Source organism: Mauremys reevesii, linkage group 16 (genome assembly GCF_016161935.1).
Source record: "Mauremys reevesii isolate NIE-2019 linkage group 16, ASM1616193v1, whole genome shotgun sequence".
NCBI lineage: Eukaryota > Metazoa > Chordata > Testudines > Geoemydidae > Mauremys > Mauremys reevesii.
In genome coordinates, this window is record NC_052638.1 from 6,594,094 (window position 1) to 7,031,777 (window position 437,684).

General features: G+C 50.2%; 5 protein-coding genes and 2 long non-coding RNA genes across 26 annotated transcripts; 4 read left to right on the forward strand and 3 right to left on the reverse strand.

Annotated features, from left to right (window-relative positions):
• Positions 1–7,821: 7,821 nt before the first annotated feature.
• Positions 7,822–57,898, forward strand: SLC9A5 (solute carrier family 9 member A5). Of its 2 annotated transcripts, none has more exons than XM_039503840.1 (16): positions 7,822–7,993; positions 24,340–24,642; positions 30,121–30,284; positions 31,009–31,087; positions 35,665–35,842; positions 36,999–37,219; positions 37,446–37,648; positions 39,656–39,745; positions 39,917–39,987; positions 42,792–42,921; positions 43,681–43,769; positions 45,242–45,368; positions 48,292–48,462; positions 52,151–52,223; positions 52,959–53,090; positions 54,076–57,898. In XM_039503840.1, exons 1-16 carry the CDS (start codon positions 7,840–7,842, stop codon positions 54,546–54,548), a joined length of 2,658 nt encoding a protein of 885 aa, XP_039359774.1. In that variant the 5' UTR covers positions 7,822–7,839; the 3' UTR covers positions 54,549–57,898. The 2 variants fall into 2 exon arrangements, with proteins under 2 accessions (XP_039359774.1, XP_039359775.1); XM_039503841.1 differs by having other exon boundaries at positions 52,154–52,223.
• A 67,505-nt stretch (positions 57,899–125,403) lies between these two features.
• PLEKHG4 (pleckstrin homology and RhoGEF domain containing G4) lies at positions 125,404–285,402 on the forward strand. Its single transcript, XM_039503354.1, is given in 25 exon segments — positions 125,404–125,433; positions 125,436–125,519; positions 158,590–158,787; positions 164,057–166,268; positions 175,744–175,959; positions 180,629–180,752; positions 181,959–182,052; positions 192,685–192,771; positions 196,911–197,027; positions 208,030–208,128; positions 210,186–210,334; positions 236,174–236,312; positions 237,618–237,740; positions 240,715–240,906; positions 267,497–268,449; positions 271,748–271,997; positions 274,374–274,463; positions 275,893–276,117; positions 278,237–278,407; positions 278,955–279,132; positions 280,085–280,201; positions 280,278–280,526; positions 281,987–282,195; positions 282,696–282,776; positions 283,528–285,402. Coding segments are annotated over 24 exon segments (6,348 nt in total). The 3' UTR covers positions 282,738–282,776; positions 283,528–285,402.
• Positions 189,686–202,564, reverse strand: LOC120384520. The gene is made up of 3 exons (XR_005588932.1): positions 202,535–202,564; positions 201,866–201,954; positions 189,686–189,736 (listed from the first exon to the last, which is right to left on the reverse strand). It is a non-coding gene; the product is annotated as an uncharacterized LOC120384520 (long non-coding RNA).
• A 1,948-nt stretch (positions 285,403–287,350) lies between the features above and the next one.
• On the reverse strand, positions 287,351–339,018 carry KCTD19 (potassium channel tetramerization domain containing 19). 8 transcript variants are annotated; one of them, XM_039502497.1, is made up of 18 exons: positions 338,799–338,997; positions 334,651–334,820; positions 330,575–330,775; positions 321,473–321,623; positions 319,414–319,605; positions 312,222–312,344; positions 309,570–309,792; positions 308,500–308,660; positions 305,931–306,034; positions 303,239–303,381; positions 302,337–302,420; positions 300,685–300,793; positions 298,724–299,381; positions 297,624–297,704; positions 294,833–295,015; positions 291,692–291,846; positions 288,347–288,448; positions 287,351–287,485 (listed from the first exon to the last, which is right to left on the reverse strand). In XM_039502497.1, exons 2-18 carry the CDS (start codon positions 334,774–334,776, stop codon positions 287,387–287,389), a joined length of 2,895 nt encoding a protein of 964 aa, XP_039358431.1. In that variant the 5' UTR covers positions 334,777–334,820; positions 338,799–338,997; the 3' UTR covers positions 287,351–287,386. The 8 variants fall into 8 exon arrangements, with proteins under 8 accessions (XP_039358431.1, XP_039358428.1, XP_039358429.1 ...); XM_039502494.1 differs by having other exon boundaries at positions 330,575–330,871; XM_039502495.1 differs by having other exon boundaries at positions 300,685–300,742; positions 330,575–330,874.
• A 67-nt stretch (positions 339,019–339,085) lies between these two features.
• LRRC36 (leucine rich repeat containing 36) lies at positions 339,086–379,214 on the forward strand. Of its 11 annotated transcripts, XM_039503922.1 has the most exons (15): positions 339,112–339,178; positions 344,067–344,174; positions 344,302–344,429; positions 345,476–345,668; positions 350,380–350,479; positions 353,773–353,864; positions 354,505–354,650; positions 355,709–355,760; positions 358,974–359,441; positions 363,228–363,526; positions 366,156–366,321; positions 370,470–370,636; positions 372,043–372,157; positions 377,407–377,521; positions 378,911–379,214. In XM_039503922.1, exons 3-15 carry the CDS (start codon positions 344,412–344,414, stop codon positions 379,107–379,109), a joined length of 2,130 nt encoding a protein of 709 aa, XP_039359856.1. In that variant the 5' UTR covers positions 339,112–339,178; positions 344,067–344,174; positions 344,302–344,411; the 3' UTR covers positions 379,110–379,214. The 11 variants fall into 11 exon arrangements, with proteins under 11 accessions (XP_039359850.1, XP_039359851.1, XP_039359852.1 ...); XM_039503916.1 differs by lacking the exon at positions 344,067–344,174 and having other exon boundaries at positions 339,086–339,178; XM_039503917.1 differs by lacking the exon at positions 344,067–344,174 and having other exon boundaries at positions 339,086–339,178; positions 372,046–372,157.
• A 2,895-nt stretch (positions 379,215–382,109) lies between these two features.
• Positions 382,110–385,411, forward strand: LOC120384832. The gene is made up of 2 exons (XR_005589129.1): positions 382,110–383,521; positions 383,578–385,411. It is a non-coding gene; the product is annotated as an uncharacterized LOC120384832 (long non-coding RNA).
• Positions 385,412–397,300: 11,889 nt separating this feature from the next.
• TPPP3 (tubulin polymerization promoting protein family member 3) lies at positions 397,301–408,405 on the reverse strand. Of its 2 annotated transcripts, none has more exons than XM_039502558.1 (4): positions 408,088–408,405; positions 403,662–403,855; positions 400,861–401,014; positions 397,301–399,661 (listed from the first exon to the last, which is right to left on the reverse strand). In XM_039502558.1, the coding sequence occupies exons 2-4, from the start codon at positions 403,847–403,849 to the stop codon at positions 399,473–399,475; spliced, it is 531 nt and encodes a 176-aa protein (XP_039358492.1). In that variant the 5' UTR covers positions 403,850–403,855; positions 408,088–408,405; the 3' UTR covers positions 397,301–399,472. The 2 variants fall into 2 exon arrangements, with proteins under 2 accessions (XP_039358492.1, XP_039358491.1); XM_039502557.1 differs by having other exon boundaries at positions 403,662–403,860; positions 408,088–408,396.
• Positions 408,406–437,684: the final 29,279 nt, after the last annotated feature.

Below are 437,684 nucleotides of genomic sequence, written 5' to 3' on the forward strand. Positions count from 1 at the left end.
TTGAGCGGGTCAATAAGTATGTGGACTAAGGGGATCCAGTGGATATAGCGTGCTTAAATTTTCAGAAAGCCCTTGACAAAGTCCCTCACCAAAGGCTCTTAAGCAAAGTAAGCTGCCACGGGATAAAAGGGAAGGTGCTCTCATGGATCGGTAACTGGTTAAAAGACAGGAAACAAAGGGTAGGAATAAATGGTCAGTTTTCAGAATGGAGAGAGGTAAATAGTGGTGTCCCCCGGGGGTCTGTACTGGGACCTGTGCTGTTCAACATATTCATAAATGATCTGGAGAAAGGGGTAAACATGAGGTGGCAAATTTTTCAGATGATACAAAACTACTCAAGATAGTTAAGACCCAGGCAGACTGCGAAGAGCTACAAATGGCTCTCTCAAAACTAGGTGACTGGGCAAGGAAATGGCAGATGAAATTCAATGTTGATAAATGCAAAGTAATGCACATTGGAAAGCATAATCCCAACCATACGTATAAAATGATGGGGTCTGAAGTAGCTATTACCACTCAAGAAAGATCTTGGCGTCATTGTGGATAGTTCTCTGAAAACATCCACTCAGTGTGCAGTGGCAGCCAAAAAAGAGAACAGAATGTTGGGCATCATTAAGAAAGGGATAGAAAATAGGACAGAAAATATCACATTGCCTTAGGGTGACCAGATCGCAAGAATGAAATATCAGGGCACATTGGGCGAGCGGGGATGGGGGGGGAAGAGCCACAGGTGCACAGCCCCGACCGGAGCCATGAGGGGGGGCACACAGCCCTAGGAAGCTGCAAGCGGGGTGTACGGCCCCTGCTGCAGCCCGCACCACATGCCATGGGGCAAAGACTCAAGGACTCATGGCCCCGGCTCCAGCCCCCAGCAGAAGCCCCAGGGCCAGGGGCACAGAACTCTGGCTCCAGCTCCAGCCCCAGCCCCCAGCAGAAGCCCCGGGGCCAGGGGCACAGGACTCTGGCTCCAGCTCCTGCTCCAGCTCCAGCCCCAGCCCCCAGCAGAAGCCCCGGGGCCAGGGGCACAGGACTCTGGCTCCAGCTCCTGCTCCAGCCCCAGCCCCCAGCAGAAGCCCCGGGGCCAGGGGCACAGGACTCTGGCTCCAGCTCCAGCCCCAGCCCCCAGCAGAAGCCCCGGGACCAGGGGCACAGGACTCTGGCTCCAGCTCCAGCCCCAGCCCCAGCCCCAGCCCCCAGCAGAAGCCCCGGGGCCAGGGGCACAGGACTCTGGCTCCAGCTCCTGCTCCAGCTCCAGCCCCAGCCCCCAGCAGAAGCCCCGGGGCCAGGGGCACAGGGCTCCGGCTCCAGCCCCCGGCCGAAGCCGCAGGACGGGCGCAGGATCCTGGTTGCAAAGTCCGACCCAGTTGCAGGGCAGGGGAGCGAAGGGTCGCAGTTCTAGCCCTGGCTCCAGCCGCAGTCCCAGAGGGGAGGCCCCCAGTCCTGCCTTCAGACCCAGCTTCAGCCACTGACAGCTGAAGCAAACCAAGTCACAGCGGTCTGGAATCAGTGAGTGTCACGCTCCCCCCTCCCTGACTAAATTATAGACTTACTCATAATCCATATTTAAACATACAAATTTATTTGTACACTGAACAAACAACAGGGGTAAAGGGCCGGGTTTTTTATTCAGTCAATAAATCAACTTCCCAATTTGCAGACCTCTCAGACAAGCCAGAAGTCTCATTCTTGAATGACTTTGCTGTAGTCATGGCTTGCTTCTGGGCAATCACAAAGCTGTAGAAGTCCTTGCAGCTCATCTGGAAATTCATTTTGACAGGGGTTTCACTCCGCACCAAGTCTATGCTGCTTCGATTCTGGACATCAGTCCATGCACCTTTCATGATTGAAAATACACGGCCTGTGTACGCGTTGCTTACGGGTATACTGAGCACGTATGACACCAGCTTTGTCATGTTCAGGGATTCAGTGCTACCGTCCTTGTTTCTCAGCACTTGAGACAGAGTTCCCCAACTGAGTAGTTTCCAGGCTCCAACTTAGAGTTGATGTCTGATGATACAGTGCTCATCATAGAGCTGATTAAGATCCACTGTTTTCTGGAGGTTTACAGCTGTCACAGCCGCAGACAGATCCTTGTATTCGAATGTCCTATTAACATTGATGTTCAAGCACAGGGTATTGAACTAGTAGCCAGTTGTTGAAAAATCAAACCATTTCTCCAAATATAGGATCAACACATCATAAAATGTCATGAAGTCTTTCTGGAGACATGCAGCAGTGACAGGCAGCATCTCAATTAATGCATTTTCAACTCTGGAGCCAAAGAATTTGTCATTCTTCCATTAATGAATCTTAATTCTCAGAGTATTTATTATGGCATACACTTCACATGCTGTCATACTCTCATTTTCCAAACAGAACACAGTATCATTGAAGATTTTCAGGACATTCTTGAGGAAAAACAGATGAACCCCTCACCTTGTTCACCATTTTCCATGTCTGAGAACAGCATCCATAGCAGGGGTTGGTAACCTTTCAGCAGTGGTGTGCCGAGTCTTCATTTATTCACTCTAATTTAAGGTTTCGCGTGCCGGTAATACATTTTAACGTTTTTAGAAGGTCTCTTTCTATAAGTCTGTAATATATAACTAAACTATTGTTGTATGTAAAGTAAATAAGGTTTTTTAAATGTTTAAGAAGCTTCATTTAAAATTAAATTAAAATGCAGAGCCCCCCGGACCGGTGGCCAGGACCCAGGCAGTGTGAGTGCCACTGAAAATCAGCTCGCGTGCCGCCTTCGGCACACGTGCCATAGGTTGCCTACCCCAGATCCATAGAGATGTTGGGCACTTCTCACTGCCCAAAGAAACAAAGTAGCACTTAACAGCCTGCGACGCATTTACAAGCCTGTTTACAGCTGGGAAAAGACTCATCCAGCGCGTCGGAACGTGGCGCAGTAAAGTGGCATACTCTATATCCACAAAGTCAAACATATCCTTCAATGCTGCTACTCTCTTAGCAGAACTGCTGAAATGATTGAACGTCTTAATCACCAGAGTTTCCATGTCGACTTGTAGGGTATTGCTACCATGTTTCATGGCATTGTGCACAACATGGGCGGGCAGTTTGCAGGCAAGATATTTTTGTTTTGTTTTTTTAAATTCTGGTACACTGATTGTCGCTTTCCATAATTCACGTTTGCATTATGAGCACAGTAGGAAGACACTTTGTTTAGGTCTGGTTTGTGTGTTGCAAGTTTTCCAGGTAATGTGTTGCTTATTGCCCCTGCGGTCTCTTCGCTTTGCTCATAGAAGTCTAACAGTTTATCTTGGATCCCATGTTCAGGTCTCCTGTATCTCAGCGATAAGGGGAAAGTTTTCACATTGCCCTTGTTAGATGCATCTGTGGCAACTGAGAAATAGGGACCGTCTGGCTTGCTGAGGTCAAAATTCTGTTGAGAGGTGACAGCACATTTTTGATCAATACCTCTGCTTTAGTCCGGCCACAGCTGACATGCTTTGCAATCGTTGAATCTGGATACAAAGTAGGTGCCAGTTTAAGTTCACAGTCACACGAGCGATAGGAGTGTTGATGGACGACTGTGTGGTAAACTTGAGTTAGCTCAACAGCGATAACCTTGTTACTGAAGGATTTATTTGGCCGGCTGAAAAAATGTGAGACTAGGGTATTGCTCTTGTGAGTCTTGGCGTTTTGTTCATGATTTTTTGAATCAGCAGGATGCTTAACGTCAGACATCCTGCCATGGCAAATGCTAAATTCCTTCTTGCATACTTCACAAAAGGCTTTTGAATCACCCTTGTAGGATTTTCAAATCCAGGTGTAAGTGGCTTCCCATTCTGTCCTGTATCAGAACTGTCTTTGTTGGATTTTGGTAGTTGGTTCCTCCCTTGCTGTTGCCATTTTGGGTGGGGTTTTCGGCTGAAGATCATTAGCTAGCTACCTAGCTAGCCACTGAAAAGAACCGTGCAGTCTCTGTGCTTCTTACGTGTTATTACGTGTCCACTGTAGTTTGCCCTACGGTATGCACTGTGGTTCAGAACTGTAAACTACAGATCCCTACCGTAAACTGTGTTACACCTGAAAACAACCTGAAAAACCAAAATTGCCGGTAGATAACAGATCCCAATTGGGTTTCACGGGACATTCCCAATCCACTAATTTTCTATTTCACTACTAAATTTTAAATTGTACCTATCAGGACAAATGGTGCCCCGATTGTACATCGGGCAGATGTACACTGCCAGGTGCAATCCCTGCTTGCCAATGTGGGTAAGTGACCTGGGCAGCAGCTTAGCAGTGCTCAGCCTGGGCCTGCCCTGGGTGGAATCAGCATGTGCAGAGGCAGGTGCCTCCTTTCCTTGGCTCTGCCATGAGCTAGGTGGACCAGTCTGCACACACTCTGCTGGGGGTGGGCCCATGCTGCGCCACACAGCTCCCCTGCCCAGTGCCCCCTGGATCCAGTATGCCCAGACCCCTCCCACAATCCCCTCACATTTCCACCACAAATGCACAGTGCTGTGCACAACCCCCCCGCCCAGCACTCCCCACACCCACAGCCCCACCACAGCTGCCCAGCACCACGTACAGAACCCCCCACTCGCTAGTGTCCCAATGCGCACAGATTTCTCCTCCCTCCCTCCATGTGCCCTTCCCCACAGTCCCACCACCACAACTACACAATGCCCCACACAGACCCCCCCTTCCCAGTGCCCTGACACACAAAGATCTCCCCCACTGCTCAGCACCCAACAGGCCCCCACTGCCTGGCACCCCAAAACACACAAACCTCCCTCAGCACCCTCCACACCCTCACAGCTCAGCAGCCCACACACACCTGGTCTACACTGGGCTGGTCTACACTGGGCTGGTCTACACTGGGGGGGGTGTTGATCTAAGATGCGCAACTTCAGTTACGCGAATAGCGTAGCTGAAGTCGAAGTATCTTGGATCGATTTACCTCGGGTCCTCACGGCGCGGGATCGACGTCCGCGGCTCCCCCATCGACTCCGCTACCGCCGCTCGCTCCGGTGGAGTTCCAGAGTCGACGGGAGCATGTTCGGGGATCGATATATCGCGTCTAGATGAGACACGATATATCGATCCCTGATATATCGATCCCCAATAAACAGATCGCTACCTGCAGATAGGGTGGGTAGTCTGGACGTACCATCAGACACTCACTCCATCACACCCTGCCCCTTTCCCTGGCCGCACTCACCAGCCCTGCTGGGAGGTCTCTGGCTCCTAGGGTCAGAGCGGCGAGAGGGGTCTCCAGACTCTTCACGTGCTGTGCCTGCCACAATCACGAGCTCCATGGCTCCTGTTGGCTGGGAAAAGCGCCATTGGCAGCTGCCGGAGCCGCGGAGCGGGGCTTGCAGGTGCCGGCAGCGCACAGAGAGCCACCTGCCCCCCCGCCCTGACCCTAAGAGCCAGAGGGACCTGCTGGGGGGCGAGGTGGGGAGTCCCGGTGGTGCTTACCTGGGGCGGCTCCCGGGAAGCATCCTGCAGGTCCCTCTGGCTCCTAGGGTCAGGTGGGGGGGGGCTCTGCCTGTTGCTGGCGCCTGCAAGCTCTGCCCCTGCAGCTCTGATTGGGCAGGAGGGAGCCGGTGCAACACGCGGAGACCCCCTCCGCCTCTGTGCCTAGGGGCCGCCCACACTGCAGGTTCCTGCCGATGGGTGGGTGCGCCGCCAGGAGCTGTCCCAGAAAGCGCTGCCACGCCAGCCCCGGGACTTGGGCGGTGACTCATGGTGAGCGGTCTCCGATATCAGGACAAAGGGCGTCCCGACCAATGTGAGACATTTAAGACAAATGTCTTAAAATCAGGACTGTCCTGATAATATCGGGACATCTGGTCACTCTATATTGCCTCCATATAAACCCATGGTACGCCCACTTCTTGAACACTGTGTGCAGATGTGGTTGCCCTGTCTCAAAAAAGATACATTGGAATTGGAAAAGGTTCAGAAAAAGGCAACAAAAATGATGAGGGGTATGGAACAGCTTCTATATGAAGAGAGATTAATAAGACTGGGACTTTTCAGCTTGGAAAAGAGACGACTAAGGGGGGATATGATAGAGGTCTGTAAAATCATGACTGGTGCGGAGAAAGTAATTAAGGAAGTGTTATTTACTCCTTCTCATAACACAAGAACTAGGGGTCACCAAATGAAACTAACAGGCAGCCAGTTTAAAACAAACAAAAGTATTTTTTCACACACACACAGTCAACCTGTGGAACTCTTTGCCAGAGGATGTTGTGAAGGCCAAGACTATAACAGAGTTCAAAAAAAGCTAGATAAGTTCATGGAGGCTAGGTCCATCAATGGCTATTAGCCGGGATGAGTAGGGATGGTGTCCCTAGCCTCTGTTTGCCTGAAGCTGGGAATGAGCAACAGGGAAAGGCTCACTTGATAATAATCTGTTCTGTTCATCGGCCACTGTTGGAAGACAGGATATTGGGCTAGATGGACCTTTGGTCTGACCCAGTATGGCCGTTCTTATGTTCCTGAGAGCCCAAGAGGAAGAAGGTTGAGCCGGGGAGAAGATGGACAGACATGGCGAGCTTAGGGCGAAAGGGGGGTGAGGAGGAGTGATAGGGTGGGTGGTGGTACCACCATGCTCTGCTACCCTAAGGCACTGGGATAGTTCTGAAGGTCACATGCTGAGAAAGGCCGGATAGCAGGGCTTGGCCACACTGCCTGGGAAAGGGGCCAGTGACAGCCATCAGCAGAGCCCTTTGTCTGGGGGCGGGTGTGGGGATTCACAGGGAGCAGATGTGGGGGGTAGGAAAGGTCAGGCGATGGGAATTCAGGGGACCAGGTGGGGATTCAGGGGCAGGAATGGTTTAGGGGGCAGGGTGGAGCTGAAGGGGCAGGTGGGGGTCCAGGGCTGGCGGGGGTCTGGGAATTGGAGAGGTTGAGGGGCAGGTGTGGAGCTAGGGGGGTTTAGAGGCAGGTGGGGTGTCTGGGGTTCAGGGGCAGAGGTGGGGCTGGGGAAGCTCAGGGGCAGGTGTGGGGCCAGCGGGTTGAGAGGCAGGTCTGGAGCTTGGGCTGGGCTGGGCTGGGCCAGGGGAGTTCAGGGGCAGGTATGGAGATGGGGTTCAGGGGCAGGTGGGGTGTCTGGGGCGGAGGGGTTTGGGAGCAGATGTGGGGCTGGGGGATTTAGGGGCGGTGGGATGTCTGGGGTTCGGGTGGGTGTGGAGCGGGGTGGTGGTTCCCAGGCGGGTGTAGGGCTGGGGATGATTTAGGGGCAGGTGTGGGTCTGGGGTTCGGGGCGGTGGGGAGCTGGGGAGTTTGGGGCGGGGGCCCGGTGAGGGCGGGGGCTGGGGGTTTGGGAGTAGGTGTGAGGCTGGGGCTGGGGGTTCGGGGCGGGGGCAGAGGGGTTCAGGATCAGGTGTGGGGCTGGGGGTCCCGGGCAGTGTGGGGCTGGAGGGTTCGGGGCTGGCGGCCCGGTAAGGCGGGGGCAGAGGGGGTTCAGGGGCGGGGGTGGGGCTGGGGCAGAGGGGGTTCAGGAGCGGGTGTGGGGCTGGGGGCTGGGGGGGTTCGGGGGCTGGGGCAGAGGGGGTTTAGGATCAGGTGTGGGGCTGGGGTCCCGGGCGAGTGTGGGGCTGGAGGGTTCGGGGGCTGGCGGCCCGGTGGGGGCGGGGGCAGTGGGGGTTCGGGGCCCGGTGGGGCTGGGGCAGAGGCTGGGCCCAGTGGCGGCCCGGTGGGGCTGGGGCAGAGGGGGTTCCGGCGCGGGTGGGGGGCGGGGGGCGGGGGCGTGCCTGCCCCACGTGCACGTGACGCTCCCTCCCGCGCTCTCCCGGGGCCGGGGGAAGCCGCAGCCCGGCGGAGCGCGGCGAGCGGAGCGGAGCGGGCGCGATGCAGCCCCCCACGGGCCCCGCGCTGGCCTCTGCCCCCGAGAGCCCGCCGGGGGCGGCCCCGGGCTCGCCGCTGCTCCGCTGGCAGTGGCGGGAGGTGCAGGCGCCCTGCCTGGTGGCGGGCTGGATCCTGGTGGCCAGTCTGGCCAAGATCGGTGAGTCCCCGGACTCCCTCCCGGGAACCGGCCGCGTCTCTCCTGCGGCCTCGTCCCGGCCACCCCCCTGCCCCCTCCCCGGGGCCCCGCCACCCCCCCCCCGGAGCGCCAGGGCTCCGCGCCTGGCCGAGCAAGGACCCAGGTGTCCGGGGGTGGGGGGCACCGGGAAGTGTAACCCTCGCCGGAGGGCCCCCACCCCGCACTCCCGGTGCCTCTCGCCGCCCGCAGCCGGCGGAGCTCGGCAGGCACCCAAGGGGCACCCGGCCACTGGGCAGGTGCGAAAGGGCAATGCACGAAGGGATGGAGCTGGGTTTCCCGCCCGGGGGGACCCGCAGCTGGCAGGCGCTTGCAAGCCCATTGTGGGGAGGGGGGAGCCCCCCCACTGTTTTCTCCCGTACCGTGGGGTGAGGGACTGGAAAAGGAGGAGCTGGAGAATAATCCTGCCTAGCTCATAATGCCACGATACAGGCAGTGCCCTGCCCTCTCTCCTCTGGCACAGCCTGTGCTCCGACTACGAGCTGGTCAGGCCAGGGCTGTGTCTTCCTGCCAGGGCCAAGCACATGGTGGTGCTCCCCCGGCACCACCGATAACCTCCAACAGTTCTGGTCACCTTGCCTCAGAGAGGGTACAGCAGACGAGAAGCGTCCGGAGAAGGGCAGTAAATGTGATTAGTAGAACCCCGTGCGGGTACAAAATCTGTATCCGCATCTGATCCACATACATGGTCTGCAGGTATCCACAGATCTGCAGGACTCTAGCGATTAGTGGCATATAAAGACTTCTGCGGGAAGGGAGATTAAATCGATTAGGGCACTAGAGTTCAGAGGAGAGAGGAATAAAAGGGCCTATGACTGGTCTGTACTCAGAGTCAGGAATGACTGTCCTAGAGGAGTTTCAGTGGCAGCCGTGTTAGTCTGTATCTTTAAGGTGCCACAAGGACTCCTCATTTTTTTTGACCTAGAGGAGGTCTCTCAGGTGGTCCTATTCACCCTAGAACAAATCACCCAATGAAATTCAGAGGCACCAAATTAAAGCTGTTAAATTTGTACACAGTTCCCAGCTGTGGAACTCATTGCCACAAGATGTCATTGAGGCCGAGAACATTGCGGGGTTCAAAGAGGGTTAATGAGAACATCCACAATGACATGAGATAGGATAGAAATATCTGAGCGATATAAACCTTGATGCCTCACGCCATAAAGCAGGCTCTTCCTGGTGGAAGGAAGACTCTTCCCTGGTGGACTCTGGCTGGCGTGGAAGGGAGAGCGCCACATGCCTGCTCCTGGGTGAGGACTAGAGCCCTTGGCACAGCAGAGAAATTCTGTAGAGCCATGAGGATGAGGTCATGGAGGGACATGAGAAATTCTGTAGAGCCATGAGACAAGAAGGTCATGGAGGGACACGAGAAGATGGTGACCAGAGCTGGTTGAAGCTCAGAATTTCTGTTCTGATATTCTGAAATTTCCTTTTGTCTTGAATCAGAAATATTCAAATGACCAAATTAAAACCCTCTCAGAAGTTCTTATAAAAAAATTAGACAACATTGATCCATATGGATCATTGCCTGGGTGTTTTCCGGTGGAGAGAGGTTCCACTGGAAACGTTCCAGCGGCTGTAGTGGTGATGTGGCTGGAGAGTGGGAGAGGACGGGGATTCTTACAGCCACGTTCTGCATAGAATGACTGAGGGGGAGGCGAGAAGCAGAGTGACCTGAGAGACGAAGGTCATGATAATCCCGGCAAGAGGTGACCCAGGCTCGCACAGAGGAATTGGTTGAGGGGAAGCGCTTGCTGCACTGGGTGAGGAGGAGTGGGGGTCCCAACTCCTTGGGAATGGTAAGAGAGGGGGAGGTGTTGGTGATACAGGCCCTTGGGCAGGGTAACAATCGTCTGGGGCACATCTGGAGGGTGAGAGTGGGGCTGCTAGATCAGTTTCTCCCAGATTGTATGTAAGGATGTGGTTTTGTTTTTGTGGTACCAGGGAAATGACAGTAGGTTCTGTTCTCTTCAGCAGTGGTGGAGCCCAGGTCTGCCCTGGGCCAGCAGAGCTCAAACGCACTTAGCCAGGGAAAAGCTCATCAGGCTATTGCTTCATGGAAGGCGAAGTCGCCATACAGGTGTGAGAGCTTGGGCGACCCCTTGCTGTGTCTCTGGGGTCCAATGAATGGTTTCTGTGTGATTGTGTTCTGCTCCATGGGGGAGGGCTCGCACAGCTCCTCCAGGGACTAAACCCCGGGTCTGGTGATTAAGGCAAAACAGCCAGGTTGTAACCCACCCGAAAGGTACCACCTTCCTGGACGGGCTCCCGTACTGGTTCACACTGGATTCTCCAGAGGCCAACGGACAAAGAAAGGACTTTTGGATCGATAACCCGAGTTTAAACTGACTCAGGACCTGCTTCTGATCCAGTGACCGGACCTTCTGTCCAAGGGGGCCCCAATTCTTGGGGCAGGATCGGAATGCCCTGGCTTACTAGGACCCCACAAGACTGCAGGGTGACCTCTGGTAAGCTTTTAGCATGCTTGTCAGTTCTTGTATTCTTTGTATATGGTTTCTCTGTAATGCTTTCACCTGAGGAGTAGATGTGTTTGCTGAGAAGGGGCTGGCAGTACGCTGCTTGTAGTCCTCCGAGAGACAGCAAAGCATCTGTTTGGGCAGTCTGGCTTGCTGGGGATATCGCAGTGTAATGCAGGGAACGGTGCAGCCTTAAAACCCCTGTGGGTCTCTGCCCAAGAGAGGGGGCAGCTGGGGGCTGGAAACCTTAAGTGGCTGCCCTCAAGGGACCCCAGATGGGGAATACAGGTGCAGCTGCCCTGAAATTGTGACACCAGGCTCCACGGAGTCTTCCCTGTCCCTGGTCTGAGTCCTGTTTCTGCCTGACTGAGGTGGAATGAGAGAGAAGCTAGAAGGAGCCCGAGTGTCTCTGGATGGGGCAGCTGCCTCTGGAGGGGGTTGGTGCTGCCTGCATGTGCTAGCAGCTCTTGTCGGCTGGGTGGTTACAATTGTGGCCCATTTAGCTCTGCTAGCAGGGAGGCCTTCCTGATGCTCAGGAGAGTGGCTGCAGGGCTGCACCAGAGTCACGACGAACACTCTTACCCGGCTGCTGGCTCTCGCGTACCCGCAGAATTGGAGCTCTGCTAACCGGGGAGAGAACTGGATCCCTTGGCCGTGTGTTTGTCAGGCATGTGTCTGGGGGTTAAATCCCCTAAGGGAGGGCCCTGCGTGAGACGTGTGAGCAAACAGCCAGCTAGTTCTTCTGCTTTTCCCTTGGTGGGGGGAGAAGGAATTCTGAGCTGACAGAAGGTTGCTGAGTCCCCCCAGCTGATGATGTCAAGTTAGCTACGCGAGGGTTCAACGCCCACCATGGCTGGTGGAGAGGGAGAGTCCTGTTCTCAGAAGTACCCGACCCGAGACGCTGTAAAGGGCCCCTCTGGCCTGGTGTGTGATGGCTGGAGTGCTGCCGACAGCGAGAGGTCTTCTCCCCAAACACTTAGCTATTGCAGTGGGTAGAGCCCACACGGATCCCTGCTCCCCTAGCCGCAGGCCCGTTTCACAAGCACCGGGATACACGGAAAGGCAGTACACCAGCGTCTAGCCACGGACCCTGCCTGTCTTCTTACTTCTCGGTCCATAAGCGAGCTCCTCGCTGGTGACCACTTGGGAAATTTCTGAGGCCCATTCAGGGACCTCTTCTCATTGCTATTCTCAAGGGATGCTTCAAATTGTACAGGGAAAAGAATGGACCGAAATCTGTGAGAAGGGTCATCCTTGTCCAGTCAGCCTTGTGTCCAGAATTTTCATCCTGTTCCAACACTTTGTTGGAGGTGCCAGAGCTCAGGCTGAAGCCAGGGCTCCATTTGGAGGCTTTTAAGTGGCAGGAGCTCCTTGTCCGAAGTTTTCTGGGAGCGATGCATTTGTGCACTCTAATTGTCGTGCCTGTCCGCGGTGGCGGATCGGAATGATTTCTGTAGCAAGGTTGCACAAAATCAAAGGGTTTTTCACAATGAATAAACATTCTCCTGATTGTCCTGTCCTTCATCTCCGAAGGGCAGCTTTCTGTGCAAGGCCAGCCAGTCACACACGGGCATTTGGGCACGGCGCTGACCAGGCTGGCACTCCTTATTTCCTGGGTATAGGAGTTTTTCAGAGGTTTTTCTGTGGTTTCATGTCAGCAACGTTCTCCTTTTTTAACCACCAGTGTATCAGAGCAGTGTTTGCCTCTGAGCTCTCATAGCAACTGCAAATCAGCCTTGCTGCACGGTATTTTGGGTGCTATCTATGGTGCTTAGGCGCTGAAGTTAATTCACGGGTGGCCAAGTTACAGTTGCTGTGGGAACCTTAATTTCTCAAATTCCTGCTTTTTATGTGTAAAATTAGAGCTCTCCGCCCTCCCCCCGATCGCTGCACCATGACTACAAAGGAGTTTGCATTTCTGCATTGGTTTGTACAGGTTGCGGGTGGTTTTGTGGCACTTGTGGAGTGAGTATCCAGCCACATGGCACACAGCAGGGGTGGGCAAACTTTTTGACCTGAGGGCCACATTGGGGTATGGAAATTCAATGGCGGGCCAAGAGTGCTCATGAAATTGGGGGTTGGGGTGTGGGAGGGGCTGAGGGCTCCGGCTGGAGGTGCAGGTTCGGGGGTGGGGGGCAGAAATGAGGAGTTCAGGGTGCGGGAAGGGGCTCCGGGCTGGGGCAGGAGTGCGGGGACGGGGTGAGGGCTCTGGCTGGGGGTACAGGCTCTGGGGTGGGGCTGGGGATGAGGGGTTGGGGGTGCAGGAGGGTGCTCTGGGATGGGACCAAGGGGTTTGGAGAGCAGGAGGGGGATCAGGGCAGGGGGTTGGGGTGTGGGAGTGGGTTAGGGGTGCAGGCTCCAGGTGGCACTTACCTCAAGCAACTCCCAGAAGCAGAGGCATGTCCTTCCTCTGGCTTCTTTGCGGAGGCACAGCCAGGTGGCTCGGCACCCTGCCCCGTCTGCAGGTGCCGCCCCTGCAGCTCCCATTGGCCATGCGGAGCTGCGGAGCCCCTTGGCTGACCCTGTGCATAGGAGCCGGAGTGGGGACATGCCACTGCTTCCGGGAGCTGCGTGGAGCCACAGCACATGTGGAGCAGGGCAAGCCCGTGGCTGGAGTGCCAGAGCGGGGCAAGCCCCGGACCCCACTCCCCCGCAGGAGCTCAAGGGATGTGGCCCCTGGGCTGTAGTTTGCCGACCCCTGTGTTACGGCAACAACCGTTCACGTGCTTGAGGAGCTGGTACCCAGTTCCTCCCCCACTGAGGAGAGCGACAAAGAGGACATGGTCTGCCACCACAGCCTGTGTGATTCCTGCAGGCTACTCTGTGGGAAGGCGAGCACCGGCCCTGCGAGCAGCATACACATGTTAGGGCTTTGTCAGTAGTAGCCAGCACCCAGAAGCTCCCTGGCAGCGCAGCCAGCCGCACTCAGGAGGTGGGCACCCCAGTCTGCATTAGCGGAAGCTGCTGTGCCAGGGAGAGCCCACGACAGCTGTGGCAGTCACAGGAGGAAGGGCTGTCTCCTGGCCAGAGCTGCTCTCTGGGGAGCCAGATGCAGAAATGTATCTCCCAGGAGCCCAGAGCAGAGCCCCAGGCAGAGAGGGGTGGATGCCCTGGGCTGCAGGGAGCTGTCACGTTCTTCCACTTTATGCTGGTAGCTTTTTGCCTGGCCTTTTCCAACTCTGCTGTGGCCTTGCCCGGGCCTCTCTAGATGAGCTTGTGTCTGCCCTGCGACTAAACTCCCCCTGTCCAGAGACAACCCACTCCAGCCCTGGCCCATGGCACTCTTTGGGCCTGACTTGTGTGACTGCAAAGCCCCTGGGCTCTAGAAGTTGGGGAGAGCCTGGCTGTCCCCTCCCTGAGTGCTCTGTGCCTGCTGCTGGGCTGTGGCTGGTGCTTTGTCCATGCCGGAGGTGAGTAATGCCATGTGCTCCTCTCGTGAACTTGGCTTGCACGTTTGCTCTGGGGCGCGGAGCCAAGCCAGTGCCGGGCTTGTGCCAGGACCTCCCGGGGCTGACCCTGGCCCAGGGAAATGCAGGAGGGGAGAAGGCAGAGGAGGGGCTCAGGGATGGAAGGGAAGGAGCCGAGATGGAGAGAGAGCTGAGAAGGAAATGGAGCAAAGGCAGGGAACCCTGTGTGCAGGAGAGAGAGAACAGCAGTCGTGGAGACAGGGGCCGTAGCAGGGGCAGGAGAAGTGGGTGTGGGGGAGAAAGGGGTAAAAAAGCAAGACAAGGCCGGTGGTGGGTTTGGTCTGTTCCAGCCAGCGCGATCCCCAAATAACCGGCGCCCTCACCGCCTGTCACGTTGCTGCTGCAGCCCCCGCGCAGCTCCGTGGGAACTGCTCCTCCCGGGTGAGTGGGTGGCCTTTGCTCTCGGTTCCTGGCTGCTCTGAGCTATTCTCAGCTAGAGAGAATGAGCCAGTGCCTCTCGAATGTGTCCAGAACGCACCGCTCCTCTGCCGCTCCTCCCCTGCAGCCTTCCTGACGCCCCCCTCGGTTCCTCCCGCCAGCCCGCTGACCAGACTGTGGCACTGCCCCCAGGCCTCATCAGGGCAGTGGCGGATTACCGCATGGGCTCACGGGGCCTGTGCCCAGGGGCCTGGCCAATTTGGGCCCCCCAGAAAAATCTCTGCCTGCTGGGGCCCCTTGGGGCTGGAAGAGCTCTGGCTCCCCGCCGGGGCCCCTGGGGCTCTGGTGGGGGCATAGAGTTTCTCTGGTCTTGGGGCTGCAGCAGTGGCGGGGTGGTGGGGGTGGTGGAAAGGAGCAAGTGGATGGTGGGGCTGCAGGGAAGGAGCGGAACTGGGCGGGGCTGTGAGCAGAATGGGGGCGGGGCCACAGAGCTAGGAGTGAAACAGGGGTGGGGCCATGGGGAAGGGGCAGAATGGGGCGGGGCCACAGGGGAAAGGATGGAACAGGAGTGGGGCCATGGGGGAAAGGGTGGAACGGGGCGGGGACACGGGGAAGGGGTGGAACGGGCGGGGCGGGACACGGGGAAGGTGGAACGGGCTGGGCCGCAGGCAGAAGGGGTGGGACAGGGGCGGGACACGGGGAAGGGGTGGAACGGGGCGGGGACATGAGGGAAGGGGTGGAACGGGGCCGGCCGCAGGCAGAAGGGGTGGGACGGGGGCGGGGACACGGGGGAAGGTGTGGAACGGGCCGCAGGTAGAAGGGGTGGACGGGGCGGGACACGGGGAAGGGGTGGACGGGGCGGGGGGCCAGGCCGCAGGCAGAAGGGGTGGGATGGGGGTGGGGCGGGGACACAGGGGAGGGGGTGGGACGGGGCCAGCCGCAGGCAGAAGGGGTGGGGTAGGGCCACAGTTCTGGCACCGGGGGCCCCAGGAGACCTTAATCCACCTCTGATTCAAGGTCAAGCTTTTCATCCTCCCCTTGTGGGCCCTGCCCACCTCTGCTCCTCCCTACTTCTCCCCTTTGTCTCTTGTCAGGTGGCCTGGGACCTGTCCAGTAATACTAGCCCCGGACACCCACTTGTTCACCTCTCCCACAAGCGTCTTTGCTCGTTCTTTCATGCCCCCCACCCCCAGTCAGGCTACACCCTCCCCAGGCTAGTCCATGGCACCCAGGTCTCCTCCATCACAGCCCTCCTCAGCCCCACACCCGCCGGGCGCCTCCAAAAAATCAGCAGCCTGCAGCTGGCGAGAGCGGCTCCGACTGTGCCCCTGCTCCCCTGCCCTTCTTTAGCCATCCCGACGGTGCCGGGCGGCTTTAGCTGCTGTGCCGCCTTGCCCAGCATCCTCACCGTGAGCAAGCGCCGCTGTTCCTAACACCCTGCAACAAGAAACAACAGCTCAGGGGAGAGTGACTTCGAAGGATGCGGGGAACAAACATCTCCCCATAGGTGAGCGATTGCGCTTCTGGGAGGACGGGGCGTGACCCGGAAGAGGGACAGAGGAACTGCGGGAGGAAGAGAGAGGCCCTGTAGGGTTGGGCTGAACAAGCTAAATGAGGCTCGGCCGGGTCGGTAATTGCATGGAAGACCGAAGGAAGGCCCCGGAGTAGCTTTTACTCTACGTAGCAGGTGGCACCTCAGAGAAGGCTACATTTTGGGTGCAGTGGGGTGGTGAGGAGGGCAGCAGGTAGGCAGGCTCGGCGGCATGCATGGCATGCCGCCTTGCGAAATGTGGGTGGTGGTGATGTGTCTTTAATCAGTTGATAAAGCTGGATGAAAGGGGGGGAGGAGTGTGGCCTCTCTAGAGCATGGTTCTGGGCCTCAGGAGACCTCAGTTCTGTTCCCGGTTCTGCCACTAGCCTAGGGTGACCAGATAGCAAGTATGAAAATCGGGACAAAGGGTGCGGAGTAATAGGTGTCTTTATAAAACAAAGCCCTGAATTTTGAGACTGTTCCTATAAAATCGGGACATCTGGTCACCCTACACTGGCCTGTGGGTGACCGTGGGCAAATAGCTTCACCTGTCTGTGCCTCAGTTTCCCCCATCTGTAAAATGAAGATAATCAGCCTGACCTCCTTTGTGAAGTGCCCGGAGATCTATGGATGAGTTAGATCTTCACTGTCACCATTACGTGTTTTTAGGAGGCCGAGCACATGGCTGGGGCTCACCAGATAGTAAAGAAGAAGCTAGAGTGGAATGTGTGAGGCAAGTCTCAACTTTTTGTGTGAGCGAGCATGATGGGGATAAAAATATCCGTGAACGGGTGTGCAACGTGTAGCCGTGTGACACTGCATGGCACACGGCATTCTACAACCCACTACCAATACGCTAGCACTTCATGTGAGATTTTTTACACCTCGGTTCTCTCTCAGCACCATGGCTAGTTGGCTGTAGGCACATTACACATTGGTAAACTGAGGCACAGGTGTGCGCTAGCCAGCTCCTTGCACCTGCGTCAGGCCCCGAGCGCATGGGAATGTGCAGACAAATCAGAACTGTGCCCAGGACTGGGAAAATGCCTGGCGTGGCAGGAGGTAATGGAGTCTCCCTCGCCTCCAAAGGCAGCTACAGGACCGTCTGCGTTGTTAATCAGAGTGCTTCCTAATGGCGTCCCAGTCCCGTCAGCCAGGTGGCGATGAGCTGTGCTGAGCAGCTTGTGTGGCCTGGCGGGCTTGGCTCAGCTTAGCCGGGGGGCTCAGCCTGCGGGCCCCTCGCAGCATCCTCAAGCCTTGGAATGTGCTTGGCCTACTCTCCTGAGCCAGCTGCGACACCTGTCCCTAGGGAGCGAATGGAGGCTCCTGGGTGTGCAGCGTGTCTGGTTCAGGGCCACAGCACCTGTGTTCCCCCTCCCTGGGCCCTCAAGGGCACCCACTCTAGGCTTCAGGCTCGTCAGCTGCCACCTCGGGGTCTAGCTGACCACCATACTGGGGTCGGGAAGGAATTTCCCCCGGGTCAGATTGGCAGTGACCTGGGGAGGTTTCACCTTCCCTTGCAGCGCAGGGTGCGGGTCACTTGCCAGGATCATCTGGGACATCTGGAAAAATCATGGAGCAGGTCCTCAAGGAATCAATTCTGAAGCACTTAGAGGAGAGGAAAGTGATCAGGAACAGTCAGCATGGATTCACCAAGGGCAAGTCATGCCTGACTAACCTAATTGCCTTCTATGAGGAGATATCTGGCTCTGTGGATGAGGGGAAAGCAGTGGACGTGTTATTCCTTGACTTTAGCAAAGCTTTTGATACGGTCTCCCACAGTATTCTTACCAGCAAGTTAAAGAACTATGGGCTGGATGAATGGACTATAAGGTGGATAGAAAGCTGGCTAGATCGTCGGGCTCAACGGGTAGTGATCAACAGCTCGATGTCTAGTTGGCAGCCGGTTTCAAGTGGAGTGCCCCAAGGGTCGGTCCTGGGGCTGGTTTTGTTCAATATCTTCATTAATGATCTGGAGGATGGAGTGGACTATACTCTCTGCAAGTTTGCAGATGACACTAAACTGGGAGGAGTGGTAGATACACTGGAGGGTAGGGATAGGATACAGAGGGACCTAGACAAATTAGAGGACTGGGCCAAAAGAAACCTGATGAGGCTCAACAAGGACAAGTGCAGAGTCCTGCACTTAGGACGGAAGAATCCCATTCACTGCTACAGACTAGGGACCGAATGGCTAGGAAGCAGTTCTGCAGAAAAGGACCTAGGGGTTACAGTGGACGAGTCAGCAGTGTGCCCTTGTTCCCAAGAAGGCTAACGACATTTTGGGCTGTATAAGTAGGGGCATTGCCTGCAGATCGAGGGATGTGATCATTCCCCTCTATTCGACATTGGTGAGGCCTCATCTGGAGTACTGTGTCCAGTTTTGGGCCCCACACTACAAGAAGGTTGTGGATAAATTGGAGAGAGTCCAGCGGAGGGCAACAAAAATGATTAGGGAGCTGGAGCACATGATTTATGAAGCAGCAAAGAATCCTGTGGCACCTTATAGACTAACAGACGTTTTGCAGCATGAGCTTTCGTGGGTGAATACCCACTTCTTCGGATGCAAGCAGTGGAAATTTCCAGGGGCAGGTGTGTATATATAAGCAAGCAAGAAGCAAGCTAGAGATAACGAGGTTAGATCAATCAGGGAGGATGGGGCCCTGTTCCAGCAGCTGAGGTGTGAAAACCAAGGGAGGAGAAACTGGTTCTGTAATTGGCAACACCATCAGTTTAGGACTAAACAAAGACTGTGAATGGCTTGCCAATTACAGAACCAGTTTCTCCTCCCTTGGTTTTCACACCTCAGCTGCTGGAACAGGGCCCCATCCTCCCTGATTGATCTAACCTCGTTATCTCTAGCTTGCTTCTTGCTTGCTTATATATACACACCTGCCCCTGGAAATTTCCACTGCTTGCATCCGAAGAAGTGGGTATTCACCCACGAAAGCTCATGCTGCAAAACGTCTGTTAGTCTATAAGGTGCCACAGGATTCTTTGCTGCTTCTACAGAACCAGACTAACACGGCTACCCCTCTGATACATGATTTATGAAGAGAGGCTGAGGGAACTAGGATTGTTTAGTCTGCAGAAGAGAAGAATGAGAGGGGATTTGATAGCTGCTTTCAACTACCTGAAAGGGGGTTCCAAAGAGGATGGATCTAGATTGTTCTCAGTGGTGTTGTTCTGATGACAGAATAAGGAGTAATGGTCTCAAGTTGCAGTGGGGGAGGTTTAGGTTGGATGTTAGGAAAAACTTTTTCACTCAGAGAGTGATGAAGCACTGGAATGGGTTCCCTAGGGAGGTGGTGGAATCTCCTTCCTTGGAGGTTTTTAAGGTCAGGCTTGACAAAGCCCTGGTTGGGATGATTTAGTTGGGTTTGGTCCTGCTTTGAGCAGGGGGTGGGACTAGATACCTCCTGAGGTCCCTTCCAACCCTGATATTCTATAATCTCACTTCATCCTTTCCAGGCATCTCGGTCCCCCCTTTTCGCCACCTGAGGCACATAACATGACACCAGGATAAGGGGGACAGGGAGGGCAGGAGATGGCACGGAATGAACCCTGAACAGAGTAGAGCTCTCTGCTAAGGTTAGCGCCTTATGGCCCGTGGGCAGATACAGTCTCTGCCCCGAGAGTGGAAGCCGTGTCCTGTTATCAGCAGCATTTCCTGCTCCCTCATGCGCAGGCGGGATGGGACTCCTGGCATGGCTGTGAGGACTGGGGGTGGGGAGGGGTGTAGGTCTGGGGGAGCCGTGGGGAGCTGGATTTCCCATCGCTCTGATCCCCAGCCTGGGGATGGAGCCTGTGAGCTCCTTGGGGATGCACCCCAGAGTTCTCGTCCTGTGGGAAGCAGATTCTGTCTCCTGCAGTGAGCTGAGTACGGCGCCTTCCCTGGGGCTGCGTCTCTCACGCACACGGGCCCCTTTGGCCAGTCTGGGTGTTGGAGCTAGTGGAAGCTACCTGCAGACATGGGGCTGACAGGGGGCGAAATGGCCCCTTCACCTGGGCTGTGTGGCTGAGCCTGAGGGCTGCTGTTTCAGCAGCGAAATCCCTCTCCGCTTTCAGACTGCGCTGCGGACTGTCAGACCGGCCCGGCGGCCCAGCTCCGCCCCATGCAAACCGCTACCCTGCTCTCCGCCTCGGGAGCCGGGGGTGCCAGTGGGGATGGAGGAGGAGGGTGCACATGAAAAAAATGGAAAATGCAGGTTGTGTTCCCCCGGGGAACGTGGCTCTTTGCATGGGGTTTGCGCCCTGGGTGCAAAGGGCTCTAGATACTGATCCTGCGGGTGTTCAGTGGAAGGGCTGGCTGGGGCCTTCATCTTTCTCCTTCTTCTCAGAGCTTGTGCTGGTAACGTCAGGACTGGGCCCCATGCCCCTCGTGTCTCTCCCTGGGGCTGCTTCCAGGGCCCAGCTGCAGGGTGTGCTCTGAGCCCGAGGCCCGGGCGTGACCAGCCTGGCACACCCTTTCCTCCACAACAGCTTTGGTTTGCGCTCCGCTTTCTGAGATGTCTAAGGCCCAGCCTTCCTATCGTGCTTGCTGTGAGGGGACAATCTGCAGCCCTCCGTGGAATTGCCATGGGCTCTCCAGGGCCATTGGAGTCGCCTACCTGGCGTTGCAGAGTTGGCAGGAAATGGCCCGCGAGCCCTCATGCTGGGGTCAGTTTTTCCTCCTGGCTCTGTCTGCAGAAGGGCCAGTCCCGTTCTAAGTCCTGGCACCGCACCCAGCGAGGCGAATGCCCGTTTACCTGAGAAGAGAGGACTGAGCAGGGACAGGCGAGCTGTGTGCAGAGCCCCGGTTAACTCTCGCTCACCATTCACGGCACTTCGTACTTCCCAGTGCCAGGACCTGACTGTATAGTCAGAGGCAGGTCACCCCCACGCCCCAAAAGCATCCAAGGGCATTTCAGACGTGCTGCCCTGAGGGGGCAGTGGCCCAGTGCAGAGAGGTGGTGAGAACGGGGCCGGAGACACCGCAGAGAGATCACGCGGCCCCTCAGCCAGGCCAGCGCACAGCATGGGGGTGCTGGATCGTTCTGTGGGTATAAATACATGTCTGACTCACTCCTTGGAGGTGTTGCTGCAGAGGAGGGTTTCTGGGAGAGATGCAGGTGCAGGGAGGGTGATGGCCGGGCATGCCAGCTGTGTGAGAGACCGCGTGAGGGGCACACCCAGTATTGGGAGCGGGAGGCGATGGGCCAGCATTAGTCAGGGCTTTGAAAGTGAGGATGAGAAGCTGATGGTTGATTTGGTGACGTAGGGGAAACCATTCAGAGGAGGCTGGGGTCAGGTTGACAGGCCAGGAGGATTCGAGCACCTGCATTTGGGGCAGTTTGTCACGGGGTGGGGGTGAGAGTTAGTTCTTAGACACATTGTGGAGGAAGAAGTGTAAAGATCTTGACCTGCCCTAGACATGTGGGGGTGAGGGAGAGGGAGGAGTCAGCTGTGGTGAGACCTCCGGGGGGAGATAGGTCACGAATGGAAAAGTAGATGTGTGTGTGCCATCAGCATGGACATGGTAGCCGAGGCTGGATGAAGGGGTGAGACCCCCTAGGGAAAAGGTTTGAGGGGAGAAAAGGAGAGAGCCCTGCGGGGACTCCAGAGGGGACAAAAGGCACCCAATGAAACAGAGAGGAAACATATTTAAAACTGATGAAAGGAAGTAACCTTTTCACGTAACACACATTCAGCCTGCGGAACTCACTGCCACAAGATGTCAGCGAGGTCACGAGCTTTGTAGGATTCTCAAGCAGCTTGGATAAGCAGAATAGGTCTGGTGACTAGCAGCGGCCTGCATCACCCTCAGCATTGGGTCCTGCTTGCCCTCGGGACCCAGCTTAGATGCGGAGCCCCTTGGCAGTGCTTACAGTTCAGAGGTGTCTGGGAAAGACACCCCCGTGCTGACAGGCCCTGGGTGCTGTCTGGGGCATAGGCCGAGTCTTTGTCTAAGCATCTCTTAATTCAGTGAAGACAACTATGGCCTCTCGTGAAAGCTGCAGGGAGGAGTTAGATGAACAGAATTGAATTGCTCAGGTTGGAATTTAGCCAAGACCGTGAAGTTAGTAGCCCCCGTCTTAGGAAACGGGCTACACAATCCTGAAGATGACTCAGTTTTATGTCTCTTCCAAAAGCCTTCACCTCTGGCAGCATGATCCCGCAGGTATGTGCTGGGGCATTGGGGTCAGCACTGACTGCAGGGGAGAGCGCCCCCTGCTGAGCCCCTGCCCTACTGCCTGCAGCATGGCGCCCTCTAGCACCATGCTGGGGCATTGGGGTCAGCACTGACTGCAGGGGAGAGCGCCCCCTACTGAGTCACCAACACCAAAACCCCAACAATTGCCAAGTGGGGAGGGAAATCCTTGGGGTTCCAGCAGGGCCTGGAGGGGGCCCTGGAGAGGGGGAAGAGGCCATGTGCCCTGAGCCCATCACACAGCCTGAGTGCTGATGGTTTGGTTTCCCATGCCGCAGAGTGTTTCCCCGTGAGTTCCCGTGATCTCATGGGGGTGGGCGCTCAGCAGACAGAGGGCACAGGCTTGTGTGCCTGCATTTTGGGGTGGCACTGGTGATTGACCTGAAGCCAGGAGACGGTTTCCTAGCAGTGATTGGTAATGGGGAGACCACTGTGTTGGCACGTGTGTGTGCGGGAAGGTGCCATGTTACCAGAGAGACGCCCCTGCCAGGGGCAGCAAATCCCATCCCGCCCGCAGGGCCCAAGGCAGCTGAGACTGGGTGATGGGCAGTGCTCGCTCCATGTGCTCACTGAGGATGACTCCGCTCGCTCAGTGATCCTATTACTACCGACTGCTGCAAGCCCTACTCCAGCGCCCAGCCAGGGCCAGTGCTGGGGGCTAGGGATCCTCATGCCAGTGCGAGCCAACCAAAGCCACGGAGCTCAAAGGCTTTGGAGCTACCCTGGAGCTGTGGGCAAAGCTCAGTGATCCCTGCCCAGCATCATGCCAAGCCTGGGACGTGCTGGGCATCTCGGTGAGCCAAACAGTGGATGTCTGCTGCAAGGTTTTCAAGTGTTGATCAGTAACGTGCTCCCAGACCGGGGGAGGATCGTACTTGGCCACGGCTCCAGGCCTCCTTGTTTTTAAGCTCAAAGAAAACACCTAAAAGCTCCCAACACCCAAACGCACCCCAGACTGAGACCTCTAGGGCACTCACTATCAGGCCGGGTACCGATCCCTTGGGCAGAAGTCACTGTCTGTGCCTGTTCGCTTGGTGGCTTCTTGGGGAAGATCATGGCTGGTCTTCACTAGGTTGGCCAGGGGGGCCCTGTGCTGCAATGTAGCTTCCGGGGGAGATCGTCTTGGGTGGCAGAGGGTATGACGAGGTCAGCAGCATGCTGCAAAGTTATGTGCTGCAGAAGGAGTCCGGGCTTGGGGTCTGACAGTGGCTGAGGGTAGGCAGGTCCCAGATGGGCCTGCTAGAAAGGGGACGCCGAGGGGACCCTTCTGTCCTGCCCGGCGTTGCTGTGTGCATGCTGTTTGCCCTTGTCACACAGCTGGCGGATTGGCGTTGCACTATGAGCCGTTTGCCCAACAGTCCCGTTTGGTAGCCGTTTAAGATTCAGTCCCAGACCCTAAATGGAATAAATCACTTAGAAATACCCTCTCAGTCCAGTGCCACTCTGGCACCTTTTTTGCATGTTGTATTTTTTGCACATAAGTCACTCTGGGGGAAGCTGCGCGCCGCTGTCTGGGGATTCGAGAGTGTGTGTTCTGCAGCCGTTGGTCAGACGTGGCCTCTTTGCTGGCTGAGGCTGCCGCACAGAAGGCTCTTGCGGCTGTTTGAGAGCCATTCTGTTCTCTGCGAAGGGGGCGTTAGTCCCGCTGACCGTTCCTCGGGGAAGCGTCTAGGCTGCAGGACTGGGGTGAACAGAGGGCTGCCTGCAGGACAACCAGGAAGACTGATCGATTGAGTCTTCAGTTTCTGTACAATACCAAGGTGACAATTTGGAAGAAAATAACAGAAAATGAATTACTTGGTGTTAACAGGAAATAGATAGAACCTAGGAGTCAGATAATAAACTAACCGCTGACCCTCAGCACGGCAGACAAGGGCCTGAAAGAACAGAGGGACTTAAATGTCTCTGCTTCTTTAGAGCATGAACTAGGAGTGCCCTATAGCCAGCTGCATAGAGTGCCAGGACACCTATGCCCAGCTGGGCCATGGGGCAGCTGGGATGTCCTGGGTCACCAGTGCCCAGCTGGCCTGTGCGTACATGGACATGGGGCAGCTGGGATGTCCTGGGACACCGGTGCCCAGCTGGGCCATGAGTACATGGACATGGGGCAGGCTAGGATGTTCCCTCATTCCCCTGGACCCCACGTAGTCCTTTGAGGAAGCCGTGTTGCAGTGTCAGTGCACTGAGGATGGTGGCACGCTCCCAGAGTGTTGCAAGCTGGGGCTTGGGGCCCCGCAGTGATTCCCTGTTCCCTGTCTGCACTGCAGTGTTCCAGCTGTCCAAGAAGGTGACGTCCGTGGTTCCAGAGAGTTGCCTCCTCATCCTGCTGGGGCTGGGCCTCGGGGGCATTGTTCTGGCCATCACTAAGAGAGCCGAGTACCAGCTGGAGCCAAGCATGTTCTTCCTCTTTCTCCTGCCCCCCATCGTCCTGGACTCGGGCTATTTCATGCCTAGCCGGCTGTTCTTTGACAATCTCGGGGCAATCCTGACCTACGCGGTCATTGGCACGCTGTGGAATTCCTTCGCCACCGGAGCCGCCCTCTGGGGCGTGAAGCAAGCGGGGCTGATGGGTAAGTGATTTGGGCCCCAGGATATCTGCCCCTCTCGCAACATGTGGGGCCGGTGGCAGGGCAGCCGGAGTTGGATGGTAACTGAACTGGCCGTGCCACTGGCCATCCCACTCATGCCAGGGAGGCCTGGAATGATCTAGGGGTTCATTAAACAACATGCTGGGATGACAAAAGAATAAAAAAACCCCACGAGCGAGTCTGTAGTGAGCTGCGCACACACCGACGCTGCGTTCTCGACCCCCATGCTTCCCAAGCGTGCCACTGAGGTGTTGACATCATTAATATGTTCATGAATCAGATGTATGGTTTTGTGGGCCACTTCTGGTGCTGAAGCTCTGCTGATGGGTAGGCGTAAGAGTCTGTATCTTTCAAATGGGGCATTCAGTATGCATAGTTTTGACCTTTCTTCAGTTAATTTTAGCTGCCAGAATCCCGAAGAGGCAGCCAATGTGCTGAAATATTGAGCCATAATCTCTTCTCTGGTTGGCAGTTTGAAATGTTCTCTCTTTTTTTTTTCACCTTGTTGAAGTCTCGCTGATCTAAGCACGTGTGTAGCTGGCCGTTGCTTTTCTCCACAGTGACTAGGGAGCTCACGCGTTCCGTTGGCGCCTCCATTTTTGGGATTACTTGCATTGCTCTCAGCCTTGAGTTTATCACGGAGTGCAAATGGCACCTCTCTAGATGGATGGAAACTGGAGGGGCCTGCTTGTTTATCCGGATTGTATGTTCACCCTGCAACAATCCAACCCTTGGAACAGATCATGATATTCCCAAAAGAGTGCCCCATCGCCAGGGTCAGTATGATCTTGGAGTGAGAGCACCTGTTTTATCAGATTGAGTTTTTCCGAGGCAGCCCAGCTTAAAACTGATGTCACGTCCTTTGGCACTGCAGTGAATGGGAACACGTACATGTTGTTTTTATGGTTGGTGCGAGCAATTCACCTCCCCTTCGCTGGTCTATTTGTTCCAGTTTTGCTCTTATCTTCAGTCTCTCATCATCCTGTTCAGACAGAACAGTGACCTGAGCTCCTGTGTCCAGTTTCAGTGGAATTGTTTCATTCGCTGTCACGGGCAGTATCCAGTCCCTCTCATCAGGCTTGCTAGATCCCAGCACGTGTGTGTAAAAGTCCTCAACTAGGTTGTCTTCAACTTAACGCACGTCACTTTTCTGCTTTTGGGACCTGCAGCATTTTGCAAAATGATTGTTTTTCCTATATTTATGACAGTTTCCCAAAGACAACGCACCATTTGGGGCCATGCTGTGACTCACAACTTTCCATGTAGCTGTCTGCACCCAGTGTCCCCCAGCAGTGGTTTTCATAGTGAGTGGTTCCATGCTTTGATTTTACCTTTTCTAGCTATATTCTTTTGTACTTACTACACGGATAACCCCTTCTGGTGAATTCAGCTCTTTGGCTTGTGCTTTCCAAGTTTCTGCTGCCCTGCCTATCTGGAGAGCTGCTTTTTCTAAAGTTAAATCTTCACAGAACCATCTCTCTCTTAACACATTGTCTGCAATGCCACAAATGAGTCTATCTCTGACCAGAGACTCACCAAAGACACACGTTTTAGTGATGCTCCTTAATTCTGTGACGTTGCTCTCTGGTGTCGTCAGCTTTTAATGCATGTACAAAATCCGTCTGTCTCAAAGGTCTCACTCCTCTTTGGCATGCAGTATGTGATGGGATCCCCGGAGTGCAGCCTGGGACTGTGGGACTGCTGTGCCCCCTTAACTCTCTGGCCTGGGCTGTCTCTCGCAGTGCTTTGCTAGTGACAAGCAGCAAACCCCTCCCGGCGCTGTGATCACTCAGCACAACCAGGTGTGAAGCCCTACACCCAGCTAGACTGCATGAATGCTCCCAGAGCCCACTCATGAGTCACACTGAGAAAGGCACCAGCCCAATTCCCTCCAGCTCCCTGGCTTGCACCTTCTAGCTGTACCATCTTGCACTGCTCAAGACAAGGAGTGCAAGTTTATTAATTGGTTCACCACTTCATCAATGGAAAGTGGACATATGCCAGCCTTTGTAAAACCTGAGCAGATTTACCAACACTTCAGGCAACTCATTGGTAAAGATAAACAATAAAACAAATGTATTGACTACAAAAGATAGATTTTAAGGGGTTATAAGTGATAGGCAAAAAGTCAGTGTGTTACCAAAAGAAAACAGAATATAAGCACTCAGTCTAAACTCTCAACCCTATTAGACTGGGCAACGTTTAGATTAAGCAGTTTTTCTCACCGCCCTGGATATTGCATTTCATGCCTGAAACCTGGGCCAGTCTCATCTGTTGGAGTCTTCAGTGTTTTCAGTGTCCTTGTTGCTTGCAGCGTAGGTGGGAGGGGGAGAGAGGAAAAGATGCAGGGCTGCTGGGTTCTGTTTTATACCCTTAGTCCATGTGCTTGGAAAACATGTCTGGGGGCATTGCTGAGTCCCCAGGCAAGGTTGAGCAATTCCCCTGGGGTGGCCTCATGCAGGTGAGTCATAGCATGGTAGCTCCCTTGCTGGACAATGGCTGTTGCTGATTGTTTGACATCCCACCCGGGTGTTGGTTATTTTCCTTGCTGTTGCCTCTGGGGAGCTAATATCTGGCCGATTCCCCAACTTACAGCATGTTTTAGTGACAACCATATGACACAATCTCTTAACTTTATATGCACTAATGATCTACATATTTAGCTAGAACAAGGACTTTCAGCAGATCATAAACTTTCCCCTGATACCTCCCATGGCATACAATTATATATAAATGCGGAATATGAGAGTTACCGAGTGCTCCCCCAAGGTATAGAATGTCACACACTGCTCCTCAAATTGTGAGTCTTTTACTTCATGCTTTCATCTTCTTCAAATTTAAAGTTGTTATAAATATCCAATGCTTCCTCCCCAACAATATGCAAAAAGATTGATGATTTCACTTTTATCATTTTTCTGCTCTTCCCTGTGGCTGCTAAATACAATTCAAACCGCTGTCGGAATTTTTTCCAGTTGTCTGCGATGTTGCCTGGCAATTGCAGACTGGATGGAGCTTGCAAATCATCTGTGTTTGGCGTTTTCCCCTTCTTAAGCTCGTCAAGCTTCGACTGTGCTCACAAGATGCATACAAAGGCCTTTGCTCTTCTCTGTTTGCTGCTTCATGTGCTTCCCTTGCCTCTGCTTTTCATTTCAAGCCCAGGAGTTAACCTCAGACTGACCACAGGCTCCCTCTCGCTCAGCACCTCTGACACTGTGAAGTGATCTGGGGGTTCATCAAACAACGAACCAGGGAACTGGGCCAGGGCAGGGGTGCTGCATACTCCTGGCATGGTCCTGCAGCCAGAGGTTCCGCGAGGTCCAGGGAGGGTTCACACCCACCATTGGGGAGCTCAGGGATTTTAGTGGAGAAGTTCCTCTTATCCGACCCCTCATCCCCATGTGCCCCTGAGCTCTTGGGTGGCCACCGACTGTGCTGTGCCCGTTACAGCCCCGGCAGCTGCAGCACATCCCAGACATGGCTGATGCATTGGCTGGCAGTCACTGCTCAGACTGAGCCATCACCATCCCAGAGCTAATCCTCCCCCACTCCCTGCTACTCACCCCTTTCCCCCGAGGGGCTGCTTGGTGACTCTTCGAGGCTGCTGCTCCCTCAGGACCAGCCCAGTGCCACTCCCTGGACCCCAGGGCAAGGTTTTCACATGTGCATTCTCTCTCCCTCAGCCCACAACCTCCTCACCACCCCCTCCTCTGGTATCCTCCCCAGGCTGCAGGGAACTGGTGGGGTCCCAGCACTGCTAGCAGAACCCCATCTAGGCTCCAGCACCTCGGCACGCTTGGGTGGGCAGACAAGGGGGATGGTGATGTCAAGGACAGCTCCTAGCAGCTCCGCCAGGGTGTTACCCTGAAATATAGGCTCTGGGGTGCCCTAAAATAACCACCCTATTGCCCCCTCAATCTGCTCTTCCTGGGGTCTGGGTCTCCAGAGTTGTTAAGGAAACACTTGAAGGACACGGATCTAACCTTCCGATAGAGTGATTGACACAGGAGTATTCTTGTAACTAATAATCCCTAATACAATATAATCTAAAGTCCTAAATAAGACACACATCCCTTATTGCAAGTTAAAAGAGCATTCAAACCACAACAGCATACAGTTTAAATGATTCTAAGCGAAGCACTTTTCTACAAATGGCCAGTCTGTAACCAATCATTGACAGTAGTTCTTCAATTATACTTTAGATTTTACATAAATAAATGTCAATTAATAATATTCTATGCATTCTTATTAGTGCGCGCACACACACTAATACTTACAATAAAACTAACTTATTTTGTAAATCCTTTGGCATCTTTCTTTAGTTGCTGCTGCTTGCTGCTGAAGCAGCTTCTCCCAGAAGGGTTCTCCTCAGGATTTTAAGCTGTCACTCTCTCTTCACAACTTTGTAGCTGCTGTTAGTGTTCCAAAGTCACTCTTCCTCAGCTCCGTTTCGCTGTTCGTAGTTGTTGCCGCTTGGTTCTCTTGGTGGATTCTCTCACTCTGCTACAAAATTTCTTCAGTGGCTCCTCTGTCTGCTCACCGATCTCTCTTTCCCAGCAGCCACTCTTCTAACTCCTTTCCAGCAGTTCTTCTTGCTGGCTCCTCCCTCTTACTCCGTCTTCTCCCGATCGCTCTCCTCGCCGGCTCCTGACTGACTGGCTGCCCATCAGCACAGTAGTATTTATACTGTTCTAACCCACATCACCTCATCTTCAGCTACCAGAAGAAGCAGCCCCAAACCAGCCCATGTCAGTTCAGGCTGACGCTGTTAACCTTTCTGTCACCCCTTTCATTCTGCACATGCTCACAGTTGCTGTTCACTTCAGCATTATGATTCAGCCGATCCTCTCACCTACTGGGCCTTTTGCCAGGGTACCATCTTGGCACTCCTGGGCAGTCTGCCAATTAACTGAACTTTTCACCCTATGTTAGCGCTCAGCGTACTCAAGATCTGCATATTTCCTCTTGGAGTGGCCTGGCTCCTGCTTATTCAGAATTGAGACCAAGCAGACAAAATTAAGACTGGAGAATTTCTCTGGGAACAGGGGAGGGTCCCTTCCGAGCCCTCTGGCATAGCTGCTGCCGACAGCAGGGGCCCCGCATTGTGCTCTGTCTGCTGTGATGTGCAGAGACAGACACGTGGTATCTCCTGCCCACTCCATGGTCACCACTGAGCAGACACGAGGCTTGTTGTTTATCAGGGCCTGCTAGGCCGGCCTTGCTCTGTGTGCTGTGATAACGGCCTCCCCAGCGCAGGCATCTGCCCCAGCTCTGTGCAGGGCGGGTGGGGTCCCTCCTTCGCTTCTCTCGCTCCCCGGTGTGCCTGGCTGGCCCTTGGGGCGTGGAGCCTGGTCCGCTTCCCATGGGCAGTGTGAGGCGGGTGCTGCTGGAGATACAGGAGACTGGAGCTCAGTCCATGCTCCCTTCCGAGGTGCCCTGAGCGGTGTGTTTCTGTCCTGGCAGACGAGGGCGTGGAAGCTGGCCTGATGGACTTCCTGCTCTTCGGCAGCCTCATCTCGGCCGTGGATCCTGTGGCAGTGCTGGCTGTCTTCGAGGAAGTCCACATCAACGAGACCCTCTTCATCATCGTGTTCGGGGAGTCCCTGCTGAACGACGCTGTCACCGTGGTGAGTACGGCCCAGGGCTCTGTGCTTGGGGGGAGTCTTGCCCTCTCTGGCTGGAGGCCTGAGACATCCGTGCTGCAGCTGCCAGATAGCGGGAGCTTCTCCTCTAGTCCTAGAGCTGCCGATTGGGGCGGAAAGTCCCTGGCCCCAAGGCCCAGACCGGACACGCTCCTCCCACCCTCCGTGGTCTCTACCGTCTGCGTGTACAGAGCCCTCTCCTCAGTGGGACATCGTGTCCTCCAGGGCATAGGACTGCGCCCAGCTCGGGGGTTTGCTGTCTCAGTGATAGCCCTGCCCTGCCCTGCTGTGGGGATGGAGCAGTCTCCAAGGTGCCAGGAGATGGAGCAGGGTGGGTAACGGGCCAGCGGTCACCCGAACAACGTGGCTTCACAGCTGGATCAAGAGACGAGCCAAAGGGGTTTGCACACCACACACCACCCCCTGCTACTTCAGTGTGTGCTCGGGAGAGCCCAGCACAGGACTAGCTGAGCAATCGCCTTAGGCAGATCCAGAGCAGGTGGCGGCAGGAGACGTACACTCCCACTCTGGCCCTGCGTCCCTTCGCCCGGGAAGCCCCGCACCCGGAGAGCCTAGAGTCTGCCGCCTCCCTGCTTCTCACCCGCCCAAGAGGCAGGGTCTGCCCAGAACAGCGCAGGCTAGAGTCGAGAAGGGGCTGTCGGTCCATCGGGCCCAGGCGTTGGGCTGACCCCATTGCTTTGCCTTGCAGGTGCTGTACAAAGTCTTTAACTCCTTTGTGGAGATGGGCCCTGCGCATGTCCAGGCCACAGACTACCTGAAGGGTGTCGGTGAGTGTCTCTCCAGCCCCTCTCTGTTAGCCACGCGGTTCCCGGGCCTGCTTCCTCTGCTGGAGGGTGTGTCGAGCGGGCGTGGCTGCCAGCTCCCCCTGCTGGGGAGACCAGACTGGCTGACACTGGGGAGCACTGCGTGAAGGCAAGTGCCCTCCATACTGCCCTGGGCCGGTGACAGGAGGGCGGCTGCTTTGGGTGGCCGGTGACAGGAGGGCGGCTGCTTTAACAGCCTGTGTCACCCGTGCATGCTGGGCCATACAGGACGATGTCCCCTCCAGGGCTTTGTAAAGGACTCACCCGCCTGCCCTGCCCCGTACAACCACTGGGCAGCTCGCTGGGGTGCCGGGCCATGCACACAGCCGGGATCTTCAAGCATTTGACCCTGGAGACCAAGTCCTTAAGAGAACGTGACAGGCTTAGAAAGGACCTGACATTCCCAACTCGCTGTGGGTCTGAGGGGGAGCAGGCCGTGAGGAGAGGGGACGGGCAGGCGGGTGAGCCGGGCAGATGCCGTGCCATTGGAAGGGACTGCGGTGGACTGGCTTCCCAGTGGAGGTGCTGGAAGTCCCATCGCTTGGGACGTGTAAACTGGACGGGACCACGTACTCTGAACAGCCGTGGCCGGCTGGCAGTGGCAGAGACGGGAGGTGTGACCCAGGAGCTCTCTCCCAGCTCTCGTGGCTGGGTGAGTCGAGTGAGTCTAAATGGAGGCTGTAGAAGCGGATCTCAGGTGCCAGGGTGCAGCTTCTAACCGTTTGCTTTGTGCATAGACCTGGCCAGATGTCCGTGCTGGCTGGCTGGCTGACAGCGTCCCTGGTGTGCAGGCCACTTGCCCCATAGGCAGCCCTGCCCCCGAGGAGCTCTGTGGACGGACAGACAGACGGGGTGGGGACCAAAAGCCAGGGGAACTTCCTAACTGTCAGGGTGGTTAAGCACTGGAATAAATTGCTAAGGCGGTTGTGGAATCTCCATCGTTGGAGGTTTTTAAGAGCCGGTTGGACACACGGCTGTCAGGGATGGTCTAGAGCAGTGCTTCTCAAGCTAGCTGATGTGGGGGACCGGCAATTTTTTTTCCAATGTGCCAGGGACCGTTGCCATATCATTATCCTATTCAATGCTCTTATGAGGAAACTCGCTGCGGACCGGCAGCCGATGGCTCGCGGACCGGTGCCGGTCCGCAGACCACTGCTTTGAGAAGCACTGGTCTAGATAATCCTTAGTCCTGCCAGGAGTGCAGGGAGCTGGACTAGACGACCTCTCGAGGTCCCTCCCAGTCCTACGATTCTATGATTTTATACAAGCCCAACACACCTTAACCATGGCCAAGGGCTCTGGTCAGGAGATGAGCCGGCTGAGGTTACGAGGCCAGTCCCAACCTGCCCCGAGAATCTGGCTGCGAGGGGCCAGCTTGTAGCACAGGGGTGGGCAAACTGCCAGAGGCTTGGGCCCAGTCCAGCCTGCACCCCCCGCCCCCCGAGCCTCTCCCCATGCCCCAACCCCCTGCCCCAGCCCTGATCCCACTCCTGCTCTCCAAACCCCTTGATCCCAGCCCGGAGCCCCCTCCTGCACCCCAAACTCCTCATCCCCAGAGCCTGCACCCCTAACCGGAGCCATCACCCCCTCCCGCACCGCAAACCCAATGTTGTGAGCATTCATGGCCCGCCATACAATGTCTATTCCCCGATGTGGCCCTTGGGCCAAAAAGTTTGCCCACCCCTGTTGTAGCATGTGCCCATGTCCCGTTTCACAGATCATACAGCAGCAAACATCAGGCTCTGGTCTCCAGCCATAGGTGGAGGCTTGTTTTGGTTGATTGGTGTGACGGGTTGGACCCCACTTCTGGGTGCCACCTGATGTGCTGGGGTTTCACTGAGCCTCCCCTGTTCAGTCAGCCTGGGCTCCCTCTCCCTGCTTTGCTGGATTAGGCTCGCCGGCCTCTTGACTGACACACGCCCACACCCTGCTGCAGACGCAGACTGAAGTCAGCTCTGTGTGAGGGGCTCCCCCAGCACTCACGTGCACACCCCTTTTGGGAGACAAACCCGAAATAACCCTGTCTTGCACTGTATAGAAATATTTGTACAGCGCAAGCTCATAAAATTCGCCCCCTCCCTCAATGTGAAGTGAGATGTGCATGACTTTTCCCCCTCCCCCCCCCGTTAGAAATGATAGAAACTGGGGTTATATTATAAACAAGAAATAAGTTTAGTAACTACAAAAGGTGAATTGTAAGTGAATATAAGAGAGAACAGACAGAACCAAGCAGATTACTGACCAAATAAACCAAAATACGCAAGCTAAGCTCAATAGACTTAAGAAACAGGTTACACAATGTAAATTCTCACCCTAAATGTTATTTTAGGCAGGTTGCAAAGTTTCTGCGGTTCAGAGTTCCGGTTATATTCCTTTTCAGACTGGACCCTGTCTCCGTCTGGACTCCCCCTCGCCTTCCCTTCAGGTGGCTTTACCAGTCTTTCTTTTTGGGCAGACAGGCCATGGAGAGGAGGAGGAGGAGACCCGTTTGCCTTCCTCCCCACCCTTAAATAGGATTTACACAAGGCGGGAATTCTTTGTTCCCCAAACTTGATCCCCCTTCCCTTCCAGTGGAAAGTTACAAGAAGTCCCCGGTAATGTTTAGTGTCAGGTGACAAGACCCCCTGACTCTGTAGGGTCACAGCATCCATGAGTCAGGGGCAGTATGGCGCGTCCCCAGGAAGGCCAAGCTTTTCACAGTCCATTGTTCTTGCTGATGGGTCATCCGCCCTGTCTGGTTTTTCCATTGTTGTACCTGAAGTGTTAGTAGGCGTCACCCAAAGTAGCATAGTTGAAATACAGATACATGGTCAATATTCCTAACTTCAGGGGGATACAGAAATGATGCAGGCATACAGATTGGATAATCACATTTAGTAAATTATAACTTTTCCAATGATATCTTACAAGACCCATCTTGCATAAAGTACATCTCAGTTATGTCATATTCATATCATAGGCGTATTTTCATAAAGAATATGGAGTGAAACGTCAGAGTTGGATATTTACAAATGTATATAAAAGGTCTCTGGCTGCCTTTTACAGTCTGTTAAAAAAATTAATTGTTTAGCACCTTGGAATATATCTGTGGGTGCGTAACCCTATGCAGCACCGACCCCCCACCCTCGCCGATCCCCTGTCCAATCCTGTAATTCTTGGGGTATTCATTTATAGATTCAATTCCACTGATTTTTGCTGCCCCCAGATGTTCGGTTTGCCCCTGTGGGCTGTCTGTGTAGCTGCTCTGGGGGGCGAGTGGGAGGTTTGGCAGCTAGGGGATGGAGTGGGGCTGGAGGCTGCAGGGAGTGGCCCCCAGGAAGCACATAGGAGAAGGTTTTGCTTTTTGTTCCCCGGGGCCTGGTGGCTGCCTTTGATCCTGGGGAGGGGCCGCAGCTCCCCTTTGCCTCCCCCTGTGGGCAGAGGAGGCGGCGTTTGGAATCAGGAGCTGAACGCCTCACTTCCAGTGGACTGTCCAATATCTCCCACTCTGCCACGCCAGGCAGCGCCAAGACGTTCCCAGAGGGGTTCCTTTGTCTCCGCTGGAGGCCTCCTCGTCAGACGCTGCCGCGCCTCAGGTCTGTGTCCCTTGAGCAGGCCCAGGCCTCGCTCTCTGTCCTGAGAGAGCTGCTCCCTGCCCCCATTTCCCTGTGCTGCGTGCGCTGGCTTGTCATATCTGTGCCGGGCCGGCGCCGCGGTACGTGCACGGGCCAGAGTGGGAGAGTCAGAGACACAGGTGCTGACTTTTAGTTTTCCCTGGGGATGCTCCCCCCACCCCGAGGGCAACACCCTCCCCCCTCCTCTCCCTGCCCCTGCTCCACCCCCTCCCCCAAACCCCTGCCCTCCCCCCTCCTCTCCCTGCCCCTGCTCCACCCCCTTCCCTAAACCCCCACCCTTGCTCTGCCTCTTCCTGTCCCCGCTCCGCCCCCTTTCCCAAGGCCCCGCCCTCGCTCCGCCTCTGTCACTGCATTTTTAACGGGCACATCGCTTCTCGGACGGGATTTCCTCCGAAGGGGGTTTATTCAACAAGCGACGTGCCCGTTAAAAATGCAGTGACCGAGGCAGAGGCCTTGGGGAAGGGGGCGGAGCAGGGTCAGCAGTTTGGGCATTGGCCTGCTAAAGCCAGGGTTGTGAGTTCAATCCTTGAGGGGGACACTTAGGGATCTGGGGCAAAATCAGTACCTGGTCCTGCTAGTGAAGGCAGGGGGCTGGACTCAGTGACCCTTTGGGGTCCCTTCCAGCTCTATGAGATAGGCGCATCTCCATATTCGTCAGTAAGGAAGAAAGAGCAGCCCCTGTGCAGCGTGTCCCGACCTCTGCAGTTAGCCGGGTTCACTGCTTTTGGGGCGCAGCCGTCCTCAGTAGAGGCCTCTCCGAAGGCAGGCTCAGCGGGCAGGTCTCCGGGCGAAGGAGAGAGGCTCCCTCCGGCGGTAGATACAAGCTGCCTTCTGCAGGGCTCACGGCTGGGAAGCAAACGGCCGCCGAGAGCCGAGGCTGCAGCCAGCAAGACTCACTCCGCGGGGATCTGCTCTTGTGCCCCCCAGCTTCCTTCTTCGTGGTGAGCCTCGGGGGGGCGGCCGTGGGGCTGCTCTTTGCCTTCCTGCTGGCGCTGATCACCAGGTTCACCAAGCGCGTGCGCATCATCGAGCCGCTCTTCGTCTTCCTGCTGGCGTACATGGCGTACCTGGCCGCCGAGATGGTCTCGCTCTCCTCCATCCTCGCGTGAGTACCGCACGCTTGGGCTCTTCCCTGGGCGGGAGGGATGCTGGGCCCCGTGGGACGGGCATGGCGCCTCCTTGTGGGAGCAGGTTCCCCGCAGCCCCTGCCCTTCTGTTCAGACTGCGCCTCGAGCCCCACCCGCAGCCCCCTCCCCTTCGCGCCGCGCCTCGAGCCCCACCCGCAGCCCCCTCCCCTTCGCGTCGCCAGACAATGGCCCCAGGGTCTGATCCGGCCGCTTCCCTCTCGCTTTGTTCAGTCACTGGCCTCGAGCAGTAACTCCGGGGCCCAGGCCACGCGTAGGAAGAACCACGTAAGGGCCCTGGCAGAGCCTGGAGAAAGCTGCGACTGAATGAGGAAGGGCCGTTTGTGGCTGGCACCGAAGTGCTGCTCTAAGCAGGAGCGCTGGCCCTTCGGGGGCTAGGAGGGGCTCTCCCCGTGGCAGGGGAGGGCAGGGCAGGCAGTGCTCCTGGGGAAGCAGGGGGGCTTTAGGAAGAAGCCATTTCTGCCCAGCCTGGCTTTAGGGCCTGAGGGCGGGCAGAGGGTGGTGGTGGGTGAGGCCGACTCTCCATTCTCAGAGCCCAGAGAGCAGAGCGGCCGTGGTAGCTGGCGCGCCTGGCACACGGTATGTGGAGAACCACAGGCAGTTTGCGAACCCCGGTGTGCTGGTGGGCTCTTGCTGTCCTTCTCTCAGGGCGTGGGCCTCTGAGCTCTGCACCGGCCGCCTGGTGAGTTGCTGACGCTGTCTGTGACACGCTGCAGGTGCTGTATGCCCTGTCTCTAGATCCCATGGCCGAGCCTTTTTCTGCCGGGGCACGTAGGCAGCCACACGATGCCGGACGGCAGCACCTTGGAGCTGGACATGAGACGAGCGTGACTATCACATGGCACAGGGCTCTGAAGGCTGCCACATGGGGTGGGAGCATCGCCCGAGCGACGGCTGGGGCCGCCCAGTGAGGAAGGGCTGGTCCCCCTGCTGCACACGCAGACTCGGCCCCCCTGGCTCAGCTGAGTGAGAGCAGCGGGCAGGGGACCCGGGAGAGGGGGATCCCACTGTGATGAGCGTGCAGGGCTCCTGGCACTTGCTGGCCAGTGCAAAGGGAGCGGGGAGAGGGCAGTGTGGCCCTACCCACGTCTATCCCGAGCTCTTGCTGCCTTCTAGGGTCACCTTCTGTGGGATCTGCTGTAAGAAATATGTGGAAGCCAACATCTCACGGAAATCCCGCACCACTGTCAAGTACACCATGAAAACGCTGGCGAGCAGCTCCGAGACCGTCATCTTCATGTTCCTGGGTATCTCCGCCGTGGACACCTCCAAGTGGGCGTGGGACACGGCGCTGGTGCTGGGCACCCTGCTTTTCATCCTGCTCTTCCGGGCCGTGGGTCAGTCGCTCTCCTGTCCCGTGCCGTCTGCAGCTCTCAGCCTCTGGCTGGGGGCTGTCCGGTCCCCGGGATGCTCAGAGCCCCCTCCTGGCTCGTGGGGCAATCTGCCAGGGGTGGGACTGGGGGGCTCTTGCAGAGGGTTTGTAAGAGCCCTGTCCCCGGCTGCATCCTGCAGAGCACACACCCAGGCCAGGCCCTCATCCGCATCCCTCCCCTTCTCCCCTAGGTGTCATCCTCCAGACCTGGGTGCTCAACCACTTCCGCCTCACGCCGCTGGACCGCATCGACCAGGTGGTGATGTCGTACGGGGGTCTGCGGGGGGCCGTCGCCTTTGCCCTGGTCATCCTGCTGGATGGAGCCAAGGTGCGAGCCAAGGACTACTTCGTGGCAACGACCATCGTGGTGGTCTTCTTCACCGTCCTCGTGCAGGTCAGCATGGCAGGGCCCGGCCGTCCCCAACCACACCAGACCTCCAGCCTGGCTCTGTGCCGGAGAGCAGGGCTAGCTGTGGTGCTCCGGCCCGGCTGCAGGGGGCAGCTCATGGCGAGGTACAAGGCCTGCACGGAGCCGGGGGCGGTAGGGGAATGGAGAGATGCACCTGTGAGTCCTGGCCCCCCTGCTTTCCCAGAGCCTCATCTGCTTTCCCCGCACAGGCGCTGGCCCCCGCCCAGTGCCAGTGCAGCACAGGGCGAGTCCGCAGGGCCCCACCGCTCGCCCAGACGGTCGGTGGGCAGCCGTGCTCACAGGGTGCCAGCGGTGCCTCCCCTTGTGCTGCTCGTGAGTGCTAGTGAGCGGCCCTCGTTCTCCGGCTGTGGGGCGGGTCTGCTCAGGCCTGCGCCTCGGAGTTGGGTGTCAGACCCTGCAGCTCGGGCAGGCGCCGCCGGCACTCGCGGGTGATGTAGTTTGGGTTAGTTGTGAGCAGGCCACACTAGAGCCCATCCACCTGCACGGGCAGACAGCAGCAACATGGGCCCTGGGCTTGTGCCCCCCACGGTCCCCAGGGTGAGACTCAGGCGTGGCCACTAGGTGGCACTGTGACCTCGCTAAAATTCTGGTGGGGCGAAGTCCCTGGGCAGGCCGGGTGTGAGCTCTGCCCTGTGCTGCTCTCTGCTCCCCCCCCCCCCAGCCGTGCCAGGCCAGGTGTGAGCCCTGCCCTGTGCTGCTCTCTGCCCCCCCCCCAGCCGTGCCAGGCCGGGTGTGAGCCCTGCGGTGTGCTGCTCTCTGCCCCCCCCCCCAGCTGTGCCAGGCCGGGTGTGAGCCCTGCCCTGTGCTGCTCTCTGCCCCGCCCCCCCCCCCAGCCATGCCAGGCTGAGTGTGAGCCCTGTCCTGTGCTTCTCTCTGCCCCGCCCCCCCCAGCCGTGCCAGGCCGGGTGTGAGCCCTGCCCTGTGCTGCTCTCTGCCCCGCCCAGCCGTGCCAGGCCGGGTGTGTGCCCTGCAGTCTCCTGAAGGCCGCACGGGGCAGCCTGCCTGCTCCACCTCCAGGTAAGGGCGGCGCCTGCCCCACAGGGATCCTGTCCCTCGTGGAGATTGGGCACGCGGCCCGTCAGAAGAAGCTCCGCTCCAAAGCCAGCAACCGAGCCTGGCTGGCGAGACTGGGGTTCTTTATAAACCCGCGCCGCTCACTGCTGCGGTTCTGTGATCCCTGCGCAGACTGGTCCTCGTCGCATCGACGTCAATAGGTCAAGCCACGCCGGTGTGACTCTGCTGCCTTTGCTGGAACTGCCCCCGAGGTGGATTCAGCCCCAGCGTGTTTTGTGATTCATGTTTGTTCCATCATGTCTGGCCATACGGGGGTTTCCCCTTCTTCTATGTTCCCTGGCCTCTGCTTCCTCTGCACTTCTCTGGGATTTTATTCTGTGAATGACTGGGTGGTTCACCGCGCCGGCTGGTAGCTAACCGCCTGGCTGGGGGCTGCCGGTCCCAAGCGTCCCCTCCCCTGCACTGCACCAGCCGCCGCTCTACCAAAGGCTTCTTCCCTGCCCAAGAAACCAGGCATCTGTCAGCTTTGCCTGTAGCAGGCAGCGTCTAAGGACCTCAGCCCATACTGAGGTCCCAATTTTAACACCTCCCTGCCCCAGTGTCACTTGGACGGCACCGGAGCCACTTCTGATCGACACCAGCTTGCGAGAGGCATGGAGGCCCTGGTACGCTGTAGGCACATATCTCCTGGTGCCAAGGCCTTGGGGCAGCACCTCCTTTCTTGTGCTGCATCTTGGCCCTGGCTGCCTGTGTACTGGGGCGGAGGGCTCGGCGGGCTCCCCCAGGGAAGCGCTCAGAAGAGGGGAGAGCGGAGCTGCAAAGGCCCAGGGTAGATGCTGCCCAGGCTGGGGCAGCTGGGCCAGCCTCCCCTTGCTGGGGGGAGTTGGGGCTGGCTCGGTGCCCACAGAGCCCTGCTGGGGACGCTCCCCCGCTGACAGCCCTGCTCTGCCCTTTCAGGGTCTGACCATCAAGCCGCTGGTGAAGTGGCTGAAGGTGAAGCGGAGCGACCATCACAAGCCAACGCTGAACGAGGAACTGCACGAGCACGTAGGTAGCGGGGCCAAGCTGGGCCGGCCGGCGTCTCCCCGGCCCTGCCTGCCACGGGCCCTGCCCCGGCTCTCCGTTTGACAGGGCAGTTCCCAGCAGGGATGGGGCGCCAGTTCAGACTCTGCCCCAGGCCCCCCCCAGCATTCACTCACTGTGTTTTCTCTTTCCAAGGCCTTTGACCACATTCTGGCAGCGGTGGAGGATGTGGTCGGTCACCACGGTTACCGGTACTGGCGAGACAAGTGAGTGACCCCCCGCCACGGCTGCCTCCCCCGTCGCGCTCTGGCCCTGTGTGTTCCCTGGGCCCGTGCCAGCTGTGGGGCACTGAGTGGGGACCCCGGGGCCCTACAGGGGCTTGGAAGGGGACCCCTCGCTCTGCAGGCCTGAGAGGATCAGCGTGAGGCTGGTGTGTGGCTGGCAGGCCCAGTGCTGCTCTCTGCCCCAGGACCCCGCCACGGGCCCGGCTCCCTGGGACTGTGAACGGTGCGTCCCAGCGGGTCTCGGGCCTTCCGGTCCCTGTGATCGCATCCCGAGAGCCAACGGCACCTGTCTGGGGGGGCTCACCCCCACCCACCCCAGCCCCCTCATCTCCCCATCCCTCTGAACCTGACCCCAATGCCTCTCTGCTCACCCCGCCCTAGCCCCAACCTCTTCATCACCCACACTCCAACCTCTTTCTCTCCCCACACAACCCCGACACCCTCATCTCGCCAACCACCCCACCCCTGCCCCAACACCGCCCCCCTCATCTCCCCATCCACTCTGAATCTGACCCTGAACTGCTCGCCTCTCTGCTCACCCCGCCCTAGCCTTGACCTCTTCATCACCCCCACCCCAACCACCTCCTCTCCCCACCCCGACCTCCACCCCACCCACCTGCACCCCAACCACCTCCTCTCCCCCCCCCCCCCCACTCCAACCACCTCCTCTCCCCACACAACCCCGACACCCTCATCTCCCCACCCACCCCCACCACAACTTCCTCATCTCTCCACCCACCGTGGTCCCAGCCTCAACCCTGACACCCGCCCTGACCTCCCAGCTTCTTGGACTGTGATCTTGGGGCCGGGAAGACGCAAGATGGGATTGCTCAGCACACTTTTAAATCCGTGGTGCCCTCCTCTCTCAGCCCCTGCTCAGCACCAGGCCCGGCCAGTTGTGATGGGTTCGGTTACAGAGACCCACTTGGGACTGTCACCTGATGTGCTGAGATTGCCTCTGAGCCCATTTTCCCTGCCAGCTTGGGACTCCAGAACCCTGCCTTGTTGAGCCAGACACGCCAGCCTGCTGCAACACAGACCCAGGTCTGGTCCACGCCCCCAAAGCTGCAGACTTTAACCGAAAACTGCTCAGCAGGTCACCTAGCTCCAGCACCCAAACACCCAGCTCCCAATGGGGTCCAGACCCCAAATAAATCCGTTTTACCCTGTATAAAGCTTAAATTGTCTGTCCTCCATAACACTGTCTGTCCTCTATAACACTGATAGAGAGAGATAGGCACAGCTGTTTGCTCCCCCAGGTATGAATCACTTACTCTGGGTTTATCAATAAACAAAAGTGATTTTATTAAGTATAAAAAGTAGGATTTAAGTGGTTCCAAGTAATAACAGACAGAACAAAGTAAGTTACCAAGCAAAGTAAAACAAAACACACAAGTCTAACCCTAATACATTAAGAAACTGAATACAGATAATATCTCTCCCTCAGAGATGTTCCCATAAGCTTCTTTCACAGACTAGACTCCTTCCTAGTCTGGGCCCAATCCTTTCCCTGGTACAGCCCTTGTTAGTTCCAGCAGGCATCTTAGGTGGAAAGCCGGGGTTTTCTCATGGTTGGAACCCCCTTGTCCTGCTTCACCCCCTTTTCTAGCTTTGGCACAAGGCGGGAATCTTGTGTCTCTCGGGGTTCCCACCCCTCCTCCTAAGTGGAAAAGCACCAGGTTTAAGATGGATTCCAGTATCATGTGACATGGTCACATGTCTGTAAGACCCCATTTTTCATTACCCACAGGCAGGCTTGCAGGTAAACAGAGCCATGTACAGTCAATTGTCCTGGTTAATGGGAGCCATCAAGATTCTAAACCACCATTAATGGCCCCCACTTTGCATAATTACAATAGACCCTCAGAGTTATCCTTCATATTCCTAGTTTCAGATACAGGAGTGGTATTTATACGAGTAGGATGATCACACGCAGTAGATTATAAGCTTTGTAATGACACCTTACAAGAGACCTTTTGCATGAAGCATATTCCAGTTACATCATATTCACACTTAGAAACATATTTTTAGAAAGCGTACGGAGTGCACCGTCACCCCAGTCTTGGGCCTCTGCCATGCTCTGTGAGAGTCCACGATCTGCCGTGGCAGCTTGGCCACGGGGAGAGACCGCGGGGCTCCGTGGGAGATGGAGTCCAGCCAGGCACGAGCCCCCTGGATGATGTGGGGCACAAGGGTGCTGGAGCTCCAGCTCCCATGAGGCACCACAGCCCTGACTCCATTTCCTGATGGGGAGGGGTTCCAGCTCGGGAGAGCCTTCCCTGCCCTGCTCGCCCACCGCAGTCCCTGTGGGGTCCCCTCCTGCTGCCCGCCCCCTCCCACAGGACGCTCTCCCTGCCCTCCCGCCCCTCAGCACCCTGCCTTCCTACGGAGCCGTGGTGCTCTCAGCACGGGGGGCTGCTCCCCCCCAGCTCCCAGCCAGCTTCACGCGCTAGCGGCAGATCTTACTCCCCCAGTGGCTGCACAGCTGCTTCCTCGTACCAGCGACTGCCGGGCCTGCGTAAGGGATGCTCCCACCCCACCCCCTCCCCTCACTGCCCCTGAATGAGCATTGCCCCCACCCCCGTGGAATTGTCCTCCCCCAGCGCCACTGGGAATCGCAGCTCGATTGCTGCTGTACCTGTCTCTGGGGCATGTGGCTGAACGTTAGAGGAGACGCCTTGTTAACCTGCCCCTTCGGCTGGACTCCCAGGTGTGCCGGGGCGAGGGGGCTGCCCTGAGATCCCTGCGCACGGGAGCTCACCACCTCCTCCTCCCCCTTGTGCCAGATGGGAGCAGTTTGACAAGAGGTACCTGAGCCAGCTCCTGATGCGGAAATCGGCCTATCGGCTCAAAGACGAAATCTGGGACGTTTACTGCAAGCTGAATATCCGCGATGCCATCAGCTTTGTAGATCAGGTACCGGTGCAGCCCCCAGCAGCTACCGCACACCCTGCCCGGCGGCAGCTAGATCGCAGCTCGACTGGGGAACGGCGGGGCCTGACCCCTGCAGCTCTCCTGGATGAACCGACCCTGCGGGGGGCACTTCCCCGCCAGGCACAGAGATCAGCTCTGCCCCGGCTCCCAGGCCAACCAGTCCTCCCGTGCTGGCAGCCCACCCCCAGCCAGGGCCCTGGCAGTCACAGCTTGTCAGGCCAGAGCAGTTCCCCTAGGGACAGCTGGCAGCCCCATAGAGCCAGGGGCAGAAAGCGGGGCCAGTGGGACTCCCCATGCGCTGCCCCCCAGCTGGGCCCCCCTAAGCGCTGCCCCCCGGCCAGGCCCCCTGAGTGCTTCCCCCTCCCCCCCGGACGGGGGCCCCGGGTGCTGCCCCTGAGTGGCCCATCAATAGTAAAAAACCAAACTGCCAAATATCTCTGAGGGCACCTAGCAATTGCTCCTGGCAGCTAGCTCCGCCCAGCCCCCAGGTGGGGTCAGTGGGGGGCTGATCCCCCGGCAGACAGCTCCGCCCAGCCCCCAGGTGGGGTCAGTGGGGGGCTGATCCCCTGGCAGACAGCTCCACCCAGTCCCCAGGTGGTGCCAGCAGAGGGTAGCGGGTGGCTGGTGAGGGACACAAGGTGCCAGCAGAACCCTGGCACCTCCCATCTCGGCTCTGCGGGGGGGATCTGCCTGAGCACAAGTGGGGGCTTTGACGCTGCTCTGGTCTCTTGCTCCCTTTAGGGTGGTCACGTGCTCTCCGCCTCGAGGCTCACGCTGCCCTCCATGCCCAGCAGGAGCTCCATGTCGGAGTCGTCGGTCACAAACCTCCTGTGAGTGCGCTGCCCCCGGGATATGTCCTGCCCTGGGAGCTCCCGGTCCTCCCGCCCCCGGCTCTGCAGAGGGGCGGCTGCTGGGAGGAATGGAGCCCTCCCTAACCTCCTGTGCACCTGCAAACAGTCCAGGCTGCAGCTGACGTGTCCTGCCCGGCTGGCAGATCTGCTGCCGCCTCTGGGGCATTGAGTGCTGCGGTGACCGCAGGCCATGCATTAGGATTTGTCGTTCTCTTCACTCCATCGCTTACTGCTCCAACGCCTCTGCCCTCCAAAACCCCAGGGCTCATACACGCTCTGGCTGCTGTGCTCCACCGCCAGCTAGCTCCCTCCCGCACCCCACCTACCGCCACAGCGTTAGTGGCACAGGGAGAGGGGGGGGCTGGAGTTCTGGGTGGGTTTCTCCTGCGCTGTGTCCCGTGGCCGCTGCCATACGTTGGAAGCGAGTGAGTGTGGCTGGGGGTCAGGCCCGTGAGCCGAGGCTGGTGCGGGTGAAGCTGCCGTTACTGGTGACTTCCGGGTGGTTTAGTGCGCTGCAAGGGTGGGAAATGGGAGCGTCGCTAAGCTAACAACGTTTTTTGGCGTGTGAATCCCCAAGGTGTTTTGAGGAAGTGTAGACAGTGTGTTCACGCTGTCAGCCAGCGCTGACATCTGCTACGCCCCCACGGCTCCTCGTGCAGGCCTGCTCCATTCCCGGCTCCTCGGTGGTGATGGATCTTTCCCTGGAAAAGGGGCCGAGACAAAGGACGGGGGGAGATGTGTTCCGTGGGGCTGTGGGAGAGGTGTGGGGCAGGGGGATGAGGGGCGACTGGGGAGGGAAGGGGAGCATGGGAGAAGCAGGGCTCCAGCTGGAGCAAGGTTGAGCTCGGACAAGGTTCAGCAGAGCAGTGTCGCTCTCTGCCCCCCCGTCTGCCCCAGAGTCTGCGTGGGGGGAGGAGGGGAGGGGTGTGGCTGGGGGGACAGCAGCGGGGACTGCTCCCTGCACTGTGAGGGACGGGGCAGGCTGGGTGGCGTCAGAGAGGGCAAGGAGCTGGCGCATGGGGCAAGTTGTCGGCTGGCCTTGGCAGATCTGAGCTAGGTACCCGTGAGTCGGGGAATTGCTTCTCTCTGGGAGGAGTGTCCAGGCTGTCCCTGAGTGTGTGGGAGCCAGGACGTGCCCCGGCTGTGTGCACAGGCACACACAACAGGCGTGCACCCCGGCACACATACGCACACCTGCTTTCTCCCTGCGGAAGGGCCGAGCCGAATGCTGAGCGCTGGCCAGAGGGGGCGCTGGAGAGCAGAGCGCAGGGATCCAGCGAGCTCTGCGGGGCTCTGCCGAAGCCCCAGGCCGTGCGCTGTGATGGCTCTGGCCTGGAGGTGCACAGAGCTCACCCACTGCCTTGGCGCTGGCAGACTGACCGTGCGCCGCCCGCGCTCTGGCTCTGCCCCAGCAGGGGGTGCTGAGCGCTCTGCCCGTGTCTCCCTCGCAGGAGGGAAAGCGGCAGCGGCGCATGTCTGGATCTGCAGGTGATCGACACCGTGAGGAGCAGGAGGGATAAGGAAGATGCCGTGATGCACCATGTGTTACGCGGGAGCCTCTACAAACCCCGCCGGAGGGTGAGCGTCCCTGGGCCCCATCACCACCTCGCTGCAGCACCGATAGGAGTCGTAATGAGCCGTAGGAACCCCTGGGGGGGGGCATAGAAACCAGCCCTCCCCACTCCTGGTATCTCTCACCAGAGCAGGGTGCAGGCCCAGTGCTGGCCGAGCATTCGCTGTATGCAGCAGCCTGGCCCCTGGACGTGTCCTTTCCCAGGGTCGTGGTGAGCAGAACTATTCGGAATTGCCTGGTCCCGGAGCCCTGGGAGTTTGCTTAGCACTGAGCTGGACGGGGCTTCATGCCCACAGCTCGTGTCTCTGTGCCCAGGAGGATGGTGCAGCATTGAGTTAAATGGGCAAGGGAGGCTGAGTAGCCATCAGGCCGGTATCCCTGGGACTGGGGAAATGGAGCAAAACCTAAAACAGGGAGAGGCCCTGTGTAGTGCCCGGAGCGGCCACATCGGCGCAGGGGACAAGAGGAGGGATCGGGACCGACGCAGAAGCCTGTCCGTAGCTGGCCCCATCCTAAACAGGAGCGGTTGTGTCAGTCCCACCTGCTGGTCGTTCTTAAGGGCCTCTGAACCCAGTACAGTCGCTAGGCCCCTGGTTCGATTTTCCGGGGGCTTTCTCCCAACCAGCATCTCCCAGACCCCTCTGAGCCGTGGGCTCCTTGTCCAGGGAGCAACTTGCTGCTGCTGACGGGGGTTGGGGGGCGAGGTCTGGGGCTGCCCCTTCCCCAGGGGCCTAGGCCAGCCGTGTGTCCAGCCGTTTCTAAAGTTACGGCCAGCGTTTGGCCCTCTTTGGCCCTGCTCCCCCCACGTTCCCCTCTGCTGCGTTAGCCGGGAGCGCAGGTGTCGCTGCTCTGACGGGCGTTGGTAGAGGTCCGTACGGCGGGGTGGCGGCCCGCTCCCAGCTGCGGGGGCGCGGCTCCAAAGAGCCGTCCGGTCCCGTCCAATTCCCGCTTTGGGCCCTGCAGATTGTGGCTCTGACTAGAAACCCAGCCCCAGTCTGCACAGTCCTGTCTGCACACTGCCCTGCCCCACGCGCGGTGAGCGCAGGTCCCGGCTGCTGCTCCCACCCAAGCGGCAGTGTCCACACGGCTCCTCTTGGTGCGCTAGCTCGTGTGAGTCCGTGTACCCCGGCTGGGGGGCTCGCCCCACTCCCCCCCCCAAGTCATGCCGCGTAGACAGATGCCCACAGTCACCGTGCTCCGGAGGGAGGAATGCCCCAGCACAGCCAGCCCTTAGGCATTGCAGAGTATTGCAGGCAGTGCCACACCATGACAGGACATTGGGCTAAAGCGCATGCCCAGACAGATGCAAACACCCCCCCGCCCCGCTGCTAGCAGCCTATGGCGCCCGCATGCACAGCTCCCTCCCCCCCCGCTGCCAGCAGCCTATGGCGCCCGCATGCACAGCCCCTCCCGCTGCCAGCAGCCGATGGCGCCCGCATGCACAGCCCCTCCCCTGCCAGCAGCCTATGGCGCCCGCATGCACAGCCCCTCCCCCACGCTGCCAGCAGCCGATGGCGCCCGCATGCACAGCCTCCTCCCCGCTGCCAGCAGCCTATGGCGCCCACATGCACAGCCCCTCCCCGCTGCCAGCAGCCGATGGCGCCCGCATGCACAGCCCCCTCCCCCCCGCTGCCAGCAGCCTATGGCGCCGCATGCACAGCCCCTCCCCGCTGCCAGCAGCCGATGGCGCCGCATGCACAGCCCTCCCCGCTGCCAGCAGCCGATGGCGCCCGCATGCACAGCCCCTCCCCGCTGCCAGCAGCCGATGGCGCCCGCATGCACAGCCCTCCCCGCTGCCAGCAGCCGATGGCGCCCGCATGCACAGCCCCTCCCCGCTGCCAGCAGCCGATGGCGCCCGCATGCACAGCCCCTCCCCGCTGCCAGCAGCCTATGGCGCCCGCATGCACAGCCCCCTCCCCCCCGCGGCCAGCAGCCGATGGCGCCCGCCTGCACAGCCCCCGCCCCCCCCGCTGCCAGCAGCCGATGGCGCCCGCATGCACAGCCCCCTCCCCCCCCGCTGCCAGCAGCCTATGGCGCCCGCCAGCACCGCCCCCGTCCCCCCCGGCTGCCAGCAGCCGATGGCGCCGCATGCACAGCCCCTCCCCGCTGCTAGCAGCCTATGGCGCCCGCATGCACAGCTCCCTCCCCCCCCCCTGCCAGCCGCCGCTGGCGCCCGCCTGCACAGCCCCCTCCCCGCTGCCAGCAGCCTATGGCGCCCGCATGCACAGCCCCCTCCCCCCCCGCTGCCAGCAGCCGATGGCGCCCGCATGCACAGCCCCCACCCCCCCGCTGCCAGCAGCCGATGGCGCCCGCATGCACAGCCCCCTTCCCCCCCTGCTGCCAGCAGGCAATGGTTCCTGTACACGCCCACATGCCCCCGCTGTCACTGCCCGTCCCCTCCCAGGTGGCATCATGGACACCAAACCAGCGTGGTGCATCTCGGGGGCCCTGCCCGTGCTCAGCCACGCAAGCTCTTCCCGGGCTGCTGGGCGAAGGCCCCGCTGCAGCCAAGGTGCAGGAACTTTGCCCCAACTTTAAGAACGTGCCTGAGAACTGATGACATCAACAGCTGAGTGTTTCAAAGCTGCCAAGGGGGTTTAGGCACCCAGCACCCACTGAAACAGGTGGGGATGGTTTGTCTTTGGCATCTCGTCCCATGGGGCGTGAACACCCAGAGCAGGGCAGCCTGAGGAGCTGCTTGTGTCCTCGCCTCTCCTCCATCACTGGGACGGTGCCGTGCGGCCGGGTGGAGGCCGTGGGCCGGGCTCGAGGGGCACGCGGCGCTAGGCCTGTGGAGAAGCCAGCCACTGCGGGCAGACACCTGGAGGTGGGTGGGGAGGGACGAGTGGTTCACGGCCCCGGGATGAATCACTCACCCCACCTTCCCAGAGGCTCCATCTGTGTTTCTTTGCCTCCTCCCTCGGCTAGTACAAGGCCAGCTACAGCCGCCACTTCATCTCCCCGAGTACACAAGAGCGGCAGGACAAGGAGATATTCCAGCAGAACATGAAGAGGCGGCTGGAAACCTTCAAGTCCACGAAGCACAATGTCTGCTCTGCCAAGAGCAAGGCCAGGCTGAAGAAAGATGGCAGGAAAAAGGTGAGTTCCCCGAGGGTGGCGCTGCCCCACCTGCCTTGCCCGTCTTGCGTGGGCCAACCTCCCTCTGCTGGCTGGAGCCCCACCAGCCACTGTCCCCTGGCTGGCAGCAGAGTGGAAACCAGCCTCGTGTTAGCCAGAGCACACGGGACAGTGGGAACCTGCCGACATGGCAGACAAGCTCTGGGGACAGCTCAGCATGGCAGGGGATCCTGGCTCACGGGCTTTGAGCCGTGCATTTAGACAGTGCCAGGCGTGAGCGGCTCCGTCCGTGATTCTGGCCTTCGACTAGGAGAGTTATATGTCACCAATGGTTTCCTACGGTGACCTTATGGGACCCCTTCTTCAAATGTCCAGCGCCCCTAGTCCCAGGAAATCCGTTCCGATTGACCAGGAAGCGGATGGTGCATCTGTGGCAATGAGATCCATGCACAAAGCCAGCCAGTGTCCTCACCTGGAAAGACCCTCCCGGTGGTGTTACACTGAAGCAAACTCCTGTGCTGAGTGTGTACTGGGCAATTCCTGTCCCTCCTGTAAGGCTCCAAGTCTGTTACGCATCCCCTCTGCGGAAACAGCCCTCGAAGTGACACAGATAAGCTGCTGCCCCCTACCCTTCACAAACTCCAGCATGGCACCATCTTCCTTTCGGCCTCAGGGCTGCCTGGAGGAGAGAGGCACAGTCAAAGCAGGGCTCTCTTCTCCAGTGTTTGTATTACATGCTCTTGCTGTCAGAAACCACGATGGAGATGGTCTGGCCTAGTGGTCAGAGCCGGAAGCAGGAGTCCCGAGTAGGACTGGAACAAGGCCGGAGTGAAAGCAAGGCTGGAGGAGGACTAGGAACAGGGCAGGAGCAGGAGCAGGCTCTGGCTTGCAGAGTCTGTGCCACAGTCGGGCAGGGGAGAGTTCCAAGCCATGCAATGAAGTGGATCAGACTGAGCTGCTGTGTCTCCTGTGAGGCTTATATACGTGTCCTGAGAGTCACCAGACTAGCTCTGGGATGGTGGATTGGCTGGAGCCTAGCTCAGGAATGACTCATCAATGCATGGAGCATAATCAGGCTCTAGTTCAGGGATGACACATGACCTTACAGTCGCATGTAATCGGGGGGCTGGAACAATTTGTACAGTGGGGGAGCTGGGAGCCATTGAACCAGACTGTAAACCCTGGATATGATGGAAACCTCTTCAAGCCAGGGGGTGCGGCAGTGCCCCCAGCACCCTTAGTTCCAGCACTGTGCATGTAACCCTCCAGTAATAGCAGCTCTCAGCCCTTTAAACAAACCCACATCAGGTGGGCAGTGCCACAGTCGCTGGGTGTGATGCAGTTGTTACGTCGTTATCACCTACAATGTGCTTCGGCGACCCCTAAATGGCTTTGAATTTTGCAATGACTCCGTTCAGAATGGCACCCAGAGTCCACTTTGCCTGCCACAGACGCTTTTGGAAACAGCGGGACTGCCAGGTACAATCCCGACCAGTGAGGGGTTTGTGTCCCCCCCGCCCTGTCACTGGGGTGCCTTGCAATGCCTCACTGGTACAGCTCCCAGCCTGGGCTGCTCACAAGCAGCCTGCCAGCATTCAGGTCACTCCCGGATGTGTCTGGGTGTAACTGCAGCCTGCCAGTCACACCCTGTCTCTCACCAGCCTTGGTTCTACTGCAGGGTGACCCCAGCTCACTCCCAGGCCCGGACTTCCCCCAGAAATGCATGTCCTGTACTGCCCAGCCCCCTCCCGGACAGTCCAGATATAGCAAGGTCATTATTCCCTAAAGGGACTAATATATCCGCTTATTACCTTAAATGGAGTTATCCAGATACTTCAATTTAACCACACTGGTTTAGATAAAACAATAAAACCAATTTATTAACTTCTGAGGGAGTGATTCTGAGTGAGTACAAGCAATGAGGCGTAAAAGCCGAAATGGTTACAAGAAAAAATAAAGATAAAACTCTTCCTAGTGCCTAACTGAACAAACGACATTAGATTCAAGCAAAGTTTCTCACCACGTGCTTCCCACAGCAATACTGACCAAACTCCTTGGGTCAGGCCCCCTCCCCCGGAGTCCAGCAGGCTGCTCCCTTTGTCTTCGCAGGGACAGCGAATGAGATGGGCAGGGAGAGAGAGGGGAGCCTGGGGGCTTTGCCCCTCCTTTTTAGAGGTGTTTAGTCCCTCTTTGAAAAGCATTTCGAGCTGAGCACCAGGAGCCAGTCTGTGTGCAAGGATGTTCCCTGCTGCTTGTTGTGACCTGTTTGAGCTTCCTTTGTCTTCCCTTTCTGCTTGATGACCCTGTTTACGGCTTAAATGCAAATTAAGGCAAGGCCACTTTCCCTTGCTTAGGATAGACCTGTTTGCCGACTTCTGCCTGGGCTGGAACATGTGCTAATAGCACCATACAGGGGATCTTACCCCTTTACATACAGTCTCACTACACACATTTTATCAGGACAATGCTGACCAGCAAATCATGAGTTTTCAGATGATGTTTGATGATTGTTACAACAGCGCGTGGGGTGTGAACACGGGTATATTCCATCACAGCCAATTAAACTGACTTTCCAGCCTGTTTACATCACGGGAGCATGGCAAAGGGGCTAGAGTGCTGCTGAGAATCTGACCCCTAAGGGCTAAACGTGTGTGTCAGGGTTCCCTCCCCACTCTGAACTCTGGGGTACAGATGTGGGGACCCGCATGAAAGACCCCCTAAGCTTATGTTTCACCAGCTTAGGTTAAAAACTTCCCCAAGGCACAAATTCTTTCCCTTGTCCTTGGATGGTATTGCTGCCACCACCAAGTGATTTACACAAAACTTCAGGAAAAGGGTCACTTGGAATCCCTGTTCCCCCAAAATATTCCCCCAAGCCCCTTCACCCCTTTTCCTGGGGAGGCTGGAGAATAATATGAGTACCGACCAGACCCTTTGTCTCTAGGACACTGAAAATCAAACAGGTTCTTAAAGGAAGAACTTTATTTAAAGAAAAAGTAAAAGAATCACACCTGCAAAATCAGGATGGAAGGTAACTCTACAGGGTAATAAAAAGATTTAAACACAGAGGATTTCCTCTCTAGGCTCAGCTTCAAAGTTACAAAAAACGAATAAAACTCCCTCTTAGCATAGGGAAAATTCACAAGCTAAACTAAAAGATAATCTAACGCATTTCCTTGCCCTTACTTACAATTCATGTAATTTTAGAGAGCTCATTTCAGGTCTGTTTTCAGGAGATGTTTTACCTGCCTGGTCTCTCTCTCCGTCCAGAGAGGGAACAACAAAAAGAGCACAAACCAAACCTCCCCCCCCAGATTGGAAAGCATCATATTTCCTTATTGGTCCTTTTGGTCAGGTGCCAAACAGGTTATTTGAGCTTCTTAACCCCCTCAGTACATCTGGCCAGGAGGGATTTGATGCTACTGCATACGTAAGGGTTGTTACCCTTCCCTTTATGTTTATGATAGTGTGTGTGTGTTCGCGCACCAGGACGCGAGCGCTGTCTGTGCGTGCGTGCATACACCTGAGTGTTTGGAGGGGGGAGTGCTGGAGCATTGTGCTTGCTCTAGAGCAGACACTTGGGAGTGGTGCCCCTGGCAAGTCGCTGAGCGCCGCGTGGGCAGCACGGCTCTGCAGTATTTCAGGGAATGGGGGACTCAGCCCAGGCTCCGGAGCAGGGATCTGACCCAAGGCCTTTTCTCGTCATTAGCAGAAGAAGAGTGCCGCGAATGCCGAGCTGCCCAACGGAAAGCCACCCAGAAGCGTTACCTGGCAGCAGACGGGTAAGGCCCAGGGGCAGCAGGGGGGCATGGGAGAGCCAGGCACGGGGAGGGCAGTGGGCTTTATGTGCCACTAGGATAGGCCCCTGGAAGGTGGTGCCTGTGGCTTTCTGCACAATGTGTTCCCAGGAGGAAGGGCCTTAAGGGACCGGTAAGAATGGGAGCCTACAGGCTCTCCCTGCAGCCTCCCGCCCCCACGCAGCCTCCCGCCAGCTCTGGTCTCTGGAGAGAAGCCTGGCACAGCACAAGCTGGGAGGGAGCAGTGGGCAGGAGGCTGTGCTGCTCCCCTGGAGGGTGGGGCTCATTGGAATCTGGTCCTGGGACGCCTGCCTCACTGGACATTTCCAGTGGCTGGAGGCGGCGCCGTCACATCCCGTCTAGGGTGGGGGGGGGCTGTAGGCCCCCCAAATCCCAGCCAGAAGGTGCCGGGGGTGTGCAGTCAGGTGTGGCCCTGGCACCCTTGGCACTGTGCTGCTTTTAACCAGGCTGCAGCTACAGCAGACCCTGTGCCCCTCCAAGCCCAGTGGGTGGCAGCTTCACAGGGAGGAGCTTCAGGAAGCCCAGGATCTGGGGGGAAGGTTGGGAGAGGCCAAGGAGCAGCTGGAAATGGTCCCTGGGATGGGCTTGGGCGGGTGGGGCCTGGGCTGGGCTGAGCGGCAGGCAGTGTGTGTAGGTGCACTGACCATGTAGGGAAGCTGAGGCCTGCACCCACCGCGCTTCCCCGTCTTCTCCCGGCAGCTGCTGTTCTAGTGGCGGTCGACTCCGACGATGAGGAGAGTGACAGCTCCGAGACAGAGAAGGAGGATGATGAGGGGATCATCTTCATCGCTCGAGCAACGGACGAGATCCTGCAGGGCAAGAAGGCGTCCGGTAGGGGCCCTCTCCCAGCGGTTGCAAGGGGGCTAGTGCTGCAGGGCTGGCATGGAGAGCTGCAGCCTGGGCTGCAATGAGGCTGGGCCGGTGAGGAGCAGAGTGTGCCTGGCTCACAGGGAGCCCAAGCTGAGTGCCATGGGGCAGCTGGCGGGGTAAAGGCCAGCGGTGCTGCCGCAGGGCACTGTGCCAGGAAAGCAGGAACTGTCCTGCCTCAAGCCAGGAGCCAGGCTGTACCGGGGGCTTCCGTCACTGCAGGGTTCGTTACCCAAAGCTTCACTGGTCTGTTTTTCAGGCGGCATCAGGAATAAGTCAGTGGGGACACAGCTCCTCCGCCTGGTAAAGGGTTGGTACAAACAAGAGTGCTGTTACCTAAACCTGCTTTGCGTTAGGCCCAGCTAGCTCGTCTGATCCTCCCGCCTAGCCCTGGCAGCCCTGGGGAGGGAGCGCTGGGTCATATCCGGGTGCTGAACACGCCACAGCTGTGCTTGGAATCCAGCCTCAGGGCAGAGCCGGAGGGGAGCTCGGGTCTCAGGGGAGAGCTCTGTGGATTAACCCCCGGGTTGGAGGCTGCTCCCCCTGCATTCGTTTGCCCATGAGCCAAGAAGAGAAGACCCCTCCCCCTTTCCCGGGCTGGGCCTGGCATCTCCGGCCCCAGCAGGAATATCCCCACTTGAGTGACTGGGGTAGGTGGCTGTGGGGCTGAGTGAGCGGCTGAGCCACCTCGTTAATAGCAGGTGGTCCATGAAGAATAAAGTCCATGGGGCGGGGGGGCTGCTTTCAGTGCAGCGCTGCTTTGCAGTAACACTGGTTCTCAAACCGCCGCCGCCACACAATCATACACCAATTAAAACAAAAGTCGCCCCGCAGCCCCTGCTAACGGAAAGCCGACGCTCCATGTGGTAAGGGCGAAAGCAAATCCGCGATGGTGGCGGGTGGCCCTGGCAGCCGGTTGTTTCACTCTCCTTTGCCTGTGTCCCCGCAGGCAGCCTGGACGTCTGCCCGAGCCCACGTATCATCCCCCCTTCGCCCACCTCGGCGGAGAAGGAGCTGCCCTGGAAGGGTGACCGGGGCGACCTCGCTGTTTACATCTCCTCAGAAACCACCAAAATTGTGCCAGTCGACATGCAGACCGCGTGGAAGCAAAGCATCTCCTCGCTGGAGAGCGTCGCCTCCCCGCCCGGGGCCGAGCCAGGCCTGCACGCCAAGACGTTGGCTGGCCCGGCGCCGGAGGAGAGACACGTGGTGCCAGAGCAGCGCACCTGCTTTCAGTTCCCCAATCCCCTCCTGAGGAGCAGCAGGCCTCAGAGCGCCGGCAGCCCGGAAAGGACGGAGCAGCCGGAGCTGCAGCCTTTGATGGCTCCGGACGAGCACGGCAGGATGAGTACGTCTGCCGGGCCTAGCAACAGCAGGTGGCTAATTCAGTTCAACAGAGCCGCCAGATTTTCGGATGGATAGCGCGCTCAGCCGTCGCTGCAGAGCGGCCGCTCGGCTGGAGCTAAGCACCTGGCTTCGAACCTCGCAGGGGCTGTCTTGGTAAATCAAAGGGCTCGCAAGTGCGGTCGGAGAGCGTGGGACAGGGAGGCCTTTCGGAGCTTGGGTTCGCACTGAGCCAGCAGCGGGTGTCGGCTGGTGGAGCTAGCCGTTCAAAACTCCAAGCAGGTGGGCTGGCTGCCTGCTGTAACAGTGTCAGTGCCTGTCGAAGCCCCTCCGCGCGGTGGGAATAACCAGATCCTAAACCCAGCCCTTCCAAACCCTAAAGCACGAGGGGCCCTTTCCTCCCCGCCTGGCTGGTTGGTGGCTCGGTCCGTGGTCTGGCTGCCCCACGCCAGCCGATTTCTCAAGACCTCCCAGGCAGGGGGTAGGCGCTGCTCTGCACTCCCTGCTGCCCATTCCCCAGCTGGCAGCAGGAGCGAGGAAGGGCTCCCGAGCACCGGCACCTCGGCGGGAGCCCCCAGCCTCGGCATTTCTTGGAGTGGCTGGCCCGTGTCGGGCGAGTGGCGCAGTACAAGGGGCTGGGGCGTGCCCTGCCTGTGGGCGCCACAGAGACACAGCAGCCTGGCACGGGGAGGTCGTTGCAACGACAGGCACCAGCCCAGCTCTGAGCTGGGTAAGGAGCTGAAAATAAAATGCAGGTGAGCGTCCCTCAATCGGCAGCAAAGGCAAACGCCAGCCGGGAGGCGAGAGCTCAGGACACTTCCATCGCCTCTTCCCAGCAATCGCTGGAGCTCTGCGTGTTTAGATCACCCGTGTAAACGTCCCTCACCGGGGTGTCTGGGCACAGGCATGTACTAACCGAAGAGACTCCCAGCACCGTGGGCTCCACTCTTGCCTGCTCAGCGCTTAGTACTTGGAGCCGGGACATCTGTGAGCAGCTTCTGTCAGGGCCTGTCTACACACAGAGTTAATCTGGAATAACCAGTGGGCTTTCAACTCATCCCTACCTTAATGCAGATTAACGGTCAACAGTAGACCAGCCTGACTGGGGACCGGGTTGGTGGGGGAGGGACTTTTCACTAGGCGCTGCAGGTGGCTGCATGTTCCCATCTCCACCGCCCTGACGCTGTCCTGTCTGCAGCACCCTGGAGCCTCGCTCTGGGCTCTACCAGTCCCTGGGGCCCTGCCCAGCGCAAGGGCCTGGAGGGGGGGTGTGAGCGGGGGGGGGGCCCAGGCAGTTGGGAATGGCTGGGCTCTGAGTCAGGGTCAGGTTTCTCTATCCCTGAGATACCGTCACAGTCAAACCAAGTCAGTCTTCCCTGGAGATGTGTTGAGCCCTTGCCCTGGGTGGGGTCAAATGGGTGGGGGTACACGCCGCAGCTCTGCCCGCGTGAGACGCACACACGCACGCCTGCCAGATGGGGTATCGCTCGGGTGGGCCCTGCCAGCCCCTGGCTCCCTCTCGCTGGGCTTGGAGGCCCTGCTGGCCCCTCTGAGACAACTTGTGCTTTGCTTATTTTCCTCCTCACTTAGGAAAAGCAGAAACGCCCCGGCCCAGCTCTGCACGCTGGTGGCACAGAACTGAGCGGCCACTCCCGCTCGATTGTGCAGAGCTTCATGAGACGGTCCCTGTCTGCTTCCTGACATGCTCCGAGGAGCAGTGAAAGAGTTAACAGAGTTGGTAGTTAAATCACCCCCAGTGGGGACTGGAGTAACCCCCCCCCCCCCGAGGTGAACAGGGCGGCTCCCAGCTCCCCCCTCCCAGGGCTGTTGTGTCAGGCTCTCTGCAAACACAGGCTGACGATGCATCAGTTACACTCGCGTCCCATGTGGAAGGTTGGGGAGGAGTCGCTGCAGCCTGTGTCTGCTCACACCCTCCCTTTGGGGCACCGGCTATTCTTCAAGCCAGAAACTCGAAAGTGACATCAGAACGAAGCTGTATCCCTGGCCAAAGCCACAGACCTTTCTCCGGCATCCCTTTCCTACCCCTTGCCGCAAGCCCACTCCCCATCGCTCCCTCTTCCACCAGAGCTTGCTCAGCCCTTTCTGGAATCACCTGCCGCCTTCCCTGCGGGGTCTGACCATCCCCTGGCCCTGGCCCCAGGCCCCCTGGCCTGGAGAGGGGCAGCGCACCCTGTTACGGGGGCGTTTGGTACTCAAGCTTTGATTCTGGAGCAGTTTGGGAGGTGTGCTCACTCCTTCGGCTCCCAGACGTCCCCAGCTCACGCCCTCACCCCTGACAGCAGAGAGGGACATCCAGCGCCACAGTCCGTGGTTCTAACCACTAGACCCCGCTGCCTCCTTCAGGGCATTGGGGGAGAGCGGGGAGAGCAGCAGCACTGTTACAGCCCCGGGAATCCCCCCAGCCCCTCCTGGCTGTCAGGCATGTCTCCAGCCCCTGCACGAGTCGGCTTCTTTTAGAGCCTCGTGGTGCTGCACCTTCGAAGGCCTCTGGAGCTGCACTTGGCAAGGCCATGGGCTCAGTGGGCCAGCCCCCGGTGTACTGGCTAAGCGGAAAGATCTCCGTTCCAGCTGCAGCTTATTCACCTCGCTGCTGGCCCCAGGCAGAGCCCGTGTGACGAGCGTGGCACGCCCCATGCTGCCAGCGGGACCGGAGCCCAGCAGCTGCAGCACCAGAAACGCAGGCCTCTGTCCCGCAGGGTGAACGTGAGATGCTGCCAGTGGGACTTAGTAGCAGGTCAATCACAGGTGCCACCCCAGGGTAGGCAGCATCCTTCCACGGGACCCCAGCTGTCCCCTCCCCTGGGAATGGGAGGGGGTCAGCATGGAGGGGATGCTCTCACCTGCCCCCATCCTGCACAGAGCGCTGCCTGGGGGTAGTGGGGAAGGCTGGGAAGCTGAGTGGGTTTGGTGCTATTTCTCAGGTCAGAGTTGTGATCTGGACGCTCTGGTACAGTTAGGTAACAGCCCAGACATAACCTGGAGCTGCTGAGGGGACAGGCCCCGAAACTGCTCTAAGCCGGATGGCTAGAGACCAAGCAGAACCAGAGCAGGTTTCATTCCTTTCTGGTCACAACCCTGGCGGCTCCGTAGCGTTGGTCTCTGGAGCCCTTGCGTAGGCTCTGTTTGCTTTCATGGTGTCCTCAGTGAAGGTGCGCTGCCCGTACCTGGCTTACAGGGTGGGGAGGGAGGGGTTTACTGGGTTTGTGTTACTCATACTATATATGGGGCTTTGATGATTTCTGAGATCAGGCCATAATGAAAGCTTTAGCTCGGTTGTGTTTTCTGTACTCATGGCACAGCAAATGGTGAAAGCGTGACTCTTAATTGCAATGAATATTGTTTTCTTGTGAAAATACATGCAAAGTATTTTGTAGCTTGCATTGGAAACAATAAACTGGACTCCGCAACCAGTGCTTCCCCTTGCGCTCGTGGGCACATCGCAGGGCTGGGTTGCAGGCTGGCCCTCGATCGCCAGCTCCCAGACGGAGCGTTAAGGCACAATACAGGAGCGTGGTCCTTCGTCATCCAAACAAGGGTGTGAACCTGGGAATTGAGAGCTCAGGTTACCCTGGGAAGAAATCGGCAGATGATACGGCAGGAAACGCAGTTGTGGCATAAGCAGCGTTGAACTTGCCCATCCGTGACTCACAAATAACCAGACACTGGCATGGGCACCATGTATGAGAGGCCAGGGAGGGGAATGCCGCGGGTGCAGTGAAGGTCACCCCTCCGGACACCCACCGGCCCACCACTGCCTTAGAAATGGGGGGCCCACCTGCGCTCCACCCTGCCCCCCCTCTGCCTCGTTCCTCAAGGCCTCCCACCGCTCACTCCTCTCTGCCCCTCACCCCCCCCCCGACGCTCGCCTAAGGCAGGGAAAGGTGATGGGGCCGTGTCGCCCCCCACCCATTCCGGGAAGGGGATGGAGAGGAGTGAGAGGCGGGTGGGGCCTTGGAGAGGAGGCGGGAAGAGGCGGAGCGAGGGTGGGGCCTTGGGGGGAGAGGCGGAGCGGGGGTAGGGTGCCCCCAAACAGGACTCGCGTGCTGCCTGTGGACACTGGCAGTAGTGGCAGTGCAGTGGTCGTGCCACAGGTTAGATTGAACAGCTTTGGAAAGACATTCAATGTGTCCCCCGCTTTCCACTCAGCCCTCACTAGATCCTCACACAGCCAGGCTGCTTCTTCCTACAGACCAGCTCTAGAACCTGCCTGGCCTCTCCATCCCCACTCATCCAGGCCACTCATCTCGCCTCTCTGCTCCTGCCCCATCTCCACACCATCCTGGACAAAGCCCCATCCAGAAAGCTGCTGCATCCGTCCCCTGGCGCCTTGCTTTGACCAGCTCACATCTCTGCGCATCCCTCCACCCGCTTCCCCTTCTCTGTCACATCAGCAGAGAACTCGTCTTCGCTGCCAAGGCCCTCCATGGCCTAGCACTGCCCACCCGTCGTCTCTCCTGGGCTCTCAGGACATTGGCCCCTGCTAACAATGCCAGCGATTGCCTCAAATGTTCAAACGAGCACCTTGGGGCTAGATTCACTTAGGTGCTTAGCTGCCCCTTCCAGGGCCTGCGTCCGGAGCCTGTTCCACAAATACCTGGATGAGAGTCGCTATTGTCAGTGTGAAAAACAAGAGCTCCCCAAAGCCCAGCAGGGGCTCGGGATGAGTCTCCTCACCGGAGCCTGAGACAGCACCTCCAAAGAGGCTGCTTGATGTGGTTTGCCCAGAAAGCTGTAGCAGAGCCAGGGATGAAAGCCGGTTCTGGGTTATAGGCCGTGACTTTAGCCTTGCCCTCCCTGCACTGCCCTGGCTCAGACACCCCACAGCAATTTCATTCCAGGCAACGGTTTGCTAGGCAAATTAATCCATCTCCCTGTGCTTTGCTGAGGTGGGCAGGCAGGAGCCCAAAGCACATGGAGCCTGCCAGTCTTTCGGTGAGGTGGCTGGGTGCTGGCTCGGCTACAGGAGGAAGCAGAGTTAGAGTCAAGCCTGGGCTAGAAGGGACTTCTTGGAACCGCTGACCTGCAGGGGTTTGATAGATTTTAGAGACGATGCAAGATTCAGTTTTCAGCAAAAACTTACCTCCAGCCTAACTCCACCTGAGCAGCAGTTCCAGGCTGTGTATTGCTAATGCTCCAGCAGGACTGTTATATCCTTGGGGGCAGCCGGTTTAGGAAGAAATCACTTGAGGCCAGACAGCAGACAGCTAACAAAACTACCATTTTATTTACAGACACAGAGCTCACCCAACCAGCCGAAGCTGGCTGGGCTATCCCCTAATAATCTAACTGAGTTGCCATAGGAACAAAAAACATGACAACCAAATACACAACAAGGACTTCCTGAGCCAGCACTGCCCCTGCTTGAGCCCACATGCTGTGCTGCTGGGTTGCATTGCGGTTCCCTCGACGGCAGCAGAACCCTGGGAGCCGGGCTGCTGGAGGAAGCCTTCAGGCTGCAATGAGTCGATGGAAGGCCACCATGTCGTCAAAGGACAGAGCCTCGGCACTGCTGCCAGCCCCCAGAGACATTAACACCAAGCAGAGCACTGGGCTCCCTTTGATGACGCCGGACACTAGTTCGCACTGAGGGCAGCACCGTAATGTCGGTCCAAGGTGGGTCCTGCCCCTGCTGTTTCTCTGATCCAAAATGTTAGGGTACATTTCAAATGTTCAAGCCAGGTACCGGGGGCGGGTGGGGAAGTCTGTATCGCAGGCACCCTGAGAGCAGATCAGCTCAAATTTGCACCCCAACAATCTGTTTTGCTACCAGAGCTGGCCTCCGGGTCTCAGGCTGGTCAGCCTGTTGATGTGAATATCTGAGAATAGGCAAAAATCAGCTTTACGCAGAAACCACATCGCAGCCATAACTCGGGTGCAGCAATGTCTGCTCAGAACCAGCTGTCTGCCTTGGTGTTGTATTTACGTGCGGAAGTTGCTGCTGAAACGAATTAATATTTATTCTGCGTCCGAGCCAAGAGCGTTATGTTACCATGAAACAGGCCTTTAGATAGGAAAAATGCCCTTGGATTTGCTCTGCCAGCACTGGAAGATTTATGAGACTCTTAACTAATCATTTCCTTGATTTTAGATCTTGGCTTTTGTGAATGACGTGATAAACGGCTCTTTGCCAGGGAGAGTCGAATAATAATTATACATTTCAATGTTTACGCCTGGTCTGCACTACAGAGTTAGCCTGACATAATTCACCGTGCGTCGCCTTCGTGGTGCATGTGTCTGTGCTCAAATTTGTCTCCCAGCAATGTAAGCGCCCTGTTACGGCGACATGGTAAAAGCACCTCCTGAATGGCACAGAGCCATGGGCAGCGTACTGTGCTTGACATGGTGCGAATGTAGACACCACCTAACCCGTCTTGACCCTAACCATCCTCCAGCAGCTGTCCCAGAATGCCCATGAGCGACTTGTGAACTCCATTGCCCAAGGGTCACAGAGCCTGGGAGCCCTCCCCTCCCCACATATTTTTGAAAGGCTATTTTCTGATGGCCCAGCATGGCGAGCACACCTACCAGCTCTCCCTTAAGAACATAAGAATGGCCGTACCTGCTCAGACCAAAGGTCCATCGAGCCCAGTATCCTGTCTACCGACAGTGGCCAATGCCAGGTGCCCCAGAGGGAGTGAACCTAACAGGCAATGATCAAGTCCCTTGTGTGCAACTGCCCAACTGAGCATGCCAGCTACACGCTTTGGACATGCTCCGGCCTGGAGCAGACGGGAGGCATTGCCTCGCCTAGGCCTGTGAGGAGCAGAGGCTGTGCAGGCCCAGTCATGGAAACACGGACCTGTATGAAAAGATTGCATGGGGGAAGCAGGAGGAGGGGTCAACAGGGATCTGCAGCAGGGCCGTGCGACAGTGAGGGACCTGCGGCAGGCCCAGGAAGGCCAGCAGTCAATCTGGGGCCAAGCTGCAGACCTGCTGCTTTGGCAGCGAGCTGCATGCCGTACTTGGTGGAGACCCCATCAGCACCCTGCAGGCCACTGTGGATACCTCAGTGGGTGTGGAGCCTAAGACAGGAAACCTGTGATGAGGTGTACAACCCCCACCCTGGGCAGCCAGGGGTTAAGGAACTACTGTGGGACCAGCCAGCCCAGCTCCGTCGCACCTGTAGGAAATGTGCCCCCAGAGGAGGAGTGACAAGGCAGGGGAGCAGCTCGTTTGGGGGCACACCAGGGAAGAGAGCAGATGTGTGACCTGCAGCTCCAGCAGGAGAGAGCGGAGGGAAGGCAGAAATCTCTCCCCATGACAATTGCCCAAAGGGCCCTCCCTGAACTCTGGCAACCCCCTTTATTTTTTGTTTGGACTACCCCGGCAGGGGAAAGCCCTTGGCCTGAGGATGGTCCATACCACACCGTGGGAGGAGGCACCTGCTGCCGGACAGCAAAGGGCCTGCCATGCTGCATGGTGCCACCAGGAGGCGCCCTTCACACCGCTTGAACCTGCAAAGGTGACTGGGACAATCGCGAGAGGGATAGGAAGGGGCCCGGGGAGGGCAGTCTTAAGCAGCCTCAGCTGTCACCTCACCGATCGCCCTCAATGGACCTTGGGCTGGAGCCCGGTGGAGTGGAAGGGCCTGTGCTCACCTTCCAACAACCCCCCTGCAGATCAAGGGCTTAGCTCGGACTGCTAGGTGACATTGCCTGACCACTCAACCCCCGCGTGAGGACTGTCACACACACACACACCCCGCTGCAAACAGTGAGGAGGAGAAGGGACACATGGTACGGGTGGGGTCCAGCTATGCCAGGAGCCAGGATCTGTTTGAGACTCTGTGGAGCCTAGCCAGTCCCGCTAGCAAAGCACAGGCAAGCCTGACCCAGGGGAAGGCGCCTCGGGGAAGTGGTGCATGCATTCTCCCTAAAATGTGTAACTGTGCAGACAGCACGTGGCCCAACCCCAAGTTAGCAGGGCACAGATACCTACTTTGCATTGTTTTATGGGCATGAGAAGAGGGAACGCTACAACAATCAGAGTTGTTATCTGCTGTTCATTTCTTTGTAGGGTTAGGTGGGGGATGGGAGGGATGGGAAGCAGTGTGTTTATGTACCCAGGAAAGTCCCTTGTATCCTCCGGAGAGAGCTCAATGAAATTCTCATGGCGGTTCTCTGCAATCCTGTCCTGAAGGCTTCTAGAGATGGCAGCCTGATCTCACGCCACTCCGCAATGACAGCACACAGGCCAGCGCTACACAGGCCCAGGCAGCTTTGGGACTCTAGCAGCAGCTGTGCTCTCTCTGCCTTTGTTACCTCGGGCAGGAGATAGCTAAAATCACTGCCGCCAGTGGAAAATGGTGCCAGTATTCAGTGCCATACCCATGGAAACAGGGTCCAACATCTTATTGTTCTATGCAACCAATCAATCCCCTCCTCATTCACTGCCCTCCACCCCCTCACTCCGGGAGTAACTCAAAACCTGCAGTGGCGGTAAGCGTGTCTTGCTTAAAACTCTTCTGGGAATAAGGAAAGGGAGTTCTGAAATGTCTCTTTAGCTTTCCGTTGTGACTCTGTCAGCCAGTAGATCCAAGCTGAGCTCTTCTGATGGCCCTTATGTCTGGCTGGTCAAACTCAGCAGACAGCTGCTCCACCTCTACCCTGGCAGCAACTCCAACTTGCCTCACAACTATTTTGCCGGATACAACAGGCGGTTGGGATATTTTTCTCACTGAGGTCTAATCTAGTGAATAAACACCACCAGCATCCTTTCAGTCTACCAAAAGCACATTCAACTATCTTTCTGCACCTGCTGAGTTGGTAGTTGAAGCATTCCTTGATGCTGTTGAAGTAGCCAGTGTGCAGCTCGAGCCAGGGGTAGGCTGGGTCGCCCAGGATCACTATTGGTATTTCAACATCACCAGTTGTAATCTGCTGGTTGGGAAAGAAAGTCCCTGCTTGCAGCTTTCTGAACTCTCCTGCGGTCTTAAAAGATGCTAGTGTCATGCACCTTCCCTGACCAGCCCACATTGATATCAGTGAAGCATCCCTAGTGATCCACCAGTGACTGCATAACCACAGGAAAACAAGCTCTTTCCGTTGATGTAGTCTGTGGCAAGGTGGGCTGGTGCCAAAATAGGGATTTGCATGCCATCTATTGCCCCACTGCACTTCGGGAACCCTATAGCTGCAGATCCATCCATGATGTTCTGCAAATTGCCAAGAGCCACAATCCTGTGTAGAAGGAGACAAGTAATGGCCCTGCACACTTGCATGACAATGGGTCCCGCAGTTGATTTTCTAACTTGCATTGCAAGCTTCCACAACGTGCAATCACCACTCACTTCTCCACTCTCCGTCCAGCTCTCATTCTGCTGTCCCTGTGCTGGAGGAGTTGGGTGAGCTCTGTACATACATCTAGGAATGTGGCCTTGCAGCCAGAAGTTCTGCAGCCGCTGCTCATCATTTCAAACCTGCAATGCAATACGATCCCATCAGTCAGTGCTCGCTTCTGGGTCCCAGAAGTAGGGCGCCACTGTCCGCAGCCAGTCTATTAATGCCACCAACAACCTTGAATTGTTTTCCCCAATGTTCCTTAGCAGTCTGTCCTCAAAGAAATTGTCATGTCCCCTGTTGTTGCAGTTCTTCCTCCAGCTCTGCAAATACTGGAGGATCATTCATCCTGTGTTTGCAACACTCATGACAATAGTGCACAGCTGTGCAAGCTCCATGCTTCTGTCAAAGATGGCAGACAGCGACGAGTGTGTCATAGTTCGTGGGATTTAAAAGAAAGACACAAAAATTGTGACATCGGGATGGCATTATGGGATGGAGAACATTGCATGATGGGAATTTGACCGCTTGCTCCAAGCCTCCCCCCAGCTCATGAGTGCTCCATCATGCATTGTGACAGTTCCCCAAAAGGCACTGTGCTGGAGGGTGGTGCATGGAACACTGGGATGCCTACCCACAGTGCACTGCACACTGCATCAACCCAAGCACTCCTGGTGAGTACATACTGTGCTGATGCAAGCGGCCAAGTATGCAGGCACAGGAGCAATACACTAACTACGCCAGCTTTATGCCAATGTAATTTGTGTTGACCACATGGCCTGAGATGCTCAAGACAGGGCTGTACACTATCCCTCCTAATTTACACACTTGGCGGCTGGGCCAATCCAGATTGACAGGGGATTGTCATGCTCCTGTGCCAGATCTGGACTGGTCACAGAGCTTGCTTTTTATACACCCCAACTGTGTTCATCATAAGATCTTCGAATGCTCTGCCAGGTATGGCAGAGGTCCCTTCAAATATGATATTTTACACACAGCACCACCTAGTGGCTGAATGGGTAATTGAGCAGTCCATTGATTGAGCAGTCCATTACATCTCCCCCTTTAAGTTCCAGGCTCCCACAATTGACAGTATTTACACTATCATGCTGTCTTTGAAGTTCAGTAAGGATCAGTCTGTTAGGTGTCTCTGAATCATACTAGTTTTCTAATTACACAACTCGGATGCATAACAACTTGACCATCTGGCTGTCCATTAGTTGCAATGGCTGGCGGTGGTTGGTTTGGAATCTGAGTCGTCATCTTCTCGTTCTGCATCTGCCAACTGTAAAGTTTGCTCTGTTGATTGTTCTTTCTGAGGAACAAACTGTAGATGTTGATAGTTTCTGTTGAGCTCTCCACTGTCATTCTCAATCACATGCTGTATGATCTGGGCACTGAATTCTTTTTATTTATGACAGATGGAGTCACCAGGTTCTAGACCTGGCAGTTCTCTGAGTGATATCTGTTGTAAAAGTGTTCCTAAGATTTCATTTGCCTTTTTAAATTTTCCTACTTTCTTTGTGTCTGGCCATTTGGAGAGAGATTCTTTCCCAACGTTGGAACAGTCGTTCTGACTTGTCTTCCCATCAGGAGTTGGGCTGGACTATGTCCTGTAGCTGCTATTGGTGTTGATCTGTAGTCCAGGAGAGCAAGGACTGGATCTTCCTTGGCTGGTTTTCTTGGCTGTCCATACAGCTCACTTTGCTCTCCAGTCACTTGTGAATAACGTGGGCTCTTAGTAATTAGATCAAAATCATATTTTGTTTCGAATGACTTAAATTATGCTGCAGTGAATTGTGGTCCATTCTCCATCGCTAGTTCTGGAGTACTGTAATGAGCCAGAGTGTACTTCTGTTTCTTGATAACACAGCAACATGTTATGTCTTTCAAGTACATTGTTTCTATATATCACTATGATCAGGTAATGATGGCCTTTGAATTTGCATAAATCTGCAACTAGTCTCTTCCAAGGTCTCCCTGCTGCATTCTGCTGAGGATATAGTTTAGTAATTTTAAGAAAGGACCAGACACTGATGGATAAGAACAAAAGTTCCAATTCTTCCCTGTCCTGAGATTCCCAAGCTGCCCTGGCCATATCCCCAGCATAAATTATAACAGCTTTGCAGTTGCTCAAATTGATATCAGTTGGCAAGAGTCTCCAAGCGACCACTGGAGAATTGCTGACCTGCTCCCTCTCACCCCAACCACTGGGTGATAGCGTGATGAGCATGGGCGATACCAGGATTAATTTTAAAAAATTACTTCCTGTATATGCTGACAGTATGTAGACTGGAAGAGCAGACCAATACTTCTAGCAGCCACGTCTTTGCCGGTAATTGCTGCACACAGCAGGGAGCCTATTGCTTTGAAATCTACTCCCATCACACCCTACCCTGGTGCAGATGCATAAACCAGCCTGGACCAGAACCAGGGTTCTGGGGCAGACAAAGGAAGTTTGAAATGAATAAATGTGAACTCAGAGGCACAGACTGAGAAAGAGCATCTGCAGAGACGCAGCCTCAACCTCTGACTCCGAAGGTGTGGCTGGGACGAGGAAAGGACAAGGTTGGATGTCTTTCTAAAAGGTCTGCTCTAGGAATTATTTTGGGGCAGCTCTTGGGCTGGTGCTATACAGGAGGTCGAACTAAATGATCACAATAGTCCCTTCTGGCCTTGGAATCTATGAGTCGATGAAGTTTAAGGTGAGATCAGATGCATTTGGCCCTGCTGGAGCTAGTATGGCTGGGAAAAGGGGGTCTGTAACCCAGCGCTCTTGTCAAAGTAAGGTGTATGGTAGGAGTCCATTCTGAGAGAAGCAGAGACGTAGGGCTCTCAGGGAGAGTAATGCCCACGAGAAGACTGAGACAGAGGTCCCAGGTGCAGCTCACCCCTGAATTGTAAGAGGCACAAAGTGGCCAGAAGAGGGGTGAGAACATGGACCAGAATCTACAGTGTCTATTGAGCTTCATGCTTGAGGGCATAGGCTTACCCCTTGCTGAGGTCAGGAGGAGATTGTCTATCACAGGATGGTATTGCACAGACAGGTGTGTCATGTCTTCCAGCTTCCTCAGAAGCCTCTGGTATTGTCCACTGAGTGCAAAAAGATCCCTGATTAGTGGGGCCAGGTAACACCGGGGGAGGGTGCAGATTACTCTGCAGAGACAGGTGTAATGTAAATCAGGGATCAGCAGCCTGTGGCCCATGGCCCACCAGGGTAAGCTGCTGGTGGGCCGGGCCGGTTTGTTTATCTGCAGCGTCCACAGGTTTGACTGATCGCAGCTCCCACTGGCCACGGTTCGCCATCCCAGGCCACTGGGGGCCGCGTGCCAAAGGTTCCCAATCCCTGATGTAAATGCAAAACACGCCAAGGGTACTCAGTATAATTTAGCTACTCACACATCAGGAATATCCTGTATTAGCTGAGACCCAGTCTGTGATCAAGTAAGAAAACACAGGGGGGCAGGATGCCAGTGCACAAAAGATCAATATTAAGGCCGCACGTTTAACCTCCCCTTCTGCATTGCCTGTCGTGAGAGAGCTTAACTCTCCAATGTGGCAGCTGTTTTACAGTGGGCTCCTCCACACTGCACTTGAATAACCTTCCTGGAAATGTTGTGTCAAGGGAACAGGAGTCCTCAGAGAAGGGAGCCCACAAATGTTTGGGGTTTAGTAATAACTAGTCCTGACTGCCAGTGTCTAAACCTGTTATTTGATCCTAGGCCCTGATTTGTTTAAGCTGTCAAACTCGCTTCTTGAGAGCAGTCTGGGAAATAGTTTCCAGTAGAGATGTCGAACCCGTTGGCTCAAGACACAGTAATTTACTAGCTGTGATTTCCTTTTCCATAGTACAGTATGTCTCCAGGGTTTTCAAATCACTATCTGGGAGGTTGAAGTAAATCTTAATTACATCCTCCCCTGCCCTCGCCACATGCCATTTAATGCCCATGTCAGATGTCTTGGGCCAGCTAAGGTTTCTGTTCATTCATTAGTGGAGTTTCCCTCCTGTAGGAACTGAGGTTCTTCCATAGATTAGATATTTCTTCAGTATCTTTTTAACACCCCAGTCCTTTATTTGCCGTCCAGACTGCAGCAGGAGTCCAGCCTGTGTGGGACTGTTCTAACCCTTATACCATTGTACAGATTTGTACAATGACCATCAGAAGCTGGGACTGGATGATGGGATGGATCACTCAATAAATTCCCCTGTTCTGTTTATTCCCTCTGAAGCATCTGGTTGGAAGACAGGATACTGGGCTAGATGGACCATTGGTCTCACCCAGTCTGGCCGTTCTTATGTTCTTATGTATCTATCAGCCTAAAAATACTAACACATATCTATGGAAAATAACATGAACATGCCAAACCACAAGAACAAATGGCCAGACCTCTTGTGCTCTAAGACTGGAGTCATACAATAAGGCAATGGATCTTCTCATCAGATTACGGCCCGATACACGCAACCTTGTAATAGTTATTATAAAGCAATCCAATGAGTGGGCTGCCTGAGCATCCCAGACCTATCATTTTGTACATGAGGCCTCTCATTGTGGTTCCATCTGAAATATGTTTTTTTCCATGGTGATTTACATTCACGCATGCTCAGTCCTGGCCTGGTTTTCAGAGATGCTGAGGGTTCAGAACTCCTGCTGAAGTTAATCCAAGTTGTAAGGTTGTGAGTTGCTCGGTGCCTTGGAAGATCGATCAGGCTATTTATGTATAAAGCTTGTTTTCACAACACAGAATAATATAATTTAGATACTAAGTGATTGACACAGTGTCTCCGTTCCTCTATATATTTCCAAAGTGGGTTGGTGGTACAGTTCAGTATTCTCAACCTCAGGAATTCAACAATTATGAACTTTACCCCCAAAATCACAAGATTAACTTTAAATGTATGAGATTTAAAAAATACAATACATTTTATGTGTGTGAGACAGGGTGTACAAGGCCCAGAGGCCCCCTGCTGGAGGCCTCAGGGTCCTACAACACCCCATCCTAGAAAGGAGCAATAGAGTTTCTCCATGTGGCCTAGAGTGGTTGCAGGGAGCAGCCAATCAGAGCCTAGGATGACCATATAAATGGAGCTGCAGAGCAAGAGTCAGGCAGTTGCTTCCTGGAGCTGGAGGAGCCTGACTGGTGTTCCTGGCTGGCTGAGGGAGCTACAGGGTCATGGACAAAGCAGTTGCTGGCAGGGATTGGGGGAGCAAGAAGGAGCTCTTGGGTGGCTGCTGGGATTGAGCCCAAGATTACAGCCCTATGGTGAAGCATTGGTGAAGGCTAGAGCCACAGGGAAGTGGCCCAGGGAACTGTAGCTGCAGTTTGTTAAAGGAGACACAATGGCATGTGGCTGCTAGTCGTAGGGTCCCTGGGCTGGGATCTGGGTCTCCCCATTAGCCACTGGGGAAATGGGCTGAATACTGGAGTGCACTGGACTTTGATACACCCCTGGAAGAGGAACTGAACTACTTAGTGGCCCATCTGGGGGCAGAAGGCCCCAGAGAGGGTGAAACCATTGCTTCCAGGAAGAAAGCCCAGGGGGTATGGCTCAATGCCAGGGCTGGGCCTGTGGAAAGACTGCAGACTGAGACTTTTCCTCTTGAACTGTTTAGCCCGGAAGGGGTTTTATTTTGTTGAAGCCCACAGACTGTGTGTGAGACTTGGCTGGAGGGTTGAGTCATCGAAACCGCCCGAGAAACCACCAACAGGAGTCACCATAAACAGAGAGGTGCAGAGACACACCCGAACAAGGGGGCATTCATGAGAGGTGAGTGAGTGCCACCCTGTTACAAGGGTTTGTCATTTGATTTCCGAGCCTTTAGATCACACTCAGGTCATGTCTTCAAGTTCTTCTCTGCAACCACAAGGGCTAGAAACTTTTTTTTCCCCCCCACATAATGGAAGCTGCTTCTCACCTATTCACCTGATTCCAGGGCCTGAGACTTTACCAAAAAGACCAAATATTGTGACAATCACAATGAAATCACAAGAGTTAGTGACAGATTTTTAAGTGATAATGGGGGGGGAACACAGCAGAGGAGAGGAAAAAATGGAAAAAGTAAAGAAAAAGCTCCCCAGAGATGTTCACCTGACTGTACCTGGTAAGATGCATTATTTTTAAATAGTTAGTCCACCCTCTATTCCTTTCTGCTGCTTTCTCTTTATCCTATATCCTCATATGCTGCCAGGCTGACAGTTCAAAGGGCGGCACACAAAGAGAAAACCCTATTGACTAAAATCCCTCTGATTTATCCTACAACACACACACATTATTCCCCAGGCCCAGAATAGAGCACTTGTTTTAGCAAGTTTGCTTTGATGAAAGAGGCACTGAACAGAATTTTTCAGTGTTCTAATATTACGCTAATCTATAGTGCATGTGCATTCATTTCATCTTTTTTTAAAGATCTTAAAAATATATTCTGAACAATTTTCTATAGTGTAAGCAGATGCTGGCCTGCTTCATTCAACCTTCTTTTAACTGTATTTATAGTTAACACAAGGGGTGGATTTTTAATAGTGAAAGTCTTTAACCCTTGGAGCAACTTACCATTTCGATCACTCAGAGCTTTTAAATGAAGACTGGACGTCTCTTTCTGCCCTGGCTTATCCGTGGTCACTACCTGCCTGGGATTCGTTTGCCTCCTTCCCCTGGCATTGCTAGTTTCCTGCCCTTCCTCTTGTGGCTGGCTGGGATTGTCTGACCCGTGTTGTGCCCAAGGTCAGACTAGATGGTCTCAATGGGCCGGACTAGCCTCCGGATGCCTGGCGCTGTACGCGTGTGCCTAACAGACGCTTTGGTATGTGCAATGTGCCGGGGGTGTCAGCAAGATGCACGCTGGTATTGTGGATTATTTGTTGAATGCTGTAATGGTCCCTCCCCCTCGGGTCTGGAGGGAGGCCACTCCGCCTCGCTATAGCATGGGACCGTAGCCTCGGCTCTAGCCCTCTGGGCAGGCAGAGCAAGACACAGTCTGTGGCTTGCAGGTTCTTGGCCAGGGCACGGGACGGGGCTCAAAGCCCCAGACCCAGATGCCGCTGCCCAGGCTCCGGCTGCAGCCCTGGGTCCCTGTTGGCAAGCCTAGTGCGGGTTGGGAGATGGGCAACTGCTATGCAGTGCTAAAAACCCCAATGTAAATGCTCCGCTCTCCACCCCTCTGCACCTTTGCCCAGACTCCCTCGCTCTTCCCCTGCTCACACCGCTCATCCCCAGAGCTGCCTGGCCCAGGTCCCGCTCTCTGGCCCAGGCCCGGGCAGTGCAGCAGCGGGCAGGGGTTGATGGAGCTTCAGGAGGGTGGGTGGGAAGGAGACGACGCTGAGATGAGCAGAAGGGATTAACAGGCACCCGGGCACAGGAGCAGGTTAGCTCCAGCATGAATGGAGGTGGCAAGACAGTGCCTCCAGCCTATGGCATAGAGGAGATACCCCTGGCAAGAGAGAGGGGCATCAGAGGCTCCAGTCCCCACCTGGGACCCATGCCCACAGCTTCTCACTTAGCAGCCCACTCCAGCCAACCCAGCTGAGGCTACCCCGCCGCAGACCCCTCTGAGGGCCAACCCAGCCAGGGGCCATGCCAACAACCAGCCCCACACCAGCCACAGGAAAGACTGTTGCCTCTGCTCCCCCTGAGCAGCACTGCAGCCCCCTCACCCCTGAATGCCCCTGCAGCTAGCCCAGTACCCCCTAAGTACTCCCCGCAGCTACCCCCTCACCCCTGAATGCCCCTGTGGTTAGCCCAGTACCCCCTAAGTACTCCCCGCAGCTACCCCCTCACCCCTGAATGCCCCTGTGGTTAGCCCAGTACCCCCTACGTACTCCCCGCAGCTCCCCCCTCACCCCTGAATGCCCCTGTGGTTAGCCCAGTACCCCCCGCAGCTACCCCCTCACCCCTGAATGCCCCTGCAGCTAGCCCAGTACGCAGCCCAGCTTCCGCCTCACCCCTGAATGCCCCTGCGGCTAGCCCAGTACCCCCTAAGTACCCCCTGCAGCTACCCCTTCACCCCTGAATGCCCCTGCAGCTAGCCCAGTACCCCCTAAGTACCCCCCGCAGCTACCCCCTCACCCCTGAATGTCCCCCTGAAGTTAGCCCCAGCACCCCCATCATGGCCCCTGCTAAAAGCCGTAGCTCAGCTGGGGTAGCACTGGCACGGGCAGCAAGGTTTAGCTGTGCTGAGTACATATCCCCGCCTGGGGCCTGGAAGGGTTTGTACTCTGGGCAGCTGGCCCACGCTGCCACGCGGGTGTGTGTGTGTGTGAGTGAGCTGGGAATCACACCCCTAGCTCACAGAGCAGACATACCCTGTGGTGGAAGGAAACGACCTACGCTGAGGGGAGAACTCTGCGTTTGGAGACCGAATGCCGCCTCCCTGCGCTGGGTGCTCTCCTTCGCATGACTTCAGCAGCTCCGGGCGGGCTCGGCCGGGTGTGCAGCACTGCGGTCTGTGTGCTGCTCTGATTGCAGGGTAAGCCGGGGATGCATGAGCTCAGCTTGCTCAGGACTGATAATGAAGACCAGATTTGTCCTGGGCAGTTGCTCTCGCGTAGCATTGCAGGTCGGAGGCAGTGTGGCTGGGAAAGGCAGCGCCTCTGCGCCGTGGGCTGCGTCCCGTGGGTTTGTCGGCAGCTTGATGCTCAAGTCTCCTGCCTTTCATTGCCGCTGGCTGGTCTGATATTTGTGCAGAGTGACTGTTTCCAGGCTCCACGTGGAACAGGCCACGTTCCTCTGACAGTGATGGCCCTTAACTGAGAGCGATCCGGACTTGGAAGCTGTGTCGTGTGCACCGCTGGCTTACGAAGAGGCTTTTCTCCAGTCCCTGTGCAAGCGAGGGCACAGCCAGGGCGAGCGCTGGCGGGATGAATCGGATCTGAGTGTTGTTTGCACTCCCTCCCCTTCGGATTTTGTGTGTGTGCCTGGAGACACACTCTCCACTGTGGCATTCCCAGTGCTGATGGACTATCTCCCTGTGCCCGCATGCTGCTCCTGGGGCCTGTCGCCGTCGCCGTCAGGAGGGAGGCTGGGGCTGTACTGAGTGCACCGTCCACACGATTTGAGAACGCTGCTTCGGCCGGAGGGGAACAGAGGTGCCTTTTACACCACGGTACCTGGCATCCCAGGGGAAAGGCAAAGCTCCCTTGAAGAAGGTACAAGGGGGCCCGGGCCTTGTCTGCTGTGTCTCCTGCTTGCCCTGCGTTCTGACCCCTCGCCACGAGGCAGGCTCAGGCCCAGGTGAGAGGGGAACTGCGGAGCGCGTGGCTGGGGAGAATGGAGGTCTCTGGGACGCTGGCTGAGGACCCTCAGCCCCAGCCGTGTGCGCTTGGTGCAGAATAACAAGCCTTTGCTTGTCTTGTCAATACAAATGTTCCGGGGGGAATATGGGTTTGACATGAAACCGCGTCTCCAGCCTGGCTTGAGTGCTATCATAGCAACTCCAAGAGCCTGCTGCAGCCTGTCCCCCCCTTCCCTTCCTTCAGCCGTAAGGGGACAAGGGGATTAGTAAAACTCTTATTCATCTGTGCCATCCCTCGGCCACAGCCTGCTCCTGCTCCCAGGGAACGCAAGGGAGAAGCAGAGACAGGCCCCTATCACTCTGCTCCCCGGAGCTAGTCTTGTGCAGGCCAGGAGTGAAGGGACGACATTTAGCGATGGCCTCTGGAGTCTGTGGAGATGGCTGAGCAATCCACCGCACGGCCATCACCCAGAGAGCCAGCGCCGGTGTTAGTCAGCCAGCCTTGAACCCAGTACTGGCTAGTCCTCTGAGTTTGGGGGTGGAAGGAGGAGGTGTGTTAGCTTGTTCTGCTGGGTCCTAGACCGTCACTGTGTGAACGATCCCGAGTCTGCTGGCGTGAGGGTGCTCCGCCAGTGCAGGGAGGCTTAACGCGGAGGAGAGGCTGCAATGGCACTACTGTCATGGCACAGGAAGTTTTAACGCTGAGAAAAGTCAGCAGTGTTGTTGAATGCTCGAGTTTTCTCTACGGATAATATCACTTCCTTACGCTTTGTGTTCTGGCGAGTGTTCTCACCCCGCCAGGGCTTGAGTTAGCGGCGTGGGGGGACTGGCACCTGGCTTAGCCTGGCCCGGGTGGGAGCGCCAGACTTGTGTTGGCGTCTCTTCACTGGTGCTGCGCTCTCCTGCGCGTGTCGGCTAGGTCTCCTAAAGCGACGGTGCTTTGTGCTGCAGTGAGCTGAGATGCCCTAGGATTAATTCCCAGGGGATTGTGGGGGAACCTGTCTGTTCTTCTGGGCACAGGGGGGCGTGTGAGCACTCGAGTGGGTTAGTCTGCGTCCTCGCTGCCAAGAGGGCAGGTTACCGGCCCAGTGAAAGTGGGAGGGGACTGGACTAAGCGCACTGAGTACAGGTAGCCAGGCCAGTTAGCCCAGAGTTAAGCACCACCGCACGGGGGTGAGAGGGTTTGTGTGTGGATGGGCTCGACACCTGCCTGAGCGCTCAGTGAAGGCAGATCCTGACAGAGCCGCACTGAAGCACCCGCTGCAGAGTGGAACTGAGGAGCCCCCTGGGCTGCTGGCTCCCATCGGGTTCTCGCAGGGCTGGGATTTCGGCCCGGGCTGCATCCAGTCTGCAGTGATGCGAGGAGGTTCAGCCCTCTAGTGAACCTGAGCCCTGGGACTGGCTGCCCACCCGACTCGCCCAGAGCAACCAATCGGAGCTGCTGCAGGACAACCCCTCACCCCCACCCCGCGAGTGGACACTGTTCCCGCGGGAAGGGGGCGGGATCTAAAGAGCCCAGCAGCTCAGGACAGCTCCCCCCCTTTTCCCCCCTGTGAGCAACGGGGACGGGACAGCGCCTCTGCCCTTCCCCCACTTCTCCCTCTCCCTCCTGCCGCACCCGCTGGGGAAGTGGCGGGAGCAGGGTGAAGTGCCGCAGCCGGAGCAGGGGGCGAGGCTGGGGGTGGAATTGGTGGCGGGGGGGGCTGAGCGAGGGCAGAATTCATTGCGGGGCAGGGACAGGCAGAGGTGAGGTGACAGCTCCTGCAGCTGGGGCCAAAATCACCTCACTCAATCCATCTGGGGGCGCTGGCGACACGAATCATCTCACACACACACTGGGGGTGGGCAGGGCAGGGGAGTTAAACGGCATGAGACAGACCAGTAAACTCTGAACAGTCCTTTTGAAAAGACTCATGATATTTCAGGGGTCTGACTCATGATTTCTGGGCTCCTGAAACTGGCAATACTGGTCCACCTTTCTGGCTGGAAAACAATTACCTTCCCTTGATGAGTCCTGTATTTTCCAGAGGTTTGTTGCACATCTCCTTTCGTGGTTAGCTTCTGTCATGGGGGGATAGGGCTGAGTTTGTGTAATATCATTCAGCTGCTCTCTAAGCCAGTGGTTTTCAAACTTTTTTTTCGGATGATCCAGTTGAAGAAAATTGTTTATGCCCGCGACCCAACGGAGCTGAGATGAGGGGTTTGGGGTGTGAGAGGGGCTCTCGGCTGGGGCAGGGGGTTGGGGTGCAGGAGGAGGTCAGGGCTCTGGGCTGGGGGTGCAGGCAATAGGCTGGGGCTGGAGATGAAGGGTTTGGGGTGAAGGAAGGGGGCTCTGGGTTTGGGGGTGGCTCAGGGCTGGGGCAGGGGATTGGGGTGAAGGGTTGGGGGGTGGGCTTACTTCGGGCAGCTCCCGGTCAGCGGTGCAGCGGGGGTGCTAAGGCAGGCTTCCTGCCTGTCCTGGCACCGCGGACCGCGCTGCATCCTGGAAGCGGCCATAAGCGGGTCCAGCTCCTAGGCGTAGGCACACAAGCAGCTTCGTGTGGCTCTTGCCTGCATGCACCGCCCCCCCTAGTTGCCGGCCAATGGGAGTGCAGAGCCAGCGCTCGGGGCAGGGGCAGCACACGGAGCCACGTGGCCCCCCTGCCTAGGAGCCGGACCTGCTGCTGGCCGTTTCTGGGGTGCAGCGCAGTGTCGGAACAGGTAGGAACTAGCCTGCCTTAGCTGGGCTGCACCGCCGACGGGACTTTTAACGGCCTGGTCAGTAGTGCTGACCAGAGCCGCCACGACCCAGTAGTGGGTCGTGACCCGCAGTTTGAAAACCACTGCTCCAAGGAGCCAGCCTAGAGGTCAGCTGAGGACACACCATTGTTAGCTACTATACTAAAGTTTTGTTTCAGTTTCTTGGGGAATTCAGAGTGAAACCACATTCTGCTATACGTGTATAACCACCAGATCTCCTAGACTGACCTCCTGTCTATCATATTCCACCCAGCACCTGCACACCAAACCCCACAACCGCAATGCGACCAAAGTATTACAGCCCACCAGAAACAGAGCTATTGTGTGCCATAGGCAGAGAACAGGAGGGACCATGTCAGGGGCATGATTAGGTGAGATAGATGCAGGTGACTCACACCCTACGCTGTAGAAGAAGGTGAAACCCCTCCAGGGTCATTGCCAGTCTGACCTGGGGGAAAAGTCCTTCCTGCCCCACATCTAGCAATCAGTTAGCCCCTGTGCATGAGAGCAAGAACCAGCCTGCCAAGTGGCTGAGACAGAGAATGCTCCATGGTGTCTCAGAGCCCTACCCTCCGCAGCCCAGTGTCCCATCCCTGGTACTTTCATAGTTCAGCCACCCTTTGAAGTGGATTCTGCTGATGATTATCCTGCAAAGCAAAGTTTATTCAAACAGTCAAGAAGGCGACATGGGGTCTGGTGAGGAAGGTGGCTCCATGCTCTACCTTCTCCCCTGTTTGTGCTGAATTGCAGCTCTGCTGCAACTCCTGCCATTTCTCCCTCTCGTGACCTGAGGACCCTGGTTATCACTTACAGTCACTTGGGGTAGACACGCATTCCGTTGGTTAGGAGAGAGCTGTTTAACCACTTGTGTGCTAATAACATCGTATGGGGAATTCATAACTGTCCATAGAATGTTGCTACATAGGTTTTGCTTTGATATTATTGACCAGGATGTTATTAGTTTTCAAATGACACCTCACGAGGCATATTTTGTACAAAGATTATTACAATAGTGTGTGGCAGGATGAATATATGGATGCTTTCAGTCATACTCACTTTGTCACAGCATGATGCAGTTGATACAGGCTCATCATATGGTAATGATATTCTTTCCATTTCACTAGTATCTCTGGAGCATGTTAAACAGAAGCTACTAAAGTGAGGCATTTTTTAAATCAGTAGCTTCAGCGAACTTGCATCCAAGAGTTTTAAAAGAGCTGGCTGGACTGTTAATACTGATTTTCAATGAGACAAGTGCCTTGGGGGTCTTGAGCTCAGGCCTGTAGACTTACCAGGCTGCAGATATTGCCATGCTGTTGTACAGCAGCAGCTAGAACCAGCTTGTACTCTACTCCCCATGACCTACTGTGGACATAGAACATGGGAAGTCCCACCTCAAGGGCTCTGACAGGCAGCAGCCTCATGGCTCCTGATAGGGTCTCTGCCCTATACAAGCCCAAGAGGTTCTAGGAAGTAACCAGGCCACAGTGTGGATCTTTTGTAGCTGCTATGACCATTCTTGCTCTGACAGCTTGATTGGGACCTTGCCTGGAACCTGACTCAGACCCTTGGTATTGACCCTGGCCTGAAACCTGATTGTGAACTCTGCTACTCCCAGCTTCAGGTTTGACCCCCTGGCTGGAAGTTGAAACTAGATGAATCTAGACTGGGAATAAGATGTATGTTTTTCACAGTCAGTAATTAATCATTACAGCAGCTTAACAAGGTTTGTGGTGGATTCTCCATCACTGACCGTTTTTAAATCAAGATTGGATATTTTGCTAAAAGCTCCACTCTGGGAATTATTTTGGGGCAGTTTTCTGGCCTGTGTTTTACCGGGGGTCAGATGAGGATTCCAATGGTCTCTCCTGGCATTACAATCAATAGGGTGTGTAGAGAGAGATAATACCATATGCAGGTGGAAGTAAGTAGGAGGCAGAGGCTACAGCTTTTAGTTCCAGACCCTGAGGACAGGGTTTCATCTCAGGAGTATGGTGTGTTTGCTGATAACAGAAATCAAGGAATAGGGTCATTAAGTCCCAGGTCAGTGGCTAATAAAGCAATTACCGTTCATGATTAAGTTACAGAGGAGGCCCTTAGCTGTGCCTACATGCAGATATAACAATCTAGATGGATGGTGAGGCCCCCTGACTCCATCTGGAAACTTAACTGAAATTATCATTAATAGCAATCAAAGTGATTGCATGGAAAATAGGGCTTGTCAAACAAACCTGATGCCATTTTTACCGAGATTACAAGCTTGGATGATAAAGGTAACTTGATAAAACATACTTGGACTTCTGTTAATCATTTGACTTAGCACCAACTGCCCTTGTGATTTAAAAAACAAGGATTATCCCAGGTCAATGTGGCCAAAATGAAATGGGTTAACAAGTAATTGATTAGCTATCAAAACAGGGCTGTTAATGGGGAATGATCAGTTAGCGGAGGTGTACATAGCGGGGTCCCGTAAGGGTTGGTTCTTATCCCAAAGCCATTCACTATTGTTATGAATGATCTGGAAGAAAACCACGGTGGATAAAGTTTGCAGATGACACGTTCATTGGTGGGCTGACCAATGACAAGCCCGGTTCGATCACTGACACTGGGCTTGTCTCCACAGACACGTAGTGCTCAGCGGGCCGGGCCTCCCCCCTGCACTAGCTGTTCGTGCGGACCCTGCTGATGCCCCACTAACCATTCCCCAGGGTGCTTTGATCTGCTCCCATTTCAAAGCAGGGCAGACTGTAAAGCTGTGGTCTACGTGGACACGTGGAGCATGACAGGGCAAGTGCAGAGTAGATTTACACCTCCGCTGGCTGCAAACAAATGTTCATGCAGACAAACCCACAGAGCAGTGTGGATTGCTTGGGAAGCTGGGTGCAGCTAAGCATGTTTCTTAATGCAGCCAAATCCAGGGTGATACATCTAGGAATAAAGAAGGTTGCTCACACTTAGCAGACGGGGGACTGTGTCCCGGCAAGCAGTAACTCTGAAAAGGACGTGTCGAGAGGCTGCTCTAGGCAGTTGCCTAGGGTGGCCCATTTCTGAGGCTTGTCTACAGTACAGATGCTGCAGCAGCACAGCTGTGGGGTTGCAGCTGGGCCATGGCAGTGTAGATGCTTCCTAGCTCGCTGGAAGGTATTGTTCGGTCGTGGCTGGAAATCCCCCTCCTCGAGAAGCAGTAGCTAGGTTGACAGGAGAATTCTTCCATTGACTTAGCGGCATCTATAACGGGGCTGAGGTCGGCATAGCTACATCTTTCATAAGAATGGACTGACACTGGATGGCACCTGCTAGCCCACTATCCTGTCTTCCGACAGTGGCCAATGCCAGGTGCCCCAGAGGGAGGGAACAGAACAGGGCAATCAACGCTGTCCCATGTCGCCCCTTCCCAGCTTCAGGCACAGCTTCTTTCAGGGGTGTGATTTGGGCAGTGGTGGCAGGGGATGCGGCTGGTGGGGCTGCCCAGGAGAAGGGATGGCCGCCAGCCAGGGCTCTGAGGAGCAGGAAGTGGCCACCAGTCGGGCTGTCAGGGAAGTTCTCCCACCCCCTCCCTGCCCCCAGTGCAGGTAAGATAACGGTGCTGAGCAGCTCGGGGGTGCTCCTGGTGGCACTGCAAGTGCTGCCAGGGCCTCGGCCACAAGCCAATCTGCCTGGCCCCTGGCCCCCGGCTGCAGCTGCCACTACCCTGGACTCATGCTGTAGCCAACAGCAAAGAAGTCAGCTGGAAAGGTGTGTGGGGCATAATGGGGGGTGGGGATGCTGGGGGGCCAGGCAATGGCTACAGGCTGGGGAGGATGGGGGGGGTGAAGGGTGGGGAGATGGGCAGGCCATGGGATGGGGTGCAGGTTGCTGGGGCTGGTGTGGAGTGCAGGGAGCATGGGGGTGCAGGCTGAGCATATGGACAGCAGGGGGCCAGGAGGGTGGTGCCCAGGTATTATTGTGATTGAGTTGAGCTGGGGAATGGGTCCCCGGCCCCAGGGATGGAAGAGGAGGAGGCTGGGGGAGGGTTGCAGGGGTCGGATGGGGAGCAGGTCCCTGGTCTCCAGGGAGGGATGCGGGAGACAGAGGGGAAGTAGGTTCCTGCCATGAAAGTCTAAGGGCGGCAGATTCCCTCTGGACTTGGTGGTTATTGTGCAGACTCAGCTGAACATGAGCTCCCATTGCGATGCTGTGGCACAAATTGCTAACACAGTCCTGAGCTGTTCTACCAGAAGGATATTATCAGGGGATGGTATTTTCCCTCTGTCCGGCACTGGGGAGCCCACTACCTTAGACACTCTAAAGAACATGGTGAACATTTGAGAGGGGTCGAAGAAGAGCTACTAGAATAGTCCAGGGTCTGGGAAACCTGCCTGGCAGTGACAGGCTTAAGAAACGATATCTGTTTAGTTCATCAAAGAGAAAGTTAAAAGGTAATAGGAAAGAGGAGTCCTTGTGGCACCTTAGAGACTAACACATTTCTTTGAGCATAAGCTAAAGCCCACAAAAGCTTATGCTCAAATAAATGTGTTAGTCTCTAAGGTGCCACAAGTCCTCTGTTCTTTTTGCTGATACAGACTAACACGGCTACCACTCTTAAAAGGTAACGTGATCACACTCTGAGGGTCCCGACACGGGGAGTTTTCTGATCCGAGAGGGCTCTTGATTCTCACAGACATAACAAGACCCAGTGTCTGGTGGTTAAATCAGCAAAGTTCAAACTGAAAATACAAGGGAGGGTAAATAACCACTGGAATAGCTTCCCAAGAGAGATGGTGGATTCTGCCCTGCCAGAAGCCTTTAAATCAAGATGGGATTTCTCTTTCTAAAAGGCATTCTCAAGCATACATTACTTGGGTTGGATGCAGGAACTGGGAAATTCTATGGCCTGTGTTTTGCTACAGATGAACATAATGGTCCTTCTTGCCTTAAAATTCGGGCTGTTGATTAATCGCAGTTAACTCACGATTAACTAAAAAAAAAAATTAATCGTGATTAATCTGTTTTAATTGCACTATTAAACAGTAGAATACAACTGAAATGTATTAAATATTTTTGGATCTTTTTCTACATTTTCAAATATATTGATTTTCCCAATACTATTTATTTTGTTTTTTACAGTGCAAATATTTGTAATAAAAAATAAATATAAAGTGAGCACTGTACACTTTGATTTCAATTACAATACAGAATACAATATATTTGAAAATGTAGAAAACATCCAAAACTATTTAAATAAATGGTATTCTATTATTGTTTAACAGTGCGATTAATCGTGATTCATTTTTTTAATCACTTGACAGCCCTACATAAAATCTATGAATCAGCTGGGATCTCTGTCCTACATGAACCGGGAGAGGGTCAGGTGGAATGGCTCGGGTGTTTTCATCTGGTTTTGAAAGCAGGTGGTCTCACACTTCCAAAGTGACTCTGATAAAGTGTATCCATCCACCTTCAAAATTTCCAATACATTTTTGGAGTGGATTGGACACATTTTTGTTTCGGAGAGTGGAGGACGTAACTAGGGCACAGCCACATTAGACGTGATTCTGACCAACTTGGTGGAATCGGTAGCGAATCTGAAGGTGGAAGGCAAGTTGGGTGAAAATGACTGAAATGATAGAGTCACAATTCTAAGGACAGGGAGGCGTGAGAGCTGCCTACCCACAGACACTCAGTGCAGGCTGCTGTGCTCGCTAGGAGCGTCCAGACAAGCACACCACCGCGGCAGAGCCTTTTGAAGCTCTTAGGATTACAGGGCAGGCAGCGACCTAGCTCTCACTGGCCTGGGCTGTACCCCAGAACATGGCAGGGGTGTTTCAGTAACGGCTGCCCAGGCTGTTCCCTGCAGGCCGTGGAGAACACACACCTGGCTGGGGACAGAACTGTCCACCAAACGCATGCTGCTTTCAGCCAGACCCGCTCAGTCCCTCTGCTGCTGAGTCCAGCCAGGGAGTACGCACAGCAATCTCGAAGCCAATAGAAAGCTTGACCATGGCACCTCCCTCTGCTGCTGCAGTAGCTGCTCTGACTTCTCTGGCTGCAGCTGTGGGGGGAGCAGAGACATCCCCATGCGATCCATCCACATTTCCCTCTGCACAGAAGGACAGGGAGCTGGCTGGCCCCAGCCCCAGGAATGAGTAGGGCCAGAGCGGGCCTATGCAATCCACAGGACGCTTCTCCCAGGCATGCAGCCACCTCCTGGGGACTCCTGTGGAGCTCTGGCTGGGTGTTAAAGCTTCTTTCCTGGGAGGAGACCCCCACTCTGGCAGCGGTGGGTATGGAGTTTGCACCTTATGGCTCCAGGATTAATCTGGCACTGAGGATGGAGAGTCGTGTAGGGTCGTATCGGGCTGTGCAGCTGGGAAGGGAGGATGAAGTTAAGACGGGGGACATTTACATGGGCTCTCAAGCAAAACTACTGGACTGTGCAAGAGACTCTCCTGGGGTGGGAGATGCCCCTTCTGGGGGGGTCCTTTCACTCTAGGAGGGGACACAGCACTCGTGGCCAGGTGGGAAGTATGGCCCTACAGCCAACCCATCCCAACATGGCGCTGAGTCTGGGTGCCTAGAGAAACGCGGCTGTCCCAGTCCCCAGAAGGGCTGCGGGTTCTCCGTTCCCACTGACATCACTGGGAGCTGCAAGAGTGACAGATCTCTGGCCTGACCAGGCAGCACATGGGGCAGGACCAAAGTGGATGAGTGTAGGAGGGAGGTAGCCTTAAGCCACCTCTGCACTCCCCTGATCCTGGAGCTGTCCTGGCAAAAGCTGCAGCCAGCTTGCAGAGCCCAAAGACCCAGGGCATGGGAAGGCTGTCCTTCTCCCAGGGGGGTGGTCTGCTTCACCTGCTCTGCACCCCTCAGGGATTCCCTGTCTCTCCGCGCAGAGATCTGGCTGCCTTGTGCACTGGAGCATTGCCGAGCAGCTGGAATGGACTCCAGAATCAGGCCCGGGTTGTCTCAAGCTGAGCAACAGAACCTGAGGCAACCGGAACCAGGGATCCTTTAGAAACGTTGGGACCATTTATGCATTAGGTAGCCCCCGGAGATGTAGTAATGACCGGATCGGTGCTTTCTGAGTCTAACCAGCAGGGTTCTCTGATATGCAGCGGTGTCGAAGGGGTGCGTTGTGCGTCAGTGGCGGGATCCGAAGCGAGTGCCAGATGCTCCAGAAGCATGGTGTGAACAATCAAATATCACATGGTACCAGTAGGTGTCATTGTAGAGTCAAAAACTAGAGCTGGGAAAGCCCTTGTGTTTCAGTAGAGCTTCTGGACATTAAATAACTATAAATCCTACAAGAAGAAACACGCCAGCGCAAAATCCTGACAGGGCCTTTTTCTCATCCTCCTGCCCGCTGTCCCCACGTCTCTGGATGGGGGCAGAAGGGCTGCAAGAGCAAGAGGAAGTTGCCAGGTGGCAGAATGGAAGAAGTAGGCCGAGGAGTGTGGGCTCCTTAGACAACCCTATGGCCTTCCCAGTCGGCCCTCAGCGGGAGGAAACTATCCCCAACCGAAGGGCTCAGTCCTGCTCCCACTGAATTCAATCGCAAAACTCCTGTTGACTTCAGTGGGAGCGGGACTGGGCCATAGAAGCTGCAGAGATGGAGACTGCCTTGCTGACGGATTCAGCCTCCTCCTGGCTGTTGCCTGAGTGGACCGTGGCCTGGGCTAGCCAGTCATCCAGGCCCATCCTGTATGCGCTGTCCCAGGCCCTCCCTGTGACCTGTTACATCTCAAGAGATTTTGAGGCCGTTTTTTTGGGATCCGAAATCCTGTTGTGTTGGTAAATTAGAGCTAGAAAGTCAGTAAGGTAGGCACAGGGTGACCAGACAGCAAGTGTGAAAAATCGGGACGGGGGTGGTGGGTAATAGGAGCCTATATAAGAAAAAGAGCCAAAAATCGGGACTGTCCCTATAAAACCGGGACATCTGGTCACCCTAGGTAGGCAGCATGTAGAACTCTGGAGTCACTGAACAGCCTGGATTTTGTACGCTCGTGGGCATGACGGTTAAAGGAAAGAATTTGACTTTACCTCACTTGTTTGATGCTGTTTGTTTGTAACTCGTGCGGCGAGCTAGTTCCTTTGGGCATTAGTGACGGGGTCTTTCCCCATTTCAGACTGAACCGAGGAGAAAATCCGCATTAGTGTGTTGGACTGATCATTTCCCTGACCTTGGAGCTTCTGACAAGCCAACGTGTCCTGCTGGAAACCTGTTCACGGCCAGCTGACTGACTGTGCATTGCTGACCACTCCAAATTCCCCTCTCTGCGCGCGCACACAAACTAATTTGCTCTGACAATCTTTATTGAAGTTCAGTGGATGCTGTATCAACCAGGCAAGGTACTAACAAACTTCAACAGGGCTTTATTTTTAAAGTGGAAACCTCTTTACCAAGCTGCTGCTGCACCCTCTGTAACTCTCACTCTGCCTCCTCAACTCCTCCCCCCTTCTTCCTGTTTCCTGTCCTTTCCGACTCCCAACAGCCAGGGCTCCCAGTTCTAATAATTACAAGCAACATCTAAACACCACAGTAAGGCAGGATTTTGAATTGTAGGTGGTCGTGTGCTGTGTGTTTGAGATCAATGTGTAGTTGTCATGGAGCTATTTGGCATTGTTTTTCAAGAACTGTATACCCTGTTCTAAAGAGATCTTTCAGCATTTTAATCCCAGTAACGGATACTCCCTAAGACTGTTGATGGAACTAATCTTAGCAAAAACACCAAAGGGTTATAAAATCCCTAAACTAATTAAAAAATACATCAGTGAGGTTTTACCTGTGTCTTGTATATTGTGAAGGTAAATTATAACCATATTTGCTATTACAAATTGGGATTTGTCAGGGCAATAACTTCATTGTCTCTCCTTTAGTAGTTGCTTTTATGTTCTCCAGCCTAATACTTTAACGGCTCACGCCACAATAATAATAATCGTGGAACGAACATGACGTTTGTTGCCATCACACTGTTCACCATGCTAAGGTGTTATGTCCCTTTCTCCTGCCTTGTGTCTATCCCGTCTGTTTAGATTATAAGATCTTGAGGGCCAGGACTGTCTTTCAATGCCTAGCACAATGGGGCCTTGTTGGTCCGTATGTGCATTCATAATAAATGTGATTACTAATAACATAAAAAAAAATCCTGCCCCTATTCAAGTCAAGAGTGAAATCTCTAGTTCCTTCAGCTGGCTCATTTGACTGAATAGAGACTCCCATTTGCTACTCTTCTGGCCCTTTGGGTGTGAAATAGGGCATCCCTCAAATCTACTGGGAGGTCCAGTGTCAGCTGCAACTAGTCACTCTGGATGGACATTTCTGTGAGCCTGTTCTCCATCCCCTATCGCCCAAGGTGGGAGACATATCGTGAGGCGAGAAAATACCCATGTGAGCTTGGTGACACTGGCCTGGACCCACAGGCCTCCTGACGTGGGTAGTTCCTGCAGTCCCAGATCTCTCCTCTCAGCAGTGGGCAGATTCTCCATTTGGACTCGTCATCTCTCTGCTTAGTGATCAGGCTCTCAGTGGCCCTGCTTTGTCACAGGAAGTGCAGAGGGTTCTGCTTGCGCCTCATAAACCCTCCCTCCAGAACCCCTATGTGAAGAGGCAGGACAGTGTTTTACTGGGTGGGAGGTAAGAGCTGTCCCCCTTTCACGGCCAGGCCTGAGTCTTGTGCGACAACCACTGGAGCACTCTGAACGCAGGTTAGAAGTGTGAGGTGCTGGCAGTGGTTCTAAAGCTCGTCCTGCCTTCCAGGAGATTGTCGGTCCCCTTTCGCTGCAGCACTTCATGAAACGGTCTTGCCTTCACCTCTTTCTTCCACTGAAGCTTCCTGCTCTGCCATGGCATCTTACCATGGCTCTCACTAAGCATGTCCATGTTCCCAGCCTGGTCTCTGCTGCTCTCCCTAAATGACGCCTGTTCTTGCCCTTGTTCCCTCCACTCAGCTGAGTGAGCTCCATGTGCTGACGGTTCCTCCCATGCACTCCTTCTATAAGGACAGACTGGTGGTCGTTCTTCAGCCTTTCTCTAGGCTTCTCACTGACATGGGATCTGGGTTTCATCTGAACTAGACCGTTGCTCTGCCAATCTTTTCCCCTCACCAGCATGACTCACCCATGGCTCCCCAGCCTGATTCCTTCCCACGATGGGGACTTGAACCCAGCATTCAGTCTCTATATTGAGAGACCTAGACGTTTTTAGATGCCATCTCGTCTAAGGGGGAATCTATTTTGGGCTAGAGATCATCTCTGTGAATAATGATGCTATGACAATGTTGCAGTCTGGAAAGTCTCTGGACAGATCTAGCCATAGCAATGGGACTCTGAAGTCCCGCCCAGCAAGAGTTCCAGTAGGGAGAGCTGTACAAAAGCTGCTCGGAGTTCTACATGTGGACAGTAACCATCTGAAAAAGTGTCCATAGAAGTGCCTTCAGAGAAGATGGTGGCTCTCTCTTTCAAAATGGCTGCCTACTCCCATTGTTCCCAATGGGAGTGAAGCCAAGTTGCCCTCTGGGAAGAAGCCCTTTATGCTGTCAGGAGAAAAACATGGAAAAAAATCAAATGCATCTTTAAAAATCAGTGTTATCTACTCTGGGACCACAACCAGTGATCTTCTCCAATTAGCAGTGTCCGCTTATTGCATGGGGACCTGCAGGGCTGGGTTGAGGTTGTTTGGGTGCCCTACCTGTGCATTTCCATACCTGAACATGTGTCGCTTTCTTGTAAGGTTACCCTTGCACCTGAATCTCCTGGGCTTACGGTGCTTGTTTTGGTTCAGGACAACAGCCCTGGAATGGGCTGTATGTTAAATTCCTGAGGTGCATACTCAACCGTAGCTCTGTTTTAAGAGGGTTTCCTGGGAGTATACAGAAGGGAGCAGGACTAACAGTGGAGACAAAAAGGAGAGGGAGGGAACGGCAGAAGGTGGGAATGCCAAGGAAGATGCAGGCAGAGATTCTCTAGGGCTGATTTACTGGGCAGGTAGTGTGTATCCTCCCTCCCTTTCCTGTGTCTCTCTGGGAGAAGCTGCTCTGCTCCTTCAGGAGATGGGCAAGTAATTATTGTCGACAGGGTTGCTTCTCGTGCTGCTTCCTGACGAACGTTAACGGTGCAGGTAGTGCAGGAAGGGGAGAGGGTCACTGACAGTCTGCACCCTGCACCATGGCAGGATGCTTTAAGTGCTGTGTTTACTCCTGGCACCAAAAGCCCCATTCGCCGTGTGGAGAGACCCCAGGGATTTGTTCCAAGTCAAATTCCTGAGAGTGGCAACGAAGGCTAGTAGCCAGCCAGATCAGTGACTTTGCTCAGCCTCTGGCCGCATGGCTGCTTAGCCCACTGGTAGCTACATTTTCTCAGTCCCCTTTAGGAAGATCTCTCCCGAGTTCCTAGCTTTCTGTTCCAAGTCTGGCTTTTATCCTTCCTCTGACCTCCTCCAATGAAGCTGAGCTGCCTGCCTTTTCTGATGCCTGCTCCTCTGCCAGAGAACTTTTCCAGAATATTTGGGGGTAATCCAGCGAGATGCTCCTCTGATGTGACAGTTTAAGAAACAGGCGTTTTTGCTTTGGTAAATCTCTGGGCATTTCAACTGTTTAGCCTAAAAACTTCAAATGTGATTTATTCTGCTGCCTTTGACTGTTGTTGGCACTTTTGGTTGGTTAGATTTGGAGTAAGTAGCTGCTGTGGTTCTGGGCCTGTGAGCATTCTGCAGAATTTATAAAGCCCAGGAACCCTGGCATTCTATAAAATCCACACAGCTGTTGGCAGAATTTGCAAAGTCTGTTCTGCCGGTGAGTGCAGAAGTATATAAGCTCCATTTGTGCCTAGCTACTCTCATGTGAATCTCACATTTTGTGCACAGTAGAGGCCTATCTAGTCTAGGGATCTTGCATATAAAAACCACAGGAGCAGGATGGGCTACAGAGTAGGAGCTAAAAGCTTTGGTCCTGGAGAGCTTATAAACTCCATAGACATGCAGGCCTTTGGGGGTCTTTGTGGGGGTCTCCCTGGTCCTGCCCTCAGTGGCTCACTTTTGGCCTGCAAGGTATCTGCCACTTGAGATGTGATTCCTATGGAGATTATATAAATGCCGCAGGATGGGGATTGCAGGTTGAGCTTCTAAGATACGGGGGAGTGGAGCTGTTGGTGAAGTCTCCATATGCATCTGTCCCAGGAGCGCTAGTTTGCACATGAGTTTGCTATATAACAACCTTCTCAGGAAAACGTGTATTTCTTAGGACAATTTTATGTCATAACAATTTCTAAATGTTAGGGTTTTTCTAAATTAGGAAATGCCCGGACAATGTCTTGTTCAGGTAACTAGCTGCCGTTAAAACTGTTAAATACTGTTAAAACTTTGCTGCTATTTAAAAAAAGGAAACATTCAAAAGCCAAGAAATTCAGACCTCTGGTTCTACAAACAGTCCTGGTCCTGACCCCGTGCTCATCTGACAGGGACATGGCTCCATGGCCATCACACATATTGCAACATCTCCAACTATTCACATCGCTGACTACAAATGAAAACGCCGGATGTACTATCCGCAAGTTTCAGTCGGTTCCATTGACTGGAGCTCTGGCTCTGTGGCTCATGGATAGAATGGACAGAGTAAAGGTGAGTAGTAGGCTTGTTAAAGCTAGAGATCTTCAGGTAAAAGGGGCAGAACAGAGTGTTTCTCAGCTGCCTTAAGAGGCTGGTTGGATGGTGCAGAGAGGTGGCTCTGTGAGCCAAAGAACCCAGTCTACCATTGCGCTTTCTGTCTTTTATATGGGTAGGAAGCAAGATGTTGGTGTGTAGTGCCATGAACTGTAAGGTGAACGGGGAGATGGTTGTGGCTGACTTGAGATGGGAATAGATCTAAGAATGATTCTCTATGTATGGTATGTGAGGGGAAGGTTTGTGATCAGATGGGTCTTAATATTGGGTCAGAGTTAAGGTTGTTTGGGAAATCTTAACTCCAAATATCCTGATTTTTCCAGCATTTGGGGCTGTCATATCTGCAACCTTAACACTAGCCCAACAAAAGTCTTTTGACTGGGAATAATTCTGTACGGAGATGTATTTACGGTGCATTGTCACCAGCTAACACCACTGCACTGTTTTGAGCAAGTGAGTGACTTGGTAGGTGACCCAGAAGGAAGGATGAATACAGGGTTGGCTCGCTTCTCAGCTGACCCTTTGGCTGTCTATCCATGGAACTTATCTGGCCCCGATCACTGCAGTTTCTGAGCCCCTCACTATATTTAATGTTGTTATCCTCCCGGCGCCTCTGTGAGTTGGTACTTCCCAACTGAGGTACCAAGAGGCTAAGTGACTTGTTCATCGCCACCCAGGAAGTCTGAAAACCCAGGTTCAAGCTCCTGCTTCACCTCAAAGTCTCATATGCATTCTGGTGCCCACTCGACCATCCTCCCTCTCCAGCTAGCCCCAGTTTTGATAGACTCAGACCTTCTGCAAGGGGAAAGTCTTTGTCTTTTCCTGGCCCTTGACCAAATGTTCCTCGGCTGCAGTGTAACTTGAGTTCCAAGCATGACGACGTTTTTGGAAAGTCCAGTATTGGTTTACAAAAGGATGCTGAATCCTGGGACTCTCCTTCTCATTACCCCAAAAGCTGAGTTGCCCCGAGATGGCAGGGAGGTAGCCAGAGCTCTTAGGCTAGGTCAATGTGGCGGGGAAAGGGTAGGTGCCCTAAAGAAGCAGATTTCCTTTACCCATCTAAAAATAGTAGCGTGATTAAGAATTTGTTGAGACACACCTGGTTGAGCTGCATAGCGTCCCATTATGTGTTCACTGAGCAGCGTGTGAGCAGAGTCCAGCCAATGCAGCTGCAGATGGCAATTAAAGCTGGGCTGAAGGGAACACCCATTTGCCATATAAAATCTTGATCATATGTTCACAGCTGGAGCCAGAGCTGCACCTTTCTCAGGTATCCGGCTGCAGCTCTTTTGCTGTGACAGCAGAACCTAGGCAACCTTCTGGCTCGTACTCCTGACCCAGAGGAGCTGGTAACTCTAAGCAGGTGAGGATTCTGGTGAGGATTCTGTGAGCTTGATTAAGAATTAGCAAGAGACGAGCAATCAGAGGGGCTTTCGGGGGTTGTGGAACATGGGCGTCTTTGCAAATCTGATTGTACGTTTGGCTTTTTTGAAAGTCCAGTGACAGGAAAATACCCAAATTGCTGAACTCAACAGGAGCACTTGCTTTCTCTGAACACTGTCTTGTGCAGGTCACATTGAAAGAGCAGGGCAGATACTAGCCGTGCACCAAAAGCGTGACCCTGTGGATTCAGCAAACCCTTGTGTTGGGTTGGAGTTGAGTGTTTTGGAGAGCGGAGAGACGTCTCGGGGAACGTGCATTTATTTGTAAAATTCAGTTGCTTTTTCTCCCTGCTCTCTGAAGTAAGTCAGTGTGGAGGAACCACGGATTGTTGCATCTGCTTCCACAGTAACAGCTCCTGACAGGGACTCAATCAATTGGCTTAGAATGCAAGTGTTGCAGCTGTGAATGGTTATCAATATCACTGGGGAAGAGAGTTCAGAGGGGTCAGTAAAACAGACCCTCTGCGCCCCCCCCCCCCGCTATCACCATGGTAGCACTGGAGTTTATTCCATAGTGAGAGATCTCAACTCCCAGAGGTATTGCTCAGTTCCAGCGGAGGGTGTATCACTCTCACTGGCACAATCTTCCAAAATGAAATGAACTTTTTGAGTGGAACCAGGGTAAGTGCAGGGCCGCCTTTAGGCCGATTCCCCCAAATCGGGTCCCACACCTAGGAGGGCCCTGCACCCTAAAGAAGAGCACGTAACTTTTAATTTTTACTCACCCAGCGGCGGTCTGGGTTTTCGGCGGCACTTCGGCGGAGGGTCCTTCACTCGCTCCAAGTCCTTCAGTGCCACCGAAGACCTGGACTGCCGCTGGGTATTCAAATCACTTCCTAAAGCCGGCCCTGGGTGAGTGCCACAGATTGGGGTCATTGCAGGGAAGAGCATCTGTAGAAGCAGCAAATGTAGGGATTTCTGAGACTTTCCAAAGCGGGAAACTCCAGTCTTACAGGCCCTTCCTCAAGTTCGTAGCCTTGATGTGAATTAGCCACGCTAAGAAACACTAATTATCTCAGCAAGAAACCATGGCATTGCAAACAGTGCAGTTTTCTACAACCGGGTTGCGATGCATGCAGCTGGAAGTGGTTTGCCTGTTACAGAGTTTTCTTGGTCATCATGACCACTTAGGGTGACCAGACAGCAAATGTGAAAAATCAGGACAGGGCGTGGTGGGTAATAGGAGCCTATATAGGAAAAAGACCCAAAATCGGGACATCTGGTCACCCTATGACCCTCTAGTGAATGTTATGTCAGGTCTTTCCCTGTAACCCCTCATTTCACATGTTAGGATGGTCTGAAATGGAGGCAGAAACCTGCTATGTTGCTCGCTCACTCGCTCGCTTGTGGGCTCTTGTTGAAAATTGGAGGAAAATCCCTTCCGCTATTTTTAAGTTGTTGGGGGCAAAAAAAGTGATCATGCCTTTGTTTCACAACTCTGCTCCAAAAAGGCTGAGCAAGAAAGGTGCCTTCCTGAGCTGGGGGCTTTTGGCTAAGAGTGTGTGTGGGGGTGGATTTGAGAATCCGAGGCTTCTGGGCTGTTGATAAAGATCCCTTCTGAGCATGCTCTGCAGACAGGTACGAAGAGTTTCATGGTCCTGCCTACTCTGACTTCTCAGTACTGAGAACAGGCTCTTGCGCAGCAGGCAGAGGGGCTGATCTGGGCCAGCCTGCCGGAGGGAAATTGTCAGTGCATCACGTAACGCCCCTCCTCCCCCGCCCAGTGCAATCCTCCCCATGACTCGCATTAAGAGCTAGACCTGGTGGCTCTAGGGTGGGGGAGTAAGAGCACCAGAGAGCGGAGGGAGGGCTGCCCTCAGAGCCCCGGGTGCGGGGAGAGATGGGCTGTTGTCATGGCCTTTAGAGCTGCTTGCTGCCTTGTCTAGACTTGCTTAAAAACTACTTTTTCCTCTTGTTAGCTAAGGTGTTTGCAATACCACTTAACCCCTAGTGTAGATGCAGCTGAACCCCTTTGAAATTGTGTTAGCTGGGGGTGGTACGGCTTAGGGGGAACCTAGATTCTTCCTGACCAGCTAACAAGCATTATAATACAACTTCTCCTGTCCACACTAAGCGCTCAATAAGACATGTTAGCTCTCACTTTCTAAACACCACCTTTTATCTGAGGCAAGGCCTCTGAGGGCAGAAGGTCTCGGGCCCGTGCTGCTCCTTTACCTGACTCTGCACTCCTTCTCCACCCCAAGGGCACTGGGATGGGTTAAAGCAGGACTTGTCCTGTGAGACAGGTCATAGCCAGATGCTATGAATATATATGCTACCAATATAGTGCCCATCTATACAAAGGGAAATAAGGACGACCCAGAGAATTACAGACCAGTCAGTTTAACTTCTGTACCCGGAAAGATAATGGAGCAAATAATTAAGCAATCAATTTGCAAACATCTAGAAGATAATAAGGTGATAAGTAACAGTCAGCATGGATTTGTCAAAAACAAATTCTGTCAAATTGGCCTGATTGCTTTCTCTGACAGGGTAACAAGCCTTGTGGATGGGGGAAAGGGGTAGACGTGGTATATCTTGACGTTAGTAAGGCTTTTGATACTGTCCTGCATGATCTTCTCATAAATAAGCTAGGGAAATGCAACCTAGATGGAGCTACTATAAAGTGTTTGGAAAACCATTCCCAGAGAGTAGTTATCTGTGGTTCACAGTCATGCTGGAAGGGCATAACAAGTGGGGTCCCGCATGGATCAGTTCTGGGTCGAGTTCTGTTCAATATCTTCATCAATGTTTTCTATAATGGCATAGAGAGTACACTTTTATAAAGTTTGCGGATGATACCAAGGTGGGAGGGGTTGCAAGTGCTTTGGAGGATAGGATTAAAATTCAAAATGGTCTGGACAAACTGGGGAAATGATCTGAAGTAAATAGGATGAAATTCAATAAAGACAAATGCAAAGTACTCCACTTAGGAAGAAACAATCAGTTGCACACATACAAAATGGGAAATGACTGCCTAGGAAGGAGCACTGCAGAAAGGGATCTGGAGGTCATAGTGGACCACAAGCTAAATAATGAGTCAACAGTGTAACGCTGTTGCAAAAAAAGCGAACATCATTCTGGGATGTATTAGCAGGAGTGTTGTGAGCAAGACATGAGAAGTAATTCTTCCGCTCTACTCCATGCTGATTAGGCCTCAACTGAAGTATTGTGTCCAGTTCAGGAAGTATGTGGACAAATTGGAGAGAGTCCAGAGAAGAGCAACAAAAATGATTAAAGGTCTAGAAAACATGACCAGTGAGGGAAGATTGAAAAAATTGGGTTTGTTTAGTCTGGAGAAGAGAAGACTAAGAGGGGACATAACAGTTTTCAAATATGTAAAAGGTTGTTACAAGGAGGAGGAAGAAAAATAGTTTTTCTTAACCTCTGAGGATAGGACAAGAAGCAATGGGCTTAAATTGCAGCAAGGGAGGTTTAGGTTGGACATTAGGAAAAACTTCTTAACTGTCAGGGTGGTTAAGCACTGGAATAAATTGCCTAGGGAGGTTGAGGAATCTCCATCATTGGAGGTTTTTAAGAGCAGGTTAGACAAACACCTGTCAGGAATTGTCTAGATAATTAGTTCTGCCATGAGTGCAGGGGTGTGGACTAGATGACCTCTTGAGGTCCCTTCCAGTCCTATGATTCTATGCCTGGGAGCACTGTTGTATGTATTGTGATGGAATAAAGGGGCCCACAGAGTCAAAGGTGTTAACAAGACCCAGTCACTATCCAACATTAAACTGCTAAACGAGGGTGGGGGCCTGGTAGACAGAGACCTGAGCCTGCTTAGTCCCATGGCAAACACTGCAGTACAAATCTTTTATTAAAGAGACAGAAAAGAAGGAAACAAGGAAAGCATGTGTTACGGAGTCCCCAGGCGATGCTCTGGAACTGCTCCCTACAAAGCCAGCCAGGACTCTGGTGAAGTCTCCTCTCTGTGAGCAGACTGTTTTTAGGGCACCTTCCACCTTCCTGGATCTGACCTTGGAGCATTCAGCATCCTCTGCCCCTTCGTGCGCTTCCCACAGCGCGTCCGCCCAGGCGGGGTCCTGGGGAAGCCAGAGGATCCCACACCCCCACTTCGCAGTCAGACGTGACTCTCAGCCAGCCAGTAAAACAGAGGTTTATTAGATGACAGGAACACGGTCTAAAACAGAGCTTGTAGGTACAGAGAACGGGAACCCCTCAGCCGGGTCCATTCTGGGGGGGCAGCAAGCCAGACACCCATGTCTGTACTCACTCCTCGTCCCCAGCCAGCCCCAAACTGACTCCCCCTCCAGCCACTCCTTCTCTGGGCTGTGTTTCTTTCCCGGGCCAGGAGGTCACCTGATCTCTTTGTTCTCCGACACCTTTAGCTTCCCCTTGCAGGGGGGAAGGGCCCCGGCCATTAGTTGCCAGGAGATAGAGTGTCTGCTGTTTATGCACCCTGGCCCTTTGCTCTGCAACAATCTCACCCCCTAGAAACTTAAGAAACGCATAGGGGAAACTGAGGCACCCACACAGTATTCCGAGGAAACGTTAAGAACATTCCCACTTCATCATAGCATGTGAAATGTAAGGTGGTAAGTCAGGCTTTCATTGTAACCACATCCCTCGTTCCCTTTCCCTTTGTCTGGAGTTGGTAGACGGAAACACACCCCATTTGACAGTTTTTCGATGGTATTAAAGCTGGTAATAACTGTCCTTTTGTAGGGGGGAAGTGAAGAAGTCAGTTGAGATGGGTTGGAGCTCTCGTCATTGCTGCTTTTAGTCCGATCCTGTTTCCTGGAAGACACAACAATCCTATAAACTGCATAATGTCCAACAACACAGGTGTGTAGTGACAGTGTTCTTCCCTATGGAAAGGACTAAATCACACCAGCCATTCCAGGGACAGCGTCACTACCTCTGATTGGTCTTTTGTGGTGGAGCAGCTCATGGCTCTGACTCTGCACCCCGCACACACTCTTCCTGTGCCTTTTGTTACCATGTGGGCTAATGAGTTAACTGGCCTCTTAGCACCTCCCATCCCATCCCAATGTATCAATGGGGAGCAGTGCCCATAGCCAGGCGTGCTCTGGGGCAGCTAACTGGACTTGCAGAGATCAGAGTGCTGGCTTCCTGCTTTTGATCCTGTGCCACTCACTCCCATCCCTGTTTTATCATGTTGCCCCCCTGCTTTCACTCGAGCTCTGGGTTCAGTGGCCCCTCCCCTTAGGCTGCGGGAGGAGCATTCAGATGCTGGCGGGCTTGTGCCCATCCGCTCCCGGGAACTCAATAGGGGCTCATGCCCCACTCTCTGTCGCAGCTCTGTCACCACGGGACTGGTAAATATCTCATTAGTAAGGCTAGGATTTTGTCATGTATATTTTTAGTAAAAGTCATGGACAGGTCACAGGCAGTATAGAAAAATTCACGGAAGCCTGTGACCTGTCCCTGACTTCTACTAAAAATACGTGTGACAAAATGGGGAGCGATTGGGTCCCCACTCCAGCCGCGGGGAACCCGGCTCAGAGCTCCAGGAGCCCCACCAGCCGTGGGGGCTCGGAGATCCAGGGTCCCACACTCCCAGTGGCTGGAGCTGCAGGGTCACCCCACCCCCCGCAGCAGTTCAGAGCTGCGAGGGTCACCCCCACAGTGGCCAGGAGCTGCGCCCCCCCACACCTGTGGTGGCTGGGAGTGAGGGTACCCCTCAGTTCCCAGCCACCACGGGGGGACCATCCAGCTCCCAGCTGCTGCAGGCTGAAGTCATGGAGGTCTCTGGAAGTCACGGATTCCGTGACTTCTGCAACCTCCGTGACAAAATTATGGTCTTACTCATTACTGCTTCATGCCATTAAATACTTAGCACCTGGAAACACACATCCTTTTTGTGTCAGTTATGGGGAAAATCAATTTAACATTTACTTGTACTTGTCTAATTAGAAATATACTGATAAGTAACTTGCAGGTCTAGATTCTGTGCAAAAATTCTCATTAAGTTAAGGAAGTTTTAATGATATTTTTAGGAAAGTGCATCTCGTTCTCAGAATATTAGTTGAGCTTTATTAAGATAGTTTGACAGCTTACCTCAAAGTGACTTAGTAAAACAAGACATTAAAATGCACTTGATACTTAAGCACAATTTAATACTTAAAGTGTATTTGTCTGTGAAACACCTTGTGAGATGCTACAATAATATATGGGGTACAGACACACTCCAAGAAAAAGAAAAATACCATCTTAAAATACACACTTAGAGCAAACAGTAGTGTCTCCAGCAGTCCAAAGAATATGCATGTTATACTGTCTTAGTTGAGAAGTAGTTTGTGATCACATAATTTAAAACCTGCACCATAGTATGTGTGCACAAGGGGACAGAGGCCAGGGTGCATGTTCAGCTTTAACTCGGGCATTTTCTGACATTAGATTGTGTTAACTCTGCAGCCTAATGGTTGCATTAACATAAGGGGGTTTGTTTTTTGCATTTCATACAGTGTATGTTGTGTGGTACCGTAATGAACGAGCTGAGAGTTGTGTATATTTCTTATGGGGCACATGGACGGTTTGTGTGCAAATCTCAAGTCAGAGTTTCCTGACTGCTGTCTAGATACAATTTCAGCTTTAACGCGGCATGAATGTTAAATAACCATCATGTTTGCACAATCTATAGAATGACACTGTAAACTGAAGATCTCGTAACTGAGTGAATCTTGCGGCTTCAGACTGTGATTGTGCCCAGCTGTCCCATTCTGTTCTTTTGGGAAATCATGCCATGATTATATTTCTGGCTTAAGAAAATTCCCCTGATCAGACTGGACTTCACAAAGAGGTTGTCACTTAGTGGTAATTATTTTCTTTAAAAGCTGACCATCTCATGAGGATTGCAATTAGAGGATTATTGAATTAATTAGTTAAACCATGACATCCTTTTGTTGAGCAAAGCCCTTGCAATCTGAAATGAGGATTTAATATAGTTAAACAGCGTATCTGGAATAGTGGAGTGAAATGTTCACAGAGCTGCAGGGGAGAATTGTTTTTCTTTGCAAATGCCCGTGTCAGTATGAGGGAGTTTTGTTCATGGCTTTAATTGCTGTAGAATTTCATATTTTTGCTTTGGTTCATCGCTGCACTTCCTGGAAACATGTTTATCAGAAAATCACTTCGCTGGTGGCAGCTGCTTTTTGGTGCTCTGTGGGGCTTTTCAGTGCTAATCCTGGGTTCCCCGTGTCTGTGAAGCAGACTGCGTGCTAGGTGAATTGAATACACTCTGATGGCTGGCTTAACGAATTCATAATGTATCTTACCCGACCCTGCGCTTTCAGCATCCAACTTATCCTCTGTGGTGAACGGGCATCACAGCTCCACAAATGGAACTTGAAGTACTGCCACCGCAGCAGCTAATGAACAATATTCTCAGCAGGGGATTCTTTCGTTAAGGTTAGTGAATTTGACAAGAATAATTGCTTAGCATCGGAGAGGCAGGGCCTCTTGTAAACACCTCAGGGGAGCCGAGCTCATCCTGATGCCCGGACATCCCTGGGTAACTTACACCCTGGCGGTACGTGAGACCGTTCTAGAGCGGTTGCAGCAGGAACACATCACAGTATAGCTCCAGCCTGGATGTTACAGAAAACAGGGTCTTAAAACGCCAAGGACTTTCATTCCGGCTGAAACCAGCCTGGTACCACAAAAGCAGCTAATAATCAAAGTGAAAATCAGACGGCTTCCCAGAGAGCCCCCTCCCTGCTGCAGCTGCTGAGAGATGCTGACAAGCGGAGGTGTGGAAATGTGAGTGGAAACAACTGAAATGCTAGGGAGCTGGTTAGTGTGAAATGTGCCCTCTGTGGGGACTCTGAGCACAAGGCTCATGATCTGTGAGCAACATCAACTGACCAATATCAGCTCTCCTGGCAAACCAGACCCATCCCTCCATTCCACCACGGGGGAACAGACCCTGGGGGTCACAGACATGGCCTCCATTGCACCGAGAGGTGACATGGGCTTCAAAGGCCGGGCCCTTCCCCTGTGCGTGCCCTGCCTCCAGCCCCCTACACATGGATGTTTAGGGAGTGTCAGCATGGGCCAGTGGCTGAGAAAGGGGCTGGGGTTTTCTTTCCTCTGCCTTTGTCCTCTCCACTCTCCATCTCTCTCTACTCTCCATTTGTCTCCATTTCCCCTTCTCTGTCCTGCCTTTTGGGCCTCCGCAGGAGGTGGCAAAACCCCTTTTCCCGGAAGGAGCTGCACAAGCACCTGGGACAGAACCCTGCTATGCCCATGTCATCTGCGCCCGGTAGCAAGGGTGGCGTGAAAAGCCTGCGAGGGATACTGTGACTGGAAAAGTTGGCCACGGCATTTAACTAGGCTCCGAAGGATTCGATTTTATGGGTCAATGTCGATTTCATCGTCCCCACACAAACGGACAAAACCATTTCGAGTGATGATCCAAACTTACAAGTAGGCAAAGTAAGAGAAATGCTGCTTGAGACTGTATTAGAGTTTGATTGAAGGATATTGACTTGGTACGTTCTGACATGTGCGGTTGACAATTTGTGGGTTTAATGGTTTCAAAGCTTTAACTTTTTGACTCTGTTTATGGTCATTAAAATTATTGTCTGCCTTCCCCCCACTCCCCCGCAAAAAATAATAATCCTGTGATGGTGAAAATTTTAAAACGTGCTTAAAAATAAACACTGATCTTCCATCAAAATGATAAACAAACAAAGGTTGCACTTTGCCAAGCCTATGTATAATCCATCAGTAAGGACAAAAGCCTACTGCCCCAGCTAGGGCACGGCCCAGTGTCATTACGCTGTGCTCCATCCCAGCGCTAGCCACTGTCACCTCAAAGTGCACCGAAAGCTTGTTAAAACTGCCAGGCGAGTGCTGGCAATTCTCTGCTGGCTTCGGATTCTTGGTGGCTTCTGTGGAGTTAGGCCAGCTATGAGTTTGCCCTGGTTTGTTTGAGTTGGGGGTTATCTTGGTGGGCAGTTTCCGTTACAGAGGAGAAAGAGACGGCCTCGAGGGAAGAGAGAGTGACCCAGCCCCGTGCAGGGTTTGTCCCCTTGATCGTTTGATGTTAGTGTTGTCTGGCAGGCCATCAGACTGCTGCAGAGCAGCCTGGAGGTAGTGCAGCTCTAGTGTCCTGAGTAAGGATGTGGAGTCTCCATCTGCAGGCTGGGTAGCTTCACTCTTTAATGCTTTGACAGATGAGCAGCGTCTCCTTGGAGGGAGTTTGGGTGCAGTGCTGTCAGTGGGGCCACATGTGCAGTCTATGGCACATGCCTTAATCATAAGAACAGCCTCACTGTCCATCTAGCCCAGTGTCCTGTCTTCTGGCAGCAGCTGGTGCCCGAGGGTTCAGAGGGAATGGAGAGAACAGGGCAATTTATTGAGTGATCCACCCCCTGTAGTCCAGTCCCAGCTTCTGGCAGTCAGAGGCTTAGGAACACCCAGAGCATGGGGTTGTGTGACTGACCATCTTGGCTAACAGCCATTGATGGTCCTGTCCTCCATGAACTTGGCTAATTCTTTTCTGAACCCAGTTATACTTTTGGCCTTCACCATATCCCCAGGCAACGAGTTCCACAGGTTGGCTGTCTGTTGTGTGAAGAAGTTTACCATGGGGTGGTGAGTAAGCAGAGTGCAGATGGTGCAGGTACTCTGCGTTTGCAGTGTTGGCTATTGCTCGCCCATTAATGTTAGTGGAAATGAAAGGCAAGCTGGGGACTTTAAGGCCCAGTGCTGCATTCAGGATGTGTGGCAGAATCATGCTGCAGCAGGAGTCCAATAAGCGATTCAGGCAGACTCAGCTGGAATGACTGTGCATGCCATGCGGTTGCGCATGCTACAATGGGAACCCTCCATCCTACAGCTGGACTGCTCTGGCCAAAACTGAGGCCAGGGCCCTGCACTGTCCCCCCAGCCCCTTTTGGGTGGCATTGCCAGTGGGGCTAGCACAGAACATTGGCTCTGCTCCCTAACCACACTGTGGGTGGTCTCTTCTCTCCCTACGGTGTGCACCTGGATACAGTCTGGCCCTAAAGTGAGAATACACCCACTGACATATTCATGTTCTGCTACCCAACAGCCGGTGAGTTCTGCCAGGAGTGAATCTGGCCCTGTGGGTGTAGGGGTATTTTCATGCTGTGCCATCACTGAAGGTGTGGCATTTTTTTCCTGGCAGGCCATGATTAGTGGCTTCCTTTCCATTCTTGTTTGGAAAGCGCCCAGTTCTGGGCTCTGCCGCTCCATTGGGAAGGCAAAAACATTTCCTTGTATTGGTTGTGCTTCAGCTGTGTCCAAGTGGCGTCTCTTGGCCTATAAATAAAGATAGGGCGTTTGATTCATGTCCTGCATTCATTCTGATACTAGCTTGCGCCTCAAGGTCATGCCACGTGACCCTTTTTTTGTGTAATTGAAATCCATTTTTATCACAAACGGGAAGCGTTTCCTTTCTGTTTCCCCTCCCCTTTCTCCTGGTGTTTGGTGCATTTCTGACTCCCTCCATATTCTGTGCACAGGACCGTTCACTTGGTAACATTAACAACTGTCTCATGGATGTCAAGACATCTAACACAGGTGTTGAAAGCACAAACATTCAGCTTTGCACCAGCAATTTAATTGCAGATGCAAATTGTGGTCACATATTTTGCTGGATAAGTTACACCTGGCTGAAAATGTACCTCCATACTGCTAACGTAGAACTATTTAATGGCTATCAAACACAGTGTGACAATCGAGGATCCTTACTCTCTTGCCTCGAACAAGCATAATACTGTGCATAAACAGCATCACACTGTACATAAACCGAGTCAAAGTGCGTTTGCAGCTGTGACCTCGCTGAAGGGTCAGCAGGAATGGCAGTTACACTGGCGAGCAGTCAGTCCTTTCAGTACGTATCAGATCCCGTTAGCTCACCTCGACTCCCTGACTGTACATTAACCATTTGTGTTCCCATCTATCAGCTGCCTCTCCACCTACAATAGGCACTTTCTGCCCTGCATTACAACAAGCAGCTATTGGAGACACTTTGGAGACACTGATCTGGTCTATAATAAAAAATTAGATCAACCTAAGTACGGCAGTCAGGGTTGTGAAAAATGTTGTCCCAAGTGCTGTAGTTAGGTCGACCTTAATCCCTAGTGTAGATGTGGCTAGTTTGAAGAATTCTTCTGTTGACCTAGCTACTGCTTCTTGGATTGGTGGATTAACTCCGTTGATGGAAAAACCGTCACTGAGGTCGCTGAGCTGAGCGCATTCACAGCAGCACAAAGCTGGTGCCATGGGGTGGTACAGCAGGCCTGGGCGCAGAATGGGAAAGGAAGGCTGCAGGGAGACCGAATAGAAGATGAAACTTCAAATTCTTCCTCCCACTTTTCCCCCTGGAGTTGTGTCCTGGTGCCATTACAGTCTTCCCCCTTCCCGCTCTCTGCGGTGGTGCTTGTGGCGAGGGACAGCCATGCGATTCTGCAAAGGGGTGGGAAAGGGGGTGTATGTAGGGGTGTGTGTGAGGCAGGGGTGGCTCTAGGCACCAGCAAACCAAGCTGTTGCCTAGGGCGGCCAAATCTAGGGGGCGGCAGGCTGGGCCGGTGGACCTGCCGCAGTCATGCCTGCGGGAGGTCCACCGGAGCCGCGGACGACCGGACCTGCCGCAGGCATGACTGCGGAGGGGGCGCTCGTCCCGCGGCTCGGCTGGACCTCCCGCAGGCATGACTGCGGCAGCTCAAGCGGAGCCGCCGGACCCGCGAACCGTCCGCAGCCGTGCCCGCGGGAGGTCCGCTTGTCCCGGGGCTCCGGTGGACCTGCCGCGGGAGCTCAACCGGAGCCGCGGGAAGAGGGGACCCGCCGCGGGACCGAGGAAGGGCGGCGCAGCACACCGCGCTGCCTGGGGCAGCCTATTTTCTAGAGCCGCCCCTGGTGTGAGGTGACACGGATGGAGAGATTGCACATCTGTTTTCATGCCCACCAAACTGAGAAAAGCAAACTCTGTTCTTGGTATCCTTAGTGACGCTGATGTCCGGGAAGCCTTTGGGAGCTGGGAGAGAATAAGGAGTGAAGTGGACTAGTGCGTTAGAGGAAGGCCAGCCCCTCAGGTACTCTCATCCCTTGCTTTCTGAACACGTACAGCTGCTTGTCCCATTCACCCTCCTGTGTGCAGGGGGCTCTAGGACAGGGCTCCTGTCCCTAGCACTGTGTAAATTAAACAAGAGCCAGTTCTGCTGCCTCTCAGAGAGAATTCATAGATTCCGAGGCCAGAAGGGGCCATTGTGATCATTTTGCCTGACCTCCTGTATAGCACGGGCCAGAGAACTGTCCCTAGGGCAGATCTTTTAGGAAAACAGCCAGTCTTGATTTAAAAGTTGTCAGCGATGGAGAATCCAGCATGACCCTTGGTAAATTGTTGCAATGGTCATTACTTTCACTGTTAAAAATGTGCCTCATTTCCACTCTGTGTCTAGCTTCTAGCCACTGGACCTTGTTAGACCTTTCTCTGCTAGACTGAGGAGCTCATTATTAGATCTTTGTTCCCTTGTAGGTACTTACAGACTGTGAATCAAGTTACACTTTAACCTTTGTTAAGCTAGATAGACTGAGCTCCTTGAGTCTGTCACTACAAGCCGGGTTTTCTAATCCTTTAATCGTTCTCATGGCTCTTTTCTGAACCCGCTCCAATTTATCAACATCCTTCTTGAATTGTGGGCCCCAGAACGGAAACAGAATTCCATCAGTGGTCACATCAGTGCCTAATACAGAAATCAAATAACCGCCCTATTCCTACTTCACAGTCCCCTGTTTATGCACCCAAGAATTGAATTCGTTCTTTTGGCCCCAGCATCACCCTGGGGGCTCATGTTCAGCTGATTATTCACCCACCCCCGAAATGTTTTTCAGAGTCACTGCTTCCTAGGATTGAGTCCCCCACTGTGTAAATGTGGCCTACAGTATTTGTCCCTAGAGGTATATATTTATATTTAGGCATTGTAGAGGTGCAGACTCACCCCTGCGGTGCTTCCTGCTGGTGACTTCTGGGAATTAGCTCGTTCTAGCTCTGGAGCGCTCTCTGCAGGCCTGTGATCCACCCGTCCTCTAGCCCCTGTGTCCCTCCCTGGACCCCGGTGTCCCTTTAACTGGGGTGCTGCTCCCTGGCAGTACCACACCGATCTGGGTCTCCCCTCCCTGGGGAACCCCCAACCCACTATCTCCACTTCACCTCAGTTTTGGCTACTGCCCAGTTTCCATCTAGCCCCCGTTCACTGGGGCAGACTGCAGTATCAGCCACTCATCATAGGCAAAGGGGTCTGGCCTGGCTGCCCTTACCCACCCTCAGGCTGCCCCTCTGCAAGCCCAGTACCTAGGTGGGCCTAAAACTAGGCCCTGCAGCCTGGGGAGTTGCTGGCCTGGGGCTTCCCAGCTCCTAAGGCCTTTCCCCAGCCCTGACTCACTCTAGGTCACCTGGGTGAGTTTCCCAGCAGCCAGGCCTGTCTCCCTCTCCTGCTGCTTCTGGCTTCCCTGGCCTTCTTATAAGGCCTGTTGCTCAGTTTGGGGCGTGGCCCCAGCTGCAGCCACTTCCCCCAATCAGCCAGGGTTTATCTTGCCCAGCCCCAGCCCTCTGCAGGGCTTTTCCAACCCCTTCTGGGCTGGAGCGGGTGGTCACCCCGCTACAGGCATATTAACATGGTTGCTTGCTCCCAGCTACCAAGTGATCCAGATATCTCTGTATCAGTGACCACTCCCCAATTTTTGTGTCATCTGCAAACCTTTTCAGTGATTTTTATGTTTTTCTTTCAGGTCATTAATAAAATACTAAATAGCAGAAACCCAAGAACTGATCCCTGCAGAACCCCACGAGATACATGCCCATTCGATGATGATCCCCTATTTACAATGGTACAGATTAGAAACTGGCTGATACGTCTCAATGTAACTCTAAAAAGGGAATGGTCATCGAGCGGGAGTGTTTCCAGTGAAGTCCTGCAAGGACCTATGAATCTATGAATTAAGTTTTGAGGCCTATCAGCTAGCCAGCTTTCAATCCATTTAATGTGTGCGATGTAACTTTTACATCATTCTAATTTTGTAATAAAAATGTCGTGAAGTACCAAGTTAAATGCCTTACAGAAATCAAAGTCTCATCAATGCTATTGCCTTTATCAGCCAAACTTGTAATATCATCCAAAAAAAGATATTAAATAAGTTTGACAAGATTTATTTTACATAAAGCCATGTTGATTACCATTAATTATATTATCCTCCTTTAATTCTTTATTAACCAAGTCCAGTGTCAGCCACTCCATTATCTTGCCAAGGATCAGTGTTAAACTGCCAGGTCTATAATTACACTGCTCATCCCGTTTTACCCTTTTTAAAAGTCGTCACAACATTAGCTTTCGTCCAATCTTCTGGAACGTCCTCAGTGTTCCAAACTTACTGAAAAATCAACATTAATGGTCCAAGCAAGCTCTTCACTCATCTCTTTTAAAACTCTTGGATGCAAGTTATCTGGCCCTACTGATTTAAAAAATGTCTAACTTTAATAGCTGCTAAACATCCTCCTGAGATAGCACACTTCCCATTCCACTGTTATCATATCATATGACTACATCATCTGTCTTTTTCCAAATACAGAAGAGAAGTATTTATTGACCATTTCTGCCTCTGCTGCATAATTGATAATTCTAACATTCCATCTTGTAATGGACCAATACAATTTTTAGAATTCTTTTTGTTCCTAATATACTTCAACTTCTTATTGACCTTAACTCTGCTGGCTATAGATGTCTCCTTGTGCCCCTTTGCTTCCCTTATCAATTTTCTACAATTGCTACCTTCTGATTGATATTCATTACTATCAACTTCCTCTTTTGTCCATTTGTTTATAATTTTTTTCATAACTGCCTTCACTCCCTTCCTGAAGCAGGTTGACATTTTTAACCAATACAGACTTCTTCCTCAATTGTAGCCTTTTGGCCATCCAATAAAGTGTTCTTAAATAGTTCCCAATTATCACCTGTTTACGTCATCCTCAAAACTTGCAGTTTGAGAAGCACAAGAGAGAGGAAAGGGCTAAAACAGAACAATTCATAGTAGAAAACATTGCTTGCAGGAATAATATGGAAATACGCTCATTGTGCTATGCACACCCTGTCTATGTTCATGCTGAGACCTGGCCTCTGCCAAAGCAGGAGTCACACACAGACACAAATACAAGTGCAACACAACACAGACATTGACTTCTCTCAGCCCCACTTCCCATCTCCATCCTCTCGCCTTACTGCTCCCAGTCTCTTTCTCCCACTCAGTGTATTGCCTTTCATTGTGGTTACGCCCATATGAGCACCATGTGGCATCTTATCCACCAAACACCCTCTCTCTCTCCCTCTCATCAACTATCCCTCCTCCCTCACCCCCTCTTGGCCATTGTCCTGCCCTGGGTCTGTTTTGCAGGCTAAATGAGACTAAACGAGCTCTTCAGGACAGCAAAAGTGTCTTATCTAAGGGCAGGTCTACACTAAGGGCGGGGGTCGAACTAGGGTACGCAAGTTCAGCTACGTGAATAGCGTAGCTGAATTCGAAGTACCCTAGTTCGAACTACTCACCCGTCCAGACGCTGCGGAATCGAAGTCCGCGGCTCCAAGGTCGACTCCGCCACCGCCTTTTGCAGTGGTGGAGTACCGGAGTCGACCGCGGCGCTTCCGGAGTTCGAACTATCGCGTCCAGATTAGACGCGATAGTTCGAACTCAGAGAAGTCGAACTCACCGCGTCGACCCGGCTGGTAAGTGTAGACTAGCCCTAAGTCTGTAAAGCAAGCTGTACCTTTTACAGCTCTATAGAAATGCAAGATGATGATATCAGGATGATTTGGAAAAACACAGCTAATAACCAGGCGTTCTTCGAAGTTTTCCCAGGTAGTGGAAATGCAGACTTGAGTACAACATCCTCATGCTTTCCTTTCCATCAGTAGTCATACGCTCTTTCCCCACTTAGCAATAGATTAGCAGAGGACAGTGATACTGGAGGGCTGTTTATCCATATGCCGTTTTGATGTTGACTGAGAAGCACAGAAGACAGATGTTAGCTGTGAATAGGATTTTCTGCCAGCAGCATCTGCTGCCTTGGCACTTCAGCTGTTTTTAGTGATGTTTTTATTTATTTATGAGTTTGTTTGTCACATAATCAGGGTCCTTTCAGGCTTTCTGATCTGTCTCACATTTTTACACTTCTCCATTGGCTAAAGAAACACAGCCCTGCCTGTGACAAACTGAGCTGCACCAGATGCAAATCTCTTCCCCAAGATACGATTCACTTCCAGCCCTGAGGCTTGGGAACTTGCATCCAGGGACAGTAGGAACGCTGATTCAGTGACACACAAGTGCAAACTCTCACCTTTACAGGTAATCCTCCTTCTTTCTCTATCATTAAACATGCATCGTTTTTACTGATCATGGTGATCTAATGGGTTTTCCTGAATTGCATCTCATGAATGTTAACTATTTCACTGCTGATCATTGTAGTGGAAAAGTTTAGCTAAAGTGCTTATTCCACAATCTCACAACTTCCCAAGTGGCAAAAGCCCCAGCTGCCCCCTGCCCAGGAGCCAGAACCTCTAGCTTCCTGCTGACAACTTTTCCAGGGGGCAGCTGGGATGATCAGTAAAAATGATGTTTCCAATGTGCCATCAGTGTTTATACTTTTACACTGATGGCACATTGGAAACACAGGGATGCAGTACAATAAACAGAATTTAATATCACAATAAGGCGCCCAGGGGCTGACTGTGTTGTTCTTTTTCCTATCAAAACTCCGTTAATACCCCAATCAACAAAAACATTATTTCCTCTTTATCCAGGGTAAGCCGCAGCCTTTGTTTTCATCCAGATCCCCATCTCAGCCAAGCACTTGCAAAATTGTGGAACTACGGAATCCAAGCTCAGTGAAAAAGAGAGGTAGGACTTAGCTGCAGCCCCAAACATCCCACTGCCTCCCAAAGGGCCTCACACAGACACTGAGCTGGAGGGGTGAAAAGATGGAGCTTTGTGAGCCCTCATGTTTTAGGATCCTAGAGAAGGAAAAGTAAATCCACCACATCTGCCCCTGGCATTTCTTAGAGTGGGAGGTGCAAATCCACTGACGGGCTCGGGGGAACGATCCTGCAGATGGTGGAATTAAAGGCTGAACTGAAGACAGTTTCAAGCTGGCTGCGATGTCCTGTGTGAGAGAGCTTTCAAGCAGAGGTCTAAGGGCTTTGTCTTGGATGCTGTTGGCCTATACTAGGGTGAGGAAAAACAAAGCTCACATCCTCTCACTGAATGGCCCTCACCCAGATAAACAAGACGGAAGTTGTGCTCGAATTACTGGTGCAGGAAGTGAAACTGGATATTATAGGGATAACAGAAACATGGTGGAATAGTAGATCATGACTGGAGTCCAGGTATTGAAGGGTAGGTGCTGTTCAGGAAAGACAGAAATAAAGACAAAGGTGGCGGAGTAGCATTGTATATCAATGATGAAGTAGACAGTAAAGAAATTAGAAGTAATGGATAAGGCAGAGTCTGTCTGGGCCAAAATCACTTTGGGGAAGAAAGCTTCTAGAGGTTCCCTTGATATAGTGCTTGGGGTGTGCTATAGACCACCAGGATCCAATTTGGGTATGGATCGAGACCTCCTTTAATGTTTTTAATGAAATAAATACAACTGGGACGTGTGTGATTATAGGAGACTTTAACTTCCCAAATATATGTTGGAGGACAAGTGCTACTAATAACAGTAAGGCCCAGATTTTCCTGGATGTGATAGCTGACAGCTTTCTTCACCAAATAGTTGCTGAACCAGCTAGAGTAGCTTTTGGTGAGTAATGAGGACCTTATAGAACAGGAGTGGCCAACCTGAGCCTGAGAAGGAGCCAGAATTTACCAATTGACATTGCAAAGAGCCACAGGAATACGTCAGCAGCCCCCCATCAGCTCCCCCACCCCGCTCCCAGTGCCTCCCACCCACCAGCAACCCTGCTGAGCGGCACCTCCTGATCAGCTGTTTTGTGGGGAGGAGCGAGGGCATGGCAGGCTCAGGGGAGGAGTTGGGAAGAGGTGGAGTGGGAGTAGGGCTTGTGGCAGAGCCAGGGGTTGAGCAATGAGCACACCCCGGCACATTGGAAAGTTGGCACGTGTAGCTCCAGCCCTGGAGTTGGTGCCTGTACAAGGAGCTGCATATTAACCTCTGAAGAGCCGCATGAGGCTCCGGAGCCACAGGTTGGCCACCCCTGTCCTAGAAGAACTGGTTGTAGAGGACAACCTTGGTTCAAGCAACCGTGAGGTAATTCAGGTTAAACAAAAACAGATCTGCAACAAGTGACCTCAAAAGAGCTAACTTAAAAAAAATTTAGGGAATTAGGGAAGTGGACTGGACTGAAGAACTCAAGGATCCGAATGTGGAGGAGGCTTGGAATTAGTTTCTGCAACTTTGACTTAAAGTATCTGAAGCCTGCGTCCAAGCAAGGGGGAAAATCAGGGGTGGCCTTAGGCTGTATCGGTAGGCCAGGTACTTGAGCTACGGTAGCGTGCATGAACTTATCACCAGCTCCTGGGTCAGTCATGGCCCTCTGCGGGTGGATTCCTGTCAGGAATCCTGGAGCTGTAGTTGTAGGTGCAGGGACATTTTCAAAGTGTCGGGCCAGGCACCTGGAATGGATTTCTGGGTGGAGCTTGGTGGTGTCCATCGGTCCTGCTAAGTCCTTGAACCATACAGTTCTGGGGAATGACCCTGCCCAGCCTCAGTAAAGGGGTTGAGCCTGGGTGATGTGGGGAAATCTCCACCCCACCCCACCCAGAAACCCATTCCAGGGTCGCTGCTTGCAACTGGCCCCATCAGTCAGGAAACTAGTTTTGGAGGGGATGGTTGGGGAGCATTATGAGGGCTCCTCCAATTTAGCCTGATCCAATCCCCACACTTCCCTTTGAATCCCCTGGCTAGCAAAACATGCCCCATACATATTCTGACATCAGCATACCATGAGATTTAATTGTAAGTTTTGCCAGGACAACTGACTCCTGCCTTCCAAGCTCAAGCCTTCAGAACCTCTGGTCAGATGTCTTGCCTGGGCTTCGGAAACAGGGAGAGATGCTCCAGGCAACAGAGCAGGCCTCCTTACAAGGGTCAGCCATCACATTCCCCATAAAATACCAAGAATTTTCAGACGTATTCGAAAAACGAAGTGCAGACACACTACCATCTCACTGGTAATATGACTGCCCGATCGACTTACAGCATGGGGCCAAAATTTTGTTCAGCCAAATATATTCCATGGCAGAACCCGAATTAGCCACCCTTAAAGACTACATCCATGAGAATCGGGAGAAAGGTCTTATCTGGCATTCCACATCCCTGGCCGGGGACCCTATCCTCTGTGTGAAAGAGAAAGATAGCTCCCTAAAACTCTGTGTGGACTACCGTGCTCTAAATAAAATCACAGTGCAGAATCAATACCCGCTACCCCTGATTCCAGAACCCCTGCATTGGGCAAGAACAACCTGGGTATTCACCAAGTTAGACCTCCGAGGGGTGTACAACCTACTCAGAATCTGGTGAGGAGACGAATGAAAAACTGCTCTTCGCACTCTGTATGGCCACTTACTAACCTGCCTGCGACCTTTTAGCATCTAATTAATGATGTCTTATGAGATATGCTGGACCACTATGTGGTCACCTACTTAGATGACTTCCTAATTTACCCTGAAGACTAGCCCTGTGCACAAACAGCATGTGCACAAGATCCTAGAAAGACTCTGCCAACACGGGCTCTATGCTACACCAGAGAAAAGCAGTGTTCAGAGCCTTTCACAGAGCCCATGCAGACGAGTCTAGTCCTTTGGTGCCCTGAGGGAAGGAGGTGATATCAGGGGCCTGGGATGAACCCAGGCCTGGCAGAACCTCAGCCAGCATCCTTAGCCACTGCTCCTAGCCAACAGACTTGGTGCCAAAGGCCTACAGGTCCATAGCCGCCACACCCCAGGCCCCTGATTGGGTGGACAGGCAGCACTCTAATTGGGTGCCTGGATTATATAAAGGCCCCAACAGGAAACTGAAGCTGTGTGAGCAACAGACCATTGCCTGCTGGGTGCTGCCTTGCTCCTTCTTCTGACCCTGCCTTGTTGCCTGGATCTTCCAGCTACTGACCCCTGCAAGAACGGAAACGCTGTCCTGGGCTGCCTCTGATACGGATTGACCTTCTGGCTACCCAGCCACTCACATCCACTTGAGGACTGTTTTGGACTGTTCCTGGGCTGCCTTGGCCACGAGGCATTACAGTTTATAAATGTGCTAAGGCCAGGCCTCAGGGCTGCGAGTATGTATGCAGAGGTACAAGGCTTGTCTGGAACTGTTCCAAGCTGGTGAGAGTCCTGGAGTGGGGTGTCTGGAGGCAGTTTCACCGTTACCTCACCGACAGATGTCATTTCAAATGGTGTAGCCAATCCCTGCCTCTTGCCTAAAATGAGTCCACGTCCGGTCCAGCCAGTTCTGGAATGATTTCTTGTTAATAGCAAGCTAAGGTTCAAAGCACTAGGAGTAAAAGATACTCTGAACAAATGAGAACTGCTTGCGGCATTGCTGAGAGCTGGTTAGCAGGGAAGCTGAGGTGGTTGAGTACACTGACGTTCCTTCACTGGCCGCTCTCAGAAAGGAATGGGCAATTGGGGTACCAGGGAGCAGCTATGTTCCTTGGCAAGACACGTTCCACTGGAACCCTGCCTTTAGAACCTGGGTGACCTGCATTACCCAAATCTTGCCAGACTCTGGCTGCCCAAACTGTCTCACTCCCTAGGAATACTTTAATCAATTTGGGGGAGGTCTCAATCTTATTTTGGGGGAGCTATCTGGACCTTCCTCTGTAACAAGACATTTGCGGTGGAGTTGGAGGTATATTGAATTTCCTTTGTCTTTTACTGCAGTATTTGTGCATTAGGCCTTTGTTCTATGGTCCCTCTTGCAGCCCTGGCTGCTGCAGGTCTTATGAGACAGAAGGGAAAATTACTTCCCTGTGATTCTTGTTTGCTGTGCCTCATACATAACTCGCTCCCCAACACTCCCTACTCCCTGGGGATCCAAACCTGTTTTGTCTTTTCACTAGTCAATTTTTTGTTTTGTTACATGGAGTAATTTTATTTCCTGGTTTGAAAGGAACAGATGGTCTGAACACCACGGGCACCTACCTTCCATAGATGGGCTGGCTGAGATTTCCCACTCTAAAACCAGCAGCCTTGCAAAGTTCCCATTGCCTGGATACGCCGCTGTTCTCAGCCAGGACAGGGGATGCTGTGTGAGGCTCTGTCTCAGAGAACAACTGCAGGAGAGTATTGCTCTGAAATGTCCTTGCATGGAGCTGACCTGGAGTTAAGGGAAGGAGCGGGATGAGGAGTGGGAAATGGTATTAAGCTGTTCATAGAGTTTAAATAGTTGCATGATGTTAGCTTTACTGGAACCTCTATGAGGATGCAAATCCTAATTCCTATTCTGTCTGGGGCAGGCGTGTTGCTTTAGCACCAGGAATCTGAAGTTATTCAGATACAAATGTATGTTTTTCAAATGCCGGCAGTTGTGCCATGGAGGTAGGGTGACCAGATGTCCCGATTTTTATAGGGACAGTCCTGATTTTTGGGTCTTTTTCTTATATAGGCTCCTATTACCCCCCACCCTCATCCCGATTTTTCACATTTGCTGTCTGGTCACCCTACGTGAAGGTCAGCTCACGCAAACAGCTTTCTAATTGGCCTCTTCTGCCCTGCCGTACCCCATTCTGATCTATTTCATTTCACCCTCCTTCTTTTGACAGGGAGTTTATCCCCCCTCCCTCCAGAGATGAGAGCCCCTTCCTACTCAGCACCTGTCAGTCAGACACTTGATACTGTCTTGTGACTTGGAATCATTTTGTCTGACCAGCAACGCTTCTTGCACTCAGATGCTGCAGCCTTTGGCTGGAGGGGAGCCGACAGCCCCTCACCAACTCAAGTGCCTCCCCACAGCTGGCCAAACAAACTTTCCAGAAAGAAAGTTGCCATGTTTGGGACTAAAAATAACAGAACAGTTGAAAAAACACTACTAACAGCCCCAAGCTCGTGCTGAGCATCAGGCAGCTGCTCACCCAAGCATCCCATGGCGGATCATAGAACCATAGAATCTCAGGGTTGGAAGGGACCTCAGGAGGTATCTAGTCCAACCCCCTGCTCAAAGCAGGACCAAACCCAACTAAATCATCCCAGCCAGGGCTTTGTCAAGCCGGGCCTTAAAAACCTCTAAGGAAGGAGATTCCACCACCTCCCTAGGTAACCCATTCCAGTGCTTCACCACCCTCCTAGTGAAAAAGTTTTCCTAATGTCCAACCTAAACCTCCCCCACTGCAACTTGAGACCATTGCTCCTTGTTCTGTCATCTTCTACCATTGAGAACAGTCTAGATCCATCCTCTTTGGAACCCCCTTTCAGGTAGTTGAAAGCAGCTTTCATATCCTCCCTCATTCTTCTCTTCTGCAGGCTAAACAATCCCAGTTCCCTCAGCCTCTCCTCATAAGTCATGTGCTCCAGCCCCCTAATCATTTTTGTTGCCCTCCGCTGGACTCTCTCCAATTTATCCACATCCTTCTTGTAGTGTGGGGCCCAAAACTGGACACAGTACTCCAGATGAGGCTTCACCAGTGCTGAATAGAGGGGAATGATCACATCCCTCGATCTGCTGGAAATGCCCCTACTTATACAACCCAAAATGCCATTAGCCTTCTTGGCAACAAGGGCACACTGTTGACTCATATTCAGCTTTTCGTCCACCGTAACCCCTAGGTCCTTTTCTGCAGAACTGCTGCCCAGCCATTCGGTCCCTAGTCTGTAGCAGTGCATGGGATTCTGCCGTCCTAAGTGCAGGACTCTGCACTTGTCCTTGTTGAGACAAGGATGCCAGAGAAGGAACAGCCATGCTATGGCAGGATAGAGAACCCAGATCCAGTGGAATCCAAATAGCTTCATTGGCTTTTCCTCCTCTATGGTCCACATTGCTGCTCAAAGGTAACGCTTGCCTGTGTTTCAGAGCTTCACGCTGCAAGCCCATCTCACGCTGCGCTCTCACTGACGGCAGCTGGACTACGCCCATGATGAGACTAGTGGTGGATTAATATACAGGCACATGGGGCCCATGCCCAGGGGCCTTGGCCAATTTGGGGGCCTCTGCAGGAGCGCCAGAACCTGTATAGAAGTGGGGGGGCCCTGGTGCCAGAACTCTGCCCCCCCACGCCCGGGGCTCAGCCTGCTGGCCAGGCCGGAAGCAGGAGCCAGGCTGTGGTAAAAGCTGCCCGGGGAGCCTGGGCTGCTGTGGGAACCCAGCACCCTCCACGTGCCCTGTGGGGAGTGGGGGGCTAGGATGCCCGAGAGCAGCCCCGGGTCCATGGCCCCACCTCCCCCGGCACACGCCCCCCAGGGCAGGTGGAGGGTCCGTGCCAGACATCGTTTGGGGGGGGAGACATTGCCCTTTGTCAGGTGGCCACAGGACAGCTATGGCAACGGCAGGGTCCTGGGAGGTGGGGGCGGGGCTTGTCTCCATGGTGACCGTGTCACCCATCCCTGCGCCGTGTCTGTGCCCGGCCCTGGCCCCCTCGCTTGGGTCAGGTGCCGGGCGGTTGTGGGCGGTGGGAGCCGGGGTACCGCCCAGCAGAGCCCGCAGGCCGGGCTCCCTCTTACCACGGCCCGGTTTCCGGTCTGGCCAGGGGGCGGGTCCTCGGGGGAAGGGGAGGAGCAGGGGGTGGGGCCTCATGGCGAGGAGAGTGGGGGGAGGGGCCCAAATGTTCTTTTTGCCCAGGGCCCCAATGAATCTGAATCCAGGTCTTTATGAGTCAGGTAGAATGGACTGAATCACAAACTTGCAATTAAAGCAAAAGGTTTTGGCGGAGTGATGAGAATCTGTAGGCTGCCACCTTGATATCACAGAGGGCAGCTCCCACTCAGCAGCCAGGCCCCCGCCGCGCACGGCGGCGCAAGGCGGGCGCTATGCTGCGGCCGCCAGACAGGGCGACAGGCAGCTCTCCTGGCACCCCTGCCTGCGGACCTGCGAGGGTCCGCTGGTCGCTCCGCTGGACCAGACCAGCGGCTGGTGGACCTTTCTGCGCGCACTTTGCGGGTCCACCGAGGTCGCCTGCCGCCTCCCTGCCGCGCGGCATAAGCCGGCATGCCGCGCCGCGCAAGCATGTGCTTGGCGTGCTGGGGTCTGGAGCCGCCCCTGTCAGCAGTTACAGCAGGGGGCAGAATTTTTGGCTGTGTCAGATTGGCAGGGACCCTTGGAGGGTTTCGCCTTCGTCTGCAGCATGGGGCACGGGTCACTTGCTGGTTCGTAAATGGTGGATTCTCTATAACTCGAAGTCCGTAAATCATGATGTGAGGACATCAGTAACTTAGGCAGAGGTTATGGGTCTATTACAGGAGTGGGTGAGGAGGTTCTGTGGCCTGCAATGTGCAGGAGGTCAGACTAGATGTGTGACAGGTTGGATCACAGAAACCCCCTGAGAGCTGCCACCTGATGTGCCAAGACTACTTCTGCCCCCTGCTTTCCCTGCCAGCTCAGGACCCCAGCACCCTGTCTTGCTGAGCCAGACGCTCCCGTCTGCTCCAACACAGACCCAGGGTCTGAATTACTTGCCCCAAAGCTGCAGGTTTACCTGAAAGCAGCTTACAGAAGTGTTTTTGTCTTTAACACTCAGATGCCCAACACCCAATGGGGTCTAAACCCAAATAAATCCGTTTTACCCTGTATAAAGCTTATGCTTTAATAAGTAAAAAGTGATTTTATTAAATACAGAAAGTAGGGTTTAAGTGGTTCCAAGTAGTAACAGACAGAACAAAGTAAGTCACCAAGCAAAATAAAATCAAATGCGCAAATCTATGTCTAATCAAACTGAATACAGATAAGATCCTCACCAGTTCCAGAATGCTTCCTTTTACAGACTAATCTCCTTTTAGTCTGGGTCCAGCAATCACTCACACCCCCTGAGTTACTGTCCTTTGTTCCAGTTTCTTCCAAGTATCCTGGGGGGTGGAGATGCTCTCTCTATAGCCAGCTGAAGATCAAATGGAGGGGTCTCCCAGGGATTTAAATAAACTTTCTCTTGTGGGTGGAGACCCCCTCCTCACTCTTATGCAAAGTCCAGTGCCAAGATGGAGTTCTGGAGTCACCTGGGCAAGTCACATGTCCATGCATGACTCACAGTCTTTACAGGCAGAAACCATTTTCCACATGGTATCTTGTATGTCTCCAGGAAGACTTCTCATGTGGATTGGAGCATTCCAAGATGCATTGTTCCCCAAGTGCTTCCTGATCGGGTACTTAACCTTGCAAATTCCTTCCTAAAGAAGCTGACCAAATGCCTCACAAAGCTTACTTAGAAATCAAGCAAGTATACAGCCAATATTCTTAACCTCAAGTACAAAATGATATATGTGTATAAATGGGATGAATAGATATAGTAGACCATAACCCTTACAGAGATATGTTACATTGCACAGGCAGCACAAAACATATCCCCATTATGTCATATTCCCATAAAGCATTATGGGGGACAGCATCACAAGATGATCATGTTGGTCCCTTCTGGCCTTAAAGTCTCTGTGTCTAGGAGACAACATCAGTGTGATGTGTTTGGGATGAGTCCTTACGTGACGTGTAAGTGGGACCTATTCCTACGCTAGCCCTGCCACTGGGGTGAGCTGCACTTCCCCTTACACATGGACGCAAGTGGGGATTTTTGTACTGCACCAGCATAAAGAGGCTGACAATTTAAACTCCCCAAGCAGGGCCGGCTCTGGCTTTTTTGCCGCCCCAAGCAGACGTGCCCGGGCAGCGGGGAGTTGGGGGAGAGAGAAGCGGGGTGGCCAGGGCTTCCGCCGCCTGCCGGGAGGGTTCTGCACCGCTCCGGTCGGCGGGGAGGGAAGGACGCGGGCTGCCCTGCCAGGCTTGCTATAGACCTGGCACTGGCTCAGGCAGATGGAGGGTGCAGCCCACTCCCAGCAGGGCACTCCCCTCTTCTGCGCCGCGGCCCCCAGCAGGGCGGCCGCAGCAGCGAACCAAAAAGAAAAAACCTGCGGGGTGGACAAAGCGGCGAAGAAAAAAAAAAGCAGGGGGGGGGATTCGAGGGAATGCCGCCCCTTAGAATCTGCCGCCCCAAGCACGAGCTTGCTTGGCTGGGGCCTGGAGCCGGCCCTGTCCCCAAGCCTGGTAAGGATTAGGAGTTAAGTATCTGATTAATGAGTACAAATATAATTTCCTCCCCCACCAAGCCTGGCCGGTGGGGAGGGACAGCTGAGCCTGGCTATTAAGGTCACTTATGACAGTTTGGGGGGTAAATGACATTCCAGTCCTGAGCTTTATATTATATGCACCTCTAAAGTAGCTAATGCTTCACAAGGCTTGGCAGGAAGTGTCATTCCTCACGGACCCCGAGACCGTTCCGGAGCCGAAGCCATAGGTGCGGGAACTAGGGGTGCTGGGGGACTGCTGCACCCTCTGGCTTGAAATGGGTTCCATTTTATACAGGGTTTACAGTTTGGTTCAATGGCTCTCAGCTCCCCCATTATACAAATTGTTCCAGCACCTGTGCCAAAGGCCCTAGTCCAGACACATAAGAAGTGGGGCTGGGTTTGAGAGCCCAATGCCCTGGAGGAATGTGGGTGGGGGTTAGGCTCTGCTCACACTCAGTGATTGCCTTGGGCTACTGCGGGGAGGAGGAGGGAGCAGCACTCCCCATGGTTGTGTTTGGTAATGCATTTATGGGGGTGCTATTTCCCTTTCCCCTGGGTCACTCCCATCTGGGTCCATGAGCAGCACCAGAACGCTGCTAGGAGCCAGCACAACGCCTTTCTCACTAGCTTTACATTTAGTTGAATTGCCATAGCAACTGGAGGCTGAGTTCGAGAGCAAATGCCTGCACCTCCATGCAGACAGTGCAGGCCTGTGCTGGGGAACAAGCCTGGCATTGTTGGCAGCGTGCAATGAAGAGGGGCTTTTAACACCCACTGGAGCGCTGGCTGCAGCTGTCTTCCATGTGCCTGCACATAAAATGTATCTGAACTACAGGAAAGAGAGGGAAAGCAGCTTTCCACTCAAAAAGCTATATTGGGATACGGCCACAAGTAAATATAGCAAGGGGATGTCCTTCTGGGCATAGACTCCCTGTTATTACTGATAGCTGCAGGCACAGGAAATACCTCATCAGTTTGAATAATTAGGGCTGAGGGGGTGAACGTCAGCCTTGAAGTTTTTGATGGGGGGATAAAGCTTGTGATGCGTGCATCAGAGACTGATTGCTCTTCAAGCTGACAAACAGTTCCATCCACATTCTTTGTCAATACACGAATCATTTTAAAAAATGTAATACAGCCATTCTGTCTCATTTTTCCCATTGAGTTGGTTTGAATGGTAGGAGTGGAACTCACATACAAGAGTCCTTGAATTCTAGGAACTTTTACCTCTTCTATTTCCAAACAATGCAGCTGAGAGAAAGAACAGACTCAACAGTGCATTGTCCTGGAGATAATCAGAGCGAACGTGAAAAATAACCTCATAATCAAAGCCAACAAATTATGTGACAAAGCAAAGAGTTGACTTAGTTCTGGAGCAACGACATGCGTTCTAGACAGGGTACAAGCGGTCAGCTTAGCAATAGCATCTGAACACAGACAAGCTCCCATTCTGTCCCCACCCTGGCACCTAGCATTAGGTCAGCCTGCCCCTTGGCTTTGGCATGCGGGTGCCCACAGCTTTACTTTACACAGCACAATGTGCTGAGAAAAACAGCCAGAATCAAAATACAGTATTGTAACCTGGCTGGCACCGAGGCCAGCACCATCCCATTCCAAAGGAGGGACCCGAAACCATCATACTTAGGGGACAAAAATCACTGTATGAATCTGCACAACTTCTCACAAAGTCAGCCATGGATTTGTCTGTCTTTATACGCCATGAGTGCTTGTATTCTGAGCAGTCTTTATTGTTTCCACTGGCAATGGCAGTCCTAAAGAACAAACATTTGCCATCAGTATGGTATGGTCCCCTAAGCTCTTGGGAGCAAGAGCAATGGGTGGAGCTCCAGCAGCAAATAGAATATGCCTGTTTATTACAAGGGGGCAGTTTACTGTATCATCAGCAAAGGATGTGATTGTTGCAAAGACCCACTTGCTGATGAAATTAGTGTTGACTTGACAAAAATGTAGTTAAGACCAAATTAAGTTTATAAATTTGTAGCCATGGTTTCAGAAAGGAAAATCTTATCAAAACACTGCAGTTTAAAAAGGTAGAAAACAAGGAAATTCTACCTTAAATATGATACCATCACAGATTTGAAAGTATTGAAATGCAGAATTACAGATCCCCTAACAACCTGATGGGTTCCTTTTACCTTCTCACCCTGTACACCGGCCTGGCAAAGCAGCAAGATGTTTACAATGAGTTTACAATGTGTCTTAAACAGCTACCTTAAGTGTGCCATAAATGTCCTAGCTAGCAGTGTATTTTTCCAAACTGTTACCAATGGAAATGCAATACTGTGTGTTTTAGGCAATATTCCTTCTCCATCAATTCACAATTCAAGAAGGATGTTGATAAATTGAAGAGCCACGAGAAAGATTAACGGAATAGAAAACCTGCCTTATAGTGATGGACTCAAAGAGCTCAGTCTCTTTAGTTTAACAAAGAGAAGGTTAAGCGGTGACTTGATTACAGTCTATAAATTTCTATATGTAGAACAAATATATAATCTAGCAGAGAAAGGTATAACATGATCCAGTTGCTGAAGCAAGACAAATTCAGACTGAAAATGAAGTGTACACTTTTGACAGTGAGGGTAATTAACCACTGGACCAATTTTCCAAGGGTTGTGCTGGACTCTCTATCACTGGTGAATTTCAAATGAAGATTGGATGTTTTTCTAAAAGCTCCAGTCTAGGAATTATTTTGGGGATGTTCTCTGGCCTGTGTTATACTGGTCAGACTAGATAATCACAGTGGTCCCTTCTGGCCTTGGAATCTGAGTCTTCTCTCTGAAATAGTGACAGTCATAGCCTGTGACATGTTTCGGAGAATGAAGTACTGATGGGTCTCTATCTAGTAGTGTTTAACTGCATCACTCGGGGGGTGGATTTCTTACATCCCTGAGCAACGTAGTTATACCAAGCTAATTTCCTACTGTAGACCTAGCTTAAGTGCCATTTTTCAAAAGTGCCGACATCCCTTTTGAAAACGGGATTTAGGCTGCTGACTTTAGCTTCTTTTGGAAATTTTCCCCTTAGAGACTTAATTTTTTAAATTTCAATCCTAGGTCTCCATTACGCCTTTGTGTACAATCTGTAAACTTTGCAGAGTTCTGATAGGTCCTAAAAAACAAAGTCACATCAAATAATTCCAAAATGAACACACAACCTTTGCAAAAATAGTGAAAGGCCATATTGAGGTCAACAGAATAGGCCATATTTAAAATTTATGAGCCAAACTTTTAAAGTTATGATGTGGCAAAAAGAAAAAAGGTAAGAACCTTTTGAAAAGTGCAGCCCTCTGATTGCTCAAATCACTGGCTGATGAATTCCTTGTCCATTTCTCCCAAACGATATCTTTGTCACACATCTTTGGCCTTCACTCACCTTCAGGCAGGATGGTAGATTGTACTCAAGTACCTCAGGCAGGCTTCTGATCTATGAAATTTCATTTCAAGCCAGTTAGGAGCTCCCCAGATCTTGCTCTCGCTTAAATGTGGCACCAACCCAATAGAAGCTGTGAATCACTGCTGCTGCACCTGTGTTTGTGTTTATCAATTGGATTTGCCTCATCACCCTTGATCAATCAACATTTCTTTCAGTTGAATCCCCAACTATATTCTGTAGTCTTGTGGCATCAGTTAGGTGTAGGGAAGGTGGCATTACCTCTGTAGAGGACATTTTTGAGACTATATCTGGAATACACTGTTTAGTTATAGCTGATGTTGAAATATTGGAAAAGGTTCTGAAAAGAGCTATAAGAATGATATGAGGGCTAGAAAACCTACCTCACAGTGAGAGCCTTAAGAAACTCAATTAATTTAACTAATCAAATATAAGATTAAGAGGTGACTTGATCACTGTCTATAAGTACTTAAATGGGGATAAAATTTCTGATAGGAGATGGCTCTTTAATTTAGCCAAACAATGGCTGGAAGCTGAAGCTGGAAAAATTCAGACTACAAATGTGGTACACATTTTTATCAGTGAGGGTAATTAACCATTAGACCAAGTTACCTAGGGGCTGTGGTGGAGTCTCAGTCACTTGAAATCTTTAAGTTGGGAGGGGCTGGTCTTTCTAAAAGATCTGCTGTAACTGAATCAGAAGTTACAGGATTGATGCAGGAATTACTTAGTGGAATTCTACAGCCTGTGGATCCAGGAGGTCAAGCTAGATGATCATATAGGTGCCCCCGGGCCTTAAAAAGCTACAAATGTATAACCCCCTTGAGATGGCCCACTTTTCTGCCCAAATATAGATATAAAAAAATCCACACATCCCGGATACCCCTTCTTGTTCCCATCCTGTATTTGTTTGTGGGTGGACACAGATAAGTATCACTAACCCTAACCTTGCTATTCTCCTTGTTGCTAATGTTAACGGACAGCTTTTCCATTTCACTGCCTGCCCGTTGGCCTACGCCTAAACTTCACCTGCCATACCTGTAATTAAAGTCGATGTTCTAAATCCTAGAGGAATGTGTATGGAAATCTGCCAGAGCAGTTGCTGTCTCCGCTGCCACCACCTTCCCTTTATGAGTATTTTTCTGATTGAAAAGGAAAAGCTGCCCCATATACATGCAGCAGAGAATATACAGACACAGCTGAAGATAGCTGGATAGTGTCCATACCGGACAGATACCAGTCTAATGATCTGTGGAGAGAGATTCATAGATTATAAGGCCAGAAGGGACCGTTGTGATAATCTAATTTGACTTCCTGTATAACACAAGCCAGAGCCCTTCAACCTTTATACTGCCCTGTTGAACAGATGACATCCTGCAGAGGTCCTCTTGGAGAGGGCATTTGCTGTCCCTTTAAAAATAATTATATTAACCACCTACCTGTCACAGGCCAGAATAAAACCTGCTCTAAACAAGGCTGCTTCCAAAACAAGAGTGCCAGAGCCATAAGAAGGGTGTTGTGCCTTGGTGCATGCTGGCCGTTCTCCAGGAAGGTGTGTGCCATCTTTCCCTGTTGATACAATTCTCGGCTTAAGAAAAGCTTCACTGGGGTTTTGCAGAGAACGTCAGCCTTCCCCAATACCAGCAGCAAACCTGATGAAACTGGCCAAACTATGTACATAATCAAATCATGAGCTCCAGTAGCATCCAAACCCCAGGACTTTTAAATCAAAGTACAACCCAAAACACATTGTAAGGCCAGAGTGTGTACTGGGTACCAGAGATCTTGGAGCCTTCAGAAGCTCATGCAGGCAGAGCCCAAGCTCCAGCCCAAGTCGCAGCTTGAAAGCTCTCTTTATACAGCTCTTTTTAGAGACCTGGTGTGGGCCCTGCTAGCCCGAACCTGTTGACCTGGGCTGGGAGGCTCGCTCCCATTCCCTCCAAAATGCTGTGCAGCTGTCCCCTAAGGCAGTGCTTCCCAACTGGGGTGCCGCTGCATTTTGTGAAAAGCGACACGTGAGAACGAAAAGCCCTTCCCGTGTGTGGTAAGGAGCGTCGGGCTGGATGGCGTGCGGGCCGAGGCCCCTTTCAGATGTTGTGCATGTGTCACATCCATGCCCCAAAGCCAGGGTAAGATAGCAAATTGGAATCCTGCTGAGTGGAGGCAGGGGAGGGGGAAGGAAGGCAGGGAAAGCCGCCTTCTGATTGGCTGTCTGCCTCACTGCACCGCCTCCTCCGGGGGCAGAGCAACCAATCAGAGCTCAATCTCCCTCTCCTCCCCCCCAACAGGCCAGCTCCTCTGCCCCTCCCCCTCCCTCCTGCGGCTGCTGGCTGGAAGCAGGGGGAAGAGCCCTGGAGTCACCCCCCCCATCTGGAAGGGGAGCGGGGACCCCACTGCCGCCCCCCAGGGTTGGGATTGGGAAGAACCTCAGGAGAAGCAGAGGTGAGGCAGGGACTGAACTGAGGGGTGGGGCTGGCGGGGAGCTTGGGGGGGCAGAACTGGTGGTCCCTGGTGCGGGTTTGATCAGAATTGGTGTGAGGTGGGGGCTGGGGGAGCTAGGGAGGCAGAACTGGGGTGAGGTGGGGCTGGACTGGTGGAGGGTGAGGACAGAACTTGGGGCAGCTGGAGTGGCTGGGCAGCAGTTCTGCAGAAAAGGACCTAGGGGTTACAGTGGATGAGAAGCTGGATATGAGTCAGCAGTGTGCCCTTGTTGCCAAGAAGGCTAACGGCATTTGGGGCTGTATAAGTAGGGGCATTGCCAGCAGATCGAGGGACATGATCATTCCCCTCTATTCGACATTGGTGAGGCCTCATCTGGAGTCCTGTGTCCAGTTTTGGGCCCCACACTACAAGAAGGATGTGGAAACATTGGAAAGAATCCAGCGGAGGGCAACAAAAATGATCAGGGGGCTGGAGCACATGATTTATGAAGAGAGGCTGAGGAAACTGAGATTATTTAGTCTGCAGAGGAGAAGAATGAGGGGGGATTTGATAGCTGCTTTCAACTACCTGAAGGGGGGTTCCAAAGAGGATGGAGCTCGGCTGTTCTCAGTGGTGGTAGATGACAGAACAAGGAACAATGATCTCAAGTTGCAGTGTGGGAGGTCTAGGTTGGATATTAGGAAACACTATTTCACTAGGACGGTGGTGAAGCACTGGAATGGGTTACCTAGGGAGGTGGTGGCATCTCCATCCTTAGAGGTTTTTAAGGCCCAGCTTGACAATGCCCTGGCTGGGATGATTTAGTTGGGATTGGTCCTGCTTTGAGCAGGGGGTTGGACTAGATGACCTCCTGAGGTCCCTTCCAACCCTGATATTCTATGATTTGGAGCCTTGGGGCACAGGATTGATTTGGAAGTTGGGAGGCAGAGTTCATTGCCAGGCAGGGGATGGGCAGATGTGGGGGTCAGAACTCCTGCAGCAGGGGCCAAAACCCTCGTACCCAGTACATATGGGAGCATGGGCAGCACTATTGCTCTCTTGCTCTCCCTCTGAGGATGGACGGGGCAGTTCGCCAATCGTTAGACTGACTGAAAAAACAATATAATCTCTTTGCAAATAACCACATGTTTGGGGGGCCAATCTCCTGATTTGTTGGGGGTCTGACTTGTTTATTTTTTGATCTCTTGAGGCTGGCAGAACTGAGTGGGACTTAATTACATTGCCTTTAAAAACAGCGGAGAATGAGAAGAAACAATAAATTAATTGCTTTTCATCCCAAAATATTATTCTCAGGTGCATGTCACTTTCTCCACTGAGCACGCTTTCATCCAGAGTTCTTATGTTTAGCTTTAATGTTAGTTTCTACTGTTGAAAATGTTAATGTTGACACAATAGCCAGATCGTGATCTAAGGTTAGCTGCCCTGGTTGTTTTGACTGTAACCCTACTAGCCTTGCTCTGGATTGGCTCATGAATATTCATGAGTTCATTTGGAGACAATATGGTGGTGTGCTTCAAAAGAATTAAAGGTATCAAGATGCGCTGCGGCAGAGAAACGGTTGGGCACCACTCCTTAACAGGCTACTTGCACTCTTACCCTTACTAGTCATGCATCCAAGGTGAGTCCTACAGTTGGGTCAGACTTTTCTCTAGGATCCAGTGCTGACCACGCAGAATACGCCCACTAAAAGTGAGACAGAGGCACCAGTTTGATTACCAGTCCCCCAGACAGAGGCCTGGTCTCAATATGCCATCAAAGGGAGAAGATTTTGAAACCAAGTTAGTTTAACTGCTAATCTGGTAAGTGCCTAGTGAGTGCTTGAACGACTTGCCAGCTGTGCCATTCTATAGTTCAGGGAAGTCACAAACGTGCAACCCCGTTTCAGGAGTGTAAGAGAAACCCCTCGCTCCTCTCCAGTCCTTGGCGTCAATTCCTCTAGCCATCATTGCTCTGACACCCTAGGCAGGTTTCTCTCTGAAGGGGAAGGAGGGCTGTTTGTAGCGATTCCTGTTGCTTACAGCATCACTCTATTCTTTCCTGGCTCTGGTGTAGTCCTCCCTCCCCCTCCTCTTCTCTGCTGAGTTAGTGTCTGTGTTGCCTTTGCCAGTTGCTGTGGCAGTATGTGGCGGCAGCCTGGCTCCACAGCACCCCAGTTTCCTTTGAATTGTGGACAACACCCAAACAAGGCTGCCCGCACACACCGTGACCTGTTGAGTCTGAGGTGGCGGCGGAAGTTACTGATGATAGTTTCTATTCTACCATCGAAGATGGCTGGCTTCTGGTTCCTTTGTCCCCGTGGTCTTCTGCCTCATGTTACTGAATCTATTGTCCTAGTGAAAGAGAAAGGGGCTCACTTGCTGTCCTTCATGTGGCCCACAAGCATTCCAGCAGTACATCCAACACGGCCGCCAAACCCTGCGCCACCACTGAGCTGCGCCGGATGTTGTTGTCTTTCCACGCAACGTGGTTTTTTGCAGTGATTCTCAGTATCAGGCTTTGTGGCTCTGTGTTTTCCTCCACCATTATATCGGATCCATGTGTGATGATGGGTCACTGAAAGCACTGAGGCACCTGCATTTCCACCCACCTTCTACCCCCTCTGGCTTTTCCATTGTCTTTTCTGTAGGCCACTGCCGGGCTGTTCAGTGACCTTCCTCGCTGCTCTGGCCACTGGCCATTTTAAACAATTAAAGAAGGGGCGGAGGAATTTGCCATGCTAAATTACTTCCTCCCTTGGGGAAAAAGGGTCTTTATACCCAGCTTGATATTGATGTGATTTGGTGCCATTGGATGACATCGTCATCACTTTTCTATTTCCTTTCTAAACGTTGTTAAGCAAACTATTCCTGGGCATTTCTGTAGGCTCCATTGTTATTTCCCATGGTTTCACTTGACCTGTTACTCATTTATTGGAAATCCGTGGCAGCCCCCCTCCCCCCAGATCCTTTGGGATCTCTTCTGGGTGAAAACATTCTGCTTTTCTTTACATTCCAGAAACGGAAAGTGAAATTTGTTGAAAATCTCGCATAGGTTGAGGCCTCTTTTCAGGGGACATTGGCATGCTCCCCGCATGTCGTGTTTCCTTTAGATGTTATTTCTGGAAAAAGAGAGCGGGACGTTTCCTCAGTTCTGAATGACAGTGTTTGCATTAAGGGAAAGTCTCCTAAGTAAGGTCAGACATATTCCAAAGAAACCGCTAAGTGAAAGTATAAATCAGTTATACGGGGCTTCTCTGGAATAACAGGCCTGTGCCTTTTGTTGACTCTGCCTTATGGTACCTGTGTATCGCTGGGCTTGTAGCGTCTCTGTGGCTGCACTGCACATGGAAGCCAGTGTTTACTGCACTTGTCACTACATCTATTACAAAGCGCAGCCTGTTGGCTGTCACAGCAGCCTTCAGGGTCCCCCAGTCCAGCCCCAGGGCTGTGTCATGAGTTAGATTAGTTGGAAATGCAGAGTGGGGCGGGCAAGGGCTTGGATTACAGCTCCACGCTCAAAGTGGTTCAGTGGTTTATGCGTATTTATAAGAAGAGAGTAAAAGCTTGTGTGGGGGGGAAGCATGGAAGAAAGAGAGAAAAAACGCTGCGTTTGGAAGTGAGAGGGTGAGGATAAAGGAGTTTAGAAACATGGTAAGTAGATCACGATACACAGATCGCTTGTCTGGGCACTGGTGTAGCTGCTGTCGGGGCTTGTGGGGGGAGCCTGAGCTAATCCTAGGAAGTAAAGTTTGGGTCTTTGGATATTTTTTACATTAAAACATATTTGAACCGAAAGAATAAATTAAAAACAAACCAAACCCCAAGCTTGTCTGTAACTTAGCTGCAGTCCGGATCCACTGGGCTGGAGAGATGCAGAGCTGTCCTCGGAGAGGAGTTTGGACTAAGACATCTCATGTGATAGCCGCACGGAAACTAGAAGGGCAAGTGACCAGAATGGAACTGAGACTTTGTGTCATTTCTTTGTATGCTTCCCCGATGCTAGTGCTGCTCCTTTCCCTCCTCGGTCCTTTGCCAATGCAAAGCTGTGAGTGTCCGAAGAGCTGCGTCCAGTGAGAGCACCAGGAGTTTGCTGTCACTTCTCCTTCACTGACTCTGAAGTTCTCAACTGTGTAAAACAAACAAACAAAACAACCCTCACAGAGAAGTTTTTGGTTTTCGGCCTGATCTAATTTCAGTGGGATGAGAAGATAATCTCGCCCCTAACCCCCAGTGCATTAGGAAAACCAGCTTGGGCCTTGTGCTTCCTTCTCTGATTAGATTGATTCGTGTGTGGCAGGAGTGTGCACATTCCCAATTCAGTAATAATGTTAACCCTCCCTGTGCTGAAGTCCTGCCGATCAGGAGCATGTTCCACTTGCCGATGACTGACTTTTACCTGGCTGTTTTGGAGTGGCAGCGTGGATTTGTTTGCACTATTTCAGAATGTTATCTTGCTTTGCGTTTGGTTTGTTTGTATTCTACCACTGTTTTGCAATGATTTCATTTTGCGATTAGTTCTGTGGTGTCCATCTTAGTTTAATAATCAAATGCATCTTCTCTGTGGTTTCCATATTGTACCTGCACAGGGAGGAACTGGAAGATCTGGTAGGACTAAGGCAGGGGTTCTCAAACTTTTGTACTGGTGACCCTTTCACACAGCAAGCCTCTGAGTGTGACCCCCCCTTATAAATTAAAAACACTTTTTAATACATTAACACCATTATAAATGCTGGATTCAAAGCGGGGTTTGGGGGGTTTGATCCCTCATGTAATAACCTTGTGACCTCCTGAGGGGTCCCAACCCCCAGTTTGAGAACGCCTGGGATGTTTCTCCCTCTGGCTGCTCCGATACGATAGATTTTGAGTGTTGGAAACTACTCACTCTCACAGGCTTGACCCAATGTCTAAGAGTGCAGTTAAGAAAGTGTGTGGACACAGATGCTGCAGGGAGTGCCTTTCCAACAAGGAGTCAATACAAACACGGAGCAGGGACATTATGACCTCCAAGATGTCAAATGCCCTGTAAAAACAAACAAACTACTCAACGCTCTTAAAAAGAGGGCGTGGGAGCTGCTGAAGCTAAGAGGAAGCAGAACACATTACCAGGTAAGTACCAGTGTTAACAGGAGCTTCTTTATTCTTGGAGAAGAGAACAGGACTGCCTCTTAACATGGCCACACACAGAGGATACCACATTACGTCTGACCTACATCTACACAAATTTGTGTGCACAATTCCCTCAACTGCAGGTGCAATTACACTGCAGCTTACCTGTCTTACAAGCCATTTACATATTTATTCCAATGATTTTGTGCAGTCTGTCATTGTGCATGCAAATTTCTACATTCACCCGTTTCTACAAATCTGGCCTCAATGCTACTGTGTCTGAAGTTGCAGTTGAAGAGATTCATAGATTTTAAGATCAGTAGGAGCCATTATGTTCATCTAGTAGTCTGACCTTTTGCATAACAGAGGCCATAGAATTTCACCCAATTATTCCTGCATCTTGCTCAGTAACTTATGGTTGTACTATAACATAGCTTATCCAATTTACCACATCCCCCCGGCAATTTGTTCCAATGACTAATTATCTTTACTTGAAAAAAACCCCTTGCATTTTATTTCCTGTTTGAACTTTCCTGACTTTTATTGCCAGTCACTGGCTCTTGTTCTGCCCCTGTCTGCAAGATTAAGGAGCCTTCTTCTCTCAGAAATCTTCTCCCTGTGTAAGTGCTGATAGACTGCGATCAAGTCACCTCTTGACCTTGTTTTGTGAAGCTCAATTGATTGAGCTTCCTAGTTTCTCACTGTAAAGCAGGTTTTCCAGACCTGGAATCATTCCTGAAGCTCTTTTCTGAACTGGTTAGATACATAAATAGAAATCCTTAAAAAAACGGGTCTACTAAATGCTGTGCCTTGGAGGGGTTCAGTGCACCACCACAAGCCTAACGTGCCCCTCAGAGTCTGGGGGCAGCACACAAAAGATGGATTCAGGAAGCAACGTGGCCAGGCTCTTGGATTATACTATCCAAAGCTTTGGAATAAACTAGCCGAGACACAGCAATCAAGCAGTGACCAACAATACCCAACAACAAAAGAGAAGTCAACAAGTGGGAGGGAGAGCAGGACATCAGGCTCACGTGAAGAGGAAGAAGAATGTGCTCATGGGAAGCAGTAGCATTAGGAGAGAGAGGTTTTGAGAAGAGCTTTAGGATGATCCGATTCAGGAAGAGATGGAAAGGGAACTCCAAAGAAGTGGAGCTAGAAGAGAGGGACTGCACCGTTTAGCAATGGCGGTGGCAAAGTGACTCACAGTAAGGAGACCGTGAGTGGATGAATGAACGGAGCACGAAGGTTGGAAGTGATGCAGGAAGGCAGGAACTGGAGTGATTCTGGTGCCAGCATGATATGTAAGAGTGGAAAGTTTCAAGTGGCAGCAGATGGCTAGGAAGCCGGTGAGAGGAATGGGAATAAAAATGAGACATCCTGCAAGATTTCGGGCTGATTGAAATAGCTGGAGAGTGGATTCTGGGAGAGTGCTGCAGATGGCATTGCACACATATTGATATGGACCAGGATGGCCACTGTATCCAAAGTAAGTTTGAAACGCAGCTTTAACATTTCCTGACCTCCAACCCAATGAATGCACTGGCTAGCCACAGTTTTAGGTGCATAATTTTCCTTCTGGGATGGTCTGCTACTTCCCCCACCCCCCTTTCTCTAACGTATGGCCTAACGAGAACATCTCAGTTAGGGACTTTGCAGGGCCAATGTAGCTCTAATGGAGTGATTGGGGAGAGAAGAGATGGCATGTTTAAGGACCAGGGGGCCAGTGGCAAGGGCCATGCTACAGAGGGAGGAAGTGTGCTCGCTGCAGGATGTCTTGTGCACTCACGCACTGAATGGTTCTGCTCACAGTGGAGATGCTGGAGATTTGCATATTTTGACAGTCTTCTAAACTGTGTGTTGTATTTCTGTACTAAGCATCGGGGAGCCCAGGTATTTGAAAACGCCGGCACCCTGGGTTTTTTCCAGTGTGAATCAATGTCTGTGCTTGTAAAGAGTCAAGGTGGATGAGGTAATATCTTTTTATTGGCCCAGATGCTTGTAAAGCCATTGTGGTGCTTTGTTTTTTATAAGGCACTGGAGTTGGGCACCGTGTGCTTGCCAACTCCATTAGCTTAGGCTAGAAAGCCATACAGCATGGGGTAAAAGGCAGCATTGTCCAGGAAGCCTGAGTCCTACTCTTGCCTGTGCCACAGACTTCCTGTGTGACCTTGGGCAACTCACTAGGCCTCCTTTTTCCTTCCCACTCTTTGTCTCTTCTGTTCAGCCTGCAGACTTGTTTGGGGCAGGGACTGTCTCCCACTAGGTGCATATACAGTGCTGGGCACAATGGGGCCTGATCTTGGCTGCTTCTGTAATACAGATTATTAGTAATAAGTGCCAGCTGCACACTGATAACAGGCAGGGACATAGAATCATAGATTATTAGGGTTGGAAGGGACCTCAGGAGATCATCTAGTCCCACCCCCTGCTCAAAGCAGGACCAATCCCCAGATCCCTAAATGGCCCCCTCAAGGACTGAACTCACAACCCTGGGTTTAGCAGGCCAATGCTCAAACCACTGAGCTATCCCTCCCCCCAATATAGGGTGCATCTCTCAAGAGGGCCTGATCACCTTCTGCTTCCTGGATTTAATGTGTGTAAGGTCCTGGTCACTAGTGTTTGGGGAACACTTGGTTCCTTTTTTTTTTTTTGGTGTTCACGTTGGTGGGGCTCACATGGAGCCACTTTAACTTGTCTCTCTGATTCCACCAGCAACCCATCCCCTACCCCATTTCCCTGGGGACAGCCCTCACCTCTTGACAAACACATGACTATTCCTGGGTGTGGAAACAAACGTATAGAGGCCCTGATTTTTAAAGTGACTTTGGGGTCCAGCTTGAGATGCCTTAAAAGGGGCCTGATTTTTAGAAAGTGTTGAGCATACAAAAACACTGGTCCCTTTTGAAAATCCTCGATGTTCACTGCTAGATGCAGAAGAGAGGGGAGGTATCAGCACAGGGTCATAGCTAGATAAATGGTCAATACCAGGAAGCAGCAGGAACTGTAAAAGGAAATTCAAACAGATGCATTCTACCCATTCCAACCACTCACTGGTGAGAGTGTGTGCGTGCGTGAGTGTGTGCATTCCAACCACTCACTGGTGAGAGTGTGTGTGGGGGTGTGTGTGCATTCCAACCACTCACTGGTGTGTGAGTGTGTGTGTGCACGTGTGCATTCCAACCACTTACTGGTGAGTGTGTGTGTGTGTGTGCACATTCCAACCATTCACTGGTGTGTGTGTGTGTGTGTGTGTGTGTGTGTGTGTGAGAGAGAGAGGGAGTTCAAGGCCAGAAGGTGCCTCTATGATCATCCAATCCTACCTCCTGAATCACACAGACCAGAGATTTCTGCAGTAGACTTATTCTTCCTTGCTGTGTAAGTGACATGACTGAGCCTGACAACTACAGCCTACTTTTTAGAGAGAGGTCCTGTTCTGTGTCCTTCCCAGCGTTTGCCCAGGATTCCCCTGTAAGGTTCTCTGATGGCGTTTAGTCTGGTTCACCCCAGGTTATTTCCCCAGCTTCCTGTCTGCATTCCCCATGTAAAACACATTTAGTGTCTCCTTGAACTCATGTTAAGATCAGGGATGAACAAGTTATTTCTACTAAGCAGGCGGAGGAAACAGAATCTGCATATGGTGTTGCCAACTCTAATGAATTAGTTATAGTTAGTGTTTTTCTTATGTAAGGAGGGCCTTGTTGCTGCTGCCTCCACCTGGCAGAAGGGTTATACTTAAAATGCTGGTTTCTGATGGTGAGAAGCTCAGCTTTCACTGACTAGGGGCTCGAGTACTCCACAGCCGAACTCATTGCACACACCAGGGACTCCTTGCATCCCTCCATTCCACTCACAAGCTCCCTGTGTGCCACCCTTCCATCCCCTTCTATTTCAGGGACTCCCTGCAACCTCCACCCCACTGCTTATACCAGGGGATCCGTGCGCCCTCATCACCATTAGTTCTTTTCTTTCTGGTTGGGGGAGAAATTGTTCAGGGTGTCAATATATTAAACTCAGTTGGGCTGATGGGCACAGCTGAGATGTGTGTGTGCAGGGGGATGGGGTTCTGCTGGAAGGTATAAATGGCTGCCATCAGCCCGTTTTTAGATCCATAGACAATTACAGACCTGGTTGAAGCTGCTGAGTTTGTTAAGCTACGTCTACACTACTGCTTCTGTCGGCATAACTTATGTCACTCAGTGGGGTGAATAAACCACCCCTCTGAGCGACATAAGTTACACTGACATAAGTGCCAGTGTGGACAGTGCTATGTTGGTGGGAGAGCTTCTCCTGCCGACACAGCTACCACCGCTCGCTGGGGCTGGAGTAGTTAAGCTAACGGGAGAGCTCTCTCCCGTCGACTTAGAGTGGCTACATTAGAGAGCTTCCAGTGGCACAGCTGCACTGGTGCAGGTGCACAGTGTAAACTCTCTAGGGTCTGGTCTACACTGGGTGTGTGTGTGTGTGTGTGTAGATCGATCTAAGTTACTCAACTTCAGCTACGTGAATAACGTAGCTGAAGTCGACGGAACTTAGATCTACTCACCGCAGTGTCTTCACTGCAGTGAGTCGACTGCTGCCGCTCCCCCGTTGACTCCACCTGCGCCTCTCACTCCAGTGGAGTACCAGAGTCAATGGGAGAGTGCTCGGGGGTTGATTTAGTGCGTCTAGACTAGAGTCACTAAAATGACCCCCGCTGGATCGATCACTGCCCGTCGATCCAGCGGGTAATGTAGACAAGCCATAGCCTTGGTCAGATGCCAGGGACTCTGTGTCCTCCATTTCCCTCCTCTGATTGTCTAACTCTTCAGTAAAATCCATAGAGTTCTGCCTGTTGATGTCTAGAACATTCCCTGAAACTGTGGAATTGATTGGGTATGGCGTTCAAAAGTTATCATGTTGCATACCTACAGACAGACATGAGGAGAATTACCATCAAGTAGCGTATAAGGGCCTTGTTTTGCTTAGATTAAAAAGAAGAAAAAAAAAAAGCACGTTTCCTGCCCTCATGATTGGGAGGGGGGGAAGCTTGAAAATGTGCCTCCCACAGCTTAGAAATCAGAAGACAAATAAATGGAAAGAACCCTACATTAATGGTTTGTTTTTTAAATCTCATCATTTTAAAGCCAATTTCATGATTTCTGGGGGGCTGACTGATGATCCTAGTCACATTCCTTAATGCGTTATGCTCAGATATTGTGGTGATGAGTGTGAACTACAAACCTATTGTAACTCCCCTGCCATCTTCGAGGGCACAAACTCGGGAGGTTTGGGATGTGCTTTACTCACTCTGGGAGAATACGCTAGTTCTCTGAGCAAGTTTCTTTTTTAATAGTTCTTTCCAGACATGCAGAACTGGGGAATCCCCAAAGTTCAGGTGAGATGTATCAAGTATCACATTGGCATTGTTATTCCGGTAGGAGCCACTAACTGTCTCCGCACATAAACATGGGCAATAGAGTTCCAGGATGCGCAGTGACTGGGTGGGCAGATTCATTTGTCATGGGTACTGCGACTGTCTTCCCAGTCTTGGTGGACAGATGTGTCACTCCACAATGTGCCATCAAACCATGGATTAAGGTGTCCCCAGCCGGGGCTTCAATAGTCACTATCTGGTTCTCGGCTTGGTTGGATACCTCTAATTGTCCTTCCACATAACAAGTTGCACCTCCTGGTAGAGTCGGTACAGACTTTTTACTTTTTATCACTCGACCTACTGGTTGTTCTGGCACCACAATTTATTCTTTCTCCTTCCTCTGATAGGGATCTAGGAACAGGAAATGCACATTAAGCGCCTCTGCATGTTTGGTTCCTACCATCTCTCAACTCTCCTTAGCTAGTTCTCCAAACATATTGGCATTCATCCCAATTATTGGGGTACTTGGTTAGTATAGCCGGTTGCTGGGCATACTAGGGCCAAAGTATGTAATCTGGTGGACACTCCCACAACAGATTTGGGGAATTCCAATTCTATGTTCACATATTCAAGGTACAGGAAACTGGTGTCGCAGAGTCCCCATACTGGTAGTCGTTCCAGCAGCGAATAGGTATATTCTTCAATTGCTGATCATGGAATGGTTTGATGAGAAGAGTGACCCGGGAATCACTGTCCAAAACAGCTTTACACTTCCAAACATCGATCTTCAGTTCAGTTTTGGTTTGGGGTCCACATAGTCCATCTGGTATTGGAGTCAAAGGAGAATTCTGTGGATTGGTCTCTAATACTGGAATTTGTCTGCAGTGATTTCTCTTCTGGGGCCCAGAACACTCCCTGTTGGGGCCCATTGTGGTTTCCCTGACATTTGTCTTCAATACATCATTCATAGAATCATAGAATATCAGGGTTGGAAGGGACCTCAGGAGGTCATCTAGTCCAACCCCCTGCTCAAAGCAGGACCAATTCCCAACTAAATCATCCCAGCCAGGGCTTTGTCAAGCCAGACCTTAAAAACCTCTAAGGATGGAGATTTCACCACCTTCCTAGGGAACCCATTCCAGTGCTTCACCACCCTCCTAGTGAAATAGTGTTTCCTAATAGCCAACCTAAACTCCCCCACTGCAACTTGAGACCATTGCTCCTTGTTCTGTCATCTGCCACCACTGAGAACAGCATTTAAGTTTTCAGGATTCTTACACCTCTGAGCAGTGTGGCTATACTCTCCACAATGCTAACAGAAAAATCCTATCGTATGCCCCAAAATTCTCACAGGCTCACTTGATCTAGTAGGAAAACAGTCCTTGCTCCTTCCCCTAGAAGAATTTCTCAGGGGAACGGATCTATCACCATATTCTTTTTGCCATGGCTGCAGTGACACGGAGGGCAATGGCTTTACCCAAGGGTGTTAACACAGGTAGCACGGCAAGATGGGATTCTAACTCCTCTATCCGTTTGACCAAGGTCAGTGTTTGATTTCTTGCAGAATTAGAAACAGTGGGGGCAGCTACTATAGTAGTGGGCTTTCTAGTGGCTTTCTGATGGGCCTGCTAAACTTCATCCTCACAAAGACTTTCAGCCACTAATTTCCTCATTTCCCCATCTGCCGCAGTCCACTCTTGTAGCATTTGGGTAGCCTGATCCATCCATGGATCAAATTCATCTTCCCTTCTAGGAGTAGGTTTCAGTCCAGAGAAAATTCTTAACTTCTAGTAGCTTCTGATGTCCATTATGGACCATGAGGTCTGACCCATCACTTTGGTGAGAGTCTTCCAGTGCAGCTCTGATTGGTTCTCTACCCCAGAGACCAGATGCCTCAGAGACAGGAGGTGCCTTGTCAATCCGGTCCCGTGGTTTCGGCAGCAATTCGGCGGTGGGTACGCTGAAGGTGCGGGACCGGCGGACCTCCCGCAGGCAAGCTGCCGAATCCACGTTACCGGCGGACCTCCCGCAGGCAAGCTGACAAATCCGCGTTACCGGCGGACCTCCCGCAGGTGCGCCACTGAAAGCCACCTGACTGCCGTGCTTGGGGTGACAAAATACATAGAGTCACCCCTGGGTCCAGGCACGTGTCAGTGGTGCACTTGTAGATGGTGCAGGAACTATGGTCCAGTGTCTGTCCTGTCTGAAGGATCCAAGGATCCACAGAGCAGGCAGAAATCGCTTTTCAGCTCCAAGGGATGGTCTGAATTCTCCTCACACGGAGGTAACAAGTTTAGATAGATGCTGTCTGCTTTTCCTCCTGGGTGAGGTAACTATCAGTGACCAGGGTGTCGGCTGTGACAGTTAAGGTCGCCAGCTGAACTGACTGCTTGGCAGTTCTTTTCTTCACGGTACTGTGGTAGGCCCTATGGGGAACCTAACTGGATGGAATTTCCCAGCTGAGGAACCCAGGGGTAGTGTGCCTCTCCCTGAGCTACCACACACACAGACCTGGGGCCCAGGTAAGTGCCAGTGGGGCTGCACTCCTTATGCTGCTGGTTGTGATGTGGCTGCTGTGGTACAGCACTCTGTATCCATTGTATAGGCTGCTGCAGCTGGATGGTGCCTACAGCAATAAACCCAAATAAGCACTGTGCAAAAATAGCTACCTTAGAGTATGAACAGAGCTGCCATGTAAACCAATGCAATACAGACGTCAAGTTAAACAAGACACAGTTAGAGCTCCTGCCAGCTATGCTAACCTGAAGCACAGATTCAGAGTGCAAGATTCTCTGCCCTATCTGTCCTCTTTGTGCCATTCAGGCGGCGCACAGGGCATGGAACGTAATGACGGCTTTATCTTCTTTGTGGGGGATTCTCACGGAGCCAGAAGGTCCCCACAGGGAGCTGATCTCCTTCGCCATCTCACCTTGCCCCCCTGCAGCTCAGAGGTGGCACAGGCTGCTTTGCATGGCAGGGAAGCCGGGAGCCGTAGGGCCAGACTGCAGTGCTCTCTAGTTATCCTCTGCTGGTGGACAGTCCCTTGAGGGCCATTCTTGGCTGGCGCAGGTCCCTTGCATTTACTCGGGCTGGGCAGAGGATGAACCATAACTGAGCCCTGATGTCCTCTCCCCTACTGCACCGCACCAGACATCTAGCCCACAGTTTCTACAAGGCGTTTATCTAGCGTTTCAGAGGATGTTGCACACACAGGTTCTGGGCTCACATAGGGTTTTGGTGATATTGGTCAGAGCTGCTGCAGCTGAAGTACAGAGTTGCTTTTCCAACACAGGTGACCATGCTACACTGCAGCAGTCACGACCGCTCCCAGCATAACCAAACATTTCCAGATGTGGCCACTGGTTTGGCATGCTTCCCATGTTTGGGAATCCAACTTTAATTGCCTTCGAGTGTCTCAGGCTGGGCACCCACAGACTGCAGCACCCAAAATCATTGGCCACTTCTGAAAATGTGGCTGCTTAAAATAACCCCATGGACCTAGCAGAATTAGGTCATTTCCCCTGATATTCCAGTTCAGTCCTGAAGCTCTGTTGTTCACACCCTCTACTCTGCAGGCAGAACTAGCCAACACTGGGGGCCAGCCGAGCCGTGCTGTGACTGAGCACGAGCTCCAGCTTGGCCCTTCTGGGACCCTGCCCCATCAATGAAACAGACTGTGCAAGGGGCAGGACTCAGAAAGGAAGGGAAAGGATCAGTCAGGTGCCCTCAATGTGCAAAATAAACAAGGCCCACACTTGGCTATTTACTCCCCCTCTCCACCCGTGCTCATTTTCACAGCAAATGGTGATTGAATAGAACCAGAATGGAAAAATAAAGCCTCCATTGTTGTCAATGGCAAAACTCTCCTTGAGGTCAGTGGGATTTCATCCAGAGTGAAGGATTATTCCAGTGACACTCATCAGCAGGGAAGAGTTCGGCTTCCCCATCTGTGAAAGTGTTAGTGCTTTTCTTGTGACCGTCCCCACCCCTAAGCGCTGATTGTGACGGGTTCGGTCACAGAAACCCATAAGAATTAAGAATGACCGTACTGGGTCAGACCAAAGGTCCATCCAACCCAGTAGCCTGTCTACTGACAGTGGCCAATGCCAAGTGTCCCAGAGGGAGTGAACCTAACAGGTAATGATCAAGTGATCTCTCTCCTGCCATCCATCTCCACCCTCTGCCAAACAGAGGCCAGGGACACCATTCCTTACCCATCCTGGCTAATAGCCATTAATTGGGACTGTCACCTGATGTGCTGAGACTACCTCTGAGCTCATTTTCTCTGCCAGTTTGGGCCTCCAGAACCCTGCCTTGCCACGCCAGACCCGCCAGTCTGCTCCAGCACAGACCCAGGGTCTGAACCACGTGCCCCAAAGCTGCAGACTTAACTGAAAGCAGCTTAAGAAGTGCTCCTGTCTCTAGCACCCAGACACCCAACTCCCAGTGGGATCCAAACCCCAAATAAATCCGTTTTAATCTGTATAAAGCTTGTACAGGGTAAACTCATAAATTGTTCGCCCTCTATAACACTGAGAGAGAGATAGGCACAGCTGTTTGCTCCCCCAGATATTAATCACTTACTCTGGGTTTATCAATAAACAAAAGTGATTTTATTAAGTATAAAAAGTAGGATTTAAGTGGTTCAAAGTAATAACAGACAGAACAAAGCAAGTTACCAAGCAAAATAAAACAAAACATGCAAATCTAAGCCTAATACAGTAGGAAACTGAATACAGGTGAATCTCACCCTCAGAGATGTCCCAATAAGACTGGACTCCTTCCTACTCTGGGTCCAGCAATCACTCACACCCCAGTAGTTACTGTCCTTTGTTCCAATGTCTTTCAGGCATCTCTTGAGGGTGTAGAGGCCATCCCTTGAGCCAACTGAAGACAAAATTGAGAGGTTTCCAGAGCCTTGTATATTCTTTCTCTTGTGGGCGGAACCCCCTTTGTTCTCCTGCGCAAAATCACAGCAGCAAGATGGAGTTTGTAGCCACCTGGGCAAGTCACATGTCCGTGAATGATTCAGCTTTTTGCAGGCCAGTGCCATTGTTTTCATGTTAGTTTGAACATTCCCAGGAAAGCTCAGATGTGGATTGGCATCTCCCAAAGTCCATTGTCAGTTAAGTGTTTCTTGATTGGGCACTTAGGGCAGGTCTACGGGGGAAATTCGAAGGTCGCAAGTCAGCTACGCAAACGCAGATAGGCGAAACTTGAAACTGAACTTGAAGTACGCTACAGCGTCCCAGATACCGTCCGATCAGTCCCGCCGATCGGTCCGCTCCCGCCACCTCCGCCAGTGGTGGGTGGAGGAGAGGAGGATCGGAGGCGGGGCGCGGAAGAGTTCGAACTATCGCGTCCAGATTAGACGCGATAGTTCGAACTCTGAGAAGTCGAACTCACCGCGTCGACCCGGCAGGTAAGTGTAGACTAGCCCTTACTGAGAATAGTCCTTTCTCAGGAAGCTGACCAAATGTTTCACTGGGGCTACTTAGAATCAAACACATTGAGATACAAGTACATAGCCAATATCCATAACTTCAAATACAAAAATGATACACACATACAGACAGCATAATCCTAACCAGTAAACTACAACCTGTCCATAGACACCCAACTTGACCTCCTCTGTACAAGACCTGGTGCAACTATAGGACCCTGGTTGCAACAATGATCTATACGGTCACAGTTCATGTCAATAACGTCACACTGATGACGGCAGCAGTGCTGTGTGGCAGCTGCATTGTGCTGGCATCTCTCTGTATGTGGACTGGTTTACCCTGGAAATGATCACTAACTATTGAGGGGAAGGATGGGCCAGGGGGTTGAGTGCTAGCCCAGCTCTGCCATAGATTCCTGGTGTGCCTGGAGGAAAGTTACTTCATCTGTGCCTCAGTTTCCCATCTGAGCAGTGGGGAGAATAGCTCTACCCTGCCTCCCCGGGGTGGGTAAGGAGAAATGCATTGTGAGGCGCTCAGATACTATGGGAATGGGGGGGCACATAAGTACTTCAGATAATATTTAGGTGACACTTAGTAAATAGATAATGGTGCTTCCTGTATTCTGTGTTGGGAAAGTTAATTTCCTTTCTTTCTTGGAGCCTAGACTGTAATTCCAGACAGCTCGCAGGAGGCAGTCAGCAATAAGGTAATTATTACACTGAATAGGGCAGTTTACTGAGGAAATGCAGGCTGCTGGCTCAGGGGAGAGCGTTGTCAGTCACTGAATTTGCATGGAGCTGCCCATGCTCCTCATTTCTGTAAGATCGGGGAGGTGCTGTGTGTTCTGTCTCTAATTCAAACTGTGTCACTTAGCGCCATGAGCTGTGCTTGGGTATTAGTGTATCACAGTCCTCTGGCTGATTACTGTGTCTTCCAGCACTTGCGCTCAGATAGCAGCCCCTGGCTAGCAGGAGCAAAGGATGGATCCGAACAGAAAACATCATCTTACTGTGACCCTTTGGTTGTAGTTCTGCTGGGGTGGGAAGGAAGTGACAATGGGAATCATAAAAACCTTTAAGCATCGGGGATCCGATTCTTTGTTTCTGATCAGAGCAATGAGTGAAATACTGGACCATGGACAGATAAAGCATGGAGAGCTTTAATCCAGTGCACATGGTGATAGGTGGAAAACATCTCCTGTAGCATATGGAGAATAATTATTCGTGTATCCGTGGGTTTGCTTTTTTCCTTAATAACTTTGTAAACTCGGTGCTAATGGTAACAATAACAATAGTGGTTAAAGTCAGACAACATTTGGACAGGTGAGATACAAGCTTGCTTTACAATCTCTACTAATGCAACTCAATCTGGACTTGCAGGATGCCCTGCTATTCATGCTGGGCTCCCCACACAGCTGTGCCAATGCATATCAGTGATAACTAACATCATCTTCTGGTATTCCAGCCCTAGGTGAGAATGTGAGCAAGACAGGTATTTTTCTTACCTGCATAATCGTTGTGTGTAATATTATTGGAAGTTGTCCAGCGGTACTATTACTGATCGTTCTGTTGAATAGATGGTATAATCAGTTAATCTTAGAGGAATGTATGCATATTGTTAGTTGTGGTGCATTTCTTTTTAGAAGCAGTGCATCTCACCAGTACAGTCCATTTCCTGGCTTAATCTCTCGGATGGCATTTTTTCTTTGGTGCAGAGTTAACGTCTACTGAACCTACAAAGTGTACCTCATTGTGAGCTCAACTGTAAAAAGTATGTGAAAATTCACAAGATGTTGCAATAACCATGAAAAATAGATGAAGTTGTTTACGACGTTAAATGTTGTAACAACTGCAAGAGAGCCAGACAAAGAAGCTGGATTAGTCTACATCAAAAAAGCCATGTTACTGTAATCCAAGGATTGTTAAAATTATGCTTGGTAAAAACAAAAAACATGGAACCAGATGTTAATAGACCAAAATTGGTGTGATGGCTGTGGACAACATAATGAGGGGGGATGAACTATGCCACCCACTTTTTCCCTTTTGGGGGTTTCTTATAAAGAGACTTTGAAAAAAAAAGGTCAGTTCAGTTTAGCCCTCCTTGTCCTCTCCTGTCCCATGTGTCCTAGCTCTCCTCACCTCATCTCCCCCCAGCTCGTCCCCCTAAAAGGAAGGCTAGCCCTGACCTTGTTCAAGGACCTTTGTGTTCACCTGGGAATGCTGAAAGTCATCACATTATCATGAGACTGGGTGGGCGAGGTAATAGCTTTTATTGGATCCGCTTCTGCTGGTGAAAGAGACAAGCTTTCAACCTTACACCGAGCTCTTCATCAGGTGGCTAAGAGCTCAGTGTAAGCTCGAAAATTTGTATCAGTTGGTGAAAGAGGCTGGTCCAACAGAAGATATTACCTCACCCACCTTGTCTCTCTAACATTCTCAGACCAACATGGCTACAACCACACTGCAAATCACATCATGGCATCCAACCCCCAGCCCATCAGTGGAGATATCTAAGTCCCAGGACAGCAAAAGGCACATGAGATATCCTGCATTGTTTTCCCTTCCCTTGTTGCGTTACTTTCTGCCCCCTTTCTTTCCTGCTATTCTCTCTCACTCTTAGCTGATTTCACGATTCAGTGAAAAGCTATGTTCCACTCATCCAAGCCTGACTTGTCTAAATAGAAAAGATCCAATCAGATGACATCCCTGAAACCAGGATCCAGGCAGCAGGTGTTGTGGTTGATTTGCCAGTCAAAACCGCCACTCATAACTAACCAGGGGGTGTATTTCACCCACCTTTTCTCTCCTGCCCCTTGTGTCTGTTTGCTAAGAACAGGATAAGCAAATTGCCTCTACACTTCAGGACTGAGTAAAATTAACCCCTTTCCTTTTCATCAGAGAAAGGTTGTTCTGAAAATAAGAAACTAATATTTTGCCTCCAAAAGGAGAAAGACTTTAAAAGTTTTAACTAAGTTTGTTTTGCATAATCACTCAACCAGAGTTTCAGTATAAATACCTGTTTTAATTCTGTATTCGTTCTTGTATTAAATCAATACACTTTTAATCTAAATGAATGTTTGAAGTGTTTGCTAAGTAACCAAGTAAAACCAAAGCCTCTGTTTAAAATAACCCTGAACCTACCTATCTCTGTTTAATGTTAGACAGTGAAAGAGTTTCTAAACACCTTGAACTCTTTAGGCCTTTGAGATCAGTATCCAGACAACACCCCTACAAGATACGTATACGTCGAACCAAAATTGGCAGCCCCAACACAAGCAAACAACAGCACTGCATGGTTTCAAAACAGTATATGTGATGTGAACATGTTTGCCAAAGCGTAGACTGAGACCAAGAAGCTTTCTTTACTGTGTACCAAACCTAACATTTAATGCTGCATGAAGGGCTCTGTTTTGGTTGTGAGGCACAGCCCTGAGAGGGAAACAGAGAGGAGAGACACTGCCTCAGGGAGGCCTTCAGGAAAGACTTTGCATTAAGACAGTGGGCTCACTCCCTTCTCTGTGGCTAGGCAGCTCTCGTGGCAGACTGTGTGGGGCTGGGGAGACAACGCTGTCCTTCCTCCTTGGCACCTGTCCTTGGCAGAGGGAAGAGTGCTGCAGGGGTGGCTCCAGATCTTCATTGTGAAGAAAGAGATTAAGGTCATTCGTAAGCGTGACTTCCTGGAGCCACTAACAACAATAGATAAGGCACCAGAAAGGAAATGAAATATTCTGGGCCAAGCTGGTGCCCAAACTACAAGCGTTCAGTGAGGATGCTCCGATCCCAGGCACCCTAATCAAATGGCCAGATAACAAAATGCAGGATCACCCGCTGTAACAGGAAGGATGGTGGGGGCCCTGAGCCCCACCTCTTGCCCAGCCCTTGCTGCAGATGCACCCGTAGAATCTGAACTTTAATTTAAAAAAAAACTCATGTTCCTAGCCCTCATGGTTGGGAGAAAAACCTTGAAAATATAACTTCAGAGTAGCTGATACAGACACATCTGCCTGAGTCTACACTCAACTTGAAACAATAACCCTGCAGGGTGAACTGCCCCAGTCACCTCATTGTGCTGTTCACTCCCATTCCAAAAGAGCACGCTGTAAATATCGAACATTATTAACTATTTCATGGCTGATCATTTTAATAGAAACACCCAGGGAAGAGAATTATTCCGCAATCCTATACTGTGCACCAGAAGCCAATAATCCCAGCTGTCTCCTGCCCTGAAGCCAAGACCCCCAGCTGCTCCCTACAACTTCTCAAATAGGGTTAGGAGCAGCCAGCACAAATCTGGGCTGTAAAAAAACCCTGAACATGTAAGGCCAGCATAAAACTGAATTGGATATAGCAGTAATGATCAGAGGCTACTGCACTAATTATATCACTTCCAGAGTAACGCAGAGGCTTCTTTACTGATTAAATGAATCATTTTCATATTTAGCTAATTAAAAACCTCTATTTTAACATTTGAATGAAGCCTGCTTTCCCCAGAGGCTGTACAAGGTTGCAAAGCCCTGTCAACACAGCCCCTCCATCTGACCCCACCTGGGGATACAACAGTAAGGGGAGGTTTTCATTCCTTCCTTTGCCGTTGTCTTGTGGGGGAGCCTAGATAATGTTTTCACCCCTCTTAGCCAGACGGTCGATTGGCTCCTTCCTCTCAGAGCTGAAGGACACATTTCCTAAGGCCTGGTCTAATCTACGAGTTTATGTCGAATTTAGCAACGTTAAATAGAATTAACCCTGCACCCGTCCACACAACTAAGCCATTTTTGTTGACATAAAGGGCTCTTAAAACCGATTTCTGTACTCCTCCCCGACGAGGGGAGTAGCGCTGAAATCGACATTGCCATTTCAAATTAGGGTTAGTGTGGCCGCAATTCGACGGTATTGGCCTCCGGGAGCTATCCCACAGTGCACCATTGTGACCGCGCTGGACAGCAATCTGAACTCGGATGCACTGGCCAGGTAGACAGGAAAAGCCCCACGAACTTTTGAACTTTATTTCCTGTTTGCCCAGCGTCGAGCGCTGATCAGCACAGGTGACCATGCAGTCCCAGGATCAAAAAAGAGCTCCAGCATGGACCGTACGGGAGAAAATGAATCTGATCTCTGGATGGGGAGATTAATCTGTTCTATCAGAACTCCGTTCCAATAGACGAAATGCCAAAACATTTGAAAAAATCTCCAAGGCCATGATGGACAGAGGCCACAACAGGGACTCAATACAGTGCTGCGTGAAACTTAAGGAGCTGAAACAAGAGTACCAGAAAGCCAAAGAATCAAATGGATGCTCACGGAGGGAGGGGCGACTGACGACTGTAGCTATCCCACAGTTCCCGCACTCTCCAAAAACCATTTGAATTCTGGGCTGAGCGCCCAGAGCCTGAAGGGTCAAAAACATTGTCGCGGGTGGTTCAGGGTATATGTCGTCAGCCCTCCCCTCCCCCTGCCGTGAAAACAAAGGGAAAAAAAGTGTTTCTCGCCTTTTTTCAATGTCACCGTATGTCTACTGGATGCTGCTGGCAGATACGGTGCTGCAGCGCTACACAGCAGCATCCCCTTGCCTTGCAGACGGCAGACGGTACAGTAGGACTGGTATCCGTCATCGTCGTCCTGTGGGTGCTCCTGGCTGGCCTCGGTGAGGTTGGTCGGGGGCACCTGGGCAAAAATGGGAATGACTCCAGGTCATTCTCTTCTTTAAGTTTTGTCTAATGGGGATTCAGTCCTGCCTGGAATATCATGGCAGCTAGAGGCTTCTGCCTCAGGCTGCTCTCCCAGTCAGCAGCACCACGCGGTCGCACCTACCCCAGCCTACCCCTTGCTACCAGGGCTCACAATCAGATACTTAGACCTCTACATTTTGCTGCAAATAAAAAAATTAAGCTGCCGTTTAGAACTGTCCCCCAACATACATATCCTGGGACATTTTGTATTTTACCAGTGTCAACCAAAGGCCCACACACAACTGGAGATTCAGTCCTGCCTGTGCTTCTGTCCTAGTGCTCATCACAGATTCCCATTTTCAGCTATAGGCTGAGCAAGTGCAGAATGGTGGTTCACTCTACTTCACTGTAAGCCAACCACCCTCCCCTCCCCCCTTTGATCTCTGCTTGCAGAGGCAATAAAGTCAGTGTTGTTTCTTATTCATGCATTCTTTATTACTTCATCACACAAATGGGGGGATAACTGCCATGGTAGCCCAGGAGGGGTGGGGGAGGAGGGAAGCAACGGGTGGCGTTGTTGCAGGGGCACCCCCTAGAATGGCATACAGCTCATCATTTCTCCAGGATGTCGGGCTCTGACCCGGAGTGGCCGTTTGCCACTCTGGTTCTTTAGTAGCCTTGCCTGATATTCTAGGCAGGGCTGACTCTCCATTAGACAAAACTTAAAGAAGAGAATGACCTGGGGAGTCATTCCCATTTTTGTCCAGGCGCCCCCCGACCGACCTCACCGAGGCCGGCCAGGAGCACCCATGACAGCAGCAGACGGTACAGTATGGCTGGTAACCGTCTTTGCTAACTTGCAAAGGCAAGGGGATGCTGCTGTGTAGCATCCAGTAGACATACGGTGACAGTGAAAAAAGGCTGAACGGGCTCCATGGTTGCCGTGCTATGGTGTCTGCCAGGGCAATCCAGGGAAAAGGGTGCGAAATGATTGTCTGCCATTGCTTTCACGGAGGGAGGATTGACTGACAACATTTACCCATAACCACCCGCGACAAATTTTTGGCCCCACCAGGCATTGGGATCTCAACCCGGAATTCCAATGGGCGGGAGAGACTGCGGGAACTATGGGATAGCTACCCACAGTGCAACGCTCCGGAAGTCGACGCTAGCCTCGGTACACGGACGCACACCGCTGAATTAATGTGCTTACTGTGGCTGCGTGCACTCGACTTTATACAATCTGTTTCCAAAAATCGATTTCTGTAAAATCGGAATAATCCCGTAGTGGAGACATACCCTTAGAGTAGAGAATCAAGTAGCGCACACCAGCCCCTACTGCGTTACGCTACTGACAGAGCAGTGCTTGTGAGAGGCAAGGCGAGATTGCCAGAATAAGGAGGCAGCATAGGTAAATTGGGCACTACTGTTGGGCAGTTTGGTAGCTGGCTGATAGGAATGCATATACTGGGCTAAATAGTCAAAAGATGGCAGGTCTTTGCCAATCAGAATCCTCAGGGGATCTAACAGACATAAAGTGAATGCTGAAAATCCACTTGTCTGAGTGCTTACATTTTCACAACCTGGTGTACTATCATCCAGGCATATGCTGTGGCACCCAAAATCTCCTCTCGCTTATACCAGCGGAACTCCCCTGACTTCAGTGGAGTTGAATTGGTATCACCATGACCAACGACAGTTTGCAGTGTGCTGGGAAATGTTGGAAGATTTCCACGGGACAGCTTTAATCACACTTCTGCTCTGCTCTTCTTTATGTGCTCTTTGTGTGAACACCGACGGAGCTGGTGGTGTGGGGCACTTGTATAATATGTGATCATCCCCAGTACAACCTTATAGACTGGGTACGGGGGCCTGAGGTTAGACCTGTGATCTGGATGTCCTAGGAAAGCAACACAAAGACGAAAATGCTTAATTCTAAGACTGTTGTCTCACTGTGTGGTTCTGATGACTTACCCAGGAGGGTTATAGTGAAACAATATTTCTCCATATTTTCTCAGTGTATTTCTCCTTTGGTTCCATGCCTCCTCTAGCTGGCATTCTCTTGGGGCAGACTCAGAGTTAGGTTTAAACTATTGCAGTATCTGTTGAGCTTGATCCTGCCAGGGTGGATTTGATTTAAATGAGTCAGGAAGACGCGATTTAATCATGGTTTTCTACATAAAAGTACATTCTTGTTGGTTGTTATAACCTTAATACCTATTCTTCACAACTCAGCGATGTAGGTTTCATTTTTAGAAGGTACACCCTATACATTTTTAAACAGTGATTTATTTTGAAAACTTTTCAGATTAGTTTTACAGCTATATCAGAAAATGAATGGTTGGTTATTTCATTTACCAAAGATAATTGAAGCAGATGTTTATGAAGTCACTGGGAGGTGAACTCTCTCCAATTCAACAGGTTAATCATTAATATTTGGAGGATTTTCTTGCCATGCTGTATTAGGGGGAGAACATCACCAGACAGATATTTAAACTGTTTTATTTAACTAAAACAACAAGGTTAAGTATTCTGGATTTTTTTCTTCAATAGCAAACATATAATATTTTAACAAAACAAGCCTATGTCCCTTGCTTCTCACATTTATCTCCAGACTTCTTCTTCTTGTCCAGATCTATTCCGCCCCCAACTATCTTCAATTTATTGAACTTTTTGAAACTTTGCACTTTTAGAGAGAGGTAAGGGATTGACTCTGTGTACACAAATTTGCAGAGGGACAATAGGGTTGAGGTCTGTTATTTCTCACCTATATATTATATTTATTTAGTTTAAAACATTTTTGCTGTTAACAAGCATGTTGTCTCTGGAGACACAAATTCACAGTTTGAGAACTGCAAAACTAAGCATCTCTGATGGTATCTTCTACACTGAACTCTGAGTCCCATTGGGTAGATAGAAAGATTAACCTAAATAATCGATACAGAAGCACCTGGAACCCCATAAAATTGGGTCCCTAATCCATGAACTATTGGAACTCATTTACAAAACTTTTCTTAAACATTACATGAATCTATTGTCTCATACTATAGAATTAGAATGTATAATCCCTATTCTATGATGAGATCTCTTTGAGCTATAATGTATCTTAATTAAAACTATCTTTAGATAGGTTTTTTCCCCTCAAAAAGCATTTTATCCAAAAAATCAGATTTTTTTTTATTAAAAAAAAACACATTGATTTTTATCCACCTTGATTCATGCTTCATGGTTGTGGATTCTTTCAAACTTGTGCTGCCTCTCAGTCTGTGTTTACCTTCTGAACAAGGTTCTTCTCATACTCTCAGGAGAATGGTATGCAGGCCCGTTCATGGATGAAAGAAAAAAATGCCTGTGAATGTATTTTTTTGTGTGTTTGAGCTTCATAACCACCCACATTTTGGCATCCATCTCTTCTGTGCACAAAGATGTCTTTTAGAAATCGCTCGTTAAATCTCCGCCCTTCTTTGATATGTATGGAAATAATGGAAACGCATGAGACTGCTTTTGTTCAAACAGGCTATAAAGGGAGTATCTCTGGGGCTATATTTATTCCTTTCTAACTAGGAGTCAAGTGAAAGCGATCCACTCAGTTTATCACGGAGTTAGCTAGCTTATTGGCATGTGTTTCTAACACTGTATTTGAGCCTGGGAAAGGGTTTCATCTAGTTCATGTAAGTCCTGAACAGCAGGTCCTAGGAGAAGGAGAACTTGAGGTCATGACTATTCATAGGATCATAGGATTGGAAGGGACCTTGAGAGGTCATCTAATCCAGTCCCCTGCACTCATGGCAGAATTAACGTGTTTCTTTCTTTCCCAACAAGCGGTGATGCAAAAGTCATAGAAAAGTTCTGACCAAGGGTTATGTATTAATGGGCAGATTTTCCAGAGAGCTCTGCACCCTGCAGGTCCCATTGTTTTCAGTGGGATCTACTGAGTGTGGAGCATGTTTGAGTGTTCTTATTCTTGTGGCCAGAGTTTCAAAGCACTTTGGGTTCCGGTGTTAGCTGCAAAGTTGGGTGAACCTGAACTGAGTCTGACTAGAGAATACAGGTCATGTTGAGGTGACACAGCATTGCTCAGTGCTCAAGCAGCTCCATGGAGTTAGTGGAACATGACTCCTGGGAATGGAGGAGCACAAGCGGCTGGAGCAGCAGAGGGCTGGTCTCATGAGGAATCAGCTGACCATTCTCCTTGTGCTCTAGGGATGAGTTACCAGGGTTCTTCTGGGCTGGAAGCGTCTCCGTGAGGCTGATCCTTTCCTGCAGCCTGTACCCCAGATATGGACTCCCAGTGTTTGGGATCCACCGTAGCATCTCTTGTCATTTGGGATCCAGTGATAGGCAACCAGAGGGAGGGGCCCTAGGAAGCCATCCCTCCCCTCCTAGGGTTGCCACTTCGTTTATAAGTCTGATGGGGCTAGCTACTTTCCCCTATGACATTGTGACATTGACATTACAATATTGTGACATTGCATCAGTATGTCATAATGATTCATAGAGTTTAGGGCCAGAAGGGACTGTCAGATCATCTGATTTAACATCCTGTATAGCACAGCCCTTACATTTCACCATGGCCGGTGCAAGGATGTTTCGCGCCCTAGGCAAAACTTCCACCCCCCACCCTCCGCCCTGAGGCACCCCCCCCGCCCCAGCTCACCCCTGCTCTGCCTCCACCCCGAGCACACTGTGGCTGCTTCACTTCTCCCGCCTCTCAGCCTTGCGGTGCCAATCAGCTTAGGCGCCGCAAGCCTGAGAGGCGGGAGAAGTGAAGCAGCGACGGCGTGCTCAGGGAGGAGGTGGGGCAGGGGTGAGCTGGGGCAGGGAGTTCCCTTGCGTGCCGCCCCCTCCCCTTACTTGCTGCAGGCGGCCCTCCCCGCGCTCCCCTGCCCCAGCTCCCTCTGCCTAAATGCCGGCGGCGACCGGGGCGGCCGAAGATCCGGCCGCTGCAGTCACTGCCGAAAAAATGCCGCCCCCCAAATCCTAGTGCCCTAAGCGACTGCCTAGGTCGCCTAAATGGTTGCACCGGCCCTGCATTTCACCCAGTTACCCTTGTATGGAGCCCCATAGCTTGTGTACTAAAACATGTCTTTCAGAAAGGTATCCAGTCTTAATTTCAAGACTTCAAGAGATGGAGAATCAATCGCTTTCCTTGGTAGTTAGTTCCAGAGCTTATCACCCTCTCTGTTAAAAACAGTCTTATTTCTAATTGAATTTGTTTGGCTTCAGCATCTCGCCATTGGATCTTGTTATGCCTTTGTGTGCCAGAGAAATGCATACAATCATGTAACGCAAATAATTATTTAAGTGCTCGCTGATGTGAAGATAAAGTTTCTGGCACTGCTTAGTCATTTTGCTGGTGGATTATCTTCCCTTTTTTAGCACAGGCGTTTTCCAATCTGCTGGAAGATGCTCCCGGATGGGTGTTTGAGTTCAAGGTGATGGATATTGTGTAAAACTTGCTGAAACTGTGTAATGCTCCTGGCTAAAAGATGTTAAAAATGAGCCGAAAGTTTATGCAGTGCCAAGCTGATATAAATGAAGCCCTTTCGTTTTGCTCTGGTTTCCCTGTCTCGTTGCTCGCTGGAGATTGCTCACAAACATGAAAGTCTCCTTCCCCTTGGTTCTAGGCCTGGGTCAGAATGATTGTGTTAGTGCTTCCTGGCATGTCACACACTGTGCTGAAATCTGGAGCTGGGAACAAGTGTAGGGTTGTGATTAGTAATAATGGGATGAAATCAAACAAGGGCAATAATGCTGGATAGGAGGGAAAAAAACCTAACAACTGTGAAATCTGTTGGACCACAGAATCTTCCTAGAAGTCTGCTAAGGAAAGGGATGGATGCCCTATCGTTTGGGTCATTCCAAAATGGATCTTGGAATCTAGGCACAATCCTGCATGAATTCAATGGAGGTGGACTTATTATCTCACTCAGTGTGTCACTCTGGGGCCTAGAATGTCTGTTGAGTCAATGTTAAGTGATGGAAGCAGCTACAAGTGTGGCTGAGAGCTCTTTTGTTCAGAATATCTCCAGGCTGAATCATCACTGGGTTTCGTGGTCTGTAAGCATCCACTTTACACTGGTATACAGCGGCAGTAAAGCATCTGTGCCATGCCAAGAGTCCTCGACCATGGTAACTCCTCCAATCGCCACCCTTACTACAGCTAATTTGTATGCGACAATTTCATTGGTTGTATGAGGGAAACGCCATCTGCTGTGCCCATGCACCCAACTGCCACACACACAAATCTCCTCAAACAAACCCCTCAGACACAAATCAACACAGCCACCCACACAAGACCAGCAGCACAAGAATCCCAAACACACACAGCCCCTTATGACAGCACACACCCCTCATTCACCATTCTCACAAATTCACACAACTCTCCCAGCACAACCCCCTCAGACACAAATCAACACAACCACTCAACAACAAAAACACAGCCAGCACAGTAACCCCAAACATCACGCTGAAGCCTAGAACGTCTGTTGAGTCAGGGTGAGCGATGTTCAGAACATCACCAGGTTCAAACATCACATGGCCCTGGGCGAACCAGATGGGATGTTGGAGTCGAAAGGCTCCGTGGTGGTAGGAGCATGACGGCTGCTCAGGGGAGACAGTAACAGTACCATGGAGGTAACAAAGAGGTGCTTGTGCGTCTCCGCTAGGGGGCAGCTCGGAGCACAACCCTTGGGAAAATGTACAACATCACTCACTACTGCACAGGGCATGGAAACCAGAGCCCCTATTTATGGCTTTTTTTACACACGTGGCTTTACGAATTACACCTGTGTGACAGCCAGCCTTTCAGGGACTAGTGATTTAATAAATCTTCTCCCGTCTCTAACTTCTGTCATTCTATCACTTGCGATATGACAGTTCTTATGACTCCCGATTTTAGAAATATACGTGTGCCACTTGACCGCTAAACGGAGGGCACTTGTGTAGCCTGTCACTGTGCTCTCGCAGTGTAAGGGTGATGGGCTCTACCCTGGGCATATCACGTGAGCCGCTCTGAAATAGAGTGACCTTTGAGGCATTGTGTGAATTCTTTGGAAAACAATGGAATGTGGAACAAAACTAGGTAGCATTAAGTTGCACTAACATAGTATAAAGATTATCATTATAGTCGGGCATTTCAAAAGCGTGAGAGGCCTTGTCTGTGCACAGAGCTGCACCAGTGTAACCAAAGGTGTTTCCAAAACCCACTCCGCTGGGCTGTGAGGAGCTGCAGTTCCTCTTTCTGGCTGCTGGAGGGCGCTGTGGAGCATGGCCGCTTATTTTCCTCCCCTCTGGCTCCAAGCAGCCAGGGGGACAGAAGTGGGAGGGGAGTTCCAGTCCTCCCAACCAGCACCCACCATTGAGCTCAGCCACCCAACACCCCCCGCCCTGCCCCAGCATCCACTGAGCTCAGCCTGCCAGCACCCACCCCTGCCTGCCCCAGGCAGCCCAGGTTCCCCCCCTACACACTAAGCTCAGCCATCAGGCAGCCCAGCCCCCACTGATCTCTGCACCAATCACTCCCCTCCCTTGACTTAAGTAAGACTTTCGATCATAGGCGCCAACTTCCCCTCTCGACCCCCACCCCTGGCCCCGCCTCTTCCCACCCCTGCACTGCCCTCACCCCATCCCCACTCCACCCCTTCCCCAAAGTCCCCGCCCCACCCCATCTTTTCCCACCCCGCCCTGCTCCTTTCCTGCCCCCATTCCACCCCCATCCCCCAACCAATATCGATATAGCAACTGGAGAAAAACCTCCAGGGCCCAGTGTCAGAGCTGTGCGAACGACAGTCAGGAGGGTGCAAAGCCGCCTACCCGCTGATGCTGCTCCCCATGTGGCTGCTGGGCCTGGTGCCCTGCATCGGTCCTTCTGGGTTTGATAGTGCGCAGTGGGGCAGGAATGCCTTGACTTACCCCGTGTGAATTTGGCTGGAGCTTGGGAGCCCTGCATTCATTCTCTGCACTGGATAGAAGCTCATGCCATGCCCACTACTGTATACAGACGGGAGGCAGGATATTTGGTTCTCCAGGCTCTTAGGCAACCCTACATTCTTGTTTCCACCACTGCAATCCCCTGGCATAGCCCTTAAGGACACACTTGCAGATCTGCAGGCAGGACAGCCCCTGGGATTAATGTAGCATAAACTGTGCCATAACGAACAGCAGCTCGCGCTGCAGAATCCCTTGCGCTGTGCCTCTGTGCAGCCTCGTGCTAGGGCCGTTTGCAGACACTGCATGCCCCTGGGGCTGAAGGCACAGGGCTTTGCAGCCATGTGCAACTTGTCGCATTAGCACATGCTGATTGCTGGGGTGCGCCAAAAACTGCCCAGTGCAAAGTATGCCAGCGAAAGTAACGTGGGTGCAGCTGACTGGCTGATGCCTCTGGTAGTCATCCCTTCTCTACCTTAGAACAACTCTGCAGCTTGTTCCTGGCCACAGAGACGAACAGCCCCAGTCTGCTTTTCTTCGAAGTGGGAAGATATTGGTTGGTGAAATCTTGTGCCACACATTAAATCCAAAGGCCCTTGGCCTGCCTGTGCCCTGCATGTTAGGGGAAGTGCTTGACTTTGGCAGCAAGCCTGGGAAAGCCCTTCTTGAGTAGAATCATACCTGTCATCTCGAAGCCCAGGCTGCTTCCAGTCTGTTCTGCTCTTCACTTCCCGGCAGATGTTGCAGTCGCTGCCTGCGTTTGGGCATGGCGTTGTGATGCTTTTTACAAAGTGCTGAGGAACTGCATATTGAGAACATGTACAGAAGTGGGGCTTTGTGTCCGAAGTGCATTCTGGAAAGCAAGTGCCTCATCTTAATTTGGTTTGAATTAAACCAAAGATTGCAAGCTAATCATTTCCGAGTGTTTGTTTTTCTGCAGTGACTGTAATGATCATCCTGCATACTGTCCTGTAGCAGCTTCCAAGGCTGCAGCGTCAGTACCAAGCTGGGAGAGTGGATCGGCCACATGTGGAAGTGATTTACTCTCATTTCGTTTTGTGGAGCACCACTTTGCTGAATGAGCTGCATTATTAACCAGCTGCAGAGCTGAGTGTTGGCTGTGTGCGGCTTGAGCTGGGTTGTGGTAGCACATTGTATCAGCACTTCTGGGGTGGTCCATTGCGTTTTGCAGGATGGAAGCATAGCAACCATATTCTCAAAGGACGTGAGCACCCACATTTCCAGCTGAGCTCAACAGCAGCTGTGGCTGCACCTCTGCAAAATCAGGCCTGACTCTGTAGTACTCTGACTGGATACAGCCTTCCACATGTGCATGGATTCTTTGCTTTCATCCTAAACCTACAGACAGGCTGAAGCAAGAACCCTATGAGAGAGGTGAACTGCTCCTGTTTATCTCATTGGGAAGCTAAATTGCCAACATTAGGCTTCAGAGTTAAGAATCAGCTACAGAATTTAACAGCAGACCATATTAGCGAAAACATATAGTGACTCGAGGACTGCAAGCCAAGCATGGGTAAAACATCGGCTTGTCGTCTTCTCCGTTCTGCCCCTAAGCATTGGTACCTCCAAGTGAACAGTGGAGGCTGTGGACTTACATCTGTTCTCTGTAGAGTGCTCTCTTGGAAACTGATGGTTGCTGAAATTAGAGCTGATTGGAAAATCAGTGAAACATTTAGACTTTGTCGGAAGAATGAACACTGAAAAAAATCTCAGCAGAAAACTCAAAAACCTGGAAAAACCTCCAGTTTTCAGACAAAATGTTTCCGTTTTTACTCTTTGGCTGAGGCCAGGGTAGTGCGAGGGGTCCACGGAGAATGACACTGAACTTGGAGCTGGGGACACCTCGCTGCTTTCTCCATTATTTCCATTTCTCTCTCGTCTCTGTCCATTGTTGTGCTGGTCTCTCCTCTCCTTGTTATTTCCTAGTCTCTGTACCTTTCCCTCCCTTTCCCTTTGTGCAACTACCATTTCTCCCCATGCTCCCCGCACCTCAGAGTCTGCGTGTGCATGGGCAGCGTTCGGTGAGGGGTCGACGCTTGTGGAACTGAGTGTGAGTTCTGAGCTGTGGCCAAGTGTGAGTTCTGACCCCTCCCTTCTTACTTTGCTGAGCAATTCAGGCGCAGGCGTGTGTGCTGCTTGGTCACAAAACGGCCCAGGGGCTAGAGCCACAAAGGGACTTAGGAACCTTACTGCCACTTTAGGCACATTAAGTCCAACATTTAGACACCGTTGAGATCCTCAGAACCATGGTTCACCTGCCTCTTAATGCTGTAGGTGCCTAAATTCCCTAAAAACCTGCGTTTCTACCAGTAAAGTCTCCATGGCACCTCATTTTGGCTGGTGGCCGTGTGCAAAACCACTTAATTCCTGATGCCAATGAGCGGCTGGTGCCTAGTTCACACCTAAGCCTCGGTGGGATTCACACTGGGCATTGCCCTGCCTATCTCACTTGTGGGCCCAATCCTGCAGGTGTGCTCAGATCATGCCTAACCTGCGTGCTAGACAGTAGTGCCCGCCTAGGGGGTAGGTGTTGCAGTGCTGAGCACAGTAATGTGTATTCACCCCTAACCCTGCACAGAGGGGGCATGGAGCAGCTGGCATTGCTGCTCGCTCCCCTCCTCTTCACACCCCTATGGGGCTGGGGGGGAGGGGGAGGAGCAACTCTCCTTTCTTAACCCCAAACCTGGCTGGTGCCTGTGGGGTTTGCTGGAGCAGCACAAGGCAGGAACTGTACTGCTCACTGGCTTAACCTTGTATTTTAGACACACAATATTGACCCCTTTCAGCCCTTCGCAGAGGCTGTTTCCTCCGACCCCTCTGAGGTAGGTAGGCGAAACCAGCAGAATCCCCCCATTCCCAGGGTGGAGAATTGCCTTAATGAGCAGAGTGAATTGGCTGCCCCAGAGAGATCGATCGTTAACCCTTTAAACACTTCAGCTGATTGCAGCTGTCATGTATTTACTTAGGAAGGTGCAGCCCTGAGGCAGCATCTGGTTTTCAGTGAAGTTCTGCTTTCGACTGTCTCCCAGTCTGGCTTGACTGACCCACAAGAGAAGCGGAGGACGTGCCCAAGGCCCCGTAGTGAGTCTGGCACCCAGCAGGATCAGGACATGCCATCCTGCAGATGTAGCACTTACCACTGCCTGCCCCCCTGCCCCCTCTCCCGGGCTTCCCAAATGAACTCCTGGAATGGCTTTAGTTCTACCCACGGTACGGTGCCTCGTACACTGGGCAAAGCTTATCTCGGGAGCTGCTCCAGATCCATCGCGCTCAAAGGGCCAGTGGCTGAGTGGAACTGCAGAGAATGCTAGAAGATGCTGTTGCAGCAATCAGTGTGTTAATGAGTTAATCCCTCTTTGTGCCATATAGGGTGACCACTTCACCTCACTAAAATAGCGGGACACAGTGGGATGCCATCAGCCCCACCCACAGTCCACCCCCACTCCTCCCAGGCTCCGCCTCCACTCTGCCCCAGGTCCCACCAGCTCGGCCCCCCCCCCACCGCTGGCTTGCTGCGTCCCTCCTCAGTCCCCTACCCACTGCTCGCCTCTCTACCCCCCACCTGCCACTCACCCCTATGGCACCGACTTCCCCTCTGCTGGGTGGGGGCTCACCCACCCCCCGCCTCTTCTCGCCCCTGCACCGCCCTCACCCCGCCCCCATTCCACCCCCTTCCCCCAAGTCCTCACCCCTGCCCTGCCTCTTCTTCGCCTCCTCCCCTGAACGCGCCGCGTACCTGCTCCTCCCACCTCCCTCCTCCCTCCTGGAAAGCGCTAAGCGCTGTCAAACAGCTGTTAGGCAGCGGGAAGTGCTGGAGGGGGGGGGAGGAGCGGGGATGCGATGTGCTGGGGGGGCGGGTGGGAGAAGGCAGTGAGGAGGGGGGAGCATGGCTGCAATTTTTCCCCTGGGTGCTCCAGACCTGGAGCACCCACAGGGTCAGCACCTCCCTCCCACTCGCCTCCATACCTGAATATCGGGACAAATGGCGTCCCAATCGTACATTGATCAGGACGCGGGACAAAGGGTTAAATATCAGGACAACCCTGATTTTATCGGGACATCTGGTCACCCTAGTACCATATGATCGTTAAGGTTTCCTACTTAAAACTGAGACTCAGGAAATGTCAGTGTTAAAGGCTGGATTTGTAAACAAGCTTGGTGCATGCTTACTGCAGTTGCACACTCAAATCAGGTACCTATGTGTGCACGTGCCCAGAAACAGCCATTTGTGCATGTAAGATGTAACTGCCAGTTAGGTGCATAATTGTGGGTACTCTTTGTGTCCCTACATTGCTTAAAATCAAACCCCAAAAAGCAGACGGAGGACTGGGAAGATTAACTACATCTTTGTAACATATCTTACAGGCCTGTAAACCTAACCTCGGTATCAGGCAAATTGCTGCAAACTATTGTAAAGAACAGAATTATCAGGGACAGAGATAAATATGTTGGGGAAGAGTCAACATGGCTTTGTAAAGGGAAATTATGCCTCGCCAATGTATTAGAATTCTTTGAGGGTGTCAACAAGCCTATGGACAAGGTTGATCCAGTGCATATAGTGTACTTGGACTTTCAGAAAGCCTTTGACAAGGCCCCTTACCAACTACTCTTGAGCAAATTAAGAAGTCACGGGATAAGAGCGAAGGTCCCCTCATGGATCAGTGACTGGTTAAAGATAGGAAACATAGGGTAGGAATAAATGGTCAGTTTTCACAATGGAGAGAGGTAAATGGCAGGGTCTCCCAAAGATCTGAAAGAGGACCTGTGCTGTTCCATATATTCATAAAGGAACTGGAAAAGGGGGTAAACAATGAGGTGAGTAATTTTGTATTGTCTTCAAATTTTGCCAAGATAGTTAAGTCCAAAGTTGACTATGAAGGGTTACAAATGGATCTTACGGAACTGGGTGAAAAAATTGCATTTATCAACATTGAATTTCATTTGCTAAGTAATGCACATCATAAAACATAATCCCAACTATACATATAAAATGATTAGGTCCAAACTAGCTATTACCAGTAAAGAAAGAGATCTTGGAGTCATCATGGAGAGTTCTCTGACAACGTCTGCTCAATGTGCAGAGGCAGTCAAAAAAGCGAACAGCATGCTAGGAACCATTAGGAAAGGGATAGATAATAAGACAGAAAATATCATAATGCCACTATGTAAATCCAAGGTACACCCACACCTTGAATACTGTGTGCAGTTCTTGTAACTCCATCTCAAAAAAGTTAGATTAGAATTGGAAAAGGTGCAAAGAAGGGCAACAAAAATTATTGGGGTATGGAACAGCTTCCCTATGAGGAGAGATTAAAAGGACTAGGACTGTTCGGCTTAGAAAAGAGATACTAAGGTGGGATATGATAGAGGTCTATAAAATCATGACTGGGGTGGGCAGAGTGAATAGGGAAGTGTTATTTACCTCAGAACACACGAACCAGAGGTCACCCAATGAAATTAGCAGGCAGCAGATTTAAAACAAACAAAGGAAAGTATTTCTTCACACAACACAGTCAACTGGTGGAACTCGTTGCCAGGGGATGTTGCGAAGGCCAAAACTATAACTGGGTTCAAAAAAGAATTAGACAAGTTCATGGAGGACAGGTCCAGCAATGGCTACAAGGTGAGATGATCAGGGATTTAACCCCATGCTCTTAGTGTCTCTAAACTGCTAGAAGCTGGGACTGAACAACAGAGGATGGGTCACTCAGAATTGCCTTGTTCTGTTCATTCCTCTGAAGCATCTGGCAGCAGCTGCCGTCTGAAGACAGAATACTGGTTTAGATGGACCATTAGTCTGACCCAGTATGGCCGTTCTTACTGTCTTATGTTTAGCTAAGGATGTTGCTGCTGCAGCCACAGGGCTCTTTGTCCAGGATATCAGTGCTCTCTGCGCCCTGTGAGAGACAACTGGTCTGTATGCACTCCCATGTTTTGGTGTTTAACGTTTATCTCTGTATTATTCCTACATAAGGAACTGAGTGGATCCCTTCCCCCTCACAAATGCAGCTCCTGCGGGCTTTTGGAGATCGATGTAACTAAAGGGAGGTGGGGACGTAGGTATTATCTTTATTCCGTGTTTGTACTGTTGTATTAAACAACACTGACAACATGCCATGGCTATTTTCTGTGCATTTATTTCACTAAAGGTGGGATAATATGCACGTTGGATTTTTGTAACATTATCAAGGGTTTTTGACTCAATGCCCACGTTAATAATTGTCTTGTGAAGGCTTCCATAGGGCTGCAGGAATGGTATGAGTGTGAGAATAATGGAAGTGCCATCACTGAGCACTGCAGGTTTGTGTCTTTAGAAAGAAGGGGGATCCCACTCACATACCCCAGAATAGGATCTACAGGGAGTAGCTCGCCCTGTAGAGACTCTCCCACTGCCGTGGCAGCTCTCTGGCCACCGAGCTCCCCTGGGAGCCAAGCACCTGCTCAGTACTTTGAGGATATCTGAAAAAATCAAAATGACCTACAGTTTGGCCCTCTGAGTGCTACCCAGTAGCACACACAAAACAGCTTCTCCTGCTGAGGCATCTGACGCACTGAGCAACATCATTAAAATCACCACTCACTCCACATGGCTACACCTGTCCTGCTGCACGTCTACTTTTCAAACATGGGGAGAGGGTGGGGTTAATGAGCATGGGGAGAGGGTGGGGTTAATGAGCATGGGGAGTGGGTGGGGTTAACGAAGGCTCTCTTTAGCCCTCCAAGGTATGGAACACCGGCCTTTACACACCTATGTGCTGAGTGGAGCTTCCAAATGTGGCGTGGTTGAAAAGGTGTTTGAAACTTGGGCCTGCAGATCCACACGCCCCACTTCACTGATGTGCGGCAATAACACGTTAATTGCAGCCCCACCCGACTCAGCAGGGAGAAGGATTTGCTGTGTTAGCTGGATGCTGTGATGATCTCAGAGCCGTGTGCAGCGCTCTGTTATGTGAGCGCTTCACTCACACACTGGGGGACCTTATTTTAAAGACTATTTTACATGAAAATTCACATAATAAGGAAGTTAACAAGGATTTAAGCTCATTCTTCCTCTTCCTCCTTTGCTTGAGAGGCCCTACATCTTGCAGGGGCTGCACCCCAGGAGTTTTGGGGGTCCTTAGCATGCTGTCCCCTCTGTTCTCTGGGAGGCGAGGTTGGGACATGCGGCATCCTGGTGCCATTAATGTTCTCTCTCGACAGGACTCCGAATCACTGGACAGGTGCATACAGAGTACCTTATCCGTGCTCTACCCTCCGTTTGAGGCCACAGCAGCCACGGTTCTGTGCCAGGTTTTTGACGTGGTGGAGAAGACGTACCGCGGGGATGGACTGCGCTACCTCATAGATTTCCTGATTCCAGCAAAGCACATCTTGCAGTGCATTCAGCAGGATGCCTGTGTAAGTATCGCTGTCTCCAGAGGCCTGTGTACAGCTCCTCAGGAGGCTTTTCTTGTAGAAAAAGCAACAAGCAGTGCTTGTGGCACCTTAGAGACTAACAAATTTATTTGGGCATAAGCTTTCGTGGGCTAGAACCCACTTCATCAGATGCATGAAGTGGAAAATACAGGAGCAGGTATAAATACATGAAAAGATGGGAGTTGCCTTACCAGGTGTCAGGTCAGTCTAACGAGACAATTCACTTAACAGCAGGATACCAAGGGAGGAAAGAAAACTTTTGAAGAACAAAAAGAATAAATGGACACAAATCTGACATCAGGAATCATAACATTAAAAAACCAGTAGGAGAACACTTCAACCTCTCTGGTCACTCAATAACAGACCTAAAAGTGGCAATTATTCAACAAAAAAACTTCAAAACCAGACTCCAACATGAAACTGGAGAACTGGAATTAATTTGCAAACTGGACACCATCAGATTAGGCCTGAATAAAGACTGGGAGTGGTTGGGTCATTACAAAACCTAAACCTATTTTCCCCAATACTAATTTCCCCCTACTGTTACTCACACCTTCTTGTCAACTGTCTGAAATGGGCCACTCTTATTACCACTTCCAAAGTTATCTTTCCTCCCTTGGTATCCTGCTGTTAAGTGAATTGTCTCGTTAGACTGACCTGACACTTGGTAAGGCAACTCCCATCCTTTCGTGTATTGATACCTGCTCCTGTATTTTCCACTCCATGCATCTGATGAAGTGGGTTCTCGCCCACGAAAGCTTATGCCCAAATAAATGTGTTAGTTTCTAAGGTGCCACAAGGATTCCTCGTTGTTTTTGCTGATACAGACTAACCCGGCTACCACTCTGAAACCTTGCAAAGCACTGTTTTCTTGTAGCATTAGTCCATAAAAGTGCTGGCAAAAAGTATCATTAATGTATTTCTTTATGTTTATAGTTTATAGTATGTGGACAGGCAGATGGACAAGAGATGGTTGAGGATTAGTTATTGAAACCTACATTCCAGAAATCAGAAGTGGGCTGGTGCCTTTGTGGAGAGCATAAACAGAGGCCTTGAATGAAAGGACTGAAGGGAGTTTTAGCTGAGTCTGTTTCTGAACCTTTACTGAGGTACACCTGACTGGAATATGGTAGTTTCTATCCCCTAGAGTCTCCTCAGTGATACGGAGTAGGAAGCCAGATTCTGCTGCTGGCAGGAGAACACTCTGGATTAAACGTTGCCAGTCGGTGTTTTGCCCAGAACTCCCACTCCTTGTTGATGGTTGCTGGAATGTTCCCAGACTCAGTAGCCTCGAGGAGTCACATTACATTGCTGCTACTATGATGCTGAGATTAGCATTTTCCAGCATTGCCAGCGCTAAGCATTAAAAAATCATGAGTCAGGCCTTCCAAAGTTATTAGATTGGCTTAAAAATCATATGATCTTTAAAAAAAAACATGGTTTTTTTTCTTTGTTTTCTGGATTCTGAGCCTTTAGGGTGCACTTGGGTCACATTTTCAAGGTTTTCTCTGCCACCAGGAGGGCTAGAAACTTCTTATGGAAGAAATGAAAGCTGAGATTCTTGCGTGATCACTTGCTTCCAGGAGTTGGGGATTTAAGAAAAACAACAAATATCATGAGAATTGCGATGAAATTGCAAATGTTGGCAACACTGTAAATGTTGGTCCTGATTGTTAGTGGCCTCCAGCTGGTGTGTGTGTGTGTGCAATCTTGCACATGTACTTTGCACTATCACACTTGTACGTGATCCATTTGTCAGTTTGTGAAAATTGTGATTTGCATGTGAAAATGCACAGTGGCTGCAATCTATTACCTGGATGTGCAGGTGTTCCTGCTTGAATGTGCATGTGCAGGTTTGCACATCTAACGTTGTACACACAGAGGAGCAGGCCAGGTTGCGGTCCGTAATAGAGTGTACAGGCTCTTTGAGATTTATGGGGAGCCCTCCCGGTTCAGTAATCCCCTGTTCCAGATTTGCCCATAAAGACCCTGTGAAACAGGAGATGTGGACCCTGAGGGGCAGGCAGTGGTTGCGGGGTTTGGGTTTATAGAGAAGCTCCTTCTTCAGAGCTCAGGTTTAGGGCCCAAGGCTGGGGCAGGTTGGGCTGCAGTTCCCCTCCCAGTCAGAGGGAAGGTGAGTTCAGCTCTTGGTGAGTTCAGCCAGTCGTTCTTTGAGACCAAGGCCTGCTGGGATATGTAGTCCACGTGGTAGTTATAGTCAGACCCTAGAGTCTGGCAGAGCATGTTGGGAAATAAGGGGAGATAATGAGAGTTCCCCAGGGCGAGCGAGAGGCCTTGTGGCGGTCCCCTGGGCCTTGCTGCTGTGCAGTGCCTGTGGGGCAGCCCCCCTGAACAGACGCCTGGCACTGCCGCCTTGGCAAGTCCACGGCGAAGGAAGGGACTTCGGCCCCTGCTGCAGGCAGCTGCTCCCCTCCAACTGGCTGCCTTCCCGCTTCCCGCCTCCCGGGGGAGAACAGCCAGTGCGGGCTGCTGGCGCTCCCGCCCCGCCGGTGCCAAGGAGAGTTGGGTAGGCAAGCGGGACGGCTGAGAGGAGCCGCATAGCTCCGGGGCCGGCTTTTTGCCCTCCTCCCCCCGCCCTCCCACCGACAGTGGGTCGGCGCCTTCCTCCCGCCTCCCCTCTGTGCTGCACCCTGGGACGTGGCAGAGGAGGAGCCCTGCTGGAGCTGCTCCGGCCTGGCCGTGGTGAGTGCCCCAGGCCTGGAGGTGCAGTCTGCACCGTGCAGAGCCTCCACAGCTGCAGGAGGAGCAGGGGTGGCGCTGTCAGCCAGGGGCAGATTGACTGACTGGGGTGGGGGTGCGTAATGAATGGAGGTCGGTGTGCAGGGGACACAGGCACATCATGCTGCCTGGCCAAACCAATTATCACACCGGGGGGGGGGGTTGGTGGGTGGGATTCAAATATCAGGAGACAGACCAAAAATCCATGATTAATTCCCAGCTCATGGCAACCGGAGGGTATTTTCCCAGAGCCTGTTGATAGGTAGCTGGCTACCACCCCTCCTGCTAGAAGTCCTGCTGTGCTCCCTCCATCAGCTCTTGTACCTGCACCTCCTTCAGCCAGCCAGCTGCAGTGGCCTCCTACCGCAGGCCCCCATCTTCCAAGTGTAGACCCTCAAATAGTGGCAGATAAGCAGTGTCCTTTACCTGGTGCAATATTCCAGCAGGGTTTAACCCCGCGGGGTTCCTGAAATGATGCCCCATTGCCCATACTTGTCAGAAATGGGTCATTCTCCTAGTGTAACTGGGTTAGAGACACTCTAGAAACCCTGTTTAAAAAAACAGAGAACCTACATTCTACAGCAGAAAACAGAAACCTTAAGCAGGCCCCGTATTGACCACTTCAGCATTGCTTTGCTAGCACAGGCTTGAATTTTCTTCATTCAAATCCCTCTGTAAAACACATCTCACTCCTGAATCCTTTCAGCCCACAAGGTATATAGAGAAGGGAAGCCTATAGCAAAGGGGGAAAAGGCAGCTTGCCGACTCAGCCTGCACGCTGGTATCCTGTGTACTGAGGTCTGCGTCTAGTGTAGATCGTGAGCACCTTAATGGTATGTCTACACTACCCGCCAGATCGGCGGGTAGCAATCGGTTTATTGGGGATCCATATATCACGTCTCATCTATCGATCCCCGAACACGCTCCCGTCGACTCCGGAACTCCACCAGAGCGAGCGGCGGTAGCGGAGTCGACGGGGGAGCCGTGGCCGTCGATCCCGCGCCGTGAGGACGGGAGGTAAGTCGAAATAAGATACTTCGACTTCAGCTATGCTATTCACGTAGCTGAAGTTGCGTATCTTACATCGACCCCACCCCCTAGTGTAGACCAGGCCTAAGGCAGGCAAACATCACCAATGCTTGTACAGCCCATGTCTCATTGCAGGCAGTCGGTAAATAACACCTGGCCACTTGCTCTCTGCCTGCAGCCTTTGAAAACTGTTCGTGTTAGTACTGTACAGTAAATCATCCGCAAATTTGCAGTAAGTAAGCAGTTGTCTGGTTGCATTGGCTTAGGTACATACATTGTCTTGCTTGCTAGAGAAGTTCAGAATGTTTGGAATTCCTTTCTCGTTCAGTTCCCTCTGCTCCAGTAAGTCACAGCTGAGAGAGAGCTGGGGTCTTCTGGCTTGAGCATTGCTCTGGGACAGTGATTCCCAAACTGGGGTTTGTGAACCCCTGGGGGTTCGCGAAATGGTACAGGGGGTTCTTGGGAAAAAATTCCCTAATGGTGGACAGAGCTGTCCATAGGGATCCCGGGCAGCATAGGGCCAGCAGCCCAGAGCCCCTAGATGTCCAAGAGCTAAGCAGATCAAAGCAAGCCTATCTATCACACTGAGGAGATTTAAACTTCAAGACTCCTTATGAGAAACGGAAAGGGAGGTGAATATTTTCTGCTGTTTTTAAAATTAAATAGGCAGCTAGTCTTGTTTTTAAATTATTATGAAGAACAAGTTTAAGCTTTGTTGTAACATGCGCTGTTTGCCTGGACTGCTCAAGACCTGAATGCTTGTGTAGGAGGAACTCTTTTGAGTGAGATCTTGGAAAGGTGAGATCTTGGAAGAGTGCTGCCATTTTCCTAATGTAATAAAAATACTGTAATGATAAATAATGAATAATAAATAGTATGTAATAAGCATGTCATAAAAACAAATTTTATATTTCCAAGATCACTGCTTTTATCATTTATACTCAGGTACAGGAGAAAATCCCTGGAAATACTCATTTTTAAGAGGGGGTTCGCGAGACTTGACGTGCTAGTGAAAGGGGTTCGCAGGCTGTTAAAGTTTGGGAACCACTGACCTAGGATGTGGGAATCCTTCTGTGTTCTAAACCCAGCTTCTTTGTGCCCTTGTCCAGGTCACTTCACATCTTTGTGCCTCATTTCCCCCATCTTTAAAACGGGGATAATAATTGTGCACGAGGGCACCTTGCAACGTGTTAATTCCTTATGCTTAAGCATTTGTTCTGCCTTATATGTAGCTGTGAGACTCCGAGTACCTTTCCCAGACCTGAAGAAGAGCTCTGTGTAGGGTGAAAGCTGGTCTCTCACCAACAGTCGTTGGTCCAATAAAAGATATGACCTCCCCCACCTTGTCTCTCTCATATCCTAGGGCCAACATAGTACAGCAACACTGCAAACTGTAATAGGGAGCGTGTCATCTTTTCTGTCACAAAGACTGTGGTGACCTCTTTCTATCACTGGTGCTGAAATGCTTTTCTCCTCCCCATAGGTTCAGTACTGTGGATTGCTGTTCCACCACGAAGGCTGGCCTCTCTGTGTCCATGAGAAGATTGTAGTCCAGCTGGCCTCCATAGACTGGCGAGCCTTAAAGCCTGGTGACTTCTACCTGCAGGTGGTGCCCTACCTAAAGAAGTCGCCACGAATAGTACTGAAATGTTTGGCAAACGACAAACATAATGTAGAGGAAGTTGTGGTCCCAGAGGTCTCTTACACCTCTATTTTTTCTGTGGAATGGTTGGAGTCCATCAATGGAGAGCGGATGGGTACAGCGCTGGAAAATTGTTTACTAGCCTCTGATGATAAAATATTCCGGGTTCCCTGGGATAAAATCGTCAATCCTGAATTTATTGATAAACCAAAAATAATTGAAAATAATATCACAGCTCTCAAAATGGCTAAAGAATCTTCAAATTTGTGCTTCCCAATGGAGCATCCCAAATGCAACTCACCGGCTCCTGGACCTCAAGCTTTGCCGGAGCAAGAAGTGATGCAGGACAATTTGGTCATTAGCAGGACTACTCAGGAATCAGCTGACACCATTGTTAATGGTATGAGTCCTGTGCCCCTGGAGGACTCTGAAAGCGACCCTGAAGGAGAGTACGTAGAGCTCACGGAAGTTTCATTGCCAAGATTTGGGCCACAAGTGGGCTCCTTAACCCAATCGATTGCCTTAAATTCTAGAACTCAGCCCAGACCAAGAGTGAATGTCTCTAAAGACAAACACAGGCTTATTGTCCTTCGGGACAGTAGCACATGTTCAAAGAACTTGGTTTGTTCAACACTCATACAAAAGCAGCACGGTCAGACGGACACACCGAGGGCCTCTTATTCAGGGGCTCATGAAAATGGAATTCATTTGGAAAACAACAAAAGGATGCGACATGGTGAAGTGTTACCAAAATGTCAGCTGGAATCAAATGATCCTGGCAGTGTGGGGAATTCAGACTCTAACTTTCACACAGCTGCATCTCCAGCCAGCAATGCAGAGAGTTCATCCTCCGTGGGGCAAGGGGCACACAGTGAGCACACGATAGACTGGAGATATGCAATGTGCAGCTACAATGATGTTTGTGCTGGAGACAGTGCTGAATGCAAGGAACAATTAATAGAGACTCCTGGAAAAACGGAAGCTGAAAATGATAGGGCAGAAACTGGGAAAGAAACCACAGAGCCGAGCCTAGAAGCACTTCCATTGAATGCTGCTGCTAGGGAGGGAATGCAAAACCAAGTGAGAGCCCATGAGCACAGTGACAGCACCCGGGTGTATTTTGCTCCGGTTTCTGTCACAGGACATTCCACAGCAAACTGCAGACTTGAGGAAGACTCTGGCATTCAGATTACATCTGAATCCTCAGGTCTGACAGAACAATGCTTCCGTTCATCAGTGGATGTGCCAGATAGAATTGTAGAACACAATCATTGCAGTAATCCGCTAGCAGAACATCGTCCTCCGTTAAGTCAGCCTGCAAAGTTGAACCGAGGACAAGCAGACCAGTTCGGAGAATTAGGCAGTGGAGTTAGTGTTGAGGAAGTCTGCAAAGAGACTGAGGAACCAACATTCACGGGGAATGAGAAGCAGAATAGCCATACATACTCCTCTGCTGTTGACAGGGGGGTGGATGGATACTTGCCACAGGACAAAGGACAGGAGGTCATGGGCTGTACACAACAGAAAGTAGAAGAAGCCAAACTACTCCAAACCTCTGGGCTAACAGAGATCAGACAGACAGCAAAACAGCTAGATAACAATGGCACAATGGTAGGAGTACATACAGAGAGCTCCTGCCAAACTGAAACCAAAAGGGATAGAGAGAAATGTGAGGAGAAACAAAGCTGTGTGGAAATCCAGTGTCACAAAAGTGTAGCGAACTCTGTGCTATTGCAAACCCCAGCAGAAGGGGTTGGCCTGGAACGTGTGGCAGGACAGGATTTGCAAGGGGGTCCGGAGAACAAACAAGGTGCTGCTGAACAAGAGAGGTCATGCAGAAGGACCATCCCAAAGGCTGGGAATGAGTCGGCAGCCTTGGAAACTCTAGACATGCTGAAACCCCAAGCAGAGGAACCGGAGGCCACACTGCCATCTTCTCCACCTATGGATGGGGATAATACTAAGAGGCCAATGCAGCTGGCTGAATGGAGCAGCAATTCAAAATCCACCCCTTCCAAGCAGGAAGCAGCTTCTCAGGATTCACCTTCTAAAGGTAAGCATCTGTCCTCTGTATTTGAGACACACACGCACACAGAGAGGAGGGCCCAGACAGCCTACCCCCGACAGGCAGCTGCCTCCTGGAGAAAATTTTTTAGCAAATGTTAAACACTGTTTAAACACTAATTATATTTGTGCATTTAGATGAGCCTATGGCTGAGAGAGGATTCTGGAAGCATTTACCTTGGCACTATGAATGTACACTGGCAGGAGAGGCATTATTCTCACCCAGACTCACTATGGCCTGGGGTTGTCATCCTACATTCAAGTGGGCATAGTGTGGGTATTTTGTCCAACACAACATTGCCAGTCTTTAAAGCCCTTCCGGTGACCAGGTAATCCCCACTTCCCATGGTAATGTGCACTTAATAAATATGCACAATAGAAATGTGTAATAATCATAGAATATCAGGGTTGGGAGAGACCTCAGGAGGTCGTCTAGTCCAACACCTTGTTCAAAGCAGGACCAACCCCCCTAAATCATCCCATCATAACAGAATGTATATTGTTCTGACCCTTTCATAATTGAAGGCCAGATCTGGGAGGTTACCTGGGGCAGAAGGCTACAGCAGAAAAAGGCCACAGGAAAACAGATGGGCTTTTTAATGTGACCAGAACACCAGATTTGGACTCTGGTGAAGTAGTGTAGAAAGCAAATCCTAGTACTGAGGACCCCCACTGAAAACTCCCTCTCTCCAACTCACTTATGATTAAACTAGCAGGCTGTTAGCCTGAGTGGCCTGGCCAATCACAACATTTCAGATGGGGAAGTGAAGGCATAGTGAGGTTAAGTGGCTTCACCCAAGTCACACAGTGTTTCAGTGGCAGAGCTGGGATCAGACCCCAGATCACCTGACATCCAGGCTTGTGCATTAATGAAATCACCGTCCTTCCCATAGAGGAAATTGGACACGCAGGTAAAATGTCAGGCTCCTGCACAAGGTTATATGGATGTAGTGTCTATTCAGACAGATTGCAATGCTCGAGTCATAGTGTCTCGAGAGTTAGCAGAGCTACAGACCTAACCGTGCAGTTCAAATCTTCCAAAACATTGCACGGGCACAGGACACTCCAGTTAGACATCTCTAAATCAAGGAAAAATTAGCAGGGGCTGCAATAGTAGAATGAGAGGACAGTTGAAAGGCTATGGGAAACAGACCATGAAACTGCATTAGCTAGAGCTCGCCTGACCAAATCTAAAGAGACAGATCTTGTGGGGTCTCAGTAGACAGATGGGAGCTTCCATACAGTGCCTGTACTGTAGACACAAAATCCCCACCTTCCTTTTGTTGCACTACAGCCATAACTGAGGTGTGGGATCTGGTTACAAGCATAGTTGTTGTTACCTGACTGTTACATGTCCAAAAGTTGCAGTATAGTCCGGGCCTAATTACGTCCCTGTAATTGGGCTAACGTCATATCCTGTGTCTCTTGGACTGGCCATGTCTACATTGCAATCAGGAGGTGTGATTGCAGCATGTGTAGACACAGGGGCGGCTCTAGGATTTGCGGCACCCCAAGCAGGGCGGCACGCTGCGGGGGGCGCTCTGGCGGTCGCCGGTCCCGCGGCTCCAGTGGACCTCCTGCAGACGTGCCTGCGGAGGGCACGCCTGCGGATGCTCCACCGAAGCCGCGGGACCAGCGGACCCTCCACAGGCATGCCTGCGGGAGGTCCACCGGAGCCGCCTGCCGCCCTCCCGCGGGACGCCGCCCCAAGCGCGCGCTTGGCGCGCTGAGGTCTGGAGCCGGCCCTGTGTAGACGTAGCTAGATCAAAGTTAGCTCTAGTAACAATAGCAGCGAAGCCATGGTAGCAGGGGCGGATGCCAGGGGGCTAGTCCTGCGCTCTTAGGACCCTGGGTATGTACTTGCACAGCTGCCGCCCATGCTGTCCCAGCTTCACTGCTGTTGTTACTTGAGCTAGCTAGATCAAAGCTAGCTTGGGTATATCTACCGGCGCTGCAGTCACGCCTCCTGATTGCGGTGTAGACATACCCACAGCTAAGGCGTGTCTACACTAAAGCATCAGGACACACTGTGACGGAGCTGGGTTTCCTGGCAGTTATAGGTGTAGAGAAGATTGGGCCTCAGTGTTCGTGAAAGTGACGTATTGATAGCCAGGGAAACCAACTTGCTCTACCTGTTGTTCTGGTGCATTGTGAGTGAGTTCCCCCTGACAATGCTACCCCACTAATGACCAGACACACCCACACAAACAATAGGAGTTCACTTCCATGCCCAGTGTGTAGGCTTTTCAGTGGTGGATGCTAGTACTTAACAACTGTGATGTGTCCTTAGAATGAGACACTCTCCACATGGGCTACAAAGCAGCCATTGGATGGTAACTGGTTTTAGTCATTGCCGTCTTGTGCCAGATTTTGCCTGATGACCCAGAGGTGAAAGGCCCATGGCTGGAAGTCAGAAAACCTGGGCATTCAGGTTGCCACACACTCTTTTAATGACCCTCGCCTCAGTGCTTCAATGTTCCCATCTGAGGAGTCCAAAAATAACTGATCCCAGTTGAGGTTATGAGATGATGAAAGTGAGAGATGCTGGCTGCTCTCCAGTTCACGTGCAATGTCCACTCACTGCAGTAGTGGAACTTAGTGACATAATACTTAGAGGGAAAGCAAAGGGCCTTTCTATTTCAAAAATACATTAGGTTTTTAAAGGTCATGACAGTGGAGATATTGCAGAAATAGGTGAGTCCCAGCCTGGATGTTGTTCTGAGCCGTGGCCCGTAGCCCTTCAGTTGAAAGGTCTTGTGTTAAAAATACTTTACTCAAAATATGAGTTAAGGGGTAGGGAAAACCAAAATGTTGTCTCAAAGCTGGCGGTACTTGGCTTTTAAAAATACTCAGAGTGTTTCCTTATCACTGGCACTACAATAAATTAAAGTGCAAAGGGGGATAATTTACCTCACGGAGATGTGGGAAGCTTAGTTCGGTCGATAACATTTGTGAGGGCTTTGAGATCCTTGGATGGCAGGTGCTTGTTTAATTCATTATGATTATCTCGCCATTTCTAACCCAGACAACAACTACGGCCTCGTCTGCACCTAAAATTTAGGTCAACCTATGTACATCATTCCGGATTTGAAAACTTCACCCCACTGAGAGATGTCATTAAACTGACCTGAGCCCCAGTATAGACACTGCTAGGCTGACAGAAGAATTCTTCCATCAACTAGCTGTTGCCTGTCAAGGGGGTAAATTTACTACAGAACAGAAGAACCTCTTCCCTCGCTGTAGTCATAGAATCATAGAATCTCAGGGTTGGAAGGGACCTCAGGAGGTATCTAGTCCAACCCCCTGCTCAAAGCAGGACCAAACCCAACTAAATCATCCCAGCCAGGGCTTTGTCAAGCCTGACCTTAAAAACCTCTAAGGAAGGAGATTCCACCACCTCCCTAGGTAACCCATTCCAGTGCCTCACCACCCTACTAGTGAAAAAGTTTTTCCTAATGTCCAACCTAAACCTCCCCCTCTGCAACTTGAGACCATTACTCCTTGTTCTGTCATCTTCTACCACTGACACCAGTCTAGATCCAAGTCTAGTAAGTGTCTACACTGCAGCGGTGTAGCTGCAGTGCTGCAGCAGAGCCACTGTAGTGCTTGTAGTGTAGACATAACCTTAGAGATACAATTCCAAAGTGAACTAGACACAATATTTGCTATCCTTTTGGTATTCATTTCCAACCGCGTTCCCTGCCAGCAGTTCTGTGTCTGTAAGTTCTAAGAGTTACAGAGTGAAATTCTTGATCGTTCAGTTCACAGAATCGTGGAACTATAGGACTAAAAGGCACTGTAGGGGTCATGCAGTCTAACCCCTGGCCAGTTCACATTATAGTTGAGGTTGTAAAACTGTTGCCATTATAATCCCATATTTCATCCCACCTCTGACGTCCCGAGACAGTCCCAAATTGAGCTGAAACATACTTTGCTTGATCTCTACCCAAAAGTGAAGTGTCTTTGGAAAGTCTAAGCAAAGCCCCTTCTGCTGTGTCTGAGTTGGGAGAGCACAGCAAACCCCCGCTGCTCCCACGTACAGACATTCCGGCTGCCATTTCCCCTGCACTGATAACGTAAAGACAAGGCAGATTTGTCATGGAAGGAGTCCTCATTTGGAAAAAAAAGAGTTGGCTATTAATGAAATAGTTATGTGACTGAAAAATCACTTCTGAGCATGCTCAGCAGCGTCTAAGATTTTTTTACCACCCCGCCCACTAGTGATTTTACAGTGCACACTGGGATCAGGCCAGAATCGTGGACTGTGCTGAATTTGCAAGAGCTGAGGCTCCTAGGCTGTCGATGGGGCAGTTTGCAAGAGGAATATCAATGTCCCTTTGCACCCTGCACAGCCCAGCCCTCTCCCACAACTGCTGCCTTAACCTCAGGGAAAGGAGAAATCTGCAGCTGTGGCAAATTCATATGCCCCTGCTCTCCCTGCAGATTTTTCTGCAATCTGCTATATTCTGCAATTTCCATTTTTTAAAAATTAAGCTCTCCGCCCTCTTCCCAACTTTGCAGTAACATAATGTGATAGACCCAGGCCAGTTGGGAACAGCAGAGTAATAGAAGGGAGATATACTGGCCACTGGATACGCAGTTTTCTGTTCCCTGAGTGACCAGAGCAGGGGCTGCTCCAGGCTAATGAGAACACCTGACTCCAATTAACCTGCTAAGAGTCAGGTGAGGCTGTTAAGCACCTGACTCTAATTAAGGCCCCTCTGATGCTATACAAGGGCTCACTCCAAGCAGGCCAGGGGGAGCCAGAGGAGAGGAAGTGTGTGTGAGGAACTGGGAGCAAGAGGCATGCAAGAAGCTGAGAGTGAATAGGCATCCTGCTGGAGGACTGAGAAGTACAAGCGTTATCAGACATCGGGAGGAAGGTCTGGTGGTGAAGACAAAGAAGGTGTTGGGAGGAGGCCATGGGGAAGTAGCCCAGGGACTTGTAGCTGTCGCACAGCTGTTCCAGGAGGCACTCTAGACAGCTGCAGTCTACAGGGCCCTGGGCTGGAACCTGGAGTAGAGGGTAGGCCCAGGTTCCCCCCCAAACCTCCCAACTGCTGATCAAACCCAGGAGGAATTGACCTGGATTGTGGCTTCTACCAGAGGGGAAGGTCTCTGGGCTGTTTCCCGGCCCACAGGGTGAATCTGTGAGGCAAGCAAATCCGCCAATAAGCGCAGGATCCACCAAGGTAGAGGAGGAACTTTGTCACAATAAACAGATGTGCTGCAGCCCTGTTATCAGTGAGGTGTGAATGCCCCAACCTGGCTGGGCCAGTGAAGTACTTACCTTATGAAACCCAGGAACTGGCTTTTTTTTCACGACCAAGCAGAAATCAGGTTGGTGCAGTGTGAAGGCTGCACTGCTCCAGCATGGCTACCCCCTGCCCAACTGGCTCTGGCTTCCTGGCCTTCCGGTCTGGGAAGCCCAGTGGCCTGCAGTCCCCTGTAGCTCACCCCAGGAGATTTCCCCCCTTTCCTTCTCTCCCCTCTAGTCTTCCCGTGGGCTTGTTCCTTACAACTGCCTAGGTTCCTCCTTCTTCCTTCTAGTCCTGCCCCCTGGGCAAATGGAAGTCAAGGGCCAGTCGCCTTTTCTTCCTCTGGCATCTCCAGGGGCAACAGTTCCTTCTCTCTCTCTCGCTTCTCCTCGGGTTCCCCCTTCCAGTCCTCCTGGCGTAGTCTCTCCCTTTTAATATCCCTAGGTACCCCTTTCTTTCCTACCCCCTTCCCAGCACGGAGCGCCACAAGGAGTTGAGGAGCGCTAGCCTCTGGCAGCTCCAGCAGCAGCCTGTAGAAGACACTTGTACCCAGTGTTTTTCCCAGCTATAGTTGTCCAGCCCAGACAGTGGGAATTGGGACATTGAGTGGAACTTCGGGGCAGATGGCTAGTGTGCCAGGGCACTGGATCAGGACTGACTCAGCTGTGAATCACCTGGGTTTGCTTGGGGTCCACTGTTAACTGCTGACCCCCCTGCCGATGGCAGCACAAAGGGTGAGGCCACGAGCATGCACAATTCATTCATATTTTTGAAAAAATGTCCCTGCTAGAATCGCTTACTTGCAGCTTTGATTGTGCTGTGGCGAGAGTGGCTGTACCTCTGAGAGGTGCCGTTCCTCATCAGTTCAGCCAGGGCTTCAGTGTTCTGCAAACATATTTGTTCTTGCATTTAATATATTACAAATAGTGATGTAGTCTAGTGGATTCCCTGGTGTGGGTGAGGAATGGCCAATGCTCAGCTCACAGCTGCCCTGCGATCTGTCCAGTGCTGGGCAGCGGTTGGGATGATGAGAGTGAGGCGTTCCCGTGTGCTGAATTCCTTTCAGGCTCTTTCCGGTTCCCTCCTTGTGGTTTGTAGTGGTTACCTTTCCTTGCTGCTCCAGATGGACACAGCTTTGCCAGTTACCCTCCTGGGTGACCGTCCTGCAGCACAGGTTGCACCTGCTTGTAATGATGCAATTACTAATCCAAAGCAAACACTCTCATTGGGACTGCAGGCTGGCTAGCCACAGAATCCCACAGCCTCTGCACCAAATCAGAATGACAATTCTCCAAACACACCTGTCAGTTCAGGGCAACTGCACCTGTATTTCTGCTCTGTGTTCCGGCCAGGGCCCCCATCCTCCGGCCTCCGTCTCCCCAGCTGTTGGCTATCTGGATGGAGACCCATCTCCCTCTCTCTTCCCTGCCTTCACTGTGTTATTCCCAGTGCAGACACGTTGCCCAAGAACACCTGCTTGCTTTCTCTAGAGAGGTGGTTAACAGGTGTAATGGCTTCAGTGCTGAGGTACCAGACAGCACTTCCTGTGCAAGCCTACTTGATTCTTAAGCTATTTCAGAGGAAACTTATTAAACACAATAAAAGAGCCTACATGCATGCTAATAAGCTTACCAGGGTTCACCCCAGCCCCAACATGGCAGGAGCAGTCCTTCACCCCGCCACCCAAGGGGATACCTTGTCTTTACAAGTTCTTCACAGCTTTAGGCCAGAACAAGCCATCAATCTTATGTGGCCTCAGTAGCCCCAGTCCTTCCAATCCTGCCCTAAGGACTGGGGCTCTCTGTGGACCTGGGGTCCTGTCCATTTTCTGGAACAGGAAGCAGACCCTGTCTTTGTCTGCTGGTCCCTGGGGAATCCAGTTTGAACTAGTCTATCTGCATCTTTCCAGGGGTGGCTTCTCTAGAGATGTCCCACCTGAGTGAATTAGCCCGACCACTCCCTGTTGTTCTCTTATTTACACTTCCCGTGGAAATACATAAATTCCACATGCACAACCCCATTTTTAATACAGCGGACCCCAAATTCAGTAAGGTTGAACTCCGTTCAGTAAAGTATATCTTACTTCCATAAGATTTGTTTGGGATATTATGTCTGTTGCAATACCCATCATAGCAGAGTTCCAGACTCAGGGCTCCCTACATGACCAGGCCTGAAATTCCCCAGGCACAAAGCTCTGAAGCCATTAGAGATGTTTCATACCAGTCCTGCCATAGCCAGGGCATTAAACTGCAAGCTTAGGAATCATGAGTTCTATTCCCAGTTCTTCCCCATGGCTGCTGTTAATATATCTGTTCCCTTCATAACACTTATTATGAAACTAGAGTTTTGTATTGTTCCCTCAAGGGGTAACTCTCATTCACCCATTTTATAGGTAAGAGAAATGAGAGCTTGCCATAGAACCCAGCATAACAGAGCCAATTCTCATCCACTTCGCCACATAGCATTTCAGAAGGAACATGCCACGTTAGGTGCTTCTGGACCTCACTACCCAGTGTGACTGTCGCGCCTTCTAGTGTTTAAACACATACAGAGGCTTATGACGGTGGTACTGCTCCTAAGCTTGGTTGATAAACGCAGTAGTGTTGACTTAATAGACATAGATTTCTGTAAGGCATCAGACTTGGTGCCACACAACATCTTGATTAAAAAACTAGCCCAATCTACAACGAACATGGCATGCATTAAATGGATTAAAAACTGGCTAACTGATAGCTCTCAAAATGTAATTGTAAAGTGGAATGATCATTGAATGGGTGTGTTTCCAGTGGGGTCCCACAGGGATTGGGTCTTGGCCCTATGTTATTTAACATTTTTATCATGACCAGGAAGAAAACATAAAATCATGCATAAACAGGGGAATCTTGAGCAGACGTAGAAAGGTTCTTTTACCTCTGTATTTGGCACTGGTGTGACTGCTGCTGTGTCCAGTTCTGGTGTCCACAATTCAAGAAGGACGTTGATAAATTGAAGAGGGTTCAGAGAAGAGACACGAGAAAGATTAAAGGATTAAAAAGTGATGGACTCAGGGGGTTCAATCTGCTTATTTTAACAAAGAGAAGGTTAAGGGGTTACTTGATTACAGTCTTTAAGTATCTACATGGGGAACAAATATTTAGTAATGGGCTCTTCAGTCTAGCAGAGAAAGGTGTAACGTGATCTGATGGCTGGAAATTGAAGCTAGACAAAATCAGACTTGAAAGAAGGTGTAAATTTTTGAGGGTAATTAATCATTGGAACAATTTACAAAGATTGTGGTGGATTCTCCTTCAGTGACAATTTTTAAATCAAGATGGGCTGGTTTTCTAAAAGATCTGCTCCAGGAATTATTTTGGAGAAGTTCTCTGTCCTATAGGGGGAGGGATGGCTCAGTGGTTTGAGCATTAGCCTGCTAAACCTAGGGTTGTGAGCTCAATCCTTGAGGGGGCCATTTAGGGAACAGGGTAGAAATCTGTCTGGGGATTGGTCCTGCTTTGAGCAGGGGGTTGGGCTAGATGATCTCCTGAGATCCCTTCCAACCTTGATATCCTATGTCATACGGGAGATCAGACTAGATGATCACACTGGCTTTGGAATCTGTGTATCTATGAAACCCTGATCATCTCCTCCCAGTACATGGGCCAAGCACAAGGCATCCTTCCTTTCCCTTATCTGGGGTAGGCCAGTTTATCCTGAGTTGGACTCCATCAGAGAATGATGTCATCATGAGATAACCAGCAAACTCTTCAATGTGTCCATGATCCTCAGGCCTGGAACCCGTCCCTGTTCCTACCTGCTGCCCAGAGTTCTTGTAGGGCACAAACACAGTGTAAAGCATTTTTTTTTTAAAGCTGGGTAAAGGGAGCTTGCAAGTAGCATGGGATGGGCATCAACCTATAAACAGCAGCATTCACTCCTAGAGTTCCCAGGGATCCCACTTCAAGCCACAGCTGAAGAGACCCAGCTTTCTGGGGACAGCTGTTTAACTAAGTAGCTCCAAATGTGTCTCTGTTTGTAAATAAGCTGCAGAGTGACAGCAGCTGTTGATGCCGCAGTTTACTTAGTAAGTGTTGAAGAGCTTTGGGGTGCCAGAGGTCAGTGCAGTCCTGGCAGGTCTCTTGTGTCTGGAGTTTGTTAGCTGACACCTCTGACTGGGGCTGTGATCTGCCCCCAGGCTCCTGACACCAGTGGGATTATTTTATTTTACAGGAACACGGCTGAAAGGGGGAGAAAAGATAAAAGAAGAACTGTGCACTGATTCGTGCGAGCCAGCGGGTCGACTCTGTTCCCCAGAGGAAGGCTCAGCAGCTGTTATTCACCAGGAACCCCCCTCTTATGTGGTACCCAGAAGTTTACAGACTGCACCCGTCACAGCGAAGGACGTGAACCTCGACGTGCTCATGAGTGGAGTTGCCTGTCTGCCAGGTGAGTAACTGAGCCAGAGGGATGGGCAGGAAGCTTTGTGCTGCAAAAGGGCTGATAGGTGTGCAAAAGGTGTGCTGCTGATAGGGATGCTGATAGACTTTCCCGTGGGGCAGGAGGTCTGTGTGCCGTATTCCTTTCACTATAAACATTTCTGAAATTCGGTCCTCAAATCCCTGGCCAACTCTTGGAGCTTTCAAGCTGAGTCGGGGACTGGCAGGAAACAGGACCTCATGCTCAAGAAGGACTAGATAATTTGCATCCAGGAGTCCTAATGTAACTATAGCACCCTTGTGGCCAAGATGGAGTCCACTCTGCAAGATGGCTGCGGTCAAGGAAAGGTGAGCCCCTTCCACCCCAGGGGCACCTGTTCCAACCCCCAACGTAAATACATACACACTGGAACAATACAATGAATATAGGAAAGGGAAATATTTATTTACAGGGGGATGAATGTAGAAAACCAGCATGGAGAAGGATAAGGAGAGAGGTAAAACAAGGGTATATTGACCACGGGGACCCATGTGCCCAATGTGCACAGCATCTAGACAGAGAGCTCAGGAATCCAGGACAGAGTTCCAGTCCAGCACTGAGGCTTGGGTGCTGCTGACTGGCCTCGGTGCCAGTAAATGTTCCCCAACAAACCCCTCCAGTGCCCTTCTCTTCCGCCCTCTTCAAACCCACACAGAGTGACAACCGCCCCATTTAGCTAGCTGCTTTCCCAGTGCAAAATCACAAGCCCCAGTTCTGACAGTTGTAGCTGTGTTGATCCCAGGATATTAGAGACACAAAGTGGGTGAGGTAATATCTTTTAGGGAACCAACTTCTGTTGCTGAGAGAGACAAGCTTTCGAGCATATTGCTATGGCTATGCTGCAGAAGACAGAGCAGTCATACAGCATGATCTGGGTAGCTTGATAAGCTGGGTCCTTTCAAACAAAATGTATTTTAATGCAGACAAATGCAAGGTCTAGGAACAAAGAATACAGGCCGTACCTAGAGAGTGGGTCCTGTGTCCTGGAAAGCAGCAACTTGGAAAAGGGTCATAGTGGACCAGCAACTCAGCAGAGCTCCCAGTGCAACCTAGTGGCAAAAAGGGCTAATGCAATCCGTGGCTATCTAAAGGGGATGAGTGGGCAGAAGTAGGGAGGTGATTTTAACTCAGCATATGGCACTGGTGAGCCAATACTAGGATACTGCATCCAGGTCTGGTGTCCACATTTTAAAAAGGATGTTGAAAAATTGGAGCGAATGCAGAAAAGAGCCACAAAAATGACTCAAGGGCTAGCGAAAATGCCTTACAATGAGCGACTTCAGGAGCTCAATGTGTAGAAGACTGAGGGGTGACTTGGTTACTGTATATAAGTACCTTCATGGGGAGACAATAACACCTACTAAAAGGCTCTTTAATCTAGCGGCGGAAGGCAGAACACAAACCAGTGGCTGGAAACTGAAACCAGACAAATTAGAAATAAAGCCCAGTTTTTTAACTGAGAGGATGATTAACCATTGGAACAAACTACCAAATCAAGTCTGGATGCCTTTCTGGAAGATATCCTTTATCCAGGCACAAGTTATTGGGCTCCACACAGGGGTAACTGGATGAAGGTCTCTGGCCTGTGTTATATAGGAGGTCAGACCAGATGATCTGATGGTCCTTTCTGCCCTTAAACTGTATGAATCTATGAAAAATGCAAACCAAAATTGTCACATGCACGTAACATGTGAACACAGAGGCAGCCTTCCAGAAATGCTTGAAGAGAACCTTCATCTGAGGGAGGAGCAACATCAGAAGCACTAAATGCATCCAACTCATCCCTAGGAAGTGGGTGTGCCCAGCATACTAGAAGGAGTGTGAACTGGGGAAGACACATACATGTGCTCAAACACACACAGATACACCCCCTCTAATGGGATGTTAGACATGGGTAGGGGTTATGGGAACACTATGGTTACAAGTACCAGAGGGGTAGCCGTGTTAGTCTGGATCTGTAAAAGCTGCAAAGAGTCCTGTGGCACCTTATAGACTAACAGACGTATTGGAGCATGAGCTTTCGTGGGTGAATACATGCATCTGACGAAGTGGGTATTCACCCACGAAAGCTCATGCTCCAATACGTCTGTTAGTCTATAAGGTACCACAGGACTCTTTGCTACTATGGTTGCAGTGACAAGAGTAAATACAATTTTATAAGGGGTAGGAACTAACAGAGGAGGTTCAGAAGAAGCTTTCCTCTGGGCAGGATGTTTCATTAGTCAGTTGTGGCACTTGCACTTTCCTATGAATTATCCAGTACCAGCCACTGATGGAGACAGACCCCTTGTCTGATCTGGTCAGGTAATTTCTATACTCCTATGTTGGAGTCAGGGGAAAGTTTAATCCAGTTTTTGTGGTTAATAATTCAGAGAACAATAACTGATGCTTCAGAAAAATGTGAAAAAAACCCCTACTGAACTTGACCATTGTATCATCTTGTCCATAAAGAGAGGATTCCATCCTGATCTCTCCGGCACTCAGCTGATGCCCTGGAGCATGAGAGTTTTGATGGCTTCTCTCTTAACTCACAGAGCTACATATAGTATTAATGAACTCTTTCTATTTTAGCACCATTTTCTGGTCTTGTACTGCCCTGAACAGAACACAATACTCCAGGTGCAGTAACAGGGCTCCTGATTTATTTAATCTCCCTTTTAGACCTGACTTTAGAAGAACAAAGCCCATTTAATGGCCCTCCTCCCTGAAAAGGGGTTAACCCTACTTGTGATTTCCCCTCTGTTTGAAATAATGCCTGCTTGGGGCCCTGGCTCTCATTACTGGACTCCACTGAGAGATTTGCTCCTAGCAGGGCAGAGCTGTTTATTTGGGGCCCATTGTGCCCTCACTGAAACCACTTTGCTCTATTTCTGTTCACATTCCCTCCAAGGGGACAGCAGGGGTCAAGTGGGTAAGATACAGAAAAGTGTAATTTTAATTATTTTTTTTTTAGGATTCTGATTTTGTTAGGTTTCTTGGGATGTTTTTAATCATGTCATGCCAGTTTTATGACTGGAACAAGAGACGTGTGTTCCCAGCTTGTATAGCTGAGCGGTCTCCTCAGAACAGTGAGATTGTGGGGTACCACAGTGCTGGTAACTTGCCCTTGCCTGGGGCCCCTGCCAGTTTTGTCGACTAGAAAAGACCAGGTGTGGATCTCTGAGGTGAAATGTAGAACTCTGAAACACACGGGTCGGGTGCAATTGCACTGCCCCCTTGGGTCCTTTGCCAGGGCGGCTCCAGGCACCAGCGCACCAAGCATGTGCCTGGGGCGGCAAGCCGTGGGGGGGGGGCCTGCCGGTTGCTGTGAGGACGGCAGTCAGGCAGCCTTCGGCAGCGCGCCTGCGGGAGGTCCGCCGGTCTGGCTTCGGTGGCAATTCAGCAGCGGGTACGCCGAAGGCACAGGACCGGTGGACCTCCCGCAGGCATGCTGCCAAATCTGCATACCAGTGGACCTCCCGCAGGCATGCCGCCGAATCCGCGTACCAGTGGACCTCCCGCAGGTGTGCCGCCGAAAGCCGCCTGCCTGCCGTGCTTGGGGCGGCAAAATACATAGAGCCGCCCCTGTCCTTGGCTTCCTTGTTCTCAGTGCAGAGCCAAGCAGTCCCAAGCCAAGAAAGGAGGATTGTTGAATGCCAATTAACACATCTCACAGAGTTCCTGGGGTAAAAATGGATAACATCTTAAATACCCCTCAACTTCTGCCACTGGAATTTTTGTCATGAAGGAGAGAGCCACAACTGCCTTCAGCTCTCCTTTCCTAGCTGGCAAGATCAGAGGTGTTTGGCTAAAGCAAAGGTCTTTCACCTGCTCCACGCATAGAGCCCTGGGGAATTCAGCTTGCTTTAGGTGGGGGAATCAGCTGCATTGTGCATGCTCTTTGTTCACACCTTAACCCATTGGCATCCCCTGCAGAAGGACGCCAAACCTCCTGCAAGGTTAACAGTGTGTGCCCAGCATCCATTGTCCCTTGAGGGCTGCCATAGTGTGGTGGGCTCCTCCACAGTGAGGGGAAAGCCGTGCTTCTGATGCCTCCATCTTGTGTTGGCCCTGGAGTGGGAGCTGTGGGTTCCCTCACTGTAGATTTGTTCTGAAGAGGAGCCTGCTGCTTTGTGTGCTGGGAGACTGGGCTTTCCTCCCTCCGCCTGGAGTACTAGTGCTGAATTTGATTAGGCTGCACACGGCTCTTCAAAGCTCTTTAAATTCCTTCCAGCTGACAGCAATCAGCTGCAAAAGTAATCATGCTGCTTGAGGGCCAAGAGGGTTTTAGACCCTTCAAGCCTGAGTTTTATTACTTTCTGCGGTGCTGAGTGTGGGCCTGAATCGCTGTTTCCAGTAACTGCAACAGAGACCGTGCAAACGGCGAGCATTGTCTGTGCCTCTCAGTGGCCATGGCACTGCTTCAATGGCAAGTCCTGGTCGTCTCCTGGTGGGCCCTGGTGCGTCGTAGAGGTTGTGTGCTCAATTCTGGGGGGGTGGGAAGTGGGGGAAGAGCATCTGGTCCCAATAGCAATGCTGTATTTTACAGGGAGAATCACTAAGGGCCGTGGGTGAGCTGGGCTGCCCTGGAGGTAATCTGTGGGGGGATCCTTCAAGGCTCTGACAAGTTGCAGATGTTAAAATAAATTCTCATTTTCAGGCACCAGAGACAAGTGTGGACGTGCAGTGGCCATAATGACCACAAGGAACACGATTTGGCTAAACCCCCACTGCAACACCAACGAGCTGGTGCGCCTCCTCCTGTACTTACACAGCATCCCAAGGTTGGTGCCATTTCCAGGCTGGGCAGGGTGTCAGGCAGGCAGGACAGGGCAATCTCTACTGGCACCTAGTTGGGAGCCGAACGGAGCTGGCTTCCTTTGGCAGCATGAGGAGATGGCCCCAAAAAGCTCTGAATCTGCACAAGCCACAGATCTGCTGACTCTGTGCTTTGGCCATGCAGCATGCAGTATACGCATGCTAAGCAGTAGTGCTAGGTGTATATTGTTCTACGTCTCCAAGCATTGCCATGAATCCAAACCATTTCTCACTCTTCTGCATTAACTCAGAAAATAGGGCTTAGAAAATATGACATTGACAATTCTGGGGTAGCCCAGCAACTCACGCAACAGCCCTGTCATATAGTTCTAGGAAACAATCTTCCTGACAGCCTGTCCTCCAGTGCTGAAGGTGGCTGCAGAGGCTGAGCAAGTGGACGAGTGATGTATTGGCATGACGGATGTGATACAGTTTGCCTGGTAGAGCTAAACGCATTCAGAATGTATCAGTTTGTCGTGTGCTTCATAGTTTTCCCCCCTACTGCTGCTGCCATGGGCTCCCTGATGATGGGGCTTCTTCCAGATCCTCACAGATAGGGTGACCAGATGTCCTGATTTTATAGGGACAGTCCCGATTTTTGGGTCTTTTTCTTATATAGGCTCCTATTACTCCTCACCCCCTGTCTCGATTTTTCACATTTGCTGTCTGGTCACCCTGCTCACAGACTCTGTTGGGTCTTAGCTCCTGGTCTGCGTTTTATGCTGCTTTGAAAAATACGACTAGTTCCAAGTGTGAGCCTTGTCGTCAGTGCAGCTGAAAGGATGTAAGTGATGCTGCGTGCCAGCCCTCGGGCACAGTCAGTGAGTGCTGGCACTCCCCATGGCTTCCCTCCTCGCTACCTGCCTCCAGAGAGATGTGATAGTCTGGGTTGTCTGAGGATTTGCTGCTGGGGCCTGGGGAGTGGAGCAGCATGGCTGGAATTAGTGTCATGGGAGGAGGTGTGGTAGGTGGGGCATCAGGAATTTACTTAGCAGTACAAGGGAAGAAGAAGGAGCAGCCTAGGCAACCTCAAAGGGAAGATATTGTGGCTAACAAAATGAGGCCAGTTAGTGGCTTCCGTTGTATCGGGTATGCCCAGCACGGTACACCATGAATAGCCCGTGCTGCCCTGTGGCAATGACACACTAACTCGTCTTTCCTTTTCCTCACAGAGCAGAGTGCCGAGCTTTGGGCCTCACCATTCTGGTAGATGCTCGTCGCTGTTCACCAGTTCCTGCCCTTTTTAAGGCTTTCAATTTGCTACAGGTGAGCCTGTAGAAGCAGCCCCAGTCCTTTGGCCTCAGCCTCTTTGGTGTGGTTGCTGTGTTCTGGCTTCCTGAAATCCATCCGTGCCATCCCAGGTTTCGGCTGCTTTCAGGAGGTGGAGCGCTGGCCTGTTTCAGGGGGACCCCCCTGCCTGTACTTCCCAACCCTCAGGAAAAGCCAGAGCCCTGACTTTGGGGGGAAAACAGCTGCACTCCTTTCAGCCACTGCTGAGAGCCTCGTCCCCAGGCCCGTAAGTGCTGTCCGCAGAACTCTGCTCAGAATGTGCTGCCACATTTCTGCCGAGTGTCTCTGTTGGCATCAAGATTTTGTTTTCATTCATCAGCTGCATGAAATATTCAGTGGCCCGTCACTTTCAAAGATGAATGAAAAGTGAAGCGGAAAGGCCAGTGCTGTGGCTGTGGCTGGCGGGACTGTCCCTGAAAGAGGAGGGCGGTGCTTTATGTCAGTGCTATTGTGAGGAACGCATACTGCTGCTGATCTGGGTGGGGTGGGGAGGGTGAATGATTGGAAGCAGACATGCTGTAACTTAATATTGTTTCAGGTCAAAGACTTTCATGTCAGTCCGCTGGAAATGAAGTGCATTGTGTTGACACTGATCAGAACTGATTTCCCATCTGTTGTTAGAAATCCAAACACGGGAATGAGTTGTAGCTGCAACTAATCATGGCTAAGCAGGTGCCTCTTTGCACTGGCCTTTTGGGCCCTCAGGGTGTCCACTCAAACAGACTCTGATGAACCCAGGATGAGATTTTAATGACACTTGTGCATGCAGAGAGGCCACTTGGCTGGCTGGCTGGGTGGGTGGGTGGTGCTTTGCTCTGCCACATCAGAGAGCTAGGGCTGAGTCATGGGTTTCCTCTCTTCCTTCCAGAGCTGGGTGGAGTTGGGAGCTGTGCTCAGGCAGCATGCTTAGCCCCTGGGGCAAGGGAGTGTCTCATGGTGACCGTGCTGTGCTCTTGCCCCCAGTGCTGCAGGGGTAACATTCACAGCTCCTGGGAAAGGGAGTGTCTTTCATTTCATAGGGCATGGCTACACTTGTACATGCAGAGCGCTGGGAGTTAAACCAGCCTTCGGAGAGCGCAGTAGGGAAAGCGCTGCAGTCTGTCCACACTGACAGCTGCCAACGCACTGGCGTGGCCACATGAGCAGCTCTTGCAACAGCCACAGAGAGCAGTGCATTGTGGTAGCTATCCCAGCATGCAAGTGGATGCAACGTGCTTTTCAAATGGGGGCTGGGGTGGAGTGTGACAGTGTGTTGTTTGTATGTGGGAGGAGAGTGGGTTTTTGAGGGGCTGAGAGCATGTCACCATGCTGTCTTGTAAGTTCAGACAGCAGCAGACCTTCCCCCCCTCCCCTCTCTCTCTCTCACGCACGCACGCACGCACACACACACACACACACACACACACAGAGCATTCCACAGTAATAGTTGCTTTGTCTCGGAGCAGATAAGCAACCGGCTGTCAAACAGAGCTTTCAAAGGGCATATCCAAAACAATAACAAGAGTGGCCTCTTGACTTAAGGGGATTATGGGATGTTTCCAGAGGCTGATCAGAGCGCAGTAATGCAACACCTCATTCACACTGACGCTGCAGTGCTCCAGCAGGAGCGCATCAAACATTATTCCTCTTGCCGAGGTGGAGAACCAGCAGCGCTGTAGCCGTGGAGTCAGAGCGCTCTACGTGCCTTGGCAGTGAGCTAGTGCGCCCGGGGCTCCTTTCATGCGCTGTAACTCACAAGTGTAGCCAAGCCCATAGTGTTGCTCCTTGGTGCCTGGCTCAGGGCTCTGAGGTGCTGCAGAGGCGCTGGGTTCTGTATGTTACATAGCTGTGTTTCAGATGACAGACTTCCTAGAAATCAGCAATGCTCTTAGGGAGCTGGGGTGATCAGAACATAGGACTAGAACGGGCCTCCTTCTTGGGTCATTGAGTCCAGTTCCCTGGTATCATAGGTACCCCATTGTATCATCCTGTTAATACATTTATCAAGCTCCTTCTTCAAACCAGTTGGGTTTCTTCTCCCCACTCCTCCTACTGGGAACAATTTTCCAAGGGTTGTGGTGGAGTCTCCATCACTGACTATTTTTAAGCCAAGATTGGATGTTTTTCTAAATGTTATGCTCTAGGAATTATTTTGGGGTTGTTCTCTGGCCTGTGTTATGCAGGAGTTCAGATTAGATGATCAGAATGGCCCCTTCTGAATTAGAAGATCTCAAAGCACTCTACAAAGGAGGTCAGTAACATTATTTCCATTTTACAGATGGAGGAAGTGAGGCACAGAGAAATTAAAGTGACTTTCTTACCTGGCAGGCCAATGGCAGAGCTAGGAATAAAATCCTGTATTCTTGAGTCCTAGGTCAGTACCCTAGCCTCAAGGCCCTATTGTGTAGATTGTAGAGTATAGACTAGAATATATTTTGGGGTTCAAATCCTACTGTATCTCAGGGGATGGATGGTTATATACTCCTGTTTTTGCCAGAAGAAAAGATCATAGAAGATTAGGGTTGGAAGAGACCTCAGGAGGTCATCTTGTCCAATCCCCTGCTCAAAGCAGGACCAACACCAACTAAATCTTCCCAGCCAGGGCTTTGTCAAGCCAGGCCTTAAAAACCTCTAAGGATGGAGATTCCACCACCTCCCAAGGTAACCCATTCCAATACGTCACCGCTCTCTGAGTGAAATAGTGTTTTCTAATATCCAACCTAGACCTCCCTCACTGCAACTTGAGACCACTGCTTCTTGTTCTGTCATCTGCCACCACTGAGAACAGCTGAGGTCCATCCTCTTTTGAACCCCTCTTCAGGTAGTTGAAGGCTGCTATCAAATCCCCCCTCACTGTTCTCTTCTGCAGACTAACTAAGCCCAGTTCCCTCAGCTTAGAACATAAGAACATAAGAATGGCCATACTGGGTCAGACCAAAGCTCCTTCGAGCCCAGTATCCTGTCTACCGACAGTGGCCAATGCCAAGTGTCCCAGAGGGAGTGAATCTAACAGGTAATGATCAAGTGATCTCTCTCCTGCCATCCATCTCCACCCTCTGACAGAGGCTAGGGACACCATTCCTTACCCATCCTGGCTAATAGCCATTAATGGACTTAACCTCCATGAATTTATCCAGTTCTCTTTTAAACCCTGTTATAGTCCTAGCCTTCACAACCTCCTCAGGTAACGAGTTCCACAAGTTGACTGTGCGCTGTGTGAAGAAGAGCTTCCTTTTATTTGTTTTAAACCTGCTGCCCATTAATTTCATTTGGTGGCCCCTAGTTCTTGTATTATGGGAACAAGTAAATAACTTTTCCTTATTTACTTTCTCCACATCACTTATGATTTTATATACCTCTATCATATCCCTCCTTAGTCTCCTCTTTTCCAAGCTGAAAAGTCCTAGCCTCTTTAATCTCCCCTCATATGGGACCCGTTCCAAACCCCTAATCATTTTAGTTGCCCTTCTCTGAACCTTTTCTAGTGCCAGTATATCTTTTTTGAGATGAGGAGACCACATCTGTACACAGTATTCGAGATGTGGGTGTCCCATGGATTTATATAAGAGCAATAAGATACTCTCCATCTTATTTTCTATCCCCTTTTGAATGATTCCTAACATCCTGTTTGCTTTTTTGACTGCTGCTGCAAATTACGTGGATGTCTTCAGAGAACTATCCATGACTCCAAGATCTTTTCTCTGATTCGTTGTAGCTAAATTAGCCCCCATCATATTGTATGTATAGTTGGGTTATTTTTTCCAAGGTGCATTACTTTACATTTACTCACATTAAATTTCATTTGCCATTTTGTTGCCCAATCACTTAGTTTTGTGAGATCTTTTTGAAGTTCTTCACAGTCTGCTTTGGTCTTAACTATCTTGAGCAGTTTAGTATCATCTGCAGACTTTGCCACCTCACTTTTTACCCTTTTCTCCAGATCATTTATGAATAAGTTGAATAGGATTGGTCCTAGGACTGACCCTTGGGGAACACCCTCTCCATTCTGAGAATTTACCATTTATTCCTATCCTTTGTTCCTTGTCTTTTAACCCGTTCTCAATCCATGAAAGGACCTTCCCTTTTATCCCATGACAACTTAATTTACGTAAGAGCCTTTGGTGAGGGACCTTGTCAAAGGCTTTCTGGAAATCTAAGTACACTATGTCCACTGGATCCCCCTTGGCCACATGTTTGTTGACCCCTTCAAAGAACTCTAATAGATTAGTAAGACATGATTTCCCTTTACAGAAACCATGTTGACTTTTGCCCAACAATTTATGTTTTTCTATGTGTCTGACAATTTTATTCTTTAGTATTGTTTCAACTAATTTGCCCGGTACTGACGTTAGACTTACCGGTCTGTAACTGCTGGGATCACCTCTAGAGCCCTTTTTAAATATTGGCATTACATTAGCTAACTTCCAGTCATTAGGTACAGAAGCTGATTTAAAGGACACGTTACAAACCCTAGTTAATAGTTCCTCAATTTCACATTTGAGTTCTTTCAGAACTCTGGGGTGAATGCCATCTGGTCCCGGTGACTTGTTAATGTTGAGTTTATCAATTAATTCCAAAATCTCCTCTAGTGACACTTCACTCTGTGACAATTCCTCAGATGTGTCACCTACAAAAGCCAGCTTATGTTTAGGAATCTCCCTAACATCTTCAGCCATGAAGACTGAAGCAAAGAATTAATTTAGTTTCTCCGCAATGACTTTATTGTCTTTAAGCGCTCCTTTTGTATCTCGATCATCCGGGGCGCCACTGGTCATTTAGCAGGCTTCCTGCTTCTGATGTACTTAAAAAACATTTTATTACCTTTGGAGTTCTTTGGCTAGCTGTTCTTCCAATTCCTCTTTGGCTTTTCTTATTACATTTTTACACTTCATTTGGCAGTGTTTATGCTCCTAGCTATTTAGGATTTGGCTTCCACTTTTTAAAAGGTGCCTTCTTATCTCTCACTGCTTCTTTTACATGGTTGTTAAGCCACACTGGCTCTTTTTTAGTTCTTTTATTAGCCTGCTCACCCAGCTTGTCTCTCTCATACCCTGGGACCAATGCGGCTACAACAACACAGCAAGCAAGAGACCAGAAATCGATGGTGAGCTATGGAAAGTTTCCTTTGCCAGCCTCTTACCCGCTCAGATTCTGTCCTTCCTTTTCTAACCTCTTGTGAGCCAGTCCCTCCTTCTGCCTCATTCAGCCTGCAAGTCGGAATTCGGTCTGGTCAACATTGTTCTGTTAACGTTTTTCCAACTCCTCATCATTGAGCTTCTGACTAAAGAACAACTGTTGCAGAAAGTGTCTGCTTGTCTTAGAAATGGTCCATTTTCTGTCAGGAGTACATCCCTCAGCTGCGCCTGCTCAGTACTCCTGACGCCCTAGGCAACCTGATTGGCTGAAGAAGCCAGCAGGCCAGTTCTTAAACCTAGCAGCAGCAACAGCTTGCTGGCTCTTCAGTGCACATGCCCACCGACTCTGCCTTCCTGTGCTTGTCTCCCCAAGCCCTGCTCCTGCTGTGCTCCTCCACGGCTCCAGCCACATCCTGGCCTGCTCCCAGCCCTGATCCTGCCTTCCCTGATTCCTGGTGACCCAGTTCTGACTCTCGGCTCTGATTCCTGACTCCACCCGCACCTTTGGCTCTGGCATTTGGATTCTGACTCTGATTCTGATCTTTGGCCCTGCTTCCTGGGTCTGGCCCTATCTCAACCCTGGGCTCTGGTGTTCAGATGCCGACCATTAGGCCTGACTCCTGCTCTGACCACTAGGCCTGGCCACCGACAGTCCTGTCTTCTGGCATTTTCTTTTCTGGAAAACTAAAAAAATTTCAGTCTCTGACAGTTTTTGGATGAAAATTTATTAATTTTTCAATGAAAATTTGAAAATTTCCACAGGAACCCTCCTCCCCACTGTTTTGGGAGGGTTAGTTAGTTAGTAGGAAGTTTTTTTTTTTTTTAATTTTTTTTTTTTTTAATAATTAATTTTCTAATAATTAAATAATTTAATAAAATATAATAATTAATTAATAATAATATGGTGGCCAAATGTGATGTGAAGAATAAAGTTAAGTGAATCTTGCTTCACACAGGAAAACAGAGAGAATACAAGGAGATTGGGGTATACAGGAATTTACACTTACAAACAAGTTTAACCTTTTTTTTAATTTAAAAAAAACCAAAAAAAAAACAAAAAAAAAAAATGTAAAAAAATTAAAAAAACAAAATATCACAGTTCTTTAGATATGATGGATGATATTATAGATAAAATGCACTCTGCAGCATCTGCAAAGTGGTGTTGTTGTTCACATATTGAGAGAAGTTAATAAGAAGAGGTTAGTAAAACTCTCTTTTTTTTAACTAAATGCTCTAAAAAATCTAAATCTGTGTTCATCACAACAACTGAAAAAATTATTAATACTTACTAGTATTATTGACCAAAGTAGGAGGAGGAAAAGGCTTTGAAGTTGGAGCAGAGAGGAAACAGAAGAGAGATCGCCTGCCCTAATGGAGGATTACCACCCTTTTATAGGAGAAATCCTTCCTCCCTATTCCAAAATTGTCTTTCCCCCATGGAAAGGTGAGGTACCCTGTTTCATAGGCTGACCTTTGACGTATTAAATGGCGCATCGCATCATGTATGTATGTATACATTTGCCAAAAAAAAAAACCTTACTTTCCTAACTAGGTGAAAGGTTAGCAGACATTAAAAAAGTAAAAGTCCCTTTTTTATTTAGTTTTTTTGTCTATTATACTTTTCTGAGTGAGGTAAGGTCTTAAGCTGCTTTACATCACACAGAGGAAATAGGCCAAGATGTCTGGCCTAGAAGTTTCTAGGTATCTTCATTACAGCTTATTGCAAATTCTATTAATCTATGCAGCCTACACACTTTTATCAAAAAGACATTTTATACAGACCAACAGATTAATCCTCAGGGCTACACCACGCACACTTTCTGATTCTCTGTAATCATAATTCCAATTTTACAGCCTCACCATGTGTTCTCAGAAATTATTGGGTTGTCAGAACAGTAGCATCGTGACCCTATTATGCAAGCAGGTAGGAGGAGAAGAAGGGCGGTGGTGGGGAACTTAATTAAACATAAATGTTCAGTGCCATCAGCTGTCTTGAAATGATGGTTCGTCTTCACCCACCCGCACTGTCCAGCAGAGACACCAGTCAAATTCCAGGATGTCTGTACAGCTGTGATCTATGTCTCTCTCCCTTTCCCGTCCCCTCCCCGGTGATCTCCAGTTTTTACCCCAGTAATTCTGAGCTAGTTGTGCTGTTCTGGCCTTTTGCTGACATTTGTCAGTGATCAAATGAAAAGGTAAACAAAAGATTCAGAAAAGCCCCTGTATGCTTAGAAGGGGCAATTGTTAGGATTGTATCCCACTCCTACAAGGAGACCAAGGGGGTGGAGTGAGGAGAGATCCTTCTTTAGCATAAGGAAAAGTCTGTTACCTTGCCCAGAGATCTCCACTGCGGTTATGGCCCTTATATTTGTAGAATCCTGAATTGAGCCTCTGCACATTGGCCTTTAATTTCTCAAGGACTAGCTCAGTTAAGGGGAAGCACCTCTGGAACTCAAGGCATCAGGCTTGGACCACCTCTTCCACCTTTCGCAGAAGTGTGTTCTTAGAGCTGGCTCTCAAGCCATTAATGCAGAGTCAAGTTCAGCCTATGGGGTAGAAATGGGAGACTGTTAAAGCAATCTGCAGCGCCATTCGCTGGAGTTCATCAGTCCCTGCGTTTCCCAGCGATTGCCTACTTTGTCTGCTTGTGCTGCTGCTCACGCTGGGTGTTATGTCCTTAAAGGTCGCTGGAGAATACGGTTACAGAGTTCTCCTGTCAAAGGCTTGCTGGTCAATTGCATTTATTCTGGACAGATTGCAGCTGAAGCTATACAAAAGAAAAAGAGTGTTTGCTGTCAGGGGGTTTCACTCATCACCAGGGCGCCTCCTCCTGGCTGCTCTGGGGATAAACTCTTTCCAGGTGCTGCACCCTCCTCTGGCAGTCCCTTCACCTGTCTTCTCTCACCCTGTTGCACCTCTTGCCCCAGCAGCTGCAGCTTCCTGTTCATGACTTTGGCCCTCCAACCAGGTCGCTGTCGTCCTCCCCTTCTGGGGTATCAAAGTCTTCCAAGGTGAATTGTCCCAGGCGGTCCGTTCGCTGCTGTCTGGTCCGCACTGCTTCCCCGGTGGCTGGTAGAGAAACCTGCACCCACCCTGTACACCAGGCTCCAGCTCAGGGCCCCTCTCAGCGGCCAAAGTCTGCCCTACCCCATACGTTGCTGCTTTTCCTACCTTCCCGGCTCTCCCAGCTCTGGGTTTGCCAGGCCAGACTCCCTCCTCCCAGGGAGTGACTGTATCTACAGCCCCAAACACACCTCCCAGGGAGTGACTGCAGACTGCTTCCCTGCAGCCCCTCTGCTGCGCTCAGCCCCTGGGCTTTAGACAGGCCCCTCCTGTTCTGTCCAGCCGACCCTGTCTAATTAACCCCTGCTCCCTGGCTCCTCCTCCAGGTGCAGCCTGGGCAGTTAATGGACCCCCCTCGCCACCTTAACCTTTCCAGCCTTGTGTGGGTGGACACCCATCACAGTTGCTTATAATTTTACATCTGGTCTTTTGGCTTTACCAGTCCAGAAACCCTCACAACTTAGCTTGGGCAAAGGCTTTCCTATAGCCTTGTACTGGAAGAGCTCCTATCAGAACATTGGCTGAAATACGAAGCCTTCCCTGCTGCCCAAACCAAGCCAGGGTTTGGCTAGTGACCCCGCTATTCACATAGTCCGTTTTCTTTGCTCCTCTCTTAGCTCTTTGGGCCTGTTTCTAACTTCCCTACATGCTTTTTCAGGACGCTATGGGGCTGAGGTGACTCTGGAGGAGGTGAGGAGCTCTCTGTGGAGAGCTGAGTAGTTCAGACTATTTAGGAAAGCACAAGTCCAGCAAGCGGGTGGGGCTGGGTGCTCTGCAGGGTGTTGAGTTAAAGGAGTGAGAGCCATTTTGAGAGCCATTGGCCATTATCTTTGAAAAATCATGGCGATCGGGGAGTCCGGATGACTGGAAAAAAGCTAATCTTTAAAAAAGGAAAAAAAAAAAAAAGGGGAAGATCCACCAGTCAGCCTCACAGTCCTCACCTAAAATCATGGAAACAGGTCCTCAAGAATCAATCCCTGAACCACAAAGGAGGGGAAAGTGATCAGGAACAGTCAGCATGGGAGTCATCAAGGGCAAGTCAAGCCTCCTAACCCTAACTAACCTTCTACCTTCTACTGCGAGGCTCTGGATGAGGGGAGCAGCAGGGATGCTATTATTGGACTTTTTGAAGCAGCTTTTGACACAGTCTCAGTATTCTTGCCCAGCAAGTTTAAAGAAGTCTGGCTGGGATGAATGGATGGTAAGGTGGATGAAAAACTGGCTAGATGGTGGGGCAGCGGGGGTAGTGATCAATAGTTCCATGTCTAGTTGTGGTGCTGTATGGAGTGGGTGCCCGCCAAGGAGTGCCCTGGGTTCGTTTAAATAATATCTTCTCTGCTTATCTTCTGCCCTTGAGGCCAATTTTTTTTTATAAGTAGGGGTTTCCAGCAGATCCAGAGGATGAGAGGATCGATCATTTCCCTACACTGGCACTGGCCTCATCTGGAGTACTGTGTGTCCAGGCAGTTGCCCCACTACAAGGAAAGGGATGTGGAAATGGAGGGAGAGAGGAGGGAGGCAAAAAAAATGATTAGGGGAGCACATGACTTATGAGAGAGGGAGAGGGAGAGAGGCTGGGATTGTTTAGTGCAGAAGAAGAGAAGAAGAGATTTGATGGCTGCTTTCACTGAAGCTGAAAGGGGGGTCCAAGAGGATGGCTCAGAGAGACTGTCAGTGAGCAGATGACACAACAAGGAGCAATGGTCTCAAGTTGCAGAGAGGGGGTTTAGGTTGAACATTAGGAAAAAACTTTTTTTTAGTAGTAGTGGTGAAGCACTGGACTGGAATCCCTAGGAGGGAGGTGAATCTCCTTCCTAGAGGTTTTTTTTTAAGGTCAGGCTGACAAGCCTGGCTGGGATGATTTAGTTGGGTTTGGTCCTGCTTTGAGCAGGGGGTTGGCTAGATGACCTCCTGAGGTCCCTTCCAACCCTGAGATTCTATGATTCTATGTTCTCCCTGTGGAGGCCTCCTGCTGGAGCAGGGAGAGAGAGTTCGAGGCCACAGCTGCCAGGACATCCTGGAATTTGGTGCTTCTGTCCATTAACGCTAGTGGCTGGAGGCAAGTCCTTGGTGCTGGGCTGGGAGCAGTTAAGTGAAGAACACAAATTTGCTGGCATTGTGGGGAAAATGCCCCTTGTCAGTTAGGGGCAGTGCCCGGTGAGAGAGCAGCTTTTTTACTGCATCCAGGTAACCTGACTGTGCAGTGTTTCCCAGGGCTAACAGCTTGGAGAGCACGTTCCCTTTAGGGCAGATCCTCACCAACAGATCTGACTGTCTGCCCCTTCGGGGGAGACTGTGCCCTCCAGTTAGCAATTGCAACTATCTTTGAAGAAGGCATTGCAATCTCTTGTGCTGAAATAAAACTAATGGTACATCCTCCTAAGCAATCCATCCAGCTCGTAAGAGATCTGTGCTCTGTTCTCTGTTACAGGACATGGTTCCTCACTGTATTCACGGCGTTCTGCTGCTTGTTGAAAGAGATCTCACTTTTCGGATGGAGAAGCCAACAGCAGTGCAGGTAATGGAAGCATTCATGCAGGAACTGCTGGGGAGCTCCTGAGACTTGTTAACTCTCTGAACAGTGAGCTCTCTGTGCACTAATGTACGTTCATTCTCACTTGATCTCTGTAGTGCTGCTCTGTGTTTTATGGTGATGGTCTCTCTTTCCGGTGTGATATTTAAGGGGCTATAAATGTTTATGAATTGAGTAGATCTTTTATTGCCAAGTCCATCACGCACACACATGCCCATGAATGTCAGGATACCAGAAAGCTCTTTGATAAGACTCTAGCAGGAAGGATACAGTGGGGAGTCATGCACATTGAACACTGACCTGAGAACTTTTCAGGCCCTGTTGTCAACAACAGGCTAAATCCCGCAATGAGGCAGCGTTGTTGTTGTGCTCAGCTGAGCACTCCTACAAGGGGAAGAGAGGACACCAAGGATGGGGAACATCAACACCCTTTTCAGAGGTGGAGTGTCTGTTCTCTTCCCTGCCCGTTCTGACTGCCCCAGCTCTGGGGAATCGTCAGACCTAGGGCCTGGAAGTCCTGGCTGATGATGACTGGCTTCAGAGCTGTTGTCTGGCTTTGGTGTCTCCGGGGGGTGCAACCTCCCCAGCTGGCACTCATGTTGGGATGTCTGGGAAGGCACTTCCTCCACTAATGCCACTCCCCCGTACTCCCGCTATCCCAGAGGAAATACAGTCCCCTTCTGAGGTCACTGGGCCCAGCTGGACTCCCCATTGGCATCCCTGAGACTTTGACCAGGGCGTGGGCTGAGTGAGGACTTTAGGAAAAGGCCCCATGATTTCATCATACAGAGGTAGAAAATGAGTAATTTTAATGGCCAAGTCATGTTCTCAGCCCCAAGTCACGGGCTGACGCTGGAATCACAGGGTGGAATTCTCTGGCTGTATTATGCAGGAGGTCAGACTAGGGCGTCTCACAACAAAATTTTTGGTGGCCTCAGAGTGTGGCCACCAACTCTTGCTGGTGGCTGCACTGACAATTTTTCCTAAAATGCTTAATTAACTTTAGGAAAAACAAATAAATATGCACATATACTTGTCCAAATCATTGTCATTTATTTATGTAGGGTTTTTTCAGACTCAGTAATAAAAATAATTTACAGTTGTCGCTATTCTTTACTGGACCTAAACAGAATAGAAACACAAATAAGGTGCTTTGCATGTTCTTGTCTTTTTGTTTCTTTTGCTTTTTTGGTTGAGCTTTTTTTCCTCTTCTAAGACTTGCTAGCTGGTAAGTCTTCTGCTGTGAAAAGTGATATTTGTATGTTTGTTATTACCATTTTCACAGCAGACTTACTCAGCCCCGCAAGCCCTGGGACACATTTAAGTCCTGAATGCTTGTGGTCCTGGGAGAGGGGCCACTGCTTTTCGCCCCCACCATCACAGCCCAGGTGACCGTGGCCTCAAGGAAAGGCCCTGGTGGCTGCATGCGGCCGCATTTGAGAAACACTGGACTAGATGCAGCCCCTCCTGGCCTTGAACTCTGTGGCGGAGGCGCTGTTCTGTGACTCCAGGAAGCTCAGCACAGAAAGGTCCAACAGAGGGAGGGGCTTGGTAAAGGAGTAGCCTAATATATTACTGATGGTTGCAAAATGTAAACCTCAAAATGTAGAAGACGCACAACGTGGCTGAGTTAGTGTGGCTGTTGGAAGCTTAATTTCTGCATCCCCTCTCACCCGTAGTTCTGACTGTGCAACTGCAGCGTGACTTCAGTGAGTTAAAACTGATCGAGCAGCCTCCAAAAGTATATTATCTGTAGGGTGGTAGCAACACCTAGAGGGCCCAGTCAGGGGTGGGGCCCTGTCACCAGAGTTCCTTCCCCAGGGACCCCCTAAGGCTCTGGGCAGGGCCTAAGCACTCACCCGAGCCGCTCTGTGATGTCTGGGCATTTTTCCCACTGCAGTTCTGAGAGCCATCTGGTTGGGCCCCGGGTAGTCGGCCCCTTCTGGGGTTGTCAGTGAACAGAACAACAAGGGAAATAACCCAACGGAATCATCCCAAAGCTGGGCTTAGGCTCTCTTCCTTCGGAGGGCGCTCGTTGGGCTGCAGCCCTAAACTGACTTCACAGGCAATAGAGGGGAATGGTTCCCTCTCCAGGTGAGTCAGCATTGGGGCCTCCTTTCCCTCAGGGAGGGTTCATTGAGGAGCTCCTGCCTTCAGCCAGCCCTCTCTCCAGGAGCTGAGGCCTGGAGATCAGGTCAGGTCTGGTCTGGTCTGCCATGAGCTGAGCTGGGTTTCTCCCTTTTAAGCTCTCACAAGTGTGATGGGGCGGAGCCCACGTTATCCTGTTAACCTGTGTTGCCCAGCACGGGGTTTGCTGCATACCCCTTCACAGGGCCCTTGTGCTGGACACTGTAGATACATGATATAGCAGGACAATCTCTGCTCCAAAGAACTCACAATCTGAGTGTGGAAGACGCTGTCTGAATTGCCGGCAGGTGAGTGAATGGAGTATTGGACTCGACATGTTGTCAGCACTTGGGTCAGACACCACCTCAGTTGTAAATGTGTAAGGAGCCAGGAAACCTGGGGTGAAGCAGTAGCCCCTTTGAAATCAAAGCTCCCATTGACTTCAGTGGAGCCAGGATTTCACCCAGGATCCCTACAGAAAAAGGTCCTGAATGCTCTGAGGTTCCTTTGGGGAGAAATTGTTTTAATATGGCTGTGTGTGCAGAGTGTTGCCATCTCTAGTTACAAAGAGAATGAGCAAAGGTGACAAGCCAGAGGCATTTGTTACCAGTCATTCACACGCAAGGGGGCGTGTGTGTGTGTGTGTGTGTGTGACACCGAGCAAGGGATAGGGAGGTATATCTGTGTGGGTGAAAACAACCAAAGTAATGAATGGAAAAAGAGTTTTTTAAACAAGTGAAAGCTGCCAAATCCAAGGGGATCAGAAAGGTGCAGAACAGAGATTAATAAAGAAATTGGCATACAGCAGAATCAAAGGGAAAGTCACAGTTTTAATGAGAAAATGGAAACTTTGCAACTCTAGAGGAATGTTGGATGTTTGTGTCTGAATTTCTCACTCCCAGCCCAGCACTGCAGGCTCTCTCAGCAGCTCTTGGCCATTTTCTCTGTGGGTATTACATTCCTTGGATGGCCCAGCTCAGCTGCAGCCTCTAACTGGAGCAAGCTGGGGTGTATTGGATCTTGGGTACCCTCTAAGTGGCAAATGACTCCTGGCATAGATCGGAGGCGCACTGGGATTGGCGCGGAGAAGGTCTGCTGTGTTAGGATGCTTCGCCGGGCATTACTTTGGGAAGCCTGTGGCCAGTTTTACAATCCCGCAGAAACTTTATAAACATGCATGAATCATACCATGCCATGTGACCATGGAAGGCAGAGATTTGCTCTGTCGCCACCAGATAATTTTGGCTTTGGAGGAATTCCTGGCTCCTTTCAAGCTTCCGTTTCACACTGCTTTGCTTCCAGTTTGCTCATTGAACTATAGAACGGGAAGCTAGTGAATTATTCTAAGATTGCTGAGCTTTTGTTTTTTCCTTCGTATTGTGATTGGATTTCACGTACCTCCCCTGTGTGTAGAGGTTCAGGCTGTCATAGAGAGCTGGGATCTCTTGTTAGCCCTGCTGGAAAGTGGATCAATAGAGAGACATTCACCTTACTTATTCCCTTCCCCTCATATTATATGCCTACACTGCAAAAAAGGTGTGTTCTTGACTCAGGTTAGCCAACGATCAATGGCTATTAGCCAGGATGGGCAGGGATGGTGTCCCTAGCCTCTGTTTGCCAGAAGCTGGGATTGGGTGACGGGATAGATCACTTGATGATAACCTGTCTGTTCATTCCCTCTGAAGCACCTGGCATTGGCCACTTTGGTCTGACCCAGTGTGGCCGTTCTTCTGTTCTAACTCAGGTTAAAATAGCACTGAAGACACAACTTGGCTTTTATCCTCAGCTAATGCCTATAAGGGAAGCCTGGGGTTGAACTCGAGCTACTAACCTGAGTTAAAAGCTGAGTTGCTGTCTCTTCACTGCTGTTTTAATGCATGTTATCTAACCCGAGCTAAGAACATTCCTTTTCTGGCAGTGTAGACATGACACTCTCGACTCTTCGGTGCGCCTTTCTGCAGGCAGACGTGATGCAGATGTGCTTTTTTTCTTTTCAGATTGAACTTCTCCCCTCAATGAAGTCCCTCCACAAGCACATAGACAGCACACAGCTGCCACTGGAATTGGATGGAGCCTTCCCTTACTGCCATCGGGACTGGTTAAGCTTTCGCATGGTGAGTGAGACGTGAAACAGTCTTTACATTTGCTGCTTCTAGGATTATGGCCAGATTTCCCATACACCAGAGAGGAGAAACTTACAATTAACTGGGTTAGTGCAAGATATAGCAGCAAATAAATATGAAACTTACCAAAGACGGGAGAGGTGACGTTCCGGTTCCCATGGTAGCCATGTCTCAGCTGCACTGTGCATGTCTGCATGGCCATATTTGTCTTACCATGCTCTTGTTAGTGTTGATGGATGTGCCAAGTGGCCAGATCAGCATGGCTATGGGAACCATAACCTTGAATGTCTTAACTTGTGTATGTTTAAGAATGTAATCGCCAGAGGGAGCAGTGGATGCATGAGAACCTGCAGGGCTAGACCCTGGGAGGAACTGGGCTGTTGATGCCTCTAGAGGCTTGGGTTAGGCAGCCACAAGAGGACCCTGTGAAGCTAGGTGCAGCAGGGCCTGAGTGACGGCCCCTCACTGCCCACTGGTTGGCCAGTACCAGTATATAAGCCGTGATAGGGAGCTGTCTGAGCAACAACACTGACTGCTTGCCTGCTTCTGCTCTGGGCCTTGCTTGCTATAACCCCCAAACTCCAGCTCTGGCCCTGGTTTGTCCTTGCCTTTGCTGTTCGACTGCTGGCTGTAGCCTGGTGCCTGATCCCGACTTCCCAGGATCCTGACCCTGCGACTTCTCTCCCAATCGCAACTTAGCAGCTGACCGCCCACGTCCTGACCCTGACAGGAGGGAGCAGGATCATTGCAGCCCTCTGCAGGGAGGAGAGACAGACGCCTTCCTTCCTTGTACACTCCCAGGTCTCCAGGGCAGGAACTCTCTTGAAGTTTGTCTCATTCATCAGTGATTAGAATAACGTCACCACTTAACAAATAATCATTTGAATAATAAATATTCCAAAGTGATCAGAGTTAGTTAGAATTCTGTTATTTTGGAGCCAGATTCCCTGGAATATATAAAAACCTGCCCGTTGAGGACTATGCTCCTGGTGTTTGTAAAGCTTTCGAACGCAGGTGCTGGATTCTTGGAGGAAATGCCTGAACTGGCTGAGAACACCCCGTCCTCCAGCACTGGTGACTGACAGATTGTACCAAACTTGCCACCACATTCCACCTCAGCAGCCAAGCAAGGAGCTTCAGTTCCTTTGTGCCGCACGCTTCAGGGTATTCCTGTATCAATGAGAGCCACATCTGTAGTAGTACCGTTAGGTGTGATTCAGCAGGTATGGGGGGGGTTCATTTCCTTTCATCTGTGACTCCCTGCAAGGATCATCGGCAGCGTGCACAAACGGGCAGTGTCTCCATTTGCGTTTGATTTGCCGAACAGTGTTTGGGATGGCGTCAGTTTCATGGTTTCTGCTTCCACGGGCTTCAGCCTTGTTTCTGCCCTGATGTTATTGGGCAGGGCGCAATGTAGCAATGCGTAAATGCTGAGCTGTCTGTCAAGATGTCACAGATGATATTGCTGGGCCTCTGAGGCTGTCTCTCTTCATTTTAACTTGCTTCAAATATAAGGTGATCAGAAACATCATCATTAAAGTTCTCTTCCCTCCCCATATAGAATCATGAAATCATGTCCAACCCGTTCTTAAAACCACAGCCGCCCTGTTCCAGAGCTTAACTACCCTGAGAGTTAGAAAGTTTTTTCTAGTCTCTAAATCTGCCTTGCTGCAGATTAAACCCATTCCGTCTTGTCCTACCTTCAGTAGACATGGAGAACAATTGATCACTATCCTCTTTGTAATAGCCCTTAGCATATTTGAAGGCTGTTACTAGATCCACCCTCAGTCGTCTTTCCTCAAGACTAAACATGCCCAGTTTTTTTTTACCCTTTCCTCAGAAATCAGGTTTTCTGAACCTTTTCTCATTTTTGTTACTCTCCTCTGGACTCTTAATTTGTACACGTGTGGTGCCCAGAATTGGACACAGTACCCCAGCTGAGGCCTCACCAGTGCCAAGTAGCATCATACAATTATCTCCTAGGTCTTACATATGTCACGGGTTGGATCACAGAAACCCCGGTGGGACTGCCACCTGATGTGCCTAGACTACCTCTGAGCCCATTTTCCCTGCCAGCTTGGGACTTCAGTGCCTTGCCATGTTTGAGCCAGACACGCCAGCCTGCTACAACACAGACCCAGGGTCTGAACCACGTCCCCCACAAGCTGCAGGCTTAACTGAAAACAGCTTAAGAAATGGTCCTGTCTCCAGCACTCAGATACCCAGCTCCTAATGGGGTCCAACCCCCCCCAACATTCTGTTTTACCCTATATAAAGCTTATACAGGGTAAACTCATAAATTGTTCGCCCTCTATAACACTGATAGAGAGAGATGCACAGCTGTTTGCCCCCCCCTCCAGGTATTAATACAGACTCTGGGTTAATTAATAAGTAAAAAGTGATTTTATTAAATACAGAAAGTAGGATTTAAGTGGTTCCAAGTAGTAACAGACAGAACAAAATGAATTACTAAGTAAAATAAAATAAAACACGCAAATCTAAGCCTAACACAGTAGGAAACTAAATAAAGCTTCTTTGACTGACTAGCCTCCTTCTAGTCTGGGTCCAGCAATCACTCTCATCCCTGTAGTTGCTGTCCTTTGTTCCAGTTTCTTTCAGGCATCCTTTGGGGTGGAGAGGCTGTCTCTTGAGCCAGCTGAAGACAAAACAGAGGGGTTTCTTCGGGGCTTATGTAGCCTCCCTCTTGTGGGTGGACACCCCTCTCTCCCCCGTGTAGAATTAGAGCTACAAGATAGAGTTCTGGAATCACATGGGCAAGTCACATGTCCATGCATAACTCAGTTCTTTACAGACCGACGCCATGTTAGCCTGAACGTTCCCAGGAAAGCTCAGATGTGGATTGGCGTCTATCAAGGTCTTTCGTTGGCTAAGTACTTCCAATTACTTGAATAATCTCTTTACACTATGTTGACCAAATCTGCCTTAGGTGCTTTCTACAGCAAACACTTTAAATACAAGCATAGAGCGTTATAAAATATATATATAAAATGATGCATGCATACGAATAGGATGAATACATTCAGTAGACATGTTACTGAGATGTTACATGGCATATGTAGCATCAAACATATTCCAGTTATGTCATATTTACATTCATAAGCATATTTCTATAAAGCATTATGGGGTGCAACGTCACAACGTACAACACTCCTCTCCATCTGTCCCAGAATGATATTCATCTTTTTTTGCAACCGCATACTGAATTTGCGATCCAAAATAACCCCCAGAACCTTTACAGCCGTGCCACCACCAGCCCCTTACTCCCTGCTCTGTAGTTGTGCTTTTGATTTTTTTTTCTTCCTGCATGCAGAACTGTGCACTTGTCTTTATTGAATTTCATCCCGTGCTTTCAGACCAGTTCTCTAAATTGTCAGGGTTGTTTTGAATTCTAATGCTGACCTCCAAAGTTCCCTCCCAGCTTGGCATCGTCTGCAGGTTTGATAAGCACACTCTCCACTCCATTATGCCAGTCATGAGTGAAAATATTGAAAGGTTCGGGACCCGGGACTGACCCCTGCAGGACCCCACTAGATACACCCTCCCAGTTTGACAGCGAGCCATTGAGAGCCACTCTTTGAGTACAGTCTTTATCAGTTGTGTTCCCACATTGTAGTAATTGCTTGTAGAACAGATTTCTCTAGTTTCATTATGAAAATGTCATGTGGGACTGTGTCCAAAGCCTTACCAAAATATCAGGGGGAGCCGTGTTAGTCTGTATCCACAGAAACAACAAGGAGTCTGGTGGCACCTTAAAGACTAACAGATTTATTTGGGCATAAGCTTTCGTGGGTAAAAAACCCCACTTCTTCAGAGGCATGGAGGGACAATTACAGACTAGAATATTAAACACCTCGGCCGTCTTGATTTTTATCAATTATTAACTCTTCTTCCCTGCTATGGAGAGGACTCCACTTTCCTTGTTATTTAAATACATTAGGAGCAAGAGAAATACACCTTTCTTATTACCTTTTATTTCCCTTGCTAGATGTAACTCATTTTGTGCCTTGGCCTTTCTGATTTTGTCCCTACACGGTTGTGCTATTCTTTATACTCCTCTTCAGCAACTTGTCCATGTTTCCACTTTTTGTAGGATTCCTTTTTGATTTTCAGGTCACTAAAGAGCTCCTGATGGAGCCATATTGGCCTCTTACTATTCTTCCCATCCTTTGTGTTGGGATAATTTGCTCTTGTGCCTTTAATATTCTCTCCCTGAGAAATTTCTAGCTCTCTTGAACTTCTTTATCTCTCAGATTTTCTTCCCATAGGACTGTTCCTACCAGATCTCTGAGTTTGTTAGTCTGTTGGTTTTTTTAAGTCCATTGTCCTTATTCTGCTGCTCTCACTCCTTCCTTTCCTTAGAAGGATGAAATCTATTATTTCATTATCACTTTCATTTAAATTGTCTTCTACCTTCAGATTCCCCACCAATTCCTCCCTGTTAGAGCAAGTCGAAAATAGTTGTCTCCCTCATTATCTCCTCCACCTTCTGAAACAGAAAGTTGTCCCCGGTATGTTCCAAGAACGTATTGGGTATGAGACATGGTGAGGAGTAGCTAGGGAAATACCTGGATATAAAGAATCTGGGGAAGAATCCTGGAGTTCAGGGCCACCTCTTGTTTCACATTTCTTACATTTTAAAGTCAATATCTTTCCCAAAGCTGTAGCTGAAGGGGGAGTTCATGCAGGAATTTGATGGCACAGAGCTGCTAATCGATGCACTGAATGTGACCATGACCCAAGTGATAAATGTCTGTAGCTCTGCAACCACATGCCAAACACTATTTATTTAACATCTCGGATGAGCTCACCTGCTTCCTGCTCACTAATCCGTCTCCGTCTCCAGCGGGGCTGCTCACAACATTCCAAACCTGGGAGCAGCTTCGAACAGCTCCTCGTTCTTTAAAAGAATAAGAACCTGCTTGTGAATGTGGAACTTGCCCCCAGATTTCACCGGTTATAGGCTGACGACAACAGTATTCAGACCTGGATCAATGACACTTTTAAGGGGCGATATCTCATGAACCACCATTGTCCCAGAGGAGAGCTGAGAATGCAGGTTTTCTATGGTATAAATCATTTGAATCTAGTTCTGGAGGTTTGCCAGGTGTCAGGCCTTAAAATTGTATCACCCTGATGTGTAGAATAGCTAACTTAGGTCATGTATAGAAGTCTTAAATGTGTGTTCTATTTTTTCTATCACTCCAGGGTCCATACATTATAACTGAGGCAATTTAGCTTTCCCAGTGGAAGGATATGAAAACTATTCATTCTGAAACAAATCCAGATCTTAAAAGAATGTTACAAAAATCCCTCTTCTCTAAACCACGGCACAAACAAAATCCATAGTAGCTTGGGGTGGGAATAAATTAGGTTTGTATTGGACCTGCTATGGGATGACCTATTTCAATTCCTGGTTTGGTCACTTGTGGCTAATGCGGCCATCCCATACTCAAGACATGAAAAGCTTAATACCTTACTTGTATGTGGTGTTGTTGTAGCCATGTTGGTCCCAGGACACTAAAGAGACAAGATGGGTGAGATAATATCTTCTATTGGATCAATTTCTGCTGGTGAGAGAGACAAGCTTTTGAGATTAGGGCCTGATGAAATGCATCCTAGAATACTCAAGGAGCTAATAGAGGAGGTATCTGAGCCTCTAGCTATTATCTTTGGAAAATCATGGGAGACAGGAGAGATTCCAGAAGACTGGAAAAGGGCAAATATAGTGCCCATCTATAAAAAAGGGAAATAAAAACAACCCGGGAAATTACAGACCAGTTAGTTTAACTTCTGTGCCAGGGAAGATAATGGAGCAAGTAATTAAGGAAATCATCTGCAAACACTTGGAAGGTGGTAAGGTGATAGGGAATAGCCAGCATGGATTTGTAAAGAACAAATCGTGTCAAACCAATCTGATAGCTTTCTTTGATAGGATAACGAGTCTTGTGGATAAGGGAGAAGCGGTGGATGTGGTATACCTAGACTTTAGTAAGGCATTTGATACGGTCTCACATGATATTCTTATCGATAAACTAGGCAAATACAATTTAGATGGGGCTACTATAAGGTGGGTGCATAACTGGCTGGATAACCGTACTCAGAGAGTAGTTGTTAATGGTTCCCAATCCTGCTGGAAAGGTATAACAAGTGGGGTTCCGCAGGGGTCTGTTTTGGGACCGGCTCTGTTCAATATCTTCATCAACGACTTAGATGTTGGCATAGAAAGTACGCTTATTAAGTTTGCAGATGATACCAAACTGGGAGGGATTGCAACTGCTTTGGAAGACAGGGTCATAATTCAAAATGATCTGGACAAATTGGAGAAATGGTCTGAGGTAAACAGGATGAAGTTTAATAAAGACAAATGCAAAGTGCTCCACTTAGGAAGGAACAATCAGTTTCACACATACAGAATGGGAAGAGACTGTCTAGGAAGGAGTACGGCAGAAAGGGATCTAGGGGTTATAGTGGATCACAAGCTAAATATGAGTCAACAGTGTGATGCTGTTGCAAAAAAAGCAAACGTGATTCTGGGATGCATTTGTTGCATCGCAGGAGCAGGAACAAAGTCTGACCAACCAGTTTGATCACAAGCAGAGCTCTGTTTATTCCATCCCAGCATGCTCTTATATACAGTTATCAAGCAATCAGGCAATAACAAATTGGTTAATTAGATTCACTCAAGCACAGCTGTGACCTCATAGGGTAATTATCATCCTATACACCTGTCTAAATTTCCCAGCACACTCAACTCATCCCAGAAGCCTAAACATCTCACATTCCTTTTCCCACACCTCCCCCCTTTATTCAAAATCAAAAGGAGAGGGGAGAAAAAGAAAAGAAAAAAGAAGAGAAAAAAATAATAAAGGTATTAACAAAACATTTCCAACTCATAACAACATAACACTATAATCTATCACAAACCAAAATTAACAAACAATATTTTCTGAGAAGTTACTCTCACTTTGTTCAGGAGAAATATGTTCTTCTATACTTCTAACTACCACTTGATATAACCTGGATAGCAATGTCTGCTGGCATAATTTCCAATATTTTTTCAAGGTCTATAGTACCACAGCGTGCAATAAAACTTAACAAATTGATATTTAAAAACATTGTAAAGCCATTTAAGGCTTTTAATTCTGAACCTTATAAAACCAACCTATATGATCATGCAATCCTTAACATATAACCCCAAAAACACCAAACAAACAAAAGAGAAACAAAACACAACAAATAGTCAGGATTCCCCCCTCTCTGTTAACATCCCTCAGATGTCAGGCGATCAAACTGACACTGAGGGTGGGGGGAGGTCCTAAAGAAAACACATCATACTTAACACCACAACAACAATTCTGGCCAGAACAAACAACACAAAACATACTCTTAACATCAATTATCCCTTATAGTATGCATACTTTTAGTTAACTCATGGTCATTAGATCAGGGTTATACTCTATGTGTACTCTAAATAATAATTGCATGATACATTAAATGCTATAGCCAACACAAAATTTCTTTCAAACACAGCTCAAACAAATAACTCATTCACAAAAGATCAAACAAGAAAAGTCCTGGCAAAGTTAACAAACAGTTCTCCTCTGAGGGCTCTGGTTCCGCGGCGATCTTTGCATCTCAGCCAGTCTCACGTCCTCTGTCTTCCAGCAGGTGTGCACTCCCTGCTCCAGGAGCAGCACCTGCACCTCATCGTTCAGCTGATTGTGCTGCTCTACCAGACCAGCACACTCCCGCCCATTATAAATGATGTAAACTCTTTGTCCTGAGTAAAACTGTAAGCGGTTCAAGTCTAGAAAGCTGAGCATCATACTGCTCTCCTCTTCCTGCTTCTTACACCAATCACCCTCATACAAAGCCAGGTGAAAAAACACTCTGCTGAGCTCCGCCTACAACGTGGGGATTTGAACTGTCCCCAATATCCTGTCTGCCAAAGAACTGGGCATGGAAACTCGAACACCCAGCAGAAAGCGCTTCCCCAAGCGCCCAGACAGCACACTCGCCATCTTAACACTCTCCTGCTCCGCTGACACAACGACTCCCATATAGCTGCTCACTTCTAGGTTCGGGTGTGCCTCCCTTTTCGGGCGTCCTGCGGTTCCCAGCCGCTTAGCACTATGCTCAAATGCGCCCCTCTTTTCGGGCATCCTGCGCCTCCCTTTTTGGGCGTCCTGCGCTTCCCAGCCGCTTAACACTATGCTCAAATGCGCCCCTCTTTTTGGGCGTCCTGCACCTCCCTTTTTGGGCATCCTGCGCTTCCCAGCCGCTTAACACTATGCTCAAATGCGCCCCTCTTTTTGGGCATCCTGCGCCTCCCTTTTTGGGCGTCCTGCGCCTCCCAGCCGCTTAATACAGAGACTTAGGCACACCTCCTCTCTCAGACGCCTCCTTTCTCGGACGCCCCGCGGCTCCCAGCCGCTAGAGACTTAGGCACGCCTCCTCTCTCGGACGCCCTGTCACTGAGACCCAGGTGCGTCTCCCTTTTTTTTTTTTTTTTTTTTTCTCTCTCTCTCTCTTTCTTTCTTCTTCTTTCTTTCTTTTCAGGCAACCGATACTATAGCCCACAGCTTCTCTGCCATTTGTTGCATCACATCGGGGTCACCATTTGTTGCATCGCAGGAGCAGGAACAAAGTCTGACCAACCAGTTTGATCACAAGCAGAGCTCTGTTTATTCCATCCCAGCATGCTCTTATATACAGTTATCAAGCAATCAGGCAATAACAAATTGGTTAATTAGATTCACTCAAGCACAGCTGTGACCTCATAGGGTAATTATCATCCTATACACCTGTCTAAATTTCCCAGCACACTCAACTCATCCCAGAAGCCTAAACATCTCACATTCCTTTTCCCACATGCATTAACAGGTGTGTTGTGAGCAAGACACGAGAAGTCATTCTTCCGCTCTACTCTGCGCTGGTCAGGCCTCAACTGGAGTAGTGTGTCCAGTTCTGGGCACCGCATTTCAAGAAAGATGTGGAGAAATTGGAGAGGGTCCAGAGAAGAGCTACAAGAATGATTAAAGGTCTAGAGAACATGACCTATGAAGGAAGGCTGAAAGAATTGGGTTTGTTTAGTTTGGAAAAGAGAAGACTATCAGGGGACATGATAGCAGTTTTCAGGTATCTAAAAGGGTGTCATCAGGAGGAGGGAGAAAACGTGTTCATCTTAGCCTCTAAGGATAGAACAAGAAGCAATGGGCTTAAACTGCAGCAAGGGAGGTTTAGGTTGGACATTTGGAAAAAGTTCCTAACTGTCAGGGTGGTTAAACACTGGAATAAATTGCCTAGGGAGTTTGTGGAATCTCCATCTCTGGAGACATTTAAGAGTAGGTTAGATAAATGTCTATCAGGGATGGTCTAGACCAGGGATGGGCAAACTATGGCCCGCGGGCTGGATCCGGCCCTTCAGGGCTTTGGATCCAGCCCGCGGGATTACCCCTGGTGGTGCTGCGGGCCCGGCGCTGCTCTCAGAAGCAGCCCCCGGGCCGGGAAGCAAAGGGCTCCATGTGCACACGCAGAGCCCTCTGCCCCCCCCCAGGGGCCGCAGCACTTCCTGGAGTGGCGTGGGGACAGGGCAGGCATGCAGGGAGCCTGCCTTGGCCCTGGTGTGCGCCACTGCCACCCCGGAGCCACTTTAGGTAAGCGGCACCGGGCTGGAGCTCAAATCCCTCCTGCCCCCCGCCCCCCAACTTCCTGCCCTAAGCCCTCTGCCTGTACCTCGCACCCCTCCTGCACCCAACTCCCTGCCCTGAGCCCCTTTCTGCACTCCTGTGCATTCCAACCACCTGCCCTGAGCTCCCTGCTGCACCCTGCACCCCGTGCACCCCAACTCCCTGCCCTGAGCCCCGTCCTGCACTCCGCACCCCTCCTGTACCCCAACCCCCTTCCCTGAGCCCCCTCTTACACTCTGCACCCCTTCTCTGCCCCAATCCCTTGTCCTGAGCCCCTTCCTCCACATCCCACACTCCACCCCCCCTGCCCTGGCCCTGCATACAATTTCCTCACCCAGATGTGGCCCTCGCCCCAAAAAGTTTGCCCACCCCTGGTCTAGACAGTATTTGGTCCTGCCATGAGGGCAGGGGACTGGACTCGATGACCTCTCGAGGTCCCTTCCAGTCCTAGAGTCTATGAATCTATTACACAGAGATCTCCAGGTCTGACCTGAAGATATTACCTCACCCACCTTGTCTCTCTAATACCACGCTGTCACAGGTCCCTTTCGAACACCCCTCCTGGCTACCACTGGACTGCTGTGAGGGAACCCAAGCCTCTGGGTCCCGGGTGTTTTAAACCTCTGGAGCCTAAATGGAGCCCAACCATTGCCCCAGTCTTTGGGGTCCATAGGCACAGCCTCAGGGTGCAGACCCTGTACTTGTCACCCCGCACTGAGAACTTGCTGCCCAACCCCTTGGTTCACTGCTGACCCTTCAGACGCCCCCATAGTTTAACACACCGAAGCCTCCTGGGTTACAGCTGAAATGTTGCAGGAGGCACGGGGCATATAACACAGAGACTTCTCACTGGAATCTAGCACCATTGCTCTCTTACTTGGCAGCTAAAGCACAAGCAGTACAGCTCATATACAGCACAACCTAACTGCAGCGCCTCTCAATAGCTCGCCCTTCTCTGGGAAGTCCTGGGGGACCATTGGTGGTTCAGGAAGGCAGGCAGGCTCCCCTGACTCATGAGGATTGTACTTGTTGGGTTGCTTCTTCCTCTTGGAGTCTTTCAGCCCAGCTTTCCGTGATCCAACAGTTTTCATAAGAGCAACTTTGTGGTATTAACCGGAATTCGTAAGTTTCACAGACAGAGCCCTGAGCCCATCATACACCATGCCATCGCTCCACTCGAGATTTCCTCCACTCCCTATAGCTCCCTGCAAGCTGCTGTTTCTCTTCTGCCCCGAAGAAAACCATGCTGACCGTAACCTCTGCCTTGTTCCTTTCCCCTTCAGAAACTGGAGCATTTGCTACAAGGATGTCAGGGCGCTTGTGCGTTCCTGCAGGGGGCCATTCAGAGGGTGGAGTCCTGTAGATTACCAGAAAGAGCTGAGGTAAGTGTTGTCTTCTAGTGCCAGACAAAGGCACAACAAGCAGGATGCTAGACAGGGGCTGCCAGGCTGAAATTTTAATGCTATAATGGCAGCTCATGCTAAATGCTGCATTTAAAAAAAAATTTAATACTCAAATTCTCAGTAAATTAGGGCAGAGCAAAGATCTTAAAGTTAAACAACTGGTGTCCGAATGGCTAAGTGTTTGTATGGAGATTGGGACGATGGGACTTCATATCTGGATTAGAGAAAAATGGATTAAAAAGAGCAATTAAATTTACCATCAAAGTAAAGTCACATTGACATAGGTTAGCTCTCTGCGGCCTGGGCCTAATCCGAGGCCCCTCCCTCTCTAGCAGTGAGCTGGCTATTGTAATGTTTGTTCTGGGGCTCAGATTTCTAAAGAGAACAAGAAGTACAGAAAAGAACTGGGCAAGACTAGACGCATATAGAGACAAAATCCAGTGTTGTGAAAAGGAAATGCAAAAAGGGACTAAGATCTCCATGCTGCCATGGAAGAGGACCTGGAAGGAAGAGGGAAACCCAACCGTGGAGCATCATGAAGGCTTTTCCAGGGTTCATTTCTAGCTTTCTTTCCATTCCTCTCTGGATGCACTTTTGCTTAAAAGCTCATTCGTATTGTTCTTTTCCCTGTTACAATAAGCAGACCCAGTCTGGTGTCTGGCCATGAGTTGGTTGGTATAACTACCATCTATGTAACCTCGTCATTGTCCCAGTGCTGGGGGAGATTTCCACTCAATCAGCTTTGCGATGATATGCCAGTGTGGTTTGTAATGGGATTTCTAGCTGTTAAGGGAAGATACATTTGAGTAAAGTGAGTCTCTGATGAACATCCTCATGTCCAAAGAGAGTACTGATTTGTCTGAAATAATAAGTGCCTTGGTGCTGTCATTATTAGAAACCCCTCAGGGGAGGGCATTGTTCTGAGGGGTGTCATCTCATTGGTCTTTCTGAAGAGCCTGCTGCCTGCCCAGAGGAAAGGAGTTAACTGATGAGATATTGATTTCAGTGGGACAGAAAGCAGTGCCGTACAGTCCATATCCTTTCCAGTCGGTGCTTTCAAGGACAGAGAGAGGAGGTGGCGAGGGGGGAGTACGATAAAAGGAAGGCAAGGAGAACAGGACAAATTGTTCGCTCTGCAGTTACCATTCAATAGCTTAGAAATTCAATTAACCATGCCAGTCAAATGGAAGCTAGTTTAGAGTGAGGAAAGATCAGGCCTTGCCAGAAGGCAAATGTGAAGCAAAGAGCCTTTAATTACAGCACTGTGCCTGTCACTTGTTCCCAAGATTTATTGTCATGGCGGTTGACATCTAAAACTACAAAATCCTGCCTAGGAGACAGCCTCTTCTAAGGCTTGTTTGTACAAGAGCTTGTGGGGTTTGACGCTGGTAAAATGGACACTGAAAAAATCTCCCTCCTTCTCTCGAGTGTAATTCTGCAGCTGTAGAAAGCCCTGCATCAGTATGATTCTGCAATGATAGCTTTCTCTTACTAAGCCCAAAATGTATTTTCAAGGTATGCATGAGTTATACCAATCTATGTAACCCTGTCATTGTGCAAGCAGCTAAAATTTATTGCCAGGCATCCTGTCCTCCAGCAGAGAGTGTGAAAGATGCTGTACTAGATCTTTCCTCCTCCTGCATGCGCATCCACCAACACCATGCGCCATCAGAGATGAACCTGTTGCCAGTACTTGGGGTGCAGTGAGGTCCATCACTTGGAGATGACGGGCTATCATGCAATGGTAGCAAAATGAGGATGAGTTGGAAGGTTTCTCTTTCTACAGCCAAATCTGTCAAACGAACGCTGTGAGCAAAACACCATTATAACATTGTTCTTGGCAGCCTGGACAGACAGGCTGTGGACTGAAAGGGCAATGGGGACTGAATTTCCCCCTCCAGCGTTTAGAGAGGAGGCTTTTCAAGGGTAGGGTTGAGAGGTACCATTGGGGCAGGGTATGTTTTCTTTGTTCTGCTAATGCCCATACATTGTAACAGCTAAATAACTGTATTTGCTTTGCTCTTCTAACTCCTCAGGAGGCCGGTGTTTTGTTGAGGAATTATAGGCAATTAATGAAGAACGTCCTTGATGACACGCGGCTGGTTAAACTACAGCTGGAGGGTGGAGCTCTTCTGGCTAGGCTGAGGAAGGAGGAGTCCTGTGTTACTGTCACTGAGGACTACAGGTGAGTCCGTGGGAAGGCAGGGAAGAAGGAGGGGAAGTCAAACAAAGGCAGACAGAGACTGTTTGTGGGAAAAGACTAAAAAGCTCTCCAAGCAAAAAGTCCCCGTGCAATTCCCGCTTTGATGGGTGTTTGGGGAAAAAAGCCGAAATTAAGAATGTGATGAATATGCTTTTTTCTGATTATTTTTTTTTCCAAATACCAAGAACCGTCTTGTCTCTTTAAAATTCCTGCTGAGCTGCAGGGTAGATTCCTCTAGATAACACCGAGCTCCATTTTAAAACCAAACCCTTTCCTGTGCAGGAGTGGACTGCTTCTGTCCAGAATTATGCTTGGATTTCATGTGCATACCACAAATGTCTTACAAAATTGCCTTAAGTGGTGATTCCAGCAGTGTTTATATGTTAAATTAAAACCGCTTCAAACTAACTAAAACAGCTTCTTTCACAGAGAGATTTTCTGGCCTATACATAATGGTATATTTTGTGCTGCGCCGAGGTCTGGTCTCCTTGGCTGTAGCTGCAGTTTGCACCCATAAGTGATGTTCCTTGCATGAGTGCATCATGAAATCAATTGTGGCGCAAATGTCAGTAGTTGCAGTTCTCTCAGATTTGCACTTGCAAAAGAGAGGCTGCCTCCTGGAAACTGTACTTGGCACAGTTTGGCAATATACCTGGCATGGCATTATTATTGTTCACTAGTAGCTGAAAGTCTGGGCTGTGGCCCTATGTTTGGCAGTTGGGCCAAGCAATCCGCTCTGTGCAGTCTCCCTCATGCAGCTAGTGAAATTGTGGCATGCAGATTACCTGCAAAGTAAGGGTTGACATTGGTTGAGTTGCCTCTGATGACACAGTGGTCTAGGATCTTGGCATGGCACAGATTCATGCCCTACTGTAGCTGTTAAGGGCATGGGTGTAATGCGTAAAGTCAAAATGGCTGACGCCTTACAAGTGGGACGGTTAACAGACCGTGAGTCCCAGTGATGCCACAACCTGGTGATATTCTGAAGGAAAAGCGCCCCAAACCATGCTGTTTTCATACTTTACATTGACTGTATATCTGCCTCTGGACATTTTCATTCCATGCATCTGACGAAGTGGGTATTCACCCACGAAAGCTCATGCTGCAAAACGTCTGTTAGTCTGTAAGGTGCCACAGGACTCTTTGTTGCTATTGACTGTATAGACATTCTAGGCTTCAGAGTGACAGTCCTGGAAATGTATCATATAGATTCTCTGTATTACTGTCTTACCCAGGAGCCCAAGTCATGGACCGGAAGTCTGTTGAGCTAGGTGCTGTACAAGCACAGAACAAAGAGATGCCTCCTGCCCCCAAGAATTTACAGTTAAAATGAAAGACAAGAGACAATAGCTAGATACAGACAAGACAGATGCGGGAGGAAACAATGACACGATACTAACCAAATGTTTTGTAGGCATCATAACAAAGGAGAGTTTTAAAGATGTAACAAGTTAGTTATGTGGATGTTTATGGGAGCTCCTCCCAAGTGTGAAGGGCAGCAAAGGAGAAAGCATGAAGGTACTTGTTTGAAAATCTAACAAGTGGACTGTGGAGGCTGGTATCATGGGGCGATTGCAGGCAGGAATCAAGTTACTTGGCATCATTGGCTCTTGTAAAGGGAAATTGTGCCTCACCAATCAGAATTCTTTGAGGGGGTCAACAAATATGGCAGGGGTGATTTCAGTGGATACAGTGTACTTGGACTTTCAGAAGGCCTTTGAGAAAGTCCCTCACCAAAGGCTCATAAGCAAAATAAGCAGTCCTGGGATAAGAGGGAAGGTCCTCTCATTGATTAGTAACTGGTACTAAACAAAGGGTAGGAATAAATGACCAGTTTTCACAGTGGAGAGAGGTAAATAGTGGTGTCCCCCGGGGGTCTGTACAGGTACCAGTGCTGGTCAACATACTCTGGAAAAAGGAGTAAACAGTGGGATGGCAAAATTTGCAGACAATACAAAATTACTCAAGACCAGCTTAGTTCAAAGTAGGGCAGTCAAACGATTAAAAAAATTAATCGTGATTAATTGCACTGTTAAACAATAATAGAATACTATTTATATAAATATTTTTGGATGTTTTCCACATTTTCAAATATATTGATATCCATTACAACACAGAATACAAAGTGTACAGTGCTCACTTCATATTTACTTTTTATTATAAATATTTGCACTGTAAAAATAACAGAAATAGTATTTTTCAATTCACTTAATACAAGTCCTGTAGTGCAATCTCTTTATCATGAAAGTTGAACTTACAAATGTAGCATTATGTACAAAAAACTGCATTAAAAAATAAAACAATGTAAAACTTTAGCGCTTACAACTCCACTCAGTCCTACTTCTTGTTCAGCCAATCGCTCAGACAAACAAGTTTATTTACATTTGCGGGAGATAATGCTGCTCGCTTCTTGTTTACAAAGTCACCTGAAAGTGAGAACAGACATTCCCATGGCACTGTTGTAGCTGGCATTGCTAAATATTTACATGCCAGATGCACTAAAGATTCATATGTCCCTTCATGCTTCAACCACCATTCCAGTGGACATGTATCCATACTGATGATGGGTTCTGCTCGATAACGATCCAAAGCAGTGTAGACCAACACACGTTCATTTTCATCTTCTGAGTCAGCCACCAGCAGAAGGCTGATTTTCTTTTTTGGTGGTTTGGGTTCTGTAGTTTCCGCATCAGAGTGTTGCTCTTTTAAGACTGCTGAAAGCATGCTCCACACCCCATCCCGATCAGATTTTGGAAGGCACTTCAGATTTTTAAACCTTGGGTCGAGTGCTGTAGCTATCTTTAGAAATCTCACATTGGGACCTTCTTTGTGTTTTGTCAAATCTGCAGTGAAAGTGTTCTTAAAATGAACAACATGTGCTGGGTCATCATCCGAGACATGAAATATATGGCAGAATGAAATATATGGCAGAATGCAGGTAAAACACAGAGCAGGAGACATACAATTCTCCCCTAAGGACTTCAGTCACAAATGTAATTAACGCAATATTTTTGTAACGAGCATCATCAGCATGTCCTCTGGAATGGTGGTCAAAGCATGAAGGGGCATACGAATGTTTAGCATTTCTGGCATGTAAATACCTTGCAATGCCGGCTACAAAAGTGCCATGCGAACGCCTGTTCTCACTTTCAGGTGACATTGTAAATAAGAAGCGGGCAGCATATCTCTCATAAATGTAAACAAACTTGTTTGTCTGAGCGATTGGCTGAACAAGAAGTAGGACTGAGTGGACTTGTAGGCTCTGAAGTTTTACAATGTTTTGTTTTTTAATGCAGTTATGTAACCAAAAAAATCTACATTTGTAAGTTTTTTCACGATAAAGAGATTGCACTACAGTACTTGTATGAAGTGAATTGAAAAATACAATTTCCTTTATCATTTTTACAGTGCAAATATTTGTAATAAAAATAATATAGTGAGTACTGTACACTTTGTATTCTCTGTATTTGAAAATGTAGAAAAACATCCAAAATATTTTATAAATTTCAATTGGTATGCTATCGTTTAATGGTTTGATTAAAACTGCAATTAATCGTGATAAATTTTTTTAATCATGATTAATTTTTTTGAGTTAATTGTATGAGTTAACTGCGATTAATCGACAGCCCTCATTCAAAACTGACTGCGAAGAGTTACAAGGGATCTCACCAGTGGTGAGCTGGAGCCTGTTCCCACTGGTTCGCAGGAACCGGTTGTTAAATTTAGAAGCCCTTTTAGAACCGGTTGTCCTGTGAGGGCTTTTAAATTTAACAAAAGCTCCAGCAGCTCCCTGCCCTTCCCCCGGCCCCAACTCACCTCACTCCGCCTCTGCCTCCTCCCCTGAACACTCCCCCGGCTTCTCCTCCCCCTCCCCGGCTTCCCGTGAATCAGCTGTTCGCGCAGGAAGCCTGAGAGGGCTGAGAAGGAAGCAGCAGCTTCCCGCAGGTGAGCTGGGGCAGGAGGTCCGGGGGTGCGAGAAGGGCTCCAGGTGCCATACAGCTCTGGCCTGGCCCCCATCCCCGGGCGGCGCGGCTCCGGCCCGGGCCTGACCCCAACCCCGGCTGGCGCATGTCTGGCCCTGGCCCTGACTGCAGCAAGCCAGGCGGCGCGGTTCTGGCCCGGCCACTGGGCCCGGTCCCGGCCAGCCGGGCGGCTCCAGCCGAGCGGCTCCGGTCCCAACCCCAGCTCCGGCCTGCGGCCCTGGCCTGGCCCCCACCTCCAGGCAGCGTGATAAGGGGGCAGGGAGCAGGGAGTGGGTGTTGGATAGAGGGCAGGGGATTTGGCGGGGTGGATTAATGTCGGGGCAGTCAGAGGGCAGGGAACAGGGGGATTGAATGGGGGCAAGGGTCCTGGGGTGGCAGTCAGGAAGGAGCAGGGGCGGTGGGGGGCAGTCAGGGGTAGGGATTCCGGGGGCAGTCAGGGGACAGAGAGAAGGGGTGGTTGGATGGGGCAGGGGTCCCGGGGGTCCATCAAGAATGAGAGGAGGGGTTGGATCGGGCAGCAGGGAGGCAGTCAGGGGATAGGGAAGGGGGGTGGATGGGGCAAGGGTCCCAGGGGAGGCTATCAAGGAACATGGGGGGGTTGGATGGGGCACGACTCCCTCGTGGGGTGAGGGGAAGGGAACCGGTTGTTAATATTTTGGCAGCTCATCACTGGATCTCACTTGACTGGATGATAAAATGGAAGATGAAATTCAATGTTTTGCAAATGAGCTGCAGGGAGAGAGAGATGAAGAGGTCATGGATGGCTGAGATTTTTGGGGAGATGGAGTAGCAAGAGAAGGGGAACGGCAGGGGCAAGGAGGGAGAAAGGTGTGACGTTAGGAATGGTGGCATGAGAGGGACAGAGGTGGGGATGGAGACAGGAGGGGGAGAGGTTGGGTTTGGAGAGAGGGCCAGGGCTGGTCCTTCAGAAGTAAGGAAATGAAGGGTGTGGGACCTAGATTTGTGCTTGTGGGAAGAGGGGGAGATTGGAGTGGAGAGGGGAAGAGGAGCAGGTAGAGTGATGTGAGCAAGGAAAGGAAAATGGAGCCAATGGGAAATTTAGGGAAAAGAATATCACATTTATCATTTTTAATGGGGTTAGTAAAATGCTATCTGGCATGTACTGGAACACGTCAGACTTGAGCAAAGAAAATAAATGCTCAAACTAGTGGCGGGGGGGGAAGCAAAGGGGCCTCTCTCTGAAAGTGGCATCGGATATGGATAGTTCAGAGAGGGTGGGGAAAAAATTTCTTCCACAAAAAATCCTAACTACACTCACGTAGGCAAAGCTATAGGGAAATGCCTGACTCTGAAACTTAATGTGGGCAGAGCCCTTTTGGAGAACCAGCCCCTTTGTTTGCTTTGGAAAACAAACTGCTTTGACCGGACAAAGTTCTGTGTGCTTGTATAGTGCGTGCAGAGCATGTGTAGTAGGGGCTTGTTCTGCTTGGCCAGTAAGGGTTGATCCAGTGCCTGCTGAAGTCAGTGGGGCCAGATCCTCATGACCAAACTCAATTTACCTTAAGGCCAGTGCCGGTCCCCAAATCCTCCCAGTGGGCCAAGAACGTCACTGAAGATGGTGCTCAGAAAAGAAAATGTTTATATTGTATTTTTTATTTTGAATTTCTTAGAAATACTAAAGCTGCCGTACAACTTTATACGATTCTTCGCCTGCCAGAGAGTTTTTAGTGTTTGCCAGACACCTGGCAACACTTCAGTTCTGTCAGTTTGTTGATGTTTGGCCTCAGTGACTGAGCAGTTGAAACCTTCAGGATTGCAGCAAGGTGTGCGTCCGATAGTTGTGTTCGGTATTTTGACTTGTTTATAGTCATTGTGGGGAAAAAAGTGAAGCTGACTCTGCCCGGCAGCTAATGATGCTGCCTCCATGGCTGACTCTGCCCGGCAACTAATGATGGTATCTCTGTCCCTCCCCCCCAGCCAATGGGAGCTGCGGGAGGACATTGCCGGCAGCGTGGCCGCCTGTGTCTCTCCTCCGCGGGCCACAGTGGGGAGGTTCTCGGGTGGCAGATGGCCGCGGGCCGGGACTTTGAGACCCCCGCTGTAGAGTGATTGCTGAGGCTACAGACCACATAGGGTATTGGCTGAAGTAGCTGCACACGAGCCTTACGTGTTCCATTGCAGGGCAGAGGAGCAGAGAATTCAGGCAGCTCCATTCCCATCCTGTACCTGTGGACTGTTTGAACCCCACCCCTTTAAATGGGGGAACCTCACTTGTTTTTCTGCTTGGGGACCCACCCCACAGGCAGGGCAAGTTTTAGCCCCTTGCAGACATCCTGCTTATTCATGCCCAGCTGGGTGAGTGCATGTTCTCAACACTGGTTTGCTGATTGTAGACACTCCTGGTCTTAAAACTACAGGACTAATTTTACTCAAACTGGGCTTGTGTTGCCGACCCCACTGAGACATACGCTCCAATCGGGTTTGAAGAAAGCTGGTTGTTCTTTGAGTAGTGTCCCTATGGATGCTCCTTGAGAGGCACAGACGTACATGTGCCTCTCAAGCCCTTGGTCGGAGATTTTTCCGCTAGCAGTGCCTGTTCGGCCTGCACATGTGCCCTGTGCCTCCTTATGCAGGACACCAGGGCTATATCGGGATGTGCGGGCGAGCCACCCTCAATTCCTTCTCTGCTACCTCATCTTGAGACAGAGCTCTAGGGTGCCTGCCTTGAGAGTGCCTGGGCTATTTCGTCGTCTTATAGTTTGTTTTGTTAGTATAGCTAGTTGTTAGTAGTAGTTAGCAGTGAGAGAACAGTTCTTTCTTTTTTTCTCTCCTCTCTTTTCCCTTGAGGAGCCTTGTCTTCCTGGCAGGGCATGCCTGGCTCACCAGGCTTCAGACGCTGCCTCTCCTGCCAAGAGGCTATACCTGTGAGTGATGGCCACTCTAAGCATGTCCATAGTTTGGGGGAATCCCACGTCTCCTGGAAGTGCAGTTTCTGCCTGGCCCCCAGGTTGCGGGCAAGGAAAAGCAGGAAAGTTAAGACCAGCCTCTGAGTCAGCTCAGGGGACCCCACCATACATCTGTCTCTGGACAAATCCAGTGCCCCCTTCCACTTTGGCTCAGGCTTCCCCTAAGAAGGGGAGGTCATTGGTGGCTTCTGAGAGGGCTCCCAAGTACAGACTATCATCTGAAGTAACCTGCTCTTAAAATGCCCAGATCCCCTGCGAGATCTAGATCTCCAAAGCCTTGCCCTCTTGTTTTGCTACTGTTGAGTTGAAGGATTCCTCCTCCAGGACTCGGGAGCTGGAAAGCCCTGGAGCTCCAAGAAAAGACATGGTTCCAATGGGGCTTTGTTACTCTCTATCCGGGACAAGGAGGGCAAGGATGAGCACCCTGGTCCCATGCTGCCAGACTCAGTCCTGCTGTCAGCACCTGCCCATTTGGCACCTACATCAGTATGCCCACTATCAGTGATACCATCAGCTTTGGCTACTGCATCGGTACCAATTCCCTACTTGGTACAGTGGGAGGTTAGATATGCAAGGGACTTGTTCATAATGGATAAGTCAGAATCCCTGCTCCTCATGGATACCGAACGCCTTTTGGTACCAAGATCTTGATCTCTAGGCTGCTACCGTCCTCTGGCACCACAGGACTCTCCACCCTTTTCTATGGGGGCTCCTCAGTGGCCATACAGGGATCCCTGGACTGCTTACAGACAGCAATTCTCCTCCAGACCACCAGTGCCATCTCAAAGGGAAACTAGGGTTGATCAGTCCTCTTCTTCCCAGCCAGTCACCTCCACAGGAGGAGACATTTGAGGAACAGGGGGCAGGATGGATAAAGAGGCCACCCCTCAAACACCCATATTCTCCTTATATCCAGACGAAGTGCTTATGCCTCCACTACCTTCCGTGGCTAGCGATTTTCAACAATTTTCAAGATGTCCTAAAGAGGGAGCTGACACTCTTCATATTCCACAAGAAGAGGTCAGGGATTCACAACAGAAGCTGTTGAATATCCGACAGTCAGCAACACCTGCCAGGGTGGCGATACTCATCAACCAGGTGCTCCTCGGTCCAGCTAAGACTGTGAGACAAACACCTGCTACTCTTCCACCAACATGTAAATTACTGATAAAAAGTATTATCTTCCCTCCTAGGGACTCTGATTTCTTGTTCTCCCACCCTCCACCTAACTCCCTACCAGTGGCACAGCCAGGTTCTAAGTGCAGGGGGAGCAAACAAAAAAGGCCCCTCCCTTGGCTCCTGCTCTGGCCATGCCCCCCCTTGGCTCCTCCTCTGGCCACTCCACGCCCCCCCCCTTGGCTCCTCCGGCTGTGCCACGTTCTCCCACACTTGGTTCCTCCGGCCACGCTGTGGCCAAGTCCTGTTTGTGTCAGAAGGGCTCTGGCCTTCTACTTGGATAGGACCAAGCAATTTTGAAGATCACCCAGGTTGTTCATCTTCTTCGCAGATATATTCCAGGGATCCATGATTTCTGCTCGGAGACTAGGGATAGTTTATCGATAGGATACCTGCCTTCCCTTTCCCTCTGCTTTGGGCTGTTCTCTGTGGAGACATTTGGGTAGAAAAGAAACCCAGGGCAGTTCACCCGGGCATCCCCGTGTAGCTTTAGTGTCTGGCAGTAGGAGGCAAAGGGCGCATGTGCAGGCTGAATGGGCACTGCTGGAAGAAAAACCTCTAATGACGGGCACGAGAGGCACATGTGCACCTGAAGTGGCGCTAGGGTGACCAGATATCCCAATTTTATAGGAACAATCCTGATTTTTGGGTCTTTTCCTTATATAAGCTCCTATTACTCCCCCACCCCCTGTCTCAGTTTTTCACATTTGCTGTCTGGTCACCCTAAGTGGAGCACCCATAGTGGGGCACAGTTCAAAAGCCTGCAGTTATTGCATAAGGCCAGTAACCTCTACTTATGTCTATTTGACCTTTAGAGCTAGTACTGAAGTAGCTGCAGATTTATACTGGGGCTAAATAGCAGAATTTGGCTCTGTGACTTGTAGATACACACGGGCAGGGGCACTCTTGTGCACAACCTTAGTTTTTGCGTTTCCTAACTTTCGGGTGTGGGTTGTACAATTTTATCAGTCATTGGACAATTTTTGTATTTAAAAGGACTTGAAATCAAATTTTTTACAAGAGTTAAACGCAGTTTTACATTTTACTCTCGGGTCCTCCTGCCAATGTTTTGTCACTTGAGTCACACTTTCCTGTTATTTAAAATGCTGTTCTGTCTCCCGTTGCTGTGTGGAAGCCTGACATAAACAGGGGAATGTGATTCGCTGCATTTGGCTGGTGCTGGGAGGTAGTGAGACCGACTGTACACAAGGTGTAGTCAAAGAAACAACGCAGTCAAACAGAAACAATGGAGGAAATAATAGATGTCTCTAACCTGTCATGGTGATAGTCAGTACTTGTATTCATAGTAACTAAGCCATGTCAGACTGCGTTGTGGCTTTTCAGTTGACCGTGTCACTTTGATAACGTTCATTGATAAGGCATAGAAAGGACTGATACAGTTTACAATCGTTCTCATTTGGATGCCGTGAGTGAAAGGCCAGTACCTGTACTAAACCACACTCAGCAGAGCTCTTACGAAGGATACCCCCAGTACACTTGCTGGCTCTGAAGGCCTAATTTCCCTTCCTAGCTCATGGCTTAATGTTACAGCAAATTCAAGTCATAAAGTGGGAATACAGAGCAAAACAAGCCCAATGGAAAACATTTAATTAATGCCTTCTTTCAGGTTCGTGACCTATGCACTAAAATAGGCAGGAGCCCACATCGGTGGCCTGGAAAGGAAGCAGGCTTGTACTCCCTGTAGTGGGATATTATCTGACAAAAACCTTTTGGAAATACATTGCAAAAAACCTCACTTCAGTCATTCTTTAGTAATGAGACATCCCCCACCCTGCCCCATGCCCCAGCTGTTAGTTTTGGCTCCCTGCCCTCCTCCCCACCCTCTCTAGCCTGCTTGTTTACCATTCTGTGCTTTCCATGGCACGTAGAGCAATCTCCCTGTATGTGACAGCCGGGGACCTGACCCAGAGCATTCTGAGTTCCTAAACCTGAAGGGTAAATGGCATGTCTCAGAAATTGACAATGACACCATCAGTGTAAGAGAAGTTGTTAGTTAAGAAGAGCCTGGTGTGGCATGTAAGTCTGTGTTTCAGACAAAATCTTGAAGTTTCACCTAGGCCTATAGACAACTGCAGTGTAGCTGTCTGTTGGTACCCTCGCTGGATGTTCCCCAGCTGCCTTGTACTCTAATCCACCCTTAACATAGTGCAGATCTGCTCGCTCTCCACTTTCAGTGTACATGGAGCCCCTAAACCTGCTCTTCCTCCTGCCCCAATAATGGCCAGGTGTAGAAGATGGTCTTGGCCAATCAGGCACGGATCAAATCAAGGAAATGAAAAGATTTCTGTCTCAGTCTAGCCTATGGGGGAATTTTGTCTAATAATGGTCTCACAGCCCAAAAAAGTGTCCTGCTGAGGCTGGCAGCACCTACTTGGGATCTTCCGTAGCCCTCCGTGACATGGTAGCCAGGATGTAATTTCTGCTGAATAGAGTCCTTGGGGGCAGTGTTTTCAGCTGCAAGTACCGTACATCTGTGTTTGTACCCAAGATTTCAGCTTGCTGTACTTGGCATACTAAACTCAGGCTCATTAGCATGGACAAGGGAAGCCTCCCCCTTCTACTATACAGATCCTTTGGTGTAGTAGCTTTGGCATGGCTGGTGTTGAAATGCAAATCTAGGAATCTCAGCTAGTCTTGCTGTTGCCATTAGCCAAAGAGCAGACAAATAATGTAGATAAATAATAACAGCATAAAAATGATGGACTCTGCCTGCAATAGCAGAGACTGCTACTGCCCATGAAATTCCTCAGTGCCATTTCAAACAGCAAGTGAACTCCTCTGGCAGGTAAATTATATGTATTTAAGAGGCGTTTTATTTTGCATACCAGCTCAGAGCAAACTCATTGCGACATTAGTTTTGGTAAATATTCTAGTTCACTACTTAGTTTGTGGGGGATTTAGACACCTATTCTGTAGACTCTCATCTTAAGCACTGAAAAGCCAGCTGAGGCGAGGCAGCATCAGTGTGAGTCCTTATGAAAGAGTGCGATCTGGGTGCTAGGGAGTGAGTGGAGGTGAGTCACTAAAACCTAGCCTCTATCTTAAAATTTCTCACCATTGCATTTCCATTATTGCCGCTACAGCAGTGTAGAAAAACTGGGAGCTCTAACACAGACGAGGTGCCTTGTGGCTGCTGATCTTTTATCACTGTATGATCAACATGTGCTCTGAGTCCATTTAGTCTAGCACCAGAGATCCCAAACTTTTTAGTACTGTGGCTTCTTTACAGATATTTTAAAACTTGGTGGCTCCCCATAGCCAAATTCCGTTTTTGTTGTTGTTTTTTTAAACCAACCGAGTACATTAGATTGAAGAGGGTTACCAGAGTTTGGATGGTTTTGTGACTGTATTCAACCACATACGGTTTTATTATATCATCGGATCTAATTTGGGATTTTAAAGCTATCATTTGAAAATATCAATATTTTTGGCATGTTCAGATTCAGCCTAACATTTCCATGAGAAGAATGGGCCTTCTTCAGCTATGGTACCTGCTTTGACGACTGTCCCATAACACAGAAGCTGAGCCATGTTGGCCAGTCTGTGGCTTCATCATGCTGCAGTGCAAAATATTGACTCTTCTTCAGTTGGTCCTGCATGTTTTCTGCAATGTATTGACAGATGGCGTTATTTGACTTGGAATGGTTTTCAGTGCCAGGGCTGTTCCCCAATCATAATGCTCTATATGTCTCTTGCTGCTGGAAGTAGAAGGTCTTCTACGGTGTATGCTGGGTTGCATTTTGCAGTGTGCATGGCCACAACAAAAGATGCTTCTAAGGCTTTTTGAGGAACGGTTTTCTTCTTTAGCAACTTTCTCTCTGAATTTGCTATACGCTGAGTGGGCTACAAACTCCACAGGGCACTATATTTTTGTCCTTGGGCAAGCATACACTCTTCTCTGAACTAACTTGCCGCTGTGTTGCTACAACTGTGTATATGCACTGAGAAGAAAATATCAGAACGTATAGTACAGCACACTAAAACTGCAACGGTGACCAGACCGAGAATCTTGTAACACTTTAATTCTAAATAAAGAAAAATGACCGGAGGCACTAATTTATCAGTGCAATATATCTATATTATATAGACATTATCTTAGAATTACATCAAATGCGTGACAGATAATATATGTGTACCCAGATAATATATATGTAGTAAGGTTCATCTTTACTGAGCACGACTTGTTATGCTGTATGCAGTGTTGTGGTAGCCGTGTCGGTCCCAGGATATTAGAGAGACGAGATGGGTGAGGTAATAACTTTTATTAGACCAACTTCAGGTCAGACCTAAAGAACTGCTCAGTGTAGCTCAACAGCTTGTCTCTCTCGCCTACAGAAGATGGTCCAGTAGAAGGTGGGTGAGTATTACCTCCCCCACCTTGTCTCTCTTGTTATGTTGGACGTTTCTCTTGAATACCTGAGGTTTCATCTGTACCCAAGATATAGTTTCAGAATATATCGTCGTACTCCTAAAAAGGGTAACTCCTGCTGGTTTTGTTTTTTCCTCCAGCCCCTAGCAGCTATTGATTGGGATCTTGTTAAGATTGTAAATGGGCATCTCTTGTGAACCATACAATCCTTAATTTGTACATGACCAGCCAGAGTGAGATTAGCTACTCCCCCGACCCACAGGAACGATAACCCTAACTCCAAGTGCCCTACCCATAGGAACCCTCATTCTACCTTCCAGTCCCCTGTGCATAGGAACCCTAACCCTAGGGCAGGAAGCCCTACCACTAGGAACCCTAACTCCATGTTCCCTACCCATAGGAACCCTAACCCTAGGGCAGGAAGCCCTTACCATAAGAACCCCAATCAATGTGTGGGGAGCCATATGCATAGGAACCCTAGCTCTAGGGTGGGGAGCCCTACCCATAGAAACCCTAATTCCAGGGGCCCTAACCCTAGGGTGGGGAGCCCTACGCATAGGAATCCTAACCCTAACTCCATGTGCCCTACTCTTAGGAACACTAATCCTAGGGGGGAGCCCTGCACATAGGAACCCTATGGCAGGGAGCTCTACGCATAGGAATCCTAACCCTAACTTCAAGAACCCTTTTCATAGGAACCCCAGTGCCCTCCCCATAGGAACTCCCAGTGCCCTCCCCATAGGAACCCTAACCCTAGGATGGGGAGCCCACCCATAGGAACCCTAACTACAAGTGCCTTACCCAGCAGTGAGGCAGTGTTTCCTTTACCTGTAATGCTGGTGAGACCATTACTGGAGACTGGGTCCAGTTCTGGTGTCCACCCTTCCAAAAAATGTGGAAAAATTGGAGGGAGTTCAGGGGAAAACTACACGAATTTGAGATCTGGCAAATCTGCCTGAGAGTGTGTCGCTTAAGGAGCTGAATGTGTATAGTTTATCAGAGAGAAGGATAAGAGGTGGTTTGATCAAAGTCCATCAGCTCCTACATGGGGAGAAGATTTCTGATAGCAGAGGCCTTTTTAATGTAGCAGACAAAGGCAGAATGGGAGCCAGTGGCTGAAGTTAGACAAATTCAGACTTCAAATGAGACTCTCTTTTTTCAGGGAGGTGTAATTAACCATTGGGACAGCTCACCAAGGGACATGAATGTTGAAATGTTTAAATCAAAATTGAATGTCTGTCTAAACGATATACCCTAGAGATGCCTTACTCAGCCATGTTTCATGGGGTGCACTGTGCAGGAGGTCAAAGGAGTGGTCCCTTGTCCTGAAAACCTAGGAACTAGATGTGTAAATGGCACTAGTGCCAAGGAGGGGAGGAGTTTGACCCTTCAGCCACTGGCTCCCATTCTGCCTTTGTCTGCTACATTAAAAAGGCCTCTGCTATCAGAAATCTTCTCCCCATGTAGGAGCTGACAGACTTTGATCAAACCACCTCTTATCCTTCTCTCTGATAAACTATACGCATTCAGCTCCTTAAGCGACACACTCTCAGGCAGATTTTCCATACCTCTTGTGCGCCATGTGCAGCACTCGCTTCCCAATACTTCCCGGTGCAGTTTCAGCATGTTGGTTTTATTTTATAAAGACATTATGTGGTTTGGAGCTTTGCTAATTTGGGAACCTCCTCTCCTCTCTGCCTATGCAGCAGTGGTGGCTGAGATCAGCTGAGTTGTGTTGTTGACCATTGCTAAATGGTTGCCATTGAAGACAGAGGCCCAAGAGAGCTCTGGCCCCTATGAGTTTGCCAGACTCCACACTTCTTGGCATTCAGGGTTCTAGCTTCTTGTAAGCGAAGACTCTGAGTAAGGCCATGTCTATACGTATGGCGCTGCAGCGGCACTGCTGTACCAATTCTCCCAGTCAGTGCTTGTTTCTCCGAAGCAGCTGCTCCATGAACACCACCAGCAACCTGGAATTGGTTTTTTGCTATTAGCAATCTGTCCTCAAAGAAATCGTCCTGCCCCTCTTTGTTGTGGTTCTTCCCATGGCTCTGAAACGTTCACGAGAACAGTGGAGAACTGTGGAGGCGCCGTGCTTCTGTCGGATGGTGGACAGCAAAAAGTGCTGCGCAGGTTTGCGGGATTTAAAAAAGATTGTGTGAAAATGCGGAGATAGAGATGGAGATGTGTGCCCCACAATGCATTGCAAAAATTCCCCAGAAGGCATTGCACTGGAGGATGCCGTGTCGCCCACTGGGACACCTACCCATAGTGCACTGCACTTTGCATCAGCACAAACACTCCTAGTGAGTATGTGTAGCACCAAGGCAAGCAGCCGGTTATGCCTGCGCACAAGCGATATACTAACTGTGACCGTTTTATACCTACGTAACTTGCGTCAACCAAAGTTTGTTGTATATACATGGCCTCAGTCTTTCTGCAAATCTGGTTAAGGACCTCAGGATTTGACCATTATTATTACATACTGGTCCCTTCTGGCCTTAGAATCTATGAAGGGAGGTCATGTTATATTTTGTCAGTTTCTCTTGAAAGAATACATTCTGATCTCTCCCCGGTGAGCAGGTAATTGCTCCAAGTTTTCCTCCATTTGTGTGAGGTGTAGTGCGAAATGCAAAGACGCACACAGCGACATTTCTATCCAGACACCTACCTTCACTCCAGGCTGTCGTTTTTGGACAGTCCAACCTGTTCTTTGTGTTTACCTGGTGGTTTGAGCCTGGTGAAGAGCACTCACATCCCAGTTAAACAAACCCTGTTGCTCTGTACATAAGGGAGTGCACAGCCATTCTCACGTTGAGCACATTCCAAAGGTGTGTTATGAAGGCTGCAGTTCCTGAGCTTCTCAAAGACCAGCAGAGGAGGTCAAGGCCTTTTTAGGTAAGTTTTGGTTGCGCCTTGAGGTGTCTCCTTGGGTCCCCGGTTCTGTAGTGAAGGTAGGCAGTGCTTCACAGTCCAGAAAGGTGGCTTTCTCCCATGGGACAACATTCCCGGAGATGGAAAATAGCAAACATGGCAGGATTTACAGTGACAAGAAAGCTGCTGAATCCCAGCTTGTAGCCAACAGAAGCTGCTGCCGCTGCTATTCACTTACTATGTACTTGCTCATGCAAAAGTCTAATTGATTCAATGACAGTTTTATATGAGGAAGAATTCAAGGTTCCGGCTAATTTTTGTTCAGTATTTGCATTATGCCAGGTGCGTGTTGGGTGCTTAGTTACATGCTGCGCATATTGAGTTTTTAAAACCCTGTGTTGTCCATGCTAGACACCAGTTCTGCTACCTAGTTGCTTCTGGGTCAGCCTGCTTCTTCCCACAGGCCTGGCTGCTCATATGGATGAGTTGGGAGCGTTCAGCTCACCTTGGGGGAACTATTCTAACATTGGTATAGATTTAATGGTATAGCCACGGTCACTATATATAGTGTGAAGTAATGGATTGTCTAGAAGAGGGTATGTGGAGCGTGTGCAAAATTGGGGAACGTGATTTATAAATGAGGATTGTCCCCGTAGATCTGTGTGTGGTGCTGAGTCTTTTAAAGGTAATTCTTACTCAGAGAACACAAACCAGCTGGATAACACAACGCTCAATGCAAATCAAATAACAGTTAATATGAATGTAGAACTAGGTACCGGTCTTCTCAAGCTAGGCAGTGCTTGTAAAGCCACTTACAAACATGAAGTACAATTATCCCTATAGGTAGATTGTATTATCCAGTTTTATTCCAATGTAGCTTCTTTTGTTGATCTCACTGAGATTTCAAAATCAATCTGAGTCTGACTTGGGAGTATTATAGCAGCATCCCCCCCAAACACTGTTTCCTTCTGCTGCCTTGTGCTGTTAAACTCTGAGGTGCGAATCACTGGATGAACCACACAACGCCTTGAGATTAATGGCAGCAAACTCACCTTCATGTACCATAGCTAAGGATCAGTTAATCGTAAGCCCCCACCTAAGGCAAAAGGCGTTTTGGACTGAGTGACTGGCTACAGTTTGAGTGTCATGGGTGGCAGTTTTATTTTTGGGGGAATGTGATCAGACTATTTGAGTGGGGGAAGTTAGACATGTGGGGAGGGGCATTGGGGCGGAGGAATGTGTGAAGAGGGGTTTTGAGCAGTAGGGAGTGGGATAAATGGGGATGGATGGCAGGGGAGCTGAGAGAGAGTGGGGATTCAGGCATGAGACCCCCAGCTCTTCCAGTGCATCTCCTAGCTCTGCCAGTGCATCCCAACCCCCTGCACCCCACAGCTCTGCTAGTGCACCCCAACACTGTACGCTAACCCCCTGCACACTCCAGATTTTCCAGTGAACCTCAACCCCCCTGGACCTCTCAAAGTCTTTGGGTAAAAAAATGTAGACGTGTGAATGCTTCCTGGGAGAGAAGAGGGCAATTGGGGGTGCAGCAAGAGGAGTGGGGTAATGGCGAGGGGATAAATGGGGATGGGTGGTAGGGGAGGGGGAGTGGTTGGGGGCTAAGGTGAGGGAGGCTTCAGAGTTAGGGGGTGCAGGGGTGGGACAGTGGACGGGAGGTGTGGGGGTGAGTTCCAGAAGGCCTGGGGAGAACAGGGACAAGGGCACCTGTCAGCTCCACATTCTGCATGTTCCTAGATCTGGGGCTCTCTTGCCCCTCTAGTGGGGTCTGAGCCCCCTCCCTGCCCCCCTCATATGATCTGGTTTGTGGAGTCCTTGCCCATCTGGGAGTGCCAGAGTCCCTCTTGCTTGTGTGGGTGGGTGTCTGGGTCTGGGGGCTCATGCCCATCTACAGGAGTTGGACCTATGGTTGCCAACACCGTATTTCAAAAATAAGGGACTGTTTTCTTAGCACCCCCCCTCCCCTCTCTTCCTGATATTTTATTATTATCATCATTGTTAATGAGCACTACTCACCGACATTCACTGAGGGAGTTCCTGCTGCTCCCGATCTTGTTGTACAGCCATGAAGAAACGAGGGATGTTCCTTCTAATAAGAGACTGGTGGCATCCCTAGGACCCCTCCTCACGTCACGTGAGCCAGGTTCTGGGGGGCTTGTCCTTTTGGGAGAGTCTCAGGCCCCTTCTCTGCCCCCATGTGAGTGAGGATCAGGGAAGGCCTGTCCTGTTGAGTGGGGAGCTGAGAACTGGTATGCTTCACACCCATCCCGCATGCAGGCTCTGAGGCAGGCAGGAGGGGCCTGGGAACACCTACTGAGAGGAATGGGTTGGTTCATATGGCTCAGAGCTCTTGTTTCAGGCTGTATCATTTCCAGGGGCTGTTCTCATTCAATGAGACTATCGCATTGACGTGAATGGGCCACTTCACCCCCCTCAGAGTCTCCTATGTTGCGGGTGGATGTGGAGAGAAGCCCTTTCCCTCTGGCCTTCCCGTTTAGAGGTGTTTGTGACAGTTTTTGGGGTGCCCAGGACTCTGCCTCTAGTGAGAGAAAGTCCTGCCTATGCTAGCTGAGTGTTAGCCACTCACACTGTGCCAAGCCTGCCTTTGCCCTGCAGGCTAACAAGAGGTGCACCCCAGTTCCCACGTCCCCTTGAATCATTCCTCTCTGACATCCAGCCTCTGGCACTGGCTACTCTCAGAGATCCCAGATCCTCTGCCTGCATAGGAGCCTGGGCCCCAGTTTATCAGCTTTACCTTAAATCACCACTCCTGTAAACCACACAGCACCGGTGAGCACTTACCATGAAACGAAAGAAGGGTTACTTAAGAAAGAATAGAGATTCCACTAGAAACAGGAGCAAGTGATGGAAACAAATGGCTACATACGAAACCAAACCATAAAACTCGAACTAGGGGCAACACTTGTTAATAGTTACCTTTCCTATAAGAAGTCCTATAACTTTTCTAGCTAATATAAAAGGTTTCCCCCCTCCCAAAATTCAGTCTGTTGCAGAGCTGGCTGGCTTCCCAGGAATCAGGATCCAGTCTTTCCTGAAACACCCCTGCATGCCTCTTCCCCACTCCGTGAGATACTGAGTCAGGCTTTTGTCTCTATTCAGAGACCTGCAGTCCCCTGTCTGGTATAATTTCCCTTTTTTACCTCTCAGTGGTTTCAGTTGTCTTTCATGGTTTTCCGTTGATAGTTCTGTGATGGGTCAAGGGTAGACAGCTGAGCCTTGCATTGCGTTACTGGCTAACCAGGGAGGAGTGGCAACTCCCTCCCGCTTGAATAGCCATCCCCGACACACACATTTCCCTGCTGACTAACTTGTACTCCAAGCCTATTAGGCATCATTTTCAGTATTGTCACATTACTCCTTAAATATTACTCATACACACACCTCGCAACAATTAGGAATATTGATACATTACAAGCTTCCGGTAGAGACCTCACATGCTCTCCTTTATGGATAGATGCCATGAAAGCAGTATATTAGGCGTAGTGAGTTTGTCAGGTCTGAGACAGGAGTTGCTTGTAAAGGACAATCTTCAAGTCACCTCTCTTGCTAGCTTGAAAATATTGTCTGTAGACACAGTCCTCTGGGCTGAACTCTGACAAGGCCTTGCGGAATGGCTAAGTAGCCACTGCGCTCTGCATCTTGTCTAGCTGCATCCCAGCCCAAGTCTCGGAGAACTCCCATCAGTTAATTAAACATGGTTTATCTTTGCTGAATCCAGGCTGGTTATTTTTAATCAAGTCTCCTTCCCTTTGATCTGTTCAGAAATGTACACAGATATTCATCTCAAGTGATATCAAACTGGCAGCCCTGCAACGTCGTAGGATGCCCCGACTCTGTATAGATAGTGACTTGGAGATAACTGCCCCCTCTCTGGTCTGTGCTTAGCAAGCCGTAAGCTGTCTGCTAGGAAGCTGATTTTCCAGACAGTTTGTTTTCTGCTCTTGTATTTGGGATGTGAAGGGGTGAACTTGATCGGAGTTCCTGGGATGTTTTAATAACCCCATTCCTGCCCCTCCCTGTGCCCAGGGCCGGCTCCAGGCACCAGCCCAGCAAGCAGGATTGAAGGACCTGCTGCCGAATTGCCGCTGAAGACTGAAGCGGCGGCAGTAGAGCTCCCGCAGATCGTGGCCTTTTTTTTTTTTTTTGCTGCTTGGGGCGGCAAAAACCCTGTAGCTGGCCCTGCCTGTGCCCCACCTCACAGTTCTGAGCACCGAGGAGACTCCTCACACAGACTGCCAGGGACGTTATAATTCTCTCTGTACGTGTGCTGGTCACACGGCTGAGAGAGGGAAGGCCATGGATCCTGGAACACAGTGGGACCTAGTGACTGACATCATGCCCCAGCAAACTGTTTCCGTGGTGATCCGCGTCTTGGCCCACTGCAGCGGTGTCCTTGTGCCAGTGTCCTTGGAGCCCTAGGAGCCGTGGAATCTCTAGGTCAGCACAGAAGAGTTCTTGATGCGGATCCTTTGTCACAGCACTTGCCGGGGGCCTTGGGACGACAGGTGTCAACGTGCATCTGGCAGCCTCAAAGCTTTCATCTCCAGCAACAATGCAGCTCACAGACTAAGACACAGGGGATACTGCAGTTCAGGCTGTTAATTGTCTCTCGGTCTGAATTCGTATTCCACCCCTGACTCCTGGAAGTCTGGGTACCATCCGTACTGATTGATCTGTGAACACGAGCTGGCGGAAGTGTCTCTTTCTCCTGTCCCCATCTCTCTCGTTAAGTTGCACATGGAGGAGACAGTGGACTTTTGAGAGGAGACGAAAGGCAGGAGTTCCTCCCAGGTGGATCCAGCCTTCCTTCAGCTCATGGAGGACTGCACTGAGGACCTGGGCCAGGTCCCACATGCCAACAGCTGTCCTGCCCAAGCTATTTGACTTTCACAAGACCCACTATCAACTGCTTTAATAAATACCAGGCTAGAGTGTGCCCCTCCATCCACCGGTATTATTTGTAAACCTATCCTGTTAGTTTGGGAAGATGTTTCTTGCTGGCTCCCCATGCCCGTCACAGTTCCACGTCCCTCTAGATTGGTGGGTTAGAGATATTTTCTCTTAATATTTGGTCCATTATTTGGTCAGGCTAAAAGTTGGACGACAGGACAGTAATGGCCGGGATCACTCTTCTGCTACTGTTAGAAATCAGTACTCCATTTGCTCTTCACCTCGGTCTACAGGCACAAGACACAGGCACCTGTTTTTGGCAGCCCACGGGGTCCTCTCCTGGGGCCGTGTTCTTACACACAACCCTCTCTGGAAAGTGAATCCCTAAACCTCCATTTGATGGGGGCATCCACCCCACACAAGACTTGAAGGAGTTAAGGTGGCTGAGGGGGGCAATGAACGCCTCAGACTTCACCTGGACGAGGAGCCAGGGAGCAGGGATTAATTAGACAGGGCTTAGCTGGACAGGAACAGGAGGGTCCTGTCTAAAGCCCAAGGAGTTGAGAGCAGCAAAGGGGGTGGGGGTGGGGGGGCTGCAGGGACGTAGTCTGCAGTCACTCCCTGGGAGGAAGGAGTCTGGGCTGGCAAACCCAGAGCAGGGGGAAAGCTAGAAAGGCAGGAAAGGCTCAGGGGAAAAGCAGTAAGGGATGGGGTAGGACAGACCTTGGCTGCTGAAGTGAGGACCCCTGAGCTGGAACCCGGGGTAGAGGCCGGGCCCGGGTTCTCCTGCCTGATATTGAGGGAGTAGCACCTGAGGCAGTGAATGAGAAGACTGCCTAGGATTGCTGGAGAAAGACTTTACATGGTCTCCCCTTTTGGGGGGTACCAGTGACCTGGCCGGAGGGCTGAGGCACAAAGAGGCAGCAGCAGCTCAGGGAGCAAGAGAGGGGCTGCAGACCGATAGAGGGAGAGAGACAGAAAGATGGTGTCAAACCGTGGGAAGGGGCATCGACCTTGCAGAGCTAATCCCCAGAATGGCCAGGAGGAGGCACTACCTGGCAGTGAGAGTGCCCCATGACAGTCCAGTTCTAGCTTTGGGAAAGGAATCTTCAGAAAAAAAAATGCAGTGAAAAAAGAATTATATGTCTAAAATTACCCTAGAATTATACAACAGTACTGGCACTGAACCAGAAAACTGTTCAAGACTCTTGGAACCTTTTCCACACAAACGATAATTGCCCAATGAAAACAGGATTCAGGGAAATATAAGCTGACATCAAGCTACTCATTTTTGTTATAAATTATATTGAATCTGCAGTATTGCAAATTTAATGTGAATGATTTGACCCTGAAAGAATGCAGTGAAAGGCTGTCTACCACACTCACGTGGGCAGGGGAAACTGACTGATTCAAGCAAATCTGAGCTTTAGCTGCTGATGAGATTTCTGGGTGTTTTCAGACGGCCCCCTGCTTTTCATTGGGAGAGTTGCACAAGCCACTAGTGAAGTCAGTTAAAGGCTTTAACCACCATTTTTTTTAGTTTCTTATGTTAACAAGACCGAAGCCATCTTTTCTACACAATGTTAAACCAGAGAGTCAGATCTGTTTTCTTCATTGCAAGCTGCTTTTAGAATCGTAGTGATGGGGGAAAAGGTATTGGGTCCATCCCATAAAAGGATGCATATATTATATGCATTTCTTTCAAGGTTTACACACACACAAAATTAACCTATGGAAATTCCTATCACATGATATCATTGAGGCCATGTCCTCAGCAGGAATCCAGAAATGATTAGACATTAAGCATAAGGTTGAGGGCACATATCAGTGAGTTAAAAGGTAAAAAGTAACTTACACAACTGTTCTAGTTATAACAACAAAAATCCCAGGAAATGCAGAGTTAAGATTGAATTTAAAAGGAGCCCCAACATTTATAAGTAAGGAAAAACACTGTTAATGCGCCCAAATAATCTTAACTCTGTCCAATAGCAATGCTAGTCTCCAATTTTTCCTTCACTGATTTTTTGCTACCTACCAGGAGAGTTGGGAGACAGCATGTATACAATCACCTGGTTTTATTCAGGGTCTGTGAAAGGCAGTACCAGCGTTTCCCTTTAACATCTTTTCACCAGAGTTTGCAATGTTGCTGTCAAAACCCCATCTCCTCTGAACTCTAGTGTACCAGGTGTCAATCTGGGAGTGATTTTGCTCTTGACTGCTCTATCGAGGAATCCATTCAGTTTGATGGTATTTTGAAGAGAAAAAAACAAACAAAGTTACAAGTGCCGGAAGAGACTGAGGTTTAAAAATTGGCTGCTGAGTATCTGGCATCGCTTTGGATGGAAGTTTTCTATGGAGTTGTGCTGTGCCGAGTTAGTTGTTCAGTGCTATCACACAGCCTCATGCCAGCTAGATACTAAATAAAAAATTGCAGGATGATTGCCATTAAGTACCAGCATTCATAGACAAAAGGGCTGTAATTTATGGTAGTGATGTGCTTGGGTCCTGGACTGCTGAGGATCCATGTTAATAACTTACTTCCTAGGGGTAACAGTTTCAAAAGCTCCTCAGTCACTTAGGAGCCTGAGAGTTAGGCTGTTAAGGGCCAGATTTTTAAAGAGGTTTCTGTGCCGAAGATGTGGATAGGCCAGTGGAGCCAGGTGCCTTGACACTCCTGAAAATACCACTAGGTGAGTATCTGTATCTTTAGGTGCCTGAACTCCTTTCAAAATCTGGTCCCTACATCTCTTTTGAAAATGTGGGGACAGGGAGGAGAGGGGGGCGTGCTATCAAGGTGAGGCCATGGCAGCCAGGGGGCTGGTGCAGATGGAGTATCTATCTGCTCTTAAAATATCAGGATTACACCCCTGCTTAGACTCCTAAGTCACTTAGGTGTTTTTGAAAATTTTTCCTTGTGCTTTTTTAATCCAGGAAGTGTCAATATACACATAGATATGCTAGAAATGTGGAGCTGATATCACGTGATGGATTGTGGGACAAGTGACGAATAAAATGTATCATACACCTTGGATATTTCACCTGCACTCTGCCCATTAATCCATCTCCCTCCTCCCATCCCCGGTTATCCTAACATTCTGAACAACCAAGCAGCTCAAATATCCACCACTGGTTTTATTGTAGAGAATATTCCCTGCTTTTTCTCCAAATATGGAATCTTCCTTCCCTCCCAATCCCGCCCCCAACAAACAAAAAAAAGTAATTACTCCTGCCCAAGGCCCAGGATGGGCAACATTCAGTCCTGAACCACCAACAAGGTCTGATAGCTTGCAACCCCACACAGCTGGAAGAGGAAGCTTTATCCTGTTGGGGAGTGGAGACTCCCAGTTTTCCAGCAGGGGCAGTACACTCACTTTTAGCCCTGGAATATCCCGAGATAGAGCTGCTCTTAAAATTGTGGCCGTGTTATGGAAAGAAAATGAGATCATTTTTAGAGTGTTATATGACTCCTCTGTGCCCGGTGCACTTGGACTAAGACACCTGGCCGTGGTAGGATAAAAATGATAGCCCTGATACCAAGTTAAAAAATGATCTGAAGCATCTGTAAAATGATGGGTAGGTAATAACCATACGAGGACATGTATGTCTGATCCAAAGTGACCGTTTGCATCCCTTATGAGAACAGACTACAGTGACCGTGCTTGGCAGTACCACTGAAGGGTATCATAGTATTTCTTGTAAGGGCTGATAGCTATCACATTGTTTCTTTTCTGCTTCCATGTCTTTCCCTTCTTTATAACTATAGTTAAATAAATACATCTGAGAGATTCAGTTACACCACACACTAGCTAAAACACAAGGGGTTCCCAGCTGAACCTCTGTAGCTAGGGAAGAATGAGCTTTGATTCCATCCTGACACGTGGGTCCTCTACAAACTAGCAGAGCTCCAGAACCTCTGTTCCTGGTGGTGATGTCGCAAGCAGACAGGAACCTACTGATATTCGGGCTCCAGCATCAATTACAGCAGAGCCCTGATTAAGGGGTGGGGCTTCCCTGATTAAGGGCCCTATAAAAGAGGAATTAGTTAGGGAAGTGGACTGAACTGAAGAACGCAAGGATCTGAATGTGACGGAGGCTTGGAATTACTTTAAGTCAGAGTTACAGAAGCTATCTGAAGCCTGCATCCCAAGTAAGGGGGAAAAATTGTTAGGGAAGGCTTACAGAGTTGGACGAGCAAGCATCTCAAACAGGTTATTAAGAAAAAGCAGAAAGCCTACAAGGAATGGAAGATGGGATGGATCAGTAAAGAAAGCTACATCTTGGAGGTCAGAAAGCGTAGGGGAAAAGTGAGAATTGCCAAAAGCCAAGCACAGTTGAACCTTGGAAAGGAAATTAAAACAAGAAGTTAAAGGTTCTGTAGCCATATAAATAAAAAAAACAACAAGGAAAAAAGAAGTGGAACTGCTAAGCACTGAGGATAGAGTGAAGGTTAAAGATAATCTAGGCACGGCCCAACACATAAATGAATACTTTGCCTCAGGTTTTAATAAAGGGTAATGAGGCTCTCAGGGATAATGGCAGGGTAGCAAATGGAAATGGGTATATGGAAAGAGAAATTACTACATCTGAGGTTGAAGTCAAACTCAAACAGCTTAATGGTACTAAATCCAGAAGACCTGGATAATCTTCATCCTGGAATATTAATGAAACTGGCGCATGAGATTGCAAACCCAATAGCAAGGATTTTTAATGAATCTGTAAACTCAGGGGTCGTACCCTATGGCTGAAGGGTTGTTAGTACAGTACCTATTTTTAAGAAAAGGAAAAAAGTGATCCAGCCTGTTAGTTTGACCTCAGTTGCATGCAAGGTTTTAGAACAAATTTTGAAGAGAAAGTAGGTAAGGCCCTAGAGGTAAATGGGAACTGGGATAAAACACGTGGTTTCACAAAAGATACATTGTGCCAGACCAACCTGATCTCTTTCTTTCAGAAGATAACTGATTTTTCAGACAAAAGAAGTGCAATAGATATAATTTACCTGGATTTCAGTAAGGCATCTGATTCAGTTCCACATTTGTACAAAGTCTAAATTTGGGGTCAAAAAGTTGAGTGCCCCTTGCAGACCACGCAAGCTTTGGAATGAAGTGCTGTAAAGAACCCCTGGCCCCTTGGTAGGATCTCTTTCTCCGTCCCGGAACAGAATGCAGTGACATGGGTATTGGAATGCTAGTACTGTAAGCTGAAGCAGTGGAAGTGCCCTGCTGTTCTCTAATATATATTGTGACGTACTTTGTTCTTGTATGACAAGAAACTTCTGGATGAAGGGTGACTGAGGGTATGTCTACACAGCAAAGAAAAACCTGTGGCTGGGACCTTCCCACCCTGCAGTGTCCTAGAATCCGATCTCAAGCCCGAGCCCAGAAATCTACAAAGACCCACAGCACAAGTCGGCTGGCACAGGCCAGCCGCGGGTTTTTCTTTGCTGGGTGGACATACCCTCAGGGGCTGCCAATAGCCAAGTCATATATAGGTATGAAATATGAATAAGAACGTGAAACACGCTGACTGGACTTGTGTTCCCTTTCAGAGACGCTCTGGATGCTGCTAGCACACTTTATAACCGAGTGGATGAGGGTGTCCACTTACTGGTGATGTTGTCAAACAAACGCATCCAGGAGCTGGAGCTAGTGATGGAATTCGAGGCTTTTGAAGAAGGTTTTAGGGAGGTAAGACCAGTTTGTCATTGGTTGTAGTGATTAGCCTTGACTGCATGTCCCACAAAGGTGGCCAGGTATTTAATCCCAGTTTCCGTCAGGGTTTGAACCAGGTGGTAGTAAATTAACACAAGAAGGGTCCCAAAGGGACATGCCTTCAGATCACAAAAACACTCCATAAGCAACTTGGCATTTAGTAGTTTCTGCCCAAGTTGAGACGGGCACTACCCACCTGATAGCATTCAGGGACCTGGCACTCCTGTACTGACGAGACATACAGACTTGGGGCCAGCTTTTCAGACGTGCTGAGCACCGAGTCAGCGGGTACTCTGTATGCTCAGCACTTCGGAAAGTCCAGCCCCAAGCATGTGACCTTCATACCGGTTTGATCTAGTATAACCCCATTAATGTCAGTAAGATTCCCTCTGATACACACTGGTGGAAATCAGATCAGTTCCTTAGAGTGCAGAGGCCTCCTGGCCAGGAGCACAAACACATGGTGTTTCCCATGGTGCACTGCAGAGAAACTCTTCTGGAGGTACCGCTGAGGAGCCCTTCCCCCGTGTCAGAGGAGGCCAATGGGGGCTCGTTCCATCCCTCCAGAGCGAGCAGAGCCATCTCAGCCCCCAGGGTGGGAATGGGATTAGGGAGGGTGTTGGTAGGGAAGGCAGATGAAGACCAACACAGTCCTTAGCCAGGTGACAAAGTCTGGCTATCCCTGAGGAGATGAGCCCAGTGTCAGTGATTGGCCTGTGATGAGGAGCTGCTAGGAATAACATGGACACCGGAGATTATATTGGGTGCTGTGTTCAGGAAATAAGACAGCAGATATAGGGCCCCAGATAACCACATAGGTGCGACTCCATTGCTGTGTTCACGGTAATTCCGTTGCTTCTCATCCTTCTGCCAGACAGAAGTTGGAGTGGGGCTCAGGAGATGTGGCAGCAAAAGGAGCTTTGGCAGCAGGAGCAGTAGGAAGATAGGACCAGCCTAGGAGTTGCAGAGCTTTCATCCGACTGCTGTTTGCCCAGAAGCACAGACCTCAAGCAGCCACTCACTTTGCTTATGCCTAAGGCCCTGTGAGCAACAGCGGAGCGTAGCAATTATCCAGAGACCTAACGTGGAAAAGGTCCATGCGTAAAGCAGGAGGCATACACTGAAATGCTGAGATTTGGGGAGAAATGCTCATGCATTCTTTCCAATGATTAAATGACCAACCTCAGCAGATAAGCTCCCTGCTCTTTCCACACTAAGGCCTGCCTTGCACAGCAGCACGGAGTGACGAATAGCACAACTGCTTTCCCCTTTTTCTCCTAGGTCAGCACTTGGATCGAGAACGTTGGCGGGAAGCAGCTAAAGGAAATGATTGACCTGGACGATTCTTTGGAGCTGCTGCTTCGAGCACAAAAGCAGTTCAGGGAATTTGATCTTGTTGCCAGTGTAAGTGTTCTCGGATTGGAAAGAGGGGCAGAACAGTTTGTGGTGGGAAAGAACACCCCTGCCTGCCACAATAGTGGGGGAATTGGCTGGCAGGTGCCGCCTGCCAGGCTGATTCATAGTGTGCGCTGACACTGTCCTGGGGGCACATCCCACAGATCAGGCTTAAACAACCTCTGACCTACACTGGAACAGAGTGAGCCGTACACTCAAGGCTGGAGACACAACACATTTGTGGGTAGCTCTGAGAGAGACTGAAGGTATTGTGCTATTCCTCCTGGAAGGCTGTGGAGTGGAGTCTGCCTTAGTCTCTGCCTACATGGGCTGAGGATTTCATTGAACATGTGTTTCAGAGGGAGACTTTATGTAAGTCACATCCGTGTCTCTGAACAACGCCACCTGGGCCTTCATGATGCCTTCTGTCACATTCCCCTGTCCCCTCTCCAAACGGCCAGCGGTGTCTGCCTCCCGCACCACCTCCCCATTCCTTTCCTTTGCCCATCACTCGCTCCAGGACTTTTTCCATACTGTCCATATGTCTGTAACCCTTCCGCTAAGTGGGCTCAGCAGCAACCAGGGCCAGGTTCACTATCCAGGGGTCCTCTTAACATTACAAAACAGAACTGGCTCGAGCCACCACCCAGTAATCTGAGAAAACTAAACTTCCCCCCGGGTGCCTCTTGGAGGCAGTACTTCCCTGCTGGCAAGCACTGGCTCTGTGTATGACAAAAGAAAACTTTTTATTGCAGTGAGAGGAAACGGCATTCATTTGGGAAAATACTGCAACACCGATTCAAAAGCATGTACTCCTTAAGTGAACACCCACTCCACAGTACATTGGGCAGCGTCCTTTGCCTCAGTTTCCCACCTTTTGATGTGAAAGTCCAATGAATGAATGTCCCTTCAGTACGCCACTCACGGTTGCAGGGCCACCCTTACCCCTATGCAAAGTACACAGCTGTGTAGGGCACCAGGGAATTTGGGGCACCACATTTCCTGGTGCCCTGTGCAGCTGCGTGCTGCTCCGGCCCCTGCTCCCCTGCTCCGCCTGCTCCGCCCGCACCCCTTCCCTGCCCCAACCCCGCCCTGCCCCCACTCCCCTGAGCTCTGCAGCAGGGCCAGGGCTGCACTCAACGGCAGCGGGAATGCAGCGACCCAACCCCAGACACGCCGCTGGTGAGTGCTGGGGGGGTAGTTCCCCCCTGCGGAGGCCTGGGGTCCTCCCCCCCTGCGGAGGCCTCGGACCAGCCCCCCCCGCTCCCTCCGGCAGAGGCCTGCCCCCCCCTTCAGGGGTGGGGGGGCTGCATAGGGCCCCAGAATAGCTAGGGACGGCCCTGCATGGTTGGTAGCCCGCAGTCAGCGAAGGCCCAGAGTTCAGAGACGCATTCACGTAGGTGCTCTGCCCCCGCTGGCCACTTGCTGCCACTGTTGTTCTTGCTGTTGCTCGCTGCCAGCTCTGCACTGTTGTGTTCTGGGGTTCCGCACTCTGCCCGGCCCTTAGCGATTTCACTAGGGAGCGGGGAACCTCACTGCTAGTGCAGTTGTCTTTCCCTGCAACAGTGTCCCCTCACCAGGTCCGCCCACATAAGGAGCGTTGTGTGAACATGCATAAGCAATGTAATTATAGCCCTTTATGATTGTCAGTATAACTTGCGTTGACTTAACTCTGTTGTGTAGATATAGCCTAAGGCTTGGCCCTGAGACCTGCATGTCAGGGCTTTCAGCTCGAGTGATCACTGAACAGAAACAAGGACTCTCCCCTGAGCCTGATCAGCTCTGTCTTTAAATACTGGAGCGGGGTGGGTCAGATGGTGCCCAGGGCTTATTATTAAGCAGAGTTCACGCCACCAGGAAGGAACCCCTGCCCCTGCCCCCTCTGACTTTCACCAAGACTTGGCTTCCCCATGCCTTGCTTAGCAAGTGGGGTCCAGCTTAGGGGACTCCCTCAGTCAGGGCATGGTAAGTACAGTTCTGCTGCCCTTTACTCTTACAATCCAGATAACAACTATTCATTACTCCTGCATTCAAAACTGAAGTGACTTGTAACCCAAAACCAGCCAAAATTGATACTTTGGCAGAGTAGGTTTGTCTGTTCAAATACAGTCTTCTCCTGAAGTCTTCCCCCACTCCCCACCCCAGTTCCCCACTAGGTGTCAGGAGAGAGCTCATTCAGACCCTGCTTACATGTATAAAGCACCTTCCTGGTCCTGGTTCTCCAGGCCAGGGCTGCCTCCTCAGGCAAATTCCTCTGAAAAGCTCACCGCTTCCAAGCCACCTACCAGACAGTTATTGTGCGTACAGCTCAGTGGATAAGTCACATGTCTGTTCATGGGACGGGAATGTTTACAGACATTTCCAGGATGTGTCATGGATTTTTTGAACTCACTTTAGGTTCTTGAAACACTTCAATTTCTTTGATCCTAAGTAGCCTGTTGTCATGCAGGCCTTTTATGCTGAAGCTACAGATTCACTGCATCTAATCTGAGCTTCCCAATTTAATGGGGTGCTGATAAAGAACGAATGCCCGAGAGAGCTACTGATTTGCATCTCTGCCGTCCCAAGCACGGCAGGCAGATTGCCTTCAGCGGCTTGCCTGTGGGAGGTCCCTGGTCCCGTGGATCCGGCGGCTTGCCTGTGGGAGGTCCCTGGTCCCGTGGATCCGGCGGCTTGCCTGCGGGAGATCCCCCGGTCCCGCGGATTCGGCGTCCCCGCTGCCGAATTGTTGCCGAATCCGCAGGACCGGTGGACCTCCCGCAGGCAAGCCGCCGAAGGCTGCCTGACTGCCGCCCTCGCAGGGACTGGCAGGGCTCCCCCCACAGCTTGCTACCCCAGGTATGTATTTGGTGCACTGGTGCCTGGAGCTGCCGCTGGGTTTAGCTAGTTCTAATGGTTCCCAGAGGCTTTGGAAGTCTGCCGTGGTCTGTGTTTCCAGGTCTCCAGTGCAGCACACTGATCCACAACTGCAATTTTCTTTCAGGAATATTGTAGAAGGGGACAGGAAATGTTAAAGAAGCTGGACAGGTGGGAAGATTTTTCCTCTGCAGACTTGCATGTTTATGGACTCAAGCTGCAGACATATAGAAATGAGCTGGAGGAGTTCTGCACCCGACTGGATGATACCAGGAGTCGGATTGGAGAGACAGTCAGGCTGTACGAATTCTTCGACAAGGTGAGGAAACAAAGCACTGAGCTTTGAGCAGGGGAAGGTATGTGCCCGTCAAAGGACATTTTCACTGGGAAATAGAGGGAAGACCCCATAGTTTTCCTCTGGTCTAATTCTTCTAACCTCCAGGCCTGATGTGGTGGGCACATCCTTACAGTCAGCACCAGTGTCTCAGTTGGATAGAAGGGTCCTTGAGCAGTTAGCTTGGAGACCAAGGGGCCAGAGTTCTGGTGTCCTGCCTTTCAGCGCAGAGGAGGCTTCCAGGCTGGTGTTTTGCTGAATACCATGCCCTTCATGTTATGGACAGTTACATGTGTTGATGTGTCATGCAGCCCATTCATCTGCAACCATAAAAAGAGCCAGTTCTCTGTTCTGGGCAAGTCCATGGAACGAAACCGGGTCTGAGAACATAGTGCCCAGAACCTCGTGGGTGATGGCAACTGGCTGGTGAGTAGGGTTGCCAATTTTGTTTGGATGTATTTCTGGAGGTTCATCACATGATATAAAATTTAACTAAATATTAGTCTTTAATTCCTGGAGACTCCAGGATGATCCTGGAGGGTTGGCAACCCTGTTGGTGAGGCCGATGGGGCGTGAGTTGGAACAAATGGCATGGGGAGGCCAGGTGCCGTGCACATTGTACAGGAGCCCTGAGTGCCCAGAATTCTCACCCCTTTGCTTTGACGTGAACACGGTCTGCTGCCATCGGGGGCTTGGTGCGGGTTAGTTTCTGAGGTCGCCGATGCAGAAGCGAGTTTCCATGTACATTTTAAAATCCTTGGCAAGTGTAAAAGGCAAATGAATCCGTGTTCTATTTATTTCCCAGTTGTACAAACACTGGGTATTGAAGTTCTCAAATTCCAGAAAGAATCAGACCCTTCCAGTTAAGAGTTCCAGATGTAAGCGCCGCTTAGACGCCGTCTCTCTGAATTGCCTTGGCAGCCAGAGGTGTTCAGGGGGTGTGTGTGTGTGTGTGTGTGTGTGTGTGTGTGAATGCTGCTAAACATGAAAACATTCAGAAACAGGCTCCAGCATGAAGGGGTGAAGAGGAAGTGGCCCAGGATGTTGCTATGCGGCAGTAAATAGGGTGGTTGTTTGGTGACAGTCTCTGCACATGCGTGTTCCCCCACCCCGGGCTATGCTCTGCCCTTGCTCCTTCATTGAGGGGAGCTTACTGGTGCATAACAGGGTTTAAAAGAGAGCTACATAAATTCATGGAGGTTAAGTCCATTAATGGGATTGAGACTGGGACGTCTGGAGCTAAATGCATGAGCCAAAAGCCATGTGGCCCTTAGCTAAGGCTGTAAAGCAGACTCATCAATCTCTTTCCAAGTGGTCTTGGTGCCATTAGATGGGACAGAACACCACACCCAGAACATGTGTGAGGTTACATACTTCTCCTAGCTGAGGAAGCACGTCCCAAGCTTCAGAGACTCCCCAGTTGAAATCCCGGATGAGTCCCCACTGGTAACACTGACAGACCCCGTTCGTCAGCGGGCAGGATCGAACTTGGGGCCTCTGGAGCTAAATCATGAGCCTTTACCATAAGAGCTAAAAACCATATGCCTGTTAGCTAAGGCTGTAACACAGACTCATTAATCTCTCTCTAAGAAGTCTCGGTGCCACTAGATGGGACAGCAAACCACACCCAGGAGGTCTGTGGGTTACATTTGCAGCTGGGCTGGGGATGGAAGCAGGTGCATTGGTGAATGCAAAACTTGATGGAAGAGTTTGAAGTTTCATGAGATGATTACGTTAGATCTCTATCTCAAACCCATCCTGCCTGCCAAAAGCAAAGGCAAAGTCAGAGGCATGGTATGATGTGGAGAGGGAAGAACAGACGTTCAGTCGAAATTAATTTACTCTCTTCCATTGCCGGGCCTTTGTGATCTCACACAACTACCTTCTGCTCCTGCTGGTGGCTCCCTGACCCCTAAAAGGCCTTCTTGATAAGCCCAAGCCTGGATGGCGCAGTGGCAGGAGGCTGAGATTAGCAGCATCCCTGGTCGCCTTCCCCATAAAGGCCCTGCCGTGTACTAGATCACGTGGTCTGGAGGCGAGCCGTCAGGCCGCATGCTCTGTGGGCTCGAGAGTCTCCTTGGGGCTGCAGAATATGGCGGGTGCCAGAAGAATGGAGCCCAGGCTTCCAAAGGGATTGTGTGGTTGGCCCATGCACAGACTTGCTGCCCAGTGAGAGAGGTGAATTCCACCTCAGGAACTCTGCGGGCTGCTGTCCCAGCTGAGGGCTTCCTGGGGTGGGCAAGTGCTCACTGGGGAATTGGGGGCAGGATGTGAGAGCAGGGCAGTGCTTCACCACTTGGCAGACCCCTAAAGACCTGTCCTTTGGATCCTACTCTCGGGCCTGACTTGACTGAGGCCATTAAAGGTTGGGTGGGTGAATGATTCCAGCATTCAGTGTCCCAGAGCCCTTTGCAGCATGCATGTTCGGCGGGGCAGCCCCGCCCCAGGGGTGGGAATCGCTGGGCAGACCAGAATTGCCTGAAGGGTTTATCAGAGGCCAAGGACAAGCAGTTGGAGGAAAGGTCTGTGTGGTAAAGCAGCCTGAGCTGGGGCCAGGCCGCAGGCAGCTCGCACACGGCGCTGGCTGGATTCCTTCTCCCTCCCTCCTCACTCCTCAGAGGATGCAGCTAAGGCCAAGCTGAATGTTTCCCCTTGTCTGCCCTTCCTTTATTACAGCAGTTCTGCGTGCCTGACAAAGGCTGGGCTGGTGGAAGAGGAGGCTTCCCATCCTGCCCCTGCTGAGGGAAGGAAGGGTGGGGGTTGCTTCTCTGAGTGTGTGTCCGTGTGGATCCCAGTGTTGGTGTACGTGCGCCTCAAGTGTGCGAAGCCAGATTCTTTAGCAGCGCCCATGAGGCTGTGCATGTGCCCCTTCTCCCCCCTCCCCGCCTCCTCATGCACTGCTGCAAGGGCACAAGGGGCAAGGCAGGCCCACGACCCCCCCTGGTTCCCACGTACCACCTGTGCCAGCAGGATAGAAACTAGCAGTGTGGTGTGTGCTGACAACCCGAGCATGGGCTGTCTGTACCTGCACTCCTTCACTTGGGGCTGACTTCTCTGCCCAAGCCTTGCAGTTGCCTGTCTGCTGGACAGAGCGCTGGATGGTCGGGTTTTGACCCGAATGGGGGTGTTCGAGTCTGGCTCTTCTGGGCCCGACACCACTCTCAGAGATTGTTGTCGGAGGCGGTGCTTGAGTCCTGTGATTTCTGGTTCAAGTGGAGAATGGAAGGCGAACTGAGCAGTGGTCTGAGATGTGGAATTCACCCAGGCAGGAAAGTCGTCATCTGTGTCCATGCATGTTTATTCACCCCCCTCCCCAAACCCAGATCTCAAGTAATCCCAACTTGACCAAGATCCACTGAAAGATAAAGATCCCAAACAACTGGAGCTGTTTGAGAGAAAGTCCCATTCCTGTGCATCACTCCAGCTACAAGTCACTAATTTCCAAACCCTACTAGCCAAATGCAATTTTCTAACATGGGACAAAGTGATGCTATTCATCAGTCAAACTGCCTCACAAGGCTATACAGGAGTTTAAGGACGTTGTTAAAGAGGGACAAGCTAGTGACAAAGACTTGCCTGCAAGCCTTACTGAATGCAGCTGACACCTCCGCTAGGTCCATGGCTAAAATAGAATCATAGAATATCAGGGTTGGAAGAGACCTCAGGACGTCCTCTAGTCCCACACCCTGCTCAAAGCAGGACCAATCCCAACTAAATCATCCCAGCCAGGGCTTTGTCAAGCTGTGCCTTAAAAACCTCTAAGGATAGAGATACCGCCACCTCCCTAGGTAGCCCATTCCAGTGCTTCACCACCCTCCTAGTGAAATAGTGTTTCCTAATATTCAACCTAGACCTCCCCCACTGCAACTTGAGACCATTACTCCTTGTTCTTTCATCTGCCACCACTGAGAACAGCCAAGCTCCATCCTCTTTTGAACCCCCCTTCAGGTAGTTGAAGGCTGCTATCAAATCCCCCCTCACTCTTCTCTTCTGCAGACTAAACAAGCCCAGTTCCCTCAGCCTCTCCTCATAAGTCATGTGCTCCAGCCCCCTAATCATTTTCGTTGCCCTCCGCTGGACTCTCTCCAATTTGTCCACATCCCTTCTGTAGTGGGGGGCCCAAAACTTGGATGACTCCAAGACAGCCCTACAGCCCCTGTGAATCTACACACATCTGGTGTATACTACAAAACACACCACCCCAACAGCAACACCAACAGAGAGACAGGGGACACCTGCATACCACCGCCAGTCCAGGATGTGGCCAAGATATGGTAGAGCACATCAACCCTCCCCAACCCCGGCCACGTGCGTCACTTTGGCCACATGGCAGCAAATTTTTGCCAGCTCAGCTGAGAGCTGCACCAAGATCAGTTGAGTGAGCACTGCTTTTGGAAGCCACCTCGCCTTGTTCCATGGGGCAAGGGTGGGCATCACCATTGACAAATGGGTGATAGATACCGTCACCCATAGCTATACCATCCAGTTCCGTCCCCCTTCCCCATCCCTCTTCAGGGATCCTTCTCATGAGAGCCTTTTACAATCAGCCGTGGCCTCGTTGCTCTGTCTAGGAGCCATAGAGAAGGTGCCTCAGCAATACAGGGGAAGAGGCTCCTATTCCTTGTATCTCCTCATTCCAGAGAAGAACGGGTCTTCGTCCTATGCTGGATCTGAGGAGGCTCAGCAAATGCATTCACTGCCTCAGATTCAGGAGGTATAAATAAAAAATATAATAATTGGAGATATACCAATCTCCTAGAACTGGAAGGGACCTTGAAAGGTCATCAAGTCCAGCCCCCTGCCTTCACTAGCAGGACCAATTTTTGCCCCAGATCCTTAAGTGACCCCCTCAAGGATTGAACTCACAATTGTGGGTTTAACAGGCCAATGCTCAAACCACTGAGCTAGCCCTCCCCCCAAGGTAATGCTTGCCTCCATCATTCTGTCACTCCAAGCTCCAGGACTCCTTGTGAACAATGAGAAATTGTCTCACACACCCTCACGGAGGATATATTTCGTAGGGGCACTGCTCAGCTCACAGCCAGCACAGGCTGCTCTGCCGCACAGATTCAGGTCCCTTCAGTTCTTCATACGTGATATAAGGGCAAGACCATGTACAGCAGTTTACACGTGCCTTGGATTGCTAAGTGTCACGGAGTGTGGGGGGAGACAAGGCCCTGCACCCCCGGCTTCCTGCCATTCACCAGGGCTCTCAGCCAGCCAGTAAAACAGAAGGTTTATTTAGATGACAGGTACAGACAACAGGACCTCCTCAGCCAGGTCCATCTTGGTGGGGGGCAGGGAGGCCAGAGCCCCGTTGGGAGGCCAGAGCCTCATCTGGGCTCCCCTCCATTATAACTCCCTCCAGCCTCTCACTCAGCCTCCCCTGGCCCCTCTCCCAGCCTTTGTCCAGTTTCCCAGGCAGAGGTGTTACCTGGCCTCCAACCCCCCTCCTGGGTTCTCATGTTACCTGCTCAGCAGGGCTGGCTCCAGGCACCAGCCGAGCAAGCTCGTGCTTGGGGCGGCAGATTCCAAGGGGCGGCATTCCCGCGGGTTTTGGTTTTTTTCCCCTTCGCTGCTCCGGCCGCCCTGCAGGTTTTTTTGTTTGTTTGTTTGTTTGTTTTTGCTTGGGGCGGCAAAAAAGCCAAAGCCGGCCCTGGTGCTCATGTATCCTCCCTCAAGGCAAGTCTCCCAGCCCCAATGCACAGTCCCAGCAAAACTCCCCTGCAACCTTCCCAGGCCAACACTCCCCGCTCAGCATTCAGAGAACACATCAAGAACATTCCCACTTCGTCACACTAGGGCACACATTGGCATGTACCTTTGCGATGCCGCTTGCCAGACCTCCCCTGCGGCCATTGCAATGCTGGCTAAGAACAGTGCACTCCCTAGCCAAGCACCATATGAACAAATCTGTCATGGTGCTGCCTCAGTCCTGCAAGAACTGACCTGGTGGCTGGATCCTTCGAGTGTGAGGAAGGCACATGAGGGCCTTCTTGACCCTCTCCTTGAGAACAATGCTTATGGACGCAAGGACAGGTTGGGGAACCCACCTGAATCACCTCCAAATGCAAGGAGTTTGGTTCTCAGATGATCCAAAATTCCACTTGAATGTGCTAGTGGGACCTGTCATGTTCTTATAGTATTGAGCGTGTGCTGGGTTTTATCCCCTGATTACTCAGTTTCAAGACCATAAAGGCACCACACTGCTTTAGAGGAGAATGGGGAGGCCAAGTGAGTGAAGAGGCGTGTGAGAGCATAAAGCATTGGGGATTGCTTCGCTGTGGAGAGTTAGTGTCTGTGTTGAGATGCACAGGGCCTTCGCCACCCCCTCATCCTCTTACTACCCGCTGCTGGCCTGGGATCCAGCAGAGACGGGCGCCATCTCAGATATCACTCAAGCCCAAGCAGGTCTCGCATGCTCTCGCTTCACTCATCTAATTTTTCTCTCTCTACATTTATGTCTCTAAGTAAAATTGTTTCCCCAGTTGTCTTTGCTCCCCCTCATTCCATTCATGGAACTTCTTACTCTCTTATGTAGCTTGGATTTAGCATGAAGAAAACCTCTGTTGTATGCTGAAAAGACCCCTCCATGCATCTGTGAGCCACCCCCAACTCTAAAGGCTCCAGGCCGAGGTTTTCTCCAGCATGCCAAGGGTTTGTGCAAGACTGTGGCTCATTCGTCCCTTGCTGAAGGTTCAGGGAGTTACCCAGCCCAGTGGCGGGGAAGGGAGGTGGCTGCTTTCAGTTGAGGCGGTGCTCCCCCTACTTCTCCTGCAGCCACTCTCTCAAGGGAAGCTGTGGGAGTCCCATTGCTTGGGATGTTTGAGACTGGGCTGGAGGAGGGATTTGACACGTGCTGCCCTTATGGAGGAAGGGCCTGTAAGAGGCTTTCTGCAAGGGAGATGCGTGTGCATCTTCTGTCTGCCCCACCAAGCCTGACCTCTATGCAGTCCTGGGTTTACTTGCCAGAGGAGGTTGTGAAGGCCGGGACTATAACAGGGTTTAAAAGAGAACTGGATAAGTTCATGGTGGTTAAGTCCATAACTGTCTATTAGCCAGGATGGGTAAGGAATGGTGTCCCTAGCCTCTGTTTGTCAGAGGGTGGAGATGGATGGCAGGAGAGAGATCACTTGATCATTGCCTGTTAGGTTCACTCCCTCTGGGGCACCTGGCATTGGCCACTGTCGGCAGACAGGATATTGGGCTTGATGGACCTTTGGTCTGACCCAGTACGGCCGTTCTTATGTACAATGGCACCAGTGGCGCCATGGAGCCGGGCCCGTGCTCAGAGGGGGCCCCGGCCTGCTCCGCTTGCACTGCGCCCCGAAACCCCGCTGGCTGCCCCCGCCCACCACTTGCTCCTCTCGGCCTGCTTGCTGGCCAGCCGAGGGTTCCTCTCCGCCCCCTGGCCCCACCCGCCGGCCCGGCTCCTCTCCGCCCCCTGGCCCCACCCACCGGCCCGGCTCCTCTCCGCCCCCTGGCCCCACCCGCCGGCCCGGCTCCTCTCCGCCCCCTGGCCCCACCCACCGGCCCGGCTCCTCTCCGCCCCCTGGCCCCACCCGCCGGCCCGGCTCCTCTCTGCCCCCTGGCCCCACCCGCCCAGCTCCTCTCCGCCCCCTGGCCCCACCCATCAGCCCGGCTCCTCTCCACCCCCTGGCCCCACCCGCCCGGCTCCTCTCCGCCCCCTGGCCCCACCCGCCGGCCCGGGTCCTCTCCGCCCCCTGGCCCCACCCGCCGGCCCAGCTCCTCTCCGCCCCCTGGCCCCACCCGCTGGCTCCTCTCCGCCCCCCTGGCCCCACCCACCGGCCCGGCTCCTCTCTGCCCCCTGGCCCCACCTGCTGGCTCCTCTCCGCCCCTGGCCCCACCCGCCAGCCCGGCTCCTCTCCGCCCCTGGCCCCACCCACCGGCCCGGCTCCTCTCTGCCCCTGGCCCCACCCGCCGGCCTGGCTCCTCTCTGCCCCCTGGCCCCACCCGCCGGCCCGGCTCCTCTCCGCCCCCAGGCCCCACCCACCGGCCCGGCTCCTCTCTGCCCCCTGGCCCCACCTGCTGGCTCCTCTCCACCCCCCTGGCCCCACCCGCCGGCCTGGCTCCTCTCTGCCCCCTGGCCCCACCCGCCGGCTCCTCTCCACCCCCGGCTGGACCCCAGGGCACCTCCAGCTCTGGGCTGTCTCTGCTTCCCACCACCTGTGGGGCCCCATCAGTCTCCCCCAGCTGAGCCGCCTGGGACTGGTGCAGAAGCCTGGCCAGTTTCAGCCAGGTGGGGGGGAAGCTGGGGGTGGGGCTGGCTGGGCCCCTCCAGGCAAGTGGGTTTTGAGGGATCCCAGCTGGGGCAGGCGCTGGCCTGGCTGATCGCATCACTCCCGAGGGGCAGGAGCGATTCCCCGCCCCGGGACCAGCCCTGGCTGCGCTGGCGGCTCAGCCCGGCAGACACAGTCACCTCCCAGAGGGCTGGCGAGTGCGGCCGGGAGGCAGGGCGTTGGGCAGTGGGGATCTGGGGGGTGCTGGGCTGTGAGGGGGTGGGGAAGATGTGTGTGTTGGGGCACTAGGGTGTGGGGGTTGTGTGTGGGGTGCCTGGCAGCTGTGGTGGGGCTGTGGGCAGGGGGGCACTGGACAGGGGTGTTAGTGTACAGGGCTCTGTGCATTTGTGGCAGGGTCTTGGGGGGAGTGCTGAGCATAGCGGGTCTGGCGGGGCTCTGGCCATAGGGTGTCGGGGGTGGTTTGTGTTGGGCGGGGGGATGTGTGGCATGGCATGGGCCCACCCCGAGGGGAAGGGGCAGGCTGGCAGCACAGGGCTGGGCAGGCCAGTTTGTAAATAGTGCCCTCGCACTGGGCTGAGCGGAGCGGGGCCACCCCCGCCATGCCGTGCCCCATTGCCCTTGGCTGGCCCCTTGCTCTGGGGTCCGACCCCCACCCCCACCTCCATGCCATGTGCCATTGCCTCCATGGGGGCCCACAAATACGTTTGGAGCCGGGCCCACAAAAGGTTAATCCGGCCCTGCCTCTATGGGGTTCTCTGGGTCCCCAGTCAGATCCTTTGTGGGGTTTGTTCTGTCACAGGATCCCTTGGCCCCCACCCCACCAGGATTCTCTCCGGGTCTCTGTCTTGTGGAGACTCCCAGCCCGCCAAGACGGTGGGGTTCTCTCTGTCTCGTGCCCAACCCTCTCCCCACGGGAGTTTTCTGCTGTGCCTGGAGAGCATCCTCCATCCCCTCCTGGTGGCCTGTCTGCTGTGGTGCTCCTTCCCCTCCCGCCTCCCTGGTGTGGGAGCCCCCACCCCCTGTGTGTGTGAGTAGCCCCTTCTGTGACATACCCCCCTCCTGCAGGGTTTCTCATGCCTTGGGCTCTGAACACAGACACCACTTTCCTTTGTGAGTCAGCAAACAAAGGCCGGGCCAGGGAAGGAGGTTCCTGCTCCCTCTGTGACTGAGGGAGGGCCAGGCAGCCTGTAATCTATATGGCAGCCCCTCCCCATTGTCCCTGTAGGAATGCTAATGTGGCTGTACATTCCATCTGCCAGCAAGTGTCACTCCTTCTAGGGGCCGAAACGGGGCCGGGGGCCCTGGCTGACATCGGCTCACAGCTGCATGTGGGCCAGACTCCGCTCTCAGGAGCAGTTCTCTGCAGCTCTCCTTGCATTTTCCCTTTGAATCAAATACATACTCCCCTGCTTTCAGCAGCAAACAGACACTGAAAATGCTCTTGTAAGTACCAAGCGTCCAGCATGCCGTTGGATTGAGGCGGTTGAGAACAAGGCTTTCCATTCAGTAGCTCGTGTGCACTGGTCTGTGTGTATTGAGGGTGAAGCTTGTGTGCTGTCTGTGTTCAAACACAATCCAAAGGACTCTCTGTGTGTGGGCGCGTTTGCATGCTCTCTAAAGCCCAGAGTTGCACCGTCTGTCTTTTAATCTAGCAGCGACAGCCCACTAATGTGAACTGAACTCTCCCTTTATTTGCTAATGCTTTACGATCTTTGCACTCTAGTGTAAATGTAGCTGCCGTGGTCGCTGGGTGCCTGGGAATCCCTTGGCATGAGAAGTTAGAAAGTGCAGGCTGCCACGGACGTACCTGTGCCTGGCGAGGGGCTCCCCTTTGCTGCATGGCTTTGTTTGATTGGTTGTGGACAATGGAAGGCAGCAGAAAGCTGTGACTTGGCCCTGCTGCTCATTCCATGCTGCTTCTGATTGTGCGGGGCTTGGCTGTCCTGTGGGGTGAACGCTCTCTCCCGTTTCAGGGGATGGGCTTGCTGTCTAGATTTTGGAAGTTGAAAACTAGGGTTTGAAAAATTAACTAGATTCCTCCAAGACAGAAGACTGCACCTCCTCACCAGAGGCCGTTATGGACAGCAGGACTTGGAGTCCCCACCAGCAAGTTTCAGGGGCATCTTGCTGGTGAGACAACCAGCACCCAGTTCATTCTGCTGCTGGAAAATGGGAAGGTGATGTCCTGGACCACCCGGGTTGGGGATCTTTCATGTCAGCCTCTAGCTCAGTGTTTCTCAAATGCAGCCACCATGGCTCCGTGCGACCACCGTGGGTATTTCCTGTGGCCACATCCTCCTGGGCAGGGATGGGGGGGGTGTGCAAAACATTCACCCCCTTCCCCGGGGCCACCAGTAGGGGTTGGGCCCTGCGCCCCTCTGGAGCCACAAACACCAGAGGAGCAGGCAGCCACTGTGTGTTCCCCCTTTCCCGGGGCAGGGGGGCTCAGGCTTCCGGCTTCAGCCCTGGGGCGTTGAGCAGCAGCTCTGGCCATGGGGCTTCAGGTTCCAGCCCTGGGCTCACCACCACCCCCATCAGCCATGGCCCCCGATGCCTCCCTACCCACCCATTCAGAGCTTAATTTGTTCCCCGGCTTGCCAGGGCTGAGTAAGTCTGCTGTGAAAAGTGATATTAACAAATCTACAAATACCCGTTTTCACAGGAGCAGACAGAGAAGCTAGGAAGTCTCAAAAAAAAAGCAAAAACAGCAACCAAAAAAAGCAAAAGAAACAACAACAAAAAAAGAGAAGAACATGCAAAGCATAGAATAGAATCTCAGGGTTGGAAGGGACCTCAGGAGGTATCTAGTCCCACCCCCCTGCTCAAAGCAGGACCAATCCCCTGACAGATTTTTGCTCCAGATCCCTAAGTGGCCCCTTCAAGGATTAAACTCATAACCCTGAGTTTAGGGGATTAATGCTCAAACCACTGAGCTATCCCTCCCCCCAAAGCACCTCATTTTGTTTCTATTTTGTTTAGGTCCAGTAATGAATAGAAACAACTGTACGTTATTTTTATTATTGAGTCTGAAAAAAATGCTAGGTAAATAAATTACAATGATTTGGACATGTATATGTGCATGATTATTTGTTTTTCCAGAAGTTAATTAAGTACTTTAGGAAAAATTGTCAGAGCGGCCACCAGCAAGAGTTAGTGGCCACACTCTGTGGCCACCAAAAATTTTCTTGTGAGAATCCCTGCTCTAGCTAGCAGCCCTGGCTACATTTGGTGGGTCAGCCCCTCTAGCTACTGAAAGGGAGAAGGAGCTTTCTGCTTCTGACTGCAGTGAGGGGACTGCTCTCTGGGTACGTCTACACTACCCGCCGGCTCGGCTCGGCTCGGCGGGTAGTGATCGATCTATTGGGGATCAATTTATCGCGTCTACACTAGACGCGATAAAATCGATCCCCGATCGCTCTGCCGTCGACTCCAGAACTCCACCGCGCGTGAGAGGCGAAAGCGGAGTCAACAGGGGAGTGGCAGCGGTCAACTCGCCGCCGTCCTCACAGCCAGGTAAATTGATCTAAGATACGCCGACTTCAGCTACGCAACTGCGTATCTTAGGTCGACTCCTCCCCAGTATAGACCTAGCCTCTGCTATTCAGCCCTTCCCCCAGGCACAAAGACAAGAGGTGCTGTACTTCAGTGGCTCTCAATCTTTCCAGACAACTGTACCCCTTTCTGCAGTCTGATTTGTCTTGTGTACCCCCAAGTTTCACCTCACTTAAAAACTACTCGCTCACAAAATCAGACATAAAAATACAAGTGTCACAGTCACACTAACAATGAAAAATGGCCGACTTCCTCGTTGTTACCATATAATTATGGAAGGTAACTATTGTACTTGCATTGCAGTGTACAGTATCTAGAGCAGTATAAATAAGTCATGGTCGGTATGAAATTGTAGTTTGTACTGACTTTGCTTGTGCTTTTTATGTAGCCTGTTGTAAAACCAGGCAAATGTCTAGGTGAGCTGATGTACCCCCTGGAAGGCATGCCCCTGGTTGAGCACCACGACTCTAGATGAACCGTAGACAGACAGCTGGAAGGGAGCCTGCCAGCCAGGAGTGGGCAGCGGCCCAGAGTTTTCAAACTCTGAGCCACCTTTTATTGCATGCAAGAGTCTAGATCAGCCTGCGAGTTACTCATCTTTAAATGAAGCTCAGGTTCCCAGCTCTGTACATTAGATGAGAACCGAAGAAACTCAGCAAATAAGCTGGAGGGTAACGACTCCAAACTGGGACACACCCCACGCGTCACCAGGCCTTTCGGTCAAGAATCCAGAGTGGGATAAACATGTAGCACGCTCTCCCTCGCCGGTGTTCTCTCCTCAGGGCGTTCTGCATGGAAGTCCCAAACAGCAGCTTGAGACTCAGGGGGTCTAATTAACAGCAGCTTGAGACTCAGGAGATTTACTCAGGATAGAGAAAAAAGATCAGATTAACATAAAATAAGTAGTCTGCATAACACCTGTAGTCTGCCAGGCTGCGAAACTCATCTAGATGGAGTCACCTTGGGTTCTTTTACCCCTCTTAGCCAGGCAGCGTCTCTGTGAGAGAGACAGCCTCTGGTTTCAGGTCCTCTTTCTCTCTTGTCATCTCCCTCAGTTACAGTCTGTGTTTCGTGTAAAATCAGGCATTCCTCCGAGATGTGCTCTCTGAGGGGGTTTATTGTCGGGTTTGAAAGTCAGTCACTATTCTACCCAGTGCTGCTGAGTGAACCGGCTTGGGGTGGAAGGTTGATCCACGCAATAGGAGCTCTCAGCTATTTCTGCCCTCTGGTTCTTATTGGAAAAGTTCTCTTCTAAGGCCTATAAACCTCCTTGCTAAAGTTGACTGTCTCTGACTAAGTTATTGACCTGGTAGATAACTCCCTGCCTCGGGTTTAACAAGATGGAGCATTGTATGTAGAGTTCTTAGACTTCTCTCTAAACAGTGATTCTAATTTATAACAAAAAGGAATTATTGAAAGATTAAATCCAGCTTGCCACAGCTCATCAAGGGCATTATGTTTTGCCAAATGAGTGACCAGAGATTTCTGCAGTGTTGATCTTCCTCCAAGAATTCATTGTCAGCTCCATCAGCTTCCAGGCTGTTTCCTCGAGGTGGTCTGTTACAAGCTGCATTGCTGAACTCACATGCCAAAGGAAATAAGCCTTTGCTCACTCATTGCCACTCTCCTGTCTTAGCAAAGCTTGAGGTTAGAGACTTCACAATGTTCCGGGCTTTTCTTTGTCCTCGTGCTGCATGGCTCAGATGTGGGACTAAAGGTTTTTGTCCATCGAGTGCTATTTAACCCACCATCCAAAGACCTCTCTGCATCACAGGCAGGGGTGCTGAGGTGCTACACCCCAGGAACTCTAACAGCTGAAAACAAGGAAGTCTTTGTTAAGGCAGCCTTGGTGCACAGGCCAGCACACCCACGCCTCACAATGACCAACTGCTCAGTCAGACCACACACCTAGAGAAGGTGCTCCCTGACATTTCCAAAGCAGCGAAACACATGACTCTCACTTGATCACAAACCTGATCCCAAGTGTCTGCTGCCGCTGCTCCCCCCTCTCCCTGCCTCCTGCCTTTCACCAAAGACTTTTACCATGTGAGTGGGACAGGCTGAACCCTGAACACACAGGAATGCTCACCTGTTGGCATCCGGTTCTTGCTCCAGGAGACTCAAAGTCCATTTCGCCAGGGTATGGGAATTAAACAACTCCTGCCTCTGATCGGCCCATGATGCCAGCCTCCATCGCCCACCTATTAAATGATCACACAAGCAGCATGATGCTTTCTCCCATGCTGCCCCTCACACACAGCTCCCTGTAAACAGCCACAAAGCTACCTTGTTCACCTCCTTCACATCCCTCCTTAAAACTCTCCTTTGCCATGATGCCTACAAAAAACTTGACAATTGTTAGTCCACTGGTGTGCTGAGACCTCAGGCTGTCACGCTGCTCAATGCTGCCTCGTTGTTCCCTTGTACGTCCTTGTCTGTCTGGTGTCTGCTTGCCTTATATTTGGATTGTCAGCTTCTTGTTCTATGTTTGTGCAGCACCTAGCGCCGGGGGAGGGGGCCTGGTCCCGGGCGAGGCCTCCTATGCAGTGCAAAGAATGCATCATCATCATCATAACTCAGAAGATGAGCAGGATGGCTGGATGTAGGCAGGCTAGTCATTTTAATGTCATTGCCTCCCCTACTAAGAGGGGATGAGGAGACCATGTTACTGACCCAGCGATTCACACTACTCCAAGGGTGTACCTCTCTCCTGCAGCATTGCCTGAAGATCTGATCTATGTAGGTAGGTTTCTTTTACCAGATTATATATCAGGAGTAAGATAGGATCTTGGTTAGTTCAGTTTCTGCTAGTTAATTTAGCCCAGACAGAACTCCAAATTCAGCGTGGGGGTGCAAAATTCTTCATTTGTGGGGAGCGGAGTAATAGATGAATGAATCATCTGTGTAAAGAGGAAGTTACTCATAACTGACAGGTTATGATGAGTCTTCTGTGAGAGACTATGCTATGAAATACCTGGTTTCTGACACATGAAAAGGTCACAGGTGAATTCCATCTCGGTGAATTCCATCATGTGTTTTGAAGGGACTGGACATTTTTGTTTTAGGATGTGGAGGAGGGGTTTTGCTTTCCCTTCCCCCTGAAAGATCAGAATCGTTTTCTCCAAAGCACTTGTGTGCTTGGGGGCAGTTAGTTTCTTGCCTCGCCATGCAATATCTCTTTAGGGTTTAGTGGTGACATTTTTTCCTGCTATTGTTGCAGCGTTAAAATACAGGTGGCGTGTCCAGTGCCCAGTGCTGCGTGTTCTCCGCTCGCTTCAGTAGCTTCAGTGTGAAGTTAAGGGGCCCTTCCCCCACCTTGTTTTCTCTAGTTACCAGGGACTGTCCAGCTGGTATTTAGGCTAGCAGCATTTGCGTGTGAATAGCAGAGTTGGTAGGGTGCACTAATTGGGCGCCATTGCTTCGGTCTGACTGCGATGGACGATAGCACTCAGCGCAAGGATTTGCACTCAGCCGTGGTATGGATCCCCTCTGTAGAAATATGAAGGTAGGATTAGGGTTATTTTTCAAACTTAATCACTCAGTAATGTTCTGCCTACATGGCCTGAAGTTTGTCTCACTGCTGGGCATTGTTAATGTGCTGCCTCAGAGCCGCACTGCTATTGTCACAGGGAAATTCAAAGCAGACCCAAAGCAAATTAGAAGCCAAGTGCTGTACGGAAACAATTCCTAGTGTAACTAATTGCTCTAAGTTAGCAGAGATGCAGGGATTTCTTTGTCTGTATATGGGCTGCTTTGTTGTGACGGTCACATATAAGCCTGGATAACATGCCAGTGTTTTCAGTCTAACATTGTTTTTTCACGGCCTCGTTGAGAACTATTAAAGTGGGGTGCAATCTCCAGCCAGCAGGTCTGATTGGGTTGGGTTTTCCATATTGCAAAATGTGACAAAGGACACTTTGCTGTTGTGACTGTGGACAAATGCTACCGGTTGTCCAGGTGTGGTGTGGATTTTAGAGGGAATGGGTTTGAATGACTGGGATTTTTAATACAAAGAATCATTCTCGGAGCAAATGCCGAGTGCTTTCTCTGGCAGATTGTTCGCTGGGGACAGAAAGGAGAGAGACGTTTTCTTTGGCTTTCGCTCTATTGTGCGCGCCGTCGCGCTGAAAGCTTGCACTGTGAGTATTGTCTCTGCAGAGAATGACAATCTGTGGGGTCCCAACACGCTGAGTTCAGTGCCTTGGCAGCTGACTGCTGCAGATAACTACACTGCAGGACCCCACTGTAGGAGGAGCCGAGGCCAGCTTCAAAAAGCCTCTGCGGGTTACACTTTATCTAAAACTGGGCAGGTGCTTGGCACAGTTTAGGTCAATGCTGCCTGTAGCGTTCAGGAGGGATCTCCTAGGATCTCTGCTGCTGCACTGTCAGGAGGATGGGTCGCATCAGTGCAGTGCAGGAGCAGAGATCCCGTACCCTACACGCAGCCCTGAACTGAGCCGTGCCAAGCCCTTGCCCAATTTCTGTGTAAAGCACCAAAGCACCCGCCTGCCAGCAGCGTTTTTTCAAACTCCCACCTGAAGTGCTGATTGTCGGTTACATTGCGGTCGTGGCTGGAGGCCCCAACCAGACTGAAGCCTCATTGTGCTGTTTGCTGTGTAGCCGTCTGGTAAGAGACAGTCCCTGCCCCAGAGAGCTCGCAGGGGGAGCAACCAGACAGGTGTAGCAAGTACCCTGAGTGGCGAGGGTAATAGTCCTTGCAGACAGTAGCAGTGTGCAGGGGCCAAGGATGGTTTGGTTGTTTGAAATCAGTGGCAGTATTCCCAGCTCACCCCCTGCCTGCCCATTCCTCCGTTTCCCAACGCAGAAATATCACAGGGGACTTAGCGTCGGGCAGTGCCAGAGCCACAGGGCCCTGGAACTTACAGCTGCTTTTTGTTGCCAACATCCTTGGCACGGATCACTAGTGGCAAGGTGCTTAGACACAAGGCCACCAGTAGACTCTCCGCCTATGCTTCATTCTCAGCAGAGACGCAGATGGTCCTTTGTGGCTTCCTGGAAGGAGAAGTCCTGGGTTTCTGCTGTCGCCTTCTTGATCTTCCCTGTATGGTCATTCGTTGTTGCTTCAGAGGCGCAGATGCATGACCCTTCAGCATCGGCCTCACTGCTCCCTGGGATGGAAGGTTCTCCCGGGCCTGGGAGCAGTGTGCTTTCTTCATCTCTGACGAGGGAGCCTGAGTGGTTGATGTGCCTCTGTCTCCCACTCCAGACACCTCCTTACTCATGTTGGAGGTTTGCACCAGAGTCGAATTTAGGGCAGGTGACTGCATGGGGTGCCAGGCTTGGGGGGTGCCAGGCTCAGGGTTCTGTTTTTGTTCTTAGCAACAAAAGGGAAAATAGAATGTATTGATCGTACAATTTTGAATGGGCTGGGCAAAATCGAGGATATGATGCACAGGCGCCAACTTTCATCAGTGCTAGTGGGTGCTCGCACCCAGCCCCAGCCCTGCCCCTACTACGCCCCCTCTCTGCCCCTATTGGAGCCCTCCCCAAATCCCCGCCCTGGCCCCGCCTCCTCCCCCAAGCGCACCACATTCCCCCTCCTCCCTCCCAGTCTTGCCACGCAAAACAGCTGTTTCATGGCGCAAGCATTGGGAGGGAGGGAGGGGGGAGAAGCAGGACTCGGCGGCACACTCAGGGGAGGAGGCGGAGCAGAGGCAGAGGTGAGATGGGGCAGGGGGGCGGGGCGGGGAGCTGCTGGTGGGTGCTAAATACCCACCAATTTTTCCCCATGGGTGCTCCAACCCTGGAGCACCCACGGAGTCGGCGCCTATGATATGATGTTTCCAATAAATGGGCAAAAGCGACACTTCTCAAAGTCACGCTGCGAAAGACGTCATTTGCAGTAAGATTTGTTGATGATGAGGATGGCTGTGTCCAAGTAAAGGACCATTTTATCTGTCTCCGGTCTGGGGACAGCTCTGCTGGAAAAGGCCTACCAGGACTGTTTATGAACAGTTTGAATGAGAATAAAATAAATCTTCAGGACTCCTGCGGCCAAGGCTACAACAACAGTGTGAACATTACGAGAAGAAACAGTGGCATCCAGGCAAGGATCCTTGCGCTGAATCCAAGAGCTTTTTTCGTGCCTTATGGCTGCCATTCCCTCAACCCGGTTGTGTCAGATGCGGCATCTTCTTCAAATTCAGTATCTTTCTTTGGAGCACTGCAAAGGATACAGATCCTGTTTTCAGCATCAACTATCATGTGGAAGATCTTCACGAACAATGTTACAAAACTGACTGTGAAGCCCCACTAAGTAACTCTCACTGGGAGAGCTGCATTGACAGTGTAAGGCCAGTGAGGTACCAAGTGACTGAGGTTTATGATGCCCTGATGGAATTGGCGCAGTTGAGTAAAGCCGAGGCCAGAATCCAACATGAAGCACAAAACCTGGCAAACCAGATCACTGACTTCAAATTTCTGGTCTCAGTTGTGGTTTGGCACGATATCCTGTTCCAAGTAAACATTGTTAGCAAGGCATTACAAACTCAGTCAATGAACATTGCGACTGCTACTATTTTGATGAGAAGCTGCCTTGATTTTGTTGTGGCCTACAGAGACAACGGATTTGGAGATGCCATCACTGCTGCCAAAGAAATGGCAGAAAACTTAGGAGTTTTCTTCAAGGAAACTCACATTCATTGGAAGAAGAGACAATTTGGTTTCAAGGGCAGTGATGAGGTAATGGGTAGCTCGGAAGAAAAATTCAAGAGGGGGTTTTTTTGCTCGCTTGTTGACACGGTTTGAGTGACCACTGAAGAAAGGCTTAGCCAAATGAAGCACCACAAAAAGACCTGGGAGTTTTTGTGTGACTTTAGTAAGCTGCCAGGACAGGAAAACACTCTTAACAATTGTACGGACCTTCACTGGATGCTGACATATGGGGAATGTTTGGATGTCAATGATAAAATCTCTAAACATCTGTCACATTTTGCCACACGGGACGCGCTCTCCACTCCAAGTTCTCCATTCATGATCCAGAGCTGAAGGACACTTTTCCTGATGTGCGGATAGCTTTGAGGATTCTGCTCACGCTGCTGGTCACAGTCGTGAGTGGTGAACGCAGATTTTCAAAGCTCAGGCTCATTAAAACATATCTTTGATCGACGATGGCTGATGAGAGACTGACATCGCTTGCAAATGCCATTGGCCATTCTTTGGATCTCTCTGACACATTGCTTCAGTTCACGAGGGCAGGGGCAAGAAAAGCGACCTTTTGAACGAAAGGACTAGGGTTTATCTTCTAAGGCCGGCACCTACTGTAAGACCATTTTATACTGATCCACCCAGTGTTGGTGCACAGTTCAATTTCTTGATGTTAGTACATTTCAGTTATTCTTAAAAATTAAAAAGTTTCTATAAGCTTAGAGGAAACTTTGTTTTTATTTGCTTATATATGGCATGAATAAATACAGATTTACAGATCCTAGCGTGCACATTTACAATATTATATGACAGGGATAAATCATGCATGCAAATCACGCATCAAAGTCGTGAAATGGGGTATGAATGCAATAAAAAATAAAGTATTGCAAGTTTAACAAATGGATGGTGGGGCGCCAAAGATGCTCTTTGCCTGGGGCACCATTTGGTCTAGGGCCGGCCCTGGTTTACACACTGTTCTCCCTTTGGCTTCTCCTTCTCCTTGGGGATTACGCGTGATGCCCCCTCAACACCCTTACAGTCCTTACGGCTCTTTGATTCTTGGTCTGTTGTGTGTGGTGGCAGCCCTTGTACCTAGAGCCTATTGTAGTTAGTCCATAGGTGAAGAAGGCCAAGCACCCTGAGCACTAAGGAGAAACCAACTATTGCAGTGGTTCTCAAACGCTTTTTTTCGTGGCCCACTTGAAAACTGCTGAGGGTCTCGGCGGACCACTTAATGCTCCTTCCTAATGTTGTTTGTACCATTAGCTAAGTATTGTAAAGCACTTTGGATGAAAGCGTTATATAAAAAAAGCGTAATAATAATAAATGTTTTTGTTCTACAACTAAAAGCACACAACTCGTATTTTAATATCAATAGTCTTACCTTTCTAATATGATAGGTGTGCCTTCTCTCCCCCGCCACAGCAGCCACAGAGCCCTGCACATCCCCAATTCCCCCCACCCCCTCTTCTCACCCCACTGCCCCCTCCCACCTACCCCCTATTCCACCCAAAACCACCACCTCACCTTACATGTGTGTCTTCTCCAGGGTCCAGGCACCTAATTAGTGGAGTCACGCCTGCGCGGCTCCACTAATTAGGTGGATGGCTCTTCATTTTCTTATGTGCGGCCGCCCAGGCACGCACCTTAGAGGGAACTATCTGCGGACCACCTGAATGGAGCTCGCGGACCACGGGTCTCCCACGGACCACAGTTTGAGAACCTCTGAACTATGGGGTTCATTTTTTCCAAAAGGCACATCTCCTTCTTCAGCTCCCCCATATTACGGCCTTTCACGCATGGGGAGAGGAGGGAAGGAGTGGTGGAAGAACAGGGGTCTACCAGTCCATCCTTTTCTTAACTCCATCCCCAGGTAACAGAATGCCCATCTCTTGTTCCTTCACTCCTTGTGCCTTTAAGCAATTCCAGGAGATGTGTCCTGCTTTTCTGAAGGGTTATTGGTCCCTGTGACTACAGTCCATGAGCAATCTCTTCTGTGTGTTTACAGATTTTAAGGAAGAAAAGATTCTTGATCTCCTGATTAGTGAAGGGCTTTGAACCTGAGTGAAAAGTGCTGGTCGCACCAGATGGTGTGTCTGCAGTGCTGAGTAGAGATCTGAACGCCACCCACTGATTGTGGGTTGGGAGTGTTCTGTTGTCACCCTTTACGCGGGCAGCCCTTTAACATTGATGTGATGAGTGCTGTAGAAATCCCTGAGACACAAATTCCAAGTAGCTTCTGTTCCTGAATGTGTACCAATCCACACTCATACTGTAGACAGCAGTGACAATATCCTGGTAATTTATTGATTAGGGAGCAGTAAATCCACCTTCTCTCTGAGGATGTGCTGCGCCTTTCTGAGGCATATAGTCTGGCTCTCCCTAATGGGATGGATGGTCACTGCAAACTCTGCTTTGCCCTGGTCCCTTGGTGTAGGACAGGTCCGGCCCTGACACCTAAATTCCATTGTGGCGTGGGTAGGCTCTGTGGGGGGAGGACGGTTATGATCCTTTTGATAACGAGTTTCAGGAAAGGCCTCCCTATGGTTTAACACTAATTAGATCACAAAAGTTGGCAGTTTCTTTCCTGGCTGACCCCAGAGTTAATTCCTTGGGCATAATTTGAGAATGTCAGTAGCATCCAGCTCCTCCACCACACACAGACCTGCATCTTTGTACTGTGCTAGCTGGAGAAATGAAGCCAGAGCCCCGATCCCCCTCCTCTCTCTCTCTCTCTCTCTCTCTCACACACACACACACACACACACACACACACCCTGGCAGATGAAGCCTGGAGCCCCTCCCACCCAGCGACTGAAGCCCAGAGCCCCAATCTCCCTCCACCCTCTCCACACACCCCAGTCCACCCCAGAGTGGGAGGTCAGCTGGGAACTTCTCTGTCCTGCACCCTGGGCACTCCGTGAGCTGACTCATGAAATTAAAGGGGAGGAAAGGCCTGAGTCAGCAAAGCCCACGGAAGAGCTGGTGTGTACGTTGTTCACTTGGGTGCTGGGTGGTGCACTCCTCTCCTTGTCCTTGTTCTGTGGCTGGAAAGTGAAGTTGTGAAGATGACGTGACCTGGAAAAGCCGCAGTGGCCATTTAGCCATCCACTGCGGGAAGGATGGAAGGCAGAGGCCATTGTGCAGGGGACAAAGCTGCATTATTAACTTGCCTGTCACAGGCAGTGGGGACTTGAATTGCCATCAAGATTTACAATCCTTTCTAAGTTCCTCTTGGGCTGTTAGCTTTTCCTGGCTCCTTTCTGCCATTGCCAAGGAACCTGCCAGCAACAACAGGAGCCGCTGCTTCACCCCAGGGCGTGGACCAGCGAAATTAGTTACATGTCACATGGGGGACAACATCAACCAAGCTCTGCTGCTGCCAGCTGGTCGCCCCATCCTGCCCTCACCTTCCTGGAGATTAGGTGTCACTGCCACAGCACAGAACAACCCTGGTTCCAACCCAGTGACAACCCTGCGCCTTCTCCTATTTCCATCCCCCTCATGGACAGACACCCCCCCCCACACCAGCAGACACTTCTTCCCCACCCAGCTGTGTTCTTTAAAAGCCTGCTGCCAGGGCGGGGTCAGGGAGGAGGCAGGACAGACGGACTGGATGGACTGTCGCTGTGCTAGGCAGGTCAGCGCAGGGCTGCTGCTGTGCCTGCAGGCTTTGGTTGTTGTCGTTGTAGATCTGGCAGCATTTGTTCTGGAGCAGCTGCTGCGGTTTCTGAAGTAGCTTCTAGCTTTGCGTGTGTCGTGAGACTGGCTGGGCACCCTCCATGTAACCGCAGCTCGAAAGAACAGTAGTTAAAGGACTGAGGAGGCTCCCCAGCCCTTGCATCTGTCTCTGGAGTGGCTCTGCTCTGTCTCTTGCCCCTGCAGATATGGCCCTGTGCACTGGCATTCAGTTACCGTACAGATCACAGAGCTGAGCGTACGTTCCTCCCAATGGCCTCGTAACACCTAGGGCATGTTCTCCCCCCTTTGCAGCGATATCCCTCGTATCAGGGGCACCTCTGGCTTTTTTCTCTTTGTTTGGAGGAATCTTGTGTTCTCTATGTGGAGACAGTTTCTGCTCCACACTTGCATTCTAGTTGTTGCCTCTCAGTTGCTGGCACTTGGCTATATTGGATCACCCCATTGAGCATAGCAGTGAATCAGGGCCATTAACAATACAGACTGTTACCATAGAACCACAGAATCATAGAATCTCAGGGTGGGAAGGGACCTCAGGAGGTATCTAGTCCCACCCCCTGCTCAAAGCAGGACCAATCCCCAACTAAATCATCCCAGCCAGGGCTTTGTCAAGCTGGGCCTTAAAAACCTCTAAGGATAGAGATACCGCCACCTCCCTAGGGAACCCATTCCAGGGCTTCACCACCCTCCTATGAAAAAGCTTTTCCTAATAGCCAACCTAGACCTCCCCCACTGCAACTTGAGACCATTGCTCCTTGTTCTCTCATCTGCCACCACTGAGAACAGCCGAGCTCCATCCTCTTTGGGACCCCCACTTCAGGTAGTTGAAAGCAGCTATCAAATCCCCCCCATTCTTCTCTTCTGCAGACTAAATAACCCCAGCTCCCTCAGCATCTCCTCATAAATCATGTGCTCCAACCCCCTGATCATTTTTGTTGCCCTCCGCTGGACTCTTTCCAATTTTTCCACATCCTTCTTGTAGTGTGGGGCCCAAAACTGGACACAGTACTCCAGATGAGGCCTCACCAATGCCGAACAGAGGGGGATGATCACTTCCCTCGATCTCCTGGCGATGCCCCTACTTATACAGCCCAAAATGCCGTTCGCCTTCTTGGCAACAAAGACACACTGCTGACTCATAACCAGCTTCTCATCCACTGTAACCCCTAGGTCCTTTTCTGCCAAATGCTTCTGCTTTAGTGATTCTCCGGTGCTCAGCGAAGAGTCCAGTACCTGTACTGCCTACACTATTTCTGGCAGAGCTCAGTCCCATATACTGTTTTCCCCCTCTGCAGAGAGGTAGCAGATGTTGGGGCTTTGCAGGTTGGCTTCCCAGTGGAGGAGAAAGCAGTGACATAGGCTTTGGGCAGCCTGTACATGTAACTCATTGTATTTACACACCTTCACTAGTCCTGGAACAGAGGTGGTCACACAGCACACGGAGAACAGACTCCTCGGACCAAGAACCTGCCTCTCCTCAAACCAAAATGAAAACCAGCACAGCAGGTCTTCCCAAGCCTTACATTTGCTTGCACACTAAGGCCATGCCTACACTGAGAGCTTGGTGTGTGATTCCCAGCCTGCAGACACACTATCACACTAGCTCAGTATAAATAGCAGGGTAGTCACAGTATCCCGGGTGGCAGTAGCTGTGCAATGGCTTGGTCATGCCAAGTAGATACCCCCAGGATTTGGGTGAGGTTGTACTCAGCACAGCTAAGGTGTGCCCCTGTTGCTGCTGCCCGTATGACCAAGCTACACTGCCATTTATATTCACACCAGCTCTCACTGAGCTGACAGAAGTGTACACAAGCTGGGATCACTCCCCTAGCTCCTAGTGTGGACGTAGACTGTTTAACTGCGCCCCCTGGTGACACCTGTCATAACAGCATGCACAGCTGTGGCACCCAAACTTTGCTTTTCTAGGACTCACATTGGAAACTTGCCAGGAGTCTGAGGGGCAAGCTAATTTTCATAAAATAGAGCAGATTGAAGCTACTGCCATAACACGGGCCAGAGAACTTCCCTGAAATAGTTCCTGTGTGAACTACAGCAGATCCTTTAGAAAAATATGCAAAATTGATTTTAAAGTGGCCAGTGATGAAGGATCCAGCCCAACCTTTGATAATTTGTCCCAGCTGGTGATTACGCTCGCTACTAAGGGTTTGTCTACACTACCCGGATCGGCGGGTAGTGATCGATCTATCAGGGATCGATGTATCGTGTCTCGTCTAGACGCAATACATCGATCCCTGAACGCGCTCCCCGTCGACTCCAGAACTCCACCGGGGCGAGAGGTGGGAGCGGAGTCAACGGGGGAGCGGCGGCCGTCGATCCCGCACTGCGAGGATGTGACTTAAGTCGATCTAAGATACGTCGACTTCAGCTACGCTATTGTCGTAGCTGAAGTTGCGTATCTTAGATCGATCCCCCCCACACACACACACACCCCCTCCCCAGTGTAGATCAGGCCTTGTACAGTTTATTGTCCCATCTAATTCTGCCAGGCTTGGGCTTGTTGAAAAACTGTGGCTGCAGTAACTAGTCCCAGAAATTGGACATTTCAATTGGGAGTCCTTGGAGCGTGAGTGTCTTGTTACTGGCCCTCTGGGCAGTGCTCGAGTACAGCGGGCTCTGATTCTTGTCAGTCACTCCACACCGCTCCTGCAACACAATTGTAACTTCTACCAATACCAGGATGTTTGAAGAGTCTGGTTTAGGCAGCTGTGTGTGGATTAATTCTTACTAACCTCATGCTGTAGCATCCATGTACAGTAAAAGCTGTGTTATCTGGCACTTTACCAACCAGAAAGCTCTAGAATTGGCATTTCTGATTTCCCTTAAAAGTCCGGTTGGTGCGGGGCCAGCAGGCTCCCTACGTGGCTCTGCATGGCTTCCCAGAAGCGGCGACCTGTCCCTGCTGCTCCTAGGTGGAGGAATGGCCACGGGGACTCCCTGCACTGCCTCCGTCCCACCCTGAGTGCTGGCTCTGCAGCTCCCATTGGCTTAGGGGCCATGATGGTTAGGGGCCATGATGGCAGAGGAGGGTCAGGACTGGCTGGCTGTGCTTCTGCCAGCACACTATCATTTCATTCAGCAGCAGGAAGCATCATCAGGATCAGCCCCACTGTGCTAGGGGCACAAAACCAACTCCAGGAGAGTCCCTACCCCCAAAAGCTCACTGAATACAAGGTGCCAGCAGTGCATGTGTAGTAAACCAAAGCTATCAAAGTAAATAACTCACGTCTCTGACTCCTGCAAAGCTGATGGCTGGGTTCTCAACCAGTCCATGAGGATGAGCAGTTGTGTCCATGGATGCAGTGCAGAAAGCCCAGGGCAGAATTCTCTGGCCTGGATTCTGCAGTTAGAGGCCATGGCGGGGGGAAGGGTCAGGCCTGGGCGGGTTAGGGACCATGGCGGTGGGGGAGGGTCAGGGCTGGCCTTTGTCCCAGCCCCCTGCCAGTCCGAGCAGCCTGCAGTGCCCTGGGAGCTCGCCTCTCAGGCTGGGGGAAGGGGTCCTCCTCCCTCGTGTGCTGTGCACCCCCTCCCCAGGATCTGCAGAGTCCCAGGTGCACCTGCCTAGCCTGCAGCTTCCCCCTGCCCTTGTGCAGCTGAACTCAGCCAATCCTCTCCAGCCCTGCCAGGTAGCCAGCTCCCCTCCAGAGGATCTTGAGAGGAGGGGCAGGCCTGACCCCCAGCCTGTGAGCTGAGCTCTGGGGCAGGTCAGTGCCCAGTTCCAGTGCACACTGTAGACCTCTCCCCCTAAACCCTTCGAAACCCTCCCAAGGAGCAGGCGTCTGGGGCTGGGCTTGACCCACTGTCCTGCTGCCAGTGCCCCTGGAGAGGGAAGGTGTCCTCCGTGGCGTTACTGGCAGTGCACACACCCCAGTCTCACAGGAGAGCTAGAGAAGGAGCAACAGTCTCATTCCCAACAAAAACTGACACTTGTTACTGACCCCCCGACCCCAGTTAACGGGGGTGAATTGAAATGCTGGATGCGAGTAGCAGGTAAGCTCCATGGCTGTGCACCTCACAGGCCCACCGAGGGCTGAAAGCTGCTGTGGTGCTGCTAACTACTTCCCAAAGGCAGCCTGCCCCTCCCGGCATGCGCACTGGGGAAGACGGACAGGCCATCTCAAGCGCTGCCTGTGCCGGGGAGTGTCCCTGCTGCAGGGTGGAGCAGTGACGGAGCAGCCAGCACAGCTGGAGCCCACTGCATAAAGAGCCTTTTGATTTGCCGAGTTGTTAAGCCCCATTGACAATGGCAGCCCCTCTGGCTCACGCACGTGGCCTGCACACTGACCCCTTTCTCTTGGGCTGCCCTTGGGCACTGCGCGGGGGGTTTATCCTTCCAGAGCACACTGACTGGCTGTGTTCCTTGTCGTTGCTCCCTGCAGGCGTACGAGTGGGCGCTGGAGGGGATGCGACACCTAGCCTGCATCAGCATGGAGGACTGCAGCTCCCCAGAGCACTGTGCGGCAGGGATCAAGTGTCTGGAAAGCTACAAGGGCCAGCACCCGGAAATCAGCGATGCCAAATTCCAGGAGATGAAAGAGCTGGCCTGTGAGCTGAAGAGCGACAAAGGGCTGAAGCAGTGGAAATTTGCATGGTCCAAGTGCCAGGAGACAAAAGTGGTCTTTGAGAAGAAGCTAGAGGCTGCCCTGAGAACACGAAGGTCTCTGCTCTCTGAGCGGAAGCCAGGTGAGGGGGAGCACTCCCGGTGTGGTGCTGAGAGCAGCCGACTGTCCCACAGGAGGCACTCGGAGGGAGCCATCCCCGGGCTGCTTTCAGACAGGAGTCACAGCGTGTCCCATTTCTACAGCAGGCCAAACCGTTCTCCTGCGTGGACCAGGGAAAAAGCTCTCTCACCATCCCTGAGCAGCTCCGGGGATGTCAATGCTGGGGAAGAATTGACCTCCCACGCTGCTCCCAGCATGAGTCCCCACTTGAGCAGGGTTTCTCTTGGTACAGTGGCCTGCGAGGCTCCATGCGACATGCCCGAGGACAAGCCAAACCTGGAGAGTATTTTAGAAATTCTTGAGGTGAATTCATCCTGCTCAACCGCGTCAGCCTCCAGGAGGCCACCGTCCAAGAAGGTGCTGAAAAAGGCCCAAAGCTTTGATCTTCCCTGCAGTGAGAACCTGCGGTCCAGCTGCCAGAGGACTCTGAGTGAGCCGGCCAGGTACGGCAACACGGGAGTCTTCATTAAGGGGCTGGAAGTGAGCAGCATGGAGCTTGCGGACAGGACTCACACGGCACGGCAGCAAGCTGCTCACAGCTGGGCTGCGCACTGCCTGCCAGAGGAGCAAAGCAGCTACGGCTCCACGCCAGAGGCCAAAAGCCGGGGCAGGTAGGTGACTTCTTCTCACAGCCCATGTGCAGGGGCCAGGCAGGCTGCGAGGGGATGGTTCTCACTGCGTCTGCTAAGGCGCAAAGCAGCACTCCTAGTGACACGGTACCGAGTGCTCTGCCGGAGCCTGCTTAATCTCCGGCACTGGGGCGAGGCCTGGGGTGGAGCCAGGCCCCATGGGCTGAGGAGGCAGATTCAGAGAGGTGCAAAAGGGAAGCTCCAGCTGGGTCAGGGAGGAGTCGCCACCTCCCACCGCACGCGCTACAGCGATGCCCCCTTTCGAGGAAGGAGGGGAAAGGGTCTCTAATGAGGCAACGTCTAGGTTATTGGCACTAAAGGAGGACGACCTCTAGCCAGGCCGTGGGCCCTCTGCAATGAGGTGGGTATTTATTTTATTTTGCGAATGCACAGGTGGTATGATAAAGATGTAAGAACTGGGGCACCCATTTCCTGGGGATAAAGAAACACCAGGAGAAACGCCTCTCCCTGGTACGGCACTGGGCTCTAGGCTCCCGTTTTCAACAGGGCTGACACGTCTTCTTGCAGCATTCCCCCCGAGGGCTGCCCAGAAGGGGAAGGAGGTTGGGTTTTAGCGAGGCCTTGAACTGGAAGGCGCACGCTCCGCTCAGTCCCCTCCGGGACCCAGCAGTCCGCCGGGATGGCCTGTCGTGCCCGAAAACAATGGCACAGGTTCCCCAACGTGGAAGAGAGGCGAGGAAGGGGGCTGAGGATCCCAAAGTGGTTCATGATGATGTGACGTGCTGGGGTATAATCCAGACTTGTGGGGGGGTTGTGTCCCCCCTGCCCTGTCACTGGGGTGCCTTGCAATGCCTCACTGGTACAGCTCCCAGCCTGGGCTGCTCACAAGCAGCCTGCCAGCATTCAGGTCACTCCCAGACGTGTCTGGGAGTAACTGCAGCCTGCCAGTCACACCCTGTCTCTCACCAGCCTTGGTTCTACTGCAGGGTGACCCCAGCTCACTCCCAGGCCCGGACTTTCCCCCAGAAATGCATGTCCTGTACTGCCCAGCCCCCTCCCGGACAGTCCAGATATAGCAAGGTCATTATTCCTTTAAGGGAAGAATATATACTAGCTTGTTAGCTGAAGTAGAGTTACCCAGACACTTCAACTTAAACACACTGGATTAGATAAAACAATAAAACAAGTGAATTGACTACAAAGAGAGTCATTCTGAGTGAGTACAAGCAATGAGGCATAAAAGTCCGAAATGGTTACAAGAAAAAATAAAGATAAAACTCTTCCTAGTGCCTAACTGAACAAACAACATTAGATTCAAGCAAAGTTTCTCACCACGTGCTTCCCACAGCAATACTGACCAAACTCCTTGGGTCAGGCCCCCTCCCCCGGAGTCCAGCAGGCTGCTCCCTTTGTCTTCGCAGGGACAGCGAATGAGATGGGCAGGGAGAGAGAGGGGAGCCTGGGGGGTTTGCCCCTCCTTTTTAGAGGTGTTTAGTCCCTCTTTGAAAAGCATTTCAAGCTGAGCACCAGGAGCCAGGCGGCCTGCTACACAAAGGAGACCCCGTGCAGGTGCTTTGCTAAGATGTAGATCGTTCGGCCCCTGACCCCGTTTTTGGTCAAAGACTGGCCATTTGGTAGGAAATGGCCCATTAGCTTTGTTGTCCCCTGGCTGGGACGTCAGCTCGCCCCTTTGTCTTTGAGAAACTGGGTTAACCACTCCCCAGACTTACCTGGGAAACACTCTTCAGTCAGCTGATTTCAGCTTATGTCCATAACTTTACATATAATGTGGCTATAGGCGCTTTGCCATGATACTGCTGATCAGCAAGTTATGAGTTTCCAATGACACCTCTCAGGGCATGGCTTGTACAGAGATTATTACTGTAGCGTGTAGGGTGTGAACACAGGGTTGTACTCCGTCACTTGAGGAAGGGGGCTCAGGATCTGGGTCATCCCAAAGTGGTTCAGGGTGCCCTGGTCCACTGCCAGCCCTGCCACGTACGTGCAGCATGTCTTGCTACTGCAGCAGCCAAGGCCAAAGGGGAGGATCTTAGCTGCCTCTGGCAGAGGTGGCAGACCTCCTATTCTGCCTGGCGCTCGGCTGGTAGGCTGTTCCCCTAAAGGGTGCTGGAGCTGAAGGGCAATGTCCGTGGGAAGGAGATGGAGCAATCCCAGAGGCCCTGCGGAGTGCTCAGAGCAGTTCCTTGGGGCTGTGGCCAGGCAAACAACTGACTGACTGACTCTGCGAGGCAATGCTGGAGCTGCTGCTGGGAAAGAGGCGAAGGCTGAGGGGTGCAGGCTGGAAGGAGCAACCAGCTGGGAGTATGACCCCTGTTGAGGGCGTCGGTTGCAGGGTCCTGTTGGGTTTTTTTGCTGCTCCCTTCTGGATACCCACCTAGGTGCTGCAGCAAGGGAAAGGGGTGGGGATGAGGGTGAAGCAGGCAGGAAGGAATTAATTTCCCACTGAAAGTTAAATCAAATAGCAGAAGCTTCTCAGCTAAAAGCCAGCTGCACCTGCCCCCAAAGGAAAGAGTCTCTCCATATCCCAGTCCCCTTGGGACGCAGAGAAGGGACCTGCCAACACCTCTGCCCCCTGCTGGCTATGCAGCACACAAGCCAAGCCCCCAGGCCTCAGGTGGTTAGTATCTTCCTGGCCAGGCGTGAGCAGTGGTGTAGGTGGTCACAGGATAGACATGTAGACAGCCCCACCCCGCCCTGCTCGGGGCTGGGATGCCATGAGCAGGAAGCCATGGCTGGGTCCCCCATGGCTCTCCGGGGCACTGTTCCCACGGAGGGGCCTTTTGGATCATTCTCCCCAAGAGCAGCTTCCCATGGTCTGTGTGACGCCCTCCTGCACCCTGGGGCCCTGAGGGCTTCCCTTTGCCTTTCTAGTCACTTGACTGTGGCAGCCATCTGTCCTGGGCCAGCCCGACGGTGCTGCCCATGGCAAGGTAGGCCGCCTGTGCGCAGGGGGAGTGGGGAGAACCTTTCCCACAGAGGTGGTGGGGGTGTAGCAGGAAAGGCTGTTAAGACGGCTGTACTCCCTCCAGCACCCCCACGTGCATGTCCAGTATCTTGCACCTTCTTACCTCCCTGTTCGTGACCAGCCTGGCATGTACTCGGTGAGCTGCTTCCCGAGGAGCCATGCTGTCCCGCTGTCCTTCCCCGTTAGCAGGGCAGGAAACAGAATGTTTGCAAATGAAAGCAGAGATTCTGATGCCGCCCCGGCTGGCGGAGCCGAGCCCAGGCACCTGTGTGCCTGCAGAGCCTGTACCAGAGCCAGTCTCCCCTTCCCGACTGAGATTTTCTGCCTCTGCAGCAAACTGCGGCACATCATCGACGAGATGGTGACCACGGAGCGGGAGTACGTGCGGTCTCTGTGTTACATCATCGAGAGCTACTTCCCCGAGATGGAGCGCCTGGACCTGCCCCAGGACCTGAGAGGGAAGCGCAGCGTCATTTTCGGGAACCTAGAGAAGCTCTACGACTTTCACAGCCAGTACTTCCTGCGGGAACTGGAGAGCTGCTGTAACCATCCGCTGCGCGTCAGCCACGGCTTCCTCAGACACGTAAGCACCCGCGCCCGCCTGGCCGTCCTGCCCCGGGCTGGGCCGTGAAAGGGGCCATTGGCTGTGCAGTCTGCTTGCTGGAGCCCTCTGCTCAGAGCAGGGGTTACTGCAGAGCCTGTCCCTGGGCGTCAGCCCCGGAGCCGGCCCGTGTTGGACCGGGACACTGAGCTCCGGAGTCATGCCTTCAGAGCAGCCCAGGCTCCTGCTACAAGCCTCGCCCCCAAAGCCCAGCTGAGCTTGCGGAGCTGGGAGGGAAATGAACGTGCTGCTCTGGAAGGAGTTGTGTCTTGTTAACACAGCGAGTGGCTAGAGCCTGCTCCCAGGCGTGTAAGAGACACGTGGCCTTGTGATCAGGGCCGGCTCTAGACCCCAGCGTGCCAAGCGCGCGCTTGGGGCGGTGTCCCGTGGGAGGGCGGCAGGCGGCTCCGGTGGACCTCCTGCAGACGTGCCTGCAGAGGGTCCGCTGGTCCCGCGGCTCCAGTGGAGCATCCGCAGGCGTGCCTGCGGGAGGTCCACCGGAGCCGCGGGACCAGCAACTGCCAGAGCGCTCCCCGCGGCGTGCCGCCCTGCTTGGGGCGGCGCAAATCCTAGAGCCGCCCCTGCTTGTGATCATACAGGGAAGGAGCAGTGCACATTCATGCAGCCAGGGCCAATACGACAGGGTCCCCAAGGCACGGCCCAGCTGCCTCAGCAGGGGCTGGGGAGTGGGGAGGGGCCGCAGTCTGGGGAAGCATTGGCAAGGTGAGGTGCGGTGCCCGCAAGAGAGGCAGGGCCCTGAGACCGGCAGAGCCGTGCATTGGCCCCTGTACCCGAGGGAGCGACGAGACCTGCCCTGGGCTGATTTCCTAGGCTCTGCTGTGTGCTCACTACTTACGCTCCCCTTTTAGCACTTCTCTCCTCGGCATTTTCTGTCCGTTGAATGAACATCTCTCCCCCGCATACACACAGTCCCTGGTGTTCCCCAGGACGCCCGACCCGGGGGTGATGGCTGGGCCGGGCCCCCAGACCCACAGGCTTCCTAAGGCCTGTTGCCTGGCTCCTGCAGCATGGGAGGGAATAGGAGCTTTGTACACTGGCCGGCCCTGAAAGCTCCATCAGAGGGCAGAGTCGAGAACACTTCCTGGCCACTTCCTGGAGGCCAGGGCCCCGGAGCACAGTAGGACAATCCAGGCCTGGGGACTGTAATGCGGACGTGGCCAGGGGACTCTCATCAGTTCTGCTGAGAGCTCCAGTATGGCCTGTGCTGGCTTTTCTGATGTTACGCCCACCGTCCCAGCACAGACCATGGGAGAAGCAGGCGTGTTGGCCCCTTCCTGCTCAGACCGAGGCCTGGTTCTGCTCCCAGTTCACCAGCAAAACCACCTCCAGGCAACAAATCCTCTGGGCTTATGAGCGGAGGCGGCCAGGATGCAGCAGGCAGCTTGCGCTCAAGGCAGCTCCGCCGGGACTGGGGAAGAGCAGATGCTGCATTTTTCTCCCGTTGTTCCTGACTGTTAAGGGACATTTCCAGGGCAACAGGATCTTTGCTCCTTAGAGTCCATCAGCCCCTGTGACTCGTGCTCCATTTGTGATGGCAGATGGGGAAGGAATTGCAGGAGCAGGTGGTCTCTCAGGGTACGTCTACACTGCGCGTAGACACCGCGGCTGGCCCGTGCCAGCTGACTCGGGCTCCCGGGGCTGTTTAATGGCAGTATTGACTTTCAGGCTTGGCTTGGAGCCTGGGCTCTAGGACCCTGCGAGGTGGAAGGAGCCCAGAGCTCAGACTGCAGCCCAAACCCAAAGTCTAAACTGCAATTAAACAGCCCCTTGGCCCGGGAGCCCGAGTCAGCTGGCACGGGCCAGCCGTGGGTTTTTAATTGCAATGGAGATATACCCTAAGTACAAAGATCCTCGACTCTTGGATGCGGGAGAGGGGCAGGGAGCCTTGGCTCTAAAGCAGAGTTGTGGCAGGACACCAGGCCGGGAACGCCAGCTGCAGTGTCTCTTTACGGTCACGTTCAGCGGTCGCTGTAAGGGTCTGCAGGCCATACAGCCCACAGGGACTCCCAGGCAAGGAGCAGAAGGAAGATCCTGGGGGGGAACCAGCAAACAACCCTGTCTGCCGCAATGCTGACATGGAGTTGAAGGAGTTACCCAGGGCTCCTGGCGAGGTCCCAGAAATCCATAGGGAGAGTCGTCCTCCCCAGTTCCCATGTGCACAGGCCCAGTGTAGCCAGTTAAAGTCTGGGGCCCGGGGGAGTTGGTTTGCAGACTCTCTGCAGCAATTCTCTGCAAAGGAAACGGGGTCACTTGACAACAGGGCTGGCATTACCTCGGGTGACAGCCGCAGTCCCGGACTGCGTAGGGGTCCTTCAGGGGTGTTTGTTTCTGTTGCAGAAGGATCAGTTTGGGATGTACGCATTATACAGCAAAAACAAACCCAAATCCGACTCGCTGCTGGCCAGCCACGGGAACACGTTCTTTAAGGTAAATCCCCTGTGCCCTGAGCCCAGATCAGGGCTCCGTGGTTCATTGGGGTTGGGATTGGGTCCCTCCCTCATCTGCTTAAAGAAACCTAGCCCCTGTCGAGGACACAGGGTGCTATCTCCTGGAATTGCCTGGCTCACACAGTGTGAGGAGCCAAGTGGGAAGGGGGCTGAGATGCAGAGTACTCTGCCTTGGAAAGGTGTCCTGCAAACAACTGATTCCCAGGGCCGGTGCAATCACTGGGCGAACTAGGCGGTGGCCTCAGGCGCTAAGTGGTTGGGGGTGCCAAAAAGCAGTGCCCTGGCTCGGCAGGGAGGAGCCGCCTTCCGGAGGCACCGGAGAGCCCGAGCGTCGGCTTGCGGGGGCGGCGAGCCCCAGCCATGGAGGAGCCGGCGCGGCGCAGGGGGCCAGCAGCCCCGCAAAGGTGGTGGCGCCCCCACCCCTCCTGCCCAGGCTGCGCCCCTCCCCCCCGGGGGCTCCTGCAGGCTGCAGCAGATGCATGCGGGCGCCGGCCCCCGTGCGCCCCCCGGTTCCCCCCTCGCTGCGCTTGGGCTCTGTGACTCCTGGGAGGGTGAGCGGCTGCCGCCGCTGCCCCTCCCAGAGTAAGCTCAGGGCCCTTTGCCCCGACGGTGGCGGCGGCTCACATGCCCGGGAGCCGCAGAGCCCAAGCACAGCGAGGGCGGAGCCGGGGGGCGCAGGAGGGCTGCCGCCCGCATGCATCCACTGCAGCCTGCAGGAGCCCCCGGGAGGGGGGGCGCCGGGCCTCAGCCTGGGCAGGAGGGGTGGGGGGCGCGGCTGCTCCCCGCTAGCAGCACCGCGGCCTTTGCAGGGCTGCTGCCCCCCTGCGCCGCGCCGGCTCCTCCATGGCTGGGGCTCACTGCTGCCGCAAGCAGGACGCTCTGGCTCTCTGGCGCCTCCCGTAGGCGGCTCCTCCCTGCCAAGCCGCTGCAGCAGCCCAAGCCTGGCAAAGCCAGTGACTGGACTCAGGGCGGGGGCCGCCGGGGTGGGGTGGGGAGGGGAGGGCTCGCAGCGGGGCTGTGCACGCTCCAGGGGAGTTCATGGGGGCGGGGAGGGGGGAACCTGGTCTGGGGAGCAGCCCCTGGGCAGGCTGCCCCTGGGGTCTATAAAGGCTCATTGGGACGGATGTGCAAGGGGAGAGACCGGGGCACAAGGTGGAAGTTTTGCCTGGGGTGCACAGTATCCTTGCACCGGCCCTGCTGCTTCCTCCTCTGCACGTCCTGGCTCCGCTCCTTCCCGGAGCTTACAGAGCCCTAGTGAGCAGGAGGCTCCGGTGGCGAATGTTTGGCAAACCCAGCGAGCCATTAGCCCCAGTCCCAGGGCTTGGGGCAGCGGAGGCCTTGCCACTCCCCAGGAACAGCGGCTGCTCACACACACCGCTCTGCTGATCAGCTTTCTCGGGGGGTCTCAGTTCAAGCAGGTGCAACTGGGGGATAAAATGGATCTCGCCTCCTACCTGCTGAAACCCATCCAGCGCATGAGTAAATACGCCCTGCTGCTGAAGGACCTGATCAAGGAGTGCAGCGAGGCCCAGGAGCAGGAGCTGGGCTACCTCCGAGCAGCAGAGGAGATGGTGAAATTCCAGCTTCGGCACGGCAACGACCTGCTAGCCATGGACGCCATCCGAGATTGTGATGTACGTGTGGGGCCCTCTCCCTGGATGGGGGGTCATTCTTCCCTCCACATGCACACCCGGCCCCCGGCAGACGCTGGGACTTGCCCCGTAGCACCGTATGGGGGACAGGATCCCAAAGCCCACCTGGGCCTTGCAGAGGACATGGCCTTGGGAGGAGGTGCTGAGCCCCTTATGCTGCGGTCAAGGACTCCATGAGTTGAGCGGTTGCTGCGAAGTGGGACTCTCCCGTTGGCACAGGCATTCCCCCTCCCCAGGGGCGGCAGCAAGGGCCGTGGAAGAACTCTCCTGTCAGCCTCGCACTGTTCACATGGGGACTTAGGGTGGCTTATCTGCGTTGCTCAGGGCAGACGCTGACCTCATTTTCTAGTGTAGACCAGGCCTGAACTGTGTCAGCAAGTCCTGGCTGAGTGCAAGGGGTTGTGCCCTGTTTAGTGGCAGTGATGCCGTCCCTGCTCGCTGGCCAGCGGAGCAGAGCCCAGGCCGAGCTGTCTGTGGGTGGGGACAGGTGCCGACTACCACCCACAGAACCACCTCCCGGAGCTTGGGTCTGAGTTCAGCCGCTCTTCCTCGCAGGGGTGCGGGGGGCAGAGATGGACACGGCTTGTGGTGCTGTGGGGGAGGTTCCGCCCAGCCGCGGTCAGCATTACCATTCACAGGGTTTGCTGGGCTCCACCCCTCTCTCCAGTGACCTAGTAACCAGGGCCGGCTCTACCAACCCGAACTGCCGAAGCAAAAAAACACCGCCTGGACTGTGTCGCCCCAAGGCTGGAGGGAAGAGGGAAAGCCGCCCCTTAGCATGTGCCGCCCCTTAGCTTCCTCCGCTGGTGCCTGGAGCCGGCCCTGCTAGTAACAATCTGTGACAGAGTCCCAGCGTCTGTGCCCCAGCCTGCTGGGAGTGCCCCTGTAGTGGGCCGGGACCCAAGGCCCCACACCGTTCCACCGGGGCAGACTGAGAGACTGGGCTGTCGGCACCAGTGACCCCGTCTCTCTTCGTGGCTCCCTGCACCGAATCCAGCCCCGCCAGACTCCTGCGGGAGATCTGTGCTGTCCCCCGTCAGGGCGCAGTGCTCTCAGTGAGTATTCACAGCAACACAGGCAGCCTGTCCAAACCACGGTACCATCACCTGGCGACCGAACCTGAACGCACTGGGGTTAGCTCAGATAGGCAGGAGTTAAGCCATAGTCCACTCTAGCTAAGCCATGATGGACCAGCCAAGCTGCGGTGGACTCATCTCTGGCTCTCTCCCGTCACCTGTTTGTCTCCCCAAGTTCACACTCCTGAGTTCCCCCCCCGCCCCAAAACCCTTCTTCCAGTCATCTGACATCCTGTTCTCCAGCTCAGTTCCCAGTCCCACCAGCTGGGGTTTCCTGCTCTTAGGTGTTGATCATTCAGGCCTTGGGCCTTCCCTTTGTCTCACTGGACCCTGGGTTGGTTTGAGCCAGTTCCTTACTGACTCTCTTCATTCCCTCCCAGACAGGGAGGTGACACACACACCTCCTGTGCTGTTCCAGGAGCACTGTTAACTCTTTTACACCCGCTGGGTAGCAATGCAACATGCAGAGGGAAACTGAGGCTCGCCCTCAGAGTCATACAAATACTGCAGAATATTCCCACTTCTTCACACATTCCCCCTCGATAAGGGAGCGAACGGGCCCTGGCGGGTACCTCCAGACTTGCCATACAAGTGGCTGGCAGCCCGGACTCGTGCAGCGGGACAGTCACCCAAGCAGAAGGCCAGCCAGGCCTTGGTGCTGCTTATACCCCACTTAAATCCTAGTTAGAGGGCTGAGGTGGTGCTCTATGGGGTGAATGTCACCCCTCCTGACCTGGATCTCTCTTGGGATCCCTGGTTCCTGGGTGAAGCAAGGAAGGTTCCTCTCTCAGTCTCCCCGTCTTTCCCTCTGCAAATTCCCTTCCTCCACCATATCTGGCTGCAGTGTCTCACCAGCAGCCGGGGACACGGGGACCAGGCTGCCTCAAGCGTCAGGTCCCTGCTCTCCCTGCTCTCCCCTGCCCTCTGCAGCTGCTCGCCTGCTGCAGTCACGGCAGCGCTGTAGTGCTGGGCAGCAGTCCCAGCCGCGGGCTCTGCTTTACTGGGCTGCCGTTCCCTGTGGCCAGGTGAACCTCAAGGAGCAGGGGCAGCTGATGCGGCAGGACGAGTTCACCATCTGGCTGGGCCGCAGGAAGTGCCAGAGACACGTCTTCCTGTTTGAGGACCTGATTCTCTTCAGCAAGCCCAAGAGGATCGAGGGCGGCTTCGACGTGTACATCTACAAGCGCTCGTTCAAGGTCAGGCCACCGCTGCGGCGTGCTCCACACAGCAGCGCCTCTGGGGGGCGTTCCTGGGCACACTCTTACCACTGCCGGTCACCCACCCGTATTGCGGGAGCCCCTCGGAGCCCAGACCGGGGCCGGACCCCCCAGTGCCAGGCACTGTACGGACGCAGGGCAGAGCAGCTCACGGTGTAGCAGACAGACTCCAGAGGGAGATGATGAGTGTATGGCCCTGTGTTCCCTGCTGGGCCAGGGCTGGCAGGGCACTGCTGTGCTGCTGGAGAGGGCTGCCCCAGCATTGGGGGGGCCGGGGGTGCTCCCACAGTGCCATGACTCTGCTGCTGCACTGCCAGGCAAGAGGGAGCCAGGCCTCAGCAGCCTTCACCATGAGGGTCATGCAGGCCAGGGGGCTGAATTTTCTCGGCGTCTCCAGGGATGTGCTGGAGGGCGGGACGTGTTCCGCGGCATGGGCTGGGGGCGCGATCCAGGACCCCACCTTCCCAGCGTCCCCGTAGGCCCCCCCCCCCATGCCTCCCAGACATTGCGTGTTCCCTCTCCCCAGACGGCAGACATCGGCCTGACGGAGAACACCGGGGACAGCGGCCTGCGCTTTGAGATCTGGTTCCGACGGCGGAAGTCCAGCGATACGTACGTCCTCCAGGCCAGCACAGCGGAGACCAAGCAAGTCTGGACCAAGGACATTGCCAAGATCCTGTGGCAGCAGGCCACCCGCAACAAAGGTGCGGCCCCTCCCCTTGGGATCTCCATCCCTTGGGGGCTCCCTGGGGCCCTGCTCTCCACACTGACCCAGGGAACCTGGGAGCTTTGGGAAGCCGCTTTGCCACGTGCGGTGGGGAATGATGACACTCCCATGCTCTTTCCCTGTGTCCCGCTCCCCGTGCTGAGGGACAGAGACTTGCCAGGGGTCACTCAGCAAATCGGTGGCCGAGCCAGGGGTGACAGCTCCCCAGCTCTGTGCTACGCCCCAGCTTCTAGGCAATCTCCTGGAGGAGCCTCCTCTGTGTGCCACACACACACACACACCCCGGGTCCCGCTCTTCCTTCAGAGCAGGACCCGCGTCCGCACTGTCCAAGCCTGAGCCGGGCGTCACACCAGGAACTCGGCCCAGCAGGTCCAGCTCAGAAGGATCTTTCACACCCGAGTGATGTGGTTGTACCGACCTAATTTCCTAGTGTCGTCCTTAGCCTGCCCTAAGAGCAGCCGTAATCCCTTCCCCCGCACTGGTAGCAATGCAAAGCATGCAGGAAACTGAGGCACACATAAGACTATTACAATAAATTCCCACCACGAGAACTCGCGACTCGAGTCTTAGGGCAATGTCCCTTCCAGCAGGCCGCGCAGGCTCCCTATGCTGGGGCTTGCAGGGCAGCACCATCTCCCCCAGGCATGCAGCCGAAGACCCTCCATCCAGAGCCTGAGCCCGCACTCGCTCTTGGCCAGAGCCCCAGTCCTGGTGGGGCTCACTCGCTTGTTTGCCAGCTCTCCCAACAGAGCGTCCTGCGAGCGGAGAGTGGCAGAGGAGCCGGGCCCGGCCGGTGCCTCGCTAGCAGAGCTCCAGCAGCCTGCAGGGTTGCTGTGGGCTCGGGGCCCAGGGGGTCAGTGCAGTCTCCTCTGTGCTGGAGAAGGGGGGAGCCCGCAGTTTGCTCTATGCTCCGCTGCTGTCTCCTCAGAAATCCGCAGGCAGGAGATGGTGTCCATGGGGGTAGGGAACAAGCCGTTTCTCGACATCACGCCCAGCGAGGCAGCTATCAATGACCGCGCCATCGATTACATCATGAAGGGCAGAGGTAGGTGCCAGCCCCGCTGCCCCTCCGCCCAGAGCCAGCGCGCGGGGCTGACGCTCGTGGCTTTGTTTTGTGGCAGGAGCTCGGACGAGGGCCTCCATCGCGGTGTCTCTGTTTGACCACTCCAACCCCTACAAGAGAAGCCAGACGCCGCTCTCCGCCGGCAGCACCCCTGCCTCCTACAGCCCGTCCTCCTCCTCCCTGCTCGGGCCCCTCAACCTGCACATGTACCTGGAGCAGACCCTGCTGCCGGGCGTGCTGGCCCCCGGCCGCCCCTTCATCGAGGAAGATGAGCAGGAGCACGAGACCAGCAGCCAGCCTTCGCTGAGTACGTCTGAGCGGCCAGCCACAGCAGAGCCCTGACGCAGCCCGTTCCTCACCCAGCTCCCTCGCGCGTGCAGACCAGCCCAGGGCCCTGCCTCCATGATCTCCCATGGGCCTGTCTCCCTCTGCCCCCGTTTGCTGGGGGGCTAGGATGGGCCCCACTTCACAGCCAGTGCCCCGTGCGGGGACTGTCCCCCAGCCCCTCTGCCATCCCCCCTCCCCGTGGGCATTCGACGTGAGACTGTTGGTGTTTCGTGGTGGCTGTTTTCCCAGGCCCCAAGCGCGGCTCTGCCGGCTTTAGGCAGGGTCCTGGGCTCCCCCGCGCTCTCAGTCCTGACCCCACTTCCTGCAGGAGCTGGTGGGGCGACCACCCCCCACCCCTTAGAGCTCCACGTGTCACGTCTGCAGAGCTCGCCCGCGCCACACGCCAGCGGGTGGAGCTGTCTGCCGCCCATGGGGAGGGGGCAGCGGGACACTCCCCTGTTCTGCCATCAGGTCGTGGGGAGCCCCCGGCACGGCAGCCCTTGTGCTTGCGTGCCCAGCTCAGCGGAGATACCCGCAGGAGGAACCTGCAGCCTCCTCTGGCGTGTTCGCGGGGTCATCAGCTGAACCAGCGGCTCTAAAGCAGGTCACCTTTGTCACTGGTGGGGGCAAAGCGGGAGCTCTCAGACAGGCCTGGGGTCTGCACTGGGGCCAGTGCTGCTCCGCTAGGGAAGAAGTGGATCCATATTACCTGGCCTTCATCGCCATCCCCTCACATGCATTTCTCCTCACAGCCCGGCGAGGCGGAGCAGGGCCATTAGCCCCATTGCACACATGGGAAACTGAGGCAGGGAGAAACCGCGTGGCTTGCTCAGGCTCCCCCAGATCAGGAACTGAACCCAGGGCTCTCGTCCCCCACTGTTGTCATGTCACTAGACTCCCCCCGCCACGCCCAAGGCCCCCCTGCCAAGCACCGTTCAGCCCAGAGTGCTTTTCGCACAGATAGACTGGGATCACGTGCCCCCGGCCAGAAGGCAGCCGCTCTGGTACCTCATTAGCAGCACACAGCGACGTGGGGCAGGGTCTAGGGCGAGGCGGTTCGTCTCCGGTTGACATGGCGGGGGAGATGTACGGAGGGAGAAGGCCAGGACGCCGTGTCTAGCATGACCTCTACAGCATGTGCCATGGGGCTTTTAATCACCCAAGGGCCCACGGCTCCCTCCCTTGTGCCCTCCGAAGGCCCCCTCCCTGCTCGGCTCATGCTGAAACCCACCCCCCTCCCCTGCTGAATCCCCAGTGCTGTATCCTACGGCCCCCTTGGCCGTGAGCATTAGCCAGGCCTGCGGGCAGCCTGCCCTGGGGTGGTGTGGCCATGGGCTGCCCAGACAGGTGCGCCACGGAGCCTGGTGTGTGCAGCCTGGGATTCGCTCGGGTGGCTTCTCCTGGTCCCTTACGGGTGGTTCCTGCCCTCTCTCCTCCCAGCGACGGAGAGCTCCGAGTCCTCCCAGTGCATGTCAGGCAGCGGCTCCAGTGGCTCCGACAGCGGCTGTGTCTCCGGCGTCCCCCAGGAAAGCTTCTGTGACGACGTGGGCTCGCCGGTGTACCCGCCGCTGGGCTCTCGGCACAGCTCCACGCTCGCCTCCCCGCTGGACGAGAACCCCAAATTCGCTAAAAGCCAGTACAGGTCTGCGGTGAGTTAAAGCAGCTGCAGCCCCCACGTGCCCTGCCTGCCGTTCCAGACAAACCACCGCGGCACCGGCACAGCGAAAGGTGCTGCGCCCGCGGGACCCAGGGCGGGGACATGAGATTTCCTCCCACCCAGCTGGGTGACACAGCTCATGTTGCCTCCAGAGAGTCAGGCTTGACCCCCCAGCGCTGCGGGATCCTGACAAAGCAACTGGACGCCGCCCTGAGGAGGGAGCTGCCGTGCCAGCCCCGGCAGCGTCTCTGTGCCATTTGCAGAGGGTACTCGGCCACGCCTGGGCATCGCCGAGCACCTTTCAGCTGCTGCCATGCAGAGTAGTGGCGCTTCGGAGGTGTCCCATGGCTCCTTTCCCAGGGAAGGGCTGGGTGGGCTCTGTGGGGGCCGGGATGAAGGAGCCCTGGGTGGGAATGTTCTGTTACCATGTCTCCTTGGCATCCCTCTGACTTGCCAGCCCTTTACTCTAACGCTGGCTCTTCTCCTCTGCAGACAGCAGGCCCGGTCACCGTGAGCCCCTCGACCGTCGTGTGAGCCCCTCTGCACAAGGGTTCTGCCTGAAGACGCGGAGCTGTAAGTAGCTGCCGGGGGGGCTCAGTGCTGGCGGGTTTGGCAGCCGTGCCCTGCGCCAGGAGAATCTCAGCCCTGGCTCCCATGGCGTGTGGTGCTGCTGGCTAACCCCGGAGATTGGGCCCAGCTCTTAGAGGCACGTTGCAGGGTCTGGCTCCAGCAGCTGAGGCGATGTGTAAAGGAGTCCTTACCGAGGACACGGGGCGCTAGCTCGGGTCTGGTCTCCGTGCCACTGGCCCAGTGAGGATCCTTAGGCTGGCGTTGACCCAGCCATCTAGCCACTACCCTGTCTCCCGTTTGCCAACAGCCTGCGGCACACCAGCCCCTCTGCCTTGGCGCTGGGCGTCAGCCATGTTCCCCCCAGGCTGCTGCTAGCTCAGTCTCCGTGTCTGTCCCTGAGGAGACAGGGCCTCGTTAGCAGAGTTCGTTAGAGAGGCCAGCCCCTGCTGGAACATCACCTGAGCCATGGCCTGGGTCTGCCTGTCTGCCCTCAGGCTCCCGCTCAGCTCTGCACTGTCGCTGGGGGACTGCAGCTGTCCTGCAGAGGCAGGATTGGGAGGGCGGCCGCACACGGGACTCCAAGAGAGCTCCATTGACGCGGACCCACGCGGCCTGGGGAGAGCGGCCGAAGGGGACACCACATGACTCACTCCTGAGCAAAAGTGTCTCTGAGAGCAGCCGACACAAACATGGCCCCGGTCCTTCCCCGGGTGGAGTGCAGCAAGCCTGACCATTGCCTGGGGCTGTGTTCCAGGTCTGATCGCTGCTTCCACGGAACCCACGGAAGAGTCCACGTCTCTGACCAGCACGAGGAGGCTGCCGGCCTTCCTGGAGATGGTCAAGCACAACCACAGGCTCCTCAAACCAAGAACTGGCACGTGGCTGGGGAACGCCCCAATTAGCGCCCTGTTACCTCGACACCATCGCTGGTGCGTTGGAGGGGCAGTTAGTCCTTATTTATAAATGTGTTAACAAGTAACATAGCGATTTGCAAAGCGAGAGTGTTTTGGAAGCTCTGGACTGTCCAGACTGTTACTCGTTCTGTTCTTCGTGCTGCACAGTTTATAGCGTTTCTGGAAGGGCTTGAGGAGGAAACGAGGTATTTAATAAAAGTAGCGTCGTTTGCCGTTTGGGCTGCCTGCTGCAGGGCCGTGCGAGAGCCACGGCCTCCCCTCGGGCTTAGCCTGGCCGAGTGCAGCGATAATTTATTTCCCTGGCGTGACCCTTTTGTTTTACTAAAACCAGGTTCATTGTTACTTCAGGTGCTTGCAGTGCTAAGCTGCTCCCTGCCTTAGTACCACTATCAGCTGTCAGTGTCTGCCACCTCCCTGTCTGGCTGCTGGGAATATCGACAGCCCACAGGGCCTGAGTGGGGAGCCCCCAGCACAGCAGAGATGCCAGAGCAGGTCAAAGGCGACGGCAGTGGGAGCAGCCCTGCAGGGTACAGCGGGGCAACCCAGCTATGCTCTCCTGGCTCTGCAGCACGTCTGGGTGTAGAGAACATGCTGTCCCATCCCAGCTTAGCTGGTGTCTTGGTGGCAGACCACACAGGCGGCAGCCTGGGCCTGCTGCTAAAATCAGCCCAGCATCTAACAGCATGAGGCGTAAGTGGCAAAGTCAGCAGCCTGGAGAGGCTGTTGCAGAAGGAAAGGGGACGTGCCCAGGGTAGATGGGTGGACATGGAGTATGATGGCCTAGTCTGCCAGGCGTTGTGTGTTCTAGTCCCATTCAGATACCCAGCCCTAGCATGTGGTGGCGTTAATCAAAGCAGCGCTGGCCAGAGCCCATGTCTGAGCACAGCCTCCATCGAGTGTGTGGAGCCCAGATTATTATGCCACTAAAACAGTAAAGGCCCCAGCTTTAATTTAGTGTAATTCCAGTAGAGACCAACCTTTGCCTGTCTGTGATGCGCCCCTTGGGACAGTCAGTAATGTTTGAGCTCCTTGGTAGGCGCCGTCAGGAAAGTGGGCTTGTTTGGCTTGCAAGACTTTCATTTAACATGTAGCTGGGGACATGCTAACGGAGAGCATGTTTACTTACGGCTTCTTCGATTGCTGCAAACCTTTATCCCCCAGCTTTCGCAACACGCACACGCATCACACTTGGCCTTAAGGATAGTAGGGAGCAGCAACTGTGTAACTGGTTTCTCCACATAGCTGTTGGGTTTGGTCCATTCACAGTTCTCTGCTTCCCAGACTCATAAATGCTAAACCTCATGGGCACCCATTTAGCCTTTGCATATTAGCCCTGTTCCTTTGCCTTTGCAAATCCGTGTAATGTACATGTGACACTGCTTTGATCTTCTTTTAATAAGCTGACACTTTTTCAGTCTTATTCCTTCTTAGATGTCAAAATGGAAGAAGATTGACATTTTTTATACAATAATGCGGGGTAAACAATTGGCCAGGCAAGGTTTTAAAACCTATTGTGTAAAAATCTCTAGCTAATTCTAAGCTTTGTACGTCAACCAGTGCTAGCGAATACCACTAACGAGGGAAAGACGTTAAACCAAGGGGGACATGGAAGTACCATTGTGACCAATTTCTGAAATTCCTGTTAAAGAGGTTTCTGCATTGCTGGAAGAATCTTTAGAAATGTTCAGCTGCCACCTGGTTTGCCAGGATTTGATTTCACGACCTAATAAAGGTTATTTTCTTTGTATGAGGTTGATTTGTGTTGCATATTCATGTTGGAGACGAGCGACGGGAAGCTGGAATGTGGAATGCACATTGTCACGCAGCCACGGGATCGGTGCTACATCCCCTCCACCCCCCAGTTTTGGAACAGTCCAAGGGAGTCTCACTCTTCCTTCGGAGTAGGCCACATGGCCTCACCACCTCCTGAGACTGAACCTCGGGGGCGTCACTTTTCCTTCTTCGTGCCAGAAGCTCTGTCCAGCAGAGAGAGACTTGTGCACTCTTCAGGGATTCATGCACCTCAGCAAGTATTTGCAGTGACACTCAAACAGCATTGGCCAAACAGGCGGGTTTAAACTGGAACACAGCATAAGAAGGCTTCAGGTTAGCATCGAAAAATGAAGGTTAAAGCATGGTCCATTCTGCTACAGCCAAGCTGTTCAGGCTCGCTCTGTCTCACCTCCTTAGGATGTTTCCAGGGGAGAGCCCCCAACCCCCTCCACCACACATACCCAGGCCTTTCTCTCGAGCTGGGGTCTGTGCCCAGCTTCCCTGCTGAGAGCTGGGGGAAAGCCTCCTCCCTTTGGGGCACTAGTCGCTAGGTGTCATATCCCGGTGAGTGGGTTTTCCACTGGCTTCTTGGATTTTTCATTGGTGGGGGGTGGGAGGGTCACCCTTTTTTCAGGCGCAGATAAGTAGGCGAAATATGTACTTACATTTCCCAGTCTGCCCGGAGAACAAACAACCCTTTCCCCCCAAATGGGTAATAATGGAACATAGAGGGGAAACTGAGGCACACTTGGTGTCGTTACAAAAAATTAGCAAATTCCCACTTCATCACACATGCACCTTAGCCAGCAGCAGGCACTGCCCCTTGCTATACGGCTGCAACTGAGCCCGACGCGTGCTCCCATAAACGCTGCGAACAAAGGAATACTGGCCAAAACGTTACGGCAGGACTGAGCCGAAAGTAAAATTTTCCACCCATCGCAGGACGGGGTGAAGTCAGTTTACCTGGCTGAGCTAGTTGTGCTCTAATGCATTGGACCAGCGTTGCTTAAATGTGCATTTTCAGAGTTCTGATTTTTACATAGTGTCAGCCTAGGAAGGCTGCTCCAAAGAGCTAAAAACAGGGTATCAAACGACTGCTGGGGAAAACCCTCTGTCTGCGTTTAGAGCCAGCCCGTCCTGGTCCTCGCAAAGCCTGTTCGGAGGCAGCGTTTCCCCCCAAAGCCTGACGTTACTCAAACACGCTGGTGCGTGGTTAGAAAATGCTTCACACGCTAGTTTGCCCAACTGGAGTCAGGTCACAGATCTGTTCAGTGGAGGCATCTGAAGTTGTTTATTGGCCTCGGTCCCTAGAGCCCCCAGCGCTCCTCTGCCACGTGCCTGGCAATCACTCGTGTAGCCAGAGGGCGGATATTTCCACACACGAAACAGGTCATTACATGAGAGCACGTTTGTGACAGTATCTGCCATCGCTACCATGCGTTGTGGTCAAGGTGAGGGTGGTGCCAAGCAGCAGAGTCAGTATGTGGGGGGGCCACGTGAGAGAGAGACACACATATAATAAAACCAACAGGCTGTGATCACATCTGTTCTGTTCCACCCACACAAGGAAAGCTGAGAGGCTGGCATCTCTCCTGGGACAGTCACAGGCATTCAGAGGCCTGAACTTGCACGTGTCTTTTCCAACTGGTTTTGTTTCTGGTAAATTTAACCTAATTCTGAATTTCCTTCTTCTTTGGGGGTTTAGTTGGTTAGTTTGCGTGAACTAAAAGTTTTGTGTAAGGTTTTTCTAATGCTTAAGTTACTAGTTCTCTCATCCTTAATTAACCTTAGACAGGCTTTTTAGCTGGGACCTGTATAACCTTCCACATAGGTAATGTATGATTTACCAGCTGAGCTGTCAGACGCAAGGACAGACATTTCACAGTGAGAAACGTTTGGGTCAAACTTTATTAAAGCTCCTGTAACTTATTTTCCCAAGCCAAAATATGCTATGGATTTGGAATACCCTTTCTTCAGCAGTAAATCAATGCAGTGGCTGTACTTCCATGCAAATGGCAGTGTAAACTGAAAGGAATAATAAACAGTTACTCATCAGCCATAATACAGAGCAGTGAAACAGCAGAGCGCTTAACAGCATCATAGAATTATAGGCCTGGAAGGGACCTTGCCAGGTCATCTAGTCCAGTCCCCTGCACTCAGAGCAGGACTAATTAGCTAGACCATCCCTGACAGGTGTTTGTCTAACCTGCTCTTAAAAATCCCCAATGATGGAGATTCCACAACCTCCCTAGACAATTTATCCCCGTGCTTAACCACCCCGGCAGCTAGGCAATATTTCATAATGGCCAACCTAAACTGCCCTTGCTGCAATTTAAGCTCATTGCTTCTTGTCCTGTCCTCAGAGGTTAAGAACAATTTTTCTCCCGCCTTGTAACAACCTTTTATGTACTTGAAAACTGTTATCATGTCCCCTCTCAGGCCTCTCTTCTCCAGACTAAACAAACCCAGTTCTTCCAATCTTCCCTCATAGGTCATGTTTTCTAGACCTTTCATCATTTTTGTTGCTCTTCTCTGGACTTTCTCCAATTTGTCCACATCTTTCCTGAACTGCTCCTCAATCCTCCAACTGAGGCCTAGTGAGCGCTAGAGAAGGCAAGTATCATTATGTCCATTTTATAGGTGGAGAAAATGATTCCCTGAATGGCTTCTGCTTTAACTGAAGCCATCTGAAAGATTGGTCTGATTTTAAACTAATAATATTAACATCGGTAAAACTTTTATCAGTATATGCTGCAAACTAGCTCCTAGTTCAACCATCCCACAAGGAAAGCTGGGGAACCACAAACTAATCTAAAAGCTGGTAAATTTGTTCAGCATAGTCTGTCTTCTGTAATAACACAAGGCTCTGGAATGCTCTGTACTTACTTCCACCCATCGAAGTAGCTTTTCACGAATGTGTCTGTCATCGTTAAAAGGTTTCGTGTTCAAGACATCAGCAACAAACTCCTTTGGTGTGATCTCTTGGGTCTAATGTAAAAGAAGGCTTGTCTCAGTAGTACTCGCACCTGGTCCTGCCAATGACCCTCAGGCTTATTCCCGGGCAGAGCTGCATCCAGACCTGGTAGTCCCTGGTCCGACTGATGTGTACAGGACGGGGACAGAAAACGCATTGCTCCCAGGCTGGCAGATTTGCTACATTCTTAGATCTGACATGTGAGAAGCAACTCGGCCTCCACAGTCTGATGGGAAACACTTTTTTAAAACTGGCCATTGAAAATCAGCTGCTTCCAACCCAGCTCACAGAACCGCCCAGCCTCCCGCGTCACTGCAGGAAAGTGCTGGGGGCAGGTAGTCACGCTTTGCTCACCCCAGCCCTAGCTGACATGGGCACACAGTGATTTGAGAAACAAACAGGGAAGAGCAACAGATTTACCCACAATGACGTATCCAGCCATAGACCCCTGGCCGGCCCACAGCAAACCCGCAGGTGTAGAGGTGGGGGGGGGCTATGCCCAGCCTCTCGCCAGGGCTGGGCCTTGAATACCTAGGGCTCCAGCCACAGAGCCCCTTCGTCTCCCTGCCATGCAGTGTCATTCCCAGACTCCCTATAATGCGCACAGGGCGTGAGGTGCCTAAGGGTCTGTCTACACTGCAGTTAGCCGCCCCGGCCGGCTGACTCAGGCTAAGGGGATGTTTAATTGGGGTGTAGACTTTGGGGCTGGGGTCCAGCCAGGGGTGAAAGTAACTTACAGGACTTACCGGTACTGCCAGAGTCCGGATGGGGGGCGTGGCCTCTCCCGGAAGAGGCGGGGCCTCTCAAGATTGAAAGGCCCTGGGGCACCGGCTGTGGCTGGGAGACCCAGAGCCTTTAAATCAACCAGGGGCTCCCAGCTGCAGAGGTGGCTGGGAGCTCCCCGGGGCTCAGGGGCAAATTAAAGGGCCCAGGGCTCTGGCCGCCGGGGGGAACCCCGAGCCTGCCGAGCTGGGGCAGGGATTTAAAGGGCCCAGAGCTCCTGCCACTGAGGGGAGCCCCAAGCCCTTTAAATCCTGGCCCCAGCCTGGCCGCCAGAGCCACAGCCAGGATTCAAAGGGCTCTGGGCTGCCTGCAGCAGGGGGAGCTCTGAGCCCTTTAAATCCCAGCCCCAGCCCCAGCCCCAGCCCTGCCGCTGGAGCCGTGGCTGGGATTCAAAGGGCTCTGGGCTGCCCGCAGCAGCCGGGATTCAAAGGGCTCTGGGCTGCCTGCAGTAGGGGGAGCTCTGAGCCCTTTAAATCCCAGCCCCAGCCCCAGGCCCAGCCCTGCCACTGGAGCCGTGGCCGGGATTCAAAGGGCTCTGGGCTGCCCGCAGCAGCCGGGATTCAAAGGGCTCTGGGCTGCCTGCAGTAGGGGGAGCTCTGAGCCCTTTAAATCCCAGCCCCAGCCCTGCCGCCGGAGCCGTGGCTGGGATTCAAAGGGCTCTGGGCTGCCCGCAGCGGCCGGGATTCAAAGGGCTCTGGGCTGCCCGCAGCGGCCGGGATTCAAAGGGCTCTGGGCTGCCCGCAGCAGGGGGAGCTCTGAGCCCTTTCAATCCCCGCCGTGGAGGTCGATGCGGTCCAGCACAGCGTACTGGCTCTTGCTGGTACACCGTACCGGACCGTACCAGCTTACTTTCACCTCTGGGTCCAGCCCACCTTGCAGGGGCCTACATCCCAGGTTCCAGCCTGAGCCTGACAGGCTACACTGCAAGTAACCAGCCCCGCAGCCCAAGCCCCACGAGCCCAAGTCAGCTGGCCCAGGCCGGCCGCGGGTGCCTAACTGCAGTGTTAATCATCCCCTACGAAAGCAATTCACAAACCCAGCACCCTGAGCAGGAATCCAAACCCCTCTGCCCCTTAAAGGTGGTTGGGCACCTCCCTCCACAGGATTCATAGCCGAGCCCGCTCCTGGGGTGGGGGCGCCAGGGCAGGGAAAAACCCAGAGCCCCACCCCCCCATTGCAGCCAGTAGCCCAGTGAGCCAGGCACTCAGCAGGCATGGAGAAGCCCATGTTCAAATCCCTGCATTGGAGCTGGGACGCCACAGCCCAGCCGCGTGCCCTGCCCACCAGGCTGCAGAGGCACCACCCATACAAAGTGGAATGGCTTCAACAGGAGAGCGCCAAAGCCTCGGGTGCAGCGCCTGCGTCTGGGAGGCGGGGCATGTGGCTGCCAGTCACTGCTCTAACACGGCCAGAGCAGGAAGCTGAAAACCGACCATAGCTGCATGTCCTACCCACGGCACTGGTGGGTATTCTTGGCCAAACAGCTGCCCTCAAAGGCCCAATGTGCTTGTCCCCGGCAGCCTAGGCATGCTCAAAACACACCCACCTGCTGAAGCCCCACCGGTGAGCTGGGGGGTGGGACCAGCCCGGCTGAGAATCCAGCCAGGGGTTAGGTGTGCACTAGGGTGCTGAGCAGTTTGGTGGTGGTAGGACAGCAGTGGCTTTGTGCGTGCACATGGCTTGACATGTAGTCACCTGGGGGCCTTAACCAGCAGTAACAGGTGCTTACGGGGTTAGGCAGCATCTCAGCAGGAGTTTTGAGGCTCTCAGGAATGGTGGCAGTTAGGTGCCGAGGTCCCTTTGTGGCTCTAGCCCCAGACGCTCTGGCTCTTGCTGGCGGTTTGAGCTTCTGCACTCACTGCTGCCACTGGGAAATGTGCCTGTGTGATTCCTCGCAGCTGCTCTCTCGTCTGGCCCAGGGGAGCGTGGGTCTCTACTCTTCCCCGCTGCGGCACAAGCCCAAGGAGGGATTTTCTTCCTCCAGCTCGTGGGTCACAGCCGGGGCCCCCTCCTGGAGTTAGCATCTAAGCCAGCTCAGCCACATTAGTAGCCCAAGTCCTAGCAGCCATGTCTCTCTCTCCTACTCATGCTTGATAACGCTCTGACGCTCACCCTACCTTTCCCTGTGCCTTGTATGCAGGCACTCGGCCGCTCCTTCCACCTCTTGGTGGCCTGATGTGGGCCAGGGAGGTGAAAGCGAGCCTATGGGATCGCGCCCCAGTGACAAGATGAGCGTTCCCCTGCCTAGATTGAGCCTCCTGCTTCGGCGCCTCTGGGGCTCATTAGCTGCAGGAGCAGCATCACTCCTTAGGCAGCTTTGCAAAGCTGCTAGGCAGCAACGTAGGTGCCATGGGGACTTAGGCACCTTTGGTTAAATGTCAGTGGCACCTAAGTGGCGGCTGTAGGCATAGAAAGACGCACTAGGCACCTCAGTACCTGGCCTAGCTTCAGCACCATTAGGAAATCATACCTACCCAAAGCCTGTGCACAAGCCTCACAACTTTGGCTGTGATCTCTCTGGCATCCTTCTGCCTGATGGAATTCAGGATGATGTCAGTCAGAAAACAGTGGCACTTCCTGGCATAAAATATCTCTTCCCGTGCCAAAGCAAAACTTAGGAAAACCACATCTACAAGGAGAGTGGCAAACACAACATACAGAGTTAGTGCGCTAGCTCCAGCCCTTTTCATTTAGCCGGCCACTGATCACCTGCCTGCATTGTCATGGGTGCAACAGAATCCTGTAACACTCCATGTGCCGATCCAGGGTCAATGGGAGCTGTCATAAACAGATAGTTAAGGGTTAATGTCTCTTTTACCTGTAAAGGGTTAAGAAGCTCAGTAAACCTGGCGGACACCTGACCAGAGGGCCAATGAAGGGACAAGATATTTTCAAATCTTGTTGGAGGGAAGTCTTTGTTTGTGTTCTTTGTTTTGGAGGTTGTTCGTTCTCGGAACTGAGAGGGGCCAGACGTCAATCCAGGCTCTCCAAATCTCTCCAAATCAGTCTCATGTTTCAAATGTGTAAGTACCTAGTCAGGAAGGCGGGTTAGTCTTATGTTTGTTTTCTCAACCTGTAAATGTTTCTATTGCTGGAAGGATTTTTACCTCTGTTTGCTCTAACTTTGAACCTGAGGCTAGACGGGCTTTCTCTGGCTATATAAATTTAAGCACCCTGTAAACATTTTCCATCCTGATTTTACAGAGATAATTTTTACCTTTTCTTTTTTCTTTAATTAAAAGCTTTCTTTTTAAGAACCTGATTGATTTTTCTTTGTTTTAAGATCCAGGGAAGTGGGTCTGGCCTCACCAGGGATTGGTGGGGGGAAAAAGGAGGGGGGATGGTTAATTCCTCTTTGTTTTAAGATCCAAGGAGTTGGATCTGTGTGAAGCCTCTCAAGGCAACCCAGGGAGGGGAAAGTCTGGGGGAAAAGGAGGGGGGAATGGTTAATTTCTCCTTGTGCTAAGATCTAAGGGATTTGGATCTGTGTTCCCCAGGGAAGGTTTTGGGGGGACAGGGAGTGTACCAGACACTACTTCTGGTTGGTGGCAGTGTTACCAGGTCTAAGCTGGGAATTAAGCTTAGAAGGGTCCATGCAGGTCCCCACATTTGTACTCTAAAGTTCAGAGTGGGGGAGGAAACCTTGACAGGAGCGTTGCCAAGGAAAAACTGAGCAAGGATTTCAGGATTCTACCCTGGCTTGTTTTAATTGCTAAAAAGATTTGAGCTTTGAGGAGGAGGTGGGACTAGATGAGCTCCTGAGGTCTCTTCCAACCCTGATAGTCTATGAGTCTGTGATTTCCAGCTTTGCCTGCTGAAGTGCTGGGGAGCGTGAAAACGCCACCATGATTAGCTAGCAAACAGCTTCAGTACGTTTCAAGCAGTAAAGCCTCTGTCACAGCAGAGCGTCTCTAACGAACGTTTTGCACTAGGTACTGAATTGCCAAACCACCCATTTACCTTGGCCTGATACAGGGTTGCGCTAGTACAACAGCATCCACAGCAAGGCAAGCAGCTGGGTGGGTGTACACATACCTGGCGAGTCCTATCAGGGACACGTGGGTGCGTGTGTGTAGCCCTGGCCCCAGAGCTGGCCTCCTCGCAAGGCACAAAGAGCACATTGCAGCGGCAATCTGGCCAGCACCTTACTTATGCTATGATTATGGCATAATGATGATGCCTTTTGTACAAGCTGGGTCACGGAAGGTGTCATTGGAAAAGGTATGAGTTGCTGAGTATGTATCATTTTTGTATCTGAAGTTATGAAGATTGACTATGGATCTGTATTTCAAATGTGCTTACTCTGGCAACACCCACAGCCAGCCTTTCAATGATGAAGCTAGACAGTGCTGATGGCTCATCAACAAAGCCAATGGGCTGTGGAAAAGTTTCGTCTTCCTGTAAAGGTTTCAGCCAGCCTATAAGTTATGGCTGCTATGTCTCAGCAAGGGCATGTGACCAGACCACATGGTACTGATCATTCTGGGTGCCTGTATTTTTCCACAAACTGGGCTGGGAACTGTTTTTGTAACGAAGGGTTCCTGCCATATGTTACTGCTATATAAGGTGGGGAGTGACATCATCTAGTGGCCTCACTCTCCACACAAGAGAACTCCTGGAAACACCTGAGGAACAAAGACTGAACTGGGGGAAGTGCTGGTCCTGGGCTAAAAGGATTTCTAGCCTGTGTATGGAAACCTGGTGAACTGCTTGTATCATCAGCCAGGGTGAGAAATTGCTCATTCATATCCAATCGTTCTAGTCTCTTAGGCTTAGTTTGCAATTTTGTTTATTTCTAGGTAATCTGTTTTGATCTGTTTGCTATCACTTAAAATCTATCTTTTGTAGTTAATAAACTTGTTTTTTGCTTTATCGAAACCAGCGTGCCTTTCAGTGAAGTGTCTGGGGGCAAATCTCAGCTTGGTTAACATATTGAGGGAGAGGCGACCCACTTATGAGCTTGCATTGTATAGATCCCTGTGCAGTGCAACACGGTATAAAATTGGGTTTATACTCAGCGGGGAGCTGGGTGTTCTCTTGGCTGTCACCTCTCCATTGCTGGCTCATGCAGTAGCTGGTTGGAGCCTGCATGTAACTATAGCTGGGTGGATGCTGGTGGGAGTGTAGGACCAGACGGGGTCTCCAGCTTGTCACACCAGCACAGTGTGAGAGGGAGCCAGGCTGGTAAGTGAGAGGGCTCAGTGGTACCCCAGTTCCAGGTGGCACCCCGCGGGGAACCTGTCACACTTGCCCTTTGGGGAACAGTCAGTTACGACTCGGGGTGTACTGTAAGTGCGAGGACTGATTGATTCTAACCAACTGCGACTACACACGTCTATAGTTTGTTAGGGATTTATGATATTTACGATATATCTACTGTCATCTCATCTCGTCTTCGCTCTACTAATGATATAAACTTGTTGGCCTTCACGCCAGCGCAAACACTACACAAGAATAGTTATAAAAGTGCTACCAAGAAGATTGGTACTTAGCTCCTCATACTATAGACCAGGAAACAGTATCAGAGGCATTTGTTTTCCCCCAAAAAGCCGTGTGGCACCATTGAAACGCTAAATAAGCTGCCAGATTTCCAGTTCTTTTCAATGTTACTGTACCTCTAGCCACTGGTTGACTGTTTGCATTAGCCGGTTTGATGCCAGCACTGTAAACAACACTCTCTTCATGCCAAGTGCAAGAGCCATCACTGCCTACAACTGGAGGATGTTCGACTTTAAGGATGAATCCTACATTATTAAATTCTTGGGTTACCATGTTGGTTTGGTCATTGACGGGTGTTTCTGGGGATAAAAAATATGTGGATTTTCAGCCAATATAACCTGCAAAACTTGTAATAGGATTAGCACCTTTTAACAGAAAATGAGGGGCACAGAACGTCAGGGTTTGCATAGAGGAGTCATTGAGTGTTATTAAAGTAATTGGTCCCATTTCTTTCTGGAGACAAGAATATGTTACTGAGCTTCCAACTGTCTCAGACAGGAGGATGGGTAAGTGTTTTTAAGCACAGGAAACCAGATTCTTTTTTCAGTGACACAGGTAACTAGTGACTTTAGTGGAGTTACTCTGGATTTACACCTCTGTAACTGAGATCAGAATTGCCCAGTGTCTGTAATGGAGGAGGAGCAGGGAAATTATTATCCATGAACTAATTTCGCTGGGCCAAATTCTTCCCGATTGCAAGTCTATTGAAATCAATAGCGATGAATTCAGCTTTCTTTGGCTATGAATAATTCCCCTGTACAACTTGCTGTTGTTACATCATGCTACCAAAGTGCTGTCACCAAAATCATCTTCTCTGCGCCTGCTTCCTTCCTCCCCAGCTCTTTTGTGCAATCAGTTTCTGAGCATGCCTACTTGATCAGGCTGTGACGTTGCACTCTATATGATTTTATGAAAATATGCTAATGAGTGTGAATATAATGTAACTGGAATATGCATCATGCAAAAGGTCTCTTGTACGGTACCATTACAAAGCTTATAATCTACTGAGTGTATTCGTCCTATTTGTATATATATCTCATTCTTGTATCTTAAACTAGAAATACGAAATATAACTCAGGTCCTATTGTAATTATGCAAAGTGTGGGCCATTAATGGTGGCTTGGAATGTCGATGACTCCCATTAACCAGGACAATTGACTGCAGATGACTCTGTTTACTTGTAAGTCTTCCTGTATACATGTGTGCTGGCAAGTGGGCAGGGCCGGCTCCAGGCACCAGCAAAGGAAGCAGGTGCTTGGGGCGGCCAATTGAAAGGGGCGGCACGTCCGGGTCTTCAGCAGCAATTCAGCAGTGGGTCCCTCAGTCCCTCTGGGAGGGAAGGACCCGCCGCCGAATTGCCGCCGAAGAATGAAGCGGCAGCGGTGGAGCTGCTGCCGAACTGCCGGTGATCGCGGCTTTATTTTTTTTTATTTTTTTTTCCGCTTTGCTGCTTGAGGTGGTATAAAAGCTGGAGCCGGCCCTGCAAGTGAAGTCTTGCAGTGCCATGTGATCATGTCACCTGAACTGGAATCCATCTTTAACCTGGTGCTTTTCCATTTCGAAGGAGGAGTGGGAACCCAGAGAGGGACAAAGGATTCCTGCCTTATGCAAAAGATATATAAGGGGGTGAAACAGAACAAAGGGGGCTGCAGTCATGAGAAATCCCCTAGTTACCACCTGAGCTGGAACAAAGACTGTACCAGGGGAAGGATTGTGCCCAGACTAGGAAGGTGTCCAGTCTGTGATAGAAACTTATTGAAACATCTCTGAGGGTGGGAGTTTATCTGTATTCAGTTTTCTTACTGTACTAGGCTTAGACTTTCGTGTTTTATTTTATTTTACTTGGTAATTCACTTTGTTCTGTCTGTTATTACTTGGAACCACTTAAATCCTACTTTTTGCATTTAATAAAATCACTTTTTACTTATTAATTAACCCAGAGTCTGTATTAATACCTGGGCGGGGGGGCAAAGAGCTGTGCATCTCTCTCTATCTGTTAGAGAGGGCAGACAATGTATGAGTTTACCCTGTACAAGCTTTATACAGGGTAAAACGGATTTATTTGGGGGTTGGACCCCATTGGGAGCTGGGTGTCTGAGTGCTGAAGACAAGAACACTTCTTAAGCTGTTTTCAGTTAAGCCTGCAGCTTGTGGGGGACATGGGTCAGACCTGGGTCTGTGTTTGTTGCAGGCTGGCGTGTCTGGCACAACCAGGCAGGGCACTGAAGTCCCAAGCTGGCGGGGAAAACAGGCTCAGAGGTAGTCTCAGCACATCGGGTGGCAATCCCACAGGGGGTGGTTGGATGGGGCGGAGGTTCTGCGGGGGGCGGTCTGGGTATGGGGAACAGGGGGCAGCTGGATAGGGCAGAGGTTCTGGGGGGGAAGTGGGTGGAACAGGGGTTAGATAGCGGGTGGGGTTCGGGGCGGTTAGGGCTGGGGGTTCCAGAAGGGGGCAGTCAGGGGACAAGGAATGGGGGGGTTGGATGGGTGGGGGTTTTTGAGGGGGGCAGTCAGGGGGCAGGAGGTGGGAGGAGTCAGATGGGGCAGGGGCCAGGCTGTTTGGGGAGGCACAGCCTTCCCTACCCAGCCCTCCATACAGTTTCTCACCCCACTGTGGCCCTCGGGCCAAAACGTTTGCCCACCCCTGCTGTATAGGGAGCCTGGGTACTGAACTCAGGCTTTGTTTATTACAGTGTTGTGTGATTTTCTAGGCGTTGTGACGCTCAGCATCCCAATGCCTACGTCCCTTTGTGAATCTGGGCGGTGGGCAATGACTTGCAGCATTGGGTCTTATATTAAGCTCCTGGGGCAGGGACCTATGTCTTTCTCTATGCTTTGCACAGCGGTGTGTACACTGATTGACAGCCCTCAATAAATAATAATCATTTGAAAGTAGTTACATGGTACCTGGGCAAGTGCTACTGCTCATCCCCACGCCGAACATGCCAGTTTCGAGCTGCTTTAGCCAGGGAAGGGTTGGCTGAGGAGCTGTTAGAGAGGGGAAATCGTGACACAAATAAGAAATCGGGTCTTTTTGGCACAGCTCCTTCCTTTCAGTCTCCGGTTCTTCTCAAATCTTTTTTACATCTTGCTGCCCAGGTGCATCCTCCCATGTTGCAGTTCCCTAGACACATTCATTATTGTCTCCCCAGGCTTCTGAACTGCAGGCTCAGGCCTCCACTCCTGCAAGGTGCTGAGAAATCCAGGGTGCACAACGTATTGCAGCAGGGGCTGAGCAGTGCGACATCAGGCGCTTTGATGCTCATATCCCTGCAGAAGGGGCTTTCATTTTCAAAGCTGGCACACGACAAAGTAATACAAATAAATCATCATTAATACATACTGGGGAATCTAGACAGCTTTTCTGAAGGAAAAGGAAATTTGCTCTTCACCACCATCGTACCCCTTATGAGCGATCTGCATTAGGTTACACGTTGTGGGTCTGCACAAGGAGCGTGCACCACTTCAGTCGCACTCAAGCCCTAGGCCAGGTCTGCACTAGGTAATTAGGTCGGTAGAACTATGTCACTCAGGAGTGTGAAAAATCCACACCGCTGAGCAATGCAGTTAAACCAACCTAAGCCCCAGTGTTGACAGCACTATGCCAATGGGAGGGCTTCTTCCATCAACAGAGCTCCCGCCTCTCAGGGAAGTGGAGTAACTCCGCTGATAGGAGAAGCCCTCCTGTCGGCGTAGTTAGTGCTACTGCAACACAGCTGCACTGGCGCAGCGTTTTACGTGTACATCTGCCCCTAGTTTGGAAGCTGAAGTGGCGCTCAAGTGGCATAGCAGTGTACAGGGGTGAATTGAGTCATTCAAGTGCTTGCCTCTAGCTGCAGTGGGGATCCCTCTGGTTTGTGGGAGAGCAAGGGGAAGAGGTGAGATTCTTTCAGCCTGACATTTCTTTATTCTTAATCAGTATCACAAGACGTTTCTAGTTTGTTTAAGTATCACGTTTACTAGTTAATTTCTCCTGCCGTTGTGAAAGCAATGAGCACAACACTTACCTTTTTCTGTTTGCTCCTGGCCTCTCCACTCTTTGAATGCTGCAGTTTTTCCCATTGGGTAAGTCTCCCTTATAGTGCTGAATCTGTGTTGTCCAGCAGTTAGGGTAACTGGCAAATTCTGTCTGAATGTGTGTTGCTCCAAATGTTTCTCTTCAGCACTGAACGCAGCTTGAACAGTCTGGTCATTTTCCTGAACTGTCTGACTTATTTTCCCAGGAGACCTGCCAGCAGGATCTTTGATGTCACCCCCATTTTCAAGTGTTTTATGACAAGGTACATTATCTGCTGGGTTACTGTTGGATATCGTCACATGCTGGCATTCACATCTTTTGGAGTTCACCATGTCCCATTCCTTTACCAGGGAAATCAATTTCTGAATGGGAGTGGCTGAGTTTCTATTTTCTGATTTTTTTGCTAAATTCCCTCTTTCCCCTTTCTTCCTGGGAGGGCTTGCTGAATGTTTACAGTAGCTGGAATTTCCCCCGAAGTCTGTAGACTGATGATATCCTCCAGGTTTATTCCTTCGTTTTGTCCCTCTGCTCTGTGAAATCATTCTGGTATACTTCTCATTCTCTCCTTTGCTATCCTGCACGTCTTTGATTTTACTCCAGGTATTAACACACCAGTTACTGAAATCCACAGCAGTGTAGGAATGGTCCTAAAAATGCAGTGAAAAGCGGTTCTTTTTAAATGACTCTTTTTATTGGTCCCAAATGAAAGGTAAATTGTGCCTTACCCGATCACTTGTATTTTAGCACTGCACAAGCAGGGCCATTTTGTGGTCTAAGTTGTATTGGCATAAACTTGTAAGGCAGCAGGAGCTGAGAACTGGTCATTCTGAGCACCTGTCCATCTAGACCTTTCAGGGGCCGCACACTGAACCTTGCCCATGATGCCGAAGCTATAACCATATGGGGCTACGCGGCGCCCACAGAGGCTCTTAGACATTGTGGGCTAGACCCACAAGGGATGTGGGTGTCTAACTGCCACTTTAGGCAGCTCATGCAGCTCATGCCAAAGGCTCAGTGGAATTCCCCAACGAGGCGTCCCCCTGCCTATCTCACGTGTGGGGCTCAAGCCAGCAGGCATGCTCAGAGCATGCCAGCCCTGCATAAAACAGACACAGGTGGAGGAAGTGCCAGCCTTACACTCAGTAGTTAGAGCACTCACCCAGGAGATGGGAAACCCAGGTTCAAATCCCCTCTGCCTGATATGGAGTAGGGCCAAGTGTGCCTGTTCGTAATGGTCCAAACTAAAAACCCAGCACTGAGACAGGGAGTGACCTTCCCTGGGGCAAAGCGGACAGGCCTTGATCAGGCACGTTTACTCCAGAAAAGAAGCACGAATTGCGCTGGGAACTCAAAATGGCAACGGCACAGAAGCTAAACACACCTGATCACTGAAAAACTATCCAAACAAGCTCAACTGCAATAATTAGTTGCAAATGACAGATTTTCTTTCTCCTGTTATAGAAGGAACCCTCTCACATTTCTGTAATATTTAAAGAAATACCTTTGGCTGTTTTACCCTGAATCTGTATCTCTTGACACTCAGAAACCTGTGGTTCTATACATAGGTGCTGGAACTCGAGAGGTTGCGGGTTCTGCCGCACCCCCTGGCTTGAAGTGGTTTCCATCATATACAGGGTTTACAGTTTGGTTCAATGGCTCTCAGCTCCCCCACTATACAAATTGTTCCAGCACCCCTGGTTCTATAAAAGAAATGTCAGTATTTTTTGTGAACTGCTACTGGCACCTTGATGTGAGTAGACTCTTAGAAATTACTGCACTTTTCGAATAAAGATTTCCTCTTCACGTAGAAGTTTCAGGACTTTCATTTTTGTTGATAATTTTCTAATAAGAGTTAAGACAACCTGTCCCAAGCTGCAACTGGACAATTTAAACATTCAGGTTTGAACTGTTTTTTAAAACTTATTGTTCTATTTCTGAAAAAAATCTTACTTCTTTTGGGTCTTTGCTGAACTCACGCTCCTTATCCCAAGTCACAATATTTAATCTTCTAAATGGAAAAGAAGCTTCATCGTAAGTTTCATGTTTTTTGACCCACAATCTGCAAAATGAATATTTTTCAGTTTTGCTACATTTGTGAACCTTTGAATTTTTTTCCAGGGACAGCCTAAGGTTGTTGGGTTGTGTGTGCATTCTGATGGATGTTAAAATTAGTTTTATATTAATTTTAATTATTGGGGAATTATTAGCCAAGATAATGAAGTGGCTGATATGGGACTTGATTAATAAAGAATTAAAGGCGGACTATATAATTAATGCCAATTGACATAGGTTATTCTAAAATAGATCCTGTCAAACTAACTTGATATCTTTTTTTGGATGAGATTACATATTTGGTTGATAAAGGTAATAGTGTTGATATAATATACTTAGACTTCCTTAAGGCAACAATTTTGTATTGTTCTAGTTTTTTAAATCAAAATGTCATGCAATATTAAGTATTGCATGACATTTGATTTAAAAAACTAGAACAATACAAAATTAACACGGCACACATTAACTGGATTAAAAACTGACTAACTGATAGTTCTCAAAATGTAATTGTAAACAGGGAATTGTCACTGAGCTGGTCTGTTTCTAATGGGATCCTGCATGGACTAGTTCCGGGCCCTAAGCTATTTAACATATTTATCAATGACCTGAAAAAAAACATAAAATCATCACTGATAAAGTTTGCAGATGATACAAAAATTGGGGGAATGGTAAATAATGAAGAGGACAGGTCCCTGATGCAGAGTGATCTGGATCCCTTGGTAAACTGAACTCAAGCAAACAATATGTGTTTTAATATGGCTAAATGTAAATGTATACATCTAGGAATAAAGAATACAGGCCATACTTACAGGATGGGGGACTGAAAAAGATTGGGAGAGGGGAAGGTGGATAATCAACTGAATATGAGCTCCCAGTGTGATGCTGTGGCCAAAAAGGCTAATATGATTCTTGGATACGTAATCTCAGGGTATCTCGAGTAGGAGTGAAGATGTTATTTTGCCTCTATATTTGGCACTGGTGCAACCACTGCTGATATCCTGTGTCCAGTTCTGGTGTCCACAATTCAAGAGGGATGTTGATAAATTTGGTGAGGGTTCAGAGAAGAGCCAGGAGAATGATTAAAGGATTGGAAAACCTGCCTTGTGATAGAATCGAGGAGCTCAATCTATTTATTTTAACAAAGAGGTTAAAGGGTGACTTGATCACAATGTCTAAATATCTACATGGGGAACAAATGTTTGGCTCTTCAATCTAGCAGGGCAAGGTATAATATGATCCAACAGCTGGAAGCTGAAGTTAGACGTATTCAGACTGGAAATAAGGTGTACTTTTTTAAGTGAAGGTAATTAATCATTAGGACAATTTACTAAACATCATGGTGGATTCTCCATCCCTGGAAAATTTTAAATCAAGATTTGATTTGATTTTTTATTTTTAAAAACATGTTCTAGTTCAAAAGGAATTATTTGGGGTAAGTTCTATGTCCTGTGTTATACAGGAAGTCAGACTAGATGATCACAATGGTCCCTTATGGCCTTGGAATCTATAAGCCTATGAAAGTATAGAAAATAGACAAGCATCTTCTTTACCTGTATCCATCACACTGATAAAGTGCTTCAAAAAGAGAAGGAATTCTGTACTCCTCTGCTTCTTGACAAAATAGAGACCATTCTCTGTAAATTGTAAATAAACTTAACTGTACAGTAATTCTCTCAAATACATTCAGATTATCTTTTCTAAATACTAGTCAATTTTTTAAATCATCTGTAATCAACAATGCAAAGTGATGGTGCAAAATGCACTCTCCCTAACTTGAGTCATTTTTTATTTTGCTACTGATGCAATACCATTTTCACACATGGAAAAAATAGAGGCCAAAACTTTCAAACGTGTTTACAAATTTTGGGTGCCTTGTTTTTTGGCTGACATATAGGTATCTCAAGTTGGAAACCCAAACAATGAAAGGTGAAATTGTGGCTCCACTGAAGTCAAGGCAAAACTTCCATTGACTTCAGTTGAACCAGAATTTCATTCCAGATATCCAAAATAAGTGAACTCTTTTGAGAAACAGTTCACACTTTGAATAACCTAACACTGAAAACAAACTGCTTGTGAACACTCAGCGGAGCAAGATTTATTTGTAGAAATCATACAGCAAATAATTTTGAACAACAAACGCGTTTAAGTAAACCATAACCTGCTTGCAGTCAATTTGCACACAGAAAAAAGAAGCTAAATTTGATGAATAAATTATTGGCTACAACTTATTTGCTCAGGTTTTCTTTAAATTCACAAAGCCTTATGCTAATTTTTTCACACTAATGTTGGTGCATGAATTTGATAATAAATACTACTGGAACTAAAAATCTTTCTTTCATACTTTAATCACCATGTACATCAGAAAACCTATAGGTTGAATAAAAGATTAATACCTTTTTTCCTATAGGTATCTGGAATAAGACTAATAAAATCATGATGTCTCTTTTCTTACTTAAATTCAGATGGTAAAAACAGCTTGCCAAGTCTAAGGAAGTTGAGAATGTGTCGAAATATTTGCCCATCTCCATGGATTAGGAGACTCTGACCATATGTAATCCAATAAACTTTTTTGCAGTTTGACAGGAGCTCTGGACACTGGGGAAATAAATATATATCGTACCTTAGGCAGTCAGAGTTACTTTAAGACCTGTCTTCTTCCCACCGTGTCCCTCCAAATCACATATCAAAGCAGCTCTCCTTCTAGCCAGGGAAGGTTGAATGTAGCTAAATGTAGAGCATGATGCTACTTCTCTTGCCGACAGGGTTCATTTATATCAGTGGTACCCAAACTTTTCCTGTCATGCCCCCTCTTGCAAGTACTGGAATCCGTCTGTGCCCCCTCCTCCATTACTGCACAGTTGGCTCAGTAGAGGAGCTTGGGCTGATGGCAGAGCTGGCCTGGTCGGGGAGAGGGAATAAGGGCAGAGTTGGGCTGGAGATGGAGCAGGGGGTGGAGTGGAGGTGTGGCTGGGGTCGGAGTGGAGCTGCAGCTGGGGCCGGAGCTAGCCAGGGGGTGGACTGGAGGTGCGGCTGGGGGAGGGAATAAGGACAGAGTTGGGCTGGAGATGGAGCAGGGGGTGGAGTGGAGGTGTGGCTGGGGGAGGGAATAAGGACAGAGTTGGGCTGGAGATGGAGCTGGGGGTGGAGGTGTGGCTGGGGTCGGAGTGGCGCTGTGGCTGGGGTCGGAGCTAGCCAGGGGGTGGACTGGAGGTGCGGCTGGGGGAGGGAATAAAGACAGAGTTGGGCTGGAGATGGAGCAGGGGGTGGAGTGGAGGTGTGGCTGGGGTCGGAGTGGAGCTGCAGCTGGGGCCGGAGCTAGCCAGGGGGTGGACTGGAGGTGCGGCTGGGGGAGGGAATAAGGACAGAGTTGGGCTGGAGATGGAGCAGGGGGTGGAGTGGAGGTGTGGCTGGGGTCGGAGTGGCGCTGTGGCTGGGGCCAAAGCTGGCCTGGGGGTGGAGTGGAGGTGCGGCTGGGGGTGAAGAGGAGCTGTGGCTGGAACTGAGCTGAGGCCTGAGCTGGGCTTGGTGGCACTCCCTTCCCACACCTCCCCCCCCGGTGGCTGGCTCGGGTCCCACCATGTGCCCCCCAAAACATTTCTCCATGCCCTAGAGGGGCACACTCCATGGTTTGGGGACCACTGATTTATATCATGAGACAGTCCCTTCCCAGGCGAAGCTTGTTACTTCTGCAGTATATCTAGACTTTCTCTGCTTGCTCTGGCATTTGTAGCAGCACAAAAGCTCAGCGCTAACCATGAGCTTAGTACAAACATTTTAAAGGATGAATGTTGATTCTTGTCATTTAAAGTCTCTCTGAGGCCTGTGTACGGTAGGCGAGACACCAGAAAACGGGGGTTCTCTGAATACAGGACTTCCAGAGACCTCCACTCTTAGGCCTGGTCTACACTCGGGGGGAGGGGAGAGAGAGCTAAGTCAGTCTAAGTTACGCAACTTCAGCTATGAAAATAGTGTAGCTGAAGTTGACGTACTTAGAGCTACTTACCGCAGTGTCTTCACTGCAGTAAGTTGACTGCTGATGCTCCTCCGTCGACTCCGCCTACGCTTCTCGCTCTGGTGGAGTACCGGCGTTGCCGGGAGAGCACTCGGCGGTCGATTTATTGCATCTTCACTAGACACGATAAATCGACCCCTGCTGGATCCATCACTCCGGAGGTAAGTGTAGACATGCCCTTTGAATCACATTGGCCTGCATGGACCTGGAAACGTGAAAGGCCTACGAAAGAGCCCCATGTACGTTCTTTGATGTCAAGGTTGCATTTATAAGAGAGGCTCATTCGTTCCACACCCCTCCCCCCCGTTTCTTCTCTACCTGACTTTACATAAACAAGTGGGGATGAAGGGAGGGCAAGGATGACTCTGTGCAGGGAGAAACATTTCAGTCTGTCTTCCTTGCTTACAGGTGCAATTTGTGTCTGTAAATTACAGTTTAGTGTTCCTGCAGTCAGGGAATTAGAATTGTGCACCTGCTCAAATGTGTGCCTTCAGTTGAATTGCAAACCCAAAAATTCAGTGCAGTTTTTGGAGGGGCAAAAGACAGGCCACCTTTCTGAAAATGCGCCCTGGGGTGTCATGTGCACATTTTGAGATTTAAGATTGGCTCTTTTCAGCCCTGATTCAGCAAAGCACCGAGGGTTTTCTTAACTTTACGCATGTGCTTAACTCCACCTCCATTCAGCAGAGCTCCTAAGCATGTGCTTAACTTAAACTTGAATTCAATGGAACTTAAGATCATGCATGAAGTTAAGCGCATGCTTATGAGCTTCTGTTTGTTCTTATGGATTTCTAATAGTACTTTTGAGGGAATGAAGCCTGCCCCCACACGTGGTTTTGGTAGCCCATGTACCTGATGAAAGAAGACTTAACCAGGTTCTATCAGCCTCAGTCAATGCTGCTTGTGTTGTTGGCCAGGAGGGGAACTCTTCTCTCATGAATAATTCCAGGTGCTTATTTCCTTCAGGGGCTAAACATGGTGCCTTCATACAGCTCCCAGCCCAGAAATGAAGCTCTGATTGCCCCAGGCTGCCAGGCCAACCCCAGTGACTGTTATCTTATCACCTTTCCAATACTGAAATGTCTTAGGCAGACTTACAGTAAGGCAATATAAAGATACTTATTGACTGTACCTTCAGCAAGGTTTGTAAGTATGTTTCATACCAATGGCTTCCTACATAAATTTTCACAATCTGATGTAGGGAGTAGACTCTTACTTCTGCTGTCCAGTCTTCGTCTAAGGGATAAGGTTCAAAATGTCAAGGTCACAGTGGAAGTAATTTTAAAATAATGAAACTTGGTGGTGGATATGACAGTCGTGAGCTACTGATGGGATATCACAATAGTGTAATAATACTAACATGGATTCTTTAGTGTGCTAAATGAATGTAGAGAATTCTGGGCAAACACACGCGGAGCTCAGGCCTTGCATTCTGTTTCCAGGGGTCAGATATAAGCATTGTCAAGAAATAACCAGGCATGCAAATGTGCAACAGCAAACACCCATGCTGCAGCCAGTATTCCTCTCTCCAGTCCAGTCCAAAGTCTTGGTCTGCATCTGTCTAGTTCAGTCTGGGCTCACTAACCTGGTACGTTTACCTGCCCAAGGTAGATAAAGCTGGATATGCCGTTGAACCTACACCAAAAAGGGACCCAACGTCAACGTTCAGGAGCAGTGGGAAAAGCTGAGGTGTGCTGGGGTTTGCTTTGAAAGTAACGACTGATAGAAAGCTTTCACTGGACTTGACTGTGGGTTTAAGCTCAGGGAGCTCAAGGGAAGCAAAGCTATTTCTTCACCACTGTTTGTGTGTTCCTTTTACCACTACTTTTGGAGACATTAGGCTAGCCTCACACACTTCTTGTGTGCAAGGAATAGAAGTAGTGTTAGGGTGCCTGCTCCAGGCCCTCCCGTGCACCTGCACAAGCTTGGGCACAATTTAGGCTCTGTGTTTAGCCTCTAGATCAGGGGTCGGCAACCTTTCAGAAGAGATGCACTGAGTCTTCATTTAGTCACTCTCATTTAAGGTTTTGCGTGCCAGTAATATATTTTAACGGTTTTAGAAGGTCTCTTTCTATAAGTCTATAATATATAACTACACTATTGTAGTGTGTAAAGTAAATAAGGTTTATAAAATGTTTAAGAAGCTTCATTTAAAATTAAATTAAAATGTAGAGCCCCCTGGACCGGTGGCCAGGACCCGGGCAGAGTGACTGCCACTGAAAATCAGCTCATGTGCCGCCTTCGGCACGCATACCATAGGTTGCCTACCCCTGGTCTAGATTTTATCTGAATGTGTAAATGACTTTCTGGAAAAGTTTAAATTGAAATCAGTAACAGGAATAGTCCATGTGACTCAATACAGTTACTGTATTGTCCTGTGATATGCTGGCTGGAAAGTTTAAATAAATATTCACCAGAATAAAAATGGTTAAAAAATATTTAATTTGAAAAGCGCCTGCATTATGAAAAGATTTGTGCACCTACAATAGCACTTGTCAGTACTGAAAGATATACACAGCAGTCACATTCTCACAGAAGTGATGTTTGGAGGGACGTGGACAATAATATGAAAAGATTAGACAACTCTGGAACGTGAATATGTAAAATAAAATGAGTTTGTACAGTACCTCACCTAGCACAATGGGCCCCTGGTCCATGACCGGGGTCCCTAGTTGCTACTGTAATACAAATAATAACAACTCAATTGTTAGGCCTTTGAGATTGTTACAATTATTTCCCACAGTATGTCATGATGACATCAAGATGCAACAGAGATGACTGAACTCCTTCACACAAAGCCCTGTTATCATGGATTTTAATTCCATCAAAAGAATTAGTAGGATTCAGTCCTTTGTAGGTACATAGATTTCACACAGGAACCCCACTTTAAATATCAATCCCCTAGTCTCATATAAGAACATAAGAATGGCTGTACTGGGTCAGACCAAAGGTCCATCCAGCCCAGTATCCTGTCTACCGACAGTGACCAATGCCAGGTGCCCCAGAGGGAGTGAACCTAACAGGCAATGATCAAGTGATCTCTCTCCTGCCATCCAACTCCACCTTCTGACAAACAGAGGCTAGGGACACCATTCCTTACCCATCCTGGCTAATAGCCATTAATGGACTTAACCTACATGAATGTATCTAGTTCTCTTTTAAACCTTGTTATAGTCCTAGCCTTCACAACCTCCTAAGGCAAGGAGTTCCACAGGTTGACTGTGTGCTGTGTACAACATATAACCTTAACCAGAAAATGTATTGTAGCAACTCAATTCACAGAGACTTTCTGGGATGCAAGACTTATTTGCATATCTGCCTGGAAATATGCTGTATGCCATGAAGGGTTTTCACTAATTCTGTCTCTTTCGAGGGGGGAAGAGACAGAATTTTCAAGCAAGCGGGTATATTCTAAACATAAATATGAATGCCTCTTCAGAAATAAATGTTGCTGTAGTGCAGTCACTATGCATTTCTTCTAAAGCTTGGGGGTTGCAGTGGCTACTTCTTAATAACTATTGGCTCATACTAGATTTTATGAAAATGAGGCGTTTGTTGGTCACATAAAACCCTGGTTAATTTGAAACCTACCTTTTCCTCCTAGCTAGCACTGGATTATTGAGTCTTTATTCTTAATCAGCCAATATCCACTCATCATATTTTAAAACAATACAATCGCTTATTGAAAAACCTTTACTTACCGTGTCCCTTTGTCTCTGCAGGTATCTTTTGTTTCAGATAGGATTTCAAAGCATCTTTCATTGGTTCATATGTGATGTCCCTTTTGTCCAAGTAAGCACACAGGTCATGGATTTCAGACGTATTTTCAGTAAGTGGGAGGCGGCAAGTTCCTAGCCAGTTCCTATCAATTCAAAGTTAATTGAGATTAGGTCACTAGATCTTTGTCTATTTTATTATACCAAATACTTTTACATGATTGATTTTTAACTCATTCAGGCCAAGTCATTGTTAAGAACACCTGGTAGAAAGCTTTTCCAACCATTGATACTTGAGCTTTCAATGGGATTTTTCCCATTGAACACTTCTGCATTTCTTCCACTTGACAAATAATGCTAATTCACTAGAACCTTCACATGAGTGCTCCATACCAGACTTAGAACAGGTCTGCAGTATCAGGCCCTAACAGACTATATGTGTTGTCCGAAAATTTTAAACTAATATAAATTGTAGGTGAACTTACAGGCCTTTCATCTGCCAAGACCTGGCAATGGTTGCTGTTAGCAGAGACACCTAAGCCTGTTTAAGAGCTGTCCTCCTCACTCTGCAATGTTAGCGATCAGTGATACTAGCGGAGGAATGCAGAATGCTGAGAGGAGGGATGAACTCAGCTCACAGCAGGTAAGTGAAAGAAATTATTAAACAATGTTTTTGGAAAAGTATGTTTTAATGTTTCACACCCTTCTTTCATCCTTTGAGTTTCTTACATTTATACACTTTTTGGAAAGTGTATAAAGCACTGCATCTTTAGTGCTTCTTGGGGAGTCATTCCTTCTGTCTAGTGTAATGGTGTCTGCCCTTCTCTAGGCATATAGGATATCTTTGTGACAAAGCAGAATTTAGCACTTACAGTGCAGTTTAGAAGTTACAATATTCCATTTTAGTAATATATCTTCAGGAGTAGAACTAATTAAAAAAAAGACTGAAGGACTGCTCTTCCGAAGTTAATATGCAATATGGCTGAAGAACTCAAACAGAAAATGAACCCAGCCCCGTGAATTTAATAAAGACTAGTATAGACAAGAAAACCTACTTGACATGTTGAAAGAGGACTCCATTCCCAGAGATGTACAGCTGGTTTCGGTCTAAAGTACTTTCTATATGGAGCTGTCCAAGTGCTGAATCGGGGTATTTTACTAAGACACCAAGTGCCATAACATACAAAGGGGGCCTCACGACTTCCTGAACTTCCAGCATCTTGTCTACTACACCCTTCATAGAATCTTCAAGGTTAGAGGTCAGCATAGAGCAATTTCCTACATGAAAAGGAAATACATAAATGTATCAAGACTGTGTTCTAACAAGCAAAAGATTAATAATTACAGCAACACTTGCCCTCTCTCTCAGCATTCACGCAATCTGTTGAAAAGTCCTCTGGGTTCAAAATATCCATGTAATACATTTTTCTGTCCATAAGAAAATGAATGTTAAAAATGCTCCCACTCGGAAACGATGTTCCTTTTGTTTGCAGAATTTGCATTTATAACCAACTCCAATATAGAAGAGATCAATATAGAAGAGATTTTGTTTGCTTGTTTAAGAGCAGGCCCTGCATTTCTTATGGCAGATGTTTTGGCATAACTACAAGGAGTAGTGCTTGCTCAAGATGCTCCTAGAGCCCTTAAGTAACAGGTCACTAAGAACTTGCCTGGGTAGTGATTCCTGTGGCACAATTACACCTTCATTTGTGGTGTAGAGATCATGTATCTTTAATGTTGTAAGAGAAATTGAGAAGGCAGTCTGTAGGAGGGCTGGACATGAGGGGACCTGACACACTGGGATTGGGAAGTAGATCCATGCATAGGGCAATATGGAATAAGTAGAAGTGGGAGAAGAGAACGTATGGGCCACTGTTAATGGTGAGACACAAAGGAGCAACAGGTGACACAATAAGAGTTAAGATCCAAGTTGCAGGCCACGGCAAAGTTGTTCATGGCCATAAAGATGAGGGCAAGAAGTTTAAATATAATTTCATGGGCAAGGGGCACTAACTGAGGGACTCAAAGAAGGAAGTGATGGTGTCTGATCAAAAGGCAAGGAAGAGAAAACGACTTCTCTTGTAATTCTGCATCTGAGGAGACCATCACATAGGGGTTTTTGTCTCCAGCAACTGTTATGTCAGAAATTGCCCTAGCTCAAGATTTTTGAGCCCATTGATGTTGATTTTCAATAAGTCTTGGGATACCGAAGGAGTTCCAGAAGACTGGAAGAAAGCGAATGTTGTGCCAATATTTTAAAAGAGTAAACAGGATGACCGGGGTAATTATAAGCCTGTCAGTCTCACATTGATCCCGGACAAGACAGTGAAGCATCTGATATAGGACTTGATTAATAAAGAATTAAATAAGGGTAATATACTTAATGGCAATCAACGTGGGTTTACGGAAAATAGATCTTGTCAGACTAACTTGATTTTTTTACGAGATTACAAATTTGGTTGATAAAGGTAATAGTGTGGATGTAATAGACTTCTGTAAGGCATTTGACTTGGTACTGTATAATATTCTGATTGAAAACTACAACAATATGAAATTAATATGACACATTAAATGGATTAAAAGTTAGCTAACTGATAGGTCTCAAAATGTAATTGTCAATGGAGAATCATCACTGAATGGATTGAATGGATGTGTTTCTAGTGGGTTCCTGCAGGGGTCAGGTCATGCCCTAGGCTAGTTAACATTTTTATTAATGACCTGCAAGAAAACATAAAATCATCATTAAAAATGTCCAGATGACACAAAAATAGGGGAAGTGATAAATCATGAAGAGGACAGGTCACTGATAGAGAGCATTCTGAATTAAGCTGGGCTCAAGCAATATGCATTTTAATATTGCCAAATATAATGTATACATCTAGGAACAAAGAATGTAGGCCATACTTACAGGATGGGGTTCTCTATCCTGGGATGTAGAGACTGAAAAGGATTTGGGGTGGGAGGGTAGATAATCAGCTGAACAGGAGCCCCCAGTGTGACTCTGTGGCCAAAAGGACTAATGAGATCCTTGGATGCATAAACAGGGGAATCTTGAGTAGGAGCAGAGAGGTTATATTACCTCTATTTGGCACTGGTGTGACTGCTGCTGGAATACGGTGTCCAGTTCTGGGGTCCACAATTTAAGAAGGATATTGATACATTTGGAAAGGGTTCAGATAAGCGCCATGAGAATGATTACAGGACTGGAAAACATGCCTCTTAGAGTGACAGACTCAAGGAGCTCAATCTTATTTAGCTTAACAAAGGGAAAGGTGGTGACTTGATGACAGTCTATAAGTACCCACATGAAGAACAAATTTTTCATAATGAGCTCTTCAATCTAGCAGAGACAGGTCTAAGATAATCCAATGGCTGGAAGTTGAAGCTAGACAAATTCAGACTGGGAGAAAGGTGTCAATTTTTTACAGTGTAAGTAATTACGCATTGCAACAACTTATCAAGGGTCATGGTGGATTCTCCATCCCTGGCAAAATTTAAATCAAGATTGGATTTTTTTTAAATGCTCTAGTTCAAAAGGAATTATTTGAGGTAAATTCTATGTCCGTGTTACATAGAAGGTCAGACTAGATGATCACAATGGTCCCTTATGGCCTTGGAATCTATGAATCACCTCAATATTCAAACACCTTAGCTGAGACGGGAAGTGAATGGGAGAATACACTGAAAATAAAGTGACACCAACTTACCCCGATAAAGCTTCACTGCATCTGTAAGGTTAGGAATTCCCAAAGTTACAACTTCTGCTTCCAAAACATCTATGTTGGAGAAATTATCAGGCAACAAAATCTTCTCTGAGCGAAGAAAATTTACTTGAAAAATAAAGACAAAAACCAAAGTGTTAATTTTGTCATTTATCCGTCCAGGATTCACTCTAGCAAAAACAATAGGCTGTTAACATTTCCCCCCTCCCTCCCCAACAATAATATATTCATTAGTTATTTTATATTCTAGAACTAAACCAGGAGATTCTTAGTGTTGCATAATAAATACCTGAAAACTAATATAATCATAACAGTTTTTGAAGGTCAAGATGTAAAATCCAATGTCACTTTACTTTAAAGCATAGCAAAATGATAGGTAGTACAATCCACAAGAAACACTTAGTGGAGGAGCTGTGGTTTTCTGCCACACTTCAAAAGGGTTCATAACTCTTTTGAAGCTAGATGATCCTTTCATAAATGAAAAATTATTTTGTTACTACTAGAGAGATAAAGAACCCAATTCTCATATACACTAAGACCCCTTTCTACTGCTTTGGTAGCTTAAAGAGGCTTTAAAAAGGGGGTAAAATTTACTCCCATTTATACTGTTCTGGCAGTGTAAAGGGCTCTTGGTGTAAATGAGAATCAGGCCCACCATCCTTTTTCCACCTGTTCCACCGCATATTAATAGGGCTATTTACATAAGCAAAAGCTACAGGAACATGCCTTAATCCCATATCTGACTTTAGGATATTTTAAATTATTATTTTAACTGTGACATAAACATTATTAAATCTATATTACTGATTGATTGATTGATTGATTGTAGGTAAGCTTACATTAACATCTACACATTATTGTATTAATATACAGTATATCATACTAGTTGAGAATTACATTAAAACAAACATAAGCTTTTCTTTTGGTTCAAACTATTTGCCATTAGTGTTATATATTCTGAAACCTGCATAACAAGTTTGATTTGCAGTCTAATTGAAATTTGTTCCAATATATATATTTCCTTCTATTAAGGCTACGAGCAGTGGTTTCAAAATATTGAGACCATTTTGTCTGTTTCAAGGTAATATGTACATTTTGACCATATTTTGTGGTATATCTTAATGTTTGTCTTTTTTCAATAGCTAGTTTGTTCCTTGGATGCTGCTTTCAGCACACTGGGAGGCTATGGTTTGTTATAAGTCTCTTTTCCCATCCATATCAAGGGGATTCTATGTTTCGGTGGTTGTATCTTAGGATTCAAGCCCTAAAATACAACCGAATTTGCTCCAATCCCTCAGACAGAGACAAACACCTACAAGATCTTTATCAAGCATTCTTAAAACTACAATACCCATCTGGGGAAGTGAGGAAACAGATTGATAGAGCAAGACGAGTACCCAGAAATCACCTACTACAGGACAGGCCCAAAAAAGAAAATAACAGAACACCACTGGCCATCATGTATATCCCCCAGCTAAAACCTCTCCAGTGCATTATCAACTATCTACAACCTATCCTGGAAAATGATCCCTCACTCTCACAGACCTTGGGAGACAGGTCAGTCCTCGCTTACAGACAGACCCCCAACCTGAAGCAAATACTCACCAGCAACTACACACCACACCACGGAAACACCAACCCAGGAACCAATCCCTGTAGCAAACCTCATTGCCTACTCTGTCCCCATATCTACTCTAGTGTCTTCATCAGAGGATCCAACCACATCAGCCACACCATCAAGGGCTCATTCACCTGCACATCTACTAATGTTATATATGCCATCATGTGCCAGAAATGCTCCTCTGCCATGTACATTGGCCAAACCAGACAGTCCCTACGTAAAAGAATAAATGGACACAAATCAGACATCAGGAATGGTAACATACAAAAGCCAGTAGGAGAACACTTCAGTCTCCCTGGACATTCTATAACAGATTTAAAAGTAACTATTCTTGAACAAAAAAACTTCAGAAACAGACTTCAAAGAGGAACAGCAGAACTAAAATTCATTTGCAAATTTAACACCATTAATTTGGGCTTGAACAGGGACTGGGAGTGGCTGGCTCATTACAAAAGCAGCTTTGCCTCTCCTGGAATTGACACCTCCTCATCTATTATTGGGAGTGAACTACATCCACCCTGATCGAATTGGCCCTGTTAAGAATGGTTCTCCAGGTAACTCCCTTCTCTTCATATGTCATTATATAATGCCTGCAGCTGTAACTTTCCCTCCACGCATCTGAAGAAGTGAGGTTTTTTACACACAAAAGCTTATGCCCAAAGAAATTGGTTAGTTTTAAGGTGCCACCGGACTCCTTGTTGTTTTTATGCTTGGCAGTCAGCAGTGCCAGTGGCAGAAAGGATTTAACACTGTCCGGGTATGTCTACATCACAAACAAAACCTCATGGCAGCAAGTCTCAGACCTGGATCAACTGACCTCCCAGGGCTTATGCTACAGGCTAAAAATAGCAGTGTAGATGTTCCTGCTCAGACTGGAGCCCAAGCTCTAAAACCCATTGAGGGTGGGTCTGAGAGCCCGAACGTCTACACTTCTATTTTTAGCCCCATTGCACAAGCCCCATGAGCCTGATATATATAGCTGGTACTGTTTTTCCAGTAACATTACAGTTGGGATTTGTAACATGAACTTTTGCATTTATATACATTTCCACATGAAGTGAGTATCCTTTGAATATATCTAGTATAGTATCTAAACTTTCTTTTTTTTTAATTTTAGAAAGTTTCAGTGGCATTATATATGCTTCATGTAGCATTTTGTGTTCTACAGCCATCTTCAGTATAAATACACACACACACACATTTATGGATAATGTTTTAATGTTATCACGAGTCTTGTCTACATTAGGAAATTACCAGTTGCCAGCAATGGATGTCATCAGTGGCTGCAGCTGAACTAGTTCTAGAAATGGTCTAACTGCAAACAGAGGGAAAAAGTCACAGAGAGAGTGTGAGGTAAACTTGCAGGTAAAGTTCCCTGTCAAGTGAAGCTTGTTGCGCTGCTACAGAGGCAGCTTCTCTATAGCTCACCAGAGAAGACGTCTAGTCTGACTAAATTTACCAGGTCTGTTGGACTGGGAATCCCATTGTGAAGCTTAAAATATCCAAGGGAGACTGAAGAGATATGGATGAGGGACTACAGGCAGGTAGGATGAGGGCTATAGGCAGCAAGCAAGTTAGTACAGTTACTCAGCCTCACTGCCCAGCCCAACTCCCCAACTCCAAGGGCCTCTCCATTCCTCCAACTCCCTTACCTCACTCACTGTGTATTAAGGTAATATCTTTTATTGGACCAACTTCTGCTGGTGAAAGAGACGAGCTTTTGTTCTTCCACAGAGCTCTTCTCCAAGCCTGGGCTTGAAGAGCTCTTTGTAGGTTCAAAAGCTTGTCTCTTTTACCATCAAAAGTTGGTCCAATAAAAGATATTACCTCACCCATCTCATCGAATATCCTGCGACCAACATGGCTACAGCAACGCTGCATACTTAATGCACAGTGAAAGTTTATATTTGTTTTTAAAATATTGTGTGTTTAACATAATACAGCCTATAACCCTATGCCTGGATTAGTGACACACAGTTCTATGGTATCAGCATATACAGAGAAATGGGGGGAGAGTGTGTTAGTTCAAAGTTGGCATAAAGCTCATCTTGCGCTCCCTGGATCCTGAAATGGCCGTGCGCTGGGCCAATCCCCTGACAGAAAAGCAGCCCAAGGGCTTGCTCCAAATTATGCTGGATGCCAACAGCCCCCCAATAACTGACACCTCAGCTGAAGATTGGCATTGTGCCAGGGAGCCCTAGCCATTGCGCCAACTCTATCCCATGCACCACCAGCAAGGAGGAGGTGGTGCAGGAATCACTGCACTAGATCTGTACCAGAGGATTCCACCAAACTGGCAATTTGGCAATTGATCTTTGATTATCAGCAGGTAAGTATGCCCAGTGGTCTGTGATGGGATGATAGATGGGTTGGGATCTGAGTTACTACAGAGAATTCTTTCCTGGGTGCTGGCTGGCGAGTCTTGCCCACATGCTCAGGGTTTAACTGATCGCCATATTTGGGGTTGTGAAGGAATTTTCCTCCAGGGCAGGTTGGCAGAGGCCCTGGAGGTTTTTCGCCTTCCTCTGCAGCATGGGGCATGGGTCACTTGCTGGAGGATTCTCTGCAGCTTGAGGTCTTCAAACCGCAATTTGGGGACTTCAATAACTCAGACATAGGCTAGGGGTTTGTTATAGAAGTGGATGGGTGAGATTCTGTGGCCTGAATTGTGCAGGAGGTCAAACTAGATGATCATAATGGTCCCTTCTGACCTTAAAGTCTATGAGTCTATGAGTAATCCTCCTGGTGTCAGATAAATTGACTATCTGGCCAGATTCTGGTGAAATCACACTGCAAAGCAGCAGCACCAAACCTGAGACCTCCTGGCCCTATATTGTTTGGTGACTCTAAATATGAATTCCAGAATGCAGAGTCACACATTTTCCTCAGCTTCTAAACTAGCCTGGCTGTGGGCCCGCATATTGATTGGGACACTTAAGAAATGATGCTCAGAAAAACTGCATCACATGGAGGTTGCACTAAGGTGAAATGAAGTCCCCACATGTCCTGATGCCTCATTGTGGTGTACTGGCCCAAGTAAAACTGGTGGGTAGGAAGAAAATCGAAGAGTTTGGTTTAAAAATAAATGTTATTGGAGACTGACTTAGAAATAGGTTAGTATCAAAAATGATCCAGAGATAGGGTGACCATTGTAGCCTGATTTAGCGAGTACTAATAATATTAATTTTTATTTATTTTTAATTTTATTTAACTTAATTTGATTAATAATATTAATAATAATTAATTGTTAATATTAATTAATATGGGTTTTTGGCTTGCCAATTTGTTTGATAAAAAGATTAATGTTTTTGTTTTGAATTAGGCTTTACAGAATTTGCAAAGGATTTGGGGGGTATGATAGGAAGCTTACACTGACACAGATAGAGCCGTAAAGATTTTTTATTACAATTAATAACAGTAAGAAAATGGTAAAATACTTAAGAGTTACAAAGTTACAATTGCATTATTGCTATTTGAAAGCTACATATGATAATATAGTATTATATGCAACAAAGCTTTGGTTAATATACTTCCTTTTTTTTTTTCTTTTTTTTGGTAACCTGGTGGGAAGAGACACAGGACCAGCCTTGCAGTTTAGGTTTTTTAATGTTTGAGTGCGGGATGCAGTGCTTAGGAAAAACTAATGCTAAGAGCTATTAAAGCTGACTAGGGTTTACTTGACTAACATACACTTAAAATTAAAACCTAATACACAAAACCAAGAATAAAACTTAGGGAAACCAAGCTTAGCCTAGTTTTTTAAAAACTTAAAGTTTAAGAAGAACAAGTACAGCCTACTAATACTAGTAGTTATTGTAACTAGATAGACTCGATAGCGAGATAGAGTAGAAATAGAATGTACGTGAGAATGATAGAGCGGAGTGCTTTAGCGAGGTGGGTTTTTTTTTTATAGTGCTGGAAAAAAAAATTTATGCCCAAATTTTATTTTTTACCCACAAAATGTTAGGGTACGCTTACTCCATAGGCTAGTATGTATGTGCATATTGATGACATGTACCTACACACATATGTTTTTTGTAGTGTACCTGTGAAGTTTGTAGGTATAAATTTAAAAAAAATGCCATATTTTATTGTTTATTGGTTTAAATAAAAGGTTATAAACCTAGGCATGGGTACTTATTTATTTAGGAAACAAAATATAGCTTAACTTTGCTTTTTAAGTAAAAGGTTTTAATATAAATATACTAACTTTGCCTTAGCTTAACATACAAAATTGGCCTGTAGGTTTTTTGCATTACAGCCAAACTTACTTTAATATAAATTTATAAACCTATTACAATAAACCAAATATGTTAAAACTATATGTGTATATATTGTGATACAGCATGGCCAGAGGGCAGCAGGAGAGTGTTACAAGGGAGCCTTATTCCCTGTAAGGGGAAGAAAGTTTGCTATAGATTAACTAGAGCACCTGAAGCCAATTAGAGCACCTGAAGCCAATTAGAGCACCTGCAGTCAGTCACATGATAAAAACCCCCTGCTTCAATCAGACAGTGTGGGAGTTGGAGCTGAAAGGATTGGTATTGGAGCAGAGACCAGTTTGAAGAGAAGCAGAGGACAGTTTGGAGGAGTGCTGCGTGGGCTAAGAAGTCCAAGACCCTAGGTAAGGGGCACCTGGCTTGTGCAGAGGGAGGGCAGGAAGCCCCCCACAAGCTGAAGGGCAAGAGAGGGAAGTAGCCCAGGGGAAAGAACTGTCAGTTCAAGTGGTTTACCACTATCCTCAGGGCCCCTGGGCTGGGACCTGGAGTAGAGGGCAGGCCCAGGTCCCTCCCTCTCCACTCCCCTCCTCAAAGACACTAGTGGGGCAATTAATATTCCAATTCAGGGGCAAGAAATGGTGCCCTGACCCCCCCCCCAAAGAAGAGAAAGCGTGAGACCCATCATAATAGTGCCGGCAATTTGCCACAAGATATATATACAAACAAGCAGGTTAGCCCTACAGGCTACACCATACAGCCCGTTTTGGCTGCAACAGTCCCTTTTTTAAGCCCTGTCCTGGCCGTCCCGACCATTTTGGCCAAAGTGGGCATTGGTTCAGTTTGCTTTTGCCAACTTTATCAATTGCCAAGATTAAGCCCAAACAGGACAAATGCCGCTTCTGTCAAAAAAGTGGGGAGTGGAGGAAAGTGCGAGGGGGGGTGAGCAGCGACACCAGCCCCACACAGGGGGACAGCAGGGCTCAGATGGGGTGTGAGGAGGGACAGGCAGGGCTCAAGCGAGTAGCAATGCCAGCCCCTGCCTCGCACAGGCAGTAGGCAGGGCTCCGGTGAGCAGCAATGCCAGCCCTGTATGGGGAGGGGAGCTCGGGTGAGCGGCTCAGGCCAGCCCCACACGGGCAGAGGGGTGGGAGTGGGGGCTCGGGCTAGCCCCCCTTGGTGTCCCTTTTTCCCTTTGGGGAATATGGTCACCCTACACAGATACCAGAATGAAACTGAAGATGTTGAGAGACGGGGGTAGAGTACAATTATTTGTAACTTATTCTGATAGTGCTCAAATGTGCAAGGTGCTTTCCAAACAGAAAAAAATGAGGTTTACCTATGAAACGGAACTCACTGCATTCACACTCTATCAGAGCTGCATTCTCCAGGAGCCACAGCAAATTATCATCATTGACTAAAGTAGGGTACTTTGCCACCAAGTCTAATGGCAGAAAACAGTAATGCACTTCCTCTTCTGTATCAAGTAATGGTGTATCCATCAGCCCCAAGGGAGCTTTATCATGTAATCCTAGAGGGAAATCAGAGGATATCAATACACAAACAAGGAAAATTGCCGTTAATTTTGTTACTTCTCTTGGTGGAAGGTACAAAGAGTTCTTCTTAGCATGGGTGTTCATGTCTCCTCTCTGAACACAATATGACACATATCAAAGATTAATAGTGGGAAATAGAATATATAGTTGTTAATGGGGAGTTATCAGCGTGTATGTGTGTGTGTGAGAGAGAGAAAGACAGACAGACAGACAGACAATTTGGGAGATCTGTGAATTCTCTGTGTGTATTTGTGCCAGACTGCAAACTCCATTTTAAATGTGGGGCTTATCTGTCTTCTTTGTTGTCTTTTTACCTTCATTTTGGGATGAAATTTCAAGGGATGGTGACACAGCGTTAACCAAAGAGGGTTGTAGAATCTTGATAGTCTTCTAGTCTATGGAAACACCCTTGGGACAAAGAAGGCAGACTAAGAAAACCAGTCCATCTAGGTAGGCTGCTAACTAAGCAATGGGTCACCTGGCATGGGGACTTGGATCCATAATCTAGAAGAAAATATAAATCTGCTGCTAATAAAATTTGCAGATGACACAATTTACCAAGGGTCATGATGGATTCTCCATCACTGACAATTTTTAAATCAAGATTGGATTCTTTTTCTAAAAGATCTGCTGTAGGAATTAGTTTGGGAAAGTTCTCTGGCCTGCATTATACCGGAGGTCAGACTAGATGATCACAATGGTCGCTTCTGGTTTTGGAATCTATGAATCCATGATTAGTAGGGTGGCACATAATGACTAAGACCAGTTATTGATCTAGAATGATCTGAATGACTTGGTTAACTGGGAACAATCAAACACCACACACTTTAATAGAGCCAAATGTAAGACCATTCAGGATCCAAGAATGTTGGCTACACTGGTCAGATGGGGTACTGATTCCTGGAAAGCAGTGACTAAGAAAAGGACTTAGGGGTCATTGTAGCTAAGCAGCTGAACATGAGTTCCCATGGTAATGCTGTGGCAAAGGGGGCTGATGTGATGTCTTAACAAGGGAGTATTGAGTAGGAGTAGGGAGGTGGTGTTTCCTCTGTATACAGCATTGGTGAGACCCACACTGGATACTGCACCCAGGTAGGTACATGCCTGCCTGGATGCACACACCAAAATCCCCAATTGTATGTGCATGTAACTAAATTTGCACCTTTGCTTTCATATAATCAGTCATCTGGAAGTTGAGCACGTGCATACAAAGCACAACATATTAAGGACCTTCAGATTCTAAAGTATTTTAAAAATCCTAGTCTTGGCTGAACACAACTGGGTGCTTATGACTGTGGAGGAAAATGGCCTAAGGCCTAAACTTCAGCTAAACTTTGGTCAAGTTAACTCTACGTATGGTCAGGTGAACTGTATGTGTGGCCTGGAGGAAGGAGGAAGGGGGTGGGGGGTGGTAAGAGGAGAAGAGTAGACAGAAACTACTAAAGCAGAACTAATTGTAGAAATTATAAAAGCAGAACTGTAGAAATTATTAAAGTAGAATTAACTTTTTGTAACAGCTTATGATTAATAGCTGCCAGGTGACAGAACAAGAAACCACAAAGGGCAAAAGTAAGGAAAAGCAGAAAAGGCTTGCTTTGCTTTATTCCTTATATGGATGTAAAACTTTAAGGAAGTACATGTAACTTTTGTGGTTTTATCCTATATAAGCTCTCGTATTTTATCTGTCGGGGGGGTTCGGCTGCTTTAGCTGACTGATCCAAAATCAGGTTGTCTGATCCAAAATCAACCGTGTGGTCAATTTTCCACAACATGACCTACAGAGTGTGCTAAGTAATTTAAAGTACCAGATACATTCACAGAGAGGAGGGTTGGGACATCTACCTGTAAATGCTGGGCTTTTAATAGGAAACTCTGATGGCTTGCTGATACATTTTTGCGTTCTCCAGTAATTCATGGATGCTCTTTCAGCTATTGGTATATCTGCAGGTCGCACACGCAGATTGTGTTTCCCTTCCTTCAAATTGTCTAAAGTCTGTTAAGATATAGAAAAGTTATTGACTATTTTAAATTCAAATAAATAATTCAAAACATAAAAGTAGCCACAGATGATATTCTAATGCCTGGTGAACAGCTCTTTGCATCCATAAAAAAATGCCATGGAATATTGTGCAATATGTCTGCAATAGCTTCTATAGGTGCGATCAGGTCCAAACTTAGAATGTCCCGATTTTTGGTAGAAATAAGAATGGCAGGTGGATTTTCATTGGAATGTGTAATCTAATTAGAGCCCTCATATATTCCAAAAAGTGTATCTGGGTCTACATGCCTCGTCCTGTGACAGTACAGTACAGCCAACATTCACAGTTTGATCACAAATCTCCTGGGAAGGGAGAGGAGGGCAAAGGCTTTTAGGAATTTCTGATTTCTACCTTCAGTGTTGTAAAGTTTGGCCCGTACCCCAAAGGGTCACCATCTCCCATTGCTGTCAGTGGGACTGAGCAGGGGTGCAGAGGACAGATGGGGCTGGCGGAAGGCCTAGGGGGAAAGTAGGGAGCAGTAAGGAAACTGAGGTAGAAAGTGGAATAGGCAATGACCTACTCTGCCTGGGTAGGGTTGGCAGGGCCGGTGCTACCATTTAGGCGACCTAGGCGGTCACCTAGGGCACTAGGTGCCATTTTCTTCGGTAGCGACCGCGGAAGCTGGCTCTTTGGCCACCCCGGTCGCTGCCGGCATTTAGGCGGAAGGAAGTGGGGCAGGGGAGGGCGGGGAGGGCCGCCTGCAGCAAGTAAGGGGGGGGCGGCATGCAGGGAAACTCCCCACCCCATGGTGTGCTCGGGGAGGAGGCGGGGCAGGGGTGAGCTGCTTCATTTCTCCCGCCTCCCAGGCTTGCGGCGCCAATCAGCTTAGGCGCCGCAAGCCTGGGAGGCGGGAGAAGTGAAGCAGCCACGGCGTGCTCGGGGAGGAGGCGGGGCAGGGATGAGCTGGGGGTGCCTCAGGGCGGAGGGTGGGGGTGGGGAGCTGCCGCAGGGGGGGGGCGCCTCAGGGCAGAGGGGGGGGACGTGCCACAGGGGGGTGCCTCAGGGCGTGGGCACGGGAGGGAGGAGAGAGCAAGGTGGAAGTTTCACCTAGGGCACGAAACATCCTTGCACTGGCCCTGAGGGTCGGGGATAGGATTATTGCTCCCACACACCAGGCAAGAGAATAGAATAAGGTAAATCCCCTTCAGGTAGCAAACAGTGTGTGCATTTAAAGTTGAACTTTGAAAACGAGATGGTCACGCACAAAGTGGGAGTAAGCAACTTCTCCCACAAGATGAATATCAAGACGGGTGAAAAGCAATGTGCTATATTCGTTTTTAAAACTCTCAGAAATCTCTCCTGTTTGTTGTCTAACTCTTGAATGTTGAGCACTTTGATTTGGCAATGTTAGCATGGAAAATGAGAAATAAACAGGCCCAACACAAAGGCTGAAGGACCTGCTGGGTTCTGATGACATCATGCTGGTAGGTTATTGGAAGTAAGGGACTAGGAAGGGGAGTAAATGTTTAGCTTCATATAAAAAGTGCCCTGGTGCTAGCAGTAAATAGTATCTTACATTCAACATTTTTGTTCCACCCAAACACTTTTTTGTTTTGTTTTGGCCAGTGAAGCAAAAAATCTGTCATTCGCTCAGCTCTACCTGGATTCCATAAACCAAACATCAGTCCCAAGCACCAACCATTAAAAAGAGCTCTCATCCTACGTCACAGAGATGAGCAACAGAATGAAATCAGTAACACTGGTCCTAACCCAGACCAGAATGCAACCACCAGCCTGAACTCCGGACAAAATTCAGCTCTATCACTCACAACAAAGGAAAGAAGCCCTGAGGAATGTCTATGTCCTTTCCTGCAGGAAAAAGGGTACATACAATGCAACAAAGTAGCCCATATCCACCAACTGGGGCCACTCCCCCACCTAAAAACTAGAGTAAGCCAAACTGATATTAATAAAACAAGAAAGCATTTCTGGAGAAAAGTTAATAAACATTTTTTTTTGCTTTCATAATTTGGATGTGCGGAATTTGAAAGTGATGTTTACCAAGCTGAATTTTGCACTTTAAGGTAAGTAAAAAGAAAACAGTTACCATTTGTAACATAAAAACAGAAAGTAAAGGAGAGGTACTAATTATGGAATATTTTCCTAATTTTGGAAACTGCTATCAGAAAATGCAGGGAGAAATCTCTGTCGAAGGTCGGACTCTCTGCTTCCTCTGGTCACTTGATGTTATACACTTAAATTTTGTTGGTTTTGCCATAAGAATGACATTTAAGATTAAGTAAATGAACTACTTTTTCAGGTATTTTTGATATGTGAAGGAGTTAAATGTACTACTATGCATTGCACAAAGTATCAGTCACAATATAGTATGTTATAGTTTATTTCTGTAAGTTCTCCTCTTTCAAAAATATAAATTATTAGTAGCTAATTTAACCACTAAGCTAACCTGAAGCAGACTTTTGCTCACAGTGTGGGTTGAGTATCCATTTGGATACCTAATCCACGCCATAAGCTACATACTGGTAAATATAGATTATTTATTTATTCAGTATTCATATGGTATTTATTAATTATATTTATTATTATCCTCAGGGATCCCATAGACAAAATATGAAGGCACGCTTGAACTAACAGAAGTTACTAGATCACAGGCCCTTGTTCTCATGGGAGACTTCAATCACCCTGATATCTGCTGGGAGAGCAATACAGCGGTGCACAGACAATCCAGGCAGTTTTTGGAAAGTGTAGGGGACAATTTCCTGGTGCAAGGGCTGGAGGAACCAACTAGGGGCAGAGCTCTTGACCTGCTGCTCACAAACAGGGAAGAATTAGTAGGGGAAGCAAAAGTGGATGGGAACCTGGGAGGCAGTGACCATGAGATGGTTGAGTTCAGGATCCTGACACAAGGAAGAAAGGAGAGCAGCAGAATACGGACCCTGGACTTCAGAAAAGCAGACTTTGACTCCCTCAGGGAACTGATGAGCAGGATCCCCTGGGAGAATAACATGACGGGGAAAGGAGTCGAGGAAAGCTGGCTGTATTTTAAAGAATCCTTATTGAGGTTGCAGGAACAAACCATCCCGATGTGTAGAAAGAATAGTAAATATGGCAGACGACCAGCTTGGCTTAACAGTGAAATCCTTGCTGATCTTAAATGCAAAAAAGAAGCTTACAAGAAGTGGAAGATTGCACAAATGACCAGAGGGGTGTATAAAAATATTGCTCAGGCATGCAGGAGTGAAATCAAGAAGGCCAAGTCACACTTGGAGTTGCAGGGGGGAGAGAGAGCTCAGTGGTTTGAACATTGGCCTGCTAAACCCAGGGTTGTGAGTTCAATCCTTGAGGGGGGCCACTTAGGGATCTGGGGCAAAAATTGGTCCTGCTAGTGAAGGCAGGGGGCTGGACTCAATGACCTTTCAAGGTCCCTTCCAGTTCTAGGAGATTGGTATATCTCCAGTTATTACCTTTAGCTCGCAAGAGATGTTAAGAGTAACAAGAAGGGTTTCTTCAGGTATATTAGCAACAAGAAGAAAGTCAAGGAAAGTGTGGGCCCCTTACTGAATGAGGGAGGCAACCTAGTGACAGAGGATGTGGAAGAAGCTCATGTACTCAATGCTTTTTTTGCCTCTGTCTTCACGAACAAGGTCAGCTCCCAGACTATTGCACTGGGCAGCACAGCCTGGGGAGGAGTTGACCAGCCCTCTGCGGAGAAAGAAGTGGTTCAGGACTATTTAGAAAGGCTGGACAAGCACAAGTCCATGGGGCCAGATGCACTGCATCCGAGGGTGCTAAAGGAGTTGGCGGATGTGATTGCAGAGCCATTGGCCATTATCTTTGAAAACTCATGGCGATTGGGGGAGGTCTCGGATGACTGGGAAAAGGCTAATGTAGTGCCCATCTATTAAAAAGGGAAGAAGTAGGATGCGGGGAACTACAGGCCAGTTAGCCTCACCTCAGTCCCTGGAAAAATCATGGAGCAGGTCCTCAAGGAATCAATTCTGAAGCACTTAGAGGAGAGGAAAGTGATCAGGAACAGTCAGCATGGATTCACCAAGGGCAAGTCATGCCTGACTAACCTAATTGCCTTCTATGAGGAAATATCTGGCTCTGTGGATGAGGGGAAAGCAGTGGACGTGTTATTCCTTGACTTTAGCAAAGCTTTTGATACGGTCTCCCACAGTATTCTTGCCAGCAAGTTACAGAAATATGGGCTGGATGAATGGAGTATAAGGTGGATAGAAAGCTGGCTAGATCGTCAGGCTCAACGGGTAGTGATCAATGGCTCCATGTCTAGTTGGAAGCCAGTATCAAGCGGAGTGCCCCAAAGGTCGGTCCTGGGGCCGGTTCTGTTCAATATCTTCATTAATGATCTGGAGGATGGTGTGGACTGCATCCTCAGCAAGTTTGCAGATGACACTAAACTAGGAGGAGTGGTAGATACGCTGGAGGGTACAGACAGGATGCAGAGGGACCTAGACAAATTAGAGGATTGGGCCAAAAGAAACCTGATGAGGCTCAACAAGGACAAGTGCAGAGTCCCATGCACTGCTACAGACTAGGGACCAAATGACTAGGCAGCAGTTCTGCAGAAAAGGACCTAGGGGTTACAGTGGACGAGAAGCTGGATATGAGTCAACAGTGTGCCCTTGTTGCCAAGAAGGCTAATGGCATTTTGGGCTGTATAAGTAGGGGCATTGCCAGCAGATCGAGGGACGTGATCATTCACCTCTATTCAACATTGGTGAGGCCTCATCTGGAGTACTGTGTCCAGTTTGGGGCCCCACACTACAAGAAGGATGTGGAAAAATTGGACAGAGTTCAGCGGAGGGCAACAAAAATGATCGGGGGCTGGAGCACAGGACTTACGAGGCGAGGCTGAGGAACCTAGGATTGCTTAGTCTGCAGAAGAGAAGAATGAGGGGGGATTTGATAGCTGCTTTCAACTACCTGAAAGGGGGTTCCAAAGAGGATGGATCTAGTCTGTTCTCAGTGGTAGCAGATGACAGAAGAAGGAGTAACGGTCTCAAGTTGCAGTGGGGGAGGTTTAGGTTGGATATTAGAAAAAACTTTTTCACTAGGAGGGTGGTGAAGCACTGGAATGGGTTCCCTAGGGAGGTGGTGGAATCCCCTTCCTTAGAGGTTTTTAAGGTCAGGCTCAACAAAGCCCTACTGGGATGATTTAGTTGGGAATTGGTTCTGCTTTGAGCAGGGGGTTGGACTAGATACCTCCTGAGGTCCCTTCCAACCCTGATATTCTATTCTTCTATGAAGCACTCCTGAACTGTATCTTATGAACAATGCATTATTTGCCAACAACAAGTGAAAAGGGACAGTGTTGTTGCTTCTAGTGAACAGTGATTGGCTATAATACAAGAGGCAACCAATGCAAGACAGAAACTCCGGGGTTTCCAAAACAGGGATGCAACTGAATAAACTTCTGTCAGCTCTTCAATCTGAATGCAGGCAATCATTACTTTGGCATAAAAACCATTATGCAACATGCACAGATAAAGGTAAAATTAGCAGACTTGAAAGTCCATTGAAGGTACTTCATCACCCAGTAAGGGTGAACTGCAAACCCAATCTTGTGTTACAATCATCAAAACCTTGACAGTACTTCAGAGCAACTTTCCCCCAGTGTACTGGAGTCTTTGCATTTTCTGCCAGGGTGGAAGTGCCAAACAAAAACTTTCTTCTGTAAAAACTATTGAGAATGAAGGCATATTTAGGCGTAACAGAAGCCTGCTTTGGATTTTATGCATCTGTTCTGATAACATTTAACAACATAAGCCTAATTAGAACTATGTACATTAAGAAAATGCAGACTAATCATGTTTAGTGTTGCGCATGTGTAAGAAATTACAGAGTAATCGTGTTTATGAGAACAAGAAAAGATACAGTAACTATAAAACTAGAAAAGACCAGTTTGGACGAACATTAATCTTGTACTGAGAGGGGAGGAGAGTTAACATGGAAATGAGAGACTAATAGGTATGTATAAGAAAAGATAACGTTATAAATAAGTTTGTGTAACAAAGAGAAGCTGATGCTGTATTGTCTGGTGTTGGAGGCGACTGTGATGAGATCGTCCTGTTAAGCTTCTCACTTGTGAGTGTAATAGATCGCTACTCTGAGTGTTTTGCCTTAATAAATATTCATTACACCCATCCACTGAGTAAGTGAACCTCTGTCCAACAACATTCAAATGAGCAAGTACATGAGGCACCAGAGTATGAACATGAGCTTTGTGTATGTGTAGCTGGTGTAAGTAACCTTATAGCCTGAGAAAGAAAATACCACCCTAACTGCTAGAAGCATTTCTTCAGAAAAGTAACAAAAAGTAAGCATGAAACCACTCAGCAAGGTATTGACTTGCCAGTGGTCTGAATTAGTACTGGGTTAAAACACTGCAGAAAAAGGCCATGTTTTGGAACTTTTTATGGACTCATTACAGTTTTCTCTCAAATGAAGCCAGGGGAGAGGTTCCACATTCATTTGTAAGCCATTTGGCAACCTTTAAAAAAACCATATTCTACATCTTGATGGTGCTTATGAGTTCACTGTCGTACATGATCAACCTGCTTCAGAAATACAAATATTATTAGTGCCTGTCAAATTCCACCATATCCCTTTCTCTAGACCAGTGGTTTTCAACCTTTTTCCATTTGCAGACCCCTAAAATATTTCCAATGGAGATGAAGCACCTTTGAAAATACAACTTGTCATCTGCGGACCCCTACCATAGAGTCTTAGACTGAAAACCGACTGAACAGAGCTCAACTATAAATGTTGCACATGCTTTGCACGGTATCTGACGCCACATGAGAAAGGGCACTGAACTGTGGGCTTCTATGGTAATGACAACACTTCTGGGTTTTGACCTAATAGATGGGGGTATTCACTTACTTTTGATTGATAAGAAAAATGGAATACCTTTTCTGGGATCTGAAACTTTATTTTCATAGTCACTTTTTGTGGATCCCTTAGACTGCAGGGACCACAGGCTGAAAACCTCTAAACTGTTAGACAGAACAGGAGAAGAAAATGTATCCACTATTACAATATACAAGACTGAGCTGGAAAATGAATTTCTCTCTGATACATGTAGCACTGAAATTATGCTCAGATATACTTGCTCATCCCACCTAAATGTCAGTGAGGAAGAGGCACTAGCCTGTGTGCCAAGAAAGTGATTATGTGAAGATAAGACACAAAAATCATATATGCAGTGTTGTAACCGTGTTGGTCCCAATATATTAAAGAGACAAGGTGGGTGAGGTAATATCTTCTATTGGACCAACTTCTGTTGGTGAAAGAGACAAGCTTTCGAGCTTACACAGAGCTCTTCTTTAGGTCTGGAGAGCTCTATGTAAGCGCAGAAGCTTACATACAGAACTTGGTTCATTAGAACATATTACCTCACCCGCCTTGTCTCTCTAATATCCTGAGACCAACATGGCACAACAACACTGCACCAACAGATACTATGTAAGGAATTAGCTATATACACTGAAAACATGTTCTTAGATTCTGTGTCAAGGTATACATCACCAGCAGAGGTGAAGAAACAGGTTTTCTGTCAGACAAAAGATGTTTATTTATCTATCTCCCTGTCGGATTTAAATTAAGCATTGTAAGCTGCTCTAATGGATGTCTATTTACAATTGAAGTTATCAAAGAGGTTAGAAGTCAATAGAACAGAAGCACAAAAGAGACAGTGGCAGCCAACTGAGCTTCCGCCGAAGTCCCGCCGCTGTCTTTGGAGGCAGCTTGATCGCTGCCGCGGAAGAAGGACCTGCCGCCGACATGCCGCCGAAGGCACTAGCAGCCAATTGAGCTGCTGCCGAAGTCCCGCCGCTGTCTTTGGCGGCAGCTCTTTCGAATCAGGCCCTGCAGTACCTAAAGCCGGCCCTGCTAACCAAAGTACATACAATGAACTTTAGGGATATAAGAAGGCAAACAAGACACCCCCTTATCCTGCCCGTAGGAAGTAAATGGGCAGTGCATTTACCCTCACAAATGGGACCTCAGCCAACCTTGGCTGAAGAGGCAGCAAAAGACATTAGGTGAGATAAATTTCTTTAGTCAGAAGGTTAACCTGTTTGTTAAGTTTAGTCTCTAGAAAGTGCGTTATACTTTTGTTTCTAATATTCTTACTCACTATAACTTGAATCTTTGGTAATAAACTTCTCCTTGTTTTCACTATAATATATTTAAGTGCTGTGACATTAAGCAAGGTACTTCTGCTTCTGAGTTGAATCCCACAAGCTGGTGGGTACACTGTTCCCTTAGGCACAGCAGACCTGGTATTTCCATCAGTGTTCAGTGGAAAAAGGACTGCATGCTACAGAAGAATGCTTCAAAGGGGCTTGGGGACTGAGGTGCACCTACTGCTAACCTGCAAGACAAGCTAAAGGCTGGCAGAGTCCAGAGGAAAGCGTGTGAGTGGCTAAGCTGATGGTGTCAGGGAGCTGATATCCGGTTAAGCACAAGCAAGAGTCTCTCAAGCTAGATGCAGGCAGCAGCCAGGTGATTCACAGTCCTGGGTACCCTGAGAACCATCACACGCTCACTGGAGGTTCTTAAGAACTGATTGGACAAACACCTGTTAGGGATGATCAAGATCTACTTGGTCCTACCTCAATGCAGGGGCTGGACTAGATGACCTCTTAAGAACCCTTCTAGCCCTATGTTTCTATGAATCTGTGTTTTTAATATGAGTAAGGACCTTTCAATGGTCTCTGATGGAAAGGTCAAGTGTCATATTTGGGATTTATTTCTGTACTTAGAAGCCCATAATGAATGAGTGTACATGGAAATTAATTGTTAGGCATCCATTCCAAGCATCTATATATTCACACATACTCTGAAATCTTTATGTAGTCATTATTATTTATGAATGAACAAAAGCTGTATAAAAGTAATACATAACATCACACTGTACCTGCAATAAAGGTGTCAGCTGCAAAATTAATGCTTGTTCATACAACAAATTCAATTCAGCACAGCTGGAAAAAGACAACTTTGAGGTATGTAGATAATAATGGACGTGTCTAAATGTGAATCCATCTCTGTCGATGAATAGTCTTGGGTTTTCAGATGGAACCAGGGCAGAAGATTCTTTCCAAAGCAGGGATTCTGGAAACTGAGCAATTTTACTTTTAGGAATAGAGAAATGCCAGCCGCCAACATTAAAATGAATTGAGTCCTCTTCTGCAGATTCATTAACTATCTCTGGTTCCTTCTAATTGAAAAAGAAAATCATATCAATAGGCTAGAGTGAACGGGTAGGTTCTGAAGCAGTGTCTTATAATAATTTATTTCAAAATGCCATTGGTCTTTACATTTGATTTTCCATTTAGTGGCAGCACACTTACTTACTACACATTTTGGGCCTGATGAAACAAGTATGCATATGACTGATTACATTACCTACACAATCACTTGTGCATACAAACACCATCTTTCACACAAATATGGTAACTGCGCATGCAAATTAGGCAAACACATATGCATTTTTGTGCATACAATACATGTCTAAACTTTTGAAAGTCAGGTCCAAAATGTATAGTGAATGTGTTACCATTGAATGAAAAGTAAAACTTAAAGAATAATATCATTTGTAGATGCTCAAATAAAATTGAGCCTCTAGTAAATACTTACATGGCTGACAACAACGGGTCTGACTATAACCACTTATATGGATGGTTGACAGAACTGTAACTCAGCTGGCTTCAGTGAAATTCAGTGATTTATACTAATGTGAGAGCAGCCTGGCCCCAGTGTGTGTAGTAGCAGAAAACACATACCAGTAAAATCCAAATGAACAGTGATAATAAGGTATTATCCTAAACAACTCTGAATAACACATTAATGCATCTTACAACTATCACAGAAAAGTATATTGTTGTTATCTAGAAATGCATATATTAACTAGTATTATGGAAGGTCCAGTCACAGATCTGATGATTTCATAAGGGGGGAGGGGGAGATTGCCTGGGTGCCCTAACTGTGAATTTCCATAGGTTAACACAATTGGACTTCTTTTAAGGTGGACCTTAACCCTGAATGCTTGTTTTTGAGATAATTACAACACCCCTGTAAAGTTTTTACTCTAATTTCTCATACTCCTAACATTAACTAATGCCTTAAGATCATTTTTTCTAGAAACTTCAAGTGAAAATTTATATATTCATACATTTATATCCATATGACAAATTTCTTTAATCAAGAAAGACTAAAGTTAGACCAGGTCTACACTATGAAATTAGGCTGGTATAACTACGTCACGCAGGGGTGTGAAAAATTCACACATCCCGGCACAACACAGTTAAACCAACATAACCCGTAGTGTAGATAGCAGTAAGTCAATGGGAGGGCTTCTCTTGACAACAATAGCTAATGCCTCTCGGGGAGGTGGAATACCTACACCACTGGGAGAAGCCCTCCTGTAGGAAAAGGTAGCGTTTTCCCTGAAGCACTACAGCAGCTATTCCTGGGGAAATTCTGCACACAAAAATTCAAAATTCTGCACACGGTATTTTAAAATTCTGCACATTTATTTGTCAAAATAACACAACATAATCCTGCCAGTTTCAAATTACCTGTCAGCAAGTATGTCTGTAACAATACAGACAACGAAAAGATTCCAGAAATGTTTTTTTGAAAAACAGATTCCTGACTAGGCATATTAATACAGAACTTGGAGTAATAATTCATTTAAACTACAATACAGAACCATATTTCCTGCGCCCCTCAGAAGCAGTGCAAAGCTTTGGGGAGTCAGGGGTAATGGAGGAGCTGAGGGAGAGGGAAGTAACTGCTGGGAAGGAGCCTGAACCTGGAGGGTTGTTGGGTGTGGGTGGGAGAATTGTGGAACAAGTTTTTTGCTGGGAAGCCAGCTGCTCTCTCTTCTGACAACACATCAGCCCCTAGTGGGAGAAATGTGCAATTGCAGCATGACCCCTTTCATGGCCTCCCTTTGCCTCCCCCTCAGAATAAATTATTCTGCCGGGGGCTGGAATCTGTGGGGGATATTAATTCTACACTTGCACAGTGGCACAGAATTCCCCCAGGAATAAGCAGCACAGGTGCAGCATTTTAAGTGTAGACCTGCCCTTAGTTTGCAAAGTTTTGTGCATGCATCCTTAACTTTGTTATGGCACCCAAAAGTTAAGCAAACCTTACATTGTTAAAAGTTTTCTCAACATACTTTTTGGTGCCGAATTCCCTGGTGTTTGGGGCTTTTTAAAGAATAAGGAATTGCAGGAATTTATAGGAATGAGAAAACAGTTAAGAGAAGAAAAAGTCTCCAGGGCTTGAAAGCCCTGCTGGCTTACAAAAGATTGCAAACAAGTCACAAAAGTTCCATAATATAAATTTATTTGGCTAGACACCAGTAGAAAAATTGTCCTTGACCAAAGCCACAGACACTGAGGCCTTAGATAAGGGTGGCAGGGTAAGAGCTTACAACTTCATATCTATTTAATGCCGTGACACTCACTGGTATACTGCTTGCTAAATTTATGCTAAATACGATCCAAATTAAGCAACAGTCATAACTATACATGATCATTAGCCAAAGGTCTAGTCTGCAGTGGAAATTAACTTTGGTATAGCTACGTCTCTCAGGGATGTGAAAAATCCATACACCTGAGAGAGGCAGTTATACCCAGCTAATCCCTGGTGTAGACCAGCACTAGGTTGATGGAAGAATTCTTCTGTTGATCTAGCTACTGCCTCTCAGGGAGGTGGATAACATACGCCGACCGAAGAAGCCCTCCCATCATTGTAGGCCAGGGGTCGGCAACCTTTCAGAAGTGCTGTGCCGAGTCTTCATTTATTCATTCTAATTTAAGGTTTCGCGTGCCAGTCACACATTTTAACATTTTTAAAAGGTCTCTTTCTATAAGTCTATAATATATAACTAAACTATTGTTGTATGTAAAGTAAATAAGATTTTTAAAATGTTTAAGAAACTTCATTTAAAATTCAATTAAAATGCAGAGCCCCCCCCAGACCACTGGCCAGGATCCTGGCAGTGTGAGTGCCACTGAAAATTAGCTCACGTGCCGCCTTTGGCACCCGTGCCATAGGTTGCCTACCCCTGGTGTAGACAGTGTCTATGCTGATGTGCTACAGCAGGTTACTGCAGCGTTTTAAGTGTAGCCAAGCCCTGAGTCATTTTCCTATTGTTGCCCCTTCTGGCCTGAGCAGTTAGCCAATATCTGGGGCCTTGCCAGATTGTTTCCATGAGGAGAAGAAATTGATTATATGAGTCAGGTATTTCTTTGGTGCTATCCTGTTTATTTGCCAAATATAAAGTTCTGTTTCCTTGAACACAACGGGGAAAAAAACTACACAGGCAGTTTCCTTTCTCACAATTTCAAAGCCTGCCTCTCCAGTCTGTTCTGTTCCCTAAGGAGCTCCATATCTCTGCTTCATGTCTGGTCCATACTCACGACTGCTCTCTCACTTCCTGTTCAGTTTCTGCATCTACCACACACAGCTGCAGCCAATCAATCCCCTCACCTCTGTGTTTGCAGTTAGTCCCAGGAAACACAGGACAACAGGCAGGCAACAAGGCTAACACTATGTCTACACTACAGACCTTACAGCGGCACAGCCATTGCAGCTGTGCCGTTGTAAGGTCTCCCATGTAGCTGCTCTATGCTGGCAGAAGAGAGCTCTCTTGACGGCATAATTAAAACCTCTAACGAGTGGCGGTACTATGTCAGCGGGAGAGCGTCTCCTGCCAACATAGTGCTGTTCACACCAGTACTTTTGTCGGTGAAACTTTTGTCGGCCAGATGTGTTATTTTTCCACGCCCTGACTGACTAAAGTTATACTGACAAAAGTGCTAGTGTAGACATAGCCTTAGTTTCTGATTGGCCTTGTAATATAGCCCATTGTCTTGGGCAATGGCTTCCTAATGTTTCCACTTATCACTACATGAAGCAGCATTTAGTTGCTCCACCCATTTAAGAAAGTTTGGGATTGTCTCTATATCAAAGACCCACCTGATAGCAGCCATTTAAACTTTCCAGCATCACACTCTGAAATGTCCCAATAAAACAGCTATCCTGATATAGTGTGTCCCATTGAAGAAGAGTATGCTGTAGTAATATTTTATAATTACATAGCATCTTTCATTTTACACACATAAAGCATCATGGAACTGCAGGAGCCTCTGTGGAGGAGAGCAACAGCTAACAGACAGGCACAGAGTGCACAACATAATTACTCCAAACTAATCAACTCTTACTCTAACAAAATGCATCACAGATTTTTTTTTTTAACATCTATGCACTTCCAACACAGTATCACTACTTAAAGGTCCAGCCTGAAACAACTACACGGTAAACTGCAGCAAACTCAATGAACATAAACATGGGCTGCTCTAAACTGCATCTGCCTTCAATGGCTCTCCAAAGGACCATCCTGCAGCCTGAAATCTCTGGAGTCAGGAAGTCTCAGGAACAAAACTGTTTGAGGACAGCCCAATCAACTCCAACGGGAACGCTGGGCTCCACACCTGGCTCTTCTACTCTCCAATTGTGTGGCTTCTGTGCTCCAAGCTCTCTGCCTGTAAAATGACAATTATGTGAACTGCTCTGCATCAGTGAATGCAAAACTCAGGCCTCGACTTCACAGAAATAGGAAGTGAAGTAATGAAACCGGCACTGTAGAATTTAATTTCAGAAAGGGGAACTACACAAAAATGAGGTTAGTTAAACAGAAATTAAAGGGTACAATGCCAAAAGTGAAATCTCTACAAGCCGCATGGAAACTTTTTTAAAGACACCATAATAGAGGCTCAACTTAAATGTATACCTCAAATTAAAAAACCTAGTAAGAGAACCAAAAAAGTGCCACCGTGGCTAAACAATAAAGGAAAAGAAGCAGTGAGGCAAAAAGGCATCGTTTAAAAAGTAGAAGTTAAATCCTAGTGAGGAAAATAGAAAGGAGCATAAACACTGGCAAATGAAATGTAAAAATACAATTAGGAAGGCCAAAAAAGAATTTGAGGAAGAGTTAGCCAAAGACTCAAAATGTAATCGCAATTTTTTTTTAAGTACATCAGACGCAGGAAGCCTGCTAAACAATCAGTGGGACCACTGGACGATCGAGATGCTAAAGGAGCACTCAAGGGCAATAAGGCCAATGCAGAGAACTAAATGAATTCTTTGCATCTGTCTTCACGGCTGAGGATGTGAGGGAGATTCCTATACTTGAGCCATTCCTTTTCGGTGACAAATCTGAGGAACTGTCCCAAATTGAGATATCATTAGAGGAGATTTTGGAACAAATTGATAAATTAAACAGCAATAAGTCCCCAGGACCAGATGGTATCACCCAAGAGTTCTGAAGGAACTCAAACGTGAAATTGCAGAACTATTAACTGTAGTCTGTAACCTATCATTTAAATCAGCTTCTGGAGGATAGCTTATGTGATGCCAATTTTTAAAAAGGGCTCCAGAGATGATCCCGGCAATTACAGGCCTGCAAGCCTGACTTCAGTACCGGGCAAACTGGTTGAAACTATAATAAAGAACAATATTATCCGACACATAGATGAAGAAAATTTGTTGAGGAAGAGTCAACATGGTTTTAGTAAAGGGAAATTATGCCTTACCAATCTACTAGAATTCTTTGAGGGGGTCAACAAGAATGTGGACCAAGGGGATCCACTGGATATAGTGTACTTAGATTTTCAGAAAGCCTTTGACAAGGTCCCTCACCAAAGGCTCTTACGCAAAGTAAGCTGCCACGGGATAAGAGGGAAGGTGCTCTCATGGATCGGTAACTGGTTAAAAGATAGGAAACAAAGGGTAGGTATAAACGGTCAGTTTTCAGAATGGAGAGAGGTAAATAGTGGTGTCCCCCGGGGGTCTGTACTGGGACCAGTCCTATTCAACATATTCATAAATGATCTGGAAAAAGGGGTAAACAGTCAGGTGGCAAAATTTGCAGATGATCATAGAATCATAGAATATCAGGGTTGGAAGGGACCTCAGGAGGTCATCTAGTCCAACCCCCTGCTCAAAGCCTAACCCTAACCCTAACCCTAACAAAATTACTAGATAGTTAAGACCCAGGCAGACTGCAAAGAGCTACAAAAGGCTCTCTCAAAACTGGGTGACTGGGCAACAAAATGGCAGATGAAATTTTATGTTGATAAATGCAAAGTAATGCACATTGGAAAGCATAATCCCAACCATACATATAAAATGATGGGGTCTAAATTAGCCGTTACCATTCAAGAAAGATCTTGGAGTCATTGTGGATAGTTCTCTGAAAACATCCACTCAATGTGCAGTGGCAATCAAAAAAGCTAACAGAATGTTGGGAATAATTAAGGGATAGAAAATAGGACAGAAAATATCATGTTACCGCTATATAAATCCATGGTATGCCCACATCTTGAATACTGTGCGCAGATGTGGTCGCCCCATCTAAAAAAAGATATATTGGAATTGGAAAAGGTTCAGAAAAGGGCAACAATTATTAGGGGTATGGAATGGCTTCTGTATGCGGAGAGATTAATAAGACTGGGACTTTTCAGCTTGGAAAAGAGATGGCTAAGGGGGGATATGATTGAGGTCTATAAAATCATGACTGGTATAGAGAAAGTAGACAAGAACTAGGGGTCACCAAATGAAAATAATAGGCAGCAGGTTTAAAACAAATAAAAGGAAGTATTTCTTCACACAAAGCACAGTCAACCTGTGGAACTCCTTGCCAGAGGATGTTGTGAAGGCCAAGACCATAACAGGGTTCAAAAAAGAACTAGATAAGTTCATGGAGGATAGGTCCATCAATGGCTATTAGCCAGGATGGGCAGGAATGGTGTCCCTAGCCTCTGTTTGCCAAAAGCTGGGAATGAGCAACAGGGGATGGATCACTTGATGATTCCCTGTTCTGTTCATTCCCTCTGGGGCACCTGGCATTGGCCACTGTCAGAAGACAGGATACTGGGTAGATGGAACCTTGGTCTGACCCAGTAGGGCTGTTCTTATGTTCTTATGAAATTAACTGCAATTCACACCAACTAGTTCAGCACAAACCTGCATGTGGACACTGGTTCGGGGAAAGAGTGCCCCAAACTCAAGTCAGTTTAAACAGAACAAAAAAGATTTGAAAGCATCTACGCCTGGACCGGCACTGAAAGCTCCGATTACACCTGATTGCAATGACGCAGTGCCAGTCTCTGTACAGACAAGGCCTCAGTGACAAGTTGGCTGGACAGACACCAACCATGATGCCCTTAACTGTGACCTGAGGAGTCCATTACAATTACGTCTCAGGAGAGCAACAGAGACAATGTTTGCACACTGACTCATTCATTGCTCAGAACACCCCGTAGAAAAGGGACCCTCCCCAGCCCGGTGCAAATGAGCAAGTGAGTGAGTGAGGGTGGGGGAAAGCGACCGACCGAGGGAGGGGGGATGGAGTGAGCGGGGTGGGGCCTTGGAGAAGGGGCAGGGCAGGGATGTTCGGATTTGTGCTATTACAGAGTTGGCAACCGTCCCAACTTCTCCCTCCTCTGCCCACAATGCTCCCAGGGGAGGGCTGCCCTTGTTCCCCCTGTGATCCCGTGGGGGCCTTCGTTCCCTCTCCTCCTTGCATCCCATAGGGGCTGCTCTCTCCTCCCCTCTTTGATCCCATGGGGAGCAGTTCTCTCCTCCCCCCTTTGATCCCATGGGGGGCTGCCCCTTCCCCTTTGATCCCATGGGGGCTGCTCTCTCCTCCCCCCTTTGATCCCGTGGGGGCCGCTCTCTCTTTCCCTTTGATCCCGTGGGGGGCAGTTCTCTACTCCCCCCTTTGATCCCATGGGGGGCTGCCCCTTCCCCTTTGATCCCAAAGGGGCTGCTCTCTCCTCCCCCCTTTGATCCCATGGGGGGCTGCCCCTTCCCCTTTGATCCCATAGGGGCTGCTCTCTCCTCCCCCCTTTGATCCCATGGGGGCATTTCTCTCCTCCCCCCTTTGATCCCATAGGGGGCAGTTCTCTTCTCCCCCCTTTGATCCCATGGGGGGGCCGCTTCCTCCTCCCCCCTTTGATCCCATAGGGGGCAGTTCTCTCCTCCCCCTTTGATCCCGTGGGGGGCTGCCCCTTCCCCTTTGATCCCATAGGAGCCGCTCTCCCCTCCCCCTTCATGGTTCATACCATGGCGAAGGCGGCGGCCCCTCTTCCCGCGCGGGGTGGGGCGGGGAGGGAAGGGGCTGGACTGAGGTTCCAGTAACGGGCCGTGCCGCGGGGCTGCGCGCGCCCTCCATTCTCCGACCTCTGCGCGTGCCGTGTCCTAGGCGCGGGGTGCGCGCGCCCTCCATTCTCCGACCTCTGCGCGTGCCTTGTCCTCGGCGCGGGCTGCGCGCGCCCTCCATTCTCCGACCTCTGCGCGTGCCGTGTCCTCGGCGCGGGGTGCGCGCGCGCGCGCTGTGGGTGTTTGGCTGCGTTGCCCGGCAACAAGGCGGGGATGGCGCTGCAGCTGGAGCTCAGCGAGGCCTGGATCCGGGAGCAGGCGGCGCTGCGGGGACTTGGCCCAGGTACCGCCCCCGGCAGGCCTGGGGATGCGGGAAGTGCTGACGGGGCAGCACCAGGGTACTGGGGGGAGAAGGGGCCCCCAGGTATTTGGGGCAGGGGCTTGAGGTTGGGGGGCGGGGAGAATCAGGGCTCCAGGGTATTTGGGGGCAGCAGCGGAGGTTTGGTGCATGGAGGAGTAATCAGGGCCCCAGGATATTTGGGGGCAGCAGCAGGGGTTTGGTGCATGGAGGAGTAATCAGGGCCCCAGGGTATTTGGAGGCAGCAGCAGGGGTTTGGTGCATGGAGGAGTAATCAGGGCCCCAGGATATTTGGGGGCAGCAGCAGGGGTTTGGTGCAGGGGGGAGAATGGGGCCCCCAGGTATTTGGGGCAGGGGCTTGAGGTTGTGGGGGGGAGGAAGAATCAGGGCTCCAGGGTTTTTGGGGGCAGCGGCAGGGATTTGGTGCATGGAGGAGTAATCAGGGCCCCCAGAGTATTTGGGGGGCAGCAGCAGGATCTAGGGGCATGGGGAGGAGAATCAGGGCCACAGGGTATTTGGGGGCTGCAGCAGGGGCTGGTATAAGGGCAGCCGGTAGGGTACTGGGGGACACTGGGGTAGGCAGGGCTGTTTGTGGAACCGTGATGGCTGGAAGCACAGGAACCCAGGGAGCAGTGATTGCACGCGAGTACCAGGTCTGACCGTCCAGGAAATTACGCTCATTCAACAGGGCATGTGCGCTAGTAGCCATCTGTACAGGTGCACGCTGCAGCCATGCACATAAGATAAGGGTGGCAGGTTTCCCATAGTCCACGTCAAAAGACAACATCTGTGCTTGCTTAGCCCCAGCATAATAGGACACTGGTTTTTATGATGCATTGAGGTACGACAAATTAAATATTTTAGTAATAATAGTAAAATGTGTCCTTTTGATATGAAACCATATGCTAATCCATTGTAATAGTGGGAGGTCAGCAACAGGTTATATAGAAGTGTACAATGCTGGTTTTGATACATTACTTGGCAGTTGTTAGTACCGCCATACTTCCATAAAAAAATTGAAGTTCATGGCAATAGCTGAAATAGTAATGGACAGGGGGACCCTCACAAAGATCTCATTTGTGTAAGATCCCACAAGCCCTATTGAAGTGATACATTCCTATAGACAAAGTGCTGCAAGCACATAGTGGGGAACAAACAGTACCTGCATAGTATTAGCAGCATTTTCTAGTTCATCGTGCAGTAGTGTGCACAGATACAAAACAGTAGTATGATTCAGAGGGATCTTTGAAGTGGAAAAATCTGACAATCAGTACTATGATGCATAGTCTGTTCAATCTCTCTGGTAGTCTATGCAGTCAGAGAAACATGTCTCTCCTTTGGCACATTCATTTCCATGAGGCAAATACTATCGGCACTGAGTATGGCAACTCATGAACAATAAACAGCAGGAAGGCACCTCCCCTGCCCCTCCCCCCCAATGGCTAGATTCACAAGAGGACTTAGGTGGCTAACTCCCTCTTAAGGTGCTTAAGACCAACACTTAGGCCCACCCCCATCACAAAAAACATTGCTCAACTGCCAGCTGAAGTTCCTAAGCTTCTGCCACTGGGCATGAGCAGAGCCACCTACGTCCTGACATTTGGCAACTAAGCACTGGCAGGATGCTCAAGGTAGGCTTTTCCCCATCTATCTCCCCTGCAGGGCCCAATGCAGTAGGCACGTCCTGAGTCCACCAGATTGAGCCTTGCATAAAGACAGTCATTGTGGGCGTGTGTGTAGCCCTAGCCTAGTAATTAGGGCACTCCTAGGGTACATCTTCACTACCCGCCGTATCGGCGGGTAGCAATCGATTTCTCGGAGATCGATATATTGCGTCGATATATCGATCCCCAAACGCGCTCATGTCGACTCCGTAACTCCACCAACGCGAACGGCGGTACCGGAGTCGACATGGGGAGCCGCGGACGTCAATCCCGCGCCGTGAGGACGGTAAGTAATTCAATATGAGATACTTCGACTTCAGCTACGTTATTCACGTAGCTGAAGTTGCGTATCTTATATCGATTTTCCCCCATAGTGTAGACCTGCCCCTATAGATCCAGATTTGAATCCCTATTCTGGCTGATTCGAAGCCCTTATGTTTTCTCTCATCTTTCTTCTGTTACTTTCCTCCTGTGCCCTCTCATATTATACACCCATCCATGCAGCCACTACTACACACCTGCTCACACATAGGAGTGGTGAAATTTCACCATACACATCACAGAGGACTAATCCCTCTAGCCAAATGCCTGTGTGAAAGGTGAAAACTTCCTACTGTCCCATGTCATTACCCAGGTGAGAAGCCAACACCTTCCAGTCCCCAACCTGCTGTGTGAAGCAAGCCTGAATAGTCGTTTTCTGTTCATCCCTCTCATTCAGAAGCTTCCTGGTTGCTGCAAGGGTTGGTTTGTGTCTCCTTATCCCTCCCTCAGCTTTCCAGCTGTTGCATGGGGGTTTCTTACTTTATCCTTCCCTGGTCTGTTTATCTTCTGTTTTCTTCTCCAGCACACAGCTCCATTCCCTCATTCTGCCAAGCAGCAGCAAAGTGGAATTGATTAGACTTTTGTCAGTTTCATGGTTGTATCACAAGATACTGAATAGCAGTAGTGAAAACAGAGGAGAACCAGGTTAGTTTTCACTCAGCTGCTGCATGGAATGGCTCTGAACAGCAGCAAAGGCACTGGCACTATCTGCAAATTCACACAGACAGCACTGCATCTGTTACACTCTGGTTAGGACTGAGGAATTTTGTTTGTAGCCATAAGGGCTGGCAGCTGTAGTTTATTTTTTTTTAAAAACTCAGTTCTGCAGTAGTTGATGGCAGTTGCCAGGAAAATATGCCTACTAGCAACAGTGCAGTTGTCAAGTCCTGCTCTGAATAGAAATTAATTCCTGGCTGAATGTTCCCAAGGCTGGCTACACAGTCAATGTGTGGTTATGGTAGTTTGGCTGTAGTGAGATCAATTGAGTGTACACAGTCAACAGGTTAATTAAAAAAAAGCTGGAATGGCAAGGATTCAATTTCTTTCATTGCTGTAGCTGCATAATGTTAGCCATATCAAAGGAGAGAGAACTGCAGACTACTTCCTGACATCCAGAGATGCTGAGAAAGGATGCACATTAAACCAGGTATAGTTCGGGTGACCAGATAGCAACTGTGAAAAAACGGGATGGGAGGTGGGGGGTAATAGGCACCTATATAAGAAAAAGTCCCAAAAAGGGGGACTGTCCCTTTAAAAACGGGACATCTGGTCACCCTAGGGATAGTACATGATCAGGTCACACAGGAAGAGAGCGATCATAACAATTTACAGTTATCACCTGCTGTCAGGAGACCAAATCTTCTAAGGTTCAATGCAAACAAACTCCAGGCTGAGACTGAGCTGCTGTGGAAGTAATTCGTAGTCTTTAATATACAGCAAAATCTTTTTGCAGCAAATCCCTTAAACATTGCTTTCTTCCAACTGAGTTCTTGCAAAGCGTATCCACGCTTGGTCTTTGTAATGGGGTTGGCACCTGCGTCTCATGAGTGCCCCCTTTCTTTGGCCAATGTACCTGCAATCACAGTTCTTTTCAGGGGCGGCACCCACATCGTGTGGGCAGCCCCCTTTGGTTGGTTGGGTGTGATCCTGCGTTTGATTTTAGTTTTTTCAAACAGGGTGGCACCCGCCTCTCGTGAGCACCCCCCAGCCAGTGGTTCTCTCGGCAAGTCTTCGGCAACTCAGCCCTCCAGCCAAGCTGCATACGCTGTCCCCACTTCCAGCGTATGGAGTCCTGGGTTCTTATCCTGGCCCTGGTATGGGGCCATAGCTCTTAAGCTTCTTTCCAGAGGCACTGCCTTCTTCAACCACCCAGCCGGAGCCCATCTTGGTACCCTCAGCTGGTGTCCTTTTCAGCAGCCCTCCCTGGGCTCAGTCTGCAACCAGATTAGCAGGACTCATCCATGGTACCCTTATCTGGTCTGGCCAGGTTCTGTGCTCAGTCCTCCAGGCTCAGCCTGCCCACCCTGACCTTCTTGTGGTCCTGCTGCTATTCTATCCAGACAGCCAGGCACCCAGTCTTTGGCAGCCTTCCCTGGGTGGTTCTGTCTGGTGAGCTCTCTGCAGTGAGCTGTCCGTGGTCCTGGTCCTGTTTGTATAGTCAGCCAAGCACCCAGTCCTCCCTCATCAAGCTCCACAGGGCAACTGAAGACTCTGCTCTGCTGCTTGCCTTTTATCTGGCCCCTTATTGGTCACTCCAGCAGCCTCTCTGGTTGGCTACTCCTCTGCAGTCACTCTAGGCTGCTTGGAGGACTTCTCACTGCTCTATTTTGGGGCAGGGAGACACAGGGCCACAAGGCCTCCAGCAGGGGCCCTCTGGACTAGTCCACCCTGCCACAGTCTTCATATTATGACTTGAATGACAGTAGTAGCTCAAGATTGACCCAAGGTGTGTCCAGATGCTGATAGACAACTGGAAGAGAAACTTGGTGAGAAGCCAGCAGGGCATGGCAGACCTGGAGTAAACACTCTTCCCAGGGGTCAAGTCATGCCAGAATGCTTTGGGACACCATTCTCGCACTTTTTGAGGAAGTACCAGAAGTGTGTTATGGCACTTTTTTTTTAAATAAGGACTCACCCACATACTTTACCAGTGCAGAGTATTTCCCCTAGTGTAGATAATGTTGGGTCATGGTAACAGACACCAGCAGAATAGAGTGCTATATAAGCCAAAATTGCCCATTTCCCCTCCAGGCTAGTTCCCCTGTGGAGCTCTAAAGGGTATGACACCTGCAACGTAAATCAGTTTTCTATGGTGGGTCCGGACACTACAGTCCTGAAATAAGGGTTATTTTAAAGGAAGTATTACTGTGATTTTCCCCCTCTTCTAGGGCAGTTGGGACATTCACCGCAGAATTCTAGCAGGGTCAGATTTTCTCTCAGAAAAGGGCACTTCAGCTCCCTGTTACTGAACAAGAGAGACCTCTAAAAACGAAAAAGTAAGGCTCTTGCACATACAAGCAGCTGATGAAACTGGAGTTATTGAACAGTCTAAAATATAAGTTACATTCAGTTTTTAGAAAACTCGGAGAGACCTTAGGACCTTTACAAGTTCTTTCCTTTCAGAACAGGTGGAGTCCCTCTCACTGCAGGGAACATATGAAGGGAAAATCCACTCCCTTGGAGATGCCTTCAAAAATTTTAAAAGCTTGCAATCATTAGATCTGTCCAGAAATATGATTGTCAGTCTAGAGGTAAGTTCCCCATTCTCTGTTGAACTCTGCAACCTCAAGATATTTTGTAAGAGGGTTGGTGTTATAAAGGATTAACAATTAATTTTTTAAAAAATCTAGTCAATCTGATAACTTGATTAAAACAACCGGTTTCCTTTCACCTCAGGCAGGGAAAACTCTTCATGATTACCCTTTTGGTAACCTGTCAGTCCCATTCCTCCAGGCAAAGAGTTCTGTTTCCTTCTTTGAGGTCGGGAAATGAATTTGGGCCCTGTAAAAACAATTCCAGTTCTCCCTCATGACAAAGCAAGGCAAAAAAAACAATGAACCAAAAAACCCCAAAGGGATTTGCTCCTGACTACATAGTATCAACCAAAAAACCCCCAAAGAAGTTGTACCTCCCTTTTCAGCAGGGTAGACAAGCACTCATAAAGATGTCCAGCTCCTCAGGTTCAGAGTAACCATTCTACAGTTTTTCTTAGCTCCTTTTCCTCTGGGTTGACTTTCTCTGCAGTCAAACTTCTCGTAGCAAGTATGGCTGGCTTGCCACCTCCCAAGCACCCCATTGTGTTGCTACAGCTCCCTGCCTCCATTTCCACTTACTACAGCTGGGTCACTCTCAGAGTTCAATCACCTTTCCAGGTAACAAAAGTCCCCCCCAAAAAAGTTCAGCGGAAATGAATATTTCTCCAAAATATTCAGACAAATGGGTGTGTGGTAAACCACATGTGCTATGAAAGGCAATTGGGAGAAAGTGAACCCATTCAGAACTGATTGGCTAAATTATATTTGCTTATCAGAGGTTATCCTGTATTGCTTTCCATCTCTATTTGGATCACAGGATAATAGTCCTTTTAGAGTGCCTTTTATCTGAATATCTCCCAGTGCTTTACCAAGCTATACATAATTATCACCAGTTTACAAATAGGGAAATCGATGTGCAAAGAATGTAAAAGACTTGACCAGTGTGCCACAGTAAGTCTGAGGAAGTCTCCCTGTTTAGTGCGCTAAAGACTATACCATGCTGCTACTCTTTTAAATATATAACTTTGTTTTTCTCCTTACAGGGTATTGAATATTTATATTTGTTACAAAATCTGAATTTATATTACAATCATATCTCATCCTTGCTGGAAGTGTCACGCCTCCAAACATTACCAGTCCTCTCAGAGCTGGATCTGCGCCTCAACCCCGTTACCAGAAAAGAATCAGATTATAGACTGTTCACTGTCTACACGCTACAAGCCCTGGAAAAACTGGGTGAGAGATATTACTGTTGAATGCTGAAGAAAAGGTATTCAATAGCAGAAATCTGTTATTACTGGATCAGTGTCATAAACTGTTGTGGCAGTTCATACGCACCACAGGCAGGAGCCTTTCTCCCATGTCGTTTGTCAGCTCCTCAGGCTCCTCCCTTCTTGCTGAGTTTATAATCATGCAAATTGTGGTTCTTCCAAGTTCTGCAGGTAAAGCTGGCAAAACCGGTAATCTCTACCGTTCCCATAGTTGTTGTTCAGAGAACTTACAAGCTCTTCAAATTTAACAGCTCAGTATTTTTCCTTCCTTTTCTTAGAAAATCAAAACAAACAATTGTATAAATGTAACTTTACAAATGTACAAGTACAGATTTAAATCCTCAGCATAGCAAATGAAAAACATAAGGCGCTCCTAGTAATGCTGACTCAGCCACAAAGTTGTTTATTCCTGTGTTGCTTCTTAAAGGCGCAGCCCTAGTCTACAATCTTTTCTGCTGTGTGTAAGGACTGTTTCTACAGACTGTTTCTACAGAGCTGCTCTCCAGTTTAATTTTTTATAATTCTGTGTTTTTCTGACTGTTTGAAGGTACTTGATTAGACCCCAGCATCAATTTATGCTTGACCTAGAATTAAGTCTTCGTCCTGAATTTATCACGTTGCAGTCTGTTGCTATGGAAATAACTGAAGCTAAAAGCAGGTTTATGACTTCAGTACAGAATCCATGTGAAAGAGCTGAAGTCAAAGCAGTATGTCTGACTTTGCAGGCTGTTGCCATGGCAGTAGACTGTAAAGTGAAGTATGCCCTATGCTGGCAAGCCTTTCTCCGTTTGGATACTCAATTCAGTGCACAGCGACTATGAGTCAGGGAGAAGTGTGGCTAATAATTCTGCCCCTAACTTGGCATGTATGAGGCACTCCAACCCCAAAATGGACTAAGGTAAGTACGTATACTTGGGCTAAAACTTTAAAGAGCCTTGAGTAACTTGGACCATGTCTACATGACAAAACTTTGTCAACCTAACTTAAGTCAGCATACAGACACCACAGTTATTAAATCACTGGCGTGCACACACACTTGGCTCCTTGTAATAGTGTTGCGTCTTCACCAGGAGCGCTTGTTATCAGTTGTATTGTCAGCGTGGGGCATTGTGGGATGGCTGCTGTAACAGTTGTAAGTAATGCAGCCTCTACACTGCCACTGCGGCCACCTAATTACATCAACTGTGACTCTACGCCGCTTGGGATGGTGGTGTTACTACATCAGCATAGAGAGGCACTTATGTCGGCGAGAGCCAAATTTAAGTGAAGACCCTTCCACAGCTACGGCGACACAAGGCAGCTTACGTCAACCTAACCCTGTAGCATAGACCAGGCCTCAGTCCCTTTTCAAAAGTGATTCCAGCACAAGAACGCCTAGACCTTATTCAAAGTTAGTGGAAGTTAAGCTCCTAATTCAGAGGCACACTTGAAAAGTTAACTATTGGTATTTAGATCCTAGCTTAAAATCTCTGTTGGAGCCATAGTAATGAACAGCACCACTCTGCTCCCTTGAATTCCTCCCCACCTTGACTTAGATCTTTTTAGGCCTGGCTTTGGAATCATCAGGAGTTTTGCTGTGGACATCGATTTCAATGTTGTAACGAGGCCAGGCTTCTCCCCAGCCTGCCAAGGATCCATTGCCACACACACCCAGAGTCTCTTTTAGATGGTTTTATTGTCCCAAACTTAAGCAAACACAGTTCTGCAGTTCACGCTGGGCTATAAGTCCCAGGGGATGTTTTCTCTTTACCTTTCAGGCACTCATTCTGCCTCCTCTCCCGGGGGACTCTGGAAACCTGGCTTCCTAGTTCTGACTCATCAGGTCTTTCTTACTTCCCCAGGTCAAGGGCCCTCCTTTAAAGCCCAATCCGGGGCCAGGTCTGCACTAAGAAATTAGGTTGCTATAAGGTATTCCAACCTAACCCCTGGTGTAGACAGTGCTATGTTGATGGGAGAGCTTCTCCCATTGACAAAGCTGCCACCTCTGGGGGAGATAGAGTATCTATGCTGATGGAAGAAGCCCTCCTGTCGGCATAGGTAGCATCTTCACTGAAGCGCTAGAGCAGCACAGCTGCCCTTGTGCAGTGTTTTAAGGGTAGACCAGCCCTGGGTCAGCTGGTACAGCACAGGTACACTGGCCCTGCTCCCTCTTAAAGGGTCAGTCACCCTGTAACAAATGTCTACACTGATTTTATTATATTCATCTGGGGTCTCACAGTCTCTGTAACAACCATCAAATTGGCTCAGGTAGTTCTATAGCATATTAGGGGATCTGGGACACATTGTGTTAGGTCCTACAAACAGACTGTTCCTGCCCTGGAGGGCTTAGGATTTAAAAGACCTAAACAAATGAAGGGGTGGGGATGGGGCTATAACATATAAACCAATGAATGCTCTATTTTGTGTTAGTTACATGTTGTTGTTGTTGAGCTATTTATTTTAAGTGGGGTGAGGTGAGGGACAAAGAGGAGTTAAGAAGAGTAAGGGAATAAGAACAGGGAGAAAGAGGGACATCTCAGCTCATCACATGCCTAGCCAAGTGACGAAAATGTGCTCTGCTTCTGGCTGTCCTTGAAAAATACCTGAAGATTTCAACTGGTGCAGAATACTGTGTAACATACTTCTTAAGGAGGGTGAGCTGCTGAGCGTGTAACACCAGTGCTCTGTACTGGGCTATCGGATTATTCTTTGAGTGCAATTCAGGGTGTTAGTTATGGTCTTTAAAGCCTGGAATATGGGACTCTCCTATCTGGGAGATCTCCCTCTAATATATCCTATTGCAGGACTTACAATCTTCTTGGTTCCTTGGGTTAGACTGTTTGTGGTGTGCAGGGGGGTATTCTCCATGGAGAGCCACACCTCTGGGTCTTTTCCCTCCAGTGGTCAGCCGGAGCCAGAGTCTGGAAAGCTTCATGACATAGACTAAAAGACTTATTGAATTGGGAAGCCATTTGAAAATCTTTGGCTTAACGTAACAGGGATTGGAGTTTTGCTAAGGAACAGGGGTTCCATTGATGGGCCTTTTGGTAGCTTGAGAGACTTGCATTTTGTCTTCTTCAGACCTGCTGATTGTTTATCGTGGAGTGGTGCCCGCTCATGTGTGCTGATATAAATTTATGAATGAATGAAGGGACAATGAGGTGATAATTTCAGCATTATGGGCAAAATGTTCCTGGGTACTTATGAGCTATAGAAGCACCCCAAAGTGCTAGTAATGTGCACAGCATACGCTGTATTACTTACCCACACCCCCAGTCTAGAACACCGCTGAGAGTCCCAACAGCGAATGTATCTTTTAGTCAGAGAGCTCCATGTTTCAGCCTAGAACTCTGACATGGGGTTTACCTGCCGGGGAAAGGTGAGATCTCTGTTTACTAGTCACAGGATGTGATCTGGAGACAGCACACCCAGTGACAGGAAGGGGAGCAGACTGTAACTTCTTTCCGTCTTGAGTTGATAGAACTTGCACTCCAAAAGGCTGGAGGCTGCTAGGCCCCAGTGCTTGTGCTCTAACTCTTCCAGTAGCCTCCACTTCCAGTGTTCTGCCCTTAACCCCACAAACATCTCTGTAGCCACAGATTTTTGTCCGGTGCCAAAACCACCACCATCAGTTTACTGCAGTGCAAAGAACCTTGGGATATGGCCACCGACGTCTAAGGGCTTGACTACACGGTGGGGTGATGCGCTCTATGGGGTTGTGATTTCTAAAGCGCACTAATGTATTGTGCATCAATTGATCTGTGTAGACAATGCAGGTGCACACTAAAAGTTCCATAATGCATCTTAATGTAATACTATTTCAGGCAGCACTACGTTAAAGCCCACCAGCAGGGGCTGTGCAGCCCAATTAATGTGCTACATGTTAGTGTGCTTTAAAAATCACACCTCCGTAGAGCACATTACCGCCCCACATGGACAAATCCTTAGCTCCAGACATGAGTGAGGGAAGCTCCAGCTCTGTGGACACAGCAACTTGTGTGTTACTTTGCAGTGTGTCTCCTTTTTAGGCTAGCTTGGCAGAGCTATCTTAAGTGTATATAGCACACGTTAGCGTAATGTCTGAAAATTACAGCCTGAAAAGTGAAAGTTTAAGAAAGTCATAAGTAATTGAAAGGGGGAGGGAGGGTAGAGTGGAGTTGTTTATGTACTCGTAATTTAAACAGTTGCTACCACTCCCACAAACAAAAAAATTCAGTGCATTCATCTTACGTTTCTTGGTGACACTAAATACACAAATTTGGGCAATGAGTAATAAAGCAATTTATCAGAATCTTAGAAATTAATTCCCTTCTGATTTTGAATTAACTTGCTAATAAATTGATACACTGAGTATTCATATGGAAATACTTTTGTAATAATATTAGCAGCTGCACTGTGAGACTATCCCATACATTCCAAAGGGGGTTATATATATCTTTAGTCTTGGGTTAGGTTAATCTGTTATCAGTTTTCTAATAATTAATGGAATTTCACCTGGTGTGAGAAAGGCTTTAATTGTTAATATTTTACTTTCCCGAGTTGTGGTTATGCAGTATACATGCTGTTGCTGTGGCAATGTCGAGAGTCTGTTTTTGCTTGCACTTGTGATAACAGTCGTCAGGGCTATACTGTAACACTAGTGTGCTTATAGGCAAAAAGAAATCTACAAATGTTCAAATAATCTTTCCTCTTTTTAGATGACAGAATAGTTAGGGAGAGTGAAAGAAAAGCTGCCATACTGCATTTTGGCCTCAAGAGAAAAGAGGAGAGTTTATTTTCTGAAAAAGAAAGCGTAAGGTAAGCATGTTTGTTTTGTATTTAATTGATAGTACCCTATGTAGCGACTTGATGTTCCTTTGCCATGTAGACAAAGTCCCTGGAAATAAATATAACAAACCCTCCGCTTTTATCCCTGTGTAGACATACCCAGAGTCTCTGGGCCAAAATCAGCTTTGGGTAAACAGATGGCACTCCACTGACTTCAGTTTGGTCCTGATGGTAGATAGTTACTATCTCTTGGAATTACCTGCTGTAGAAATCATGGGCTGTAAACAATGATTAGTACTTTACTGTTCTGCCTAAAATCTGTTCAACTGATTATCTAAAAAGTGACTAAGCACTACAACAGAAGGGAATGTTATGGAACACACTTTAGCTGTATCATTGGGAAATCTGTCTTTCTTTGCTTTGTGTCAATTTGCTAATTCATAGGGTTTTGTATTATTCAACTCAGCTGTCTCTAAATTGTCTTAGTTCTTTGTTTTATAAATACAGCACCGTAAGTTGTACCTGTACTACAAAATATATTGCTTTGGGTTGTGCTACGAAAGGTAACAGGCAACATGATTAACTGGCACACCCAAGTATATAATTTCTCTGAATATAAAGGGCAAGCTATTGCCCAGATTCCTTTTAGGTGCCTAACTCAAGTGGCAAGATTTTCTCCCTTTGAAAATCTGGCTGCTTCAGCTGGGTGCCTAAATAGGACCTGAGCTCTTTTAAAAATGGGGCCAGCAGTGTTTTGCAATGTCTTATTAACACCAGACATGCAAGTGCTTGTCATGTCTCAATAAATGCAATTCCATGCTGAAATAGGCTTCAAACGGGGGATCCATTTCTGTTTGTCTCTACGGGTAATTGTCTTTCTATATGAAATTTCACACCATGATAATTCATATCCTTTTAATTTTTTGTGTAGGTTTTTTAGCTTCTTATCATAAATTTCTAATGCGAGTGTTTTTGGAATTAATCTCTGACTAAAATTTGGCAGGGGTTTTAACTGTTTATTGTTGATGGGCCCATTTCCAAAAGACCTCAGCACCTAATTGCTCCTACTGTTCTCATTGGGAGCTGCTGGCTACTGAGCACTTCTGAAAATCGGGTCCCAGTTGTGAGTGCAGAATACTTCTGAAAATCGGGTCCAGTGTGCATCTTTAAACCAATGTTGACTATCTACACCAAAATTATGAGGAAAAAATTGAGCATATGTGAGACAACAGGTAGTTTTGGGGAAAAATTGTTGGGTTAAGGGAATTTTTGCCATTTTTCATAAAAGAAAATGTATTTGTCAGCAGAGACTCAGTCAATGAATCTTCTCTTTCGGAGACACTCACAAAGAATTGTCCATTTACAAAATGGCTCCCCTCTCCCATTGTTCTCTGTAGGCTTGTTGCCTCAGGCTGCCCTTAAATAATTAGTTGCCATTTCCCCAGGTCTTATAAGAAAGAAGTTTAGATTGCCCTTGGCAATAATGGCCACTGCTTCTCATTGTTCTCAGCTGTAGTATAACTGTTGAATATTCATCTTATTAAAGCCAAAGACTCAAACACAGAGACCAGTTTGTTCAGTGATTGTAATTTTATACAACATGGCCACTGAGTTTTCACAAGTATAAAGCAACTCTGTCTGCAGCACAACTTCTGTAATGGACCCAAATACAACAGTGTTAGGGACTTCCTTTTTCCACTCAACATACAGCATTATTCATAGTACTTCTCTCTCCTTGCTTCACCAAAGTAACAATCAACAATATTTTAAATGCTGCAGAGGGCTCTGTTCCAGATTGGCATATACAAGTCTTGAAAATCTATTTACATACCAATAACTTTGCAAATATTTTAACAAAATATTGATCGCATTTACATAGCTGAAACAATACGGAGAGAGGATAGAGTGCCTGAACCCTGAGATATATTCAACATATTTTTCTGCCCTGTCTCTGACTAAACCCATTGTGTTCCCCATCCCAGGAGGTTCTGAGTGCCTCCTGAACAGTGATGATTGTTTCCCAACTCCCACTGTCTTCAGGGAAAAATTAGGGATCTCAGCCACTTCCAGGACTGGCTGTTTTACCATTGTCTTCAATGGAAGCAATATTAGACCATCCGATCTGAATCCATTTTAAGTTAATGTAAGGGCTTGTATACATGACCATGTAGTTTGCAGCAAGCTGGGGGTATGAATCTACCCACGCTAACATGTCGCACACTAACTTTCCATACGGAGCCTGCTGATGCACACTGAGGGCTTGTCTATATGGTGCATTAAAGTGCACTAGCTGGGGTGTGAATTCTAGTGTGCACCAGAGTGTCGCACATGAACTGGCCATGTGGGCCCTGATGGCACTCAGTAAAAGTTCCTTAAAAACAACAAGGAGTCTGGTGGTGCCTTAAAGACTAACAGATTTATTTGGGCATAAGCTTTCGTGGGTAAAAAACCCACTTCTTTAGATGCATCTGTGAGGTTCTTTACCCATGAAAGCTTATGCCCAAATAAATCTGTTAGTCTTTAAGGTGCCACCGGACTCCTTGTTGTTTTTGTGGATACAGACTAACATGGCTACCCCCTGATACTTAAAAGTTCCTTAGTGCATGATGATATAGTCCCATTTTGAATAGTGCTATGTCCATGTGCACTTAGGGAACTTTTAGTGCATGCCAGGAGGGTCCACACAGCCAGTTAGTATGTCACATGCTTGTGTGTGCTAGAATTTATACCCCAGCCGGTGTACACTAATGCACTATGTAGACAAGCATTAGCAGTTCCTTAGTGCACTTTGATCTAGTCCAGTTGCAAAGCAGATGATGAAAGCACACTAAGGAGCTGTTTGTGGACCCTGCTGATGCACACTAACAGTTCCTTAGTGTGCTTTGATCTACCCCACTTTGAAACGGGACTGGATCAAAGCACTCTAAGAAATAGTATTGGGAGGGGGGTAGATTTACACCCCAGATTGCCAGGAGCTAAATGTTTGAGTAGATCAGCCCAAAGAAAATTGTCACTTTTCTATGCTGGGATAGACAGTGGTAGAAGAGACTTTGGTAGAAGAGAACCTGGTAGATCAGAGACTTTTGGTATCTATGGGATGCCCTTTAAACCAGTCATATTTTTCTTGTCTGTACTTGCATCCAGAGAGTGGGGGTATTCTTTGTAAAATGTAACTGATAGGAAATGACATTTTGAGGAAGAAAAGGATTGTAAACAGGGTGTTAAAGTTCTATTACATTTGGGTACAGTTGCAGGGCCCGATTCTGCCACTCTTACTCATATTACTCTACACCTAACCCCGGGAAATCTCTTTTCGGTTACAGCTGTAGGGAGAATACAATGAAGAACTATGCAGTAGATAAAGGGACTTCTTCAGTACCTAGTTGGGATATTGATAGCAGCAGAAATCAAACTGGTAAGTTGCTTCTTACCAATTAATGTAGCAAATACAAAGATGTATAGCAGGCCTGTATACAAAGTTGGAAATATGCAGGTATTGAAAATACAGGAGGAAGCAAAGCCTCGTGTTTTATTCTGACTAATTTGGGAAATCACTTAATAATTAGCATCTCTTTAAAAGGAAAAAGTTCAGCTACTGACTACAGTCCATGTACAAAAACTAAAGTGCACTGCCTTTGAGATCTGGCTGTGTAGATCCACACTTTGGGTTGTGCATCCCCCATGCTGCTAGGTTGGAATCTTCTGTAAAGGAGTGACTGTTGGGGTCCTGCGGGTGCCCCTTGTGAGCACAAATATTTGAGCCTGAAGGGTATTAAAAAAGAATGCACTCCCAACCATTGTCATTTCCTTTTTGGTCACTGGCAGCTCAGGGCTTCAAGGACCTTTGGCCCCCTGTTCGAGCTGTCTCTCGAAGGCCCAGACATTTGCGCACTCACTGTGTGCACAGAGCATGTTTTTTAGGGAAAGCTTTTGAAGATTGCAAATGATCAGGCGGTTCTTTCTGAGAATCGACCCTTCTCCCATAATAAAGCAACCGCTTTCTAGTTACCTCTACAATGTTGAGTCACGGGTTCTAATTATTTTCTCTTTAACAGAGTCAAGCCAAAAGCAGTTAACTCATAAGCTTCTATTAAAATGCGAAGCAAAGGATTCCTCAATAAATGCTTCATCTGCTTCTGCAGTACAGGCCAGCAGTTCAGCTAAAGAGAATAAACAATGCAGCAACACGCTGGGAACCCAAGTAAGACACTCTTGAGTTGTTGTTTAAGCACTAACACTATGCTTGCACATTGCTTGCTCTTCTTTAAGTGATTTGCATCTCTTTTTGGTGAAGCTTTAATTATTTTTTTTTGCCTTCCTTCCTCAGCAGCTGTATATAACATGGGCGCAGATTGGCTGGATAGTATAGTTTAGTTTAGCTTTTTCCTTTTACTTCAACATCATTTAAAAAGCACATGAAGTTCAGTGCAAAAATCTTTATGAATAGAGCCTTAAGATTGGGAATTGAAATGCACAGTAGTCAAGAAATTCATAGTTTACGGGTTCCTACAGCTACAATAAGGTGTCCACATATTAGGCCAGCTCAGATGTCCCAGAATCCAGTTGGTACACATAGATAGCTTTCCGGAGACAGCTTGAGCCCAGGGCACACTGAATGGCTTGCTCTAACGTGGTAATAATTGCCCCAAATTTGTTGGTGAGGCGCATGCTCTAGCCATGCTGTTAGCTCTCCCCATATGCTCCATATTGGCAGGATTGGACGGTGTACCTTCACGCTGGCTTGCCACCACCACCTGGGGACTCCCATACACAAGGGGAAACTCCATTTTCCATCCTCTTTGGGCTACCTGAGCTGAGGCTATGCTCTGATTCATTGTACCTACAGCAATCAGCTTAAAAGCATAAATGGGTATATATAATACTTCAGACATCAGTGTGGCCTAGTTCCCCTCGGTGTGGGAATCTTTACTTTTGATTGTGCTGACGTTTGTGTTTAAATTCTTAACCTTAATGCAGACTTCCAATGAAGCAGACGTACTGTGGGTTTGAATTCCTGGTGCTAGTGACTTCATGTTTGAAAAGCTCCATTTAAATTTGTGTTCAAGCCTGCACTCTTGTGTTCTGCACCTAATTTGTTATCAGTGTGGCTTCTGTAGCCATAGAAAGCCTGTCTGTTGCAATCCTTTCACTCAGGGAGCACAAGGCTTCACATTTTCAAATTTTCTTTTAATAAATGGATGACTCGGACCCTCTGTATCAGTACGAAGTGCATGATCTGATGTTTCAAATATTTTTCAGCTGGAAGAAGTGGCAGGAAAACAGTTGCTGAATCACAGTCACCTGGAAGATGGTAAATGCTTCAATCTTCAATTTTCTTTCAACACTGGGACTTTTAATTCTTTCCTATATCAATAATAATCCTGTAATTCTCTTTCAAATTCATCCTGCTGCACTACTGAATCTAATATTGACATTGGAACAATTTATCACTGCTTATGGTGGGATCTCTATCACGGGCAAATTTTAAATCCAGATTGGATGCTTTTCTAAAAGATCTGCTCTTGTACAAACAGGAATGAATTCCAGGAAATCCTCTGGCCTGTGCTGCACAGGACATCAGACTAGATGATCACAGTGGTCCCTTCTGGCCTTGGGATCTATGAATCTGTTAATTGACTGTGCCAGTAGAAGTGGTGCTCTGAGTATAGTTGTCATGTATTTCCTGTACACAATAGGCTGAAGGGCTACTACAGACAGGTCAGGATTCTGAACCAGGTTTGGACTGACCACAGAGCTTCCTGCTCAGTAATACACACCACATATGGTCACTATAAGTTCCTTTACTGTTCTATCCGGTATGGCTGAGGTTAGCGTAAATAAGGTATATTACACACAGCACCATCTAGTGGCTGAACAGTATAATACAGTTAAGTATTCCATTAGTTTCAGTAACTCCTCACTTAAAGTCGTCCCGGTTAACATTGTTTCGTTGTTACATTGCTGATCAATTAGGGAACATGCTCTTTAAAGTTGTGTAATGCTCCCTTCTAACATCCTTTGGTAGCTGCCTGCTTTGTCTACTGCTTGCAGGAAGAGCAGTCCGTTGCAGCTAGCTGGTGGGGGCTTGGTGGACTGGCAGCCCCCCGCTCCCCTAAGTTCCCTGTGCAGCAGGTGCCTGCAGTTCAGCTGATTCCCTCTCCCCACTGCCATGTGCTGCTCCTGCCCTCTGCCTTGGAGTTGCTCCCCGCGACTCCTGCTTGCTGTGCAGGGGGGAGGAGAGAGGGAAGGAAGATTGGGGCTAATGTCAGGGTGTCCCCCTCCCCCCTGCTCCTTCACCCCACTTACCCCATCTTCCATAGAGCAGGGGGGACACAACAGGGCTCAGGACACAGAGGGAGCTTGCAGCAGCTGCTGTCTCAGCAAGCAGAACTAATTAACAAGGCAGTGTACTTAAGGGAAATGCGCATATCTCCCTCCATTCCTGCTGCCTTGTGTAGAGAGAGAGTATTAACCGTTGAGGGCTCAGCCAATTGCTAGTTCATCGTTTAGCAGTAAGGGAACTATCCCACCCTCTGACTCCTCCACCTCAACCAAGCTTCACAATCATCATCACTGTGTACCAGTATTAAATTGTTTGTTTAAAACTTATACTGTGTGTGTGTGTGTGTGTGTGTGTGTGTGTGTGTGTGTGTGTGTGTGTGTGTGTGTGTGTGTGTGTGTGTGTGTGTGTGTAAAATATAGTCTTTTGTCTGGTGAAAAAAAATTCCCTGAACCCTAACCCCCTCATTTACATTAATTCTTATGGGGAAATTGGATTCGCTTAACACTGTTTTGCTTAAAGTCGCATTTTTCAGGAACAGAACTACAACGTTAAGTGAGGAGTTACTGTACATCTCCTAAGGTTTACATTCCTACCATTTACTTAACGTACACTATCACCCTATCATTAAAGTTCAGTACAGCTCAATCTGTTAAGTATCTCTGAATTGGTACTCTCTCTGTACAATCTCTGTACTGGTTTTCTAATTACACTAGTAACAACATATAACAACTTGATCATCTGGCAGTCCATTAGTTGCAACGACCAGCAGAGGTCGGTTCGGAATTCTTGAATCTTCTTCTGCATCTGTCATCCGTAGATTTTGCTCTGATTGCTCTTTCTGAGGAACAAACTGTAGATGTTGATAGCTTCTGTTGAACTCTCCACTGTTGGTCTCAATCACATATGATCAGGGTCAGATTTAGAGGCAGGTGACCCAGACGACTGCCTGGGGTGCTGGGGTTGGGGGGGCACTGAGCTTGGGGTGCTGTTTTTGTTGTTAGCATGAATAAATGCAAGTTTACAGATCCTAGCCTAGCGTGTAAATTTATTGTCTTATATGACAGATAAATCATGCATGCAGATCATGCATCAAAATAATCAAATGGGCTACAAATGCAATAAAAATGAGGTATTCAAAAGTTTAACAAATGAGGGGGGGCGCCAAAGATGTTCCTTGCCTGGGGTGCCCCTTGGCCTGGGGCCGGCCCTACACTGAATTATTTTTTCTTTATGACTGCTGTCGTTGGCTATCCAATTTGACACAAACGTGGGCACCAAGTTTTAGAGAACTGCCTGGTCTAGCTGAGCGTCATCTGTTGTAAAAGTTTTCGTAAGCTGTTTTTACCTTTTGTCTGATTTGGCTACTCTTTGTGTCTGGCCACTTTGGAGATAGATTCTTTTCCAGAGTTGGAACAGCAGTTCTGAGTTGTCTTCCCATCAGGAATTGTGCTAGGCAATATCCAGCACTTCCTGTTGGTGTTGTCTGTAGCTCAGAAGAGCAAGGACTGGATTTTCCTGCTGAAGGATTTTCGCAAGTGCTACTTTGCACTCTGCTCACAAGCACAACTGCAGAGATCGATAGTGGTCCAGCTGAGCAGTGGCCTCTCCATCGTTGGTCCCCTGCCAGTTCACCAATGCCTCCCACTGCACAGGGTCCTCTCTTGCCAAGTTGTCTCAGCTTTCACACCCTTCACTTGTCCCAGCAAAAGAGTTAAAACTTCAAAGCCATTAGCACTGGATCTTGCAACGTCCACTCGAGAAGTATGTGACTCTCTTTGAATTCCCACTGTTTGAAAGTTGTTGGAGATTTCTTGGGGCAATGAACATTACAAAAAGCACATGATTGTGAATGGTGACAGGGCATCCAAATGTGGCACTTAAGAGAAATGGCGGAAGCCCCATCATTTGAGACATTTAATACTGGAATTTTTCAAGCACTGGGGAATATGTTGTAAGGAATAATCCTGAATTTGTTCTTGTAGGAGAAGGGATAGCTGAGATCAAATGGATCTTTTCCATCTCTAATGTATGATTTCATAAGTGTGTACAACATAAGACGTTATATTCAAGTGGCTGCTTTCTTATGACTTCTTTCTGTGGGGGGCCAGTTGTTCTTCACAGGAGGCTTATAAATGCAGGCAACTTAAGTGTGAAGTTGGAATATGAGTAAAAATAACTTTCGGTGAATGTTTTGCCGTTTTCACAATTTTTACTCCTATGTTTGTGCTTGTTTTTTGGCAGAATACAGATCCCTTCCATCACCACCACAAATGCGTTCATCCCTGCGCTCCCCAGACAAAATAAGAGCTGGACTCACAAGAGGAGAATTTCGGGTGACCTTTTCAGAAAATGATTCCTTAGACTCCTCTCTTGAGAAGGACATAATAGGAAAACCTAATACTTATTACCTTAACCAGGACATTTCTTCAACCAAGAGACTGCATTTGAGTGACACCAACAAAACGAACCCATACAAGTCACACAGAGATACTAGTCTAGATAGTTATGACCACCTCTACCTTTCCTCCACCCCTCAGAACAAGGACTTTAAGAGACTTCAAAAAGATAAGAGAAGTACAAATTTCCGAGATTCAAGTGTAAGCCTTGCTAATGAAATGAAGACAACTTCACAGTCCACTAGTAGTGATTTACTGACACAGCCCACTGAGATGGACAATAGCACTCGAAGCCTCTTAAAACTCAGTTCAGGTAAAGACACACTTACTTGTCTTAATGGTTTTCCTTTTGAGAGGTTCAGGCCGTGGCAGGGAGGATTGGATTTACTTCCGTTCCTACTTTTGTGGCCACCAAATGAATGTTAGGCCCTTGCTAACCTACAAATAAAAATCATGTTCGTTCCAGGATATGAGAGGGACAAGAAAGGTGAGGTAATCTTTTATTGGACCAGCTTCGCTTATGGAAGATACAAGCTTTCAAACGACATAAAACTCTTCTTCGATCTGAGGAAAGAAATCAAAGTGTTTGAGTTAAATACAAGTTGGGACAGATAGTTAAGCATAAGAGGTAATGTGTTGTAGGAAGTCACTGGAGATAGAGTAGGCAATAAGGGTTAGCTTGTTTATATGAACAGAGTTTGAAGTGGGCCATTAAAAGGTTAGCTGGCAGGTGTGTATTACAGGGTTTTGTAATGAGCCATGAAACCAGTGTTCCTGTTAAGTCCATGGCTCTTAGTGTCTAGCAGCATGAACTTCAGTTCCCAGGCTCACCTTTTGAAGATGTTATGTAGGTTTCCCTTGAGGATGAGTATTGAAAGATCAGGTATGGAGTGATCCTTTTGTGAAAAGTGTTTGCCCAGGGGTGATATGATGTGTTTGTCTACCACTTTTCTGTGTGAGTTCATTTGAGAGCGTAGTGATTGTCTGGCTTCACCCACATAGCTGTTGGGGTATTTGATAAAACCACGTCAGGGAGCATGATTATAACTCCGTTGTCCCCTAAGCTGATTGCAGATAGAGTTCCAGATAGCAGAGGAATCTCATAACCAGACTAAAGCCTGATCTGGACAAACACAGTGAAGGACCATGTTAATAAAAAAATAATTTTTAACCAGCCTCCCTGACAATTTTATTTGTGGAGTAGACAGGACCTTGATTTTACCTCTCTATCCCCTATGTCATGGGCTGAATCTAGGTCTGTTGTGTGGTCTATATTTGACTAGTTGAAGAGCCCTAAACGCAAGATCATTCATATTGAAGCCTCTTTTAGATTCCTAATATAATAGCATAGGTGGATTTCTTTCATCCTCTTTTTATTAAGGCAAAGTTACAATAAAATGTTAACATGCTGCATAAGATGTTATTTCTTGAGGATCAGGTTAATATTCAAAGACGCTGGCTAAAGATTCTGGCTTCTTCGCTGGTGAGCTCTCCTCCACGCTAAAAAGCGTGATCAAATTTCTAAACACCTATACTCTTTTTGGTGCTTCTCTTGTGTGTGTACTTGATGTGAAAGCTTTTCCATTACAAGGACAGTCCATATTTTGCTGTACCACAACTCCAGGAGTAGGAGGGGGGCCACACCTTTCCAATAATGTGCAATACAAAGCTTACCTTCTAACAATAAAAAAAGAAATTAATTTGATCAGAGCCGTAACTAGGCATTTTAGCACCTGGGATGAGCAAGTCACACAGACCGGTGAACATTTTAGCCTTGGCAGGTCCCTGTAGAGTAGCCCTGCCATCAATGGTCTATCCTTGAGCCCATCAAGGTGTTAGGGCAGACCCCATCTTCTCTTCCCCCTACTATATTGTGTCCCCTTGCAGGGGTTTGGATATCTGTATACCCATATCCCTTGAGGCTGCCTAGTATTCTCTGCTGCTAATGAGAGAGAGAGAGAGAGAGTCACCAGACAGCAACGCCCAAAGGAAAAGAGGCAAAAAAATTGGATCTATTTGGAAGAAAAATGTATTCCACAGGAAGTTTACAACTTAGGATTGCAAACCAGCAGGCTGTGCTGGGGCGTTATGATTTTACCTTGTGGGAAATGTTTTAAGGGTGAAGAACAGGCTACTGGATGAAAGGAAACAGGAGTCTGCTGCAATAGTGGATGAGGGAAAATTAGTGGCCAGGACAGCTCTCCAGGGCAGTCTAGATGGGGATGACGCTGCTGCTCAGGCTATGGCCATTGCTATGGAGAGGTGTTCATGGCTCTCGTCCTCCAGAGGGTCAACTCAACAGACCATTTAAGGCCTCCCGTCTGAGGGTCCTTTGCTGTTGTCAGACAAAACAGATGCTAGGCTATATAGTCTCAAATATTTAAGGGCAACGCTTAAGTCTCTGGGCATCTGTATGCCAGCAACAAAAAGAAAGCGGTATCACCCTCAGCATCCTCACTGGTGTCCAGCTTTTATGCCTTGTATCCAGGACCCATCCAGACAGAAGAGCAGAAATCACAAGAGGCATCTGCCTCCTCCCGCATCTTCTGCAGCTGCCACTTCTTCTTGGAAAGCTGGTTTTTCCAATCAAGCATCTTGACACGATGGTCGAGGACAGATGACCGGTCCCCAACATGCGATCATCTCCTACCCTGCCATTTGTCAATTGTTTATCCCACTTCCTATGAGCATAAATGACTTTAAGCTACAAGATGTGATGCTCAAGTGGGGCTATATCTTTCTGGCCCCAATACCTGTGACTGTAGCAGAGAACCTTAAAATATGAAGCATCTCCTGTGATGTCAGCAGCTTGAGAATAAATGCTCTTCCAGTGATCTGGCAGAATGCAGTGATCAGCAGTCGCATGTGCATGGACGTGGTGGGAAGCAATATGAGGACACGACAAGAAGATGATCATGGCTACACTACTTAGCCAAGACATGTCATAGCTCTTCCATTCCTTCCAGTCTTGTATTATTTTATTCCACATCGGACAGTAATGCTTTTTACGTTTCTCCACAACATACTTAAATATTTTTAAAATTTCTTTACCCATTTAAATGTACGTAGCTGACAACAGTTTAGTTTGACCCTTTGAGGAATAGTAGTTCCCACCATTTCAGACTTCTTGTAGTTCATGTGGAATCCCTGATACCTGCCCACATTCCAAAGTCCATTGTTCTATCATTTTTAACAGGGTTTCTTCTGCCTGCAAAAACAAGACCTCGTCAGCATGTACAAAGCTATTTTCTGTTCTAATCCAGAAGGCATTTTGATCCCTTTACCATGGGGCTATTTCTCACATTTATTGCAAATGGCTTCATTGCAAAAGCAAACGATAGTGGGGAATAACCAGCTACCTGGTTTAGTACCTTTAAACAACTTACAAGGAGGGGATAACAAAAGTCTTTTGTTTCCAATGATTAATCTTTTGTGTCAAGTTCCTTTACATGGTTGTGTACATAACTAGGAATTCTTGCATGGATTATTTCATTTACAGCTTGTGTATACAGTGCTTCCCGTGCATGAAGGGGGTGGAGGCTAGAATCTTGAAGCATAATCAATCTCCATTGGCTAAACTTACTAAGACTTTTTTTAAGGGAACATATCTATCAAAGGTTTTCATGTAGACCCATCTCTCTTTTCCAGAGCCAGCTTCATAAGACTACACCCTCCTTTCAGACAAGATGTCTGCAAAGTGATGCATCTCCCACATTTTGCCTAAAACTGAATTAATATTTGTTTAATTAGATTATTTTTGACATAGTGTAAAAATGTTGGTTCTATAGTCACATTGCAGGTCATTGATCTTTGGGCGGGTCTGGACATATTCACTCAACCTGGCCTACATCTATCCACCGCCCCAGCTGTTTTGTTTCCCCTCTATGCCCTTCCCAGAAACACAGTCGCTCAGTGTTTTGGGTTTGCTTTTGTTTTATATGAATGACCCCTTTGAAACTTTGCTAGAATCATAGTCCTTCCTCTACTGATAAGTATATGTGAGTTATTACTTAGAGGAGAGCACCGAAAGATACAGGGGGGAAAGGAGGATAAAAATGTCTGAGACGGTTAATCTGCATTCCTGTTTTCCTTCCCCTAGATCTGAACACCAATACACACCTAACCAGTGACCCTGCTCTGTTAGCCACTCGTTTTTCTACATTGTCTACCAGCTTCAGTGATTTAACATCAAGGCATCAACCTTTATCAGCTGAAGCGCTGCTTGAGCATTCACAGCCAGCAGCAATGAGAAAAACATTCCCATCTGCAATGCCTAGGAAAGACAGCGAATCTGCAGCTAACAGGTGCTTGGGCCCTTCTAAAATGGGGTATAAACAAAGTGACAGACTGCATTCATCACTGTCCCCTCAGCATTGTTTTAAAGAGTCAAATAAGGAGGCAAGTGTCTTACTATTTAGCCTCTTTGCTGTACAGAAATGCATTTGCTATTAGTGGCGATTTATATTGGCATCTCATTATAATATGCCTATTTATAACAGAAAATGGTTGTAAGAGCTGATATGTTTTTGTATGATTATTTTAAATACTACAAAACTGTAGAATGCTACTTATAATGGGTTACGGAAAATAACATGAAAAAGGTACTCTAAGAAAACAGTACCCCAACTTGAGTAAGCAATAGATCCTCCTCTGACACTAACTGGCAGCACTTAATTTTGAATCCAGGATCTTGCAGACTTGGGGGTCCAAGCCCAGCAGCATTGGGATCACCTTAATATGGAATGTCCAGTCTTAGAGATGGAGTTATTGTGCCCACTTTGCACCACACTGGCAGCGTAGGTTGGACACAAACATTTTCTAAGTGGTTTGGGGATTATCACCCAAGCACAAGTGTGAGCGTGCAGTGGTCTACAGACGTCGGAGAGGCTGCACATCACATGTCCTCTTTGTTATAAGTGTAGATGAGAAGGGGGCATGGCTATCAAAAAGGAGGAGTGATTGTGATGACATTGCACCATACTAGCTGTCCTAAGCCTGCTGCTGTTCAGCACCTCAGGCTGCTGTAACGTGGAATACATAGTTGAGGGCGTGCACAGTGTAGCACCAGAAATATACTGGGAACTAAAGGGTTCTTTTGTCTAGCAGAGAAAGGCAGAACAAGAACCAGTGGCTGGAAGCTGAAGCCAGACACACTCAAGTTAGAAATTAGGCACAATTTTTTAGCATTGAGGGTGGTTAACTGTTGGAACAAACTTCCAAGGGAGATGGTCGACTCACCATCTCTCGATGTCTCAGATACAAACTGATGGCCGTGTGGAAGATCTGCTTTAGCCAAACCTAAGTTATTGGGCTCAATATGGGGTAGTTTGGTGAAATGTAATGGTCTGTGATATACAGGAGGCCAGACCAGATGATCCAGTGGTCCCTCCTGGCCTTAAAACTCTAGGAATCAGAACAACACAAGCAGGGACTTTATGCCAACATTGTACACTAGTCCTGATTCCCACTGTATGCATTTTGTGAATTCCTGAGGATAGAGTTTTGGCCTGTGTCTACTCTCTTGTGTCTTCTTAGTTCCATATACCTTAACATTGGGACTAATTTGCCACTGCATTATACTAGTTTTACTCATAATTCCATGGAAGCCAATGGAATTATACCAGCAGGTCACACTGCTGTGATGCAGTGGAAAATGTGCCCCATGGTAAATTTTCTGAGATTCTAAGAGAACAGGCTGGGAATTCCTCAATATCTCAGGGCTCTTGAAAGGAAACATAAAACCATTGTTTATAAAGCATGTAGATGACACAAATATTGCTTGGGGGATCATTAATGATAATTAGTGATGAGCAATCTGGGTCACTTGGTAAACTGGGCACAGCCAAACATATGTTTTAATGTGGCCAAACACAAAGTCAGACAGGTAGGGACAAAGGTAGGTCACACTTGCAGGTTGGAAGACTGTGTCCTGGAACGCAGTGACTCTGAAAAGGATTTAAGGGTCATGGCTGGTGGAAACCAACTGTACGTGAACTCCCAGTGCAATGCTTTAGGAGGGCTAATGCAATTCTTTCATGTATAAAGAGAGAAATATCAAGTAGGAGGATTATATTAATCCTGTAAGAAGCCTTAGTGAGACCTTTACTGGAAAACTGTGTGAAATTCTGGCTTCATTTAAGTATATGGCAAAACTACTACTGACTTCAGTGGAGCCAGGATTTCACACACAGTATCCAGTTCTAGTGTCCACATTTTAAAAGGGATGTTGAAAAATTGGAAAGGGCTTAGAAGAACCAAGAGATTGATTCAAATACTGGAAATGAGAGACTTACGGAGCTCAGTCTACTTAGCTTATGAAAAAGATTAGGAGGCTACTTGATTGTAAATTCCTAAACGGGAAGAAAAATAGTAGAGACCCCTTGTTAATCAAGCAGAAACCAATGGCTGGAAGTTGAAGCAAGACAAATTCAACTTGGAAATAGACACTAATTTTGAACAAGTGTTATTAACCACTGGAACAGCTTCCCAAGGAATGTGTTGGATTGTCCAGCACTTGAAGTCTTTAAATCAAGATCAGGTGTCTTTCTAAAACATACGCTCTTGAGATGATGAATGAATTACAGTGTGAAATTCTCTAGCTTGCATTATACAGGAGGAGAAGCTGCATGGTCCCAGTAGTCTCTTTCTCAGTACCCATCTTACTTGTAGTACCTCTGTGCAGCATACGACTTCAAAGGGGTTTTATGTCCTTAATATGAAGAGAGGAAAAATTCTATTTTCTTTACGTTTTTGAAGCCCTATGTGATTTATTTAGATTGTATGTATCTTTATGTACAGGTTGCCTTTACAAAATGAACCTCATGCAATTGTGCATGTAAATTCAGGTGCCCCAAGCTTACATTCTCACACAAATCAGGTATCTTCCTGTGCACCTGGCCAGTTCTGTGCCAGTTGGAAATATGCATGCACAAATACCTGGTTTATGCATATAAGTTAGATGCTTGCAAATCTATTGCATAATTTATCTGGAAAAATAAATAGTTGGTTTTGCCTTTTTTGTCCTTAGTCTGTCCCCAATGATCTGAGCAATGATACGAGTTTCACAGAAAGTCAAAGTCCCAAAAGGACTGAGAAAGCATCACATATTGCTGTTGTCCTACAGCAGCTCCTGGAGCTGGTAGATCGTTACTGGGATGGAGCTGGGTCCCTCCTCCTCAACAAGAATTTTCTTGGTAAGTTATTTCATTTGAATTTGAATGAATAGTCTAAGTCTGTTTTTGTCTCTACTGTACCGATCCTCCCAGGCAACCTGCAATTCTGTGGCTTAAACATCAAACTGCTTTCTCCCAATTGGCATTTGCGGATGGGAAGTTATTCTAACTCTTCGTCACTTGGATTTCACTTGGTGCAATTTCTGGCTCCAGGGGTAACTTTTCCTGCAGTCCCTTCCTGTTACAAAGTGGTAGCTCCCCATTCTGGAGAATTCTCTTAAGATATGATGATTTTTCATATATTGCCAAGCAGTAAGTAATGTTTTCTGTGACTCTGAGGCGTGGTTTCCTTACAGTTGCTGCATAGCGTATGCTGTGCAGGTGCAGTGCATAGTAGAAATGCAAGTCAAGAAAAGCTGCAATAAATCTAGGGCTAGATTCACAAAAGGAGCTAACGACCACTTCAGGCACCTAAATCCCAGCATCAGGCCTCCATGGGGATTCACAAAACTGCTGCTCAACTGCCCCCAAACCCTGTAGGCTCCTAAAATAATCACTCAGCACCTATATTTTTGTAGTAAGAGTTCCCCAGGTGCCTACGTTTCTACCTCTGTGCACTCGCACTGCAGCCACATGCCAGACATCTGGAAGCCTAACCCCAGTATGATGCATGAGCTGGGGGAAGAGAGGGGTTCTTCTACCTAACTCGGTTGCAGAGCCTGATCTGGTGAGTGTGCTCAGTCCTCACCTACCAGACTGGGCTCTGCGACGGGGTGCACTCCCCACACTGGTTCTGAGAGGGCTGAATTAGGCCAGACAGGCCCAATCAGCCAACTAAGCAGCAAAAGAGGGTGATATAGGCTGAGTGGAGAGCCTTGATTAGAGGGAAGCTCACCTGAGTAGAGGGGGGCTGGGCTAGCGTGAACCCAGGAAGCTGGCAGCAGCAGCAGCAAAGGCTCCTGAGAGGAAGTTTGCAATCACCGACTGTTTAGTAGAGAACCCAGTGAAAGAGTAGGACCCTGGGGGACTGGCCCAGCCCGGAGGGAAGGCTGTACCCTGAAGAGAGCAGCGTGGGAAAAAGCCTGTGGGACACAGGATTGGGAGCAGCCCAGGGAGTAAGCAGCAAGGCTGGGCACTGAACAGACCTTGGCTGTGAGTTGCAGGGTCCCTGGGCTGGAACCCAGTGTAGAGGGCAGGCCTGGGTTTCCCTACCTGCCACGGGGGAAGTGGCATCATGGGTTAGTGAAAGGGAAGACTGCTGGTGAGAAGGGACTTTGATACACACCCCAAAAGGAGAAACTGCACGGGGACCTGGCCAAAGGGCCGAGTCACGGAGAAGCAGCAGCAGCTCCTGGAGTGAGAGAAAGGTTGGAGACCAAGAGAGATAGCATGCAACTGCAGTGAGGGATCTTGGCCACACAGAGCCAGGCCCGCTGACAGAAATTCCAGGCCCCAGGCCCAGGGCCAGAGCCATCTCTAGGGGGGCAGGGCCCAGGGCAGAAGTGATGAATCCGTCACTTCCAGGACTGCCTGTGCTGGCCAGTCACACCGGCCCATGAAGCCCTGCAAAGCGTGGGGCCCCCAAAGCACGGGGCCCAGAGTGGTTGCGTGTGCCTAGGAGCCCTGCGGCCTGCCTGGGCGATTTAAAAGGGCCCGGGACTGGCAGCAGCGGACGGGAGCCCCCAGACCCTTTTAAATTGCCCAGGCCCCTGGGCAATTGTCCCCTTTGCCCCCCCGTTGGCAGGCCAGGAGGAGGTGCCATCTTGCAGTGAGTAGAGTGCCCCGTCACAGGCTCCTATAAGTGAACTCACACAAAGCAGCTGGTGGAGAAGGTCCTACCTTAATGTTTAGGGTACTCACACGGGATGTGGGAGAGCCTGGTTCAAGTCCCCCCTCTGCTTAAGAGGGAGCGGGGATTTGAACAGAAATCTGCCACCTCTCATGTGAGCACCCTAACCACAGGGCTGTAGAATACTCCAACAGGGGGACTTCCCTCACTGTGGATAATTTAAAAAATAATCATTGGAGTTATGACAGTGGATCTAGCTCCTCCACCTCCCCAGAGGGTGCTCTGATCACCAGGCTATAGGGTCATTTTCATGCTCTGTTTCTCTGGCCCAATGATTCTTTCATTATTTATCCAGTGTGGAACAGCTTCAGCATTGTGCCGGAGAGAAAGAGAGAACAAATGAGCATGAGAATAACCCTGTAGTTTGGTGGTTAAAGAACTCATGTGAGAAGTGGGACACCCAGGAGTCAGTCCCCCTGCTCCAATGACTTTTTAAATTATGTATCTAGAGTGGAACAGCTTCAACAGGGAACTCCAACCTAGAAAATTCCATGGCGAGGTGAGACTGGAGCTAGGGGGTCTCCCATGTCCCAGAAGAGTACCTTAACCACTAGGCTAAAAGTTATGCAGGAGCATCTGCACCCCAGCTTCTTGCTAGAACTGTGTAAGCACCTAATGCCAAGAGAGGGTTCACACCTGACAATCCCAGGCTGAGGGAGGCACCTCCTTGCAGCCTGGATTTAGGTACCTATCTCTGTGAGGGGCAGAGCTTACCACAGAACCCTTGGCATCTCACACTGGCTATTTTAGACAAGGAGTTGCCTAGTATGCTGGCTTTTATGAATCCTATTCTCAGGCATCTATGTCTCCCCATTCATTGTATAGGGAATCTGGGTGCTGAACTCAGGCTTTGGGAATCCCAGTGATTTTCCAGGCACCTAAAAATAAGGTGTGACAATGCTCAGAGTCACCTTTCTTAAGCTCCTCTGTGAATCTAATCCTTAGGGACTGTCAGGGTTCCCTCCCCACTCTGAACTCTAGGGTACAGATGTGGGGACCCACATGAAAGACCCCCTAAGCTTATTTCTAGCAGCTTAGGTTAAAACTTCCCCAAGACACAAATTCTTCCTTGTCCTTGGACAGTATTGCTGCCACCACCAAGTGAGTTAGACAAAGATTCAGGAAAAGGACCACTTGGAGTTCCTGTTTCCCCAAAATATCCCCCCAAGGCCCTTCAACCCCTTTCCTGGGGAGGCTGGAGGTCAACTAGGTTAACAAGGTGAGCACATACCAGACCCTTGGGTTTTTAGGAGACTAAAAACCAATCAGATTCTTAAAAGCAGAACTTTATTATAAAGAAAAAAGTAAAAGAAGCACCTCTGTAAAATCAGGATGGAAGGTAATTTTACAGAGTAATGAGATTTAAAACACAGAGGATTCCCCTCTAGGCAAAACCTTAAAGTTACAAAACACAGGAATAAACCTCCCTCTTAGCATAGGGACAATTCACAAGCTAAAACAAAAGATAACCTAATGCATTTCCTTGCTATTATTTACAATTTGTAATCTTAGATGCTTATTTCAGATATGGCTTTAGGAGATGTATTTTTCCTGCCCTGGTTCCTCTCTGACCTGAAGAGAACAACAAAAGAGACAAAACAAAAACCTTCCCCTACAGATCTGAAAGTATCTTCTCCCCTTATTGGTCCTTTTGGTCAGATGCCAACCAGGTTATTTGAGCTTCTTAACCCCGTACAGGTAAAGGAGGGATTTTATGCTACCCTGAGCTGTATGTTCATGACAGGGACCAACCAGTATGTCAGAGCCAAACTGTCCAACGTTTTAGAATTCAGGCCTTTTCTTCAGATGTGATACTGTAAAAAGTCCAGGTGTATTGATACTTAGAGGTCAGGAATTTCTCAACTAAGCGTTTTTCTATCACAAAATTGCCATTTTGTTAATGTTTGGAGGGAAAATGCTTCCAGTTTGTCAAAATGGGACATTGACATTTTCTAAATGAAAAAGTTCCAGGTTTTGGTTCAAAATGATTTTTTGGTTTCAAAACACTATAAACTAAGTACATTTCAAAATTTAAATAAAAACGACGTTCAAACAAAAATGGCTGACGTCTAAATAAAATGGTTTGAAATTATTGAAACAAACAGGAACTGATTTATTTCTGGGGAAGATTTTCAGTCTGAAATTTTTTGAGATCGACTTTTCATCTTGATTCAAGGCAGGAAAATTTTTCAAAATCTTGAAAGTTTCCCCATATGGAAAAAACCATTTCCCACCTAATGCTATTGATACTGTCACTAAACATGAAACCAATGCTCTATTTTTCAGACTCTGCTTTTCCAACCCATTTGTTTTTCTGTAGCTCCAGCCCAAGATTTGCTTTTGTATCTTATGGCCTCTACCCCTCCACAGAAGGATGTTCACCTACCAGGTGGGGATAGCCCATCAGTCTTAGCTGGAAATGCTTCCAGACTTCAAAGGTCCCAGGTGAAGTATGCTGAGCCGTTTGATAGAGCAAACATGGCTTTGGTAGGTGTTTTCCTTCCCTTCCCATGCCTGTGTCATATGGAAACAAGGGGATGAACTTTTCAATAAGGAAAACTTCCTTGTAACATAAAAATCCAAAACTGATAATCAGTGCAGCTCATTACAAAGAGGTGTAAATGACACACAAATTGCCTTTTTGTCTGCATTCAAGTGGGATTTGCATTCCTTGAGTCCCACCATACCGTAGATGAGACTAGACCTCCTGGGAAGTATCAGTACAGTGGAAGTGTCAAACGTGAGCACATTTTTACTGACAATGCCTTGTGAGAGAAGGATCTATCTTGGATGTGCCTCTGGTGGTTGGAGAGTTATGGTCTTGCATTTGATTTGCAATGTCATGTGTTTGTTAAGGGGACATTGTCAGGGAAAAGATGTATATTAAAAATCATCCCTGATCTAAGTCACTAACACCATTTCAGGGGGCAAATTTTCAGAGGCACAAAAGCAGCTAGGCACTCAGCTCCCCCTAAAAATCATTAAACTTTCAGCTCCCATCTGCCTTTCATGCCCGGGAAAATCTTCCTCCAGATTATTAAAAATGAAATAATTAAAAATAATAATTTATCATGTATGCGGTTTGCTTAGTTTTTGTGCTTCATGCAGTGTGACCAGTGAAAACAGACTGGTCACTTTATCTTTGTAGCCAGACGGTTTCATTTTCTGCTTCTTCTGCAGCAGTGCACTAATGACAGTAATAGCCATCACTTTACATATCAGTTTTCATCTTCAGAGCAATCTACAAACATCAGTCCAGACCTCATCCCTTTGAGCAAGTTAACATCCAGTCTTTATTCAGGCCTAATTTGATGGTGTCAAGTTTTCAAATTAATTCCAGATTGAAAAATGGCCATTCTTCAACAAAAAAACCCTTCAAAAACAGACTCCAGTGAGAAACTGCAGAACTGGAATTAAGTTGCAAACTTGACACCATCAAATTAGGCCTGAATAAAGAATGGGAGAGGCTGGGTCACTACAAAAAGTAATTTTCCCTCTGATACTCACACCTTGTCAGCTGTTGGGAATGGGCCACATCCACCATGATTGAACTGGCCTCGTTAGCACTGACCCCCTACTTGGTAAGGCAACTCCCATCTTTTCAAGTGCTGTGTATTTATAACTGCCTACTGCATGTTCCATTCCATGCATCTGATGAAGTGGGTTCTAGCCCAGGAAAGCTTATGCCCAAATAAATGTGTTCATCTCTAAGGTGCCACAAGGACTCCTCATTGTTTTCGCTGATACAGACTAACACGGCTACCACCACTCTGAAACCTATTGGCTTTGGTGGACATTGGATCAGACTGTAGGAAAATATTTAATTTCTCTTAACATGTTTGGATTTTTCAACCGTTTTTGTTTTGTTTTGTCAAATTCCGGACTGTGTGAAGCAGCAGCAAGCCAAGGCGCAGGAGGAGAGCCATGTGTCATCTTCCCAGTTACAGGAGGTGGACTACACTGCTGCCTCTAATTATTGCTTCAGTGGGACTCACTCACTCACTTACGGTAGGTTCACAAGGCTTGGTTTTGGCTTAATATATGTAATATGATTGTGTCTGAATTATTCTTTTCTCCTTGCCGGTAAGTGCTGTTATTGCAGCTCTGAAGAGTTAGAAATAAGTCCAAGTGTTTGTTTAGATGCTGCTCAACACTAATACGCTGAGAAATGAAGGATCAGTTTTCAGCCAGGCTGTAGCATCTAATTAGTGGTGTTGTGATGGTTGTTGGGGTGTGAGTCACTGTTACCCTCCTGCCTCTAGCCTGAGGGAGCCTTGCTTGTGGTAACTGGGTGATAACTCCCTAACAGCACCAGCCTTTCAGCCACTCACGCATTCTCCCCTGGGCTATGCCAGGCCTGCCTTCATCTTGCAGGTTAACAAGAGGGGCACTCCAGTCCCCGAGTCCTCTTGAAACATTCCCCTCTGATAACCAGCCCCTGCAAGAGGCTGCTCACAGTAATCCCAGATCTTCTGCTCTCAAACGAGTAGGTTACTAATTTTACCTTAAACCATTGCTCCTGTATACCACACAGCACTTGTAATAAAACAAGAAAAAGGTGGAACTCCTTGCCAGAGGATGTTGTGAAGGCCAAGACCATAACAGGGTTCAAAAAAGAACTAGATAAGTTCATGGAGGACAGGTCCATCAATGGCTATTAGACAGAATGGGCAGGAATGGTGTCCCTAGCCTCTGTTTGCCAGAAGCTGGGAATGGGCGACTGGGGATGGATCACTTGATGATTCCCTGTTCTGTTCATTTCCTCTGGGGCACCTGACACTGGGCACTGTCAGAAGACAGGATACTGGGCTAGATGGACCTTTAGTTTGACCCAGTAGGGCTGTTCTCATGTTCTTTATTTAAGAAGGAATAGAGATTCAACTATAAACAAGAGTGTGATAGAAACAAACAAACATAAAACATGAACTAGGGGCTACACTTATTTATGAGTTAGGAAAGGCACCTATTAAGAAGGTTCTTCGAGTGATTGCACACGTCCATTCCACTGTAGGTGTTTGTGCACTGGAGTGCACAGTTGGCAGAGAGTTTTTACCCTTAGCAGTATCTGTTGGGGCAGCCTGAGCACCCTCTGCTGTTGCACATCGCGCAGGTATAAAGGGCCGAGCTGCCCCAGGCCCTCCTCAGTTTCTTCCTACCTCCTGTGATGGTTGTTGGAGCGCCCTATCCTTGCTTCTGCAAGTCTCTCTCGATACCTGTATATCAGTGGTTCTTAACCTTTACTGCAGCCTGCACCCCTTTGGTTCTCAAAATATGTTCTCGCACCCCTTAAACCTAGATATATTTTTGTTTGTATATTACAGTAATCGTTAAAAAATGTATAATGTTAATAAATGCACAGATTTGATGAAACAGAGTAGTTGTACTTACATGCCTGTGCTTAATTTGTGTTTTTGATGATTTACCTTCTAAAAAAAACTGGCATGTCTCACACCCCCAGGGGGTGCGTGCACCCCAGGTTAAGAACCACTGCTGTATATGATACCTGTCTATAGTTAGTTAAAAAAAGAACCCGGGTGGCCCGGCCCAGCCCAGCCCAGCCCTGTCATGGGGTGCTCCTTCCCAAACCCATCCCCAGCCCAGACCTGTTGCAGGCGAGGCACCCCACCCTGAACCCAGCCCTGGCTGGATCTGCAGGGACCGGGTGCCTATCCTGTGGCCCCAGCCCTGGAGCTGCCGCAGTGGGGAAAGGCACCGCCCCACCCCTCACCCCAGGTGCTGCTGCGGGGAGAGAGCTGCAGGGAGTCCTCTCTTCCCGCCATAGCCTTGGAGCACCCTCCTGCACCCCAAACACCTCATCCACAGCCCCACCCCAGAGCCCGCATCCCCAGCCGGAGCCCTCACACCCCTGCACCCCAACCCTCGGCCCCACCACATGAATTGTGTTCTGTGCACCGATATGAATGTGATGGGTCACACACCACCTCCATATTGCTGCACATAACAAAATTCATTCTGCACATTGGTGGGAAAAATTGGGTGGGAAAATTGATAACGAGTCTTGATAAGTTAAGAGCTTTATATAGATACCTTACATGTTGCCTCTTATGAACAAATACCCTACAAGACGTGTGTTCGGTCTAGTGAGTTTCTCAGGTCTGAGGCGAGAGTTGTTTGCAAAGAATGGGAGACCGTTTGCCAAGGGGACTGTCACAGGCATCTAATGTGATTTAGTGCATGCAAATATTACCACTGCACAACTAATGAAGCACTATGCTGATGACCAGCTGTGTCACATGTGCCCTTCTGGGGCACATCAGAGGGTTGGGCAACCAGAACAAGATTGCTATAAATGTAGGGATCAGGAAACACATTAGAACAATACCACCGGAGGACAGACTCTGAGAACCCTAGGACCTCCCTAATTCCTGTCAGGACTAAGTGAGGGAATCCCTTTCCACATATCAGATAGCTTTGACCTGTCTCTATCCCACAGAGGATAAGGCACCAGATGGCAGTGGGATTAAGTTTAAACTCATGCTCCCCAACATGAGATCAGTTGCCAGTAATACTGGTAGTAGCCACAACCTCATTTCAGGCAGATTCATAGATGAAGGCCAGAAGGGTCTGATCATCCAATCTGACCTTCTGAAGCAGGCTCTAGAATGACCAAGTGATCCCTACTTCTAACCCAACAATTTGTGGTTGAACCACAGCATACATTTTAGAAAAACATGCAGTCTTGACTTAGACTTCAAATGATGGAGAATTTACTACATCTCTTGGTACTCTGTTCCAATGATTAATTACCTTTGCTGTTAAATTTGTCTTATTTACAATTTGACCTTCACTGACTTCAACTTCCAGCCATTGGATCTTGTTCTGCCTGTCTGCTAGACTACAGAGTCCTCTAATATCAAAGTCTTCTTTTGTAGGTACTTACAACTCATCATTAAATCACCTCTTCTCTTTAATAAGTGAAATAGATTTAACTCCTCTAGCCTCTTGCTGTACGGCATGTTTTCCAGACTTCGAACCGTTCCTATAGTTCTTCTCTGAGCTGTCTGCACTTTTTCACAATATACAACATCCTTTTAGAACTGGACACACTATCCAGTAACGGCCTTACCGATGTCATATATAGAGGTGATGCCACAACCGTAGTCCTGTGAAGTATTTGCCAGTTAATATATCCAAATATTCCGCTAGCCCTTTTTTAAGCATAGTATCACACTTAACCAGCTAAACATAAACTTCATCTATATTGACCCCTAAATTAATTTCAGGGTCACTGCTTTCTAGGATACAGTCACCCATTCTGTGGCCTACATTTTTTGTTCCTAGATGTAGGAGCTTGAACTTGGCCATATTAAAATTCATTTATCAACATTTAACATTCTTAACAACTGGACTTTAAATCTTGTCAAAGTATATCGAGTTCATTTAATAAGATCTATTTTACATGAACCCATGATGAGGGGTATTAATTGTATTTCCACCCTTTAACTCTTTAGTGATAGAGTATTGTCGTCGATTGGCTTGCGTCTTTGTGTGTGCTTTCCGTGTGCTTTCCCAGCTCTGCGCAGATAGCTGGTTCAGCAGCTCTTGCTAGTACTACCCAGCGTGGTTAAGTGCTGGGAGCTGGAATATTGTTGCCTCGGTAGCACTGTTCAGGCTGCTCAGTGGTTCTGTCCTTGAAATTCAATGGTAGTTCAGCAGGCTGCGAGATTTCCTAATAACGCTGCACTGTTACTCAAAGACAGACCACAGGCATGGTTCAGTGACACAGGCACTCGGCCAGGTTTATTGACATCAAGACACAGCCATAGGTCCCTGGCTCGGGGGTTACAGGTATGCTAACACATGAGTGCCCTGTGTCAAGGAACAGCTCTGTCAGCAGCTGGACTTTCTGCTGCCACCTCAGCTGAACAAAGAATCAAGGCAAAGTACCCCAATATTTATAGGCTAAAAAAACCCTAACGTACACAACTTACACATTTCATGGCATTTGTTACCTCCCTTTGTTCCTGATATCTTGGACAAAACATCCCTATTCATTATGCTGTCAACCTCTCTTATCTTGTACTAGTTTGGGATGTATCTGTACTAGCTGGAATATATTTACAGAAATATCTAGTGCCTAGTATGCTGGCAACAGTTTTGCCAAGTTCATGTACCGGACAGTGAGCTTGTAAGCGTCTGCTTTACGACAGGGCCTGACTTTGGTTGTGGAATTTGATAACACCAAACTTTGGCTGAGCCCAGAGCTTGCAACGAGCAGGTTATGCTGTGGGGCTCCTATTTGAATGTAGGCAATTCCTTAACAGACAAACCATAAAATGGCCCTAGCAGTTCGCTCCTGAAATAATGCACCTAGAATCTAGATCAAATTACTCATAAAATATGGAAATACAGAACCGACTCCTCCTCGGGAGGGATCATAGATTATTTTTCAGTTTGTTTAAAATAGAATCTAGGAACTGTGGTGAAAATCCCCTTAGAAACATGAATTAGAATAATAAAATAAAATAACAATGGGCTGAGGTTCTACATCACAGCCTGTTGAGTAGAACTATACGGATTTTGGTGAAAATCGGAAAATCAGAAAGGGAAAAAATGGGAGACACACGGAGTCCCTTTCATCTGTGTAGCAGAACCACAGCTTCAAGCACCTCTGTAATTACCTAGAGATCAAAGAACTGGTTGATGACTCCAGTTAACACTTTCCAGGATAACAATACCTCATCTCATCTCTGCCCATCTTCCCAATAGACTTTAACATGTTGATATTTTGAATGACTTATCACCAGACAGAAAGAGGACAAATGGGGAGGGTGGAAGGAAAGAATGGGAAGTGCACACTGAGCCCCTGGCAGAGGGCAGAGTGGGAAACCCTGGGCCGGGGGGATGGAGAGGGAAGCACACAGAACCCTGGCATGGGTGGAAAGAATGTGGGACCCCGGTATGAAGCAAGGGGAGCTGGGGGAAACACGTAGACTCTAGCATGGACGGGAAGAATGGGATACAGTGGCATGGTGGAAAGGGAAACATGCGGGACACATAGAGCTTGTGAGTTGGAGTGGCAAGATGCAAGGAGCCCCTGGTTTGTTCCATGAGATCGGCCTACAGAAGCTACAAAATATGCAACCCTGTTAGTAGTAGTAGGAGTAGTAATTACTAGTCGTTCATTCTACTCAGAGGTTCTGTCATTACTATTAATAATGTTACTTATTTTAAAATGCATTTTCAGGCATACAGCTCTGTATTTTGCTGACCCCAACTCACTGTGATTCTTTTAGATGAGTTGCTACATAAGAACGAGCAGCTGAGTGTCCAAGTAGAGTACTTAACTCTGGAATTAAAACAACATAAGAAACTGCAGGAGACTGTGCATCTTCTACAGGAGAGTCAGAGGTATGATGAACAGTATGAAGTAGAAGCTCTACACACATGGAGGCCAGGTCTACACTAGGAAATTGGGTCGGTATAACTACGTTGCTCAGGGGTGTGAAAAATCCACCCCCCTGAGCAACTCAGTTAAACTGAGCAACCCACTGGTGTAGACAGCACTATGTAAATGAGAGAAGCCCTCCCGTTGCCATAGCTACCAGCTCTCAGGGAGGTGGAGTACCAATGCTGATAGGAGAAGCCCTCCCATCGGCGTCAATATTGTCCTCACTGAAACTACAGCTGCGCTGCTGCAGCACTTTAAGTATAGACCTGCCCAGAGACTTTTTGCAGAAAAAGAGCCTCTGGCCTAATTTTCAAATGTCCTGGTCACACACACAACTCTCATTGAAGTCAGTGAGAACAAAGTATGCTCCGCACCTCTGAAAATCAGGCTACACATCAGTGCATTGGGGTGGGGGAAATATCAAATATTAAATCAAATTGGGTTTTAGGCTCATCTCCTTTTCTAAAAATGGGATCTACCTAGATTATGGTGACTTGCACTGTGTCACTATATTGTCTCCACTGTATATTTGGAGAAACATGATTGACTTATTCATAGTGTGGGGTGAGCTACTATGATTTTCATTATAAGCCTGGTTTTAAATCAAAAGTAAAATTTCAAGCAGATTGATTTTAGAAACATGAACTTTTAAACAGCGGAGGATTTTTCACAGAGGTTCAGACAAATCTGACAAAGCATTTGATGATCTCACTTACACATTTTCAAAAATGTCTTGGCCTAAAAATCCAAATATGTTTTTATCTTGGTAAAGACTTTGATTAGTTCAGGGGGAAAGTATTTATCTATTCACAGCAGTTTCCTCATGCATTCTAAAGCCTGCATGGAGTTCCGAAATCCTCATGGCCCCAGGCACACTTCACAAGGTCAGCCCAGTATCACTAGTGTCTTTGCACAGCTCACATATGGAAGTAGTGGATTTAATATATTCACAGGTGTGAATCTAGTCCCATGTGTTCTAAGGGTGGTTAATCAATTGTCCATCAGGTCAGTAGGTTTCTTCTTATCATCTACAGTATAACTCTTTCTACTGATGTGCTTGTAGCGGTCCATAACACGTTACTTATGCCTGTAACAGGTTTATAACATCAATCATTTTAGCCCCTTATAAACTATTTATAAATGGAACCTTAAAGTGTGACTGCTAGAATTGGTTTGAAATACAGAAGCATGAACTACATGCTTCATTTTAACTTTCCGTTTGCTATGAATTTGAAAATATGGAAATTAGTGTCTCATTTCAGGGAATACATTCCACATCTTAGCAGAGTTCATTCAAATGGATGCATGCTTATGCATCATTTTAACCACCTCTTTGCCATCTCACCCAGGTCTTTAGTGTCCACAAACAACTTCCTGCTGCAACAGCTGAATAAAGAGCAAAATCCTAGTTCAGTAAAAACAACGCTTGCTTCTGAGAAATTCACCATTCGTGAGAGATCGCCTCCCTTAGAAAGAACTCCTCCTGTAGCAGCACATGGCTATAGTCAGTATGGTAATGCAGAGCAATTAAGCAATTCTCCTCTCTAAAGGAAACATGAAGCCACTTCACACATTTAATGTTATATGGATTATGTTATTCCATTTAAGTACAATATGAGATGTCAAACTATATTTAAATGTGTCTAATGTCTACTTTTACTGAAGTGAATTCACTATGTCATTCTAATTTTACCTTGCGTTAGCAACTTAAGCGCCACTTGGTGTTAGCATTATGTTTTTCTGTCTTTGATTTACCAAAAACCCACACCAGGCTCTTTGTAATAAAACTGTAGTGTGCAGTCTTGCCGTCCCAAGGCAGTATGATCTTCGCGGATACTACAGAGAATACAGAGTCACACTTCAGGAAGTATTAGTGATTCAGTAGTGGATTCAGTGTCCTCTGAAATGGTACTGAATCAGTGTCCCGTGCTAGGTGGCTGTGTGGTTGGAGATCCAATATTTGATATAAAATGTAAAATCAAGGTAATGACCCATGGCATTTTTTGCAAGAATTTGGAGTTATAAACCCAGTGACCTGGTGACATTTTATTTTGGATGATAATCTGCAGATAATTATTCCCTCTGCAATTTCAGTTTAATACAGAATAATTTCTCTCCCCCTATCCTAAACTGTCCTGTAGTGTTGCAGTTTGCTGCTAACAGCTGTCATGTTCTACTCTAGAGATGGTTGCATTTCAGCTATGGGATGGTGAGTCCAGTGTATGTTCACTGCGAAAGATTTAGTGAGTTAAGGTTGCTCGGTGGTATCTTGTGCTCTTCTACAACATCCAGTTCAATAAAACTCAAAGTGCTGAAAACCAGGAAATAAAGAATTAAGGTAATTCAGCCTTTAACGCCTGAAAGGTGAACACCAATGCAACCTTATCTCTGTCCCCCTGGAGCTGGCACTAGCCTACAGGAGTTATCTGCATGCATTCTAGCTGCATTCGCTGTGTTAAGTGGAGCTGTATTGAATTCTGGAGGGATTGCTTAGGGCAGCTTAGCAGAACTGTGATTATGATGAGGTGATGTGGGGGGGCTGGAATCTGAGCACCTCTGCGTGATGAAAAGCAATGAGTATGTGTGTACCCTGAGGGATGCAGTTTGCCTCATATCAGCACTCAATTGTGTAGTTGTGCCTATAGCGATACTGAGGGATCTTCTTCCCATGGGGATTGTGGGCAGTGAGGTGAGAGTGGCCGTTATGGTGGAGAAATAAAAGTGCTGTGTTAGAGGAACCCTGTATGCAAATGTGAAAGGACTGTAAAATGCAATAGAGACGGGGATGTTTTATGGAGTAGGCTCAGTGGCTGAGTGTAGGGCAGGTGCAGGTAATGCACTGAACAGGAACCTCACCTACATGCAAGTTTTGCCTTTGATTCTGTCCTACAGTGGGCATATGCCCTATTGAATGCACATTCTGCACTATCTAGTGTGTAACCCTTCTGCCAGCTGGTATTGGCTGTACCAAAGGCCGGGTTCAATATCTACGGATTCCTCTTAATTACAAAACAAAACCCATTTGAGCCCCGTGACACCTCCCTCAAGGAGCCCGGAGCCATAAGCCACTGTGTTACCTCTCTGCCTCAGTAAGAGAATTTTGCTGGATCTTAAACCATGCGCCAGCTCCTGCCACACAGCAAACTCTGAGACTCTGCCAGTCTTAACTTTGCCTTGTAAGTAACATTCAGCGAACCCCACTTCCCAAGACATCTCTCTGTAGTGGCCAGTCCCTCTCACTGGACACTCACAGAAGTTAAGTCCACTGCCTCCAAAGAGCCAGTACACACACACACGAGGCCAGTGGTTTTAAAACTGCGGGTCATGACCCAGAACTGGGTCGCAGATTGTAAGGCATTGGGTCGCGGCGGCTCGGGTCAGCACTGCTGACCGGGCCGGTAAAAGTCCCTGCCCAGCTAAGGCAGGCTACTAGTCCCTACCTCGTCTGACATGGCACTGCAGCGCGGAAGCAGTCAGCAGCAGGTCTGGCTCCTAGGCGGGGTGGGGCCACAGGACTCCACATGCTGCCCTTGCCCTGAGCACCAGCTCCGTACTCCCATTGGCCAGGAACCGGACAATGGGAGCTGTGGGGAGGTGCCTGCAGGCGAGAGCCGTGCACAGCCACTTGCGTGCCTCCGCCTTGGAGCTGGACCTGCTGCTGGCCACTTCCCAGGAAGCCTGCCTTAGCACCCACGCTGCACTGCTGACTGGGAGCCGCCTGAGATAAGCCCACACCCCAATTCCATGCCCCAATCCCCTGCCCCAGCCCTTAGCCCCCCCAAACCTGGAGCCCCCTCCTGCACCCCAGCCCAGAGCCCTGACCCCCCTCCCACTCCCCAACCCGCTTCCCCAGCCCAGAGCCCCTCCCACAACCTGAATCCCTCATTCCTGGCCCCACCCTGCAGCCTGCACTCCTCCCCTCTGTCCCAGCCCTGAGCCCCCTCTCACACCCCAAACCCCTCATCCCCAGCTCCGTTGAGTCACAGGCATCAACAATTTTCTTCAACTGGGTCGCCACAAAACAAAATTTGAAAACCACTGCACTAGCCTGTTAGCTCCGCTGAGGACATGCTCTTTACCTTAGTAGAACTGCTTGGAGGTAAACTTACTGTTTTAGTATCAGTGTATTAATAAATAGCAGAGAGTTACGTGATACTAAGCAGAGATCACAGAGACCGAAAATAGTTACAAATGTAACAAAATAAAGCAAGCACACTTTCCAGTGTCTAAAATGTAAGGGCTGGTCTACACTGGGAGGGATCGATCTAAGATACGCAACTTCAGCTACGTGAATAGCGTAGCTGAAGTCGAAGTACCTTAGATCGAATTACTTACCGTCCTCATGGTGTGGGATCGACGTCCGCGGCTCCCCATGTCGACTCCGCTACCACCGTTCGCGTTGGTGGAGTTCCGGAGTCGACAGGAGCGCGTTCGGGGATCGATATATCGCGTCTAGATGAGACGCGATATATCGATCCCCGAGAAATCGATTGCTACCGGTAGTGAAGATGTACCCTAACAGATTATAATCCTGGTCTCTTGCAATTTCTCACCTACAGTCAGAGGGGCAGAGCTGTTGGCCCCGCGGGGGCTGTGGCTACACACGGACACTCAGGGTGTCTGGCTGTGAGAAGCCCAGGTTGGGAGCTACAGCTGTCAAGCACTGTGAGGTACCCCAAGTTGCAGGGCAAGTGGTGACACAGCCCCTCAGTGCTCTTGCAGCCTGGAATGTCGTAAGTATCTAGGACCCTTAAACAGAAGGCTCACCACTAGATAGTAACAGCTGCCCTGTCCCCTCTGTTTTTTACTTGGAGAGAGCCCCCTGCCCCCACTGTTAGTGAGTGAGATTACAGTCACCATGACTGTAGCTAATATGCTTCAATTAGGGCATATGAAGTACAGTTCTGCTGCCCTTTAGTCACCAAAGAGGGATAACAACCTTTCATTACCTCTGCATCCAAGACTTAGTGAATTTTAACCCAAAACAGCCAAAATGTATCACCTTGGCAAGATGTGTGCGGCTGTGCAGATATGGTCAGTTCACGAAGTCATTTCCTCCAGTTCAGCAGTAGACGGAGAGCTCATTGGACTACTGTCTTACCTAGGTTTTAGCAACATTGCTCACAGGGCAGAGTTAAGGTGGCATTGGCAGGTACCTTAACTCTCTATTCCCTGGGTTTCAGAGGTTAAGTTTTGCTGAACTCAGTGTTCTGGAAAGGTAGGAGATACTACTGAGCAACCTTAAACTCTGCAATAACAAAGTTTTTTGTCAGAGAATTTCCTAGTTTTCCTTTGTTATACGGGAGATCAGAGTACATGATCAGAATGATCCCTTCTGGCCTTGGAATCTATTATTCAGACTTCCTGCAGAGAGGCCTCCAGTCCCACCACACACAGGGGACAGGGAGAGGAGTACATACTCCCCAGAGGGGCAGGGCCTCTCTGGATCCCAGCTCACGTGGAGGGATAGGAGGAGGGGCTCAGACTTCCTCCCAGAGGGAGGGGTAGGGTCCTTTTGAGATTCTGGTTCACATATGGGGGCAGCGAGAGGGAATCAGACCCCCAGCTCCCAGCACAGCATAGAGGACAGGGAGCAGAGCTCAGAGGAGAAGGCACTCCAGCTCCCAGCACAGCATAGGGGACAGGGAGCAGATCTCAGAGGGGAAGGCACTCCAGATCCCAGCACAGTGGCAGGGAACAGGGAGCAGATCTCAGAGGGGAAGGCACTCCAGATCCCAGCACAGTGGCAGGGGACAGGGAGCAGATCTCAGAGGGGAAGGCACTCCAGATCCCAGCACAGTGGCAGGGAACAGGGAGCAGAGCTCAGATCTCAGAGGGGAAGGCACTCCAGATCCCAGCACAGTGGCAGGGAACAGGGAGCAGAGCTCAGATCTCAGAGGGGAAGGCACTCCAGATCCCAGCACAGCATAGGGGACAGGGAGCAGAGCTCAGAGGGGAAGGTCACTCCAGATCCCAGCACAGCATAGGGGACAGGGAGCAGAGCTCAGAGGGGAAGGTCACTCCAGATCCCAGCACAATGGCAGGGGAGGGAAGAATGTGGAGGTGACTAGGCCCCTGCCCTTACTCCTCACCTCTCCCACTTTCACCTACTCCATCTCCTCCCCTTCCACTCCCCCAATTCCCTCCCTGTTCCACTGGCCTAAACCCTCCCAACCCTTCTCCCTACTTATCCCTCTACCCCATCCACCTCCCCTACCTGCATGCTGCCAAACAGCCCGGTTTTATCACTGCTTCTCCACAAGTCTGCGTTCCCCTTCCCAGCTCGGACCCTGCCCCATATTCCCTTGCAGGGGCTCTGTGTAGTGTGCCCCATATTCCCACTTCACCCCATACGCTCCATTCCCTCCACCCCATTCTACCCCCCCCCCCCATATTAGCTGCTCTGCATGTCCGGATACTCTACTCCCCCAATCTCTCTGTGTGCCCTATTCCCCTTCCTCTGCATTCCCACCTTCCCCCTACCCATGCCAAGGGCACTGCGTGGCCTCCCTCTCCCCAGTCCAGGGTCCCCCATTCTCCCCTCTCTGCCCATGCTCCTCCCCCTCCCACAGCAGAGTCCCCCATTCTCCCTCATGGCAGGGGCTCTGTGTGAACCTTCATTAAGCCCTTTCCCCTTCCCTGCCATGCCTGGGGTTCTGTGACTGTCCCTCATTTCCCTCCCTCTCCTCATACCAGGGTACCCCAGTCTAACTCTGCCACTTCCCCTTCTCCCCCCAAACCAGAGTTCCCCATTTCCTCCACCCCAGGCCAGGGGCCTTTCCCCTCACCATTAGTCATCTTTCTGGGTGGTGATAAATCACTCAGGATTTCAACATTTAAACTCTATTGGGAGGATCGGCATTGCTGAGATGGGGTATTGTTACATTTAACCAGTGCATTAACCAGCTCTTTCATCTCAGACAGTGGAAGGGGGTGCTTGAGGCAATGGCTGTGCTAAAGAGTCGGTGGGGGCTTCATGTGCCCCCATTATCCCCTCTTTGTTTTCTGATTTCCCCCCAAATCAGTAAGGTTCTGGTCACCAGCGTCTAGAACTTTCCCTGAAATTTTGGAATTGATCAGTTGCAGCATTCAAAAGTTTAGACAAACAAGAAAAAAGCAGCAATGCCACTTAGTTGAGGGTACGGCCTTGGTGCACTCAGTGAAAAATGTCATGAGTACTTCCTGTTTAAGGGGCTGTGAACCGGAAACCCCTTGGCCTTCAAGTGATCATTTCCATTGTTCAAGAAACATGATTACATTGTCCGGTCTTTCATCTTGCCTCCAGCCAACCTGTGCTGACTGATCAACCAGGGCGGATGCTCTCCTGTGCTATTGCAGGTGGAGAAGGTAGCAACATGCCCTGCCCTCATTCCCACATCAGCGGAGAGCATGTCTCGTTTGTCTAGGAGAACGTGGTTTGAACGTCTTCTAAAGTCACTGTACAAATTAGCAGGCCACATTCCCCAAAAGTTAAAAAACACTTGAGAGGCAGCTACTAGCCCTGTTCCTACAAATCATTCTCAGCTCTCTGCCACATGCAGGGTTCAGATTTACAGTGCAAGGGTGTCACTCCGGTTCAATGGCTATTGCATGTCCCCTTGAGCCACCCACGTCATCTGATCAGAGCGTGGCTGGAAAGCCTCTTGCTACCTCTGCCCATTTCCCTCTCTTCATTGCACGAGTGTTTGGCATGTACCAGTCTAGGGAGCTGAGCTCTTCCGTGAATAATGTTTTCAATGGAGCTTCCCCAAAGGGGCACACGCGGAGATGAACATTGAGCAACCGGGTGGGGGATGGTGAAAGCCACGGTTTGAGCCCCACGTGTGCAAAAATAAACATTGTGAGAAGCTGCTGATTGTGAAATGTAGTTTTGTTTGGGGCGGGTGGGTGTATCTCAGGAACCCTGTGCTCAAATGACACAGAATTTGCACTAGTAACCTTACCTAGCTCCTCCATGGGGCGCACAATTTCAAGACAATCTGAATAAGCATGCAGATTTTAGAGTACTTAGAACCGAGTCATCTTTTAAATAGAAGGCACTGCTCAACCTGAACTCAAGTGAGCAAAGAAGAGAGGAAACTCACACCTGCAGACTCAGATATATTTTAACATAAGTGTGCTGGGTTGGACACCCCCCCCTTGAACCCCTGATGTACAGGGACTTCACTGAGCCTGCCTGCTCCACTAGCCTGGGCTCCCTCTCCCTGTTTTGCTGACATTCAAGTGCAGCTCCCCTCTGGAAAGTACCCAAAGTATTGTCTTGCGTTGTAGAGAAATTTATTCAACATAAGCTCATAAATTTGCCCCCTCCCCCAATGTGGAGGAAAATATGCACAACTTCTTGCCATGTCCCCCTCCCTTAGAAATTGCACAAACTGGGTTTATTATTAAACAAAAACAAGTTTATTAACTATAAAAGGCAGATTTTAAGCGATTATAAGGGACAGCAAACAGAACAAAGCTGATTACCAAGCAAGTAAAACAAAACTCATATCAAGCTTAAGATCTTAAAGAGACTGTTTTTTTCTCCCCCTAACTGTTGTTTTAGGCAAGTTGCAGAGTTTCTGTAGCTTAGAGTTCCAGGTATTTCTCTTTACAGACTAGACTCGTGTCTTCACCTGGACTCCGCCCCTGCCTTTCCCACCGCTCAGTTCCTTTGTCTCTTCAGGTATTTTCAGCAGCCTTTCTTCTTGGGCAGGAAGGCAATGGAGAAGAGTCCTGTTTGCCTTGCCTTGATTTACATAAGGCGGGAATCTTTTGCTTCCCAGTCTTGACCTCCCCCTCCTTTTAGTGGAAAATTACTAGCAGACCAAGATGGTGTTTAGTACCAGGTGACAGGACCACCTGACCTAGTAGCATCACAGCTACATCCCAGGAGACCTCTCAGGAAGGAGAGAGATTAGTATCTTCAGTCTTATTGTTCCTTCCTAATGGCCCATCAAGGCTGATGGCCTGTTTTCTGGTGGGTGTCTCCCAAATACACAGAGTTGTAATTGTTACATAGTCAATATTCTTAACTTTAGAACAGGGCTCTCAAACTCCCAGCCCGTGGCCCATCTCCAGCCCACAAGCCTCCCCAATGTGGCCCCACCTGCTGCCCCCGGGCGCTCCCCCCTCAGGGGCCCCAGCAGCGCAGCTGAGCTGAATGGCATCTGCCTGTTCGCTCCAGTGGCTGCCGGTCCCTCCCTGCCACCCAGGGGTGGGGCTGTGCCTCCGCACACTGCCCCCACCCCGAGCGCCCCTGCAGCCAATGGGACGCTGTGGGGGCAGAAGCATGCAGAGGCCCCCCAGCCCACACTGCCTCGGAGCCGCAGGTAAGTGCAGCACCCCAACCCCTCGCCAAAGCCTGCACCCTCTCCCCTCATACCTCCTCCCCCCCAAACTCCCTCCCAGAGCCTGCGCCCCAGACCCCCTTCCCAACCCAAACTCCCTCCCAGAGCCCAACCTCTCACCCCTTCACCCAAACTCCCTCCCAGAGCCTGCGCCCCAATTCCCTACCCCAGACCTCCTCCCCCACCCAAACTCTGTCCCAGAGCCTTAGGCAGGTGGGGTTTTTTTGGGGGTGGGTTATGGGCTGCATGAGTGACATTGGCCTGGTGGGAGGATTTGAGGACTGACACTGGCCCTAAGGTAAATTGAGTTTGAGACCCCTGCATTAGATACAGAAATGATACATGCATACAAATTGGATAATCACATTCAGTATAGTATAACCTTTCTGATGATACCTTACAAGACTCATCTTGCATAAAATATATCTGTTATGCCATATCCATATCATAAGCATATTTTCATAAGAATATGGGGTGTAATGTCACAATGAGTTAATTGCTTTTATATTCACCCACGAAAGCTCATGCTCCAAAACGTCTGTTAGTCTATAAGGTGCCACAGGATTCTTTGCTGCTTTTATGTTTAATGATTGAAAGCTAAATCAGAGGATATATCTGATCTCCATGTTCTTCCAAGTATGCATCAGTGCGGGTCCCACTGTAGGTGCACATGTGAGACTGAGGTTCTCAATAGCAGTGTCCAATGGAGCTGCACATGCATCATGTCTCCTACTTCTCCCATGAGAGGGCATAGAGGGCAGAGTGGCCATGACCCTCCCTCAAGTTCCTCTTACCACATGTGGCAGCGGGACAGAACCCAAGGAGTGTCTGAGCCACTAGTTCTTAGCTCCAGCTAAATCTCAAAACTCTTCTGAACTCCTCTTATCTACTGATCTATGACCCTGAGGAACATCTGTGACCTGTCTGGAATAAATACTGACAGACCTCCCTGGACAAGCCCCCTGTGCAACCCACCAGACAGACCTCCCCGTACAGATGTGATGCTTCCTGGTGGTACAATGGGTGGTGAGGCACCTCGCTACCACATACCCTTAGCATGAGGGGGCATTGTCTGTGCCTGCCATGGGTCAGCTCCCTGACTCCACCAGCCACAGGCAACACAAGCCTTCCCCTCTCAGCTTGTGTAGGCTCTGCCGTCCCTCTGCAGGTTAGTGAAAGGCCCACACCAACCCCTGAACCCAGTGAGCTCCCTGGAGTGTCCAGCCCCGGAATCACTGGGCACTCACAGTATTCGCAGACTCACTGCTCCCAAAGGAACCCTGCCCCTCATCTTATTGGTTACAGCCTAGATCATAGCTCCACTGATCACACAGCACCTAGATATGTTTATAGTGAAAACAAGCAAAACAAAGAAGAGATTCTAGGGATATCAAGTAAAGATATTGGAAACAAGTGATTACATACAAAATAAAATCATAACGTGCATCCTAGAACCTAAACTTAACTAACAAGATATTTTCACATTTTCTGGAGCAATGGTCACCCCAAAGCCCTTCCAGCATTTTACAGCCAGGCTTGGCTATGATCTTCCATTCATGAGACAAGTCACGCTGTCAGCTTGTCTTCTCAGTTAAAGATGCAGGGCGGGGGGTACCTCTGCCCCCCAGCTGTACGCAAACAATCTGTACTCAATAAGATCCCCTCCAGCTGTACATTTCCTCTCTTGAAGATTTCATAGTCTCTTGATTAGCATTTTGGCTGCATGTGCAAATAGATCTGCATTGTGAAGCAGATTACACACAATGACCAGACAGGGAGATATGCATCTGTTACCCTCTGCCTGGAAGGAACCAGTCAGGGCATGTCACCTCCTGTTTACCTGCCTTAACTCCAAGGCTTTGAGAACATAATTTCCAGTGTAGGTTCATAACTCTTTAAATATCTGTATGTACATTTCACAATGACTATGACAACCAGTAAACCTGACAGTATGATAACCTGTAAAAAACCCCAATGCATCCCTGGTGCCCTCTGCCAATTGGCATCAATAGGCTCTGACAGAGGTGCTTCTTCTATTTAGGAGAGTGTTGCTGGCTGGAAATTTTCCAGTTTTGTTGGAAAATGCCCATTCGCTGAAGTGAAATGTTTTGCTGCATTTTTTTGCAGACTCGACTAAATTTTTGCTGAAACACAGGCAGCCTATCAGCCTCCAGAGCCCTGGCAGGAGCTGGATCTCTGGGGGCACACACACCCCTTATTGATATAGTAGTCTACAAAGATCCCCTTTGCCCACAGCATCTGGCACTGCTCAATATAATAGTCTGACATTTACATGTTTCCAAGATCTCACATCTGAGACAGTTTACCATTGTGTTTTCAGGGAATGCATCCAGTAGTTCCCAGATTGATAGAGAAAGTTGCCAAATTTATCTGAATTGCCAAAAAAGTCATCATCCTGGCCAATGGAAACACACACTCCTGAAATCACTTGTAGAAAGGAGCAGCAATATCTGACCACGTTCAATGTTCAGGACAGAGGCCGATCAAGGTCTCCTGGGGCCTTGGGCTGGAGCAAGTGATGAGGCCCCTGCCCCAGCCCTTCCACCTGCAGCCCAACCCCCATTCCACCCCTTTAACCTGCCATTCCATCCACAGCCCCACCCCATTCTCCCCCTTCCCTGACAGCCCCACCCTGCTCACTTCTTTCCACACACCCTCCACCCACCCCCGCAGCACAGAGACCAGAAAAGCCCTGTCCTAGGGCTGCGGCAGGGAACGAGAGCCCCTCTGGCCCTGGGGCCACAGTGGGTGGGGTGGAATTTAACTGGGGGCCTGTAATGGCGTCACAGTCACCTCATGTGAGCACCCCCTGGTCGAGCGCATGTGCCTGCACTCTCTCTCCACCTGCCTGTGGTGGGTCTTTGCAGTGATGAGCTGCCAAAATCTTAACAACGGGTTCCCTATAAAAAGTTCTGATTTAAGGGATGTGCGACAGCATGTATTTTTTGTACCAATAGGGTTACCATACGTCCATATTTTCCCAGGAGGTGATTAAGAACCGAAAAGCCTGACATGTCCAGGAAAATACAGATGTATTTTAACCCTACCTAAAGTTCTTTTTTAAAAAGATGGGGCTGAACTAGAAATGAGCTCCGTTTCACATGTGTGGGTGGTGATCAGGGACAGTCTCAATTTTTGGGTCTTTTTCTTATATAGGCTCCTATTACCCCTCACCCCCATCCCGATTTTTCACACTTGCTGTCTGGTCACTCTAGGGTGTGCACATGTGTGGGTCCCAGCTGCTCCCTGTCCCCCCCTCATTGAAGCAGGTGTGCAGGGTTACTGCCCTGGGAACTGCAGGGCACCAGTGGATGTGGGGCTGGCTGCAGATAGGGGCGTGGGGCAGGGCTAGCTGGAGGCAGGGAGTGACACGGGCTGGCTGTGGGCAGGTGATGCAGACGGGCGGGCTGCGGGTGGCTGTGGGCAGGGGGTGGCTGTGGCAGGGGCTGCAGGCAGAGGCTGGCTGCGGGCAGAGGGCGGCTGTGGGCAGGGGCTGGCTGCGGGTGGCTGTGGGCAGGGGGTGGGGCAGAGGCGGCTGGGGGCCGGGGCGGGCGGGGGGTGGCGGGGGGCTGGGGCGGGGTGGGGGCAGAGGGCGGCTGTGGCACGGGCTGGCTGCGGGCAGAGGGCGGCTACGGGTGGCTGTGGGCAGGGGTGGGGCAGGGGCGGCTGCGGTGGCTGTGGGCAGGGGGTGGGGCAGGGGGCGGCGGTGGGCAGGGGCTGGCTGCGGGTGGCTGGGGGCAGGGGCTGGCTGGGGGCAGGGGCTGGCTGCAGGCAGAGGGTGGCTGGGGGCAGGGAGGGGCTGCGGGCAGGGAGGGGCTGCGGGTGGCTGTGGCAGGGAAGGCGGGGGAGGGGCGCAGATACTCACGGGGGGGCTGGGAGCAGCAGGACTCAGCCGGGGACTCACCAGGCAGCAGCAGGAGCCCCAGGGCCAGAGGTCCGAGGAGCAGCAACAGGGCCAGGAGGCAGCTCACATGGCTCCCGCAGCGCAGCGCAGCGCCCCCCGGCGGCCGGGAGGAGGAATTACAGGCTTCCCAGGCAGAGCCCATCAAAGCTTCCCTCGCAGGGAAGCTAGTTAACAAGCGATTCTAAAACCACTTCTAAATTTAACAACGGGGTTCGCACGAACCGGCTCCAGTTCACCCCTGGGTCTTTGGTGACTCATCCTCCGGCTGAGTCACACGCTGCCTGTGTGATAAAAGCAAAGCAACCCCCTTCTCAGCACCCTCTGTAGGATCCTTCAATCTGCAGCTCTATCCTGGGGGGGTCACTCTTCAATCAGTCCAGCAGTCACTAGGGTCCTTCCAAATTCACAGCCATGAAACACATCACAAACCGTGAAATCTGGTCTCCTCCTGTGAAAGCTGGTCTTGTGTGCTTTTACCCTCTGCTATACAGATTTCACAAGGGAGATCAGCAATTCTCAAATGGGGATCCTGACCTGAAAGGGAGTTCCAGGGGAGGGTCACAACATTATTTGGGTCGTGATATTGCCACCCTTTCTCCTGAGCTGCCTTCAGAGCTGAGCAGCTGGAAAGTGGCAGCTGCTGGCCAGATGCAAAGTAAGAGTGGGAATACCATACTGTGCCAGCCTTCCTTTCTCCTGCATTGATACTAGCAGTAGCTCTGCCTTCAGAACTGGACTCCCAGCCAGCAGCTGCTGTTCTCCAGCTGCCCAGCTCTGAAGGCAGAGCCACCAGCAGCACAGAAGTAAGGGTAGCAGTACCTCAAACCTCCCCCACCACCACCACCACCCACACACAACAACCTTGTGCCTCCACCCACACAACTCCTTTTGGGGTCAGGACCTCTACAATTACAATGCCATGAAATTTCAGATTTAAACTCTGAAACATAAGGGGGTCTTTTGAAGGATTTATTTTAAAAACAATATCTGAAGATCCAAGCATTCATGGCTAAAGATGAATACTCAGATTGTGCACCTAAAAATCTGTGCAAGGGTTTTTTAGAGATGTGATTTTATCATCTACACTAATGAAATATTTTTAAAGCAAATTTTAAACTAAGGTCCTATAGAATAACATGTTCTGAGTAAACATGGCAGTGACGCACAACTGTTTCTGTCAGTGAATGGCTCCATTACCCCTTGAATGGCTCTTTAACGGTTTCAGTGTTGTGCTAATAGGTCTGGCAGGCTGGAGGCTTTTAGGAAGGGTCAGCACAGAGACAGGAACAGGTAAGCTGGAGGACACTAAGACCCAGGGGTGCCCTACACAGCCACATATGCCTAAGGACCACCCCTGCCCTTACCGCAGGGCCTTGTCCTGGTGGAGTCCCAGCACAGAGCCCCATCCAGTCTCCTCCAGCTCTAGTAAGGAGCAGAACTGGCCCTGGCCCTACAGCTCTTCTTATACTAGCCTTCTGGGCCCTGATTGGCTAATTCCCACACAGCCGCTCTAGGCAGCTTGGAGGACCCCTCTACTGCCCTTTTCTGGGGTGGGTGTGGCAGGGCCACAAGGCCTCCAGCAGGGGGCCTCAGGGCTCATTCCAAACCATCACAGGGCCCCAAATTGGCTGGGCCCCCGGGCATGGGCCCATTGGCTCGTGCGGTAATCTGCCACTGGTTCAGGAAAGTAAATACCATCTCCTCTCTGTCCCCTCTTCCTTCAAGCAGCTATTGTTTCCACAATCCTAAGGAAATCTTCACTTGGACCCACTTGTCTCTCTATGCCCATCTTCCTCCTCCCCTGAGCAGGGTGTCTGTCTCCATGTTTTCCTCTACGCCAACAATTTCCTGAACTTCTCGTCCTCTCCACTCTATTGAAAGTGCCCTCACATAGGGTCCTAGTGATCTCACCCCTCTTCAAGTTGAATTTGTTTTGGAGGGGGAATAACGCTGGGAAACAATTGTACAGACTGTGCAAAAAACAGATCTAATGAGAAAAGGTTAGTTACATTTTTGCCCTGGCAACCTTGCCGCTGTCCCTTTACATGGCGTTATATGCCAAAGGGGTGACTTGATTACAGTAAGTACATACATGGGGAACAAATATTTCATAATGGGCTCTTCACTCTAGCAGAGAAAGATCTAACATGATCCAATGGCTGGAAGTTGAAGCTAGACAAATATTCAGACTGCAAATATGGAGTAAATTTTCTAATGGTGAGAGTAGTTAACCATGGGAACAACTTACCAAGGGTTGTGGTGGATTCTCCATCCCTGAGGGTTTTAAAATCAAGATTGGATAATTTTCTAACACATCTGCTCTAGAAATTAGGTTGGGGAAGTTCTCTGTCCTGTGTTATATGGAGGTCAGACTAGATCAACGGTTCTCAAACTGGGAGTCGGGGCCCTGTTTTATGGGGTCGCCAGGGCCAGCGTTAGACTTGCTGGGGCCTGAGACTGATGCCGAAGCCTGAGCCCTTCCACCTGGGGCTGCAGCCAAAGCCTGAGTGCTTCAGCTTGGGGAGGCACAGGCTCGGGCTCCAGAAATCCCCTCACTCCACCCCCACCCGGGGTCATGTAGTAATTTTTGTTGTCAGAAGGGATCACAATGCAAAGAAGTTTGAAAACTGCTGGACTAGATGATCACAATGTTCCCTTCTGGCCTTGTAATCTGTGGGTTTTAAGACACTCTTAGCAATGTGATCTCTGCTCTTTCTAGTGCTGGGTATAAAAGGGACTAATTTAAAACATCAAAGGCAATTGCTTAAAAGTTGTTTGAGAGTCTCTTGGGCCAGTTTACTTGGACTTACAATGGAGCACTATGCAGCTCGCATTACGCAGTTAAAATCACACCTACGGTTCCTTGGGGTCTCACTAGAAAGTGCAGACTCAGCAAGGAAACTTTCAGTTACTTAAACTCTGAACTGGAATGTCACTGCTTCTTGTCAGGCCTGTAACCCTAGAAGCGGGGAGAGCTGGCCACAGAGCTGGTCCAAGTGTCTGGTAGCACTTTTGAATTCTGTAGCTTCTTTTGTGGGTTCAGCAAACTTCTCTTAGTCCTGTGACCCTGGAGGAAGGGAGAGGCTAGCCATGGGGGTTCAGCAAAACTTTGCGATCCACCTCCATAACCTCCATTTATACACCCTCCTTGGGGATTTGTCGGAGGAGAACAGTCCTCTTATTTCTTTTGGATGCTTGCCAAGGGGTCTCTGGTTTCTGTTCTCAGTTTTACTGCTGCTTCCATCAATATCCAGTAGATGGCAACAGTGTATAACACATTTCTTTTATCCTTTTTCTTATTAAGAAGCTTTTTATGTTCCATTGTTTTCCAGGCCTGTATTTCTGTCTTAGCCAGGCTATTAAATGGAATACCCCCTTTTCAGGCAACTTCTTTTACTATAGGGAGAGGAGTGATAGCTCAGTGGTTTGCATATCAGCCTGCTAAACCCAGGGTTGTGAGCTCAATCCCTTGAGGGAGCATTTAGAGATCTGGGGCAAAAATCTGTCTGGGGATTGGCCCTGCTTTGAGTAGGGGGTTGGACTAGATGACCTCTTGAGGTCTTTTCTAACCCTGATAGTCTGTGATTCAAAGCTAGACCCTGGTTAGGTGCTTACCTCCTCTGTGTGCTATGCTTTTCATGTCATTGCTAGACTAGGGTGACCAGATGTCCCTATTTTATAGGGACAGTCCTGATATTTGGGGCTTTTTCTTATATAGGTGCCTATTACCCCCCACCCTCTGTCCCAATATTTCACACTTGCTGTCTGGTCACCCTATTGCTAGACAGAAAGCCAACAAAATCCTTTATAGCTACTCTGCACGTAGTGGGCCTAGTCCATTCATTCGTTGGTTATATTTCACACCTTTCATTTCACATCATTCAGGAACTTACACTACGACGAGACATTATTCTGAAGGGAAAAGGCAGGTTAACCGCATACAGAGAGATGTATGTCTGCTTCGTAAGGCAGACAACTTTACAGTTCTTAGTTTGGGGTGAAAGCTAGCTGGCTTGGATTTCTAGGGGTATCAGAAACTTTTCCCATGGAACCTCTCTCTTTGTACAGGTCATTCAGAAAGTTATTTCTACCTAGCTTACCTCCTGTGGTTTTCACACTCGCCTGTGAACGTGAACTCCAGGGTGCAATGGCCACTATACAGAGGAGAACAGGGTGTTATTCTTGGCTGTCAACTTTTGGGGCATTTTTGTAGTTTAGACAGAAGAAGAGGGAGATGCACGGGGAAATTCTATCCATACATAAATTATGAGATTATGGAAATTGAAACCATTGATACTGTAGCGCTGCAGGAAGAGATCTTAAATGGGTGATTAAAAATTGGAAATATGGGGCATGCTTTATGTACTTCATTTCCACAACATGCTGCAGGGGTGGGCAAACCTCAGCAGGTTCACAGGCTCAGTCTAGATGCACATGCAATAACTCATGGGCTTCTCTAGACGACTTCAGAGAGAAAATCTCACGCAAGCAAGTTTCCCAGCAGGAACTCCCTATAAGAACCTCAGTAGAACGGAACATCCTAAAGTGCCTCCGCCATCCAAACAGACACTTCTTGGTGAACCAAGTTTTTGCCACAGGAGGCACTTGGCACCTGCAAAGAACTCTGGGATATATAGTGTAATCTGGCTTCTTGTTGAGCAGGCTGTTTAGTTGGTAGGGTACTTGCTGCCCAGGGGTGTTTTGCACAGTTATCAGGAGACACTGGCCTGTGAGATAGGTGGGAAAGTGCCAGGAACCAGCCTCCACAAAGAAGCTACTGGAGAGAAGGACAGTTAATCAACCGGTTGGGTTTGCTGCTGCAGTGCTACTTGCTGTACTAAGGGAGCAGGAGCTACGGGGACCAGCAATGCTGAGTCAGGAACCTAGAATCATATTAACCTTCATCACACTTTCTTTACCATTCTTCTCCCCCCACCTCCTCTCCCCTTCCCCCAGTGCTTCCTCCCTGTGTTCCTTGCTCCTCCCAACTCAACTGGGATGATGACAGTTATCTCTGTTGGCAGATTGTGAGTTCTCCAGGATGTGTTTTCTGTTCTGTAAAGTTCCTAGCACACTTTAGATGCTAAATAAATAATAACTTAGCTAAGGCCTCATTTCTGATGAGAAGGGAAAATCCAGATGAGAAATGTTTAGGTGAGCTGAAGTGGTGCATCAGAGGAGTGGCTTTGTCAGCACAGCAGGGCTTCAATGCCTTGAATTCCTCCAAGACACACAAACAGGGAAAAGGGGATATAAGACCGGCCATACTGGGTCAGACCAATGGTCCATCTATCCCAGTATCCTGTCTTCCGACGGTGGTTGGTGCCAGATGCTCAGAGTGCATGAACAGACCAGAGCAATTATCGAGTGATCCATCTGCTGTTCTCCAGTCCCAGCTGCTGGCAGTCAGATATTTAGGGACACTCGGGGGTAACATCCTTAACCATCTTTGCTGATAGCTATTGATGGACTTGTCCTCCATGAACTTATCTAATTCTCTGTTGAACCCAGTTATACTTTTGGCCTTCACAACATCCCCTGGCAACGAGTTCCACAGGTTGACTGCGTTGTGTGAAGAAATACTTCCCTTTGTTTGTTTTAAACCTGCTGCCTATAAATGTCACCAGCTGAGCCCTGGTTCTTGTGTTATGTGAAGGGGTAAATAACACTTTTTCTCCACCCCAGTCATGACTGCATAGACCTCTATCATATCCCCCCTCAGTCGTCTCTTTTCTAAGTTGATCAGCTCTGTGGCCCAGCAGTGGCTTCCTGAGGCAGTGGCACAAGACGCCACAAGATGGGAGAGCCGAGCATCAATACTCACAGACACACAGTATTCCCAAGGCCAGGTCTCTGTTGACCTCAGTATTCTGGCCCACTCTGGTGTCCTCTCTGGCCTGGTGACTCTGGGATTCCTCTAACCTCTGACTTCAGAAGAGAGAGACCCATCAGTTGGGGGGAGGGGGGGAATTCCAGCACTCTCAGTGGTTGAGAGGCCAGAGCCCGAGGCCCAGGTATTTAGGCACCTGGGAGTTAGGTGCCTTTGAGGATCTGGGCCTTAGGCCTGTGTGTAAGAGGCTTTCGAGCCCTGTCTAAAGCACAGCAAGGTTGGGGGAGGGGGTGGCAGATGCTAGGCCATGTCCATGGGATGTGGTGGTTCCAATTAAGACCCAGTTCCCAGGGAGTGTTACCAGGAGCTCATGTGTTTGGTTGCAAACACTGCAGCAGCTGGAGCCAGGTGCCTGAATGTTTGTGTGTCTCTCTGGTTGCTCTGGCAACATTGGGGCACAAGGGCGGCCAGGAGCTTGCCAAAGTCATGAGGTGACAGGGCCAAGCCCACACCACCCCTCGCCTAGCGTCTGACTCGGAGCCAAGTCGACTGACTGGCCTGTTTGATCTGATCCTGGGTCAAAACCAGCCTCCTTTGCCTCAGCCCTGAATTGCCGGCGTTGTTTCCCTCCGAAAAAGCACACGGGCGCTAGTACAAAACGGGGGGAGGTTTATTGCAGAGCCAGGTTACAGAGCAGGGAGGCCTTTGGCTGTGACTCCACCAAGAAGGCAGGCGTCTGAGGACTGGACTGGGACCGATGGGGCCTGGGGCTGCTGGAGGAGCCTGAGGGGGGGTGGTTAAACACATGCAGGCCAGTTCTCCAGGGAAGGCGCGCAGGATGATATTAATGCTGACGAGTGAAGTGCCCTGAGGAGAAGGGGCTGCGGTAACGCTGGTGACTGATGTGCCTAGAGGGGAGGCGGTGTCGTTAATCTTAGGGCAGGTCTACATTTAAAAGTTGCACTGGTACAGCTGTCTTGTATGCCACCCCGCGAGGGGCAGTAGCTCTGTTGATGGGAGACGCCCTTCCACTGACAGCGCTGCTCTGCGCTGGGGGTGAGGTTGGCGTCGCTGGGTGAGGGGGGGATTTTTTTACACCCCAGAGTGACATAGTTATACCAATCTAATTTCCTAGTGTAGACCTGGCCTGAGCTGAAGGGACATAGGGTTGGAAAAGGCGCATCTGTCACTAGCAGGAGGGAAATTGGCATCTGTAGTGAGTAGAAGACCTCACTGGCGGAAGAGATACAGGCAGGCACCCGGTGGCATGAGTAAGGGAAGGCCTCATTGTAGCGAGTGGGAGGAATGTGGCGGCCTTGTGAGGGGTACGGAGAAGAAGGGCCGGTTGGCGCTAGCAGGAGGGGCGTGGTGCCCCGGGGGCGCACTGGGAGAAGGTTTCGTTAGCGCTAGCAGGAGGGGCGTGGTGCCTCCGGGGCGCACAGGGGAGAAGGTCTCGTTAGCACTAGCAGGGGGGGCGTGGTGCCCGGGGGCGCACAGGGGAGAAGGTCTCGTTAGCGCTAGCGGGAGGGACGTGGTGCCCGGGGGCGCACAGGGGAGAAGGTCTCATTAGCACTAGCAGGAGGGACGTGGTGCCCCGGGGGGCGCACAGGGGAGAAGGTCTCGTTAGCGCTAGCAGGAGGGACGTGGTTCCCTGGGGTTGCATGGGGAGAAGGTCTCGTTAGCACTAGCGGGAGGGACGTGGTGCCCGGGGGCGCACAGGGGAGAAGGTCTCGTTAGCACTAGCAGGAGGGACATGGTGCCCGGGGGCGCACAGGGGAGAAGGTCTCGTTAGCGCTAGCGGGAGGGACGTGGTGCCCGGGGGCGCACAAGGGAGAAGGTCTCGTTAGCGCTAGCAGGAGGGGCGTGGTGCCCGGGGGCGCACGGGGAGAAGGTTTCGTTAGCGCTAGCAGGAGGGGCGTGGTGCCCCGGGGGCGCACGGGGAGAAGGTCTGGTTGGCGCTAGCAGGAGGGGCGTGGTGCCCGGGGGGGCGCACGAGGAGAACGTCTCGTTAGCACTAGCAGGAGGGGCGTGGTGCCTCCGGGGCGCACAGGGGAGAAGGTCTCATTAGCGCTAGCAGGAGGGACGTGGTGCCCGGGGGCGCACGGGGAGAAGGTCTGGTTGGTGCTAGCAGGAGGGGCGAGGTTCCCGGGGGCGCACGGGGAGAAGGTTTTGTTAGCACTAGCAGGGGGGACGTGGTGCCCTGGGGGCGCACGAGGAGAAGGTCTCGTTAGCACTATCAGGAGGGGTGTGGTGCCCAGGGGCGCACAGGGGAGAAGGTCTGGTTGGCGCTAGCGGGAGGGGCGTGGTGCCCTGGGGCGCACGGGGGAGAAGGTCTGGTTAGCGCTAGCGGGAGGGGCGTGGTGCCCCGGGGGCGCACGGGGAGAAGGTCTGGTTGGCATTAGCAGGAGGGGTGTGGTGCCCGGGGGCACACGGGGAGAAGGTCTGGTTGGCGCTAGCAGGAGGGGTGTGGTGCCCTGGGGGCGCACGGGGAGAAGGTCTGGTTGGCGCTTGCAGGAGGGGTGTGGTGCCCTGGGGGCGCACGGGGAGAAGGTTTCGTTAGCGCTAGCAGGAGGGACACGGCTCACAACACATCTGGAGTTGATGTAATGTTGGGAGCAAAGTGCAAGGCCAGGTCCGTTTCTAATCACATCAGCCCTTGGTGACAGGAGGCCTATCAGCCATGGCTCCGTGGCTAGGAGCTGGGCCCAGCACGGTCTCAGGAGGCCTGTGCCATTCAGGCCAGTTCCCAAGGCTGATGTGATTGAAGGCCTAGAGGCTGTGGGGTGCCTGGGCCTGGGAGGGTCGGTGGCACTTCCAGTTCTCCTTATTTCTTCACTTTTGCGTCGTAGGTGCCGGCATTCTTGTAGGCCCCCACGTAGCCGCTGGTGTCTACAATGTTCTCCCGCCCGCTCTTCCCTTTGCCCTTGCCACTCTCATCGAAGCGCTCCTTGTGCGAGCCCGTGTACTTGGTGGTGTCCGTCAGCCTGTCCACCGCCCCGCCGGTCGCGGCTTTCTGTCAGCAAGAAAACGGGGCAGGGCAGTCAAACACAGAGGAGCAATTATAGCTCTTCCCAGGCCCCTCCGTCCCCACGTGCCCTTCCCAGGCCCCTCCGTCCCCCGCATGCCCTTCCCAGGCCCCATCGTCCCCCACGTGCCCTTCCCAGGCCCCACCATCCCCCGCGTGCCCTTCCCAGGCCCCACCATCCCCCGCGTGCCCTTCCCAGGCCCCTCCGTCCCCCACGTGCTCGTCCCAGGCCCCTCCGTCCCCACGTGCCCTTCCCAGGCCCCTCCGTCCCCCGCGTGCCCTTCCCAGGCCCCACCATCCCCCACGTGCCCTTCCCAGGCCCCTCCGTCCCGCGTGCCCTTCCCAGGCCCCTCCGTCCCCCGCGTGCCCTTCCCAGGCCCCACCGTCCCCCACGTGCACTTCCCAGGCCCCACCGTCCCCCACGTGCCCTTCCCAGGCCCCTCCGTCCCCCACGTGCTCGTCCCAGGCCCCACCATCCCCTGCGTGTCCTTCCCAGGCCCCTCCGTCCCCCACGTGCTCATCCCAGGCCCCTCCGTCCCCACGTGCCCTTCCCAGGTCCGACCATCCCCCACGTGCCCTTCCCAGGCCCCTCCGTCCCGCGTGTCCTTCCCAGGCCCCTCCGTCCCCGCGTGCCCTTCCCAGGCCCCTCCGTCCCCATGTGCCCTTCCCAGGCCCCTCCATTCCCCACGTGCCCTTCCCAGACCCCTCTGTCCCCCACGTGCCCTTCCCAGGCCCCTCCATTCCCCGCGTGCCCTTCCCAGGCCCCTCTGTCCCCCACGTGCTCGTCCCACACCGCTCCATCCCCATATGCCCATCCCAGACCCCTCCATCCCCCACGTGCCCTTCCCAGGCCACTTTGTCCCCCCAGTCCATCCCAGGCCCTGCCCTGTCAGTCCCCCACAGCCCATGACACTGGCCCACTCCCCCACCCTGTCCCTCATTGCTCCAGACACCTCCATTCCCCATGCACTCTCCGGACCCCATGCTGTCCCCACTGCTCAGGGCCCGGCCCTGTATTCTCTCCCTTAAGTTGTCACAGCCCTCCCAGATCCCTGCCTCTTCCAGGACACACTGCTTTGCTATGTGACATTTGGGGGGCTCCCACTGGCAGACAGACCCCCACCAGCTTTGCCAGGCTCCCCACCCCACCCTCCTGCTCCACGTGTCCGAGAAGAGCAATCACTCACAGTGACGCCTACGTTGGTCGGTTCCTTCCCTGCCACCAGCTGGCAGATGGATTCGTACGCTTCCTCCTTGCTCTTGCCCTTAAACCTCTTTGGGGCCAGCTCCTCTAGGGCCTTTTTGAATTCCTCGTAACCAATGACTCTGGCTGTCTTCCCTCTGCAAGACACAAGGGCTGGGGAGTGACCTAGTGCAAACACTTCACTAGCATGGCAGCTGCCGGGGCTGCACTTGCAAATGGCACTTGTATTCCCAGCTATGGCAGGGAGACCCAGGTGACCAGCCCTGCTACCCAGACAGCTGGTCTTTGAGGGAAAAGAGGAACGTTTGATGAACCAGTTACTGAAATAGTTGACATGTGAACTGCTTCTGTTACACAGGGATCCCACCTCCAGAAAGGCAGCCACAGCTGAGCAGAACCTGGCAGCTGTTCTACAGAACAGAAGAGAAGAATCTTAGCTCTGGCTGAGACTGCAGGAGACACAAGAACTGACACACAAACAGATACAGGAAGTTCTTGTTCATTGACCATCAATCCTTAGGGTCAAGGCCTTGTCCTCAGCCACCAGCAGCAGAGTGCGACCTCATCCAGCACTGGGTCAATGTGGATGTGGAGGGGCTATTGTGAGGCACTGCAGTCCAAGATGTGCCTGCAGGAGCCGGTCCCTGGCAGGCATTAACCCCTTTGCTGGTGAGGGCCGTGTCACTGGACAAGCTCTTGTTTCCAGGCAGATGACCAGGGGAAAACATCCCTGTTCCATCTACCCATCCCCAACCCTTGCTCCACTGAGCCAGCAGCAGTGCAGCCTGGTAACATTTAGGGTTAAATACTTTATAAGACTGAAAATCTCCTTTGTGATGAGATGGGCAGAATCCTGTCCCCAGGGAACGGCGGGACAGTATGGAGGGAGGGTAGGGGAGAGGGACTTACTCATCACGTGAGATTTCATGGGGGTCTGCAGGGGGCCAGAGGCTACGAGAACGGCACTGTAGCCTGGGGGTTGGGGCCTGCAGCTAGGGGGGCAGAGACTCGCGTTGAAGCCCTGCTCAAGTGACTGTTACACAAAGTGGTACAAGAGTCAACAGGAGCTCAGTGGCTAGGGCACGCCCCAGGGAGGCGCAGGAGCTCCGGGCTCAAGTCTTCACACCATAACAGGCAGAGAGGGAACTTGAAGCCCGTGTCCCACAGCCTAGGGGAGTGCTGCAGCCTCTGGACTACTGCTTATAGGAGGGGCACTGGCTTGATTTTTTGCAAGAAAGGACGGAGTGACCTGGTTTGGTGCCTAACTTCAGGAGAAGGTTCATGGCTGTGAATCCTGAGCAGCCCACAATTACGGTCCTAATGCCCTGAAGCAGCCGGGGTTTAGTTCCTACCCCTCTCCTCAGCATTTCCCGCTGTCTAGCTTAGGCAGCTCCCTGCTGAGCATATGGGCTTTTGTGGATCCCAGCTTTAAGCACCTAAGGCCTTGTCTACACTAGACAATTAAGTCAGCATGACTACATGGCACAGGGGTGTGAAAAAGCCATACCCCCGAGTGGCATGGTTAAACCAGCCTAGTCTCTTTGGAGCCAGCACTAGGTTGACAGAAGAATTCTTCAGTGTAGACACTATCTATGCAGATGGGAGGGATTCTCCCATGGTATGTAATCCACCTCCTCAAGAGGCGATACCTCAAGATGTCGATGGAAGAATTCTTCCGTCACTTTAGCTACCGCCACTCAAGGAGGGGGATTTCATACGACGGGAGAATACCCATCTGCTCAGGCTCTACCACAGTGCAGGTACAGTGGCACGGCCGTACTGCTGGAGCATTTTAAGCATAGACAAGCCCTAACTCTCCCCGTCCCTGCACGCCTACCTCAGAGCTGTCACAGTGCGAATTCCCCTTTGCGGATAGAGCCCAGGGCATCTCTGGCATCATCTTTACATAGTAACCCGTATCGAAGGCCCACACACTCCATGGACAGCCCCTCCCAAACTCCGCTGCACGGGTTGTGGGTTTGGCAGACTCTACGGTGAATTCCGGGTGTTCTGCAGCAGCCTCAGATCTATTCAAATCGAGGTTCCTACAGAATCCGACGTGCCGATGAATAATCCCGCAGCCCAGCAGCCCCCGCCTTCTTTATAGTCTCAAGTTGTTGCCCCAAACTTCCAGGTGTCGGGATGCCACAGATTTCTTAATGGTGAGTGAGTAACTGCCCCAGAGACGTTGTCAGGGCGAAGCTGGGACTTTTGGCTCTGGGAAGGTGCGAGGGGCAGTTTGGGTGTGTGGGATAAACATGCGAGCTGACTGGTTCTGCTCAAATGATCAGCAATGCAATCATTCACGTGTATATTGAAATGGCCAGTTTAGGTTACGGGGTTAACAGCCCGTTGGGTTAAATGGGGCCGTTTATCCCTCTTGGAGCCAATGTTTCAGGTGTTTGTGAGATTCAGGCAGGTGTCACTGCACCGTTACACTCGGGTCACATAGTCAACAATGAAGGCTAGACACGCGTGTGTATCTATATGAAAGCTGAGCAGCCATGAAACAATGTGCTGCAAATATCCATGAGTAAGATGTGAGGCCGGTATCTGGTGGACAAAAACTCTGTCCTGGATGCCAGGCTCCTCTAAGCTCCACGCAGAGTCTGACAGGGCTGGAGGGGGCTGAAATGAATGACCTGGGAGTGTGCCCAGGGGTGACGCAGCAGGCAGCACACAGAGCTGAGTGGCCTGGCGGTGCCGGCCCTGCTAAGCTCCAGGAGCCAGCCGCTGATGTAGAGCAGGCTGTAGGGAAGGGAGGGAAGCAAGGGAACCACTTACTTCACTTTGGAGAAGACGATGTCCACATCTGTGCCAGTGACCCCTTTGCCGTCCATTACTTTACACTCCTTGCACAGTTTGGCCCAGTTTTTCCCAGTCATTTCTTGCCCTGTAGCTTTGGTGTCTCCATAGATTGCAAACTTCCGGAAGCTCTCTTCCAGCGCTGCCACGTCAGTGCTTCCAGCCATGCTGACCTTTGCTAGTCAGAGGAGAAATGGATCCAGTTACTACACGGTCTCCAGCAATCCCACCAGATACTGTGCACCCCTGCACGCTGCAACACCCCTTATACCGCAGCCTCCCACAAAAGCCTGGCCCCTTCACGACTAAGCCACACTGGCAGACGTGGAAGGGGGAGCCGAGGACTAGGATAGCAGCGGGAGCTGATGATCAGGCCCGAGGGCATTTGCAGAGCTCTGTGTGTGGGGGTCCCAGGGCTAGAATAGCAGAGGGACTGGGGAGCATTGACGGAGCTGTGTATGGGCCCCAAGGCTGGCACTGTGGGTCAGGACAGAGGGGCATTGGCAGTGCTGTAGTGGGAGTGGTGGCCCAGTGTAGTGAGACTGTGTTACAGTGCTACACTGCTTCTTTTCCCCCTCCTTCATCAGACTGCGCTGCCCTGGCTGATCAGCATGTCTTGTCAATATCAGGTTATCCTCTCCCTTTGGCACAGTCGCCTCCATGCCTGACTCCTGTGGCTATTAATCCCCTTGGAAAGCCATCACCAAGAGACTTTTTCACAACTAAACTGGTTGCGCTAAAGAGACGTGTTCTCCCTGATCAGCATCTCTGAAGCCAGCACATCAGTGCCCTGAGCAGGGGAGGAACAACTGCCGGGCACTCCACAGCGGCACATCCGCCACTTAGCAGTTAACATCAGTCCCTCCCCTTCGCTTTTCACAGAGCCTGTGGCCAGCCACCTCAAACCCCCTGGCCACTCTGAGTCTCACAGGCCTCTCCCACCTGCTAAATTAGGGTGACCAGATGTCCCGATTTTATAGGGACAGTCCCAATATTTGGGGCTTTTTTTAATATGGGCTCCTACTACCCCCCACCCCATCCCAGTTTTTCACACTTGCTCTCCGGTCACCCTGTTCTAAATGTGCATTAGCAAAGCACAGGTCAGCATCTTCATGCCCTCCCGTTACCTCCATAGGGGCAGGCACTGGGCAGGGCTGGGCGCTGGTAGTGCGCTGGCACCAGAGTGATTGTCTCTGGCAGGGCCGCTCAGCTCTGCCCATGGCATGCCCTCCGTGCTGGGAATCCCGCTGGCACTGCACAGGGAACAGAGGCGGTGTGTGGGAACAGAGCAAGTGCCTGTGGGAAACGGGGGTTGGGGTGGGCCACAGTACATCAGAATGGCCACAGCTGGGCAAGGTACTTCAGGGCCTGCAGGTCTGTCATTGAGCGCCAGGGCCAAGCCTTTCACCCAGCCTGGGACACCGTTCAGGGGCCTGGTTTCCAGACGGGGGGGGCAGCACCGTCTGAACCTCGGGACCCTTTAAGCTGTCGCCAGCTGGGGAGCCAGCGACACTGGTCAGTTCTGAAATGCCTTAACCCAGCAAGCTCCCAGCTCCACGCCACCCACCCCTGCTCTCTTCCAGGTCCCTGGACACACCCAGCCCCAGGGCAGAGTCACCCGGCCTTGGCTGGGCTCAGGGGATTGCCTAGCCCCGGGCCCTAGTTACAGTCTGACATTAAACAAAAACAGGCGTGTGGGCCTGTCTGCTGGCGTGGCCAGAGTTTGCGTTGCCTGGCGACCGTTGCTAGGGAGGGCTGTTGCTGCGGGAGGCATGGCGGGGCTGGACTATTCGCATATGCACTGAGTCCAGACCGAGCCAGAGCCACTGGGTGGGTGAGGTCATAGCTGGTATTGGGCCAACTTCTGTTGTTGAGAGAACAAGCTTGGGAGCCACACCGAGCTCATCTTCAGGTCTGGGAAAGGTCCTGCCGGCGTCCCAGCTATTAAAGCTGTTACATCACACATCTTGTCGCTCAAATAGCTGGGGACCGGCAGATACAGCTACACTGCACGGCAGCCAGCCAGCCAGACGGGCCTCAGTTCCCTTACAACGCTGCTCGAACCAGGGCTCCAGGCGGCCTCATGTCTTCTCACCCCCTGGCAGCACCAAGGCCCCCATCGGGGCAGCTGCCCTGAGGCTGGCAATGGGGGAATTGCAGGGGAAAAACCCTAGGCTGGCACATAAAGACACTCACAGCCTCACAGAGACACACACGCACCCAGAGACACACTGACGAGCTGGCAGCCATGCCCAAGATCCGGGGCAGGGCCTTGTGGCCACACTCAGGAGTTGTGGTAGTCCCCATCTTGTCTATTTTCAGGCGCCTGGCAGATCTGGGGCCACTCTTGCCAGTGCACAGGGAAGGAGTTCAGAGCGTCTGGCCTTCCCAATGGGAATCCACTCGGGCCTGCTGCAGCAGAAACAGCTGCAGGCCATTAATCAGTGTGTGTGTAACCTGCCAGCAGAGCAGCATGTTGCAGCCAAAGGGAGCTGTGTTCCCACAGTGGCTGGGCCCAGAGACGGCTCTTGGCACTGATTCTCTCTCTCCCAGGAAGTGGGCCTATCAAACGTGTCCCTCTCCTTGGCTCAGGAAACTTTGGTCTTGCTGAACTGAGTTGATGGCCACAGTTTGGCTAATGGACACATTCTCCCCACCCAGCCCCACTGCAGTGCAGCTTCCTGCAAGCCGGGGACCAGCTCACCAGCCTGCAGCACACTGCAGGGCAGCTATTCCAACCCCCCTGTCTTCTGCAGAGCACCATGGGCACTCCCGTCTGTGCTGAGCAGACTAGCCCCTGCATGCTCAGGTCTAGCCTGGAAGCGACACACAGCACCTGGGAAGAGATGATCTTCCGGGCCAGGATTGGGCCCTGTTTTACCAGGGATCGTGACCTGATATTTCACACCTGACACACCACGAAGCCACCCCTTCGGCTCTGCCTTCTCTTTCACTATCACAATTAGCCCTGAGCTAGCCAGAACCGACAGGGCCCCAGAGACTGCCCATGCCAACATCCCTGCCAGAAGGAGTCCTGTCCCAGGGACAGGACAGTGTGGGAGAGGGGGGGGTCAGATGGGTGGCAGGGGGCAATGTGAGTTCTGCTGCTACCAGGCTGTATCCGCTGTTGGTGGCGAGGTCCTTGCTGCCCAGGCCAGTCACGCCAGCACTCGGGTCAGTACCATCTACAGCTAATCTGACCGTCCCCCTTTCCAGGCTGTGAGCGCATAGGCAGCGTGGGTCTGCAGGCTAGCAGGGGGCATAGAGATTGCATGGAGGGGAAGGTGGGAAGAGAAGGAAGCTGCCAGCAGGACACAAACCTACAAGTTATTTCTGTCTCCCGAGCACTGCCGTCACCCTGTGACAATACTGAGCAGCGTGGGACACAGTGCCACGCCCAGAGAAAGGCACCATGCAGGGTCCCGCCCTCTCCAGGGAGCACTCAGTGAATTCACAGAGGCATAAGGGGGGGCAGGCCCCAGAACAGCACAGGCCACCGTGCCCCGGAGCAGGTCTTTGTGTGCAGGAAGCCTGCTAGTGGCTTGGGTGCAGTACTGGGATAGGAGACTTGGGTCCTGTTCCTGGCTCTGCCTTTGTCCTGCTGAGTGATCCTGGCCCATCTCTGGTCTCAGTTTCCCCAGCTGTGAAAGGGAGGTTGGGTACGTCCCTTCTTTTGTAAAGTGCTTTGGGCCCTAGGGATGAAAAGCGCTAAGTATCATTGCTGCGGTTTGCACAGGGCACACGTGCGGGCGGGAGCGTCCGTGTGTGTGCAGGGGTGAGTCCATGGAGGGGTGCACACAAGTGCAGTGTTTGGGGGGGGACGTGTGTAAGGGCTGAGGGGAATGTGCAGGTGGATGCAGGGTGCGGGTGTGGTCAGGGGCGATGCATAGGGGAGGGGTGTGCTGCAGTTTGCCTGTTGTGGGCATTTCCTCTTTCTGGTCCCATGCATGGTGCATGGTTTGTGCCATGTGAGGCACTGAAGGCAGCACCGATGCTGCGGGAGGTGCCGATGGGGGAGCCCCCCATCTGCAAAGCTGTTCGGGGGGAGCAGCCAGCCAGCCTGCTCTGCAGGGCGTGTCCCTCCTTTTCACCCAAGTGAGCTGGCTTCTGAGCTGAGTCCCTGGAAGCGGCACACCCAGCCCGCTGCAGATGAGCTCCAACCCTGCTCCCTTCATCCCTGTGCATCAGCCCAGTGCTTCCCCACAGGCATAGTCCCCCGGGCATGCAGGCCAGCTCGCTTCCCTGCTCTGCGCCCCCAGATGGGGGGAATCAGCCACCATTCAGTGATGCCAATCCAGGCAGCCAGTGCACTGAGCAAGACCCCCCGTGTTGCCAGCCAGCCCACACCCCCCCTCCTTCTCCTCCTGCAGAAGCAGCCCATCAGGCTGCTGCTTTGCTGACTTACCGCCTGAAGTGCCTCTGGTGAGCTGTGGCAGGCTACCCGGAGAAGCCCTGCTCCCTCCTGGTCTCCAGACTGCAGTGCTGCTTGGAGGCTGCAGCGCTATTATCTGCTGTTTATTCCGGTAGCCATAGAGACAGCCTGCTAAACAGCCAGGGCGCGGAACTAATGCAGGAGGGTGACCAAGGTCACGGCGAAGAGCTACGCTCCCTCCCGCCCGCCTGGGGCAGGAAAGGGTCCTCTGCCCTTTCACGCCTCCATCAGGCCTGCTGGAGCAGAGCCCGGTGGTCCATTTGTGTAATCACTGCTGCTGGGAAGGGGCCGGGCTTGCAGGGCTGGGAGGGAGGAATCGATCGCGGCTCTGGCTTTGCTTGTTCCCGGTGAGGGATGGTGGGAGGGAAGGCAGGGGCCAGGTGTCAGGGACAGGCTCCTCCTTCCTTAGCAGCCTGGCTGGATCGGAACCCAAGTGCAGCTGCCCCTCTGCCTGGAAGGGGGTGTCGGAGCAGCCCTGCAGGCCCGTCCCTCGCAGCTGGTACCCGGGCAGAAGGGTTATCCCCGTAGGGCCGGGGTGGCCAGGCTGCAGCGTGTGAGCTCTCCTACAGTTAAAGGGCAGCTCGCAGCACTCCCCCTGCCCCTCTGCCTACCAGACTGCTAAGGGGGGAGGCTCGGGGCCTCTGCCCTCCGGCGTTGGTGGGGCTCGGGGCTTCTGCCAGAGACAACTGATGCCTGCAGAGAGCGGGGGGGGGGGCACAATTTAAAGGTTTGCCCCCGAACAGCTTGAGTCACGCCCCCCCCTTACCCTCAGTGGCCCCTCCCTGCAGCTCCCAGCTGTTTGCCGCTGCCTCTCCCCACAGCTGCAGCTCCCAGCTTGCCACCCTCAGCAGCTGCTGTGGAGGGAGGGGACCTGGTGGCACCATGTGACCGAGTGGGGCCAGCAAACCCTGGCAAAAATCAGGGTGGGGGGGCACATGACCCCCCCCACACACATATACACGTTGCCTCTGGCTTCTGCCCAGCAAGGGCCACCCCGGTATAGGGCAGCGCAGCTCTGGGAGGGAGTCTAGTGGAGTCTAGTCCAGGCATCAGCACAGTGGGATTATTAAGTATGTTCCCTGCGCAAAGCCCTTGTTACTGGGGCTAATGCACAAGCTGGAGCAAGCCCAGCACAGCTCTCCCCTCCAGGCGCACCCAGCAGATGGACAAAACCTGGAAATGGAGGAGCACATCGGCTGGGGCCATTCTACAGAGCACTGATCACAACCCAACGGCACTGCCAGTGCAAACGGCTCAGCGCAGGTAGTGAGGATGGGACACGGGGCTGGATACAGTGCGTGTGGCCCTGGGGTGCCCAGGGGCTGGAGACAAAGTGTGGGGGGGGACAAGGTACGGAGCAGCTATTCATACGGGGGCGGGAGCTGGGTACATGGTGCCTTTGAGTGCAAGGGAACAGGGGCACATGGCGGTTGTTATACAGGTGTGCTGAGCGATAGGACGTCTGTCTGCTCAATGCATATTGGTAATGGCGGGGCTGGAGGAAGTGGTGGGCATGCCCAGAGGCTGGGAACACGGTATGTCAGGCTGCCAAGGGGGCTGGGGACATGACATGGGAATGCGGTCTGTATTGGTTGGGGTACACTGGATCTTGGTACACGGTGCAGATGGAGGCCCAGCTGGCCTGGGAACATGGTGTGTACATATGTGGGCTCACAGGGGTCTAGGTACAGCTGCCAGAGTACTGTGGATAGATGTCGTGTCAGCACATACGTAATATAAAGGAACCACACAGCCACAGTGCACTCCAAATAACCATGTTTATGAACTATACACAACCCTAGTTACACAAACACAGCTGCTCCGGCAGGGTTCTGAGGCTGACACATAGAAGATAGTGAGGGCCACCAGAAGACCCGCAGAATAGTGAAAAGGATACTGCCCAGTTCCTACACTCTACTGTAAGCGGGGTCTGAATGAGCTCTCCCCAGATAACCAGTGATGAGCTGCGGAAGACGACTTCAGGAACTGACCTTGTTTGCATAGACACGCCCACTCCGCCTAGGTGCACAGCATGATGGGGCTGTTCGGCCCAAACGATCACTTCTGGCTGATGTTCGACTGCAAATCACCCTGTTATTGGGTGCAGGGGTAATAAAGTGTCAACCTTGTTGTGTGACTAAAGGGGCAGCAGAACTGTGCTTGGCAGGCCCTGACTGAGGGGTTCTCACTCAGCAGGGAGGAGGGGTGCCAAAGCCCAGTGGAGATGAGAGAGGGTGAGGACAGGTGTTTTTGCCCTGTCAAGTGGGCTCTAAGGGCCATAGCCACCACCTGACCCACTCCCTCTCCACTGTTTACGGACAGAGCTGATTAAGACCCAGTTCAGAGTCTCTTGTTGTAGAGCTGAAATCAGTGATAACCTGGTCTAAGCGGTAAACCTTAGACCTGCTTGTGGGGCAGCGTCTCCGGTGAAAGAGGCTGCCCAGCCTGCACGAGCAGTGACACTCCCCCACGAACAGCTGAAATCACTGAGAGCTGTGTTAAGTGGTGGGCCCTCAAGAGGCTGCAGCAGAGAAGGCAGTGGCTGAGTGAATGACAACAGAGCAGCCAGTAGCAGCCGCTGAGGCCTTGCTTGACGCCTTTCCTTCCCCGCACCTTGGAACGCTGGGTCATTGCTGATCAAAGACAACAACTGTGAGTAGGGTGCGGTGGAGGGAGAGGGGAGTGGCACGTTAAAGGGACATTTGTTTGTCGGCCTTTCACACCACAAGGTGAGAGACTGAGGAAAAGGACACTTCCCAAGTCCTCTGGGGTGGGTGTTCTGCTCATGGTCTGTTTTCAAATAATGCTTGTGGCGATTTCCCAAATTAATGCCGGATTCCTTCCCCTTTTATTAAAAGTTTTCTTTTCCAAACACAGACTCGGTGCTTGCAAGAGGGGAAGTATTGCTGCTTAGAGGCGCCCAGGAGTGGAGTGGCGTTTTCCCAGATTACTGGGTGGGGCCCCGAGTTTTGGGTTGTGTTGTCAAAAGGAACCGCTAGATATTGAACCCGGCCCTTGTTGCTGGCAACTCCACGGCTGGCAGATGTGTTACACTACAATAAGGTTGCCACCACTCTCAAATTTCACAAGTCGGTCCTATCTGGGTCTCAGGAGGCTGTCGTGTCTTCCTGAGACCCAGATAGGCAAAATGACAATTTGTTGTGTGATGTGTGAGAGCATTCCCCTCCAAAACACCCTGTAGCACAGGAGAAAGTACGTTACATTGCAGTCTAGGAGACCACATCTTATGTCTCTCACCGTCAGCATTGCTGTACATGTGACAACACTTATTACTGGTCGGAGGCAAGAAGCCAATGTAACTTCTGACATAGCTGGGAGGGGAACCCCGGTCTCTACTGACGGAGCCAATCTCAGCCATGCTGAAAGACCTCTGAATTGATGCTTGGCTAGCCTGTAACCGCTAGACTCCACTCCTGTCCCAGAGCCAGGACCAGAAACCCAGCATGGCTGTTAGCTAACGTTCTAGTGATGACAAACAATCGTGTGACCCGCTGTTAAAACGTGCGTCACAAAGGGGAACAGCTTCAACAGGAGAGCTTGAGTCCAGTCCCAAGAGTCCCAAAAGGCCAATGATTAGAGCACTCACCTCCCAAGTGCGTGGGGGGCTTTCTTCCCAATCAAAATAACTGAAGTCACCTCTTGGTACCTAGGCCAGGGCTACACTAGGAAATTCAGTTGGTATAACGACACAGAATCATAGAATATCAGGGTTGGAAGGGACCTCAGGAGGTCATCTAGTCCAACCCCCTGCTCAAAGCAGGGCCAGTCCCCAACTAAATCATCCCAGCCAGGGCTTTGTCAAGCCTGACCTTAAAAACCTCTAAGGAAGGAGATTCCACCACCTCCCTAGGTAACCCATTCCAGGGCTTCACCACCCTCCTAGTGAAACAGTGTTTCCGAATATTCAACCTAGACCTCCCCCACTGCAACTTGAGACCATTGCTCCTTGTTCTGTCATCTGCCACCACTGAGAACAGCCAAGCTCCATCCTCTTTGGAACCCCCCTTCAGGTAGTTGAAGGCTGCTATCAAATCCCCCCTCATTCTTCTCTTCTGCAGACTAAATAACCCCAGTTCCCTCAGCCTCTCCTCATAAGTCATGTGCTCCAGCTCCCTAATCTTTTTCGTTGCCCTTCGCTGGACTCTCTCCAATTTGTCCACATCTCTTTTATAGTGGGGGGCCCAAAACTGGATGCAATACTCCAGATGTAGCCTCACCAATGCCGAATAGAGGGGAATAATCACTTCCCTCGATCTGCTGGCAATGCCCCTACTTATACAGCCCAAAATGCCTTTAGCCTTCTTGGCAACAAGGGCACACTGCTGACTCATATCCAGCTTCTCGTCCACTGTAATCCCCAAGTCCTTTTCTGCAGAACTGCTGCTTAGCTAGTCGGTCCCCCTAGCCCCGGGCCCTGAGCAATGCAGTTAAATCGGCCTCATATCCAGTGTAGACAGGTGCTTCTCTTCTCCGGGAGGTAGTGCACCTCCACCAATGGGAGACGCCCTCCTGTCAGCATAGGTAGCAGCTACAGCAGACCTGCCCGGAGGGTCACCGCCGTGCTTATGGGTGAAGTGTAATGAATAGGCTTTTTTTTTAAAATGTCATGAACCGGGCTGGCACCTGCAGCTGTGCTAACGAAGGCCTAGCTGAGCATCGCTTGGCTAAAGAAAAATGTGGGGGAAGAGCAGCAGCCAATGTGGCTTTACCAAGAGCTGCTCAGAGCGTACGAGAGCTTGGACTGGCAAGTGGGCTGGAACTAACAGGGCTTTTCAGGCAGGGCTTCCGGGGAAAATTACAGGAAACCAGGGAGCACAAGGAGCTAATGCTAAAAGCCTTTCAAATCTCTCAGGGGAGAAGAAGTGCTGCGGTGTAAGCCAGCCCTTTAGCGAGCAAGGATGGGCTGGAATCGGTGATGACGTGTCAATGGCTGAGGCACGTGAACTGCTGCCTGGGAGAAGAAAAATGAAGGGTCCTGGCCCATCAGGAGTGGAGGAGCCTGTTGCCAAGGTTACACAGCAAGGGGACTGACGCTGAGTGGCTGATGAAATGGGGCAGAGCCCAGTCAGGATGCAGCCAACCACCTTGGAGAATGACAAACCGAAGTGCAGCCTGAAAAGCCTTGTTTGATATGCCGGAGCAAGCTCTCCTCTGGCCCCTTCGCCTTGTCTCAGCACCGTGGTGCCCTGCACAATGGCCAGGAGCATCATTCCTTTTTGTGTGTGTGGCAGTTATAACACGCTCAGACTCACTCTCTGACCTTGTGTTACATATGAAGTATTCAGCTACTTAAATGCTGCAGAACCATCTCTCTGTGGTTAGCAAGGATTGGATGATGGCCAATTGCATCCTCTGCCTGTCCACTCACTCATTCTTTCTCTTAATCTTTGCTTGCCCACCAATGTGATTTTTGCATCCAGCCGCTACATTAGCATCTTTTTCAGCATCTGCTGCCATTTTTTCTGCAGTGATGGCCGGGAGGTTCTCCCAAGAGGAGGCCCTAGAAATGGGATTGTGGTAGCAGCTCGGATAACGCCTCAGCATTTCAGTATGTTTTGGAATCCTGACGTGTGTGCTAAGATGTCAGCATAAGCCCATCCCTGAGATCCAGGCACTGCTAGACGCAATGCTGGGGTTTGGTCTAAGAACTGTAACAAGGGCTTTCTGATCTGTCACTGAAGTAAACTTCCTCCCTCGCAGAAACTCAGGTAATTTGCTAAGTCCAAATATACACTCAGAGCTTCAATTTTATCTGAGTATATTTTTTTGTTACATTATAGAAGGTTCTGGAAGTAAAACTGATTGACTGACTGTTACGTCCTATCCGGTGCGAACACTTGTGTGCTCACCACACAGAAGAAGGCAAGGACACATGGGATGGGTTTTAACCAGGCCATAAATGTATTAGCCTAATTATGTCCACGGTTCCTGTTGCGGGGCAGCCCAGAGCAGTCACTCGCACCTCATTGGTCTTTTGCCGATTCTTGGGGGCTCCCACCATCAAGTGAGCCAATCATCACATGAGGAGGGTCTCTGGGCACCTCCACTCGCTCACTAGCATCCTTCCCCGTTTCGGGAGTTGAGGTGAGAGGGGACCTTGTCCCCCAGCCAGCACCACCATCCCATGCAATGGTGGGGCAGTTCCCCCCAGGTAGTGCCCCGGCCCATGGGCTGCATTTGCCTCCAGTGGGTTCGACACAAAGTTCCCATGCTCTCGGGATGCCCACTATGTTACCTTTTTGGATCTAGAGCCTAAATCAGCGAGTTTCTGCACTGGGCACCTGCCACAAGGAGGCACCAGCATCAGCTTGGCTGCCTTCACCCCACCCTGCATGAGCTACCTAGAAGTTCAGCCAATCCAATACCAAGATCACCCAGGAAGACATCTGCCCTATATTGGAGAGGTGCACTCCATCCTCTCGATAAAAACTCAGCTGCACAGTGGGTTGATAACTGAGCCACCTCAGGACTCCAGCCATGTTGATACTTTCCAGTTGGCCTTCCTACGGGCCCTATCCACATTCTTTTAATGGGTGGTCTGCAGTCTACCAAACACTGTGGGCTACTGTCTCCAACCATACTGTCCCCACGCCGGAAACATGCCCATCAGCGGGCCAAGATGCCATGTAGCCTTCCAAATCAGCTGGAGCCTGCCGCCCATTCGCAGCTCATTCTTCCCTAAGTGGATAACAGTGATGTTCAGCGTGTCCTCATGGGGCACCAGCCCACGCAAAAACCCCGTCTGCTGTGCCAAGACAAAAATTGCATCCATCCCCGAAGCCAGTTGCAAGCCCCTTGCTGAATTACACCCTCTCCTGGGAGCCCAGTGCACAAGGCTGTGCCCGCAAATCCATATCCCCAGCCATAGGCATGTGCTAATACAGTCTATATCATGGACACAAGGAAGGAAAAAGACACGGTTATGCTTACGGCCCACCTCCTGCATTGGCCTCCCCTCAGGCAACTGCACATGGGACTTATAGGCCTTGAATCACTCACGCCCTATAGCTTGGACCTCTGATGCCCCCAGACCCAGCTGGGTTGCTGCTCTATCGAACAAGTGGGAGCTGTACTCTCCCGGTGGCAAGCCCAGGAATGACAGCCCTTCCCTAACCACTCCCACAAACCAGAATGTGGTTAGGCCCCCCATGCAGGAACAGGGGACCCCCAGTGAGTCACATATACCTGCAGTGCCCGTCCAGGACTCAGGCCCCATTCACCAGAGTGGGGCAGAGCAACAGTCTTGCCAGCCCCAAGTTGATCAGTTGTTGCTCTGCAGACCTTGAGCTGTAGAGTCCTGTAGTTTGAGACTCTACCGTAAAGAGTCTCCCTTGGCAGAAGAGAACCACTCACTGACTCAGAAGGCCCCGAAGAAAACCAACAGAAAGCCTGTCTTGAAGAGTACAGCCTCACCCCCAAATGGTAGACCCCAGGAAGAACCTCAACTTATTGCCTAAGGCCCTGCAAAGTCACTGGCTTCCTGACATTATTCCGCATCCCGGCAGGCTGTGACCCACAGACCTCCAGTCAAAGGCCACCCTGGCTAACCGGTTAGCGATAACTAGACCATGGAACTGGTAAGTTTGGAGTCCTGGTCTAGGCCAGGTTGGTGGTAGAACCTCAGCCCATCTGCAACGCCTCAATGCCATGATGTGAGCGAGAAAGGGGTGTGGCGCAAGTGCTCCATGGGCTGCTTCTAGCAGCCAAGATTCCACAGGGCGGCCAGCACCTGTTCTAGTGCTTCCTCGGCCTCCAGTGCTAGTGCTCTGAATCTGTTGCCATGCGATCGAGAGAGCATCGGCTGTGCTTCTGGTCAGCCCAGACACATGCTTGGCAGTGGAATGAAGCTAGCATGCAGATCTCTGTCTGCTAGTGTTGGTAAACTCCTCTGGACAGAAAAGAGCTTTGAGAGCAGTAGGCCTGGTCTACACTACAAAGTCAGGCCAACATAAGCTGCTTTAGGTCAAACTAGTGGCCATGTGTCTACACTGAAATTTGTCTCCCACCGATGTAAGTGCCCATTATGCCACCCCCCTGAGCGGTGTAGAGCCATGGTTGATGTATGGAGGTCGATGCAGAGCACGTGTAGACACTGCTTTACTTATTTCAACCCTAACAGTCCTCCAGCCACTGTCCCACAATGCCTGACACTGACCGCTCTGGTCACAATTGTGAGCTCCACTGCCCAGGGGCCACGTAGACCAGAAGCCGCCTCCCTCTTTAAAATGCCCGTGAATTTTTGAAATGCTGGTTCAGCACTGTGCCAGTGGAGCCTCTTCTCCCCACAGACCCAGGACATGCAATATCTCCTGTCTACTCCAGGCCAGAGTGTGACAGCTGCATCGTGCTTTGGAGACATGGCTCAGTCTCATGAGCACTGAGGGACAGACGTAAGGGCTTGTCGACACTTAAAACATAGCATCTGTCCCACTGTAGCACTTCAGGGAAGACACTACCTATGCTGAGAGGCGGGCTTCTCCCATCGGCGTAGGTAATCCACCTCCCTGAGAGGTCGACCTAGTGCTGTCTACACCAGGGGTTAGGTCAGTTTAACTGTATCGCTCGGGGGGGGGGGGTGGATTTTTCACATCTCTGAGTGATGTAGTTATACCGACCTAATTTCCTAGTGTAGACCTGGCCTGAGTCAGGGGCTACCATGTTTATCCCTATCCCCAGTGTGACGGAGGTTCTAGCACTGAGGTGGCTCCTTACCTGAGAAGCAGAGTCACTGTAGCTCCATACCCGAGGGTTCACTGGAGGGGAAAGTGTGACACAGGTCCTTTCGCCAGATGATTTCTGTCTTCCTACCCCATTGTCTCGGCTCACCTTGGGAGAGCAAGTTGTGAGAGTAAAAGTCACTTCCCATCCAATTGCAGGTGATTGTCCGCCCCGAGCTTGTACATTAGAATTTAAAAGGCTGCAGTCTCATGGACAAAACCTCCTGCACTCCAGGGAGAGGCACAGAGATTAAAAGGAGAGGAGCTTCCTATGTGGGTGGAGGGGGAGAGGAAACAACTTTTATGCTGTAACCTCTACCCTTAAGTGTTGTAGGGACTGTAGGGTTCATAGACACAGCCAAGCTGACCAGAACTCAGTGGAAATTTACGAGCACAGTGTGTTCAGGAGTGGAAATTTCCCATCTTTGGGGCAGGACAGACAAGATACAGTCTCCGCAATCCAAGGGCCTAACCCCATTAAGGCAGTTTGTCCTAACGTAACTACATCTGTTCCCCCCCCCCCCATTTGGCAAGCAGATTCTAGGCTGTTGGGATTTGATCGCATTCCACACCCAATCCAGGGTTAACAGGGAACCCACAGTCTCCACAAGGCTGGCCCTGTTTGGAATCCCAGAGTCCCTGCTAGATCCTAGCCCCATTTAGTTTGCACATTCAGTCAGATGTTGCCGCCGTCAGATGTCCCTGTCGGCTGGTGCTACAATTCACAGTTATGTGACCTTCTCTGCAGCTAATAAGATTTAGTCTGAGCTTTAGATTTATCAGGACTGAGTCACTGTGACAGTTCCTTCACCGGACTCACTGCATCCTCCCATTCACAATCCTGCAAACCACCTGACATTCCAGGCCCGTGAAATTCCTCTCTCTGTTCTGTCCTCACGGGATGGAGCAGAGCAATAGGTCAAAGCAACTGACATGGTTAGTGCTGACACTAAAAGTATTGCCTTGCCCACCCATGGGGCAGTTCTGTCACTTCCTGTTGGAGCTTTGCGAGCTCTCAGTCCTGACATACAGATTTCAAGGCCAGAAGGGACCATTGTGATCAAATAGTCTGACCTCCTGTGTAACACAGGCCAGAGACCTGCCCCACAGTAATTCACATCTGAGCTGGGGCTTTGAAACGCCAGGCTTTCCCCCAAGTATCACTCCGAGTCACTGCATGCACTGCGGCCTCCTCACATCCCAGTGCTCTCTGGGATGGAGAGGGGCAAGACCAGAGGAACCTGCTACCTACCCTGGCTGTAGCACTTCCGTTTAGATGCTACCTTCTCCAATGGGAGGGACTATCCCCCATCAGTGTAGGGGATCCCCCACCTCACCAGGCTCTGTTTACACAAGGACTTAGGTCAGCTGGACTACTCCGCTCAGGGGTGTAGATTTTTAAACTGATTCATCTTCTAGTGTAGACCAGGCCACAGTGATTTTCTAGGTGCCTAAGATTTAGGTGTGGCAATGCTGAGTGACACCACAGTGAAGTCTCTTTGTGAACCTAGCCTGGACGAGGGCCTGGTCTACAATACAAAGCTAGGTAGACGCAAGGCAGCGTACGTCGACCCAGTTGTGCACGTGTCTACACTTAGATTTGTCTCCCACTGACATAAACACCCCGTTACGCTTTCTTAATAACACCACCTCCTCGCGTGGCGCAGAGTCACAGCTGATGTAATTAGGTTGAGGCAGTGTGAATGCAGACCCACTGCATTACTTACGTCGACCCTAACTGTCCTCCAGCAGTTGTCCCACAATGCTCCACACTGACTGCTCTGGTCAGACTGTGAACTCCGCTGTCCAGGGGTCGCAGAGGCTGGAAGCCCCTCCTCCCCTTTAAAGCCCCCTGAATGTTTGAAATTCCTTTTCCTCATTGCCACACCTGGCAGCTCTCCATTGTTGCATGGAGCTGCCCAGCTGACCATGCTGGCTACACATCCTTTGGAGTACAGAGGAGGTACTGGATCTCCTGGTCCTGTGGGGAGAAGATGCTGCAGAGGCAGAGCTCCGAACCACCTGTAGAAATGTGGACATCTACAGGCTACGACAGGGACCAGCAGCAGTGCAGGGTGAAAGGAGCTGCAGCAGGCAGACCAGAAGGCCAGGGAGGCCAACAATCAATTTGGTGCTGAGCTGCAGACCTGCTGCTTTTTCAAAGAGCTGCATGTTCTACTCAGTGGAGACACCACCACCCACAGCACCGTGCATACCTCTGAGGAGCCAGTCACAGGACCCTGCCGTGAACAGTGAGGAGGAGGAGGAGAATGGGAGACGGGCGACCAGGGGATCCAGCAGTGCAGTGAGTCAGGACCTGGTTTTGACTCCACCGCAGCCCAGTCAGTCCCGGCAGCCGAGCATGGGCAAGCCCGATGCAGGGGAAGGAACCTCCGATAAGTGTGCAGTTTAATTTTAAATTACAGGGATGGCAAAGTAGCAGGCCACATGGTTTGATTGATCGTTAATTTACTCGTGCTAGAAGAGGCAGTGGCACAACCAAGAGAGGTAGAGTTGCTATCTGCTTTTCAGTCTCCTGTAGAGTTCGGCAGGGGTGGCCATCCAGAGCCGTTTGTTTATGTACACAGGGATGTCCCTTGAATCCTCCTGAGAGATCTCAATGAAGCTTCCGTGGAGGTTCTCTGCAATCCTCGGCTGACGGTTTCTAGGGAGGGCAGCTTTATTTCTTCCTTCATGGCAGGATACTTGGCCACACCGCTCCGTGATAACTTCAGCAGTGCCTGCTGCAGTTCTTGTAGTACAGGCTACCAGCATATGGGCCCAGGCAGCTTTGGGATGCCAGCAGCAGCTGTGCTCTTTCTGCCTGTTACCCGCAGGAGTGAGATAGGAGCTGAAATCACCACCACCTGTGGAAAATGGTGCCAGTATTCAGTGCCATTGCCCTATGCTACTAGACTCATGCAACCAAGCAATTCCCTCCTCATTTCCCCAACCCCTGGTGGGCCGCATTCACCATGACCAACAGCGTAGCTAGCGGGGTGCAGGGGAAGCAGCCGCTCCTCCTCAGCACATTTTCAAAAAGCGGCACTTGCCAGGCCAGCACTGGCAGCAGCACAGCCGGAGGAGCGAGGGGACTGGCTCCTCAGCCATCGAACCCCACGCTCAGCGCGGTCCCAACATCGCCACAGCCACCTCCTGCAGCGGGATCAGGGCTCAGCCACCAAGCACTCCCCGCCCCTTGCTAATGTGGCTGGCGGGGGGAGGTGGGAGAAAGGCGAAAGGGCCCCTGCGCCTTTAAGGCTGTCTGGCTGGCGAGCCCCACGTGGAGCGCACCGAGCACCGGGAGCAGGCTGGAGACAGGCGGTGGCGCAGGACGGAAGGTGAGCGGCAGGGGTCCAGTACCTTGCACTGGGGGGTCCGGGCGAGGGGCTCCTCAGGGCTGGGCCCGCACAGGGCAGGGGCGCAGGCTGCGCTGTCTGGATGGGGGGCTCTGGCGTGGAGCAGGAGCTTGGAGCTCGAGCCTGGAGCTTGGGGCGGGGGGGACGGGACCCCACGGGTGGGTCCAGGTGGCACAGCCCAGTGAGGGACACCTGCAGAGCGCACTGGGCAGGAGAGACTCTCCCGGGACCGTGGGGGGACAGGGGTATCCACACCCCTGGGAAGCCCACAGGAGTCCTGAGCTGGGCCCTGGGATTAATCTGGGGGGAAATGGGAGGAGCCAGGGGGTGTGGCCAGAGGAGGAGCCAAGGGGGGGCTCCTTTTTTATGTTTGCTCCCCCTACACTTAGAACCTGGCTACGCCACTGACCATGACTGGTGCTGTGACTGGTGCCGGGCACAAGCAATTCCAAGCAGAAGCCAGAATATAGTGCTTAATACTTTAGGGGAATGAGTGCAGCATCTGAAGTTTCGCTTTCCATTGTGAATACACTGACAATGGTACCGCTGTGTGTTTTATCTGCAGCTGCTGCCATTGCGGCCTTCAAGGTCTCCCCTTCCACACCTGTGGAACGCCTGAGCCAGATAAGGAGGAGAAAGAAGAGGACTCATGGAGTCACAGACAGTCCCCTTGGGCTCTCCAGTCTATCTTGTCCCCCAGGCAAGCTGGACTTGGTGATAAATGGTCACTTACACCAAAAATCACAAAATATTCACATTGCTCCCAGTCCCAAGAGACCAGTCACTTACCCCAAGTCAGTTTGTACCTTAGATCTCACACCAAAACCAATGCTGGTCGCCAATGAATTAAGGATTTATTCACTAGGAAAAAGAAATGAGAGAGTTATTTACAGGTTAAAGCAGGCTACATGTATACAAAGTCTATGGTTCCAAAAGTTGACAGAGATGTTGTCATCTGTCAGCACTGAATGTCTTTTCAGGGCTAACCCAGGGTGACCCTGGAGATCTTTGTTTTTTGTTTCGTACCTCCAGCCCTTCTAAGAGTCCAAACAACAAAGAGATGAACAATCTTCATGTCAGCTGGTTTTATTTTCCTCGTCCAGCATTCAAACTGATGGAAGGAGGCCTTCTGCATGTACTTCTCCATGCATGCATGGGGCAATGAACAAAACTTGTGTTCTACAATGGCCCACTTACATTTGATCGTCCTCTGGATGGGCGAGTGGAGCCACTCTTCACATCTGAGTTCCTATGTTCAGAGCAGGCATTTTTACAATTATAAAACAAACATATTTTACCTTATGGCATGGAATACAGCCATTACAAGTAACATTGATGCATGTGGCAGCTTGCAAGCATTTTATAGCATGTAAACACATCCTTACAAGTGTAACACCTATCTTGATCAATATTAACAGATAGGTGAGCTGGTCTGGTTTCTAGCTATGAATTTGTCAGTGCTCGGCTCACGCCTACAGACTTGGCAAGAGAAGGCATGTGGTTTACCTGCATCACAACCCCCCTCAATATTCAACTTAAAATCAAGGGTCACTGCACTACCCCTACCACTCCACCCGGAGGACATTAAAGACAATCACCGCTTCACATACTCTGACCTGTGAAAGCCATCATTGGCGTATGTGAGGCTGAAAAGAGCATGAATGTTCTTTCCCCTTCATAAGTTCTGTTCTCTTAATTTATTAAGTTTTATTACATTTTACATGTATTTGTTTTTAAATTTCCCAGGTTTTTCTTTCTGTGATTTTGTAACAGAATAAAATTCTATTATTTGGAACACAGTTTCTTTATTCGTTCACAACATATGCTGGCTGGTGCTCAGCAGTTCTGAACGCAACCAATTACCTATTACTGCACCGAGTCACACAACTCATAAAATCATTCACAAACAAAACGAATGGGTGCATTGACGATGTTAAATTCCTACATATACAGCAATTGCCACATGATTCACACCCGGTCACAAAAGAGCAGGGTCAGATAGAGTACACTACAGAAACACACACTACTCAGGGTCACTATTGAAATGGTCTTTTAAAGCCTCTCTGAGATGTATATCTCCACACTGAAGTCTTCTAATAGCCCTTGTATCTGGCTGTTCAAATTCAGTAGAGAGCTGTTCCACCTCCACTCTCCACCCCTGCGAAAACTTTTCCTGCGTCACAGATATTATGCAGGACACAGCAGGCACCTATAACCACTGGGATATTTTTCTCACTGAGGTCCAATCTTGTGAGTAAACACCGGTGGCACATCCAACCGTCATTCTGAGCCAGCAGCTGGAGCGCTTCTTGGTGCTGTCGAGATGGGCAGTGAATGGCTTCATAAGCCAGAGGGGGAAAGGGTAGGCTGGGTCACCCAAGATCACCATTGGCATTTCAACGTTGCCAGTGGTAATCCATCGGTCAGGAAGGAAAATCCCTGCTTGTAGCTGTCTGAACAGTCCTGTGTTCCTAAAGATGTGAGTGGGTGGGTGACCAGCTCACACTGATGTCAGTGAGGCATCCCCAGTGATCCACCAGTGCTTGCAGATCCATAGAAAAGGAGCCCTTTCTGTTGATGTACTCTGTGGCAAAGTGCTCTGGGGCCAAAATAGGGATATGCGTGCCGTCTATCGCTCCACCATGCTTCGGGAACCCCATTGCACTAAACCCATCCACTGTGCCCTGCACATTGCTGAGAGGCCATAGCAGGAGGCACTTAATGGCCCTGCACACTTGCATCACAATGGCCCCAATGGTGGATTTCCTGACTCCAAATTGATTCCCAGCTGGCCGGTAGCAATCTGTCACTGCAAGTTTCCACCAGGCAATCGCCACTTCCTTCTCTGCTGTCAGTGCAGTTCTCATTTTGGTGTCTCTGTACTGGAGGGCTGGGGCGAGCTCAGCACACAGATCCAGGAATGTGGCCTTGCGGATCCAAAAGTTCTCCAGCCTCCACTCATCATCCCAAACCTGCATGACAATGCAATCCCAGCAGTCAGCGCTTAGTTCTTGGGCTCAGAACTGGCACTCCACCATCTGCAGCTGCTCTGTGAACACCATCACCAACTGAATTGGTTCTTGCTATGTCCCAAAGCAATCTGTCCTCCAAGGAATCCTCATGTTCCCTGCGGCTCTCCAAATACTGCAGGATCCTGTGCCCCGTGCTTGCAATGTTCACCACAATAGTGCAGAGCTGTGCAGGCTCCGTGCTTCTATTGGAGATGGTGGACAGCAAGGAGGACCACACAGGTTTGTGGGATTTTGAAAAAAAGGTGCAAAAATTACAGGATAGGGATAACATCATGGGATGGAGCCAGTTGCAAACTGGGAAGTTAACCCCATGCTCCCAGTCACCTCAGTATAACTCATTTTGGCCCCATCATGCATTGCTGAAAGATAGCTATCTGGATCATGGTGAGTAGCACAGTGGGTTATCTGCCTGTGGTGCACCGCACCACACATCGATACAAGCACTCCCCTGATGAGGACACACGCTGCTGACACCAGGAGCCAAGTTTGCACATGCACACCCGGTGTACTAACTGCAGCGGCCATATACCCATGTAACCTACGTCAGCATAAGTTTGCAGTATAGACGTGGCCTAGGTAACTGCTTTGCAATGGCATCTCTATGGCAGGTCCTGATTCTGCTGCAGGTAAGGGATGCTGGCCCCAGGGTAGTCTCTGCACTCTGATGGTGTGAGGCTCGGAACCTGCAGCATGTGAGACACTTGAATTCTGGCCAGGGTCTAAGTTAAATTGACTTCCAACCAGGGACACCAGGGATTGTGCAGGTGCCGGGTTCAGTAGACAGGATTTCTTACACTGGTACTATATACCAGGCCAGCCTAGTGTCGAGTAAGGGGCAGAATGCTGAAGGAAACATTTGTGTTCACTGCGGATGCTGTGAGCACTGCTGAGCCTCTGGCACACAGACAGAAGCTCTCACGGGTGGCTGGACTGCTTCTCCCCGAGGCTGGGAGACGCATGTTTAGAGCTGCAATGCTGAAATACTTCTCAGCTTGTTGCAGACCAAACTGAACCAAAGCCCAGTAGAGATCAGCTTCTGGCTGGTCCCCATTTTGTCAGGTGGGGACAGACCGGGGGCGCAATCCTGTGCTGTTTCAGTCCTGGACACGCATCAAAAGGCCCTGCTGGCATCGTCTCAAACATTTGGTGTGCTGGCTAAGGAGCAGAAGACTAGCTCCTTAAGCCTGGGCTTGAAAGCTGGGCTGGGAATATTGGCATTGGCCTCCCTTTGTGGGGCACAGCGCAGCACCCCAATGAACTGTATTTATGACCGTGAAAAAATTGCAGTCTGACTCATTTGCTTGGAGCAGCTGCATAAACTTGCTGGGTGCCTGTCCCCCAGCCACTCCTCACCCATCTCTCCATCCTCCGGGGGGGGGCTGAGAACCTGAGCAGAAGAGGCAAGACGCGCTCATGTCTGGAGAGCCGCTGCAGCTCTGCACTTACCCCCAGCCATGTACGCCTGCCACAGGGCTGGCGAGCTGCCCCGCCCCACCCAGCTGCCAACGGAGGGTTGGGTTTCACAGCAGACTTGTTTTCCAAGCAACTAATTTTGTTGTGTGTCTAGTTGTCACCATAGCACCTTGGGATACAAAGGCCTCACATAAGGGAGCGGGGGAAGCTGGGAATCTATACCCAGGGTTCAGGGAAGGGCGCGGGGTGGGGAGAAGCTCCTCTAGATGTTAGAAGGGAGCCCAGGGGAGAGTGAGGACACGGAGAGAGAGGCTCTTGGAGGGAATTGGCTACAAAGCAGCTGTACGTGACCCTTCCCAGAGCAAGGGGCCGGCACCGGGGCTGGCTACACTGCCCACAAGCACCCATGTTCCAGGGCACGGAGTGTGCAAACCGGGGGATACTGTGCCCCCTCTATTCCTCAGCTGCCACAGGGCCCGGAGGCTTCCTTGCAGACAGTGTGCAAATCAGCACGGCCCTCAGCAGCCCCAGGATCGGGGGCCACAAATTACCTCCCCTTGCCCCTGCACCAACGTCCGCTCCAGCACAGGGATAGCTCCCCTCCAACAGAAATGCCTTCTGGCAGTACTCAGGAAGCAGGGGCGGGGTGGGTGCACAGAACTGACAATTGGAGATGTTGGGCAAGGAGAGTCTGGGCTCTGAGTGACTGTGCATGCTGCAGGGCATGCTCCATCTCCAAAGGAGCCTCCCAGGAGGCAGCCAGGCAGAGAAAACCTCAAGCAACGAGCTGAACTGGAGCACGCGTGTGGAAAACAAGTCTGCACGGGGTCTTGGGGAATGGACCGCCGTCTCTGCTGTGACCCTGCAACGTCAGAGAAAACACCGACAAGAGAAACAAGGAATGGACAGATGGGCCAGTGCTCCATACATGAAGCATTGCCCTGCAGCACAGGCCTCCCAGGACCATTTGCCTTGAGTAAGTTGCAGGAAGGTCCATCTGTCCTCCCACTGCACCCCATGACAGTCTAGATTAACAGGCTCATGGCTCCAGTCCCTCTTTGGGACTTACTGAGGTTCTGGCCAAACGCCTCTGTGTCGGAGGGTTCCCTAGGCCAGGGCCATCCATCGATTATTTAGCACTCTAATGGTTTGCACTGGGGCCATGCCGCACTGGTTTAGGGACACCTGCAGTTTTCTCCTGAATGAGGTGCAATGCCCCCTTGGAGGGTACTGTCACACCGGCTTACAGAACTCAAGGAGGTTATTGGAACATTGCAAGGAAGATTCCTAACATTCGGTTCGCTTTTCTAACTGCTGCTGCACATTGAGCAGATGTTTTCTGAGAACTATCCACGACTCCAAATCTCTGTCTTGAGAGGGAACAGCTAAATTAGACCCCATCACTTTGCACTTTGGGATTACGTTTTCCAACGTGCATTACTTGGCATTTATCAGCAGCTCCACTGAGTAAGTAACAACTCCAGCACGCACAGGCACAGGGGCGGCTCTAGGAATTCTGCCGCCCCAAGCAGGGCGGCGCGCCGCAGGGGGCGCACTGCCAGTTGCCGGTCCCGCGGCTCCGGGGGACCTCTTGCAGACGTGCCTGCGGAGGGTGCGCTGGTCCCGCGGCTCTGGTGGAGCATCCGCAGGCACGCCTGTGGGAGGTCCACCCGAGCCGCGGGACCAGTGCACCCTCCGCAGTCATGCCTGTGGGAGGTACGCTGGTCCCGTGGCTCCGGTGGACCTCCCGCAGGCAAGACTGCGGAAGGTCCGCCAGAGCCACCTGCCGCCCTGCCAGCAAAATGCCGCCCCAAGCGCGCGCTTGGCACGCTGGAGTCTGGAGCCGGCCCTGCCCAGGCAGCATTAACTTCCTCTGAGTCCCCTTGAAACAAAGGTATGTCTACACTGCAGCTGGGAGTGAGCCTTCCAGCCCAGACAGACATGGTAGATGGGCTCACGCTAGCACACTAAAAATAGCGGTGTGGAGATTGCAGCCTTGGCAGAGGAGCTAGCGAGCCAAGCTCCCTCTACGCCCTGGCTCAGAGTGCAGGTAGCTGGCCTGAGCCTCTACTGGTGCCACAGCATCCACGCTCCTATTTTTAGCACACTAGCACGAGCCCCACTTGGTCTCAGCTGCAGTGTAGTCACACCCATAGGCACCAACTTTTCCTGGCACCGGCGGGTGCTCAGCCCCCCCGCCCCCACCCTGCCCCCATTCCAACCCCTTCCCCAAAGTCCCTTCCCCAACTCCGCCCCCTCCCTGCCCCTATTGGACTCCTTCCCCAAATCCCCGCCCCGGCCCTGCCTCCTCCGTGAGAGCGCCCTGTTCCCCCTCCTCCCTCCCAGGGCTTGCAAGCGCTGGGAGCCAGGGGGAGAAGCGGAGCTGCAGCGCGCTCTGGGGAGGAGGTGAGCTGGGGAGTGAAGCTGCAATTTTTCCCTGTGGATGCTCCAGCCCCGGAGCATCCATGGAGTCGGTGCCTATGGTCACACCCCAACATAATATCAAAACAACACAACTTAACGCTAAGATAACAGCATCATCGATTGCTGGGGGTGCTGTTCACACTGGCCATTACAATTCTTCCCCCCACCCCACTTTAGTTTCATAAGAATTTGAAAATAGTAACACAAGTGTTATTGATGTGACTCCTAGGAATTCTGGCAGTCTGACAGCCATTCGGGTTTCCATGGTGGTCTGCCCCTTGAGTGGTTTAGCCAGTCATGGAGTCACCTCTTGTAGCTGGCTCTAGTTTATCATTGAATAAAGGGTTTGTGTCCTCCACATTAGGCCTATCTATTGTGGGTAGATCCTCTCCTGAGGACTGTAGTATGGTGCCTTTCTGAGGACATACCAGCAATTTTTTGTCCACGACTGGTCTCCACTTACAGACTATAGGAACCTGCTGGGGTATTTCCAACCCACTTCTGCCACACCCTGTGATGGCTGCTGAGTATCCTCAGTGTCTGCCTGCCACAATGACTCTGTGAACCAGTTCTTGATATGCATTTTGTATTGACAATGATAAATTGTTTAGTTTCTTAGTGCGTCCCCTCCAAAAAGGAGTACGTTAGGACTTTTTTCCTGGCTGCCTTTTCTAGCTGCATTGTCACACTTTCTCACCTACCTAGATGGACACACAATTCTCTTTCCTTGCATGTTATGCCTGGCATGCTTGCTTCCGGCTCATCTGTTCCTCCACCTCCTAGCGTGCTGATCTCAGCTCACTGATATAAGACACTGCCAATGCCAAGTGCAGGTGGAGGGAGCCTTGCTGGTTCTTGCTGTCAGAACATCATGTCACAGGGAAACAAGAGTTTGGAGTCAAAAAATATTGTCCTAAACAGAGGAATGGATAGTTGAGTGCTGGCTGGTGTTGTACAAAAGGATGATAAAAGGCGACTTTGCATCCCAGTGTCATTGGTTTTAATGTAAGAACCCAAGAAAAGCCATACTGGGTCACACCAATGGTCTATTTAGCCCAGTATCATGTCTTCCGACAGTGGCCAATGCCAGGTTCTTCAGAGGGAATGAACAGAAGAGAGCAATTATCAAGTGATAATCAACTGTCGTTCAGTCCCAATGCTTGGCAGTCTGAGGCTTTAGGACACCCAGAGCATGGGGTTGCATCCATGACTATCTTGGTCAATAGCCACTGATGGACCTATCCTCCATGACTTTATCTAATTCTTTTTTAAACCCAATTGTACTTTTGGCCTTCACAACATCCTAGGGCAACAAGTTCCACAGGTTGACTGTGTGTTGTGTGAAGAAATACTTCCTTTTGTTTGTTTTAAAACTACTGCCTATTAATTTCATCAGGTCAGCCCTGGTTCTTGTGTTATGTCAAGAGGTAAATAACACTTCCTTATTCACTTTCTCCACACCAGTCATGATTTTTTAGACCTCTATCATATCCCCCCTTAGTCATCTCTTTTCCAAACTGAACAATGCCAGTCTTTTTAATCTCTCCTCATATGGAAGCTGTTCCATACCCCTAATCATTTTTGTTGCCCTTCTCTGTATTTTTTCCATTTCTAATATATCTTTTTTGAGATGGGGTGACCAGAACAGCACACAGCAGTCGAGGTGTGGACATACCATGGATTTATATAGAGGCAATATGATATTTACTGTCTTATTATCTATCCCTTTCCTAATGGTTCCTAACATTCGGTTCGCTTTTCTGACTGCCACTGCACACTGAGCAGATGTTTTCTGAGAACTATCCACAACTTCAAATCTGTTTTGAGTGGGATTAGACCCCAGTTTGTAGGTATAGTTGGGATTACATTTTCCAATGTGCATTACTTTGCATTTATCAATATCTCCACTGAGTAAGACGCTAAGCATGGAACCAGTGGTCCAGTGTATTCTCTCCACTCCCCCATTACTTGCAGGTGGATAACACAGGTCCTCACTTTGGTTATCTGGAGTTGCTGGCAAACCTGGTGTAAACAACCGTGATTCAAATTCCTTCCCCTGACCACTGCAGGACCCAAACCCATGATATCATTACCAGAGCACTACAAAGGGACCAATTGCAAGTATTTGGGTTTTATAACCCAGTGCAGGTTCTATTTCCTGAGGCAAAGGCAGGACTGGTCATCAGCCTTCTAACAGGTGAGGCCCTGGACGGGGTGTCCCCTCTGCTCGATCAGGATCACCCCAGGCAATCTTCGTTGACCCCACACTGAGCTCGCACCGCAGAGGTAGCTCTACATAGACTCCGGCAGGCCTCTGGATTAGCTGCAACATATGCAGCCCGGTTCTGACAGCTGGTGCCGGATATGGCTTGGAATGAGCTGACCCGGCTACACCAGTTCCGTCTTGGTCTCACCAAGGAAATAAAAGATGAGCTTGACTAATGATGGAGATTACACAATCTCCCTAGGTAATTTATTCAGGTGCTTAACCATCCTGAGAGTTAGGAAACTTTTCCTAATGTCCAGCCTAAACTGCCCTTGCTGCACTCTCATTGGGTGCCCGGACAATATGAAGGCCCTAATAGGAACATGAAGCTGTCTGAGCAACAGACTGTTGCCTGCTCGGTGCTGCCTAGATTTTCTTGCACTGCTGCCTCGCTGTCTCACTCAGCCTCGCCTCCCCATCCCACTGACCCAGGACTGGATCTTCCTGCTATTGACCCCTGTGATGCCCTCAGATCCCCTCCCAATACAACAGCACTGGAAATACTGGTCACCACTATGTATGTCCATTTACTATGCAGAGACCGCAGATTCAGAGAGAGATGGATTTCTCCTGTTTGTCTGCAGTGGCTAATGATTAATAGTCACCAATTTAACTCCTGCTTTACAAATTTTTCTTTCTTTCAACACTGAGTGTTCTCCATGAATCAGACTTATTACAGATCCTGAGTTCAACAGCACTGTGGTATGCCAGTAACAGGTATTTGGGCATCTCTTCACATGCGCCATTCCTACAGCTGCGGATGGCCCTACTACATCAGCAACTTCTAATTTCCCTGGTGTGGCTTCCCTCTGGTTGGGCAATTCTGTCTCCAACGGTCTTAGCCCCCACATTGCCTGCAAATGTCATCAGAACTGAGACCCATTCAGGAAACTCTCTCTTCTGACCCCCGGGATGCTTGTGACTAGCTTGGGCCTCTTCCAGTTCTTTAGCCCTTTCCTAGCAATTATTTCTTGAAGTGCTGCATCTCGTATAAAGGAGTCACTTTGGGCCAGGGAATTAACATCTTGTCAGGAAACCCCCGTTACTGCTTTCACAGATGTACCTCTGCATATAATCAGGTCCATAGGTTTGTCTAATATGCTGTCCTCCTGCACCAGCAGGTTATGAAGTTCCCCTGTTAAACCATTTATAAGATGACTTTTCATGCGGGATTCTCTCTTGGGTTGCCACTGGGCATTGTCCCCTCTCTGCATTGCCTGTTCCAGGTTTGGCACAGCAGGTTCCACTTCCCTTGAGCCTGCTTCTGACAGCTGACAGCCACCTTGAGCCATGTCCTGGCCAGGATGGCAAAGCCCTATCGAACTGTCTCCTCAATGCACACAAATAACTGTGCAGGGATTCCCCTTCATGCTGCCTCCTGGCTTCTATTCCTTCCAGTGTTTCAGAAAGGCCAATCCGCTCTCATAGCAGTTGTATAAGTGTTTGCATAGCTGTCTGTAAGATCCATGATCTGCACTGAGAAGCTGCAGGTAAAAGGTTTTCACATCACCATCCAGAGCCACTGCTAGGTACTGTGCTGCTTTCTCATTGGTCCACTCATTCAGAGAGAAATGGGTCAAGTCTGTCCACTGCTCACATTCATAGATTTATAGATTCCAAGGTCATCTAGTCTGACCTGCTGTATAACACAGGCCAGAGACCTGCCCCAAAAATATTTCCTACAGCACTTATTTTAGAAAAACATCCGATCTTGATTTCAAGTGTCCATGATGGAGAAGCCCCCATGGTCCTTGGTAAATTGGTCCAATGGTTAATTATTCTCACCATTAGAAAGCTACGCCTTATTTCCAGGATGTATTTGTCTATCTTCAACTTCCAGGCATTATTAACTATTTGTTCTCCATGTAGGTATTTATAGAATATAGTCAAGTCACTCCTTAACCTTCTCTTTGTTAAGCTAAATAGATGGAGCTCCTTGAGTCTTCACTATAAGACAGGCTTTCTAATCCTTTAACCATTCTCTTCGCTCGTCAGTGAACCCTCTTCAATTTATCAACATCCTTCTTGAATTGTGGACTCAAGAACTGGATACATTATTTCAGCAGTGGCCACACCAGTGCCAAATACAGAGGTAAAAACACCTCTCTGCTTCCACTCAATTCCCCTGTTTATGCATCCCAGGATTGCATTAGCCTTTTTGGCCTCAGCATCACGCTGGAAGTTCATGTTCAGCTGACTATCCACCATGACCCCCAAATATTTTTCAGAGTTACTGCTTCCCAGAGTCCCCCAATCCTGAAAATGTGTCCAACATTCTTTGTTCCTAGTTGTATGCATTTAGGTGTATTAAAATATGTATTGTTCGCATGAACCGAGTTTATATGATCCAGATTGCCCTGAATCTTCCAGGTCATTCATTCAAATGTTAAATAGAATAGGGCCAAGAACCAATTCCAGAGGGTCCCCAGTAGAAACACACCCATTCAACGATGGTTCACCATTCACAACTACATTTTGAGACCTATGTTAGCCAGTTTTTCATCCATTTAATGTGTGCTGTGTTCATTTCGTATCTTTCTAGTAGAGCTGTCGATTAATAACAGTTAATTCATGCAATTAACTCAAAAATTAATCACAATTTAAAAAATTAATCATGATTAATTGCATTTTTAACACACTGTTAAACAATAGAATACCAATAGAAATGTATTAAATATTTTGGATGTTTTTCTACATTTTCAAATATATTGATTTCATATACAACACAGAATACAAACTGTACAGTGCCCACTTTATATTATTATTTTTATTACAAATATTTGCACTGTAAAAATGATAAATAGTATTTTTCAATTCACCTCATACAAATACTGAGGTGCAATCTCTTTATTGTGAAAGTGCAACTTACAAATGTCAATTTTTTTTTTAGTTACATAACTGCACTCAAAAAACAAAACAATGTAAAATTTTAGAGCCTACAAGCCCACTCAGTCCTATTTCTTGTTCAGCCAATCGCTAAGGCAAACAAGTTTGTTTACTTTTACAGGACATAATGCTGCCGTCTTCTTATTTACAATGTCACCAGAAAGTGAGAACAGGCATTTGTGTGGAACATTTGTAGCCGGTATTGCAAGGTATTTACATGCCAGATATGCTAAACATTCGTATGCCCCTTCATGCTTCAGCCACCATGACAGAGGACATGCTTCCATGCTGATGACACTTGTTAAAAAAATGCATGAATTAAATTTGTAACTGAAGTCCTTGGGAGAGACTTGTATGCCCCCTACTCTGTTTTACCCTCATTCTGCCGTATATTTTGTGTTATGGTAGTCTAGGACGATGACCCAGCACATGTTGTTTGTTTTAAGGACACTTTCACTGCAGATTTGACAAAACGCAAAGCAAGTACCAATGTGAGATTACTAAAGATAGCTACAGCACTCGACCCAAGGTTTAAGAATCTAAAGTGCCTTCCAAAATCTGAGAGGGATGCGGTGGGGAGCATGCTTTCAGAAGTCTTAAAAGAGCAAAACTCCGATGCAGAAACTACAGAACTGAACCACCAAAAAAGAAAATCAACCTTCTGCTGGTGGCATCTGACTCAGATGATAAAATGAACATGCATCGGTCCACACTGCTTTGGATCGTTATCAAGCAGAACCTGTCATCAGCATGGACACGTCCTCTGGAAGGGTGGCTGAAGTTAAAGGGACATATGAACATAAGAATGGCCATACTGGGTCAGACCAAAGGTCCATCTAGCCCAGTATCCTGTCTTCCGACAGTGGTCAGTGTCAGGTGTCCCAGGGGAATGAACAGAACAGGTAATCATCAAGTGATCCTTTCCCTGTTGCTCATTCCCAGCTTCTGGCAAACAGAGGGTAGGGACACCATCCCTGCCCATCCTGGCTAATAGCCAATGAATCTTTACTGCATCTGGCACGTAAATATCTTGCGACGCTGACTGAGTGGACTTGTAGGCTCTAAAGTTTTACCGTTTTATTTTTGAGTGCAGTTATGTTTTTGTACATAATTAAGTTCACCTTTTTGGGTAAAGAGATTGCACTACAGTACTTGTTGTGATAGACCCAGGCCAGTTGGGAACAGCAGAGTAGTAGAAGGGAGATATACTGGCCACTGGATACGCAGTTTTCTGTTCCCTGAGTGATCAGAGCAGGGGCTGCTCCAGGCTAATGAGAACACCTGACTCCAATTAACCTGCTAAGAGTCAGGTGAGGCTGTTAAGCACCTGACTCTAATTAAGGCCCCTCTGATGCTATAAAAGGGCTCACTCCAGTCAGGCCAGGGGGAGCCAGAGGAGAGGAAGTGTGTGCGAGGACCTGGGAGCAAGAGGCGTGCAAGAAGCTGAGAGTGAGTAGCATCCTGCTGGAGGACTGAGAAGTACAAGCGTTATCAGACATCAGGAGAAAGGTCCTGTGGTGAGGACAAAGAAGGTGTTGGGAGGAGGCCATGGGGAAGTAGCCCAGGGAGTTGTAGCTGTCGCACAACTGTACCAGGAGGCACTCTAGACAGCTGCTTAGAACCCAGAGTAGAGGGCGGGTCCGGGTTCCTCCCAAACCTCCCAACTCCTGATCAGATGCAGGAGGAATTTACCTGGACTGTGGCTCTGTTCCCGACCCACAGGGTGAATCTGTGAGGCGAGCAAATCCCCCAATAAGTGCAGGACCCACCAAGGTAGAGGAGGAACTTTGTCACATTGTATTAGGAGAATTGAAAAATACTATTTCTTTTGTTTTTTACTGTGCAAATATTTGAAATAAAAAATAATAATATAAAGTGAGCACTGTACACTTTGTATTCTGTGTGGTAATTGAAATCAATATATTTGAAAATGTAGAAAACATCCAAAAATATTTAAATAAATGGTATTCTATTATTCTTTAACAGTGAGTTTAATCAAGTTTGTAATCATGCAATTAATTTTTTTATGGCTTGACAGCTCTACTTTCTAATTTTTCAATCCAAATGCCATGCAGTACCAAGTAAAATACCTTACAGAAGTCTAAGTATCCTACTTCAACACTATCTACCTTTTTCAACCAAACTCATAATCTCATTAAAAAAAAAACCCACATTCAGTTAGTGTGACAGGATCTATATTCACAAATTACAGTTTCCTCTGCAGGACCAGTAAATATCTTAAGTAAAAGTACTTTTGCCATCTTGAAGCTGCTGCCACCAGTTGTAATTAGAGCTAGGTGGAATTTTTCAGTCAAATAGTAAATTTGACAAAAAATGCAGTTTCACCAATTTGGGTCAAATTGAGCTAATAGTTTGGACCAAATATAAAATGAAGAAAAATGTTTTTGAAAAAGTCAGAATGGGTCATTTCGCCATTTTCAAAATGAACTGTTCATACTGTTTAGTTTTGGAATGAACCATGTCGTTTGGAATCAACGTTTTCAAAATGTCATTTCAAAATGTTTGAAACCTTTAGTTCAGGGGTGGCCAACCTGAGCCTGAGAAGGAGCCAGAATTTACCAATGTACATTGCCAAAGAGCCATGGTAATACCTCAGCAGCCCCCCATCAGCTCTCTCCTCCCCACCGCCCGCGCCTCCCACCCACTGGCAGCCCCACCCATCAGCTGTTTTGTGGCGTGCAGGAGGCTCTGGGGTGGAGGGAGGGCACGGCAGGCTCAGGGGAAGGGGTGGGTAGGGGTGGAGTGGGGGCAGGGCCTGTGGCAGAGCCAGGCATTGAGCAGTGGGCACAGTGGAAAGTTAGCGCCTGTAGCTCCAGCCCCGGAGTCGGTGCCTATACAAGGAGCCGCATGTGGCTCCGGAGCCACAGGCTGGCCACCCCTGCTTTAGTTCCACCCAAATACTTTTTTTTTTTTAATTTTCATTTTGGCAAGCAAAGCAAAAAAAATATCAGTTTTGTTTTGACACTGATTATTTTTCTTTTCAGCCACCAAAACAAAAAGTCAATCATTGCCTTGGCTCTAGTTTGAATATTTGCTTATAGAAATCAAAGGATTTACTGCAATGTTGCAAGTAACCACTCAAGCACACACAGGCAGGATTTATCATCTGCCCCTCCCAAACCTCTCTGCCAAAAAAAATAACATACTGTGAAAACAAGACAAGGTTAAGATAAAGATACAGCACCACCTATTAGCAGAGGTGCTATCTACACTGTCATTACAATCTCACTTGGTCCCAGCTCAGTGCATTCTGGGCAGTATTTGATTAGCTTTATGGGATAGCTTTGGGGGCCCTGGGGAATTGCGAGGAGGGGCCAACCCCCCAGATGGCCTCCCTTATATCCTTCATCTTCTGCTCTGCCCTTCCCTGCCCCTCCCTTGGAGTGTGCACTGCAGGTTTGGCAGGCCTGTTCTGCTGTGGTAAGGAAGGACAGGGATCAGTCTCTAACTGGCTCTGCAGTCAGGGGTGGGAGGATGCTACCACGGGGACAGGGCTTCTATAATGCGAGTTGCTACAAAACACGGTGAAGTATCTGGGGGGCTTGTGCAACATGTGTACATTAGCCCTGGCAACACCATCACCAGGAGACGGTAACGTAGCTCAGCGGTGTCTGACCAACATCCAGAGCTTGGTCCTGGAGCTTCTCTGTCCCTATGCTAGAGCAGGGAGAGGAGGAAAGAGGGGACTGTAAAACAAAAGACCCACTGCGCCCGCAGCTTGATAGTTGCCCTTGAACTGAGAACAGAGAATGAGGACTCTTGTCTTTGGCCCAGGCCAGGAACGAGAGGAGAGGACAGCTGGTTGCGCCCTCCAGAGGATTCCACAATCCTGTGCAGCCGGCAGTGCTGGGGCTCCTCTCCCTCCTCTGCTTTACCTGGAGGGTGAAGGGGAGCCTCCATGCACACTGACCCCCTAATGCTGCTCTGTCAGGACCCAGCTCACACAGAGACAGCTCCCAGGAGCAGAGGGCACCAAGGGGTTTAACTGAGAAAAGTTCTCAAATGAACAGGAAACTGACTGGTACCCTCCAAAGGCAGGATTTTTCTGACAAAGCCAAACAGCCATGCCATGCCCTGAGATGCTGCCAGGCAGGGGATCATGCCCCCACCTGGTGCAGAGTAGACAGACTGCACAGAAGAGACCAAGCTGGAAGGTTTGGACTGACAGAGCAGATGGCAGGTGACCAAGTACCATGATGTTTAAACCAGCACTAAGGTAGATTCCAGTTATCTGTCAGCACTCTGCAAACTAATTGGTCTCTCCTGGTAATAGGCTGAATTTCCCTAGGTGGAAATGGCCAATTACGGGCACTGCTTCTCACAAGTCAGGAGTTTGTTCAAGGGACGGGTTCACTTTCTGATCTCAGAATAAAGTCCTTTGAACTACTGAATGCTACTCTGCTTTAGTCAGTGCTGGAGAAAGATGCCCTGGAAACTGTGATCTTAATTCTCACAAAATGAAGACAAAGACAAGAGCACTGGAAGCTCTCTTCCTGCTCATCCTCCCCGCCCCCACTTCTGAGACTGCTAATAAGGGGCCCAATTAGCAGCAGTTGCAGTGCTGCCTATGTATTAGGAACAGTACTGTGACCCACCAGCTTTGGGGTGATGTAGCCATTCTAATTTCTAGCCCACAGGGGTTGTGCAGCAATATAACGGCTTTACATTCTACGCTGTGGTAATATTTCCATTCCCCAACATGACATGTTACCTGAGTTCATAAAGAGCTACAACCAAAGCTTTCACAGAACAGGATGTCTCAGACCTGTTGATGTTAACCCCTCCAATCCTCTGAAGGCACACGTTATATAGTAGGGATTCAACACCCACACTTGCCATAGAAAATAACCATAGAAAACCGACACTAACTTACACTGAGTACCACTAAATAACTATTTGGAGAAGGGAGATAAACCCCTGGAGTGGGAGAAAACTCACAGTAGCAAGTCGATGAACTCTGACTACTGATCACGGGTGCTAAGGAGAGGTACGGGGTGGCTTCGCCTGTATACTATCACACAGCAGCACGAGGCAGCCAAGGGCACATGCACTGCCCCAGTGGGTAACGCTAAGGAAAAAATGGCCGACACTGGTGCGCAGGGCACATGCACATCTGAAGTCGAATGACCATGTTCAATCATTGAATCAGCACATTCTTTTTCAAAACTGCAAAGCAAAGACACCCCCCTGAAGCATCTGCCTCTCCACCCTAACATTAACAGGACAGCTGGTGACCACCTCTGGCAGCTGAACACAGTTTGGGAAGGGAAGAGAAACAAAGCACTGAGTGTATCTAACCCAGGTGAGTGCTGAGCTCACAGCAGGAGGTTGGCGTGTGAGGAAACTTGCCTTAAAGGGCCTGGCTGTCTGAGCTGCCTGCCTCATTTCTATCCATCTGATGCATTTAGAACACGCCCATCACTGTGGTAAT

What these genes read in the sequence shown, in the direction of transcription:
- SLC9A5 (XM_039503840.1), top strand. Translation starts at nt 7,840, where the DNA reads ATGCAGCCCCCCACGGGCCCCGCGCTGGCCTCTGCCCCCGAGAGCCCG. An exon ending in TCGCTCTCCTCCATCCTCGC is followed by an intron (nt 35,843 to 36,998) that starts GTGAGTACCGCA and finishes GCTGCCTTCTAG; the next exon opens with GGTCACCTTCTGTGGGATCT. An exon ending in TCGTCGGTCACAAACCTCCT is followed by an intron (nt 43,770 to 45,241) that starts GTGAGTGCGCTG and finishes TCTCCCTCGCAG; the next exon opens with GAGGGAAAGCGGCAGCGGCG.
- KCTD19 (XM_039502493.1), bottom strand. Translation starts at nt 334,776, where the DNA reads ATGCTATGTAATTATAAAATATTACTACAGCATACTCTTCTTCAATGG. An exon ending in GTCCTCTTTCAACATGTCAA is followed by an intron (nt 308,661 to 309,569) that starts GTAGGTTTTCTT and finishes TTGAATTGATAG; the next exon opens with GAACTGGCTAGGAACTTGCC. An exon ending in CAGTCAACCAGTGGCTAGAG is followed by an intron (nt 291,847 to 294,832) that starts GTACAGTAACAT and finishes CTCTCCTTGTAG; the next exon opens with ATGTGGTTTTCCTAAGTTTT.
- LRRC36 (XM_039503916.1), top strand. Translation starts at nt 339,109, where the DNA reads ATGGCGCTGCAGCTGGAGCTCAGCGAGGCCTGGATCCGGGAGCAGGCG. An exon ending in GCTGCGGGGACTTGGCCCAG is followed by an intron (nt 339,179 to 344,301) that starts GTACCGCCCCCG and finishes CTTTCCTTTCAG; the next exon opens with AACAGGTGGAGTCCCTCTCA. An exon ending in CCTCAACAAGAATTTTCTTG is followed by an intron (nt 366,322 to 370,469) that starts GTAAGTTATTTC and finishes GTTTTTCTGTAG; the next exon opens with CTCCAGCCCAAGATTTGCTT.
- TPPP3 (XM_039502558.1), bottom strand. Translation starts at nt 403,849, where the DNA reads ATGGCTGGAAGCACTGACGTGGCAGCGCTGGAAGAGAGCTTCCGGAAG. An exon ending in ATCGTCTTCTCCAAAGTGAA is followed by an intron (nt 401,015 to 403,661) that starts GTAAGTGGTTCC and finishes TGTGTCTTGCAG; the next exon opens with AGGGAAGACAGCCAGAGTCA. An exon ending in CGACCAACGTAGGCGTCACT is followed by an intron (nt 399,662 to 400,860) that starts GTGAGTGATTGC and finishes TCTTGCTGACAG; the next exon opens with AAAGCCGCGACCGGCGGGGC.